We start from the raw sequence: 576,716 nt of genomic DNA on the forward strand, positions 1-576,716 counted from the left end.
TGCTTCACTTCCTTTAAAATTTGGATCACCAACCCTCCTCAAAAACTATATACTATCTGCCACGCTAGAACTCAAAAGTCTGTGCAGCTAATGAAACATTCATTTTTCTATTTACATTACTTATACGTTGTCCTGATAGTTTGTTGGCAAATGTCATACCTTCTTCTTGTTGTACCTTGTTCAATTTCTCAATGAAATGCCATCTAATAATGACAGTTGGAGACTCAATAGCAGATACTTCTGCTAGAGCATTTCTGGCAAACTTAATCATATGACACATGCCCAAGATACAATAAACATTGTATTTTTCCACAGGATGAGGAAAGTAGCTTTTAAAATCACCCTTGGAAAAATTTAAAGTACAGCCAAGCGAACGTAAAGTGCTTATATTTACCTTAAAGCCATCACATGTAACACACCAAACCATAGTGCCAGAACTATGCAGCCTCTCTAAAGCAGATTTTATCAGTGTGGCTTGATTATATGCCTGTTCACTATTGATAAAGAAATATGCAATCGGGCATTTAAATTTGCCTTTAATAGAGACAAGCATGAAAACCAGAGCCTCAGATGCCTCTATTACTTCTTTTGACTGAGGCACGGAAATACGGAAGCGTCCGATCCCGCCCGTCTGCTTTGACCCATGACGTCACAAATATGGCGGAAACGACCATAAACCACGATTCCAATATGGCGCATATAAAGTCGTTATGTTAAAACAAGCGTTCAGTGCATAGTGCTGTGGAATGTGGAAAAAACAGCAAATTGGCGCTCATAGGAAGAAGAACAACACCAAAAATGCAACAGGAGCGTAATATGTAAGAAACTGTCCACGCAACCTGCCACTGATGATGCCTTGCAGAAAATAAAGGCGAACCGCGTATGGCACTAAGATTGTGTTTTATTCAGTTGCTGTCAGACGGTCCATAAGTGAAACTTATCAATATACCGTATCGTTATGTACACATTGTGAGGACGAAAATACATCGAAAAACAAACACACACACTTTCCACAAGAAGCCTAATGACACTAACGGGACAAGCGCGGGAAATGGGGTGTTTTGGGTGGGGGGAAAACTAAATATAAACAAATTTAGACGCCTTGCGTAGCTACAACGTGTAAGTGAAGACAGCCATGCATGAATACCCACCCACCTCCCCAGGGGTCGTAACCCTGCAACCCATAGAAGATAAAGATGCTTCAGTAGCAGATTAGTGTTTTTTGTCTTAAAAAAAAAATCTCACGGGATAGAACGAACAGATCAGAAAAGTAAATAAAATATGATAAAACAGAACTGGAGACAGCCACACTCAAACCAAACTCCGCGCCGTCATGACGTCACACACGACAACACCCTTACGTCACGGGTCAAAGCCGACGCGTGGGATCGGACGCTTCTGTCGACCCTCTACACTTGCCACCCATTTGGAAATCAATGATGTATGGGGCAGAGGCACTAATTTTTGCAGGTATTCATATGCTGCTGGTGAATAAAAGTAAACAGTCATAGCAAACATTTTCACATTTGTTGTGTATCTATTACTCTTCGACGAGAGAGAGGTGTTCACTACATTCCACACTAATTCCACTTGTGTTCCTTTCTGATGATTGAGGAAGTTATGTAACTTCTCAGGAAGATGCCCCTTCTCCTTCAATGAACTTATGATGTCATCCATGGAAAACACTTTCTTCTTCGAAGTTTTTCACGGACGCACTTCAGTTTACGTTTTAATTCGTGCACAATGTCTGAGGGGAAAAAAAATAAAAATAATGCGAGTTTCGGTCGCCATGTCTTCCATTTCTACTTTCGACTGTATACCACAATCAATTACTGAAGAACCAACTGCATTCTGAAATAAAGAAATAATTTCGTTATATATGATTGAAATAACTCAAGGCTTGATGAAAAAATATTATAAGAAAACTATGGGGGTGTGAAAACATCCTTATACTAACGTTTTCGACACAATTCGCAGCTTCTGCATTGGATAAGTGGGACATGCTTTCCACGGAAGAATTTTCATTGACAACATTCTCCACGCAATCAGTAACGTCTGCAATGGGCAAATCGAGCACAGATTCCATGACAGAACGCCAAAAACAAAAATATGGACCTGTATTACAACATTGCTTAGACCTATGTAGCGTACGAAATAAATTCACAAAAGTAAAAAGCACACACATAGCAAGGAAATTAATTAGCTACCTCAAATGGAGAATCATCATTGTCACTCAAAATCCTAACAACATGTCGTCGTGGCTGTTTATTTGGTGGCATCAAATGTGCCGGAAAGTCAAAAACTGATGGCACTGCTTCGGGTTTGAGACGTTTCTTCCACGTTCCAGGGCTCACTACGTAATCATCTTGTCGGAAATGGTTTCCGCAAAGTAACTGCAAGACGTAGGATTAAAATCTTTCCGCTTCACGGAAGTAATCCACGTCTTTAGTAGCTCTGGGTGCTTTAGAGGAAACCTGGTCAAAAACATCGAATTAGCAAACGCACTAAGTCTGTATTTTTATCGCATTGCATCGGTAGTCCTATTACCTGTGAAATGGTAAGTCACTCTCCTTACTCCACCGCTTCGTACAACTGAAAGCGGAACAAGAAATCACCATTTCGATAATCCATAATTCCTTATACACCGTACAGACCGAGAGAAACTTCTTGCCAAATTTGAATATGGCGGGCAATACAGACGACAGTAATCAGCTGGTAGAGCCATCTATCGGTAGGTCCGGTAGTTGAGCATCCCTCATTTCGCTAGCTTTAGACGCCTGTCCTCTTGGGGCGCTGCTGGCGCTGTAGGCAACAAAATCGAGGAGAAGTGTCGCTACTGTTATGATGTATCGAAGAATAGCAAAGAGACTGATTACGAGTGGAAACTTGTGAATTGTGTAAAATATCTTTGACGTTGGAGTCGTCTTTGACTATTGTTTTGGTGTGTGTTGACGGAAGAACAATGTAAAGGTCGCCGTCATAAATAATTTTGAATTATATTACTATTATTTTTGTATTAACTAAAAAGAAGAAACTACATTTGAAGAAACTGTATTTGAAACACCAAAATGAGAGAAACACGTTGAACCACGTCTTTTCTGCAGCCGACAACGATGCATTGTGGAATCATACTTAGACAACTGAAGCCTAGACTAATATCGCCTTGCAAACGTCTAACGGAAAAGGTACTGTCACGAAATATGGCAAATTTAAGTAAATAAAAAATAGTGATCATATTTTCAACTTGTGTCTTAGCCGGGATGCCATATTTCAACTGGGGACTGTAGCCGGGATATTGTGTTCACGAGATTTTCAACAGTGCTACGAGGAAGAACAGTTTTGTGTGTTAATACCTGTTTCTTCAGAATGTGTGTTACAGTGTTTGTGTTCATCGGGAAGTAAAAGTTTTGGAGAAGAAATGTTTCGGCAAAAAATATAATTTTCGACAGAAGAAAATACTTCAAGAATTTTGGTCAACAATCACATGGATGGAAAACGTGGTTTTGCAACAGTAGAAGAGTGTTCCAGATAAGTCACGAAAACCTCGTATTTTGTTAATACAATATTTTTATCTTGTTTTATATTGTTGTGTATAAATTTTTGTTCTTCACAATGACTTACGAGTTTTTCGAGAGTATTGTGCCTAAAGTAGAAAGTAGTAATTTAATAGACTTCGAACATCAGGACAGGTCAAATCAAAGAGAAAGAACCGATCAATTTGATTTAAAAAGTTTTCTTGTAAATTTCACGAAAGAAATTAAACAATCAGTTGACGACAATAAGACTTACTGGGATGAAAAAATTGATAACATTTTGTTGCAAGTCCAAGCAGTCAATACCCAAGTGGGTGAGCTATCGAACAGAGTTGGCAGTGTTGAGGAAAAAATTGAATCTGTGGAAGCAAAAGTAAATGAAATTGATGCTAAATTGAGCGGTGAAATTAATACTGTAAAAAATGACTTACTGGTAGATAGGGAACGAAATTTAATGTATTTTAATGAGATAAAAGGGGATATAAAAAATTTGGATGAGAATACAAAAAGTTTGACAATCGTTTGGTTACTCTAGAAGAAAAAGTAGAATGCAATGATTTAGAAAACAAAAAATCTGTCAAAGAACTTAGCGAAAAAATTGAAAGTTTTAACATTGAATTTCAAAGCAAAAATTACAATGTCAACACATGTAATCTTGTATCTAATATTCCACTGAAGCACTTTTCGGTAGATGGACCCTTACATCCTGTTGATTTTATGCTGTATTGTAAGGATTGTTTTTTACCTCACTCACCAGATGAAATAAAAATTAAATTTGTGAAAAAATTCTTAGAAGGGGAAGCTTTGACTTGGGCAAACCAGATTGTAACTCTGGAAAAATTTTGGGGTGATCTTAAACAAACTAGAATCAAAAGTGAATTTTTGAATGGGCGAAACTATAGAGAATCAGATGGGAGCATGAAACAATTTTGCAAAAGTGAACTTCAAAAACTTATTCATTTAACAAAACCTTTGGATGACTTGATCAAAATTGATACCTTAAAGAGAAGATTGCCATCAGCAATGCAGTTGAGTTTAGTTCATTGTCCTGATGGGTTTACTCAGAAAGGTAAAGGTCAAAATTGGGGAAATGACAACTTTCAAAAAAGGGAACAAAACAATTATCATGGCGTCAGTCAAAATTCAGGGGGATATAACAATTTTGAAAAGAAGGACCATAAATTTTATCCAAAACAAGAACAACATTTTCACATTAATAATCAACAAAATAGAGAACACTTTAGGGATCAAAATCACAGAAATTTTGATAGAGGTCCGTACAATAGGAACTACCAACAATCAGGTAATGTTTGGCATAGGAATGGGATCAGAAATGTTGAACCGAGCGAGGTGGCGCAGTGGTTAGACACTGGACTCGCATTCGGGAGGACGACGGTTCAATCCCGCGTCCGGCCATCCTGATTTAGGTTTTCCGTGATTTCCCTAAATCACTCCAGGCAAATGCCGGAATGGTTCCTCTGAAAGGGCACGGCCGAATTCCTTCCCTAATCCGATGAGACCGTTGACCTCGCTGGCTGGTCCCCTTCCCCGAAACCAACCAACCAGAAATGTTGATCAGAGACATTGGCAGAACCACAATCACCAGTTCATACAGGAACCGGAAATAAAAAACGAGTAGACGCCCCCTTGAAGGTCCGCAAGGTTGAGGCAGAAGGTGAGCATGATGAAAGGACCAATGGATGTGACTATCATAAACCCAAACATGACAGTTCCAAACCTAAGCTATCACATGAGGTTATTAGTTGTTACTTATTGAAAAAATTTCAAGAGGAAAATAATATTGATAAAGATAAAATTTTCAGTACACAAGAACATACAGTAGATAAAAGTAATTGTGATTCATTTAATTTAACAGAGTTTTACACTCGGGCAGAAAAGAACAACACTTTGTCAGATGATGTAATTTGTAGTAGTTCAGAGATGTGTGTGAATGAAAGAGAGAATGCATGCTGTGAGAATGAAAATGTTGGTGAAAGGGATCTGGTAACTTTAGAAAGGGGAAATAATATTTTGGGGAATAATTTGAATGTGTATGACCTGAATATGTGTAATGATAATGATGTTGTTGATAAAGTTGATAATGATGGTAATGGTATTGATGATGATGTTGAGGAAAGGTATTTCATTAGTTTAAATAGGGAATTGGGTATATACATGGTTGAAAATGGATTAAATAGTGAGAATATTATAGAAATTCCGAGGGATGTTACCAGGATGAATAAAGCTCACAAGCTGGATGTATGTGAAAGTGTGAATTTTGATGTTGTTGATAAAGAATCTGACTACACAAATGACAATGACACATGTATAACTTTAACCTAAGTGAAACTTTTACAGATACTAATGATACACACACATTTCTTATGAATATATGGCTCAACAGTGAAACTATTTCTTTTGACAAGAACTTTAGAAAGATGCTTATTAATGTATGTGAAACTGTATGTCCTGAGTGGTGGAAAAAGATGAGATATTTTATTTTTGAAAAGCTGAAGGATAAGTACTTCAATAGTATACAATGTGATTTGGATGAAAATTCTTGGCTATTTGAGATAATAGAGAGTACTCATGACAATTTTGTGTCTTGTGCAAATTTTATAACTGTGACAAATAATACATGTAATGATATGCCATATGATTCTGATAAGTATAGGTTTGGGGAAATTGAAAGTGATTTATTACATGAGGATACAGGTTCTGAGAAAAGTGATCAATTTTGCAGTCCCTATATAAAAGTTCAAATTGGGTCATGGATTGGTAAATGTTTAATTGATACAGGAAGTGAGATCTCGGGAATATCTGAAAGGTTAAGCAAGAAATTGAAAGTGGGGAAAGATTATGTTGAAATGCCAGTTGTTGGGGTAAAGATAAAAGGTGCTACTGGGAAGAGCAGTAAATTGGTAAAAAGCCAGGCTTTAGTGACATTTTTAATTGGAGGCAAGTTGTTCACACATGGATGTTTCGTAATTCAGGAATTTAATGAGGATTTTCTTTTGGGTATGAATTGGATAGTAGAAGCAAATACAGCATTTGATTGGGTTGGAAAAAAACTTTTGTAGAAACTAGTGAAAGGGAGTACATTCAGACAAATTTTGCGAACACACTTGGTGATCAGAGTAATGGAAATTTTGACAGTATTAATTTACTAAAAGAAAAAAGATTGGAGAATATTGAAACTCATAGATTTGATACCAATGAAGTTGAATTTGGGAATTTAGTAAATTTGAAAATTTCAGAAACACAAAATTTATCTGGGGAGCGAAAACAACAGTTAGAAAATCTGCTGTGGGAATACAGTGATGTTTTCAGTGACATACCTGGAAGGGTAAAGGGTTGTCAGTGTGAGCTTCAGGTAAAACCTCATGAACCATTTTTCATAAAACCATACAGTATTGCAATATCAAAAAGACCTGGTGTTGAGAAAGAGCTGAAAAAGATGGAAGGATGTAACATAATAGAAAGGAGTATCAGTGCATATAATAATCCTCTAGTAGTAGTTTCGAAAAAAGATGGTGGAGTAACATTGGTTTTGGACTCTACACACTTAAACAAAATTTTGTTCAGACAGATAGACCATCCTGAAAATATTGATGAGTTACTCTATAAATTTACGGATTTAAAATATATGTCAAGTTTGGATCTAACTTCGGGTTTTCATCAGGTACCACTTTCGGTTAATCCTAGAAAATATACTGCTTTCTTGTACAATGGTAAGAGTTACCGTTACCAATATTGTGTTGTGCCATTTGGGTTAAATTCTTCTGTTTCTGAATTTATAAGAGCTTTGGATCATGTACTGGGGCAAGAACTTGCGTCTAAACTGATAATTTATGTAGATGACATTTTGGTTACAGGGCAAAATTGGGAGGAACATTTTTTGATTTTGAAGTCAGTTTGTGAAAAACTTAGAAAAGGGGGGATGACATTGAAATTAGAGAAATGTAAATTTGCAGTTTCTGAATTGAAATTTTTGGGTCATGTTGTCACAGACAAGGGAATTTTGGCAGATCCAGAAAAAATTAAAGCAATTTCAGAAATTCCTATTCGTAAGACTAAAAAACAATTAAAGTCGTTCTTTGGGTTATGCGGTTATTACCGAAAACATATAAGTGATCAGAGTCTGAATGCACCATGTTTAAGCCAATTACTTAAGAAAAACACTGTTTGGGTTTGGGATAAAAGTTGTCAGGAAGAGTTTGATAAAATTAACCAAGAGTTGAGAAAGCAACACTTATTACACAGACCTGATTTTAGTTTTCCATTTTGTTTGAACACGGATAGCAGTAATTATGGGCTTGGAGCAGAGTTATTTCAAGAAAGAGTAAAGAATGGAGTTAAGATACATTGTACCATAGCATTTTCAAGCAGAATGTTGCTCAAGCATGAGAAAAATTATACAGTCACAGAGAAGGAACTTTTGGCAATTCATTGGGCTTTTACAAAATTTAGAATTTACCTTGTTGGACATAAAACCATAGTATTTTCGGATCACAAAGCTTTGAGTTACTTACAAGAGTGCAAATTATACCACAGTAGATTGACCAGATGGGCAATTTTACTGCAACAGTTTGACTTTGAAATCAAACACATAAAAGGTTCTGAGAATGTAGTAGCTGATTCACTTTCAAGTTTACCAATTGGGGGAGAAAAGGAGATTTTTGAACAAGAGGAGGAAAAGCAATTTAAAATTAGATACTTGAAAGGGGTGGAAAATGAAAAAACAATTAGAGCTATGTGTAACAAAATTAGAAAAAATCAAAATATAGATCAGAGTTGGAAATTAATCAAAGAATGTTTAGGCAAGAAGGGGTATGAGAAACTTGATAAATTTTACAAATTGCATAAGGGGATTTTGTTTCGGAGAACAGATGTAGATTCTGATAATTGGAAACTGTGTTGGTCAGAGGCAGATGCTGATAAGCTGATCATTTACATACATGAAAGTTTCGGTCATTGTGGGATACAGAAGTCAATTCAAAAGATACAAGAAAATGTTTATTTTTACAATATTGGAAAGAAGGTAAGAAAAGAATTGGCAACCTGTGACAAATGGCAGAGAGTTAAAGTGAGCAATCAAAGATGTGGTGGAGAGATGCAAAACATTATTCCGGAAAAACCTTTAGATCTTATCGCAGTGGACGTATGTGGAATGTTACCAAAGAGTAAAGGTGGTTACTGTTACATATTTGTTATGGTAGATGTATTTTCAAAATTAATTAAACTATATCCAGTGAAAAAAGCTACTAGCCATGAAATTATAATAAAAATTGAAAGAGATTATTTCGAACAGGTGGGTAAACCAAAAGCTATATTATCAGATAATGGTTCACAGTTCACCTCTAAAATTTGGAAAAAGTTTATTGAAAGATAAAAATTGAAGCATATACTTATATCTGTTTATTCTCTGTCCACCAATCCTGCAGAAAGATATATGAGGGAAATTGGGAGACTTTGTAGAAACTAATGTAGCCATAAGCATCCAACCTGGTTTGAGCACATTCGAAATTTTGAAGATATTATGAATAGCCTACAACATAGTTCCACAGGATTTTCACCATATGAGATTATGTTTAATATTAGACCTCCAAATCTTATATCAGAACTTATTGAATTTCCTAAATGTCCACCTTTAACTATGCAAGAGAGAGAAGATATTGTCAGGGGAACTATGAGGAAACAAGGGGAAAAGAGGAATAAAAGATATAACAATAGGGTAAGATTAACCACTTTTAAAATTGGGGATCTTGTTCTGGTCAAATCTCATGAAAAATCAAAAATGTTAACTTCAGAAATTAAAAAATTCGTTGATATCTGTATTGGGCCTGTTGAAGTCATAGAAAATCCACACCCTAATGCTTATCTTTTGGTGTATCCTAAGTCAAAGAAATTATTTGGTCTCAGGAATGTTGTCTCTTAAAAACTGTATAAACAGAAATCATAATTTCAAAATTTAAATAACCTATTATCATCTAAAACAAAAGTTCTCCACTGCAATACGCTTGTTAGAACAAAACTGCCTGTACAACGAAGTGTGTATATTTGCATGTATAAATTAATAATTTGAAGTCACATATTAATTGAAACTGATGAAAAACACTGTTCTAACAAAGAATGAGAGAAAGATTTATTTTTACTTTTTTACAAAAAAAAGTCTCCATAGTGAGCATTTCTGAATTTTTCTAATTTTTGGAAGCTAAGTCTTCCCTGTGGGTGAAGGCATGCATGTGAGGACATGCATGCAAAGGTATAAGTTTCAAAACCAATTTTAGATAAAGCCTCATGATATATGAGCAGTTTATTGTTGTTTATACTGATGTTGTGGGGAGCAAAAGTACTCTTCACAAGAATGTAACTTGTAGTAATATTGTAGTAGAGAGGAAAGTGTACATAAATAATTGCAAAAAATTTAGATAATACTGATGTATCTTTAGCTGTACTAAAAGAAGAAAATCATAAAAAAATACAAAATAAAAAAAACCTAAGTAAAAAAATTTAAAAAGGAAATCATAAGCAAAAAAAATATACAAAAAACAAAAAATCCATGACTAATAAAAAAATATAAAAATTAAAAAAAAATCATGTTAAAAAAATATATATATATAAAAGGGAAATATAGAGAAAAACACATTACACTATATATGTCCAATATCATTTTTACTGTACAATATGTAAGCATAATGAAATTAACATTAATATTTAAAAAAAAATTAAAACTTATTCTAGGAAATGAGTTTTACCTTTCTATTATTTTCAATCTGCATGCTGTATGTTAGAATATTTTTCATGTATGTTTTATACCATGTATATTTGTCATGTTAAATAATTTCTTTACTTGAAAATTTTGTGTATGGGATTGATGGGGAAGTATCATTGCAACAACAGCCAGTAATAAGTCCACAGATTCAAAGAGTCCAAATTTGGAAGAGGCTATCAGACTGCATCATTAATGTACTAATTGTGTAATACAGATCCATCACTGAGTGTTGTCGGGATTTTGTTGTATATGTCCATAACAACAAAAGCCCTGGGGAGCAGTTTAATGGATCTGGGAGATGTTATTTTTTTACCGTATTTGTTGATACCGAATTGTAAATGTTTTCTTATATTTTTGTCAGAATTTATTATAATTTGTCTTATTATATGTTAATTTACTTCTGTTTTTGAGAGTAAAAGCATATTGATTACTATTAGAAAATGTATCGCAGAATAGCAAAGAGACTGATTACAAGTGGAAACTTGTGAATTGTGTAAAATATCTTTGACATTGGAGTCGTCTTTGACTATAGTTAGTCGGCAGCTAACTCTTGGTGTATGTTGACGGAAGAACAATGTGAAGGTCGCCGTCATAAATAATTTTGAATTATGTTACTATTATTTTTGTATTAACTAAAAAGAAGAAACTACATTTGAAGAAACTGTATTTGAAACACCAAAATGAGAGAAACACGTTGAACCACGTCTTTTCTGCAGCCGACAATGATGCATTGTAGAATCATACTTAGACAACTGAAGCCAAGACTAATTTCGCCTTGCAAATGTCTAACGGAAAAGGCACTGTCACGAAATATGGCAAATTTAAGTAAATAAAAAATAGTGATCATATTTTCAACTTGTGTCTTAGCCGGGATGCCATATTTCAACCTTACCAATGATTTACGCTACAATTAAAACAAAACTTATTCACAATTCCAATTACAATAGCTACACATTTCATGTACCGGTTTTCGTAAATACAGATCTTTACGTACTTGGTTTAGGTGAAATAATGCCAATGCGTCACAATTATTTCGATGTGAGCAATGAAACTTCACGTAAAACATGACTGCGATAAAATGCGTAATAAAATAAATATACCGAGGTCTAGAAATAAGCATGATTACACATAAAAGGGATGATTAATACAGTTCAATATTAAAAATGTGTATTCAACAAAACCGTAGTCCTACAGAACTGGAGGGGTGTGACGGTAATGGTTTTATTTTATCAGTGAAATTACATACCGGTACTGGATGTTACTAATGCACCTGCAACCATCAAATAAATGATTACAAATTTAATTTACCGGTTTTTCTCCCCCGGAATCCAAAACATCAGACAGTATATATAATAATGGTATGAGACAATGAAGGGAGATTATTTGAGGACGTATTTTCATCAATTTTGAGACGTTATGACTCGTAATAGCCCTGGAGACGTCTTTTACAACAATCGAATAATTTGTAGCAGTACACCGATAAAAATAACTGCTTGCAACTAGCAAGTAATCGCGCAACGCGCAACCAAACTTCGAACACACAAATAACTTCTTAACACGATACGATTACATGACAATGGACACCATACGCATACTCAAAATAACAAACCTAGATGAACACAGCACCGGTTTTCGTACGCCTCCAAACAAACTGCTTTTCAGAGATTGTATTTTAATAAATGAAGACATACCGGAGCAGTGGATTTTAATAATACCGACAACCAAAGACAACAAAGCAACTGAACTACGCACTAGAACAAGCCAGTTTATTTGATTAATTTAAAATGTTTTGTTATTTGCTGACATGAATCCATGGCTTTTTAGATTAAAGTACTGACTTCGAAAGTGGGGGCATTTGATGACAGAATTAAAAATCATTATTGACAAAGCCAATCCAATCCAATAGAGATCGTAGATCTTACACTAATAACTAAACAAGAAATTTCCAGAAACTTACCTCCGCTTATAAAAATGTCCACAGTGTGCGTTAGAAAAATGTGTAGAAGAATGAAACTCAAGGAGAAAATACGAATTGCTTTGGAAGTAAAGGATACTTATTATAAATGTCACTATCTTTATCGTAAGTTTTGCATATGATTTTTACGGCTTAATGCTTTGGTTGCTATTATTGGCTCGTTGTAATACGAGAGTTTCTTATTTAAATTTGAACGAAACCATTAAACAGAGGCACATTTTCGAAGTGTTGTTTGACCGATTTAGTCACTCAGTACAAAACACCTTCCTATACTCTTTACTAGTTTAAAAAAATGGTTCAAAAGGCTCTGAGCACTATGGGACTTAACTTCTGAGGTCATCAGTCCCCTAGAACTACTTAAACCTATTTAACCTAAGGACATCACACACACCCGTGCTCGAGGCAGGATTCGAACCTGCGACAATAGCGGTGGTCTGATCCCTGAAAATGTTACTGCAACTTTTCTGAAGTGTATAATCCTTGACTCATTTGCCAGATTTATGCATTCTGTAATCTCACTAAATAACTCAAGGAAAATAACAGAGACAGTTCTATCCTTCTCCAATCCGTGCATGTATCATGTCTTCAGTGAATTCGGCACCAACAGGACATTACGAATTTGACTTTTTTAAATGTCCAACCACACATGCATATTTCCTTGTCCAGCAGTTCATTCGGTTGGGCAGTCTCCAGTATATGTTTCCTTCTGTGTTTTGTTTGTACAGACATACCGGAGCAATGATCATTCACATAGATTTTAACTTATTTTTTGCCAGTGCACTGTTAATATCTGCGAAAACAAAAACTGCTGCACAAGCTCTGCAAACAACAAATGTGATCTTACAAAACATCAAACAATGGTTCTTCAACAATAAAATGAAAACGAATGAAGAAATAACACAACAAAATCTTACATGCAGCCTTACAAATGTGGCATACCCCGATAATATGGAGGCTATCAAACTGCTGGGATTCCTGATTGACAGCAAATTAATAATGAATGAACAAACAGTGTATGTGTGCTCCCAGCTCTCTGATGTACTGTCTGCAGAAAGTAAGTTGACACTCGGCGCCGTGGCTTATGGGAATGACTGTAAATGGGAGATGCCTCCACTGTCACTCGCTTCAGCCACCGCGCCGAGTGTCAACTTAGTTTGTGTGTACAGTAATATACCTTCTGAGGAGAACAGAAGGTGTATTAGCTGACCCATACCTTATAACAGTGCATTATGCAATATTTAATAGCCACATCAATCATGGCCTACTGTTATGGGGATATTCTGAAGGCTGCAAGTATGTGGCAGTGCTACATAAAAAAAGCAGTCAGAATCTTTGCATCAAGCTAAAGACTGCAGCACTGCAAGCCTATGTTCACGCAATTCGACCTGGTGGAGGCTCTGTAATGGTGTGGGACGTGTGCAGTTGGAATTAAATGGGACCCCTTATACTTCTAGATACGATTCTGACAGGTGACACATATGTAAACATCATGTCTACCTGCCTCCATTCATGTCCATTGTGCATTCCGACAGACTTGGAAAAATCCAGCAGGTCAATCCAACACCCCACACGTCCAGCACTTCCGCTGGCCTCCATCTCTCCAGACATGAACATGTTTGTGCATACCTGGGATGCCTTGCAACAAGCTGTTCAGTACAGATTCGACCCCCTTCTACTCTAGCAGATTGATGGGCAGCACTGCAGGATTCATGGTGTCATTCCTTCCATGACTACTTTAGACATTAGTTGAGTCCATGCCACGTCATGCTGCAAAACTTCTGCATACTCGCGGGGGCCCTACCCGATATTAGGCAGGTGTACCAGTTTCTTTGGCTCTTCAGTGTGTGTATCATATATATTTCCTTATATATATGAAAAATGATAAATAACTCTTGCATATTTAATCTTCACACAGTCTGTCCAATCATGACTGGTAAACGACACAGATCCAGAAATTAAAAACATCAAGTTACTGGTATTTCTATAGATACGTTAACTTTGCACACCTTATGTTATGGAAGTAAGAGCTCTGGAAACCAAGGGGCTGTTAGTTCTGTTTTGCATATATATCTACTTGATTAGTTCTCATTAGTTGGAAAATAATATTGTGGCAATATAAAATCTACCACCCCAAGAAACGACAGTGAGAAAATGGATGTCATGTAAAAATAACCAAACACTGCAGAAAGTGCTAGATTCCCAATTTCTGGAATAGACAGGAAGATTTATGGGTCTCTACGTCAGCCGAACATAACGAATAGAATAGTTTGGTAAATACCATAAATGGATATAAGTCTGCCACAGCAGCCTGTATTCGAGATGACTGTAACTGCAAAATTATCTGAAAGGAAAAAAGATCAAGGTCAATTACAAATACACACTTTCTATCTAATCAAGTGCTTCAGATGAAGGATGTTTCATTTATTTATTTATTATACACCTTTAAAAATGCAACCAACATAATCTTTTGTGTACACAGACGTAGCAATACAATTACATAAATAACACGCACAGACTAAAAAATATTTTACGTAATTACTGTTCGACATTAAATTGTCCATCATACTGCGCATGATGTATTATGTAGAATCACATACATAAGTTTAATGTAATGAAACTATATTACTGTCTGAGATAATTTTTAAAGCCTATTTCGAACTCTTCTATTGTATAAAATGCTTTTTCTCTCAAAGCCACAACTGTGCGACATCTTTAAACATATTGGTGACACATTGTGTACCTGTAGTGACAACATATTAAACTGTTTTACCCTCATGTATTTGTAACTGTCTAGAGTTTCCTTAAGTCTAGCGACTGTGATGTCTGTCTTCTGTTTTAGGTGTGTATTATATTGACGGGCCACGAGGCTACACCACCGCGGGGTCGAGGCACCTTGTCACAGTTCCTGCAGAGCTCCGCCCCCCCCCCCCCCGCGCCCCCCCTCCCCCCCCCCCCCCCGCCATCAGAGGTTCGGATCCTCCCTCGGGCGTGGATGGGTGTGTTATCCTTAGCGTGAGATAGTTTTAGATTAAGTAGTGTGTAAACCAATGACCTCATGACCTCAGCAGTTTGTCCCAATAGGAACGTACCACAAATTTCCAAAATAACATCAATGGATAGAGTGTTTTAGTTTGTAATAATGCTAGTTTTCTTTTGTATGTATTAGACAACTTAATATGAAGAGGAATGTAGCTGTGGGTATTTTTATTTATTTATATATATATATATTTTTTTAAATAGGGTTCCCAAGACATTATTTATAGCCCAACAGATGCATCTGAACTCCTTATTTTTGCCAAATGTGATCTTTTTTTGCTCCAGGGAAATTCCTCAATAACACAATGGCATGTCAATTGTGCTTGGAAAAAGGTATAGTATGCATTTAGCAATAGCTTATCATTAACACATGACCTTAGTTTACCTGACAAATATGTAGCACATACTAAGTTAGTAGAGATATATTTGGTATAATTCTTCCATGTTAATTTCGTGTGAAGACAGAAGTCAAGAAATTTAGCTGAAGCAGTTATTGCCATCCTCTTTAATTGATAAGGTAAAGAGAATATTTACAGTTTGTCAGTATTAATACAAAATTCAGTGAGATGGAACCACTTACTGGCTGCTCTGAAATGATCCCTACTTTACTGCTTTAATGCTCCTCAATTTTTACCAGCTGGAACAAAAGTGGTACCATCATAACATAAATTTTCACATACTAATCACTGGTTATGACATAACGTATTGTGAGTCACTAAAATTAGGAAGTATTATGTTATGTGGCTGGCATTTGGCTGAAATCAGAAATTAGTGGCTAGTGTTTGGTTGAAATCAGAAATCGGTCATGTGACATTCCTCACTCACTAATTTTGAGACACAGTATTGTATCCATCATATTTTGTTGTTTCCGTGTTATAACTTTGATTTTTTGACAGTATGCAATTTGAAGGCAATGTCAAATAGAAGATTTATCACAAACACATCACTCTATATACAATTTGTTATAATTAAATATCTCTTAGACACATCAGTCCTTAAGAGATTTCAAGATGAAATGCATTCACTGTGGTTAGAGACGTAGTGTTACAGAACTGAAAGAAGTAGGATAATATCCTAGAACACACTAATACCTTTTCTCTCCAGCTTTGCTTTTGTAACACATTCTGGGTCTTCTTATTTATGTAATAGAAGCATGTCCCACAATATTCGATGTTATTTACATGAAATGAGTTTCTTCTCTTTCATGGCTTCAAGCTTAAAAAATGAACGATGAAACTGCTGCTAGTGAAACAAGCAGTAAAAACATTTACATCATATGAAATTTACATTTTTTCTTATCACAAATAATTGACTTTTTTTTAATATGTCATGATTCCTGAGGGTGTGGTTAGGTGGGAACCTACAAGTAAAGCTTAAGTTACTGCGAGTGAAACGAGCAGCAATCATATGTATAGTCTTGCTTGTTACCAATGCTTTGTGATTTCTTTGAAATAAGCCACGATTTTTGAGAGTGTGGTTATACACAAACCTAAGAGCACAGCTTAAATTGGTGCAAATGAAATGAGCAGCAATCATATTTGTAGTTTTGCTTGTCATAAATGCTGCGTGGGATTAGCCGAGCGGTCTAAGGCACTGCAGTCAAGGACTGTGCGGCTGATCCTGGCGGAGGTTCGAGTCCTCCCTCGGGCATGGGTGTGTGTGTGTTTGTCCTTAGGATAATTTAAGTTAAGTAGTGTGTAAGCTTAGGGACTGATGACCTTAGCAGTTAAGTCCCATAAGATTTCACATATATTTGAATGTTTTGTCATAAATATTTAGTTATGATCGAATCTTTAGCAGCGCTTTCATAAATGTGGTAGTCAAGACAAAGAGCACATTACACTGGGAGAAAGACATCATGTCACAGTCTGATTTCATGCAAATGCCAGTCACACACTGTGGTACTTCCTGATTTCAGTCACTCATAGCATAAGAAACAGTCCCTAATACAACATAAAAATGCTATCAGTTATTGTGTCTTTTCATATAAATCTTTTCACTTATATCTACTTTATCAGCTTTCACTTTGTAATTTAAGTTTTCTTATTTAGAAACTATCATCAGCATTACTAACACTTAGTGGATATCAGAACCACCCACAGTAACATTATGTGTGTGGAGGATGGCTTCTATGGACTAATCCCACTAACTCTGATACGAAAGTGTGTTTCACTTTGCTTTTTGGTACTTTCGTTAAATATAGTTTTTAAGCATATGAGATAGATTGATCAAACTGTGAGGTCAAAATGCCGTGATGGAAGTGATCTGATTAATCTAAAAGAAGATGTTTTAGTCATTATTAATTAACTAAAGCAGAAATAAGGATGTAGCAGCAAATTTCGAGATAACTCAACCTTACAAAATCCGACGCCTAATACGTAATGTGCTAATCAGATACAGTCTTTTAATATACCAATTAAATTATGTACAATTTTGATTTTGTAGTAATTATTGTTTTTGTAACTTTTAGCCCTTCTGTCCCCACACCAAACCAGTTTAGTCAATATATTACAAACACGATTTGCCTCGAAACAACAGAGACAGAGTGTAAGGATACCTGAACATCATTTTGGTTGTCTTTGAAATTGTTTAAACGATAATTCGATTGAAAAGTCATTGTGTAATTCTAACCTGACGCCATAAGAACGACATTACACATCACCATTGTAAAATTAGCTGTTATAGGCAGTTATCTACTAACCAACTAATAAGGGACACATTTGTTTGGATTGACAGCTTCAGATGACAGTGTGTATTTTCTTTTCTGAGCTATGATATGGTGCAAACATTGATGGCAGCCATATTTAAATGCAGCAAACGTGGATGTTTGCAGAAATTTATTCAGGAGTGGTCAAGGTTTTAAAATTTTTGTATTTGATATGGTCCTCAGCAGACAATTATACCCTAAGAATAAATTGTAACATGGTATTATCAGTTTTATTGTATCTCAAAGCATTGGTAGTTGACTCAGTATATTTTGAAGAACACACTACTTTCATAACCCAAAAGGCAAGCATATTTCATAAATAAATGCAAAGTAAATCTTTTTGTACTAGTAATAATGAATATGGATACATTCTTTTCAATTAAACGATCAAAAATGACATCTGCATATGATTCAACAAATCGGGAAATTATGGCAGACAATATTCACTAAAGATATTTTCATTCATATAGTTATAATGTTTAGATTGTCACTGAATACTGCAATAGAACGAAAAAGTCAGACAGGCTACATAAACCTTGTTGAATATCACAAAACTAACAATAAAAAGTGACTGATTAAAATAGTAACTTTGAAGTCATCTGGCTTACAAAATGTAAAGTCTGATCATGTGAATGGATTTATTAGATTATTTTCACACCATCCAGTGTTTAGGGCTGACCTGCATAATTAAAGTAAAATGAAGCTTCTTTTTTGGTTTGTTTGGATAATGTGCAACCCACAGTCAGCATTCTAAGCTCCCAAATCGAAGAGCATGAAACATAAATTTAAACGTAATTTTAAATCTTCGTTATATTTTTTCTCCCTTACATGGTTAGTGTCAAATATTTAACACCTTACCTCATTCTCGTATTTATCAGACGTTTGAAGGTGTTTCATACATATGAGTTTGAATCTTTAAAGAATTGGGTGATGGGTTTACTGATGAGGCACTTAAAAGTTTTAGTTGATTTTTGCTGTTTTGACAGCAAAGTAACTGAGGATGGCGGGAGCAGAGAGGATATAAAATGCAGACTGGTTGTAGCTAGAAACACATTTCTCAAGAAGCAGAATTTGTTAACATCTAATACAAATTTCAGTGTCAGGATGTGTTCTCTGAAGCTATTTGTGTGGAGTGTAGCCTTCTACAGAAATGAAATGTGGATTACAAGCAGTTCAAATAAGAAGAGAATAGAAGTTTTCCAAATGTGGTACTACAGAATAATGCTGAACATTAGATAGGTAGATCGAGTATCTAATGAGGTGGTACTGAATCTAATTGGGGAGAAAAGAAATTTATAGAAGAATTTGACTAGAAGAAGGGACCATTTGGTACTACATGTCCTAAGGCATGAAGGTAGCGGTAGTTTGATAGTAGAGGGAAGTGTGCGGAGTAAAAATTGTAGAGGGAGGCCAAGCGATGAATACAGTTAAGCAGATTCAAATAGAGGTTGCTGTATTTAGCGAACATGAGGAGGCTTGCACAGGATACAGTAAAGTGGAGAGCTGCACAAACCAGTCTTTCATTCAAGACCACATCAACAACTACATCACGTTTTATTGGTAGCAGTATTATTATTATATTTTCCTTATTACTATGCTTGAGACGCTGGAAACAAAGGGAATGGATACTGCTACTAGCTTCACAGTTGTGTTAGGCTTTAAGCATAAAGATTGCACTGTCTGAGAGGCTAATTTTGCATTTTTGAATTGATGTGTTAATCGGAGAATGTTATTAAAATTGTGTTTAGAGAAATACAATATCACTCTTTCCAACAATCTGTGTGCTGAGATGATGTGGATGCGACCACACCCTGCTCTGTACTGCTATGAGAGTATCACGCCACTTCAAGGCAGCCAATCCCGTGTCAGCACGTCGCCACGTGACCGACGGAATGACGGCAGCCTAGGGGACTTTGTCCTTCCTGTTTCTTTTGCGCAATACTCTTGCCATACAACTGGGCAAGCTGACACATTGGTTAGCTCACTGTACTCGCATTTGGGAGGACGACGGTTTAAACCCACGACGGCCTTCCTGATTGAAGTTTCTGTGATCTCCCTAAATCGCTTCAGGCAAATGCCGGGGTGACAGCTTTGAAAGGGCACGGCCGACTACCTTCCCCGTCCTTCCCTAATCCGATGCGACCACCGATGATCTCGCTATTTGGTCCCCTCACCCCAAATCAACTCAAACCCTCTTACCAAATGAGGCAACATAAAAGAAATCTATTGCTTCTATTAGTGAAAACACGATTTCTCGAAAGTTTTTTAAAAAAATGTTAATCATGACAAATAACAACCATCCTGTGGTTTTCCACACTCATGCAGCATATTTGTTTGCAGAACTATTATAGCCGTGGTTACGGCATGAGTGAAGAAACACAAAGTATGAAGAAAAAATTACGACTAATCGTGGTAATTTAGAAATCTGATAATTTCCGGTATGAAAAACTGTCATCATACCCACTCCTGTGTGTGAGTTTCGTCTGAGGCGAAACGACGGGAAACTCAAAGCGGACACAAGTCAGTGTAGTGCGATTTAGGTTTAACAATAAGTTGTAAAACGAAGGACAGCAGCGATCGAGTATTCGCTGCTGCATGGTGGTCTTACGTAGCAGTGGCGTGCGAGACGAAAGTGGAGGAGGCTGGCAAAGAAGGCGTGGCCAATATCTTACTCACAATCTCTCGACGTCAGCTTTTATCGACTGATCGAGAAAAAGAAGTAGTCCATCTTTAGGCAAAGCCTTTACAAACTATTTCATTATGCCTAACTTTATATGTAGAGGTGGCAGGAGGACGTTATTTGGATCTACTAGGTTTTGTGTAGAATGTTCTTCTCACCAGGTTTTAAAGACTTCCTCACAGACGAGTTCTTTCTGTACCAGTGTTCATCCCTAGCCCTACTGTCCCATTCACACAAGAAACATGGAAATTTGGTAAAGCCACCTTGCTGACCAAGGAGCATCCATGTTACTTTTAGATCGCCACATTTCATCCAACCATGAGCAGAATAGCCTATTTCATTTAACATTATTTCTAGATTTTCATAGCTTTTTTTCATGTGTACAGAATGTCCAACAGGTATAGATGCATACATGTTACAATTGTCTAATAAAACAGCCTTAAAACTAGTTTTGGATGAATCAATAAACATCCTCCAGTCTTCCTTGTTGTATTCAGTACCAAACTCATTCATCAGACCTGGAATGTCTGAGCAGTGCACTAAATAACCTTCTTGTTGAAAAAAGTTGGAAAATTGCTGCTCACTCTTTCTATGCACGTATATGCTGGTTTCAACTGCCAATAAGTTCTTTTCTTTTAATCTAAAGCCAAGCAATTCAACTTTTTCTTTCATTAAGCCCAGATCCCTAACCAAATCGTTAATCTCGGTCTCAGTAAACAATTTGGGCTCTAGACTTTCTGTATTACATTGGAATTCATCATCGTCTGGTTCATCTAAATCACATTGTGCATCAGAAAATACTTCTGTTAGAACAGAATTTAAATCATCTGGTGGGTCAGGAAACAGCAAATCTACACCATGCCTTACTGGTCGGATGGCAGATGAAAGGTTAGAGTAGCTTATTACCTTTTTTGTTTTCCGCATAATGACCAGTAATATCAACACTGCAAAAGTAGCAATCATCGGAATGATTTCTTGGCTTCCTCCATATCATGGGAACAGCAAATCTAAAGGCTTTTCTCTCCTTTTTCAACCATTTTCTCAGGTCTCCAACACACACACAATATACCTTGTGTGGCGCCTAAAATTTATCTTGATGATCAAGTTTAGATCGAAAGTATGATAAATAAACCTTTTTCAAAAAGTCAACAATGTTTCTTTGGTGTTTTTAATCACAAATTCAACACAAATATAACAAAAACTGTCAGCAGAGTTTTTACAACCATGATTAAACACTGTATTGAGCACATGTACAGGAAACGAGAAAGTGAAGTTAGATTGACAGTATACAAACCACCATCTGTTAACACAAAAATAGAATTGACCTTTTGTGCCAGCAAATGTTTCTCATCTACATTTATTACACCTCATTTTAAATTATTTTAACTATACAAAAACTGTTAAATTCTTTAAAAAATCACTTACTTTAATAAATTTAACTGTAAAGTGTGAAGAAATGGTGGGTGATACAGTTTTTGAAGTATCATATTTAGATTTCCCACCCTAACAATAAAAAGAATAAGGTATTTTCACCAAAAAGTTTTCCATTGTTGGTCTGTGTAATTATTTGTTAATATGGATTTCTCTTCACTGTAACTTTTCTGGTGCTGTAAGCTGTATATTTTTCTCAAATTAGTAACTTTCTGCTAATTAGGAAATAGCATTTCTTTGGAAGTACAATTGTACTGACCATTCATATATGATGCAAAAACACTTCATAAAGGTTTGTTTTCAAATATGAGCTGTAATGTTACATGCATTCTGCTTAACCTTAATGAAAGTTATCTTAATCCATTTTGACGTATAAAAAATGTTTGTTTTGTTTTTTTCTCTGCATGCAATAATTCATATTGTCACAGAGTATGCAGTTTCATGGCAAGTCACATCTCCGATGGAATAAACAGCCGAACCAGCAAGTACCACAAAAGTATAGTAAAGCAGCTGCCGTCATTCCACCTTCCAGACATGTGGCGCCCATCCTTACCCATGTACATGCACAGACAGTCATAAACTTCCAAACAACATGCTATTCTAGAACAACAAACTTATAAAAAACCGGTATGCTCACTATGATACTCATCATTAGTCGGCCTGGTAGACATTGTGCAACACATTGCCTTACCCAAGTGGTATGTTATACTGTATGTCACCTTTTTGTGTATGTAAATGATGTCATCACAACCACAGGACGTAGAGAAATAAATAATACTGCTAGTTCAGATTGTACATTTGTCTTCAGAAACGAAAATTGTTAAAACTTTGTAAAATAAAAACCCTTTACTTATGGTATTTGAACTAAGTAATATTTCATATAATTCCATTTCAAAACATCTTTACTCATGACATAGCCCTAACGTTACTTAATGATTACTTGTGGATTACTTACAAAGACTCAGTAAAAATTTATCATTTCAATGTATCTGATCTCAAATACTTTGCTTGAGGTCGGATAAACACTGGTGCAAAGTAACCATTCTTCAATAGGAATTTGAATTCTTGAAGTAAGTTATAGTCTTAAAATGTTATGACCATATATTATTTTTTCATTGTCTCTATTTCTCTATGTATGTGGACCAGCCACAATGGTGGCTGGTAAACCAGCTGTACCTCTGTTTTAATTATCAATGGTCTATTCAGACACAGGGAGTATTCGTAGCCTAATCATGCTGACTGGACATGGAGTAATTATTAATTCCTATTATGAATTGATCATAGTTGTATCTTCATCTGGATTACCAACTAAACTTGTGAGGAAACATAGGCTTAGGAGCCTCATTTCTTATTTCCTCTACACATCCTTCAAGTAGGATAAGGTAAGCAGGCAGTTAACCTACTTATTCTAAGTTAAGCTAACATTCCCTAAAAATGTGTATAAACTAAATCATGTGATTTAACCATCGAAAATAAGTAAAAATTCCCCTCGTAAAAAGCTCCTAGCAAACAAAGGTACTGCTAACCATGAGAAAAGTACAAAAAATTCTAAGGAATAGTTGTGAAACATGCAAACATCCCAAGTCGTTGGATGTATCCATTCAGTTCTGACAGCAAATTATAGTTTTCCATAGACACTTCGAGCTTTTCGGAGTTTATATATTAATCTGTCAATTTCAAACAATCAAATGTAATAAATGTTGAGAACAACTAGTGTAGTGAACTTGTTAACTTCCTACTTTCTGTGTTAAGAGCAGCACACAAAGTTAAGACAATTCTGTCCTAGTTATCCATTTCTGAAATGAGTATAAGAATTAGACCACAAAACTCAGGTTCGTTCCTGTATTTTGCAACTTTATAGTAATCCTCAAAGCTAATAGTATCCTACTTCTGCAGAAACCCATAAATACTCCTCCTCCTACAGAAAAATCCTTCATAAAGACCATTCAAATTTTATAGCTATATTGGCCCTATATATATGCCTCCATTTTTCCTCCATTTAAACTTAAGTAATACTCCCTTTATCCCACCTGCACTATTCATAATATAATTCATGTATATACGCGTATCATAGCCTGTTCATTATTACATCACTCCCACTAAACTGCTACTTTCTCGTCTTCCCTCTTATAACTTTAGTTACCTTAATTCTATTGTATTTTGAACCCATACCTTATTACTGAGCTTCCTCTTAAATATACTACTGTCTCTTAAATATACTACTCTTTGTTCAACTCAGCATGAGCAAGAAACATTATTTTGAGTAAAGTCGTCTAGACCGATATTAAAATTTTCTTCATTTATTACACCACTTCAGCTCCTGCCACTATCAGAGATCGAAAAGCTTAGAACTTACAGAACAAGGTTGTCCTTGACAAAATATATGTTGTTCCTTTTACAGAGTAGCCTTTTTGGACTTAGAATGTAATCTGGATATTCTTGCCATTTATTACCATCTCTCTATGTGGTGATGGCTATGCATGTAAGAGAGAATCTATTCAGTTCTGATGTCTCTTCTGATCTCTTGTTCTTTTTAAATGTGGGCTGTGGTAAATTATGGTGACTTCTGTGAGTAATGAGTAATTCCTTAATAGTAAATGCTATCTTCTCATGCATACTTATCTAGATATTACTCATAAAATATTTATTCTCATCTATTATGTAGTGAAGTTCATAGTCAGTGCGAAATAGTGACTTGTCTTATTTCCATGCTTTTGCTTTAGCTTGCTTAATATTGCTAAAGTCTTCTTTTGTACTTTCATCACAGTTCCAGATAGTTTTCTATTTCAATAAGTTCGATAAATGAGCATCTTTCATAGCCTAGCCTCTTACAAAGCTCCTATAGAATCCAGCCAAATCTAAGTGATCATAGATGCTTAATATTTCTAGTCTCTGGACAGTCTCTTATAACTTGCATTCTTTCTGGACATAGTTGTATTCCCATTATTCTCACACTGTGTCCCAAAAAGTCAACTCTTGTCACCAAAAGTATGTTTTAGAAACTTTTATTAGTAACCCTTTTTCTTCCAGTCACCTCAAAATATATATCAATAATTGTCAACAGTCTTCCCAAGTCTTGTAGACTATTAATAAATCATTGACATACATTATTAATTCTTGCACTAATTCCCTCCCTAATAAATATTGAGCAGGAATGAAAGTTGACACAGGAATGTCCAATTCGGTAATGGAGTAATTCAATCATGCTTGCCAAGACTTCAACTAATGAAAGCTGTTGTTCTGTGATCACCTTCTCCTGGATTCCATTCTCCTTGGTACAGCTCACAACCCAAGGCGAATTGTAATACTTCCATGGCATTTACTTTAAACTGAAAAGATTTTCTTTCAAATAAGAAGGCTGTGTATGGCCTTGAGTGGTCATGTAATGCTACCTGCCAGTATCCTTCCATGAAATCTATGGAAATATGAAATTCTGCTTCATCAAAGTTAGATAACATCACTTCTGTACTTAGGGTTCTAACCCTTTCTGTCTCTTTGTGTTTATGGAGTGATCATGAATCTAAAACTAAATGAACACCTACCACAAGTCTCTTAAGTACCCACAACAGACCCTAAAAATACATTGAGTTATGTTGCTGTCTATCTCCTTTCATATTTCATCTCTCACTGCAATTCGAAGGTTTATTGGTGGTGGATACGACTTGCAAAAGGAAAAAAACTGTGTCATCTTTTACTTTAAACTTACAGAAGTATTCCTTCATTAGTCACAAGTTATCTGTGACCACATCTTTATGTGTTAACAGAATACCTTCTAATTAAGATTTCTGTTCTTCTGGCACTACAGGTGATTCTCTTGCTATCAATTTAATGCCAACTCCTCTTGATTTAATACTTCCCTTCTTTTTCTTGTTTATTTTCATCTGTTGCAATAATATCAGTAAACACAACTAAATGAATATGCTCCTCTGATGATGGGCCTTGCTTAGATTTCAATGGATTACTTTGGAAAGCTATGCTAGCTACCTTTTTACCTATTTTCCACACAAATATTTTCTGGTTGAAATCCAATCGATAATAATTATCAAGTAACCAATCTTATCCTAACAGGATCTATGGCACTAGCAACAATGTTTGATGGAAGTTCCACTTTTTAATCGTAACTGGTAGTCATGTTTCTTTTTTAATTTGCTTCCCTTTATTACAGGGGGTTCCGGTAACACACACTCCCATTACTGGTACTAGGAGGCAACAATATTTCTTCCTCATTAGCGCTAGCCATGGTGTAAGATTAATGATATTTTATGCACAGAATATAGGTGAACATCAACTTTATTTCCAAAAATGTCACTCACTACTATTGGTTTACAATGTTCTCCCTTAGCTGTTACTTTTCCTTCTTTAAACAACTACTCAAGAATAGGTCTCAACCATGTGAGGATTACTGTCTTCTCTGAATGAGGGCCTACTATTCTATTATTAGTTTGGCATGGATCTTAGTGTCAAATCTTTTTCCGGAACTTTAGGGTGAATTTTACAGCAATTCATCCACAAAGCTTTAATGTAGCAAAAATTATGTTTATATCTTTCTTAGTAATAGGTCAAATTTCGGACAACTTTTTCCATAATGAATCATATTTCGACCAAATTTTTTTCCAGAAATCCAAATGTTTGTCGTTTTTTTTTGAAGTACACAAGAATATAAACACGAAAATTTTACTCACATGACAATGTTTGAGGTAATGTTGTCACAATTAAACACAATTACTACAAAGATTTATTTATCGGGTTTATAGTAGACAAGCAGTGTAACACATTATGTAGTCCGTTCACTGATATAAAGATTGTTGCACAGAGTCTACAAAACATTCTCGAAGCCAACAAGGGTGGCTTCTGGTGCAATAAACATAGCACAAGTAGTCGCCCCATTCAGTTTGAATACAAACTTAGTCCTATTCGACGAAACCAGGGGAGAAATTCTTCAGCAATGACAAGGAAATATTATTTTATAAACTATATGAAGTTAAGGTTAATGGGGGAAATGGCTTTAACGTGTAAAAACACTGCAACACCTCCAAACACAGTAGCTGCACGAAGATAAGTGCTGAGAAGGACAGCAGACGAACGCTGTTATTTGAGTAGACATGTCCATCTTCAGAGGTGCAAGAACTTGTTTAAGATGGTGGTGTCTTGCAATGTCCTATTGGAGAAGCTGAAGAATCCCCGCTTCAGACAGTTCTTGAAGTACAAAATAAATCCAGTTCCAGATGAAGCTACGCTGAGAAACGACTATTTATCTGTGTGCTACGAGGAAGTGCTCGACAAAATACGAACTAAAGTTGTTGACCAAGAGATTAGGGCGTCTATCGGAAATCACCAATTTGGATAGGGGTTAAATTGTAAATACTTTTGTTGGTGTCCTTAAAGTTGACGGACCTGGAGAAATGTTTCTCCTAAGGGTGTGAAGCTCTCAGCAGAATAAACAGCTCGACAACTGCCTTTGCGTTTGACAACTCAATGAAGCTACTGTCACTGTTGGTGTGAATAGAGACCAATAAATGGTGCTTCATACATGGCTGTAGCAGCCTACAGACTTCAGAGTCTCTATCCCAGTGTGGCACACATCACTTGCCTTGCACACGCATTGTACAGAGCTGTAGAAGAGGTGAAATTAAATTGCACTGATGTGAGCCAACCGATCTCCTCTAGCAAGAAAATCTATGTGAAAGCTCCACTAAGAGTACAAAAATTAAAGAACAGGGAGCTTCCCTCCATTTCCCCCTCAGCTTGTACTTACACAATGAGGTTCTTGGGTTAATGTTGTTGAGTATTACTGTACCTATTACACCAAAACAAGACGATCTTTTCTGAGCCTGATAGTGATTAATAAAGTGCTATCAGAACTGCCAAAGAGTTCTTTACAGATACGTTGTCTCTAAACTTGACATACATCAACGCACTGTGTCATCCGAACAAGACACAGGTGCAAAGATGCGAGCTGGTGCCAGTGCCATAGAGACTCTCCACTTGCGCAAGTTCCACCTGCGCCACTGTCGGCGCTGAGCATGGAGGTAAGAATAGAGGGAGACGCCGTGATGTCACAGCTGTGAAGTTATGTGAAGCCGAGGGTAGCCATCTCAATCCGACCAAAACATTGCTGCTGTAAACTTGTGTGCATAGGCTTGTCGCTCACTTTTGGAAGGATTTTGCGCTATTATGGTGACTTGTGTGGTGTTCGGATGTACGAATCTTTCTGATTGTGATGCGAAATCGAAGGGAATAACATTTCATGTGTAAGTTGTCTCGTTAAGTGTGATTTTACAACTTCATTGTGAATGAACGTGTGCTACATCGGTACTTGTACTATAGCGTGTTTTTCTCCTGTAGATTTCCTAAAAATGAAAGTCGGAAAGCTCTGTGGGAGAATGCCGTGAGGAGGAAGAATTGGTGTGCGTCGAAATGGAGCACTATATGTTCTCAGCATTTCCGAGAAGAGGACATAGACCGAACTTCCGTTTCAACAGTAAGGCTCCGAGAAAATGCTGTACCATCAGTTTTCCCTACACACCCAAAACATTTGCAAAAGGTATGTTAATTCAAAGAATTAAATTCTTAGTTTTCAAGTTCACATTTCAGTATAATACGTACGTATCGTCGATAATCAAAGTGTTGAGTAACTCACTTTGTCTTCATGATGTACCAAATTAAAAGCTAACACTACATTAACTGTCCTAAACAGGACACTGTGTAGATTTGCCATTCTATGTACCTCATTTCAGTAAATATTGGTGGTAATGAAGAGTGTTTCCCAGTAGTGTAACGTAACTGAAATGTCCCAGCATGTATTACAAACAAGATGTATTTATGGGTCTTTGGAGGGAGGGTATAGCTAACTTAGTTTTCAGTTTCTATTATTTAGTTTGTGATACACGTTTATTACTGAATTAACAACATTGTATCGTTTACATTGAAGGCTAGCTGTTCGTAATATTACATTAAAAACTATTTTTAATCAGAAGAAATGCGGAATTTCGCCTTTACGAGATTTTATTTTAAACAAAAACTTTGAAACAACCAATCTGATGACGTTACATGCGTATATGGTGCAATTAGCGACTGTAATACACGCAGCGCTATAGCACACTGACAATGTTTTGGTCAGAGTGTCATGGCAGTGAGCCACGCCCCCATGGCTTCAAAACGTAGTACGGCTGGGATACGTAGCGCCATCTCCCCTTATTCTTACCTCCATGGCGCTGAGGGTAAAGATATCGACCTCGCCTCAGCCAATTGCTGACCGATTACCGTCCGCCAATGACCAGACGACAACGGAAAGAAGCCCGCTCGGACGATAGAAGAGCAGCTCTCGCCCACTTGTTTATAGATCATCGTCCAGGGCTGACGTGGACAGGGAACGTCATTTAGTGTACTCTTAAAAGTGAACAGACAGTTCTTGTAAAAATTTCATTTGCTATGTACTGTGAAGTTTACCTTCAATCATTTGCACTTAGCCATTGAGGGCCTCTTTTGTCTTATATTACATGCAGTATTGCAGACTTAATCATTCAACAAGTCACAAAGACAAGTAAACCTTTTTAACTCATTTGTGTGACTTTGTTGCTAATTTGTTGGAGTGTTGTTGAACCTTCATTCACCTATCCTGTCACCTGACCCTGGGGCACAGTTGTGTAATAGTGGCAGGGACAAATTGTCTTAGCGGTGTACTGCACCAGAAGCCATTCCACAAACTCTCAAACTCGGCCTGCCGTAACACGGTGGCAACTCGGCCTCCACAACAGTATCGACGAGCCCTTTACAAAACTGGTGATGTGAGTTTGCAAAACAACGCCAACTTTCCAGTGGTATCAAAAGGCATCACATGACTGTAAGCTGATGGTACTCAACTGTGTGATGCCCTGTCTATTGTGCAACACAAGCAAAGTGAGTTGCATTGAGCTCGTGTTCATCTGATCAATAAAGTGAACAACAAACTGCAAGGTGTTCTCCAGTCAATCAGCATATTAGTACTTACATTACTGTTCACACAACAATTTGACACTCGGCACGGTGGCTGATGGGAGCGACAGCTGCTGGAGATACCTTCACATCAGCCACCACACTAAGTGTCAACCTAGTTCCTGATGATGTTGTTTACATTACTAGAATGAATTGTCTATGCCTCGTTACTTCCTTGATTATTTCTCCTATTATTATTCCACATCCTTACTTCACAATACTTCGTATTACTTTTTCATTAAAATGTGTGTGGATACCTTTCTCTTCATTATTGTCTGGTTGGCAGTTGTCACCTTGTGCGTAGTCTCCTCATTCTTTGTTCAGTATATCAATACCTTTGATAAATGTCAATAAACAGTTTGCTGTCATCTGCTAAAATATTATATATCTTTCTTGACATAGTAAGGTATCCTCTGCACCAACACTTTAGTTACAGGCTGTCCTCTATAGGATTGTCCACGTATTTTGAGCTTTTTAGCTACCACTCAATATACAGGGTGTCCCAAAATAATGTATACGCTCTTTGAAACAGAGAATATCGTTAATTACAGGAGACAGAAGTACAATTTTTATGGGTAATAATTAAGAAGGCGGTGAAAAACATAACAATGATTTCTTCTGTTTCAGGATTGTCAGCGAACATGGCGTTATCGTTTGAACAAAGGAAATGGATGCTATAGTGTTACTGGAAAACAGAGAATGTGAGTGTCGTATGCTGACATGTTGTTGTTGTTGTTGTGGTCTTCAGTCCTGAGACTGGTTTGATGCAGCTCTCCATGCTACTCTATCCTGTGCAAGCTTCTTCATCTCCCAGTACCTACTGCAACCTACATCCTTCTGAATCTGCTTAACGTATTCATCTCTTGGTCTCCCTCTACGATTTTTACCCTCCACACTGCCATCCAATGCTAAATTTGTGATCCCTTCATGCCTCAAAACATGTCCTACCAACCGATCCCTTCTTCTAGTCAAGTTGTGCCACAAACTTCTCTTCTCCCCAATCTTATTCAATACCTCCTCATTAGTTACGTGATCTACCCACCTTATCTTTAGCATTCTTCTGTAGCACCACATTTCGAAAGCTTCTATTCTCTTCTTGTCCAAACTAGATATTGTCCATGTCTCACTTCCATACATGGCTATACTCCATACAAATACTTTCAGAAATGACTTCCTGACACTTAAATCTATACTCGACGTTAACAAATTTCTCTTCTTCAGAAACGATTTCCTTGCCATTGCCAGTCTACATTTTATATCCTCTCTACTTTGACCATCATCAGTTATTTTACTCCCCAAATAGCAAAACTCCTTTACTACTTTAAGTGTCTTATTTCCTAATCTAATTCCCTCAGCATCACCCGATTTAATTTGACTACATTCCATTATCCTCGTTTTGCTTTTGTTGATGTTCATCTTATATCCTCCTTTCAAGACACTGTCCATTCCGTTCAACTGCTCTTCCAAGTCCTTTGCTGTCTCTGACAGAATTACAATGTCATCGGCGAACCTCAAAGTTTTTACTTCTTCTCCATGAATTTTAATACCTTCCCCGAATTTTTCTTTTGTTTCCTTTACTGCTTGCTCAATATACAGATTGAATAACATTGGGGAGAGGCTACAACCCTGTCTCACTCCTTTCCCAACCACTGCTTCCCTTTCATGCCCCTCGACTCTTATAACTGCCATCTGGTTTCTGTACAAATTGTAAATAGCCCTTCACTCCCTGTATTTGACCCCTGCCACCTTCAGAATTTGAAAGAGAGTATTCCCGTTAACATTGTCAAAAGCCTTCTCTAAGTCTACAAATGCTAGAAATGTAGGTTTTCCTTTTCTTAATCTTTCTTCTAAGATAAGTCGTAAGGTTAGTATTGCCTCGTGTGTTCCAACGTTTCTACGGAATCCAAACTGATCTTCCCCGAGGTCTGCTTCTACCAGTTTTTCCATTCGTCTGTAAAGAATTCGCATTAGTATTTTGCAGCTGTGACTTATTAAACTGATAGTTCGGTAATTTTCACATCTGTCAACACCTGCTTTCTTTGGGATTGGAATTATTATATTCTTCTTGAAGTCTGAGGGTATTTTGCCTGTCTCATACATCTTGCTCACCAGATGGTAGAGTTTTGTCAGGACTGGCTCTCCCAAGGTTGTCAGTAGTTCTAATGGAATGTTGTCTACACCGGGGTCCTTGTTTCGACTCAGGTCTTTCAGTGCTCTGTCAAACTCTTCACGCAAAATCATATCTCCCATTTCATCATCATGTACATCCTCTTCCATTTCCATAGTATTGTCCTCAAGTACATCGCCCTTGTATAAACCCTCTATATACTCCTTCCACTTTTCTGCCTTCCCTTCTTTACTTAGAACTGGGTTGACATCTGAGCTCTTGATATTCATACAAGTGGTTCTCTTCTCTCCAAAGGTCTCTTGAATTTTCCTGTAGGCAGTATCTATCTTACCCCTAGTGAGACAAGCCTCTACATCCTTACATTTGTCCTCTAGCCATCCCTGCTTAGCCATTTTGCACTTCCTGTCGATCTCATTTTTGAGACGTTTGTATTCCTTTTTGCCTGCTTGATTTACTGCATTTTTATATTTTCTCCTTTCATCAATTAAATTCAATATTTCTTCTGTTACCCAAGGATTTCTATTAGCCCTCGTCTTTTTACCTACTTGATCGTCTGCTGCCTTCACTACTTCATCCCTCAGAGCTACCCATTCTTCTTCTACTGTATTTCTTTCCCCCATTCCTGTCAATTGTTCCCTTATGCTCTGAAACTCTGTACAACCTCTGGTTCTTTCAGTTTATCCAGGTCCCATCTCCTTAAATTCCCACCTTTTTGCAGTTTCTTCAGTTTCAATCTGCAGTTCATAACCAATAGATTGTGCTCAGAATCCACATCTGCCCCTGGAAATGTCTTACAATTTAAAACCAGGTTCCTAAATCTCTGTCTTACCATTATATAATCTATCTGATACCTTTTAGTATCTCCGCGATTCTTCCAGGTATGCAACCTTCTTATATGGTTCTTGAACCAAGTGTTGGCTATGATTAAGTCATGCTCTGTGCAAAATTCTACAAGGCGGCTTCCTCTTTCATTTCTTCCCCCCAATCCATATTCACCTACTATGTTTCCTTCTCTCCCTTTTCCTACTGACGAGTTCCAGTCACCCATGACTATTAAATTTTCGTATCCCTTCACTACCTGAATAATTTCTTTTATCTCGTCATACGTTTCATCTATTTCTTCATCATCTGCAGAGCTAGTTGGCGTATAAACTTGTACTACTGTAGTAGGCATGGGCTTTGTGTCTATCTTGGCGACAATAATGCGTTCACTATGCTGTTTGTAGTAGCTAATCCACATTCCTATTTTTTTATTCATTATTAAACCTACTCCTGCATTACCCCTATTTGATTTTGCATTTATAACCCTGTAATCACCTGACCAAAAGTCTTGTTCCTCCTGCCACCGAACTTCACTAATTCCCACTATATCTAACTTTAACCTATCCATTTCCCTTTTTAAATTTTCTAACCTACCTGCCCGATTAAGGGATCTGACATTCCACGCTCCGATCCGTAGAACGCCAGTTTTCTTTCTCCTGATAACGACATCCTCTTGAGTAGTCCCCACCTGGAGATCTGAATGGGGGACTATTTTACCTCCGGTATATTTTACCCAAGAGGACGCCATCATCATTTAATCATACAGTAAAGCTGCATGTCCTCGGGAAAAATTGGAGACATTGGAGAGCTGAATTTGGAATACCACCACCAACAAGAGTAACAATTCTAATAATCAGAGATAAGTTTGAAATCGAAGAAACAGTGCAGAATGAGAAGAAGAGAAATAGCGGACGAAAGAGAAGTTCAACAGACAACGAGGGTTTTGATGCAGTAATCCAGGCATACACACGATCCCCGAAGAAATATGTGAGGCAATGCTCTCATGGGACTGGGATCTGCAGAAGCAGGGGTCATACAATTTTGCCATCTCAGAACTTTAAGCCTTACATTCCAAGACTTCTCCATGCTCTTAACGAGGATGATCCTGATAGGCGAAGCGAATTTTGTGAGTGGCACATTAACAGATGTGAAGAAGAGCAATGTTTCCAAGATCGAATTATTTGGTCAGATGATGCGACGTTTGAACTTGATGGAGCAATTAACAACCATAATTGCGTGTACTGGGCCAGGGAGAATCCATACGTAACTGAGCAAAGGCATGTTAATCTACTAGGAGTAACAGTCTGGTGTGGTCTGTCTTCTAGAGTGTTAATCAGGCTGTACTTCTTCAACAACACTGTCACGGGTGACTCGTACTTGGAAATGTTGTAAATGATAACTCCTGGTCTTAGCGTTGTGTCTGGAATGGAAGATTATTACTTTCAACAGGATGGGGCGCCACCTCACTTTCACCTGGATGTGAAGACATTTCTCAATCATACATTCCGTACCAGATGGATAGGACGAAGATGGAGTGTGGAGTATCCCACTCAATCTCCAGATTTAACTCCTCTAGACTTCTTTCTTTGGGGTACTCTCAAGAATACAGTTTACACTGTGAGACCACACACACTGGATGACCTTAGAGAGCAAATTAAACAAGTCTGTGCTGCTATTCCGTTGGAAACAATAACATTGGCATGTCGCTCAGTTGTAAGTCTTTGTCGATAGTGTATTGCGATGGACAGACACCACTTTGAACATTTACCATCTTAAGTCGGGCCATGAGGCACCTAGTACCACTAAAATTGTATTTCTAACCCCTTTCATTAAAGAGATGTTCAGTTTCAAAGAATGTATACATTATTTTGGGACATTCTGTATTTCTTATAACTACCAGGATGCCAACTATTACTATAATATTTTGGGCCAAATAACTCTAGCATTAACTTTTCCTGTGTGCTGGACAACCAGTACTTCTTAAACATTTCCTGAAAATCATTCCAAGAAGGGAATTCTTCGAATGACCAGTTCCTCATTTAGCATCATCCTCTTCCAAATAACTCAGGGAAAAATCAGTTTTTTGGATTCATCACAACACTTAAGCAGGGACTTATAAAATATCTTTAAAAACATGTAGAATGTACATCTGCCTCTGGGTTTAACTTAATACCTCCAGTTTCAATATTTGCATAAGTAGTATCCAATTTATTATTAAAGTAAGATTTTAATTCTGCAAAAATCTTGAATAGCTCTTCCATCTCATATTGGCATATGGTAAAACCATAACGAGTTTGCACCTAATATTCTACTGCTGCTAACTTGAGGCTAAACAAGTGCTGTATCATTATAAGAGGCATAGGGGAAAGCTAGTGTGCAGGGGTTTACTCCAATTCACTACTACCAATGTCACATCATCATAACATCTGTGCTTAACATACAAAGGATTACACCATAATATAATTGTGACATTAAATCTAAAATAAATGCTCCAAACTTGATCAGTGTAGGCTTAAGTATATTATTTTTAACATTTTAAGGTCTCAGAATGATCAAATGAATATGAAGGGCTTATTTCAATAGTCGTACAAGTACATTTTTGTTCATTCTGAGATGCAGAGTCCTAAAATTAAATGAGCGCTGAAAAATCTGCAGTTGAGATACCAGAAACATTCAATTATACTATTGAAATAAGCCCTTCATATGTCAGGCAAAATATACGACCTTAAGAAAAAATAGTGGCACTAAATAATAGAACTAGAGAGCTAAAAACTGGTCATAATATACAAATGCACATCATGTACATCACAATCAAAAGTTCTTTGGGTTTTTATGAAAAATTAAAGGCTCTAAATACTAGACTTAGAAACATCCTCAGTAAGATGTAAACTTCTTCTATATGTAGCACCAATATGTTACCTCTTTTGGTTTTCAAATTATTTACTAAAAACCAAATTTGAAATGAAGTCCTTACTCATAATTGATTATCATTTGTATTTGTAATAGAAAGTTGTACTTACAGTACGCGATTGCAATAGTGCAGTAATACAGCTATAGCAAGTTTCGGGACAGTTCATAAATAACTATGAGAACAAGGAATCTTAAAAAGGCAGTTCAGAGGTCATGTTCTACTGTCGATTCCGCTTTAAAAAATTGTAGCCAGCTAAAACATTTTAATAACTAAACCAAACTTAATTCTATTTATATACAAATTGAGAAGATTACAAATTGTTAAACAATTATTATTAATTAATACGTGTCCGAGAAATGGGCCTTTTAGATTCTGACCCTGTCCCTAGGACGACTGATAGCAGATGTTCCCTTTGGTGGTCCACTGTGGCCATATATAAATATGGCCTGAGAGGCAGTTAGGAGAGACACTTTGAACCAGGATATCAATATGTTCATGTCAGTCAAATGCCTGCTTGCCTGGTGTCTTGGACGACGTCAGAGCTTGGCAGAGTTGAATGCGATTTTCCATAAAAGCTGGAAGTGAACCTGTGAAGATATTCCACTATCCTGGTTCCCTTAAATTTCACAGAAGTAACTGTGTGTCGCCCACAATGCTGACAAAACCACGTGGCAAGTGAGGAAGTTATTTTTCCGCTATATTGGCAAGGAAGTAACTTTTGGTGATTAGAAATCAGGATGATATACCATTTTACTTGGAAGTTCCCACAGTGGTCATCTCTGCACTGTTAATAGTGCTGTTTCTGAAACGATTATTATTATTATTATTATTATTTCCTTCACTTTCTCAGACGTTAAGTCCGGTTAAAAATGGAGTGACGCGGACCTTGATCAAGCGTCACTTCCTTTTAACTGTACGGTATGTGTTATATTGCATTTAGGAACTTTCGGGTAATTGAACATGTATCAATAATTACGGATTTCTGTAGTTGTATATATATGTTTGGATGTAGCTGTATTGCATTGATGTACTGGTGGATATTGTGTGGTATGACTCGTGTAGTTGATAGTATAATTGGTATGATGTCAACTTTATCCTGATGCCACATGTCTTTGACTTCCTCAGCCAGTTGGATGTATTTTTCAATTTTTTCTCCTGTTTTCTTTTGTATATTTGTTGTATTGGGTATGGATATTTCGATTAGTTGTGTTAATTTCTTCTTTTTATTGGTGAGTATGATGTCAGGTTTGTTATGTGGCGTTGTTTTATTTGTTATAATGGTTCTGTTCCAGTATAATTTGTATTCATCATTCTCCAGTACATTTTGTGGTGTATACTTGTATGTAGGAACATGTTGTTTTAAAAGTTTATGTTGTAAGGCAAGCTGTTGATGTATTATTTTTGTGACATTGTCATGTCTTCTGGGGTATTCTGTATTTGCTAGTATTGTACATCCACTTGTGATGTGATCTACTGTTTCTATTTGTTGTTTACAAAGTCTGCATTTATCCGTTGTGGTATTGGGATCTTCAATAATATGCTTGCTGTAATACCTGGTGTTTATTGTTTGATCCTGTATTGCAATCATGAATCCTTCTGTCTCACTGTATATATTGCCTTTTCTTAGCCATGTGTTGGATGCGTCTTGATCAATGTGTGGCTGTGTTAGATGATACGGGTGCTTGCCATGAAGTGTTTTCTTTTTCCAATTTACTTTCTTCGTATCTGTTGATGTTATGTGATCTAAAGGGTTGTAGAAGTGGTTATGAAATTGCAGTGGTGTAGCCGATGTATTTATATGAGTGATTGCCTTGTGTATTTTGCTAGTTTCTGCTCGTTCTTGAAAGAAATTTCTTAAATTGTCTACCTGTCCATAATGTAGGTTTTTTATGTCGATAAATCCCCTTCCTTCTTCCTTTCTGCTTAATGTGAATCTTTCTGTTGCTGAATGTATATGATGTATTCTATATTTGTGGCATTGTGATCGTGTAAATGTATTGAGTGCTTCTAGGTCTGTGTTACTCCATTTCACTACTCCAAATGAGTAGGTCAATATTGGTATGGCATAAGTATTTATAGCTTTTGTCTTGTTTCTTGCTGTCAATTCTGTTTTCAGTATTTTTGTTAGTCTTTGTCTATATTTTTCTTTTAGTTCTTCTTTAATATTTGTATTATCTATTCCTATTTTTTGTCTGTATCCTAGATATTTATAGGCATCTGTTTTTTCCATCGCTTCTATGCAGTCGCTGTGGTTATCCAATATGTAATCTTCTTGTTTAGTGTGTTTTCCCTTGACTATGCTATTTTTCTTACATTTGTCTGTTCCAAAAGCCATACTTATATCATTGCTGAATCCTTCTGTTATCTTTAGTAATTGATTGAGTTGTTGATTTGTTGCTGCCAGTAGTTTTAGATCACCCATGTATAGCAAATGTGTGATTTTGTGTGGGTATGTTCCAGTAATATTGTATCCATAATTTGTATTATTTAGCATGTTGGATAGTGGGTTTAGAGCAAGGCAGAACCAGAAAGGACTTAATGAGTCTCCTTGGTATATTCCACGCTTAATCTGTATTGGCTGTGATGTGATATTATTTGAATTTGTTTGGATATTAAGTGTGGTTTTCCAATTTTTCATTACCATGTTTAGGAACTGTATCAATTTAGGATCTATTTGTATAGTTCCAATATTTGTGGCAACCATGAGTGGGGTACACTATCAAAAGCTTTTTGGTAAACAATGTATGCGTAGTGTAGCGACCTTTGTTTAGTTTTAGCTTGATATGTCACCTCTGCATCTATTATCAGTTGCTCTTTACACCCTCGTGCTCCTTTGCAACAGCCTTTTTGTTCTTCATTTATAATTTAGTTCTGTGTTGTATGTGTCATTAATTTCTGTTTAATGACTGAAGTTAATATTTTGTATATTGTTGGTAGGCATGTTATGGGCCGATATTTAGCTGGGTTCGCTGTGTCTGCTTGATCTTTAGGTTTCAGATATGTTATTCCGTGTGTAAGTGTATCAGGGAATGTGTATGGGTCTGCAATGTAATGGTTAAATAATTTAGTTAGATGTGAATGAATTGAGGTGAACTTCTTTAACCAGAAATTTGCTATTTTATCATTTCCAGGGGCTTTCCAATTGTGAGTAGAATTAATTGCTTGGGTGACTTCATGTTGCAAAATTATCACTTCAGGCATTTGTGGTATCATTTTGTATGTGTATGTTTCTGCTTGTATCCATCGTGCATGCCTGTTATGTTGTACCGGGTTTGACCATATGTTGCTCCAGAAGTGTTCCATGTCTGTTATGTTTGGTGGATTGTTTATTTTAATGTGTGTGTTAACTATTGTCTGGTAAAATTTCTTTTGGTTTGTGTTGAATGTTTGGTTTTGTTTCCTTCTATTTTCACTTTTTTTGTATCTTCTGAGTCATTTGGCTAATGCTTGTAATTTCTGCTTCTTTTCGTCTAATTGCTCTGTCGCTTCTTGTTGTGAGATTTTACCCAACCTTTTTTGTTTTCTTTCCGAGATTTCATTTCTTATAAATTGTGTTAGCTGTCCGATGTGTCTTCTCAGTTTTTCTATTTTGATCTGTAGCCTGTGTTGCCATGCTGGTTTTGTGGGTTTCTTCTGTGTGTTTGTTGGTTCTGATCTCTGCCTAGTGTGTATATTTAGTGTAGTGAGTGCTCCTATATAAACCAGTAGTTGTAACTCTTCCATAGTTGTGTTTTCATTTATTTTGTTGTGTATGATTGTGTTGATAGTTTTTATTGTTGTTTCGACTTGTGGGTTATTTGGTGGTCTATGCAAGAATGGTCTAATGTCTGTATTTGTGTCTTTGTATTCTATATATGTTAGCTGAAATTTTTCTTCTATATCTAACATCTGTGTCACTTCGTGTTCTATTTGTGCTCGTTCTGTTGGCTGTCTTAAGATTTCGTTTTCCTCTAATTGGTTAATTGGTGCGTGTTGTTCTTTGTTTGTTTGCTCTGGGATGTTTGAGTCCATTACTGTATTTTCTTCTTCTTCTTCTTCTGATTGCACATTATTTTGTTCCAGTATTTGTTGTACTTGTTGTTTGATGTTTTCTAATTCTGACTGGGGTATCCTGTTATTTTTTATTATTACACAGATCTGATCAGCTAGTCGTTGTTCTGTTAAAAATTTTAATTCTGGGTATCTGGTAATAAATGTTGTGTATACTTGTGATCTGTATCCAGTTGTGTTGGTTCCTAGGTTTGTTGCTTGGTAATAACAGAACATGAGGTGTCGATTAACTTCATCTGACCATCTCATCCTCTGTCTTTGTTTTCCTTCTAGGGTGGTTGCAGGAAGCATATCCTGCAAAACACCTCTATTTGGATTTAAATCATTTTCCAGTTGGCTAGCAGTGTCGTTACCATTATTATTATTATTATTATTATTATTATTATTATTATTATTATTATCAGGGATATTATTATATTTTGTACATGTGAACTTTTACAGAATATAGCAATCAGTTAAAACTCAAAAGTTTTACTAATAATCGTAGTTCCTGATCCTGCTGAGTAAACAGCAAAGAGGCACATTTTCTTTCAGTGAGCATAAAGAGGAATCTGGACTTGCAGACTGGAAATTATGCTCAGTATGTTCTCCACTACTTTCTGCCAGACTGCAAAAGTAGTTTCCAGGCTCTTGTAAATATCAAAGGAAGGTGTAAAGCATGCACACAAAATTTAAGTGCTTATTCATAACTACATAACAAAAGAAATGACCATTTGAATATTTACCCGCGACCCCATGAACTGTCAAGCTGGCGTATATATATTTCGTTCAACGTCTCTGTTTTTGGATGTAGACACTTTTAAATTATTTCACAGTAGGTACTACTGTCACAAAAAAGTAGTATGAATTAAGTACAGCTCACCACAGTTGCTGTGCAGCATGGTGTGTAGCGGACACTGATGGCGAGCTGGATCACTGTGCCAGGTGGACTCCATTGCTTCTCAATTCTATGACATAGTTGTGGAACCAATGAAACAGTTTTAGTCCTTAGAAATTGTGATTGACGGTCTTCCCACTCATTCTTCAACAGCAGAGTTGATGGCTTTAATAATTACTCATCAACCAAGCAGGTATTCTAAAGTTTCTTTATTGAATTGCTGGTAATGGCTCGTGTGCTACTATAATCTCAACTATTGGTCACATAGTTAAGAACAACAACAATATTTTTCGATGAAACCCCCTTCAAAATCGTTATTTTTTCCTGGGTTCCTGTTTATTTTTCTTATTCAGATTTACAGCACAGAAGTAGTCTGGGCTCTTCAATGAGTTGTCAGGATGAAGTGTTTTCCCTTTTGTGAGACAGTATGTTTAGATTACGGCCATTATTTCAATTTCTGATCTACTTCTTTATTGAGTGTTCTGACAATCATGTAATTCTTCTTTAATGTGGACTAATTCCCCACTGCACCTCCTCAGGTGGTGGAAGCTGTAAACTTTGTTAATTAATTATTAATTAAGATCAACCGCTACACAATTATCATATTCTTCAAGTTTAAGATAGACCTTCTCTTTCAGCCACTTTAGTGAGACCTGTGGTACCTATGAAGGTAATATACTAAAACGTCTTGTAACTAGACACTTGTAACTACACTGCATTTTCTCTAGTTGTTTGTGTATCTGTTTTTAATATTTGATAAGTATTATGTTTGTGCACAGGCTGCCTTAGGCTATACTGGTGGTGGTTTTCTTTTAAAGCAAAGGGACAACTCTGTATGAAGAGACATGTAACTATTAATACAATTTACTGTTTGGAATTAGGCCCACAAGATGTTTCAGTTATGGAAACAGCTAATGCTCTACTTCTGCTACATTTTTTTTCTCCAGGAGAATCACCCCACCCAACAAAACCAAATCTTATATAAAAGTGAAAGAATGCACAATATGAACAAAGGTACAGTTTTTCAGAAAGACATTTATGTAGTTTACTCAACAGATAAAATCTGCATCCATATACATGCCAAGTAGTTTACCAGATATTCATTGGCATTAAACCAAGTATTTGATAACTTGAAGGACTCACCGTTTTGTAGTTTCAGTTTGTTCACATCTTTTCCAGAATTTGCAGTCATTGTGTCATCTGCATCATGTACAGATATACATGACAAATTACTCTGAAGATCATTAACAAACATTGCAAATGACAGTGACTGAAGAATTGATCCTTAGGCAAAGGTTCCAAGTCGTGGATGCCATAATGCCTTGGTATCTCCAGTTTACTAAATCAAATACATTAATCAGATCAGCTAGAGTGCCTTCAGTAGATGTTTTTGATTCAAAAGAAGCTTGCACGAAAGAAATAACATTTTCACATCTTTGAATATGAACCATTGGGGCCTGAAACCACACTGAGACCTAGTGAATTATAAACAGTGTGTATAAAAACAATCATCTGATTTCGCACATCAACATTTCTGAAACTAAAAATAAAATATACAATGAACTTTGTTTTTTTGATGAATGGGATACTCAAAAAGTTTTTTCAACTTAAAAGGTCATATTTTTTTTATTAAAGTTGGGTATGGGAGTGAACATCTTGTAGCAATCACTTGGGAACATCCAGTATGCTAATGAGGAAGTTATTTGCTTGAGACAGCATTCATTTTAAAATCATTTTTGAATGAGTAACATCTATTTTGAAATCCTTTTTGAGCTATATTTGTGGCTCTGTAGCAAGATCTAGTACACGTATGCAAGCTGTCATGCCACCTCACATTAAATTAGAAGTAACACTGACACATCTGGCAAACTGATGTCACTGCAATATTTGTATATGTTTGTTTCGCTGGTGCAGCACTTATTTTGTAATCAGAATTTATAAAGCTGTGGAGAAAAGTAATCACTCAGTAACAGCGCCAATATGAACACTGTCACATTTGCATAGGATTTTAATGATGGACAAGAGTAGTTTTAATTCTCTAAAGTTAAAAATAAACTTCTATTTCGCCATAATACTTACACTCAATGACTAAAGCAAGACCTTATTATCACTATACTGAAATAAAAAATACCTTTACAGTATTGAGTGTTCTGCTGTAATATGAACTTCGACAAGTCCATTCTGCCAGTAACGATACTGTTTAATCATTTCGTCGCTTTGAAAGATGATATGTTACTCTGATACAAATAAATGATTATAAAGAGTTGTTGAATGTTAAAAAGATGTCCCTGTCACATAGTTTAAGAATATTTTGTCACTTTAGAAGGTATTCATTAACTTAGTTGAAGAACAAGCACATTATTTTGGTATGATACTAACTTTTCACGTAAATAAACAAACAATTCTAGATCTGTGCTGTTGAATGAATCAGAGTAGAATGAGAGCAGATCCACTAATCATAGTTGCTGAAACTTGTAGATGATGGTGGAGGAGGTAGAACGCCACTTAACTTTCAAAAGTTAGGTGTAAGTTGGTATAACAACATGCAAATTGCATGTTTCCACACGTATGTTGAATTATGGGAGTGGTAGCAGGGGATCTACTTGTAAGAAATTCATGCCAGTAGAAACCCAGCTTTAGAGCCAGGTATGGACTTCTGATTACCAAGAGCAGGGGAACTGGCCTTTGTAGCATTGTGACAACAAAATGAAAGATTAAATTTGTGTTAAGTAACATTAACATCATAGATAGCTTTTTCACGCTTTCTGCTTCTACCTAATTTTATGTTAATGATAATCCAAGGTGATGGGATAGAGACCATGATGTGGAATATGAACTAGAAATAATTAAAAATACAGAAACATTATAATTAAAGTTCAACTTTCAAACCACTGTAGAAATAACACCACTGGTCAGAATAACTTCAAATTGATATGGAATATTATCGGAGAAGGGGGAAAACTTATGGCAGAAGAAAAACAAATAGTTACAAAATGTAGCAAAAGAGGGCGCTGTAAGCATCATGATTTAATAGTGGTCAACTAAAAATGAAGAATGAATCATACAACGATACCTAAGGTGTATGTTTGACTTTAAACAAACTGTACTACTCAGTGTGCATGGGTGTACAGTTGTGATACTGTTAGTTAAGTAAGCCCATCCACCATGGCAAGGTCATATCTCATAAGATGGGAAAAATCTATTTTTAATGTCCTGAGGTCAAAACCGCATAAAAAGCATCACTTACATGGGTTTTTAATTGTTCTGAGGCATAAAACCACATAAAAAGTATCAGTCACATCGGTTTTTAATTGTCCTGAAGCCAAAAACCGCATAAAAAGGATCAATCACATCGGTTTTTAATTGTCCAGAAGCAAAAAAGCACATAAAAAGCATCAATAAAAATCAAATCGTATTATTAATTTCCATGTGACTGGCGCAAAACACGTGCAGTATGCTGTCCACCGTTTTCCACAACACTATGCCTATTGACACACAGTCAACATGGGTTCAGAAAACATCGTTCCTGTGAAACACAACTAGCTCTTTATTCACCTGAGCAGCAATGTAGCAGGGCATGTATACACACCCACAGCAGCGAAAGGCAAGATGATGATAATCTGCATAACTTGTCATGAAAAAGACACTTCCACTTTCACATGGATGCTGGTTGTCATCTAACTTGGGAACACCCAGCTTATGGTGTGCATGTAGATATACTGCTGCCATGATGTAATATCATCTGCACACTCAGACAGAGAAAATACAGTAGCCTTGGTCTGTCTATTTATGTTTTAATTGTTGTTGACAATGATGATGATTTGATGAAGATGATGTATCTTCAGACTGGTTTGATGTAGCTCTCCACATGGACCACCTTGTGCAAGCCTCTTCATCTTTGCATTACCACTGCAACCTATATCCACTTTAATCTGCTTACTGTATACAAGCCTTGTTCTCCCTCTACAGTTAGTGCATTACATTTTACTGGGTGCATTCTGTTTTCAGACAACAGACAAGGGAATTGTGATAAACGGAGATCACATCTTTTCTTTCTTTCCTTTCTTTCTTTCTTTATTTTTCTTTCTTTCTTTCTTTATATTTTTCTTTTTTTTTATGGTTGATGCAGCTGCTGTGGATCTCTTTTTAAAACTGTATTTTGCCTGATTGATTTCTCAGTCTTTCAAAGCTGATGCTTTAATGTTTTTCAGTGTGCTTAGCTCATCTCTGTTTTGTCTGATGTTCATTGCCACACATACAAATGTATACAGGTTGGAATTCTAAATTAGGGTGTTTTTGCTAAAAATGAGAATGTATTTGCAGGACATGCTGTAGGGATAAAAGAGTGAGACCTTGTGACTCCGAGAGATTTGTAAAGAAATAAGAACTGTTTCTTCTCATTGACATCGGGGACTTATAACATGGTGGATGTTTATAGGGACCCATTATTGCACTCATTATTTTTGCTCACTTAAGGCTCCAATTGTTTCAAAAAATAATCCTAACTTCACAATCAGCAGCAACAAAAGTTATGAAGTATAAGAAAAAACAAATAGGCCATTGGACCTAGTAGGTAGAATATGGACACCATGATGAAGGCAATCAAGAATTTACAAGACAGAGAGAGAGAGAGTTTCATGCAATGCTAAGCTTTTTCTTTTTATCGTGATCTTTACATCCTGGCGTATTTGTTTATTTTAATCATTTTAACATCTAGCTTATCAAAATATTTTATCATTATCAGTGAAGACAATGTTGTGTGCTGTGTAAACTCGTGATTTCCTTCAACATTATGTCCATATCTTACTTACAAGGCCAGATACCTTGTTTGTTTTATGTTACACTTTGTAACTTTTGCAGCTGCTCCTAATTGTCAAGTTGGAATTTTCTTGAAACAGTGGGGAGCCTTATACATGAGCAAAAATAATAGCTGTAACAATATAAATCCCCAATGTTACAGAGAAGAAACATTTCGTATTTGTTTACATAGCTCTGTGTGTCACATGATCCTGCCCTTGTATCACTATTAGCAAGTTCTGTAAATATGGTTTTATTTTCAGCAAATGTATCCTCATTTAAAGCTCCATTCTGTTTAGGCACATCTGCTTCTCTATTATTGTACAAAATTGTGACATATTTCAGAATGAAGATAACAACAACAACAAGAACAACAGCTAAAATATCTAATTGAGAAGTCATAATTTATTCTTCAAACAGTTGGAACCTTATATAAGCAAAAATAATAGATGTTATAATAGTTCCTTATAAATGTGCACCTCGTTATAAATCTCAGATGTTACAGAGAAGAAACAATTCTTATTTGTTTACGTCTCTCTCTAGGTCTTGTGGTCTCACTGTTTTATTACCATAACATCTCCAGTACATGCTTTCATTTTAACCAAAAACATCTTTATTTATAACTCCAATCATTTTAGGCATATTTGCTTCTCATCTATTATCCAACAAGTATAACATGTTCAACAAGTAAGATGTAGTGTAAGTTCACATACTCCATATCATGTAACACAGATATGATAACAGTTTGAAATTCTGTTTACAGTACAGAGTTGGAAGGGCACGATATAATGAAATCAATTGCCTATCAATGTATGTGTCAAGGTCTCACTGCAATATTGTGAAGAAAGACAAAGGATTATACATAATAGATGGTGGGGTAAGTTATGTAATGTAGAGACTCGAAGTTAAAATAAACTGATTACTTCCTTGTAAACATTTGAGTATGAGTGTTTTATTTAATACACATTTTATTATTTAAACTGCTGCATGTAACTTTAAATGTCATATTGGCTCGAGGAATAGGCTCAAACCCTTTTTAATGTGTACTTGCTAGATCTAAACAACAGTATAATATAAGAGAAACCAGTGGAGTGAGGTGTGGCATATAGAAACATGCAGTAGAAAACAGTATTCGTATTAGCTTTTGAGCTCTTACGCTTTCTCTAGAAAAAGTACACATATTTAGGCAGACAGACACCCAACCACATTCCTGCAGTGAGACTGGCTGTTGATTATCACTTATTGAGAGCACTTGCCTGCGCAGATGGTGGTGGGGAGGGAGGAGAGAAGAATGCACTAGAACTGAGGGGTTAGTAGGATAGTGTGAAGGAGGTCTTTCGACAGATGACTCAGTGTCTGCACAACAAGACAAAAGAAATTCAGAGGGTAGAGTTTGTAAGAGATAGAGAAAGGAAGTGGGGTTGAAAGGGATGGGAGGAAGGGAGAGGAAGGTAGAGATGAAGAGGGAGACAGGAAGGAAGGAGGAAGGATGGAAAAGGGTAGAAGGGAGGGGGGGGGGAGAGAGAGAGAGAATGCATGCCACCTCTGGGGGTGGGGGGAGAGTGCTGGGAGAAGACAGTACATGATCTGGAGTGAAAAGGAGTGGTGAGGACAGAAGGGAGAAGGGAAAAGGTAATGAGGAACTGATTAACGGAGGTTTAGATCAGAGGAATTGCGTGAGTGCAGGATGTGTTGGAGAGGGAAGTCCCGCCTATGTAGTTCAGAGAAACTATTCTGGTAGGGGAATCCATTTGCGCAGTTACTGAAGCAGCTGTTGAAGTCATTTGTGCTGTGGTATACAGCATGTTCGGGAACTGGATGATCAAGTTTGCAGACTGCCACAGTTTGACGATGGCCACTCATGCAAGTAGACAATTGGTTACTTGTCATGCCCACATAGCATGCTGCAGAGTAATTGCAGCATAGCTGATGTAAACTTTTCGGATTTTACACATGACCTTGCCTTTTATTGGGTAGGAAATTCTCTGTCTGGATGGGCCTTGGGGGGCCCAAATGGTATCAAGTGATTGCCACAGCAGGTTATAGGCGTCACGGGATGTGGTTGTGGAGGGGCATGTGGTCAGCCCACTGCTGTTCTGGCCATTGTTAGTTTTTGTGACCGTAACTACTACTTCTCAATGAAGTAGCTCCTTACGTGGTTGTCTCAACGGCTGAGTGCATCCCGCTTACCAACATCCCAAGTGCTAGCCAAGCCTGACAGCACTTAACTTCAGTCATCTGATGGGAACCAGTATTATCAGTGTGGCAAGGCCATTGGCCATTGGAAAGGAAATGCTGTCATATATTAACAACTTATTGAATCATTCACTGTTAAGCTTGAGACTGTTGAGAGTCAGCAAGAGTGCTCCGAGGCAAGAAACCAGAGACACACTGTAGGTACAGGCGTAAATCGTAGCTTTTAGGTTACTCTAGGGAAATAGTAATGGAGGAAACTTACGAACTGCAAATGCTTGGACAGCTGTCCCAGGGTATAAGTCATGATAAAGAGAACTAATTAGTATCTCCACAACCATCTACATGTTGTTGTAAGTAGGCGATAATCATAAACAGGCATTTCTTAGCACATGCAGCAAGAATGACCATTACACCTAAGAATAGCCGCATCAGTAGTTTCACAGAAGTTAGATTGAGAGGGAAAATGAAGAAAACTGCTGAAGTAGAGGCCTCTGCTCATGAGATAGAAGCCTGCGTCTGCAGGGTGAAGCATGGCGATGTAAAACACTGTTGTTCCTTACCGTAGTAAGAAGGGCAGTGATGTTTAGCTTTCAGCTGGATGCTGTTGCTACCAAATGTACAGCTTGTTAGTCTGAATGCTAGAAGCAGTCATCCAGCAGAGAAGAAGAAGGGGAAGGATGCAAAATGGAGTTGGTTGGAGGCACCATGAAGGAGAAAAGCCCCATGTTAGACTGGCAAATGACTGTGACATTCCAGTAGTGTTAGTGGGGTGGCTGCAGAAACATTGTGCTGTCAGAATACTTTCTAAAGCCTCAGGTTTTCGTATTCCAAGTATTTGTCAGTCAGAGTGTTGGGATTACGTGTTGCTCAACACCAACCTTGGGTAATGTCCAATTTAAGTCTGTTTTCTCACTTTTAATGTTGCTCTCAAATGTTTGTACTTAATGAAGCACTGGGTGATTCTTCTTCTGTTCTCTCTCATCTATGTTTATAAATGGTCTTCAGTGTAGTAGTTAAGTTGGAATAAAGTAATTGATTGTTATGAAACTCTAGAATTCCTTGAGTCTCCTATAATATTGTGAAAGGATAGTTGCTACTCACCATATAGTGGAGATGCCGAGTCAGATAGGCACAACAAAAAGACTGTCGCAAAGTTGTTTTGTTGTCCACATCTTTGACCCAGCATCATTGCTATATGGTGAGTAGCAATTATCCTTTTCATAATATTGTCTTCATTCCATCCTGACTTTTCGATTGTTTGAATCTCCTACAAGTATCCTCCAAGAGTCGCAAAATCCACACCACTTGTAGGTGCTCCCTGTGACAGTGTTTGGTGCTGACCCAAGGAGCTACCTGCTATCACTGGATGTTTGTCTTTCGGCATTTGCTCCTGACTGCTCGAAAACTACGTCTCACCTGAAACTCCCCTAAAGTTCTCATACACTTCATCTAGCCTATATCAGAACATTACAATGCATATGACTTGACTGCAGTACGAGGTGGTGGATGGTGGGTTGGTGTATGGAAGTGTCTTGCTCCTGTGTTGACCAGAAGGAAATGACCCATGGGGTGCAGGATTGGGAGCTGTATGGCAAGGATATTCTGTTGGTCTGGTGCTTGGCAAACCACTACTTTGGTTGATGTGGGTATGATTTAAGGTACAATGTCCCTCATCTCAGGGTGTAATGAGAGGTAGTTGAAAACCTGGTGAAGGGTGTGGTTGAGCTTTTTGTTGATCTTTTCAAGGCCAAGGTGATACTAGCAGATCAGAGGAGTGCTGGTCGGTGGCTGGTTAACAGGTTTACTGGTGTTTCAGGAGATGACACAGCAGATCTGTCTGTGGACTAGCTCGATAAAACCTTATTGACAGACAGTATCCTGTTCACATCGTGCAGTGTTCTACTGCCCACGCAGTTTACAGAGTATACTTATCCGTCCCTATTCCAAACCTACTCCGAATGCACCCCATGGGTCATTCCCTTGTGGTTAACTATAGTGCAAAATATGTCCCACACACCTAACCATCTCCTATCACAGTCCACTCACTGGCATTTCTTAGCCAATAAAAGGCAGGGCCACATTTAAAAGCAACCATGGTTTGTGTCAGCTATGCTGCAGTTACTACCCAGTGTTCTATGTGGGCATGACAAGTAATCAACCATCTACTCGCATGAATAGTTACCTCCAAACTATGGCAAACTGCAAATATGACCAACCAGTTGCCGAACATTTTGTGCACCACAACACAGGTGACTCCCACAACTATTTCACTAAGGGAGCCATTTGGATACTCCCTGGCAGCACTAGTTTCTTATAACTACACAGGTGGGAATTGTCTCTCCACCATATCCTGCACTTGTACAATCCCCTTGGCCTAAACCTCCATTTAACTGTCTACCACTGCCTCACCTGACCTTTTCCCTTCTCTCATCTGTCTACAGCATTCGTTTCCTGTCCAGATTATGTCCTGCTGCTCCCTCCCCCCCTCCTCCTGCCTCGTGTCGTGTCAAGTGGGCTCTCTCTCTCCCCCTCCCTCCCCCCTCTCTTTTTCCCTCTCCCCTCCCTCCCTCCCCTTTTTCTCTCCCCTCCCCTCTCCCCCCTCTTCTCTCCCCTCCCCCTCTCTTCCCCTCCCCTTCTCTCACTCCCACCTCTCCCTCCCCCTCCTCCTCTCCCTCCCCCTCTCCCTCCCCCTCCCCCTCTCCCTCCCCCTCTCCTCCCAGTCTACCTCCCCCCATCTGCCACCTCCCCTCCCCTCCTCTTACCCGCACCCTCTCCACTTCCCTCCTCACTCCCCTTCCCCTCCCCACTCCTCTCTCCCCCCCTTCCCCTTCCACCCCCTCCCTCTCTTGCCCCTATCCCTCTTCTCTCACTCCCTCCCCCTCCTATATCCTCCCCTCTCTCACCCCTCCCCATCTTCCCACTTCACCCCTCTCTCTCACCCCTGTCCCCCTTTCCTTTCCCCTCTATCTTCTGCACTACTTTTGTCTTGGTGTGCAGCCACTGAGTCATCTGTCGAAAGATCTTCCCCACATTAATCCCACTATCCCTCCTTGCCTTGTGTGTCCTTCTCTACATCCTCAGCACCTGCAGCTGTGCAGGCAACTGCTCTCAATAATCAATAATCATTAGTCAACCTTTCTATAGTTGTGGGAGAGTGTGCTTGGGAGTTTGTGTGGTTGTGTGTGTGAATATGTGCATTTTTGCTGGAGGAAGGTAAAGAGCTCAAAAACTAGTGTGAATAATGTTTTCTGTTGCGTGTTTACATGTGTGATACATCAGTCCTCTACAGTCCTTATTTTATGTTTTAGTTCATCCAGAAATTTCCCTTGTTGTTATATGGCAATATGGCAGGCAGTGGGTTATAAATTCCTCTTATTGTTTCAATGTGAAAACAAATTGACTTTTTCAACTTTAACTGCCATGCATGCCTTAATCTATATTAGATCCTGCCAAATATATAACTGAAGCTGATTCCTTGTACTGATCTCCTCCTATAGCAGACCGTAGCAGAGTGAGTGGATTATTGACATTTTTTATAAAACTGTGCTTGAGTTCACTCTCATCTCGAGTATTGAATAATTTCTGTGATTCAAAAGTCCTTAACGTTAAAGGCAGATTTCAAAAGAAATGTCCGGAATGTCTATTCCAGTGCCGAACTGTAAATGAAATTCATGAATTTATTAAGTAGCGAACAGACCCAAATCTGAATACAAGAATGTTTTTATTCTGTCTGTATGTTTCTGCAAAATAGAGTACCTTCACTTAAATTTTTAAAAACAATAAAAACTCATAAAAGATGTGTATTCACTATATTTCTGTCTTAAATTACACAATTTTTCGATTTTTTTATGCTTCTTAAATAGCTGTTAAGTATTTTTGCAGAAACTATAGCCCATGTAGGAAGGTGTTATCACACAGTGAAGTGGAGCAGTAGAGAAGTGTGGAGGGGACAAGATTTACATAAGAAAGGCAGTAGAGAGTGGGCAGACAAAGTCTGCATTGCAAGACCTTGTTGCTGTGGGCAACAATCAGTTTCATTTGTTTTGGTTATGTGTTCCATTGATCATTCTCACAGTAACCATTATGATGTGGAATGTGTCAAGTGCATAATAAATGCATACATGAATCAATTTTTTTATGCTTAAAATTTTTATCATGTACCCCATATTATTAAATGGCACAAAACTCATATATTATACCTATAAATTTATTTATTCCTATTCAAGAATTCATGTATGGTCTGTCAAACATTTTATTTCATCTGGTAATTTATCAAAAAGTTTTACAGCAGCATATTTTACCCCTTCCTGTGCCAAATATAGGTAAAGAAGAGGAGAGTGTAAGTCTTTCTTCCTTCTAGTATCATAATCATGAATGTCACTGTTGTTTTTAAAATGGTCCATGTCATTGAGAACAAATTTCATTAGTGAGTAAATGTACTATGAGGCTGTTGTAAGAATTCCTAACCTTTTAAACAGATGCCTAGATGTGCGACTATGAGTCCCACAAATTATTCTAACCTCTTTCTTCTGAACAGTGAATACATTTGCCCAAGTGTTGAGTTACCCCAAAATATAATTCCGTATGACATCAGAGAGTGAAATTGTGCTAAGTATGTTAGCTTACTAATTTCTATATTCTCAGAATTGGCAATTATTCTGATTGCAAAGTTCCTGAACCTAGTCGCTTTAGGAGATCCAAAATATGAATTTTTCCAATTAAGAATCTCATCTATATGTCCACCTACAAACTTAGTATGCTCTACCCTGTCTACTGACTTCTGTTGATGTGTTATTTTTATTGAAGGAACTGTACTCCTTGTGGCAGAAAATTGGATGTACTGTGTTTTTTTTTTTTTTTTTTTAAGTTCAGAGCAAGCCCATTTGCAGAAAAGCAATGAACAACTTTTGCAAATTCATTAGTTGTATCATTTTCTATTGGAGTTTCTTTTACTGGATAAATAATGATGCTTGCATAATCAGCAAATAGTGTCAGGTTAGCTTCTTGTTTCAGAGAAGGTAGGAAGATCATTCATTTATATCAAGAACAGAAGGAGACCCGGGATCAAACCCTGTGGAACACCTAATGTAATTTCACTCCAGTTACATGAAGTGGCAAACTTCCTTAAATCATCTAAACCATAGAAAGAAACTTTTTTGTTTCCTCTTTTGTAGATATGGCTTAAACCATTCATATGCTGTTCCATTTATACTGTAGAGTTGCAAGTTCTGTAATATAATGTCATGGTTCACACAATCAGATGCTTAGGATAAGTCACAGAAAATTCCTATTGGCGATATTTTACTATTTAAAGACTCTATTACATGGACAGTGAAATTGTATATAGCTGTCTGAGTAGAACAGCATTTTTGAAATCCGAACTGTGATTTACTAAGTATCCCATTACTGTTGAGATGGCTAACCATTCTTGAGTACATTACATTCTTGGTGATTTTTGAAAATGCTGTAAGCAAGGATACTGACCTGTAATTATTGACATATGTGGTGTCCCATTTTTCCTAGAGAGGCTATGACAATGACATATTTTAAACTGTCTGGGAAAATACCTTGAGTTAGTGATGCATTACATATGTGACTCAGAACATCAGTTGTAAATTCTCCACATTGTTTTAATATCTTGTTAGAGATGTCATCTACTCCAACTGAACATTTATTTTTCAAAGATTTAATGATTTTCCTTATTTCATAAGAGGTTGTTAGGTGAAAATTAATTTAAGATTTCTCCAAACTGACTCTTCCACGTGCTGCTTGTTTTTTTTTCTTGAGCTGTTCTCACCAAGTTTTTTACCTACACTTAAGAAATGGTTGTTAAATACATTAGCGGCTTGTGTAGTTGTTAAATACATTAACTGCTTGTGTACTGTTGGTTAAAATAGTCTCATTCCCCTTAATAGTAATACTACATACCCCCGTGGTTACTTTTCCTGTCTCCCTTCTAACAACATTCCATATTGATTTGATTTTATTGCCCGAGTTGTTAATTTCATCTCTAACATATGTATCTCTTTATTTTCTGACAACTTCTTTCACTATGTTACAATAACTTTATAGTGTAAAATTACTCCTGGGTCTATACTAATTCTTGCTATCTCATACAGTTTTCTTTTTCTTTCTGGAGACATTTTAATACTTTTAGCAATCCAAGGTTTCTTTGAAAAATGGTGTTACATTTAGTAATTTTTTTGGGCAACAATGTTCAGAAGGGGATATAAACCTATCAAGATATATGTTGCATTTATCATTAGCATTTGGCTCATTATATAGGTACATCTCCCCAATTAACATTTCTTAAACTTTCTTTGAAGTGCTCTATAGGTACTGGACTGAGCAACCTTACACTGTTACTTAATGGTTTCTGAACTGTACACCCTGCTAGGTTTTGTAAGTTAATCAATTGTGCATCATGGTCTGATAATCCATTTGTCACAGGGAAAGCATGTGTTAGTTCTGCATCCTCTTGCTTTACAAATACATTATCTATTAGAGTGCTACTGTCTTGAGCTATATGTGTAGGGAAATTGATCATTGATTCTAAGTTACATGTCATTAATAACACTTCTTGTTCACTTTTCCTATCAGAGTTGCTTAGAAAGTTTATATTGAAATCACCACAGATTAATAACTTCTTCTTTCTGTCTGACGGACAGCATAATAGGAAGTCAAACGTTTTTTATGAATAGCTCCCATTCTCCTAATGGGGACCTGTGCACTGTTGCTAATATCAACATACACTAGCTAGCTGTAGTTCACATGCACAAACTTCAGAGTGCTGATCAACACAAAATTTGCTTGCTTCTACAGTTCTGTATTTGTACCCTTGTTTTGTGTAAATGGCAATTCCTCCTTTATCCATGCTAGATCTGCAAGTGTAAGATGCTGAATTATACCCATTTGTACTGACACTTTCCATCCCCACAGTTACATGGTGTTCAGACAGACAAAGTATATCAATCACATTCTTATTTTTGAGATCATCTAAACACACTAATAGCTCATCTACTTTATTTTTTGTTTCCCTGATATTTTGGTGAAGTAAGTTGATAGTACCCATAGCTTTATCTCTATTTGCTGTACATATGGCTTCATTTGTACTATTTTTCTTGATTGTTGTCTGTCTGGACTTTGGCTTTAATCTAAAGAACCTGTTTGCCTGGTCCCATTAACCACAGCGATCGTCCCATGTGTAACTGTGGCCCTCCTTACAATATCTACTAATAGAGAAGCGACCTTGTCTTTCCCCTTCATATTTAGGTGCAGGTGTATTCCCACTTACCAATAGCATCAACTGGAACAACACTTACATGAGATTTTGCCGGTGTCTGGGGCATCCTGTCCAGTCGTGCCTTATAGCAGTGTTTATCCAGAGCCGATCATGGCATAGAAAGAGCTCCACAAACCCCACATTTGTGTGCCCATTTTCTGCTCCTGTTTTATCCAGGTCACTCCTAATGATTTATCTTGGATTCATAGCCAGGCTGTCTCCTGCTCCTCCAATTATAATAACCTGATGTTCCTTCTCAGAGTTCCTGCATAACTGACCTAAGTTTGCTGTCACCTGGCTAAGGCTAGCACATGGTTTCACAAAACTTGTGACCTATTACCCTGCGCCTAATTCGTCCTGAAGCCGCTGGCCTACACCCCTCCCATGACTGCTACCTAGAAGCAGAATTCTTCTTTTCCTATTCTAATTTAATCCCAACCTGTTTTTTCCTTTAAGCTAATATTCTGCTTCAACCTACATTCATCTACATCTGGGTGAGACCCTTCCTACATTGCCTCAGATAGCAAGTAAAACTGATGATGTGTTCAAATATGTGAGTGGAACAACAAATTTTAAAATCTGATTTGATTTGATTTGATTTTTTATTGGTCCAGTTTTGTCATACAGCACAAATTGTACAATTGATATTGGACAGGTCAAATATAAGTTACAATAATACATAGTATAAGCAAAATAGTAGGCAAATTAAAAATAGGTACCTATTACAATTAATTTTGTTACGTATTCAGAAATTCTCTGGCAGAATAGAAACAGTGCTTTATTAGAAATGCCTTTAGTTTAGCTTTAAATATTGGATGAGTAGCATTTTTTATTTCCTCTGTTATCTTATTATGTAGTATTACACCAATGTTAATTATGCTCCTCTAATAGGTGGTTGTTCTGTGATATTTTTGATGTATATTTGATTTCCCTCTGGTACCATAGTTGTGTACATTTTTGTTCTGTAGCAGTTTGCTTGTTTTCAGGAGGTAGTCCCTAGTGAACAAGACAGTTTCATAAATGAATAAACTTGGAACATTTAGAACACTAAGCTCAGTAAAATGGGATTTACAGGAGTCCATCTTTTTAAGGCCACAAATTATTCTTAGAGCCCTTGTTGCATTCTAAAAACCTTTATACTATCCCCAGAAAACGATCCCATATTGGACTAGTGAGTGGAACTGTGCATAGTATGCCTGCAGTACTGTTGTTTTGCTTGTTGTAGCCTTTAAAATTCTTAGGCCATAGCACACAGATTATAGTTTTCTAGACAAGTTATTTATATGTGTGCCCCACTTTAAGTCCTGCTGAACCAATAGACCCAAAAATTTTGTGACACTTACATTTTCTAGGGTATCATTTTTTAATTGTGCTTGAATAGACATTTGATTAGTTGGAGGAATTAAATGAAAATCGACACACACAGTTTTTTCTGTATTTATAATGAGTTTGTTTTTTTGTGAACCACTCAGAAAGTCTTTCCATAGAACTTTTTGCTGTGGACTGCAAAGTTTCTGGATTGGATCCAGTGAGCAATATGCTGGTGTCATCGGCAAACAGGATGGTTTTTGTGGGACTCGTATATTCAACTAAGCCATCCACATAAATCAAGAGTAATGGACCTAAGATTGAGCCCTGCAGTACACCAAGTTTTATTGTTAATTCGCTAGAAAGTAAGGAGTTGTTTCTTATTTTATTAATTTTGTTGAATTCATACTGAAGTGATACTTTCTGCCTGCAGTTTTTTAGGTATGAAAACAACCAGCTATGTGCTACACCTCTTACTCCTCGTCTTTCTAATTTTTCGAGCAGAATGTTATGGTCCAGGATATCAAAGGATTTTGATAGATCTAGAAAAATACCTGCAGCTAATTTATGTTGATCAAGGGATTTTAAAATGCAGTCTAAGAATTCGAAAATTGGTGTCTGTGTAGATTTAGACTTTCTAAAACCGTGTTGTTGTACTGTAAGTGGTGCATATTTATTTATGAAACTTAGAAGCCTGTCATAGAAGAGTTTTTCTAGAATTTTTAAGTAGAAACTTAACAGTGACACGGGTCGGTAGTTTGATATTTTTTTCCGAAGACCCTTTTTTTTAGCATTGGTGTAACTTTTGCTATTTTAAAAACATCTGGAAATACACCAGTTTTTAAAGAGAGGTTGAAAATTTTTGCCAAGGGGTTTTCTATGTGGTGAGCACATGTTTTTAATATGAAATCAGGTACTTCATCAAGACCACTTGACATTTTATTGCTTAATGATTTAATTTTACTTATAATTTCATTGGGGTTTGTTTCATAAACATACATAGAAGCAGTCAAGATCACTGACTTGCTGGAGAAACTTGGGACTGGTCCTTGACAGTGTACTTGAATGAGGTCTTCAGCCAGTGAAGTGAAGTATTCACTGAATTTTTCCACTATCAAATTTGGCTCTGTGACTTTTGAGTCTTCTAGTGTTAATGATACATTCTTTTTCTTTGGAGCTGAACTACAAGTTTCTTTCTTTATAACTCTCCACGTGGATCTCATTTTGTTAGATGGTTTCTTATCAAATTGTCATTCCACATAATTTTTGCCTCTTTGACTACTCTACCATAGATTCTTTTGTAGGCTTTTGAATAATCAGTAATAATGATCAATCGGGTCAATATAACTTTTACTGACATCACAGAACTTTATTTGTTTTTTCACAAAGATAGCAGAGCCACCATGTTTGGAAAACTCTCGGCTAAAATGACTTGCTAATCTATATCCTGAGATTGAGGTTAATTTTACTTCGGCATTTCATAGCCAGTGTTCAGTAATGCAAATTGTATCTACATTTAGTGCATAGTGGAGTAGTGCTTCCAACATGGAAATTTTATTTGTGAGTGACTGAACATTATGGTGTACGATAGCAAACCCTGGGTATTTAGTAACTTTAGTGGAAATGGTTTCTGATTCTTTATCCAATGGCATTTCTAATACAGCACTTACCCTAAAAATTTTCAGTACCTTTCTTGTGTATGGCTTCTGTTTTCTGGTGGCAATCAGTAGGTTAGTTAACTTCTGGAGCTTGTATAAGTTTTGCTTCATCCACATCTGACCTCTTCAGTTTAAACCATTTCGTAATTTTCGTTTGGCTGATGACTTGATTGTTTGTTTCTCACCTAATCGGTTTAAACCACACTGTTTGGCAGATGGCACAGCTTGTAACTTGTCTAAAGCACTTCTTAATCTCCGTTTGTTTGTCACTTATACTTTTTTCTTCACTCTTCTTTGAGATGCGAGTACATATTTTTTCGGCTAGTAATTTCTTTCCATTAGTCGTCTACACGAGACATGAGCTGACTATGTCGTGTATGTTGCTCCACAGCTATAACCTCTGTGACGGCAGAAGGTGAAAACAGCTGATGCGGCTTTGTGAAGACTTTTTAAGTACAATTTTTCTCAAAAAAATGATCGTCTAACGATACAATCATCAAAATTGGTTACAGTGTTTATCATTTTAGTAAAAACTGAACAATATTATCAGTAAAAAATGTAGTAACAACCAGATTAACTTCAAGCAGAAACCAAAATTGCTATACTTGATTGACAACTGCTTCTACTACATAGAATTTAAAAAAAAATGTAAGTTTATATTTTGTGTGTGTGTGTGTGTGTGTGTGTGTGTGTGTGTGTGTGTGTGTGTGTTTTACTGTAGTTGAATGTAAATCACTGTGTGTAAAAAAGAATTACTTATCACAATTCTTTAAAATTATAGTGGTTGGGGGGAGAGATGATGTGAATTGTCCAGATCTGAAGTAATTATCATTTAGCCGCAGCAAAACTTGTCCATAAATGCGCACAGGTATAGATGCGTACACGTTAAGAACATTGTGGCATTGAATAAATGTTAATTCCTGTTAGTTTGGGTGCGCGTCGTGGTATTTACCTTTTCTCCCCAACGATGTACAACAACATGGCTGCGGCGGCTATTCTCTCTTCAGGTTGACTTCATCTCCAAAAAGGTCCATTTAAAAATGCAAGCCCTTGTCACATTGGGAAGTAGAAAATAAGGTGTAGCTAGGTACGAGAATGAAAACTTGTGTCTTCTGCATATTGTAACTTTTAATTAAAAGAATACTGGTAGAGTGCAATTACATACGTCTTTATTGCACCAGCTCAAAAGACCAACAAGACACCGAGATATATATACGAGGGCGGTTCAGAAAGTAACCTCCGATTGGTCACAGTGTGGGTTGTGGGGGGAGTAGCGACGCCATCTGTGCGTTCACGCACTCAACAGGTCAGTCGGCATCAAGCCGTGGTCGAGTGAACGCCGTACCTGGGCTAGTTTAGTTTTTGTGGCAGTTTGAAATGTGTGCTGCAATAGAAAACCCCGCGAAATGTGAAGTGCGTGCTGTCATAAGGTTTTTTACAGCCAAAGGATATTCTGCAGCAGCTATTCATCGTGAGCTTTGTGCCATGTACGGACCAAGAGTTATGAGTGAAGGAGTTGTCCGTGAATGGGTACGTTTATTTAAAAGTGGACGAGAAAACGTTCATGATGAAGGGAGGAGTGGTTGACCATCATTGGTGACTGACGAACTCGTTCAGACAGTTGATGCAAAAGTTCGTGAAAATCGACGTTTCTCAATGTCGGAGTTGTCTACTGGTTTTCCACAGATTTCTAAGACTCTCTTGTACGAGATAGTGACAGCAAGATTGGGTTACCGTAAGTTCTGTGCATGATGGGTGCCCAAAATTCTTACCGACCACCACAAAACTCAAAGAATGGCCTCTGCATTAGACTTTCTGTCACGTTATGAGGACGAAGGAGAACCATTGTTAAACAGAATCGTGACCGGTGACGAAACCTGGATTAAGTACGTGAACCCTGAGACAAAAGAACAATCAAAGATGTGGGCACATTCAAATTCACCTACCAAACCAAGAAAAGCCTCGCAAGATTTTTTCTGCCAGAAAACTGATGGCAACGGTGTTTTGGGATGCCAAAGGGGTGTTGTTGGTTGAATTCATGGAACGTGGTACGACCATTAATCAAGACGTGTACTGTGAAACAATAAAAAAGTTACGACGGGCTATACAGAACAAACGCCGTGGTATGCTGACTTCCGGTATCGTTTTTTTGCACGATAACGCCCGTCCTCACTCTGCTCGCAGAACAACGGCCCTTCTTGAGTCCTTCAAGTGGGACGTTATCAACCATCCATCTTACAGCCCAGACCTGGTGCCAAGTGATTATCACCTCTTCATGCATTTGAAGAAATGGCTCGGGTCACAGCGGTTTGATGACGACGAAGAGCTCAAAGATGCGGTGACAGGCAGGCTCCAGGCACAAGCAGGTGATTTTTATGCAGAAGGAATTTCAAAGCTTGTGAAGAGATACGATAAGTGCCTCAATCGCTATGGAGACTATGTAGAAAAATAGTGCAAAGATGTAGTTGTAAGATGTATATATTAAAATATTTTTGTTTAACTTGGTGTATTTTTTTAAATCAACCGGAGGTTACTTTCTGAACGGCCCTCGTATATATATAAACAAAGATGATGTAACTTACCAAACGAAAGTGTTGGTATGTTGATAGACACACTAACAAACACACACACAAAATTCAAGCTTTTGCAACCCACAGTTGCTTCATCAGGAAGGAGGGAAGGAGAGGGAAAGACAAAAGGATGTCGGTTTTAAGGGAGAGGGTAAGGAGTCATTCCAATCCCGGGAGCGGAAAGACTTACCTTAGGAGGAGAAAGAGACAGGTATACACTCGCACACACACATATCCATCCGCACATATACAGACACAAGCAGACATATATACATAAAGAGGTACATAAAAATCGATAGTTTTGTTTTTAAATTTTCTGTCAACGTAGATGTAATCATACCTCCCTATGATATCTCTGCCACGTGGGGATGGTGCGACTTTTTATTGATATGTGTAGGTCATTTAAAGAACCTACACAATTGCAACCTCCCCCCCTCCCTTGCCACCCCTTACCCCTTACCCCTCCCCATTTATTGTATACTGGAGTGATCCATATCACTGGTCGCTGGATGTCAGTATGCAGTGGTGGTGCATTAACACCATTTAACTTTTCTGTGCTTTAAACTCTTGGCCTGCCATTGTACTGAGACCTTCATTTGTGCCCAAGTTTACCTCATGTACTCTCAGAACATGCCATTACATAATGTTTGTATCTAATTTTGTTTAATGTACACTTTACACATTATTACTACCGCTATTTACAAAATAATAAATGAATAAATAAAGGTTGCATCAACAGGCACATTTGAATTCAGAGTCTGTAGTTTGATTATTGGAATTTAACTGCTGCTATTGCGGCATCGTCCAGAGTGCTCACCTCACATGAAATATGGTGCAGGCGCACTTGAGTTTGTTAATGCTGCTGTTAAGTTGAACTGTCCATGAATGTGCTACAGTTTCACTTGTTTACCAAAGTCAATAAAAGTGTTCATCCCTTTGCGGGAACATGGTGTGCTGAGGCTTGTGCATAGTGGAACCATTGATACTGTGGTGAGGAGGTTCATCATTTATGGCCCAGGCATTTGTTCCTCTCATAATCCACATGTTTCAGTGGTTGAACCAAGCTCACGCTGTCAGCATTCTGAGGCAATTGAATGGATTCAACGTAAGTCTCCAATGCCCTTATTCTTTTCCATACCACGTCTGTGGTAGAATGCTTTGTCGATACTCAAGTCCACTGATGATACTAATGTTTGATACTCTTCAGCACTGGCACACGGTTTTTACAGGAACACACCATTGAATTGCGAGTTTCAAACCTTCATAAAATGTTCGTTGCATATTTGGTGTTATATTCAGCTCTACATTACATCACAGGCTGCCACGTAATCGTGACTTATTTAGTTTCATAATCGAAAGCAGTCTTTCATGCATTTATGTTGATCAAAACATTGTTATCACGTTTGCAATCTCATTATATGGACGTGGAATGTCGAGCTTCGGGACAGTTTCAACACAGATGGATTTGGCTTATAAACGGGAAATACGTTGCAGATCGATAAGCTCCATCTGCAGTTGCCCAGGGGCGCTTTAAAATGAAATGCAAAACGGTCTCTAAAAGAGATCACAAGGAAATTTAGAACTGGCAGTGCGCTCAAATGTTTGGAAAACTATTTCTGTAATTCTTTTAACGAGACAGAAGTTTGTTCAAATTCATGTTTTCTTTAACACCAGTGAGTTTAGGGAAATGGACGGTGTTTTTTTTTTCATAATTTATCACCCGCACAATGCTATTTTTTTAAACATATCCCCGTCATATCCAAAATAGATTATTTCTCACCTTGCAACATCTTACTGTGGGCAGTGTGCAGTCAAATCCACGTAAAATGCAAAGTCTTCAGCCCATCCTGGGTGTTCCAATTTTCTTTCCTCCTTTCATTTTTCTTTCATAAATTTAACAATAGCGGGTTTCAATTTGAAAAATCGTTTCAGGCATGCCCCTTGACTTAACCAACGTACTTTGAAATAATATAGTCCAGTTACAAAAGACCTGACACCCCTTTAATTTCCTGAACGGTTACAGATATCGAAACGAGGTTTCGTGCAATTGATAGTACCCTGAGGGGCACTGTTTTGTATGGATAATGCCCTGATATCAGGCATCAACCAAGATGTTGATACAAGTATGATTTTTTTTTAATGGAAATGTATACTTTTCATAACTATATTCAGTAGGTCTTGGAAAGGCAGTTACGATGATATAGCGCTTTTATTACTGACACTGAAGCCTTTCGCAAGAGAATCCAAGAAATGCACTAAAACTGGGAAGCAATGAGGCGAGAGTAGGCCATTGCTGTGAAATAACACCAAGCTGTCAGACCAGACTCAGCCGTTATATGCCGATGCAGCAAGGCACGCCTTCGCTACTAAAATAAAACCTCATTTTGTATACGACCTAGAAACACCTACGATTTTTTTTGTGAGACTATGGCATATGCTAGTTTCTGGCGTATCAGATGGGACTAAGGAAAGCTGTTTCAATTGTACGTACTTTTCCAGGTTTTTGTTGGAACAACTACAGTTTTTCGAGCAGTTTTTCATTACTATTTTCACAGAATTTTCTTGACATTCGTCTCATAATAGCGTGTCTAACTTTTGCACATTGGTGTACATGTCAGCATGCAAGAAATTATGAATCATAAATGATCTGCTGACAGACAACACAGTTTTGTTAGTTCTGGGGCACAGAGAAGTAAACAGTCGAAAAGCTTAATACAACGATGTAGACTGGCATGACCATGTTTACAATGTAATATCTGATTCCGGATGACTCAGTTTTAGAATATTTCTCTCATTCTTTTGCAAGGAATTTCTACTACAAAATTAACAAGCATTGTATCACTGCAGTCGTCTTCTCATGCACTTTCGGATGCCGTTAAGAAAGTATATCATTCTCTTTAAAAAATTATACTTGCCTCATAATCACGATCGATACAAAAGTGAAGATTCTGTATTACACACCAAATTACGTGTCCCTTAGCGTGCTATCATTGGCCCAAAACCTAGCTTCGGTATCTAAAATCATTCACGAAATAAAAGGGGTATTACGTCGTGCATGACTCATCCTGAATATACTCCCTTTGTCAGAAATGTTACAGGACAGATTAAAAAAAATATAGAAAATTGTACTTCAGTTACCAACGTTTCTGGAGGTCTTGAAAGAAAGCAGGGAAATTTTCAACTTCTATGCTTGTAAGCTCATTTGTCACAGGCTGTCGTATGTATGTGATATCTTGATGGAGTTTTCTTTCAGTTGCATTCTTGAAAGGGCCTCGCTGCAGTTGCTTAATCATCGTCCACATTTCACTAGGGTTTTCCCAGCTTAACGCATATCTTATTTTTCACTCTTTGCTCAGAATCAGCATCGATTGTGTCACCAAAACTAATGCGCCAAGAATCCAGACAGGGTGTTGCTAAGCACAGCCTTGCCACATAGTGAGTTTCACGGAAACACGTGCAAGGTCATTTAGAGGACACACACATTAACATGAAAGCAACATTTGTTCCCTTTTGGTATTGCAAGCTCAGAAACAAAAAAAAGCCTGTCCTGGAACTTTTTCTGCGAAATGGATTAGTCTCCATACTCTTCGTACAGTTTCACTGAAACAGTTATACCTGACGGCATAGTAATGTATTCTACTTCCGAATATTTGCTACTTGAACCATCAATGTCATCACGTCAGCTACGTCTGCTAATTTAAAACAAAGTGCTTTTTGATGTACAGAACACAGAATCTCGTCTGATAATCTTTGTAATTTCTGGTTCTTTCCTCGTCAACTAAAAAAATGGTTCAAATGGCTGTGAGCACTATGGGACTTAACTTCTGAGGCCATCAGTCCCCTAGAACTTAGAACTACTTAAACCTAACTAACCTAAGGACATCACACACATCCATGCCTGAGGCAGGATTCGAACCTGCGACCGTAGCGGTCCCGCGGTTCCGGATTGTAGTGCCTAGAACCGCTCGACCACCCCGGCCAGCCCGTCAACTAAATCTTTAAATTCTATCTGAGTGGTGTGTAATGTTCCATAGGAAATTTCTGCTACTCATATATTACTGCGACTGCATAATGGATATGGAGAATTTCAACCTTCTGTTCTCGTTCCCATCCACATCTTGTGACGATAGATCACTAGACTGCCTGTTTTTGTTCGAATAACCACTGGACCAACTTCCTTTATACCACGAACAAATAGCGAAGGATAAACAGTGCTTACACCAAGACCCTGGCGAGCTGAAGAAAGCCGTGTCGATCAAAAGAAGCCTCATCAAATGCTGGAAGGAAGTGTCGCATCGCTCTGCTGTATGAAATGTGGCGCTATACCGAGAGGGACCGAGCAAAGGCGAGACGTACCAAACAGTGACGAGACAGACCGAACCTCGGAGCGCTTGGAAGCAGCACATTGTGCAAAAGTGAAATTTTGCACGACTTGGTCGACCATGGTGTATAACAACTGACGCTCGGAAAACCGATATTTGATTGGAATAGCAGAGCCGAATTAGACAACGTGTGAATATGATAGTGAAAATGGGCCTCCGGTATCTGGCGAGCTATGCGGGCGCGCGCGGGCCGCTTAGCGCTTACCTCCTCGCGGGACAGCGTCTCGTGTGGCCAGCGCGCGTCCAGGTCCTGCAGCAGGCGCAGCAGGATGCGAGTGTCCAGCGGCGAAGACAGCGCCTGCCGGCAGTAGGACGTCCAGCGCACAGCGGCCAGCTGCAGCTCCGTCACATCGCCCTGGATCGCGTGTTGGTGCTGGATCGTCTACGCCACATGCGGCAGCTCGCCGCTCCACTCCCACGTCGGGCCCTGCGGGCACATCGCCGGCACCCGTCACTACAGACAATCTCACAGGACAAAATATCAGCCACCCCCTCAAAAAAGCTCAACTCGTCGCTTTGGAGCTCTGAAGGTGGCAGGGGTAAAATACAGGGAGCGAAAGGCTATTTACAATTTGTACAGAAAGCAGATGACAGTTATAAGAGTCGAGGGGTATGAAAGAGAAGCAGTGGTTGGGAAGTGAGTGAAACAGGGTTGTAGCCTATCCCCGATGTTATTCAATCTGTATACAGAGCAAGCAATAAAGGAAACAAAGGAAAAGTTCGGAGTAGGTATTAAAATCCATGGAGAAGAAATAAAAACTTTGAGGTTCGCCGATATTGTTGTAATTCTGTCAGAGACAGCAAAGGACCTGGAAGAGCAGTTGAACGGAATGGACAGTATCTTGAAAGGAGGGTATAAGATGAACATCAACAAAAGCAAAACGAGGATAATGGAATGTAGTCGAATTAAGTCGGGTGATGCTGAGGGAATTGGATTAGGAAATGAGACACTTAAAGTAGTAAAGGAGTTTTGCTATTTGGGGAGCAAAATAACTGATGATGGTCGAAGTATAGAGGATATAAAATGTAGACTGGCAATGGCAAGGAAATCGTTTCTGAAGAAGAGAAATTTGTTAACATCAAGTATAGATTTAAATGTCAGGAAATCGTTTCTGAAAGTATTTGTATGGAGTGTAGCCATGTGTGGAAGTGAAACGTGGACAATAAATAGTTTAGACAAGAAGAGAATATAAGCTTTCGAAATGTGGTGCTACAGAAAAATGCTGAAGATTAGATGGGTAGATCACATAACTAATGAGGAGGTTTTGAATAGAATTGGGGAGAAGAGAAGTTTGTGGCACAACTTGACTAGAAGAAGGGATCGGTTGGACATGTTCTGAGGCATCGAGGGATCACCAATCTAGCATTGGAGGGCAGCGTGGAGGGTAAAAATCGTAGAGGGAGACCAAGAGATGAATACACTAAGCAGATTCAGAAGGATGTAGGTTGCAGTAGGTATTGGGAGATGAAGAAGCTTGCACAGGATAGAGTAACATGGAGAGCTGTATCAAACCAGTCTCAGGACTGGAGACCACAACAACAACAACCTGTGTAGGACTTCTGCCAAGCTGTCACGTTACCCTCCACCGCTCTGAAGTATGTCATGCCGGCCAAGTGGTGGGTACACCTTCTGATCAAAAGTGTCCAGCATCTAGTAATGGACATAAAGGGCACTGCGCACACACACCAACCGACTGACCAATTTCCTGTACAGCCTACACACTTTACGACCTACTTTACTGAGTGACTACAGGGACAAAAGATGAACTTCTGTTGGTCGGCTGGCAGGGCAGCGCTACACATAACATAATTTTTTGGGTGGAGTGATTGGGGGAGGGAGGGGTTGGGTGAAATTGTGACGGAGATCATGCGAAGGGCTGGTGGGTCGGCTGTTGGCTGTGTGTGTGTGTGTGTGTGTGTGTGTGTGTGTGTGTGTGTGTGTGTGTGTGTGTGTGTGTCCCTTTATTACTCATGGGATATGACCACCCTTTAATTTATGATAGCTGGAATTCTGCTGGGGACATTTCCAGTGAGGTGCATGAATGTCAGTGAGGGAATGACAGTCTGTTCTTCTTCAAGTGCTGAAACCAGAGGTGGTAGTGATGTTGGATTCTGGAGCGAAGTCGATCTTTTAACACTTCCCAAATGAGTTTCATTGGGTTCAGGTCGGGACACTGGGCAGCATAGTCCATTTCAGGAATATTGTTATTCACAAACCACAGATACTGCCGCACAACAGGGTTTACTATCACGCTGAAACAATTATAGTCTCCGAAAACGTCCTGTGCTGAATGCAGCCTAAAGCTCATGTACATGTGTTAAGACATTAGGCAGTAACTTGGATGGTACTAGAGGGAGCTGTAGAAGGTAAAAACTAGGTGAAAACAGAGATTGGAATATATGCACCAAATAATTGAGGACATTGTTCTTCTGAGATGAAGAACTTGATTGGTGTATCATTGCGGATTGTCTACAAGGAATGGTGGACCACTCACAGTCATGTAACACATGTTAAGAGCAGCCATTGTTAAAACACCCTAACCGACAGTGACTAGTGACGGATGTCACACCTCGCCAATGACTATATTTTTCCAACCCGACAGAAATTGCTGCAGTCATTCAATGCGGACACGGATCCACAGTAGGATCCTAATGGGGGGGGGGGCTCTCAGTTTCTTACTTTCTCACCTCTCCCACCTGATGGATCCAGGACTGAAAGAATGCAACAAGTTTCCAGCGAACCAACGTTGCGAATGGAACTGCATGCCATGGACTTTCGAAACGAGGTACTTCGCAAAAGGTCATTGCTCTCAGCGGCATGTGGAGTTGGACGTCTTTAATTGGACAAACAACACAGTATCTGGGCAGTAGTTGACTGGAGTGCAATCATGCCATACTGAAGAGTGGAAGTTGTGGATCAGGCCGGAGGTGGTTCTGTGATGTTTTGGGGCAGTTTTCGCACCGTGACTTGCGACCATTCATTGCCATGAAAATAAACCACGATGTTCATCTCTGCATTATCTGTAATTAAGCATTACCCCTCTACATTTTGATATGGATATGCTGTGGACCCTCCCGTCTTCCAGGATGACAGCAGCCATTTTCACAGGGTTGTATTCTTATGTTCCTGGTATGACAAACACTCTCACTCCTCTCTGCAGATGACAGCTCTTGCAGGGGTGGATTCGTCAAGTGGATGTGGCATACCTGAAGAAAGTTCTGGAGCATATCATTGTGTGGAACTGAAATATATACCAAGCGAAAATTTGAGAAGTATAAATTAGAAGGACCGAAGATTTGGCTTCCTTTCAGCATCATCATGACTAGAGACTGTGCATAAACTGAGATGTGTGAAGGGTGTGAAGGGAAATCGGCGTATGCTTTTCAAAGGATCTATCCATGCAGTGACCTGAAGTGGTTCAGGGAAGCCACGAAAATCTGATCTCAGTGTGGGGCGAGTATTTGAATCCACCGTCCTCCCCAGTACGAGACCCTTATCTTCATCACTACGCCACTTCAAACGATCAGAAGTTGGGGAGAATTTGATCCTTTCAGATGAGGTACTATCGAAGAAGGTAGTAAAGTAGAGAGACGGGATACGAAACAAGGAGGTACTGAAAAAACAGCCCGCCGCAGTGGCCGAGCGGTTCTAGGCGCTACAGTCGGGAACCGCGCGACCGCTACAGTCGCAGGTTCGAATCCTGCCTCGGGCATGGATGTGTGTGATGTCCTTAGGTTAGTTAGGTTTAAGTAGTTCTAAGTTCTAGGGGACTGATGACCTCAGATGTTAAGGCGCATAGTGCTCAGAGCCATTTGAACCATTTTGAAAAAACAAATAGGCCCTATATTAAATCTACGGGAATGGTCACGTTAATGGAACATTTGCCACGCAGGCCGCTAAAATTAATTTTGCGCTGGAAGGAATTAGAAATGGAAAAAAGTAATGTAGGTGTAGACAGATACTAGAACACGCGTCCTAGTACAAAGAAATTATAAACTTGGTGTTCTAGATACGTTGAAACAGACTTCGAGGGGTTGTAGATGGTATCTTGAGGAATACGTTGCGGGTAGAAACCCGTGTTGGGGAACGTCGTTCAACGACGCTAGAGCGCGCCGATGTTATAGGCGCTGGCAGCAAACGTGACTTTGCACGCTGAAGGACGGTAGGCAGAAAGTCTCTTAATGTTGTTTGTTTATTCACTGATCGACTGATTACCGCGACCTTCAGTGGAGAAGGTGGAGCTAGCTGCTGCTTAGAACGGCTTTGTTTCCTATGAATACGATGCTCTGGTGCTTTGGTTGGTGGCGGTTTCTGACACGAGTATCCACCCGCAGTTTATTTTTCTCCTGGAACCCTCTAAAATACAGGAGAAAAATAAACTACAGATGGAAACCCGTGTCCGAAACAGTCATCCACCAAGGCAACAGAACATCGCATTCATTGGAGACAAGGCCTGTCTACGCAGCAGCTAGCTCCATCCTCTCCAATGGCGATCATGGCAATCAGTTGCGATCACTGAATAAGAAATAACATTGCGAGGCGTTCCTCTTACATTTCGTCAGTGTACAATGTGAATTTGCTGCCGAAGGGGTGCCCTAGTGGCAGACATAGGCTTCTATGACTTCGACGTTCTGTAGCTTCGTTGGATGAAATTTCTAGACACGTACTCCTATCCTCCATTTGTTCCTCAAGACACCCTCTACAACTCCTTGAATTTTGTCGCAACATTTCGGGGACACCCTGTAGAGATGAAAAGTAGTGCAGAAGATAGGAAGCGATGTAGGACTCCAAACCAGTCGAAAGACAGATGAATTAAAAAAACAGACAGTACTTTGGATACACAGCTGTACACCAGGATAAACTGAAGCAATACCACGTGGGAAGACTGTGGCTAAGGTCCTAAATTCTAAGCTTGTATATGTATTGTCAAGCAACGTACAACTGGTTCATGAATCAGTACTGACAATGTTTCGTGTCAATTGTTAAATGTGTGATACAATAACCAGAACATGTTTCGGGACTACGTTATTACGTTATAAAGTGGTATAAAGTAAGGAAGCAAATCGAAGATCGCAATACTACATACACTGAAAACCATGTAATTATATTGTCCTGCATTATACCATACCCTGATTGAGCCGTGCGCGGCTCGTGTTAGTGCCGTTTATTGCTTAACATCTTGTCTTTGCGGTACTGCCGTCCTGTTTCTTATTAGATTTACTGGCGTCACTAAGTTGCTGGCTTGCCTGCCCGTGAGTGGCACCAGCGGCGCTTATCGATAAGAGGACTGTCGTACTATCTTTAGAGCGACCGCTAGTATTTCCGGGTCGTCGTGTGTTGGGACGGAGCAGCAGTGAGGTCCGGACAGCCATGTACCTGTTATTGGAACACAGCATTCTGGACAGCTCAGGAGCATATTTAGATAGTTGCATGTATTCTCTGTGGTTATCAAGATTAGTGGTGAACCATCTTTTTTTCTGATTCAGTGCTGGCAGACAGTAATAAACTTAGTTTCATGTAAGTACTGTGTGAATTATGAAATTTTTCCACCACACAGTGCTGCCTGCATATTACTGGATGTTCTGTGAGTAAATTTTCCACTGTAACTGCGAGAAATGCGTTCGACTTTCCCAAGATAGTAGCATAGCTATATTGTTAAAACACTTTCCCCGGTTTTCAGAAAGCATGGGTGGTTTTTCAGGAATTCCATTTCTAATCTGTGCAATCGCATTTGAGCAAACTTTTTTATATCCTATTTTGAAATTTAATTCATAGTGTCGCACTTCGTAGATTTATACTTAGTCATAGGCTACAGAAGTGGGGGGGGGGGGGGGGGGAGGGAGGAGGGGGACGTCAGGGGACAGACAGCAAGGAGTTGCACTTGCCACCAACCCCCCCCCCCCCTCCCTCCCCACCATGAGCGTCTGTGATAAACTTCATCCATTTAAGAATTCTCACTAATTTCTGGATGTGTCCCGCATGTAATTCGTGACAGACTAAATATTGAGTGTCCTGTCAGTTATTTGTGCAATGTTTCATTCGTTATAATAAATACATCATTTGCCTGTCGTTTCGGAACACTGCTGAAACAAAGTACCTTGTGTTGCTTCTTTCGCCCCCTCATACAGCTGGAAATTAGTTGCGGTAATGGACAGTTCCGACTTAGCACCGTGTATACCTGTCTGACAACTGTCCGAAATTTTAAGAACAGCCCTTTCGTTTCTGGACAATCGTGACCTTAACAAAATGTCTGAACTTTACCTGTTAAGGCTTGCTGAGACTTTAACAGCAGACAACTGGATTTCATATCCAAAGATTTATTTCATTTGCAGTATGGACAACATAACATCCTATACTATGTGTTTCTTTACTTTTGGTTTATCTGAGGGCAAACAATAATCCTAGGCTAAACACGATGGAAAATTGTGAATATTGAGGTTGAAATGGTGTTTGGATCTTTCTCGACTGCATGGTTGAGAATTTATACGCTGTATGACCCTGTCTCACTTCTAGTCACATAACTTGTGTACTCGAGTTCACGCATGTACACATGATCACTCCAAACCGAAGAGACGAAGACCATTTTGTTTGCATCATTGGCCTTTGATACGTGATTATGGGTATTCATGTCGGCTCTCCAGCCAGATCAGATGATGTTTTGAATCTGGAGCCCCGACATGAATACAACCAATTATTACGCCGGCAGAGATTACGGAATCACATGAAGATCCTCTACGGTGAGGGGACGTTTCAACTTTCAAGGGTATTTCATGAACTTCGTAAGAAGGGGAAATTACTGAGCAACCTCGCTTTTTGGCTGAGATGCTGGAATGAAGTTTTAGTACCTAAATTTGCCAGAATTGTTGATTACATTGAGACAAGAATGGCCAACACCATTAAGAAGCGTGCTGGTTTTGCCTTACTAAGGGAGCGCAATAGTTTTATACGCGCACAACTGGATTTCATATCCAAAGATTTATTTTATCTGCATTTGGCAGTTTCAGCGCTGCTTCCGCTGCATCCTGGAATTGGGTCGACAGTTCGTCCTGGGCAATATCAGACTGGGTGTAGGCAAACACCGTCAGTAGGAAATCTTCGAAAATTCAACGGTTTTCTTCGCAGTCTACACTGATAACACCCGTCGACATGTGATCAGTCTCACAACGAAAGAGTGAACGATGCTATGCCTGCAGTATTGGAACAGGAATTCAATTTTACCCATACACCCAGTGATGTTCCAATTACGGAATACATTTCTGCCGTTGAACAAGTCGTGTCCAGGTTTCCCGACCATCTAGCTGATGAGGTTAGGTAAGAGGTGTCTCAGCTGTGTCAGGTGCCACCCCCGCGAGGTAACATCTCGCTTTAAAGAGCCGCAATCCGGTCCTTCAGAGAAGATTTCGTAATTCCTCCAGCGGACAAGGCCAGTTCAACGGTTCTTCTTTTGCGGGACAATTATGTGCTTAAAATTTATCTCTCTCTTGCACACTTGGCATACCAAAGATTGCAGAACTATCCAACTCACCGTATAAAACCCAAGACTCTCAAGACTCTTCCAGTCATTAAAAGAGACTTCATTATCTGATGAAGTTCTGGGAAAAACGTCGACCTGGTTCTGCAGTCCAGTCGAGATTATACGGTTTGCCTAAGGTAGACAGGAAGTACTTTCTCTTCGGCTTTTTGTTAGAAATTTGGGCACTCCTACTTAGAAGTTGGCTAAGTATCTAGCGTCCATGCTCAGTCCCCCTGTCGGAAATTGCTATAATCTTATTTCCAATTCTCTGGTTTTTATTCAACATATGACTTCTGAGTCTCAATCCCAAGAATTGGCTCTTTAGTTTTGATGTTGCGTCTCTGTTTTCCAAAGTTCCTCTTGAGGATTCTTTGCAGTTAATTTGTGAAAAATTGGACGAAGAAACAACAAGCTTTGTCGCCATGTGTTGACGTTGACGTATTTTTTTTACTTAATGACAAAAGTTTTAAACAAACTGAGTGGCTATTGGGAGTCCATTATCCCCCGTGGTCGCCAATTTGTGGAAGATTGAGGACATTGCAACATGGTTCTTTAAACCAACTTGTTCATGGAGATACGTCGACCATACGTTTATGGGATGGCCATTTGGGAGGGATGTTCTGGATCGTTTTCTGTATCATTTTAATTGTGTGCATCCCAATATTGAGTTCATTATGGAAGTCAAAGAGGACGGCGAACATCCGTTTTTAGGTGTCTTGGTCCACAGGAGGGGTGATGGGACATTAGGACAGTTTATCTGAAGCACACGCATACGAACAGATATCTTTATCCATCAGGCAGTTATCAATCCTACCAACGCAATGGGGTCCTACTTACATTGGTGAAAAGGGTTTACGCAATCTGAGATGCAGACAGTTTGACGCAAGAACTGGAGACTGGACATTCGCGGGAACTAACAGAAGATACAAGCAAATCTGCGGAATTCCTACATTTTGCGGGGAGCATATCTTCAGAAACAGGAAAAAGTTTAAAGAAGTTTGATATTAAAAGTATTTTCCGTCCACCGCCTGAGACCACAGCTCTGCTGGGCTTAGTGAAGGATAACTTTGGTTCGAGAAAGCCCGGGATCTACACAGTTCCCGCAGTTGCGGGAAAGCCTGTATTGGACGAACTATTTGTACGCTCCAGTATCGTTGCGTGAAGCACGATCGGCACGCACATTTAATTCAGCCAGAAAAATCTGAGTGTCTGAACATTGTCTTACTGAAAAATATGAAATGTTGTACGATGAGACAAGTGGTTGACCCTGCGTCGCTGTATTGGGACTGTGTAGTGGAAGAAGCCATTGGAATGCCGCTATCTAACAATACTCTGAATTGAGATAAGAGGTACCCTTTAACTAACAATTAGAACCTTGTTCTGTTTGATGTTAAGAAACACAATGGTCCCTGTTTCGGTCATCAGAAACTGTCAGTTTTTTATATCTATTGTTCCCACGAGCTTTCACCACCTGTGCGCTGTTGTGCCTGTCACTAGATGGCAGTTGTGTTCGCGCACGCGCGGTGGACCCACGGTCGATGGATATTTGTGTTCCGGCTGATAGTGCGACGGCTCACAGCCATAGTATTGTGACCAGATGACGATGTGTTCCACCTGGAGACCTGACATGAAAACAACCAATGGGGACGTTTACGGAACCTCAAATGGTGATTCTGCTGACCAATTCTATAGTTGTTTTTAACTATTATTCTATGTTCACATTCACATCAAGCATGTCAGAAGATGTACTGCTGATATACTCATGAGGTACGCTTACTTTCAAGGTACAGCTGCCATCTACATTTGAATAATGTTCGCTGTGTAGCTGTCAAGCGTTTGAGACAGGATAGGCTGTGTGTACTTCATGTGAAACTTATTTCTGCTGCCAAGGGTATTTAACTCCGCTGGACGCTCTTTGTTGCTTCCGTACAAGGTAAAACAAAATTAACCACTCTGGAGCAACCCATACTCTAGCTACGCTACATATAAATCTGACCACAACCAACATTTCATTGGGGAGTTGGCAGTATTTCTAACTAGTCAAAATCAGCCTCTGATTATCACAAGAAGCAACTGCATGGAAAAAAGCGGGAATTTCAGAACATCCTTTAGTTACATGATTTGGCCTCACCAAACACCTGTAATACTTTACTCGGAAGAAACACAGCAGTATGATGAATCTCACAGGATACTGAGCTACAAGCATGTGAATTGGGCATTGTTCAAGGAAATGCTTGAAAAGTCGTATCCCACAAATTCCCAAAATTACACAAAGCAGGAAACTTGTTGAAGCTGTCAAAGCCCTTACCACCACAGTTCAGGATGCAATAGCAGGTACCATTACAGTACTTATACCACAAGAATGCTCAATGGCCCTGCTCCCAGAAATACAGGGGCCGATGTCAATGAGAGATCATCTCGGGAGATACTGGCTGTACAAACAGAATATTAGCAGGCTCCAGGGGATCATACGGGCTAAATTAAAACTTTTAAAACCACAAACTGGGACAATACACTCGCAGGGCTGCACACCACATGACCTGGAGTGTGGCAAATAGCTGTCCACTCCACCAAGAGGAAATACTACACACCAAGTTTACAAATACCTTACAGACCAGCATACTACATGGAGGAGAAGCATGAGCTGATGACCAGAACACTAGCAACATCATTCACACTGAATCTGGCTCCTTCCAATCCAGCACTGCTACTTGAAATGGACCAGGAGGTTACATGGCTTGTAACCCAGCCCAAGTGCAGTGTAACAATACATACTGCTACACATGAAATTACACAGGTTATTAAGCACAAAACAGCTAGAAAAGCTCCTGGTCCCAATCACTTTCAAAACCGTGTCACCCAGGAGTTCATGAATAAAGCTATAGAGCATCTCACACATATGACGAATACCATTCTACAACATCAACACTTCCCTGTCCTGATGTTCAGGAAGCCAGGGAAATACCACTCCCTACCACAAAATTACGGAGCCATCAGCCTGCTGAGCTCCCTAAATAAGATTGTTGAGAAGATGATTCTCAAACATCTTACTATGCACTGCAACACCAATGACTCGCTGAGACTGGAGCAATTTGGATTCAGCAATCACCACTCCACAACACAACAACTCCTCCGCGTAGTAGAACATATTACACACACCCCCAACACCAACAAAGCTACAGGAGCGCTGTTCCCGGTCTTCAGTCATCTACAGCACAATCGTCTCATTCGCAAACTCTGCACTGCTAGTGTCTCCGACGAGCTCATACATCTTACACACTCATATCTCACCCACAGAAGCTTCAACACCGACGTTCAGGGCAAACAGTCAACACAACACAGTATACAAGTGGGAGTACCCCAAGGCAGCATCCAAGGGCCCCTCTTGTTTAATCTCTACGTCAATGACTTTCCAACTGAACAAAACACAATGGCAACCATCTACGCAGATGACACTACCATCCTACTGCAAGACTGGAAACCATCAGGCATAATTCGCAACTGCAAGCAAAACTGCCTAGCTGGAATGACAGTGTGTTAAAGCAAATGCTGACAAGTGTGAAGCAGTTCTGTTCATTGACAAGCCATAACAACTGCACAAACATTAAGTGTTCTGGCATACCCACAAGCTCTGGAATGAAAATTAAGATCGCAAGAGCAAAGAAGGCAGCCAATAGCCCATTGGCAAGGACCACACCATGACGGGAGCAGGCCCCTAGACCAAGAGAATATAAGTGCCGCTCCTGCCAGCCTCGGCCACTCAGTATTTAGACAGGATTAGGACAGTATACGGACAGGCCTAGCGCAGAATGGTACAATAACAGTTATTAGTGATCCACAAACTGTGTGTCAAACTTGCACGAACATTGTATATAGCAAAGGACTCTGATTTATACTGCATGTCGCCTATTGCTTGCGACACCATTGTAAATTCCAGGTTAAGCATTGTCAAACTTCTTATTTGTAATAAAAACTATTAATGTTGTTTGCTTGAATTGTTGTATAGCATTTTGAGAATGCAGCATCCTTTAGGCACCCTATACGAGATGAGTGGGCAGGACCCCACATTAAGACTGCAGACGAATAACACTACACACACGCCCGATACGTTTCAGTATGAAAGTCAAACACTTCAGTGACAGGCCAACTGAGCAAATGCAAGGCTCAAACAGTGTTACTCTAAGCTCAGCAGGTAAAGCACACTGAATATGAGGGTATCGAGGTCCGTGTAGATGATACTGATTAGACCCATGATGATACATGCAGCTGCAGTCTGGGGTTACGTGGCTCTGACCGCCTGTGCTGCCTACAGGTGATACAGAACGAAGTGCACCACAGTCCACACACACACTGTCGACCTTCACAGAGAATACTGCCTTGAGACTCACACACAGATATTCAAAAAACTCACCACACGACTGTACAGGAACTTGAGACACTCTGACAATCACTTCATTCTTAACCTGGGAAACTACAACCACAACCATGGGTGAAAACACAACTGCTGAAAAACACTTCTATCTAGGGACAATTAATCACCTGTGGACAGCACAAGCTCACAGACAAAATAAACACTGGTGAATCCCTGCATTACAGCAAAACTAAATGGCATTGCCAGCTGCAAATATCTAGCTGACCAACTGGCAATACGGGAAAGCAGTATTGCACACTAAACATAAACATATCCAACCAAACCTCTTTATGGCCAATTGACCACTTGTATAATGACCTTGGCATGTTACAAGTACAGATGCTGCAGGTGGCCCAGGAGACACTCAGGTGCACAGCCCAGGAGTACCCCTCCTCAATAGGACTGACACTCGTAAAGAGTGTTTTAAGCTGCGACAGTGGTATTGAGCATCGCACGATACCCAAAACTAATGACAACCTCACCCTTGCAGACAGAAAGAAACTGCTACTGCTCTTACTATCTGTCCAGACTATTGCAGAAGTTCTTTTCCTTTGGTGCTTGCCTCGGCACTTTTCTCCCTCTGCCCTTAAAACTGCTACGTTCTGCTCACTTCTTGACCACTTCTATCGCCTCAAAGTACCTGTATTAGTGGGTAATCCTACGGACAACATCATGACCCCACATCCTGTGCACTTCTCAATTGTAACGAAGCAAACGGAGGTGATGGTAGAACTTTGGTGATGGTCACCATGTCAGTGTGGGTGTGGAGTAGCTTCGCCCTTTAAAGAAAAAGGCATTACCATGAATTGGACCTGGGTCCTCCACATAGCAGCAAGATATGCTGACCTCTGAGCTGCTCAAATGGACAAGAGAGAATTTAGCATTAATTGCAAAGTTTGCAACCATAACAATCACAATATAAATAATTTCCATAGAGAATATGCATTGAAGCTTAGGGTTAAGAAAACTGTTTTATATTCAGGTGCAACACCCTTTTAACATCTGCCAGCCAACATTAGGAGCAATCTGGAAATCCCCAAATATTCAAAATTAAAGTAAAAAATGTTTTATTAGCCAGTCCACCAATAATTTACCTGGATATGTGAATTTACCTACCTGTCCCACCTCAGATACACAACGCACAAACACTTTCTAACAGAAACCATATTTAGCCATGGAACATATTCTCTAGGAGCAGACAGGAATGGCAGATGGTTTACTCCACAGAGGGAAGCTGGCAGCAGCTTTGGAATGCCTTTTGAAGTGGTGATTCCACCTTAATAATAGCCTATGTGCAGGTACGGTTGGTTCTCCACGGAACAGAAACTACTGTACTGGTCCCAACGTGGCATTAAAAGCATAAAGGGCAGCAGCCCTGTAAAGTTAATTGTTTTGGTATCATTTTAGAAGTGTCAACTACATTTCATTTTTGATTATTTTATTTTTGTGATTTAGGAGCAGAAAACTATAGTGGTAAGTATACTTCCCACTGTCTTTAGTAAGCTGTTATGAGTTTTATTTGACTATCTATTTTACAATCCTAGAAACTTCATTCAACACTACGTAAAGAAACAAGCTGAGACAAGTCACAATAGCATATATTGCAGAATGAAACAATGTGTTCTGTTGTAACAAGTGACAAAAGCACTGATGTCATGACAAACAGACACCAGTTGTTTAGCATATTATCACAAAAGGTCAACCACATCCAGAGGTGGTACAACATTTTCCCAAGAGCATAGTAAAACAACTAAATTAGTGGTAAGTATGGTCAGTTGGTGGTAAGTATCCTTTCTGCTGTCCAAAAAAGAAATTAATTTTGTGGTAAGTATATTCCCCTTGTATCATGGAAAAATTACTTTGGTAGTAAGCATACTTCCCAGTGGCCTTCAGAACAACATTATTTGGTGGCACATATAGTTGCAACTGCTTCTGAAAGGAACAAGTGACATTTAATGACAATTAAAAGCTACATTTCATAACAGACAGAGAGTTCAGCTGGTGCAGCAAACTAACATCAGGTGCCAGGTGCATACAGAGCTCGTATGATGTGTTCTCAGGAATACAGTAAAGAAATACAGTTGATGGTAAGTACACTTCCCACATCCTGTGAAATGGTTAAATCAGGAACTTCTCTCACAATATATCGAGCGAGGTGGCACAGTGGTGAGCTCACTGGACTCACATTCAGGGCGACTAACAGTTAAAGTCCATGCATTACTCTCCTGTGGCAACCTGTTCATCTCAGAGTAGCCCTTTCGACCTACAGCCTCAATTATCTGCTGGATGTATTCCAGTCTCTGTTTTCCTCTACAGTTTTTGCTCTCTACAGCTCCATCTAGTCCACCCAGACTTGAGTTTCCTGAGCTTTCTCTAAACCAGTATAGGCAAATGCCGAGATGGTTTCTCTGAAAGGGCACAATAAATAGCCTTCCCATCCTTGAAACAATCAGAGTTTGTGCTCAGACACTAAAGACCTCAATGTTTATGGGACATTAAACACTTATCTTCCTTCATTTCTCCTTTCTCAATATTCTTTTGTCTACCAGAAATCACTAAGTACAACTGACTGTGTAATGTAGGTGAAAGCGAACCTGCACTCTCATTTACCTTAGCAGAGTGCACTGTGTCTCCATTCGTTAATGGGACAGTGTGACTCACGTGGGCCGTACAGTCTGTCGACCTGCTGCAAAGAGTCACTTAAGGCTTTTACTGGTCATGAGAGATATACTTAGCAGTAGCTGTGTTTCTTTAATGCATTTATGGGAATACATTGAACCACTCTGCATGCTCCTGGCATCCAGTGATAGTCCGCTGCACCAGTTTACTTTCTTTTTGTTATGAAACATAGCTTTTAGGGCTGTGAGAAGTATACAGCCCACCAAATAACAGTGTTTTAATGGCTCTTGGAAAATATGCTTTCCATCAAAATAGTTTCTCAAAATGGTTTGGGAAGTACACTTACTGTATTTACCCGAATCTAAGCCGCACTCGAATCTAAGCCGCACCTGAAAAATGAGACTCGAAATCAAGGAAAAAAAATTTCTTGAATCTAAGCCGCACTTGAAATTTGTGCCTCGAAATTCAAGGGGGAGAAACGTTTTAGACCACATCTCCAAACCGAAACAAAGTTGGTCCATTGTAATATGAGACAATTTAGGTCGAATGAATGATGATACAGCTACAGTAGTTTGGTGCGTGTGGTAAACTTAGCAGTTAAGCTTTACCACGTAGTCATTGCTATGTGTCAGGCTCTCTGTCCGAATTTATACTAGAGAGCCTTTTTCACGTGCTTCGTCTGGTTTGAATTGATTGCTTGTTTTTCTTTGATCTGATAAGTGCCGTTCTCTCTGTTATAGGTGTTTCCGCCAGTCTAAGCTCAAAATGCATTATCATACTGTGCCATGCATTGTTTGTCGCATTCTGATTATGCGTGTTTACAGCCTGTCACCGCTCGCGGGATGGCTTGCTTTTGCGCACGCTACCGCCGCTTACAATTAAAAAAAAAAAAAAGAGAGGAATCGTCTCATCAGCAAAACAATGGGAAGAGACTGCTATTTGTTGTTACTTACACTGCCACTTTCTTTGATAATGATCAACAAGAACCATATAATAGACTGCATATGATAGATGTTCCAAACGAAAGTTTAGCGAAAAATTTTCTCCGTTTGAAAATTTTTGCAGACGCCTCTTTAGTGCATTACATTCTGCACAGAAATTAGATCCATCTTAGGTTTAAAAATCTAGTCAGTTGCCATGCTTCATTTCCGACTGTATCACTATTCAGCATAGGAATAATACGAATATAAACATGACATGATATATATATATTCTTCCGCGTTTGCTGTTGTCTCTCTCTAGTTTTGTAGTTTATTAGGAAGACAGGATTTAAATGAGATAGCAGGAAACACGTAGGAATACATGGCAAAATGTTTACATTCGAATTATTCTTATGGTGAAGAGAATACTGCATGTGATTCACAATTCATAAAAGTTGCTATTAACAACCATCTCTTGTCACAGGTGGGACAAAAATTCAGAACGTAGACTTGGCCATATTGACAAACATCCCAAACACTCTTCCAGTTGGATTATCGTAGTACATTGAAAGGCTGCAACATTCGGAGATGAAGAATACGGAATTTGTATTTACTTCATTGGATAAAGTATGAAAATGCAGTGGTCGAAACTTGGGGCAGAGAAAAAAGCTCGTCTTCCACCCCCCCACCCCCGTTTTTTTTTTAATTTGTTTACTGACGCAGAGGTTTTGGCGCCAGTATTTATCTTTGTGCCTGCAAAGTATGCCTGTGTAGTGCTACAAATATTCGATGGCAGAAGTTAGTTGTGGCGGCACCTACCAACATTTTTCAGAACTTCCGCTTACTTTGCACTTGATTCTAAGCCACAGGCGGTGTTTTGGATTACAAAAACCAGAAAAAAGTGCAGCTTAGATTCGAGTAAACACGGTATTACACAATTATGTCTTTTGTGAATCTTGGGAAGCATACTTGCCAACCACTTAGTGGTTTTACAAAGCTTTTGGGAATATATATTACCATCTGTAGATGTACCTGGTATCTTGTGATAGTACACTGTACCAGGTGCATAAAAATTGCTACAACAAATAGTTTTTGTTTGTTGTCTGATCACTACTATCGTCACCTGTGTAGTTGGAAAAAAAATTGCCTCATTTTCACAGTGGGAAATAGCAGCTCACAAAAGGGCTTTAGGAGAAATACACTACCACTACAGTTTTTGTCCTAAACCACAAAATAAAATTACAAAAATAAATAAATAAACAAACTGATCACATGTCCAATATAACATCAAAAAATTTGACTTTGCAAAGGGATTAAAGCGTTAACGCTTAAAGACTGCCCAAGCATTGTTACTTTACAGTAAGAATGTTTGTCAGCATGGAAAGTTACCACACAATTGGCAAACGCTACAGCGACATCAAATGAACATTCCACAGCCTTTGCAGTAACAAAATGTTAAAAATCAGCACTACATTGATTGCTCAGAGCCAACAACAACTGATGACTGCTAACTTCAAATTATAGCTGACAGGTAGTACCTCGGGAAATTAATGTAACTGCACTGTGACTTTTTTTGCAGCTAATGGGGAGAGCTGTGTTGACTCACACGGTACACAACCATCTCAACCCATTCAGTGGGGTCTCTAGGTGTCCATTATGTACTACAGTACAAACCCCCGGGCAATGTAGTGCACAAAGAATCGTGGTGTACATGGAAACTGATGGATGGAAAGCGACATTCTTTTTAAGGACCACTAGTGAGAAAATTTAGAGAAATGGCTGTTGACGCTGACTGCAGAACAATCTACTGCGACTAATGTACATTCCATGTAAGGGCCATGAAGACAAGTTTAGTGAGATTAGGGCTCATTCAGAGGCATATAGACAAGTCATTTTGCCCTCACTCTGTTTGTGGTACAACAGGAAAGGAAATTACTAGTGGTGATACAGGGTGTCCTCCAGCGGAACTTGGATCAGTGGTATTGTATTCCTTTCACAATAAGTGAAGCATTTCTTTGATACCTGATGATCCTTGTAGAAGGGTGCGGAAATGACCAGGTACCAATGCATGTCTGAAGTGTGAAGACCCACAGATTCAGCACATAGTTGAGTCAGCCTGGTTTTGGTCTGGTGTCACCTATGGGTATCAAATGCCTCTAATAACTAGTAAGTATAATTTGAGAGCTGTGCAGTATCAGAACTGAATCCTCCAGCCTACTGTCTAGCCAACATAATGTCAAAATTTCAGCAATGGGTCTCTCGACAAATAGTGCACTATGGCATAGGTCCTGTTCTTAGCATGCATTTATTGTAATTTCCTGCTTAATACAAAGTCCTAAGCAATTGGAAAAAGCACGGTAATTCCTGTATATAAGAAGAGTAAAAAAATGGACCCACAACATTACAAACCAATATCCTTAACATTGGTTTGCTGCAGAATTCTTGAATGTATTTTCACTTTGATTTCCACGAGACAGAAAAGCTTCTGTTCACAAATCAGCACAGATTTAGAAATCATCGTTCGTGTGAAACTTGACTTGCCCCTTTCTCACAAGATATCCTGCAAATCACGGATGAAGGGAACAGGCAGATTCCACATTGTTATTTCCAGAAAGTGTTTGCCACAGTGCGCCACTGCAGACTGTTGATGAAGGTCTGAAATTACAGATTAGGTTTCAAGATATGTGAATGGCTCGAGATGGCTTCTTGTGTAGTAGAAGCCAGAATGTCGTCCTTGATGGTGAGTGTTCATCAGAGGCAGGGGTATTGGGGTTATTCTCAGGAGTGCCCCGGGGAAGCATGATAGGACCACTCTCATTCCCTATACAGGGTGTTACAAAAAGGTACGGCCAAACTTTCAGGAAACATTCCTCACACACAAATAAAGAAAATACGTTATGTGGACATGTGTCCAGAAATGCTTAATTTCCATGTTAGAGCTCATTTTAGTTTCGTCAGTATGTACTATACTTCCTCGATTCACCGCCAGTTGGCCCAATTGAAGGAAGGTAATGTTTACTTCGGTGCTTGTGTTGACATGCGACCCATTGCTCTACAGTAATAGCATCAAGCACATCAGTACGCAGCATCAACAGGTTAGTGTTTGTCAGGAACATGGTTTTGCAGTCGGTGCAATGTTTACAAATGCAGAGTTGGCAGATGCCCATTTGATGTATGGATTAGCACGGGGCAATAGCCATGGCGTGGTACGTTTGTATCGTGACAAATTTCCAGAACGAAGGTGTCCCGACAGCAAGACGTTCGAAGAAATTGATCGGCATCTTAGGGAGCACGGAACATTCCAGCCTACGACTAAGCAACTGGGGAAGACCTAGAACGACGAGGACACCTGCAATGGACGAGGCAATTCTTCGTGCAGTTGACGATAACCCTGATGTCAGCATCAGAGAAGTTGCTGCTGTACAAGGTAACGTAGACCACGTCACTGTATGGAGAGTGCTACGGGAGAACCAGTTGTTTCCGTACCATGTACAGCGTGTGCAGGCACTATCAGCAGCTGATTGGCCTCCACGGGTACACTTCTGCGAATGGTTCTCCAACATTGTGTCAATCCTCATTACAGTGCAAATGTTCTCTTTACAGATGAGGCTTCATTCCAACGTGATCAAATTGTAAATTTTCACAGTCAACATGAATGAGCTGACGAGAATCCGCACGCAATTGTGCAATCACGTTATCGACACATATTTTCTGTGAACGTTTGGGCAGGCATTGTTGGTGATGTGTTGATTGGTCCCCATGTTCTTCCACCTACGCTCTATGGAGCTTGTTATCATGATTTCATACCTGTGCAGCTAGAACATGTGCCTTTACAAGTACAACACAACATGTGGTTCATGCACGATGGAGCTCCTGCACATTTCAGTCGAAGTGTTCGTATGCTTCTCAACAACAGATTTGGTGACCGATGGATTGGTAGAGGCATACCAATTCCATGGCCTCCACACTCTCCCGACCTCAACCCTCTTGACTTTCATTTATGGGGGCATTTGAATGCTCTTGTCTACGCAACCCCGGTACCAAATGTGGAGACTCTTCGTGCTCATATTGTGGACGGCTGTGATACAATACGCCATTCTCCAGGGCTGCATCAGCGCATCAGGGATTCCATGCGATGGAGGGTGGATGCATGTATCCTCGCTAACGGAGGACATTTTGAACATTTCCTGTAACAAAGTGTTTGAAGTCATGCTGGTACATTCTGTTGCTGTGTGTTTCCGTTCCATGATTAATGTGATTTGAAGAAAAGTAATAAAATACGCTCTAACATGGAAAGTAAGCGTTTTCGGACACATCCACATAACATATTTTCTTTCTTTGCGTGTGAGGAATGTTTCCTGAAAGTTTGGCCGTACCTTTTTGTAACATCCTGTATAGACTGGTGGTCCAAGACATTATGACCTGCTTAATAGCTTGTTTGTCCATCTTTGGGACAAAATACATCACTGATTTTGCGTATGAGGGATCAGACGGCTTGTTGTTAGGTTTGAGGAGGTATGAAACATTAGATGTCTGCACACAGGTCTTGTAATTCACGTAAATAACATTTCACTGATTTGCATACGTGGTAATGATGCTCAATAGCGATCCAGATGGGTTCTTTAGGTTTACATCAGGTAAATTTGGCCACCAAGACATCAATGTGACGTCACTATAATGCTTTTCAAACCTCTGTAGCATGATTCTGGCTCGGAGACACAGACATTTACACTGCTGAAAGATGACATCGCTGTCGGGGAAGACATCAAGCATGAAGGGACATAGGTGATTCACAGCTGTCGGCATGTCTTCGATTACTACATGCAAGTGCAGGAGAATGTCTCCCAAGCATAATGCTGCTCCCACCAGCCGGCATCCGTGGTGTGCTGCACATTTGGAGCCGCCATTCTCCTCAATGATGGTTTTTGTGGAGACACCTATCAACCTGGTGTAGCAAAGAGCCAACAATTCCATTGATTGATGGTTTAATCCGAATGGTCCTGTGCCCACTGCAATCACAACTGATGATGTTGTTGGGTAGACATGTGAACATGTAGGAGTGGTCTGCTGTGGAGCTCCGTGTTCCAGAATTTACAATGAACAGTGTGCTATGGAACACTTGTGCGTGCACCAGCATTGTGCTCTTTCAGCAGAGTTGCTACAAATCACCGTCTATCCTACATTGCAGACAGACATGCCCTCAAACCCCAAGTACTGTGAAGCGTCATGGATGTCTAACCATTTAGCACCTAGTGATAGACAGCACATGAACATTTGACCAGCATTGCTGCTTTTGAGATGTGTGTCACAGGCTCAGCATAATAATAATCTGCCATTTATCATAATCACTTATCTCAACTGATTTCCCCATTTGCAGCCCATATCTTCCCTAAAGTGAGCCCCCATCTGTGTCTGCTCTATTTACATATTTTTGTTACCGCATCACATGCCCGCAATGCCACCAGGCAGCATCCAACTCGCAGTGGGCAGTGGTCATAATGTTTTGGCTAATAAGTGTACATTAAGGATCTGACAGCCAACGTGGCCAGCACTATGAGGCTGTTTGCTGATGACGCTATTGTGTATGAGCAAATGTCGCCATTGAGTGACTATAGGAGGATATAAGATGAATATAATGGAAGGAAACATTCCACGTGGGAAAAATTATATATAAAAACAAAGATGAGGTGACTTACCGAACAAAAGCGCTGGCAGGTCGATAGACACACAAACAAACACAAACACACACACAAAATTCAAGCTTTCGCAACAAACTGTTGCCTCATCAGGAAAGAGGGAAGGAGAGGGGAAGACGAAAGGAAGTGGGTTTTAAGGGAGAGGGTAAGGAGTCATTCCAATCCTGGGAGCGGAAAGACTTACCTTAGGGGGAAAAAAGGACAGGTATACACTCGCACACACGCACATATCCATCCACACATACAGACATGGAGATGTGCGTGTGTGCGAGTGTATGCCTGTCCTTTTTTCCCCCTAAGGTAAGTCTTTCCGCTCCCGGGATTGGAATGACTCCTTACCATCTCCCTTAAAACCCACTTCCTTTCGTCTTCCCCTCTCCTTCCCTCTTTCCTGATGAGGCAACAGTTTGTTGCGAAAGCTTGAATTTTGTGTGTGTGTTTGTGTTTGTTTGTGTGTCTATCGACCTGCCAGCGCTTTTGTTCGGTAAGTCACCTCATCTTTGTTTTTATATATAAGGATATAAGATGAATATATCTAAAAAGAAAGATGATGAAACTTACCAAACAAAAGCGCTGGCAGGTCGATAGACACACAAACAAACACAAACATACACACAAAATTCTAGCTTTCGCAACCAATGGTTGCCTCGTCAGGAAAGAGGGAAGGAGAAGGAAAGACAAAAGGATATGGGTTTTAAGGGAGAGGGTAAGGAGTCATTCCAATCCCGGGAGCGGAAAGACTTACCTTAGGGGGAAAAAAGGACAGGTATACACTCGCACACACACACACACACACATATCCATCCACACATACACAGACACAAGCAGACATTTGTAAAGCAGACAAATGTCTGCTTGTGTCTGTGTATGTGTGGATGGATATGTGTGTGTGTGTGTGCGAGTGTATACCTGTCCTTTTTTCCCCCTAAGGTAAGTCCTTCCGCTCCCGGGATTGGAATGTCTCCTTACCCTCTCCCTTAAAACCCATATCCTTTTGTCTTTCCTTCTCCTTCCCTCTTTCCTGACGAGGCAACCATTGGTTGCGAAAGCTAGAATTTTGTGTGTATGTTTGTGTTTGTTTGTGTGTCTATCGACCTGCCAGCGCTTTGGTTTGGTAAGTTTCATCATCTTTCTTTTTAGATATATTTTTCCCACGTGGAATGTTTCCCTCTATTATATTCATAGGATATAAGATGACTTAGACAAAATTTGTGATTGGTGAGATGAATGGAAGCTTATTGTAATTATAAAAAAAAAATGTAGCTTAATGCAGATGAGAAGGAAAAAAAATCCCATGATGTTTGAATACAGCATCAGTAGTATGCTGCTTGACAGTCATGTCAATTAAATACCTAGGCATAATGTTGCAAAGCAGTAAGACATGAAACAAGCAAATTTGGTTGTAGGGAAGGCAAATGGCCAAACTGGTTTATTGCAAGAATTTTAGGAAAGTGTAGCTTATCTGTAAAGGACACAACACTAGTGTGACCCATTCTTTAGCATTGCTTGAGTGTTTGGGATCTGCATGACATTGGATTAAAGGAAGACATTGAACCAATTCAGAGATTTATCACCAGTAAGTTTGACCAGCACATAAGTATTATAGAGATGCTTCATGAACTCAAATAGTAACCCCTGGAGGGAAGATGATATTCTTTTCACAAAACACTATTAAACTATTTAGGTACCTCGTACTTGAAGCTGACTGCAGGACGATCCTACAGCCACCAATTTACAATTCATTTAAAGGCCACAAAGACAAGAGAAATTAGGGCTTGTACAGAGGCATATAGACTGTCGTTTTTCCTAGCACTATTTGTCAGTGGAACAGGACAAGAAATTACTAAGGTGGCTTGTGGGGTATGTACGTAATTTTAATCAGCACGATAGATACATTTTTGTACATGTTTACTTTCAAGGAACTTTGTTGTGCTGTTCTTTTTTAATAAAAACAAATACAAAGCTCATGTGGGGTATGTACATAATTTTAATCAGCATGATAGATTACATTTTTGTACATGTTTACTTTCAAGGAACTTTGTTGTGCTGTTCTTTTTTAACAAAAACAAATACGAAGCTCGTGCTTATTCACTCCATACCCGGCTGATGAAAGTGTCTATTGTAATTATCATCTTTCTCATGTTCCCAGTACCTCGGAAGCTCTCTGTCAATTGTATTTCTTTTTATTTGGCATTTATGGTGTAGACATCTTGGAATTCACGAGCATCTATTCTGTTATCAGAAACATTACATTCTCTTCAGACCATTATGCTGCTCAAAGATCTTGAGTTGAAGACAAAAGTTCGCTGATGAAACACCAGAATTTAGCTCTTTCTCTCCTGCTCTCACCAATGCAGAGATAATGGAGACTTCATTTGACAGTTCATCGAAAGACTGATAATGGGCAGAACACGAGTGAACACCTGTGAATGCTAACCAAATGCAACAGAATGGTGTCTGCTTGTGCTCAGCTACTGTTCAGAGCCACAGAGAATTCTTGTTCATTTGTGTCCGCTCCAGTGAAAAATGAGTTTCAGACCTGCAGTCCAGTCTTTTAAGTTTAGCAGGCAGATGGATCGGTCATATTTTGGGCCAGTATGGTATACAGATGTCTGACACATCTCATTTCGAATGAGGCTATTTGAGGGCTGTGCAATGTGATGATAGGATCCTCGAACCTACTGTCCTGTCATATAGTCGACGTTTGGATGATCATTGGTTGTGTTACAAGATGACAATGCACAAGTACACCATGGGATACGAATGATGGAGGAAATCAAAGTCAAAATGAGGGCAGCTCAGTCTGTATTATTGTAAAATATTAGGAGAGAGAGAGTCACGGACATGATATGCAAGTTGAGATGGTAATCACAATAAGAAATACTTTTTTGCTGTGGCAAGATGTTTTCACAAAATTCCAGTCTCCAACCTCATCCTCCAAATGCAAAAACATTTTCATTTTCATAGCACTCACCTTCATAGGGAAATATGATTGTTATAATAAAACACAACAAATCAGAGATCACACAGAGCAATTAAAGTGTTCCTTTTCCCCACACATTGTTCAAGAGTGGAACGGTGGAGAAAAAGTATGAAAGTGGTTTGATAAATCCTCTGTCAGGCACTGAGCTGTGAAATGCAGAGTAGTCATATAGATGCAGACATTTCATATCCCATAAGCACGGTGGTTGTGGTGGTCTAGTGGGTAGCGCACTAGACTCCAATCAGGGGGTCCTGGGCTCAATTCCCAATAAAACATAAAAGGTGGGGATTTTTCCTTGTTCCAGTGACTGCAGGGTGGCCCCAGGTGACGCCAACCTGTTATCAGATGACTCCTGGGGATATTTCCCAGGGGTAAAAGGAAGCTGGGGTGATAGGCCATAACCCTCTCCCTCCTAGTGCCACGGTGAACAAAGGCTGCACCCTACCTGCTGTCAGGACAACAGCCCAGTCACTGCCTGCCATCATAGACCTTACTTTAACTTCTATGTTGTATGCATCTGAACAATTACTTTAACACAGAACAAATACGGAATGAACAAGACCAGAATAATTAACATATTCTGTTGGATTTTCTGTTGCGGCTATATCATAAATTAAACAACAACAGAAAGACATCTTCAATCAATTTTCTAAAATTCATGACATAAAAGTATTGTATAAATCATTAAAATTCTACTGTACTCTATCGAAATTGTAATACTCCTGGGTAGATGCCAACGTTAGCATGCAGCTAGAGCCAGTGTGGACATAGTTTTTAGGCTGTTGTCCACATCCGACTAGATGAATAGCAGACTGGTATGCACACCCCACATCAGTTACATGATCCTCAAACATTTTGAAAACATTCTCACACTTTCACACACGATAATATTAGATACATACAGATACAGGGTACATAACTTTCATCCTGGTGTGGGTTGGAAGGGGGGTGGGGGGGGGGGGGGGGGTGGGGAGGTGGCACGGAAAGGGCATCTGGCCACAATTTACCACTAATACTACCAAATCCACATTAACATGCTGAGACTGTGATAGCAGGGGATAAAGACTAAGAAAAAGAAAAAGTAAAATGTATCAAAGTTGTGAGGTAAAAGTCTGTGCCCACTGCCAGAAGAAAATTCACTCCAGATTTAATGTTGTAACAGTGCATATGGAGTACATGAAATGATCACATTTACAGATCAATACTGCAAATGCTTCTCAGCTAGCATGTATCGACCCGTGCTAAAACACACACATTAGTATGTGGTGTAGCCCTCACTGGTGACAATGCAGGCACTGACTGTGGCATGCAGTCGATAGTACAGATGGCAAATACTGTCCTGAGATAAATTATGTCACACATGCTCAATCTGTTCACATAGTTATGTAAGAGTTGTTGGTTGACAAGTTGCACGAGTCACTTCTCATCCCATGTTCCCACATGTGCTCGGTTGGAGACAAACTCGTAGAACATGCTGGCCCAGGAAGTCACTGCTCATCTTTCGGAGAACACTGAGATTCGTGATCAGCGTGTGGGTCAGCACTGTACTGTTGGAACAGTACATTACCTTCCAGTTGCAAGAATGCAAAAATAACGGGTGTAACATCATTCTGCATGTACCAAGTGCAGAAACACAACAGACGAATGAGAGTTGTAGTTTATCGCACCCCAGACCATAAGGCCTGGGGTGGGGCCACTGTATCTTGGACGAATGCACTCTACAAGAGAGTGCTCACCAGATTTATGTCATTTGCTGATACGACCATCACTTGTGTGGGAGCAGAATCTGCTTTCATCACTTACGACCATGGCGTGCCATGGCATCCTCAGAGAGATCCTCTGATGGCACCACTCGAGCCATGCATGTCAGTGCTGAGGCACGATTGGAAGACGGGATAGATGTGTGCACGTCCGTAACGCAACTGGCAATAACTGCTTCGCAACAGTTTGTGTTGACACATCTGGGGCTCACAAGACCTTTTATCTGTGCTGTGGTAGCCGTACGATCTGCAACTGCTGCCCTTTCAGTACAACAATCCTAGTGAGCATCTGTGCTGTGTGGATGTCCAGAACCTCGACTACGTGTGTGAGAATGTTCACGTGACTACTGATACTAGCAATGTTGCATAACTGACGCAGCACATCCAACTTGTGTGGCAATTCCCCCGAAAGGACCATCCTGCCACTCGGAAGCCCACAATTTGACCCCTTTTTAAACTCACTCGTTGGCTATAAGAATCACAAGTGTGCCTTCCTGGCATGGTTGCCTGCTTGCTTCACATGTCTGCATCACACTGGCTGTGAGCATTTCCTATTAAAGGGTAGACACATATAGCACTCTGATAGCTATGCCATTACACTATCTGTTGGCGGATGACACTGAAACCATTGCCAGTACATCTACTATTCCCAGGTGACATGTGTTGTCATCAGAACAAAATTGACATTGTATTGCCAGGTGTACAATATAAGCTGTATCAGCAGAAACATGTGACTAAAAAGATGCTAGCCTTACATTATTCTTGCAGATTATCATTATCTTTGATGTTAATATGACAAGAAACATGATAAATGCAATATCGAAAGTGAAGTTCATGGGAGAGATCTATGAACCGTTCAAAGTAAAGACAGGAGTGAGGCATGAGGAGAAAATAATCAGGACATGGGACAAAAGAGACAGATGGGTGAAGACTGAACCGTCGCCCTCCGAGTTCCGTGCCAAACAAACACTGCACTCTACGTGTAGTCAGATCATGTCACACACCACACCATGGCTTGCGGAATATATATGCACATGTAGATAAAATGTCTGGCCTTTGCTGATGATATAGCCATCATAACAAATAACAGAAAAGAAGACAAAAAAGCTCTACAAACTATTTATCAAATCTCAGTCAAAACGCGACTACAAATCTTACATGAAAAAAACTTGTACATTGACACAATGTGAAGAGACAGACACCCACTAGTAACAAAGTATGGAACGATATCACATGAAGAAAGTTTCCAGTGCCTGGAAGAGATTACACAGAAAATGGGACTGAACTCAACATCCAATGAAAAAAGAATCACAAAACTACATAAGGTATTCAGACTTATATGGAACAATTATAACAAAAGAAGTTTTTCCATCAATGCCAAATTAAGACACTGTAGTACAGTAGTTACCACAGGCCTTGTACACCTCAGAACAACAGCCATGAAGGGAAGAACAAAAATCAAAGAGATGGAAAAACAGAAGGAAAGATCTACAGGCCAGTTCAGAGAGAGGGGATCTGGATAAACATATTGACAAAAGAACTGTACAAATACAAACAGAGGATTAAAAACAGCACCAGGTAAAGAAGGACAAGGTTCTAGAGACACATACAAATTATGCACAAAAACAGACTTACCAAGAATATTTTTAATATAGTTATGACTAATAAAGTGAAAACCAACTGGGTATAGGAAACCGTGGAGGACCTCAAGAAACTAAACATCTCCGCAGAAGACATCACAGGCAGGAAAAAATACAGAGTAAATAACTGGAAAACAGAAATTTCAGCAGATATTGAAAGAAGGAAACGGGGAAGAACGGTACAGAAGAGAGGAAGAAGAATCACAATGAATATATGAGAAGTTTTTGAAAGACAAATGAAAGAGACAGAAAAAAACCTTGAAAATTGATGGTGCTTTACTGCTCTCCTAAAGGGGGTATTAATTAACAATAATTCAATATAATAATAATAATATTTGTTGTACTTTAGAAAACATCAAACAACAAGTACAAAAAATACTGGAACAAAATAATGTGCAATCAGAAGAAGAAGAAAATACAGTAATGGACTCAAACATCCCAGAGCAAACAAACAAAGAACAACACGCATCAATTAAACAATCAGAGGAAAACGAAATCTTAAGACAGCCAACAGAACAAGCACAAATAGAACATGAAGTGACACACATGTTAGATATAGAAGAAAAATTTCAGCTGACATATATAGAATACAAAGACACAAATACAGACATTAGACCATTCTTGCAAAGACCGCCAAATAACCTACAAGTCGAAACAACGTTAAAAACTATCAACACAATCATACACAACAAAATAAATGAAAACACAACTATGGAAGAGTTACAACTACTGGTTTATACAGGAGCACTCACTACACTAAATATACACACTAGGCAGAGATCAGAACCAACCAACACACACAAGAAACCCACAAAACCAGCATGGCAACACAGGCTACAGATCAAAATAGAAAAACTGAGAAAAGACATCGGACAGCTAACACAATTTATAAGAAATGAAATCTCGGAAAGAAAATGAAAAAGGTTGGGTAAAATCTCACAACAAGAAGCGACAGAGCAATTAGACGAAAAGAAGCAGAAATTACAAGCATTAGCCAAATGACTCAGAAGATACAAAAAAAGTGAAAATAGAAGGAAACAAAACCAAACATTCAACACAAACCAAAAGAAATTTTACCAGACAATAGATAACAAACACATTAAAATAGACAATCCACCAAACATAACAGACATGGAACACTTCTGGAGCAACATATGGTCAAACCCGGTACAACATAACAGGCATGCACGGTGGATACAAGCAGAAACAGACACATACAAGATGATACCACAAATGCCTGAAGTGATAATTTTGCAACATGAAGTCACCCAAGCAATTAATTCTACTCACAATTGGAAAGCCCCTGGAAAAGATAAAATAGCAAATTTCTGGCTAAAGAAGTTCACCTCAACACATTCACATCTAACTAAATTATTTAACAGTGACATTGCAGACCCATACACATTCCCTGATACACTTACACGTGGAATAACTTGTCTGAAACCTAAAGATCAAGCAAACACAGCAAAATATCGCCCCATAACATGCCTACCAACAATATACAAAATATTAACTTCAGTCATTACACAGAAATTAATGACACATACAACACAGAACAAACTTATAAATGAAGAACAAAAAGGCTGTTGCAAAGGAGCACGAGGATGTAAAGAGCAACTGATAATAGATGCAGAGGTGACATATCAAGCTAAAACTAAACAAAGGTCGCTACACTACGCATACATTGATTACCAAAAAGCTTTTGATAGTGTACCCCACTCATGGTTACTACAAATATTGGAAATATACAAAGTAGATCCTAAATTGATACAGTTCCTGAACATAGTAATGGAAAATTGGAAAACCACACTTAATATCCAAACAAATTCAAATAATATCACATTACAGCCAATATAGATTAAGCGTGGAATATACCAAGGAGACTCATTAAGTCCTTTCTGGTTCTGCCTTGCCCTGAACCCACTATCCAACATCCTAAATAATACAAATTGTGGATACAATATTACTGGAACATACCCACACAAAATCACACATTTGCTATACATGGATGATCTAAAACTACTGGCAGCAACAAATCAAGAACTCAACCAATTACTAAAGATTACAGAAGTATTCAGCAATGATATAAATATGGCTTTTGGAACAGACAAATGTAAGAAAAATAGCATAGTCAAGGGAAAACACACTAAACAAGAAGATTACATACTGCATAACCACAGCGACTGCATAGAAGCGATGGAAAAAACAGATGCCTATAAATATCTAGGATACAGACAAAAAATAGGAATAGATAATACAAATATTAAAGAAGAACTAAAAGAAAAATATAGACAAAGACTAACAAAAATACTGAAAACAGAATTGACAGCAAGAAACAAGACAAAAGATATAAATACTTATGCTATACCAATATTGACCTAGTCATTTGGAGTAGTGAAATGGAGTAACACAGACCTAGAAGCGCTCAATACACTTACACGATCACAATGCCACAAATATAGAATACATCACATACATTCAGCAACAGAAAGATTCACATTAAGCAGAAAGGAAGGAGGAAGGGGATTTATCGACATAAAAAACCTGCATTATGGACAGGTAGACAATTTAAGAAAATTCTTTATAGAACGAGCAGAAACTAGCAAAATACACAAAGTAATCACTCATATAAATACATCGGCTACACCATTGCAATTTCATAACCACTTCTACAACCCCTTAGATCACATAACATCAACAGACACGAAGAAAATAAATTGGAAAAAGAAAACACTACATGGCAAGCACCCGTATCATTTAACACAGCCACACATCGATCAAGACGCATCCAACACATGGCTAAGAAAAGGCAATATATACAGTGAGATGGAAGGATTCGAGATTGCAATACAGGATCAAACAAAAAACACCAGATATTACAGCAAGCATATTATTAAAGATCCCAATACCACAACAGATAAATGCAGACTTTGCAAACAACAAATAGAAACATTAGATCACATCTCAAGCAGATGTACAATACTAGCAAATACAGAATACCCCAGAAGACATGACACTGTAGCAAAAATAATACATCAACAGCTTGCCTTACAACATAAAGTTATAAAACAACACAGTCCCACATACAAGTATGCACCACAAAATGTACTGGAGAATGATGAATACAAATTATACTGGAACAGAACCATTATAACAGATAAAACAACACCACATAACAAACCTGACATCATACTCACCAATAAAAAGAAGAAATTAACACAACTAATCGAAATATCCATATCCAATACAACAAATATACAGAAGAAAACAGGAGAAAAATTGAAAAATACATCCAACTGGCTGAGGAAGTCAAGGATATGTGGCATCAGGATAAAGTTGACATTATACCAATTATACTATCAACTACAGGAGTCATACCACACAATATCCACCAGTACATCAATGCAATACAGCTACATCCAAACATATATATACAACTACAGAAATCAGTAATTATTGATACATGTTCAATTACCCGAAAGTTCCAAAATGCAATATAACACATACCATACAGTTGAAAGGAAGTGACGCTTTATCAAGGTCCACGTCACTTTCCATTTTTAACCAGACTTAACGTCTGAGGAAGTAAAGAATAACAATAATAATAATGACACTGTCTCTGTCTCAAGAAATTGATCTTCGAAGATCAGCTGAAGTTATCTCCCATGTCTTACTCTGCCTCTGTCCATGTGAATAACAGTAAAATTTAGGCTTATTTGGGAAAACAGCATCAAAGAAATTGTTTATTACAAATGGAACAACAGTATTATAGATTGCACATGACAAAGATTTATTGTCACAAATTGATGTTATCACCACTCTTGATAAATCCTGTTAATACAGTCCAATAAAAAATAACAACACCCGATAAATCTCTGTACACACGCCACATTACCACAAGTGAAAACTACATAAAGTGGAAACAGAGGGAGATACTACGACGCAAAATTGTTTCCATCTTATGACCTTCTTGTTGTTGCTGTGGTAGTCTGAAGATTGGTTTGCTGTAGCTCTCAATACTAATCTATCCTGTGCAAGCCTCATCACCTCCACCTCTACGTATCTATTACAACACCCACCCATTTAAACCTGCTAGTTGTCGTGAAGTCTTGATCTATTTCTACAGTTTTTATACCCCTTCCCTTCCAACACACACACACACACACACACACACACACACACACACACACACACACACACAAGCCACCAAGGAAGAGCCTACAGCTTTGATTCAACCTCCCCCCAGTCATACCCTCATACCTCCCTAACTATGCTTTGTTCATTACTCCATCTTCCACAATCACTATGAATTCCTCCATCCTCCACGAGATATATACATCCTAAGCACCAATCCTGTAAAACTGTTGTCAACCTTTCTGCCACAACTCTTAGCCCTGCAGAAGTCTTGGTACTTTCTAAAGGCCTCACCTTTAGCCCAAAACCTAAATTCAAGTGTGCTGGACTTGTAAAGGACCTTCTTTCCTTACCTAATCTCTGCAGCTGAAATTTCTTCAATGTGCATTAGAGAGGTATGAGGGTATGACTGGAAGAGGGGGGGGGGGGGGGGTGAATCAAAGCTGTAGGCTCTTCCTTGGTGGCTAGTGTGTGTGTGTTGGAAGGGAAGGGGTATAAAAACTGTTGAAATAGATCAAGACTATGCTCCAGACTGAACGCGGAAAGGCATAATCAGTCTTAAATGATGATGATGATGCATCCCACTAATAACAGCCAACAAAAACCTCACATAGAACCTTGCTTAAAACAGTTCCAGCCTCCCTCCCACCCTGAACCTCCCATTCCAGCCAGTCATCTCTTGGTTATCTTTCAGGAATTCGTCACTTCTAACCCGGCCTTACTTTCCTTTCCTAAATTCTCCCTAGTGAGACCAACATCACTCCTATGTAACACACACCTACCCATATCCTGAAAATCAATCCGTGCCTTATCATCTTCCCTACAGATAAAAGCTTCATCACAGTGTTCATGAATCATAGTGACTATGTGGCTGAGAGTCTTCACCAACTTTCTAACACCTCTGCATACAAACCTTACAACCATGATCACATCCTTGAATTCCAACAAGACTCCAGCAGCTCTCCAAGACCTTATGTCCATCCCATAACCTGACTCCTGGATCTATCTCCCTCCTCACACCACTCCTTCCTTTTTACCTATTCGCCAAACTACACAAACCCAACTACACAGGTCTCTCCACTTGTCCAACTGTGGCTGGGTACAATCCTCCCACTGAACATCACATGCAAACCATTGTCTGTAACCTCCCATCCTACAGTGAAGACAATGCTCACTTCCTTCACCGCCTTTCTGCATTTCCTGTTTTGCTACCACATGACTCCTTGCTGGTTACTATGGATGCAACATCATTTTACAACATCCCCCATGCCCGTAGCCTCACTTTCCAAACATCCTCCTGATACCAAACCCACCACCTCTTTCCTAATCCCCCTACCCAATCTCATCCTGACCCACAATTATTTCACTTTTGAAGACCAAGTCACAGGGTGAAATGCCTAAAGCTCGCACCACAAGTATGAAGTGCTATTGATTTGCAGCTTTGACAGAATGGATTGGTTGTCAGGGACTCATTATTGTTACCCAATCAACAGATTGTAAAAATTCTTTCTTGTGCAGATGTACACTTTTTAAATGAAACTGTGCTTACTGACATTAACAAACTAAAAATATGGTAAATCAGAATGTCAGTGGGGTTTGTTGCAGGATTCTAGTACAAGTTGTCAATGAGATACAATATTTTTAAAAGTTTCCACACCAATACTAGTTTGTGCCACTCAATCTGGGTAGTTGCTAGGTATGATGTTATCAACCTCTTCAACCAGTTATGTGGAAGTCATAGCCTAACTCTTAGCAACATAACAGATGAAACAAGTAGTTGATCCACATGTTACCTCTTGCACAATCGCATGTGGAAATGGCATTAATCGGGCAAGTGTCCTATGCATTCTCCATTGATATAGGTTTATCCCTTTCTATAAAGAGCTGCATGGAATTGATCAAAAGAATTGTGTTAACTTCCATACATGGCCATTAAGACAGGATACTCCAGATGTATCATGTATCTTGTTTAGTGGTGAAGGAAATTTTAACAATCGTGGCCTGGTAAAATGCTGAAATAAGCACAATTGGTCTGTTAAAAATTCTCTTTGGCTGTGGCAGGTGGAATGTCAGCATCCTTGGAGTGTAAACGTGTGGTGTGGGGCAGTGAACCATCAGCTCATAGGCCCGTTTTTCTTAGAAAGAACACTGGATGCGCACAAGTATCACAGCCTCCTAACAAATCATCTTCCACGGATGCTAGAAGAGATTCCTCTGCAGACTAGGAGCAACTTGTGGTACCAATACGATGGCTGTACAACCCACAGTGCATGAAGTACAACATGGCTTCACAAACTGTTTACAAATCATTAGATTGGATGTAGAGTACCTGTATCTCGATTGATCCATTCGCCAAATTTCATGCCTGCAGACTTTTTTTCTATGGGGAAAGCTGAAAGACTGTCTACAAGGGCATACCAACTACATCTGATGATATGCAATGATGTATTACTGCAGCCTGTCGGATTGTCCCTGCTGAAATACTGGTTTGTGTGCAGCAGTCTTTCCATACCAGAATGGGAGCATATACTGGTGCTGCCAGTGGTCGTTTTGAACACAGCCTGTGATGGTCAATTGTCTCATTACTGGTCACAATCCACATAACTAGTGTATGGACTTGGACTGTTCTTTGGTGTGTGCTACCGCAGTACATTGTTGTACCACACATTATGGTTTTTCCCCATTCAATGCTCATGTGGAGTGTGGGAAGAATGATTCTTTAAATGGTTCTGTGCATGCTGTAATTAATCTTGCCTTCATGGTCCCTATAGGAGTGATACATATGCGGTTATTGTATAATCCCTAAATACCTCACTTAATACAGGTTCCTGAAATTTCATAAGTTAGGTTTTGTCATATATTTGGCGTCTATCTTCACTTGTCTGGCATTTCCAATTTTTAGTAGCTTCTTGATGCTCTCCCATGCATCAAATAAATCTATGATCAATCATGCTACACTATTTTGTATACATTCAATGTCTGCCATTAGCCTTATTTGTTATGGGTCATACTTAAGCAATATTCTAGAATGGGCCACACAAGTATTTTGTAAGCAATGTCCTCTATAGACTGATTGCATTTTCCAGTATCTTACCAATGAATTGAAGTCTGCATTCTGCTTTGCCTACAAGTGAGTCTATGTCACCATTTCATTTCATCCTGATATTTGAATGAGTTGACCAATTAAAACTGTGATTATTTGATAATGTAGTCATACAATACTGTCTTTTATTTGTTTTGTGATGTGCTCCAATTTACATATCTTTGGATGTTATGATCTGACTCAAATTTGTGCAGATATTTTTTGGGTAATAATTCATTATAGACAACTCTATCATCCAGGAAAAGTATGAGGTTCCTTATAATATCGTCTTCCAGAACATTAAGGTACAACATTAATGTAATGGTATAAATTACTATAACTGTATAAATAAGTTTATAAGTGTGTAAAATACATTGAACTATTTGTTACAACAAAATATTGTACCGGTATACTCAGCAAGATGTTAAATCAGCAGATAGCTACATTTTATGTTCAACATTTTGTGTACAGCATATATGCTGGAAAGGATTTATACCCAAATTAAATAAATCTGAAGAAATGGTAGTGTGTATCTGGAAAAAAAAATCCGTAAAAACCCATACAGTCCAATTTGCTATTATGTCACTGTTACTGAAATATAATACAAAGTAACTGAATTCGATGAACATTCTCAGAGTGCAATATGCCTCAGAGTGAAATGCACAGTAATGTCAACATTGTTTTTCAAGGCTATGTTTGTGAAAATGGATGAAAGCAAACCACACATTTTGTTCTCAATCTGCGGAAGCATTATGCACTGTGAAACACTGTACTGCTGTTATACATAAAAGCTGTCTCATTGCCAACATCTTTCCCCTGCTGGCTGTTCTACACTTCTCATCACTGATTCAACACATTGTAAGATATTTTATGCTGTATGACACCACAGTCCAATCTGGTTAGGATAGCATAAAAATAATATATGAATTTCAGTATTGAAACTGGAACAGCAGAACAGCTCTCATCACACTGGATATCAAATCGAGGTTGGATTACAGCCATGGGTACATCATTTCATGCTACTCAACTGTATGTCATATGTTAGAGTTCATCAACTGTAGTGGCTGGCGACTGGTGGCATACCCATCTCTTGGCATCCTGTGAACAGACGTTCTCCACAGGTGACAGATTTGAAGAAAATGCTGGATACGGCAACAGTGGAACACTCTCTGTATCGAGGTAGCTCAGGTGATGTGTAGTCTTGCATTATCTTGTTAAAAGATAACATCACGGAGCCCTTGAAAATAGGGCACAGCGATAGGCCTTAACAAAACACAAATGCAATGGCTGCTGTCCAAATTACTGGCTATGTGAACCAGAGGTTGTGACATGAATCCAGTTGCACCCCATACCATCACATCACGTGCTGGACTCACATGAGAATGACAGATACAATCTGGCCAGGTCTGTTGGCATCAGAGCCTACACACACATGTACATCAATTGTGACGATGTTGCAGAACCGAGACTCATCCGATACGATGACACAGTGCCATTCCTGTGCCTGGCATTGTTGTCAGTTGCACCGCTGTCAGTTCACCTCTCTCTAGAGCTCCATTAAGGGCTTGACAGTCTGTGCTGCTCCAGATGCCATCACATTGTCTGTGTGGATACTTGTCTCACTGTATACAAGCCCACTTCCTGACTAAATGTACACAACTTCACTGCAGGATCACGTACGCATGAGCGAACACTTGTCTGCCCTCTCAGGTGCTAGTTGGGTGGCACTACTGAGGCCCTGCAAGGCATTTAGCATGGCCCTCCTGAACCTACCAATTCTATGTTCGCACAAAATGAGATTCTGAGCAATGCAAGCAGCAATATAGTGAAACAATAAACCAGATTCTCAGCAGACAATGAGCCTGCCACTGCCAAATCTGGAATGCTGATAAACATTTCTCCTTCTTCCATTATGCTTAACACGGTCTTCGTGTAAACAACCAACACTGAAATAGAATTTCTAAATGAGAAACCTGCTCCATATGCTTTTCTTGCATACAGAATATGCATGGGAGTGCTGAAAAGTAATGCCTCTGAATTTTTTATTCTGTTCTCAATATCGGTCGAGGTATGACACGTCACACATATTACTTGGTCAGCTTTTCCACTTCACTGACTCGTGGCACACCCCCCTCCCGCAAACAGATGGTGTCGCAATAGGCAGCCCACTCTGACCAGAGATTGTGAATATGTTTACGGTGCACTTCGAGGAAGAGGCCCTGATGTCATCCAAATGGAAATCCATCTTCTTCTTCTTCTTCTTCTTCTTCTTCTGTTATGTGGATAACACACTTGTCATCTGGCCTCATGGAAGAGACAAACTTCTTGACTTCTTTGTACATCTGAACTCCACACGCCACAAAATCAAATTCACTATGGAGACCAAAGAAGAAGGAAGACTACCATTCCTGGACATCATAGTCAGGAGAATAACGGACAGCACCCTGTGCCACAGCGTGTATCTGACTCTATAAAACACATAAACTCAGTTCTCCCTATGGCACTGTGAATAATTTCAATAACAAAAAGTGAGATGAATGTTGCAGCGGATATTTAATTTCCTCTGTGGCTTTGCATTCAAGATCAGTCTTACCTGAGAGTGCAACATTACATCTTTGGTTAATTTAATTATATGTTCATTAGATTTTGGTTATAAGGCACGTTTTGCTTCCTAATGTTTCATCTCCAAATGCTGGAAACAATCCATGGAGGAAGAGGAGTATGTAAGACATTGGTGGACCAGGTTGGAAGAATCTGTGAATTTCAATACTCTGTAGAAGAGCTCAATCATTTGAAAATAAGTTTCAGACCTTGTGGCTATTCTAACAGATATACATAAGGCACTACATTCTAAAATATTTGCATCTGTCACTGAAAAACAAGCAACTAGAGGAAAAGTTCTCTTGCCATTTGTAAAAACTGTCGCAGATCATGACCTCCGAGTGCTATGAAGAGAAGGTATTGACGCAGTGCTTAAACCAAACTGAAGACCACAACAGCAGCCATACTCAAGTAAATTGCTATGCAGTAGTTTCAGTGAATTTGACAATGATGTGGCTGCTTTCATGGTGGCCCAGTCATATTGTGGGGTAGGGAATGCCAGTGACAGGGCTGGAATTGTAGGTGACAGATGGATTTTTGGCAAAGCCTTGTATCAATACCTCCTTAATTATTGAGCTGAAAAACTGTAAAAAACATTCATACAGTAAAATCACACAAAAAAATTTCCTATTTCTGCAGGTATTGTGCCTTCTGGTTCTTTTTCATTACAAAAACATATTGATTCATGTTTATAAAGTCACAACTATGTCACTGTGATTTGTGTAACACACATTCTAGAACATGTTCCAGGAATGTCATGAAACAGACAGCTTTAAATAATTACTCTAGCTCATCTTTCAAGACTTGCATGCCAACAACAACACCATCTATCCAATCTGTTTTTATTTTACTTTCATGTAAAGATTTCTCCACAAAGGATATCATCTGCCATGTAGGCAGTGCAAGAGGAAATTCCACACTAACATTTGGGTAATCAAGTGGATTCTGTGTCTTGTCAGAACCAAGTACAATCAACCCAATTTCATCTTTACCACTGGTAAATATCTGGAAACGTATTAAATGGTAAAAATAAGTTTTGTTTATAACAAGTTGTATACCAATAAAAACATCACACACAGATACTCTTTATAAAATTATTTAATTGGATAGATAAAAAATCTACTCACCAAGCAGTGGCAGAATACACACATAAAAGACTGTTGTGATAGGCATGCGTTTGGAGCCAGTGACTCCTTCTTCTGGCTGAAGGGTTGCAGGGGAAGCAAGAAGGGTGAAGGAAAAGGACTGGAGAGGTCTAAGAAAAGGGGTAGATTTTGAGAAAGTTACCCAGAACCGTGAACCGTGGGTCATGGGTGACTTACCGTACAGGATGAGAAGGAAAGACTAATTGTTAGGGACTGCATCGGGCAAGATTCGGAAACCTGAGAGCTTAAAGGTGGAAGACAGGGTAATATGCAAGACAGAGATTACTACTAAAACTGTACATGAGTTCATAAGAGTGAGAAGCTAAGTGTATTGTATGCAATAGCTGTGGGAGGGGGCAGTGAAAATAGACGATAAAGACAATGACATATGTAAAAAGCTAAAACGGAGTGAAGCAAAGAGTAATTACAGTGAAGAAAAGCTGAGACAGGAGAAATTAACGTAAATTAAGGCGAGGTGGGTGGTGAGAACCAAGGACACGTTGTAGTGCTAGTTCCCAGATGCGGAGTTCTGAGAAACTGGTGTCTGGCGGAAGAATCCAGGTGGCATGTGTGGTGAAACAAGTGCCGAGGTCACGTATGCCATGTTGTAGAGCATGCTCTGCAACAGGATATTGCGAGTTTCCAGTATATACACTATGCCTATGCCCATTTATCCTAACTGATAATTTGGTGGTAGTCATGCAGATGTAGAAAGCTGAACAGTGTTTACATAATAGCTGGTATATGACATGTGTCATTTCTATTTTTCGCCTGATCCGCAGTTCTGGGTGACTTTTCCAAAATCTACACCTTTTCCTGGAACTCTCCAGGCCTTTTCCTTTACCCTTCTTCCTTCCCCTTCAACGCTTCTGTCTGGAGGAGCCATTGGCTCCGAAAGCTTGCCAATCACAACAGTCCTTTATGTGTATGTTCTGCTGCCGCTTGGTGAGTAGATTTTTTATCTATTCAATTAAATAATTTTATCAATAATTTATTGTTTTTGTAAAAAACAAAGATGAGGTGACTTACCGAACAAAAGCGCTGGCAGGTCGATAGACACACAAACAAACACAAACATACACACAAAATTCAAGCTTTCGCAACAAACTGTTGCCTCGTCAGGAAAGAGGGAAGGAGAGGGGAAGACGAAAGGAAGTGGGTTTTAAGGGAGAGGGTAAGGAGTCATTCGAATCCCGGGAGCGGAAAGACTTACCTTAGGGGGAAAAAAGGACAGGTATACACTCGCACACACGCACATATCCATCCACACATACAGACACAAGCAGATATATATATGTCTGCTTGTGTCTTTATGTGTGGATGGGTATGTGCGTGTGTGCGAGTGTATACCTGTCCTTTTTTCCCCCTAAGGTAAGTCTTTCCGCTCCCGGGATTGGAATGACTCCTTACCCTCTCCCTTAAAACCCACTTCCTTTCGTCTTCCCCTCTCCTTCCCTCTTTCCTGACGAGGCAACAGTTTGTCACGAAAGCTTGAATTTTGTGTGTATGTTTGTGTTTGTTTGTGTGTCTATCGACCTGCCAGCGCTTTTGTTCGGTAAGTCACCTCATCTTTGTTTTTTACATATAATTTTTCCCACATGGAATGTTTCCTTCCATTATATTTATTGTTTTTGTTGTTATAGTTACTCATTATAACCTACTTAAAGTACATCACGTACCCTCCTCTCCACAATTCTTCGAACACATAGTTTTGCCTTTTGCAAAAAATCACTGCGTTTCTATATAACATACTTGGAGTCAAAGTGTCCAACATCTATTACAATTATAAACAGAAGAAAGAAAGTCATTGTATTTATTGGCAGTATTACGCAATCAAATATTTTGAAAGAGTTCCAGTGGTATAAATTTACAAAATCTTACAAATAAATATATACGTTTATTCTTTAAATCAATTCTTAGCAATAACATAATAGTATAAATTGCAGAATCAATATAGCCAATTTTAATGTAATGAATGCAATACATATACAATATAACAGTGGTAAGTTATATCAAATGAGAGAGAGAGAGAGAGAGAGAGAGAGAGAGAGAGAGGGGCATTTAGACAATGTTTCATTACAGTGTGAAACTTATTAGAATTAAAATGAAGCCATAGTGAATTATTACATTCCAAAAATAATAATTATTGTGTTCTTTCACCCCAAAATAATACATTCATTAGGTAATATATACTTTTAATTTCAGAAATTTTTACAGCTCTGAACTTCACTGCTTCGATGAATTTATTACATGTGTCAATGAATGAGGGTTGATAACACTGCTTTAGTCATTCAATTGTTCGTCATGTGATATTCGCAATGTTCTTAATAACTTCTTATGTAAAGTTCTATCATCAAAAAGATAATCTACATAAGTTTTAAAAGTTGCGAATCTTTAAACAACAACTTGAAAATGGGTGTATCAGTATTTTGTATACATTCTAGCATTGCTAGATTTACTTTTAAATTTTAAAGTATATGAGCAGATTGAGCGACTTTCCATCCAGAAAATTTACTGTTGGCAAGACCTCACTACAAAGAAAAATGGCCTTTCCGGAGTCAAATGCTAAAAAATTCATAAATACCAGCATTGTAAGTGATACAAACAGGTATTAAGCAATGGGCATAAATATCGTTCTGCTTGATGAGAAAAAAAGTAGGTACATGAAAGAGTAAATTGGGTGCAAGGATTGAACATAAACTGCAAAGGTTAAAAAAAAAAAAAAAAAAAAAAAGAGGGTCACTGCTCAAGAATTGAGAACTGCCCCCCCCCTCCCCCACCCCTTCCTTTTACAGGCTTACTTTCACTTTTCAGATGAGACCATGTCCCCCATATGTGAAGAAAATAGCCAATATGTAAAGAGAATTACAGATAAAGAGTTTTCTAGAATGAGATTTTCCCTCTGCAGCATAGTGTGCACTGATATGAAACTTCCTGGCAGATTAAAACTGTGTGCTGGACCAAGACTCAAACTTGGTGATTGTAACCCCAGACCTGTGTTGCCGTTTTGGGAGGTAGATCTTGTATCTGGAAAGAGGAGATGACAGTTAGGATACTATGGGCGAGCAGCTGCCATCAGTTTTTGATGGTGCAGAACCCACAATAGTGGAACTGCTGCCTAGTCCAAAGGCACCTGTTACCAGTCTTACCCCACAATAGTGTATCGAATCCAGAAGTAATGTCGAAGCTGATAAAAAGTCATATGAGAGATTCCTGTAATCTAGGTGTGACTGCACCAATGCTGCATACAGCCATATCAAAGTAGAGTGGACCACACCGCTGAGGCATAGAAGAGCATTCAGGTGCGACCTACATGTCTGCTTTAGTTGACAAAGACGGGGAAGCCATGTCAACTAGGCATCAAAGACCAGTCCTAAAAAACACAATGACAGAAATGCATAACGTAGGTCATGGCAGCCAAAAAATGGATGCTATGAGTGAAAGCCCAGGATTGTGCTTGGTGTATTGCTCCCTGCATTCTGCCTCCAGCAATACCCGTCACGGATGAACAAAAACGATGGGGACACCATATGTCATGCAGCTGCCGCCAGATCATTGATAGCCACAAAAAGGAGAGTGACACTCAAAACAGAACCTTGTGCAAGCCCCTTCTCCTGCAGGGGGAGATGCTACAGGAGGCACCAACCTGTACCCAAAAAGTGTGACATGGAAGAAAGTTCTGGATAAAAATCAGGAGTGGGCCATGGAGGCCCCACTCCTTTAAGGTGGCAAGGACGTTATGGCACCATGTGGTATCATAAGATATACACGCAGATCAATGAAAACTGCAACAAGGAACTGACGCTGAGCAAAAGCTGTTCAGATAGCACACTTCAAGTGGACTAAATTATCTTCAGTAGAGCGCCCTTGGCGAAAAGCACCCTGGATCGAAGCCAAAAGATCCGGGGATTCAAGGACACAATACAGCCTTTGACTCACCATATGTTCAAGTAACTTGCAGAACACTGAGTAAACAAGCTGGACGACAGCTGTCCATTTGAAGAGGCAATTTATCTGATTTCAAAATTGGAATAACAGCATTTTCTCGCTACTGGGAAGAGAATTCTGCATTGCACCAGGGATGGTTAAAGAAAGGCCAGGTACACTGATGGAAAAATTTACAACACCAAAAAGTAATTAATGTAGAGTAATGAAATACCAGGAATATATTTGTTGAGACAACGTATGTAAAGTGATTAATGTTGCAGGATCAATGTGAGTGTGAGATAAGCCACTGCAAGACATTGCTGAAGATGCCACTAAGTGAGACAAGTTCATAGAGAATTGCAATAGAAGGCAAAATCGTCAAAAAAAAGGGAGCCGGAGATGCCCAGTGGGAGACAGGCCATTATAGGGTTTATGGTGATAGCAAAGAGAATGACACTCAGAATGGAACCCTGAGACACACCATTTTCCTGGATAAAGGTGTCCGACAAGGCAGACCCTTCATGCACCTGGAAAACTCGGTCTTTTAAAAATGTCTGAAGGAAACAGGGTAGGGGGCCACGGAAGCTCCACATGTGAAGAGTATGGAGGGTACTAGCTCTCTAGCAGGTGTCATAGGCCTTTTCCAAATCAAAAAACACAGCGACAATCTGGGATTTCTGCAGAAAACCATTCATGACATGGGTGGGCAAAATAATGAGACGGTCCACTGCAGAATGCCCTGTTGAAGGCCACACTGTGCATTCATCAAAAATTGTGAGACTCGAGCCACCATATCATCCGGGCATGAATCATATGTCCCATCACCTTGCGAACACACTGGTAAGAGAGATGGAGTGGTAGCTAGTAGGAAGAGTGTGTGTGTGTGTGTGTTTTTGTGTGTGTGTGTGTGTGTGTGTGTGTGTGCGTGTGTCAGAGAGAGAGAGAGAGCTAATTTCAGCAAGAGCTGGATTTCCATCAATAAACTGAGTTGAAGTCTGCTGTTGTGGTCTTCATCCAACTACTGCTTTGGTGCATCTCACCAGCCTATTCCAGCCTTTGTAAGCCTCTTCATCTCTGCATAGTATTTCAACCTAAATCCACTTAGAATGGTGAACCACCATTCAGAGAATAACTTTTTAACAACACAGTTTGACTTCTGTAAAGGCTTCTATACTGAGAATCCAACATAATGTCTCACAAATTCAATTCCAGTAGAATTAAATAGTGGAAATTATCCCCTCTGTCATCTTGCCAAAGCCTTTGACTGTTTAGAAATCAAAAATTCTGTGACGGGGAGCAAAAAAAGTATGGCATTAAAAGTCTTCCCCTTGCATGGATTGAGTTGTACTTTAACTACAGAAAATGGAAGGTCACATTAACAAATGATAAGACAGGAATAAGATTAAACTCAAAAAAGGAGAACATAAAATATGGTGTGGCACACAGTGTTTGCTGCCAAGTCCACAAAAATGATTTACTTGGGGCACTGGAGGGCTTTGGAAAAACTCTAATGTTTTGCAGTGTCACAAACTTATTGATGCAAGATCTAAACTCATCCATACCAGAAACATCCAGGAGAATAACAGAACAGGCTTGTACTGATCAACAGATACCAGCTTAATGCCTAAAAACTTGTATTGTGCAGTTCTAAAGAAATAAAAGTGACTTACAGATACGAATATCAAAAGTAGGGATAAATGGGTAACTAGGCTCCCGTGTTCTAAGTTCCTGGAAATGCAGATACCACTCACATGTGAGACCAGCATGTGAGTCAGTTAACCGAGAAGCTCAGTTCTGCCCATTTTGTGCTTAGAAATCTCTTACTGTATCAAACTGGACAAAGGATTGCTAACACACTTTCACTCAGTTTACTCATATGGCATAATCTTCTGAGGTACTTCAGCTAAGCGGAAAAAAATATTTATTCTACATCTTGAAAAAGCTTCTTCAGGGACCCATGGATTCTCACACTTACATGCCTATAGAAGTTATATTCCCTAATGGTATATGTGATTAATAACAAGATTTAGTTTAAGATGAACTCAGCAATTCAGAACTGCAATACTAGAAGCAAAAATAATTTCCATATATAAAAACCTAAAATCAGGTTTGCCACAAGTTTCTCCAATTGAAATTCCCTGATATTTCTCTGATTCCACAGACACGTTTTAGAATTTTTCCCCGACAAATTTTGAGGTCTCAAGGGGAGGTAAAGACATAAGTCGACAAAAGAATGTATTTGTGATTAATAACAAGAGTAATTTTTAGATGAACTCAGCAATTCAGAACTGCAATACTAGAAAGAAAAATAATTTCCATATATAAAAACCTAAAATCAGGGTTGCCACAAGTTTCTCCAAGTGAAATTCCCTGATATTTCTCTGATTCCACAGACATGTTTTAGAATTTTTCCCCGACAAATTTTGAGGTCTCAAAGGGAGGTAAAGACATAAGTCGACAAAAGAATGTAAGGGCTTTGTATTTCTCCCCCATTTTGTTTTAGGGCGCAAAAACAACTAGGGTCATATGTGTCCATGCCAAAACTGTGAAACACAAAGATGAAATGAGGAGTTAAAAATGATGACATGTCAATGTTTAATGACAGAAGATAGGACAGCTACAAACAGGGACGTGGAGAAAGCTCTATGAAGTACGCAATAGGGAAATGGAGGCCCAGAACTAAATATTAAATGGCCTTCACTATATTGCCACAACTGATAAAAAGTAAAACACGGTCGACAGCCCACGGATTGTTCACTAAAATGGCCAATAACTCAGATGGCAAACCCAAACGGGAATGTAAACGGTAAAAAAAAAAGGGCATCCCTTCAGGAAACGGCAGACAGTTAAAAGTTGGGTGCAATGTGCACAAAGTAGTAGGGGAGCACCACTTAACAAATGGTGATGGCTAAAAAAGCAGTGCCCAATATGCAACCTAGTTAAAATGACCTCCTTGCCGCAGGAGGACTGAGAGGAGGTTGTCCAAGCCACTGGGAGAGGCATAATAACCCAGAGCTTATTCCTATGAATGGAGGACCAGTGGCGATGCCAAAGTGACACCACCTCCTGACAGAAAGCAACAAGAGATCATCAGAGGGAATGCAAGAATTATTGGGCCGAAGTACAAGGAATGCAGCTTTGGCAGCAGTGTCAGCAACCTCTTGGACCGATATGACCTGGAACCCACATAAACATCACAGTGGCTCCATAAAAAGTGAGCAAGTGGAAGCTTTCCTGGAACGGGTGCACTAAGGGATGGCCATGTCATAGGCTTTCTCCAAATTGAAAAACACAGCCAGTCTGGGATTTCCACAGAAAACCATTCATGACATGGGTAAACAAAGTGGGTGATAGCCAGAAGGAAGTTGTTTGTCCTTACCGGGCTTAGGTGTGGGTATGACAGTGGCTTCACGACAGTGGCTGGGAAACATGCCCTCTGCCCAGATCCGGTTGTACGTATTAAGCAAAAAGTGTTTGCCCACAAGAGAAAGGTGCTGCAACTTTTGAAAGTTAACAGTGTCTGGTCCAGGGCGGAGGATTGAGATGAAGTGAGAGCATGATCTAGCTTCCTCATAGTAAAGGCAGCACAGTAACACTCACGATTCTGAGAAGAGAAAGGCATTGTTCGAGTCTTCTCTGCTCATTTCCAATAGAGGTAGGCAGGACGATAGTGGGAGGATCTCAAAATTTCTGCAAAATGGCGACCGAAGGTGTTGGAGATAGCAATAGGGTACACGATGATAGTGTCTGCTACTGTCAGGTCGAAAATTGGGGAATGTATCTTGCACCCAGAGAACCGTCGGAGGTTGGTGCACACGATGGAAGAGGGGGGTGAAACTGTTAAAAGAACTAGTGAATGAAGTTCAGCTGCCTTTTTGGTTATCCCGAAGAATGCGAATTGCATTGCAGCTGGCTTCAGTCCACCAAAGGACTGGGACACAGCATGGTAAAGAGGAAGTGTGAGGAATGGAATGTTCTGTGATGGTAAGAATAATGTTTGTAAGAAATTCCACCTGGTCATGACAACTGCGGAAATCGTGTTCGTTGAAGGTCACCAGGGAGGAGTAAAGTCTCCAGTCAGCCTTAGTGAGCTGCCATTTCGATGTGCACGGAGGTGGGGTAGGAGTTAGCAAATGGATAGCACACAGTAAATGGTCGCTCGAGTAGGTGTCAGAAAGAACGGACCGTTCAAGATGATGTGCAGGACGGGCAGTGAAGAAGGAAAGGTCCAAATGGGAATAGGTGTGTGACGAGTCTGAAAGCAACATGGGTGCTTCTGTGCTAAAGAAGAAAAAGTTAAGTTGATTAAGAATGGCAGCGAAGAGGGCACCTCTCGGATAGGTTCTGGAAGAGCCCCAAATGTGATGGTGTGCATTAAAGTCCCCAAGCAGCAGAAATCGGCAAGGAAGCTGTCCAATAAGCTGGAGGAAGTCGAACCTGGTGACATCGAATGACGGAGGGATGTAAATGGTAGAAGGGGAAAAGCTCAAGTGAGGAAGGAAAAGACAAACTGCAACAGCTTGATGACAGGTAGTCAGGGAGATGGATGGGTTGACTATGAATGTCATCCCATAAGAGCAGCATGACTCCCCCATGAGACAGAATGCCAACCTCGAGCGGAAGGTCAAAACAGACTAGGAAGAAATGTGAAAGCTCAAAGCAGTCATGAGGATGAATTTTGTTTCCTGAAGACAGAGTACAAATAGAAGCTGCGATTCTAAAAGCAGTCATAAATCCTCTTTGTTGGATCAAAGGCTGCAAAAGTTCCATTGGAGGACAGTCACGATGAGGACAATAGGAAGGGGTGTCACCTCGGCAGCTGCCGAGTGCCAGTCTGCGAAAACTCGCTGCTACAGGGCACAGAGGCAAGAGGATCCTGCTCCATGTGGTCCTACAGAAGTGTCGGCTTTCTTCTGCTGTCGACATGAGGAATCCAGGGCATGTTGTCTGTAGTTCAACAATGCCTAGATGATCAATACTGCAGTTCGATTACATCTGCATTATTACACTGTGCCAAGAAGGGCTCTCAACAAGGGTAGTGTCCAGGCATCGTGGAGTGAACCATGGCAATGTTGTTCAGACATGGAGGAGAAACAGAGAGACAGGAACTGTCAGTGACATACCTTGCTCAGGCCACCCGAGGGCTACTACTGCAGTGGGTGACGCTACCAACGGATTATGGCTCTGAGGAATCCTGACGGCAATGCCGCTGTGTCGAATAATGCTTTTCGTGCAGCCACCTTACATCACATTATGACTCAAACTGTGTGCAATGGGCTGCATTATGTGCAGTTTCACTCCACACATCCATGGCTAGGTCCATCTTTGCAACTGCAACACCGTGCAGCACGGTACAGATGAACCCAATAACAAGCTGAATTGGACTGTTCAGGATTGGCATCACGTTCTCTGCACCAATGAGTGTCACATATGCCTTCCGACGATTGTCAGAGATGTGTTTGGAGGCAACCCGGTCACGTTGAACTCTTAGACACACTGTCAAATGAGTGAAGCAAGGTGGAGGTTCCCTGCTGTTTTGGGTGGGATTATGGGGGGCTGATGCACACTGTTGGTGGTCATGGTAGGCACCATGACAGCTGTGCTATAAGTGAATACCATCCTTATATTAGAACAAATAAGCCCTCGGTCACAAATATTAAGTCAAAATTGACCAGGTTTCGATGCTACTATGAGCGTCGTCTTCAGAATTACACTAACTGTTCTAGAACATATTATGTATATAATACATTAATAAAATTAAAGTTTGTACTGACTGGAAAAGATGAAGTACAAACTTTAATTTTATGAATGTATTATATACCTAATATGTTTTAGAACAGTCAGGCTAATTCTGAAGACGACGCTCATAGTAGCATCGAAACCTGGTCAATTTTGACTTAATATTTGTGACCGAGGGCTTATTTGTTCTAATATAATTCTGACACGGGCACTGAACCTTAGCAGCTATGTTCAAAGTTTTATGAATGCCATCCTCCGACCAATAGTGCAGTCATATTGGCAACATATTGGCGAGGCATTCGTCTTTGTGGATGACATTTCGCATCCCCATTGTGCACATCTTGTGAATGACTTCCTTCAAGATAATTACATCACTCGACTAGAGTGGCCAGCATGTTCTCCAGACATGAACCCTATCGACCATGCCTGGGATAGATTGAAAAGGGCTGTTTATGGGCATGTGACTTGCCAACCACTCTGAGGGATCTACGCCGAATCGCCGTTGAGGAGTGGGACAATCAGGACTGACAGTGCCTTGATGAACTTGTGGATAGTATGGCACGACGAACACAGGCATGCATCAATCCATGAGGACGTGCTACTGGGTATCAGAGGTACCCGTGTGTACAGCAGTCTGGACCAACACCTCTGAGAGTCTCGCTGTATGGTGGTACAACATGCACTGTGTGGTTTTCATGATCAATAGAAAGGGCGGAAATGATGTTGATCTCTATTGCAAATTTCTGCACAGGTTCAGGAACCGAGGGGATGCAAAACGTTTTTTGATGTGTGTATGTATGTATGTATGTATGTATGGGATGGGCATCAGTTGTTTGGTAAGTGGTGCTTAGGTGTGTGTGTGTGTGTGTGTGTGTGTGTGTGTGTGTGTGTGTGTGTGAGAGAGAGAGAGAGAGAGAGAGAGAGAGAGAGAGAGAGAGAGAGAGAGTGGAGGGGGGGAAACTGTGGTTGGTAAGACCTTTTTCCTTTTTGTAATGTAGTGGATTTGTTTACGGTTCATTGAGGTAATTTATGTTTGATTAATTTGGTATTATTTTTTGGGGGTATTTATTTGCTTATATCGGTGGGTTTTATGGAGTGTGGTCTGGTGTTGTTGATTTGTGGCAGTTGGTAGTATTGTGCACCTTGGTTGAGCTATATAGGTCAAGTGAAATTTGCAGTACCAGGTTTTTGTGTCTGGTTTCATGGTATCTCTGGCTATGTTTGAGCCGTATAGACCAAGTGAAAGTTTCAGTGTATGTGTGGGTTTCTAGTATCACTGTCTTCATTGGAGCTGTTTAGTTCAGGCAAAATGTATGATACCAATAGCTGTTATTCGCAGTTTTGGGGTGGGATGATTGTTGAGGGTTTGTTGAGGATTTTGTGTGCATAATTTTTGGTTTGATATTTATTTTGGAATGGTGTCATCATCCTTATTGTTGTGTGTGGTGATTGACACTGCCCAAAACCCCTACTTTGAGCGGTTCCCCCATTAGTTTCACTTTATTTCTGGTGTTAAATATTCCACTTGTTAGGGCCTGTTTATGTTTGTTCATGGGTGTAGTGATAGATGTCGTGGTCTCCATATTGAAAACGCTTGAAATAGGACTGTCACCATCTTGAAGATGCCACGGGTTAAAGCAAATAAGAGAACAAGAACTTTTGGTAATCCCCTGCTGCCTATGTCTGTAAAATATGCTAACAACAAATTATGGCTAGTGCTACTCTGCTCGAATTGATAATTATGAAATTACTTGTAGATTTGTTATGTCAGGGGTAAAACAGCGATTTTGAAAATATCCACTGCTCGTCCTATACTATTTAGCTGCTATTTTTATATAATACTTCAAACAAAACATTCATGTAATGGGACGCAGACTACTGTCAGCTCTCTATATATGGGTAAAGTCAGGATCTATATAATAGTATTAGTATGCAGAATTTACGTTCTGGAGCCCAGGTATTCTTATAAATTATGGACACCTTGTCTCATGGGGTATTTTTTTACTTCATTTTTAAGGATTTGGGGATTTTTGTTTGCCTGTCCGTCTCTTGTCATACTGTTACACTTTTCTAGCAGAATATAAAGCTGTAATCTGAACCGTACGGAGAGGTGCACAGTCTACATGGAAATATGCCATTGGTACTTGAGGGAACATAGATATATTAATGCTTAAATTCACATAATTGATTTTCCACAATAGTATTTGTTTTATAGTCAGTTATAAACCAGCTTTTGGCATTCTGTGTCATCCTCAGACAATTTCTGATGATGTCCAAAAAAGCCAAAATCTGATTCATAACGAACTGTAAAATAAATGACTTTGATCATGCTGAGCACCACAGCTGAGACCAATATTAATGATTATATGTGTTATTACATATTTATCATGTTGCAGTTGGTTTCATTGATTGAACATCTTCAAATTGCCCATTTGTGTCATGACTTTACACATGTAGGCCACCTGAATATGTTTAGTGAACAAATCTGGTCATAACACAATAAATGTGTAATAATACAGCTTAGATGGTTATTAATATGAAATAAATATTATTATGGCACATCAATCATGTGTATTTCCAGGGTTGCCACATGTTCTGGAAATCAGGGAATTTCAAATGTATCAGGGAATTTTGAAAAGAGCACTGGAAAAATCTTGTTTTTGTCTCAGTAGATGAAATGGTTTGTTTACTGAGATGTCATGTGTCATCACTGGCTGGGTTCAGCTGAGTACGTGCGTAACTTCCGTACTCCCTTATTCTTACTGCTTCTCCCCTTTATACCACTCCCCTCGAATTGCAATCAGTACCACCACCACTTCTTGCCACTAGCCTAGCAGCTATCGACAAGAGACAGGGAGGCAGGAGGAGTGGTTATTTGAATCTGATTCTCAGAGATTGTTGACGCAGCAGCCAGAGGTGGTGATCACGTATACATGAGTTGTGTCTGGGTGACTGTCTGAATATCTGTGTGCTCTTGTTTTCTGACAAAGGGTATGGCGGAAGTTTAGTTGTGAGAATGTTATTGTCTTTTTTTACATGCCTGGATGTGGCTCAGCAATCATCTTTACCGTGAGTTGCTACTATCCTCATTAGCGTTGATTCTCAGAGTATTTGTGCAACTCACCAGCTACACAACCGGCAGGCCGGAAAGGACAGAAGGAAGAGTCCCTTGAAGACTTGCTACATCCCTCCAGCCAATCAACACATGAGTCTCCCTCTGCCAACTGGAAAGGCTCGAAAAAGTCCACCAAAGGCAAATGGTCTTCTGTTTCGCTGACCCAAAGATCCTCTTTGACGGTGTCGCCATGTGATACCTTCTCCTGGCCGGCCACCATTTCGCCAGTGTGCCCCACCAACCTTTCTTGTGCCCTGGATTCCTCATGTCGACAGCAGAAGAAAGCCGACACTTCTGTAGGACCACATGGAGCAGGATCCTCTTGCCTCTGTGATCTGTAGCAGTGAGTTTTCGCAGACTGGCACTCGGCAGCTGCCGAGGTGACACCCCTTCCTATTGTCCTCATCGTGACTGTCCTCCAATGGAACTTTTGCAGCCTTTGATCCAACAAAGAGGATTTATGACTGCTTTTAGAATTGCAGCTTCTACTTGTACTCTGCCTTCAGGAAACAAAATTCATCCTCACGACTGCTTTGAGCTTTCACATTTCTTCCTGGTCTGTTTTGACCTTCCGCTCGAGGTTGGCATTCTGTCTCATGGGGGAGTCATGCTGCTCTTATGGGATGACATTCATAGTCAACCCATCCATCTCCCTGACTACCTGTCATCAAGCTGTTGCAGTTTGTCTATTCCTTCCTCACTTGAGCTTTTCCCTTTCTACCATTTACATCCCTCCGTCATTCGATGTCACCAGGTTCGACTTCCTCCAGCTTATTGGACAGCTTCCTTGCTGATTTCTGCTGCTTGGGGACTTTAATGCACACCATCCCATTTGGGGCTCTTCCAGAACCTATCTGAGAGGTGCCCTCTTCGCTGCCATTCTTAATCAACTTAACCTTTTCTTCTTTAGCACAGAAGCACCCATGTTGCTTTCAGACTCGTCACACACCTATTCCCATTTGGACCTTTCCTTCTTCACTGCCTGTCCTGCACATCATCTTGAACGGTCCGTTCTTTCTGACACCTACTCGAGCGACCATTTCCTGTGTGCTATCCATTTGCTAACTCCTACCCCACCTCCGTGCACATCGAAATGGCAGCTCACTAAGGCTGACTGGAGACTTTACTCCTCCCTGGCGACCTTCAATGAACACGATTTCCGCAGTTGTCATGACCAGGTGGAATTTCTTACAAACATTATCCTTACCGTCAGAACATTCCATTCCTCACACTTCCTCTTTACCATGCTGTGTCCCAGTCCTTTGGTGGACTGAAGCCTGCTGTGATGTAATTCGCATTCTTTGGGATAACCAAACAGGCAGCTGAACTTCATTCACTAGTTCTTTTAACAGTTTCACCCCCCTCTTCCATCGTGTGCACCAACCTCCGACGGTTCTCTGGGAGCAAGATCCATTCCCCAATTTTCACACTGACAGTAGCAGACAATATCATCGTGTACCCTATTGCTATCTCCAACACCTTGGGTCGCCATTTTGCAGAAATTTTGAGCTCCTCCCACTATCATCCTGCCTACCTCTATAGGAGATGAGCAGAGAAGACTCGGGCAATAACATCTCTTCTCAGAATCCTGAGTGTTACTGTGCTGCCTTTACTATGAGGATGCTAGACCACGCTCTCACTTCATCTCAATCCTCCGCCCTGGACCAGACACTGTTAACTTTCAAGTGTTGCAGCACCTTTCTCTTGTGGGCAAGCACTTTTTGCTTAATACATACAACCGGACCTGGGCAGAGGGCATGTTTTCCAGCCACTGTTGTGAAGGCACTGTCATACCCACACCTAAGCCCGGTAAGGACAAACAACTTCCTTCTGGCTATCACCCACTTTGTTTACCCATGTCATGAATGGTTTTCTGTGGAAATCCCAGACTGGCTTTGTTTTTCAATTTGGAGAAAGCCTACGACATTTGTTGGAGGACTGGTATCATTTGTACTCTCTACACATGTGGCCAACTGCGCCATCTCCTTGAGGAATTTTTAAAAGACGAGTTTTCTATGTACGTATGGGGTCTGCCTCCTCGGACACCTTTATCCAGGAAAATGGTGTACCTCAGGGTTCTGTCCTGAGTGTCGTCGTCTTTGCTGTCGCCATTAACCCTACAATGGCCTGTCTCCTGCCGGGCATCTCCGGCTCTCTTTTTGTTGATAATTTTGCCATCTACTGCTGCTCTTCATGAACCTGTCTCATTGAGTGGTGTCTTCAGCAATGTCTTGATCGTCTTTCTTTACTTATGGAGCATGGACAGTGGCTTAAGTTTTTCTACTGACAAAAACATTTGTATGAATTTCTGGTAGCACAGCTGGTTTCTCCCACCATTTTTACATCTTGGGCCTGTTGCTCTTCCATTCATTGAAACTACAAAATTCCTGAGGCTCCTGCTTTATACAAAACTATCTTGGTCCTCCCACTTCATGCTCCCTGCAGCTTTTTCGATGGGTGTGAACCCTTCACCATCTTGGCTTCGTGCGGCAGCCCATCTTCACCTTGACCTTCATTCACTTTCTAAAGACACTGCACCAGGCTCGGTCTATTGCCTTCAGTTTCACGACCTATGCATGGAATTTTGCAGTAGTATCTTTGTGTACATTGATGGCTCTTGGACTGACCATGGTGTCAGGTGTGCCTTCAACGTCAACCAACATTTTTTGGTACTGACGTCCGGCACATTGCTCAGTATTTACAGCAGAGCTCTTCACCCTGTATCAGATCATCGAGTACATCTGCTGACATACTCTTTTCACTGTGTCACTGCTCAGACTCTCTTGGCACCCTTCAAAGCCTCTGTGCAGTGTAGACTGTCCATCCCTTAGTGCACCGGTTCCAGGAAAGCTTCCACTTGCTCACTTTTTATGGAGCCACTGTGATGTTTATGTGTGTTCCAGGTCATATCGGTCCAAGAGGTTGCTGACACTGCTGCCAAAGCTGCATTCCTTGTACTTCAGCCCAATAATTCTTGCATTCCCTCTGATGATCTCTTGTTACTTTCTGTCAGGAGGTGGTGTCACTTTGGCATCGCCACTGGTCCTCCATTCATAGGAATAAGCTCTGGGTTATTATGCCTCTCCCAGTGGCTTGGACAACCTCCTCTCAGTCCTCCTGTGGCGAGGAGGTCATTTTAACTAGGTTGCATATTGGGCACTGCCTTTTTAGCCATCACCATTTGTTAAGTGGTGCTCCCCTACTACTTTGTGCACATTGCACCCAACTTTTAACTGTCTGGCGTTTCCTGAGGGGATGCCCTTTTTTTTTTTTAGAGTTTACATTCCCTTTTGGGTTTGCCATCTGAGTTATTGGCCATTTTAGTGAACAATGCGTGGGCTGTCGACTCTGTTTTACTTTTTATCAGTTGTAGCAATATAGTGAAGGCCATTTAATTTTTAGTTCTGGGCCTCCATTTCACTATTGCGTACTTCATAGACCTTTCTCCACGTCCCTGTTTCTAGCTGTCCTATCTTCCGTCATTAAACGTTGACATGTAATCATTTTTAACTCCTCTCTTCATCTTTGTGTTTCACAGTTTTGGCATGGACACATATGACCCTAGTTGTTTTTGCACCCTAAAACAAAATGGGGGAGAAATACAAAGCCCTTACATTCTTTTGTCGACTTATGTCTTTACCTCCCCTTGAGACCTCAAAATTTGTTGGGGAAAAATTCTAAAACGTGTCTGTGGAATCAGAGAAATATCAGGGAATTTCACTTGGAGAAACTTGTGGCAAACCTGATTTTAGGTTTTTATATATGGAAATTATTTTTGCTTCTAGTATTGCAGTTCTGAATTGCTGAGTTCATCTTAAACTAAATCTTGTTATTAATCACATATACCATTAGGGAATATAACTTCTATAGGCATGTAAGTGTGAGAATCCATGGGTCCCTGAAGAAGCTTTTTCAAGATGTAGAATAAATAATTTTTTCCGCTTAGCTGAAGTACCTCAGAAGATTAAGCCATATGAGTAAACTGAGTGAAAGTGTGTTAGCAATCCTTTGTCCAGTTTGATACAGTAAGAGATTTCTAAGCACAAAATGGGCGGAACTGAGCTTCTCGGTTAACTGACTCACATGCTGGTCTCACATGTGAGTGGTATCTGCATTTCCAGGAACTTAGAACACGGGAGCCTAGTTACCCATTTATCCCTACTTTTGATATTCGTATCTGTAAGTCACTTTTATTTCTTTAGAACTGCACAATACAAGTTTTTAGGCATTAAGCTGGTACCTGTGGATCTATACAAGCCTGTTCTGTTATTATCCTGGATGTTTCTGGTATGGATGAGTTTAGATCTTGCATCAATAAGTTTGTGACACTGCAAACATTAGAGTTTTTCCAAAGCCCTCCAGTGCCCCAAGTAAATCATTTTTGCGGACTTGGCAGCAAACACTGTGTGCCACACCATATTTTATGTTCTCCCTTTTTGAGTTTAATCTTATTCCTGTCTTATCATTTGTTAATGTGACCTTCCATTTTCTGTAGTTAAAGTACAACTCAATCCATGCAAGGGGAAGACTTTTAATGCCATACTATTTTAGCTTCCCCTCTCAGAATTTTTTAATCTAAACAGTCAAAGGCTTTGGCAAGATGACAGAGGGGATAATTTCCACTATTTAATTCTACTGGAATTGAATTTGTGAGATATTATGTTGGATTCTCAGTATAGAAGCCTTTACAGAAGTCAAACTGTGTTGTTAAAAAGTTATTCTCTGAATGGTGGTTCACCATTCTAAGTGGATTTAGGTTGAAATACTATGCAGAGATGAAGAGGCTTACAAAGGCAGGAATAGGCTGGTGAGTTGCACCAAAGCAGTAGTTGGATGATGACCACAACAGCAGCTTCAACTCAGTTTATTGATGAAAATCTAGCTCTTGCCGAAATTAGCTCTCTCTCTCTCTCTCTCTCTCTCTCTCGCTCTCTCTCTCTCTCTCTCTGACACACACACACACACACACACACACACACACACACACACACACACACACACACACACACTCTTCCTTCTAGCTACCACTCCATCTCTCTCACCAGTGTGTTCTCAAGGTGATGGGACATATGATTCATGCCCGGATGATATGGTGGCTCGAGTCTCACAACTTTTTATGAATGCACAGTGTGGCCTTCAACACGGCATTCTGCAGTGGACCATCTCATTATTTTGCCCACCCATGTCATGAATGGTTTTCTGTAGAAATCCCAGATTGTCGCTGTGTTTTTTGATTTGGAAAAGGCCTATGACACCTGCTAGAGAGCTAGTAACGTCCATACTCTTCACATGTGGGGCTTCCGTGGCCACCTACCCTGTTTCCTTCAGACATTTTTAAAAGACCGAGTTTTCGAGGTGCATGAAGGGTCTGCCTTGTCGGACACCTTTATCCAGGAAAATGGTGTGTCTCAGGGTTCCATTCTGAGTGTCATTCTCTTTGCTATCACCATAAACCCTATAATGGCCTGTCTCCCACTGGGCATCTCCGGCTCTCTTTTTTTTTGACGATTTTGCCTTCTATTGCAATTCTCTATGAACCTGTCTCACTTAGTGGCATCTTCAGCAATGTCTTGATTGTCTTTACTCGTGGAGCATCAACAATGGCTTTCGCTTTTCCACTGACAAAACTGTCTGTATGAATCCCACGAACGCTGACTGCAAATTTGTATGTCCGTCTGGTTATTTGACCTGTTGTGCTGCCATTCACAAACAGCATTCCAGGAGGTGTTTTCCTACAGGATAACACTTGCTCACATACTGCTGTTGTAAGCCAACATGCTATAGTGTGTCAACATATTGCCTTGGCTTGCTCGATAACCAGCTCTACCTCCCATCGAGCACGTATTGGACATCATCTGATGACAGCTTCAACCCATCCACAAACATCATTAACTGTCCTTATATTGGCCAACCAAGTGCAACAGGCATGGAACTCCATCCCACAAACTGACACATGACACGTGTACAATAGCGTACCAGCATTTGCATTTACATTTGCAGTGGCTTGTCTCACACTCCCATTGATCCTGCAACGTTAATCACTTTACATACGTTGTCTCAACAAATATATTCCTGGTATTTCATTACTCTACATTAATTATTTTTTGGTGTTGCAAATTTTTCCGTCAGTGTACCTGGCCTTTCTTTAACCGTCCCTGGGGCAATGCAGAATTCTCTTCCCAGTAGCGAGAAAATGCCGTTATTCCAATTTTGAAATCACATAAATTGCCTCTTCAAACGGACAGCTGTCGTCCAGATTGTTTACTCAGTGTCCTGCAAGTTACTTGAACATATGGTTAGTTGAAGGCTGTATTGTGTCCTTGAATCCCCGGATCTTTTGGCTTCGATCCAGGGTGCTTTTCGCCAAGGGCGCTCTACTGAAGATAATTTAGTCCACTTGAAGTGTGCTATCTGAACAGCTTTTGCTCAGCATCAGTTCCTTGTTGCAGTTTTCATTGATCTGCGTGTATATCTTATGATACCACATGGTGCCATAACGTCCTTGCCACCTTAAAGGAGTGGGGCCTCCATGGCCCACTCCTGATTTTTATCCAGAACTTTCTTCCATGTCACACTTTTTGGGTACAGGTTGGTGCCTCCTGTAGCATCCCCCCCCTGCAGGAGAAGGGGCTTGCACAAGGTTCTGTTTTGAGTGTCACTCTCCTTTTTGTGGCTATCAATGATCTGGCGGCAGCTGCATGACATATTTTGTCCCCATCATTTTTGTTCGTCCGCGACGGCTATTGCTGGAGGCAGAATGCAGGGAGCAATACACCAAGCACAATCCTGGGCTTTCACTCATAGCATCCATTTTTTGGCTGCCATGACCTACGTTATGCATTTCTGTCATCGTGTTTTTTAGGTCCGGTCTTTGATGCCTAGTTGACATGGCTTCCCCGTCTTTGCCAACTAAAGCAGACATGTAGGTCGCACCTGAATGCTCTTCTATGCCTCAGCGGTGTGGTCCACTCTACTTTGATATGGCTGTATGCAGCATTGGTGCAGTCACACCTAGATTACAGGAATCTCTCATATGACTTTTTATCAGCTTCGACATTACGTCTGGATTCGATACACTATTGTGGAGTAAGACTGGTAACAGGTGCCTTTGGACTAGGCAGCAGTTCCACTATTGTGGGTTCTGCACCATCAAAAATTGATGGCAGCTGCTCACCCATAGTACCCTAACTGTCATCTCCTCTTTCCAGATATGAGATCTACCTCCCAAAACGGCAACACAGGTCTGGGGCTACGATCACCAAGTTTGAGTCTTGGTCAAGCACACAGTTTTAATCTGCCAGGAAGTTTCATATCAGTGCACACTATGCTGCAGAGTGAAAATCTCATTCTAGAAAACTCTTTATCTGTAATTCTCTTTACATATTGGCTATTTTCTTCACATATGGGGGACATGGTCTCATCTGAAAAGTGAAAGTAAGCCTGTAAAAGGAAGGGGTGGGGGAGGGGGGGGGCAGTGCTCAATTCTTGACCAGTGACCCTCATGTTTTTTTTTTTGGTGCAATTTGGGTTAGTTTATGTTCAATCCTTGCACCCAATTTACTCTTTCATCTACCTACTTTTTTTCTCGTCAAGCAGAATGATATTTATGCCCGGTGCTTAATACCTGTTTGTATCACTTACAATGCTGGTATTTATGAATTTTTTAGCATTTGACTCCGGAAAGACCATTTTTCTTTGTAGTGAGGTCTTGCCAACAGCAAATTTTCTGGATGGAAAGTCGCTCAATCTGCTCATATACTTTAAAATTTAAAAGTAAATCTAGCAATGCTAGAATGTATACAAAATACTGATATACCCATTTTCAAGTTGTTGTTTAAAGATTCGCGACTTTTAAAACTTACGTAGATTATCTTTTTGATGATAGAACTTTACATAAGAAGTTATTAAGAACATTGCGAATATCACATGACGAACAATTGAATGACTAAAGCAGTGTTATCAACCCTCATTCATTGACACATGTAATAAATTCATCGAAGCAGTGAAGTTCAGAGCTGTAAAAATTTCTGAAATTAAAAGTATACATTGCCTAATGAATGTATTATTTTGGGGTGAAAGAACACAATAATTGTTAGTTTTGGAATGTAATAATTCACTATGGCTTCATTTTAATTCTAATAAGTTTCACACTGTAATGAATCATTGTCTAAATGCCTCTCTCTCTCTCTCTCTCTCTCTCTCTCTCTCTCTCATTTGTTATAACTTACCGCTGTTATATTGTATTTGTATTGCAGTCATTACATTAAAATTGGCTATATTGATTCTGCAATTTATACTATTATGTTATTGCTAAGAATTGATTTAAAGAATAAACGTATATATTTATTTGTAAGATTTTGTAAATTTATACCACTGGAACTCTTTCAAAATATTTGATTGCGTAATACTGCCAATAAATACAATGACTTTCTTTCTTCTGTTTATAATTGTAATAGATGTTGGACACTTTGACTCCAAGTATGTTATACAGAAACGCAGTGATTTTTTGCAAAAGGCAAAACTATGTGTTCGAAGAATTGTGGAGAGGAAGGTACGTGATGTATTTTAAGTAGGTTATAAAGAGTAACTATAACAACAAAAACAATAAATTATTTGTGATTGGCAAGCTTTCGGAGCCAATGGCTCCTCCAGACAGAAGCGTTGAAGGGGAAGGAAGAAGGGTAAAGGAAAAGGCCTGTAGAGTTCCAGGAAAAGGTGTAGATTTTGGAAAAGTCACCCAGAATTTCGGATTAGGCGAAAAATAGAAACGACACATGTCATATACCAGCTATTATGTAAACACTGTTCAGCTTTCTACATCTGCATGACTACCACCAAATTATCAGTTAGGATAAGTGGGCATAGGCATAGTGTATATACTGGAAACTCACAATATCCTGTTGCAGAGCATGCTCTACAACATGGCATACGTGACCTCGGCACTTGTTTCACCACACATGCCACCTGGATTCTTCCGCCAGACACCAGTTTCTCAGAACTCCGCAGGTGGGAACTAGCACTACAACGTGTCCTTGGTTCTCACCACCCACCTCGCCTTAATTTACGTTAATTTCTCCTGTCTCAGCTTTTCTTCACTGTAATTACTCTTTGCTTCACTCCGTTTTAGCTTTCTACATCTTTCATTGTCTTTCCCGTCTATTTTCACTGCCCCCTCCCACAACTGTTGCATACAATACACTTACCTTCTCACTCTTATTAACCATATACAGTTTTAGTAGTAATCTCTGTCTTGCATATTACCCTGTCTTCCACCTTTAAGCTCTCAGGTTTCCGAATCTTGCCCGATGCAGTCCCCAACAATTAGTCTTTCCTTCTCATCCTGTACCGTAAGTCACCCATGACCCATGGTTCTGGGTGACTTTCCCAAAATCTACCCCTTTTCTTAGACCTCTCCAGTCCTTTACCTTCATCCTTCTTGCTTCCCCTGCAACCCTTCAGCCTGAAGAAGGAGTCACTGGCTCCAAACGCTTGCCTATCACAACAGTCTTTTATGTGTGTGTTCTGCCACTGCTTGGTGAGTAGATTTTTTATCTATCCAATTAAATAATATTATAAAGAGTATCTGTGTGTGATGTTTTTATTGGTATACAACTTGTTATAAACAAAACTTATTTTTACCATTTAATATGTTTCCAGATATTTACCAGTGGTTAAGATGAAATTGGGTTGATTGTACTTGGTTCTGACAAGACACAGAATCCACTTGATTACCCAAATGTTAGTGTGGAATTTCCTCTTGCACTACCTACATGGCAGATGATATCCTTTGTGGAGAAATCTTTTCATGAAAGTGAAATAAAAAGAGATTGGATAGATGGTGTTGTTGTTGGCATGCAAGTCTTGAAAGATGAGCTAGAGTAATTATTTAAAGCTGTCTGTTTCATGACATTCCTGGAACATGTTCCAGAATGTGTGTTACACAAATCACAGTGACATAGTTGTGACTTTATAAACTTGAATCAATATGTTTTTGTAATGAAAAAGAAACAGAAGGCACAATACCTGCAGAAATAGGAAATTTTTTTGTGTGATTTTACTGCATGAATGTTTTTTACAGTTTTTCAGCTCAATAATTAAGGAGGTATTGATACAAGGCTTTGCCAAAAACCCATCTGTCACCTACAATTCCAGCCCTGTCACTGGCATTCCGTACCCCACAATATGACTGGGCCACTATGAGAGCAGCCACATCATTGTCAAATTCACTGAAACTACTGCATAGCAATTTGCTTGAGTATGGCTGCAGTTGTGGTCTTCTGTTTGGTTTAAGCACTGCGTCAATACCTTCTCTTTATAGCACTCAGAGGTCGCGATCTGCGACTGTTTTTACAAGTGGCAAGAGAACTTTTCCTCTAGTTGCTTGTTTTTCACTGAAAGATGCAAATATTTTAGAATGTAGTGCCCTATGTATATCTGTTAGAATAGCCACAAGGTCTGAAAGTTATTTTCAAATGATTGAGCTCTTCTACAGAGTATTGAAATTCACAGATTCTTCCAACCTGGTCCAACAATGTCTTACATACTCCTCTTCTTCCATGGATTGTTTCCAGTGTTTGGAGACAAAACATTAGGCAGCAAAACGTGCCTTATAACCAAAATCTAATGAACATATAATTAAATTAACTAAAGATGTAATGTTGCACTCTCAGGTAAGACTGATCTTGAATACAAAGCCAAAGTGGAAATTAATTGTAAGCTGTAACATTCATCTCACTTTTTGTTATTGAAATTATTCACAGTGCCATAGGGAGAACTGAGTTTGTGTTTTATAGAGTCAGATACACGCTGTGGCACAGGGTGCTGTCCATTATTCTCCTGACTATGATGTCCAGCTATGGTAGTCTTCCTTCTTCTTTGGTCTCCATAGTGAATTTGATTTTGTGGCGTGTGGAGTTCAGATGTACAAAGAAGTCAAGAAGTTTGTCTCTTCCATGAGGCCAGATGACAAGTGTGTTATCCACACAACAGAAGAAGAAGAAGAAGAAGAAGAAAAGAAGAAGATGGATTTCCATTTGGTTGACATCAGGGCCTCTTCCTCGAAGTGCACCGTAAACATATTCACAATCTCTGGTCAGAGTGGGCTGCCTATGCCGACTCCATCTGTTTGCGGGAGGTGGGTGTGCCATGAGTCAGTGAAGTGGGAAAGTTGACCAAGTAATATGCGTGACGTGTCATACCTCGACCGATATTGAGAACAGAATAAAAAATTCAGAGGCATTACTTTTCAGCACTCACATGCATATTCTGCATGCAAGAAAAGCTTATGGAGCGGGTTTCTCATTCAGAAATTCTATTTCAGTGTTGGTTGTTTACACGAAGACCGTGTTAAGCATAATGGAAGAAGGAGAAATGTTTATCAGCATTCCAGATTTGGCAGTGGCAGGCTCATGGTCTGCTGAGACTCTGGTTTATTGTTTCACTATATTGCTGCTTGCATTGCTCAGAATCTCATTTTGTGCCAACATAGAATTGGTAGGTTCAGGAGGGCCATGCTAAATGCCTTGCAGGGCCTCAGTAGTGCCACCCAACTAGCACCTGAGAGGGCAGACAAGTGTTCGCTCATGCGTACGTGATCCTGCAGTGAAGTTGTGTACATTTAGTCAGGAAGTGGGCTTGTATACAGTGAGACAGATATCCACACAGACAATGTGATGGCATCTGGAGCAGCACAGACTGTCAAGCCCTTATTGCAGCTCTAGAGAGAGGTGAACTGACAGCGGTGCAACTGACAACAATGCCAGACACAGGAATGGCACTGTGTCATCATGTCAGACGAGTCTCGGTTCTGCAGCTCTAGAGAGAGGTGAACTGACAGCGGTGCAACTGACAACAATGCCAGACACAGGAATGGCACTGTGTCATCATGTCAGACGAGTCTCGGTTCTGCAACATCGTCACAATTGATGTACTTGTGTTTGGAGGCTCTGATGCCAACAGACCTGGCCAGATTGTACCTGTCATTCTCATGCGGGTCCAGCATGTGATGTGATGGTATGGGGTGCAACTGGATACATGTCACAACTTCTGGTTCACATATCCAGTAATTTGGACATCAGTCATTGCATTTGTGTTTTGTTAAGGCCTATCGCTGTGCCCTATTTTCAAGGGCTCCGTGATTGTAGATTGTATTTTATTGGTCCTGTTGTCTACATAGCAGCTTATGCATAAGACATTGGACAAGTCAAGTTATAAATATACAGGCTGAAAGTAATTTCAAAGCATACATATTTAAGCTTACAATAATACACTTTACACACAAGTATTTATATAACACATTTCATAAATTTAAATATTCTTCAATGGAATAAAAGCAGTGATGCTGTAAATATGACTTTAGAGATTTTCCAAATGTATTGACCTCAGTGATAGCTTTTATGTTTTCAGGAAGTTTGTTATAAAGCTTAACTCCCATGTGAAAAGTACCTTTTTGGCACAGTGCTATGCTGATTTGAGTCATATGTAAGTTCCTGTTTTGTCTGGTAAAGTGCTCATGTATATCACAGTTTTTTTTAGCCTCTGGTCCTTGCCTATTACATTTAATTTAAAGAACAAAAGGGTTTCCATAATGTATACACACGGTAATGGGAGAATACCAGATTTCTTAAACAGGGGTTTACAAGAGTCTCTAGGCTTGCACCCAAACAAGATTCTAATGGCCCTTTTTTTGTAGTTTAAAAGTGCTATTAGCTATTTTAGAGTTTCCCCAGAAGGTGACCCCATATCTAAGACGAGAATGAAAGTACGCATGATATGCATTCAATACTGTTTTCTCACTACAGCATGATTTTAATGAACAAAGAAGATAACGTGTTTTGGTCAGTTCTGCATTGAGACATTCAATATGCTTGTTCCATCTGATGTCACTCTGCAGCCAAAGTCCTAAGAATTTGGTTTCAGTACTGTTACCAACTGGTTCGTCATTGATAGAGACTGATGGGATAAACATGTCCTTGTTAGGAACATTGTGGAATTTAAGAGCAACGGTTTTCTTACTGTTTATTACAAGCCGATTACTCTGTGCCCAGCTGCTAAGTTGTTTCATGACTGTGTTTACTGTCTGCTGTAACTGTTCATCGTCATCTCCTTTTAGTAGAATCGTGGTGTCATCTGCAAATATGATTGATTTGTGTGCATCAATATTTAAGCTTAGATCATTTATGTACAGAAGAAACAGAAGGGGTCCCAATACGGATCCTTGGGGTACACCACATTTTATTTGTTTATAGTCAGATAAGTGATTAGATACAGTTTTTAGTTCAATATTTGTGTGCTTGACGCACACTGCCTGCATACGATTTGTCAGGAAGGAACTGATCCACTTGTTGGACAGACCTCGAATACCATATCTTTCTAGCTTTGATAGCAGAATTTTATGGTCCACCATGTCAAAAGCTTTTGACAAGTCAATAAAGACTCCTATTGTTTCCTGTTTTTTGTCCATCAGGTTTAGGATGAAATTGATGCACTCATAGACAGCAGTTGTCGTTGACCTCTTATTTCTGAATCCATGTTGTTCATTACATAGGATGCTGTTTTTATTTATAAATTTCATAAGTTTCTCATACATAACTTTTTCCAGTACTTTAGAGATGCAGGAGGAAATTGTGATGAGTCTGTAGTTATTTACATTGTCTTTATCCCCTTTTTTATATACAGGAATAACTTTTGATGTTTTTAACACATCAGGGAAAGTGCCTGCCTGAAGTGAGCAGTCGCATAAATGTGTGAGTACTTCAGTTAGGTTTGATGCGCTCTTCTTTAACACTGTTGCAGGTATACCATCAATACCTGCCGATTTGGAATTTTTTAGTCCTTTTATTGCTTTAGCTACTTCATCTTGTGAAACAGAACCGATGTACATTGATCCTCTACATGTACTTATTTTATATTCATTTGCCTGGATGCTCTTAAAGTTTGATTGTAACATATTTTCAGCAACACCTGTGAAAAAGTTGTTAAATGTGTTAGCTACTTCTAAGGGGTTTGTTACTTTTTTATTTTTATGTGATAGTGTTATATTTTTCCAAGGTTGTCTGTATTCTCCACATTCTTTTTTTATAACACTCCACATAGCCTTTGATTTATTAGCTGAATTATAAATGATTTCATCATTATGCATTATTTTTGCTGCTTTTATTACTTTTCTTAATATTTTGGAGTATTTTTTATAGTATGCGCGTACTACAGGTGAGGAATTTTTCGAGTTACATATTTCATGAAGTAGTCTTCTCTTCTGGCATGAAACCCTTATTCCCTTTGTGATCCAGCTGTTTGTTCTAGAGTTTCCCCGTATGGTTAATGTTTTCAGTGGGAATGCAAGTTCAAAGAAATGGGTTAATGTATCAATGAAAGTGTCGAATTTTTCATTAATATCATTCATTTTGTACACTCCTAGCCATTTTTCTTTGTGTAATAAGTTGTTGAAGTAGTTCACATTATGCTGATTATAGCTTCGATATGCTGTTCTAAAAGACATGTTGTTAATAATACTGCCTTGTACTTTTATGCTTAATATTTGAGCAAGATGATCACTAAAACCTGCATTGAAAATTTTTAGTGAGGTGTTGTGTAAACTCTTATTTACTAGAAACTGATCAAGAGCTGTTTGACAAGTTTCTGATACTCGGGTAGCTGCTTTTACTTCAGCCTTTAAATTGAAGGACGTTGCAAGGTTCAAAATGGTCTCCCTATTTCCACTATTCATGAGGAAGTCAATATTGAAGTCACCACAGATTATAAATTCACAATCCATTTTATTTACTTTATTTAGCAATGACTCCATTTTGTTTAAGAAAAGTTCAAAATTCCCAGACGGTGATCGGTAAACTGTAGCAATAACCAGGTTGAACTGAGTAATTTTTATAGCTGCAATTTCATAATCCTTTTCGACATTTGCCCTAGTTAAGTCAGGTAGTGTAATAAAATCTACATTATCCTTTGTGTAAATTGCTACCCCACACTGTTTGCTGTTTTTCCTGCAGTAGTAAGCAGCCAAGACAAATTTGTTTATTTTAGTATTCTGGATTAATTCTGGGTTAAGCCAGTGCTCAGAAATGCATAACACTGAGATATCATTAAGTTCATGTGTTAATAGAAAGTTAATTTCATCGATCTTATTACGCAGGGATTGCACATTATGGTGATAAATTTTTAAATCGGGCGTATTCACAATTTGGTAATTGGGAATCATATTTACAGCATCACATACCTCTAGTTTAAATTAGGAATGTCAGCAGCGTTGTATTTTTGTTCTTCTTTCTTGTTTATTTTGTTTTCCTCGCTGTTGGAAGGATGTTCAGGAAGCTGATAAATTGTTCTATCCCTTACAAGTCTTTCTTTGATGTTATCTTTTAACAAGATAATGCAAGACTACACATCACCTGAGCTGTACTGAGCTACCTCGATACAGAGAGTGTTCCACTGTTGCCGTATCCAGCATTTTCTTCAAATCTGTCACCTGTGGAGAACGTCTGTTCACAGGATGCCAAGAGATGGGTATGCCACCAGCCGCCAGCCACCAGTCGCCAGCCACTACAGTTGAAGAACTCTGACATATGACATTCAGTTGAGTAGCATGAAATGATGTACCCATGGCTGTAATCCAACCTCGATTTGATATCCAGTGTGATGAGAGCTGTTCTGCTTTTCCAGTTTCAATACTGAAATTCATATATTATTTTTATGCTATCCTAACCAGATTGGACTGTGGTGTCATACAGCATAAAATATCTTACAACGTGTTGAATTAGTTATGAGAAGTGTAGAACAGCCAGCAGGGGAAAGATGTTGGCAATGAGACAGCTTTTATGTATAACAGCAGTACAGTGTTTCACAGTGCATAATGCTTCCGCAGATTGAGAACAAAATGTGTGGTTTGCTTTCATCCATTTTCACAAACATAGCCTAAAAAATAATGTTGACATTACTGTGCATTTCACTCTGAGGCATATTGCACTCTGAGAATGTTCATCGAATTCAGTTACTTTGTATTATATTTCAGTAACAGTGACATAATAGCAAATTGGACTGTATGAGTTTTTACGGATTTTTTTTCCAGACACACACTACCATTTCTTCAGATTTATTTAATTTGGGTATAATTCCTTTCCAGCATATATGCTGTACACAAAATGTTGAACATAAAATGTAGCTATCTGCTGATTTAACATCTTGCTGAGTATACCGGTACAATATTTTGTTGTAACAAATAGTTCAATGTATTTTACACACTTATAAACTTATTTATACAGTTATAGTAATTTATACCATTACATTAATGTTGTACCTTAATGTTCTGGAAGACGATATTATAAGGAACCTCATACTTTTCCTGGATGATAATGAATTATTGCCTGAAAAAAATCTGCACAAATTTGAGTCAGATCATAACATTTCAATTTGGTCCAAAGATAGGCAACTGAGTTTAAGTTTTCAGAAATGTAAATTGGAGCACATCACAAAACAAATAAAAGACAGTATTGTATGACTACATTATCAAATAATCACAGTTTTAATTGGTCAACTCATACAAATATCTGGATGAAATGAAATGGTGACATAGACTCACTTGTAGGCAAAGCAGAATGCAGACTTCAATTCATTGGTAAGATACTGGAAAATGCAATCAGTCTATAGAGGACATTGCTTACAAAATACTTGTGTGGCCCATTCTAGAATATTGCTTAAGTATGACCCATAACAAATAAGGCTAATGGCAGACATTGAATGTATACAAAATAGTGTAGCATGATTGATCATAGATTTATTTGATGCATGGGAGAGCATCAAGAAGCTACTAAAAATTGGAAATGCCAGACAAGTGAAGATAGACGCCAAATATATGACAAAACCTAACTTATGAAATTTCAGGAACCTGTATTAAGTGAGGTATTTAGGGATTATACAATAACCGCATATGTATCACTCCTATAGGGACCATGAAGGCAAGATTAATTACAGCATGCACAGAACCATTTAAAGAATCATTCTTCCCACACTCCACATGAGCATTGAATGGGGAAAAACCATAATGTGTGGTACAACAATGTACTTTGTCGGACAAACCCACAGTGGTTTATACAGTGTGCATGGAGACATGGAATCAGTTGACAGTAGCTGGGTAATGGTTCATATTGATTCCCATTTCCCTGTTGCAGTAGGTGATCTTATGCCTCTAATTATTTTTTCATTGCTATCTTAACTTGCATTCTTCAATTCAGTTTATTAACCCTTCTTATCTCTTTGTATTAGGGCAAATGTACAGTTAACTTTTGAGGAATTTGTATTTTCAATTTATCAACTGGAGTTTTGTTTCATATGCAGCAGCAATGTTACAAATTATTTGTTTCAGTTTCTTTAGAATAATTTGCTGTTTCACGGGTGCTTTGAAGGAAATAAAAGATCTCGAAAGTGTCTTAATGACAACCGATGGCCTCATGTTGACAAGACAGCTGGTTGCCTTGCAGAGGGCAGGGCTTGACGGTCTGAACATCAGCTTAGACACCCTGCAGTCCCAACGCTACAACCAGATCACGAGGAGGAAAGGCTGGGAGCGTGTCATGGTTGGCATAGATCTAGCCTTGCAACTTGAATACGACCCTGTGAAGGTATTACTAGTGCAGCTGTCATCGCATGCAGACTTTCATAAACAAAAGATATAAATCTGTTGTTAAGAATATCAATACAAGAATCACCATTTTAAAGCAGTATGCCCACACCCTCGCCCCCATCCCCGCTCCCACCCTCACCGCTGTCTCCACACTGCAGCTGTAAGTGAAGGAAGGTATATTAAGACAGAAGAAGTAAATTTTAGCTGACGATGCTAACAGTTTCGTAGTTTATACAACATAAAAAGGATGCCTTGCAAGTTTACCAATTAAAAATCTTATATTTTCCTCCCAAGAGAGTCTTATGAGACTCAAGATCTTTACAGTTTCTCTTTTTTTCTTTTGTGTCTTTAGTTTAAAATAAGTTTCCACTATTGTGGTGTTGTTTTGGTAAAAATACTCGATTGTTTGGAAAAATTATTCTTAATTCTGTAGTCACATTTTTGTTGTGTCTAAGTACTACTGGTTTCAGTAGCAAGTGCCAGCATCAGTTCATCTTATTATCAAACATTTCTGTGCAAAATAAAAGCTGACCACTGTGGCCGAGCGGTTCTAGGCACTTCAGTCCAGAACCGTGCTGCTGCTATGGTCGCGGGTTCGAATCCTGCCTCAGGCAGGGATGTCCTTAGGTTAGTTAGGTTTAAGTAGTTCTAAGTCTGGGGGACTGATGACCTCAGATGTTAAGTCCCATAGTGCTTAGAGCCATTTGAACCATTTTGCAAAATAAAAAGCTTCTGTACAACTGCAAACTAGACATACCATTTTCAGGGTGCAGTTCACATCTATTGAAAGCACAACAGTGACCTTTACTTTTAGTAGATAAGACACCTACTGAGGTAAGTGACTTGATGACTGCACACAAGAAGTTGTCATTTATTCCATATGTAGCTACCATGCAGAATCATATTTTGTATTAGTTTGTCCTTACTCTTCCAAAAGGTTAAACCTTGTCTCTGCAGCCACAGCGTCCTCTCTTCAGCAGTTGTCTTCATCTCCATGTGTGAAGAAAATCCCATTCATTGATCATATTGTTTAAGTAGGATGTTCTCAGTCATCCCCTTGTTTTCTTACCTACGATCTTGCCTTCAGAAATGTTTTTTAAAAGATTATCGTCTCCAGTTTAGTGTCCAGTGTATTTTGCTTTGCCCTGGCCTATAACTTTCAGTGGTTCTTTCTTCTCTCCTATTTCCTTTAATTTTTCTGTCAATGCAGATAGTTCTTGTACTTCTCCTCCAGAACCACATTTCAGCAGGTCTGAGGCGAGCTTCCTTTGGCTATTCTAATGTACAGATTTTGCATCTGTGTGTCAGAACACTCCACACAAAGGTCTTTACAAATATTTTCTTAATGTGGAAGCTGATATGTTTATTCAGTTGCAGCTTCTTCTTATTTTGGAAGGAACTCTTCACCTGTGCTATTCTTTTCTTGAATGCCTTGAAATATTGATTGTTTTCTTGCAAAATGCTACTGAGATATTGAATTTCAGTTCCTTTCTTGAGTTGCTCATTGCCTGTTCTTGTGTCAGTCCTACCTCCTCCTCCTTTCTTGTCTGTAGCCATAACTTTTGTCTTCTTTGTATTCATTTTTAGCTTTAGTTTTACCACTTCTTGATTTAAGGCCTGAAACATTTTATTTAGTTCCTACTCTGATTTACTATTGTGATGTCATCAATCTGCAGTGTATATGCATGCAATTAAGTTTCCATATCGACATCATGCTCCAAAAACCACCTAACTGTGTGTGGCAGGGGGTACGTCTCATGCCACCAACTGATCCCCTCTGCCTTGTTCCACTTGTGAACAGTGCTTGGGAAGAATGACTGTCAGTACACTTCTGTATTATCTCTAACTTCTCAAATTTTCTTCTCGTGATCATTTCGTGAATTGTATATGAGAGAAACTATTATGTTGTCAGACTCTTCTCGGAAACTACTCTCTCGAAATTTGGGTAGTAAATCTTTCCGTGATGCACAACTGCTCTCTTATGGCATCTACCACTGGAGTTGCTGAGCATCTCTGTAATGATCTCACAGCGACTAAATGATCCTGTGACAAAACACTCCGCACTTCATTGGATCTTCTTTCTCTCTTCTGTCAGTCTTACTGGGTAAGGACACAGGGGTAATTTACATTCACTTAAGATTCTTCCTGTGAATCTTAGTCTGGCATCTGCTTTTCTATTGCTGTTTTATGTGGTCATTCCACTTTAAGGTTGCTCTGGATAGTTACTTCTAGATATTTTATGGTAGATTCTGTTTCCAGCAATTTGTCATTAATAGTGTAGTTGTACAGTATTGGATTTCTTTTCCTGTGTGTGTGTGTGTGTGTGTGTGTGTGTGTGTGTGTGTGTGTGTGATATGTTACATTTATTTATGTGCAGGGTCAACTGCCAGAGCCTACATCATTCACCAATCCTCTGCAGGTCATTGTGCAAATTGATACTGTCTTCTGTTATTGCTACTTTCTGATGGACAAGTGTAGTACCTGTGAACAATATTAAGGAGCCTCTGACACTTTCTACTGGATCATTTATATACATTGTAAATGTAATGGTCCTATCACATTTCCATGGCGTATTCCAGAAATTACCTTTTGATTCTGGTCATCTTTTCTTTGTTGTTGTTATTACTTCCTTGATGAACATATTAAGGAAGTAAGGTGATAGAAGGCACCCGTCTCTCACTGCCCTTCTGGTTTTCCTTCTTTCATATCCGGTTCAGTACTCTGACTTTAGTATATACTCAAAATTAATCATCTGTCCTTCCACTTTGGACATTACTTTAAGGAATGATGATATAATGGTAATCTGTTTATTAAACAATATTTTAACGATACACTATGCTTTCTGATCATATAGTGGCTTGATGATGGAATTTGATACTGAAATTAGTAATCATTAGACAAAATAAAAGTGAAGCTATAATAAAAGAAAGTAATATTTTGGATCATGTCAGTTGTTGTTCCAAACAACAGCACGTCAGGAATAGGTTCAAATGGCTCTGAGCACTATGCGACTTAACTTCTGAGGTCATCAGTCGCCTAGAACTTAGAACTAATTAAACCTAACTAACCTAAGGACATCACACACATCCATGCCCGAGGCAGGATTAGAACCTGCGAACGTAGCGGTCATTCGGTTCCAGACTGTAGCGCCTAGAACCACATGGCCACTCTGGCTGTCCAGGAATAGGTACTGAATTATTTGTCCGCTGATGACCTCACAGCCTAGAACACTAAAACACAAATGTTAATTGTTTGTTATGTGCCCTGGTAGAGTTTACAGCTGTTTACAGTTCACGATTGGTTGTTGGAGATTGGACATTACTCACATAGTGTATTTAGTGCACAGTGCAGAAAAAGGCAGTGTCCAGAAAAGTAAACAAGTGTAAAGGCAAAAGTTTCATGACAGGATGTTGTGTCACCATACTTGGAAGACAATTATAGCCAAAGACAGAAATTTAAAAGAAACTGGCTCATTTGAGCTGCGGAGACCTAGTCGAGGATTCTCAGTAGATAATTGTTAGCACAGTAGAATTTATAAAGAGACAATGTCAGTTCGTGTCAGGGAAGGTTGATTGGTAAGTATCTATCAGCTTTCTCGTAAAACTCACAATTTGAAGAATACACATCAAGGAAAAGGTAGAAGTCCAACAGTGTCAAATCTAGACAATAATATCGATCATCCAACAGTTTTGCAAAATCCCCAGTTGTACTTTACTTACTTACTTACTTACTAACTTACTCAGATTTGCTGTGTACCATACAAGGAACTGGTTTCCACTAGTTGACTTGATCAGCTGCCAAGTTCTCACCTTCCTCCAAGTTTGTGTCCATGGATTGAAGATTCATTGCAAAAGTTCCAGGTGTTAAAAGGTCTTCCTGTACATCTGTATCTGTCCATTGATTTCAACAACAGTGTTGATTTTGGGATTCTTCCACCTTACATGCGTAGAACATAACCTGCAATCCTCAGTCTTCTTTCAACAATAATTTTGTGCAGGCTGTGTAGACCTCTTATTCTCAGCACTTCATCGTTTGTAACTTGGTTGGGTTAACATCTTCAGAATTCATCTCTAGCATTGTTGGTGAAAAACATGGAGACTGTGTGCTGATTTTACTGACATTTTCCAAGTCTCACACATATAAACGATAAAGGAGTGTAGTCAAAGCTTTGTTGGCATATTACAGACCTAATTGCCATATGGACTGATTTTCCAGTTCTGCTGGTGATTTCTGCATCTGTGACCTCATTATTACATATAAAGCTACCGAGATATGGCAATCTGTCAACATCTTGTATTATCTTCTATTGCACTGTAATCGGGGAAGAGACGAGTAATTTCCACTTACTTTGCACATTCTGTTTACCTTATCCCTATTAATTTTCAGCCCTACACAATAGGGCATTTAATGAGAAAGCATATAAAAATTAACTTAATGCCTTCCAAGGAGACGGTCTCTACTTAGTCTCTACTCCTTCAAGCCTGACTTTGTAAGTGTAGACCAGACATGGCTTAAATTCAGAGAAATAGTATCGACAACAATTAAGAGATATATACCAAATAAATTGAAAGGATACCAAATAAATTAAAAGGGTGGTGCACAAAATATGTCAAAACTCAGCTGCAGAAGCAATGAAAAAAAGCATGTCAAAATTTAAAAGAATGCAAAATCTCCAAGATTAGCGATGTTTTACTGAAGCTCGAAACTTAGGGTGGGTTTCAGTGCAAGATGTGTTTAATAGTTCCCATAGTGAAACTTCGTTTTGAAATCTGGAAGAAAATCCAAAGAGGTTCTGGTTGCATGTGTAGTACACCAATGGCAAGACACAACCAATACCTTCACTGCGCAATAGCTGTGGTAGTATTACTGATGACAGTGCTACTAAAGCAGGGTTACTAAACACGGATTTCTGAAATTTCTTCACCAAAGACAACAAAGTTATTATTGCAGTATTCAAATCAAGAACAACTGCAACTGTGAGTAACTTAGTAGTAGCTCTCCTCAGTGTCATAAAGCAGTTATGTTTCTTTCAGAGAATGCTGATACAATAGCTCCATTAGAAATCATATATAGCCCTGGAGATTCTAAAAGGTATCAGATAGATTATATAATGGTAAGACAGAGATTTAGGAACCAGGTTTTAAATTGTAAGACATTTCCAGGGGCAGATGTGGACTCTGACCACAATCTATTGGTTATGACCTGTAGATTAAAACTGAAGAAACTGCAAAAAGGTGGGAATTTAAGGAGATGGGACCTGGATAAACTGAAAGAATCAGAGGTTGTACAGAGCTTCAGGGAGAGCATAAGGGAACAATTGACAGGAATGGGGGAAAGAAATGCAGTAGAAGAATAATGGGTAGCTTTGATGGATGAAGTAGTGAAGGCAGCAGAGGATCAAGTAGGTAAAAAGACGAGGGCTAGTAGAAATCCTTGGGTAACAGAAGAAATATTGAATTTAATTGATGAAAGGAGAAAATATAAAAATGCAGTAAATGAAGCAGGCAAAAAGGAATACAAATGTCTCAAAAATGAGATCGACAGGAAGTGCAAAATGGCTAAGCAGGGAGGGCTAGAGTACAAATGTAGGGATGTAGAGGCTTATCTCACTAGGGGTAAGATAGGTACTGCCTACAGGAAAATTAGAGAGACCTTTGGAGATAAGAGAACCACTTGCATGAACATCAAGAGCTCAGATGGAAACCCAGTTCTAAGCAAAGAAGGGAAAGCAGAAAGGTGGAAGGAGTATATAGAGGGTCTATACAAGGGCGATACACTTGAGGACAATATTATGGAAATGGAAGAGGATGTAGATGAAGATGAAATGGGAGATACAATACTGCGTGAAGAGTTTGACAGAGCACTGAAAGACCTGAGTCGAAACAAGGCCCCTGGAGTAGACAACATTCCATTGGAACTACTGACGGCCTTGGGAGAGCCAGTCCAGACAAAACTCTACCATCTGGTGAGCAAGATGTATGAAACAGGCGAAATACCATCAGACTTCAAGAAGAATATAATAATTCCAATCCCAAAGAAAGCAGGTGTTGACAGATGTGAAAATTACCGAACAATCAGTTTAATAAGCCACAGCTGCAAAATACTAACACGAATTCTTTACAGACGAATGGAAAAACTAGTAGAAGCCGACCTCAGGGAAGATCAGTTTGGATTCCGTAGAAATACTGGAACATGTGAGGCATTACTGACCTTACGACTTATCTTGGAAGAAAGATTAAGGAAAGGCAAACCTACGTTTCTAGCATTTGTAGACTTAGGGAAATCTTTTAACAATGTTGACTGGAATACTCTCTTTCAAATTCTAAGGGTGGCAGGGGTAAAATACAGGGAGCGAAAGGCTATTTACAATTTGTACAGAAACCAGATGGCAGTTATAAGAGTCGAGGGACATGAAAGGGAAGCAGTGGTTGGGAAGGGAGTAAGACAGGGTTATAGCCTCTCCCCGATGATATTCAATCTGTATATTGAGCAAGCAGTAAAAGAAATAAAAGAAAAATTCGGAGTAGGTATTAAAATCCATGGAGAAGAAATAAAAACGTTGAGGTTCGCCGATGACATTGTAATTCTGTCAGAGACAGCAAAGGACTTGGAAGAGCAGTTGAACGGAATGGGTGGTGTCTTGAAGGGAGGATATAAGATGAACATCAACAAAAGCAAAACGAGTGTAATGGAATGTAGTCGAATGAAGTAAGGTGATGCTGAGGGAATTAGGTTAGGAAATGAGACACTTAAAGTAGTAAAGGAGTTTTGCTATTTGGGGAGCAAAATAACTGATGTTGGTTGAAGTAGAGAGGATATAAAATGTAGACTGGCAATGGCAAGGAAAGCGTTTCTGAAGAAGAGAAATTTGTTAACATCGAGCATAGATGTAAGTGTCAGGAAGTCATTTCTGAAAGTATTTGTATGGAGTGTAGCCATGTATGGAAGTGAAACATGGATGGTAAATAGTTTGGACAAGAAGAGAATAGAAGCTTTCGAAATGTGGTGCTACAGAAGAATGCTAAAGATTAGATGGGTAGATCACATAACTAATGAGGAAGTATTGAATAGGATTGGGGAGAAAAGAAGTTTGTGGCACAACTTGACCAGAAGAAGGGATCGGTTGGTAGGACATGTTCTGAGGCATCAAGGGATCACCAATTTAGTATTGGAGGGCAGCGTGGAGGGTAAAAATAGTAGGGGGAGACCAAGAGATGAATACACTAAGCAGATTCAGAAGGATGTAGGTTGCAGTAGGTACTGGGAGATGAAGAAGCTTGCACTGGATAGAGTAGCATGGAGAGCTGCATCAAACCAGTCTCAGGACTGAAGACCACAACAACAACATATAGCCACTCATTTGATAAAGATCCATACCTAGAGACTGAAAAGTTGCTCAGGTCACACCAATGCTCAAGAAAGAAAAGAGGAGTTATCTGCTAAATAACAGACTCATATCACTAATGTTGATTTGCATTAGGATTTTGGAACATATATTGTGTTTGAATATTATGAATTATCTCAAAGATAATGATTCATTGATAAATAGCCAAGATAGATTCAGAAATATTGACCTTTTAAAACACAGCTAGCTCTTTAGTCACGCAAAGTAATAAGTACTGCCGACTGGGGCTCTCAAATTGATTCCATATTTGTAGATTTCCAGAAGACTTTTTGAAACAGTTCCTCACAAGTATTTTCTAATCATATTGTGTGCCTATGGTGTATTGTCTCTGTTGTGCAACTGGATGTGTGGTTTCCTGTCAGAAAGGTCACAGTTTATAGTAATTGATGGAAAATCGTCAAGTAAAACAAAAGTGATATCTGACATTCCTCAAGGAAGTGTTATAGACCACCTGCTGTTGCCGATCTACATTAACAATTTAAGAAAGAATCTGAGCAGTCCTCTTAGATGATGCTATCATTTACAGTCTTGCATATCATTTACTGTCTTGTAAAGTGATCAGATGATCAAAACAAACTGCAAAATGATTTAGGCTACCTATCCATATGATGCAAAAAGTGGTAACTGACCTTAAATAATAAAAATTGTTATGTCATCCGCATGAGTAGTAGAAGGCATCTACTAAATTTTGGTTACATGATAATTCACGCAGGTCTAAAGGCTGTGAAGTCTATTGAATACTTAGGAATTACATTTACAAATAACTTAAATTGGAATGCTCACATAGATAACGCGGTGGGAAAGCAAACAAAGGACTGTGATTTAATAGTAAAACATTTAGAAGATTAGGATTACTAAAGAGACTATCTACAACTATACTTGTCTGTCCTCTTTTGGAGTATTCTGCATGGTGTGAGATCCTTGCCAGATAGGACTGACAAAGGACATCATTTAAAAGTTCAAAGAAGGGCAGCTCATTTTGTATTATTGGGAAACAGGAAAGTGCATGCCACAGATATCGCATGTGAATTGGGGTGGCAGTCATTAAAGCAAAAGCATTTTGCTGGAGCAGGTTCTTAAAATTTCAATCATCAATTTTCTCCTCCGAATGTGAAAATATTTTGTTAGAGCCCTCTTACATAGGGAGAAATGATCATTGTAATAAAATAAGAGAAATCAGAGCTTGTACGGAAATATTGAAGTGTTTGGTTTTCCTCAAATGCTGTAGGGGAGTGGAATGGTAGATAAATAGGTTGAGGGTGGTTCTCTGAACCCTCTGCCAGCAATTAATTGTGAATTACAGACTAGTCATGCAGATATAGATAATGTAGATAGGCTTTCAATATTGTGCACTGATTCTCTAATTTTATACATTGCTCAAATACTTTCGTGGCGCTTTGGAGTGACCCCTTCAAAATAACACTTTATCAGTGTTCTTAATATGTATTTTGGTAACCAGGTTGATAAGAAGTTACAACAATACTCTCTTATTACTCCCCAGTTTTGGGTTTTATTAATGAACAAAATCGCCGCAGTGTTCCATAACAATTACGGGCTGAAGTTTCCTGCTGATGGAACCAATATGATTTTCTGTGTTTCTGAGCATACAGGTTGTGTATGCTGTTTGGAGCCTGTTGTATGCTGAATCAAATGTTTTTATTGTTGTGATCTTCCATCTGAAGATTGGTTTCATGGAGTTGCCCATGCTAGCTTATTCTCTGTGAAACTCTTCACCTCTGGGTAACTACTGCAGCGTACAATAACTTGAACTTGCTTACTGCAGTCAGTTTTTGGTCTCCTACAGTTGTTACCCCCATTATATTCACAGATGACCACATATTGTGGAAATTGCATATTGTAATGTAGGATGCAACAATAAGGTACAGAAAGTTTCTGTTGAAAATTACGAATTATTTAGGAATAAAGGAGATGGCTCACCAAAAGGCAGAAGCACTGTCTCATCGATAGGCACACGAACAAAAGGTATGTAGAATGAGATTTTCACCGTGCAGTGGAGTGTGCACTGATATGAAACTTCCTGGCAGATTAAAACTGTGTGCCGGACCAAGAGTCAAACTTGGGACCTTTGCCTTTCGTGGCCAAGTGCTGAGCTATCCTTGCACGACTCACGACCCGTCCTCACAGCTTTACTTCCACCAGTACCTCGTCTTCTACCTTCCAAACTAAAAGGTACGTTACTTGGTGAGCTTCCAGAATGCACTTTCTTTTTCTAGCTGTAGGGAAAACATGTGCGCGCGCCCACACACACGCACACACACACACACACACACACACACACACACACACACACACACTCTCTCACATGCGCATGCATGTCTCCTTATGCTGTGGTCGCTCAACTGCCAGCTCTTTACTGGCCCATGGTGAGTGTTCTGGAGTGAGGTGGGGCTTTAGAGTGGGGTAGGATGGGGTGGGTTGAGGCAATGTGAGAGATGGAGAGAGATGGGAGGGGTTTGGAGGGAAGCATTTAGTGGCTCGTGGGAGAGTGGGGAGCCATCTGTGGGCTAGCTAGGGGTGCAGGTAGGGGGGTCAGGTGCCAGACAGCTGGGCACTCATAGACTAGGGTGTGACGTGAGATAACACCACACAACTAGCTGATTTGCGAGGGGGGGAGAGAGGGGTGTGTGTGTGGGGGGGGGGGGGGGGGGGGCTGGGAGTTAACTTGGATTTAGGCCAGGAAGCAAAGGATGTGCTGTAAGTATGGCTACGAAAGTTGAGTATTCTTAAATAAGATCAGCTGGTGCCAATGTATTGGAAAGTAACTGGCACACAAAGTGCAATTGTGGCTCCTTTTTCTTCAAAAGTTTTAAATAGTCTGCAGAGCAAATTGAATTAGGAGGATCAGGCATTTGTGTGGGTCTAGGAAAGTAAATTGTAGAGCCAGATAAAAGGCGCACAAGACAGGAGGGGTACTACTACTCATCACTGCTGTATCGTGCTACTAGTACATGTCAGTGTGAGTGCACCGAGAGTGGTGTTGCCGTACATGCGTCTTTAAATTGGTCACCGACTGATCATTGCAGGCTGGCTGCTGGAGGCCGTCTCTGGGAGCCAAGCGTGCCGTGCGGTCCCTGCCGTGCCATCTGCTGGTGACTCGCACATATATTAGTGTGGAACAGTGCTGACTGACTCTCTGTGTGATTCTAGTTTGTAATGTGCACATCAGTGTTCTGTGTCTTGTTGAGTCCTTAGAGGCATATTGTTCGGAGGTTATTATTAAAGCCATATTTGTGCGACTTGGATCACACTTCAGTATTTATTTATTTATTTATTTCTTGTTCCATAGATCCAGTTAGTGAGTCAATCACAAGGATATGGAACGTGTCAAATTGTACAGGTTTCAATTTAAACTATGCAAGGGCAATTCAATGGCAAATTGTACATAGTTTAAGTAAGACATACTATAAATACGGTAACAGATACAATATCAGCTAGATAACATAACAACCATTTGACAGAAAAAGGAGTTTCAAATAAAGGTTAAAGGCAAGAGCACAAAGTTAAATCAGATATTAGGCCTACAAGAGTAAATACATGTACAGCCAATCTGTTGTTACAAAAAGTGAGCTAATTCCCAAATGCACAATTAAATCAATTGAACTACTTCTAGACACAATAAGTTTAGTGATGGTATACATTTTCTTTCAGGTATTCATCCACAGTATAATAAGATTTCTCTGTCAGGTAATCTTTGAGAACTCGTTTAAATTTTGGCAGTTCTGTATGAACACATTTGATATGTAGTGGTAGAGCATTGAACAGCTTAATGCTGGAGTAGTAAACTCCTTTTTGTACCAGAGTGAGACGTTTCATTTCTAAATGTAGATTGTTTTTGTTTCTGGTGTTATAACCATGGAATTTACTGTTGTCTTGGTAGATGGAATAATTTTTGCACACAAAGGTCAGCAAGGAAAAAATATACTGTGAGGCAGTTGTTAGGATACCTGCAAGAGTGTCTTTGATTAACCCCACACGTTATTCTGATTGCTTTTTTTTTGGATGGTGAAAACTTGTTTTGCAAGCGGTTGGTTCCCCCAGAATATGATAGCATATGACATCAATGAGTGGAAGTAGCGAAAGTAGGCAACCTTAATAGTGTCAACTTCAGCCACTGAAGAAATTACCCGTAGTGAAAATGTTGCCGAGCTAAGTTTTTTACATAGATGAAGAATGTGAACTGACCAATTACATTTACTGTCTATGTAAGCACCCAGGAATTTTGTTTCTTCAACTTTCTGTATTGGTTGATCTCTACATTTTATGTCAATTTCATTGGGATTACTTTGTGATGTATGGAACCTCATATAATGAGTTTTATCTGCATTGAGTGAGAGACCATTTGAGGAGAAACAATTTAAGATGTCATTAAAAACAGTAGTTGTAGTTTTTTCAAGATCATGATCAGTCAAATCGTCAATTAGAATTGTGGTATCATCGGCAAACAGGGTAAATTTGCTGTTTGTCTCAGAACAAAGAGGAAGATCATTAATAAAGATGAGGAAAATCAGTGGGCCCAAAACGGAGCCTTGAGGCACACCACACGTTATCATGCCCCATTCAGACGAGGCAATTTCTCCAGAAGAGCCATTTAGCATTACAGTCTGCTTCTGATCCTGTAGATATGATTGTAGCCACAAGCCAACAGTACCACCTAAACCATAGTATTCTGCCTTTTTCCAAAGAATTTGGTGGTTTACACAGTCAAAGGCTTTCGTAAGATCGCAAAAAATACCCACTGGAGACATTTTTTTGTTAATGGCTTCCAAAACTTGGTTGCTGAAAGAGAATATTGCCTGTTCAGTACAAAGACCGGCACGAAAACCAAACTGATTTTTGCTTAAGATACTATGGAATTTGCGATGGTCTACAATCCTCCTGTGCATGAGTTTTTCTAGAATTTTCGAGAAGGTAGTTAATAGGGATATTGGGCGATAGTTTGTAACAATGCTTTTATCCCCTTTTTTAAAGAGAGGAATCACTACAGCCAACTTAAGTCTGTCAGGGACAATCCCATCTTGTAGGGATGCATTGTATATGTTGCATAAGGCGGGACTAACAAATTTATAACAGTGTTTCAGTATTTTACTAGAAATATTGTCCACACCAGCAGAATTTTTGTTTTTTAATGATCTAATTACTCTTATGACTTCGCTTACAGTAAATGGAGATAAGGATAACTGTGGGATTCTGTTGCTAATAGCTTTCTGTAGGAGGGACAATGATTCTTCCATAGAACCATTACAGCTTGTCTTCTCTGCTGCTCTCAAAAAGTGGTTATTAAATATTTCTGCAACCAACTCAGGTTTCTTTATGATACTGTCCCCTGTTTTAATCTCTACCTGAGACATGTTCCCTGTTGTCCTGCCAGTTTCCCTCTTTATTACATTCCTTATAGTTTTAATTTTATTTTCTGAGCTTTCAATTTCTGATTTTATGCACATACTTTTAGATTTATTTATAACCTTCTTGAGAATGCTACAGTAAAGTTTGTAGTGTTGTCATTTCTTTGGATCATTACAAGTCCTGAGAGAACTGTATAACATCCTTTTTGTTCTACAAGATGTTGTTATCCCTGTAGTGATCCAAGACTTCTTGGCATTGCCTATATGACTATTTCTAACTACTTTTTTTTTGGGAAAGATGGACTCAAATACAGACATGAATTCATTTAAAAATGAATTGTACTTTTTGTTTACATCTGTTTCCCTATCAACTCGGCTCCAGTCTATCTCTTTTAGGCTATCACTGAATTTTTTAAGGCCCTGTTCATTTATTATCCTAAAAGATTTCCAAGAATGCTCGGAACTGTTGCACACACTGATGTAATTGAGCCTAAGCAAGTGACCACCATGATCAGAAAGGCCAAGGATTGGATGTACAGTGATCTCATTCCATGTAGACTTATCTATAAATATATTATCTATCAGACTTTTACTGTTAACAGCAACCCTAGTTGGGAAATCTACTATTGTCATCAGATTATAAGACTCCATTAAATGTACTAAATCAGCTTTACTATTGCTCTCATTTAGGAAATCAACATTAAAGTCACCAGTAATTATCAAGTTCTTGGACTTTGAGTACAGTATGGATAATAAAGAATCTAAGTGCTTAAGAAATACATTCAAATTCCCTGAGGGAGATCTATACAGTGCTAACACTACAGCCGTGAAGTCATTTACAGTAATCTCAACACCACATACTTCAATTTGTTGCTCTATACAATGGCTCTTTAAATCTAATGCATTGTAAAATATGTTGTTTTTTACATAAATTACCACTCCACCTTTTTCCATGATGGTTCTTGAGTAATGCGCTGCCTGACACACAGTATTACTTGGTTAGTACATCACCACAAACATATGGACCGGGACTGTACATGCTTTGACAGTTTGCTACGTCTCTCTCTTCTAGGACTGACATGGTAGCTGCCTTGCATTTCTTAATGACTCTGACCTTGTCAACCACAAACCGAATCTTAGTACAGTCATGATTTCCCTGAAGAGATTACATGACAGCAGAGACTTGTAAAATTGTGTTACCCATTTCTCTAGCCAGTGAAGATTCATTCTATACCTTCAGATACAGTGTCATTTAGGAGTAGAACAGCAAGAAATACGTAGCTCCTCTAACAGTAATGACAGTTTATCACCTCCCAACACTACATGTGCCAATGTTTCAGTGCATTTTTGAATATGTTTGTTAACAGATTCATCAACACAACAAAAATTTACGATCTCAGTAGCATCTTATTTTTTAACTCATACTTTACTATTCATCAGAATCTTCATCGCTGCTCTTTGATTTGTCAGAGCTCCCTGCTGTACTTTGTTTTATTTCATAGTCAGAATTAGTTGAAATACCACCTACCGTATTTACCCAAATCTAAGCCGCACTCAAACCTGAAAAATGAGACTCGAAATAAAGGAAAGAAAAAAAAAAAAAATTCCCGAATCTAAGCCACACCTGAAATTTGAGACTCGAAGTTCAAGGGGAGAGAAAAGTTTTAGGCCGCACCTCCAAATCGAAACAAAGTCGGTCCATTGTAATATGAGACACAATTTAGGTCGAATGAATGACGATACAGCTACAGTAGTTTGGTTCGAGTCGTAAGCTTAGCAGTTAAGCTTTACCAGGTAGCCTTTGCTATGCGTCAGGCGCTCCATCCGTATTTATACTGGTACCCTTCCTTTTTCATGTGCTTCATCTGGTTTGAATCAATCGCTTATTTTGCTTTGATCTGATAAGTGCCGTTTTCCTTGTTATAGGCGTTTATGTCACTCTAAGCTGAAAATGCATTACTGTACTGTGTCATGCATTGTTTGTCGCATTCTGATAGTGCGTGTTTGCGGCCTGTCATCACTCGTGGCATGGCTTGCTTTTGTGCACGCTACCGCTGCCTACAATTTAAAAAAAAAAAAAAAAAAAAAGAAGAGAGAGAAATCATCTCATTAGCAAAACAATGGCAAGAGACTACTATTTGTTGTTCCTTACACTGCTGCTTTCTTTGATAACGATCAACAAGAACCAAATAATAGACTGCGTATGATAGAACATGTTCTGAACGAGAGTTAGGTGAAAATTTTTCTCCATTTGAAAATCTTTGCGGCCGCTTCTTTAGTACATCAAATTCTGCACAGAAATTAGAGTCATCTTGGATATAAAAATCTAGTCAGTTGCCATGCTTCATTTCTGACTGTATCACTATTAGGCATAAGAATAATATGAATATAAACATGACACGATACGTATATTCTTCCGCGTTTGCTGTTGTCTCACTCTAGTTTCGTAGTTTATTAGGCAGACAGGATTTAAATAAGATAGCAGCAAACACGAAAGAATACGTGGCAAAATGTTTATATTCGTATTACTCTTATGATGAAGAGAATACTGCATGTGATTCACATTTCATCAGGTTCCTATTAGCAACCGTCTCTTCTCACAGGTAGGAAAAAATTCAGAACATTGAGTTGGCCATATTGACAAACATCCCAAACAGTCTTGCCGGTCGGATTTTCGTAATACATTGAAGTTCTGCTACATTCGAAGATGAACAATACGGAATTTGTATTTACTTCGTTGGATAATGTATGAAAATTGTCTTCCACCTTTTTTTTTTAATTTATTTACTGACGCAGAGGTTTTGGCGCCAGTATTTATCTTTGTGCCTACGAAGCATGCCTGTGTAGCGCTACATATATTCCACGGCAGAAATTAGTTGTTTCAGCACCTACTGACATTTTTCAGAACTTCCACTTGCTTTGCACTCGATTCCAAGCCGCATGCGCTTTTTTGGATTACAAAAACCAGAAAAAAAGTGCGGCTTAGATTTGAGTAAATACGGTACATCCTCTCCTTTGGATTCAACTTCTTAAGTATTATATTTCAAGTCAACACCTGCTAATCTGTGAGACCGAAATGATGAGCCATACTACTCTATTTCACTGTACCTGTATGTTTCATTTGTATAACATTTTATTCCATCATAGATGCTGCACTTATAGTTTCATATATGCATTGCAGCAGCAGACACAATAAAAGTAGCAATCAGCAGTGCTTAGTTTGTTGAATGGGTAACAAATATGCCATTGTCCCAGTTCCACATATCCCCAAAATTTGATTCTGCCAAATTCTGTACTCTCTGAAATCGAATGTTTAATCCAAAGATGAAAGTGAACAAGTTTGATGCAGTATTGCTAATATTGTTTATTACTCATCTTGCTGAATGAAGTGCATACCGTATCCTTTCTGAAAGGTTTGGAGAAGTAATGCACATACCAGTTTTCTAAAAACTTACATTGAGATTGTGCTCTCCTTCCTCTTGTACAAATTAGTAGAGCCCTTCAGATTACTCCACAATATGCCTCTTGGCAAGGTGGTAACGACAGTATTATGAAAAGGATAGATTGGCACTCACTGTATAGTGTAGATGTGTTGCTGGCAGGGGGGGGGGGGGAGGGGGGGGGAAAGGAACACCACCTATTATTAAACACGTAAGCTTTTGGTGCAACCCCCCCCCCCCCCCTTTCCCTCACACACACACACACACACACACACACACACACACACACACGCACACGCACACACATGCGCGCAAATGCAGATCACACATACATGACCACTGTCTCCGGCTGCTAGGGCCAGACTGGGAGCAACTGTGCATCATGGGAGAAACAACGGTCGGGTGTGTGTGTGTGTGTGTGTGTGTGTGTGTGTGTGTGTGTGTGTGTGTGTTTTTTGTCCACTTTGGAAGAAGACTTTCTGATGGAAAGCTTACGTGTTTAGTAGTCTTTTTGTTGTGCTTGTCTGTGACCTAACATCTCCTGTATACAGTGAATAGCAATGTATCTTTTTTATAATATGGTCATTACTCCAGCCTAGATTTCTATTGTTTGTTTCCTTTTAAGACCTTATAAAGACAGTTACTGACAATTTCTTTTTTCTTATTGGAGAAAAGTAAAACCATATGGGGGCCAGACGTAGATTGTAAATGAATATGGAATAGAGTATTTTTATTCTCCCTGTATGCAGTGTCAATAACGTCACCTCACACACTTCATTTCTGGCAGCACCTCCTTCTCAACACATGACTGTCCCCCGCCACCTCACCATAGTCTTCAAGTTATATCCTATAGCACTTCTGGGTGGACAAATAGATGAAGGATGTAGTTTAAAACAGTATAACTAAACTTAAAAGTCAAACTGCCCTTTTATAGAGACTGCCATCATTATTTAAACATACTAAACAACATCAAAACAGTCAAAAGAAATTTTTTTTCAAAAGAGCGGAAAATTGTAGTGAAATTCATGAGAGGATTGTTTTAAATTGTTATATCTTAAATCAATAAGTATGTCAGCATTTCCCAGGATTTTCTGGCTTAATTAAGACTAGGTCATGCCACCACAGTGGTCAGACAGTGGACTTGACTTCCAGAGGACAACGGACCCGAATCCCATCGGGCCATCAAAATTTGGGTTTTCCTTGATTTCCCTAAATGATTTAAGACAAATGCTGGGATGGTTCCTTTGAAAAAGATGACATTCGGCTGAGGAAGCTAATTTCTGTGGCATGTCTGATGACACAGTGCTGGTGGAAGCACGAGTATTTCAGAGCACACCATTCATTGCACATTGTTAAACATAGGGCTCTGCTGCAGACAACCCCTGTATGTTCCCATGTTGACAACACAGTTGAATTACAATTTATGTGGCTCAGGAGCATTGAGATTGGGCAGTGAATCAATAGAAATGTGTCATCTGGTTGAATCATTCGAGTTTCGCATTACACCTACTTGACGGTTTTGTGCACATACACTGTCAACAGAGTGAATTGGTGCTTGCAAGGTGCACTTTGCTACAGACTTAGGCCAGTGGGAGCAATATTATGCTATGGAGGACATTCACCTGGTCTTCTATGGGTCCTGTGGTAGTAACTGAAGGCTCCATAACAGCTTTGTTCTGTGTGAACGTTATTGTGCACTGTCCGCACCCTGTCCCTAATGAAGGTGACATGTTTCAACAATATGACTTTCAGTGTCACGAGGCCAGAATCAAATTCACCCCTTCTGAATCTGATGGAATACATCTGCGATGCTATCAGATACCAGTTCTGCACCCAGAAACCACTGATCTCCAATTTATGGGAATTACATGACCTGTGCTTAGACATGCGGTGCTGCATAATGCTGGGAACATACCTCACATAATGCTGGGAACATACCTGAAATTTGTTGAACTTGTCCCACACAAAATCACTGCTGTATTGTGTTCCAACAGTGGACAAACACATTATCAAACAGGAGGTCATAGTGTTTTGTCTCATCAGTTTATATATTCAATGCTTGAATGAAAGGTGTGCTCTTTTCCTTTTTTCTGCCATTGCGTGTATGTGTAAAGCAGGATGTTCTACCATTTGGGCTTGTTTATATGATGGCTGTCAGTATTACCACCTGCAGAGATACTAAATGCTCCTTTTGTGAAGACCTTTTATCTTGAGAACACTTTCAACTTTGTTTCACAAATGGCAGCACAGTTTCATGTAATTGTTAAAATAATACTTTCAGCAAAAGATGTGTGCGTTGGAGTGGGGAAAAAGATTGGAGATGTATGTAGTTTAATTTTCATAAATTGTTAAGAAGGTTAACAGCTTGGCATGCTAAGATAAATTCAGACATTCTCTAAAAAGAGAGAAAAAGATTAATTTAACAGAATCAGTGAGGTATACAAATATAACAACAGACTTGTAGAACCATTATTTTGTAGGTTAGATTAGATTAGATTCAGCTTTTGTTCCAAGACCCAAAACATGAGACGATTCTCATGGGTGAGTAACATGCCAGAAAGTATAACATAAAAAATATAAAACATTTGAATACCCTGATCATTTGTCAGGAGATTGTCAAACTAGGTGAATACAATACAAACTGGAACAGCTAATATTTTCAGAATTGATACGCTGTCAGACTGAAACATTGTTATGCACTATTAATAAATTTATCAAACAAAAAGTACATAATCTTGACTGTTATGACAAAGTGCTCTCAGAACTGAAATCTAACAGACATTCTTATTTAAGCTGGCCTAACAGCCACTGTTAAGATATTCATCTATTGAGTAGAATGAGTTACCTATCAAAAAGTCCTTCAAACTCTGTTTAAACCATGCTTTATCTGATACCAAGTTTTTAATGGTGTCTTTCTTCAACAGATAAATTGTGTTGTAATGCGAGGTTTTAATGAAGATGAAGTGTGCAGTTTTGTGGAGTTAACAAAAGAGAAAAATGTTGATGTAAGATTTATCGAGTACATGCCTTTCAGCGGCAACAAATGGAATGCTGGGAAGATGGTCTCATTTAGTGAAATGGTCCAAATAATTAGAAAGCAGTGGCCTAATTTTGATCCTCTGCCCAATGGGCCCAATGATACCTCAAAGGTACGTGCAGTATTACATATGAACATACATTGAAAATAATTTAATGTTTATGACTTACTACCAATCACAATAATACTTCACATCTGCTGGTGGTATGAGAGATGGACTGGTTTAGTTACATATTTCTCATCCCATTCAGTAAGTCTGTCCTGGCCTGGGTTTCTCTGCAGCTTTTCTACAACTCTCCCCATTTCCTAAACCTTGACAATCCTTTTCTTTCTTCCCTTTTCCATCCCCTTATTGTTTCTGCCAGAAGAAGAAGCCACTGGCTCCGAAAGCTTGCACATTTCCATAACTTTAAGGGGAGTTAGAAGGGGAAAACATTCTTTTTCACTTTTTCGGGTTTTTACCTGATTATAAAATTTGCAATTTTCCAAATAAAATGATATGTATATTACTTATAAACTTGCGTGGGAAGTATTTTATTTTATTTTCTAAAATATAATCTACACTAGTTGAAAATGTTAAAATTTTTACACGCATTACTTCAAGACCTAATAAAATCTGTAATTTTTTATATACAGGGTAGTCCATTGATCGTGACCGGGCCATATATCTCACGAAATAAGTGTCAAACGAAAAAACTACAAAGAACGAAATTTGTCTAGCTCGAAGGGGGAAACCAGCTGGCGCAATGGTTGGCCTGCTATAAGGCGCTGCCATAGCTCAAACTGATATCAACTGTGTTTTTTTAAATAGGAACCCCATTTTTTATTGCATATTCATGTAATACGTAAAGAAATGTGAATGTTTTAGTTGGACCACTTTTTTCGCTTTGTGATAGATGGCACTGTAATAGTCACAAACATATGTCTCATAATTTTAGACGAACAGTTGGTAACAGGAAGGTTTTTTAAATTAAAATACAGAACGTAGGTACATTTGAACATTTTATTTTGGTTGTTCCATATGTGATACATGTACCTTTGTGAACTTATCATTTCTGAGAACGCATGCTGTTGTGGCGTGATTACCTGTGAATACCACATTAATGCAATAAATGCTCAAAATGATGTCTGTCAACCTCAATGCCTTTGGCAATACGTGTAACGACATTCCTCTCAACAGTGAGTAGTTCGCCTTCCGTAATGTTCGCACATGCATTGACAATGCACTGACGCATGTTGTCAGGCATTGTCGGTGGATCACGATAGCAAATATCCTTCAACTTTCCCCACAGAAAGAAATCCGGGGACGTCGGATCCGGTGAACGTGCGGGCCATGGTATGGTGCTTTGACAACCAATCCACCTGTCATGAAATATGCTATTCAATACTGCTTCAACCGCACGCAAACTATTTGCCGGACATCCATCATGTTGGAAGTACATCGCCATTCTGTCATGCAGTGAAACATCTAGTAGTAACATTGGTAGAACATTATGCAGGAAATCAGCATACATTGCACCATTTAGATTGCCATCGATAAAATGGGGGCCAATTATCCTTCCTCCCTTAATGCCACACCATACATTAACCTGCCTAGGTCGCTGCTGTTCCACTTGTTGCTGCCATCATAGATTTTCCGTTGCCCAATAGTGCATATTATGGCGGTTTAGGTTACCGCTGTTGGTGAATGATGCCTCATCGCTAAATAGAATGCATGCAAAAAATCTTTCATCGTCCTGTAATTTCTCTTGTGCCCAGTGGCAGAACTGTACATGACGTTTAAAGTCATCGCCATGCAATTCCTGGTGCATAGAAATATGGTACGGGTGCAATCGATGTTGATGTAGCATTCTAAACACCGACGTTTTTGAGATTCCCAATTCTCACGCTTTTTGTCTGCTACTGATGTGTGGATTAGCTGCCCCAGCAGCTAAAACACCTACTAGGGCATCATCATTTGTTGCAGGTCGTGGTTGATGTTTCACATGTGGCTGGACACTTCCTGTTTCCTTAAATAATGTAACTATCCGGCGAATGGTCTGGACACTTCAATGATATCGTCCAGGATACCAAGCAGCATACATAGCACACGCCCCTTGGGCATTTTGATCACAATAGCCATACATCAACACGATATCGACCTTTTCCGCAATTGGTAAATGGTCCATTTTAACACAGGTAATGTATCACGAAGCAAATACCGTCCGCACTGGCGGAATGTTATGTGATACCACATACTTATATGTTTGTGACTATTACAGCAGCTGGCTGGAGTGGCCGAGCAGTGCTAGGCGCTACAGTCTGGAAACGCGCGACCGCTACGGTCGCAGGTTCGATCCTGCCTCGGGCATGGATGTGTGTGATGTCCTTAGGTTAGTTAGATTTAAGTAGTTCTAAGTTCTAGGGGACTGATGACCTCAGAAGTTAAGTCCCATAGTGCTCAGAGCCATTTGAACCATTTTTGACTATTACAGCCCCATCTATCACAAAGCGAAAAAAGTGGTCCAGCTAAAACATTCATATTTCTTTATGTACTACATGAATATGTAATAAAAATGGGGGTTCCTATTTTAAAAAAATGCAGTTGATATGAGTTTGACCCATGGCAGTGCCATCTACCAGGCCAACCATAGCGCCATCTGGTTTCTCCCTTCAAGCTAGACGAATTTCGTTCTTTGTAGTTTTTTCATTTGATGCTTATTATGTGAGATATTTGGCCTGGTCACTATCAATGGACCACCCTGTAGAAAGCTGTGGATTGCTGTGTTATAAAGGTTAAATTATGTGTTTGTATTGGTAGCACTGTCAAAAATAGTATCGTATCTTTTCATAGTATAAACATGCTTTGTACATCGAAGTGCTAACATTTTTCTGAGGAATAGTGACGAATAGACTGGTAAATCTCTCAAAAAGTATGACTCCAAAATGAAGTGTTTTTAAGAAATGTGGGTTTCATGGTAATAAATTTTTGAATAAAGAGAAACATTGTGTTCAGCATGTGGTGTGTGAAGTTACAGACAATGAAATACTCGCAAACTCATGAGTATCTAGAGAAACACCCATTAGTGCTTCGAAGATTAAAATAAAACATAGTGATAACACAGTTATCTCAAAACAAAACTCATGTAAATGGTAGGTTAGGTTATATTCTGATACATCTACACATCGTAACAGGGGTGTTATGTGAATGTGTGTGCTGTATGTATGTGGAGGGCCAGTTAGTTTACATGAAGACATTGAGGTATCAAATGGACTAGCCAGGAAACTTATCATTAATTCTGCCAGTTGTAAATATACTCATTCATTTTGGAGTTCTGATAAGTGTAAAGATAATTATTTTGAAATAAATGTTAGGTGGTTTTATGGATTGAGAGCTATTGGCAAAGGACACACTGCAGCAGAAACAATGTGTGTCGTGATGTATATGCCACGCCCACTTTGTAAAATGGACAAGTATGCAGGATTTCCAGAATGAGATTTTCACTCTGCAGCGGAGTGTGCGCTGATATGAAACTTCCTGGCAGATTAAAACTGTGTTCGAGTCTCGGTCGGGCACACAGTTTTAATCTGCCAGGAAGTTTCATATGCAGGATTTATTGGAGCTGCTGTGAAATCCACTGCATGTGAGTCAATTAAGGGTGCTGCAAATGAAGCTGCTGAAATAAACGATGGTATGATTGACATATCAGTAGCTTTTGGGGCACTTGGTAGAAGCGCAGCTGAAGTTCTAAGAATTCTGTTGCTACAGTGACCAGTGGTGGATACTGGAAAGCTAATAGATTTCCAGATTTTAACCAAACATTCTTATAAGTATAAATCAGGGAATGAAGAAGGGCATATCTGTGACAGAAATTATGAAGGACAACTAGTCGTACGGAGACGTGTGCAGCTGTTGAAATTTATAATCAATCTGTAAACTAAAGGGGAGTGTGTTACACTAAGTTCTTAGGTTGTGCAGACTCAAATGCATATAACAGTGTAGTAGCCACTCAGCCTTATGGTGAGAAGCTTATCACAGAACTGGAATGTGTTGGTCATGCCCTCCTGGATCTGGTTCATGGTGCAATTACCGCAATGCCCAGTACTCAAACAGGTCATACAGCCATAAACATTATATCCCAGCAGCAGTTGTGGATATCATAAAACCTGTTTACAGAGACCTGGCAATCCTGAATTATTGAAGAAGTGTCTGCATTGTCAGACTCAAAATCCCAATGAGTCGTTCAATAATCTTATAGCGTCAGTGTCGTCGTAACTGCTGTCTGCGTCACGTCTGCTGTGCAGCGAACTATGCTGATTTAAGTATTAACTCTATTTTTCTTACTTGTAACTTCTTCTTCCGTGTGTTTTTGCTTTTAGGAAGCTTTAATTGTCGAGTGCTAGTAATAGTGTTCCATAGATTTTGTGTTTGTTTTGAATACAGTCAGAGAAAGTCCGTTTAGTCAGCCATAGTACCAGTAGTGCTAGTGTTTGTTTTCAATACAGTCCAGAGACAGGTAGTGCTATTTTCATTGTTTTCTACAGGAAGTGTCTAGTAACCACAGTTTAGTCAACTATCAGCCGCCTTTAGTGAATTAGCAGTCTAGTTATAAGTTGATTAACTCTCTACAGTAAATTGATTTCTTAAGATGGATAGGATGTGAGACTGCTGTGTACGGACACAGGAGGAGCTGGCCACTGTTCGCAAACAGCTGAACGTGTTGATGGCCGCGGTTAGCCGTCTTCAGGCAGTGGTGAGTCTGGTGCGTTGCATGGTACACCCCAGGTGTTACATGCTTCACCCACTGACCCTGCTGTCGACACATCTTTGCGGATACCGGGCGCGGTTGTGCCACCCTCTTCCCAAGGGGAGTGGCGGGTTCAGCGGCATTCGCGGCGCACAAGGTGGAGGGTCAGTGTGGAGGCTGGCCGTGTGGCATCGCCCGTTCTGCCTGTGAGTGGACATGTGGCCTCTCCTTCAGCAAGGTCCGAGCAGGCACATGGGGGGAGGGGTTTATTAGTTATTGGGAGCTCCAACGTTAGGCGGGTGATGGAGCCGCTTAGGGAAATAGCGGAAAGGTCGGGGAAGAAGGTCAGTGTTCACTCTGTCTGCTTGCCGGGGGTCTCATCCGAGATGTGGAGGAGACCGCGCCGGCAGTGATAGAGAGCACTGGGTGCACCCGACTGCAAATTGTTGCTCATGTCGGCACCAATGACTCCTGCCGTCTGGGTTCAGAGGTCATCCTCAGTTCGTTCAGGCGGTTAGCGGAGTTGGTGAAGGCGGAAAGCCTCGCGGGGTGGAATCTGAGCTAGCTATTTGTAGTATCGTTCCCAGAACCGATAGTGATCCTCTGGTTTGGAGCCGAGTGGAAGGCTTAAACCAGGGACTCAGACGATTCTACGGAGATCTGGGGTGCAAATTTCTCGACCTCCGCTATCGGGTGGAGAAATGTAGGGTCCCCCTGAATAGGTCACGCATGCACTACATGCAGGAAGTGGCTACAAGGGTAGCGGAGTATATGTGGAGTGCACATGTGGGTTTTTTAGGTTAGAGAATTCCCTCCCTAGGCCCGACAAGACACCTCCTGAGATGCGGCAAGGTAAGAGTAGACAAAATGCAACAGGGAATAACAATATTAATGTGCTAATAGTAAACTGCAGGAGCGTCTATAGAAAGGTCCCAGAACTGCTCTCATTAATAAGCGGTCACAATGCCCACATAGTACTAGGGACAGAAAGTTGGCTGAAACCAGATGTAAACAGTAATGAAATTCTAAACTCAGATTGGAGTGTATACCGCAGAGACAGGCTGGACAGTGAAGGGGGAGGCATGTTTAAAGCAATAAGAAGTGCAATAGTATCGAAGGAAATTGACGGAGATCCGAAATGTGAAATAATTTGGGTGAAGGTCACGGTTAAAGCAGGCTCAGACATGGTAATGGGATGTCTCTATAGGCCCCCTGGCTCAGCAGCTGTTGTGGCTGAGCACCTGAAGGATAATTTGGAAAATATTTCGAGTAGATTTGCCCAACATGTTATAGTTCTGGGTGGAGATTTTAATTTGCCGGATATAGACTGGGAGACTCAAACTTTCATAACGGGTGGCAGGGACAAAGAATCCAGTGAAATTTTTTAAGAGCTTTATCTGAAAACTACCTTGAGCAGTTAAACAGAGAACCGACTCGTGGCGATAACATATTAGACCTTCTAGTGACAAACAGACCTGAACTATTTGAAACAGTTAACGCAGAACAGGGAATCAGTGATCATAAAACGGTTACTGCATCGATGATTTCAGCCGTAAATAGAAATATTAAAAAAGGTACGAAGATTTTTCTGGTTAGCAAAAGTGACAAAAATCAGATTTCAGAGTACCTGACGGCTCAACACAAAAGTTTTGTTTTAAGTACAGATAGTGTTGAGGATCAGTGGACAAAGTTCAAAACCATCGTACAATATGCGTCAGATGAGTATGTGCCAAGCAAGATCGTAAGAGATGGAAAAGAGCCAGCGTGGTACAACAACCAAGTTAGAAAACTGCTGCGGAAGCAAAGGGAACTTCACAGCAAACATAAACATAGCCAACACCTTGCAGACAAACAAAAATTACGCGAAGCGAAATGTAATGTGAGGAGGGCCATGCGAGAGGCGTTAAATGAATTCGAAAGTACAGTTCTATGTACTGACTTGGCAGAAAATCCTAAGAAATTTTGCTCCTATGTCAAAGCGGTAGGTGAATCAGAACAAAATGTCCAGACACTCTGTGACCAAAAAGGTACTGAAACAGAGGATGATGGACTAAAGGCCGAAATACTAAATGTCTTTTTCCAAAGCTGTTTCACAGAGGAAGACTGCACTGTAGTTCCTTCTCTAGATTGTCGCACAGATGACAAAATGGTAGATATTGAAATAGATGACAGAGGGATAGAGAAACAATTAAAATCACTCAAAAGAGGAAAGGCCGCTGGACCTGATGGGATACCAGTTCAATATTACACAGAGTATGCGAAGGAACTTGCCCCCATTATTGCAGCAGTGTACCGTAGGCCTCTACAAGATCGTAGCATTCCAAAGAATTGGAAAAGGGCACAGGTCATCCCCGTTTTCAAGAAGGGATGTCGAACATATGTGCAGAACTATAGACCTATATCTCTAACGTCGATCAGTTGTAGAATTTTAGAACATGTATTATGTTCGAGTATTATGACTTTTCTGTAAACTAGAAATCTACTCTGTAGGAATCAGCATGGGTTTCGAAAAAGACGATCGTGTGAAACCCAGCTCGCGCTATTCGTCCACGAGACTCAGAGGGCCTTAGACACGGGTTCCCAGGTAGATGCTGTGTTTCTTGACTTCCGCAAGGCATTCGATACAGTTCCCCACAATCGTTTAATGAACAATTTAAGAGCATATGGACTGTCAGACCAATTATGTGATTGGATTGAAGAGTTGCTAGATAACAGAATGCAGCATGTCATTCTCAATGGAGAGAAGTCTTCCGAAGTAAGAGTAATTTCAGGTGTACTGCAGGGGAGTGTCGTAGGACTGTTGCTATTCACAATATACATAAATGACATTGTGAATGAAATCGGAAGTTCACTGAGGCTTTTTGCGGATGATGCTGTGGTATATCAAGAGGTTGCAAAAATGGTAAATTGTACTGAAATGCAGGATGATCTGCAGCGAATTGATGCATGGTGCAGGGAATGGCAATTGAATCTCAATGTAGACAAGTGTAATGTGCTGCGAATACATAGAAAGAAAGATCCCATATCATTTAGCTACAATATAACAGGTCAGCAATTGGAAGCAGTTAATTCCATAAATTATCTGGGAGTATGCATTAGGAGTGATTTAAAATGGAATGATCATATAAAGTTGATCGTCGGTAAATCAGATGCCAGACTGAGGTTCATTGGAAGAATCCTAAGGAAATGCAATCCGAAAACAAAGGAATTAGGTTACAGTACACTTGTTCGCTCACTGTTTGAATACTGCTCAGCAGTGTGGGATCCGTACCAGATAGGGTTGATAGAAGAGATAGAGAAGATCCAACAAAGAGCAGCATGCTTCGTTATAGGATCATTTAGTAATCATGAAAGCATTACGGAGATGTTAGATAAACTCCAGTGGAAGACTCTGCGGGAGAGACGCTCAGTAGCTCTGTACGGGCTTTTGTTGAAGTTTCGAGAACATACCTTCACCGAGGAGTCAAGCAGTATATTGCTCCCTCCTACGTATATCTCGCGAAGAGACGATGAGAATAAAATGAGAGAGATTAGAGCCCGCACATAGGCATACCAACAATCCTTCTTTCCACGAACAATACGAGACTGGAATAGAAGGGAGAACTAATAGAGGTACTCAAGGTAGCCTACACCGTCAGGTGGCTTGAGGAGTATGGATGTAGATGTAGATGTAGACCAAAAAATGTTTTTCTTGTAATGAAGACACTAAAGTGGGGGTCAGTCATGCTGTTATTGCTTTTAATGATGGCAACATTGGTAGCGTGAAAGTGCTACAACATATGGGAATTAATTCTGGAGCAAACTGCATCAGAGAATTTGAATGGATGGACAAGGTTTGCAATGGTAAAGCACTGTATGCAGCACAGTTGGCCACTACGGAGTCCAGAAAGAAGAAAACAAGAAAAAACTTAAAAAAGGTCAAGAGGATGATATACAGTATGGTGCAGGGTGCTTCTGAGTGACTAAAAATAAAATGTTAAGCATATATTGAGTTACAGTCTATTAAAACTTTAAAAACTCTTCTTGAAAATTTAGATTTTCTCTTGCATTTTCCCTAAATCTCAGAAACTACTTCGAGTAGCGAATTAAAATTTTCAGGGAGTAATAACATACGTATTCTGAGTCTTCTGAACTAAAAGAAGAACATAATATTATGCATAAATAAAATTATTTAGAATAACATACAAAAAAGTACACAAAATTTTAACTGTGTAATTAAAAAATTGCATTTCCAAAAGCAGTGGCTGAAATGCAATTATTGTAAGACTCAGAACATATAGTTTAATGTCCTGTAAAAGTTTCTTGTCAATGGCTACAGTTGTTCCTGAAATACGGGGAAGTTAAGTCACCAAATTTAACATTGTCAGGATAGGGCGTTCAAACTCCCCTTAATGCACATTTTCTCCTTCCTCCACTTGGTGAGCAACACATTTATAGTATTTACACAACAGCAGTAGCTATTTTCTTCCAATTTCTTTTTGCAGGCATACCATGTCCCGGGCTTCAAGGGACGTGTGGGATTTATAACCTCAATGAGTGAACACTTCTGTGGCACGTGCAACCGTTTACAGATAACAGCTGATGGCAATTTGGAGGTGTGTCTCTTTGGGTATTCAGAGATATCTCTCAGGTGAGTGATGAAACATAGAATAATCATGTCCAAGTGAAAATTCATGCGAGGAAACCATAAAATTACTAGAAGACTGACAGAGTGATCAGTATTTTACCTTCAGGAGGTGAAATTCCAAAACTTCTTATAGACACATTCGTTCCTCTTGTCCTCACATTAGTCACGGAGTCCGAGTGACCTTTGAGACCTTCAGAAACTTATCCCTCTTTCCTCTCTCATGAAGGAACTGATATTTCCAAATGCTGAGTATAGAATAATACTTTCAAACTGTTTGCCATGCACATTAGGTATGTGGTTGGTATATGGAAGAGATAAACTGCAGTTAAATCCAGCAGGTATGAAATGAGTAATCTTTTCTTGAAGTTTTCAGCTTGCACCCTCCTCCCTCCCAGACATACAAACCAGATACCTCTAGCTAAATAATTTGTGAGTATATATAATTTGCCTCTGTCAGCATCATGTTACACTAACCTATTTGTGAGATTAAATTAAAGGAAAGTAATCAGAACTGGAAATTATGTAAAGACATTTTTGGCTATGTCCCTGTGTTGTATTAAAGTTAACACAGTATTTCTGTCCATGTGATGGTAACTATGATTCGCCAGCCACCGTTGCCGAGCGGTTCTATATATATGTCTGCTTGTGTCTTTATGTGTGGATGGGTATGTGCGTGTGTGCGAGTGTATACCTGTCCTTTTTTCCCCTTAAGGTAAGTCTTTCCACTCCCGGGATTGGAATGACTCCTTACCCTCTCCCTTAAAACCCACTTCCTTTCGTCTTCCCCTCTCCTTCCCTCTTTCCTGATGAGGCAACAGTTTGTTGCGAAAGCTTGAATTTTGTGTGTATGTTTGTGTTTGTTTGTGTGTCTATCGACCTGCCAGCGCTTTCGTTCGGTAAGTCACCTCATCTTTATTTTTATATATAGAAGTTTATTATTTTATTTACCGGTCTTGCAGTTTCCTTGATTTCTTGCAAAGTACAGTACAATGAAAACCTACCATATTGCATAACAAGTAGATGAGTATAAACTTCAGAATAGCATCATCGCCATTAAATGACCTATGTTTTCTTTACTAACAAGAGAAGGGACAGAAGCAATAAACACAAAATCAGAACTGCTTTTGCTTGATTACAGCAGGGACAATAATTTTTAACATCTACATTTACAACAGATCATATTTACAAAATGTTTTCGAAATTTGCTCTGTTTACTCAAATGAAAGTATTGCACTGCTCAATCATTCATTTACACTCAACCCCAACTGCTGCACATGCTGTGGGGTGTGTCATCTGGTTATGTCATATGTTCAGTGTTTCTCACCAATTTTTGGGGTATTTTGAAATGTACAAAAAGGAAAATGCAGAAAGTTATCACATTTTGCTGCACATTACCTGCGTCACAGAAAAATAGTGTATACAAATCTTCTCAGATTTGCCACTGAATAACTTTGTCCAAGCCTCACAATATTTCACCAACACAACTGTTCGTCATCTTCAGGTAGTGGTGGGTCCTGTCATCACTGCTGCAAGATGTGGCTGGTGATATTCGCACAGCAGAATTGAAATTTGTCAGGCTAGAAGCAGGAGTACGAATGTGTGGACAGGCACTCCCAGTTGGATGGAAATGCCATTCATAGTAGCCTTCTGCTTATGTGTTGTGGGCAATGACTGCACTTCTGGACACTCGTGTGGTTAAGAGCTGAATTAACTCTCTGCAAGGTACTGCATCAGGTCATACATCGGAGGATCTGGTTTCTACTGTTTTAATTTCATGGCAGTCAGTGCTGGATTCTGGGCAGTGCTTAGTCAAAATTCCATATTCCTGTTGGTAAGATTGCCCACCGTATGGATACATGCCTCATTCTTAAAAACACAGTCCTAGAGTGATGATGCTGAGGATACAATTTCAGTCCTCTTGGGAAACGTGTGGTGCCCTGTATTCAGGTTCAAATGGTTCAAATGGCTCTGAGCACTATGGGACTCAACTGCTGTGGTCATAAGTCCCCTAGAACTTAGAACTACTTAAACCTAACTAACCGAAGGACAGCACACAACACCCAGCCATCACGAGGCAGAGAAAATCCCTGACCCCGCCGGGAATCGAACCCGGGAACCCGGGCGTGGGCCTGTATTCAGGCAGTGCTCTGCTACCATTAATTTACTGGGTGGCATTTTTGTCAGCGCTGTTGAACACAGTGTTCTTGCACAATGTGAGGTGTCTGCCCTATATAAGGTTTCCCATAATGGCATCAGATCTTATATATGATCTGTGTTTTCTAAGGTCAAAATTGTCTTTAACTGAACACAAACGATTCCTTAGTTTTGCTGGTAGACGAAAAACACACTTGATTCTGTTTCTCTTAGCGATTCTTTTAATTTTGAAAACATGCCACTGAAATATGGCAAGAAAGCCATTTGCAGTGCTTGTCTAAGTATCTTCATTTACATCCCTACACTGAACTTGCTTTGCTCAGAACACATTGCAAATCTGTTTACAAGAATAAACATTCTGCTGGAACACTGTTCTTAGGTGTTACAGTTCACCAGGCAGACTGTCGGTATCTGAAATCACGTGTGCTCTATGTGCCAGGGAGTGTAAGACACTACCACATTGTGCAGGGTGACGGCAACTTTTGGACCTCAAATATAACTCTGCGTGTATCAGTTTGCAGTAGAGACTAAGCCCCAGTGCTATGTCAGCTTTTCTTCTAACCGTGACATCCAGGAATGGTAAGCTGCTATCTTTTTGTACTTCCACGGTGAACTGAATATTCAGATGGAGCGAGTGCAAATGCTGCAGGGACATAGGTAGTGTCTGTATTATGTGGGCCACACCACAAATGTCTCTTCAGCATTCTGCCAGAAGGAGGAATGTTGGATATTTACTAAGGGAAATAGAGGATCTCCCATGGGAACACTGTCCACTTGATTAAAGTAGTTGGTGTTACATAAGAAATAGGATGAGGTATGCACATGTTTAAACAGCATCACAATTTCTTTCTCAAACTTGCTGCTAATAACCTCTAATGAGGGCTGCAGGGGCACTTTTGTAAGTAATGATATAACATTTGAGCTAACTAAAATATCTGAAAGTTCTAGTTTAAGCATCTTCAGGTATTCTATGAAATCCTCTGAATTCTAAATATGATGGTCATAGTCATCCACATGATAAATTTCAAAGCTGTCACGTGGAAATTGCCAGTTGCATCTTGCAGCAGTGATGGTGGAAATCACCACCACCTGAAGATGCCAAAACGTTGTGTCACTGAAATATTGAGGGAGGGACTTGCATAATGTTATCTGGTGGGGAACCCAAAGTGTTTCTGCAACAGATCTATTAGGCAAGCCTGAAAAGTCACATATACTCCAAGCAGTAAGTACCTGTTATAAAATGGTCACATTAGTGAGCTTGGCAATTAATTAAGAGTTTATCAATAAATTTGGCTTCATTTTGCAAGAAATTGTGCTGTGTTCCAGTACTCCCTCTTCAACAAAACTAATGTCAGTTTCTGCTCCACCTCTTCAGCCCGAGATCCTATGTATACTCTTGAGCATTTGTGTAAGATACCTGTTTATTTATAAAAATAAAAGTAACTTCTATCATGACTTTCCCATTCTTGTCCAGTGGGTTTGTTATCCTGCTGTTGCCTACTGCAGACTACAAGATTACTGTTGAAGATTTCTGCAAAGTTTTTCTTCCTTTTTAGTGTACCAACATTTCACTGTGTGGTAATTGCCTGGTACTGTTTAACGGGTGTTTTAACTGTTGTTTCAGAGATGCAATACGAAGCAAATGCAGTGAGGATGACTTGCTTTCCATGATTGGGGCAGCAGTGAGAAGAAAGAAGAAACAACATGGAGGTAAGATACATTACAGCAAATGTAACTCTGTAGATAGAAAGAAAATTTCTGCTTAACAAGTCATAGCAAACATAAGAGCAAAATAGAATGAAAAGCAACAGTGATAGAACCTGTGTTTTTTGTGTAAACTTGAATTTAATTTTTTATTTAGTATTCATTCTGATTAATGCCCATTGGTCAACAGTATATTTCAGCCCTAGAATTTGGTTCTGCAAGGTCCACCAGATAGCCATATATGGCTGTTGTAACTCCTTTATTGGACTTCAGAAGTTTTCCAGCAACAAATCTTTTTTTTTTTTTCTTTCTTTCTTTTTTTTTTCTTTTTTAAAAAAAAGCTAAAATGCAGAAAACATCATAAAGCAAACACTCACAGAAAAGCATCAGTGTCCTTGAAACAATGGAAACTCCAGTAGGAATATCAACAATGTTGGAAAAGACAGATTACTACTTACTGATGAAGGCTGTGGCTGAAAGCTTTATGTAAGTGTCTTTTAATTCTTCCCATCTGCAGCCTAAGGTATCTTCTTTATGGTAAGTAACAGTCTGTCTTTTCCTTCATTATTCATTAGTGTTTTTTTTTTTTTATTGCTGTTTAGCAAGCATCGTGTGGTATATAAGGGATGTGAATAGCGTCAGATGTTGAATCATCACTCTGGAGGATATGAAGGTGCTGCATATTGGTGTGAGACAGCATTATCTGATGAGAGTTTGAAAGAAACCTCATTGTGGATGTCCATTTGGTCCCCTGGTTAAACCTTGCAACATCTGTATTTTTGGAGTATTTGGATCTGACAGTGGCCTGATGTTGGAAAGTAAGGGCTTACTCATCATCAATGTTCCAGTTGACTACATCAGACCACTACAAGGGAGCATCACTGTGTAGTGTACTGAGTACATTGTAACCTGTTCACGTCTGTGACTGCCATCTGAGAACAAGTACAGTAAACTCTTGTGCAGCTACACTTTTGGCTAGCTAGATTGACACTTGACAAGTTTCAATTTGCGTGCACCTGGAGCCAAGCATTTGCTGGTGTTTTTTGGCAATCTACTGCTAATCAGTGCACTGGTGCGTGTCAAAAGTCCAAGTATCGTCAATTCGTGCGTGTGTTGGTTGAAGCTCTAGTGCGTTTCTTATTCGTATTGCATGGTTTCATGCCACTGCCATCTATTGGAACTCCTTGGAAGTACAGTACATACAGTATTGTTCTATGGAGCGCAACGTAGGCCTGTCGAAACTGACAATTAGAGTGCGCCGCCTAACTCTTTCCACTTGTTGTCGGTACATCAAAGCTGAGTGTTTAACAGTGAACGTACAACACCCTGTTGTGTTGCCACGTGGGCTTGGGTAGAACAGAGGAAATGGCATAGATGTATCGAATGCTTTCATTTGATGGCTGCCACAGCCTGGTTTCAAAAATCAAAAGTTTGTCTAGGGCATCTCGAGTGTTGTCAAGTTGTGCATTTGTGTGTGTCTGATTTGAGGTTTTGTGCTCCCACTATGTGCCTTAAAGTGTCCAGAGATAAAAGGGGCCAAAAACCATAAAGGACTCAGTCGAGTGTCTGTAAAAAGAACACTGAACGTGACTAAGGGCACATAACATAAAATGAATGTGATCTTGTTGGAAAAAGAGCATCACACTTTGCAGAGAATTGATGCTGGTGAGCCACCCACAAAAGTTGCTGCAGAGTAGGAGTACAATTACTGATCGGAAGACAAATCGATCAGGAATTGAAAAATTTTTGTTCCATCCAAGCATTGGGCAGCGCAGTGAAATCTTGAAAAACAATGAGAAAAGGTGCACATCCTCAGTTAGAAGAGGCATTATTTTTGTGGCACGAATAAATAAGAGCCAAAGGTGTGTCAGTTTCAGGTCCTCTAATTTGTCAAAATGAGCTAATGAGCTGATAGAAGGAAAGAAGCAAGAATTCCTCGGAAGTAATGGCTGGCAGGATCATTTCAAGAAGCAGCATGGCATCCATGAAATTGCCATCAGTGCCAAATCATTATCTGGGGATGAAGCTGCTATGCTGATTTTAAGAAGAAACTGCACACAATCATTGACAAAGGAGGTTATACTGACAATCAACTTTACAAATGTGATGAAACTGGGTTGAATTACAAAATGCTGCCAACGAAAACCCTTGCCTCTAAAGAAGAAGAAATGGCTTCCAGATACAAAAAAATCAAAGAAAGATTTACTGTCCTCGCTTGCAGTAATGCCACTGGCAATCATAAACTGTGTCTTACTTTAATTGGCAAATCCAAAACACCAAGAGCATTTAGACACCAACCAACCAGCTTTCCCACTGAGGTACACGAATCAGTCTTAAGGCATGTATGAACAGTGCCGTGCCATCTTCAGAGAGTGGTTCCAGGCAGAGTTTGTTTCAGCTGTAGTAAATTACATGGAAGGAAAAGGACTTCCTTGAAAAGCGCTACTTCTTGTGGACAATGCTCCTTCTCACCCAGGTGATCTGCAAGATGGGGATATCAAAGTTGTATTTCTTCCACAAAATGTCACATCTCTATGTCAACCGATGGACCAAGGTATTCTTGAGGCGATGGAAAAACATTACAGACACAAGATGCTGGAATACTTAATAGGTGTGATTGATGCTGCAGATGATTTTGTGGAAGCTCTTAAAAAAATTGATGTTTTAAGTGTCATTCATTGATTGCTGAAGCTTGGAATCTAATTCCTCCAGTTCCTCTTGTTAGGTCTTGGAAAAACTCTTAGATCGTAAGGCAACCTAAGTGGTGGGAAGGAGGAGACAACACCGAAACTCAAGCTGACATAATTTTGGTGAATTTACTGGAGAAGCTGGTTGTAAAGACACACACTTCGAAGACATTGAAGAGTGGATGGAAAATGGCATTTTTTCATGTGACTGAGGATGAAATCGTCCAAATTGTGACCGATCATAAAGCGTTAGAAGACTATGTTTCTGATGATGAATCAGAGAAAAATATTCCTCACACATTCTGTTACGAAGTGATCCAAACTGCCCTGGAGTACATCAGCCAACAGGAGGAGACGATTTATCCTGAAATAGTTTGATTTCAACGTTGGAGATGTATTGTTGCAGCAATAGTTTCTCAAGCAAAAAAAAAAAAGAAAAAAAGGCATTCGTGACTTCGTTACCAAAAAATAAACTCTAATGAAGCATCCTAGAACTTCTATGTCCATAACTTAAAAAGTTTTTTTTTTTTTTTTTTTTTTTTTACTTTTCTTGAAAGTTCCTCTGGACAGACTTTTCGTTCCTTTGAGTAATCTCTAGATTTGTTTCATAATTTTGTTCAGTAGTTTATTTTTTATTCAAAAGAGTAGGTAATAAAATTAAAACTCCTGTTTTTTCCTGCTGCCAAATAAGGGAGATTTTTTCTGTAAGAATGCAAAATAAACGAGCTTTGTTATACAGTATTTAAAAACTTTGAGTTTTCAATCATAGTTTGGTGCCTTTTTAACATGTCAACACAATTTTTTCAGTAAAAAAGTGTAGGGTTATTTGCAACCATATCAGTAATGTTTTACATACCCTACGCACGTTTTACGATCGTATTTCGCAATATTGACGCAATTTGGAGTGTTCACATGTGAAAACAGGGGGACTTTGATTTATCTGGAATTTTCGTTATCGGAACTGACCACCGTCCTGATCATTTCGGATAAACAGGAGTTCACTGTAATAGTCTCCTTGCAACATGCTGTGTCATACAGCTAGGAGCAGCCAGACTATGGAATTGCCGTCCTGCGCATAGGCTGCCATTAACACCCAAGCAAATGACTGCATGTGAAGTGGTGCCATGATCAAGAAGTACGGACTGCTAATGAATGGCGTCACATTATGTTCACTGATGAGTCCCAGTCCTGCACTGCTCCAAATGACTATCGTGGAGAAGTTTGACAGTGACCCGGGGAGATGGGGAGAGGTCCCATTCTTCCACATTTTGGGGGGGGGTGGGTCACAAAGGAATCCCATGGTGTGGGGAGCCATTGGGTATGACTTCAGGTCACGGCTTGTAATGGCCGTGGGAACTCTGATGGTACAGCAGTGTGTAATAGTATTGTGGTGCTATTTTTCAACAGGCCGGTGCTTGTCCACATGTAGTATGTGTCTCTTTAAATTGTCTGTGTGATGTTGATATACTCCTGTGGCCAGCAAAATCCCCATATCTGTCCCTGATATAACATTATGGGACCAACATGGACGTCAACTCCATCCCACTGCCTGTATCCATGATTGCAATGTCCAGTTACAACAGTTGTGGATCACCTTTCTCAGGAGGGTATGCAGCAGCTTTACGACATCCTCCCGCACTGTCCAGGCCAGACAGGGTGCATTGCTGTATTGATAAGTGGGCTCAAACAGATAAGTTCTGTGTAAATTTGACTCTGTTTTGTTATCACTGAAATAACATCACATACCCTCTAAATTAGCTATGTTTCAATTTGTTTTCTCCCCACCTTCTGAGTGTCTCACTTTTTTTCAAGCAGTGTAATTTAAGACAGACATAAGAATATGAAAATGGGATGGCATATCACATTGCTATTCAACTATGCCCCTAAGAAAATTGTAAGATAATGGAGAAGAGCAGGTGCACTATTACACTGACTAGAACGTAAACTTAAAGATAGAATTATATTGTGTAACCTATACCGATGACATAATACTAATTGACAAAGACATCACTGATATGCTAAAGCAATTTGAAATATTAAGGGAGCAAGCTAGGAAAATTGGACTAATAATTTCACCTGGGTAAAAAATTCTTGGCTGATACCAAAATGGCACTGGGTGAACTTATATAGGCAATGACATAGTATTCGGTGTTAAATAGTTTAAATAATTTGGTGAAAAAGACCACTGAACATCATAATGAAAAGAAGGCCATAGAATCCAGACTTCAGAAAGTACAAACTGTCTCTCAGTTAACTAAAAGTATTTTTCCTGGAACTCTAAAATCTAACATTGTACAACAGTGATCAAATTAGAATTTCTTTATGCATGAGAGAGACTCTTTGTCCAGCACAAGACATGAAAACAGCAAACTGAATTAGAAGAATGTAAAATTGTAGTAAAAATCTTAGGTCCAAGAATAAAGGATGGGATACATCACACAGAACCCAGTGTGAAATCTCCAGGCAAATTCCTAAAAGCTCTTGTTACAATGTGTCTCCAAGGAATCCAACTTGTGGGACATACAGAAAGAATGTATCCAAACAGGCAGCTCATTGGATTCCCACATACTTGAAAAATAAGATCCTACTGATGAAAACAAACAGGAAGAGACCTTAAGAAATTGGAATCACCACATTTACAGTATTCTGATGTAGTGATGAGTCACACAGAGTGCAGTTTCGCAGTAGCTTGATCGATGCTTGTACTTGTGTATGTAGTATATGCAAGTGTGTACAGCGTCTCTTCTGGTGTACTCACGATATGCTAATTTAGTGGCCGAGCAGTAAACCGGATCCCTACTCGGTTCCAGTGTGCTGTGCTAATCATTCTTCTTCACTTGACATTTATGCTTGGAGCTGCAAGAGAGGCCATTTTCCAGATAATGCCACAAAAACAACAAATTCTCAGATATCAGTTTAACTTACACGCTTCAACATCATAGACAACATTTCACATTAATATGTTGCAGAACACTAGATTAGTGTTAAAATTGCCAGAGTAAACATTGTTCTCCATGTGACAGATTGTCAAAAGATGTCCAAAATCGATAAATTTTATATCTCTGCACAGAGAAGCAGCTGGTTGCTCATTGTCATCTGTGGTGCTAATCAATGGGTCGAGCTCGTTGCTGGCACAGCGCCACCTCAGAGTAAGTGGCCCCTCATCCCAGCAGGTGTCGATGTTTAAACACCCGTATAGCTCCCAAGACTTACTGCGTCTGTGGATAACTCCATCTCTGCACAGAACTTCCCACATTTCCCACACAGTGGGCCCTCGTGTCTCTTACACACAATAAATCTTCAAACTTATTTCATTGGCTAAGTTAAATTTCGAGTGTGATGTGCTATTTCGTAAAAAATAGCAAACGGTAGACATGGATGTTATTGTGACTCTTTCCTAAGGCAACATTTGTGTATTACACTTGTAGAAGTGCACTGCAACATAAAACAGTAGACCGTAAGTTCAAACAATGGAAACTCCAGGTTGGAATATCAGCAGTGTAGGAAAAGATAGAGTGCTAATTACCATAAAGATGGCACGTTAAAATGCAGACAGGCACAGTTAAGACACTTACACATAAGCTTTTGGCCACAACCTTCATCAGAAAAAGAAATAGAAATACACACCATTCATTCACACAAGCAAGCACACTGTGGGGAAGCAGCCTACTCACGCTGTAGTAAATTCACATCAGTTTCCATTGAGTGTCAGCTAGTCTGCTGTAACTAGCTCTGACGTCATAAATGTTGCGCAATACCTTAAAAATCAAGCAAATGAACTAAAACTTTTCTAGCATGTCAGAAATAATATTAAATTAATGTGTGTTAAATATCAGTTCGATAACTTCAGCCATTTCCGAGATTTGGACGTTTTTCTGGAAAAATCATTGGCGCAACAGAACAGAGCTAGAGACTTCAAAATTTATATTTAGATTCATCTTTCATAATGATTTAATAAAAACAGTACTTTGGATTTCACATATTAAGATTTTAGTGGAAATTCATGATTTTCTGGTTTTCGTCTCAAAACTGAAGGAAGCGAGATAGATTAAGTAGGTTAATAAATAAGGCTAGGTTGTTTAGATTTAAATAGGTTAGAGGTCCGCTATGATTATGAAGATGTGTAAAGTTTCTTTTTAATACCTATAAAATTATAGCGATAGCGGATCTCAACAGGGCCAGTTCAGAGCTCATCTAGTGCGTGCAGGGCAATTAAATTAATTCTCTCGCCTAAAGTATTTAACTTAGCCACGTCAAAATTTTATTATCAATACTTACCTGCGTGCTGAATGCATGTTTAAATTAAGAGCTTCTTCGGCCATCAGCCAAAGAAGCTATAAATTATTATGTAACTTGAAGTGGTGCGTTACTAGCCCAGCGGCTAGTCGGGATAGCGGATTTGATCAGGCGTTCCCTCAGCCGTCCGCACCGCGGCTTTATATATAAGAACACTGCGCGAGGAAGCAAGGCCCCAGTTCTCTCCAGACGCTGAATGACACGCCATCTGTGTCGGTAGTCGCGTCGCATCAGTGTATCTGCTACAAACAGCCTCGGGTGCCGTATTAAGTTACTAGAGATACGCGGAACCATGAGAACATTTCATGTGAAGTGTTAATTCTGGAATGATTTTCATTAACTAGCTTCAGTTTGCGTATTGTCGTATTTTCACGTGCCGTCGCGGGACAGACATTCTACCAAATATTTAGCGTGGCGTTTGATGAAATATTTTCATCAAATTATGGCGAGCATTCTTTTAACATTTAATTCGGACATTTATAGTTGCATCAGCGCATTAGACTCTGAACTGCTCTGTTAGTTAGGTTGTAGGGATACTTGTGGTTTTTATTAGTGAATTTCAGAATATACTCAAATATTTTGGAAAACCGTTTTTGATTAGAAATCCCGGACAATCTCCTAATTCCTCAGAGCTATAAGCTGCAGCTATAAGAACATTCTCAGGCAAAGTGGGCACTAGGATATCTATTTACTGGCTCCAAGTTTTATTAAATCACTTTCTGGGGGTCACGGAGTAAATAGAGAGCCAGTGTTGAGAACGGCAAAAGACAGCAATAACAACATTCTAAAAGCTAGAAACTGATTCAACACGCAAGCATATATCCAGCAATCAGATTTTTTATTATTGTTACAAACTTATACATCCGCCGCCCCACATATGGTGCATCGGCCGGGAAACAACTAAGTGAAAGTGATTTTTAACTATTCGGATTCGCGAGTGAAATGCGACACGCAACTGAGTATAGAACAGTGAATGTGTTACGTGTGCATGTGGACGACGCAATTGGATTAACAACGCATCTGGATTGACGGAGCTGGCACTGAGTCTAGCGGTGCTGCCGGCATCGCGAGAAGCCAGTCTCGCCGCACCGCAGTCGTCCGCTGGAGCAGCCGACGCAGAGCCTGCAATTGTGGGCCACGCTAACACACAACAGCCGTCGGAGAGCCGTCTGCAGTTTAACGTGCCACGTCGCATCAGGAATCCTGGTACGCCGCGCCGGCAACGCCATACGTCGTGCAGAAGGAACTAAGTTAAGTGAAAAACTGTTAAAAATTTTACTAACCTGCACTAAAAGACTGTCGGCGATGGAACCGTCAAAAGAAACTGAGGTTAAACTTAAATCAGAACCTATGTCTGTTGAGGGAACTGTAAATCCAGACAACGGTTCGAGTGTAAATATGCATGAAAGTAGTAATGTTAAGGTGAAATATGAAGTATTGTCTCCTGGCAGTAGTGTGGGAAGGGGCAATGATTCAATAATAGAGACTCCTGTAGTAAAGCGGAAAGTAGAAATGATAAATTTAGTGGATGATAGTTTCTCTGATGAATTAAAAATGAAACAGTCATCAGAGATGGTAGAGTTTAAGAAGGAGAAGTTAGATATGACTAATCAATCAGAAGTTTCAGTTAGTTTTGATAATTCTGGTGTTGGAGCTAGTTTTTCGTCACCTGAGTGTGATAAAAAGCCAGCTCGTGAGCAACCCAAAGATGCTGGGGCTGTTGATTTAAATGTTATATTACAAGCAATAGCTGCCAGCAATGCTGAATTAAAGTCTGAAATGGTGGCCAGTCAAACAAATTTTAATAAACGGTTTGAGGCAATGGACAATAAATTAGAATCCAATAATGCTGAATTAAAGTATGAAATTGTGGCCAGCCAAACTAGTTTTAATAAACGATTGGAGGTAATGGACGATACCTTCAAGGCTGGTTGCAATAAGTTGAAAAGGATCTTGACAGTTTGAATTGTAAAATTGATTGCAATCATGAGGATATTAAGAAAAAGGTTGCTCAACAGTTTTCTGAAATGTATAAAACAGTTAAATCCGAAGTTGCTGAGGTTCGCAAAGACTTCCAAATGGAAGATGCGAAGCTGGAGCACAAGTTAACAGAAAAGATCGAGGCAGAATCTGAACTGTGCTCAGATAGATTTAAAGATGTTAATATAAAAGTAAACATATGTCAAGCAGAAGTAGAAGCAATCAAAACTGACACTACTCATATTGTACAAAGAGTAGATAATGTTGAAATGAAAGTAGAAAATATCAGTACTAACATTGCTAACATTGAAAGTAAAGTAGCTTCAGTAACTTCTGGTAATGGTAGTGTACAACAAGTTGTAGCTGCAAACGCTGCTTTTATCGGGTGTCGGCAGTTCTTGCAGTTCGATCCAGATAAAAATATCCACCCGCTAGATTTCTGGAACGATTTTGAAGATGTGATTCCACCAACTTGGTCTGAGCGAGAGAAAATCTCATTTATTAGAAGCCATTTAGCAGGTGACGCCATGCGTTGGTCAGCTGATGTTATGTTGAAATGTAAAACTTTAGCGGAATTTAAAACAGCTTTTATTAATGAATATTGGTCTAGCAATAAGCAAAATGAAGTGTTGAGAGAATTTTGGAGTGGAAAACGCTTCAATGCAGGCAAGGAATCTATTAAAGAGTTTGCTAGGTCATGGATTTCACGTTTGTCACATTTGGCGGAAAAGCTAAAACCAGAAATGATTATACTAGGTCTGGAAGCCAAACTGCCATGGTACTGGCAAACTAGAATTATATCAGCCCCTAGAGACAATCTGGATCGTTTCATTGAATATTTGGAACGTGTAGAACGTGTTGCTGCCAATGAGGAGCAAGCACGTAATAACCGTAATGCCAATAATAATAATAGTAATTTTAGGAACGAGCAAAATGGCAATGTAAACATCAGAACAGTAGGTGTTCGTCATCCTAAGAGAGATAGGAATTGGGGAAATAATTATCAGAACCAACAATGGCGTCCAAGGGATAATAATTTTGTTCCAAACAGAAATATGCATGTAAACAACAGTACGGAAAGTAAGGCTATGCCAGCTAACTATAATGAAAATAAAGGAAACAGTAGTAGACCTAGGCAGGAAAACTAGTTCCCGTCTATGAGGACACTGGCGCTCACCAGGCGGTTACTTTTCCTAAGCCAGTAGTTAAGGGAATGGGTAAGACAGATCAGAATACTCAAACTGAACAGATGGATGAAATGTCGGTAGCACCTAAGGATACAACAGAAATAATAGATCACTCACAGTATTTGATAGATACCATGTTAGAAACGCTTTCTAAGTGGGAAGAGAAAGAGAAGGCGCAGCAGTGTAACAGTAGGGATGAGCTACAAAATACTGAATTGACAGGTGAAGAAGCAGAAGAAATTCATGCTTATATTTACGATGAGGATGATGTGCTCTTATCTAAAGTGCCTGTGCAGGATGTTGATAATGTACTAATAGATTTAGGACAGGAGATAAGTAGGAATGTAGAGGGTAGGCTGTTTGGGGTCAATGAACCCAGTAGCTGTGACCAGTTGTCACTTGAGAAGGAAACCGACGATAATGGTGAAAGTGGTTTAGCTGTAACTAATGTTATGCCCGGTCTGGAGGCGCAGAATCGCTCAGACTATAGTAATTTGGGTCATGTTCAGCAAACTAAATGTAATGAAGTCGTGCGGTGTTTCGATTTAAAATTAATAGACAGACTGGAAAAGGCAGCTGAAAATGTAATTCAGGAAACCCCTACACACTGTGACCTAAATGTAATGAAGACAGATGTTGATCACTTTAGTTGGAGACAAATCCAAAAGGAACTACTAGATGAATGTGAGGAACCACCTGTACAACCTAGAATAAGCCACCCTATAATAATAGTGAATATGTTGGGTATCAATGTACGTTGTCTCTTAGACAGTGGAAGTGAGGTGAGTGCAATATCTCAGTCCTTCTTTGATGCATTACCTGGTAAAGACAAACTTACTGTAATGAGGGTATCAGGACTAAGAATAATTGGTGCTACTGGCAAGGTGTCAAAAACAGTAAAGCAAGAAGCTTTGCTACCCTTTAACATAAATGGTAATGTAATTGATCATCCATGTTTAATTGTAAACAATCTCAGTATTGAGGTTTTAATTGGCATAGATTTCTTGTCGAAATATCAGAGTGTTGTTGACTTTGAAAGAAGCCAGTTAAAAATGGTCTTGCCAATAACCGGAGTAATTATAGTACCTTTTAGTGATAAACATGTAGTAACTGATCATGAAACTTGGGAGCTGCCTATACGAGTTCTGAAAAACAGGAGGTATTGGGACGAGGATGTTAATCTTAATAACAATAAGTTGAACACAGAAGAAGAAGAAGAAGCAATTATTTTAGACAAAATAGAAGCTAAATTGCAGGAAATCGATAGGATTTCAGGCAATCAAAAGGAAGAACTGAGACAGGTTCTAAAAAGGCATCATAAAGTATTTTCAGATCGACCTGGCAGATTCATAGGTAGCCAATGAATGCTGTAGGGAGGAGGTTGTTCTGTAACCTCTACACAGTGTGGCAACTGTGCAGTCCCCGCTGTGTGAGATCTTTCCCTTTCAGGTCTCACTCACTCTTCATCTTTTCTATCCACCTAAAATTTCTAACTCTTCTTTACAGCATTAAACTAATGAATGCTGTAGGGAGGAGGTTGTTCTGTAACCTCTACACAGTGTGGCAGCTGTGCAGTCCCAGCTGTGTGAGATCTTCTTTCCCTTTCAGGTCTCACTCATTCTTCATCTTTCCTATCCTCAAAAATTTCGACATTTTCTTTCCAAATACTAAATTTTCCAGTATAATTATCAATACAGCATTAAGCTAATGAATGCTGTAGGGAGGAGGTTGTTCTGTAACCTCTACACAGTGTGGCAGCTGTGCAGTCCCAGCTGTGTGAGATCTTCTTTCCCTTTCAGGTCTCACTCATTCTTCCTCTTTCCTATCCACTAAAATTTTCGACCTTTTCTTTCCAGACATGAAAATTTTCTGTCATGGCTATCAAGCCATGAGTTATGCAACCATTCTATCTACCGATTAGTGAAGAAAAATACCTAATGTGACAAACCTAATAGTGACAAACAATAGGGAAGTATGACGTAATTAAGATACAAATGTATTTGAGTAACAATTATGTATAGTACCCTGGTAATATAGTAACTACAAAGTGTTCTTTTATTGGAAATGGTCCACCAACAGTAATTTAAAAAGATGTATGAATTCATGTACAAGCAGGATCTGAAGTGTCAATGAGACCTAGTGTATGCTTTAGAGCTGACTAATAAATAGTAAAAGAGATTGCTTAGTGGTATGAAATATATGCAGATAAGTTGTAAGGATAAACTCACCTTGTGTAGCAAGGAAAGGCAGTATAATAGAATTGAACAGTGTTTGTGGTTGAGACGTGAAGGACACGTCCCTGAAGTATTTATAAGGTTGGAGCTGGCCATTATTTTAGTGTAGTGTGTGACAGGATACACCTACACGTATTGAGGTTATGAGTTGGAGGCGTGAATGCGACCATAGGTACCCTTATGTTAAATGAGACAGAGCAGCTCATGGTGTCCTATAGGTTTAAGGAATATAGCATTACGCTCGTCCATAATTATTTGATGCAGTTTAGTGGTAGGTCTGAAAGAGACTACCTGTGGTTTCAGCGTCCGATTGAGTGGAAATGGATTGCCACGTGAGCAAACTAATCAGCTGCAATACACTATGAATATGAAATAAATGTGCTATCCTATGCTTTAAATATTAATAGAGTGAGTGTTAAATAAGTACATACACTAGCAAAATAAATAAATAACATACTGACAGACGTGAAACATTATTTTAGCTCAGCATAAATACACTTCAAAGTAAGTAAGTACCTAATTGCAGATGTGGAACTGACAACAGCAGAGGACCAATAAGTGGATTTTGTAGTCAACTAAACGTAGTGTGTTTTGAACACTCAAAACTGTACTATTACCAAAAGTTACTCACATGTACAAAGAAGCTGAGAAAACAACCACTAATCATACTCATACTATCTCTAAGAATAAAGTAATCAAAGATGAGTCAGTTAAGTGCTTAAAATGCAAATGTATCAAGGATGTACCGAGCATTGGTTCAGTGTTCCGGCCCAGAAATAATAAATTCAGATTAAATATGATTCATCACTGTATGCCTTGAGCATAGATTTTCTCTAGTACATGACTAAAGGCGTTTTGAGCCATTTGTTTAACGATTTTATGACAGTTAAGTAACCACGAGAGTAAAATTGAAAAGGTTCTGTTAACTTTGTTCCAGAAAAATGTTGAAGGATAAAATGTATATATCCCCATTTCATTGTGACCCACCCACAGATATTAAGTGAACAGAGTCTGAGGCACTCTTTTTGTTTGTTCTACAGGACAAACCAGATAATGGCAGCCTGGTAGCTGCGTGAAAGCGTGGAGTGACTTGGACACAACTCACAGTGACCCCTCCCCTTTCCCCATGTAATTTAGAGAGAACGTGAAGGACGCACACCATAGCAACTTCCCCTCCTCTACCCTTGTGAATGGAAGTGTAGGACGCCAGCCAAAGCGGCTACAACCACGTGTGTAAAAATTATTTGTGAACTTTTTCTTTCAGGTTTAAAAAAGACTGCTAAGAGATAATCATCTGTTTATGTGTCATGTTATTTTCTTTGAATTTGTGTATGTAAAGATGTATTTAATGTATTTAATGGATCTAAGATTTTCATAATTTTTCAATTTGTATGTGTTTGTTTGTCTAAGGCAATATGTATGCCAAAATATTTCATGACTTTGCTTTAAAAATTTGAGTAATGACATTGTTTAAAAGGCAGTGAACATGCCTACAATTTAAATAATTAATTTAGGTAATCAGTTTTCTTTAATGTTTCTACAGGTTTATATTTCAATTTTGAATTTTCATAGGGAGTTAAACTGTACTCTTGCTTCCCTTTTTGTAATTAAATTTTTTTTCATTCATTAACATTCATAAGCAAAAAATTTAAGTAGAGGGTGATGTAGGGAAGCAGCCTACTCACGCTGTAGTAAATTCACATCAGTTTCCATTGAGTGTCAGCCAGTCTGCTGTAACTAGCTCTGACGTCATAAATGTTGCGCAATACCTTAAAAATCAAGCAAATGAACTAAAACTTTTCTAGCTTGTCAGAAATAATATTAAATTAATGTGTGTTAAATATCAGTTCGATAACTTCAGCCATTTCCGAGATTTGGACGTTTTTCTGGAAAAATCATTGGCGCAACAGAACAGAGCTAGAGACTTCAAAATTTATATTTAGATTCATCTTTCATAATGATTTAATAAAAACAGTACTTTGGATTTCACATATTAAGATTTTAGTGGAAATTCATGATTTTCTGGTTTTCGTCTCAAAACTGAAGGAAGCGAGATAGATTAAGTAGGTTAATAAATAAGGCTAGGTTGTTTAGATTTAAATAGGTTGGAGGTCCGCTATGATTATGAAGATGTGTAAAGTTTCTTTTTAATACCTATAAAATTATAGCGATAGCGGATCTCAACAGGGCCAGTTCAGAGCTCATCTAGTGCGTGCAGGGCAATTAAATTAATTCTCTCGCCTAAAGTATTTAACTTAGCCACGTCAAAATGTTATTATCAATACTTACCTGCGTGCTGAATGCACGTTTAAATTAAGAGCTTCTTCGGCCATCAGCCAAAGAAGCTATAAATTATTATGTAACTTGAAGTGGTGCGTTACTAGCCCAGCGGCTAGTCGGGATAGCGGATTTGATCAGGCGTTCCCTCAGCCGTCCGCACCGCGGCTTTATATATAAGAACACTGCACGAGGAAGCAAGGCCCCAGTTCTCTCCAGACGCTGAATGACACGCCATCTGTGTCGGTAGTCGCGTCGCATCAGTGTATCTGCTACAAACAGCCTCGGGTGCCGTATTAAGTTACTAGAGATACGCGGAACCATGAGAACATTTCATGTGAAGTGTTAATTCTGGAATGATTTTCATTAACTAGCTTCAGTTTGCGTATTGTCGTATTTTCACGTGCCGTCGCGGGACAGACATTCTACCAAATATTTAGCGTGGCGTTCGATGAAATATTTTCATCAAATTATGGCGAGCATTCTTTTAACATTTAATTCGGACATTTATAGTTGCATCAGCGCATTAGACTCTGAACTGCTCTGTTAGTTAGGTTGTAGGGATACTTGTGGTTTTTATTAGTGAATTTCATAATATACTCAAATATTTTGGAAAACCGTTTTTGATTAGAAATCCCGGACAATCTCCTAATTCCTCAGAGCTATAAGCTGCAGCTATAAGAACATTCTCAGGCAAAGTGGGCACTAGGATATCTATTTACTGGCTCCAAGTTTTATTAAATCACTTTCTGGGGGTCACGGAGTAAATAGAGAGCCAGTGTTGAGAACGGCAAAAGACAGCAATAACAACATTCTAAAAGCTAGAAACTGATTCAACACGCAAGCATATATCCAGCAATCAGATTTTTATTATTGTTACAAACTTATACATCCGCCGCCCCACAACACCTCACACACACATGACCGCCAACTCCGACAGCTCAGACCAGAATGCTAGTCTGTAAGTTTGCTACACAATAAAATAATTATTCTGAGCTACAAGAAAAATGGATTCAAAGAACTAAACAGCTTGAAGAAAAAAAAGGGAAGCTCCCTGAAGCAACGTAGTTTCACGAGTGTGCATACCAGTGGTAAATTATGAGAGTCGCAACTCTCTGAAATGGATACAAAGGCCACCAGATTGCATTAGCTTTGTTTGTGTCTCGGATTGTTACCAAGAATGGTAGGAGCTATAAGAGATGTGAAGAGTGTAAGATGTTGAGTGATCCCTGTGAAGGACACAGATGCCCTGTACTTCTGTGAGTCAGCATTATCAGCACGCAACAAAATTTGAAGGGGCCTAATTGGGTGTCTCCATTTGCCAGGCTGATTGAATTATGCAATATGCAGATTTGTGAGTCATTCAGATGTGGTAGTGGCCCCATGTTGGACTGCTTGGGAACGTAAGGGTGGTGTGCTTGTCAGCAAGCTTCCGGTTTACCGTGTCTGACGAGCCCATGGGAGAATTGCTGTAATGTACGCCGAGCACATAGTAACCCTTTCACACCTGCACCTGTCATGTGACCAGCAGTGAGACATTCTGCAAGACCCGCGATGACAGTTGTCAGTGAGTATGACAACGACATAGGGAGAGGGCGTGTGGGGCAGCATCGGATATGACTTCAGGTCACTCTGACAGCACAGCAGTATGTCATGGACATCCTACATCCTCATTTGCTACCTCCATGTCCAACGGAGTTACAAGAGACAGACCAGTGAAAACATATCCAGTTGTTGACTCACAAAACGGTTTTGAGCTGTGACGCATGTAGTCTTAAGTGAATCATTCATACAAAAAGAAAAGAAGAAGAAGCTAAAGTCAGAATGTGAAAAAATTGGAGAATGGAATAGATATTTGAAGACTTCACACTTGAAACTCCCAGTTTTCCTATTGTGAAAGTGCCTTTGTGACCATATGCATTTCACTGACAATAAACTTTTTTTTTCCCCCTGGGTCTTGGCTCCATATTTTTTCATCCAGTTGAGTCAGAATACTTGCATTGTATTTGTGAGGTATTGTTTCAGTCTTGCAAGCTAATCTAAAATAGAAATCCCTTTTGCATCCTAGAAAACAATGACCACTCTTTCTCTCCGATTAAGTCACCTTGGCTATTTTTGTGCAACTGCTGTTTCATTTCATCCACGGGAACAGATTGGTGCATAGAATCAGTTGTGTGTCAGATTGTCCCAAATTGTTTTTCACATTAGGTTGTAGTCAGGCTTCAACAGACATGCCACTCACTTTCTGGTATGGCCACGGCATCAAATGTTTTGCACATCTTTTTAATTACTGATCTTGCAATATCACACTGTGTTCTTTCTCAGCATTTTCATATTTGATTGTAATTCTAGGAAGTTGTTCATGAGTCATCTTACAGAGACATATGCTACATATGAATTCAGCCACCCATTCCTTAACTGTTGACTATGAAGGAACTCCCCCCATGAACCATGGACCTTGCCATTGGTGGGGAGGCTTGCATGCCTCAGCGAGACAGATGGCCGTACCGTAGGTGCAACCACAACGGAGGGGTATCTGTTGAGAGGCCAGACAAACATGTGGTTCCTGAAGAGGGGCAGCAGCCTTTTCAGTAGTTGCAGGGGCAACAGTCTGGATGATTGACTGATCTGGCCTTGTAACATTAACCAAAATGGCCTTGCTGTGCTGGTACTGCGAACGGCTGAAAGCAAGGGGAAACTACAGCCGTAATTTTTCCCGAGTACATGCAGCTCTACAACTTGACTAGAAGAAGAGATCGGTTGGTAGGACATGTTTTGAGGCATCAAGGGATCACAAATTTAGCATTGGAGGGCAGCGTGGAGGGTAAAAATTGTAGAGGGAGTCCAAGAGATGAATACACTAAGCAGATTCAGAAGGATGTAGGTTGCAGTAGGTACTGGGAGATGAAGAAGCTTGCACAGGATAGAGTAGCATGGAGAGCTGCATCAAACCAGTCTCAGGACTGAAGACCACAACAACAACAACATGAAGGAACTGACTCCTAATAAGTAAGATGATGCCTGTAGAAAAGTACAACAAAACAGTAATCTCAAAAAAGGACAGGATAGACAGTACATTCTGTAGGACATATTAAAAGTGATTGGTAAAAGAGACTTGGCATGTTAAATGCAGCTTTTGATTACATGATAATTGAATTGGATAGATAAACAATCTACTTGCTAAGTGGCGGCAGAACACACACATAAAAGAAGATTATAATTAGGCAAGCTTTCAGAGCCAGTAGCTCATTCTTCAGGCAGAAGGGTTGAAGTGGAAGGAAGAGGGGTGAAGGATAGGTCTAGGAAAAATTGTAGATTTTGAGAAAGTTACCCAGAACTGCAGATCAGGGGAGACTTTCCAGATGGGATGAGAAGGAAAGACTGATTCCACATCTACATACATACTCCACTAGCCACCATATGGTGCATGGCAGAAGGTACCCTGTCTCACTACAATAGTCTGAATAAAATTACTTGATAGTTGACATCAATCACTTGCCGCAACAATGTTGCCACATTGGCTACCAGCTACCGTTTGGTTACAGTTGACAACAAACAAGCGGCTCACTTCACAAATTATGTTAAACGTTTAACACAGAGCAATTTTTCTAGTGACTGGTGCAAGGTATGTCAGAAATGTTGGATACTCTGTCGACTATTGATTTAAAGTGACCAGTGACTGAACTGGGGAAGACGACCCGTTTTGTATCCCTGACTGTAAACTTGTGTCCTAACCCAGCCGAGAAAATTGTGGTCAGCAGTCTGCAGCAGTACTAATATCATGATCGCTTTGTTCATGGCGATTAAAGCTAACGCTTAAGGGTAAACTCAAGACAACAAAAACTCAATTTCAGGGCTGAAAGCAAATTAAAATTTCTCCGTTTCATTTGTTACCTGTAACTATCCTTACTCTAGCTGCACATGCTGCCATGTTAGAAACCAGTGAACAGTCCATGTGGGCACTTGTTCGTGGATTATAGATGACTGAGGCAGATTCCAAATGAAGAAATAGTGACAGGAAGAAAAATAAGACCAAATAGAACAGTCAAAACAATGATGAAAAATGATGCAGCAAAGTATTAAAAATAAAAAAATACATTTAAACCAATTAATTGAATGAAAATAATAATCACACTCTTTTGGTTAGATTTAGAAATAAAAATTTTGCTACATTGATGAGATTCAAACCTACGACATGCTACACATTAGATTAATTTGCCAACCATTGTGCTATGCCACAGCACTGCATGAAGTATTTATATATGTGAATGTAGTGACCCAGTTGCAACTATGAACTGCAACCTTAAAAATTTCAGTTTCACACAATGTAGTGAAAAGCTTATCTAATGTAAGATGATCTCTGTGAATATGATAACTATATGTATGATACTGAATCACACCTTGTGCTGAGTTATTCAGTAGTGTTTGGTTAGTGCTATGAATGAAATGTGTGTCTTTCATTAGCATTGTTAATGTGTGTTGTTTTTGGTGTAGCTATCGCGTGTCATGAAATACATAATAAAAGTGTCGGGCTCGTAATTCGGGATACAAATACATCAAGAAAGAATGCTGAACCAGGAATTGGAAGTGACTGGCCAATTTTGGTGGAGTTTGGCAACAGCAGACAGTTCAAGTGTGACGCTGACTACTCTTATTGGCGTTTGAAGTGCCAACTATCAAGTAATTTTATTTCAACTGTAGTCAGTTCCTTTTCCGTTCCATCTGCCAATCGATTGAGGAAAAAGTGAATGTCTATATGCCTCTCTATGAGTCCTAATTTGTCGTCTCTTATCTTCGTGGTCCTTACGCATAATGTATGTTGGTGCAATCGGAATTGTTCTGCAGTCAGCACAGTGTTCCTCAAAATCCCTCCAGGGATTCCCATTTGAGTTCCAGAAACATCTCCATAATACTTGTATGTTGTTGTTTCGACCTACTGTTAACAAATCTAGTATCCTGCCTCTGAATTACCCCAATGTCTGCTTTAATTCGACCCCTTGTGGATCCCAGACACTAGCATCCTATATGTGATGTCCATCACAGCTGAGCCACACTGTAGTAAAATCCACCCAACAAACGAAAGATGATTATTCGCCCTCCCTACCATGACCCTCACAAGTTTGTTCCATTTCATATCACATTGCAACGTTATGTCCAGATATTGAAACAATGTGACTTCATTCATGACACTACTAATGCTGGATTCTGGCATTATGGATTAGTTTTTCCAACTCATCTGCAGTAACTTATATTTTTCTACATTTAGGGTTAGCTGTCATTTATCACACCAACTGGGAACTTTGCCCAAGTCATCTTTTATCCTCCTAAATCACTCAACGATGACACCTTCCATACACCACAACATCATCAGCAAACAACCACAGATTACTGTCCACTTTGTCCATCAGATCAGTTATGCACATAGAAAATATGAGTAATAGCGCTCCTATCACACATCCCTGGAATGATCCTAATGATACCCTAGTCACTGATGGACACTCACCGTCGGGATAATGTAGTGGGTTCTATTACTTCAGAAGTCTTTGAGCCACTCACATGTCTGGGAACCTATTCCATGTGCTTGTACCTTTGTTAAAAGTCTGCAGTGAGGCACTATGTCAAATGCTTCTCGGAAATCAAGAAATATGGAATCTGGGTTTGTGAATTTTGTGATGGCAAAGTTAGAGGAGCAATGCATCTGCATTAAATTTTGCGTGAAACTCAAGAAAACCTTTACACAGACACACCAAATGATGCTGGGAGCCTATAGCGATGAGTGCTTAAGCCATACTTGGTGTTATGTATTATTCACACGTTTTAAAATGGCTTTACAAAAGTCAAAAATAATCCTTGTTCAGGACGCTCTTAGATGTCCCCTGATGACGCTTGTGTCAGGAACGTCAAAGAAATTGTGTGTGGCAGTCGAAGATACACTGTCTGAGAGATTGTAGAAGTATGTAACATTTCAATTGGATCATGTTATGAAATGACACAGCATCTTGGAATGCATTGTGTTGCCGCCAAGTTCATTCCACGGCTCATGAGTCAAGACCAAAAAAACTTTTGGATCTCACAAATGAGAATGAGATGTTCCTTGCGAGAATAGTATGACCCCTGCAGACTTCTTTTTATTTCCAAAGTTGAAAAGGATGAAGTTCTGCAATGGTAGATGAGATAAAAGAAAATTCGCAGACGGCACTTTATGCGACCCAGCAAGAGGTGTGTCAAGACTGCTCCTGGAAGTGGAAATGATATTGGGAGCAGTGTATCAATTGTGGAGGAGAGTAATTCGAAGGAGACAATCCATAGTAATTAAAAGATAAGCATAGAAAATTTTGTGGACAAAGTTTTGGAATTTTTTGAACAGACGTCGTATGACAAAAGGGCATGCTGAGTTGCATATGAGCGATGCTTTGTACTGATTTGTGGACATGAACTTACTGGTCTCTATGAAACTGATTAGATTCAAACCCAGAATATGTTCAAGAATTCTGCAGCAAACTGATGTTACGGGTATTGGTCTGTAATTTCGCGGGTCTGTTCTTTCGCCCTTCGTATATACAGGAGACGCCTCTGTATTTTTTTCCCCAGTTGCTAGGTCTTTCTGCTGGGTGAGAGATTCACAATAAATACAAGCTAAGTAAGGGTCCAGTGCCATATAGCACTCTTTGTAAAACCAAATTGAGATTCCATCTGCAACTGGCGACTTATTTGTTTTTAATTATTTCAGGCGTCGGGGATGCTTACAAGGGTGGTTTGAAAAGTTCTTGAAACAGAATAGAAAAAATGTACTTATGTCACTGAAACTTTTTTGTTTTTCAATGTACCCTGCTTGTAGATTAATTCACTTGGTCCAACAGTGTTCCAATACCTCGATCCCATCTCGACAATGATTTTCCTCCAGGCCTATAAAATAGTTGTCAACTCAGGCTATCAATTCTTCATTTAAGTGAATCTTCATCCACAAAGAAAAATTTTAAGTTTAGGGAAGAGGCACGTGTGGCAACAATTCATACCTTAATTTGTGTAATTTTACCATGGCGATGGTACATGCATGCGAGCGTGCATTTGCTTGATGCTAGACGACTTTCTTCCTTATTAAACCTGGCCTTTTTCGCATATCATTTGTTGCAATTTGTCCAGAAGGTTAGCATAGTATTCTCCAGTAATTGTTTGCCCAGTGGGGAGATATTGTACAAACAGAATCCCCTTCTCATCCCAGAACACTGATGCCATGCCCTTCCCCGCTGAAGGAATTTGGTGGCGCATCCCAGAACACTGACGCCATGTCCTTCCCCGCTGAAGGAGTTTGGCGGCGGAGATTCAGCATTATTTCTACTGCCTTGATTATTGCTTTGTCTCTGGGGTATAGTAGTAAACCAAAGTTTCCTCGTGGTCACAAACCAGGACAAAAGATCTTGTTTGTTTCTCCTAAAACAGGCCAAACATCGTTGTGATATGTCCATTCTCATGCGTTTTTGACACAGCGTCAAGAGTCGCGGCACCCATCTTGTGAATACCTTTCAGATGACATCTGGCAAGCGTGAGCAATTTCATGCACTCTAAATTGGTGATCCTCCTTGATCATTATGCGGACTTTTGCAATGATTTCTAGAGTAGTGACACGTTTTGGCTGACCTATTCATGGATGATCATCATCTAAGCTCTCCTGACCAAATTGAAATTCATTTATCCACTTGGCAACAGTTGAAGACAAAGGAGCAGAGTCCCCTGGTGTTTTCTGGAAATCGGCATGAATGTCCTTCACTTTCATACCTTTCTTTATGAAGTATTTAATCACTGCTTGAATCTCGACCCGACCCCCCGTCCCGTACCGTCGCGTCTTTGCAGATCACTGCACAGGAACAACAACAGAGCCGTGTCACTGCCACAGCTCTCTTCCAAGAGCACTGACATGGGACGGGTTTACAGGCAACAGTCCAACGAATATCATGTGAACAACTTGTGCTAGTGCTGGCCTCTTGTGGTGATTGTTGTTAGGTGTCTTTGTGCTATTGTCAAATGACGGTATGTTTATATGATTCTCTTGCATGAATGATTTCTTAAATGCAAAATTTAAAACATTTATCTCCTACTGCCACACCAGACTGGTCAAGTGACTTGATGGAATTCTTTGACTCATTTAGTGATTTTACATAGGACAATAAATTCCCCTGCTTCTCAGCCAGATCTTTTGCTGAGGTATGACAGTGGTAGTAACCTTTCCTTGTTGCCATTTGGCATTCTCTTTTGAACCAAGAGTGCAGTAGCTTTTCCTTCCTCAGTATTTTCCAAATTTCGTTGTTAAACCGCAGTGGCTCTTTTGCATCCTTAATTCGTTTACTAGGTACAGACTTGTTGAGAGTGCAATTCACGATCTGTTTAAGCTTTGACCATAATCTCTCTACGTCCATCTTAATGGAACTAAGTGATGTCAGTTCTGTCTAAGTAAGATGCTAACATCTGCTTATCTGCTCTTTCTGGCATGAACATTTTCCTAGCCTTCTTGACTGATTTATTAATTTTTGTAACCTTAGTTGTTATGATGTTATCATGATTATTAATCCCCATCTCTATGCTGAAGTCATTGATGATATCTGGCCTGTTTGTAACTACAAGGTCTAAGATATTTCCATTGCATGTGGCATGGCAAACTAGGTGCTCAAGACAATTTTCGAAAACCACATTCAAAAGTGCTTCACAAGATTGACTGCACCCCCTGCAATGAAGCCATAGGCTACCATCTATACTCAGTAGACTAAATTCACCTCCAACTAGTATTGCATGATCTAGGTATTTACGTGCTACTGTCTGTAGACTTTCTGTGAATGGCTCCAAAACTGTCATAGCAGAACTGGGTGGCTGATTATCCATTAATTAACGTGATTTCACCTAGACTTGTTATACGCAACCAGATAACTTCACTGTCACAATCAGCTTTGACCTCAATAGAGACAATGGACACTCCCTCTCCTACAGTGTCTAACCTGCCTTTCTGATATATATTCCATTAATCACTAAATATGTCAGAGCTTTCTGCTCTCGGTTTCAGCCATCTCTCAGTCTCTGAGAATAATTTGAGTGCGATACTTTCCTGGATGGCAGTAAATTCGGAAACTGTGTTACAAGTACATTGACAACTGATAAAATTTTGACAATCTACACTGGAGTGAATTCAAAAGATAAACCTCAACCAACATTGAATGTATCTTGGTGATAAAGAGCCCAAATAAATAAATTGATGATTTTATTCCATTTCATCTGATTGAATGAAACACACACAGCATAACTACTCAGAAAACAACTATAGTGCTGATTACATTTACTATCATACATGTAGCACTCTGAGAACATTTCACCTTGTCATAGTAGTCCTGTGTTTTGGAACTAGGCAGTGCTTCATTTCACAAAGCGAAAGGAATAGCTTGTGTAAAAAACAAAAGAAGGGGAAATAGTGGTTGCTGGTGTTTTTAACATTATCATTCAATTTAGTTCCTATTGTGAACTTTGCAGCTAGGATATGTAAATGCTCTGAGACTGCTATTGATAATATCTTTATGAACAAATCTAGGGGAAAGACGTCATATCACAAAACCAATAGTAAATGGACTATCTGATCACGACGTGCAGCATCTTGTGTTAAATGTTGAAACTTGTCAGGATAAAAAAATATTAAATCTGAGTACAGGAGGATAATAAATAAGCCAGAAATTGAGGAATTCAGGAAATTGCTCAAAGACATGAACTGGAGAGATGTTTACCTGACTCAAATGGAAAATGCAAAGCATTTATTAATAAAGTTACCTCCTCTTTTGAAAATTGTTTTCCCCTAAAGGTAACTCAGATCACACAGAAGTCAAAAGATAAACCATGGATTATACAAGGAATAAAGATATCATGTGGGGCAAAAAGGAGACTGTATCTACTATCTAGGAACGTTTCTGATATTAGAATTGTAATGCATTACAAAGAATACTGCAAAATATTGAATCAAGTAATCCAGAAATCGAAGTAGCTTTATTAAGAGAAAATGATAATTGTATCGGGCAACAAAATAAGAACTGTTTCAGATATAGTGAAGACAGAGAGAAGTGGGGCCAAAAAGGAAGTGGAACAGATAGCTCTAAAAGTAAATGAGACTTTGGTAACAAGTGCATGTAGTGTTGTAAATCTCTTAAGCAAGACTTAATTTTTGTTACTGACGGCTCGGGGTTATCAGGTTCGGTGAATGGTGCAATGGAGTATCTGGGACCAGTCTTTGAAGAACATCGTGTAGAACCTATTCGAGGAACTTTGAATTCCAACCATTGCTTCTCAGTATACTTACTCCTTAATGAAATTTGTTGCAAGTTATATATCTATATTTCCAACAAGTAGCTCAATACATATTATCAATACTAGGAATAAGAAAAATCTACATAAAGACCTAAAATCACTTATGTTGGTCCAAAAGGGGGTCCAATATTCAGGAACACACATTTTCAATAAATTACCAGCAACCATTAAAAACTTGGTTTCAGATAAAGCACAGTTTAAACAGAGTTTGAATGACTTTTTGATAGGCAATGCCTTCTACTCTATAGATGAATATCCTAACAGAGACTGTTAGGCCAGCTTAAGTAAAAATATGTTAGATATAAGTTTTGACAGCACTTGGTTGCAACAGTCAATATTAAGTATTTTGTGTATGATAAATTTATTAATAGTGCATAACAATGTTTCATTCTGACAGCGTATTAATTCTGTAAATATTAGCTTTTCCAGTTTATTGTATTGTATTCACCTATTTTGACAATCTCATGACAAATGATCAGGGTAGTATTCATTATATTAAAATGTTTTGTGTTATACATTCTGACATGTTCCACACCCTCGAGAATCATCTCATTTTTTCGGTGTATGTAATGAAAACTGAATCAAATCAAATCCAATCACCATCTCTCATCATGTAATAACTTCACTTCTTCTTCTTCCCTTGTCGTCTCCTGTTTTTCCAGTACTCGTCCATCTCCTCCTCATGTTTTTCCCCCTTTATTCTATTCGTGTTGTTCTCAATCCCCTATTTCTTCTGCATTGAAAGCCTTTTATTTTTATTTACTTATTTTTTTATTGAGGTGAGTCTCTACGGACTGCGTGGTAACAACCGACTTCACTCTAGTGTCCAGGTCTTGTTCTTGCTCCAGCTTTGACTTCCTGCCAGTATCTTCTGAGCCCCTGCAAGAAGTGCCTTTTTATGCTCTTCAGATAATGGTCCTCACTGTCTTTCGGATGTTGATGCCATGTTAAAACCTTGGTAGTTGGTCACCAATCTTCTAAATTTGTTCCTTTCAGGAATTTCTCTCTGAGATACCAATCTGCTTAAGATCTTTTTCACATTCTTTGAACCATCTCGGCCTCGTTTTCTTAGATGGGATGAAACTCCATATTCTTTTTGTTAGTCGATCACCGTCCATTTTCATGAGATACCATAAAATAACAATCATTTCTTCGTAATGGATGCTGTGATAGGTTCTGTCTTGCTGCACGAGTCCTCATTTGCTCTCATTCGCCATTGTCCATCGACCCATCTATTACCTTAGGATTTTCCTTAATATCCTACACTCACGCTTTTCCAGCCGCTCAGCTTACCTTGTCTATTCGTGGTCAAAGATTTGGATGCTTATAAGCCCTCAGGTTTTACAACTGTATTATAATGTTGGAACTTGGCCCATATACTCATAGACTTTTTGTTATAAGTATTCTTTGTCAGTTGGTATGCTTGGTCTAACTTCCTCATCCCGACAATTGCTTCTTCTTTTAATCCATTCTCCAGGTGGATGACTTCACCGAGATACCTGAAATTCTTAACTCATCCAATTTTTTCCCAGGTTGGTTATCATCCATTCAGGTCCATCACAGATGTTCGTCATATGTTTTGTCTTTTGAATAGAGATCTGGAGTCTAACTTTTTTCAGCAATTTCTGACAGCCTATTTATCTTGTTGACTGCTGACTCTATGTTGTTAGCAAAAATGGCTAGGTCAGCCGCAAAATCTAAGCAGCCAATGCACACCCCTTTGTTCTTAGGACGAAGTCTGAACCACTCTTCATTTGTTTCTCCTTGGGCTAATAACTTTCTCCACTCTTGAATGACCTTTTCCAAGACACAATTGAAAAGGTTCAGATACCTCACCCATAAATTTAATTTTTGACACTGTGTTAGTAAGAGTTTGTTTGATCAGCTTTCTTGATGTATTATCCACCCCAAACTTTTCCAAAATATTCATTACTGCCTGTCAGTCGATGGAGTCATATACTTTCTGAAAATCAACAAATATGACCACATAGTTATTTTTCCAATTTTTTTTGTACCTGATCATGTTCTTCAAGTTAAAGATCTGTTCTGCGCAAGAATCGCCCTTTCGGAAACCAGCTTGATAGTCCCCAATCAGTTGGTTACAATGATCTTCTATTCTATTCTGTATCACTTTGGAGAGAATCTTATATGGAACAGATACTAATGAGGTACCCTTATAGTTATTGACATTCTATTTATCACCTTTTTTGTGTATACGATGGATTAAAGCTGACTGCCATTCAGTTGGTATCATCCCAGCTCTCCAGATCTCCTCAAAAAGTTGGACTAGTATATCTAGAGTTTCATTATTTGCCAGCTTCAGTAGTTCCACCACTATTGAATCCTCTCCAGCTGCCTTATTATTCTTAAAGTTGTTGATGATCTCTTTGGTCTCCTCTTTACTAGATGGAGATGAGGGGTAGTTTGTGGATTGGGGCACATACAGGGAATCTTTCTTTCGGTTCATCACAATTAAGTAGGTTTTCAAAGTAACGAGACATTATCTTGCAGTTCTCTTTGTTGGTCAGGCCGAGTGTGGTGTGCGTACTGTAAGACCTTCAGTACACACACCATCAGATTATTTGACTTGTTGCTCTAACGAAGTAAGCGAGTGTCAGCAATATGTCTCGTGGTCTTATCATGGCATGTTTATCTTCTGCCATTAGGTCAGACGATAGAAATGCCACTTGCACACTTAGAGTAGCAGATTGATGGTGACCAACTTTAAATAGAACTTGATTAATTTTCACACACATTTATTAAAATAATAACAAATATAAAAATTATTTAACTTGGTTCTGGATGCTATTTACAATTGACAATCTGAAGTTCCTTTGGTATTGGTACGTTAATCTTATTCTTACATATATCTCGGATACTTGACAAAAGTGTCTATACATTTATCTTCATGGCTATGTACAGGAATATGGTAATCTTATTAGGCGCAGACTGGATCTTGACTATGGACTGGCACAGACAATTGTAGAACTCGTACAGACTGGTACAGACTAATGCAGACTGGTACAGACTAATGCAGACTGGTGCAGACAAATGCAGACTGACTGATCGAAGATCTTTACACCCGTTATAATACCTCGCACGTTCATGTATCACTGCGTGAGTGTGATGCGCGAGGAGAAAGTGTTCTATGTTAGCAGCAATCTCATTGGCTGCGTTACATATTAATACGCGGATCGGCGGAAGCAGAATTTGGTCCGTCTCTATGGCAGCGCCATCTCGTAGTGGGGAGATGGACGAGTGCTGCGCCTGCGCTGTTGTGCTTAGCGGGGCGCACTCTAGTGGGAAATTTGTGTACGCGCTGAATACGCGGAACTATGTACACAACACTGAGCTTTCCATTTTCGTCTCTAAAACAAAAACTAGGGGCTTGGTATCCTTTCAAATTCGATTTGAACGTCTGATAGAAGTCTCTGACATTGTTTATCTGGAAACGCTGATCGATCTGTTCTAACTGCTGTTTCTCATGCAGTAGAGTTCTGGCTGCATATTTTCGAACTTCATGGAATACATCAAAATCATCAGGTCTCCTGGTAGAGTTCCACTTTTTCCATGCACTTGCTGTTTGGCCCACCACCTCACCACAAACCTCATTCCACCATGTATGATTCCTCTTTTTAGCTGGCAGGATTTTAGTATTAGCTGCTTGTTGGATCATGGAGTCAATGTCTGCCCATTTATGGGATTCAACTGTCAGTTACTGGTGGCATTGTTCCAATATGTTTTGATTGATTTTGAGCTTCGCAATATCATATTTATGAATTTTATTTCCAGTTTTCACGGTCTTATTGAGAGGGATGAAATTAATTTTGATCTTGGAGAGGTGATGATCCTTTTAAATTCAGTATTTTATCTGTAAAAAGGTTTCTTTCTATTATTTCTGATTGTTTGATGTTGTTTCTTTCTTATTTCTGTAATCCATGCTATCATTGATTCCTTCTTCCAGAACTACTCATTCAGTAGAGGTCTCTAAAAAAAGATTAATCTTCTTTTAGCCATTACTTCTGATATTTTCTCAAAATTTTTGTATATCTCCTCATTACTTCTCATTTTCCAGCCATCTGTAGCTTGTATTGCAACCATTATTTTCTAATAATGCTCCTTTGTGGAACCTCTGTTCTGTCCAGCTTATAGTTCATCATTAGGCATCCTCATCCATGTAAACATCCTGGTCATACCACTGTGGGATAGTGTTTAAATTTGTTTTTTTTAGTTGTACATTTCTTCTTGTAAATATCCTTTGTCAAACGATTTGCTCTCTCCAGTTTGCTGACTCTTGCATCTACTGTTAATTCTTCTAGTCCATTTTGTTGTACAGTTTGTCCAATATATTTAAATTTACTTACTAATGCTATTTTACATTTTTGTTTTTCTAAGAATGTTGATGCATTGTTTGAAATTGTCATCAATGTTGTTTTTTTGGCTGAAATTTTGGGACCAGCTCTCTTTGCTATTTCTTCCAAAAGATTTGTTTTAATAACTGTCTGTCAGATTTTTTGAAAGTATATCAGAATCATCTGCAGAAGCCAGGCAGTTTACCTTAATTCCATTTGTTTTTCGTCCTAAAACTATTGGTTCAATTTTGTGATTTTTTTCTCCAAATTCCAATAACTTTCTATTTTTTCTAGAATGTAGTGTTACAGTAAAGGTGATAAACTGTCCCCTTGTCTAACACCAGTTTTTATTTCAAATGGTTGAGATACTTCTCCCATAAATTTAGCTTCAGTCACCCTATTTGCTAGTGTTTTGAGGATTATGTTTGCTTTAACACAAAATTCTTTGATGATTTTACCCATAATTTCTCTGCCTACCAAATCAAATGTTTTCTTGAAACCAATACGTGATACTATTATTGGTTTGGTGATTAACAGTCTGTGGAGAATTATCAATTTTCTAATAAACATCTGTTCTGTGCAGGGTCTTCCCTTTCTAGAGCTCCTTGAGATTCTCCCAGTTATTTGTCTAAAGTTTCTACAACTCTGTCCAGAGAATTTTTGATAATATTTTGTATACCACTGGCAGAAGTCAGGCATCTCTGCAATTGTTGACATTTTGTGTGTCCCCTTTTTTTCATAGCTGTGGATTAATGCTTTCAATAATCTCTTCAGCTTTCCAAATGTTCTCAAACAGCAGTTGTAGATCATTTGTGTGTTCTGACTATTTCAATAATTTTGCTGTAGTGGAGTCTTCATTTGTTGCTTTGAAGTTTTGGAATGATTTGATGGCTTCATGAATTTATTGTTCTGTTAGTGGAAAATCGTCCTCCAGATGTTGTGGGACTGCTATTATATATTGCTACAATGTGCTGTTATTGTTATTGTTGTTGTTGTTGTTGTTGTTTGGTTGCCTGTTCTTCAGCACTATCTTTCTGTTTCGTTTATCTATTTGCCGCCATTTTAGCCCATTTACCGGTATTTTCAGCTTGTTCTTCACTTATTTGACCTTTTGGTGGCTCCTCTTGAAGAGATCTTATTTCTCAGCATTTAAAATTACATCATCTGCTGCTCTTTCGCATCTGAATTTCATCATGTCCAGTCTAGTTTTTTCATTCATTTAACCATCCATCTTCCATGACTCAAGATCCTAAATTATCATCCTTATTTCTTGAACAGTCTCATTTCTCTTTTTACATTTTCCAGATGAAGAAACTTTTGGTCCTCAAAGCTAAGATTAGTATCAGTTTTTTTATTTGTTTCTGCCTATGGCTGCTATATCTCTTTAGTTAGAATATTTTCTCTCTCTGTATTTGATTATAGTCTAAGTCTGAATATTTTTATAAGTACATTTATTGCTGTAGCAATGAGTAAAATAAATTGTATTGCACTGCCTGTAGCATGTAGCACCATTTTGACTGTTAGTCCTCTTGCTGTACAAAAAGTAGCTTTGATGATTACTTAATGCAAGTATTTTGTATGAGCTGTGGAATGGTTAGTATCTGTTTATATTTTTCTGATTAATTCAAGCTCATCAATGCACATCCTGTGTTAAGGAAATATTTGCACTGAATTTACTGTGTGTTAAATATAAGCAGTGGATCCATTGGGGTAGTCTGTTTGGTAGAAATATGTCAAGGTGAACAAAACAGGAGATGGTGAAGGAAGAGAGGGAAAAGATCAACATTTGCTTCTCATCAGCAATATAACTGGGTTGAAACATTCAGTGAAAATTATCTGTGACAGGAAGTTGTCAGAAATACATTTTTTGAAGAAACTTTATGTTTGTATAAGCATTTATTAAATTTAAAAATTGGATTTCATGTGTTAATACAAAAGGTAATGTTTTGCATTGCAGGCATGCTGAACCTGTCAAAGATGAAGAATCGGCCAATGATTCTTATTGGAGGATAACAGTATGTATAACTTAAACTTGAGATTCTTGAAAATAAAGCTAGTCAGTATTTCTTAACAGTACTGATTTAAATACATCTAAAAGATCGCTGTTACCTAAATGAAAGTTGACGAGCAAAGTCTTAGTGGACATTTGTATAAATTTGTCATAGGTGTTATTTACAAGAAGAGTAAATAGTTTCAATAGGAATGTGGTGAGACATTTAACAAATGTGATGACCACACATTAATAGGACCTTGTAACATTACCATTATGATATTAGTAAGCTTTTATGTAAATAACAGAAACCCTGTCTCTATGTTGCCACGTATAACCCTCTTACTAAAATTTAGTTTAGTTTCCAAATAAAATACACTGTGGACGGATAGTCCTGTTTATAGGAAAAGATAATCAATAGAGTTATCCTTCTTACAGGATTTACCGTGTGTTGCGTCTAATGGATAAGTAAATTGGACTATTCACTTCTTTTCCTAAGATCTTACCCAGTGGCTAGATAGAAACACAGTATGAATAATAATATACTGAAGCTAGGGCAACTCATTTCCAAGTTCATTTAGTGGTTTAAAACATGTACTTAATGGTCACCAACCTATCCTGGCAATGAAATAGTGAAGTATTGGAGAAGCAGAAATGTGAATTTTGCCTACTTTCTTGCTACTGTTTAGTTTGGCTCTTCGAATAAATTACCCCACTTAAACAATTTTGGGCTACATCTTTATACATTATGATTTAAAAAAAGAAAAAGCCCAGTAGATAACTTCAAGGAAGGTAAAAAAAATTAGCCGGGGATGGGGGGAACAACCTTTAGAAAAGCACTTTCCATAATCAAGAAACTTAAATACTTAGACACTAAAGCACACACTTTTTAACTGAACATTTCACTTAAAGAAAACCTCTTTCTTGGTGGAATTTACTTTCAAAAGCTGTTATTCTTTGAACTAATTCTGTATAGCCATCTAACAGGTTCTAGTAACTTGGCTTCACTCTGATTGAATTTTATGTAAGCAAACTATAACACTTTGCAATAGTTAAGAAAACATTTTTGTTATTTACACTAAAGCAATTTAAATGGTGCCTCTTTATATTAACTTGGCACTTCACTCTGATTGAATTTTATGTAAGCAAACTATAACACTTTGCAATAGTTAAGAAAACATTTTTATTATTTACACTAAAGCAATTTAAATGGTTCCTCTTTATATTAACTTGGCACTTCATAAGTCTGTAAAACAGGACACTCGGATCAATCAAACACCAGGAAGGAACCCTATACGGATGTATGATTAGGATGAAATGACAGGGTGAGCCAGTTTCCGTAAATTTCAAGAATGATTATTAAATCACAGTTTAAATTAATGGTTCATGCTGTACAAAGGTAAAAATAGAAAAAAATCTTATCTGGTGGCTATATGCTCGGGTTTGGCGAACAGTTATGACGGCTACACTACCCACACTATGGCCTGCAAGTTTCTTGCTGTATGGGCTCAATTTCTCTTCTTGGCTTCATTCAGTTTTACATACAGTAGCTCAACAACTCGCAGCTATGCTGTAAGCTGTTTGCAGTCTTCAACCAAGGCATTTTTATGGAAATTTGCAGGCAAAGCTTCGGCTCCACAAAGGAGTTACCTCAATCACTGCCGCCTACAGACTGTGTGACTTACTTCCCACACTTGCTCAAGGTAGCACGCCAATTCGCCTTTCGCACTTTTTCCACTCCCCACAGCTATTTTCGTTTCAAACAAAAGCACACTGGCTTTTACATAACACCTATTTCTTACATTGTTCCTAAGCATGACCATTTCTTAAATTGTCAAATTTACATCAACATGAACAATTTATACACACAAATATTTTTAAATACAAAATGTTATCAAAACATTATTTAGACCCTTGGTATCCTTTGTAGAGGACTTGGGCAGGTTTGTCCCATCCTAGTACACATTATTTTGTTACCTCCCTTCAGATATTCCATTTAGCTACATCTACAATAATTCCCAATGTTCTGCCTTTTGAGGTGTCCAGTGCGGGTTGTTTTTATTTTTTATTTGATATGCGTATTCCATAGATCCGTACATGCGAGTGATTCGCCTGAATGTAGAACATGTCAATACAATTGTACAAATACAATTAATGCTACAGAATAGTAATATAATTCAATGATATAGATATTACAAGCTGTCATTAAACTAGTATAGCAATTCTCAACATAACATTATAACTATAACATTAACACTATAACATTAACATAATATTGTATCATCCATCTAATAACTAAATACATCTATTATTAAGGGAGGGCATTACTTCTGGAAAAGAATTCATCTAACGAGTACAGTGGATGGTCGAGCAGGTATTTTTTTAACATACCTTTGAACAGCGTTTCATTTTCTATTGTACATTTAATATAATTAGGCAATGCATTAAAAGTCTTTATAGCCGCATACTTTACTCCCTTCTGTACAAGTGTTAAATTTTTTAGTTCAACATGTAGATCATCTTTACCTCTAGTATTGTAGTTATAGTATGAACAATTTGTTTCATACTGAGCATAGTCTTTATTAACTACATTCATCAGAGACTATATGTACTGACATGTTGTGGTCAGAATACCTAACTGTATAAAAAGTTTTCTACATGAGGTTCGTGGAGGAACCCCACACATGATTCTGACTGCTCTCTTCTGAGCATTTAAGATTTTTTTTGAGGCTGGTGAATTACCCCAGAATATTATTCCGTAACTCATTAATGAGTGAAAGTACCCAAAGTAAGACGATTTTAAAATGTTGATGTCCCCAAAATGAGTAATTATTCTTAGAGCAAAAGTTGCTGATGAAAGCCTTTTTAGAGTAAGGGACACATGCTGTTCCCAGTTGAGCCTACTGTCAATGTGAACCCCCAGGAATTTAGTGGATTGCACCTGTTCTAGTTCCTGGTTGTCATGAGCAATTACTATACTTTCTAGAGTTTTATTTTTGTGTGGAACTGTATAAAAATAGTTTTTTTAATATTAACTGAAAGAGAATTAATTGAAAACCAAGCTGTAACTTCTCTGAGTATATCATTAACATCAGTCTCCATATCAGCAGTAGACTGACCATCAACGACAATGCTTGTATCATCAGCAAACATTGTGAATTCACAATTTTTACTAATGGACAGGGGTAAATCATTAACATATATTAAAAACAGCAAGGGTCCAAGGACAGATCCCTGGGGAACTCCATGCTGAATTTTGCCCCATTCAGAATCCACTAGATTAGGAGATCCTTTGTTGCAGCCATGTAGAACCACCTTTTGTTTCCTGTCTTGAAGATATGATTTTAGCCAGTTACCTATAGGCCCTTTGATTCCGTAATGATAGACCTCCAAGAGTATCTTGTGGTTTACACAATCAAAGGCCTTGGAAATATCACAGAAGACACTAACTGGTGACTTCTTACTATTAATAGACTCCAAGACATCATTTGTGAGTGAATATATGGCACACTCTGTGGAAACCCCTTTTTGAAAACCAAACTGTCTGTGGTTAATAATATTAAGTTTATCAAGATGTGCCACAATCCTGTTATACACTGCCTTTTCAAGAACCTTTGAGAATGTTGTTAAGAGAGAGACAGGACGATAATTTTTTACATCTGTAGCATCGCCAGACTTGAAAAGAGGTCTCACAGTGGCATATTTCATTCTCTCTGGAACAACTCCCTCATAAAGAGACATGTTGCAAATGTGAGCAAGTACTACACTTACATCATTACTGCAGGCTTTCAACAGTTTATTAGAGATGTTATCTATACCTGAAGATCCTTTACTTTTCAATGAGTGAATTATTTTTTTTATTTCATTAACAGTTATGGGTGTTACATTTATATCATTAAAACATTGTGGGAGGTTAAGTTTCAGAATATCTAAAGCTTCTCTTAGGTCACCACTGAACCTATTTGAGAGGTGACACTTAGAAAGTGGTTGTTAAATGTGTCTGCTATCTGTTTACTATCAGTTATTTCCAAATCGTTAATTTTTAGGACAGCAGATTTTTCATTGTCAGATGGTGAAGTACCTGTTTCCCTCTTTATTACATTCCAAATTGTTCTGATTTTATTGTTTGAACAGTTAATTTTAGATTGCATGCACATACTTTTAGATTTTTTAATGACTTTAGTTAAGATTTTGCAGTATGTCCTATAATATTTCATCTGCAGGGGATTATTGGATTGTCTAGATATTATATACAGTTCCCTTTTTCTCTGGCATGATATTTTTATGCCCTTGGTGAGCCATGGTTTTTTGCTTGATTGCCTGTTCTGTAGTCTACAGACCTTTTTTGGAAAGACATTTTCAAATATATCTGATAATTCATCAGTAAATAAATTATATTTTGTATTAACATCATTTGCAAGATAAACATACCTCCAGTCAGTCTCCCGAATGCATAATTTGAATTTTTGGATATTTTCCTCATTCATGTTTCTAATGGTTTTCCACTGTGCACTAGCTTTGTTCTGATTTGTATTAAAGTTGTCAATTGTGAGTATTTGCCCATCATGATCAGAGAGTCCATTTATGACTTTTTCAACTTTGATGTGATTAGTTTTACTCATATCTACAAAGATATTGTCTATTAGAGTGCTGGAAGTGGCAGTAGTTCTTGTGGGAAAACTGACAGTGGAGACAAGGTTGTAGGTATGCATTAAGTTTGCAAACTCTGTCTTAGAAGATGAGCTTCCTAGGAAATCTATATTAAAATCTCCAGTCACTATAATGTCCCTATTTTTTCTTGTGAGATACAATAGCACAGAATCTAATTGTTTCATGAATACTTTAAAATTACCAGATGGAGCCCTGTATACTGCTACGATTACCAGTTTCTTGTTACCTTCTACTATTTCTGTGACACATGCCTCAAAGTCTTTCTCTACACAATATTTCTCTACATCTATTGTATCAAAGGACAGGCTGTTTTTCACATAAATAACTGCCCCACCTTTGCACATATGCTTTCTACAAAATGAGGTAGCTAAACCATAATTTGGTATATTGAGCATTTCAATGCCAAAAGTGATATGGTGTTCTGTCAGACAGAGAATATGAGCACAATTTGCGCCTGTTGGTTCATCAATATTTACAATAAATTGGTCTAACTTACAGAGCAGGCTTTGAATATTTTGGTGAAAAATTTTGAGCTCATTTTTAATTACATGATTAGTTGTGGTGTTACCATTGCTAGGACTGAGTTTTATTACTTTTGATATACCAGTATTACAGGAACAGTTTTCTGCAGGGAAGAGGGAGCTGTTGTGCTGGTAACACCCACATTTGTTGTTATTAACTATATTACTTACATTCTGATTGGAACCTTCCCCCTTCTGCCCCAGTACCATAAAAAATCCCCATTTGCAGCTGAGGACTTTCTTGATCTCAGGCACATCCTATGTGGAGCAGCTGCAGTCACTACTGTGCTCCTTTTTGCCATAGAGGGTGGATCTCCTGTTGGTGAGGTTTCTACACTGTCGGCTTGTACACTTGATCCTGTGGGGGTTGGTGTTGCTGTTTCTGCTATTGATGACTGTTCTTCCTCCTTAAATGCTGCTGCTTCACAAGTTGGCAGTGGACTAACGTTTCCCACTTGAGTTGTAACTGCTGGTGCTGTCTTGCTTTTGTATAAAAGACCTGTTTGTGTTGATTCACATACAGGTGCTGCTGCATATGAAGTCTTCCCTTCAGCTGTTCCATTAGGTTTGAAGGAGTATTTTGACGACACTGTATGTATTTCTTCCAATGGTACAGTTTCAATGGGCACAGGTGCTTTTAGAATGATTGGAGGAGTGGTGTTTTCAAATAGTTTGAATGTTTCTGCTAATAATGCTTTAGCGAGTACACATTTTCCTAGCCAGTTCCTGTCCATTCCATGCCGAGTAAAATGGTTTCTCTCTTCGGAATTACTGTCCAAAAACTTCACGTCCTTGAATGCTTTGCATACCTTTTGAAACATTCTGTTTGTGAATTTGATTTCATTATTTACACATGAACTGTTTATTAGGTCATGTCTATATGGGATGCTAACGATGATTGTTTTTCTTGGCGAGATTCTTTCCAGTGCATTTCGCAATGCTGTGATTGCATTTTTCGACTCATTTTTATAAACATCGTTAGCTCCAGCAATAATTACACAAACATCGTTTGGTTGAGGGCTTAAATCTTTAATTATTTGCTGGAAAGGAGCCCCGGGTTTTACTGTGGCAGTAACGGAAAATTTAGATTGCATATTCGTAAGAATAGTGGCTAAATCTCGTCCATGGCTGTCTGCAAAGATATAAACTTTTGGTTTTGTCTCGTCTTCTCTCAATAATTTCATTTGTCGGTGTTTCTCTTGTGCAATGGGCGCAAACGAGTTTTTCGTAACTATAGCAGATATTGGAGCACTTTGAATTTCAGTAACGGTTTCTTTGAGAGTGTTGTAGTTTTCACTTTGTACATTTTTCACAAAAGGATTAAAATCGACATTCAAAGAATTAATTAACGATTCGATGTCATTCATATATTTTTTAGCTATTGCGAGTTCTTCTTTCAGCACATCAGAGATGAGTTCTTCAGTACCAGCATTATACATCTTGACTGCACTTTTTCGACCACTGCACTTAACAAAGCCACATACACAATTCGGATTTATCACTTTTCTGTTGTTCATACACGATAGATGGATCCATATATGTGGAAAAGAGCACAAACAAATACCGCTATGAATACTGTTTTGGCAGACTATGCACTTTAAACTAAATGTAATACGATTTTCTACGGCACGATTTACTACTGCTTGCATACTCGACGCCACTTCCTGGGTGTATTGTATCGAGTTAGCTTTTTCAAATTTCCATGTGGGTTTATCAATGTATTTTGTAACTGATATTTCAGCACCAATGATAACTTTTGTGAGCCAATGTACACTCCTTGAAAAATGTTTCAGTACTACTATTGAGTGATTCAGTGGTAATTTGTTCTCATCAGTGGAAAAGATGGATGGGTAAGGTTTTGTATCAGTTTCCATCTGCCTGCCCAAAACGTTTTAAATTCCTTGGCATCAAACTTAGATAATTTCTTGTGTGTTGATCCATTCGAACAATGGTTCTCTATTTTTGTCTCTATTTATGTATCTCCGGGTTGTGTTTTGGAATTAAAATCTTAAACATATACGTGCTGTCTAGTTGCTGTGTGTAAGACTAGTGTCAGACACTTTCCGTTAGGTGATTTGTGGACTGATGTAATAACCAGGCCTTTGAGTTTTATTCTAATTACTTCTACATCACTAATTTTCTGACAGCTTAAGCCAGCATAATCCAAGAGCTGTTTCTTTTTTCATTTATTGTGGTAGCACCTAACAATTGAGAGGAGTATTGATATTGCTTTATATTGCGTAATCTTGCATGTAGCTTCTGAATTATCACCTAAATGCATTTCCTATAGAGCTATAATACTGACGGCATGCTCATCATCTAATTTGCTTTGGTAACTGCATTTGTCACTTGTTAATCCTACGTTAATTTGCATAATATGGACACATTGCCTGATAATTTTTGACTGTAAGCTCTGAGAAGTGCTGGACCATCTTTTGTGTAGAGTTTTTGCTGTATGCTCCTGCAGTCACACTGCCTTGGTGGACCATCTCGGGGGTTGTCTACATGCCACACAACAGTCTTTTTGGTGTCCCGTGTGAATGATTCACTGGTAAATATCCTGTCCCATACACTTTTGTTTGTAGACAATACTTCTGTGTTAGCTGAAAATAGAGCCAGGAAGCAGTAGTCTCAGTACCTCAGAGAATTAGTTTCAGGTAAAGTATATGGATCTAACATATCTAAAATGCACATGGTTTAGTTTGGAAACCACACAAACACCCAAATGTACACACCCGCAGTAGCTGCACGGGGTGGGGTGGGGGGGTTGGGGGGGGGGGGGGTGGGGGGGTGGGGGGGGAGGGGGGGGGCAGAGTGATTGGAGAAGACAGTACATTGTCTGAATGGGAAAAGATTGGTGGGTACAGAAGAGAGAAGGGAAAAGGTGAAGTGATACAGTGGGAAACAAATTAGCAGAGGTTTAGGTCAGGTGGATGGCACTAGATGTGCTGGAGAGACAATTTCCACCTGCGTAGGTCAGAGAAACTTGCACTGGAAGGGAATATCCAAATGGTATGTCTAGTGAAGCAGTTGTTGAAGTGGTGTACAGCCTCTTGGCAACTGCAATGTCAAGTCTGTGGTTTGCCACAGTTTGGTGCTGGACATTACTGCGAGTGAACAGTTGGTTACTTGTCATCCCTACATGGAAAATTGTATGGTAATTGCAGCATAGCTGATTTTTAACAGGTTGCTTTTGCACATGATCGTGCCTTTTATATGGTGGGAGATTCCTGCGACTGGACTGCTGTAGGAGGTGGTGGGTGGATCTGTGGGACAGGTCTTGCACCTGGGTCACTCACAGGATTAGGGGCGGACAAGGATGTTCTCTAGATTGTGTGGGCAGTGGAACATTACTTTGCAGGAATAGGGTAGTATCTTGAGTACAGTATACCCCATCTGAGATAGCCAAAGCCCCAGTGAAGGATGTGGTTGAGCTTTTCAAGGCCTGGGTGATTAGATGAGTGCTGACCATTGTCTGGTTAGCAGGGTTACAGGTGTGAAATGAGGAGATGGCACGGGAGATCTATTTATGAATGAGACGGATAGGATACTGTGGCTCTGGTAGTGCTATTGCCATATTTAGACAACTCCTGCTTTCCACTGGGGATAGGGAGTCCACGTGTGACAAGGCTGCATGGAAGAGCCTTTTTGACATGGAATGGGTGACGGCTGTCAAAGTGGAGGGAGGTACTGTTGGTGGTTGGTCCACTTGACATGTATTTATGGATATCGATGTCTAGTGATATGGCGCATTGAGTTGAGAATAATCAGGTTAAGATGATTTGGGAGTAGGTTTTTAGGTTATGGAAGAAGCAGTCTATACCATGAGTCCAGATCATGAAAATGTCTCAATTACTCTGAATCAGACAATGGGTTTTAGGTGTTGACAGGATAGGAAGGACTTCTCCTGATGGCCAATATAAAAGCTGGTATAGGATGGCACCATGCGAGTACCCATGGCAGTACTACAGATTTGTTTATACAGGGATAATCACTTAAAACCTGCACCACAAACATTGCAGAAATGGAAAGTGCTATTGACGTGTGGTTTTCACAGAATGGATTGGTAGTTGGGGGCTTATGCTAGTAACCAACCAACAGGTTGTAGTGTTATTAGAAAGTGCATTTTTTGTGCAAACATAAACTTTTTTAAATGAAACTATGCCTATCGGTATTAACTAAAAGTAGGGTAAATTAGTCTATCAGCGGTGTTTGTTGCAGGAGTCTAGTGTGAGCCATTCATGAGATATCATATTTTGAAAAGGTCCCACGCCAACACTTGTACATTAGCTGTAAAGTTCCCACACCAACACTTGTACATTAGCTGCGGTAGCACAAACCAAAGAACAGTCCAAGTCCATACACTAGTTATGTGGATTGTGACCAGTAGTGAGACAATTGACCATCACAGGCTGTGTTCAAAATGACCACTGGCAGCACCAGTATATGCTCCCATTCTGGTATGGAAAGACTGCTGCACACATACCAGTATTTCAGCAGGGACAATCTGACAGGCTGCAGTAATACATCATTGCATATCATCAGATGTAGTTGGTATGCCCTTGTAGACAGTCTTTCAGCTTTCCCCATAGAAAAAAAGGCTCCAGGCATGAAATTTGGCGAATGGATCAACCAAGATACAGGTCCTCTGCATCCAATCTAATGATTTGTAAACAGTTTGTGAAGCCATGTTGTACATCGTGCACTGTGGGTTGTACAGCCATCGTATTGGTACCACAAGTTGCTCCTAGTCTGCAGAGGAATCTCTTCTAGCATCCGTGGAAGATGATTTGTTAGGAGGCTGTGATACTTGTGCGCATTCAGTGTTCTTTCTAAGAAAAACGGGCCTATGAGCTGATGGTTCACTGCCTCACACCACACATTTACACTCCAAGGATGCTGAGATTCCACCTGCCACAGCCAAAGACAATTGTTAACAGACCAATTGTGCTTATTTCAGCACTTTACGAGGCCACGATTGTTAAAATTTCCTTCACCGCTAAACAAGATACATGATACATCTGGAGTATCCTGTCTTAATGCCCATGTATGGAAGTTAACACAATTCTCTTGATCAATTCCATGCAGCTCTTTATAGAAAGGGATACACCTACATCAATGGAGAATGCATAGGACACTTGCCCGATTAATGCCATTTCCACATGCGATTGTGCAAGAGGTAACATGTGGATCAACTACTTGTTTCATCTGTTATGTTGCTAAGAGTTAGGCTATGACTTCCACATAACTGGTTGAAGAGGTTGCCTAGCAACTACCCACACACACAAACACACTGTAAGCAAACAACATCATACCTAGCAACTACCCACACACACACACAAACACACTGTAAGCAAACAACATCATACCTAGCAACTACCCAGATTGAGTGGCACAAACTAGTATTGGTGTGGAAACTTTTAAAAATACTGTATCTCATTGACAACCTGTACTAGAATCCTGCAACAAACCCCACTGACATTCTGATTTACCATATTTTTAGTTTGTTAATGTCAGTAAGCACAGTTTCATTTAAAAAGTGTACATCTGCACAAGAAAGGATTTTTACAATCTGTTGATTGGGTAACAGTAATGAGTCCCTGTCTACCAATCCATTCAGTCAAAGCCGCAAATCAATAGCACTTCATACTTGTGGTGCGAGCTTTAGGCATTTCACCCTGTGACTTGGTCTTCGAAAGTGAAATAATTGTGAGTCAGGATGTGTTTGGGGAAGGGGATTTGGAAAGAGTTGGTGGGTTTGGTATCAGGAGGATGTTTGGAAAGTGAGGCCATGGGCATGGGGGATGTTGTAAAATGATGTTGCATCCATAGTAACCAGCAAGGAGTCATGTGGTAGCAAAACAGGAACTGCAGAAAGGCGGTGAAGGAAGTAAGCATTGTCTTCACTGTAGGATGGGAGGTTACAGACAATGGTTTGCATGTGATCTTCAGTGGGAGGATTGTACCCAGCCACAGTTGGGCAAGTGGAGAGACCTGTGTAGTTGGGTTGGCGAATAGGTAAAAAGGAAGGAGTGGTGTGAGGGAGGAGATAGATCCAGGAGTCAGGTTATGGGATGGACTTAAGGTCTTGGAGAGCTGCTGGAGTCTTGTTGGAATTCACGGATGTGATCATGGTTGTAAGGTTTGTATGCAGAGGTGTTAGAAAGTTGGTGAAGACTCTCAGCCACATAGTCACTATGATTCATGAACACTGTGATGAAGCTTTTATCTGTAGGAAAGATGATAAGGCACGGATTGATTTTAAGGATATGGGTAGCTGTGTGTTAGATAGGAGTGATGTTGGTCTCACTAGGGAGGATTTAGGAAAGGAAAGTAAGGCCGGGTTAGAAGTGATGAATTCCTGAAAGATAACCAAGAGATGACTGGCTGGAATGGGAGGTTCAGGGTGGGAGGGAGGCTGGAACTGTTTTAAGCAAGGTTCTATGTGAGGTTTTTGTTGGCTGTTATTAGTGGGATGCATCATCATCATCATTTAAGACTGATTATGCCTTTCCGCATTCAGTCTGGAGCATAGTCTTGATCTATTTCAACAGTTTTTATACCCCTTCCCTTCCAACACACACACACTAGCCACCAAGGAAGAGCCTACAGCTTTGATTCAACCCCCCCCCCCCCCCCCCCCCCCCGCCTCTTCCAGTCATACCCTCATACCTCCATAACGCACATTGAAGAAATTTCAGCTGCAGAGATTAGGTAAGGAAAGAAGGTCCTTTGCAAGTCCAGCACACTTGAATTTAGGTTTTGGGCTAAAGGTGAGGCCTTTAGAAAGTACCAAGACGTCTGCAGGGCTAAGAGTTGTGGCAGAAAGGTTGACAACAGTTTTACAGGATTGGTGCTTAGGATGCATATATCTCATGGAGGATGGAGGAATTCGTTGCGATTGTGGAAGATGGAGTATCGAACAAAGCATAGTTAGGGAGGTATGAGGGTACGACTGGGGGGGGTGGGGGGGGGGGGAGGGGGTTGAATCAAAGCTGTAGGCTCTTCCTTGGTGGCTAGTGTGTGTGTGTGTGTGTGTGTGTGTGTGTGTGTGTGTGTGTTGGAAGGGAAGGGGTATAAAAACTGTAGAAATAGATCAAGACTTCACGACAACTAGCAGGTTTAAACGGGTGGGTGTTGTAATAGATATGTAGAGGTGGAGGTGATGAGGCTTGCACAGGATAGATTAGTATTGAGAGCTGCAGCAATCCAATCTTCAGACTACCACAGCAACAACAAAAAGGTCATAAGATGGAAACAATTTTGCATCGTAGTATCTCCCTGTTTCCACTCCATGTAGTTTTCACTTGTGGTAATGTGGCGTGTGTACAGAGATTTATCGGGTGTTGTTATTTTTATTGTACTGTATTAACAGGATTTATCAAGAGTGGTGATAACATCAATTTGTGACAATAAATCTTTGTCATGTGCAATCTATAATACTGTTGTTCCATTTGTAATAAACAACTTCTTTGATGCTGTTTTCCCAAATAAGCCTAAATTTTACTGTTATTCACATGGACAGAGGCAGAGTAAGACATGGGAGATAACTTCAGCTGATCTTCGAAGATCAATTTCTTGAGACAGAGACAGTGTCATTATTATTATTGTTATTCTTTACTTCCTCAGACGTTAAGTCTGGTTAAAAATGGAAAGTGACGTGGACCTTGATAAAGCGTCACTTCCTTTCAACTGTATGGTATGTGTTATATTGCATTTAGGAACTTTCGGGTAATTGAACATGTGTCAATAATTACTGATTTCTGTAGTTGTATATATATGTTTGGATGTAGCTGTATTGCGTTGATGTACTGGTGGATATTGTGTGGTATGACTCCTGTAGTTGATAGTATAATTGGTATAATGTCAACTTTATCCTGATGCCACATGTCTTTGACTTCCTCAGCCAGTTGGATGTATTTTTCAATTTTTTCTCCTATTTTCTTTTGTATATTTGTTGTATTGGGTATGGATATTTCGATTAGTTGTGTTAATTTCTTCTTTTTATTGGTGAGTATGATGTCAGGTTTGTTATGTGGCGTTGTTTTATCTGTTATAATGGTTCTGTTCCAGTATAATTTGTATTCATCATTCTACAGTACATTTTGTGGTGTATACTTGTATGTAGGAACATGTTGTTTTAAAAGTTTATGTTGTAAGGCAAGCCGTTGATGTATTATTTTTGCGACATTGTCATGTCTTCTGGGGTATTCTGTGTTTGCTAGTATTGTACATCTGCTTGTGATGTGATCTACTGTTTCTATTTGTTGTTTACAAAGTCTGCATTTATCCGTTGTGGTATTGGGATCTTTAATAATATGCTTGCTGTAATACCTGGTGTTTATTGTTTGATCCTGTATTGCAATCATGAATCCTTCTGTCTCACTGTATATATTGCCTTTTCTTAGCCATGTGTTGGATGCGTCTTGATCGATGTGTGGCTGTGTTAGATGATACGGGTGCTTGCCATGAAGTGTTTTCTTTTTCCAATTTACTTTCTTCGTATCTGTTGATGTTATGTGATCTAAAGGGTTGTAGAAGTGGTTATGAAGTTGCAGTGGTGTAGCCGATGTATTTATATGAGTGATTGCTTTGTGTATTTTGCTAGTTTCTGCTCATTCTAGAAAGAATTTTCTTAAATTGTCTACCTGTCCATAATGTAGTTTTTTTCTGTCGATAAATCCCCTTCCTGCTTTCTTTCTGCTTAATGTGAATCTTTCTGTTGCTGAATGTATGTGATGTATTCTATATTTGTGGCATTGTGATCGTGTAAGTGTATTGAGTGCTTCTAGGTCTGTGTTACTCCATTTCACTACTCCAAATGAGTAGGTCAATATTGGTATGGCATAAGTATTTATAGCTTTTGTCTTGTTTCTTGCTGTCAATTCTGTTTTCAGTATTTCTGTTAGTCTTTGTCTATATTTTTCTTTTAGTTCTTCTTATTATTGTTATTGTTATTATTATTATTATTATTATTATTATTATTATTATTATATTGAATTATTGTTAATTAATACCCCCTTAAGGAGAGCACCATCAATTTTCAAGGCTTTTTTTCTGTCTATTTCATTTGTCTTTCAAAAACTTCTCATATATTCATTGTGATTCCTCTTCCTCTCTTCTGTACCGTTCTTCCCCATTTTCTTCTCTTTCAATATCTGCTGAAATTTCTGTTTTCCAGTTTTTTACTCTGTATTTTTTCCTGTCTGTGATGTCTTCTGTGGAGATGTTTTGTTTCTTGAGGTCCTCCATGGTTTCCTATACCCAGTTGGTTTTCACTTTATTAGTCATAACTATATAAAAAATATTCTTGGTAAGTCTGTTTTTGTGCATAATTTGTATGTGTCTCTAGAACCTTGTCCTTCTTTACCTGGTGCTGTTTTTAATCCTCTGTTTGTATTTGTACAGTTCTTTTGTCAATATGTTTATCCAGATCCCCTCTCTCTGAACTGGCCTGTAGATCTTTCCTTCTGTTTTTCCATCTCTTTGATTTTTGTTTTTCCCTTCATGGCTGTTGTTCTGAGGTGTACAAGGCCTGTGGTAACTACTGTACTACAGTGTCTTAATTTGGCATTGATGGAAAAACTTCTTTTGTTATAATTGTTCCATATAAGTCTGAATACCTTATGTAGTTTTGTGATTCTTTTTTCATTGGATGTTGAGTTCAGTCTTATTTTCTGTGTAATCTCTTCCAGGCACTGGAAACTTTCTTCATGTGATATCTTCCCATACTTTGTTACCAGTGGGTGTCTGTCTCTTTACATTGTGTCAATGTACAAGTTTTTTTCATTTGAGATTTGTAGTCCCGTTTTGATTGAGATTTGATAAAGAGTTTGTAGAGCTTTTTTGTCTTCTTTTCTGTTATTTGTTATGATGGCTATATCATCAGCAAAGGCCAGACATTTTATCTACATGTGCATATATATTTCGAAAGTCATGGTGTGGTGTGTGACATGATCTGACTACACGTAGAGTGCAGTCTTTGTTTGGCACGGCACTTGGAGGGCGACAGTTCAGTCTTCACCCATCTGTCTCTTTTGTCCCATGTCCTGATTATTTTCTCCAAAACTGAGTTAAATAGAGTGGGTGATGGCCATCCTCATGCCTCACTCCTGTCTTTACTTTGAACGGTTCATAGATCTCTCCCATGAACTTCACTTTCAATATTGCATTTTTCATGTTTCTTGTCATATTAACATCAAAGATAATGATAATGTGCAAGAATAATGTAAGGCTAGCATCTTTTTAGTCACATGTTTCTGCTGATACAGCTTATATTGTACACCTGGAAACACAATGTCAATTTTGTTCTGATGACAACACATGTCACCTGGGAATAGTAGATGTACTGGCAATGGTTTCAGTGTCATCCGCCAACAGATAGTGTAATGGCATAGCTATCAGAGTGCTATATGTGTCTACCCTTTAATAGGAAATGCTCACAGCCAGTGTGATGCAGACATGTGAAGCAAGCAGGCAACCATGCCAGGAAGGCACACTCGTGATTCTTATAGCCAACGAGTGAGTTTAAAAAGGGGTCAAATTGTGGGCTTCCGAGTGGCAGGATGGTCCTTTCGGGGGAATTGCCACACAAGTTGGATGTGCTGCGTCAGTTATGCAACATTGCTAGTATCAGTAGTCACGTGAACATTCTCACACACGTAGTCGAGGTTCTGGACATCCACACAGCACAGATGCTCACTAGGATTGTTGTACTGAAAGGGCAGCAGTTGCAGATCGTACGGCTACCACAGCACAGATAAAAGGTCTTGTGAGGCCCAGATGTGTCAACACAAACTGTTGCGAAGCAGTTATTGCCAGTTGCGTTACGGACGTGCACACATCTATCCCGTCTTCCAATCGTGCCTCAGCACTGACATGCATGGCTCGAGTGGTGCCATCAGAGGATCTCTTTGAGGATGGCATGGCACGCCATGGTTGTAAGTGATGAAAGCAGATTCCGCTTGCAGACAAGTGATGGTCGTATCAGCAAATGACATAAATCTGGTGAGCACTCTCTTGTAGAGTGCATTAGTCCAAGATACAGTGGCCCTACCCCAGGCGATAAACTACAACTCTCATTCGTCTGTGGTGTTTCTGCACTTGGTACATACAGAATGATGTTACACCCGTTATTTTTGCATTCTTGCAACTGGAAGGTAATGTACTGTTCCAACAGTACAGTGTTGACCCACACAATGCCCACAAAACTCAGTGTTCTCAGAAAGATGAACAGTGACTTCCCGGGCCACCATGTTCTACGAGTTTGTCTCCAACCGAGCACATGTGGGAACATGGGATGAGAAGTGACTCGTGCAACTTGTCAACCAACAACTCTTACATAACTATCTGAACAGATTGAGCATGTGTGACATAATTTATCTCAGGACAGTTTTTGCCATCTGTACTATCGACTGAATGCTATAGTCAGTGCCTGCATTGTCAACAGTGAGGGCTACACCACATACTAATGTGTGTGTTTTGGCATGGGTCGATACATGCTAGCTGAGAAGCATTTGCAGTATTGATCTGTAAATGTGATCATTTCATGTACTCCATATGCACTGTTGCAACATTAAATCTGGAGTGAATTTTCTTCTGGCAGTGGGCACAAACTTTTACCTCACAACTTTGATACATTTTACTTTTTCTTTTTCTTAGTCTTTATCCCCTGCTATCACAGTCTCAGCATGTTAATGTGGATTTGGCAGTATTAGTGGTAAATTGTGGCCAGATGCCCTTTCCATGCCACCTCCCCCCTCCCCCCCAACCTTCCAACCCACACCAGGGTGAAAGGTATGTACCCTGTATCTGTATGTATCTAATATTATCGTGTGTGAAAGTGTGAGAATGTTTTCAAAATGTTTGAGGATCATGTAACTGATGTGGGGTGTGCATACCAGTCTGCTGTTCATCTAGTTGGATGTGGACAACAGCCTAAAAATCATGTCAACACTGGCTCTAGCTGCATGCTAACGTTGGCATCTACCCAGGAGTATTACAATTTCGATAGAGTACAGTAGAGTTTTAATGATTTATACAATACTTTTATGTCATGAATTTTAGAAAATTGATTGAAGATGTCTTTCTGTTGTTGTTTAATTTATGATATAGCCGCAACAGAAAATCCAACAGAATATGTTAATTATTCTGGTCTTGTTCATTTCTGTATTTGTTCTGTGTTAAAGTAATTGTTCAGACGCATACAACATAAAAGTTAAAGTAAGGTCTATGATGGCAGGCAGTGACTGGGCTGTTGTCCTGACAGCAGGTAGGGTGCAGCCTTTGTTCACCGTGGCACTAGCAGGGAGAGGGTTATGGCCTATCACCCCAGCTTCCTTTTACCCCTGGGAAACATCCCCAGGAGTCATCTGATAGCAGGTTGGTGTCACCTGGGGCGATCCTGCAGTCACTGGAACAAGGAAAAATCCCCACGTTTATGTTTTATGGGGAATCGAGCCCAGGACCTCCTGATTGGAGTCTAGTGCGCTACCCACTAGACCTCCACAACCACCGTGCTTATGAGATATGAAATGTCTGCATCTATATGACTACTCTGAATTTCACAAATCAGTGCCTGACAGAGGATTTATCAAACCACTTTCATACTGTTACTCTACCGTTCCACTCTTGAACAATGTGTGGGGAAAAGTAACACTTAAATTGCTCTGTGTGACCTCTGATTTGTTGTGTTTTATTATAACGATCATTTTTCCCTATGAAGGTGAGTGCTATGAAAATTAAAATGTTTTTGCATTTGGAGGATGAAGTTGGAGACTGGAATTTTGTGAAAAGATCTTGCCACAGCAAAAAAGTATTTCTTTTTGTGATTACTATCTCAACTCGCATATCATGTCCGTGACTCTCTCTCTCCTAATATTTTACAATAATACAGACTGAGCTGCCCTCATTTTGACTTTGATTTCCTCCATCATTCATATCCCATGGTGTACTTGTGCATTGTCATCTTGAAACACAACCAATGATCATCCAAATGTCGACTATATGACAGGTCAGTAGTTTCGAGGATCCTGTCATCAAATTGCACAGCCCTCAAATAGCCTCATTAGAAATGATATGTGTCAGACATCTGTATACCATACTGGCCCAAAACATGACTGATCCATCTGCCTGCTAAACTTAAAAGACTGGACTGCAGGTCTGAAACTCATTTTTCACTGGAGCGGACACAAATGAACAAGAATTCTCTGTGGCTCTGAACAGTAGCTGAGCACAAGCAGACACCATTCTGTTGCATTTGGTTAGCATTCACAGGTGTTCACTCATGTTCTGCCCATTATCAGTCCTTCGATGAACTGTCAAACGAAGTCTCCATCATCTCTGCATTGGTGAGAGCAGGAGAGAAAGAGCTAAATTTTGGTGTTTCATCAGTGAACTTTTGTCTTCAACTCAAGATCTTTGAGCAGCAGAATGGTCTGAAGAGAATGTAATGTTTCTGATAACAGAATAGATGCTCGTGAATTCCAAGATGTCCACACCATAAATGCCAAATAAAAAGAAATGGAATTGACAGAGAGTTTCCGAGGTACTGGGAACATGAGAAAGATGATAATTACAATAGATACTTTCATCAGCCAGGAATGGAGTGAATAAGCACGAGCTTCGTATTTGTTTTTATTAAAAAAGAACAGCACAACAAAGTTCCTTGAAAGTAAACATGTACAAAAATGTATCCATCATTCTGATTAAAATTACGTACATACCCCACACGAGCTTTGTATTTGTTTTTATTAAAAAAGAACAGCACAACAAAGTTCCTTGAAAGTAAACATGTACAAAAATGTATCTATCATGCTGATTAAAATTACGTACATACCCCACAAGCCACCTTAGTAATTTCTTGCCCTGTTCCACTGACAAATAGTGCTAGGAAAAATGATAGTCTATATACCTCTGTACAAGCCCTAATTTCTCTTGTCTTTGTGGCCTTTACATGAATTGTAAATTGGTCACTGTAGGATCGACCTAAAGTCAGCTTCAAGTACGAGGTACCTAAATAGTTTAATAGTGTTTTGTGAAAAGAATATCATCTTCCCTCCAGGGGTTGCTATTTGAGTTCATGAAGCATCTCTATAATACTTATGTGCTGGTCAAACTTACTGGTGACAAATCTCTGAATTGGTTCAATGTCTTCCTTTAATCCAATGTCGTGCAGATTCCAAACACTCAAGCAATGCTAAAGAATGGGTCACACTAGTGTTGTGTCCTTTAGAGATAAGCTACACTTTCCTAAAATTCTTGCAATAAACCAATTTGTCCATTTGCCTTCCCTACAACCAATTTTGCTTGTTTCATGTTTTACTGCTTTGGAACATTATGCCTAGGTATTTAATTGACATGACTGTCAAGCAGCATACTACTGATGCTGTATTCAAACATCATGGGATTTTTTTTTCCTTCTCATCTGCATTAACCTACATTTTTTTATATTTACAGTAAGCTTCCATTCATCTCACCAATCACAAATTTTGTCCAAGTCATCTTATATCCTCCTATAGTCACTCAATGGCGACATTTGCTCATACACAATAGCGTCATCAGCAAACAGCCTCATAGTGCTGGCCACGTTGGCTGTCAGATCCTTAATGTACACTTATTAGCCAAAACATTATGACCACTGCCCACTGCGAGTTGAATGCTGCCTGGTGGCATTGGGGGCATGTGATGCAGTAACAAAAATATGTAAATAGAGCAGACGCAGATGGGGGCTCACTTTAGGGAAGATATGGGCTGCAAATGGGGAAATCAGTTGAGATAAGTGATTTTGATAAATGGCAGATTATTATTATGCTGAGCCTGTGACACACATCTCAAAAGCGGCAGTGCTGGTCAAATGTTCGTGAGCTATCTATCACTAGGTGCTAAATGGTTAGACATCCATGACTCTTCACAGTACTTGGGGTTTGGAGGCATGTCTGACTGCAATGTGGATGGATGGTGATTTGTAGCACAATGCTGGTGCACGCACAAGTGTTCCATAGCACACAGTTCATTGTAAATTCTGGAACACGGAGCTCCGCAGCAGACCACTCCTACATGTTCACATGTCTACCCAACAACATCATCAGTTGTGATTGCAATGGGCACAGGACCATTCGGATAAACCATCAATCAATGGAAATGTTGGCTCTTTGGGTGAATCCCATTTTTGCTACACTAGGTTGGTAGGTGTCTCCACAAAAACCATCATTGAGGTGAATGGCAGCTCCAAATGTGCAGCACACCATGGATGCTGGCTGGTGGGAGCAGCATTATGCTTGGGAGACATTCTCCTGCACTTGCATGTAGTAATCGAAGACATGCTGACAGCTGTGAATCACCTATGTCCCTTCATGCTTGATGTCTTCCCCGACAGCGATGTAATCTTTCAGCAGTGTAAATGTCTGTGTCTCAGAGCCAGAATCATGCTACAGAGGTTTGAAAAGCATTATAGTGACGTCATGTTGATGTCTTGGTGGCCAAATTTGCCTGATGTAAACCTAAAGAACCCATCTGGATCGCTATCAAGCATCATTACCACGTATGCAAATCAGTGATATGTTATTTACGTGAATTACAAGACCTGTGTGTAGACATCTAATGTTTCATACCTCCTCAAACCTAACAACAAGCTGTCTGATCCCTGATATGCAGAATCAGTTATGTATTTTGTCCCAAAGATGGACAAACAAGCTATTAAGCAGGTCATAATGTTTTGGACCACCAGTCTAAACAGGATATTACAAAAAGGTACAGCCAAACTTTCAGGAAACATTCCTCACACACAAAGAAAGAAAATATGTTATGTGGTCATGTGTCCGAAAACGCTTACTTTCCATGTTAGAGCTTATTTTATTACTTTTCTTCAAATCACATTAATCATGGAATGGAAACACACAGCAACAGAATGTACCAGCATGACTTCAAACACTTTGTTACAGGAAATGTTCAAAATGTCTTCCATTAGTGAGGATACATGCATCCACCCTCCGTCGCATGGAATCCCTGATGCGCTGATGCAGCCCTGGAGAATGGCGTATTGTATCACAGCCGTCCACAATATGAGCATGAAGAGTCTCTACATTTGGTACCGGGGTTGCGTAGACAAGAGTATTCAAATGCCCCCATAAATGAAAGTCAAGAGGGTTGAGGTTGGGAGTGTGTGGAGGCCATGCTATTGGTCGGCCTCTACCAATCCATCGGTCACTGAATCTGTTGTTTAGAAGCGTACGAACACTTCGACTGAAATGTGCAGGAGCTCCATCGTGCATGAACCACATGTTGTGTTGTACTTGTAAAGGCACATGTTCTAGCAGCACAGGTATGAAATCATGATAACATGCTCCATAGAGTGTAGGTGGAAGAACATGGGGCCCAATCAAGACATCACCAACAATGCCTGCCCAAACGTTCACAGAAAATATGTGTCGATGACGTGATTGCACAATTGCGTGCAGATTCTCGTCAGCCCACTCAAGTTGACTGTGAAAATTTACAATTTGATCACGTTGGAATGAAACCTCATCCATAAAGAGAACATTTGCACTGAAATGAGGATTGACACAATGTTGGAGAACCATTCGCACAAGTGTACCCGTGGAGGCCAATCAGCTGCTGATAGTGCCTGCACACGCTGTACATGGTATGGAAACAACTGGTTCTCCCGTAGCACTCTCCATACAGTGACGTGGTCAATGTTATCTTGTACAGCAGTAACTTCTCTGACACTGACATTAGGGTTATCGTCAACTGCATGAAGAATTGCCTCGTCCATTCAGGTGTCCTTGTCGTTCTAGGTCTTCCCAGTCGCTTAGTCATAGGCTGGAATGTTCCGTGCTCCATAAGATGCCGATCAATTTCTTCGAACGTCTTCCTGTCGGGACACCTTCGTTCTGGAAATTTGTCTCGCTACAAACATACCGCGCCATGGCTATTGCCCAGTGCTAATCCATACATCAAATGGGCATCTGCCAACTCTGCATTTGTAAACATTGCACTGACTGCAAAACCACGTTCCTGACAAACACTAACCTGTTGATGCTACGTATTGATGTGCTTGATGCTGTTACTGTAGAGCAATGAGTCGCATGTCAACACAAGCACCGAAGTCAACATTACCTTCCTTCAATTGGGCCAACTGGCGGTGAATCGAGGAAGTACAGTACATACTGACGAAACTAAAATGAGCTCTAACATGGAAATTAAGCATTTCCAGACACATGTCCACATAACGTATTTTCTTTATTTGTGTGTGAGGAATGTTTCCTGAAAGTTTGGCCGTACCTTTTTGTAACACCCTGTATAGAGAATGAGAGTGATCCTATCATACTTCCCCGGAGCACTCCTGAGAATAACCCCAATACCCCTGCCTCTGATGAACACTCACCATCAAGGACGACATTCTGGCTTCTACTACACAAGACGTCATCTCGAGCCATTCACATATCTTGAAACCTAATCTGTAATTTCAGACCTTCATCAACAGTCTGCAGTGGCGCACTGTGGCAAACACTTTCTGGAAACAGCAATGTGGAATCTGCCTGTTCCCTTCATCGCTGATTTGCAGGATATCTTGTGAGAAAGGAGCAAGTCGAGTTTCACACGAACGATGATTTCTAAATCTGTGCTGATTTGTGAACAGAAGCTTTTCTGTCTCGTGGAAATCAAAGTGAAAATACATTCAAGAATTCTGCAGCAAACCATTGTTAAGGATATTGGATTGTAATGTTGTGGGTCCATTTTTTTACTCTTCTTATATACAGGAATTACCGTGCTTTTTTCCAATTGCTTAGGACTTTGCATTAAGCAGGAAATTACAATAAATGCATGCTAAGAACAGGACCTATGCCATAGTGCACTATTAGTCGAGAGACCCATTGCTGAAATTTTGACATTATGTTGGCTAGACAGTAGGTTGGAGGATTCAGTTCTGATACTGCACAGCTCTCAAATTATACTTACTAGTTGTTAGAGGCATTTGATATCCATAGGTGACACCAGACCAAAACCAGACTGACTCAACTATGTGCTGAATCTGTGGGTCTTCACACTTGAGACATGCATTGGTACCTGGCCATTTCCGCACCCTTCTACAAGGATCATCAGGTATCAAAGAAATGCTTCACTTATTGTGAAAGGAATACAATACCACTGATCCAAGTTCCGCTGGAGGACACCCTGTATCACCACTAGTAATTTCCTTTCCTGTTGCACCACAAACAGAGTGAGGGCAAAATGACTTGTCTATATGCCTATTAGTCGCAGTAGATTGTTCTGCAGTCAGCGTCAACAGCCATTTCTCTAAATTTTCTCACTAGTGCTCCTTAAAAAGATTGTCGCTTGCCATCCACCGGTTTCCATGTACACCACGATTCTTTGTGCACTACATTCCTCGGGGGTTTGTACTGTAGTACATAATGGACACCTAGAGACCCCACTGAATGTGTCGAGATGGTTGTGTACCGTGTGAGTCAACACAGCTCTCCCCATTATCTGCAAAAAAAGTCACAGTGCAGTTACAGTAAGTTCCCGAGGTATTACCTGGCAGCTATAATTTGAAGTTAGCAGTCATCAGTTGTTGTTGGCTCTGAGCAATCTCTGTAGTGCTGATTTTTAACATTTTGTTACTGCAAAGGCTGTGGAATGTTCATTTGATGTCGCTGTAGCGTTTGCCAATTGTGTGGTAACTTTCCATGCTGACAAGCATTCTTACTGTAAAGTAACAATGCCTGGGCAGTCTTTAAGCATTAACGCTTTAATCCCTTTGCAACGTCAAATTTTTTGATGTTATATTGGACATGTGATCAGTTTGTTTATTTATTTATTTTTGTAATTTTATTTTTGTGGTTTAGTACAAAAACTGTAGTGGTAGTGTATTTCTCCTAGAGCCCTTTTGTGAGCTGCTATTTTCCTCTGTGAAAATGAGGCAATTTTTTTTTCCAACTACACAAGTGACGATAGTAGTGATCTGACAATAAACAAAAACTGTTTGTTGTAGCAATTTTTATGCATCTGGTACAGTGTACTATCACAAGATACCAGGTACATCTACAGATGGTAATATATATTCCCAAAAGCTTTGTAAAACCACTAAGTGGTTGGCAAGTATGCTTCCCGAGATTCACAAAAGACATAATTGTGTTTACTCGAATCTAAGCTGCACTTTTTTCCGGTTTTTGTAATCCAAAACACTGCCTGCGGCTTAGAATCAAGTGCAAAGTAAGCGGAAGTTCTGAAAAATGTTGGTAGGTGCTGCCACAACTAACTTCTGCCGTCGAATATATGTAGCACTACACAGGCATGCTTTGCAGGCACAAAGATAAATACTGGCGCCAAAACCTATGCGTCAGTAAACAAACTAAAAAAAAAACAGGGGTGGGGGTGGAAGACGAGCTTTTTTCTCTGCCCCAACGTTCAACCACTGCATTTCCATACTTTATCCAACGAAGTAAATACAAATTCCGTATTCTTCATCTCCGAATGTTGCAGCCTTTCAATGTACTATGAAAATCTGACTGCAAGACTGTTTGGGATGTTTGTCAATATGGCCAAGTCTACGTTCTGAATTTTTGTCCTACCTGTGACAAGAGATGGTTGTTAATAGCAACTTTTATGAATTGTGAATCACATCCAGTATTCTCTTCACCATAAGAATAATTCGAGTGTAAACATTTTGCCATGTATTCCTACATGTTTCCTGCTATCTCATTTAAATCCTGTCTTCCTAATAAACTATGAAACTAAAGTGAGACAACAGCAAACGCGGAAGAATATATATATCATGTCATGTTTATATTCGTATTATTCCTATGCTGAATAGTGATACAGTCAGAAGTGAAGCACGGCAACTGACTAGATTTTTAAATCTAAGATGGCTCTAATTTCTGTGCAGAATGTAATGCACTAAAGAGGCGTCTGCAAAAATTTTCAAACGGAGAAAATTTTTCGCTTAACTTTCGTTTGGAACATCTATCATATGCAGTCTATTATATGGTTCTTGTTGATCATTATCAAAGAAACCAGCAGTGTAAGTAACAACAAATAGCAGTCTCTTGCCATTGTTTCACTGATGACATGATTCCTCTCTCTTTTTTTTTTTTTTTTAATTGTAAGCGGCAGTAGCATGCGCAAAAGCAAGCCATCCCGCGAGCGGCGACAGGCCGTAAACACGCATAATCAGAATGCGACAAACAATGTATGGCACAGTATGATAATGCGTTTTGAGCTTAGAGTGACGGAAACACCTATAACAAAGAGAACGGCACTTATCAGATCAAAGAAAAATAAGCAATCAATTCAAACCAGACGACGCACATGAAAAAGGCTCTCTAGTATAAATATGGATGGAGAGCCTGACGCATAGCAATGACTACGTGGTAAAGCTTAACTGCTAAGTTTACCACACGCACCAAACTACTGTAGCTGTATCGTCATTCATTCGACCTACATTGTCTCAGGTTGAAAGGGCTACTCTGAGATGAACAGGTTGCCACAGGAGAGTAATGCATGGACTTTAACTGTTAGTTGCCCTGAATGTGAGTCCAGTGAGCTCACCACTGTGCCACCTCGCTCGATATATTTTGAGAGAAGTTCCTGATTTAACCATTTCACAGGATGTGGGAAGTGTACTTACCATCAACTGTATTTCTTTACTGTATTCCTGAGAACACATCATACGAGCTCTGTATGCACCTGGCACCTGATGTTAGTTTGCTGCACCAGCTGAACTTTCTGTCTGTTATGAAATGTAGCTTTTAATTGTCATTAAATGTCACTTGTTCCTTTCAGAAGCAGTTGCAAATATACGTGCCACCAAATAATGTTGTTTTGAAGGCCACTGGGAAGTATGCTTACTACCAAAGTAATTTTTCCGTGATACAAGGGGAATATACTTACCACAAAATTAATTTCTTTTTTGGACTGCAGAAAAGATACTTACCACCAACTGACCATACTTACCACTAATTTAGTTGTTTTACTATGCTCTTGGGAAAATGTTGTACCTCCTCTGGATGTGGTTGACCTTTTGTGATAATATGCTAAACAACTGGTGTCTGTTTGTCATGACATCAGTGCTGTTGTCACTTGTTACAACAGAACACATTGTTTCATTCTGCAATATATGCTATTGTGACTTGTCTCAGCTTGTTTCTTTAAGCAGTGTTAAATGAAGTTTCTAGGATTGTAAAATAGATAGTCAAATAAAAACAGAAAATTCCTTTTTTTCACATGTAGTAGTAACTCATAACAGCTTACTAAAGACAGTGGGAAGTATACTTACTACTATAGTTTTTTGCTCCTAAATCACAAAAATAAAATAATCAAAAATTAAATTTAGTTGAAACTTCTAAAATGATACCAAAACAATTAACTTTACAGGGCTGCTACAAAAAATGTGCCTACAAATGGGTTAAAAACAAAGTATGCAAGCTGTGGGGGCAGTGTGAAACTTTTTTAAGCACTGTATTTGAAAAATATTATTCATTTTGTTCCACTTCTAGAATGTTAGGTTTTGTGGATTTTTGCCTGTACATTAATGGGTGTGGATGCGTTCAGTGGAGGCAAGTGTGTCGTGTATGATTTTTCTCAGTAAATATGTCCTACTGACGTTGCAGTATATCTCCAATGTTCTGGATGCATCAAATGAAGTTTAAAAGACAGCTAACTGCTGCTGCTGGTATGCCTCTTCATGTAAATGTCAGAGTTACTATTATTATTCAATACAAAAAGGAAGATTACCAGCTTAGCAATTTGCTGAAAATGAGTTCATTAAAGGGAATATTACAATTAACATCCTGTTAACGACAAATTAATTAGAGATGGGAAGCAGCCACAGATTGGAGAAGGAAATTAATACATTTCATACTGTGCTCGAGCACAGGCAATAAAAAACAGTGAGCAAACATGATGCGTGTACTTGTTGCCTCAGGGTCTCCTGCGAAACTGAGGTGCTTGAGTAAGCTACATCACACTGCTTCGTTGTGTACTTGTTGTCAAGCCAGTTTATGAAGTACACATCCCTCTTCATTTTTATATAACTTTGTTTTAAATGCACTGTACAAGAATATTGAATACCTTGAAAATTATCGAGTTCAGCCATTCATTCACATGTAATATTCCAACAGCTCCATCACCGATGAGAGCCTTTAGGGGTGTAAAACGAGTAAGTGAGAAGTGCCACTGAACTACTAACAACCATTTTCATCTACTACTAATCTGCTCACATTAATCATTATTCAAGGGGATCAGTTCTACATCATTTTATTTTTATAAATATACAGAGAAGCAACTACTTGAAAAAAGCCAATGCTCTGCTACTTAAACTGCTCTGCCACTATTTTGATTTAATACTTCATGCTAAATGGGCATTTAATTCTACACAGGACACTGTCATCTAAACTTATTCTGATAAATTCATATACTTCCTTCCTGTGCAATGTCCTTTATGCTGTCAATGCCACGTTGGGACCAGTACAGTAGTTTCTGTTCCGTGGAGAACCAACCGTACCTGCACATAGGCTATTATTATGATGGAATCACCACTTCAAAAGGCATTCCAAAGCTGCTGCCAGCTTCCCTCTGTGGAGTAAACCATCTACCATTCCTGTCTGCTCCTAGAGAATATGTTGCATGGCTAAATATGGTTTTCTGTTAGAAAGTGTTTGTGCGTTGTGTATCTGAGGTGGGACAGGTAGGTAAATTCACATATCCAGGTAAATTATTGGTGGACTGGCTAATAAAACATTTTTTACTTTAAATTTGAATATTTGGGGATTTCCAGATTGCTCCTAATTTCGGCTGGGAGATGTTAAAAGGGTGTTGCACCTGAATATAAAACAGTTTTCTTAGCCCTAAGCTCTTTACGGGTGTCAGTCCTATTGAGGAGGGGTACTCCTGGGCTGTGCACCAGAGTTTCTCCTGGGCCACCTGCAGCATCTGTACTTGTAACATGCCAAGGTCATTATACGAGTGGTCAATTGGCCATAAAGAGGTTTGGTTGGATATGTTTATGTTTAGTGTGCAATACTGCTTTCCCGTATTGCCAGTTGGTCAGCTAGATATTTGCAGCTGGCAATGCCATTTAGTTTTGCTGTAATGCAGGGATTCACCAGTGTTTATTTTGTCTGTGAGCTTGTGCTGTCCACAGGTGATTAATTGTCCCTAGATAGAAGTGTTTTTCAGCAGTTGTGTTTTCACCCGTGGTTGTGGTCGTAGTTTCCCAGGTTAAGAATGAAGTGATTGTCAGAGTGTCTCAAGTTCCTGTACAGTAGTGTGGTTGTTTTTTGAATATCTGTGTGTGAGTCTCAAGGCAGTATTCTCTGTGAAGGTCGACAGTGTGTGTGGACTGTGGTGCACTTCGTTGTGTATCACCTGTAGGCGGCACAGGCGGTCAGAGACACGTAACCCCAGACTGCAGCTGCATGTATCATCATGGGTCTAATCAGTATCATGTACACGGACCTCGATATCCTCCTATTCAGTGTGCTTTACCTGTTGAGCTTAGAGTAACACTGTTTGAGCCTTGCATTTGCTCAGTTGGCCTGTCACTGAAGTATTTGACTTTCACACTGAAACATATTGGGCGTGTGTGTAGTGTTATTTGTCTGCAGTCTTAATGTGGGGTCCTACCCACTCATCTCATATAGGGTGCCTAAAGGATGCTGCATTCTCAAAATGCTATACAACAATTCAAGCAAACAACATTAATAGTTTTTATTACAAATAAGAAGCTTGACAATGCTTGACCTGGAATTTACAATGGTGTCGCAAGCAATAGGCGACATGCAGTATAAATCCGAGTCCTTTGCTATATACAATGTTCGTGCAAGTTTGACACACAGCTTGTGGATCACTAATAACTGTTATTGTAGCATTCTGCGCTAGGCCTGTCCGTATACTGTCCTAATCCTGTCCAAATACTGAGTGGCCGAGGCTGGCAGGAGTGGCACTTGTATTCTCTTTGTCTAGGGGCCTGCTCCCATTGTGGTGTGGTCCTTGCCAGTGGGCTATTCGCTGACGGTGTGTTCACTGCCTTCTTTGCTCTTGCGATCTTAATTTTCATTCCAGTGCTTGTGGGTATGCCAGAACACTTAATGATTGTGCAGTTGTTATGGTTTGTCAGTGAACAGAACTGCTTCACACTTGTCAGCATTTGCTTTAACACACTGTCGTTCCAGCTAGGCAGTTTTGTTTGCAGTTGCGAATTATGCCTGATGGTTTCCAGTCTTGCACTAGGATGGTAGTGTCATCTACGTAGATGGTTGCCATTGTGTTTTGTTCAGTTGGAAAGTCATTGACGTAGAGATTAGACAAGAGGGGCCCTTGGATGCTGCCTTGGAGTACTCTCACTTGTATACTGTGTTGTGTTGACTGTTTGCCCTGAATGTCGGTGTTGAAGCTTCTGTGAGTGAGATATGAGTGTGTAAGGTGTACGAGCTCGTCGGAGAGACTAGCAGTGCAGAGTTTGCGAATGAGACAATTGTTCCGTAAATGACTGAAGACCAGGAACAGTGCTCCTGTAGCTTTATGGTGTTGGGGGTGTGTGTAATATGTTCTACTACACGGAGGAGTTGTTGTGTTGTGGAGTGGTGATTGCTGAATCCAAATTGCTCCAGTCTCAGCGAGTCATTGGTGTTGCAGTGCATAGTAAGATGTTTGAGAATCATCTTCTCAACAATCTTATTTAGGGAGCTCAGCAGGCTGATGGCGCCATAATTTTGTGGTAGGGAGTGGTATTTCCCTGGCTTCCTGAACATCAGGACAGGGAAGTGTTGATGTTGTAGAATGGTATTCATCATATGTGCGAGATGCTCTATAGCTTTATTCGTGAACTCCTGGGTGACATGGTTTTGAAAGTGATTGGGACCAGGAGCTTTTCTAGTTGTTTTGTGCTTAATAACCTGTGTAATTTCATGTGTAGCAGTATGTATTGTTACATTGCACTTGGGCTGGGTTACAGGCCATGTAACCTCCTGGTCCATTTCAAGTAGCAGTGCTGGATTGGAAGGAGCCAGATTCAGTGTGAATGATGTTGCTAGTGTTCTGGTCATCAGCTCATGCTTCCCCTCCATGGAGTATGCTGGTCTGTAAGGTATTTGTAAACTTGGTGTGTAGTATTTCTTCTTGGTGGAGTGGACAGCTATTTGCCACACTCCAGGTCATGTGGTGTGCAGCCCTGCGAGTCTATTTTCCCAGTTTGTGGTTTTAAAAGTTTTAATTTAGCCTGTATGATCCCCTGGAGAATGCTAATATGCTGTTTGTACATCCAGTATCTCCCGAGATGATCTCTCATTGACATTGGCCCCTGTATTTCTGGGAGCAGGGCCATTGAGCATTCTTGTGGTGTAAGTACTGTAATGGTACCTGCTATTGCATCCTGAACTGCGGTGGTAAGGGCTTTGACAGCTTCAACAAGTTTCCTGCTTTGTGTAATTTTGGGAATTAGTGGGATACGACTTTTCAAGCATTTCCTTGAACAATGCCCAATTCACACGCTTGTAGCTCAGTATCCTGTGAGATTCATCATACTGCTGTGTTTCTTGCGAGTAAAGTATTACAGGTGTTTGATGAGGCTAAATCATGTATAATTTCAATGTTGATTGTGACTATAATGCCTATCACATCTAATGTCTATCACATTTAGTCTCTGTTCCCTGTTTTAAGTGTCACCTCAGCTGGCACTAGTGTAATGTAGTTTGGGCGCAGTGCATGTTCGCATAGTTTTTTTGCTATTGGTGTTTGATCTTTGTTAGTTCCAAGCAGAGTGTTTAGCATTAACATCACCAGTGGCTATTAGTCACTATGCTATGTTGAGTATTGTGCTGATATCGCTTGTTATGATATTACCAGATCAATTGTATATCAATATCAATGTAGTGTTCACTCAATTGACTTGACCCTAACAGCTGTGGCTTCTAGTCTTTCAGGTTCAGGGATCTTAATATATGAAGATTGCTGTTCCACCCACAGTTGTGCCTTCAGGTGGTCAGTACAGTAGATGTAATATCTTGAGAAGAGTAGTTGTTTGTGTAACTGGAGCTCAGCTTCGTTCATGAGAGCATTCCAGATTCCCTTCTCCTCCATAAATGCAGCTAGCTCTGCCCTTTTGTTGCCAATCCCATCTGCATTCCAGAATAGCATCTAGGTCAAAGTACTGTTGTTTGTGTTTTGTGGTGTATTATCTATGGAAGTGTGTGGGCAGTGTGGTGATAGCAGTTTGTATAGCAGCCATGCACTGGCTGTGTGTAGCCGTCATGAGTTTGTGCATGTGTTACGATGAAGAGCCTCAAGAGGATCTTAAGCCATGTGAGTGGGATATAGTGTCTCCACTATGCCTCTGATTGTGGTGAGAATGTTTGTTATGTCAGCCAAGGTGCTGGCAGTGGTGTTGGTGGCTGGTGGTCCTTATGTTGGTGTACTGGATGGGCTGGCTTGTGTGTTATTCATGGTTCGTATTTCATCTGGGGTCACCTGTGTTATTGCTGTGGTGAGGGGGGCAAGAGTGTGAGTTACGGTTACATTGTTCCTTTTAATGTGTTCCTATGTTTGTCTGGTCTGTTGTTGGTGTATTTGTTGTGGTGTGATAGTGTCCCCTCTTTTGTTTTTTGGGTACCTCTGTTTTATTTCGTGTGTTTGTGGTTGCCCTAGTTTGGGTGTGTCTTCTGTGATATCACAAGTGTCACAATCTGGCCTAGACAGAGTTGACTTGGTGTTGTCTGGGACCGGCAGTGTTGTCATCAGTACAGGGGCAGTTTCTAGCATTGCGGGTGTGGGTTGTGGTTCTGTTGTTGTGGGAGTGTGCCGTGAGTTTGTGGAGCTCTGTGCATCCTCAGTTCATCCACTTCCACTGACAATGCCAGTAAAAGAGATTCCACACCTTACTGGTTGGGGGGTGGGGAGTGTCTTGGAGCTGTTCTGGTTACCACTTGTCTGTCTTTGGCACTTTTGCACCTTAGAGCTTCTTTGTATGCTGCACACCATCTGTAGTTTGCACATGGACCCCTCCACATTTGGTACATTTGATAGTTGTACCAAGTTTAAAGTGTCGTGCTACACGGTTACCAGTGCATTTGCGGCACCGTGTGCCAGATCACATCGGGTGCCGCATGGCCAAACTGCTGGCAGTGGTGGCACTGTTGGGGGACACATGGAAGTGTGTATATTTCTACTACGACCATGTGAAGCAGGAGCATCTGCGTCAGAAAGTTGCAGGAGTAAGCTGTGTCATCGAACTCCACTAAATAGTTTGGCTGCAATCTGTGTGTCACGAATCCAAGAATTCATCTCATGCTCTCACAGTCCCAGCTGAGAGCTGTGATTATACCATGAAGAATGTCATTGAGGGTTGTGGTGTCAACTCCTTTCACGATGTACATTCGAGTTTTCCCCCCTTGGGTGTTATATTTATGATACTCAATTCCCCCAGCTTTGACGATTTTCAGGAGATTTGTGCAATCTGTTTTGTTGCATACATACAGTGATACATGGTCCCTTGTGAGTTTTGTGTTTGGTATATTGTGGGGAGTGACATTCTACAAATGTCTTTTTTAGCTTGCCGGGGCAAGTGTAATTGTGTATTATGACCAGTGGGAAGCCAGTCGGTGTAGTGTTCTGCGTAGCGGCTGGGGTAGTGTTGTGTAGTTGAGGTGCTGCAGAATTGTTTGTATGGTCCCTCATATTACCGATGCTCAGAACTGGTGTTGGTAAAAGCACGCTGCATTTGCCGTGTGAGTCAGTAGGCTCAGTTGTTCGTGTATGTTGCTGCTGATTGCATTTTGGACCCACCAGCTTCGAAGGTCCATCTTTGTTCCACGGAGCTGTCACTTCCAGCTCGAGGACTACTGCGGTGGTATTGAGGGCCTCTCTAGTATATTCACTGGTGGTGTGACTGGTGTTGGTGTTGCTGTTGCTGTTGCGTTGCTTCCACCCGTCAGTTGGACAATGAGCTCATGCTGTCTCCGAGCCATTGCTTCTTGATTTGTGGCAGCAAAGTCCAGATTTAGCTGGTTCGTCACTTACTGATAGGTGGCAAAGCAAGACAGAAACGTCAAAGGGAACAGATGGCACTCCTGCCTCTTGTGCTGCAGTCTTGCTACGGGTCGTCGGGTGGGATCTGCTTGGTGGATCTGCGTCTCCCAGACATAAGGATACTTTTAAGGATAGAATGTGGATATGAGACAATTTTACTTTTTCGTCTGAAAAGACAATTTTGCTTTTTTAGTGTACATACAGAAGAGGGGAGTCCTTATGACTCACTTGTGCAAGATGCAATGCTCAGTGCAAGAGAGCACGGGTGGAAGACAGCAGCCTGTACTGGACAGTGTTGTCCAATGTGAACGTGCCCCGGACACTGAAATACCCTATTAAAGAATGGGAGAGTCACACTGGGGAAGTTCCAACCACAGTTGCAGGAACTTTGAGCCAGAACTCATGGCCACCTAGCACTGTCAAGTGTGTAGCAGCGTGTGCTTGTAGGTGACACTCCAAAGAGTGTCCTGTGGCATCTACACCAGTTTTAGCGTATGTGTAACACAAATATCCTCTCGCAGCTACTGCAGGTACAGGGGGAAGGCAGCTGCTCAGCTGCGACTCACCCATAGTACTGCCCGAGATTTTCCTTGGTGGGAGGACTGGAACGAGGTGCACCAAGCCTTGTGATGCCCATTGAGGAACTGTTGGAGTGAGACGTAGTGACTCTGAGGTCAAGAAAGCTGGCAGTGACCAGAACAGGGTGTGCTGACTCCCCCCCCCCCCCCCTCCCCCTCGCACCATACTGCTTTCAGTGATGCCATTGCAGAGGATTACACTGTGGTTGGTCATCTGGTTTTTATGTGGGCCAGAACATGAAGCTTTCCTTTGCTTTTTTTTGCTAAATTGACTCATACTTCTGGACAGAAACACCTATACAGAGCAAATGTATTGGCATCCAGGGTTGGGTTATTTGGGGGGGGAGTGACAGTTTGTTATTGTTTCCGGCCCCCCTCACCCAGCTTCCCTCAAAAATGCAACTCGCTAGCAACCTCGCTGTTAGCATACGACAGACATCTACAATTTTAATAACAATAATAAACACACAAAAATATATTAAATTATTCAATATAATAGTAACAATACAAATAGGTGGATCAAAGAAGGAAGAAAACATAGAACAAACAAAAGAACTTCATAAAGTGTACAAACTGACATGGACACACTGTAATAAAAGAAACATTTCAGTACAAGGCAAACACATGCGCTATAATACAGTTATAGTATCAGAAGCACTCTTCGCATCAGAAATGACCACAATCTGTGGACCAGGCACCACAAAGCAGAAAGAATACAATGCAAAATCCTCAGAAAATTTTTTGGAGCAGTGCACAGAGATGGCATATGGATGAAGAGATCAACCAGAGAATTATAAGAACACAGAGGCAGATTCAGTCACAATCAGAAAACACCGACTAACATTCTGTGGACACATACACACAATGAACAGCGACAGATTCACAAAGGGATTTAGGATGTAGTAAATGCCTTAATCAAAAAAACCAGTTGGTTTAAAGAGATAGAAGAATGCCAAAACGAGCAGGAATCAGAATGGAAATGATGAATGAAAGAGACAAATTCAGAATCAAAATTATGAACATAAAACTTGAAGTAAAGGGAAGGAAGAAAACAGAGAAAATATGTACATATCAAAGGAAACAGGAACACAGTCAAAGAATGAAAAGATTTTGGGAAGAGAAAAGGGAGGAGGAAAGAAGGAAAAAGCTGAACAACCATGTAACAACGAAGTTGAACTCTGTCAGAGTGTGTGCTCACCATCATTATTTCAATAAACATTATGACTGAACAGAGGTCTGCAAACACATGTGAATGAGGGGAATACTGTTTCTATCAGTGATTTCCAACTGTGTTCGGGAAGTCATTCTTTCTGTTGTTGTTGTATCGGATCTGTTGACAGCTGGTATGTTCAACCCAGTGGTGTGCAGCTTTACCCGGCTGGAATGTTGTCAATCAGACCAAAAGCATGTCCTTGTGGGCAGACCCTAGCACGAGCAAATGAAAAGTGTCCTTTATTAAATGTAGCTTGTCATTGCTGGAAGAACTTGGCATTTTTGACACACTTCTGTTTCCATGCTACCTCCTTCTCCAAAAGTTATGTGTGCATTTGGAAATTGGTGAAGTATGAAATATAAAGACATCGTGTCATTCTGCCACATCTGTCTGTAGTGTGCATTTTGGGGTGCGTGTACGATACAAGGCATTTAGGTATGATGAGGTTACTTAGCCATTAATGTTCACAATGGCTGGCATAAAGGAAACATGACAAGTATTACATTAGAAAGCAACAGCGATAGCTTTCCGACCGCATAAATTCTACTAGGCAGAGTCAGAAGCAGACACAGTGGCCTGTGCCAGATACGAGGGTTGGAAGTGGCTGAAATGTGAGTCGTGGGACAAAGAGAAAGAGAGAGAGAGAGAACACACAGACAGCACCATAAAGCATTCCCCATCTCTTTCTGCACAGAATGCACCACACTGCTGCCTTCTTAAGTGCACCCCAGTATAATATGTTGTTTGGGAAGTGGGTGGTAGTTTTCACCATTGCCACGACCTCCCCTTATATCCACTCCTGCAAGATTGTGAAATCTACAGCCACTGAGGAGATTTATGTGAGATGTTCCTATCAACTTTGTGTAATATTCATATTGCACACTTCTGCAGACAAAACAGATTTTTGACCTTAGCTTAGGAAAGAAAAGAATCATAACAGATCATTAAGGTTCAAAGAACTTGTCTTGAACACTGTAAGGGATCCGTGATCCCACAAACAAAGATGCTAGTATCTGACGCCCAGGTCGATAGCGGACAGGAGTAGATTGTCGAGCGCTGCAGTAGGCAGTGAGACTAGTGCTGAGTGCGCAGTAGTATGGTAGAGTGTCAAGTGAGCAGTAGAGCAGGAAAGACGGGCAAGAATGGTGGTCGAGTGAGTTGTAAACGGTAAAATTCACTGGAGTATGACGAGTGAGCACGTCCCCCTGATCGTCGTGGGGTTGACTCTCACTAATGCCGATTCGCAAGTGATAAGAAACAGAAAGTGACAAGTGCCGAATTATGTGTTTCACGTCAACCGTGTCGGCCAGCAACAACCATGGATTGCAGTGAGGATTGTTGTGAATGTTAACCATCAGCATTGCGTGTGACAAAGTACTGAAAATCAGCAATCAATAAAAAGAGATAACCACAATTAGACGTGTAAGGCAAAGGTAGCAACTGCCTCAGAATTTGTGTGTTAGTAGGAAATATATATCAGTTGTACATCACAACCTTTCTGATTCTTAACAATAGACAAACTTTCAATCATTAGCTATTCCGTCCCAGAACAGCCGCATTCGGTTGAAATACTCCTGAAACCACAGCAGAACAACCAATAGCCTTTCATCCATTAAGCACACGGTCATATATCATAATAATTAACTGTTTGGTGGCTTCGGTAAATTACCAAAAATCCAGTAAAGGAATTAATCGGGGGTGTTTCAACATGAATGCTTAAAAATTCTTTTGTAGTTAACCTATTTTCAGATTATGAAGAGTTGTTTGTTACAGCTTGTATTTTTGTTCCAGGTGGCCCTGAACTTGATGGCTGTAGTGATGTCGTGAAAGCACAAAGTTGGAAGTTGTTAAACCTTCAGAAACAAGATTTTCAAAAGTACTTCTTCTGAGATACCAATATTTCGCCCCTGTTTGTGTCGGATACACAGACGTCTCAGTTGTTGTCACGTAATTTGAGTGTAGTGACTGAATCTAGAAAACAGTTTCTTTTGCTTCCCTGTGCCCCAAGCATTATGTGCAATGCAGGACTCCTAACAAAACAAACACACAGAGCACAGCCCTCTGTCTTCTCTTGCCGTTTCTGCAGTTTGGGAGCACAGTCCGAAAGTCAGACTCATGTTGACCGGTCTGGCAGGGCGAAAATGGTCAACGTGGGTTCGAAGCTGGTGACAGAACGGACTGCTACAGCACGAGCAAAGGTTTTTGTGGGACCCGAACTGATGAAACACATACGAGAAAATTGCCTGAAGGTACTTAGCGTTGCTCGCCTGGCGGGAATTGTGGGGTCCAAGCAGACGTCCAGCCTTATCCCTCTGTGTCATAACATATCTTTATCCTCTGTGGCTGTGGACGTTGAACTGGACTCTGCTCTCAACTGTGTGATTATAACTGGCACGGCAAAGTGTAGAGGGCAGATGGGCATGGAGATGGAAGCTCTCGCTGCTGTATCGGTGTCTGCCTTAACAGTGTACGATATGTGCAAAGCTGTGAGTCATGACATTGTGATATCTGAAATAATGCTTCTGGCCAAAAGTGGGGGAACTAGAGGAGACTTCCACCGGACATGAGCATCTGTGTGGGGCAGTGAAATAAGTTAAGTATACCTGGTGTGATGTAGACAAATTTCAAAGTCTGTTCATAGTTATCATAAATTATATACACATCGAATTGGCCTGAATATAAGTTGCACCTTTAATTTCGAAAAAGAGAGAAACTTAATTAAAAATAATTTGTCAAGTTGCCCATTTACAAAAGCTTTTCAAAATGTGATTTACCCTTAACCAGTTTTTTTGTAGTACACTATAGATAAATTACACACAAAAACAAAGCTTTCAGTTGCAGTTTTCATGTAAGACACTCTTAACTTCACTAACATTCATTGTTTTGTCACTGTCAGTATTTTTGTCACTCTCCTCCCAAAGTACAGTGCCGTCGCTACAATCCCGGGCATTGCATGTGCAGCATTTCTTGAACCGTACCTTTAAAAAGCACATCTGTTAGATGAATAACTGTGAGTTTGAAATTTGCAACGTAACTGTACGGAATTCCAAAATTTTCTCTCAATGTTGTGCTTCATTGGTGAAGAATAAATTATATTCTTTAGTTAGAGAAAAACTGTGCCTGTCCCATTGTCTAAAATAGTGAAACTGTGAGAATGGTAATACAGAGGGGTCCAGAAAAATGTAGACTCTCTTTGATAGTCAATATTGATGTAACAAAATGGCATAGTGTCAAAATTCTTGCATGGGAGGAAGATCATTTTGTGTGTTCAAAGTGACACCTGTTAGCAGCCAAGCAACATCAATGTTGCTGAATTGTTGACTGAAGTACAGCTGTCAATGTTGCCAGTGTGGTAGCTGCACAGGATGTCTTGATGGTTTCTCATATCTCATTCAGTGTAGCTGGGTTCTGTTGGTAAACTTTGTTTGTCGAGGTCCCCCATTGGTAGAAGTCGAGAATTGTAAGGTCCCATGAACTTGGTGGGCACTTGACAGTTCCTCTTCGACTTATCTGTCGTCCAGGTATATTTTCATCTAAGTAGAATCTGATATCTCTGTGGTGGTGAGGCAGAGTACAGTCTTGTAGGTAAAAATCTTTTGTTTCCAAACACCACTTGGATGGCTAATAAAATCAATGTTTGCCGTATATGATACACCTCACCAGTTATGTACCTTCAAAGAAGAATGGGTCAGAGAAACAATACTATGACGGACCACACCACACATTAACACCAAGTGAAGTAACATGTTTGTCCATGTGAACATGAGGATTTTCAGCAGCCCAATACACGCAGCTATGACAGTTTACATTACCATTCAGGTTGAATTGTGCCTCATTAGGCCAGATAACCTTCCCTGCAAACCATCCATCTTCGTGAAGCATGCCTTCAGACCACTCGTAGTGCTCCATCCTTCGATTCGAGTTGTCCTCATTCATAGTGTGAAACAATCTTGGAATGTACACTTTCCACTTTGCAGTCTTCAGAATTTATCATGCACTTGATCAGCTTATCCCACTTCCCCATACACAATGCTTCATAGATTTTTGAGATGATCTAGAAAAATGTTGCAATACAGCAGTGCTGGAACCTGGAGGTTGATGTTGTTGTTCAGAGGACCTTTCCTTGTGCACATTTTAAACAGCATTGTCGGCTTAAAATTTATACCAAATACAATAAATTGTTGTTTCAGTACAGCCTTGCATTGCTCAAACAATAGTTGTACTTCATCCAGTGCTGCATTGTCATCTGCTGGAAACCCACACGACAAGATCTGTTGGGAAAACAGTGGTTTATGCTACCACTCAAAATTGCAGCCATATAACACTTTGTTCCAAAGGTAATAACTATCAGAGAATGTCTACATTTTTCTGGATCCCTCTGTAGTCACTACCTAAATGGGATAGCAACAAAGAGAATGTTTGCATTGCTACCTCATACACAACAATTGATTTACAAACTGTAGTGATATTTTTGTTTCATTTCAAACTTAAGAAAAAGCACTACAGTTGAGGTTTCTATGATTCATAAAAGTCCCAGTTTTTATGGGAGATTTTTTGTAGAAATGGTGTATCTTATATTCAGGCCAATATGGTACCCGTTTCCATCCTGTTTTAAGTCTTAATTCAAAATATTTATCTTTCTTTTTCCAATACCTGATCAGTTTGAGAGAGATATTTAAAAAAAAAAAAAAATAAGCACTAGCAAGTACGTTAATTTGCTATTGTTAAAACTTTTTCTCGTGCATGTTCTCTACAATTTTGATATGACACCACCTGCACTCTTATCTTGTTGCCAGTAAAAAGTGAGTAAGTAGGTCATTAAACTCTCTCTCTCTCTCTGTGCCCTCCCCCAGCTGTGTGGTAGTGTCCTCTGTGTTGCTCTATTGTTTCAATTTTTGATGGTCCCGTGCTGTGAAAAGTTGAGGTGAAGTGTTCATTCTTAAATAAATAGTGTGTATCAGCTCTTTTCTCCTAGGATCAGGTTGTCATTGCTGTGTTCATTGATGTAAAATGACACTTTTTTAACAGTTCCTAAAAGGTGCACCACTTCATTGACACTTGTGCTCAGGTGTAGAGCATATTGGCCAGACTAATTTACATGTTTCAGCTTTACACTGTATGGTATCCTCTTTTTTAAAGGACTGTTATCTTTCTTGTGTGTGACTAGTCCAGAGATTGAAAATGTTTTATTTTGTAAGTTACCAATCCAGAACAGGTTTCTGTCAATTTAATTCTTCAGGTTTTTCCAGAAGTTTGCTGAAATTCCTGAGTTGTCCTTTGCACAGTTGGACATCATTGTCTTCCTCGCATATTTCGGTGACATTAGTTGTTGCTTTTACAAAGTGCTACTTGAGACTGACCGTCAGATGGAGCAGGTCTGTAATTTGTTCCCTCTGCCTTCGTGCTTCATTTGCAATCTGCTCTGACAGACATCATCCTCGGGTATCCGTGTTGCGTGATATTCCGAGTGTCATCTACACTCACGGGCACGATTCTTGTGTGTTATGTTTTCAGTCCAAGCTGGTTGGTAGAATTCTGTTTGCGGGCTGTCCCCGTTTGGGGACAAGGATCGGCAGGGCATGAAACCCTAATCTTTCATCTTTCAGTTAACTCAAATGTCGAGTGTCACTTTTTTCATGTACTGCGGTTACAAATATAAGAAAATACAAAATGAAAATTTCTCAACATAGTCATGTTTCTTTTCAGTATGTTTCTCAGATCAGTACACTGCAATGTAAATATTCCGTTAAAAGAATATATTTTTGATTGTTTCTTCAGTCAAAGATGCATTGCCTTTTTGACTTAACAATCAATGTCAAATCATTGTCCCTCAAACAATCCTGCAGGGGTTTGACAACGTGAGACCATGGCTTTATGGAGGATCACCTAGAATTAGCTGCCGTCTTTTCTGACATGATTTTAAATCGATGCTATCATCACTGTTTCTTTTGCTTAGGGTTTTGAGTCTAGGAATGATGCAAACAATCAGCAGTTTATTTCTTTCTTACGTGATCTTGTTTTCTCCTCCCTAGCCCCCTTTCTTCTTTCATTTGGTAGCCTCGAGCAAATTGAATATTCCTGCTTTTGTTTGTATTTATTAATCTGTTTGTGCCTCTAATTCTTAAAAGACTTCATTATGACACTAATAATCTGAAGCAGCAAATTTGGGGGAAAAAGAGCTGCATTCATTTATGCTGTTGTAAAATGGAGGAATTGGTTGTAGTTGGAAAAAAATCTGCCTTTTACAGCTGCTGATTTTTGTCATTTATTTTACATAGCCCACCCATGATCTACAATCAGGTCTTCCTTTTTATGTTGTATTTTTTATAAGAATGTTGAAACATAGATGATTGTTATGCATCTTTGCAGCACCTAAACTTGAATATTGTACTTAAAAATGTTATTTGTTGTCTTTTTTAAATTAAATTGTTATGTTTAAGAAGTGAATTAAATAATTGTTACCTGTGACATAATTTTGTAGCAGCTAAACTTAGATGCTGGTCTTCAATATTTTAATTTTTATAGTTTGGGGTATGATTGTTGTAATTAGAAAATGAATGTGTGCTTTGTGCACTATGTTGTTACAGTAATTTGGAGTTTATTTTGTATATCATCTGGTGTAAATTATAAGAATTTAAGCAAAAACTTCTGTCTCTCAACAGCTTTCTTAATAACACTATTCCAGTAACTGGATATGCATATTGAAATATCTGTGTTGTATATTAGATTCTATGACCTGTACCGAGGCAATATTTTGCGGTTGCAAATTTTCTTGACTATTATTAAGTGTGTGTGTGTGTGTGTGTGTGTGTGTGTGTGTGTGTGTGTGTGTGTTGCTTATGCCCTACATACGAGTCCTCCAAGCTACTGATGATCTGACCAATGTACGACATGCCAAAATGCTACGGCTGCATGGGGAGATACAATTAAATCCCATCCCCCCCCCCTCTCTCTCTCTCTCTCTCTCTCTCTCTCTCTCTCACTCTCTCTCTCTCTCTCTCTCTCTCAAAGATCAGCAGGTTCAGGAATCTAACACAGAAAGAATTTAATCACGGTTTCTTTTTCATCTCTATCATACAATGTAGTCCAATTTTTTGCTAATACAGAAATAACATTTTGTGATTTATGTAGTGTACTCTTCAAAAGATCTAATGATGTCCTCATTCCTTTCTTATAAACAAAACAAGAAGAAACTGACAATAATTGTCATTAAAATAAAACACAGAACAGTGTCTCCATAGCATCAATGAGCACATCCTTTCAGCACCTTTGACCCAGGCAGTGAACACAGCAACGGTCAGTCTATGACTTGCAGCAGGTGAATCCCAGTCAGCTGCATTGCTCATACACCCCACATAAATAATAATAAACAAAATCTAACAATACATATAACCAAGTCTTGATTTGTGACAGTATACCGCTGATGACAAAAAAAATTAGACCCAAAGATTTTGAGATGTGATAGAATAGAACTTTTGCTCTAGTTGAAGCGGTAACATACAAATGTTGTATTCACACTGTTAAAAAGCTCAGAAAAGTGTTATAACTTTTTCAGAAGTCTAAATCAAACTATGGAAACTCTCGGTAGGAACTTAGAAATATAGGAAATGATAAAGTGCTACTTACCATAAATACATGTTAAGAAGTCTATTTTTTTTCTTTTAACAAATCTAGCACTGCATATTACTGCCAAATTAGTGATTACCTATGATTGCCCCAGTGGCAGAAGTATGTATAATAATGTCAAAACGTTTGTGACACTACTCACTAGGAGAAGCTCAAGTTTCAGATACACGTTGATTGCGTTCTTGATGATGCTATCTACATGTTCATCCACACTCTGCAAACCACTATGAAGAGTATGACAGAGGGTACATCTCACTGTACCAGATATTAAAGCTTGTTCATGTTTCCTTTCCTCCATCTTGTACTTCAACTTTTCTTCCTTAAACTTATCCTGTTTCTAACTACTCTGATTTGCTTTTGTGGTTAGTGTGAATTTAAACTCAGTTGCCATAAATATCTAATATCTTTTATTGAACAGTGAATGGATTATTTTATATTTCATTTAATGCTGTTCTGCTCTTTGTTACGGCACAAATGGTGTTCCCTACTTTTGTGCAATTTTCACACAACTTGAAAAAATGGTGAGATAAACAACTAGCTTCATTATTTATTTATGTTTTGAATGTACCACTAATGTTTTGAATGTAACCAAAAATGCTTGTTGTTGTAAAATATACTTTCAACTTGCCTCCTTCACTAGCTGAAAACCTTTTTAGTTTCTCATGTTACCCCTGATGTCTTCTTTTTGGTTGATTCATTTATGATAACATTTTACTGTCCTGAGTAGTACCTGTGTATAAATATAATTTTATTTTTATTTTTAGTGATGTGTGTTTTTATGTGCATATTCTTTCAGTCCTGTGTAATGTGAGTCTCTGTTTAATGGTATGGTTATGTTGTCTTCAGACTTAAAGAATTGATGTAGAAATTTATAGTTTTCAGCATGTGGTTCAACAGATCCTTATTGTGTTCCTAAATTGGAAAAGTCCTAAAAACAGAAACTAGAAAATAACTGTATAGAAATTTTGGACCACCATTGGTTAAATATTTTATTACCAACCCAAGAAATAAATTGGGAACAATGTGCAGCATCTTATTCAGTGTAAAAGAAAACTCAAATTTAGTTAAAAGTGGACCACTTGAGTTTGCTAAAGGCATAGAATCGTGTGTTTCTAGTGTTCTTAAATCCATTCAAAACCCTCGAAAAGAACAAAAAAGTAAGAGAATATAATATTGAACTTACAGGCCTAAGTCTGGAAACAACATTATAATTGTGTGTATTTGGTTTTGTTTCTATGCTGTTGACATCCTGTACTGTTGATTTGAAATTATATGTGAGAGTTGATGTTTGGAAGCTAAATGCAGGAAAGAAGACCATGAAGTGAAATCCACCCTTCATGTTCTCAGTTGGCAGAGAATGTGGGCAAAGAACTGGAAATCTTTGAGGTACCAAATTGTCAAGGGCTGTGATATTGCCCTTTTAACGTCACTTAGAGTAGACATAGTTCTCTTAGTCCCAAGTGTAAGACAACATTTTTGGTACCTTACAATTTCAGTGGTTTCCATTTACAATTTCTGTTTACAGTGCTCATCATCAAATGTTTTGGTGTTGTTATTTGATTTCATATAAATAACATAGAGGTAGTTATTTTACATACTATTATGTTTCTGATAGCTTTTTCTCACAAAGCATACTTTAGGCTCGTATTTTATTGTAAAATATTGAAACTGACAGACATAAAGACTTGCATTTTCTGCATGTCTTCTGTCACCAGTTTCGCCTCTAATATTGACTGCAAAGCAGAAGTGATCGGCATAGAAAATGATGGAGTAAGGGTGGTGAGGTGGAGAGGGGGGGGGGGGGGAGAAATGTAATATTGAAACTAAAATCAAGAAAGAGAGCAGTCAATTGAGGATACAATGAAACATTTGGGACCTCATTAACTGCAGGATCGTTCTAGTAGAATAGAATTGTATAAAAGATTACTGCCAAAGAGAAGTGTTAGAACTTCAAGTTTAACACATATATTTAGGAACAACACAACAACACATATAAGTCACTGAGTAAGTTGACCTGTGTACAAGTCGGCATTCGATTCAACACTGAGTCTCAGTCTAGCGGCCGCTGCTCGGCTGGCCGCTTAGGTGGCGCAGCTGCTGCATGGCTGGCAGACAGCGCCGCACGTAGAGGACGCGTGTAATTGCGCGGCAGCACTTTGAATAATCGGCGAGTCACAACATTTTTCCCCCCTTTGAAATTGTTGCACTGGTCTTGATGGAGGTGTCCTGGAGATGGCTAATGTAAAGTCTCGAGGAGGAGGCTTCCCGTACGGACGGAAGTGTCCCCGATGATAACGGGTCGAGATGACAGGAGACGTGGGTGATGTGTCGGCATCCATTGAAGGAGGAGGCGAGTAGATGTACTCTGACAGAGGATGATCCTCCGGTTCCTGCATGGGCACGTCTCCTGGTGGCGTCCGTTCTGGTGCTGGCATCGCGATGACGGTGAGAGGGCTGCGTTGTGAGTATTGAGAGATGCCAAGATCCTGGGCATCAGGTAGAGCCAAAAGTGGTGTGGCAGCATTCGGAACAGGCGTTGCTGGCACCTGAGGCCGAAGCTGGTCCGAATGACGCACTGCAACACCCGTGTCCATCTGGATTTCATACAGGCGTCTACCACGGTGTCGTAAGATGCGGCCCGGGCTCCTTTTTGGCCGCCTGCCATATCCGCGTACCCAGACGAGGTCGGCGGCGGTGAACCGGCCAAGGGAAGGCACCCGCGGCCATGAGGAGGGAGGCCGCAGAAGATGAAGTAGCGTGCGGGGCTGTCGCCATGTAAGAGCTCAGCCAGGCTGTGATCGCCCATGGGGGTGAAACGGTAAGACGCCAGGAACTGGAGAAGCGCATCATCATCAGCAGAAGAAGTCAGAAGTTTCCGCATCTGAGCCTTAAATGTGCGGACCAGCCGTTCAGCCTCACCGTTGGATTGTGGATGGAACGGCGGGGCTGTGACATGAGTAACGCCGTGACGAGCACAAAAATCTGCAAAGTCGGAAGAGGCAAATTGCGGACCATTATCAGTAACAAGAGTAGAGGGGAGGCCTTCCAAAGAAAAAATGCGGGTGAGAGCACTGGTGGTTGCCGCGGTGGTAGGTGACGTGCAACGGACAATGAAAGGAAAGTTAGAGTAGGCGTCAATTACAAGGAGCCAATAAGTACCTAAAAAAGGTCCCGCAAAGTCAGCAAGAATGCACTCCCAGGGCTTCTCAGGCGAAGGCCACGGTGACAAAGATGACTTCGGGGCAGCGGCCTGTGACGCACAAGGGCCGCAGGCAGCCACCATGTGTGCAATTTCAGAGTCAGCGCCAGGCCAGTACACATGACGGTGCGCCAGAGATTTTGTGCGAGACACACCCCAGTGCCCCTGGTGAAGGAGGCGCAAGACCGCAACACGCATAGATGCAGGTACCACTACACGCGGTGAAGCATTGTCAGTGGAGAGGAGGATAATACCATCCCTAGCCGTAAGGCGGTAGCGCAAAGTGTAGTAGTTCCGCAACGGATCAGAAGTCTTAGCGGACGGGCGATCTGGCCAACCCTCCTGAATACAGCATAAAACCCGGGAGAGGGTAGGGTCAGAACCCGTAGCAGCTGCCAGCCTGTCCGCAGTGATGGGGAACCCGTCCACAACCCACTGCTCGGCAACATCCAGGTGGAAACACCAAAGTTCGTCCCTATTGAATGCCTGATCAGGACCCATGGGAAGGCGAGACAAAGCGTGAGCATTCGCATGTTGAGCCATTGGCCAGAAATGAATCTCATAATTGAAACGGGACAAGTAAAGAGCCCAACGCTGGAGGCGGTGTGCAGCCTTGTCGGGAAGTGACGTTGATGGATGGAACAAGGAAACAAGTGGTTTGTGATCCGTAACAAGATGAAATTTTGAGCCATAGAGAAAAACACCAAACTTATGAAGAGCATAAATAATGGCCAAAGCTTCTTTCTCAATTTGGGAATACCTTTGTTGGGCATCCGTGAGCGTTTTGGAGGCATAAGCGATGGGTTGTTCTGAACCGTCAGAAAAATGGTGTGCAAGGACTGCACCGACCCTGTATTGAGAGGCATCTGTGGCAAGAACAAGATGTTGGCCAGGTCGATAAGTAGCCAGGCATAGTCTTTAATTTCTGGAAAGCCGCGTCACATGACGCGGACCAGTGAAAAGGCACGTTTTTATGCAACAGGGGATGCAACGGCTGAGCCACCGACGCCGCAGATGGTAAAAACTTGTGATAGTATGCTATTTTCCCCAAGAAGGCCTGCAGTTCCTTAACAGATGTAGGGCGAGGAAGGGCATCGATCACAGCAACAGTGTGTTGAAACAGTTGAATACCATCGCGAGAGAGTTGGAACCCAAAGTACGTTATAGATGCCTGAAAAAATTGTGATTTCTGAAGATTACATTTAAGACTGGCAGTCTGTAAGACATTAAAAAGTGTGCGGAGATTTTGAAGATGTTCGTCAGTGGTGGAGGCAGTGACAACAATGTCGTCCGTGTAATTGATACACCCAGGGACAGGGAGCAATAATTGTTCCAAGAATCGCTGAAAGAGAGCAGGGGCACTAGCAACCCCGAATGGCAAGCGTTGGTATTGATAGAGGCCGAAAGGCGTGTTAAGGACCAGAAACTGCCAGGAAGCAGCATCGAGAGGAAGTTGATGATAAGCTTCTGACAGGTCAATTTTAGAAAAATACTGTCCTCCAGCGAGTTTAGTGAACAGTTCTTCAGGACGGGGCATAGGGTAAGTGTCAATGAGGCATTGAGGATTTACAGTGGCTTTGAAATCGCCACAGAGACAAATATCACCATTGGCCTTAGCAACTACAACAACAGGAGAGGACCACTCACTGGAAGTGACAAGAAGTAAGACCCCTGACGCAGTGAGACGATCCAACTCCCGTTTTACCCAATCTTGAAGGGCCACAGGAATGGGCAGAGCCCGAAAAAACTTAGGCCGAGCCGTGGGTTTGAGCATGATATGAGCTTCAAAGTTGTTCGCACAGCCTAAACCGGGAGAAAAAAGGGACGAAAATGTAGTCGACAAGGAATCCAGTTGAGCATAAGGAATAGCGTCAGAGACAATATTGACAGAGTCAACTATGGAGAACCCAAAAACGCGAAAGGCATCGAAACCAAAAAGATTTTCTGCGTTGGCAGAACTCCGGAGATGGGAACTTGCCCTTCAGTATATTCTCTCTTCTCGTTATCCGCCAGGCCTCAACCTCTGCTAATTTCAAGTTGCCGCTGCTCATAGCTCACCTGTCTTTCAACAACGTCTTTGCCTCTGTACTTCTGCCTCGACTGACATCTCTGCCGAATCGCTTTGCCTTTACAAATGTCTGCTTGTGTCTGTGTATGTGTGGTTGGATATGGGTGTGTGTGCAAGTGTATACCTTTTCTTTTTTCCCCCTAAGGTAAGTCTTTCCGCTCCCGGGATTGGAATGACTCCTTACCCTCTCCCTTAAAACCCACATCCTTTCGTCTTTCCCTCTTTCCTGATGAAGCAACCGTTGGTTGCGAAAGCTAGAATTTTGTGTGTATGATTGTGTTTGTTTGTGTGTCTATCGACCTGCCAGTGCTTTCGTATGGTAAGTCACATCATTTTTGTTTTTAGATATATTTTCCTGCATGGAATGTTTCCCTCTTATTATGCGTTCAGTTAACTAAGTAGAAATCAGTAATATCTTATCTCAGTGAGGAACTTGAAACTTTCAGCACAGGTCAGGAGCATGTAGAGGTGCTCTTCCTCTACTTGAAAAGAACAGTTGACCACGCACTGAGTAGATAGGTTCCTAGTAGAACAGTTCATAATGGGATGGAACCTCCGTGGTATACAGTCACTGTAAAGAAAACTTCTAAAGGAACAGAGATTACTGCATAATAGGTGTAAAACAAAGTGTAGGATTATAGATTGAGAGACGCTGGATGAAACATGTTTGGCTGTCAAGAGAGCAATGCATGAAGCCTTCAATGACTACTGTAGCAGAATATTGTCAAATGACATTTCACAAAATCCAAATAAATTCTGGTCGTATGTAAGGGCTGTTAGTGGCAAAAAAGTTAGTGTCCAGTCCCTAGCAAGTGAGACAGGAACTGAAATTGAGGGTAGCAAAGTAAAAGCTGAAATTCTGAACTCGATTTTCAAATGTTCCTTTGCAAATAAAAACCCAGGAGAACTGCCCCAATTCAATCCTCGTACACTGAAAAAATGAACGAAATAGGTATTAGTGTCAGTTGTGTTGAGAAACAGTTGAAATCATTAAACAAAGCTCCAGACCCCGATGGAATCACAGTCAGATTCTATATTGAATTTGTGGCTGAGTTATCCTCTCTTCTCACTGTAATCTATCCAAAAAACCTTACCTAGTTTTTGGAAAAAGTTACAGATCACACCCGTCTACAAGAAGGGTTGTAGGAGTGACAAAACTACCATCCAGTAGCCATGACATCAATTTGTTGTAGATTCTTAGAAAATATTTTGAGCTCAAACATAATGAGGTATCTCGAACGGAACTACCTTCTCAATATCAACCAGCATGGTTTTCAAAAACATAGATGATATGAAATCCAACTCTCACTTTTCTCACATAACTTGCTGAAAGCGTTGGATCAAGGCAACAGGTAGATTGTGTTTCTTGATTTCCTAACAGTTTTTGATTCTGTTCCACACCTACACTTACTGTGAAAAGTACGATCATATGGGGTATCAAGTGAAATACGTGACTGGATTGAGGACTTTTTGATAAGAAGGACACAGCATGTTACCTTGGATGGAGAGTCATCATCAGATGTAGAAGTAACTTCAGGTGTGCCCCAGGGAAGTGTGTTGGGGACCTTGCAGTTCTTGTCCATTAATGACCTTGCTGTAAATCAGGATTTTTGCAGATGATGCAGCTATCTGTAATGAAGTGCTATTTCAGAGAAGCTGCATAAATATTCAGTCAGATCTTGATGAGATTTCAACATGGTGCAGTGATTGGCAACTTGCTCTGAATGTTTAGAAATGTATAAACTTAGTATCCTGTGACTATAATATTGGTGAGTCACTGTCGGAATCTGCCAACTCGTACAAATACGTGTGTGTAACACTTTGTAGGAATATGAAATGGCATGATCACATAGGTTCAGTTGTGGGTAAAGCAGGTTGTAGACCTTGGTGTATTGGTATAATAATGGGGAAGTGCAATCAGTCTACTAAAGAGATGCTTACAAGTCATTCGTGTGACCCCCCCCCCTCCCACCCCCCCTAGACTATTGCTAAAGTGTGTGGGACTTGTACCAGATGAGACTAGCAGGAGACATTGAATGTATACAAAGAAACGCAGCATGGTCACAGGTTTGCTTAATCCATGGGAGAGTGTCACAGAGATACTGAAGGAACTGAAATGCAGACTGTTGAAGACAGGTGTAAACTATCCCAAGAAAGTGTATTAGCAAAGTTTCAAGAACTGTCTTTAAATGATTACTCTAGGGATATACCACAACCCCCCCCCCCCCCCCCCGCCCCCCCCCCCCACCCGCCCCCACATATTGCTCTCACAGGGGTCGTGAAGATAAGATTAGAATGATTACTGCTCACACAGAGGCATTCAGACAAATTCAGACAATCATTCTTCCACGCTCCATACATGAATGAAACAGCAAGAAACCCTGATAACTGGTACAATGGGACTTACCCTGTACCATGCACCTCCTGGTGGATTGCAGATTATAAACGTAGATGTGAACTGACAGTCTTTTACATGTGCATAAGGGAAACATCTAATCACCTTTATTTTACCAAGACAAAATTTATGATTTTCTAAAGTTTCAAACCTTGACAGGAAATAATGGATTAGGCTGTCCGTAAATTATAAACTAACATTATTGTGATGATGGAAAATCTCATATAAAGACGTGAAACAAATACTAACAAAGAGATAGAGGGGTTGGCCAGTACAGCCAATAGATACACAAAACATAACAGAAAATTTACGTATCCTAGCTTTTGGAACTTTGTTCCTTCGTCAGGGAGGAGAGAGGGGAAAGAAGGGGAAGAAGAGAAAGTGGATTCAGTTACTCACAACCCAGGTTATGAAGCAACAGGGTAGAGGTAAACAGGGAGGGTAGCAAAGATGGAGGCATGGGTGTATACTCTACAGTATGTCAACATGTTGCCTTGACCTGTTTGATAACCAGGTCTGGCTCCAATTTAGTGCACACGGGACATCATCGAACAACTCCAGTGTCTCCCAAAAACAGCATTAACCATCCCTGTTTTGATGACAATGTGAAACAGGCATGGAACGTCATCCCACAAACTCATAACCAGCACAATGCATGCACGTTTGCATGCTTACATTCGGGCAGTTACACTGGATTTCAATGCATTAGTGTATCAGATTTGCAATGGTGTATCTCGCACTTATATTATCCTGTGATCTTGCAATGTTAATCACTTAAATAAGTTACTTAGACATATATGTTCCTGAAATTTCATTACTCTACGTTAATTACTTTTTGGTGTTGCAATTTTTTTTTTTTTTTTTTCAGTGTACATGATGACTACAATAATACATTATAATGTTTCTCCAGTGGTTTCAACATTAACTTTTTAACAGAAAAGATTTTGCTTACAGTTCATTTTTAAGTTAACATTTCTAAACTTTTTAACAATCCATATTAAAGCTAGCAATAGTAACTATATTAATAATTGCTACTGTAAACAGTTACACATATGGACATCAGTTTTGAATATTGGGTTTTGAGTGTAAATAATGTTTTATGTAAGTGTTTGTATTGATACTTAAAATTAAATGTCATGTAATGAATGTCCACTGTTTTGTTGGATCAAGTTATTTACGAACGCGATGTACTGTGTTCTTCCATTAGAGAATGAGACTGTATTGTTTATCGGTTTCATTACAAAATGCTAATAAGCTTTTAGTTAGAAAACCTTCTATAACTAGCATTATTAATATGAGAAAAATAGGAACAATGAAGGAACGGAAGATCAGTTGCAGAAACAAGAGTAGCTCTGAGTTGCAAGAGTGGTTGCTTTTCCCACCCATGTAATTAACTGGCATTATCACCACTATTAACTTACCGTGGTTTCACATCTCATCTGTTCATTGTTCCCCATGTCCTGCCCTTGTGTTCACCCTTCCTATTAGACCATATATGCCTCTGTTACTGTAATCGATATGTAAACAATATTTATCACATGACCTTTTTTTGTTACAGGTTGTAATATTTGACATTGCAGCTTTTGAAAATGGAGCAGGATGTTGTGCCCTCTTTCCTATTGGAGTGTTTCTCTGTGATCAGAATTGGAGGCAGACAATTCACTTGAACTTCCATTGCTGTTGTTGATGTCTTTGAATCATGTTGTTTCTTTGTGATTAATAAAAAAATTATACAATCCAATGGTTTCTTCACCTTGTCTTTAAAAATTCCAGACCTATTGTTCAAACACATATTTTGAGAGTTATGCATCTGAGCATTTTTGTGGAAAGTGCATTTCACACATACTTTCAAGATAAATTGAATAATGACCCCCATTTTGTGTGTTGGGGAAGATAATTTGATACAACTAAATGCATATACAGGTACACACATTTGCTCGTGCCTGAGACAAAGTGAGAGTGATTCAAAGGAAGAATTCACTACTTTTTACCTAATTTCTGAATAACTCGTACTTTCGTCAGAAATGTCACAATGCAAAGTTGATTAGATAAAGGGACAAAAATGAGAGCAAAATATAATTTGAATATCAGAAAAAATAACCAATTAGTGTTTGTGTAATACTTTACGGCAAGCCTAAAATTAATTTTTAAGCATTGGGATATCTGGGATGGAATAACAATAATATGGAATAGGATAGCTTTCTGCTCCCCACCTAGAGGAGACACTGAGTGGCAGACTGGCACATTGAAGGAAGATTTTTAGATATTAGAAAGTATGGGACAGTCCTCATCTAGCAGGTGTGGTGGTGTGAGGCCGGGGTGGGAGCAGGTAAAGGCCTAGATATGTGAGACAGAGAGACTAGCAAAGGTTTAGGTAACGGGGTTTACAGGAGTGAAGAATATGTCGCAGCTAGAGCTTCTAGGCTTCGTTCCTGTGGCCCCACACCTCAATGCCCTCCCCTGCTCCCATTCCAACCTCACACACTATTACGTCCCCCTAGTACACTTCTCTCTGTCTGTCCACCTCCACACTCCCAACCAGCAGAGACTCCCTATGCTGAGGTGGGCTCTGTCCATTAGATTACACTCGTAAGATGAAAATAAACATTATGCAGCATGAAAGAATTATCTGTGTGGGATGGAAATATGTAGATGTGATGTACGTGCACAGACAAAAAAAAAAAAAAATAAAATAAAATAAAATAAAAATTACAATGTCAGAAAAATTGAATGATTTATTCAAGAGAAAGAGCTTCACAAATTGAGCAAGTTGGTCCACCTCTGACTCTTGAGCAAGTTTGGCATTGATAGATTTGTTGGATGTCCTACTGAGGGACATCAAGCCAAATTCTATCCAAGTGGCACATTGTATTGTCTAAATCATGAGCTGGTTGGGTGGCCCTGCCCATAATGCCGCAGACATACTCAGTTGGGGAGAGATCCCGTGACCTAGCTGGCGAAGATAAGGTGTGGCAAGTATGAAGACAAATTGCGTGTGGGCAGGCATTATCTTGCTGAAATGTAAGCAAATGATGGCTTGTCATGACGAGAAACAAAATGGGGTTTATAATATCGTCAACAGATGTCTGTGTTGTAATGGTGACACAGATGACAACCAAAGAGGTCCTGTTATGAAAAGAAATGGCACAGTAGACCATCAGTCCTCGTTTGGCTGTATGGCAGCCAGCAGCCGGGTTGGTATCGCACTGCTATCTGGTGTGTCCCCAGGCATGTCCCTGGTCTGGAATTGCATTGACTGGAATATAATTGGCTTCAGTGATGAGTCCCACTATGAACTGAGCCTCAATGATCATCACAGATGCGTCTGAAGACGCCCCAGACGGTGGGATACCACCGTGAATGCCACATCCCATACGGTCCAACTACCAGGACTGATGATCTGGGGTGCGATTTCTTTTCGTAACAGATCACTTTTGGTCAACAGACAACTATGCTGTAAGGGTGACATGGATGTCACCCCTACAGCATAGTTGTCTGTTGACAATACTGTACATCCTATTTTGTTTCCCTTCTTGGCAAGCCATACATTGCTTACATTTCAGCAAGATAATGCCTGTCTGCACACAGCTTGTCCTCATGCTTGCCAAACCCTACCTTGGCCAGCAAAGTTGCTGGATCTCTCCCCAATTGAGAATGTAAGGAGCATTATGGGGAAGTCCGTTAGACCACCTCGGGATTTTGACTATCTACAGTGACATTTGAATAGAATTTGGCATGATGTCCCTCTGTTGGACATCCAACAACTCTATCAGCCAGAGCCAAGCTTGTATAAGGGCCAGAGGTGGACCATCTCATCCAATTTGTGATGTTCTTTCTCTTGAATAAATCATCCAGTTTTTTCTGAAACTGTAATTATTTTTCTGTCTTCACATGTATGTCACATTTACTGATTTCAGCCCTATTTGGTATTTCGATAATTCCTTCAGTACCTAAGTGTTTTTTTGAGTATATAGTATCTGACAGTTTCTTTTTTTTCAGTATGCTTGTCTGCTGCCCATTGCCTGCTCTAACTGGTGAGTAGCAATCTGTCCTATTTCATATTGTTAGAATTATCTTTTGACACTCAATATTTATGATGCAAGCAAACTGTTATTGCCACTTGACATGATGGTGAATGGTACTCTGTTAGCCATTGGCACAAATGGATTGACATGATAAAACAAGGGTCCACAGCTATTACAAACTTTTTGAATGTGATAAATACAGCTTACTGCTGTCAATACTTCTGTTAATTACATTTTTGATCGTTTGTTATTTTCAAGCATACATGTCAGGTGCTACGACACCTTTGAATTACTGCAAATGGACAAAGATGACCAGACTCATTTCTCTTCAGTAGAAACAACTATCGACAAGAGAAGAAACTTAATGTCATTCAAATCTACTTTTTCATTGGTAGAGATCTTTCACTCATGGGATTAGCAGCAGAGATTAAAAAGAAGCAGCAGCAAACAGATCCAAGGCATCCATTGTTTGGAACTCATGTTCTTCCATCACAACTCCTTATAATAGTATCAGCTCTGGAGAACTAAGTCCCAATTCATTTTCTTGTAACAAAATAGATTGCCATTACCTTGCAGTTAAAAATGGGAAGCTTTACATGAATGTCCTACATGCAGTTTTTTTATACTTGTGCTCTTTGAGTTCCTGTCCTAGAATACATTAAAATATTAAAAAATGTGTAAATTAATCTTTGAAACAATCCAAACCTTTCAATGGAAACCAGGAAAGACTTAGAAACATTATCATTAAAAAAAAAAAAAAATCAAGGAAAGATAATGTAAGGAACAATCAGGGAAAGTCTGCTGTACCCTTCCTGTTGTGTACTGTGTTATTGTTATTCTTAATTTTTTAAAATTTGATAATGGCCATTAAAGACCATGCAGAATAGCAATTGCACATTACTAGAAGCTGCCTTTGCATTCTTCCTCCAACAGCCCGTTGTATTTGCTCAGCGTAGAAGCCTTTAAAGTTGTAACTCTGGTTGGTCTGAGACGCCGCCTAGATTTAATCCAGCCTGTCAAAGATCCCTTTGTCATTCCCCTGAACTACGTCAGAAACTTAAAGGTTGTTATCAAGAGTATTAAAAATCTGTTTTGTCAACCTGACCTTCAAACTTTCGTCTTCCTGGCTCGACTGGTGCAGGCAGTATTTCTCGATTTCTGAACAGCTTTTGACTTAGTGCCAGATTGATGCTTATTATCAAAATTGCTACTGTGAGGGTTATCGGGTGAAATATGTCACTGGAATTGAGGATATTTTGGTAGGAATGACTTACATGTTATCTTGGCTGGGGAGTCATCATCTGATGTAGAAGTAACCTCAGATGTGTCATAGAGAGGTATGTTGTGACCATTCCTGTTCATGTTCATGTACATTAATGACTTTGCAGACAATATTAATAGTAAAGCACTCTTTTCACAGATAGTGCATTTATCTAGAATAAAGCACAGTCTGAAAGAAATTGTACAAACATTCGTCAGATCTTGATAATTTCAAACTTTCTTTTAAATGTTCAGACATGTAAAATCGTGCATTTTGCAAAATGAAGAAAACGCAGTGTGGTATGACTACAGTATCAGGGTGTCTTGCTTGGATTAAGTCTATTCATACAATTACCTGGGTGGAGCACTTTGTAGGGATATGAAATGGAACAGTCATATAGGCCCACTCAGGGGTAAGGCAGGCGAAAGACTTAGATTTTTTTTGGTAGAATACCATAGAAATGCAGTCATTCTACAAATCATTTGTATAATCCATCCTAGAATATTGCTCAAATGTGTGGGACCCATATCAAAATGGATTAATGGGTGATTTGAACGCATGCAGAGAAGGGCAGATCAAATGGTCACAGGTTTGTTTGACCCAAAGGAGTGTGTCACAGAGATGCTGAAATAACTGAATTGGCAGATGCCTCAAGATAAGATGTACACTATCCTAAGAAAGTATGCTTACCAAAAGACGACTCTAGAATATGTTACAACCTTGTAACTATTGCTCCCATAGGGACCGTGAGGACAATATTAGATTAATTACAGCATGCAGAGAAAGATTTAAATGGTCTTGAAACATGAACAAGCTTTAATATCTGGTACAGTGAGATGTACCCTCTGTCATACTCTTCATAGTGGTTTGCAGAGTGTGGATGAACATGTAGATAGCATCATCCAGAACGCAATCAACGTGTATCTGAAACTTGAGCTTGTCCTAGTGTGTAGTGTCACAAACGTTTTGACATTATTATACATACTTCTGCCACTGGGGCAATCATAGGTAATGACTAATTTGGCAGTAATATGCAGTGCTAGATTTGTTAAAAGAAAAAAAAAATAGACTTCGTAACATGTATTTATGGTAAGTAGCACTCTATCATTTCCTATATTTCTAAGTTCCTACCGAGAGTTTCCATAGTTTGATTTAGACTTCTGAAAAAGTTATAACACTTTTCTGAGCTTTTTAAAAGTGTGAATACAACATTTGTGTCTTACCGCTTCAACTAGAGCAAAAGTTCTATTGTACCACATCTCAAAATCTTTGGGTCTAATTTTTTTCGTCATCAGCGGTATACTGTCACAAATCAAGACTTGGTTATGTGTATTGTTAGATTTTGTTTATTATTATTTACTTGGGGTGCATGAGCAATGCAGCTGACTGGGATTCACCTGCTGCAAGTCATAGACTGACTGCTGCTGTGTTCACTGCCTGGGTCAAAGGTGCTGAAAGGATGTGCTCATTGATGCTATGGAGACACTGTTCTGTGTTTTACTTTAATGACAATTATTGTCAGTTTCTTTTTGTTTTGTTTATAGGAAGGGAATGAGGACATCATTAGATCTTTTGAAGAGTACACAACATAAATCACAAAATGTTATATCTGTATTAGCAAAAAATTGGACTACATTGTATGATAGAGATGAAAAAGAAACTGTGATTAAATTCTTTCTGTGTTAGATTCCTGAACCTGCCGATCTTTGAGAGAGAGAGAGAGAGAGGGAGAGAGACAGAGAGAGAGGGAGAGAGAGAGAGGGGGATGGGATTTAATTGTATCTCCCCATGCAGCTGTAGCATTTTGGCATGTCGTACATTGGTCAGATCATAAGAACCTTGGAGGACTCGTATGTAGGGCATAAGCAACACACACACACACACACACACACACACACACACACACTTAATAATAGTCAAGAAAATTTGCAACCGCAAAATATTGCCTCGGTACAGGTCATAGAATCTAATATACAACACAGATATTTCAATATGCATATCCAGTTACTGGAATAGTGTTATTAAGAAATCTGTTGAGAGACAGAAGTTTTTGCTTAAATTCTTATAATTTACACCAGATGATGTACAAAATAAACTCCAAATTACTGTAACAACATAGTGCACAAGGCACATATTCATTTTCTAATTACAACAATCATACCCCAAACTATAACAATTAAAATATTGAAGACCAGCATTTACTTTTAGCTGCTACAAAATTATGTCACAGGCAACAATCATTTAATTCACTTTTTTAACATAACAATTTAATTTAAAAAAGACAACAAATAACATTTTTAAGTACAATATTCAAGTTTAGGTGCTGCAAAGATGCATAACAATCATCTATGTTTCAACATTCTCATAAAAAATACAACATAAAAAAGAAGACCTGATTGTAGATCATGGGTGGGCTACGTAAAATAAATGACAAAAATCAGCAGCTGTAAAAGGCAGATTTTTTTCCAACTACAACCAATTCCTCCATTTTACAACAGCATAAATGGATGCAGCTCTTTTTCCCCAAATTTGCTGCTTCAGATTATTAGTGTCATAATGAAGTCTTTTAAGAATTAGAGGCACAAACAGATTAATAAATACAAACAAAAGCAGGAATATTCAATTTGCTCAAGGCTACCAAATGAAGGAAGAAAGGGGGCTAGGGAGGAGAAAAAAGATCACATAACAAAGAAATAAACTGCTGATTGTTTGCATCATTCCTAGACTCAAAACCCTAAGCAAAAGAAACAGTGATGATAGCATTGATTTAAAATCATGTCAGAAAAGACGGCAGCTAATTCTAGGTGATGCTCCATAAAGCCATGGTCTCACATTGTCAAACCCCTGCAGGATTGTTTGAGGGACAATGATTTGACATTGATTGTTAAGTCAAAAAGGCAATGCATCTCTGACTGAAGAAACAATCAAAAATATATTCTTTTAATGGAATATTTACATTGCAGTGTACTGATCTGAGAAACATACTGAAAAGAAACATGACTATGTTGAGAAATTTTCATTTTGTATTTTCTTATATTTGTAACTGCAGTACATGAAAAAAGTGACACTCGACATTTGAGTTAACTGAAAGATAAAAGATTAGGGTTTCATGCCCTGCCGATCCTTGTCCCCAAACGGGGACAGCCTGCAAACAGAATTCTACCAACCAGCTTGGACTGAAAACATAACACACAAGAATCGTGCCCGTGAGTGTAGATGACACTCGGAATATCACGCAACACGGATACCCGAGGATGATGTCTGTCAGAGCAGATTGCAGATGAAGCACGAAGGCAGAGGGAACAAATTACAGACCTGCTCCATCTGACGGTCAGTCTCAAGTAGCACTTTGTGAAAGCAACAACTAATGTCACCGAAATATGCGAGGAAGACAATGATGTCCGACTGTGCAAAGGACAACTCGGGAATTTCAGCAAACTTCTGGAAAAACCCGAAGAATTAAATTGACAGAAACCTGTTCTGGATTGGTAACTTACAAAATAAAACATTTTCAATCTCTGGACAAGTCACACACAAGAAAGATAATAGGCCTTTAAAAAAGAGGATACCATACAGTGTAAAGCTGAAACATGTAAATTAGTCTGGCCAATATGCTCTACACCTGAGCAAAAGTGTCAATGAAGTGGTGCACCTTTTAGGAACTGTTAAAAAAGTGTCATTTTACATCAATGAACACAGCAATGACAACCTGATCCTAGGAGAAAAGAGCTGATACACACTATTTATTTAAGAATGAACACTTCACCTCAACTTTCACAGCATGGGACCATCAAAAATTGAGACAATAGAGCAACACAGAGGACACTACCACACAGCTGGGGGAGGGCACAGAGAGAGAGAGAGATTTGGAATTCGGTACAGTTACGTTGCAAATTTCAAACTCACAGTTATTCATCTAACAGATGTGCTTTTTAAAGGTACGGTTCAAGAAATGCTGCACATGCAATGCCCGGGATTGTAGCGACGCGACTGTACTTTGGGAGGAGAGTGACAAAAATACTGACAGTGACAAAACAATGAATGTTAGTGAAGTTAAGAGTGTCTTACATGAAAACTGCAACTGAAAGCTTTGTTTTTGTGTGTAATTTATCTACAGTGTACTACAAAAAAACTGGTTAAGGGTAAATCACATTTTGAAAAGCTTTTGTAAATGGGCAACTTGACAAATTATTTTTAATTAAGTTTCTCTCTTTTTCGAAATTAAAGGTGAAACTCATATTCAGGCCATTTCGATGTGTATATTATTTATGATAACTATGAACAGACTTTGAAATTTGCCTACATCACACCAGGTATACTTAACTTATTTCACTGCCCCACACAGATGCTCATGTCCGGTGGAAGTCTCCTCTAGTTCCCCCACTTTTGGCCAGAAGCATTATTTCAGATATCACAATGTCATGACTCACAGCTTTGCACATATCGTACACTGTTAAGGCAGACACCGATACAGCAGTGAGAGCTTCCATCTCCACACCCGTCTGCCCTCTACACTTTGCCGTGCCAGTTACAATCACACAGTTGAGAGCAGAGTCCAGTTCAATGTCCACAGCCACAGAGGATAAAGATATGTTATGACACAGAGGGATAAGGCTGGACGTCTGCTTGGACCCCACAATTCCCGCCAGGCGAGCAACGCTAAGTACGTCACCTTTCTTCAGGCCATTTTCTCGTACGAGTTTCACCAGTTCGGGTCCCACAAAAACCTTTGCTCGTGCTGCAGCAGTCCGTTCTGTCACCAGCTTCGAACCCACGTCGACCATTTTCGCCCTGCCGGTCCGGTCAACATGAGTCAGACTTCCGGACTGTGCTCCCAAACTGCAGAAACGGCAAGAGAAGACAGAGGGCTGTGCTCTGTGTGTTTGTCTTGTTAGGAGTCCTGTATTGCACATAATGCTTGGGGTACAGGGAAGCAAAAGAAACTGTTTTCTAGATTCAGTCACTACACTCAAATTATGTGACAACAACTGAGACATCTGTGTATCCGACACAAACAGGGGCGAAATATTGGTATCTGAGAAGAAGTACTTTTGAAAATCTTGTTTCTGAAGGTTTAACAACTTCCGACTTTGTGCCTTCACAACATCACTACAGCCATCAAGTTCAGGGCCACCTGGAACAAAAATACAAGCTGTAACAAAGAACTCTTCATAATCTGAAAATAGGTTAACTACAAAAGAATTTTTAAGCATTCGTGTTGAAACACCCCCGATTAATTCCTTTACTGGATTTTGGGTAATTTACCAAAGCCACAAAACAGTTAATTATTATGATATATGACCGTGTGCTTACTGGATGAAAGGCTATTGGTTGTTCTGCGTTGTTCTGCTGTGGTTTCAGGAGTATTTCAACCGAATGCGGCTGTTCTGAGACGGAATAGCTAATGATTGAAAGTTTGTCTATTATTAAGTATCACAAAGGTTGCGATGTACAACTGATATATATTTCCTACTAACACACAAATTCTGAGGCTGTTGCTACCTTTGCCTTACACGTCTAATTGTGGTTATCTCTTTTTATTGATTGCTGATTTTCAGCACTTTGTCACAGGCAATGCTGATGGTTAACATTCACTACAATCCTCACTGCAATCCATGGTTGTTGCTGGCTGACGCGGTTGACACGAAACACGTAATTTGGCACTTGTCACTTTCTGTTTCATATCACTCGCGAATCGGCATTAGTGAGAGTCAACCCCACGACGATCAGGGGGACATGCTCACTCGTCATACTCCAGTGAATTTTACCGTTTACAACTCACTAGACCACCATTCTTGGCCGTCTTTCCCACTCTACTTCTCACTCGACACTCTACCATACTACTGCGCACTCAGCACTAGTCTCACTGCCTACTGCAGCGCTCGACAATCGACTCCTGTCCGCTATCGACCTGGGCGTCAGATACTAGAATCTGTGTTTGTGGGATCACGGATCCCTTACAGTGTTCAAGACAAGTTCTTTGGACCTTAATGATCTGTGATGATTCTTTTCTTTCCTAAGCTAATGTCGAAAATCTGTTTTGTCTGCAGAAGTGTGCAATATGAATATTACACAAAGTTGATAGGAACATCTCACATAAATCTCCTCAGTGGCTGTAGATTTCACAATCTTGCAGGAGTGGATATAAGGGGAGGTCATTGCAATGATGATAACTACCACCCACTTCCCAAACAACATATTATACTGGGGTGCCCTTAAGAAGGCAGCAGTGTGGTTCATTCCGTGCAGAAAGAGATGGGGAATGCTTTATGGTGCTGTCTGTGTGTTCTCTCTCTCTCTCTCTTTCTCTCTGTCCCACGACTCACATTTCAGCTACTTCCAACCCTCGTATCTGGCACAGGCCACTGTGTCTGCTTCTGACTCTGCCTAGTAGAATTTATGCGGTCGGAAAGCTATCGCTGTTGCTTTCTAATGTAATACTTGTCATGTTTCCTTTATGCCAGCCATTGTGAACACTAATGGCTAAGTAACCTCACCATACCTAAATGCCTTGTATCGTACACGCACCCCAAAATGCACACTACAGACAGATGTGGCAGAACGACACGATGTCTTTATATTTTTTACTTCACCAATTTCCAAATGCACACATAACTTTTGGAGAAGGAGGTAGCATGGAAACAGAAGTGTGTCAAAAATGCCAAGTTCTTCCAGCAATGACAAGCTACATGTAATAAAGGACACTTTTCAGTTGCTCGTGCTAGGGTCTGCCCACAAGGACATGCTTTTGGTCTGATTGACAACATTCCAGCCGGGTAAAGCTGCACACCACTGGGTTGAACATACCAGGTGTCAACAACAGATCCGATACAACAACAACAGAAAGAATGACTTCCCGAACACAGTTGGAAATCATTGATAGAAACAGTATTCCCCTCATTCACATGTGTTTGCAGACCTCTGTTCAGTCATAATGTTTATTGAAATGATGATGGTGAGCACACACTTTGACAGAGTTCAACTTGGTTGTTACGTGATTGTTCAGATTTTTCCTTATTTCCTCCTCCCTTTTCTCTTCCCAAAATCGTTTCATTCATTGACTGTGTTCTTGTTTCCTTTGATATGTACATATTTTCTCTGTTTTCTTCCTTCCCTTTACTTCAAGTTTTATGTTCATAATTTTGATTCTGAATTTGTCTCTTTCATTCATCATTTCCATTCTGATTCCTGCTCGTTTTAGCCTTCTTCTATTTCTTGAAACCAACTGGTTTTTTTTGATTTAGGCATTTACTACATCCTAAATCCCTTTGTGAATCTGTCGCTGTTCATTGTGTGTATGTGTCCACAGAATGTTAGTCGGTGTTTTCTGATTGTGACTGAATCTGCCTCTGTGTTCTTATAATTCTCTGGTTGATCTCTTCATCCATATGCCATCTCTGTACACTGCTCCAAAAAATTTTCTGAGGATTTTGCATTGTATTCTTTCTGCTTTGTGGTGCCTGGTCCTCAGATTGTGGTCATTTCTGATGCGAAGAGTGCTTCTGATACTATAACTGTATTGTAGCGCATGTGTTTGCCTTGTACTGAAATGTTTCTTTTATTATAGTGTGTCCATGTCAGTTTCTACACTTTCTGAAGTTCTTTTGTTTGTCCTATGTTTTCTTCCTTCTTTGATCCACCTATTTGTATTGTTACTATTATATTGAATAATTTAATATATTTTTGTGTGTTTATTATTGTTATTAAAATTGTAGATGTCTGTCGTATGCTAACAGTGAGGTTGCTAGCGAGTTGCATTTTTGAGGGAAGCTGGGTGAGGGGGGTGGAAACAATAACAAACCATCACTCCCCCAACCCCCCCCCCCCCCCCCCAAATAACCAAACCCTGGGTGCCAATACATTTGCTCTGTATAGGTGTTTGTGCCAAGAAGTAAGAGTCAATTTAGCAAAAAAAGGCAAAGGAAAGCTTCATGTTCTGGCCCACATCAAAACCAGATGACCAACCACAGTGTAATCCTCTGCAATGGCATCACTGAAATCAGTATCGTCGGGGGGGGGGGGGGGGGGTGAGTCAGCACACCCTGTTCTGGTCACTGCCAGCTTTCTTGACCTCAGAGTCACTACGCCTCAGTCCAACAGTTCCTCAATGGGCATCACAAGGCTTGGTGCACCTCGTTCCAGTCCTCCCACCAAGGAAAACTACGGGCAGTACTACGGGTGAGTCGCAGCTGAGCAGCTGCCTTCCCCCTGTACCTGCAGTAGCTGCGAGAGGATATTTGTGTTACATATACGCTAAAACTGGCGTAGATGCCACAGGACACTCTTTGGAGTGTCACTAATAAGCACACGCTGCTACACACTTGACAGTGCTAGGTGGCCAAGAGTTCTGGCTCAAAGTTCCTGCAACTGTGGTTGGAACTTCCCCAGTGTGACTCTCCCATTCTTTAATAGGGTATTTCAGTGTCCGGGGCACGTTCACATTGGACAACACTGTCCAGTACAGGCCTGCTGTCCACCACCCGTGCTCTCTTGCACTGTGCATTGCATCTTGCACAAGTGAGTCATAAGGACTCCCCTCTTCTGTATGTACACTAAAAAAGCAAAATCGTCTTTTCAGACGAAAAAGTAAAATTGTCTCATATCCACATTCTATCCTTAAAAGTATCCTTATGTCTGGGAGACGGCAGATCCACCGAGCAGATCCCACCCAACGACCCGTAGCAAGACTGCAGCACAAGAGGCAGGAGTGCCATCTGTTCCCTTCAATGTTTCTGTCTTGCTTTGCCACCTATCAGTAAGTGATGAACCAGCTAAATCTGGACTTTGCTGCCACAAATAAATAAGCAATGGCTCGGAGACAGCATGAGCTCATTGTCCAACTGATGGGTGGAAGCAACGCAACAGCAACAGCAACACCAACACCAGTCACACCACCAGTGAATATACTAGAGAGGCCCTCAATATCACCGCAGTAGTCCTCGAGCTGGAAGTGACAGCTCCGTGGAACAAAGATGGACCTTCGAAGCTGGTGGGTCCAAAATGGAATCAGCAGCAACATACACGAACAACTGAGCCTACTGACTCACACGGCAAATGCAGCGTGCTTTTACCAACACCAGTTCTGAGCATCAGTAATATGAGCGCCCATACAAACAATTTTGCAGCACCTCAACTACACAACACTAACCCAGCCGCTACGCAGAACACTACACCGACTGGCTTCCCACTGGTCATAATACACAATTACACTTGCCCCGGCAAGCTAAAAAAGACATTTGTAGAATGTCACTCCCCACAATATACCAAACACAAAACTCACAAGGGACCATGTATCACTGTATGTATGCAACAAAACAGATTGCACAAATCTCCTGAAATTCGTCAAAGCTGGGGGAATTGAGTATCATAAATATAGCACCCAAGGGGGAAAAACTCGAATGTACATCATGAAAGGAGTTGACACCACAACCCTCAATGACATTCTTCATGGTATAATCACAGCTCTCAGCTGGGACTGTGAGAGCATGAGATGAATTCTGGGATTCGTGACACACAGACTGCAGCCAAACTATTTAGTGGATTTGGACGACACAGCTTACTCCTGCAACTTTCTGACGCAGATGCTCCTGCTTCACATGGTCGTAGTAGAAATATACACACTTCCGTGTGTCCCCCAACAGTGCCACCACTGCCAGCAGATTGGCCGTGCGGCACCCGATGTGAACTGGCACACAGTGCTGCAAATGCACTGGTAACCATGTAGCACGACACTTTAAACTTGGTACAACTATCAAATGTACCAAATGTGGAGGGGTCCATGTGCAAACTACAGATGGTGTGCAGCATACAAAGAAGCTCTAAGGTGCAAAAGTGCCAAAGACAGACAAGTGGTAACCAGAACAGCTCCAAGACACTCCCCACCCCCCAACCAGTAAGGTGTGGAATCTCTTTTACTGGCATTGTCAGTGGAAGTGGATGAACTGAGGATGCACAGAGCTTTACAAACTCATGGCACACTCCCACAACAACAGAACCACAACCCACACCTGCAATGCTAGAAACTGCCCCTGTACTGATGACAACACTGCCGGTCCCAGACAACACCAAGTCAACTCTGTCTAGGCCAGATTGTGACACTCGTGATATCACAGAAGACACACCCAAACTAGGGCAACCACAAACACACGAAATGAAACAGAGGTACCCAAAAAACAAAAGAGGGGACACTATCACACCACAACAAATACACCAACAACAGACCAGACAAACATAGGAACACATTAAAAGGAACAATGTAACCGTAACTCACACTCTTGCCCCCCTCACCACAGCAATAACACAGGTGACCCCAGATGAAATACGAACCATGAATAACACACAAGCCAGCCCATCCAGTACACCAACATAAGGACCACCAGCCACCAACACCACCGCCAACACTTTGGCTGACATAACAAACATTCTCACCACAATCAGAGGCATAGTGGAGACACTATTCCCCACTCACGTGGCTTAAGATCCTCTTGAGGCTCTTCATCATAACGCATGCACAAACTCATGACGGCTACACCCAGCCATTGCATGGCTGCTATACAAACTGCTATCACCACACCGCCCACACTCTTCCATAGATAATACACCACAAAACACAAACAACAGTACTTTGACTCAGATGCTATTCTGGAATGCAGATGGGATTGGCAACAAAAGGGCAGAGCTAGCTGCATTTATGGAGGAGAAGGGAATCTGGAATGCTCTCATGAACAAAGCTTAACTCCAGTCACACAAACAACTACTCTTCCCAAGATATTACATCTACTGTACTGACCACCTGAAGGCACAACTGTGGGTGGAACAGCAATCATCATATATTGAGACAAAGAATACACAAATATTAAGATCCCTGAACCTGCAAGACTAGAAGCCACAGCTGTTAGGGTCAAGTCAACTGAGTGAACACTACATTGATATCGATATACAATTGATCTGGTAATATCATAACAAGCGATATCAGCACAATACTCAACATAGCATAGTGACTAATAGCCACTGGTGATCTTAATGCTAAACACTCTGCTTGGAACTAACAAAGATCAAACACCATTAGCAAAAAAACTATGCGAACATGCACTGCGCCCAAACTACATTACACTAGTGCCAGCTGAGGTGACACTTAAAACGGGGAACAGAGACTAAATGTGATAGACATTAGATGTGATTGGCATTATAGTCACAATCAACATTGAAATTATACATGATTTGGCCTCACCAAACACCTGTAATACTTTACTTGGCAGAAACACAGCAGTATGATGAATCTCACAGGATACTGAGCTACAAGCGTGTGAATTGGGCATTGTTCAAGGAAATGCTTGAAAAGTCATATCCCACAAATTCCCAAAATTACACAAAGCAGGAAACTTGTTGAAGCTGTCAAAGCCCTTACCACCGCCTTACAGACCAGCATACTCCATGGAGGAGAAGCATGAGCTGATGACCAGAACACTAGCAACATCATTCACACTGAATCTGGCTCCTTCCAATCCAGCACTGCTACTTGAAATGAACCAGGAGGTTACATGGCTTGTAACCCAGCCCACGTGCAATGTAACAATACATACTGCTACACATGAAATTACACAGGTTATTAAGCACAAAACAGCTAGAAAAGCTCCTGGTCCCAATCACTTTCAAAACCGTGTCACCCAGGAGTTCACAAATAAAGCTATAGAGCATCTCACACATATGACGAATACCATTCTACAACATCAACACTTCCCTGTCCTGATGTTCAGGAAGCCAGGGAAATACCACTCCCTACCACAAAATTATGGAGCCATCAGCCTGCTGAGCTCCCTGAATAAGATTGTTGAGAAGATGATTCTCAAACATCTTACTATGCACTGCAACACCAATCACTCGCTGAGACTGGAGCAATTTGGATTCTGCAATCACCACTCCACAACACAACAACTCCTCGGTGTAGTAGAACATATTACACACACCCCCAACACCAACAAAGCTACAGGAGTGCTGTTCTTGGTCTTCAGTCATCTACGGCACAATCGTCTCATTCGAAAACTCTGCACTGCTAGTCTCTCCAACGAGTTCATGCATCTTACACACTCATATCTCACCCACAGAAGCTTCAACACCGACGTTCAGGGCAAACAGTCAACACAACACAGTATACAAGTGGGAGTACCCCAAGGCAGCATCCAAGGGCCCCTCTTGTTTAATCTCTACGTCAATGACTTTCCAACTGAACAAGACACAATGGCAACCATCTATGCAGATGACATTACCATCCTAGTGCAAGACTGGAAACCATCAGGCATAATTTGCAACTGCAAACAAAACTGCCTAGCTGGAACGACAGTGTGTTAAAGCAAATGCTGACAAGTGTGAAGCAGTTCTGTTCACTGACAAACCATAACAACTGCACAATCATTAAGTGTTCTGGCATACCCACAAGCTCTGGAATGAAAATTAAGATTGCAAGAGCTAAGAAGGCAGTGAACACACCGTCAGCGAATAGCCCACTGGCAAGGACCACACCACGACGGGAGCAGGTCCCTAGACAAAGAGAATATAAGTGCCGCTCCTGCCAGCCTCGGCCACTCAGTATTTGGACAGGATTAGGACAGTATACGGACAGGCCTAGCGCTGAATGCTACAATAACAGTTATTAGTGATCCACAAACTGTGTGTCAAACTTGCACGAACATTGTACATAGCAAAGGACTCGGATTTATACTGCATGTCGCCTATTGCTTGCGACACCATTGTAAATTCCAGGTTAAGCATTGTCAAACTTCTTATTTGTAATAAAAACTATTAATGTTGTTTGCTTGAATTGTTGTATAGCATTTTGAGAATGCAGCATCCTTTAGGCACCCTATATGAGATGAGTGGGCAGGACCCCACATTAAGACTGAAGACAAATAACACTACACACACGCCCAATACGTTTCAGTGTGAAAGTCAAATACTTCAGTGACTGGCCAACTGAGCAAATGCAAGGCTCAAACAGTGTTACTCTAAGCTCAACAGGTAAAGCACACTGAATAGGAGGGTATCGAGGTCTGTGTACATGATACTGATTAGATCCATGATGATACATGCAGCTGCAGTCTGGGGTTATGTGGCTCTGACCGCCTGTGCCGCCTACAGGTGATACACAACGAAGTGCACCACAGTCCACACACACTGTCGATCTTCACAGAGAATACTGCCTTGAGACTCACACACAGATATTCAAAAAACTCACCACACGACTGTAAAGGAACTTGAGACACTCTGACAATTATTTCATTCTTAACCTGGGAAACTACGACCACAACCACGGGTGAAAACACAACTGCTGAAAAACACTTCTATCTAGGGACAATTAATCACCTGTGGACAGCACAAGCTCACAGACAAAATAAACACTGGCGAATCCCTGCATTACAGCAAAACTAAATGGCATTGCCAGCTGCAAATATCTAGCTGACCAACTGGCAATACGGGAAAGCAGTATTGCACACTAAACATAAACATATCCAACCAAACCTCTTTATGGCCAATTGACCACTCGTATAACGACCTTGGCATGTTACAAGTACAGATGCTGCAGGTGGCCCAGGAGACACTGAGGTGCACAGCCCAGGAGTACCCCTCCTCAATAGGACTGACACTCGTAAAGAGTGTTTTAAGCTGCGACAATGGTATCGAGCATCGCACGATACCCAAAACTAACGACAACCTCACCCTTGCAGACAGAAAGAAACTGTTACTGCTCTTACTATCTGTCCAGACTATTGCAGAAGTTCTTTTCCTTTGGTGCTTGCCTCGGCACTTTTCTCCCTCTGCCCTTAAAACTGCTACGTTCTGCTCACTTCTCGACCACTTCTGTCGCCTCAAAGTGCCTGTATTAGTGGGTAATCCTACGGACAACATCATGACCCCACATCCTGTGCACTTCTCAATTGTAACGAAGCAAACGGAGGTGATGGTAGAACTTTGGTGATGGTCACCATGTCAGTGTGGGTGTGGAGTAGCTTCGCCCCTTAAAAAAAAAGGCATTACCACGAATTGGACCTGGGTCCTCCACATAGCAGCAAGATATGCTGACCTTGAGCTGCTGAAATGGACAAGAGAGAATTTAGCATTAATTGCAAAGTTTGCAACCATAACAATCACAATATAAATAATTTCCATAGAGAATATGCATTGAAGCTTAGGGTTAAGAAAACTGTTTTATATTCAGGTGCAACACCCTTTTAACATCTGCCAGCCGACATTAGGAGCAGTCGGGAAATCCCCAAATATTCAAAATTAAAGTAAAAAATGTTTTATTAGCCAGTACACCAATAATTTACCTGGATATGTGAATTTACCTACCTGTCCCACCTCAAATACACAACACACAAACACTTTCTAACAGAAGACCATATTTAGCCATGCAACATATTCTCTAGGAGCAGACAGGAATGCCTTTTGAAGCGGTGATTACATCATAATAATAGCCTATGTGCAGGTACGGTTGGTCCTCCACAGAACAGAAACTACTGTACCGGTCCCAACGTGACATTGACAGCATAAAGGGCATTGCACAAGAAGGAAGTATATGAATTTATCAGAATAAGTTTAGATGACAGTGTCCTGTGTAAAATTAAATGCCCATTTAGCATGAAGTATTAAATCAAAATAGTGGCAGAGCAGTTTAAGTAGCAGAGCATTGGCTTTTTTCAAGTAGTTGCTTCTCTGTATATTTATAAAAATAAAATGATGTAGAACTGATCCCCTTGAATAATGATTAATGTGAGCAGATTAGTAGTAGATGAAAATGTTTGTTAGTAGTTCAGTGGCACTTCTCACTTACTCGTTTTACACCCCTGAAGGCTCTCATCGGTGATGGAGCTGTTGGAATATTACATGTGAATGGATGGCTGAACTCGATAATTTTCAAGGTATTCAATATTCTTGTACAGTGCATTCAAAACAAAGTTATATAAAAATGAAGAGGGATGTGTACTTCATAAACTGGCTTGACAACAAGTACACAACGAAGCAGTGTGATGTAGCTTACTCAAGGACCTCAGTTTCGCAGGAGACCCTGAGGCAACAAGTACACGCATCATGTTTGCTCACTGTTTTTTATTGCCTGTGCTCGAGCACAGTATGAAATGTATTAATTTTTATGGAGTCAGCTATCCGTCCAATTTCCTTCTCCAATCTGGGGCTGCTTCCCATCTCTAATTAATTTGTCGTTAACAGGATGTTAATTGTAATATTCCCTTTATTGAACCCATTTTCAGCAAATTGCTAAGCTGGTAATCTTCCTTTCTGTATTGAATAATAATAGTAACTCTGACATTTACATGAAGAGACATACCAGCAACAGCATATAGCTGTCTTTTAAACTTCATTTGATGCATCCAGAACATTGGAGATATACTGCAAAGTCAGTAGGACATATTTACTGAGAAAAATCATTCACGACACACTTGCTTCCACTGAACGCATCCACACCCATTAATGTACAGGCAAAAATCCACAAAACCTAACATTCTAGAAGTGGAACAAAATGAATAATATTTTTCAAATACAGTGCTTAAAAAAGTTTCACACTGCCCCCACAGCTTGCAAACTTTGTTTTTAACCCATTTGTGGGCACATTTTTTGTAGCAGCCCTGTAAAGTTAATTGTTTTGGTATCATTTTACAAGTTTCAACTAAATTTAATTTTTGATTATTTTATTTTTGTGATTTAGGAGCAAAAAACTATAGTAGTAAGTATACTTCCCACTGTCTTTAGTAAGCTGTTATGAGTTACTACTACATGTGAAAAAAAGGAATTTTCTGTTTTTATTTGACTATCTATTTTACAATCCTAGAAACTTCATTTAACACTACTTAAAGAAACGAGCTGAGGCAAGTCACAATAGCATATATTGCAGAATGAAACAATGTGTTCTGTTGTAACAAGTGACAACAGCACTGATGTCATGACAAACAGGCACCAGTGGTTTAGCATATTATCACAAAAGGTCAACCACGTCCAGAGGAGGTACAACATTTTCCCAAGAGCATAGTAAAACAACTAAATTAGTGGTAAGTATGGTCAGTTGGTGGTAAGTATCTTTTCTGCAGTCCAAAAAAGAAATTAATTTTGTGGTAAGTATATTCTTCTTGTATCATGGAAAAATTACTTTGGTAGTGAGCATACTTCCCAGTGGCCTTCAAAACAACATTATTTGGTGGCACATATATTTGCAACTGCTTCTGAAAGGAACAAGTGACATTTAATGACAATTAAAAGCTACATTTCATAACAGACAGAAAGTTCAGCTGGTGCAGCAAACTAACATCAGGTGCCAGGTGCATACAGAGCTCGTATGATGTGTTCTCAGGAATACAGTAAAGAAATACAGTTGATGGTAAGTACACGTCCCACATCCTGTGAAATGGTTAAATCAGGAACTTCTCTCAAAATATATCGAGCGAGGTGGCACAGTGGTGAGCTCACTGGACTCACATTCAGGGCGACTAACAGTTAAAGTCCATGCATTACTCTCCTGTGGCAACCTGTTCATCTCAGAGTAGCCCTTTCAACCTACAGCCTCAATTATCTGCTGGATGTATTCCAATCTCTGTTTTCCTCTACAGTTTTTGCTCTCTACAGCTCCATCTAGTCCACCCAGACTTGGGATTCCTGAGCTTTCTCTAAATCAGTACAGGCAAATGCCGAGATGGTTTCTCTGAAAGGGCACAATAAATAGCCTTCCCATCCTTGAAACAATCAGAGTTTGTGCTCAGACACTAAAGACCTCAGTGTTTATGGGACATTAAACACTTATCTTCCTTCATTTCTCCTTTCTCAATATTCTTTTGTCCACCAGAAATCACTAAGTACAACTGACTGTGTAATGTAGGTGAAAGCGAACCTGCACTCTCATTTACTTTAGCAGAGTGCATTGTGTCTCCATTCGTTAATGGGACAGTGTGACTCACGTGGGCTGTACAGTCTGTCGACCTGCTGCAAAGAGTCACTTAAGGCTTTTACTGGTCATGAGGGATATACTTAGCAGTAGCTGTGTTTCTTTACTGCATTTATGGGAATACATTGAACCACTTCTGCATGCTCCTGGCATCCAGTGATAGTCCGCTGCACCAGTTTACTTTCTTTTTGTTATGAAATATAGCTTTTAGGGCTGTGAGAAGTATACAGCCCACCAAATAACAGTGTTTTAATGGCTCTTGGAAAATATGCTTTCCATCAAAATAGTTTCTCAAAATGGTTTGGGAAGTACACTTACTGTATTTACCCGAATCTAAGCCACACTGGAATCTAAGCCACACCTGAAAAATGAGACTCGAAATCAAGGAAAAAAATTTTTCCCGAATCTAAGCCCCACTTGAAATTTGTGACTCAAAATTCAAGGGGGAGAAACGTTTTAGACCACATCTCCAAACCGAAACAAAGTTGGTCCATTTAGGTCGAATGAATGACGATACAGCTACAGTAGTTTGGTGCGTGCGGTAAACTTAGCAGTTAAGCTTTACCACGTAGTCATTGCTATGCGTCAGGCTCTCCGTCCGCATTTATACTAGAGAGTCTTTTTCAAGTGCTTCGTCTGGTTTGAATTGATTGCTTATTTTTCTTTGATCTGATAAGTGCCATTCTCTTTGTTACATTACAAATGTAATGTATTGCGAATATATAGAAAGAAGGATCCTTTATTGTATGATTATATGATAGCGGAACAAACACTGGCAGCAGTTACTTCTGTAAAATATCTGGGAGTATGCGTGCGGAACGATTTGAAGTGGAATGATCATATAAAATTAATTGTTGGTAAGGCGGGTACCAGGTTGAGATTCATTGGGAGAGTGCTTAGAAAATGTAGTCCATCAACAAAGGAGGTGGCTTACAAAACACTCGTTCAACCTATACTTGAGTATTGCTCATCAGTGTGGGATCCGTACCAGATCGGTCTGACGGAGGAGATAGAGAAGATCCAAAGAAGAGCGGCGCGTTTCGTCACAGGCTTATTTGGTAACCGTGATAGCGTTACGGAGATGTTTAATAAACTCAAGTGGCAGACTCTGCAAGAGAGGCGCTCTGCATCGCGGTGTAGCTTGCTCGCCAGGTTTCGAGAGGGTGTGTTTCTGGATGAGGTATCGAATATATTGCTTCCCCCTACTTATACCCCCCAAGGAGATCACGAATGTAAAATTAGAGAGATTAGAGCGCGCACGGAGGCTTTCAGACAGTCGTTCTTCCCGCGAACCATACGTGACTGGAACAGGAAAGGGAGGTAATGACAGTGGCACGTAAAGTGCCCTCTGCCACACACCATTGGGTGGCTTGCGGAGTATCAATGTAGATGTAGATGTAGATGTATAGGTGATTCCATCACTCTAAGCTCAAAATGCATTATAGGACTGTGCCATGCATTGTTTGTCGCGTTCTGATTATGCGTGTTTACGGCCTGTCGCCGCTCGCGGGATGGCTTGCTTTTGCGCACGCTACCGCCGCTTACAATTAAAAAAAAAAAAAAAAGAGAGAGGAATCGTCTCATCAGTGAGACAATGGCAAGAGACTGCTATTTGTTGTTACTTACACTGCTGGTTTCTTTGATAATGATCAACAAGAACCATATAATAGACTGCATATGATAGATGTTCCAAACGAAAGTTTAGCGAAAAATTTTCTCCGTTTGAAAATTTTTGCAGACGCCTCTTTAGTGCATTACATTCTGCACAGAAATTAGAGCCATCTTAGGTTTAAAAATCTGACTGTATCACTATTCAGCATAGGAATAATACGAATATAAACATGACATGATATATATATTCTTCCGCGTTTGCTGTTGTCTCACTCTAGTTTCGTAGTTTATTAGGAAGACAGGATTTAAATGAGATAGCAGGAATCACGTAGGAATACATGGCAAAATGTTTACATTCGTATTATTCCTATGGTGAAGAGAATACTGCATGTGATTCACAATTCATAAAAGTAGCTATTAACAACCATCTCTTGTCAGAGGTAGGACAAAAATTCAGAACGTAGACTTGGCCATATTGACAAACATCCCAAACAGTCTTCCAGTCGGATTTTCATAGTACATTGAAAGGCTGCAACATTCAGAGATGAAGAATATGGAATTTGTATTTACTTTGTTGGATAAAGTATGAAAATGCAGTGGTCGAAACTCGGGGCAGAGAAAAAAGCTCGTCTTCCACCCCCCCCCCCCCCCCCCCCCCACCTCCCTCCACCGTTTTTTTTTTTAATTTCTTTACTGACGCAGAGGTTTTGGCGCCAGTATTTATCTTTGTGCCTGCAAAGCATGCCTGTGTAGTGCTACATATATTCGACGGCAGAAGTTAGTTGTGGCGGCACCTACCAACATTTTTCAGAACTTCCGCTTACTTTGCACTTGATTCTAAGCTGCAGGTGGTGTTTTGGATTACAAAAACCGGAAAAAAGTGCAGCTTAGATTTGAGTAAATACGGTATTACACAATTATGTCTTTTGTGAATCTCGGGAAGCACACTTGCCAACCACTTAGTGGTTTTACAAAGCTTTTGGGAATATATATTACCATCTGTTGATGTACCTGGTATCTTGTGATAGTACACTGTACCAGATGCATAAAAATTGCTACAACAAACAGTTTTTGTTTGTTGTCAGATCACTACTATCGTCACTTGTGTAGTTGGAAAAAAAAAAATTGCCTCATTTTCACAGTGGAAAATAGCAGCCCACAAAAGGGCTCTAGGAGAAATACACTACCACTACAGTTTTTGTCCTAAACCACAAAAATAAAATTACAAAAATAAATAAATAAACAAACTGATCACATGTCAAATATAACATCAAAAAATTTGACTTTGCAATGGGATTAAAGCGTTAATGCTTAAAGACTGCCCAAGCATTGTTACTTTACAGTAAGAATTTTTGTCAGCATGCAAAGTTACCACACAATTGGCAAAAGCTACAGCGACGTCATATGAACATTCCACAGCCTTTGCAGTAACAAAATGTTAAAAATCGGCACTACAGAGATTGCTCAGAGCCAACAACAACTGACGACTGCTAACTTCAAATTATAGCTGACAGGTAGTACCTCAGGAACTTACTGTAACTGCACTGTGACTTTTTTGCAGATAATGGGGAGAGCTGTGTTGACTCACATGGTACACAACCATCTCGACACATTCAGTGGGGTCTCTAGGTGTCCATTATGTACTACAGTACAAACCCCCGGGAATGTAGTGCACAAAGAATCGTGGTGTACATGGAAACCGGTGGATGGCAAGCGACAATCTTTTTAAGGAGCACTAGTGAGAAAATTTAGAGAGATGGCTGTTGACGCTGACTGCAGAACAATCTACTGCGACTAATGTACATTCCATGTAAGGGCCATGAAGACAAGTTTAGAGAGATTAGGGCTCATTCAGAGGCATATAGACAAGTCATTTTGCCCTCACTCTGTTTGTGGTGCAACAGGAAAGGAGATTACTAGTGGCGATACAGGGTGTCCTCCAGCGGAACTTGGATCAGTGGTATTGTATTCCTTTCACAATAAGTGAACCATTTCTTTGATACCTGATGATCCTTGTAGAAGGGTGCGGAAATGGCCAGGTACCAATGCATGTCTGAAGTGTGAAGACCCACAGATTCAGCACATAGTTGAGTCAGTCTGGTTTTGGTCTTGTGTCACCTATGGATATCAAATGCCTCTAATAACTAGTAAGTATAATTTGAGAGCTGTGCAGTATCAGAACTGAATCCTCCAACCTACTGTTTAGCCAACAAAATGTCAAAATTTCAGCAATGGGTCTCTCGACAAATAGTGCACTATGGCATAGGTCCTGTTCTTAGCATGCATTTATTGTAATTTCCTGCTTAATGCAAAGTCATAAGCAACTGGAAAAAAGCACGGTAATTCCTGTATATAAGAAGAGTAAAAAAATGGACCCGCAACATTACAAACCAATATCCTTAACACTGGTTTGCTGCAGAATTCTTGAATGTATTTTCACTTTGATTTCCACGAGACAGAAAAGCTTCTGTTCACAAATCAGCACAGATTTAGAAATCATCGTTCGTGTGAAACTCGACTTGCTCCTTTCTCACAAGATATCCTGCAAATCAGCAATGAAGGGAACAGGCAGATTCCACATTGCTGTTTCCAGAAAGTGTTTGCCACAGTGCGCCACTGCATACTGTTGATGAAGGTCTGAAATTACAGATTAGGTTTCAAGATATGTGAATGGCTCGAGATGACTTCTTGTGTAGCAGAAGCCAGAATGTCGTCCTTGATGGTGAGTGTTCATCAGAGGCAGGGGTATTGGGGTTATTCTCAGGAGTGCCCCGGGGAAGTATGATGGCACCACCCTCATTCTCTATACAGGGTGTTACAAAAAGGTACGGCCAAACTTTCAGGAAACATTCCTCACACACAAATAAAGAAAATACGTTATGTGGACATGTGTCCGGAAATGCTTAATTTCAATGTTAGAGCTCATTTTAGTTTCGTCAGTATGTACTGTACTTCCTCGATTCACCGCCAGTTGGCCCAATTGAAGGAAGGTAATGTTGACTTCGGTGCTTGTGTTGACATGCGTCTCATTGCTCTACAGTAATAGCATCAAGCACATCAATACGTAGCATCAACAGGTTAGTGTTTGTCAGGAACGTGGTTTTGCAGTATGGATTAGCACTGGGCAATAGCCATGGTGCGGTACGTTTGTATCGAGACAAATTTCCAGAACGAAGGTGTCCCGACAGGAAGACGTTCGAAGAAATTGATCGGCATCTTATGGAGCACGGAACATTCCAGCCTATGACTAAGCGACTGGGGAAGACCTAGAACGACGAGGACACCTGCAATGGACGAGGCAATTCTTCATGCAGTTGACGATAACCCTAATGTCAGCGTCAGAGAAGTTGCTGCTGTACAAGGTAACGTTGACCACGTCACTGTATGGAGAGTACTACGGGAGAACCAGTAGTTTCTGTACCATGTACAGCGTGTGCAGGCACTATCAGCAGCTGATTGGTCTCCACAGGCACACTTCTGCGAATGGTTCTCCAACATTGTGTCAATCCTCATTTCAGTGCAAATGTTCTCTTTACGGATGAGGTTTCATTCCAACGTGATCAAATTGTAAATTTTCACAGTCAACATGAGTGGGCTGATGAGAATCTGCACGCAATTGTGCAATCACGTCATTGACACATATTTTCTGTGAACGTTTGGGCAGGCATTGTTGGTGATGTCTTAATTGGGCCCCATGTTCTTCCACCTACGCTCTATGGAGCATGTTATCATGATTTCATACCTGTGCTGCTAGAACATGTGCCTTTACAAGTACAACACAACATGTGGTTCATGCACGATGGAGCTCCTGCACATTTCAGTTGAAGTGTTCGTACGCTTCTCAACAACAGATTCGGTGACCGATGGATTGGTAGAGGCTGACCAATACCATGGCCTCCACACACTCCTAACCTCAACCCTCTTGACTTTCATTTATGGGGGCATTTGAATGCTCTTGTCTACGTAACCCCGGTACCAAATGTAGAGACTCTTCGTGCTCATATTGTGGATGGCTGTGATGCAATACGCCATTCTCCAGGGCTGCAACAGCGCATCAGGGATTCCATGAGAAGAAGGGTGGATGCATGTATCCTCGCTAACGGAGGACATTTTGAATATTTCCTGTAACAAAGTGTTTGAAGTCATGCTGGTACATTCTGTTGGTGTGTGTTTCCATTCCATGATTAATGTGATTTGAAGAAAAGTAATAAAATAAGCTCTAACATGGAAAGTAAGCGTTTTTGGACACATGTCCACATAACATATTTTCTTTCTTCGTGTGTGAGGAATGTTTCCTGAAAGTTTGGCAGTACCTTTTTGTAACATCCTGTATAGACTGGTGGTCCAAAACATTATGACCTGCTTAATAGCTTGTTTGTCCATCTTTGGGACAAAATACATCACTGATTCTGCGTATCAGGGATCAGACAGCTTGTTGTTAGGTTTGAGGAGGTAGGAAGCATTAGATGTCTACACACAGGTCTTGTAATTCACTGATTTGCATACGTGGTAATGATGCCCGATAGTGATCCAGATGGGTTTTTTAGGTTTACATCAGGCAAATTTGGCCACCAAGACATCAACGTGACGTCACTATAATGCTTTTCAAACCTCTGTAGCATGATTCTGGCTCTGAGACACAGACATTTACACTGCTGAAAGATGACATCGCTGTCGGGGAAGACATCAAGCATGAAGGGACACAGGTGATTCACAGCTGTCGGCATGTCTTTGATTACTACATGCAAGTGCAGGAGAATGTCTCCCAAGCATAATGCTGCTCCCACCAGCCAGCATCCGTGGTGTGCTGCACATTTGGAGCTGCCATTCACCTCAATGATGGTTTTTGTGGAGACACCTATCAACCTAGTGTAGCAAAAATGGGATTCACCCAAAGAGCCAACATTTCCATTGATTGATGGTTTAATCCGAATGGTCCTGTGCCCACTGCAATCACAACTGATGATGTTGTTGGGTAGACATGTGAACATGTAGGAGTGGTCTGCTGCGGAGATCTGTGTTCCAGAATTTACAATGAACAGTGTGCTATGGAACACTTGTGCGTGCACTAGCGTTGTGCTCTTTCAGCAGAGTTGCTACAAATCACCGTCTATCCTACATTGCAGCCAGACATGCCGCCAAACCCCAAGTACTGTGAAGAGTCATGGATGTCTAACCATTTAGCACCTAGTGATAGATAGCACATGAACATTTGACCAGCATTGCCGCTTTTGAGATGTGTGTCACACGCTTAGCATAATAATAATCTGCCATTTATCAAAATCACTTATCTCAACTGATTTCCCCATTTGCAGCCCATATCTTACCTAAGTGAGCCCCCACCCCCCTCTGCTCTATTTACATATTTTTGTTACCGCATCACATGCCCGCAATGCCACCAGGCAGCATCCAACTTGCAGTGGGCAGTGGTCATAATGTTTTGGCTAATAAGTGTACATTAAGGATCTGACAGCCAATGTGGCCAGCACTATGAGGCTGTTTGCTGATGACGCTATTGTGTATGAGCAAATGTCGCCATTGAGTGACTATAGGAGGATATAAGATGACTTAGACAAAATTTGTGATTGGTGAGATGAATGGAAGCTTACTGTAAATATAAAAAAATGTAGGTTAATGCAGATGAGAAGGAAAAAAAATCCCATGATGTTTGAATACAGCATCAGTAGTATGCTGCTTGACAGTCACGTCAATTAAATACCTAGCCATAATGTTGCAAAGCAGTAAGACATGAAACAAGCAAAATTGGTTGTAGGGAAGGCAAATGGCCAAATAGGTTTATTGCAAGAATTTTAGGAAAGTGTAGCTTGTCTGTAAAGGACACAACACTAGTGTGACCCATTCTTTAGCATTGCTTGAGTGTTTGGGATCTGCATGACATTGGATTAAAGGAAGACATTGAACCAATTCAGAGATTTATCACCAGTAAGTTTGAAACTTCCTGGCAGATTAAAACTGTGTGCCCGACCGAGACTCGAACTCGGGACCTTTGCCTTTCGCGGGCAAGTGCTCTACCAACTGAGCTACCGAAGCACGACTCACGTCCGGTACTCACAGCTTTACTTCTGCCAGTACCTCGTCTCCTACCTTCCAAACTTTACAGAAGCTCTCCTGCGAACCATGCAGAACTAGCACTCCTGAAAGAAAGGATACTGCGGAGACATGGCTTAGCCACAGCCTGGGGGATGTTTCCAGAATGAGATTTTCACTCTGCAGCGGAGTGTGCGCTGATATGAAACTTCCTGGCAGATTAAAACTGTGTGCCCGACCGAGACTCGAACTCGGGACCTTTGCCTTTCGCGGGCAAGTGCTCTACCAACTGAGCTACCGAAGCACGACTCACGTCCAGTACTCACAGCTTTACTTCTGCCAGTACCTCGTCTCATACCTTCCAAACTTTACAGAAGCTCTCCTGCGAACCATGCAGAACTAGCACTCCTGAAAGAAAGGATACTGCGGAGACATGGCTTAGCCACAGCCTGGGGGATGTTTCCAGAATGAGATTTTCACTCTGCAGCGGAGTGTGCGCTGATATGAAACTTCCTGGCAGATTAAAACTGTGTGCCCGACCGAGACTCGAACTCGGGACCTTTGCCTTTCGCGGGCAAGTGCTCTACCAACTGAGCTACCGAAGCACGACTCACGTCCGGTACTCACAGCTTTACCGAGGTACTGGCAGAAGTAAAGCTGTGATTACCGGACGTGAGTCGTGCTTCGGTAGCTCAGTTGGTAGAGCACTTGCCCGCAAAAGGCAAAGGTCCCGAGTTCGAGTCTCGGTCGGGCACACAGTTTTAATCTGCCAGGAAGTTTCATATCAGCGCACACTCCGCTGCAGAGTGAAAATCTCATTCTGGAAACATCCCCCAGGCTGTGGCTAAGCCATGTCTCCGCAGTATCCTTTCTTTCAGGAGTGCTAGTTCTGCATGGTTCGCAGGAGAGCTTCTGTAAAGTTTGGAAGGTAGGAGACGAGGTACTGGCAGAAGTAAAGCTGTGAGTACCGGACGTGAGTCGTGCTTCGGTAGCTCAGTTGGTAGAGCACTTGCCCGCGAAAGGCAAAGGTCCCGAGTTCGAGTCTCGGTCGGGCACACAGTTTTAATCTGCCAGGAAGTTTCATATCAGCACACACTCCGCTGCAGAGTGAAAATCTCATTCTGGAACCAGTAAGTTTGATCAGCACATAAGTATTATAGAGATGCTTCATGAACTCAAATAGGAACCCCTGGAGGGAAGATGATATTCATTTCACAAAACACTATTTAACTATTTAGGTACCTCGTACTTGAGGTTGACTGCAGGATGATCCTACAGCCACCAATTTACAATTAATGTAAAGGCCACAAGGACAAGAGAAATTAGGGCTTGTACAGAGGCATATAGACTGTCGTTTTTCCTAGCACTATTTGTCAGTGGAACAGGACAAGAAATTACTAAGGTGGCTTGTGGGGTATGTACGTAATTTTAATCAGCATGATAGATACATTTTTGTACATGTTTACTTTCAAGGAACTTTGTTGTGCTGTTCTTTTTTAATAAAAACAAATACAAAGCTCGTGTGGGGTATGTACATAATTTTAATCAGCATGATAGATACATTTTTGTACATGTTTACTTTCAAGGAACTTTGTTGTGCTGTTCTTTTTTAATAAAAACAAATACAAAGCTCGTGCTTATTCACTCCATTTATGGCTGATGAAAGTATCTAATGTAATTATCATCTTTCTCATGTTCCCAGTACCTCGGAAACTCTCTGTCAATTGTATTTCTTTTTATTTGGCATTTATGGCGTGGACATCTTGGAATTCACGAGCATCTATTCTGTTATCAGAAACATTACATTCTCTTCAGACCATTCTGCTGCTCAAAGATCTTGAGTTGAAGACAAAAGTTCACTGATGAAACACCAGAATTTAGCTCTTTCTCTCCTGCTCTCACCAATGCAGAGATGATGGAGACTTCGTTTGACAGTTCATCGAAGGACTGATAATGGGCAGAACATGAGTGAACACCTGTGAATGCTAACCAAATGCAACAGAATGGTGTCTGCTTGTGCTCAGCTACTGTTCAGAGCCATAGATAATTCTTGTTCATTTGTGTCCGCTCCAGTGAAAAATGTGTTTCAGACCTGCAGTCCAGTCTTTTAAGTTTAGCAGGCAGATGGATCGGTCATGTTTTGGGCCAGTATGGTATACAGATGTCTGACACATCTCATTTCTAATAAGGCTATTTGAGGGCTGTGCAATATGATGATAGGATCCTCGAACCTACTGTCCTGTCATATAGTCGACATTTGGATGATCATTGGTTGTGTTTCAAGATGCCAATGCACAAGTACACCATGGGATACGAATGATGGAGGAAATCAAAGTCAAAATGAGGGCAGCTCAGTCTGTATTATTGTAAAATATTAGGAGAGAGAGAGTCACAGACATGATATGCGAGTTGAGATGGTAATCACAAAAAGAAATACTTTTTTGCTGTGGCAAGATCTTTTCACAAAATTCCAGTCTCCAACTTCATCCTCCAAATGCAAAAACATTTTAATTTTCATAGCACTCACCTTCATAGGGAAAAATGATCGTTATAATAAAACACAACGAATCAGAGATCACACAGAGCAATTTAAGTGTTACTTTTCCCCACACATTGTTCAAGAGTGGAACGGTAGAGAAACAGTATGGAAGTGGTTTGATAAATCCTCTGTCAGGCACTGAGCTGTGAAATGCAGAGTAGTCATATAGATGCAGACATTTCATATCCCATAAGCACGGTGGTTGTGGAGGTTTAGTGGGTAGCGCACTAGACTCCAATCAGGAGGTCCTGGGCTCGATTCCCCATAAAACATAAAAGGTGGGGAATTTTCCTTGTTCCAGTGACTGCAGGATGGCCCCCAGGTGACGCCAACCTGCTATCAGGTGACTCCTGGGGATATTTCCCAGGGGTAAAAGGAAGCTGGGGTGATAGGCCATTAACCCTCTCCCTCCTAGTGCCACAGTGAACAAAGGCTGCACCCTACCTGCTGTCAGGACAACAGCCCAGTCACTGCCTGTCATCATAGACCTTACTTTTACTTTTATGTTGTATGCATCTGAACAATTACTTTAACACAGAACAAATACGGAAATGAACAAGACCAGAATAATTAACATATTCTGTTGGATTTTCTGTTGCGGCTATATCATAAATTAAACAACAGCAGAAAGACATCTTCAATCAATTCTCTAAAATTCATGACATAAAAGTATTGTATAAATCATTAAAACTCTACTGTACTCTATCGAAATTGTAATTCTCCTGGGTAGATGCCAACGTTAGCATGCAGCTAGAGCCAGTGTGGACATGGTTTTTAGGCTGTTGTCAACATCCGACTAGATGAATAGCAAACTGGTATGCACACCCCACATCAGTTACATGATCCTCAAACATTTTGAAACATTCTCACACTTTCACACACGATAATATTAGATACATACAGATACAGGGTACATAACTTTCACTCTGGTGTGGGTTGGAAGGGGGGGAGGGGGGGGGGAGGTGGCATGGAAAGGGCATCTGGCCACAATTTACCACTAATACTGCCAAATCCACATTAACATGCTGAGACTGTGATAGCAGGGGATAAAGACTAAGAAAAAGAAAAAGTAAAATGTATCAAAGTTGTGAGGTAAAAGTCTGTGCCCACTGCCAGAAGAAAATTCACTCTAGATTTAATGTTGCAACAGTGCATATGGAGTACATGAAATGATCACATTTACAGATCAATACTGCAAATGCTTCTCAGCTAGCATGTATCGACCCGTGCCAAAACACACACATTAGTACGTGGTGTAGCCCTCACTGGTGACAGTGCAGGCACTGACTACGGCATTCAGCCGGCCGAAGTGGCCATGCGGTTAAAGGCGCTGCAGTCTGGAACCGCAAGACCGCTACGGTCGCAGGTTCGAATCCTGCCTCGGGCATGGATGTTTGTGATGTCCTTAGGTTAGTTAGGTTTAACTAGTTCTAAGTTCTAGGGGACTAATGACCTCAGCAGTTGAGTCCCATAGTGCTCAGAGCCATTTGAACCATTTTTGACTACGGCATTCAGTCGATAGTACAGATGGCAAAAACTGTCCTGAGATAAATTATGTCACACATGCTCAATCTGTTCAGATAGTTATGTAAGAGTTGTTGGTTGACAAGTTGCACGAGTCACTTCTCATCCCATGTTCCCACATGTGCTCGGTTGGAGACAAACTCGTAGAACATGCTGGCCCGGGAAGTCACTGCTCATCTTTCTGAGAACACTGAGTTTCATGGGCAGCGTGTGGGTCCTCACTATACTGTTGGAACAGTGCATTACCTTCCAGTTACAAGAATGCAAAAATAACAGGTGTAACATCATTCTGCATGTACCAAGTGCAGAAACACCACAGATGAATGAGAGTTGTAGTTTATCGCACCACAGACCATAAGGCCTGGGGTGGGGCCACTGTATCTTGGGCAAATGCACTCTACAAGAGAGTGCTCACCAGATTTATGTCATTTGCTGATACGACCATCACTTGCGTGTGAGCGGAATCTGCTTTCATCACTTACAACCATGGCGTGCCATGCCATCCTCAAATAGATCCTCTAATGGCACCACTCGAACCATGCATGTCAGTGCTGAGGCACGATTGGAGGACAGGATAGATGTGTGCACGTCCGTAACGCAACTGGCAATAACTGCTTCGCAACAGTTTGTGTTGACACATCTGGGGCTCACAAGACCTTTTATCTGTGCTGTGGTAGCCGTACGATCTGCAACTGCTGCCCTTTCAGTACAACAATCCTAGTGAGCATCTGTGCTGTGTGGATGTCCAGAACCTCAATTATGTGTGTGAGAATGTTTACGTGACTACTGATACTAGCAGCGTTGCATAACTGATGCAGCACATCCAACTTGTGTGGATATTCCCCCGAAAGGACCATCCTGCCACTCGGAAGCCCACAATTTTACCCCTTTTTAAACTCACTCGTTGGCTATAAGAATCACGAGTGTGCCTTCCTGGCATGGTTGCCTGCTTGCTTCACATGTCTGCATCACACTGGCTGTGAGCATTTCCTATTAAAGGGTAGACACATATAGCACTCTGATAGCTATGCCATTACACTATCTGTTGGCGGATGACACTGAAACCATTGCCAGTACATCTACTACTCCCAGGTGACATACGTTGTCATCGGAACAAAATTGACATTGTATTTCCAGGCGTACAATATAAGCTGTATCAGCAGAAATATGTGACTAAAAAGATGCTAGCCTTACATTATTCTTGCACATTATCATTATCTTTGATGTTAATATGACAAGAAACATGAAAAATGCAATATCGAAAGTGAAGTTCATGGGAGAGATCCATGAACTGTTCAAAGTAAAGACAGGAGTGAGGCATGAGGAGAAAATAATCAGGACATGGGACAAAAGAGACAGATGGGTGAAGACTGAACCGTCGCCCTCCAAGTGCCGTGCCAAACAAAGAAAGTTGATGATTGAAATTTTAAGAACCTGCTCCAGCAAAATGCTTTTGCTTTATTGACTGCCACCATAATTCACATGTGATATCTGCGGCATGCACTTTCCTGTTTGCTAATAATACAAAATGAGCTGCCCTTCTTTGAACTTTTAAATGATGTCCTCTGTCAGTCCTATCTGGTAAGGATCCCACACCATGCAGAATACTCCAAAAGAGGACTGACAAGTATAGTTGTAGATAGTCTCTTTAGTAATCCTAATCTTCTAAATGTTTTACTATTAAATCACAGTCTTTTGTTTGCTTTCCCACCGCATTATCTATGTGAGCATTCCAATTTAAGTTATTTGTAAATGTAATTCCTAAGTATTCAGTAGACTTCACAGCCTTTAGATCTGCGTGAATTATCGTGTGACCAAAATTTAGTAGATGCCTTTTACTACTCATGCGGATGACATAACAATTTTTATTATTTAAGGTCAGTTACCACTTTTTGCATCATATGGATAGGTAGCCTAAATCATTTTGCAGTTCATTTTGATCATCTGATCGCTTTACAAGACAGTAAATGATTTGCAAGACTGTAAATGATAGCATCATCTAAGAGGACTGCTCAGATTCTCTCTTAAATTGTTAATGAATATCAGCAACAGCAGGTGGTCTATAACACTTCCTTGAGGAATGTCAGATATCACTTCTGTTTTACTTGACGATTTTCCATCAATTAATATGAACTGTGACCTTTCTGACAGGAAACCACACATCCAGTTGCACAACTGAGACAATACACCATAGGCACACAATATGATTAGAAAATGCTTGTGAGGAACTGTTTCAAAAAGTCTTCTGGAAATCTACAAATATGGAATCAATTTGAGATCCCCAGTCGACAGCACTTATTACTCTGTGTGACTAAAGAGCTAGCTGTGCTTTAAAAGGTCGATATTTCTGAATCTATCTTGGCTATTTATCAATGAATCATTATCTTTGAGATAATTCATAATATTCAAACACAATATATGTTCCAAAATCCTAATGCAAATCAACATTAGTGATATGAGTCTGTTATTTAGTAGATTACTCCTCTTTTCTTTCTTGAGCATTGGTGTGACCTGAGCAACTTTTCAGTCTCTAGGTATGGATCTTTATCAAATGAGCGGCTATATATGATTTCTAATGGAGCTATTGTATCAGCATTCTCTGAAAGAAACATAATTGCTTTATGACACTGAGGAGAGCTACTACTAAGTTACTCACAGTTGCAGTTGTTCTTGATTTGAATACTGCAATATTTACTTTGTTGTCTTTGGTGAAGAAATTTCAGAAATCCATGTTTAGTAACCCTGCTTTAGTAGCACTGTCATCAGTAACATTACCACAGCTATTGCGCAGTGAAAGTATTGGTTGTGTCTTGCCATTGGTGTACTACACATGCAACCAGAACCTCTTTGGATTTTCTTCCAGATTTCAAAACGAAGTTTCACTATGGGAACTATTAAACACATCTTGCACTGAAACCCACCCTAAGTTTCGAGCTTCAGTAAAACATTGCTAATCTTGGAGATTTTGCATTCTTTTAAATTTTGACATGCTTTTTTTCATTGCTTCTGCAGCTGAGTTTTGACATATTTTGTGCACCACCCTTTTAATTTATTTGGTATCCTTTCAATTTATTTGGTATATATCTCTTAATTGATGTCGATACTATTTCTCTGAATTTAAACCATCTCTGGTCTACACTTACATAGTCAGACTTGAAGGAGTAGAGACTTAGTAGAGACCGTCTTCTTGGAAGGCATCAAGTTAATTTTTATCTGCTTTCTCATTAAATGCCTTATTGTGTAGGGCTGGAAATTAATAGAGATAAGGCAAACAGAATGTGCAAAGTAAGTGGAAATTACTCGTCTCTTCCCCGATTACAGTGCAATAGAAGATATTACAAGATGTTGACAGATTGCCATATCTCGGTAGCTTTATATGTAATAATGAGGTCACAGATGCAGAAATCACCAGCAGAACTGGAAAATTGGTCCATATGGCAATTAGGTCTGTAATATGTCAACAAAGCTTTGACTGTACTCCTTTATCGTTTATATGTGTGAGACTTGGAAAATGTCAGTAAAATCAGCACACAGTCTCCATATTTTTCACCAACAATGCTATAGATGAATTCTGAAGATGTTAACCCAACCAAGTTACAAACGATGAAGTGCTGAGAATACGAGGTCTACACAGCCTGCACAAACTTAATGTTGAAAGAAGACTGAAGATTGCAGGTTATGTTCTACGCATGTAAGGTGGAAGAATCCCAAAATCAACACTGTTGTGGAAATCAATGGACAGATACAGATGTACAGGAAGACCTGTTAACACCTGGAACTTTTGCAATGAATCTTCAATGCATGGACACAAACTTGGAGGAAGGTGAGAACTTGGCAGCTGATCGAGTGAACTCTGTGAAACCAGTTCCTTGTATGGTACACAGCAAATCTGAGTAAGTTAGTAAGTAAGTAAGTAAGTAAGTAAAGTAAGTACAACTGGGGATTTTGCAAAACTGTTGGATGATCGATATTATTGTCTAGATTTGACACTGTTGGACTTCTACCTTTTCCTTGATGTGTATTCTTCAAATTGTGAGTTTTATGAGAAAGCTGATAGGTACTTACCAACCAACCTTCCCTCACATGAACTGACATTGTCTCTTTATAAATTCTACTGTGCTAACAATCATCCACTGAGAATCCTCGACTAGGTCTCCGCAGCTCAAATGAGCCAGTTTCTTTTAAATTTCTGTCTTTGGCTATAATTGTCTTCCAAGTATGGTGACACAACATCCTGTCATGAAACTTTTGCCTTTACACTTTTTTACTTTTCTGGACACTGCCTTTTTCTGCACTGTGCACTAAATACACTATGTGAGTAACGCCCAATCTCCAACAACCAATCGTGAACTGTAAACAGTTGTAAACTCTACCAGGGCACATAACAAACAATTAACATTTGTGTTTTAGTGTTCTAAGCTGTGAGGTCATCAGTGGACAAATAATTTAGTACTTATTCTTGGACAGCCAGAGTGGCCGTGCGGTTCTAGGCGCTACAGTCTGGAACCGAGTGACCACTACGTTCGCAGGTTTGAATCCTGCCTCGGGCATGGATGTGTGTGATGTCCTTAGGTTTGTTAGGTTTAATTAGTTCTAAGTTCTAGGCGACTGATTACCTCAGAAGTCGCATAGTGCTCAGAGTCATTCGAACCTATTCCTGACGTGCTGTTGTTTGGAACAACAACTGACATGATCCAAAATATTACTTTCTTTTATTATAGCTTCACTTTTATTTTGTCTAATGATTACTAATTTCAGTATCAAATTCCATCATCAAGCCACTATATGATCAGAAAGCATAGTGTATCGTTAAAATATTGTTTAATAAACAGATTACCATTATATCATCATTCCTTAAAATAATGTCCAAAGTGGAAGGACAGATGATTAATTTTGAGTATATACAAAAGTCAGAGTACTGAACCGGATATGAAAGAAGGAAAACCAGAAGGGCAGTGAGAGACGGGTGCCTTCTATCACCTTACTTCCTTAATATGTTCATCAAGGAAGTAATAACAACAACAAAGAAAAGATGGCCAGAATCAAAAGGTAATTTCTGGAATACGCCAAGGAAATGTGATAGGATCATTACATTTACAATGTATATAAATGATCCAGTAGAACGTGTCAGAGGCTCCTTAATATTGTTCACAGGTACTACACTTGTCCATCAGAAAGTAGCAACAACAGATGGCAGTATCAATTTGCACAATGACCTGCAGAGGATTGGTGGCAGTTGACCCTGCACATAAATAAATGTAACATATCACACACACACACACACACACACACACACACACACACACACACACAGAAAAAGAAATCCAATACTGTACAACTACACTATTAATGACAAATTGCTGGAAACAGAATCTACCATAAAATATCTAGAAGTAACTATCCAGAGCAACCTTAAAGTGGAATGACGACATAAAACAGCAATAGAAAAGCAGATGCCAGACTAAGATTCTCAGGAAGAATCTTAAGTGAATGTAAATTACCCCCGTGTCCTTACCCAGTAGGACTGACAGAAGAGAGAAAGAAGATCCAATGAAGTGCGGAGTGTTTTGTCACAGGATCATTTAGTCACTGTGAGATCATTACAGAGATGCTCAGCAACTCCAGTGGTAGATGCCATAAGAGAGCAGTTGTGCATCACGGAAAGATTTACTACCCAAATTTTGAGAGAGTAGTTTCCGAGAAGAGTCTGACAACATAATAGTTTCTCTCATATACAATTCACGAAATGATCACGAGAAGAAAATTTGAGAAGTTAGAGATAATACAGAAGCGTACTGACAGTCATTCTTCCCAAGCACTGTTCACAAGTGGAACAAGGCAGAGGGGATCAGTTGGTGGCATGAGACGTACCCCCTGCCACACACAGTTAGGTTTTTGGAGCATGATGTCGATATGGAAATTTAATTGCATGCATATACACTGCAGATTGATGACATCACAATAGTAAATCAAAGTAGGAACTAAATAAAATGTTTCAGGCCTTAAATCAAGAAGTGGTAAAACTAAAGCTAAATATGAATACAAAGAAGACAAAAGTTATGGCTACGGACAAGAAAGGAGGTGGAGGTTGAACTGACACAAGAACAGGCAATGAGCAACTCAAGAAAGGAACTGAAATTTAGTATCTCAGTAGCATTTTGCAAGAAAACAATCAATATTTCAAAGCATTCAAGAAAAGAATAGCACAGGTGAAGAGTTCCTTCCAAAATAAGAAGAAGCTGCAACTGAATAAACATATCAGCTTCCACATTAACAAAATATTTGTAAAGACCTTTGTGTGGAGTGTTCTGACACACAGATGCAAAATCTGTACATTAGAAAAGCCAAAGGAAGCTCGCCTCAAACCTGCTGAAATGTGGTTCTGGAGGAGAAATACAAGAACTAGCTGCATTGACAGAAAAATCAAAGGAAATAGGAGAGAAGAAAAAACCACTGAAAGTTATAATCCAGGGCAAAGCAAAATACACTGGACACTTAACTGGAGATGATAATCTTTTAAAAAACATTTCTGAAGGCAAGATCGTAGGTAAGAAAATAAGGGGATGACTGAGAACATCCTACTTAAACAATATGATCAATGAATGGTATTTTCATCACGCATGGAGATGAAGACAACTGCTGGAGAGAGGAAGCTGTGGCTGCAGAGACAAGGTTTAACCTTTTGGAAGAGTAAGGACAAACTAATACAAAATATGAGTCTGCATGGTAGCTACATATGGAATAAATGACAACTTCTTGTGTGCAGTCATCCAGTCTCTTACCCCAGTAGGTGTCTTATCTACTAAAAGTAAAGGTCACTGTTATGCTTTCAATAGATGTGAACTGCACCCTGAAAATGGTATGTCTAGTTTGCAGTTGTACAGAAGCTTTTTATTTTGCAAAATGGTTCAAATGGCTCTAAGCACTATGGGACTTAACATCTGAGGTCATCAGTCCCCCAGACGTAGAACTACTTAAACCTAACTAACCTAAGGACATCCCTGCCTGAGTTAGGATTCGAACCCACGACCGTAGCAGCAGCACGGTTCCGGACTGAAGTGCCTAGAACCGCTCGGCCACAGTGGTCAGCTTTTATTTTGCAAAGAAATTTTTGATAATAAGATGAACTGATGCTGGTACTCGCTACTGAAACCAGTAGTACTTAGACACAACAAAAATGTGACTACAGAATTAAGAATAATTTTTCCAAACTATGGAGTATTTTTTTCAAATCAACACCACAATAGAGGAAACTTATTTTAAACTAAAGACACAAAAGAAAAAAAGAGAAACTGTAAAGATCTTGAGTCTCATAAGACTCTCCTGGGAGGAAAATATAAGATATTTAATTGGTAAACTTGCAAGGCACACTTTTTTATGTTGTATAAACTATGAAACTGTTAGCATCGTCAGCTAAAATTTACTTCTTCTGTCTTAATATACCTTCCTTCACTTACAGCTGCAGTGTGGAGACAGGGGTGAGGGTGGGAGCAGGGATGGGGGTGAGGGTGAGGGCGTATTGCTTTAAAATGGTGATTATTGTGTTGATATTCTTAACAACAGATTTATATCTTTTGCTTATGAAAGTCTGCATGCGATGACAGCTGCACTAGTAATACCTTTACAGGTTTGTATTCAAGTTGCAAGGCTAGATCTATGCCAGCCATGACACGCTCCCAGCCTTTCCTCCTCATGATCTGGTTGTAGCGTCGGGTCTGCAGGGTGTCTAAGCTGATGTTCAGACCGTCAAGCCCTGCCCTCTGCAAGGCAACCAGCTGTCTTGTCAACATGAGGCCATTGGTTGTCATTAAGACACTTTTGAGATCTTTCATTTCCTTCAAGGCACCTGTGAAACAGCAAATTATTCTAAAGAAACTGAAACAAATAATTTGTAACATTGCTGCTGCATATGAAACAAAACTCCAGTTGATAAATTGAAAATACAAATTCCTTAAAAGTCAACTGTACATTTGCCCTAATATCAAGAGATATGAAGGGTAAATAAACTGAAGTGAAGAATGCAAGTTAAGATAGCAATGAAAAAATAATTAGAGGCATAAGATCACCTACTGCAACAGGGAAATGGGAATCAATATGAACCATTACCCATCTACTGTCAACTCATTCCATGTCTCCATGCACACTGTATAAACCACTGTGGGTTGTACGACAAAGTACATTGTTGTACCACACATTACGGTTTTTCCCCATTCAATGCTCATGTGGAGTGTGGGAAGAATGATTCTTTAAATGGTTCTGTGCATGCTGTAATTAATCTTGCCTTCATGGTCCCTATAGGAGTGATACATATGCGGTTATTGTATAATCCCTAAATACCTCACTTAATACAGGTTCCTGAAATTTCATAAGTTAGGTTTTGTCATATATTTGGCATCTATCTTCACTTGTCTGGCATTTCCAATTTTTAGTAGCTTCTTGATGCTCTCCCATGCATCAAATAAATCTATGATCAATCATGCTACACTATTTTGTATACATTCAATGTCTGCCATTAGCCTTATTTGTTATGGGTCGTACTTAAGCAATATTCTAGAATGGGCCACACAAGTATTTTGTAAGCAATGTCCTCTATAGACTGATTGCATTTTCCAGTATCTTACCAATGAATTGAAGTCTGCATTCTGCTTTGCCTACAAGTGAGTCTATGTCACCATTTCATTTCATCCAGATATTTGTATTAGTTGGCCAATTAAAACTGTGATTATTTGATAATGTAGTCATACAATACTGTCTTTTTTTTTGTTTTGTGATGTGCTCCAATTTACATTTCTGAAAACTTAAACTCAGTTTGCCTATCTTTGGACCAAATTGAAATGTTATGATCTGACTCAAATTTGTGCAGATTTTTTTCAGGCAATAATTCATTATAGACAACTCTATCATCCAGGAAAAGTATGAGGTTCCTTATAATATCGTCTTCCAGAACATTAAGGTACAACATAAATGTAATGGTATAAATTACTATAACTGTATAAATAAGTTTATAAGTGTGTAAAATACATTGAACTATTTGTTACAACAAAATATTGTACCAGTATACTCAGCAAGATGTTAAATCAGCAGATAGCTACATTTTATGTTCAACATTTTGTGTACAACATATATGCTGGAAAGGATTTATACCCAAATTAAATAAATCTGAAGAAATGGTAGTGTGTGTCTGGAAAAAAAATCCGTAAAAACTCATACAGTCCAATTTGCTATTATGTCACTGTTACTGAAATATAATACAAAGTAACTGAATTTGATGAACATTCTCAGAGTGCAATATGCCTCAGAGTAAAATGCACAGTAATGTCAACATTATTTTTCAAGGCTATGTTTGTGAAAATGGATGAAAGCAAACCACACATTTTGTCCTCAATCTGCGGAAGCATTATGCACTGTGAAACACTGTACTGCTGTTCTACATAAAAGCTGTCTCATTGCCAACATCTTTCCCCTGCTGGCTGTTCTACACTTCTCATCATTGATTCAACACGTTGTAAGATATTTTATGCTGTATGACACCACAGTCCAGTCTGGTTAGGACAGCATAAAAATAATATATGAATTTCAGTATTGAAACTGGAACAGCAGAACAGTTCTCATCACACTGGATATCAAATCGAGGTTGGATTACAGCCATGGGTACATCATTTCATGCTACTCAACTGTATGTCATATGTCAGAGTTCTTCAACTGTAGTGGCTGGCGACTGGTGGCTGGCGACTGGTGGCATACCCATCTCTTGGCATCCTGTGAACAGACGTTCTCCACAGGTGACAGATTTGAAGAAAATGCTGGATGCGGCAACAGTGGAACACTCTCTGTATCGAGGTAGCTCAGTACAGCTCAGGTGATGTGTAGTCTTGCATTATCTTGTTAAAAGATAACATCACGGAGCCCTTGAAAATAGGGCACAGCGATAGGCCTTAACAAAACACAAATGCAATGGCTGCTGTCCAAATTACTGGCTATGTGAACCAGAGGTTGTGACATGTATCCAGTTGCACCCCATACCATCACATCACATGCTGGACCCGCATGGGAATGACAGGTACAATCTGGCCAGGTCTGTTGGCATCAGAGCCTCCACACACAAGTACATCAATTGTGACGATGTTGCAGAACCGAGACTCATCTGATACAATGACACAGTGCCATTCCTGTGTCTGGCATTGTTGTCAGTTGCACCGCTGTCAGTTCAACTCTCTCTAGAGCTGCATTAATGGCTTGACAGTCTGTGCTGCTCCAGATGCCATCACATTGTATGTGTGGATACTTGTCTCACTGTATACAAGCCCACTTCCTGACTAAATGTACACAACTTCACTGCAGGATCATGTACGCATGAGCGAACACTTGTCTGCCCTCTCAGGTGCTAGTTGGATGGCACTACGGAGGCCCTGCAAGGCATTTAGCATGGCCCTCCTGAACCTACCAATTCTATGTTCACACAAATTGAGATTCTGAGCAATGCAAGCAGCAATATAGTGAAACAATAAACCAGAGTCTCAGCAGACCATGAGCCTGCAACTGCCAAATCTGGAATGCTGATAAACATTTCTCCTTCTTCCATTATGCTTAACACGGTCATCGTGTAAACAACTAACACTGAAATAGAAGTTCTGAATGAGAAACCTGCTCCATAAGCTTTTCTTGCATACAGAATATGCATGGGAGTGCTGAAAAGTAATGCCTCTGAATTTTTTATTCTGTTCTCAATATCGGTCGAGGTATGACACATCACGCATATTACTTGGTCAACTTTCCCACTTCACTGACTTGTGGCACACCTCCCTCCCGCAAACAGATGGTGTCGCAATAGGCAGCCCACTCTGACCAGAGATTGTGAATATGTTTACGGTGCGCTTCGAAGAAGAGGCCCTGATGTCATCCAAATGGAAATCCACCTTCTTCTTCTTCTTCTGTTATGTGGATAACACACTTGTCATCTGGCCTCATGGAAGAGACAAACTTCTTGACTTCTTTGTACATCTGAACTCCACACGCCACAAAATCAAATTCACAATGGAGACCAAAGAAGAGGGAAGACTACCATTCCTGGACATCATAGTCAGGAGAATAACGGATAGCACCTTGTGCCACAGCTTGTATCTGACTCTATAAAACACATAAACGCAGTTCTCCCTATGTCACTGTGAATAATTTCAATAACAAAAAGTGAGATGAATGTTGCAGCGTACATTTAATTTCCACTTTGGCTTTGCATTCAAGATCAGTCTTACCTTAGAGTGCAACATTACATCTTTGGTTAGTTTAATTATATGTTCATTAGATTTTGGTTATAAGGCACATTTTGCTGCCTAATGTTTCATCTCAAAATACTGGAAACAATCCATGGAGGAAGAGGAGTATGTAAGACTTTGGTGGACCAGGTTGGAAGAATCTGTGAATTTCAATACTCTGTAGAAGAGCTCAATCATTTGAAAATAACTTTCAGACCTTGTGGCTATTCTAACAGATATACATAGGGCACTACATTCTAAAATATTTGCATCTTTCAGTGAGAAACAAGCAACTAGAGGAAAAGTTCTGTTGCCATTTGTAAAAACTGTCGCAGATAACGACCTCCGTGTGCTATGAAGAGAAGGTATTGACGCAGTGCTTAAACCAAACTGAAGACCACAACAGCAGCCATACTCAAGCAAATTGCTATGCAGTAGTTTCAGTGAATTTGACAATGATGTGGCTGCTTTCATTGTGGCCCAGTCATATTGTGGGGTAGGGAATGCCAGTGACTGGGCTGGATTTGTAGGTGACAGATGGATTTTTGGCAAAGCCTTGTATCAATACCTCCTTAATTATTGAGCTGAAAAACTCTAAAAAACATTCATACAGTAAAATCGCACAAAAAAATTTCCTATTTCCGCAGGTATTGTGCCTTCTGTTTCTTTTTCATTACAAAAACATATTGATTCAAGTTTATAGAGTCACAACTATGTCACTGTGATTTGTGTAACACACATTCTGGAACATGTTCCAAGAATGTCATGAAACAGACAGCTTTAAATACTTACTCTAGCTCATCTTTCAAGACTTGCATGCCAACAACAACACCATCTATCCAATCTGTTTTTATTTCACTTTCATGTTATGATTTCTCCACAAAGGATGTCATCTGCCATGTAGGCAGTGCAAGAGGAAATTCCACACTCACATTTGGGTAATCAAGTGGATTCTGTGTCTTGTCAGAACCAAGTACAATCAACCCAATATCATCTTTACCACTGGTAAATATCTGGAAACATATTAAATGGTAAAAATAAGTTTTGTTTATAACAAGTTGTATACCAATAGAAACATCACACACAGATACTCTTTATAAAATTATTTAATTGGATAGATAAAAAATCTACTCACCAAGCAGTGGCAGAACACACACATAAAAGACTGTTGTGATAGGCAAGCGTTTGGAACCAGTGACTCCTTCTTCAGGCTGAATGGTTGCAGGGGAAGCAAGAAGGGTGAAGGAAAAGGACTGGAGAGGTCTAAGAAAAGGGTTAGATTTTGGGAAAGTTACCCAGAACCATGGCTCATGGGTGACTTACCGTACAGGATGAGAAGGAAAGACTAATTGTTGGAGACTGCATCGGGCAAGATTCGGAAACCTGAGAGCTTAAAGGTGGAAGACAGGGTAATATGCAAGACAGAGATTACTACTAAAACTGTACATGATTTAATAAGAGTGAGAAGCTAAGTGTATTGTATGCAACAGCTGTGGGAGGGGGCAGTGAAAATAGACGGTAAAGACAATGAAAGATGTAGAAAGCTAAAACGGAGTGAAGCAAAGAGTAATTACAGTGAAGAAAAGCTGAGACAGGAGAAATTAACGTAAATTGAGGCGAGGTGGGTGGTGAGAACCAAGGACACATTGTAGTGCTAGTTCCCACCTGCGGAGTTCTGAGAAACTGGTGTCTGGCGGATGAATACAGGTGGCATGTGTGGCGAAACAAGTGCCGAAGTCATGTATGCCATGTTGTAGAGCATGCTCTGCAACAGGATATTGTGAGTTTCCAGTATATACACTATGACTACGCCAATTTATCCTAACTGATAATTTGGTGGTAGTCATGCAGATGTAGAAAGCTGAACAGTGTTTACATAATAGCTGGTATATGACATGTGTCGTTTCTATTTCTCGCCTGATCCGCAGTTCTGTGTGACTTTCCCAAAATCTACACCTTTTCATGGAACTCTCCAGGCCTTTTCCTTTACCCTTCTTCCTTCCCCTTCAACGCTTCTGTCTGGAAGAGCCACTGTCTTTTATGTGTATGTTCTGCTGCCGCTTGGTGAGTAGATTTTTTATCTATTCAATTAAATAAATTTATCAGTAATTTATTGTTTTTGTTGTTATAGTTACTCTTTATAACCTACTTAAAATACATGACGTACCCTCCTCTCCACAATTCTTCGAACACATAGTTTTGCCTTTTGTAAAAAATCACTGCGTTTCTGTATAACATACTTGGAGTCAAAGTGTCCAACATCTATTACAATTATAAACAGATGAAAGAAAGTCATTGTATTTATTGGCAGTATTACGCAATCAAATATTTTGAAAGAGTTCCAGTGGTATAAATTTACAATATCTTACAATTAAATATATACGTTTATTCTTTATATCAATTCTTAGCAATAATATAATAGTATAAATTGCAGAATCAATATAGCCAATTTTAATGTAATTACTGCAATACAAATACAAAATAACAGCGGTAAGTTATAACAAATGAGAGAGAGAGAGAGAGAGAGAGAGAGAGAGAGAGAGAGAGAGAGATAGAGAATGAGGCATTTAGACAATGTTTCATTACAGTGTGAAACTTATTAGAATTAAAATGAAGCCATAGTGAATTATTGCATTCCAAAAATAATAATTATTGTGTTCTTTCACCCCAAAATAATACATTCATTAGGCAATGTATACTTTTAATTTCAGAAATTTTTACAACAGCTCTGAACTTCACAGTTTCGATGAATTTATTACATGTGTCAATGAATGAGGGTTGATAACATTGCTTTAGTCATTCAATTGTTCATCATGTGATATTCGCAATGTTCTTAATAACTTCTTATGTAAAGTTCTATCATCAAAAAGTTAATCTACGTAAGTTTTAAAAGTCGCGAATCTTTAAACAACAACTTGAAAATGGGTATATCAGAATTTTGTATACATTCTAGCATTGCTAGATTTACTTTTAAATTTTAAAGTATATGAGCAGATTGAGCGACTTTCCATCCAGAAAATTTGCTGTTGGCAAGACCTCACTACAAAGAAGAATGGTCTTTCCGGAGTCAAATGCTAAAAAATTCATAAATACCAGCATTGTAAGTGATACAAACAGGTATTAAGCACTGGGCATAAATATCGTTCTGCTTGATTTGAAAAAAAGTAGGTAGATGAAAGAGTAAATTGGGAGCAAGGATTGAACATAAACTCACCCAAATTGCAAAGGTTAAAAAAAAAAAAAAAAAAAACAAGAGGGTCACTGCTCAAGAATTGAGAACGGTCCCCCCCCCCCTTTTCTTTTACAGGCCTGCTTTCACTTTTCAGATGAGACCATGTCCCCCATATGTGAAGAAAATAGCCAATATGTAAAGAGAATTACAGATAAAGCGTTTTCTAGAGTGAGATTTTCACTCTGCAGCATAGTGTGCACTGATTTGAAACTTCCTGGCAGATTAAAACTGTGTGCTGGACCAAGACTCAAACATGGTGATCGTAAACACAGACCTGTGCTGCCATTTTGGGAGGTAGATCTCGTATCTGGAAAGAGGAGATGACAGTTAGGGTACTATGGGTGACAAGCTGCCATCAATTTTTGATGGTGCAGAACCCACAATAGTGGAACTGCTGCCTAGTCCAAAGTCACCTGTTACCAGTCTTACCCCACAATAGTGTATCGAATCCAGATGTAATGTCGAAGCTGATAAAAAGTCATATGAGAGATTCCTGTAATCTAGGTGTGACTGCACCAGTGCTGCATACAGCCATATCAAAGTAGAGTGGACCACACCGTGGTCGGTGTCGCTGAGGCATAGAAGAGCATTCAGGTGTGACATACATGTCTGCTTTAGTTGACAAAGACGGGGAAGCCATGTCAACTAGGCATCAAAGACCGGTCCTAAAAAACACAATGACAGAAATGCATAACGTAGGTCATGGCAGCCAAGAAATGGAAGCTATGAGTGAAAGCCCAGGATTGTGCTTGGTGTATTGCTAGCTGCATTCTGCCTCCAGCAATAGCCGTCGCGGACGAACAGAAAAGATGGGGACACCATATGTCATGCAGCTGCCGCCAGATCATTGATAGCCACAAAAAGGAGAGTGACACTCAAAACAGAACCTTGTGAAAGCCCCTTCTCCTGCAGGGGGGGGGGGGGGGGGGGATGCTACAGGAGGCACCAACCTGTACCCAAAAAGTGTGACATGGAAGAAAGTTCTGGATAAAAATCAGGAGTGTGCCATGGAGGCCCCACTCCTTTAAGGTGGCAAGGATGTTATGGCACCATGTTGTATCATAAGATATATATGCAGATCAATGAAAACTGCAACAAGGAACTGATGCTGAGCAAAAGCTGTTCAGATAGCACACTTCAAGTGGACTAAATTATCTTCATTAGAGCGCCCTTGGCGAAAAGCACCCTGGATCGAAGGCAAAAGATCCGGGGATTCAAGGACACAACACAGCCTTCGACTAACCATATGTTCAAGTAACTTGCAGGACACTGAGTAAACAATCTGGACGACAGCTGTCCGTTTGAAGAGGCAATTTATCTGATTTCAAAATTGGAATATCGGCATTTTCTCGCTACTGGGAAGAGAATTCTGCATTGCACCAGGGATGGTTAAAGAAAGGCCAGGTACACTGATGGAAAAATTTGCAACACCAAATAATAATTTATGTAGAGTAATGAAATACCAGGAATATGTGGTGTCACCGCCAGACACCACACTTGCTAGGTGGTAGCTTTAAATCGGCCGTGGTCCATTAGTACATGTCGGACCCGCGTGTTGCCACTGTCAGGGATCGCAGACCGAGCGCCACCACAAGGCAGGTCTCGAGATGCGGACTAGCACTCGCCCCAGTTGTACGGACGACGTAGCTAGGAACTAGCAAGTGTGGTGTCTGGCGGTGATACCACATTAAGAAGCTTTGGCTCTCGTGTTTGGTGTTACTAAGTTCCATGATTTCTTGTATGGTCGTCACTTTACCATCATCACCGACGCACAAACAGTTCGTAAATATTGCTGAAACAATGCAGGGGCGGATGCACACCTGAATGGCAGTCTTTTGAATCGGTACAAGCCAAGATGCGTGTTAACCACCAAGACGCGCTGGGATTCGGCGTCCACTGGGATTTGCAAGTACGCATCTGCTAGGTCCAACTTTGAAATGTATTTACCCCGTCCGCCGGGCGCACTGCACGACCCAGTAAACTGCCCTCGCACGCGTCCGCGCAGCTGCCGCCTCGCTCTAAAGCAGGTGTGCCGTGACAGCATACAACTGCAGTGAAATCATGCCCGCGGTGTGCTACTAGACATTTGCGTGAAAATTGCCCGTCACGCCAAGCTATTTGTTTTTACTGTAATAAGAAAGGACATGTTCAAAGTGTTTGCCAGAAAAAGCTCAGATCAGACACTCTTAATCATTCCAAGCCCTTTGCTTCGCACCGGAATCGAACCAAGAATACTCAGGCTCGTGCACCTTCGCCCATGGACATTCATGTAGTTAATTCCACTTCGTCCAGTGCCACTGTCTCTAACAGTGACTGTGTTCGTCCCACAAATGCTGTGCGTCGACGTTGCCGGAACTCGCGTCAAGTCGCAAGTGCTTCTGTACCAGTGTCAGTTCAAATTGCATGAGACAGTCGCTCTTGTCGTCACCAGGACACTAAACTTTTTGTAGATTTGGACTTAAATGGCAAGGTCATACCATTCCAGCTTGATACCGGAGCTGCAGTTTCATTGCTCAATCATGACACGTACAAACAACTGGGCAAACCTCTGTTGCGTGCCGCAAATGTTAAGTTAAATAGTTATTCAGGTCAGAATATCCCTGTGTTAGGACAGTGCACCCTTCTTGCAACATACAAGGGACAAACAAAACTTGTGTCATTTTACGTTCTTCGTTCTTCTACTGCAGTGAACTTGTTTGGTTTAGATTTATTTCAGTTGTTTAACATGTCTATAGTAAATCAGGACCTATCAGTGAACCAGCCTGTACCTCCGTGTACAGCGCAGAAATTCATTCGCTGGTCTATTTTCCTCTCGCATTACCGCTACGATATCTTTTATCAGTCCACTGCTAAGCACGGAAACGCCGATGCGTTGTCCCGTTTGCCTGTTGCTGAGGATAGAGCATTCGACTCTTCCGAACTTGCTTGTATGCTCATTGATTCGGAAACCGATGACGTGGTCAAATCGTTTCCGATTGATTTTCGTCGTGTAGCTACAGCCACAGCTGCTGGCCCGGTCCTTGCTACCGTTTTGCGTTTTGTTGCTACGCAATGGCCTTTGTCAAAGTCTCGGATCGAGGATCCGTTGGTTCGCCGATTTTTTGCTCACAAGGAGAGACTTTTTGTTCGACGTGGTGTTTTGTTGTTGCGTTCTGATAATGATCAGTCCAGAGTCGTGGTCCCACGTTCGTTACAGTCCTCTGTTTCACGGCTTCTTCACCAAGGACATTGGGGTATAGTGCGAACGAAACAACTTGCTCGTCAGCACTGTACTTGGTTCGGCATCGATGCTGCGATTACGAATATGTGTTCTTCTTGCATGGCGTGTGCCGAACAACAATCAGCACCGCCGCGGAAAATATTTGCATGGCCAAAAGCCACTTCCCCTTGGCAACGCTTGCACATCGATTTTGCTGGTCCATTCTGGAATGCTCGGTGGTTTATTCTGGTAGATGCCTTCAGTAATTTTCCTTTTGTTGTCCGGATGTCTTCCACGACGTCAACTGCCACCATCCAAGCGTTGTCTGCTATCTTTTGCATTGAAGGTCTTCCGCAGACTATTGTTTCTGACAATGGCCCACAATTCATGTCCGCAGAATTTCAGTCATTCTGCCAGGCCAATGGTATTCAACATCTGACATCCGCGCCGTTTTCGCCTCAGTCAAACGGTGACGCTGAACGATTGGTCCGGACTTTCAAGTCACAGATGTTGAAGTTGAAAGAGTCGCATTCTCGGGAGGACGCGTTGTTGCTCTTTTTGTCTTCGTATTGCTCTCAGCCCCGAGATGGTCGCTCGCCGGCTGAGTTGCTCCACGGTCGTCCTCATCGAACCTTGATGTCTTTGCTGCACCCGCCGGATCAGGTTCCTGTGCAGCGGCAGACTTCTGCTTTTGCTCCAGGCGACGTTGTATTTTATCGCAACTATCGAGGTTCACGGCGTTGGCTCGCAGGGCGCATTCTTCGCTGCCTCGGCCGCGCGATGTATTTGGTTTTGGGGGCCTCTGGTGAGGTGCGTCGGCATCTCAATCAGCTGCGCCTCTGTCGTCGCACGGGTTCTGCCGCTCCCCGTCTGCTTTCAGCGACGGTGCCGTCCGGTCAGCGCCCTGGGGACCCATCTACTGGCTCGCCTCATCCCCAGGTGTTACCGACGATGAATTCCATTTTGCCCCATGGCGACGCGCCGCTGCCGCCTCCGACGCCGCCGCCTGTCCTCCAGCCGGCGCCGCCCACAGTGGACGCTTCACTGCAGCCGCCAAGCGCCTCCCTGGGTCACGCGCCGCCGATCGCTTCCCGTGACCAGCTGTCCTCCACCATGGAACTCTTGCCCGCTCCGGACCACATGGCGTCTTCGCGGTCGACCCTTCAGCCCCTCCTGTCTCTTTATGGGCACATACACTGCATGTTGACGTGCACCCTGGACTAGGTTTTCAGGCGTTTCCTAGATCCCCTCGCACCGAATGGCTGGGTGCGGGTGGCACAGCCTCGCCTGTTGTTAGTTTCCCCACCTCATCGCATACGTCAACATGGGGTCCTCCCCACGGCGGGCGGAAGCCTTATAACACGACCGTTCGCCGATTTGCGGGGGAGGAATGTGGTGTCACCGCCAGACACCACACTTGCTAGGTGGTAGCTTTAAATCGGCCGCGGTCCATTAGTACATGTCGGACCCGCGTGTCGCCACTGTCAGGGATTGCAGACCGAGCACCACCACAAGGCAGGTATCGAGATACGGACTAGCACTCGCCCCAATTGTACGGACGACATAGCTAGCGACTATACTGACGAAGCCTCGCTCCTTTGTCGAGCCGATAGTTAGAATAGCCTTCAGCTAAGTCAATGGCTACGACCTAGCAAGGCGCCATTAGTAACATTGCATGTATCTAAAGAGTCTCACTTGTATCACCACATTCCCCAGATGTACCAAAAGGATGGATTAAAGTTAAGTATTACAGAAGCTACGTACTTTTCTGTATAGCATTCATTACGTATCCTGTTTCAGACCTCACGCCCATCTGCATGAGCGTAGCACATGCCTTTCGGCTTCCTCTCATTGTGTCTAGGCTGTCTTGTCTACACACAACAGAATATATTTGTTGAGTCAACGTATGTAAAGTGATTAACGTTGCAGGATCAGAGATCAATGTGAGTGTGAGATAAGCCACTGCAAATGTAAATGCAAATGCTGGTACGCCGTTGTACACTTGTCATGTGTCAGTTTGTGGGATGGAGTTCCATGCCTGTTGCACTTGGTTGGCCAATATAAGGGCAGTTAATGATGTTTGTGGATGGGTTGAAGCTGTCATCAGATGATGTCCAATATGTGCTCGATTGGAGGTAGAGCTGGTTACCGAGCAAGCCAAGGCAATATGTTGACACACTATAGCATGTTGGCTTACAACAGCAGTATGTGAGCAAGTGTTATCCTATAGGAAAACACCTCCTGGAATGCTGTCAGCATTCGTGGGATTCATACAGACAGTTTTGTCAGTGGAAAAGCGAAAGCCATTGTTGATGCTCCAGGAGTGCCACTAAGTGAGACAGGTTCATAGAGAACTGCAATAGAAGGCAAAATCGTCAAAAAAAAAGGGAGCCGGAGATGCCCAGTGGGAGACAGGCCATTATAGGGTTAATGGCGATAGCAAAGAGAATGACACTCAGAATGGAACCCTGAGACACACCATTTTCCTGGATAAAGGTGTCCGACAAGGCAGACCCTTCATGCACCTCGAAAACTCAGTCTTTTAAAAATGTCTGAAGGAAACAGGGTAGGTGGCCATGGAAGCCCCACATGTGAAGAGTATGGAGGGTACTAGCTCTCTAGCAGGTGTCATAGGCCTTCTCCAAATCGAAAAACACGGCGACAATCTGGGATTTCTGCAGAAATCCATTCATGACTTTGGTGGGCAAAATAATGAGACGGTCCACTGCAGAATGCCGTGTTGAAAGCCACACTGTGCATTCATCAAAAATTGTGAGACTCGAGCCACCATATCATCCAGGCATGAATCATATGTCCCATCACCTTGCGAACACACTGGTAAGAGAGATGGAGTGGTAGCTAGAAGCTAATTTCGGCAAGAGCTGGATTTCCATTAATAAATTGAGTTGAAGTCTGCTGTTGTGGTCTTCATCCAACTACTGGTTTGGTGCATCTCACCAGCCTATTCCAGCCTTTGTAAGCCTCTTCATCTCTGCATAGTATTTCAACCTAAATCCACTTAGAATGGTGAACCACCATTCAGAGAATAACTTTTTAACAACACAGTTTGACTTCTGTAAAGGCTTCTATACTGAGAATCAAACATAATATCTCACAAATTCAATTCCAGTAGAATTAAATAGTGGAAATTATCCCCTCTGTAATCTTGCCAAAGCCTTTGACTGTTTAGATTAAAAAATTCTGTGAGGGGAAGCTAAAATAGTATGGCATTAAAAGTCTTCCCCTTGCATGGATTGAGTTGTACTTTAACTACAGAAAATGGAATGTCACATTAACAAATGATAAGACAGGAATAAGATTAAACTCAAAAAGGGAGAACATAAAATATGGTGTGGCACACAGTGTTTGCTGCCAAGTCCACAAAAATGATTTACTTCCGGCACTGGAGGGCTTAGGAAAAACTCTAATGTTTTGCAGTGCCACAAACTTATTGATGCAAGATCTAAGCTCATCCATACCAGAAACATCCAGGAGAATAACAGAACAGGCGTGTACTGATCCACAGGTACCAGCTTAATGCCTAAAAACTTGTATTGTGCAGTTCTAAAGAAATAAAAGTGACTTACAGATACGAATATCAAAAGTAGGGATAAATGGGCAATTAGGCTCCCGTGTTCTAAGTTCCTGGGTATGCAGATACCACTCATGTGTGAGTTTAGGATGAACTCAGCAATTCAGAACTGCAATACTAGAAGCAAAAATAATTTCCATATATGAAAACCTAACATCAGGGTTGCCACAAGTTTCTCCAAGTGAAATTCCCTGATATCTCTGATTCCACAGACACATTTTAGAATTTTTCCCCGACAAATTTGAGGTCTCAAGGGGAGGTAAAGACATAAGTCGACAAAAGAATGTAAGGGCTTTGTATTTATCCCCCATTTTGTTTTAGGGCGCAAAAACAACTAGGGTCATATGTGTCCATGCCAAAACTGTGAAACACAAAGGTGAGGAGAGGAGTTAAAAATGATTACATGTCAATGTTTAATGACAGGAGAGAGGACAGCTACAATCAGGGATGTGGAGAAAGGTCTATGAAGTACGCAATAGGTAAATGGAGGCCCAGAACTAAAAGTTAAATGGCCTTCACCATATTGCTACAACTGATAAGAAGTAAAACACGGTCGACAGCCCACGCATTGTTCACTAAAACGGCCAAAAACTCAGATGGCAAACCCAAACGGGAACGTAAACGGTAAAAAAAAAGGGCACCCTCTCAGGAAACAGCAGACAGTTAAAAGTTGGGTGCAATGTACACAAAGTAGTGGGGGAGCACCACTTAACAAATGGTGATGGCTAAAAAGGCAGTGCCCAATATGCAACCTAGTTAAAATGACCTCCTCGCCGCAGGACGACTGAGAGGAGGTTGTCCAAGCCACTGGAAGAGGCTTAATAACCCAGAGCTTATTCCTATGAATGGAGGACCAGTGGCGATGCCAAAGTGACACCACCTCCTGACAGAAAGCAACAAGAGATCATCAGAGGGAATGCAAGAATTATTGGGCTGAAGTACGAGGAATGCAGCTTTGGCAGCAGTGTCAGCAACCTCTTGGACCGATATGACCTGGAACCGACGTAAACATCACAGTGGCTCCATAAAAAGTGAGCAAGTGGAAGCTTTCCTGGAACCGGTGCATTAAGGGATGGACAGTCTACAGTGCACAGAGGCTTTGAAGGGTGCTGAGAGAGTCTGAGCAGTGACACAGTTGAAAAGAGTATGTCACCAGATGTACTCCATGATCTGATACAGGGTGAAGAGCTCTGCTGTAAATACTGAGCAATGTGCCGGAAGTCAGTACCAAAAAATGTTGGTTGATGTTGAAGGCACACCTGACACCATGGTCAGTCCAAGAGCCATCAGTGTACACAAAGATACTGTTGCAAAAATCCATGCATAGGTCGTGAAACTGAAGGCGAGCCTGAAGGTCAAGGTGAAGATGGGCTGCCGCATGAAGCCAAGATGGTGAAGGGTTCACACCCATCGAAAAAGCTGCAGGGAGCATGAAGTCGGAGGACCAAGATAGTTTTGTATAAAGCAGGAGCCTCAGGAATTTTGTAGTTTCAATGAATGGAAGAGCAACAGGCCTAAGACGTCCGGTGGCTGCACGAAAAGCATTATTCGACACATTGGCATTGCTGTCAGGCTTCCTCAGAGCCATAATCCGTTGGTAGCAGGCACCCACTGCAGTAGTAGCCCTCAGGTGGCCTGAGCAAGGTATGTCACTGATAGTTCCTGTCCCTCTCTATCTCTTCCATGTCCGAACAACATTGCTACGGTTCACTCCACGATGTCTGGACACTACCCTTGCTGAGAGCCCTTCTTGGCAAAGTGTAATAATGCAGATGCAATCGAACTGCAGTAAGGATCATCTAGGCATTGTTGAACTACAGACAACGTGCCCTGGATTCCTCATGTCGACAGCAGAAGAAAGCCGACACTTCTGTAGGACCTCATGGAGCAGGATCCTCTTGCCTCTGTGCCCTGTAGCAGTGAGTTTTCGCAGACTGACACTTGGCAGCTGCCGAGGTGACACCCCTTCCTATTGTCCTCATCGTGACTGTCCTCCAATGGAACTTTTGCAGACTTTGATCCAACAAAGAGGATTTATGACTGCTTTTAGAATCGCAGCTTCTACTTGTACTCTGCCTTCAGGAAACAAAATTGCATCCTCACGACTGCTTTGAGCTTTTGTATTTCTTCCTGGTCTGTTTTGACCTTCCGCTCGAGGTTGGCATTCTGTCTCATGAAGGAGTCATGCTGCTCATATGGGATGACATTCATAGTCAACCCATCCATCTCCCTGACTACCTGTCATCAAGCTGTTGCAGTCTGTCTTTTCCTTCCTCACTTGAACTTTTCCCTTTCTACCATTTACATCCCTCAATCATTTGATGTCACCAGGTTCGACTTCCTCCAGCTTATTGGACAGCTTCCTCGCCGATTTCTGCTGCTTGGGGACTTTAATGCACACCATCCCATTTGGGGCTCTTCCAGAACCTATCCGAGAGGTGCCCTCTTCGCTGCCATTCTTAATCAACTTAACCTTTTCATCTTTAACACAGAAGCACCCATGTTGCTTTCAGACTCGTCGCACTCCTATTCCCATTTGGACCTTTCCTTCTTCACTGCCCGTCCTGCACATCATCTTGAACGGTCCGTTCTTTCTGACACCTACTCGAGCGACCATTTCCTGTGTGCTATCCATTTGCTGACTCCTACCCCACCTCCGTGCACATCGAAATGGCAGCACACTAAGGCTGACTGGAGACTTTACCCCGCCCTGGCGACCTTCAACGAACATGATTTCCACAGTTGTCACAGGTGGAATTTCTTACAAACATTATCCTTACCGTCGCAGAACATTCCATTCCTCACACTTCCTCTTTACCATGCTGTGTCCCAATCCTTTGGTGGACTGAAGCCTGCTGTGATGGAATTCGCATTCTTCAGGATAACCAAAAAGGTAGCTGAACTTCATTCACTAGTTCTTTTAACAGTTTCACCCCCCTCTTCCATCGTGTGCACCAACTTCCGATGGTTCTCTGGGAGCAAGATCCATTCCCCAATTTTCATCCTGACAGTAGCAGACAGTATCATCGTGTACCATATTGCTATCTCCAACACCTTGGGTCGCCATTTTGCAGAAATTTTGAGCTCCTCCCACTATCATCCTGCCTACCTCTATTGGAAATGGGCAGAGAAGACTCAGGCAATACCCTTCTCTTCTCAGAATCGTGTGTGTTACTGTGCTGCCTTTACTATGTGGAAGCTAGCTCACGTTCTCACTTCATCTCAATCCTCTGCCCTGGACCAGACACTGTTAATTTTCAAATGTTGCAGCACCTTTCTCTTGTGGGCAAGCACTTTTTGCTTAATACGTACAACCGAACCTGGGCAAGGGGCATGTTATTAAGCCACTGTTGTGAAGCCACTGTTATACCCACACCTAAGCCCGGTAAGGACAAACAACTTCCTTCTGGCTATCACCCACTTTGTTTACTCATGTCATGAATGGTTTTCTGTGGAAATCCCAGACTGGCTGTGTTTTTCAATTTGGAGAAAGCCTACGACATTTGTTGGGGACTAGTATCGTTTGTACTCTCTACACATGGCGCCCACTTCCTGTCTTATCATTTGTTAATGTGACCTTCCATTTTCTGTAGTTAAAGTACAACTCAATCCATGCAAGGGGAAGACTTTTAATGCCATACTGTTTTAGCTTCCCCTCACAGAATTTTTTAATCTAAACAGTCAAAGGCTTTGGCAAGATGACAGAGGCGTTAATTTCCACTATTTAATTCTACTGGAATTGAATTTGTGAGATATTATGTTGGATTCTCAGTATAGAAGCCTTTAGAGAAGTCGAACTGTGTTGTTAAAAAGTTATTCTCTGAATGGTGGTTCACCATTCTAAGTGGATTTAGGTTGAAATACTATGCAGATGAAGAGGCTTACAAAGGCTGGAATAGGCTGGTGAGATGCACCAAACCAGTAGCTGGATGAAGACCACAACAGCAGACTTCAACTCAGTTTATTGATTGAAATCCAGCTCTTGCCGAAATTAGGTCTCTGTCTCTCTCTCTCACTCTCTCTCTCTCTCTCTCTCTCTCTGACACACACACACACACACACACACACACACACACACACACACACTCACACACACACACACACACTCTTCCTTCTAGCTACCACTCCATCTCTCTTACCAGTGTGTTCGCAAGGTGATGGGACATATGATTCATGCCCGGATGATATGGTGGCTCGAGTCTCACAATTTTTGATGAATGCACAGTGTGGCTTTCAACACGGCATTCTGCAGTGGACCGTCTCATTATTTTGCCCATCCATGTCATGAATGGTTTTCTGCAGAAATCCCATATTGTCGCTGTGTTTTTCGATTTGTGAGAAGGCCTATGACACCTGCTAGAGAGCTAGTACCCTCCATACTCTTCACATGTGGGGCTTCCATGGCCACCTACCCTGTTTCCTTCAGACATTTTTAAAAGACTGAGTTTTCGAGGTGCATGAAGGGTCTGCCTTGTCGGACACCTTTATCCAGGAAAATGGTGTGTCTCAGGGTTCCATTCTGAGTGTCATTCTCTTTGCTATCACCATTAACCCTATAATGGCATGTCTCCCACTGGGCATCTCCGGCTCCCTTTTTTTTGACGATTTTGCCTTCTATTGCAGTTCTCTATGAACCTGTCTCACTTAGTGGCATCTTCAGCAATGTCTTGATTGTCTTTACTCCTGGAGCATCAACAATGTCTTTCGCTTTTCCACTGACAAAACTGTCTGTATGAATCCCACGAATGCTGACTGCAAATTTGTATGTCCATCTGGTTATTTGACCTGTTGTGCTGCCATTCACAAACAGCATTCCAGGAGGTGTTTTCCTACAGGATAACACTTGCTCACATACTGCTGTTGTAAGCCAACATGCTATAGTGTGTCAACATATTGCCTTGGCTTGCTCGATAACCAGCTCTACCTCCAATCGAGCACATATTGGACGTCATCTGATGACAGTTTCAACCCATCCACAAACATCATTAACTGTCCTTATATTGGCCAACCAAGTGCAACAGGCATGGAACTACATCCCACAAACACACACACATGACACATGTACAACAGCGTATCAGCATTTACATTTACATTTGCAGTGGCTTATCTCACACTCACATTGATCTCTGATCTTGCAACGTTAATCACTTTACATACATTGTCTCAACAAATATATTCCTGGTATTTCATTACTCTACATTAATTATTTTTGGGTGTTGCAAATTTTTCCGTCAGTGTACCTGGCCTTTCTTTAACCATCCCTGGTGCAATGCAGAATTCTCTTCCCAGTAGCGAGAAAATGCCGTTTTTCCAGTTTTTAAATCAGATAAATTGCCTCTTCAAACGGACAGCTGTCGTCCAGATTGTTTACTCAGTGTCCTGCAAGTTACTTGAACATATGGTTAGTCGAAGGCTGTATTGTGTCCTTGAATCCCCGGATCTTTTGGCTTCGATCCAGGGTGCTTTTCGCCAAGGGCGCTCTACTGAAGATAATTTAGTCCACTTGAAGTGTGCTATCTGAACAGCTTTTGCTCAGCATCAGTTCCTTGTTGCAGTTTTCATTGATCTGCGTGTATATCTTATGATACCACATGGTGCCATAACGTCCTTTCCACCTTAAAGGAGTGGGGCCTCCATGGCCCACTCCTGATTTTTATCCAGAACTTTCTTCCATGTCACACTTTTTGGGTACAGGTTGGTGCCTCCTGTAGCATCCCCCCCTGCAGGAGAAGGGGCTTGCACAAGGTTCTGTTTTGAGTGCCACTCTCCTTTTTGTGGCTATCAATGATCTGGCGGCAGCTGCATGGCATATGGTGTCCCCATCTTTCCTGTTCATCCACGACGGCTATTGCTGGAGGCAGAATGCAGGGAGCAATACACCAAGCACAATCCTGGGCTTATACTCATAGCATCCATTTTTTGCCTGCCATGACCTATGTTATGCATTTCTGTCATTGCGTTTTTTAGGACCGGTCTTAGATGCCTAGTTGACATGGGTTCCCCGTCTTTGTCAACTAAAGCAGACATGTAGGTCGCACCTGAATGCTCTTCTATGCCTCAGCGACACTGACCACGATGTGGTCCACTGTACTTTGATATGGCTGTATGCAGCATTGGTGAAGTCACACCTAGATTACAGGAATCTCTCATATGACTTTTCATCAGCTTCGACATTACGTCTGGATTCGATACACTATTGTGGGGTAAGACTGGTAACAGGTGCCTTTGGACTAGGCAGCAGTTCCACTATTGTGGGTTCTGCACCATCAAAAATTGATGGCAGCTGCTCACCCATAGTACCCTAACTGTCATCTCCTCTTTCCAGATACGAGATCTACCTCCCAAATCGGCAACACAGATCTGGGGTTAAGATCACCAAGTTAGAGTCTTGGTCCAGCACACAGTTTTAATCTGCCAGGAAGTTTCATATCAGTGCACACAATGCTGCAGAGTGAAAATCTCATTCTAGAAAAAGCTTTATCTGTAATTCTCTTTATGTATTGGCTATTTTCTTCACATATGGGGGACATGGTCTCACCTGAAAAGTGAAAGCAAGCCTGTAAAAGAAAGGGAAGGGGGGGGGGGGGGGGGGGGCTGTTCTCAATTCTTGAGCAGTGACCCTCTTGTTTTTTTTTTTTTTTTTTTTTTTTAACCTTTGCAATTTGGGTGAGTTTATGTTCAATCCTTGCACCCAATTTACTCTTTCATCTACCTACTTTTTTTCAAATCAAGCAGAACGATATTTATGCCCATTGCTTAATACCTGTTTGTATAACTTACAATGCTGGTATTTATGAATTTTTTAGCATTTGACTCCGGAAAGACCATTTTTCTTTGTAGTGAGGTCTTGCCAACAGCAAATTTTCTGGATGGAAAGTCGCTCAATCTGCTCATATACTTTAAAATTTAAAAGTAAATCTAGCAATGCTAGAATGTATACAAAATGCTGATATACCCATTTTCAAGTTGTTGTTTAAAGATTCGCGACTTTTAAAACTTACGTAGATTATCTTTTTGATGATAGAACTTTACATAAGAAGTTATTAACAACATTGTGCATATCACATGATGAACAATTGAATGACTAAAGCAATGTTATCAACCCTCATTCATTGACACATGTTATAAATTCATCGAAACAGTGAAGTTCAGAGCTGTTATAAAAATTTCTGAAATTAAAAGTATACATTGCCTAATGAATGTATTATTTTGATGTGAAAGAACACAATAATAATTATTTTTGGAATGTAATAATTCACTATGGCTTCATTTTAATTCTAATAAGTTTCGCACTGTAACGAAACATTGTCTAAATGCCTCTCTCTCTCTCTCTCTCTCTCTCTCTCTCTCTCTCTCTCTCTCTCTCTTTCTCTCTCTCTCTCCCTCTCATTTGTAATAACTTACCACTGTTATTTTGTATTGGTATTGCAGTCATTACATTAAAATTGGCTATATTGATTCTGCAATTTATACTATTATGTTATTGCTAAGAATTGATTTAAAGAATAAACGTATATATTTATTTGTAAGATATTGTAAATTTATACCACTGGAACTCTTTCAAAATATTTGATTGCGTAATACTGCCAATAAATACAATGACTTTCTTTCATCTGTTTATAATTGGAATAGATGTTGGACACTTTGACTCCAAGTATGTTATACAGAAACACAGTGATTTCTTACAAAAGGCAAAACTATGTGTTCGAAGAATTGTGGAGAGGAGGGTACGTGATGTATTTTAAGTAGGTTATAAAGAGTAACTATAACAACAAAAACAATAAATTATTGATAAATTTATTTAATTGAATAGATAAAAAATCTACTCACCAAGCGGCAGCAGAACATACACATAAAAGACAGTGGCTCTTCCAGACAGAAGCGTTGAAGGGGAAGGAAGAAGGGTAAAGGAAAAGGCCTGGAGAGTTCCATGAAAAGGTGTAGATTTTGGGAAAGTCACACAGAACTGCGGATCAGGCGAGAAATAGAAACGACACATGTCATATACCAGCTATTATGTAAACACTGTTCAGCTTTCTACATCTGCATGACTACCACCAAATTATCAGTTAGGATAAATGGGCATAGGCGTAGTGTATATACTGGGAACTCACAATATCCTGTTGCAGAGCATGCTCTTCAACATGGCATACGTGACCTCGGCACTTGTTTCACCACACATGCCACCTGTATTCATCCGCCAGACACCAGTTTCTCAGAACTCCGCAGGTGGGAACTAGCACTAAAACATGTCCTTGGTTCTCACCACCCACCTCGCCTTAATTTACGTTAATTTCTCCTGTCTCAGCTATTCTTCACTGTAATTACTCTTTGCTTCACTCCGTTTTAGCTTTCTACATCTTTCATTGTCTTTTCCGTCTATTTTCACTGCCCCCTCCCACAGCTGTTGCATACAATACACTTAGCTTCTCACTCTTATTAACTCATGTACAGTTTTAGTAGTAATCTCTGTCTTGCATATTACCCTGTCTTCCACCTTTAAGCTCTCAGGTTTCCGAATCTTGCCCGATGCACTCCCCAACAATTAGTCTCTCCTTCTCATCCGGTACGGTAAGTCACCCATGACCCATGTTTCTGGGTAACTTTCCCAAAATCTACCCCTTTTTTTAGACCTCTCCAGTCCTTTTCCTTCATCCTTCTTGCTTCCCCTGCAACCCTTCAGCCTGAAGAAGGAGTCACTGGCTCCAAACGCTTGCCTATCACAACAGTGTTTTATGTGTGTGTTCTGCCATTGCTTGGTGAGTAGATTTTTTATCTATCGAATTAAATGATTTTATAAAGAGTACCTGTGTGTGATGTTTTTATTGGTATACAACTTGTTATAAACAAAACTTATTTTTACCATTTAATATGTTTCCAGATATTTACCAGTGGTAAAGATGAAATTGGGTTGATTGTACTTGGTTCTGACAAGACACAGAATCCACTTGGTTACCCAAATGTGAGTGTGGAATTTCCTCTTGCACTGCCTACATGGCAGATGATATCCATTGTGGAGAAAGCTTTACATGAAAGTGAAATAAAAACAGATTGGATAGATGGTGTTGTTGTTGGCATGCAAGTCTTGAAAGATGAGCTAGAGTAAGTATTTAAAGCTGTCTGTTTCATGACATTCCTGGAACATGTTCCAGAATGTGTGTTACACAAATCACAGCGACATAGTTGTGACTTTATAAATTTGAATCAATATGTTTTTATAATGAAAAGGAAACAGAAGGCACAATACCTGCAGAAATAGGAATTTTTTTTGTGTGATTTTACTGTATGATGTTTTTTACAGTTTTTCAGCTCAATAATTAAGGAGGTATTGATACAAGTCTTTGCCAAAAACCCATCTGTCACCTACAATTCCAGCCCTGTCACTGGCATTCCGTACCCCACAATATGACTGGGCCACTATGAAAGCAGCCACATCATTGTCAAATTCACTGAAACTACTGCATAGCAATTTGCTTGAGTATGGCTGCAGTTGTGGTCTTCTGTTTGGTTTAAGCACTGCATCAATACCTTCTCTTTATAGCACTCAGAGGTCGCGATCTGCGACTGTTTTTACAAGTGGCAAGAGAACTTTTCCTCTAGTTGCTTGTTTTGTCACTGAAAGATGCAAATATTTTAGAATGTAGTGCCCTATGTATATCTGTTAGAATAGCCACAAGGTCTGAAAGTTATTTTCAAATGATTGAGCTCTTCTACAGAGTATTGAAATTCACAGATACTTCCAACCTGGTCCACCAATGTCTTACATACTCCTCTTCCTCCATGGATTGTTTCCAGCATTTGGAGATGAAACATTAGGAAGCAAAACGTGCCTTATAACCAAAATCTAATGAACATATAATTAAATTAAACAAAGATGTAATGTTGCACTCTCAGGTAAGACTGATCTTGAATGCAAAGCAAAAGTGGAAATTAAATGTACGCTGCAACATTCATCTCAGTTTTTGTTATTGAAATTATTCACAGTGCCATAGGGAGAACTGAGTTTATGTGTTTTATAGAGTCAGATACACACTGTGGCACAGGGTGCTGTCCGTTATTCTCCTGACTATGATGTCCAGGAATGGTAGTCTTCCTTCTTCTTTGGTCTCCATAGTGAATTTGATTTTGTGGCGTGTGGAGTTCAGATGTACAAAGAAGTCAAGAAGTTTGTCTCTTCCATGAGGCCAGATGACAAGTGTGTTATCCACATAACAGAAGAAGAAGAAGAAGAAGGATTTCCATTTGGATGACATCAGGGCCTCTTCCTCGAAGTGCACCGTAAACATATTCACAATCTCTGGTCAGAGTGGGCTGCCTATTGCGACTCCATCTGTTAGCGGGAGGGGGGTGTGCCACGAGTCAGTGAAGTGGGAAAGTTGACCAAGTAATATGCGTGACGTGTCATACCTCGACCGATATTGAGAACAGAATAAAAAATTCAGAGGCATTACTTTTCAGCACTAACATGCATATTCTGTATGCAAGAAAGCCGGTTTCTCATTCAGAAATTCTATTTCAGTGTTGGTTGTGTACACAAAGACCGTGTTAAGCATAATGGAAGAAGGAGAAATGTTTATCAGCATTCCAGTTTTGGCAGTGGCAGGCTCATGGTCTGGTGAGACTCTGGTTTATTGTTTCACTATATTGCTGCTTGCATTGCTCAGAATCTCATTTTGTGCGAACATAGAATTGGTAGGTTCAGGAGGGCCATGCTAAATGCCTTGCAGGGCCTCCGTAGTGCCATCCAACTAGCACCTGAGAGGGCAGACAAGTGTTCGCTCATGCGTACATGATCCTGCAGTGAAGTTGTGTACATTTAGTCAGGAAGTGGGCTTGTATACAGTGAGACAAGTATCCACACATACAATGTGATGGCATCTGGAGCAGCACAGACTGTCAAGCCATTAATGCAGCTCTAGAGAGAGTTGAACTGACAGCGGTGCAACTGACAACAATGCCAGACACAGGAATGGCACTGTGTCATTGTATCAGATGAGTCTCGGTTCTGCAACATCGTCACAATTGATGTACTTGTGTGTGGAGGCTCTGATGCCAACAGAGCTGGCCAGATTGTACCTGTCATTCACATGCAGGTCCAGCATGTGATGTGATGGTATGGGGTGCAACTGGATACATGTCACAACCTCTGGTTCACATAGCCAGTAATTTGGACAGCAGCCATTGCATTTGTGTTTTGTTAAGGCCTATCGCTGTACCCTATTTTCAAGGGCTCCGTGATGTTATCTTTTAACAGGATAATGCAAGACTTTACATCACCTGATCTGTACTGAGCTACCCCGATACAGAGAGTGTTCCACTGTTGCCGTATCCAGCATTTTCTTCAAATCTGTCACCTGTGGAGAACGTCTGTTCACAGGATGCCAGGAGATGGGTATGCCACCAGTCGCCAGCCACCAGTCACCAGCCACTACAGTTGGAGAACTCTGACATATGACATACAGTTGAGTAGCATGAAATGATGTACCCACGGCTGTAATCCAACCTCGATTTGATATCCAGTGTGATGAGAGCTGTTCTGCTGTTCCAGTTTCAATACTGAAATTCATATATTATTTTTATGCTGTCCTAACCAGACTGGACTGTGGTGTCATACAGCATAAAATATCTTGCAATGTGTTGAACCAGTGATGAGAAGTGTAGAACAGCCAGCAGGGGAAAGATGTTGACAATTAGACAGCTTTTATGTAGAACAGCAGTACAGTGTTTCACAGTGCATAATGCTTCCGCAGATTGAGAACAAAATGTGTGGTTTGCTTTCATCCATTTTCGCAAACATAGCCTGGAAAAATAATGTTGACATTACTGTGCATTTCACTCTGAGGCATATTGCACTCTGAGAATGTTCATCGAATTCAGTTACTTTGTATTATATTTCAGCAACAGTGACATAATAGCAAATTGGACTGTATGAGTTTTTATGGATAATTTTTCCAGAGACACACTACCATTTCTTCAGATTTATTTAATTTGGGTATAAATCCTTTCCAGCATATATGCTGTACACAAAATGTTGAACATAAAATGTAGCTATCTGCTGATTTAACATCTTGCTGAGTATACCAGTACAATGTTTTGTTGTAACAAATAGTTCAATGTATTTTACACACTTATAAACTTATTTATACAGTTATAGTAATTTATACCATTACATTTATGTTGTACCTTAATGTTCTGGAAGACGATATTATAAGGAACGTCATACTTTTCCTGGATGATAGAGTTGTCTATGATGAATTATTGCCTGAAAAAAATCTGCACAAATTTGAGTCAGATCATAACATTTCAAATTGCTCCAAAGATAGGCAACTGAGTTTAAGTTTTCAGAAATGTAAATTGGAGCACATCACAAAACAAATAAAAGACAGTATTGTATGACTACATTATCAAATAATCACAGTTTTAATTGGTCAACTCATACAAATATCTGGATGAAATGAAATGGTGACATAGACTCACTTGTAGGCAAAGCAGAATGCAGACTTCAATTCATTGGTAAGATACTGGAAAATGCAATCAGTCTATAGAGGACATTGCTTACAAAATACTTGTGTGGCCCATTCTAGAATATTGCTTAAGTACGACCCATAACAAATAAGGCTAATGGCAGACATTGAATGTATACAAAATAGTGTAGCATGATTGATCATAGATTTATTTGATGCATGGGAGAGCATCAAGAAGCTACTAAAAATTGGAAATGCCAGACAAGTGAAGATAGACGCCAAATATATGACAAAACCCAACTTATGAAATTTCAGGAACCTGTATTAAGCGAGGTATTTAGGGATTATACAATAACTACATATGTATCACTCCTATAGGGACCATGAAGGCAAGATTAATTACAGCATGCACAGAACCATTTTTGAATCATTCTTCCCACACTCCACATGAGCATTGAATGGGGATAAACCATAATGTGTGGTACAACAATGTACTTTGTCGGACAAACCCACAGTGGTTTATACAGTGTGCATGGAGACATGGAATCAGTTGACAGTAGCTGGGTAATGGTTCATATTGATTCCCATTTCCCTGTTGCAGTAGGTGATCTTATGCCTCTAATTATTTTTTCATTGCTATCTTAACTTGCATTCTCCAATTCAGTTTATTAACCCTTCTTATCTCTTTGTATTAGGGCAAATGTACAGTTAACTTTTAAGGAATTTGTATTTTCAATTTATCAACTGGAGTTTTGTTTCATATGCAGCAACAATGTTACAAATTATTTGTTTCAGTTTCTTTGGAATAATTTGCTGTTTCACAGGTGCCTTGAAGAAAATAAAAGATCTCGAAAGTGTCTTAATGACAACCGATGGCCTCATGTTGACAAGACAGCTTGTTGCCTTGCAGAGGGCAGGGCTTGACGGTCTGAACATCAGCTTAGACACCCTGCAGTCCCAACGCTACAACCAGATCATGAGGAGGAAAGGCTGGAAGCGTGTCATGGCTGGCATAGATCTAGCCTTGCAACTTGAATACAAACCTGTAAAGGTATTACTAGTGCAGCTGTCATCGCATGCAGACTTTCATAAACAAAAGATATAAATCTGTTGTTAAGAATATCAATACAAGAATCACCATTTTAAAGCAGTACGCCCTCACCCTCACCCCCATCCCCGCTCCCACCCTCACCGTTGTCTCCACACTGCAGCTGTAAGTGAAGGAAGGTATATTAAGACAGAAGAAGTAAATTTTAGCTGACGATGCTAACAGTTTCGTAGTTTATACAACATAAAAAAGTATGGCTTGCAAGTTTACCAATTATTGTCAACATGAGGCCATCGGTTGTCATTAAGACACTTTTGAGATCTTTTATTTTCTTCAAGGCACCTGTGAAACAGGAAATTATTCTAAAGGAACTGAAACAAATAATTTGTAATTGGTATCTTATATTTTCCTCCCAAGAGAGCATTATGAAACTCAAGATCTTTACAGTTTCTCTTTTTTTCTTTTGTGTCTTTAGTTTAAAATAAGTATCCTCTATTGTGGTGCCATTTTGAAAAAAATACTCGATTGTTTGGAAAAATTATTCTTAATTCTATAGTCACACTTTTGTTATATCTAAGTACTACTGGTTTCAGTAGCAAGTACCAGCATCAGTTCATCTTATTATCAAAAATTTCTTTGCAAAATAAAAGCTGACCATTGTGGCCAAGCGGTTCTAGGCACTTCAGTCCGGAACCATGCTGCTGCTACGGTCGCAGGTTCGAATCCTGCCTCAGGCAGGGATGTCTTTAGGTTAGTTAGGTTTAAGTAGTTCTAAGTTTGGGGGACTGATGACCTCAGATGTTAAGTCCCATAGTGCTTAGAGCCATTTGAACCATTTTGCAAAATAAAAAGCTTCTGTACAACTGCAAACTAGACATACCATTTTCAGGGTGCAGTTCACACCTATTGAAAGCACAACAGTGACCTTTACTTTTAGTAGATAAGACACCTACTGGGGTAAGTGACTTGATGACTGCACACAAGAAGTTGTCATTTATTCCATATGTAGCTACCATGTAGACTCACTTTTTTCGTATTTGTTTGTCCTTACTCTTCCAAAAGGTTAAACCTTGTCTCTGCAGCCACAGCTTCCTCTCTTCAGCAGTTGTATTCATCTCCATGTGTGAAGAAAATCCCATTCATTGATCACATTGTTTAAGTAGGATGTTCTCAGTCATCCCCTTGTTTTCTTACCTACGATCTTGCCTTCAGAAATGTTTTTTAAAAGATTATCGTCTCCAGTTAAGTGTCCAGTGTATTTTGCTTTGCCCTGGCCTATAACTTTCAGTGGTTTTTTCTTCTCTCCTATTTCCTTTAATTTTTCCGTCAATGCAGCTAGTTCTTGTACTTCTCCTCCAGAACCACATTTCAGCAGGTTTGAGGCGAGCTTCCTTTGGCTTTTCTAATGTACAGATTTTGCATCTGTGTGTCAGAACACTCCACACAAAGGTCTTTACAAATATTTTGTTAATGTGGAAGCTGATATGTTTATTCAGTTGCAGCTTCTTCTTATTTTGGAAGGAATTCTTCACCTGTGCTATTCTTTTCTTGAATGCCTTGAAATATTGATTGTTTTCTTGCAAAAAGCTACTGAGATATTGAATTTCAGTTGCTTTCTTGAGTTGCTCATTGCCTGTTCTTGTGTCAGTCCTACCTCCACCTCCTTTCTTGTCTGTAGCCATAACTTTTGTCTTCTTTGTATTCATTTTTAGCTTTAGTTTTACCATTTCTAGATTTAAGGCCTGAAACATTTTATTTAGTTCCTACTTTGATTTACTATTGTGATGTCATCAATCTGCAGTGTATATGCATGCAATTAAGTTTCCATATCAACATCATGCTCCAAAAACCACCTAACTGTGTGTGGCAGGGGGTACGTCTCATGCCACCAACTGATCCCCTCTGCCTTGTTCCACTTGAGAACAGTGCTTGAGAAGAATGACTGTCAGTACACTTCTGTATTATCTCTAACTTCTCAAATTTTCTTCACGTGATCATTTCGTGAATTGTATATGAGAGAAACTATTATGTTGTCAGACTCTTCTCGGAAACTACTCTCTCGAAATTTGGGTAGTAAATCTTTCCGTGATGCACAACTGCACTCTTATGGCATCTACCACTGGAGTTGCTGAGCATCTCTGTAATGATCTCACAGTGACTAAATGATCCTGTGACAAAACACTCCGCACTTCGTTGGATCTTCTTTCTCTCTTCTGTCAGTCCTACTGGGTAAGGACACAGGGGTAATTTACATTCACTTAAGATTCTTCCTGTGGATGTTAGTCTGGCATCTGCTTTTCTATTGCAGTTTTATGTGGTCATTCCACTTTAAGGTTGCTCTGGATAGTTACTTCTAGATATTTTATGGTAGATTCTGTTTCCAGCAATTTGTCATTAATAGTGTAGTTGTACAGTATTGGATTTCTTTTCCTGTGTGTGTGTGTGTGTGTGTGTGTGTGTGTGTGTGTGAGTGATATGTTACATTTATTTATGTGCAGGGTCAACTGCCAGAGCCTGCATCATTCACCAATCCTCTGCAGGTCATTGTGCAAATTGATACTGCCTTCTGTTGTTGCTACTTTCTGATGGACAAGTGAGAGTACCTGTGAACAATATTAAGGAGCCTCTGACACTTTCTACTGGATCATTTATATTCATTGTAAATGTAATGGTCCTATCACATTTCCTTGGAGTATTCCAGAAATTACCTTTTGATTCTTGTCATCTTTTCTTTGTTGTTGTTATTACTTCCTTGATGAAAATATTAAGGAAGTAAGGTGATAGAAGGCACCCGTCTCTCACTGCCCTTCTGGTTTTCCTTCTTTCATATCCGGTTCAGTACTCTGACTTTTGTATATACTCAAAATTAATCATCTGTCCTTCCACTTTGGACATTACTTTAAGGAATGATGATATAATGGTAATCTGTTTAATAAACAATATTTTAACGATACACTTTGCTTTCCAATCATATAGTGGCTTGATGATGGAATTTGATACTGAAATTAGTAATCATTAGACAAAATAAAAGTGAAGCTATAATAAAAAAAAGTAATATTTTGGATCATGTCAGTTGTTGTTCCAAACAACAGCATGTCAGGAATAGGTTCAAATGGCTCTGAGCACTATGCGAGTTAACTTCTGAGGTCATCAGTCACCTAGAACTTAGAACTAATTAAACCTAACTAACCTAAGGACATTACACACATCCATGCCCGAGGCAGGATTCGAACCTGCGAACGTAGCGGTCACTCAGTTCCAGACTGTAGCGCCTAGAACCACACGGCCACTCCGGCTGTCCAGGAATAGGTACTAAATTATTTGTCCGCTGATGACTTCACAGCTTAGAACACTAAAACGCAAATGTTAATTGTTTGTTATGTGCCCTGGCAGAGTTCACAACTGTTTACAGCTCAAGATTGGTTGTTGGAGATTGGGCGTTACTCACATAGTGTATTTAGTGCACAGTGCAGAAAAAGGCAGTGTCCAGAAAAAAAAACAAGTGTAAAGGCAAAAGTTTCATGACAGGATGTTGTGTCACCATACTTGGAAGACAATTATAGCCAAAGACAGAAATTTAAAAGAAACTGGCTCATTTGAGCTGCGGAGACCTAGTCGAGGATTCTCAGTAGATAATTGTTAGCACAGTAGAATTTATAAAGAGACAATGTCAGTTCATGTGAGGGAAGGTTGATTGGTAAGTACCTATCAGCTTTCTCATAAAACTCACAATTTGAAGAATACACATCAAGGAAAAGGTAGAAGTCCAACAGTGTCAAATCTAGACAATAATATCGATCATCCAGCAGTTTTGCAAAATCCCCAGTTGTACTTACTTTACTTACTTACTTACTTACTTACTTACTAACTTACTCAGATTTGCTGTGTACCATACAAAGAACTGGTTTCACAGAGTTCACTCGATCAGTTGCCAAGTTCTCACCTTCCTCCAAGTTTGTGTCCATGCATAGAAGATTCATTGCAAAAGTTCCAGGTGTTAAAAGGTCTTCCTGTACATCTGTATCTGTCCATTGATTTCCACAACAGTGTTGATCTTGGGATTCTTCCACCTTACATGCGTAGAACATAACCTGCAATCTTCAGTCTTCTTTCAACAATAATTACGTGCAGGCTGTGTAGACCTCGTATTCTCAGCACTTCATCGTTTGTAACTTGGTTGGGTTAACATCTTCAGAATTCATCTCTAGCATTGTTGGTGAAAAATATGGAGACTGTGTGCTGATTTTACTGATATTTTCCAAGTCTCACACATATAAATGATAAAGGAGTACAGTCAAAGCTTTGTTGACATATTACAGACCTAATTACCATATGGACTGATTTTCCAGTTCTGCTGGTGATTTCTGCATCTGTGACCTCATTATTACATATAAAGCTACCGAGATATGGCAATCTGTCAACATCTTGTAGTATCTTCTATTGCACTGTAATCAGGGAAGAGACGAGTAATTTCCACTTACTTTGCACATTCTGTTTGTGCAATTGAAAGGATACCAAATAAATTAAAAGGGTGGTGCACAAAATATGTCAAAACTCAGCTGCAGAAGCAATGAAAAAAAGCATGTCAAAATTTAAAAGAATGCAAAATCTCCAAGATTAGCGATGTTTTACTGAAGCTCGAAACTTAGGGTGGGTTTCAGTGCAAGATGTGTTTAATAGTTCCCATAGTGAAACTTCATTTTGAAATCTGGAAGAAAATCCAAAGAGGTTCTGGTTGCATGTGTAGTACACCAATGGCAAGACACAACCAATACCTTCACTGCTCAATAGCTGTGGTAATGTTACTGATGACAGTGCTACTAAGGCAGGGTTACTAAACACGGATTTCTGAAATTTCTTCACCAAAGACAACAAAGTAAATATTGCAGTATTCAAATCAAGAACAACTGCAACTGTGAGTAACTTAGTAGTAGCTCTCCTCAGTGTAATAAAGCAGTTATGTTTCTTTCAGAGAATGCTGATACAATAGCTCCTTTAGAAATCATATATAGCTGCTCATTTGATAAAGATCCATACCTAGAGACTGAAAAGTTGCACAGGTCACACCAATGCTCAAGAAAGAAAAGAGGAGTTATCTATTAAATAACAGACTCATATCACTAATGTTGATTTGCATTAGGATTTTGGAACATATATTGTGTTTGAATATTATGAATTATCTCAAAGATAATGATTCATTGATAAATAGCCAAGATAGATTCAGAAATATCGACCTTTTAAAACACAGCTAGCTCTTTAGTCACACAAAGTAATAAGTGCTGTCGACTGGGGATCTCAAATTTATTCCATATTTGTAGATTTCCAGAAGACTTTTTGAAACAGTTCCTCACAAGCATTTTCTAATCATATTGTGTGCCTATGGTGTATTGTCTCAGTTGTGCAACTGGATGTGTGGTTTCCTGTCAGAAAGGTCACAGTTCATAGTAATTGATGGAAAATCATCAAGTAAAACAGAAGTGATATCTGAAATTCCTCAAGGAAGTGTTATAGACCACCTGCTGTTGCCGATCTACATTAACAATTTAAGAGAGAATCTGAGCAGTCCTCTTAGATGATGCTGTCATTTACAGTCTTGCAAATCATTTACTGTCTTGTAAAGTGATCAGATGATCAAAATGAACTGCAAAATGATTTAGGCTACCTATCCATATGATGCAAAAAGTGGTAACTGACCTTAAATAATAAAAATTGTTATGTCATCCGCATGAGTAGTAAAAGGCATCTACTAAATTTTGGTTACATGATAATTCACGCAGATCTAAAGGCTGTGAAGTCTACTGAATACTTAGGAATTACATTTACAAATAACTTAAATTGGAATGCTCACATAGATAATGCGGTGGGAAAGCAAACAAAAGACTGTGATTTAATAGTAAAACATTTAGAAGATTAGGATTACTAAAGAGACTATCTACAACTATACTTGTCTGTCCTCTTTTGGAGTATTCTGCATGGTGTGGGATCCTTACCAGATAGGACTGACAGAGGACATCATTTAAAAGTTCAAAGAAGGGCAGCTCATTTTGTATTATTGGCAAACAGGAAAGTGCATGCCACAGATATCGCATGTGAATTGGGGTAGCAGTCATTAAAGCAAAAGCAATTTGCTGGAGCAGGTTCTTAAAATTTCAATCATCAACTTTCTCCTCCGAATGTGAAAATATTTTGTTAGAGCCCTCTTACATAGGGAGAAATGATCATTGTAATAAAATAGAGAAATCAGAGCTTGTACGGAAATATTGAAGTGTTTGTTTTTCCTCAAATGCTGTAGGGGAGTGGAATGGTAGATAAAGAGGTTGAGGGTGGTTCTCTGAACCCTCTGCCAGCATTTAATTGTGAATTACAGACTAGTCATGCAGATATAGATAATGTAGATAGGCTTTCAATATTGTGCACTGATTCTCTAATTTTATACATTGCTCAAATACTTTCGTGGCGCTTTGGAGTGACCCCTTTAAAATAACACTTTACCAGTGTTCTTAATATGTATTTTGGTAACCAGGTTGATAAGAAGTTACAACAATACTCTCTTATTACTCCCCAGTTTTGGGTTTTGTTAATGAACAAAATCGCCACAGTGTTCCATAACAATTACGGGCTGAAGTTTCCTGCTGATGGAACCAATATGATTTTCTGTGTTTCTGAGCATACAGGTTGTGTACGCTGTTTGGAGTCTGGTGTATGCTGAATCAAATGTTTTTATTGTTGTGATCTTCCATCTGAAGATTGGTTTCATGGAGTTGACCATGCTAGCCTATCCTGTGTGACCCTCTTCACCTCTGCATAACTACTGCAGCGTACAATAACTTGAACTTGCTTACTGCAGTCAGTTTTTGGTCTCCTACAGTTGTTACCCCCATTATATTCACAGAGGACCACATATTGTGGAAATTGCATATTGTAATGTAGGATGCAATAATAACGTACGGAAAGTTTCTGTTGAAAATTACGAATTATTTAGGAATAAAGGAGATGGCTCACCAAAAGGCAGAAGCACTGTCTCATCGATAGGCACATGAACAAAAGATATGTAGAATGAGATTTTCACTGTGCGGTGGAGTGTGCACTGATATGAAAATTTCCTGGCAGATTAAAACTGTGTGCCGCACCAAGAGTCGAACTTGGGACCTTTGCCTTTCATGGGCAAGTGCTCTACCATCTGAGCTATCCATGCACGACTCACAACCCGTACTCACAGCTTTACGTCCACCAGTACCTCGTCTTCTACATTCCAAACTAAAAGGTACGTTGCTTGGCGAGCTTCCAGAATGCACTTTCTTTTTCTAGCTGTAGGAAAAACATGCGCACGAGCACACACACACACACACACACACACACACACTCACACACACACACTCACATGCGCATGCACGTCTCCTTATTTTGTGGTCGCTCAACTGCCAGCTCTTTACTGGCCCACGGTGAGTGTTCTGGAGTGAGGTGGGGCTTTAGAGTGGGGTAGGATGGGGTGGGTTGAGGCAATGTGAGGGATGGAGAGAGATGGGAGGGGTTTGGAGGGAAGCATTTAGTGGCTCGTGGGAGAGTGGGGAGCCATCTGTGGGCTAGCTAGGGGTGCAGGTAGAGGGGTCAGGTGACAGACAGCTGGGTACTCATAGATTAGGGTGTGACGTGAGATAACAGCACACAACTAGCTGATTGGGAGGGGGGGGGGAGAGGGGGGGGAGGGGCGTGTGTGTGTGTGTGTGGGGGGGGGGGGGGGGAGGGGGCTGGGAGTTAACTTGGATTTAGACCAGGAAGCAAAGGATGTGCTGTAAGTATGGCTACGAAAGTTGAGTATTCTTAAATAAGATCAGCTGGTGCCAATGTATTGGAAAGTAACTGGCACACAAAGTGCAATTGTGGCTCCTTTTTCTTTATGAATTTTAAATAGTCTGCAGAGCAAATTGAATTAGGAGGATCAGGCATTTGTGTGGGTCTAGGAAAGTAAATTGTAGGGCCAGATAAAAGGCGCGCAAGACAGGAGGGGTACTACTGCTCATCACTGCTGTATCTGTGTGAGTGCACCGAGAGTGGTGTTGCCGTACTTGCGTCTTTAAATTGGTCACCAACTGATCATTGCAGGCTGGCTGCTGGAGGCCGTCTCTGGGAGCCAAGCGTGCCGTGCGGTCCCTGCCATGCCATCTGCTGGCGACTTGCACATATGTAAGTGTGGAACAGTGCTGACTGACTCTCTGTGTGATTCTAGTTTGTAATGTGCACATCAGCGTTCTGTGTCTTGTTGAGTCCTTAGAGGCATATTGTTCGGAGGTTATTATTAAAGCCATATTTGTGCGACTTGGATCACACTTCAGTATTACTTGGTTAGTACATCACCACAAACATAAGGACCGGGGATGTACATGCTTTGACAGTTTGCTACGTCTCTTTCTTCTAGGACTGACATGGTAGCTGCCTTGCATTTCTTAATGACTCTGACCTTGTCAACCACAAACCGAATCGTAGTACAGTCATGATTTCCCTGAAGAGATTACATGACAGCAGAGACTTGTAAAATTGTGTTACCCATTTCTCTAGCCAGTGAAGATTCATTCTATACCTTCAGATACAGTGTCATGTAGGAGTAGAACAGCAAGAAATACGTAGCTCCTCTAACAGTAATGACAGTTTATCACCTCCCAACACTACATGTGCCAATGTTTCAGTGCATTTTTGAATATGTTTGTTAACAGATTCATCAACACAAGAAAAATTTATGATCTCAGTAGCATCTTATTTCTTAACTCATACTTTACTATTCATCAGAATCTTCATCGCTGCTCTTTGATTCGTCAGAGCTCCCTGCTGTACTTTGTTTTATTTCATAGTCAGAATTAGTTGAAATACCACCTATCGTATTTACTCAAATCTAAGCCGCACTCAAACCTGAAAAATGAGACTCGAAATAAAGAAAGGAAAAAAAAAAATTCCCGAATCTAAGCCGCACCTGAAATTTGAGACTCGAAGTTCAAGGGGAGAGAAAAGTTTTAGGCCGCACCTCCAAATCGAAACAAAGTCAGTCCATTGTAATATGAGACACAATTTAGTTCGAGTGAATGACGATACAGCTACAGTAGTTTGGTTCGAGTCGTAAGCGTAGCACTTAAGCTTTACCAGGTAGCCATTGCTATGCGTCAGGCGCTCCGTCCGTATTTATACTGGTACCCTTCCTTTTTCACGTGCTTCATCTGGTTTGAATCGATTGCTTATTTTGCTTTGATCTGATAAGTGCCATTTTCCTTGTTATAGGCGTTTATGTCACTCTAAGCTGAAAATGCATTACTGTACTGTGTCATGCATTGTTTGTCGCATTCTGATAGTGCGTGTTTGCGGCCTGTCATCACTCGTGGCATGGCTTGCTTTTGTGCACGCTACCGCTGCCTACAATTTAAAAAAAAAAAAAAAAAATAAAGAGAGAGAGAAATTGTCTCATTAGCGGAACAATGGCAAGAGACTATTATTTCTTGTTACATACACTGCTGCTTTCTTTGATAATGATCAACAAGAACCAAATAATAGACTGCGTATGATAGAACATGTTCTGAACGAGAGTTAGGCGAAAATTTTTCTCCATTTGAAAATCTTTGCGGCCGCTTCTTTAGTACATCAAATTCTGAACAGAAATTAGAGTCATCTTAGATATAAAAATCTAGTCAGTTGCCATGCTTCATTTCTGACTGTATCACTATTAGGCATAAGAATAATACGAATATAAACATGACACGATACGTATATTCTTCCGCATTTGCTGTTGTCTCACTCTAGTTTCGTAGTTTATTAGGCAGACAGGATTTAAATAAGATAGCAGCAAACACGAAAGAATACGTGGCAAAATGTTTATATTCGTATTACTCTTATGATGAAGAGAATACTGCATGTGATTCACATTTCATCAGGTTCCTATTAGCAACCATCTCTTCTCACAGGTAGGAAAACATTCAGAACGTAGAGTTGGCCATATTGACAAACATCCCAAACAGTCTTGCCAGTCGGATTTTCGTAATACATTGAAGTTCTGCTACATTCGAAGATGAACAATACGGAATTTGTATTTACTTCTTTGGATAATGTATGAAAATTGTCTTCCACCTTTTTTTTTTTAATTTATTTACTGACGCAGAGGTTTTGGCGCCAGTATTTATCTTTGTGCCTATGAAGCATGCCTGTGTAGCGCTACATATATTCGACGGCAGAAGTTAGTTGTTTCAGCACCTACTGACATTTTTCAGAACTTCCACTTGCTTTGCACTCGATTCTAAGCCGCAGGCGGTTTTTTGGATTACAAAAACCGGAAAAAAAGTGCGGCTTGGATTTGAGTAAATACTTCTTAAGTATTATCTTTCAAGTCAACACCTGCCAATCTGTGAGACCGAAATGATGAGCCATACTACTCTATTTCACTGTGCCTGTTTGTTTCATTTGTATAACATTTTATTCCATCATAGATGCTGCACTTACAGTTTCATAGATGCATTGCAGCAGCAGACACAATAAAAGTAGCAATCAGCAGTGCTTAGTTTGTTGAATGGGTAAAAAATATGCCATTGTCCCAGTTCCACATATCCCCAAAATTTGATTCTGCCAAATTCTGTACTCTCTGAAATCGAATGTTTAATCCAAAGATGAAAGTGAACAAGTTTGATGCAGTATTGCTAATATTGTTTATTACGCATCTTGCTGAATGAAGAGCATACCGTGTCTTTTCTGAAAGGTTTGGAGAAGTAATGCACATACCAGTTTTCTAAAAACTTACATTGAGATTGTGCTCTCCTTCCTCTTGTACAAATTAGTAGAGCCCTTTGGATTACTCCACAATATGCCTCTTGGCAAGGTGGTAACGACAGTATTATGAAAAGGATAGATTGGCACTCACTGTATAGTGTAGATGTTGTGTTGCTGGCAGGGGGGGGGGGGGGGGGGGGGGGGAAACACCACCTATTAAACACGTAAGCTTTTGGTGCAAACCACCCCCCCCCCCCCCCCCCATTCCCACACACACACACACACACACACACACACACACACACACACACACGCGCAAATGCAGATCACACATACATGACCACTGTCTCTGGCTGCTAGGGCCAGACTGGGAGCAACTGCGCATAATGGGAGAAACAACGGTCATGGGTGTGTGTGTGTGTGTGTGTGTGTGTGTGTGTGTGTGTGTGTGTGTGTGTGTTTTGTCCACTTTGGAAGAAGACTTTCTGATCGAAAGCTTACTTGTTTAGTAGTCTTTTTGTTGTGCTTGTCTGTGACCTAACATTTCCTGTATACAGTGAATAGCAATGTATCTTTTTTATAATATGGTCATTATTCCAGCCTAGATTTTCTATTGTTTGTTTCCTTTTAAGACCTTATAAAGACAGTTACTGACAATTTCTTTTTTTCTTATTGGAGAAAAGTAAAACCATATGGGGGCCAGACGTAGATTGTAAATGAATATGGAATAGAGTATTTTTATTCTCCCTGTATGCAGTGTCAATAACGTCACCTCACACACTTCGTTTCTGGCAGCACCTCCTTCTCAACACATGACTGTCCCCCACCACCTCACCATAGTCTTCAAGTTATATCCTATAGCACTTCTGGGTGGACAAATAGATGAAGGATGTAGTTTAAAACAGTATAACTAAACTTAAAAGTCAAACTGCCCTTTTATAGAGACTGCCATCATTATTTAAACATACTAAACAACATCAAAACAGTCAAAAGAAATTTTTTTTCAAAAGAGCAGAAAATTGTAGTGAAATTCATGAAAGGATTGTTTTAAATTGTTATATCTTAAATCAATAAGTATGTCAGCATTTCCCAGGATTTTCTGGCTTAATTAAGACTAGGTCATGCCACCACAGTGGTCAGACAGTGGACTTGCCTTCGAGAGAACAACGGACCCGAGACCCATCGGGCCACCAAAATTTGGGTTTCCCTTGATTTCCCTAATTGATTTAAGGCAAATGCTGGGATGGTTCCTTCGAAAAAGATGACATTCGGTTGAGGAAGCTAATTTCTGTGGCAGGTCTGATGACACAGTGCTGGTGGAAGCACGAGTATTTCAGAGCACACCAATCATTGCACATTGTTAAACATAGGGCTGTGCTGTAGACAACCCCTGTATGTTCCCATGTTGACAACACTGTTGAATTACAATTTCTGTGGCTCAGGAGCATTGAGATTGGGCAGTGAATCAATAGAAATGTGTCATCTGGTTGAATCATTCGTGTTTCGCACTACACCTGCTTGACGGTTTTGTGCACATACACTGTCAACAGAGTGAATTGGTGCTTGAAAGGTGCACTTTGCTACAGACTTAGGCCAGTGGGAGCAATATTATGCTATGGAGGACATTCACCTGGTCTTCTATGGGTCCTGTGGTAGTAACTGAAGGCTCCATAACAGCTTTGTTCTGTGTGAACATTATTGTGCACTGTCCGCACTCTGTCCCTAATGAAGGTGACATGTTTCAACAATATGACTTTCAGTGTCACGAGGCCAGAATCAAATTCACCCCTTCTGAATCTGATGGAATACATCTGCGATGATATCAGATACCAGTTCTGCACCCAGAAACCACTGATCTCCAATTTATGGGAATTACATGACCTGTGCTTAGACATGCGGTGCTGCATAATGCTGGGAACATACCTCACATAATGTTGGGAACATACCTGAAATTTATTGAACTTGTCCCACACAAAATCACTGCTGTATTGTGTTCCAACAGTGGACAAACACATTATCAAACAGGAGGTCATAGTGTTTTGTCTCATCAGTTTATATATTCAATGCTTGAATGAAAGGTGTGCTCTTTTCCTTTTTTCTGCCATTGCGTGTATGTGTAAAGCAGGATGTTCTACCATATGGGCTTGTTTATATGAAGGCTGTCAGTGTTACTACCTGCACAGATACTAAATGCTCCTTTTGTGAAGACCTTTTATCTTGAGAACACTTTTAACTTTGTTTCACAAATGGCAGCACAGTTTCAAGAAAGCTTCATAATTTAATGTAATAGTTAAAATAATACCTTCAGCAAAAGATGTGTGCGTTGGAGTGGGAAAAAGGATTGGAGATGTATGTAGTTTAATTTTCTTAAATTGTTAAGAAGGTTAACAGTTTGGCATGCTAAGATAAATTCCCACATTCTCTAAAAAGAGAGAAAAAGATTAATTTAACAGAATCAGTGAGGTATACAAATATAACAACAGACTTGTAGAACCATTATTTTGTAGGTTAGATTAGATTAGATTCAGCTTTTGTTCCAAGACCCAAAACATGAGATGATTCTCATGGGTGAGTAACATGCCAGAAAGTATAACATAAAAAATATAAAACATTTGAATACCCTGATCATTTGTCAGGAGATTGTCAAACTAGGTGAATACAATACAAACTGTAACAGCTAATATTTTCAGAATTGATACGCTGTCAGACCGAAACATTGTTATGCACTATTCATAAATTTATCAAACAAAAAGTACATAATCTTGACTGTTATGACAAAGTGCTCTCAGAACTGAAATCTAACAGACATTCTTATTTAAGCTGGCCTAACAGCCACTGTTAAGATATTCATGTATAGAGTAGGATGAGTTGCCTATCAAAAAGTCTTTCAAACTCTGTTTAAACCATGCTTTATCTGATACCAAGTTTTTAATGGTGTCTTTCTTCCACAGATAAATTGTGTTGTAATGCGAGGTTTTAATGAAGATGAAGTGTGCAGTTTTGTGGAGTTAACAAAAGAGAAAAATGTTGATGTAAGATTTATCGAGTACATGCCTTTCAGCGGCAACAAATGGAATGATGGGAAGATGGTCTCCTTTAGTGAAATGCTCCAAATAATTAGAAAGCAGTGGCCTGATTTTGATCCTCTTCCCAATGGGCCCAATGATACCTCAAAGGTACGTGCAGTATTACATATGAACATACATTGAAAATAATTTAATGTTTATGACTTACTACCGATCACAAGAATACTTCACATCTGCTGGTGGTATGAGAGATGGACTGGTTTAGTTACATATTTCTCATCCCATTCAGTAAGTCTGTCCTGGCCTGGGTTTCTCTGCAGCTTCTCTGCAACTCTCCCCATTTCCTAAACCTTGACAATCCTTTTATTTCTTCCCTTTTCCTTCCCCTTCATTGTTTCTGCCAGAAGAAGAAGCCACTGACTCCAAAAGCTTGCACATTTCCATAACTTTAAGGGGAGTTAGAAGGGGAAAACATTCTTTTTCACTTTTTTGGGTTTTTATCTGATTATAAAATTTGCAATTCTCCAACTAAAATGATATGTATATTACTTATAAACTTGTGTGGGAAGTATTTTATTTTATTTTCTAAAATATAATCTACACCAGTTGAAAATGTTAAAATTTTTACATGCATAACGTGAAGACCTAATAAAATCGGTAATTTCTTATATACAGGGTAGTCCATTGATTGTGACCGGGCCAAATATCTCACGAAATAAGTGTCAAACGAAAAAACTACAAAGAAAGAAATTTGTCTAGCTCGAAGGGGGAAACCAGCTGGCGCAATGGTTGGCCTGCTATAAGGTGCTGCCATAGCTCAAACTGATATCATCTGTGTTTTTTTTAAATAGGAACCCCATTTTTTATTACATATTCGTGTAATACGTAAAGAAATATGAATGTTTTAGTTGGACCACTTTCTTCGCTTTGTGATAGATGTCGCTGTAATAGTCACAAACATATGTTTCATAATTTTAGACGAACAGTTGGTAACAGGTAGGTTTTTTAAATTAAAATACAGAATGTAGGTACATTTGAACATTTTATTTCGGTTGTTCCAATGTGATACATGTACCTTTGTGAACTTATCATTTCTGAGAACGCATGCTGTTATGGCGTGATTACCTGTGAATACCACATTAATGCAATAAATGCTCAAAATGATTTCTGTCAACCTCAATGCCTTTGGCAATACGTGTAATGACATTCCTCTCAACAGTGAGTAGCTCGCCTTCCGTAATGTTCGCACATGCATTGACAATGCACTGACGCATGTTGTCAGGCATTGTCGGTGGATCACGATAGCAAATATCCTTCAACTTTCCCCACAGAAAGAAATCCGGGGATGTCAGATCCAGTGAACGTGCGGGCCATGGTATGGTGCTTTGACGACCAATCCACCTTTCATGAAATATGCTATTCAATACTGCTTCAACCGCACGCAAACTATGTGCCGGACATCCATCATGTTGGAAGTACATCGCCATTCTGTCATGCAGTGAAACATCTTGTAGTAACATTGGTAGAACATTACGCAGAAAATCAGCATACATTGCACCATTTAGATTGCCATCGATAAAATGGGGGCCAATTATCCTTCCTCTCTTAATGCCACACCATACATTAACCTGCCAAGGTCGCTGCTGTTCCACTTGTCGCTGCCATCGTAGATTTTCCGTTGCCCAATAGTGCATATTATGGCGGTTTAGGTTACCGCTGTTGGTGAATGATGCTTCATCGCTAAATAGAACGCATGCAAAAAATCTTTCATCGTCCCGTAATTTCTCTTGTGCCCTGTGGCAGAACTGTACATGACGTTCAAAGTCATCATCATGCAATTCATAGTGCATAGAAATATGGTACGGGTGCAATCGATGTTGATGTAGCATTCTCAACACCGACGTTTTTGAGATTCCCAATTCTCGCGCAATTTGTCTGCTACTGATGTGAGGATTAGCTGCCCCAGCAGCTAAGACATCTACTAGGGCATCATCATTTGTTGCAGGTTGTGGTTGGTGTTCCACATGTGGCTGGACACTTCCTGTTTCCTTAAATAATGTAACTATCCGGCGAATGGTTCAGACACTTCGATGATGTCGTCCAGGATACCGAGCAGCATACATAGCACACGCCCCTTGGGCATTTTGATCACAATAGCCATACATCAACATGATATCGACCTTTTCCGCAATTGGTAAACGGTCCATTTTAAAACGGGTAATGTATCATGAAGCAAATACCGTCCGCACTGGCGGAATGTTATGTGATACCACATACTTATATGTTTGTGACTATTACAGCAGCTGGCCGGAGTTGCCGAGCGGTGCTAGGCGCTACAGTCTGGAAACGTGCGACCGCTACGTTCGCAGGTTCGAATCCTGCCTCGGGCATGGATGTGGGTGATGTCCTTAGGTTAGTTAGGTTTAAGTAGTTCTAAGTTCTAGGGGACTGATGACCTCAGAAGTTAAGTCCCATAGTGCTCAGAGCCATTTGAACCATTTTTGACTATTACAGCCCCATCTATCACAAAGCGAAAAAAGTGGTCCAGCTAAAACATTCATATTTCTTTACGTACTACATGAATATGTAATAAAAAATGGGGGTTCCTATTTTAAAAAAATGCAGTTGATATGAGTTTGACCTATGGCAGTGCCATCTAGCAGGCCAACCATAGCGCCATCTGGTTTCTCCCTTCAAGCTAGACGAATTTCATTCTTTGTAGTTTTTTCATTTGATGCTTATTTCGTGAGATATTTGGCCCGGTCACTATCAATGGACCACCCTGTAGAAAGCTGTGGATTGCTGTGTTATAAAGGTTAAATTATGTGTTTGCATTGGTAGCACTGTCAAAAATAGTATCGTATCTTTTCATAGTATAAACATGCTTTGTATATCGAAGTGCTAACGTTCTTCCGAGGAAAAGTGACGAATAGACTGGTAAATCTCTCAAAAAATATGACTCCAAAATGAAGTGTTTTTAAGAAATGTGGGTTTCATGGTAATAAATTTTTGTATAAAGAGAAACTTTGCGTTCAGCATGTGGTGTGTGAAGTTACAGACAATGAAATACTGGCAAACTCATGAGTATCTAGCGAAACACCCATTAGTGCTTCGAAGATTAAAATGAAACATAGTGATAACACAGTTATCTCAAAACAAAACTCATGTAAACGGTAGGTTAGGTTATATTCTGATACATTTACACAACCTAACAGGGGTGTTATGTGAATGTGTGTGCTGTATGTATGTGGAGGGCCAGTTAGTTTACATGAAGACATTGAGGTATCAAATGGACTAGCCAGGAAACGTATCATTAATTCTGCCAGTTGTAAATATACTCATTCATTTTGGAATTCTGATAAGTGTAAAGATAATTATTTTGAAATAAATGTTAGGTGGTTTTATGGATTGAGAGCTATTGGCAAAGGTTACACTGCAGCAGAAACAATGTGTGTCATGATGTATATGCCACGCCCACTTTGTAAAATGGACAAGTATGCAGGATTTATTGGAGCTGCTGTGAAATCTGCTGCATGTGAGTCAATTAAGTGTGCTGCAAATGAAGCTGCTGAAATAAACGATGGTATGATTGACATATCCGTAGCTTTTGGGGCGCTTGGTAGTAGCGCAGCTGCATTTCTAAGAATTCTGTTGCTACAGTGACCAGTGTGGATACTGGAAAGCTAATAGATTTCCAGATTTTAACCAAACATTGTTATAAGTATAAATCAGGGCATGAAGAAGGGCATATCTGTGACAGAAATTATGAAGGACAACTAGTCGTACGGAGGCCTGTGCAGCTGTTGAAATTTATAATCGATCTGTAAACTAAAGGCGAGTGTGTTACACTAAGTTCTTAGGTTATGCAGACTCAAATGCATATAACAGTGTAGTAGCCACTCAGCCTTATGGTGAGAAGCTTATCACAGAACTGGAATGTGTTCGTCATGTCCAGAAGAGGATGGGTACCAGATTGAGGAAGTTGAAACAAAGTTTGAGAGACAAGAAACTTTCAGGTGGTAAGACCATAAGAAGCAGGCTGACAGACAAAATGATTGATCAACTACAACAGTATTATGAGATTGCCATTAGAAATAATACTGAGGATTTGTTGAAATTGAAGCAGGCAGTACAGGCTACCTTCTTCCAGAGACTGTCAGCTGATGATAAACCAGTACACCATCTTTGCCCTCCTGGATCTGGTTCATGGTGCAATTACCGCAATGCCCAGTACTCAAACAGGTCATACAGCCATAAACATTATATCCCAGCAGCAGTTGTGGATATCATAAAACCTGTTTACAGAGACCTGGCAATCTGGAATTATTGAAGAAGTGTCTGCATTGTCAGACTCAAAATCCCAATGAGTCGTTCAATAATCTTATAGTGTCAGTGTTGTCGTAACTGCCGTCTGCGTCATGTCTGCTGTGCAGCGAGTTACGCTAATTTAAGTATTAACTCTATTTTTCTTACTTGTCACTTCTTCTTCCATGTGTTTTTGCTTTTAGGAAGCTTTTTATTGTCGAGTGCTAGTAATAGTGTTCCATAGATTTTGTGTTTGTTTTGAATACAGTCAGAGAGAGTCCGTTTAGTAAGCCATAGTGCCAGTAGTGCTAGTGTTTGTTTTCAATACAGTCCAGAGACAGGTAGGGCTATTTTCATTGTTTTCTACAGGAAGTGTCTAGTAACCACAGTTTAGTCAACTATCAGCCACCTTTAGTGAATTAGCAGTCTAGTTATAAGTTGATTAACTCTCTACAGTAAATTGATTTCTTAGGATGGATAGGATGTGTGACTGCTGTGTATGGACACAGGTGGAGCTGGCCACTGTTCGCGAACAGCTGAACTTGTTGATGGCCGCGGTTACCCGTCTTCAGGCTGCTGCCTTGGAGTGTAGCGGCAGTGGGGAGTCTGGTGCTTTGCATGGTACACCCCAGGTGATACATGCTTCACCCACTGACCCTTCTGTCGACACATCTTTGCGGGTACCGGGCGCGGTTGGGCCACCCTCTTCCCAAGGGGAGTGGTGGGTTCAGCAGCATTCGCGGCGCACGAGGCGGAGGGTCAGTGTGGAGGCTGGCTGTGTGGCATCGCCCGTTCTGCCTGTGAGTGGACATGTGGCCACTCCTTCAGCAAGGTCTGAGCAGGCACATGGGGGGAGGGGTTTATTAGTTATTGGGAGCTCCAACATTAGGCGGGTGATGGAGCACCTTAGGGAAATAGCGGAAAGGTCGGGGAAGAAGGACAGTGTTCACTCTGTCTGCTTGCCGGGGGTCTCATCCGAGATGTGGAGGAGGCCGTGCCAGCAGTGATAGAGAGCACTGGGTGCACCCGACTGCAAATTGTTGCTCATGTCGGCACCAATGACTCCTGCCGTCTGGGTTCAGAGGTCATCCTCAGTTCATACAGGCGGTTAGTGGAGTTGGTGAAGGCGGAAAGCCTCGCGGGGTGGAATCTCAGCTAGCTATTTGTAGTATCGTTCCGAGAACCGATAGTGGTCCTCTGGTTTGGAGCCGAGTGGAAGGCTTAAACCAGGGGCTCAGATGATTCTGCGGAGATCTGGGGTGCAAATTTCTCGACCTCCGCTATCGGGTGGAGAAATGTAGGGTCCCCCTGAATAGGTCACGCGTGCGCTACATGCAGGAAGTGGCTACAAGTGTAGCGGAGTATGTGTGGAGTGCACATGTGGGTTTTTTAGGTTAGAGAATTCCCTCCCTAGGCCCGACAAGACACCTCCTGAGATGCGGCAAGGTAGGAGTAGACAAAATGCAACAGGGAATAACAATATTAATGTGCTAATAGTAAACTGCAGGAGCGTCTATAGAAAGGTCCCAGAACTGCTCTCATTAATAAACGGTCACAATGCCCACATAGTACTAGGGACAGAAAGTTGGCTGAAACCCGATGTAAACAGTAATAAATTCTAAACTCAGATTGGAATGTATACCGCAGAGACAGGCTGGAAAGTGAAGGGGGAGGCATGTTTAAAGTGATAAGAAGTGCAATAGTATCGAAGGAAATTGACGGAGATCCGAAATGTGAAATAATTTAGGTGAAGGTCACGGTTAAACCAGGCTCAGACATAGTAATTGGATGTCTCTATAGGCCCCCTGGCTCAGCAGCTGTTGTGGCTGAGCACCTGAAGGATAATTTGGAAAATATTTCGATTAGATTTGCCCAACATGTTATAGTTCTGGGTGGAGATTTTAATTTGCCCGATATGGACTGGGAGACTCAAACTTTCATAATGGGTGGCAGGGACAAAGAATCCAGTGAAATTTTTTAAGAGCTTTATCTGAAAACTACCTTGAGCAGTTAAACAGAGAACTGACTCATGGCGATAACATATTAGTGACAAACAGACCCGAACTATTTGAAACGGTTAACGCAGAACAGGGAATCAGTGATCATAAAGCGGTTACTGCATCGATGATTTCAGCCATAAATAGAAATATTAAAAAAGGTACGAAAATCTTTCTGGTTAGCAAAAGTGTCAAAAATCTGATTTCAGAGTACCTGATGGCTCAACACAAAAGTTTTGTTTTAAGTACAGATAGTGTTGAGGATCAGTGGACAAAGTTCAAAACCATCGTACAATATGCGTTAGATGAGTATGTGCCAATCAAGATCATAAGAGATGGAAAAGAGCCAGCGTGGTACAACAACCGAGTTAGAAAACTGCTGAGGAAGCAAAGGGAACTTCACAGCAAACATAAACATAGCCAACACCTTGCAGACAAACAAAAATTACGCGAAGCGAAATGTAATGTGAGGAGGGCCATGCGAGAGGCGTTAAATGAATTCGAAAGTAAAGTTCTATGTACTGACTTGGCAGAAAATCCTAAGAAATTTTGCTCTTATGTCAAAGCGGTAGGTGGATCAAAACAAAATGTCCAGACACTCTGTGACCAAAAAGGTACTGAAACAGAGGATGATGGACTAAAGCCGAAATACTAAATGTCTTTTTCCAAAGCTGTTTCACAGAGGAAGACTGCACTGTAGTTCCTTCTCTAGATTGTCGCACAGATGACAAAATGGTAGATATTGAAATAGAGGGATAGAGAAACAATTAAAATCACTCAAAAGAGGAAAGGCCGCTGGACCTGATGGGATACCAGTTCAGTTTTACACAGAGTATGTGAAGGAACTTGCCCCCCTTCTTGCAGTAATGTGCCGTAGGTCTCTACAAGAGTGTAGCGTTCCAAAGAATTGGAAAAGGGCACAGGTCATCCCCGTTTTCAAGAAGGGACGTCGAACAGATGTGCAGAACTGTAGACCTATATCTCTAACATCGATCAGTTGTAGAATTTTAGAACATGTATTATGTTTGAATATTATGACTTTTCTGTAAACTAGAAATCTACTCTGTAGGAATCAGCATGGGTTTCGAAAAAGACGATCGTGTGAAACCCAGCTCGCGCTATTCTTCCACGAGAATCAGAGGGCCATGGACACGGGTTCCCAGGTAGATGCTGTGTTTCTTGACTTCCACAAGGCGTTTGATACAGTTCTCTGCAATCGTTTAATGAACAAAATAAGAGCATATGGACTATCAGACCAATTATGTGATTGGATTGAAGAGTTGCTAGATAACAGAACGTAGCATGTCATTCTCAATGGAGAGAAGTCTTCCGAAGTAAGAGTGATTTCAGGTGTGCTGCAGGGGAGTGTCGTAGGACCGTTGCTATTCACAATATACATAAATGACCTTGTGAATGACATCGGAAGTTCACTGAGGCTTTTTGCGGATGATGCTGTGGTATATCGAGAGGTTGCAACAATGGAAAATGGTACTGAAATGCAGGATGATCTGCAGCGAATTGATGCATGGTTTAGGGAATGGCAATTGAATCTCAATGTAGACAAGTGTAATGTGCTGCAAATACATAGAAAGAAAGATCCCATATCATTTAGCTACAATATAGCAGGTCAGCAATTGGAAGCAGTTAATTCCATAAATTATCTGGGAGTATGCATTAGGAGTGATTTAAAATGGAATGATCATATAAAGTTGATCGTGGGTAAATCAGATGCCAGACTGAGATTCATTGGAAGAATCCTAAGGAAATGCAATCCGAAAACAAAGGAATTAGGTTACAGTACACTTGTTCGCCCACTGTTTGAATACTGCTCAGCAGTGTGGGATCCGTACCAGATAGGGTTGATAGAAGAGATAGAGAAGATCCAACAGAGAGCAGCATGCTTCGTTATAGGATCATTTAGTAATCGCGAAAGAGTTACAGAGATGTTAGATAAACTCCAGTGGAAGACTCTGCAGGGGGGATGCTCAGTAGCTCGGTACGGGCTTTTGTTGAAGTTTCAAGAACATACTTTCACCGAGGAGTCAAGCAGTATATTGCTCCCTCCTACGTATATCTCGCAAAGAGACCATGAGGATAAAATGAGAGAGATTAGAGCCCGCACATAGGCATACCGACAATGCTTCTTTCCACCAACAATACGAGACTGTAATAGAAGGGAGAACCAATAGAGGTACTCAAGGTACCCTACACCATCAGGTGGCTTGAGGAGTATGGATGTAGATGTAGATGTAGACCAAAAAATGTTTTTCTTGTAATGAAGACACTAAAGTGGGGGTCAGTCATGCTGTTATTGCTTTTAATGATGGCAACATTGGTAGCGTGAAAGTGCTACAACATATGGGAATTAATTCTGGAGCAAACTGCATCAGAGAATTTGAATGGATGGACAAGGTTTGCACTGGTAAAGCAGAGTATGCAGCACAGTTGGCCACTACGGAGTCCAGAAAGAAGAAAACAAGAAAAAACTTAAAAAAGATCAAGAGGATGATATACAGTATGGTGCAGGGTGCTTCTGAGTGACTAAAAATAAAATGTTAAGCATATATTGAGTTACAGTCTATTAAAACTTTAAAAACTCTTCCTGAAAATTTACATTTTGTCTTGCATTTTTCCCTAAATCTCAGTAACTAATTCGAATAGCGAATTCAAATTTTCAGTATGTATCCTGAGCCTTCTGAACTAAAAGAAGAACATAATGTTATGTATAAATAAAATTATTTAGAATAACATACAAAAAAGTACACAAAATTTTAACAGTGTGATTAAAAAATTGTATTTCCAAAAGCAGTGGCTGAAATGCAATTATTGTAAGACTCAGAACATATAGTTTAATGTCCTGTAAAAGTTTCTTGTCAATGGCTACAGTTGTTCCTGAAATACGGGGAAGTTAAGTCACTAAATTTAACATTGTCAGGATATGGCGTTCAAACTCCCCTTAATGCACATTTTCTCCTTCCTCCACTTGGTGAGCAACACATTTATAGTATTTTCACAACAGCAGTAGCTATTTTCTTACAATTTCTTTTTGCAGGCATACCATGTGCCGGGCTTCAAGGGACATGTGGGATTTATTACCTCAATGAGTGAACACTTCTGTGGCACGTGCAACCGTTTACGGATAACAGCTGATGGCAATTTGAAGGTGTGTCTCTTTGGGAATTCAGAGATATCTCTCAGGTGAGTGATGAAACATAGAATAATCATGTCCAAGTGAAAATTCATGTGAGGAAACCATAAAATTACTAGAAGACTGACAGACTGATCAGTATTTTACCTCCAGGATGTGAAATTCCAAAACTTCTTATAGACACATTTGTTCCTCTTGTCCTCACATTAGTCATGGAGTCCGAGTGACCTTTGAGACCTTCAGAAACTTATCCCTCTTTCCTCTCTCATTAAGGAACTGATAGTTCCAAATGCTGAGTATAGAATAATACTTTCAAACTGTTTGCCATGCACATTAGGTATGTGGTTGGTATATGGAAGAGATAAACTGCAGTTAAATCCAGCAGGTATGAAATGAGTAATCTTTTCTTGAAGTTTTCAGCTTGCACCCTCCTCCCTCCCAGACATACAAACCAGATACCTCTAGCTAAATAATTTGTGAGTATATATAATTTGCCTCTGTCAACATCATGTTACACTAACCTATTTGTGAGATTAAATTAAAGGAAAGTAATCAGAACTGGAAATTATGTAAAGACATTTTTAGTTATGTCCCAATGTTGTAATAAAGTTAACACAATATTTCTGTCCATGTGATGGTAACTATGATTCGTCAGCCACTGTTGCCGAGCGGTTCTAGGCGCTTCAGTCCAGAACTGCGTGACTGCTACGGTCGCAGGTTTGAATCCTGCCTTGGCTCAGATGTTAAGTCCTATAGTGCCCAGAGCCATTTGAACTGTGATTCATGATTATCAGAGTCTATATGTTCCAAATAAAAATTGGAACTTCATGTGTATAAATGTACAAATTATTAGACAATGGGACCAACAACTGACACTTTTAAATTGATGACTAGACTAAGAGATTAATAATAGGAAAAAAACTGCAAGATACTTGGCGATAAGTTTGCTTCAGGACATGGTAAGGGGGGTGAGGGGTGGGAAGAATCAGCTCTCTCTTTGTGAGCATACCAGAAATCCTTTATCAACCGAAGGTAAAATAAGATATAAAAATACAGGGTCAAACAATTAATTTAAGTATCTTAAAAACCAAATGACTAATAAAATTGGAAGCTAAGAAAAGTAAGTTCGTAGTAAGTAGGGTGAAACACAAGGGGCTGCAACATATTGCCATTGTTGTTTGACTTGTCTATCAAAGAAAAAAGAAATGGATCAAAACAAAATAAAAGTGAGAATGGAAATGTATCAGAAGCAAATAGGAATAAGCAAGGAACATATTCTTTAATTAAAAAAAAAAAAAAAATGACCTGTGAGGCAGATGTTCCTACAATTTTATGTTCATAGCACAGCAGTCTGTGAAAGCAAAATATTTATGACATTGAAAAAAGAAAATCAGTGAGTGAAAAGTGTGTGTAGGTGAATTGTGGTGAAAGACTGGATATTGGAACTTCTGTTAGGCTGCCCAGTATTAGTTAACTTGGTAGTAAAGGAGCAAGTTTGCAAGGGCAGATAACTGTTTGACTACGTAAAATAGAGTGGGAGTATGGAAAAGCTAGTCCAAGATAGGATGAAAAAGATAACAGCAACTTAAAAAATGAATTGATAAGTTACCATGAACCCCATTCCAATCTAGTGAATGCAGTGGTTGACAATATCTTGTGACATTCGCCTATAAGGCTCAAACAATAATTGCTAAATAAAAATACAAAATGTTGACAAGACTGTATCGAAGCTGTCACTCTCTTTTGAAACAAGGGTGTTTAAACCAACAAACACGCAGGAAAGCAGGGACAACTCGGACACTAGAGGAGGATAGGAAGTATCATTGAAGGAGTGAGCATAAACCGTGTGGAATATGTGTGGTACAAAAAAAAAAAAAAAAAAAAAAAAAAAAAAAAAAAAAAAAAAAAAAAAAAAGAAGAAGAAGAAGAAGAAGAAGAAGAAGAAGAAGAAGAGGAAGTGGAAAAATCTTGATCTGGAAACAAGGGAATAAAAATTTGCCACGCGAAGAGACAATATGGTACTGTGCTGATGAGTGTGTACAAGTGGTGATATACAATATACATTGATAAAGGAACTCTGCATTGGGCCCAGAAGACCACGCAATGCCCTTCGAGAGATGTCCTCTACTATATATCTATGGAGAGTTAGGGGGTCAGTATACAACTCTCCAGGCTGTTATCAACTTCCAGAAGTTGAAGACACTGCTTCTCACTTGAGTAGCTCCTCAGCTGGAACTACAAGCAGAGTGTACCCTATTCCAGTCCGTCCACCGAGCAGAATTTCCCGGCTCTACAAGGAATTGAACCTGATCCCTTTCTATGGCACCCCTGTGGCATACTGACTGCATAGCTGTGGCAAGAGTCATAATATACACTTGTGAACAATTGAGTTATAACTATTCTGTTTATTGGGGAGAGAGTATGTATATTGCACCGTGAATGAAACAGTTTAGTGTATCGTAAATGGAATGTATTCAGACCTTGTACTTGTTGTGTGAGAGCGCGGTGTCTTAGACACTTGTAGTGTTTGTCTTAGCATGTACGGACCAGTGAGCCTTACTTTCTAGTATTTTTAATTATAAATCATTACTGGTGCCTCTGGCACTTTTGTGCTGCAATAGCAATAGCTTGCAATAGCAAACATTGAGTCAACCATGGTTTTTGGATTAGAAGAAGAGGTCAATTGGGTTGACATTGGGAATAGAGTGATGGGAAGTGGACAATAAGCAGTTATATCGAAGGGTGCATTATTTGATATGTTCAGGTTAATTATAAAATGTGGATTGGAGAATTTTTCACGTTGAGCAGAAGTAAGTTTACAGGACCAGATGTCAAATTACACATGATCCGTGTGAATCCCTATAGTCAGCATGAACACTGGCACACAGAATAATTTATAGGTAGCCTTGCTGTATATAAAAAATCAGATTTGTGCTGAACTGTCATGAACAAACTGTCACTTCTCTGGAATAAATAGACTCTGATTTGTTAATTACATCTGTGTAAATGAAAAATATAGGAAAACATAGATTGCTGCTTACTGTAAAGCAGACATGTTACATTGTAGACAGGCACAATTAAAAAGGCACTTACACAAAGCTTTCAGTCACAGCCTTCATCAGCAAAAGAGATACAGAGAAACACACACATTCATACACACAGGCAAGCACATGTCACACACATATGACTGACAACTCCAGTAGCTTGCCCCTAGCTGCTGGACTTGGCAGTTTTTTTTTCTCTGTGTGTGTGTGCGTGCGTGCGCGCGTGGAGTGCTTGCTTGTGTGTTGTGCCTGTGTTCAACTTTGTTTTCTTTACGGTAAATAGTGATCTATCTTTCCCTGCACTGTTGATATTCCTACCTGGAATTTCCATTGTTTAATCAGTGTAAATAAGAAGGACACAGTTACATATATTCTGTCACTTGAAGACTAATACATGAAGTAAGTGGACATTATTTTTTATTGCAGAGGATCTTTGTCACCACTAATTATTAATTTTGTGTTCCAGTTAATTAGACATGGTTTCATCCTTTCGTGGATGTGCTCTTTTTGTTAAATCTTCCTGCAAAAGATCTGATTTACTTCAAATTAATAAACCTGAGTATTCTGAAAAAGGAGGTGCAGCTTACAGCTGCAGTGTGACAGTTGATCACAGGGTGATTTTATCACTGCCATATCGTGGGTAACCATGGCTCGAGACACTTATTCTATAAGGGTGTGTAGTCATTGGGCTTTCTTGTACCACAGTGTCAAAGGTGTACTGTGAGCAGATTTACTCAAGGAAAATACTACCACAATCAGCAGAGTGAACTGCTATGGGCAACAGGATATCATTGACAGGGGTTACCACTGACTAGCATGGCTTTAGCAGCGAACAGGTGGGCCACAATGTAGCAAATGACTCACCAACTCAGTGACATTCAATAAACAGTAACCATTCATGCCACTGGGAACTGTCACCTCTTTGTGGGATACAAAGATGCAATCTGCACACTGCTCGTCACAGTTACAAAGATTAGCATTGGTTCGGAACAGCACCAGGGGATGCTCGAAGCATGCAGGAAGGTCGTCTGTCTGATGATTTGCGGTACATATTGCCAAGGTGGCAGGGTGCAAAATAAGGAGTGATCAAAAAACTTCCATTTGAAGGCTGCATAGTTCAGGCCAGTATGCCACACACACACACACACACACACACACACACACACACACACACACACATATCCATCCGCACATATACCCTGCTTGTGTCTGTATATGTGCGGATGGATATATGTGTGTGTGTGTGTGTGTGTGTGTGTGTGTGTGCGAGTGTATACCTGTCCTTTTTCCCCCCTAAGGTAAGTCTTTCCACTCCCAGGGTTGGAATGACTCCTTACCCTCTCCCTTAAGGGGAGTTGGAATGCCCTATCTCGCCAATGTTAAATTTGCTAACTTTGTGTACCTTTTTCTTTGGAACTATTATCTTCAGAACTTTGAAATTCTGGCAGAGGTTTTCAGCATATATTGTGAGCCCACTGAACTAGAACCAATGTTTTCTTTTTGTTGGTATAGTATTTATGAATTTTTTACCATTAAGCCATTTTTTATTGGAAAAAGTATAACATAAACTTCCCTAGTTCAGAGAATAAGCCAGTTCTTGTCATGATTCTAGTTCAGTGGCCTCTTTGAACTGTTTTGCAGCATTTCTGAAAATTTGAATGTTGTTGGTTGAGTGGTTTATGAGATAAAGGTACATGTAACACTAAAAATGTCAAATGCCAGAAAATGCGATTAAAGTAATTTATTATGAAAATTCACAAATACCTTTTATTCTATTATCAAAAGTGTCCAGCAGAGTAATCAGGGTCATCTTCTAGTTCTTCTTCTTCACCTAGAAGCTTTCTTCTCCTTGCTGCCCTTGCTTTTTTTGTATTAAATTCAGCTGCATACTGAGCCTTCCTTACTCGCACGCTGTCCAGAAGCTGAAGACCTCTGATGGTGTTGATACCAGGAGCAATGCCGAGCCTTGCCATGACCTTTAGCCTACCCATATGACCATCATTGAATGAAATAACAGCATCACTGACTCCCCATTTCAATGTTTTTATCCCAACAAATACATTCTTAGGTACACGAGTCCAAATGAGGTTGTTGAACGACTCGTTTTGATTCTGGGTACAACCATGAAGACATTTTCGCAGAAGATCAGGATGCCCCAAGTCTCTATATATTGGTTTAATTACTTCCATAACAGCCAATGGAATATAATTTTTATGGTGATAAGGATCCCCAGTAGCTTGAGATTTTCTATAATTGCACCATGACTGAGGACCATCTGGACAAGCAAAATGTTGAGGATTATCATCAGTTGATGATCGATGTAAATATGTGGCCCATACAGCTTGTCTCATTTCCTGCAAATTATTTGCATTATTTCTTATTGCCATACCATAGTATTGTTGTAATTCATTTATAATTTTATCTGACAGGCGACCTCTAATGGTTTTACCATCTGACAAAATTTTGTCCTTCAGATTCTGTTTCAGTTTCCTTAGACGAGTGCCCATTCGTTTCTGAACATGACCGACACATTCTAGTTTAGTTATTGTCTTATTGACATATGGCATGGATTCTGTAACACTTTTGTATGCCTTGGAGTCCCCATCTCCAAGGAATTTTGTGTAAAATACTCCCCGTTCTTTTTCTGATCTGCTAAACATTTTCACAGCAGCGGCAGCCTCCATGCCTCCACTCGTACCTTCATAATTCTTGCTACATATGTGAGCTGCTTCTATCTTACCAGATGCACAATGGTAACAATGTTTAGTGAGCACTTCATAGTCCAAAACTTTACCGCTGTCCACACTAGTAACAGTAGCAACAGCATTTTTGGATGTGTGACCCCTTTTCTGCCAGGTTCCATCAAAAGCAACAGGGATATCTGGGTTTCCTTCATTTATATATTTTGCTTCACTGGCAGCAGCTTTCATTGATAAATCTGCTACAGACTGAACAGCATCTCCTATCACTTCAGTGTAATTGTCAATTTTAGCAGGTGGAGGTGGAAGATTCATTATGGCACAAAATGTTTGAGCAGCAGTATGTCCTTTACCAATTGCTCTCATTGCATACATTAGCCTGATATTACTCTCAAACAAATTGCTACTGCATGTTTTAGAGCTCCAAAAACAGGTCTCATTTTCACAACTGGCACAAACTATAGCAATTTTGCGGGAAAGTCCTATAGATTTTGTTATGTTCATATCAAAAGAACCTCCACAAAGATTACAACACAAACATTTCTTCATAAACTCAGTAAAAACAGGAAAGTCGACTAAAACATATTGTTCATTAGAAGCTTCATCTGTAATTTCACTTGCACAGTTTGATAACTTCTTTTTTGATGCACTGGTGGGCGTGTCTCCTTCACACATCTCAGCTGTACAAACGTCAGAACTTTCACCAGCATCAACAGGTGCTGAAGCAGAATCACTTGAACAAACGTTATTTGTAAATCTATTACCGCGAAACTTTCGCTTTTTAAATAATGATGCACTCCTAGGCATCGTAGAAACTACGCACTCACCACTGAAAGTCAAAACAAGACAGATAACAAACTCCAAATGAGCGACAAACTAAACTCGAGGCTCAAAACAAACACTCACAGATCAAAAACTGAACAATAAACACAGCTAGTCGTAAAAACAATGGTACCTATGGAAGGATCAAAGATTCTACAACTGAAGAGTGAAATCCACAGCCTTCTATATGTAATGTTTTCGGAAATGCGAAGATTTAAATGTGTACAAATCACAAGATGGGTAACTTTGCTGGGCGCACATGTAATTTTGAAAAATTAAATAAAAATACTTCCAATTGGAATTTCTTAACAAATTTTGCACCATTTTAAGCAGAAAATTTCAAATTAAGTTATAAGGTTAAAAACTGAAAATGTGAATTTTTTCCATTTTCCGGCATTCCAACTCCCCTTAAAACCCACATCCTTTCGTCTTTCCCTCTCCTTCCCTCTTTCCTGATGAAGCAACTGTGGGTTGCGAAAGCTTGAATTTTGTGTGTGTGTTTGTTTGTGTGTCTATCAACATACCAACGCTTTCGTTTGGTAAGTTACATCATCTTTGTTTTTAGATATACTTTTCCCATTTGGAATGTTTCCCTGTATTATATTATATATCAGTGCTTTCCTCTCCCACAACTATCCTGTAGACCTTGTCCACAAACAGATCTCCCAAACAATACATTCCTCCCCAACCAACAACAATGTTACTACCCCCAGACCACACAGAAACATCCCCCTTGTCACCCAATATTATCCTGGCCTCGAATACATCAACTAATTACTCCGCCACGGATATGAATTTCTCAAGTCAAGCCCTGAAGTGAGATCATCCCTTGACAATATTCTCCCCACACCACCCAGAGTTGCCTTTTGCCGACCCCCTAACCTCCGTAACATCCTTGTCAAACCCTACAATATTCCCAGACCACCTTCTCTACCCAGCGGTTCCTACCCCTGTAACCGACCCCGATGCAAAACCTGCCCCATGCATCCCCCCACAACCAACTACTCCAGCCCCGCTACTGGTATAACATACACAACTCAAGGCAGGGCCACATGTGAGACAGCACGTCATTTATCAGCTGACATGCCTGCACTGCACAGCCTTTTACATTGGTATGACGACAACTAAACTGGCTGAGCGCATGAATGGGCACAGACGAACTGTCCACCTAGGAGATGTCCAATACCCAGTAGCGGAGCATGCCCTCCAGCATAATTCTAGGGACCTAGGAACCTGCTACACCATATGTGCCATTTGGCTTCTCCCACCCAACACCAGTACCTCGGAACTGCGGAGATGGGAACTTGCACTCCAACACATCCTTTCATCCCGCCATCCCCCTGGACTGAACCTATGTTAACCAACCTCACTCCCATTTACTCTTTAGTCTTCTCCTCTTTCCCTTTCCTCTTTAGCCATTCACGCATCTTTTTATCCTACATAGTTGTGTTTATCTTTATACTATGTACCTCTTTACTTCTGTATTCATCCTCCTTGGTTTGAAGCTGGCACAGTAATTACAGTAGAATATCTTTGGCTTCCCTCTGACATCCATGCCTCCATCTTTGCTACCCTCCCTGTTTACCTTTCCCCTGTTGCTTCATAACCTGGGTTGTGAATAACTGAATCCACTTTCCCTTCTTCCACTTTTTTCCCCTCTCTCCTCCCTGATGAAGGAACGAAGTTCCGAAAGCTAGGATACGTCAATTTTCTGTTCTGTTTTGTGTATCTATCGGCTGTACTGAGCTGAGGTAAGTACTCACCAGGCCCTCTATCTCTTTGTTAGTATTTGTTTCATATATATAAACACACACATACACACACATACTCACACACACACACACACACACACACACACACACACACAGGGTGATGCGTATTAACATTTAAAAACCTCCAAAGCACTGTAGATGACCCTGAGACAAGTAATTTAATACAAGACACATGGGATTACAAATGTTGGATACGATACAAATGTTGGGAAATGTGTCAAAAGCGAATGACAAATGTCACCAGATGATGTACCTTGCCATGCTTGCAGTGGTTGAGCCTCTTGGTCTGTCACACTTGATCATCCCAACCCAAGTCAAGTATTCATATCGTTGTGGCTACGGATACATGTGTGCGACTTTAGTGATGGCGTTCAGGATTTGCGTCTTGCATCTGGCAGGCAGTATTTTTTCATTGTGTTAAACAATTATGTATTTATATTGATGTGTATTATTTTATTTATCGGTCTTGCAGTTTCCTTGATTTCTTGCAAAGTACAGTACAATGAAAACCTACCATATTGCATAACAAGTAGATGAGTGTAAACTTCAGAATAGCATCATCGCCATTAAATGACCTTTGTTTTCTTTACTAACTAATGTCTGTAAACAAAAAGAGAAGTGACAGAAGCAAAAAACACAAAATCAGAACTGCTTTTGCTTGATTACAGCAGGGACAGTAATTTTGTAACATCTACATTTACAACAGATCATATTTACAAAATGTTTTGAAATTTGCTCTGTTTTCTCAAATGAAAGTATTGCACTGCTCAATCATTCCTTTACACTCAACCCCGACTGCTGCACATGCTGTGGGGTATGTCATCTGGTTACGTCATATGTTCAGTGTTTCTCACCAATTTTTGGGGTATTTTGAAATTTACAAAAAGGCAAATGCAGAAAGTTATCACATTTTGCTGCACAATACCTGTGTCACAGAAAAATAATGTATACAAATCTTCTCAGATTGGCCACTGAATAACTTTGTGCAAGCCTCGCAATATTTCACCAACACAACTGTTCGTCATCTTCAGGTAGTGGTGGGTCCTGTCATCACTGCTGCAAGATGTGACTGGTGATATTCGCACAGCAGAATTGAAATTTGTCAGGCTAGAAGCAGGAGTACGAATGTGTGGACAGGCACTCCCAGTTGGATGGAAATGCCATTCATAGTAGCCTTCTGCTTATGTGTTGTGGGCAATGACTGCACTTCTGGACACTCGTGTGGTTAAAAGCTGAATTAACTCTCTGCAAGGTGCTGCATCAGGTCATACATCGGAGGATCTGGTTTCTACTGTTTTAATTTCATGGCAGTCAGTGCTGGATTCTGGGCAGTGCTTAGTCAAAATTCCATATTCCTGTTGGTAAGATTGCCCACCGTATGGCCTCTTGGGAAACGTGTGGTGCCCTGTATTCAGGCAGTGCTCTGCTACCACTAATTTACTGGGTGGCATTTTTGTCAGTGCTGTTGAACACAGTGTTCTTGCACAATGTGAGGTGTCTGCCCTATATAAGATTTCCCATAATGGCATCAGATCTTATATATGATCTATGTTTTCTAGGGTCAAGATTGTCTTTAACTTAACACAAACACTTCCTTAGTTTCGCTGGTAGACGAAAAACACACTTGATTCTGTTTCTCCTAGCGATTCTTTCTATTTTTGAAAACATGCCACTGAAATATGGCAAGAAAGCCATTTGCAGTGCTTGTCTAAGTATCTTCATTTACATCCCTACACTGAACTTGCTTTGCTCAGAACACATTGCAAATCTGTTTACAAGAATAAACGTTCTGCTGCAACACTGTTATTAGGTTTTACAGTTCACCAGGCAAACTGTTGGTATCTGAGATCACGTGTGCTCTATGTGCCAGGGAGTGTAAGACACTACCACATTGTGCAGGGTGATGGCAACTTTTGGACCGCAAATATAACTCTGCGTGTATCAGTTTGCAGTAGAGACTATGCCCCAGTGTTCTGTCAGCTTTTCTTCAAACTGTGACATCCAGGAATGGTAAGCTGCTATCTTTTTGTACTTCCACAGTGAACTGAATATTCAGATGGAGCGAGTGCAAATGCTGCAGGGACATAGGTAGTGTCTGTATTATGTGGGCCACACCACAAATGTCTCTTCAGCATTCTGCCAGAAGGAGGAATGTTGGATATTTACTAAGGGAAATAGAGGGTCTCCCATGGGAACACTGTCCACTTGATTAAAGTAGTTGGTGTTACATAAGAAATAGGATGAGGTATGCACATGTTTAAACAGCACCACAATTTCTTTCTCAAACTTGCTGTTAATAACCTCTAATGAGGGCTGCAGGGGCACTTTTGTAAGTAATGATATAACATTTGAGCTAACTAAAAGATCTGAAAGTTCTAGTTTAAGCATCTTCAGGTATTCTATGAAATCCTCTGAATTCTAAATATGATGGTCATAGTCATCCACATGATAAATTTCAAAGCTGTCATGTGGAAATTGCCAGTTGCATCTTGCAGCAGTGATGGTGGAAATCACCACCACCTGTAGATGCCAAAACGTTGTGTCACTGAAATATTGAGGGAGGGACTTGCATAATGTTATCTGGTGGGGAACCCAAAGTGTTTTTGCAACAGATCTATCAGGCAAGCCTGAAAAGTCACATATACTCCAAGCAGTAAGTACCTGTCGTAAAATGATCACATTAGTGAGCTTGGCAATTAATTAAGAGTTTATCAATAAATTTGGCTTCATTTTGCAAGAAATTGTGCTGTGTTCCAGTACTCCCTCTTCAACAAAACTAATGTCAGTTTCTGCTCCACCTCTTCAGCCCAAGATCCTATGTACACTCTTGAGCATTTGTGTAAGATACCTGTTTATTTATAAAAATAAAAGTAACTTCTATCATGACTTTCCCATTCTTGTCCAGTGGGTTTGTTATCCTGCTGTTGCCTACTGCAGACTACAAGATTACTGTTGAAGATTTCTGCAAAGTTTTTCTTCCTTTTTAGTGTACCAACATTTCACTGTGTGGTAATTGCCTGGTACTGTTTAACGGGTGTTTTAACGGTTGTTTCAGAGATGCAATACGAAGCAAATGCAGTGAGGATGACTTGCTTGCCATGATTTGGGCAGCAGTGAGAAGAAGGAAGAAACAACATCGAGGTAAGATACATTACAGCAAATGTAACTCTATAGATAGAAAGAAAATTTCTGTTTAACAAGTCATAGCAAACATAAGAGCAAAATAGAACGAAAAACAACAGTGATAGAACCTGTGTTTTTTGTGTAAACTTGGATTTAATTTTTATTTAGTATTCATTCTGATTAATGCCCATTGGTCAACAAGATATTTCAGCCCTAGAATTTGGTTCTGCAAGGTCCACCAGATAACCATATATGGCTGTTGTAACTCCTTTATTGGACTTCAGAAGTTTTCCAGCAACAAATCTTTTTTTTTTTTTTCTTTCTTTCTTTTTTTTTCTTTTTTTAAAAAAAAGCTAAAATGCAGAAAACATCATAAAGCAAACACTCACAGAAAAGCATCAGTGTCCTTGAAACAATGGAAACTCCAGTAGGAATATCAACAATATTGGAAAAGGCAGATTACTACTTACTGGTGAAGGCTGTGGCTGAAAGCTTTATGTAAGTGTCTTTTAATTCTGCCCATCTGCAGCCTAAGGTATCTTCTTTATGGTAAGTAACAGTCTGTCTTTTCCTTCATTATTCATTAGTGTTCTTTGTTTTTATTGCTGTTTAGCAAGCATCATGTGGTATATAAGGGATGCGAATAGCGTCAGATGAATCATCACTCTGGAGGATATGAAGGTGCTGCATATTGGTGTGAGACAGCATTATCTGATGAGAGTTTGAAAGAAACCTCATTGTGGATGTCCATTTGGTCGCCTGGTTAAACCTTGCAACATCTGTATTTTTGGAGTATTTGGATCTGACAGTGGCCTGATGTTGGAAAGTAAGGGCATACTCGTCATCAATGTTCCAGTTGACTACATGAGACCACTACAAGGGAGCATCACTGTGTAGTGTACTGAGTACATTGTAACCTGTTCACATCTGTGACTGCCATCTGAGAACAAGTACAGTAAACTCTCGTGCAGCTACACTTTTGGCTAGCTAGATTGACACTTGACAAGTTTCAGTTTGCGTGCACCTGGAGCCAAGCATTTGCTGGTGTTTTTTGGCAATCTGCTGCTAATCTGTGCACTGGTGTGTGTCAAAAGTCCAAGTATCGTCAATTCGTGCGTGTGTTGGTTGAAGCTCTAGTGTGTTTCTTATTCGTATTGCATGGTTTCATGCCACTGCCATCTATTGGAACTCCTTGGTAGTACAGTACATACAGTATTGTTCTATGCAGCGCAACGTAGCCCTGTCAAAACCGACAATTAGAGTGCGCTGCCTAACACTTTCCACTTGTTGTCGGTACATCAAAGCTGAGTGTGTAACAGTGAATGTACAACACCCTGTTGTGTTGCCACGTGGGCTTGGGTAGAACAGAGGAAATGGCATAGATGTATCGAATGCTTTCATTTGATGGCTGCCACAGCCTGGTTTCAAAAGTCAAAAGTTTGTCTAGTGCATCTCGAGTGTTGTCAAGTTGTGCATCTGTGTGTTTCTGATTTGAGGTTTCGTGCTCCCACTATGTGCCTTAAAGTGTCCAGAGATAAAAGGGGCCAAAAACCATAAAGGACTCAGTCGAGTGTCTGTAGAAAGAACACTGAACGTGACTACAGGCACGAAACATAAAATGAATGTGATCTTGTTGGAAAAAGAGCTTCACACTTTGCAGAGAATTGATGCTGGTGAGCCACCCACAAAAGTTGCTGCAGAGTAGGAATACAATTACTGATCGGAAGACAAATTGATCAGGAATTTAAAAATTTTGTTCCATCCAAGCATTGGGCAGCGCAGTGAAATCTTGAAAAGCAATGAGAAAAGGTGCACATCCTCAGTTAGAAGAGGCATTATTTTTGTGGCACGAATAAATAAGAGCCAAAGGTGTGTCAGTTTCAGGTCCTCTACTTTGTCAAAATGAGCTGATGAGCTGATTGAAGGAAAGAAGCAAGAATTGCTCGGAAGTAATGGCCAGCAGGATCGTTTCAAGAAGCAGCATGGCATTCATGAAATTGCCATCAGTTCCAAATCATTATCTGGGGATGAAGCTGCTACACTGATTTTAAGAAGAAACTGCACACAATCATTGACAAAGGAGGTTATACTGGCAATCAACTTTACAAATGTGATGAAACTGGGTTGAATTACAAAATGCTGCCAATGAAAACCCTTGCCTCTAAAGAAGAAGAAATGGCTTCAGGATACAAAAAAATCCAAGAAAGATTTACTGTCCTTGCTTGCAGTAATGCCACTGGCAATCATAAACTGTGTCTTACTTTAATTGGCAAATCCAAAACACCAAGAGCATTTAGACACCAACCAACCAGTTTGCCACTGAGGTACATGAGTCAGTCTTAAGGCATGTATGAACAGTGCCATCTTCAGAGAGTGGTTCCAGGCAGAGTTTGTTCCAACTGTAGTAAATTACATGGAAGGAAAAGGACTTCCTTGAAAAGTGCTACTTCTTGTGGACAATGCTCCTTCTCACCCAGGTGATCTGCAAGATGGGGATATCAAAGTTGTATTTCTCCCACAAAATGTCACATCTCTATGTCAACCGATGGACCAAGGTATTCTTGAGGCGATGGAAAAACATTACAGACGCAAGATGCTGGAATAATTAATAGGTGTGATTGATGCTGCAGATGATTTTGTGGAAGCTCTTAAAAAAATCGATGTTTTAAGTGTCATTCATTGATTGCTGAAGCTTGGAATCTAATTCCTCCAGTTCCTCTTGTTAGGTCTTGGAAAAATACTCTTAGATCGTAAGGCAACCTAAGTGGTGGGAAGGAGGAGGCAACACCGAAACTCAAGCTGACATAATTTTGGTGAATTTACTGGAGAAGCTGGTTGTAAAGACACACACTTCGAAGACATTGAAGAGTGAATAGAAAATGGCATTTTTTCATGTGACTGAGGATGAAATCGTCCAAATTGTGACCGATCATAAAGTGTCAGAAGACTATGTTTCTGATGATGAATCAGAGAAAAATATTCCTCACACATTCTGTTATGAAGTGATCCAAACTGCCCTGGAGTACATCAGCCAACAGGCGGAGACGATTTATCTTGAAATAGTTTGATTTCAACGTTGGAGATGTATTGTTGCAGCAATAGTTTCTCAAGCAAAAAAACAAAAGAAAAAGACGTTTGTGACTTCGTTACCAAAAAATAAACTCTAATGAACCATCCTAGAACTTCTATGTCCATAACTTAAAAAGTTTTTTTTTTTAATTTTCTTGAAAGTTCCTCTAGACAGACTTTTTGTTCCTTTGAGTAATCTCTAGATTTGTTTCATAATTTTGTTCAGTAGTTTATTTTTTACTCAAAAGAGTAGGTAATAAAATTAAAACTCCTGTTATTTCCTGCTGCCAAATAAGGGAGATTTTTTCTGTAAGAATGCAAAATAAACGAGCTTTGTTATACAGCACTTAAAAACTTTGAGTTTTCAATCATAGTTTGGTGCCTTTTTAACATGTCAACACAATTTTTTCAGTAAAAAAGTGCAGGGTTATTTGCAACCATATCAGTAACGTTTTACATACCCTACGCACGTTTTACGATCGTATTTCGCAATATTGATGCAATTTGGAGTGTTCACATGTGAAAACAGGGGGACTTTGATTTATCTGAAATTTTTGTTATCGGAACCGGCCACCGTCCCGATCATTTAGGATAAACAGGAGTTCACTGTAATAGACTCCTTGCAACATGCTGTGTCATACTGCTAGGAGCAGCCAGACTATGGAATTGCCGTCCTGCACATAGGCTGCCATTAACACCCAAGCAAATGACTGCATGTGAAGTGGTGCCATGATCGAGAAGTACGGACTGCTAATGAATGGTGTCACATTATGTTCACTAATGAGTCCCAGTCCTGCACTGCTCCAAATGACTATCGTGGAGAAGTTCGACAGTGACCCGGGGAGATGGGGAGAGGTCCCATTCTTCCACATTTTGGGGGGGGGGGGGGGGGTCACAAAGCAGTCCCATGGTGTGGGGAGCCATTGGGTATGACTTCAGGTCACGGCTTGTAATGGCTGAGGGAACTCTGATGGTACAGCAGTGTGTAATAGTATTGTGGTGCTATTTTTCAACAGGCCAGTGCTTGTCCACATGTAGTGTGTGTCTCTTTAAGTTGTCTGCGTGATGTTGATATACTCCTGTGGCCAGCAAAATCCCCATATCTGTCCCCGATAGAACATTATGGGACCAACATGGACGTTAACTCCATCCCACTGCCTGTATCCATGATTGCAATGTCCAGTTACAACAGTTGTGGATCACCTTTCTCAGGAGGGTATGCAGCAGCTTTACGACATCCTCCCGCACTGTCCAGGCCAGACAGGGTGCATTGCTGTGTTGATAAGTGGGCTCAAACTGATAAGTTCTGTGTAAATTTGACTCTGTTTTGTTATCACTGAAATAACATCGCATACCCTCTAAATTAGCTATGTTTCAATTTGTTTTCTCCCCACCTTCTGAGTGTCTCACTTTTTTTCAAGCAGTGTAATTTAAGACAGACATAAGTATATGAAAATGGGATGGCATAACACATTGCTATTCAACTATGCCCCTAAGAAAATTGTAAGATAATGGAGAAGAGCAGGTGCACTATTACACTGACTAGAATGTAAACTTAAAGATAGAATTATATTGTGTAACCTATACCGATGATGTAATACTAATTGACAAAAACATCACTGATGTGCTAAAGCAATTTGAAATATTAAGGGAGCAATCTAGGAAAATTGGACTAATAATTTCACCTGGGTAAAAAATTAATGGACGATACCAAAATGGCACTGGGTGAACTTATATAGGCAACAACATAGTATTCGGTGATACAGAGTTTAAATAATTAGGTGAAAAAGACCACTGAACATCATAATGAAAAGAAGGCATAGAATCCAGACTTCAGAAAATACAAACTGTCTCTCAGTTAACTAAAAGTATTTTTCCTGGAACTCTAAAATCTAACATTGCACAACAGTGATCAAATTAGAATTTCTTTATGCATGAGAGAGACTCTTTGTCCAACACAAGACATGAAAACAGCAAACTGAATTAGAAGAATGTAAAATTGTAGTAAAAATCTTAGGTCCAAGAATAAAAGTTGGAATACATCACACAGAACCCAGTGTGAAATCTCCAGGCAAATTCCTAAAAACTCTTGTTACAATGTGTCTCCAAAGAATCCAACTTGTGGGACATACAGAAAGAATGTATCCAAACAGGCAGCTCATTGGATTCCCACATACTTGAAAAATAAGATCCAACTGATGAAAACAAACAGGAAGAGACCTTACGAAATTGGAATCACCACATTTACAGTATTCTGATGTAGTGATGAGTCACACAGAGTGCAGTTTCACAGTAGCTTGATCGATGCTTGTACTTGTGTATGTAGTATATGCAAGTGTGTACAGCGTCTCTTCTGGTGTACTCACAATATGCTAATTTAGTGGCCGAGCAGTAAACCGGATCCCTACTCGGTTCCAGTGTGCTGTGCTAATTATTCTTCTTCACTATACATTTATGCTTGGAGCTGCAAGAGAGGCCATTTTCCGGATAGTGCCACAAAAACAACAAATTCTCAGATATCAGTTTAACTTAAACTCTTCAACATCATAGACAACATTTCACATTAATATGTTGCAGAACACTAGATTAGTGTAAAAAATTGCCAGAGTAAACATTGTTCTCCATGTGACAGATTGTCACCCGATGTCCAAAATCGATAAATTTTATATCTCTGCACAGAGAAGCAGCTGGTTGCTCATTGTCATCTGTGGTGCTAATCAATGGGTCGAGCTCGTTGCTGGCACAGCGCCACCTCAGAGTAAGTGGCCCCTCATCCCAGCAGGTGGCGATGTTTAAACACCCGTATAGCTCCCAAGACTTACTGTGTCTGTGGATAACTCCGTCTCTGCACAGAACTTCCCACATTTCCCACACAGTGGGCCCTTGTGTCTCTTACACACAATAAATCTTCAAACTTCTTTCATTGGCTAAGTTAAATTTCGAGTGTGACGTGCTATTTCGTAAAAAATAGCAAACGGTAGACATGGATGTTATTGTGACACTTTCCTAAGGCAACATTTGTGTATTACACTTGTAGAAGTGCACTGCAACATAAAACAGTAGTCCGTAAGTTCAAACAATGGAAACTACAGGTTGGAATATCAGCAGTGTAGGAAAAGATAGAGTGCTAATTACCATAAAGATGGCACGTTAAAATGCAGACAGGCACAGTTAAGACACTTACACATAAGCTTTTGGCCACAACCTTCATCAGAAAAAGAAATAGAAATACACACCATTCATTCACACAAGCAAGCACACCACACACACACATGACCACCAACTCAGACAGCTCAGGCCAGAATGCTAGCCTGTAAGTTTGCTACACAATAAAATAATTATTCTGAGCTACAAGAAAAATGGATTCAAAGAACTAAACTGCTTGAAGAAAAAAAAGGGAAGCTCCCTGAAGCAACGTAGTTTCACGAGTGTGCATACCAGTGGTAAATTATGAGAGTCGCAACTCTCTGAAATGGATAAAAAGGTCACCAGATTGCATTAGCTTTGTTTGTGTCTCGGATTGTTACCATGAATGGTAGGAGCTATAAGAGATGTGAAGAGCGTAAGATGTTGAGTGATCCCTGTGAAGGACACAGATGCCCTGTACTTCTGTGAGTCAGCACTATCAGCACGTAACAAAATTTGAAGGGGCCTAATTGTGTGTCTCCATTTGCCAGGCTGATTGAATTATGCAGTATGCAGATTTGTGAGACATTCAGATGTGGTAGTGTCCCCATGTTGGACTGCTTGGGTACATAAGGGCGGCTTGCTTGTCAGCAAGCTTCCGGTTGACCGTGTCTGACGAGCCCATGGGAGAATTGCTGCAAGTACGCCGAGCACATTGTAACCCTTTCACACCTGCACCTGTCATGTGATCAGCAGTGAGTCACATTCTACAAGACCCGCGATGACAGTTGTCAGTGAGTATGACAACGACATAGGGAGAGGGCGTTTGGGGCAGCATCGGATATGACTTCAGGTCACTCTGACAGCACAACAGTATGTCATGGACATCCTACATCCTCATTTGCTACCTCCATGTCCAACGGAGTTACAAGAGACAGAGCAGTGAAAACATATCCAGTTGTTGACTCACAAAACGGTTTTGAACTGTGACGCATGTAGTCTTAAGTGAATCATTCATACAAAAAGAAAAGAAGAGGAAGCTAAAGTCAGAATGTGAAAAAATTTGAGAATGGAATAGATATTTGAAGACTTCACACTTGAAACTCCCAGTTTTCCTATTGTGAAAGTGCCTTTGTGACCATATGCATTTCACTGATGATAAACTTTTTTTTCCCCCTGGGTCTTGGCTCCATATTTTTTCATCCGGTTGAGTCAGAATACTTGCATAGTATCTGTGAGGTATTGTTTCAGTCTTGCAAGCTAATCTAAAATACAATCCCTTTTGCATCCTAGAAAACAATGACCACTCTTTCTCTCCGATTAAGTCACCTTGGCTATTTTTGTGCAACTGCTGTTTCATTTCATCCACGGGAACAGATTGGTGCATAGAATCAGTTGTGTGTCAGATTGTCCCAAATTGTTTTTCACATTAGGTTGTAGTCAGGCTTCAACAGACATGCCACTCACTTTCTGGTATGGCCACGGCATCAACTGTTTTGCACATCTTTTTAATTACTGATCTTGCAATATCACACTGTGTTCTTTCTCAGCATTTTCATATTTGATTGTAATTCTAGGAAGTAGTTCATGAGTCATCTTACAGAGACATATGCCACATATGAATTCAGCCACCCATTCCTTAACTGTTGACTATGAAGGAACTCCCCCCATGAACCATGGACCTTACCGTTGGTGGGGAGGCTTGCGTGCCTCAGCGATACAGATGGCTGTACCGTAGGTGCAACCACAACGAAGGGGTTTCTGTTGAGAGGCCAGATAAACATGTGGTTCCTGAAGAGGGGCAGCAGCCTTTTCAGTAGTTGCAGGGGCAACAGTCTGGATGATTGACTGATCTGGCCATGTAACATTAACCAAAACACCTTGCTGTGCTGTTACTGCGAACGGCTGAAAGCAAGAGGAAACTACAGCCATAATTTTTCCCGAGGACATGCAGCTCTTCAACTTGACTAGAAGAAGAGATCGGTTGGTAGGACATGTTTTGAGGCATCAAGGGATCACAAATTTAGCATTGGAGGGCAGCGTGGAGGGTAAAAATTGTAGAGGGAGACCAAGAGATGAATACACTAAGCAGATTCAGAAGGATGTAGGTTGCAGTAGGTACTGGGAGATGAAGAAGCTTGCACAGGATAGAGTAGCATGGAGAGCTGCATCAAACCAGTCTCAGGACTGAAGACCACAACAACAACAACAACATGAAGGAACTGACTCTTAATAAGTAAGATGATGCCTGTAGAAAAGTACAACAAAACAGTAATCTCAAAAAAGGACAGGATAGACAGTACATTCTGCAGGACATATTCAAAGTGATTGGTAAAAGAGACTTGGTGTGTTAAATGCAGCTTTTGATTACATGATAATTGAATTGGATAGATAAACAACCTACTTGCTAAGTGGCGGCAGAACACACACATAAAAGAAAATTATAATTAGGCGAGCTTCAGAGCCAGTAGCTCATTCTTCAGGCAGAAGGGTTGAAGTGGAAGGAAGAGGGGTGAAGGATAGGTCTAGGAAAGAGGGTAGATTTTGAGAAAGTTACCCAGAACTGCAGATCAAGGGCTGACTTTCCAGATGGGATGTGATTCCACATCTACATACATACTCCACTAGCCACCATATGGTGCATGGCAGAAGGTACCCTGTCTCACTACAATAGTCTGAATAAAATTACTTGATAGTTGACATCAATCACTTGCTGCAACAATGTTGCCACATTGGCTACCAGCTACCGTTTGGTTACAGGTGACAACAAACAAGCAGCTCACTTCACAAATTATGTTAAATGTTTAACACAGAGCAATTTTTCTAGTGGCTGGTGCAAGGTATGTCAGAAATGTTGGATACTCTGTCGACTATTGATTTAAAGTGACCAGTGACTGAACTGGGGCAGACGACCCGTTTTGTATCTCTGACTGTAAACTTGTGTCCTAACCCAGCCGAGAAAATTGTGGTCAACAGTCTGCAGCAGTACTAATATCATGATCGCTTTGTTCATGGCAATTAAAGCTAACCCTTAAGGGTAAACTCACGACAACAAAAACTCAATTTCAGGGCTGAAAGCAAATTGAAATTTCTCCATGTCATTTGTTACCTGTAACTATCCTTACACTAGCTGCACATGCTGCCATGTTAGAAACCAGTGAACAGTCCATGTGGGCACTTGGTCGTGGATTATAGATGACTGAGGCAGATTCCAAATGAAGAAATAATGACAGGAAGAAAAATAAGACCAAATAGAACAGTCAAAACAATGATGAAAAATGATGCAGCAAATTATTAAAAATAAAAAAAAAAAATATATTTAAACCAATTAATTGAATGAAAATAATAATCACACTCTTTTGGTTAGATTTAAAAATAAAAATTTTGCTACATTGATGAGATTCAAACCTACAACATGCTACATATTAGATTAATCTGCCAACCATTGTGCTATGCCACAGCACTGCATGAAGTATTTATATATGTGAATGTAGTGACCCAGTTGCAACTATGAATTGCAACCTTAAAAATTTCAGTTTCACGCAGTATAGTGAAAAGCTTATCTAATGTAAGATGATCTCTGTGAATATGATAACTATATGTATGATACTGAATCACACCTTGTGCTGAGTTATTCAGTAGTGTTTGGTTAGTGCTATGAATGAAATGTGTGTCTTTCATTAGCATTGTTAATGTGTGTTGTTTTTGGTGTAGGTATCGCGTGTCATGAAATACATAATAAAAGTGTCGGGCTCGTAATTCGGGATACAAATACATCAAGAAAGAATGCTGAACCAGGAATTGGAAGTGACTGGCCAAGTTTGGTGGAGTTTGGCAACAGCAGACAGTTCAAGTGTGACGCTGACTACTCTTATTGGCGTTTGAAGTGCCAACTATCAAGTAATTTTATTTCAACTGTAGTCAGTTCCTTTCCCGTTCCATCTGCCAATTGAGTGAGGAAAAAGTGAATGTCTATATGCCTCTCTATGAGTCCTAATTTGTTGTCTCTTATCTTTGTGGTCCTTACGCATAATGTATGTTGGTGCAAGCAGAATTGTTCTGCAGTCAGCACAGTGTTCCTCAAAATCCCTCCAGGGATTCTCATTTGAGTTCCAGAAACATCTCCATAATACTTGTATGTTGTTGTTTCAACCTACTGTTAACAAATCTAGTATCCTGCCTCTGAATTACCTCAATGTCTGCTTTAATTCGACCCCTTGCGGATACCAGACACTCAAACTGTACTCAAGAAGAGATCACACTAGCATCCTATATGTGATGTCCATCACAGCTGAGCCACACTGTAGTAAAATCCACCCAACAAACAAAAGATGATTATTCGCCTTCCCTACCATGACCCTCACACGTTTGTTCCATTTCATATCACATTGCAATGTTACGTCCAGATATTGAAACAATGTGACTTCTTCATTCATGACACTACTAATGCTGGATTCTGGCATTATGGATTTGTTTTTCCAACTCATCTGCAGTAACTTATATTTTTCTACATTTAGGGTTAGCTGTCATTTATCACACCAACTGGGAACTTTGTCCAGGTCATCTTTTATCCTCCTAAATCACTCAACGATGACACCTTCCATACACCACAACATCATCAGCAAACAACCACAGATTACTGTCCACTTTGTCCATCAAATCAGTTATGCACATAGAAAATATGAGTAATAGCGCTCCTATCACACATCCCTGGAACGATCCTAATGATACCCCAGTCACTGATGGACACTCACCGTCGGGATAATGTAGTGGGTTCTATTACTTCAGAAGTCTTTGAGCCACTCACATGTCTGGGAATGTATTCCATGTGCTTGTACCTTTGTTAAAAGTCTGCATTGAGTCATTATGTCAAATGCTTCTCGGAAATCAAGAAATATGGAATCTGGGTTTGTGAATTTTGTGATGGCAAAGTTAGAGGAGCAATGCATCTGCATTAAATTTTGTGTGAAACTCAAGAAAACCTTTACAGAGACACACCAAATGATGCTGGGAGCCTATAGCGATGAGTACTTAAGCCATACTCGGTGTTACATATTATTCACACGTTTTAAAAATGGCTTTACAAAAGTCAAACATGATCCTTGTTCAGGACGCTCTTAGATGTCCACTGATGATGCTTGTGTCAGGAACGTCAACGAAATTGTGTGTGCCAGTCGAAGATTCACTGTCCGAGAGATTGTAGAAGAATGTAACATTTCAATTGGATCATGTTATGAAATGACACAGCATCTTGGAATGCATTGTGTTGCCGTCAAGTTCATTCCACGCTCATGATTCAAGACCAAAAAAACTTTTTGGATCTTACAAATGAGACTGAGATGTTCCTTGTGAGAATAGTATGACCCCTGCAGACTTCTTTTTATTTCCAAAGGTGAAAAGGATGAAGTTTTGCAATGGTAGATGAGATAGAAGAAAATTCGCAGACGGCACTTTATGCGACCCAGCAAGATGTGTGTCAAGACTGCTCCTGGAAGTGGAAATGATATTGGGAGCAGTGTATCAATTTTGGAGTAGAGTATTTTGAAGGAGACAATCCATAGTAACTAAAAGATAAGCATAGAAAATTTTGTGGACAAAGTTCTGGAATTTTTTGAACAGACATTGTATGACAAAAGGGCATGCTGAGTTGCCCATGAGTGATGCTTTGTACTGATTTGTGGACATAAACTTATTGGTCTCTATGAAACTGATTAGATTCAAACCCAGAATATGTTCAAGAATTCTGCAGCAAACTGATGTTATGGGTATTGGTCTGTAATTTCGCGGGTCTGTTCTTTCGCCCTTCGTATATACAGGAGACGCCTCTGTATTTTTTCCCCAGTTGCTTAGGTCTTTCTGCTGGGTGAGAGATTCACAATAAATACAAGCTAAGTAAGGGTCCAGTGCCATATAGCACTCTTTGTAAAACCAAATTGAGATTCCATCTGCAACTGGTGACTTATTTGTTTTTAATTATTTCAGGTGTCAGGGATGCTTACGAGGGTGGTTTGAAAAGTTCTTGAAACAGAATAGAAAAAAAGTACTTATGTCACTGAAACTTTTTTGTTTTTCAATGTACCCTGCTTGTAGATTAATTCACTTGGTCCAACAGTGTTCCAATACCTTGATCCCATCTCGACAATGATTTTCCTCCAGGCCTACAAAATAGTTGTCAACTCAGGCTATCAATTCTTAATTTAAGTGAATCTTCATCCACAAAGAAAAATTTTCAGTTTAGGGAAGAGGCACGTGTGGCAACAATTCATACCTTAGTTTGTGTAATTTTACCATGGCGATGGCACATGCGTGCGAGCGTGCATTGGCTTGATGCTAGATGACTTTCTTCCTTATTAAACCTGGCCTTTTTCTCATATCTTTTGTTGCAATTTGTCCAGAAGGTTAGCATAGTATTCTCCAGTAATTGTTTGCCCAGTGGGGAGATAAAGTACAAACAGAATCCCCTTCTCATCCCAGAACACTGATGCCATGATCTTCCCCGCTGAAGGAATTTGGTGGCGCATCCCAGAACACTGACGCCATGTCCTTCCCCGCTGAAGGAGTTTGGCGACGGAGATTCAGCATGTTTCCAATGCTTTGATTGTTGCTTTGTCTCTGGGGTATAGTAGTAAACCAAAGTTTCCTCGTGGTCACAAACCAGCACAAAAGTTCTTGTTTGTTTCTCCTAAAACAGGCCAAACAGTGTTGTGATATGTCCATTCTCATGTGTTTTTGACCCAGCATCAAGAGTCGCGGCACCCATCTTGTGAATACCTTTCAGATGACATCTGGCAAGCGTGAGCAATTTCATGCACTCTAAATTGGTGATCCTCCTTGATCATTATGCGCACTTTTGCAATGATTTCTAGAGTAGTGACACATCTTGGCTGACCTATTCATGGATGATCATCATCTAAGCTCTCCTGACCAAATTTAAATTCATTTATCCACTTGGCAACAGTTGAAGACAAAGGAGCAGAGCCCCTGGTGTATTCTGGAAATCGGCATGAATGTCCTTCGCTTTCATACCTATCTTTATGAAGTACTTCATCACTGCTTGAATCTCTACCCGTCCCCCCCCCCCCCCCTCCCCCGTCTTTGCAGATCACTACACAGGAACAACAACAGAGCCGTGTCACTGCCACAGCTCTCTTCCAAGAGCACTGACATGGCACATGTTTACAGGTGATTGTTGTTAGGTGTCTTTGTGCTATTGTCAAATGACGGTATGTTTATATGATTCTCTTGCATGAATTATTTCTTAAATGTAAAATTTAAAACATTTATCTCCTACTGCCACACCAGACTGGTCAAGTGACATGATGGAAACCTTTGACTCACTTAGTGATTTTACATAGGACAATAATTTCCCCTGCTTCTCAGCCAGATCTTTTGCTGAGGTATGACAGTGGTAGTAACCTTTCCTTGTTGCCATTTGGCATTCTCTTTTGAACCAAGAGTGCAGTAGCTTTTCCTTCCTCAGTATTTTCCGAATTTCATTGTTAAACCACAGTGGCTCTTTTGCATCCTTAATTCGTTTACTAGGTACAGACTTGTTGAGAGTGCAATTCACGATCTGTTTAAGCTTTGACCATAATCTCTCTACGTCCATCTTAATGGAACTAAGTGATGTCAGTTCTGTCTAAGTGAGATGCTAACATCTGCTTATCTGCTCTTTCTGGCATGAACGTTTTCCTAGCCTTCTTGACTGATTTATTAATTTTTGTAACCTTAGTTATTATGATGTTATCATGATTATTAATCCTCATCTCTATGCTGAAGTCATTGATGATATCTGGCCTGTTTGTAACTACAAGGTCTAAGATATTTCCATTGCATGTGGCATGCCAAACTAGGTGCTCAAGACAATTTTTGAAAACCACATTCAAAAGTGCTTCACAAGATTGACTGCACCCCCTGCAATGAAGCCATAGGCTACCATCTATACTCAGTAGGCTAAATTAACCTCCAACTAGTATTGCATGATCTAGGTATTGACGTGCTACTGTCTGTAGACTTTCTGTGAATGGCTCCAAAACTGTCATAGCAGAACCGGGTGGCTGATTAAAACATTCATTAATTAACTTGATTTCACGTAGACTTGTTATATGCAACCAGATAACTTCACTGTCACAATCAGCTTTGACCTCAATAGAGACAATGGACACTCCCTCTCCTACAGTGTCTAACCTGCCTTTCCGATATATATTCCATTAATCACTAAATATGTCAGAGCTTTCTACTCTGGGTTTCAGCCAGCTCTCAGTCTCTGAGAATAATTTGAGTGCGAGACTTTCCTGGATGGCAGTAAATTCGAAAACTGTGTTACAAGTACTTTGACAACTGATAAAATTTTGACAATCTACACTGGAGTGAATTCAAAAGATAAACCTCAACCAACATTGAATGTATCTTGGTGATAAAGAGCCCAAATAAATAAATAGATGATTTTATTCCATTTCATCTGATTGAATGAAACACACACAGCATAACTACTCAGAAAACAACTATAGTGCTGATTACATTTACTATCATACATGTAGCACTCTGAGAACATTTCACCTTGTCATAGTAGTCCTGTGTTTTGGGACTAGGCAGTGCTTCATTTCACAAAGCGAAAGGAATGGCTTGTGTAAAAAAAAAAAAAAAAAAAAAAAAAAAAAAAAAAAAAAAAAAAGAAGAGGAAATAGTGGTTGCTGGTGTTTTTAACACTATCATTCAATTTAGTTCCTATTGTGAACTTTGCAGCTAGGATATGTAAATGCTCTGAGACTGCTATTGATAATATCTTTATGAACAAATCTAGGGGAAAAAAGTCATATCACAAAACCAATAGTAAATGGACTATCTGATCACAACGTGCAGCATCCTGTGTTAAATGTTGAAACTTGTCAGGATAAAAAAAATATTAAATCTGAGTACAGGAGGATAATAAATAAGCCAGAAATTGAGGAATTCAGGAAATTGCTCAAAGACATGAACTGGAGAGATGTTTACCTGACTCAAATGGAAAATACAAAGCATTTATTAATAAAGTTACCTCCTCTTTTGAAAATTGTTTTCCCCTAAAGGTAACTCAAATCACACAGAAGTCAAAAGATAAACCATGGATTACACAAGGAATAAAGATATCATGTGGGGAAAAAGGAGACTGTATCTACTATCTAGGAACATTTCTGATATTAGCATTGTAATGCATTACAAAGAATACTGCAAAATATTGAATCAAGTAATCCAGAAATTGAAGTAACTTTATTAAGAGAAAAAGATAATTGTATCAACAAAATAAGAACTGTATGGGATATAGTGAAGACAGAGAGAAGTGGGGCCAAAAAGGAAGTAGAACAGATAGCTCTAAAAGTAAATGAGGCTTTGGTAACAAGTGCATGTAGTGTTGTAAATCTCTTAAGCAAGACTTAATTTTTGTTACTGACGGCTCGGGGTTATCAGGTTCGGTGAATGGTGCAATGGAGTATCTGGGACCAGTCTTTGAAGAACATTGTGTAGAACCTATTCGAGGAACTTTGAATTCCGACCATTGCTTCTCAGTATACTTACTCCTTAATGAAATTTGTTGCAAGTTACATATCTATATTTCCAACAAATAGCTCAATACATATTATCAATACTAGGAATAAGAACAATCTACATAAAGACCTAAAATCACTTATGTTGGTCCAAAAGGGGGTCCAATATTCAGGAACACACATTTTCAATAAATTACCAGCACCCATTAAAAACTTGGTTTCAGATAAAGCACAGTTTAAACAGAGTTTGAATGACTTTTTGATAGGCAATGCCTTCTACTCTATAGATGAATAACCTAACAGAGACTGAAAGGCCAGCTTAAGTAAAAATATGTTAGATTTAAGTTTTGACAGCACTTGGTTGCAACAGTCAATATTAAGTATTTTGTGTATGATAAATTTATTAATAGTGCATAACAATGTTTCATTCTGACAGCGTATTAATTCTGTAAATATTAGCTTTTCCAGTTTACTGTATTGTATTCACCTATTTTGACAATCTCGTGACAAATGATCAGGGAAGTATTCATTATATTAAAATGTTTTGTGTTATACATTCTGACATGTTCCACACCCTCGAGAATCATCTCATTTTTTCGGTGTATGTAACAAAAACTGAATCAAATCAAATCCAATCACCATCTCTCGTCATGTAATAACTTCACTTCTTCTTCTTCCCTTGTCGTCTCCTGTTTTTCCAGTACTCGTCCATCTCCTCCTCATGTTTTTCCCCCTTTATTCTATTCGTGTTGTTCTCAATCCCCTATTTCTTCTGCATTGAAAGCCTTTTATTTTTATTTACTTATTTTTTTTATTGAGGTGAGTCTCTACGGACTGCGTGGTAACAACCGACTTCACTCTAGTGTCCAGGTCTTGTTCTTGCTCCAGCTTTGACTTCCTGCCAGTATCTTCTGAGCCCCTCCAAGAAGTGCCTTTTTATGCTCTTCAGATAATGGTCCTCACTGTCTTTCGGATGTTGATGCCATGTTAAAACCTTGGTAGTTGGTCACCAATCTTCAAAATTTGTTCCTTTCAGGAATTTCTCTCTGAGATACCAATCTGCTTAAGATCTTTTTCACATTCTTTGAACCATCTCGGCCTCGTTTTCTTAGATAGGATGAAACTCCGTATTCTTTTTGTTAGTCAATCACCGTCCATTTTCATGAGATGACCATAAAATAACAATCATTTCTTTGTAATGGATGCTGTGATAGGTTCTGTCTCACTGCACGTGTCCTCATTTGCTCTCATTCGTCATTGTCCATCGACCCATCTATTACCTTAGGATTTTCCTTAATATCCTACACTCACGCTTTTCCAGCCACTCAGCTTGACCTTGTCTATTCGTGGTCAAAGTTTTGGATGCTTATAAGCCCTCAGGTTGTACAACTGTATTATAATGTTGGAACTTGGCCCATATACTCATAGACTTTTTGTTATAAGTATTCTTTGTCAGTTGGTATGCTTGGTCTAACTTCCTCATCCCGACAATTGCTTCTTCTTTTAATCCATTCTCCTGGTGGATGACTTCACCGAGATACCTGAAATTCTTAACTCATCCGATTTTTTCCCAGGTTGGTTATCTTCCATTCAGGTCCGTCACAGATGTTCGTCATATATTTTGTCTTTTGAATAGAGATCTGGAGTCTAACTTTTTTCATCAATTTCTGACAGCCTATTTATCTTGTTGATTGCTGACTCTATGTTGTTAGCAAAAATGGCCAGGTCAGCCGCAAAATCTAAGCAGTCAATGCACACCCCTTTGTTCTTAGGACCAAGTCTGAACCACTCTTCATTTGTTTCTTCTTGGGCTAATAACTTTCTCCACTCTCGAATGACCTTTTCCAAGACACAATTGAAAAGGAGAGGGATAGTCCATCTCCTCGTCTTATGTCCGTTCTGATTGTAAAGGGTTCAGATACCTCACCCATAAGTTTAATTTTCGACACTGTGTTAGCAAGAGTTTGTTTGATCAGCTTTCTTGATGTATTATCCACCCCAAACTTTTCCAAAATATTCATTAATGCATGTCAGTCGATGGAGTCATATACTTTCTGAAAATCAACAAACATGACCACATAGTTATTTCTTCCAATTTTTTTTTGTACCTCATGATGTTCTTCAGGTTAAAGATCTGTTCTGCGCAAGAATCACCCTTTTGGAAACCAGCTTGATAGTCCCCAATCAGTTGGTTACAATGATCTTCTATTCTATTCTGTATCACTTTCGAGAGAATCTTATATGGAACAGATACTAATGAGGTACCCCTATAGTTATTGACATTCTATTTATCACCTTTTTTGTGTAGACGATGGATTAAAGCTGACTGCCATTCAGTTGGTATCATCCTACCTCTCCAGATCTCCTCAAAAAGTTGGACTAGTATATCTAGAGTTTCATTATTTGCCAGCTTCAGTAGTTCCACCACTATTGAATCCTCTTCAGCTGCCTTATTATTCTTAAAGTTGTTGATGATCTCTTTGGTCTCCTCTTTACTAGATGGAGATGAGGGGTAGTTTGTGGATTGGGGCACATACAGCGAATCTTTCTTTCGGTTCATCACAATTAAGTAGGTTTTCAAAGTAACGAGACATTATCTTGCAGTTTTTTTGTTGGTCAGGCCGAGTGTGGTGTGCGTACTGTAAGACCTTCAGTGCACACACCATCAGATTATTTGACTTGTTGCTCTAACAAAGTAAGCGAGTGTCAGCAATATGTCTCGTGGTCTTATCATGGCGTATTTATCTTCTGCCATTAGGTCAGACGATAGAAATGCCACTTGCACGCTGAGAGTAGCAGATTGACGGTGACCAACTTTAAACAGAACTTGATTAGTTTTCACATACATTTATTAAAATAATAACAAATATAAAAATTACTTAACTTGATTCTGGATGCTATTTACAATTGACAATCTGAAGTTCCTTTGGTATTGATACATTAATCTTATTCTCACATATATCTCGGGTACTTGACGAAAGTGTCTATACATTTATCTTCATGGCAATGTACAGGAATATGGTAATCTTATTAGGCGCAAACTGAATCTTGACTATGGACTGGTACAGACAATTGTAGAACTCGTACAGACTGGTACAGACTATGCAGACTGGTACAGACTAATGCAGACTGGTGCAGACAAATGCAGACTGACTGGTCGAAGGTCTTTACACTCGTTATAATACCTCGCACGTTCATGTATCACTGCGCGAGTGTGATGCGCGAGGAGAAAGTGTTCTATCTTAGCAGCAATCTCATTGGCTGTGTTACATATTAATACGTGAATCGGCGGAAGCAGAATTTGGTCCGTCTCTGTGGCAGCGCCATCTCGTAGTGCGGAGATGGATGAGTGCTGCGCCTGCGCTGTTGTGTTTAGCGGGGCTCACTCTAGTGGGAAATTTGTGTACGCGCTGAATACGCGGAACTATGTACACAACACTGAGCTTTCCATTTTCGTCTCTAAAACAAAAACTAGGGGCTTGGTATCCTTTCAAATTCGATTTGAACGTCTGATAGAAGTCTCTGACATTGTTTATCTGGAAACGCTGATCGATCTGTTATAACTGCTGTTTCTCATGCAACTGCTTAGCCCTTCGTAGAGTTCTGGCTGCATATTTTCGAACTTCATGGAATACATCAAAATCATCAGGTCTCCTGGTAGAGTTCCACTTTTTCCATGCACTTGCTGTTTGGCCCACCACCTCACCACAAACCTCATTCCACCATGTATGATTCCTCTTTTTAGCTGTCAGGATTTTAGTATTAGCTGCTTGTTGGATCATGGAGTCAATGTCTGCCCATTTATGGGATTCAACTGTCAGTTACTGGTGGCATTGTTCCAATATGTTTTGATTGATTTTGAGCTTTGCAATATCATATTTATGAATTTTATTTCTGGTTTTCACGGTCTTATTGAGAGGGATGAAATTAATTTTGATCTTGGAGAGGTGATGATCCTTTTAAATTCAGTATTTTATCTGTAAAAAGTTTTCTTTCTATTATTTCTGATTGTTTGATGTTGTTTCTTTCTTATTTCTGTAATCCATGCAATCATTGATTGCTTCTTCCAGAACTACTCATTCAGTAGAGGTCTCTAAAAAAGATTAATCTTCTTTTAGCCATTACTTCTGATATTTTCTCAAAATTTTTGTAGATCTCCTCATTACTTCTCATTTTCCAGCCATCTGTAGCTTGTATTGCAACCATTATTTTCTAATAATGCTCCTTTGAGGAACCTCTGTTCTGTCCAGCTTATAGTTCATCATTAGGCATCCTCAACCATATAAACATCCTGGTCATACCACTGTGGGATAGTGTCTTAGTTTTGTTTTTCTAGTTGTACATTTCTTGTTGTAAATATCCTTTGTCAAACGATTTGCTCTCTCCAGTTTGCTGACTCTTGCATCTACTGTTAATTCTTCTAGTCCATTTTGTTGTACAGTTTGTCCAATATATTTAAATTTACTTCCTAATGCTATTTTACATTTTTGTTTTTCTAAGAGTGTTGATGCATTGTTTGAAATTGTCATCAATGTTGTTTTTTCGGCTGAAATTTTGGGACCAGCTCCCTTTGCTATTTCTTCCAAAAGATTTCTTTCAATAACTGTCTGCCAGATTTTTTGAAAGTATATCAGAATCATCTGCAGAAGCCAGGCAGTTTACCTTAATTCCATTTGTTTTTCATCCTAAAATTATTGGTTCAATTTTGTGATTTTTTTTTCTCCAAATTCCAGATACTTTCTATTTTTTCTAGAATGCAGTGTTGCAGTAAAGGTGATAAACTGTCCCCTTGTCTAACATCAGTTTTTATTTCAAATGGTTGAGATACTTCTCCCATAAATTTAGCTTCTGCCATCCTATTTGCTAGTGTTTTGAGGATTATGTTTGCTTTAACACAAAATTCTTTGATGATTTTACCTATAATTTCTCTGCCTACCAAATCAAATGTTTTCTTGAAACCTATACATGATACTATTATAGGTTTGGTGATTAACAGTATGTGGAGAATTATCGATTTTCTAATAAACATCTGTTCTGTGCAGGGTATTCCCTTTCTAGAGCTCCTTGAGATTCTCCCAGTTATTTGTCTAAAGTTTCTACAACTCTGTCCAGAGAATTTTTGATAATATTTTGTATACCACTGGCAGAAGTCAGGCATCTCTGCAATTGTTGACATTTTGTGTGTCCCCTTTTTTTCATAGCTGTGGATTAATGCTTTCAATAATCTCTTCAGCTTTCCAAATGTTCTCAAACAGCAGTTGTAGATCATTTGTGTGTTCTGACTATTTCAATAATTTTTCTGTAGTGGAGTCTTCATTTGTTGCTTTGAAGTGTTGGAATGATTTGATGGCTTCATGAATTTATTGTTCTGTTAGTGGAAAATCTTCCTCCAGATGTTGTGGGACTGCTATTATATATTGCTACAATGTGCTGTTATTATTATTGTTGTTGTTGTTGTGGTTGTTTGGTTGCCTGTTCTTCAGCACTATCTTTCTGTTTCGTTTATCTATTTGCCGCCATTTTAGCCCATTTACCGGTATTTTCAGCTTGTTTTTCACTTATTTGACCTTTTGGTGGCTCCTCTTGAAGAGATCTTATTTCTCAGCATTTAAAATTACATCATCTGCTGCTCTTTCGCAACTGAATTTCATCATGTCCATCTTCCTTGACTCAAGATCCTGAATTTTCATCCTTAATTCTTGAACAGTCTCATTTCTCTTTTTGTGTTTTCCAGATGAAGAAACTTTTGGTCCTCAAAGCTAAGATTAGTATCAGTTTTTTTATTTGTTTCTGCCTATGGCTGCTATATCTCTTTAGTTAGAATATTTTCTCTCTCTGTATTTGATTATAGTCTAAGTCTGAATATTTTTATAAGTACATTTATTGCTGTAGCAATGAGTAAAATAAACTGTATTGCACTGCCTGTAGCATGTAGCACCATTTTGACTGTTAGTCCTCTTGCTGTACAAAAAGTAGCTTTGATGATTACTTAATGCAAGTATTTTGTAAGAGCTGTGGAATGGTTAGTATCTGTTTATATTTTTCTGATTAATTCAAGCTCGTCAATGCACATCCTCTGTTAAGGAAATATTTGAACTGAATTTACTGTGTGTTAAATATAAGCAGTGGATCCATTGGGGTAGTCTTTTTGGTAGAAATATGTCAAGGTGAACAAAACTGGAGATGAAATTTCCTGGCAGATTAAAACTGTTTGCCCGACCGAGACTCGAACTCGGGACCTTTGCCTTTCGCAGGCAAGTGCTCTACCAAAGCACGACTCACGTCCGGTACTCACAGCTTTACTTCTGCCAGTACCTTGTTTCCGCTGCAGAGTGAAAATCTCATTCTGAAAACAGGAGATGGTGAAGGAAGAGAGGGAAAAGATCAACATTTGCTTCTCATCAGCAATATAACTGGGTTGCAACATTCAGTGAAAATTATCTGTGACAGGAAGTTGTCAGAAATACATTTTTTGAAGAAACTTTATGTTTGTATAAGCATTTATTAAATTTAAAAAGTTGGATTTCATCTGTTAATACAAAAGATAATGTTTTGCATTGCAGGCATGCTAAACCTGTCAAAGATGAAGAATCGGCCAATGATTCTTATTGGAGGATAACAGTGTGTATAACTTAAACTTGAGATTCTTGAAAATAAAGCTAGTCAGTATTTCTTAACAGTACTGATTTAAATACATCTAAAGATCGCTGTTACCTAAATGAAAGTTGACGAGCAAAGTCTTAGTGGACATTTGTATAAAATTGTCATAGGTGTTATTTACAAGAAGAGTAAATAGTTTCAATAGGAATGTGGTGAGACATTTAACAAATGTCATGACCACACATTAATAGGACCTTATAACACTACCATTATGATATTAGTATGCTTTTACGTAAATAACAGAAACCCTGTCTCTATGTTGCCACGTATAACCCTCTTACTAAAATTTAATTTAGTTTCCAAATAAAATACACTATGGAAGGATAGTCCTGTTTATAGGAAAAGATAATCAATAGAGTTATCCTTCTTACAGGATTTACCATGTGTTGCATCTAATGGATAAGAAAATTTGACTATTCACTTCTTTTCCTAAGATCTTACCCAGTGGCTAGATAGAAACACAGTATGAATAATAATATACTGAAGCTAGGACAACTCATTTTCAAGTTCATTTAGTGGTATGAAACATGTACTTAATGGTCACCAACCTATCCTGGCAATGAAATAGTGAAGTATTGGAGAAGCAGAAATGTGAATTTTGCCTACTTTCTTGCTACTGTTTAGTTTGGCTCTTCAAATAAATTACCCCACTTAAACAATTTTGGGCTACATCTTTATGCATTATGTTTTTAAAAAAGAAAAAGCCCAGTAGATAACTTCGAGGAAGGTAAAAAAAATTAGCCGGGGTGGGGGGGACAACCTTTAGAAAAGCACTTTCCATAATCAAGAAACTTAAATACTTAGACACTAAAGCACACACTTTTTAACTGAACATTTCACTTAAAGAAAACCTCTTTCTTGGTGGAATTAACTTTCAAAAGCTATCATTCTTTGAACTAATTCTGTATAGCCATCTAACAGTTTTTAGTAACTTGGCTTCACTCTGATTGAATTTTATGTAACCAAACTACAACACTTTGCAATAGTTAAGAAAACATTTTTATTATTTACACTAAAGCTATTTAAATGGTGCCTCTTTATATTAACTTGGAACTTCATAAGTCTGTAAAACAGGACACTCGGATTAATCAAACACCAGGAAGGAACCCTATACAGATGTATGATTAGGATGAAATAACAGGGTGAACCAGTTTCCGTAAAGTTCAAGAATGATTATTAAAACACAGTTTAAATTAATGGTTCATGCCCTACAAAGGTAAAAATAGAAAAAAATCTTATCTGTGGGCTGTACGCTTGGGTGTGGCGAACAGTTATGACAGCTAAACTACCCACACTACAGCCTGCAAGTTTCTTGCTGTATGGGCTCAATTTCTCTACTTGGCTTCATTCAGTTTTACATACAGTAGCTCAACAACTCGCAGCTATGCTGCAAGCTGTTTGCAGTCTTCAACCGAGGCATTTTTATGAAAATTTGCAGGCAAAGCTTCTGCTCCACAAAGGAGTTACCTCAATCACTGCTGCCTACAGACTGTGTGACTTACTTCCCGCACTTGCTCAAGGTAGCACGCCAATTCGCCTTTCGAACCTTTTCCACTCTCCATAGCCATTTTCGTTTCAAACAAAAGCACACTGGCTTTTACATAACGCCTATTTCTTATATTGTTCCTAAGCATGACCAATTCTTAAATTGTCAAATTTACATCAACATGAACAATTTATACACACAAATATTTTTAAATACAAAATGTTATAAAAAAATTATTTAGACCCTTGGTATCCTTTGTAGAGGACTTGGGCAGGTTTGTCATATCCTAGTACACATTATTTTGTTACTTCCCTTCAGATATTCCATTTAGCTACATCTACAATTATTCCCAATGTTCAGCGTTTTGAGGTGTCCAGTGCGGGTTCCTCTCCACTTCCTGGGTGTATTGTATCGAGTTAGCTCCCAGGAGCCTCTCAAACCACAAACTCTTAGAAGATTCACTCTTCTTGTACTTAAGTCAGCATTGTCACTTTTGTATTCAATCCCAATGCAATTTCTGTGTTTCATAGTCAATGTGAAGGTCCAAGGGATACAGAAAACCTGCACTGGTGCATCAGAATCCAATACTGGTCTCCCAGGAGCCACTGAAAGCACAAACTATAAGAAGATTCACTCTTCTTGTACTTAAGGCAGCATTGTCTCATTTGTATTCAATCCCGATGCAATTACTGTGTTTCATGGTCAATGTGAAGGTCCAAGTAATACAGTAAACCAGCACTGGTGCATCGGAATCTAATACTGGTCTCCCAGGAGCCGCTGAGAGCACAAACTCTTAGAAGATTCAATCTTCTTGTACGTAAGTCAGCATTGTGCAATAAGTATTCAATCCCGATGCGATTTCTGTGATTCATGGTCAATGTGAAGGTCAAAGGGATACATTTAACGTTCACTGGTGCATTGGAATCTAATACTGGTCTCCCAGGAGCCGCTCAAACCACAAACGCTTAGAAGATTCACTCTTCTTTTACTTAATTGGCATTGTGCCTTTTGTATTCAATCCCGATGCAATTTCTATGTTTCATGGTCAATGTGAAGGTCCAAGGGATACAGTAAACCTGCACTGGTGCATCGGAAACTAATACTGGTCTCCCAGGAGCCGCTCAAACCACAAACTCTTAGAAGATTCACTCTCCTTGCACTTAAGTTGGCATTGTGCCTTTTGTACACAATCCCGATGCAATTTCTGTGTTTCATGGTCAATGTGAAGATCCAAGGGATACAGTAAACTTGCACTGGTGCATCTGAATCTAATACTATTCTCCCAGGAGCCGCTGAAAGCACAAATTCCTAGAAGATTCATTCTTCTTGTACTTAAATTGGCATTGTCCATTTTGTATTCAATCCCGATGCAATTACTGTGTTTCAAGGTCAATGTGAAGATCCAAATGATACAGTGAACCTGCACTGGTGCATCGGAATGTAGTACTGGCCTCCCAGGAGCCGCTCAAAGCACAAACACTTAGACGACCACTCTTCTTGTACTTAAGTCGTCATTGTGCCTTTTGTATTCAATCCCGTTGCGATTTCTGTGATTCATGGTCAATGAGAAGGTCCAAGGGATACAGTAAACCTGCGCTGGTGCATCCGAATCCAATACTGGTCTCCCAGGAGCCGCTGAAAGCACAAACTCCTAGACGATTCGTTCTTCTTGTACGTAAGTCATCATTGTCCTATTTGCATTCAATCCCGATGCAATATCTGTATTTCATGGTCAATGTGAAGGTCCAAATGATAGAGTCAACCTGCACTGGTGAATGGGAATGTAATACTGGTTTCCCAGGAGCCGCTCAAAGCACAAACTCTTAGAAGATTAACTCTTCTTGTACTTAAGTCGGCATTGTGCATTTGATTTCAATCGCGATGCAATTTCTGTGTTTCATGGTCATTGAGAAGTTCCAAGGGATACAGTAAACCTGCACTGGTTCATCGGAATCCAATACTGGTCTCCCATGAGCCGCTCAAACCACAAACTCTTAGAAGATTCACTCTTCTTGTACTTAAGTCGGCATTGTGCATTTAGTATTCAATCCCGATGCGATTTCTGTGTTTCATGGTCAATGTGAAGGTCCAAGGGATACAGTAAACCTGCACTGGTGCATTGGAATATATTACTCGTCTCCCAGGAGCCTCTCAAACCAGAAACTCTTAGAAGATTCACTCTTCTTGTACTTAAGTCGGCATTGTTCATTTTGAATTCAATCCCGATGCAATTTCGGCGTTTCATGGTCAATGTGAAGGTCCAAGGGATGCAGTAAACCTGCACTGGAGCATCGGAATCTAATACTGGTCTCCCAGGGGCCACCCAGAACACAAACTCTTAGATGATTAACTCTTCTTGTACTTAAGTCGGCAGTCCCTTTTGTATTCAATCCCGGTGCAATTTTTGTGTTTCATGGTAATGTGAAGATGCAAGGGATACAGTAAACCCGCACTGCTGCATTGGAATTTGATACTGGTCTCCCAAGCGCGGCTCAAAGCACTAACTCTTAGAAAATTCACTCTTCTTGTACTTAAGGCGGCATTGTTCCCTTTGTATTCAATCCCGATGCAATTTCTGTGTTTCATGGTCAATGTGAAGGTCCAAGGGATACAGTAAACCTGCACTGGTGAATCGGAATCTAATACTGGTCTCCCAGGAGCCGCTCAAAACACAAACAGTTAGTAGATTCACTCTTCTTGTACTTAAGTCGGCATTGTCCCTTTTGTATTCAATCCCGATGAAATTTCTGTGTTTCATGGGCAATGTAAAGGTCATAGGGATACAGTAAACCAGTACTGGTGCATCAGAATGTAATACTGGTCTCCCTGGAACTGCTCAACCCACAACCGCTTAGAAAATTCACTCTTCTTGTACTTAAGTCGGCTTTCTCACGTTTCTATTCAATCTCGATGCGATTTCTGTGTTTCATCTTCAATGTGAGGGTCGAAGGGATACAGTGAACCTGCGCTGGTGCATCGGAATCTAATACTGGTCTCCCAGGAGCCGCTCAAAGCACAAACTCTTAGAAGATTCAATCTTCTTGTACGTAAGTCAGCATTGTGCATTAAGTATTCAATCCCGATGCGATTTCTGTGTTTCATGGTCAATGTGAAGGTCAAAGGGATACATTTAACGTTCACTGGTGCATCGGATTCTAATACTGGTCTCCCAGGAGCCGCTCAAACCACAAACGCTTAGAAGATTCACTCTTCTTTTACTTAATTGGCATTGTGCCTTTTGTATTCAATCCCGATGCAATTTCTATGTTTCATGGTCAATGTGAAGGACCAAGGGATACAGTAAACCTGCACTGGTGCATCGGAAACTAATACTGGTCTCCCAGGAGCCGCTCAAACCACAAACTCTTAGAAGATTCACTCTCCTTGTACTTAAGTTAGCATTGTGCCTTTTGTACACAATCCCGATGAAATTTCTGTGTTTCATGGTCAATGTGATGGTCCAAGGGATACAGTATACCTGCACTGGTGCATCGGAATCGCATACTGGCCCCCAGGTGCCGTTCAAAACACAAACTCTTAGACGATCACTCTTCTTGTACTTAAGTCGTCATTGTGCCTTTTGTATTCAATCCCGATGCAATTTCTGTGTTTCTTGATCAATGTGAAGCTCCAAGGGATACAGTAAACCTGCACTGGTAAATTGGAATCTAATACTGGTCTCCCAGGAGCCGCTCAAAGCACATACTCTTAGAAGACTCACTCTTCTTGTACTTAAGTTGGCATTGTGCATTTGATTTCAATCGCGATGCAATTTCTGTGTTTCATGGTCATTGAGAAGTTCCAAGGGATACAGTAAACCTGCACTGGTTCATCGGAATCCAATACTGGTCTTCCAGGAGCCGCTCAAAACACAAACAGTTAGAAGATTCACTCTTCTTGTACTTAAGTCGGCATTGTCCCTTTTGTATTCAATCCCGATGAAATTTCTGTGTTTCATGGACAATGTAAGGGTCCAAGGGATACAGTAAACCAGTACTGGTGCATCAGAATGTAATACTGGTCTCCCTGGAGCTGCTCAACCCACAACCGCTTAGAAAATTCACTCTTCTTGTACTTAAGTCGGCTTTGTCCCGTTTCTATTCAATCTCGATGCAATCTCTGTGTTTCATGGTCAATGTGAAGATCCAAGGGATACAGTAAACCTGCACTGGTGCATTGGAATCTAATACTGGTCTCCCATGAGCCGCTCAACTAACAAACTCTTAGAAGATTTACTCTTCTTGTATGTAAGTCAGCATTGTGCATTTGGTATTCAATCCCGATCCAATTTCTGCGTTTCATGGTCAATGTGAAGGTCCAAGGGATACAGTACACCTGCACTGGAGCATCAGAATCCAATACTGGTCTCCAAGGAGACGCTCAAATCAATTTCTTAGATGATTAACTCTTCTTGTACTTAAGTCGGTAGTCCCTTTTCTATTCAATCCCAATGCAATTTCTGTGTTTTATGGTCAATGTGAATGTCCAAGGGATACAGTAAACCTGCATTGGTGCATTGGAATCTAATACTGGTCTCCCAGGAATCGCTCAAAGCACAAACTCTTACAAGATTCAGTCTTCTTGTACTTAAGTCGGCATTGTGGTTTTTGTTTTCAATCCCGATGCAATTTCTGTGTTTGATGGTCCATGTGAAGGTCCGATGGATACAGTAAACCTGCATTGGGTCATCGGAATCTAGTACTGGTCTCCAAGGAGCCGCTCATACCACAAACTCTTTAAGATTCACTCTTCTTGTACTTAATTTGGCTTTGTGCCTTTTGTATTCAATCCCGATGAAATTTCTGTGTTTCATGGTCAATGTGATGGTCCAAGGGATACAGTATACCTGCACTGGTGCATCGGAATCGCATACTGGCCCCCAGGTGCCGTTCAAAACACAAACTCTTAGACGATCACTCTTCTTGTACTTAAGTCGTCATTGTGCCTTTTGTATTCAATCCCGATGCAATTTCTGTGTTTCTTGATCAATGTGAAGCTCCAAGGGATACAGTAAACCTGCACTGGTAAATTGGAATCTAATACTGGTCTCCCAGGAGCCGCTCAAAGCACATACTCTTAGAAGACTCACTCTTCTACTACTTAAGTTGGCATTGTGCATTTGTATTCAAGGCCGATGCAATTTCTGTGTTTCATGGTCATTGAGAAGTTCCAGGGGATACAGTAAACCTGCACTGGTTCATCGGAATCTAATACTGGTCTCCCATGAGCCGCTCAAACCACAAACTCTTAGAAGATTAGCTCTTCTTGTACTTAAGTCGGCATTGTGCATTTAGTATTCAATCCCGATGCGATTTCTGTGTTTCATGGTCAATGTGAAGGTCCAAGGGATACAGTAAACCTGCACTGGTGCATCGGAATCTAATACTGGTCTCGCAGGAGCCGCTCAAACCACAATCTCTTAGAAAACTCACTCTTCTTATACTTAAGTCGGCATTGTCCCTTTTGTATTCAATCCCCATGCAATATCTGTGTTTCATGGTCAATGTGAAGGTCAAAAGGGATACAGTAAACGTGCACTGGTGCATCGGAATCTAATACTGGTCTCCCAGGAGGCGCTCAAATCACAAACTCTTCGAAGATCCACTCTTCTTGAACTTAAGATGGCATTGTGAGTTTTGTATTCACCCCGATGCAATTTCTGTGGTTCATGGTCAATGTGAAGGTTCAAGGAATACAGTAAACCTGCACTGGTGCATCGGAATCTAATACTGGTCTCGCAGGAGCCGCTCAAACCGCAATCTCTTAGAAAACTCACTCTTCTTATACTTAAGTCGGCATTGTACCGTTTGTATCCAATCCCGATGCGATTTCTGCGTTTTATGGTCAATGTGAATGTCCAAGGGATACAGTAAACCTGCACTGGTGCATCGGATTCTAATACTGGACTCGCAGGTGCCGCTCAAACCACAATCTCTTAGAAAACTCACTGTTCTTGTACTTTAGTCGGAAATGTCCTTTTTGTATACAATGTCGATGCAATTTCTGTGTTTCCGGGTCAATGTGAAGGTCCAAGGGATACAGTGAACCTGCACTGGTGCATCGGAATATAATACTGTTCCCCCAGGAGTTGCTCAAAGCACAAAATCTTAGAAGATTCGCACTTCTGGTACTTAAGTCCTCATTGTGCCTTTTTTATTCAATCCCGATGCGATATCTGTCTTTCATGGTCAATGTGGAAGTCGAAGGGTATACAGTAATCCTGCACTAGTGCATCGGAATCTAACACCAGACTGCCAGGAGCCGCTCAAAGCACAAACTGTTAGAAGATTATCTCTTCTTGTACTTAAGTTCGGTTTGTCCCTTTGTATTCAATCCCGATGCAATTTCTATGTTTCATGGTCAATGTGAATGTCCAAGGGATACAGTAAACCCACACTGGTGCGTTGGAATCTAATACTTGTCTCCCAGGAGCCACTCAAAGCACTAACTCTTAGAAGATTCACTCTTCTTGTACTTAATTTGGCACTGTACCGTTTGTATTCAATCCCGATGCAATTTCTGTGTTTCATGGTCAATGTGAAGGTCCAAGGGATACAGTAAACCTACACTGGGCCATCGGAATCTCACACTGGCCCCCAGGTGCCGTTCAAAGCACAAACTCTTAGATGAATCACTCTTCTTGTACTTAGGTCGACATTGTCCCTTTTGTATTCAATCCCGAAGCAATATCTCTGTTTCAAGCTCAATGTGAAGGTCTAAGGGTTACAGTAAACCTGCGCTGGTGAATCGGAATCTAATTCAGGTCTTTCTGAAGCCGTTCAAAGTACAAACTCTTAGAAGATTCACTCCTCTTGTACTTAAGTCGGCATTGTGCCTCTTGTATTCAATGCCGATGCGATTTCTGTGTTTCATGGTCAATGTGATGGTCCAAGGGATACAGTAAACCTGCACTGGTGCATCGGAATCTGATACTGGTCTCCCAGCAGCCGCTCAAACCACAAACTCTTAGAAAATTCACCTTCTTGTACTTAAGTCGGCATTGTCCCTTTTGTATTCAATACTGATGCAATTTCTGTGTTTCATGGTCAATGGGAAGGTCAAAGGGATACAGTAAACGTGCACTGGTGCATCGGAATCTCATACAGGTCTCCCAGGAGACACTCAAGGCACAAACTCTTAGAAGATTCACTCTTCTTGTACTTAAGTCAGCATTGTTCCCTTTGTATTCAATCCCGATTCGATTTCTGTGTTTCATGGTCAATGTGGATGTCCAAGGGATACAGTAAACCTGCACTGGTGCATCGGACTTCAATACTGGTCTCCCAGGAGCCACTCAATTCACAGATTACTAGAAGATTCACTCTTCTTGTACTTAAGTCGACATTGTCCCTTTTGTATTCAATCCCGATGAAATTTCTGTGTTTCATGGGCAATGTAAAGGTCCAAGGGATACAGTAAACCAGCACTGGTGCATCGGAATCTAATACTGGTCTCCCAGGAGCCACTCAAAGCACAAATTCTTAGAAGATTCACTCTTCTTGTACCTAAGTCAGCTTTGTTCCCTTTGTATTCAATCCCGATTCGATTTCTCTGTTTCATGGTCAATGTGGATGTCCAAGGGATACAGTAAACCTGCACTGGTGCATCGGACTTCAATACTGGTCTCCCAGGAGCCGCTCAATTCACAAATTACTAGAAGATTCACTCTTCTTGTACTTAAGTCGGCATTGTATCTTTTGTATTGGTCCGAATGCAATTTGTGTGTTTCATGGTCAATGTGAAGGTCCAAGGGATACAGTAAACATGTACTGGTGCATCCGAATCTAATACTGGTCTCCCAGGAGCCGCTGAAAGCACAACTCTTAGAAGATTCACTCTTCTTGTACTCAAGTCGGCATTGTGCGTTTTTTATTCAATCCCGATGTGATTTCTGTGTTTCATGGTGAATGTGAAGGTCAAGGGATACAATAAACCTGCACTGGTTCAACGGAATCTACTACTGGTCTCCCAGGAGCAGCTCAAACCACAAACGCTTGGAAAATTCTCTCATCCTGTACTTATGTCGGCATTGTCCATTTTGCACTCAATCCCGATGAAATTTCTGTGTTTCATGGACAATGTGAAGGTCCAAGGGAAACAGTAAACCTGCACTGGTGCATCGGAATCTAATACTGGTCTTCCAGGAGCCGCTCAAATCACAAACTCTTAAAAGATTCACTCTTCTTGTATTTACGTAGGCATTTAGCCTTTTGTATTCAATCCCGATGCAATTTCTGTGTTTCATGATCAATGTGAAATTCCAAGGGATACAGTTAACCTGCACTGGTGCATCGGAATCTAATACTGGTATCCCAGGAGCCGCTCAATGCACAAACTCTGAAGTGATTCACTATTCTTGTACTTAAGTCGGCATTGTCCTTTTTGTATTCAATCCCGATGCAATATCTGTGTTTCATGGTCAATGTGAAGGACCAAGGGGTACAGTAAACCTGCACTGGTGCATCAGAACCTAATACTGGTCTCCCAGGTGCCGCTCAAAGCACAATCGCTTATAAGATTCACCCTTCTTGTACTTAAGTCGGCATTGTCCCTTTTGTATTCAATCCCAATGCAATTCCTGTGTTTCATGGTCAATGTGAAGGTCCAAGGGATACAGTAAACCTGCACTGGTGCATCGGAAACTACCACTGGTCTCCCACGAGCCGCTCAAACCACAAACTCTTAGAAAATTCACTCTTATTGTACTTAAGTCGGCATTGTCCCTTTTGTATTCAATCCTGGTGCAATTTCTGTGTTTCTTGGTCAATGTGAAGGTCCAAGCGATAGAGCAAACCTGCACTGGTGCAACGGAATCTAATACTGGTCTCCCAGGAGCCGCTCAGAGCAGAAACTCTTAGAAGATTCACTCTTCTTGAACTTAAGTCGGCATTGTGCCTTGTGTATTAATCCCGATGCAATTTCTGTGTTGCATGGTCAATGTTGGAGGCCAAGGGATAAAGTAAACCTGCACTGGTGCATGGGAATCTAATACTGGTCTCCCATGAGACGCTCAAAGCACAAACTCATAGGAGTGTCACTCTTCTTGTTCTTAAGTCGGCATTGTCCATTTTGTATTGAATGCCGATGCGATTTCTGTGTTTCTTGGTCAATGTGAAGGTCCAAGGGATACAGTAAACCTGCACTGGTACATCGAAATTTAATACTGGTCTCCTAGGAGCCGCTCAAAGCACAAACTCTTAAAAATTCACTTTTCTTCTACTTGAATTGGCATTGTCCCTTATGTATTCCCTCCCGAAGCAATTTCGGTGTTTCATGGTCAATGTGAAGGTCCAAAGGATACGGTAAACCTGCACTAGTGCATCGGAATCTAATACAGGTCTCCCATGAGCCGCTAAAGCACAAACTCTTAGAAGATTTACTCTTCTTGCACGTAATCGGCATTGTGCATTTAGTAATCAATCCCGATGCAATTTCTGTGTTTCATGGTCAATGTGAAGGTCCAAGGGATACAGTAAACGTGCACTGGTACATTGGAATGTAATACTGGTCTCCCAGGAGCCGCTCGAAGCACAAACCCTTACAAGATTCACGCTTCTTGTACTTATGTAGTTATTGTTCCCTTTGTATTCAATCCCAATGCAATTTCTGTGTTTCATGGTCAATGTGAAGGTCTAAGGGATACAGTAAATCTGCACAGGTGCATCGAAATCTAATACTGGACACCCAGGAGCCACTCAAATCTTATACACTTGTAAGATTCACTCTTCTTGTACTTAAGTCGGCATTGTCCCATTTGAATTCAATCCCGATGCAATTTCTGTGTTTCATGGTCAATGTGAATGTCGCAGGGATACAGTAAACTCTGCACTGGAGCATCGGAATCGAATACTGGTCTCCCAGGAGCCACTCAAATTACAAACTCTTAGATGATTAACTCCTCTTGCACTTTAGTCGGCAGTCACTTTTGCATTCATCCTGGTACAATTTCAGTGTTTCATGGTCAATGTGAAAGTCCAAGGGATAGAGTAAACCCACGCTGCTGCATTGGAATCTAAAACTGGTCTCCCACGAGCCGCTCAAGGCACTAACTCTTAGAAGCTTCACTCTTCTTGTACTTAAGTCGGCAATGACCCTCTTGTATTCAATCCCGATGCAATTTCTGTATTTCATGGTCAATATGAAAGTCCAAGGGATACAGTAAACCTGCACTGGTGTATCGGAATCTAATACTGGGCTCCCAGGAGCCGCTCAAAGCACAAACTGTTAGAAGATTCACTCATCTTGTACTTAAGTCGGCATTGTCCCTTTTGTATTCAATCACGATGAAATTTCTGTGTTTCATGGGCAATGTGAAGGTCCAAGGGATACAGTAAACCAGCACTGGTGCATCGGAATCTAATACTGGTCTCCCAGGAGCCACTCAAAAGCACAATTTCTTAGAAGATTCACTCTTCTTGTACTTAAGTCAGCATTGTTCCCTCTGTATTCAATCCCGATTCGATTTCTGTGTTTCATGGTCAATGTGGATGTCAAGGGAAACAGTAAACCTGCACTGGTGCATCGGACTTCAATACTGGTCTCCCAGGAGCCGCTCAATTCACAAATTACTAGAAGATTCACTCTTCTTGTACTTAAGTCGACATTGTATCTTTTGTATTGGTCCGAATGCAATTTGTGTGTTTCCTGGTCAATGTGAAGGTCCAAGGGATACATTAAACCTGTACTGGTGCATCCGAATCTAATACTGGTCTCCCAGGAGCCGCTGAAAGCACAACTCTTAGAAGATTCACTCCTCTTGTACTTACGTAGGCATTGTGCCTTTTGTATTCAATCCCAATGCAATTTCTGTGTTTCATGATCAATGTGAAATTCCAAGGGATACAGTAAACCTGCACTGGTGCATCGGATTCTAATACTGGACTCGCAGGTGCCGCTCAAACCACAATCTCTTAGAAAACTCACTGTTCTTGTACTTTAGTCGGAAATGTCCTTTTTGTATACAATGTCGATGCAATTTCTGTGTTTCCGGGTCAATGTGAAGGTCCAAGGGATACAGTGAACCTGCACTGGTGCATCGGAATATAATACTGTTCCCCCAGGAGTTGCTCAAAGCACAAAATCTTAGAAGATTCGCACTTCTGGTACTTAAGTCCTCATTGTGCCTTTTTTATTCAATCCCGATGCGATATCTGTCTTTCATGGTCAATGTGGAAGTCGAAGGGTATACAGTAATCCTGCACTAGTGCATCGGAATCTAACACCAGACTGCCAGGAGCCGCTCAAAGCACAAACTGTTAGAAGATTATCTCTTCTTGTACTTAAGTTCGGTTTGTCCCTTTGTATTCAATCCCGATGCAATTTCTATGTTTCATGGTCAATGTGAATGTCCAAGGGATACAGTAAACCCACACTGGTGCGTTGGAATCTAATACTTGTCTCCCAGGAGCCACTCAAAGCACTAACTCTTAGAAGATTCACTCTTCTTGTACTTAATTTGGCACTGTACCGTTTGTATTCAATCCCGATGCAATTTCTGTGTTTCATGGTCAATGTGAAGGTCCAAGGGATACAGTAAACCTACACTGGGCCATCGGAATCTCACACTGGCCCCCAGGTGCCGTTCAAAGCACAAACTCTTAGATGAATCACTCTTCTTGTACTTAGGTCGACATTGTCCCTTTTGTATTCAATCCCGAAGCAATATCTCTGTTTCAAGCTCAATGTGAAGGTCTAAGGGTTACAGTAAACCTGCGCTGGTGAATCGGAATCTAATTCAGGTCTTTCTGAAGCCGTTCAAAGTACAAACTCTTAGAAGATTCACTCCTCTTGTACTTAAGTCGGCATTGTGCCTCTTGTATTCAATGCCGATGCGATTTCTGTGTTTCATGGTCAATGTGATGGTCCAAGGGATACAGTAAACCTGCACTGGTGCATCGGAATCTGATACTGGTCTCCCAGCAGCCGCTCAAACCACAAACTCTTAGAAAATTCACCTTCTTGTACTTAAGTCGGCATTGTCCCTTTTGTATTCAATACTGATGCAATTTCTGTGTTTCATGGTCAATGGGAAGGTCAAAGGGATACAGTAAACGTGCACTGGTGCATCGGAATCTCATACAGGTCTCCCAGGAGACACTCAAGGCACAAACTCTTAGAAGATTCACTCTTCTTGTACTTAAGTCAGCATTGTTCCCTTTGTATTCAATCCCGATTCGATTTCTGTGTTTCATGGTCAATGTGGATGTCCAAGGGATACAGTAAACCTGCACTGGTGCATCGGACTTCAATACTGGTCTCCCAGGAGCCACTCAATTCACAGATTACTAGAAGATTCACTCTTCTTGTACTTAAGTCGACATTGTCCCTTTTGTATTCAATCCCGATGAAATTTCTGTGTTTCATGGGCAATGTAAAGGTCCAAGGGATACAGTAAACCAGCACTGGTGCATCGGAATCTAATACTGGTCTCCCAGGAGCCACTCAAAGCACAAATTCTTAGAAGATTCACTCTTCTTGTACCTAAGTCAGCTTTGTTCCCTTTGTATTCAATCCCGATTCGATTTCTCTGTTTCATGGTCAATGTGGATGTCCAAGGGATACAGTAAACCTGCACTGGTGCATCGGACTTCAATACTGGTCTCCCAGGAGCCGCTCAATTCACAAATTACTAGAAGATTCACTCTTCTTGTACTTAAGTCGGCATTGTATCTTTTGTATTGGTCCGAATGCAATTTGTGTGTTTCATGGTCAATGTGAAGGTCCAAGGGATACAGTAAACATGTACTGGTGCATCCGAATCTAATACTGGTCTCCCAGGAGCCGCTGAAAGCACAACTCTTAGAAGATTCACTCTTCTTGTACTCAAGTCGGCATTGTGCGTTTTTTATTCAATCCCGATGTGATTTCTGTGTTTCATGGTGAATGTGAAGGTCAAGGGATACAATAAACCTGCACTGGTTCAACGGAATCTACTACTGGTCTCCCAGGAGCAGCTCAAACCACAAACGCTTGGAAAATTCTCTCATCCTGTACTTATGTCGGCATTGTCCATTTTGCACTCAATCCCGATGAAATTTCTGTGTTTCATGGACAATGTGAAGGTCCAAGGGAAACAGTAAACCTGCACTGGTGCATCGGAATCTAATACTGGTCTTCCAGGAGCCGCTCAAATCACAAACTCTTAAAAGATTCACTCTTCTTGTATTTACGTAGGCATTTAGCCTTTTGTATTCAATCCCGATGCAATTTCTGTGTTTCATGATCAATGTGAAATTCCAAGGGATACAGTTAACCTGCACTGGTGCATCGGAATCTAATACTGGTATCCCAGGAGCCGCTCAATGCACAAACTCTGAAGTGATTCACTATTCTTGTACTTAAGTCGGCATTGTCCTTTTTGTATTCAATCCCGATGCAATATCTGTGTTTCATGGTCAATGTGAAGGACCAAGGGGTACAGTAAACCTGCACTGGTGCATCAGAACCTAATACTGGTCTCCCAGGTGCCGCTCAAAGCACAATCGCTTATAAGATTCACCCTTCTTGTACTTAAGTCGGCATTGTCCCTTTTGTATTCAATCCCAATGCAATTCCTGTGTTTCATGGTCAATGTGAAGGTCCAAGGGATACAGTAAACCTGCACTGGTGCATCGGAAACTACCACTGGTCTCCCACGAGCCGCTCAAACCACAAACTCTTAGAAAATTCACTCTTATTGTACTTAAGTCGGCATTGTCCCTTTTGTATTCAATCCTGGTGCAATTTCTGTGTTTCTTGGTCAATGTGAAGGTCCAAGCGATAGAGCAAACCTGCACTGGTGCAACGGAATCTAATACTGGTCTCCCAGGAGCCGCTCAGAGCAGAAACTCTTAGAAGATTCACTCTTCTTGAACTTAAGTCGGCATTGTGCCTTGTGTATTAATCCCGATGCAATTTCTGTGTTGCATGGTCAATGTTGGAGGCCAAGGGATAAAGTAAACCTGCACTGGTGCATGGGAATCTAATACTGGTCTCCCATGAGACGCTCAAAGCACAAACTCATAGGAGTGTCACTCTTCTTGTTCTTAAGTCGGCATTGTCCATTTTGTATTGAATGCCGATGCGATTTCTGTGTTTCTTGGTCAATGTGAAGGTCCAAGGGATACAGTAAACCTGCACTGGTACATCGAAATTTAATACTGGTCTCCTAGGAGCCGCTCAAAGCACAAACTCTTAAAAATTCACTTTTCTTCTACTTGAATTGGCATTGTCCCTTATGTATTCCCTCCCGAAGCAATTTCGGTGTTTCATGGTCAATGTGAAGGTCCAAAGGATACGGTAAACCTGCACTAGTGCATCGGAATCTAATACAGGTCTCCCATGAGCCGCTAAAGCACAAACTCTTAGAAGATTTACTCTTCTTGCACGTAATCGGCATTGTGCATTTAGTAATCAATCCCGATGCAATTTCTGTGTTTCATGGTCAATGTGAAGGTCCAAGGGATACAGTAAACGTGCACTGGTACATTGGAATGTAATACTGGTCTCCCAGGAGCCGCTCGAAGCACAAACCCTTACAAGATTCACGCTTCTTGTACTTATGTAGTTATTGTTCCCTTTGTATTCAATCCCAATGCAATTTCTGTGTTTCATGGTCAATGTGAAGGTCTAAGGGATACAGTAAATCTGCACAGGTGCATCGAAATCTAATACTGGACACCCAGGAGCCACTCAAATCTTATACACTTGTAAGATTCACTCTTCTTGTACTTAAGTCGGCATTGTCCCATTTGAATTCAATCCCGATGCAATTTCTGTGTTTCATGGTCAATGTGAATGTCGCAGGGATACAGTAAACTCTGCACTGGAGCATCGGAATCGAATACTGGTCTCCCAGGAGCCACTCAAATTACAAACTCTTAGATGATTAACTCCTCTTGCACTTTAGTCGGCAGTCACTTTTGCATTCATCCTGGTACAATTTCAGTGTTTCATGGTCAATGTGAAAGTCCAAGGGATAGAGTAAACCCACGCTGCTGCATTGGAATCTAAAACTGGTCTCCCACGAGCCGCTCAAGGCACTAACTCTTAGAAGCTTCACTCTTCTTGTACTTAAGTCGGCAATGACCCTCTTGTATTCAATCCCGATGCAATTTCTGTATTTCATGGTCAATATGAAAGTCCAAGGGATACAGTAAACCTGCACTGGTGTATCGGAATCTAATACTGGGCTCCCAGGAGCCGCTCAAAGCACAAACTGTTAGAAGATTCACTCATCTTGTACTTAAGTCGGCATTGTCCCTTTTGTATTCAATCACGATGAAATTTCTGTGTTTCATGGGCAATGTGAAGGTCCAAGGGATACAGTAAACCAGCACTGGTGCATCGGAATCTAATACTGGTCTCCCAGGAGCCACTCAAAAGCACAATTTCTTAGAAGATTCACTCTTCTTGTACTTAAGTCAGCATTGTTCCCTCTGTATTCAATCCCGATTCGATTTCTGTGTTTCATGGTCAATGTGGATGTCAAGGGAAACAGTAAACCTGCACTGGTGCATCGGACTTCAATACTGGTCTCCCAGGAGCCGCTCAATTCACAAATTACTAGAAGATTCACTCTTCTTGTACTTAAGTCGACATTGTATCTTTTGTATTGGTCCGAATGCAATTTGTGTGTTTCCTGGTCAATGTGAAGGTCCAAGGGATACATTAAACCTGTACTGGTGCATCCGAATCTAATACTGGTCTCCCAGGAGCCGCTGAAAGCACAACTCTTAGAAGATTCACTCCTCTTGTACTTACGTAGGCATTGTGCCTTTTGTATTCAATCCCAATGCAATTTCTGTGTTTCATGATCAATGTGAAATTCCAAGGGATACAGTAAACCTGCACTGGTGCATCGGAATCTAATACTGGTCTCCCATGAGCCGCTCAAAGCACAGACTCTTAGAAGATTTTCTCTTCTTGTACGTAAGTTGGCATTGTGCATTTTGTATTTAATCCAGATGCGATTTCTGCGTTTCATGGTCAATGTGAAGGTCCAAGGGATACAGTACACCTGCACTGGAGCATCGGATCTAATACTGGTCTCTCAGGAGCCGCTCAAAGCACAAACTATTAGATGATTAACTCTTCCTGTACTTAAGTCGGCATTGTCCCTTTTGTATTCAATCCCGATGCAATTTCTGTGTTTCATGGTCAATGTGAAGGTCCAAGCGATAGAGTAAACCTGCACTGGTGCAACGGAATCTAATACTGGTCTCCCAGGAGCCGCTAAGAGCAGAAACTCTTAGAAGATTCACTCTTCTTGTACTTAAGTCGGCATTGTGCCTTATGTATTAATCCCGATGCAATTTCTGTGTTTCATGGTCAATGTTGGGGGCCAAGGGATAAAGTAAACCTGCACTGGTGCATCAGAATCTAATACTGGTCTCCCATGAGACGCTCAAAGCACAAATTCATAGAAGTGTCACTCTTCTTGTTCTTAAGTCGGAATTGTCCATTCTGTATTGAATGCCGAAGCGATTTCTGTGTTTCTTGGTCAATGTGAAGGTCCAAGGGATACAGTAAACCTGCACTGATTCATCGAACTTTAATACTGGTCTCGCAGGAGCCGCTCAAAGCACAAACTCTTAAAAATTCACTCTTCTTCTACTTGAGTTGGCATTGTCCCTTTTGTATTCCCTCCCGAAGCAATTTCGGTGTTTCATTGTCAATGTGAAGGTCAAAAGGATACGGTAAACCTGCACTAGTGCATCGGAATCTAATACAGGTCTCCCATGAGCCGCTCAAATCACAAACTCTTTGAAGATTTACTCTTCTTGTACGTAATCGGCATTGTGCATTTTGTAATCAATCCCGATGCAATTTCTGTGTTTCATGGTCAATGTGAAGGTCCAAGGGATACAGTAAACCTGCACTGGTACATCGGAATGTAATACTGGTCTCCCAGGAGCCGCTCAAAGCACACTCTTCTTGTACTTATGTAGTTATTGTTATCTTTGTATTCAATCCCAATGCAATTGCTGTGTTTCATGGTCTATGCGAAGGTGTAAGGGATACAGTAAATCTGCACAGGTGCATCGAAATCTAATACTGGACGCCCAGGAGCCACTCAAATCTTAAACTCTTGTAAGATTCACTCCTCTTATACTTAAGTCGGCATTGTCCCATTTGAATTCAATCCCGATGCAATTTCTGTGTTTCATGGTCAATGTGAAGGTTCAAGGGATACAGTAGACCTGCACTGGTGTTTCGGAATCTAATACTGGTCTCCCAGGACCCGCTCAAAGCACAAACTCTTACAAGATTCACTCTTCTTATACTTAAGTGTTCATTGTGCATTTTGTTTTCAATCCCGATGCAATATCTGTGTTTGATGGTCCATGTGAGGGTCCAAGGGATACAACAAATCAGCACAGGTGCATCGGAATCTAATACAGGTCTCCTAGGAGCCGCTCAAAGCACAATATCTTAGAAGATTCATTCTTCTTGTACTAAAGACGGCATTGTGCCTATTGTATTTAATCCCGATGCAATTTCTGTGTTTCATGGTCTATGTGAAGGTCCAAGGGATACAGTAAACCTACACTGGAGCATCGGAATCTAATACTGGTCTCCCAGGCGCCGCTGAAAGCACAAACTGTTAGAAGATTAACTTCTCTTGTGCCTTTTGTATTCTATCCCGATGCAATATCTGAGTTTGATGGTCATTGTGAAGGTCCGAGGGATACAGTAAACCTGCACTGGAGCATCGGAATCTAATACTGGTCTCGCAGGAGCCGCTCAAATCACAAACTATTGGAAGATTCACTCTTCTAGACTTAAGTCGACATTATTTCTTTTGTATTGGTCCCCATGCAATATCTGTGTTTCATGGTCAATGTGAATGTCCAAGGGATACAGTAAACCTGTACTGGTGCATCGGAATCTAAAACTGGTCTCCCAGGAGCCGCTCAAAGCACAAACCCTTAGAAGATTCGGTCTTCTTGTACTCAAGTCGGCATTGTGCCTTTTGTGTTCAATCCCGATGCGATTTCTGTGTTTCATGGGTAATGCGAAGGTCCAAGGGATACAATAAATCTGCACTGGTTCATCGGAATCTAATACTGGAGTGCCAGGAGCAGCTCAAACCACAAACTCTTAGAAAACTCTCTCTACTTGTACTTATGTCGGCATTGTCAATTTTGTATTCAATCCTGATGAAATTTCTGTGATTCATGGTCAATGTGAAGGTCCAAGGGATACAGTAGACATGCAGTGGTGCATCGGAATCTAATACTGGTCTCCCAGGAGACGCTCAAAGCACAAACTCTTAGAAGATTCACTCTTCTTGTACTTACGTCGGCATTGTGCCTTTTGTATTCAATCCCAATGCAATATCTGTGTTACACGGTCAATGTGAAGTTCCAAGGGATACAGTTAACCTGCACTGGTGCATTGGGATCTAATACTGGTCTCCCATGAGCCGCTCAAAGCACAAACTCTTAGAAGAATTACTCTACTTGTACGTAAGTCGGCATTGTGCGTTTTGTATTCAATCCCGTTGCAATTTCTGCGTTTCATGGTCAATGTGAAGGTCCAAGGGATACAGTAAACCTGCACTGGAGCATCGGAATCTAATACTGGTCTCCCAGGGGCCACTCATAACACAACCTCTTAGATGATTAACTCTTCTTGTACTTAAGTCGGCAGTCCCTTTTGAATTCAATCCCGATGCAATTTCTGTGTTTCATGGTCAATGTGAAGGTCCAAGGGATACAGTAAACCTGCACTGGAGCATCGGAATGTAATACTGGTCTCCCAGGAGCTGCTCAAAGCACAAACTCTTAGATGATTAACTCCTCTTACACTTAAGTCAGCAGTCCCTTTTGTATTCAATCCCGATGCAATTTCTGTGTTACATGGTCAATGATAAAGTCCAAGGGATACAGTAAACCCACGCTGCTGCATTGGAATCTGATACTGGTCCCACAGGAGCCGCTCAAATCACAAACTCTTAGATGATTAACTCTTCTTGTACTTAAGTCGGAAGTCCAATTTGCAATCAATCCCGGTGCAATTTCTGCGTTTCATGGTCAATGTGAAGGTCCAAGGGATACAGTACACCTCCACTGGAGCATTGGAATCTAATACTGGTCTCTCAGGAGCCGCTCAAAGCACAAACTCTTAGATGATTAACTCTTCTTCTACTTAAGTCCGTAGTCCCTTTTGTATTCAATCCCGATGCAATTTCTGTGTTTCATGGTCAATGAGAAGGTCCAAGGGATACAGTAAACCTGCACTGGTGCATCAGAATCTAATACTGGTCTCTCAGGAGACGCTTAAAACACAAACTCTTAGAAGATTCACTCTTCTGTTACTTAAGTCGGCATTGTCCTTTTGTATTCAATCCCGATGCGGTTTCTGTGTTTCATGGTCAATTTGAGGGTCCAAGGTATAGAGTAAACCTGCACTGGTGCATCAGTATCTAATGCTGGTCTCCCAGGAACCGCACAAAGCACAATCACGAAGAAGATTCACTCTTCTTGTACTTAAGACGGCATTGTGCCTTTTGTATTCAATCCCGATGCAATTTCTGTGATTCATAGTCACTGTGAAGGTCCAAGGGATACAGTAAACCTGCACAGGTGCATTGGAATCTAATACTGGTATCCCAGGAGCCGCTCACAGCACAAACTCTGAAGTGATTCACTATTCTTGTACTTAAGTCGGCATTGTTCTTTTTGAATTCAATCCCGATGCAATATCTGTGTTTCATGGTCAATGTGAAGGACCAAGGGATACAGTAAACCAGCACTGGTGGATCGGAATCTAATACTGGTCTCCCATGAGCCGCTCAAAGCTCAAACTCTCAGAAGTTTTACTCTTCTTGTACGTAAGTCGGCATTGTGCATTTTGTATTCAATCCCGTTGCAATTTCTGCGTTTCGCGGTCAATGTGAAGGTGCAAGGGATACAGTAAACCTGCACTGGAGCATCGGAATGTAATACTGGTCTCTCAGGGGCCACTCAAAACACAAACCCTTAGATGATTAACTCTTCTTGTACTTAACTCGGCTATCCCATTTGTATTCAATCCCGATGCAAATTCTGTAGTTTCATGGTGAATGTGAAGGGCCAAGTGATACAGTAAAATTACACTGGAGCATCGGAATCTAATACCGGTCTCCCAGGAGCCGCTCAAAGCACAAACTCCTAGATGATTAACTCTTCACTGTACTTAGGTCGGCATTGACCCTCTTGTATTCAATCCCGATGCAATTTCTGTATTTCATTTTCAATGTGAAAGTCTAAGGGATACAGTAAACCTGCACTGGTGTATCGGAATCTAATACTGGTCTCCCAGGAGCCGCTCAAAGCACAAACTGTTAGAAGATTCACCCTTCTTGTACTTAAGTCGGCATTGTCCCTTTTGTATTCAAACCCGATGAAATTTCTGTGTTTCATGGTCAATGTGAAGGTCCAAGGGATACAGTAAATCTGCACAGGTGCATCGAAATTTAATGCTGGACACCCAGGAGCCACTTAAAGCTCAAACTCTTGTAAGATTCACACTTCTTGTATTTAAGTCGGCTTTGTCCCATTTGTATTTAATCCCGATGCAATTTCTGTGTTTCATGATCAATGTGAAGGTCGAAGGGATACAATAAACCATCACTGGTGCATCGGAATGTAATACTGGTCTCCCATGAGCCGCTCAAAGCACAAACTCTTAGCAGATTTACTCTTCTTGTACGTACGTCGGCATTGTGCATTTTGTATTCAATCCCGATGCAAATACTGTGTTTCATGGTCAATGTGAAGGTCCAAGGGATACAGTAAACCTGCACTGGTGCTTCGGAATCTAATACTGGTCTCCCAGGACCCGCTCAAAGCACAAACTCTTACAAGAATCACTCTTCTTATACTTAACTGGGCATTGTGCATTTTGTTTTCAATCCCGATGCAATATCTGTGTTTGATGGTCCATGTGAAGGTCCAAGGGATACAGTAAACCAGCACAGGGGCATCGGAATCTAATAGAGGTCTCCCAGGAGCCGCTCAAAGCACAATATCTAAGAAGATTCACTCTTCTTGTACTACAGACGGCATTTTGCCTTTTGCATTTTATTCCGATGCAATTTATGTGTTTCAAGGTCATTGTGAAGGTCCAAGGGATACAGTAAACCTGCACAGGTGCATCGGAATCTGATACTGATATCCCAGGAGCCGCTCAAAACACAAACTCTGAAGAAATTCACTCTTCTTGTACTTAAGTTGGCATTGTCCCTTTTGTATTCAATCTCGACGCAATATCTGTGTTTCATGGCCAATGTGAAGGACCACGGGATACAGTAAACCTGTACTGGTGCATCGGAACCTAATACTGGTCTCCCAGGAGCAGTTCAAAGCACAAACTCTTAAAAGATTCACTCTTCTTGTACTTAAGTCGGCATTGTGCATTTTGTATTTAATCCCAATGCAATTTCTTCGTTTCATGGTCAATGTGAAGGGCCAAGGGATACAGTAAACCTGCACTGGTGCATCGGAATCTAATGCTGGTCTCCCAGAGTCCGCTCAAAGCACAACCTCTTAGAAGATTCACTATTCTTGTACTTATGGCGGCATTGTTCCCTTTGTATTCTATCCCGATTCGATTTCTGAATTTCATGGTGAATGTGGCGGTCCAAGGGATACAGTAAACCTGCACTGGTACATTGGAATTTAATACTGGTCTCCCAGGAGCCGCTCAAATCACGAACTATTAGAAGATTCACTCTTCTTGTACTTAAGTCGACATTGTATCTTTTGTATTGGTCCCCATGCAAATTCTGCGTTTCATGGTCAATGTGAATGTCCAAGGGATACAGTAAACCTACACTGGTGCATCGGAATGTAATACTGGTCTCCCAGGAGCCGCTCAAACCAGAAACTCTATATGATTCACTCTTCTTGTACTTAATTTGGCATTGTGCCTTTTGTATTCAATCCCGATGCAATATCTGTGTTTCATGGTCAATGTGAAGGGCCATGGATACAGTAAACCTGCACTGGTGCATCGGAATCGCACATTTGCCCCCAGGTGCCGTTCAAAGCACAAACTCTTAGATGAATCACTCTTCTTGTACTTAAGTCGGCATTGTGCCTTTGGTATTCAATCCCGATGCAATTTCTGTGCTTCATGGTCAATGTGAAGGTCAAGGGATACAGTAAACCTCCACTGGCGCATCGGAATCTAATACTGGTCTCCAAGGATCCGCTGAAAGCACAAACTCCTAGAAGAATCATTCTTCTTGTACTTATGTCAGCATTGTCCATTTTGTATTCAATCCCGATGCAATATCTGTGTTTCATTGTCAATGTGAACTTCCAAATGATAGAGTCAACCAGCACTGGTGCATCGGAATCTAATACTGGTCTCCCAGGAGCCGCTCAAAGCACAAAGTCTTAGAAGATTCACACTTCTTGTACTTAACTCGGTATTGTGCATTTTGTAATCAACCCCGAAGCAAATTCTATGTTGCATGGTCCATGAGAATGTCCAAGGGATACAGAAAACCTGTACTGGTTCATCGGAATCGAATACTGGCCTCCCATGAGCCGCTCAAAGCACAAACCCTTAGAAGATCACCTCTTTTTGTACTTAAGCCGGAAATGTCCCTTTTGTATTCAATCCCGATGCAATTTCTGTGTTTCATGGTCAATGTGAAGGCCGAAGGGATACAGTAAACCTGCACTTGTAATCGGAATCTAATACTGGTCACCCAGGAGCCACTGAAAAGACAAATTCTTAGAAGACTCGCTCTTATGGTACTTAAGTCGGCATTGTCCCTTTTGTGTTCATTCCCGGTGCAATTTCTGAGTTTCATGGGCAATTTGAAAGTCCAAGGGATACAGTACACCAGCACTGGATCATCGGAATCTAATACAGGTCTCCCTGGAGCTGCTCAACCCACAGCCTCTTAGAAATATCACTCTCCTTGTACTGAAGTCGGCATATTCCCGTTTGTTTTCAATATCGATGCAATTTCTGTGTTTCATGGTCAATGTGGTGGTCCAAGGGATACAGTTATCCTTCACTGGTGCATCGGAATTAAATACTGGTCTCCCCGGAGCCGCTCAAATCACAAACTATTAGAAGAATTACTCTTCTTGTACTTAAGTCTACATTGTGTCATTTGTATTGGTCCCAATGCAATATCTGTTTTTCATGGTCAATATGAAGGTCCAAGGGATACAGTAAACCAGTACTAGTGCATCGGAATCTAATACTGGACTCCCAGGAGCCGCTCAAAGCACAAACTCTTAGATGATTAACTCTTCTTGTACTTAAGTCGGCAGATCCTTTTGTATTCAATGCCGATGCAATTTCTGTGTTTCATGGTCAATGTGAAGGTCCAACGGATACAGTAAACCTGAATTGGTGCATCGGAATCGAATACTGGTCTCCCAGGAGCCGCTCAAAGCACAAGCCCTTCGAAGATTCACTGTTCTTGTACTTAAGTCGGCATTGTCCATCTTGTATTCAATCCTGAGCAATTTCTGTGTTTCATGGTCAATGTGAAGGTCCAAGGGATACAGCAAACCTGCACAGGTGCATCGGAATCTAATACTGGACACCAGGAGCCGCTTAAAGCTCAAACACTTAGAAGATTCGCTCTTCTGATACTTAAGTCGGAATTGTCCCATTTGTATTCAATCTCGATGCAATTTCTGTGTTTCATGGTCAATGTGAAGGTCGAAGGGATACAGTGAATGTGCGCTGGTGCGTCGGAATCTAACACTGGTCTCCCAGGAGCCGCTCAAATCACAAACACTTAGAAGATTCACTCTTCTTGTACTTAAGTCGGCATTGTGCTTTATGTATTCAATCCCGATGCAATTTCTGTGTTTCATGGTCAATGCGAAGGGCCAAGGGATACAGTAAACCTGCACTGGTGCATCGGAATCTAATACTGGTCTCCCATGAGCCGCTCAAAGCACACACTCTTAGAAGACTCACTCTTCTTGTTCTTGAGTCGGCATTGTCCCCTTTGTGTTCAATCCCGATGCGATTTCTGTGTTTCTTGGTCAAAGTGAAGGTTAAAGGGATACAGTAAACCAGCACTGGTGCATCGGAATCTAATACTGGTCTCCCAGGAGCCGCTCAAAGCGCAAACTCTAAGAAGATTCACTCTTCTTGTACTTAAGTCGGCATTGTTCCCTTTGTATTCAATCCCGATTCGATTTCTATGTTTCATGGTCAATGTGGAGGTCCAAAGGATACAGTAAACCTGCACTGGTGCATCGGCATCTTATACTGGTCTCCCAGGAGCCGCCCAAAGCACAAACTCTTAGAAGATTCACTCTTCATGCACTTAAGTCGGCATCGTGCATTTTGTATTGAATCCCGATGCAATTTCTGCGTTTCATGGTCAAAGTGAAGGTCCAACGGATACAGTAAACCTGCACTGGTGCATCGGAATCTAATACTGGTCTCACAGGAGCCGCTCAAAGCACAAGCCCTTCGAAGATTCACTGTTCTTGTACTTAAGTCGGCATTGTCCATCTTGTATTCAATCCCGAGCAATTTCTGTGTTTCATGGTCAATGTGAAGGTCGAAGGGATACAGGAAACCTGCACAGGTGCATCGGAATCTAATACTGGACACCCAGGAGCCGCTCAAAGCTCAAACTCTTAGAAGATTCACTCTTCTTGTACTTCAGTCGGCGTGTCCCTTAATAATTCAATCCCGATTCGATTTCAGCGTTTCATGGGCAATGTGGAGGTCCAAGGATCCAAGGGATACAGTTAACCTGCACTGGTGCATCGGAATCTAATACTGGACACCCAGGAGCCGCTCAAAGCTCAAACTCTTAAAAGATTCACTCATCGTGTACTTCAGTCGGCATTGTCCCTTATGTATTCCATCCCGATGCAATTTCTGTGTTTCATGGTCAATGTGAAGCTCCAAGGGATACAGTAAACCTGCACTGGTGCACCATAATCTAATACTGGTATCCCAGGCGCCGCTTATAGCACAACCTCTGAGGAGATCACTCTTCTTGTACTTAAGTCGACATTGTCCCTTTTGTATTCAATCCCGTCGCAATATCTGTGTTTCATGGTCAATGTGAAGGTCCAAGGGATACAGAAAACCTGCACTAATGCATCGGAATCTAATACTGGTTCCCAGGAGCCGCTCAAAGCACAAACTCTTAGTTGATTAACTCTTCTTGCACTTAAGTCGGCAGTCCTTTTGTATTCAATCCCGATGCAATTTCTGTGTTTCATGGTCAATGTATAGGTCGAAGGGATACAGTAAACCTGCACTGGTGCATCGGAATCTAATAGTGGTGTCCCAGGAGCCGCCCAAAGCACAAATCCTTCGAAGATTCATTCTTCCTGACTTAAGTCGGCATTATCCCTCTTGTATTCAATCCCGAGCAATTTCTGTGTATCATGGTCAATGTGAATGTCCAAGGGATACAGTAAACCTGCACAGGTGCATCGGAATCTAATACTGGACACCCAGGACCCACTCAAAGCTCAAACACCTAAAAGATTCACTCATCGTGTACTTCAGTCGGCATTGTCCCTTATGTATTCCATCCCGATTCAATTTCTGTGTTTCATGGTCAATGTGAAGGTCCAAGGGATACAGTAAACTTGCACTGGTGCATCGAAATCTAATAGTGGCCTCCCAGGAGCCGCTCAAAACACAAACCCTTCGAAGATTCACTCATCTTGTACTTAAGTCGGCATTGTCCCTCTTGCATTCAATCCCAAGCAATTTCCGTGTTTCATGGTCAATGTGAGACTCCAAGGGATACAGTAAACCTGCACAGGTGCATCGGAATCTAATACTGGACACCCAGGAGCCGCTCAAAGCTCAAACTCTTAGAAGATTCACTCTTCTTGTACTTCAGTCTGCGTGACCCTTATGAATTAAATCCCGATTCGATTTCTGCGTTTCATGGGCAATGTGGAGGTCCAAGGTTCCAAGGGATACAGTTAACCTGCACTGGTGCTTCGGAATTTAATATTGGTCTCCCAGGAGCCGCTCAAATCACAACCTATTAGAAGAATCACTCCTCTTGTACTTAAGTCATCATTGTATCTTTTGTATTGGTCCCCATGCAATTTCTATGTTGCATGGTCAATGTGAAGGTCCAAGGGATACAGTAAACCTGCACTGGTGCATCGGAATCGATCACTGGTCTCCATGGAGTCGGTCAAAGCACAATTTCTTAGAAAATTCATTCTTCTTGTACTTAAGTTGGCATTGTGTATTTTGTATTCAATCCCGATGAAATTTCTGTGTTTCATGGTGAAATTGAAGGTCCAAGGGATACAGTAAACCTCCACAGGTGCATCGGAATCTAATACTGATCTCCCAGGAGCCGCTGAAACACAAATACTTAGAAGATTCGCACTTCTGGTACTTAAGTCGGCATTGTCCCGTTTGTATCCAATCTCGATGCTATTTCTGTGTTTCATAGTCAATGTGAAGGTCGAAGGGATACAGTAAACCTGCGCTGGTGCATCGGAATCTAATACTGGTCTCCCAGGAGCCGCTCAAAGCACAAACTCTTGGAAGATTCACTCTTCTTATATTGAAGTCGGCATTGTGCCTTATGTATTCAATCCCGATGAAATTTCTGTGTTTCATGGTCAATGTAAAAGGCCAAGGGATACAGTAAACCTGCACTGGTGCATCGGAATGTAATACTGGTCTCCCATGAGCCGACCAAAACACAAACTCTTAGAAGTTTCACTATTCTTGTACTAAAGTCGTCATTGTGTATTTTGTATTCAATCCCGATGCAATTTCTGTGTTTCATGGTCAATGTGAAGGTCCAAGGGATGCAGTTAACTTGCACTGGTGCATCGGAATCTACTACTGGTCTCCCAGGAGCCGCTCAAAGAACAAACCCTTAAAAGATTAACTCTTCTTGTACTTAAGTCGGCATTGTCCCTTTTGTATTCAATCCCGATGCAATTTCTGTGTTTCGTGGTCAATGTGAAGGTCGAAGGGATACAGTAAACCGGAACTGGTGCATCGGAATCTAATACTGGTCTCTCAGGAGCCGCTCAAAGCACAAACTCTTAGATGATTAACTCTTCGTGTAATTAAGTCGGCAGTCCATTTTGTATTCAATCCCGATGCAATTTCTGTGTTTCATGGTCAATGTGAAGGTCCAAGGGATACAGTAAACCAGCACAGGTGCATCGTAATCTAATACTGGTCCCCCAGGAACCGCTCAAAGCACAAACCGTTCGAGGATTTACTCTTCTTGTACTTGAGTCGGCATTGTCCCTCTTGTATTCAATCCCGAGCAATTTCTGTGTTTCATGGTCAATGCGAAGGTCCAAGGGATACAGTAAACCTGCACAGGAGCATCGGAATCTAATACTGGACAACCAGGAGTCGCTCAAAGCTCAAACTCTTGGAAGCTTCACGCTTCTTGTACTTCAGTCGGCATTGTCCCTTATGTATACCATCACGATGCAATTTCTATGTTTCATGGTCAATGTGAAGCTCCAGGGGATACAGTAAACCTGCACTGGTGCATCGTAATCTAATACTGGTATCTCAGGCGCAGGTCATAGCACAAATTCTGAGGCGATTCACTCTTCTTGTACTTAAGTCGGCATTGTCCCTTTTGTATTCAATCCCGACGCAATATCTGTGTTTCATGGTCAATGTGAAGGACCGACGGATACAGTAAATCTGCACTGGTGCATCGGAACCTAATACTGGTCTCCCAGGAGCCGCTCAAAGCACAAACTCTTAGAAGATTCACTCTTATTGTACTTAAGTCGGCATTGTGCCTTATGTATTCAATCCCTATGCAATTTCTGTGTTTCATGGTCAATGTGAAGGGCCAAGGGATACAGTTAACCTGCACTGGTGCATCGGAATCAAATACTGATCTCCCATGAGCCGCTCAAAGCACAAACTCTTAGAAGATTCACTCCTCTTGTACTAGAGTTGGCATTGTGCATTTTGTATTTAATCCCTATGCAGTTTCTGTGTTTCATGGTCAATGTGAAGGTCCAATGGCTACAGTAAACCTGCACTGGTGCCTCGGAAACTAATACTGGTCTCCCAGGAGCCGCTTAAAGCACAAACCCATAAAAGATTACCTCTTCATGTACTTAAGTTGGCATTGTCCTTTTGTATTCAATCCCGATGCAATTTCTGTGTTTCGTGGTCAATGTGAAGGTCGAAGGGATACAGTAAACCTTCACTGGTGCATCGGAATCTAACACTGGTCTCCCAGGAGCCGCTCAAAGCACAAACACTTAGATGATTAACTCTTCTTGTACTTAAGTTTGCAGTCCCTTTTGTATTCAATCCTGATGCATTTATTGTGTTTCATGGTCCATGTGAATTTCCAAGGGATACAGTAAACCAGCACTGGTGCATCGGAATCTAATACTGGTCTCCCAGGAACCGCTCAAAGCACAAACCGTTCGAGGATTCACTCTTCTTGTACTTCAGTCGGCATTGTCCCTTATGTATTCCATCCCGATGCAATTTCTGTGTTTCATGGTCCATGTGAACTTCCAAGGGGTACAGTAAACCAGCACTGGTGCATCGGAATCTAATACTGGTCTCCCAGGAACCGCTCAAAGCACAAACCGTTCGAGGATTCACTCTTCTTGTACTTCAGTCGGCATTGTCCCTTATGTATTCCACCCCCATGCAATTTCTGTGTTCCATGGTCAATGTGAAGGTCCAAGGGATACAGTAAACCTGCACTGGTGCATTGGAAACGAACACTGGTCGCCGAGGAGCCGCTCAAAGCACAAACTCTTAGAAGATTCACTCTTCTTGTACTTAGGTTGGGATTGTCTCTTTTGTATTCAATCCCGAAGCAATTTCTGTGTTTCATGGTCAATGTGAAGGTCCAAGGGATACAGTAAACCTGCACTTGTGCATCGAAATCAAATACTGGTCTCCCATGAGCCGCTCAAAGCACAAACTCTTAGAAGATTCACTCTTCTTGTACGTAAGTCGGCATTGTGCATTTTGTATTCAATCCCAATGTAATTTCTCCACTTCATTGTCAAAGTGAAAGTGCAAGGGATACAGTAAACCTGCACTGGTGCATCGGATTGTAATTCTGGTCTCCCAGGAGCCCCTCAAATCACAAATTATTAGAAGATTCTCTCTTCCTGTAACATTGTATCTTTTGTATTGGTCCGCGTGCAATTTCTGTGTTTGATGGTCAATGTCAAGCTCTAAGGGATACAGTAATCCTGTACTGGTGCATCGGAATCCAATACTGGTCACCCAGGAGCCTCTCAAAGCACAAACTCGTAGAAGATCAGTCTTCTTGTACTCAAGTCGGCATTGTGCTTTTGTATTCGATCCCGATGCGATTTCTGTGTTTCATGGTCAATGTGATGGTCCAAGGAATTCAATAAACCTGCACTGGTGCAACGGAATCTAATATTGGTCTCCCAGGAGCCGCTCAGAGCACAAACTCTTAGAAGACTCACTCTTCTTGTTCTTAAGTCGGCATTGTCCCTTTTGTATTCAATTCCGATGCGATTTCTATGTTTCTTGGTTAATGTGAAGGTGCAAGAGATACAGCAAACCTACACTGGTGCATCGGAATTTAATACTGGTCTCCCAGGAGCCGCCCAAAGCACAAACTCTTCCAAAATTCACTCATCTTGTACTTGAGTCGGAATTGTCCCTTATGTATTCCATCCTGATGCAATTTCTGTGTTTCAAGGTCAATGCGAAGGTCCAAGGGATACAGTAAACCTGCACTGGTGCAACGGAATCTAATACTGGTCTCCCAGGAGCCGCTCAAAGCACCAATTCTTAGAAGATTCACTCTTCTTGTACTTACGTCGGCATTGTGCTTTTTGTATTCAATCCCAATGCAATTTCTGTGTTTCATGATCAATGTGAAGGTCCAATGGCTACAGTAAACCTGCACTGGTGCATCATAATCTAATACTGGTCTCCCAGGAGCCGCTCAAAGCACAAGCCCTTAGAACATTAACTCATTTTGTACTTCAGTCGGCATTGTCCCTTATTTATTCAATCCCAATGCAATTTCTGTGTTTCATGGTGTAGCGTTGCTCTTGGGGGACAAAAAATAAAAAGAATTGTTACTTTTTTTTTAATGTCGAAAAATTGAATATTTTGGTGGGCCACTTGGCAACAGAATCAGGGATTTATTACGCAATTATTATAACATATGTTGACCATTAAATACCTGAATAAGAGCGGCATATTGATATATATATATATTTGAGATCACTCGGAAGAAACATTATCATTTCTGTGCAGTTTTATAGTCGCGATACAGTCATACCCGGAACAACACTAAGGGACCAGAAGATTTATAGACTTTAAAAGAAAAGCAACACAACACAATTTAAAATAAAATTGGTTCATAAATAATAGGAAAACGATAATGTTCCTTCTGCCTCATGCTGCGTTCGGCCCATCAGCGTGATCATAATTTCTGATAATGAAGTAACACAAAATAATTAAGTTAAGTAAATAAGGAGAAGGACTCATCAAGGTTAATTTACGAAAATAAGCACACTTATCTTTAACACACGTTTTTTTTTAATGCTACATACCTTTTCATATTAAATTACAATAGATGACCATTGTGGTTAAATACTTTATACATAACAGTCAAAATGTCCTCTTGATGCTGTCTGTTCGATATCAGTTACTAGAAACTACATCTTTTCTGATTGTAAAAAATAACAATTAGCATATTCACTCAATATTTTCACATCAAATATAAAATACAGTTGTGGAACGCAGCAAGTCCGCGTCCGCCTCTCATGGAATACAAACAGTAAAAGGTGAGGCGCCAATAGCCTCATTTGTCTTGAAATAACAGAATTCTTATTTATACCATTAATCGATACATGTACATAGAGATTTACTGGCACCGCGCAAGAACGGCAAAGATAAAGAATAATTGATTCTGTCGCTGCTATGCGATGGTTCATTTCGTTTACTTTACAATTGTTCGATAACTTTAGGCCAACAGGCGTTTACTATTGAGCGTATATTAATGTTTGTGAGGCGAAAATTACTAATATTATACTGCCTCCCATGAGGAGGGAAGGAATACTGATGGTATTACTTTCATCCTCATGCCCATTGGAATATTTGTAATTTTCGGGTGTAACTCACAGGTTATTAAAAGTTTCATTTCATATTCATTCCATAAAAAAAGAATTAACGTTTCAATTTGTAATTACTGACGGTGGATCATTGTGAATTTGTTCTGTGTTTCTATCAGTGTTTGTATGGATTCAGTCTATCTTGATGATTCTTAAAATTAAGGCTATAAGTACACATATTTACAAAATTTATAAGGAAATAGAGTCACACTTCATTTTTCATCGTTGCAAAAGTAAGTTGACTATCACAACTGGTACACAACTTTCTGTTTTGACAGTATTCATTATATTGTCATCGTCTTGTCGATTGATTGCCTTGTCCGTCGTCGCACTTAATTATACATTTATTTTCGTCGCACATACACTATTTATGATAGACGTGGATTGTAGAGCGGCCACTGGTGATGGCTCCGACAAGGAAGTCCATATCTTTCACTTTCAGGGCTCGTGTGTGGCTCTCCGAATTATTTCACATATGAAACAGATAAAATATCTTATATTAGAATAGCTTACAAAACTAATTTTATATACATGTGGGATGGGATATAGGAAGGATCGGATCCTTTGACGTATTTTCGTGTGCTTATTTTCATTCGTATCGTGACCTCTCGTCAAAGTTTACATTTCAACAGTGTTCAGAGGTGACCTTGTGACTTGTCTCTGTGTACAATCAGTCATTACAATAATTACGTTAACTTCTCTATCTTAGAGTCTCTCGGAAGGTTTATGATACATATAAAATGTTTTCAGTACTGGGTGTGAATGTTTTTGCTACAGAATGTAGCGCACAGCAACTGCGTTGGCGGTTGAACGTTTACATTATTGCGTCACGTGGTGGCTGTCCGCCTCCACTGTTGCGAGCAATCTTGAAATTCAGTCTGTGCGCGCGCACGTGACCGGAGCTTTCTTGCAGAGCGTTGATTTCGCGCTTGAGGTGCCGTGCGTCGCTTTTGTTCTGCGGATCGTGGCTTTGTGCTTTTTAGATTGCTGGAGGGAGCTTCTGCCACCGAAACTGCCTCACATCACTTCCTGTCCACTATCCAGTTACGGATTCACAGGTAAGTGGTAGCTACCACTGCAACTGCATGTGTGGAATGACACACTGATTATTACACACTGCACACATCAACGAATTTTTCACACATATGGTGCAGTAGAATACTGCCACTGAAAACCGTCGAACTTTAAAACTTCACTTGCACTGTGTCGGGCGTCTGCATGAACGGTGTATTAAAAGAAATTCTCGCGTCATAACATCACACGGTGTTTACAAGTTGATTTACATACTAATATTTACAAGAGTTCATATAAATCGATAAATAATCTAATTGACCACTTTGAATCAAAACAATTGTTTCTTAATTAGTCTTTTTTTTTTATTTAAGCCTACGGTCACAGGTAGGCTATTATAAGTCCTTTTTCTTTGACCAAATCCATTCCAATCTCCTTTACAAATTAATTTCATTCATAGTAATCTTTATCACGCTTGCTTATTCATTTTGTAGGACCAATACTTTTTCTTTTAGTGCTCGTCTTATTTAGTGACTTGTGAGGGGAGCTTCATTTATGTCAAAAGTTTTTCTCGTATGTGCTTGTCTTTAAAGAAAGTTCGAGGACAGATTTGAAAATAGCAATTCCGCCTCTGAGTTTCGTGTAGAAATACAAACAGTCGAAAAAAGAAAGGTGGGAAAAGCGGGTCTACTCGCTGATCGTCGACAGAATTTAAATTACTCCTCAACCACGTCGGAACTTTAATTTACCTTGCGCATTACAAAAGCAATATGCGCGTCGCGAACCTACTCATTTTTATATGTAGTGCCTCACTTCCTAAGCACACGTGCATCTTTACAAGTTGATCCTGAGGAGTGGATAGGATCAAGGATCTTAAAGGATTTGCACTTAGGAAAGGGATTCAATAATCACATAATCACAGAGAAAACAATAAATATTGCAGTGCACACTTAAAATAAAATCTATCACTTCAAGCATGTATATCTAATATGTATCTTGCTGCAGCTTGCTTACTACTCTTTGCTCATTTCTTAGACTAAGTCAAGTTTATGCATTACGCATTTGGGTATTAATTATCATTTGTATATATAAGCCTCTCACTAGAGTGTTGTTTGCTGCTGTCGCTACCTGTGAAGCTTGGGCGAGATCCTTATTCTATGTGCTGCTAGCTTGTGAATTTGCAGTATCGCTAATGCTCAATAGTACCGTGAAGTTGACATAATAAACCATGTTACTCATATGTTCTTTTACTCAGCTTGTTTATAGTGTGGACTCATCTTACCTTGCGTTATATAATAAACTTCCTTTTTATTCCATCACGCTTTTACTTAAGGTTAACGTCAGGCCTTTTTAGAACAATTGCACTGCGTTATCAATCTGTTCATGCTTAATCCTATGTATCTGTTCACTTCAAAGAGATGTTATTTTATCGCTGGCACAGCACTGTGCTGGAATTTACAAGTTAAATCTACCGACTGTTTTACGCTAACAGGTGGTGCCTTATTTACGTCACCTTTGAAAATAGGGAATAACCTCATGGAATCGAATCTTTCTCACAACTTTCCTCTTTTGTCTGGACGTTTAAGTATTTCCTTTTAAAACAGGTCATTAATTTGTCCTCGATTAAATTTCACTTACTAATACTAAGCACATATAATCATCATTTTCATATTACTATTTAGTGAGAGAAGTGCATTATTCGCTCCTTCCTGCTCATTCTCAAATTACTATTTAGCGAGAGAAGTGCATTATTCGCTCCTTCCTCTTTCCTCATTTTAGTACTTTGGGGCTAATTAATACCTCTCGAGTACATCATTTTCCTTACATACTAACTTATAACTAAAATTGAAAATCGCCTCTAGGACATGTCCTCCTGTTTGCATAAAGATTATTCATGTAAATACTCGTCTACAACTTATTCTGTATTTTATTTTCCAGATGCGTTGTTTTAATACATAAGGTTTCCTTTCAGCACCGGTTAACATCCGTAGTCAGTTCAGTTCCGTTCTTGTTACTCATTGGTTAATCCTGATCTCCAATACCTTAGAATTTTCTTACAGCTGAAATTAACTTAATTCCTGGCGTTATAAAATTTTCTTAAATCTTGATGGTGGAACAAACCTTTGATTTTATTCGTGGCAGGGTCAGATAACAAATAGCTACCAATGTGTGGTTTCCTCATTATCACAAAGGGACCTTCATAAATGTGTTGCCACTTACGATTCTTCTTTAACAACAGGGATGGTTTAAAGTGAGTCCTGACTAAAACCTTTTCTCCTTCTTTGAAATCTATAACTCTGTTTACCTTCTTATCAAATGCCTTTTTTCGGAGGTTAGCATACGTTGTCAATGATATGAGAGCTTGCCTGATTTTTGCGTCTAGGTCCAATTCGTTGTCTTGTAACTTTGGAAGGGGGTCTATCCACTCATTCCTCTCTTTTGATCTTGACATTAACTCATGTGGCGTGAATCCGGTCGACAGATGAGGAAGGTGGTTTACAATCTGTTCGAATGGTGTTACGAAGTCTACCCACTTAGATTGCTTATTCGGAATGTACATCCTTATAAATCTGTTAAATTCTTTGAAGATTCTTTCTGTCGGATTCGATTGCGGTCGAAACAGGGATATCAAAATTTGTTTGATTCCATGGCGAGCAAGAAATGCACGCCACGGGCGTGATGTGAAATTTGAAGCATTATCAGACAAGATTGATTCTGGAACCCCGAATCGTGGGAAATAATCATTTTCAATGCGACGAATTATTGGATTTGCACAAGAAGATTTTACTGCGTACAGTCTTATGTGCTTAGAAAAATTGTCCAGGATTGCTACTAAGTATTTAGCGCCTCCCCTACCGGTGGGTAGTGGACCTGCTAAATCAATACTAAGAAGCTGGTTTGGCCTTTCAGCAACTATTGGATTTAGTGGAATTGAAGTGGAAATGTTTAAGGATTTTGCCTTTTGACAGATGACACAGTTTCTCAATAATTTATGAATTCTCTGGTGTAGATTCGGAACATAACAGTAAGTCGAGATTTTCCTTTTACATTTTTCTGGTCCGTAGTGACCCCATGAAATGTGAGTGTACCACAGAGATGTTCCATGAGAAATAGCACTTGGTTATGAACTTTATAAAACTTGGACAACTTGTGGGCTGGATTTTCGTGAAGAATTTGTCTAACCTTTTTCCATTTTGGATCTGTATTTTGAAGAATCTGAATCTGCCTACATAACTGAAGAAAATACTTTCTGTGAATTGGATCTTTCATTAACAAAACTTTATAATTAGACATTTGTTCCACCAGTTCGCTGGTTTCTAGTAAGCCCTCAGGTGAGCGAGAAAGTGCGTCTGCTATACCATTATCTTTACCTTTTATATATACAATGTCAAAGTCATATTCCTGCAGGAATAAGCACCATCGAGTAAGACGAGGGTGTTGCAACTTGCATGTAAGGAGGAATGATAAAGCTTGATGGTCTGAATAGACTTTAATTTTTCCTCCATAGATATAATAGTTAAATCGCCTAAAAGCCCATATTACGGCAAGTGCCTCCAACTCCGTAACCGAATAAGACTTCTCACACTCTGATAACACTCGACTCGCAAAGCTAATCACTTGGATTTGCTCGTGTCCATTTACTAATTGAATCTGGAAAAGACAAGCGCCGATACCCACAAAGGAAGCGTCTGCAGTAATACAAAATTCCTTATCCATCTGAGGATGATGGAGAATGTTACTGTTAACCAGACTGTCTTTAATTTTCTTAAATCCGTCTTGGCATTCCGGCGTCCAATTCCAATGTGAATTCTTTTTTAAAAGGTTGTGAAGAGCGGGATTGTTCAATACCTGATTAGGAACAAAACGTCTGAAAAATGACGTAAGACCGATAAATCCTCTCAGTTGCCTTTTTGTAACAGGGGTTGGAAAGTATTTTATAGCAGACAATTTTTCCGGGTCGGGTTTAATTCCTTCAGGGGTGATGATGTGTCCTAAAAATTTAATTTCACTTTTTCCAAACTTGGATTTCTTAAGATTTGCTGTAACACCATACTCTCTGAATCGTTGAAATATCTTTTGCAGAAGGGCCACATGATCTTCCCAATTTTTCGATGCTACAAGAACGTCATCCACATAGACTGTTACCTCATCTAAAAGTTCAGGACCTAGTACATAGTCAAGGGCAGAAATAAAAATTCCGGAACTCACATTTAGTCCAAATGGTACAACTTTGAAATGGTAAGATCTACCTGCAAATATAAAGGCAGTGTACTTCCTTGACTCCTGCGCAAGTTTTACTTGCCAGTAACTGCTTTTCAAATCAAGGGTACTCAAATACTTAACTCCATGAAACTTCTGCAGATGCTCTTCAAGAGCCTCTGGTCTCGTTCTTATGGGTACTATAATTTTATTGATTAATCTTGCACCTAGGACTAGCCTTACGCTACCATCTGATTTTAGCGCAGACAATAAAGGACTCGAATAAGGTGAATGAGATACTTCTATCACATTCCAGCGTAACATTTTCTTGATCTCGCATTTGACAGCTTCTCGTCTCGCATATGGAATGGAATAGCTTGTTCTACAGTAGGTTGAATGGGGCAGGACATCCATTCGATATTCAAAGCCTTCTATTAGTCCAGGTTTCTTAGAAAATACTTGAACATAATCTGTTAACAAATTGTAAAGCTCATTCTTCTGTTGTTTGGATGATTCAATGGACTCACTAGCTTTACCGTATAATTCATTCTGACCGGGAATTAGGTCTTTATACTCATCGTCATTAACACTTTCAAGATCTGTCATGTCTTCTGTCTGACTGTACTGTTGTCTTTTAGTCCATGGCCGTACTGCTATTTGAAGCACCCCAAAGTTTGTCTTCACCTTACTTCTTAACAAATTTACAGTTACTTGTTGCTGACTCGCTACTAGAGTACAGATTCCACACTCGATGTCAATTTTAGCTTTCGTCTGCCTCAAGAATTCCATACTCAGGATACATGGCACTGATAGGTTTTTAACAATAAGAAAAATGCACGTTACTGAAATAGACTCTATCTGGATTTGAAGCTGAGTCTGAAGATTTACACGTTCTGTTAGTGGACCAATTGCTCCCGATACGGTGCAACCTTGAATTGGAAGTGATAAAACTTTGCATACAGAGGATATTGGCTTAAATAAACATGAAGATAAGACATTTATATTAGCTCCTGTATCTACAATGGCTGTTACTGGTATGTTGGCAATTGATACTCTTATGGAAGCTTGAACTTGTTCGTCCCATACGTCATCATTGTCTTTCGTCTCAGTGTCTGCTACTAGATCATCCCGTAAGTTTGTCTCTTTGTCATACCTAATTGTTTTAATTTCGTGTGGACTAAGGGACAGGGTGCCCCCATTCAAACCTGCAGCATCATCTAGGAGGATCAAAGGTGCTGCTTTTAATTTTCCGCTCGACGCTTACTTTCCTGCTGATTTATATTTCTTAATGTTTCTTCCGTCTGGAACTGGTGTTGGTTTTGTGGTACGAACTCGGTTGGAAACGATTCTTGTTGTCCTGGCGTATTCGCTTGCGCATAATAAATTTGCGTATTATGCGGGCGTTTAGGCTTCAGAGTTCCCGAAGGTCCGTTCGCTTGTGGCTGAAAAGTATTTTGCTGTGGCTTGTGTTGATTGTAACCGTTAGTGAAAGGTGTACATTGGTGTCCACCTTGTTTATGGCATTTATTTCTTTTCCACTGTCGATTTGAATCGTAAGACTGATCGTTTTGATAATTCCCGTTGATCGGTTGCGCGTTTCCATATTGCTGGGGCTGTTTGTTATAATGTGCATTTTCGTACTGAGGTGGTGACGAATTATATATTGGATTGTATCTCTGGCCGTTATTGTACTTATTTTTGTATTTGCTGTTGGAGTACGTAGTGTTTTTATTTTTGAAACCGTTGTGGGGTTGGTACTGGTTGTCGCTGTGACGCGCTTTCGCTCGGCCACCAGTGTTGCCTACGTATTCTGTATCGTGCTGGCCGCCTGCACTGAAGTGAGCGTTGCCAACATCAACTCTAGCGTCCTCGTAAATCAGATCTAACGAGTCTAACACAGATAGGAAAGTGTCCGTATCGTCCTCAGACACGTTTACTAACTTTTCTCTGATCCCAATCGGTAGCTTAGTTTTTAGAATCATAATAACGTCTTTGGCGGTGATCGGCGAATCCCAGAACTTGATTTTCGCTAAATACTTTTCAAAATATCTTCTCAAACCACCGCGCTTGCTGTTAAACACTTCGGCGTTGTAAACCTCTTTTCTCAGGCGCTGCTGCACACCAGAACTCCAGAATTTAGCTAAAAACATCTGTTCAAACTCTTTGTAACTTTTACAAGAGTCGACCATTTCGGTTCCCCATAAGGCAGCATCGCCTACGATAAATCCACTAACGAATTGAATTCGCTATCGGTCACTCCAGCTATTCGGGAAAATTCGTGAAAAATTTCGGAGGAACACTATAGGATCAATTTCTCTTTTCTGTGGGTGAAAGGTCGGAAAAATACGATGTTTGATCACGCTTTCCTCCTGCATCAAACTGACAAAAGTGGGTGGGCTGGTAGTCTGGTTAACTTGTGCTTCTATAGAACTATGAGTTTGAGCGTTATCAAATGGTGAACGGTAGTGCACCTGCTGTTGTTCATTACTTCGTGGTGAATTATTCCACTCTCCTGACACGGAAGGTGGGGAATTTTCAATTTGACATTTTAGTGTACAAACTTCATCAACTATCTGTTGACGCCATTCAGGTAAATCTTGAGCTAACGTTCGTCTTATCTGGCCTAATTCTGACATCACCGTGTCTCCTGTTTTTCCAGGGGCTGCCAATATTTCAAAGGCCACGTTTTTGACCGTTCCCCTGAGTTCGTTCTTGACCTTGTTTTCTATGAATCCGTTTTTGTTTTTAATCCACTCTTGGTAGTGGTCGGACAATGCTTCAGCATGTGCCTTAACAGTATTCTTTATTTGATCCTCTACATTAAGAGTCTCAATCTGTTTGGAAAGATCATCAACAACATTCTCGATCGTGTCTACTGCGGTTTTAACTCCTTTGACCTCATCAGAGATTGCAGTATAATCTTGTTTTAAGGTCGCAGCTTGTTTTTGATATTCTATCACTTTTGAATTTATCTCTCCCTGGGCTGCTTCGATTTTTTCATCTAACCGTTTTGAAATATCCTCTATTTTTGACTCTACTTGTGTGTCAATTTCTAGGCTCATGATCGTGATCTGACTACTGATTTGGCTTTGGACATTACCCAACAGGGTATTTAAATCAGCTGTTATGTCTGCCTTTAGTTCGGCCTTTACCGAATTTAACTGTGTATTTAGGTCATTTATCTCCGTTTGCAGATCTGTTTTTACTGAATTTATGTCTATTTTTAACGAATTTATTTCTGTTTTTACTGAATTTATGTCTTCTTTTACTGAGTTGCACAGATTTGTAAGGACCTGATTTTTATTATGCCGTCTTTCGGCCTTCTCTTTTTCTTCGCGGGCCTTTTCATCTAATCTTTCCTGTTTTTAGCTTTCGAACTTGCGTTCCATTATGGCTTCGATCATTGCAGCCAAGTCATTTTTTTCAAATGCGGGAATAGTTTGCACACTAGGACCAGCTTCTAAAACTTCGGTCGAGGCTGCTTCTGCTTCCGCTCGTGTACCTATCGCGCGTGATAGTAATGGATGGTGAGGTCCATTCGCATCACCGCTGTCGTCTGGTTTTGTTTGTGTGCGCTGTTTACCGTCAGCCATGGTCGTGAATTATTTGTCAAATGTCAAAATGCTACAGATACTGTTTGTCACTGCCGTCAGTCGTTTGTCTGTGACGTAGTGCTATGGCTTACTGGGACCTAAGATAAAATTCTAACTCCGGGTAACTGACGTTCATTTACGCCAAGAAGACAAGATGGTTCCTACTAATTACAAACAAATGAAATATCACACGTTTTACCCGTTTTGAGCGTAGTTATCCGCCATATCGTAATTTTTTTTATGCACTGACAACAATGGTACACTTTCACTGAATTTAACTACATAAGAATGGACTATGGTCAAATTGAAATAAAGCTGTTTCAAGGCAAGGAAAGACAGGTTTACGTTCTGATCAACTCGAAAGATGCTACGTCACTACGAAAGCTTGGCTACTGCGTATAAAAATTTGACTTACTATGGCTGTCTTGATAATGATACAGCTGGATACTCGCGTTTTTTGGTAATTTCATCAATCATTCTTCTGAATAAATTAAAAGGTTTTCCCACTTCTCTTTCTCGGTTGAATTGCATCCACATGAAAAAATGAAACAGTTATTAGAACAAGCACTGAAAAATTAATAAACACATACATGAAATGATTTTTGATCATGTCCCTGTTCGGGCGCCAAGTGTAGCGTTGCTCTTGGGGGACAAACAATAAAAAGAATTGTTACTTTTTTTTTTTAATGTCGAAAAAGTGAATATTTTGGTGGGCCACTTGGCAACAGAATCAGAAATTTATTACGCTATTATAATAACATACGTTGACCATTAAATACCTGAATAAGAGCAGCATATTGATATATATATATATATTTGAGATCGCTCAGAAGAAACATTATCATTTCTGTGCATTTTTATAGTCGCGATACAGTCATACCCGGAACAACACTAAGGGACCAGAAGATTTATAGACTTTAAAAGAAATGCAGCACTACACAATTAAAAAAAATTGGTCCAGAAATAATAGGAAAACGATAATGTTCCTTCTGCCTCATGCTGCGTTCGGCCCATCAGCGTGATTGTAATTTCTGATGATGAAGTAACACAAAATAATTAAGTTAAGTAAATGAGGAGATGGACTCATCAAGGTTAATTTACGAAAATAAGCACACTTATCTTTAACACACGTTTTTTTTTAATGCCACATACCTTTTCATATTAAATTACAATAGATGACCATTGTGGTTAAATACTTTATACATAACAATCAAAATGTCCTCTTGATGCTGTCTGTTCGATATCAGTTACTAGAAACTACATCTTTTCTAATTGTAAAAAATAACAATTAGCATATTCACTCAATATTTTCACATCAAATATAAAATACAGTTGTAGAACGCAGCAAGTCCACGTCCGCCTCTCATGGAATACAAACAGTAAAAGGTGAGGCGCCAAAAGCCTCATTTGTCTTGAAATAACAGAATTCTTTTTTATACCATTAATCGATACATGTACATAGAGATTTACTGGCACCGCGCAAGAATGACAAAGATAAAGAATAATGGATTCTGTCGCTGCTATGCGATGGTTCCTTTCGTTTGCTTTACAATTGTTCGATAACTTTAGGCCAACAGGCGTTTACTATTAAGCGTATATTAATGTTTGTGAGGCGAAAATTACTAATATTACAATGGTCAATGTGAATATCGAAGGGATACAGCTAACCTGCACTGGTTCATCGGAATCTAATACTGGTCTCCCAGGAGCCACTCAAAGCACAAACTCTTAGATGATTAACTCTTCTTGTACTGAAGTCGGCAGTCCGTTTTGTATTCAATCCCGATGCATTTCTGTGTTTCATGGTCAATGTGAAGGTCCAAGGGATACAGTAAACCTGCACTGGTGCATCGGAATCTAATACTGGTCTCCCAGGAGCTGCTCAACCCACAAAATCTTAGAAAATTCTCTCTCCTTGTACTTTAGTCGGAATTGTCCCTTTTGTATACAATTTCGATGCAATATCTGTGTTTGCTGGTCAATAAAAAGGTCCAAGGTATACAGTAAACCTGCACTGGTGCATCGGAATCTATTAGTGGTCTCCCAGGACTCGCTCAAAGCACAAACCCTTCGAAGATTCACTCTTCTTGTAATTAAGTCGGCATTGTCCCTCTTGTATTCAATCCCGAGCAATTTCTGTGTTTCATGCTCAATGTGAAGGTCCAATGGCTACAGAAAATCTGCACTGGTGCATCGGAATCTAATACTGGTCTCCCAGGAGTCGCTCAAAGCACAAACCCTTAAAAGATTAACTCTTCTAGCACTTAAGTTCTCATTGTCCTTTTTGTATTCAATCCCGATGCACTTTCTATGTTTCATGGTCAATGTGAAGGTCGAAGGGATACAGTAAACGTGCACTGGTGCATCGGAATCTAATATTGGTCTCCCAGGAGCCGCTCAAAACACAAACTCTTAGATGATGAACTCTTCTTGTACTTAAGTCGGCAGTCCCATTTGTATTTAATCCCGATACAATTTCTGTGTTTCATGGTCAATATGAAGGTCCTAGCGATACAGTAAACCTGCACTGGTGCATCAGAATCTAATACTGGTCTCCCAGGAACAGCTCAAAGCACAAACCGTTCGAAGATTCACTCTTCTTGTACTTAAGTCGGCATTGTCCCACTTGTATTCAATTCCGAGCAATTTCTGTGTTTCATGGTCAATGTGAAGGTCCAAGGGATACAGTAAACCTGCACTGGTGCATCGGAATCTAACACTGGTCTCCCATGAGCCGCTCAAACCACAAACCCTTAAAAGATTCACTCTTCTTGTACTTAAATCGGCATTGTGCATATTGTATTCATCCCCGATGCGATTTCTTTGTTTCATGGTCAATGTGAAGGTCCAAGGGATACAGTTAAACTGCACAGGTGCATCGTAATCTAATACTGAACACTCAGGAACCGCTCAAATCCCTAACTCTTAGAGGATTCACTCTTCTTGTACTTATGTCGTTATCAACCACTTTTGTATTCAATCCCGATTCAATTTCTGTGTTTCATGGTCAATGTGAAGGTCCAAGGTATACAGTAAACCAGCACTGGTGCATCGGAATCTAATACTGGTCTCCCAGGAACCGTTCCAAGCACAAACCGTTTGAGGATTCACTCTTCTTGTACTTAAGTCGGCATTGTCCCTCTTGTTTTCAATCCCGAGCAATTTCTGTGTTTCATGGTCAATGCGAAGGTCCAAGGGATACAGTAAACCTGCACAGGTCCATCGGAATCTTATACTGGACACCCAGGAGCCGCTCAAAGTTTAAACTCTTAGAAGATTCACTTTTCTTGTACTTCAGTCGGCATTGTCCCTTATGTATTCCATCCCGATGCTATTTCTGTGTTTCATGGTCAATGTGAAGGTCCAAGGGATACAGTAAACCTGCACTGGTGCATCGGATTAAAACACTGGTCTCCGAGGAGGCGCTCAAAGCACTAACTCTTAGAAAATTCACTCTTCTGGTACTATAGTTTAATATCGAGTATCTTGTACTCAATCCCGATGCAGTTTCTGTGTTTCATGGTCAATGTGAACGTCCAATGGATACAGTAAACCTGCACTGGTGCATCGGAATCTAATACTGGTCTCCCAGGAGACGCTCAAAGCACAATCCCTTAGAAGATTCACTCTTCTTGTTCTTAAGTCGCCATTGTCCTTTTGTATTCAATCCCGATGCAATTTCTGTGTTTCATGGTCAATGTGAAGGTCCAAGGGATATAGTAAACCTGCACTGGCGCATCGGAATCTAATACTGGTCTCCCATGAGCCGCTCAAAGCACAAACTCTTAGAATATTAACTCATCTTGTACTTAAGACGGCATTGGCATTTTGTATTCAATCCCGATCATATATCTGTGTTTCACGGTCAATGTGAAGGTACAAGGGATACAGTAAACCTGCACCTGTGCATCGCAATCTAATACTGGTGTCCCAGGAGCCGCTCAAAGCACAAACCCTAAGAAGATTCACTCTTCTTTTACTTATGTCGGCATTGTCCCTTTTGTTCTCAATCCCGATGAGATTTCTGTGCTTCATGGTCAATGTGAAGGTGGAAGGGATACAGTAAACCTGCACTGGTGCATCGGAATCTTATACTGGTCTCCCAGGAGCCGCTCAATACACAAACTCTTAGAATATTAACTCTTCTCGTACTTAAGGCGGCATTGTGCATTTTGTATTCAATCCCGATGCAATTTCTGTGTTTCTTGGTCAATGAGAACGTCCAAGGGAGAGATTAAATCTGCACTGGTGCATCGGAATCTAATACTGGTATCCCAGGAGCCGTTCCAAGCACAAACCGTTCGAGGATTCACTCTTCTTGTACTTAAGTCAGCATTGTCCCTTTTGTTTTCAATCCCAAGCAATTTCTGTGTTTCATGGGCAATGCGAAGGTCCAAGGGATACAGTAAACATGCACAGGTCCATCGGAATCTTATACTGGACACCCAGGAGCCGCTCAAAGCTCAAACTCTTAGAAGATTCACTTTTCTTGTACCTCAGTCGGCATTGTCCCTTATGTATTCCATCCCGATGCTATTTCTGTGTTTCATGGTCAATGTGAAGGTCCAAGGGGTACAGTAAACCTGCACCTGTGCATCGCAATCTAATACTGGTGTCCCAGGAGCCGCTCAAAGCACGAACCCTAAGAAGATTCACTCTTCTTTTACTTATGTCGGCATTGTCCCTTTTGTTCTCAATCGCGATGAGATTTCTGTGCTTCATGGTCAATGTGAAGGTGCAAGGGATACAGTAAACCTGCACTGGTGCATCGGAATCTTATACTGGTCTCCCAGGAGCCGCTCAATACACAAACTCTTAGAGTATTAACTCTTCTCGTACTTAAGGCGGCATTGTGCATTTTGTATTGAATCCCGATGCAATTTCTGTGTTTCTTGGTCAATGAGAAGGTCCAAGGGAGAGATTAAATCTGCACTGGTGCATCGGAATCTAATACTGGTAACCCAGGAGCCGCTCTACGCTCAAACTCTGAAGAGATTCTTTCTTCTTGTACTTAAGTCGGCATTGCCCCTTTTGTATAGATTCCCGATGCAATATCTGTGCTTCATGATCAGTGTGATGGACCAAGGGATACAGTAAACCTGCACTGGTGCATCGGAACCAAAAAATGGTCTCCCAAGAGCCGCTCAAACCACATACTCTTAGAAGATTCACTCCTCTTGTACTTAAGACGGCATTGTCTCTTTTGTATTCAATCCCGATGCTATTTCTGTGTTTCATGTTCAATGTGAAAGTCCAATCGATACAGTGAACCTCCACTGGTGCATCGGAATGTAATTCTGGTCTCCGAGGAGCCGCTCAAAGCGCAAACTCTTAGAAAATTCACTCTTCTTGTAATTAAGTTGGCATTGTGCATTTTTTATTGAATTGCGATGCAATTTATGTGTTTCGTGGTCAATGGGAAGGTCTAAGGGATGCAGTAAACCTGCACAGGTGCATAGGAATGTAATACTGGACAACCAGGAGCCGCTCAAAGCTCAAACTATTAGAAGATACACTCTTCTTTTACTTAAGTCGGCTTGACCCTTTTGTATTCAATCCCGATGCAATTTCTCTGTTTCATGTTCAATGTGAAGGTCCATGGGATTCAGTAAACCCGCACTGATGCATCGGAATCTATTACTGGTCTCCTATAATCCGCTCAAACCACAAACCCTTAGAAGATTCACTCTCCTTGTACTTAAATCGGCATTGTCCATATTGTATTCATCCCCGATGCGATTTCTTTGTTTCATGGTCAATGTGAAGGTCCAAGGGATACAGTTAAACTGCACAGGTGCATCGTAATCTAATACTGGACACTCAGGAACCGCTCAAATCCCTAACTCTTAGATGATTCACTCTTCTTGTACTTCAGTCGGCATTGTCCCTTATGTATTCCATCCCGATGCTATTTCTGTGTTTCATGGTCAATGTGAAGGTCCAAGGGATACAGTAAACCTGCCCTGGTGCATTGGATTAGAACACTGGTCTCCGAGGAGGCGCTCAAAGCACTAACTCTTAGAAAATTCACTCTTCTTGTACTATTGTTTAATATTGTGTATCTTGTATTCAATCCTGATGCAGTTTCTGTGTTTCATGGTCAATGTGAACGTCCAATGGATACAGTAAACCTGCACTGGTGAATCGGAATCTAATACTGGTCTCCCAGGAGACGCTCAAAGCACAATCCCCTAGAATATTCACTCTTCTTGTTCTTAAGTCGCCATTGTCCTTTTGTATTCAATCCCGATGCAATTTCTGTGTTTCATGGTCAATGTGAAGTTCCAAGGGATAAAGTAAACCTGCACTGGTGCATCGGAAACTAATACTGGTCTCCCAGGAGCTGTTCAAAACACAAACTCTTAGATGATTAACTCTTCTTGTACATAAGTAGGCTGTCCGTTTTCTATTCAATCCCGATGCAATATCTGTGTATCATGGTAAATGTGATGGTCCAAGGGATATAGTAAACCTGCACTGGCGCATCGGAATCTAATACTGGTCTCCCATGAGCCGCTCAATACACAAACTCTTAGAGTATTAACTCTTCTCGTACTTAAGGCGGCATTGTGCATTTTGTATTCAATCCCGATGCAATTTCTGTGTGTCTTGGTCAATGAGAAGGTCCAAGGGAGAGATTAAATCTGCACTGGTGCATCGGAATCTAATACTGGTATCCCAAGAGCCGTTCCAAGCACAAACCGTTCGAGGATTCACTCCTTTTGTACTTAAGTCGGCATTGTCCCTCTTGTTTTCGATCCCAAGCAATTTCTGTGTTTCATGGTCAATGCGAAGGTCCAAGGGATACAGTAAACCTGCACAGGTCCATCGGAAACTTATACTGGACACCCAGGAGCCGCTCAAAGATCAAACTCTTAGAAGATTCACTCTTCTTGTACTTCGGTCGGCATTGTCCCTTATGTATTCCATCCCGATGCTATTTCTGTGTTTCATGGTCAATGTGAAGGTCCAAGGGATACAGTAAACCTGCACTGGTGCATCGGATTAGAACACTGGTCTCCGAGGAGGCGCTCAAAGCACTAACTCTTAGAAAATTCACTCTTCTTGTACTATAGTTTAATATTGTGTATCTTGTATTCAATCCCAGTGCAGTTTCTGTGTTTCATGGTCAATGTGAGCGTCCAATGGATACAGTTAACCTGCACTGGTGCATCGGAATCTAATACTGGTCTCCCAGGAGACGCTCAAAGCACAATCCCTTAGAAGATTCACTCTTCTTGTTCTTAAGTCGCCATTGTCCTTTTGTATTCAATCCCGATGCGATTTCTGTGTTTCATGGTCAATGTGAAGGTCCAAGGGATACATTAAACCTGCACTGGTGCATCGGAATCTGATACTGGTCTCCCAGGAGCTGTTCAAAACACAAACTCTTAGATGATTAACTCTTCTCGTACATAAGTAGGCTGTCCCTTTTCTATTGAATCCCGATGCAATTTCTGTGTATCATGGTAAATGTGAAGGTCCAAGGGATATAGTAAACCTGCACTGGCGCATCGGAATCTAATACTGGTCTCCCATGAGCCGCTCAATACACAAACTCTTAGAATATTAACTCATCTTGTACTTAAGACGGCATTGTGAGTTTTGTATTCAATCCCGATCTAATATCTGTGTTTCATGGTCAATGTGAAGGACCAACCGATACAGTAAACCAGCACTGGTGCATCGGAATCTAATACTGGTCTCCCACGAGCCGCTCAAACCACAAACCCTTAGAAGATTCACTCTTCTTGTACTTAAGTCTTCATTGGCATTTTGTATTCAATCCCGATGATATATCTGTGTTTCATGGTCAATGTGAAGGTCCAAGGGATACAGTAATCTTGCACCTGTGCATCGCAATCTAATACTGGTGTCCCAGGAGCCGCTCAAAGCACAAACCCTAAGAAGATTCACTCTTCTTTTACTTATTTCGGCATTGTCCCTTTTGTTCTTAATCCCGATGAGTTTTCTGTGCTTCATGGTCAATGTGAAGGTGCAAGGGATACAATAAACCTGCACTGGTGCATCGGAATCTTATACTGGTCTCCCAGGAGCCGCTCAATTCACAAGCTCTTAGAGTATTAACTCTTCTCGTACTTAAGGCGGCATTGTGCATTTTGTATTCAATCTCGATGCAATTTCTGTGTTTCCTGGTCAATGAGAAGGTCCAAGGGAGAGATTAAATCTGCACTGGTGCATCGGAATCTAATACTGGTATCCCAGGAGCCGCTCAAAGCACAAATTCTGAAGAGATCCATTCTTCTTGTACTTAAGTAGGTATTGCCCCTTTTGTATAGAATCCCGATGCAATATCTGTGCTTCATGATCAGTGTGATGGACCAAGGGATACAGTAAACCTGCACTGGTGCATCGGAACCAAATAATGGTCTCCCCAGAGCCGCTCAAACCACAAACTCTTAGAAGATTCACTCCTCTTGTACTTAAGACGGCATTGTCTCTTTTGTATTCAATCGCGATGCTATTTCTGTGTTTCATGGTCAATGTGAAAGTCCAAGGGATACAGTAAACCTGCACTGGTGCATCGGAATGTAATTCTGGTCTCCGAGGAGCCGCTCAAAGCACAAACTCTTAGAAAATTCACTCTTCTTGTAATTAAGTTGGCATTGTGCATTTTGTATTGAATTGCGATGCAATTTATGTGTTTCGTGGTCAATGGGAAGGTCTAAGGGATACAGTAAACCTGCACAGGTGCATCTGAATGTAATACTGGACACCCAGGAGCCGCTCAAAGCTCAAACTATTAGAAGATACACTCTTCTTTTACTTAAGTCGGCTTGACCCTTTTGTATTCAATCCCGATGCAATTTCTCTGTTTCATGTTCAATGTGAAGGTCCATGGGATACAGTAAACCCGCACTGATGCATCGGAATCTGTTACTGGTCTCCTATAATCCGCTCAAACCACAAACCCTTAGAAGATTCACTCTCCTTGTACTTAAATCGGCATTGTGCATATTGTATTCATCCCCAATGCAATTTCTTTGTTTCATGGTCAATGTGAAGGTCCAAGGGATACAGTTAAACTGCACAGGTGCATCGTAATCTAATACTTGACACTCAGGAACCGCTCAAATCCCTAACTCTTAGAGGATTCACTCTTCTTGTACTTATGTCGTTATTAACCCTTTTGTATTCAATCCCGATTCAATTTCTGTGTTTCATGGTCAATGTGAAGGTTCAAGGGATACAGTTAACCTGCGTTGGTGTATCAGAATCTAATACTGGTATCCCAGGAGCCGCTCAAGCTATAAACTCTGAAGAGATTCACTCTTCTTATACTTAAGTCGGCATTGTCCCCTTTGTATTCAATCCCGACGCAATATCTGTGTTTCATGAACAATGTGATGGACCAAGGGATACAGTAAACCTGCACTGGTGCATCAGAACCTAATACAGGTCTCCCAGAAGCTGCTCGAAACACAAACTCTTAGAAGTTTCACTCCTCTCGTACTTAAGTCAGCACTGTCTCATTTGTACTCAATTTCGATGCAATATCTGTGTCTCACGGTCAATGTGAAGGTCCAAGGGATACGGGTAACCAGGACTGGTACATCGAAATGTAATACTGTCTCCCAGGAGCCGCACAAAACACAAATCCTTTTAAGATTCACCCTTCTCATACTTAAGTTGGCATTGTCCCTGTTGTATTCAATCCCGATGCAAATTCTGAGTTTCATGGTCAATGTGAAGGTCCAAGGGATACAGTAAACGTGCACAGGTGCATCGGAATGTAATGCTGGACACCCAGGAGCCGCTCGAAGCTCAAACTCTAAGAAGATTGACTCTTCTTGTACTTAAGTTGGCACTGTGCATTTTGTATTCAATCCCGATGGAATTTCTGTTTTTCATTGTCAATGAGAAGGTCCAAGGGATACAGTAATCCTGCACTGGTGCATCGGAACCTGATACTGGTCTCCCAGTAGCTGCTCAAAGCACAAACCCTGAGAAGATTCACTCTCCTTGTACTTATGTCGGCATTGTCCCTGTTGTATTCAATCCCGATGCAATACCTGTGCTTCATGATGAAAGTGATGGACCAAGGGATACAGTAAACCTACACTGGTGCATCGGAAACAAATACTTGTCTCCCAAGAGCCGCTCAAACACAAACTCTTAGAAAATTCACTCCTCTTGTACTTAAGACGGCATTGTCTATTTTGTATTCAATCCCGATGCTATTTCTGTGTTTCATGGTCAATGTGAAAGTCCAAGGGATACAGTAAACCTGCACTGGTGCAACGGAATCAAATACTGGTCTACCAGGAGCCGCCCAGAGCAGAAACTCTTAGAAGATTCACTCTTCTTGTACTTAAGTCAGCATTGTGCATTATGTATTCAATCCCGAAGCAATTTCTGTGTGTCATGGTCAATGTGAAGGTCCAAGGGATACAGTAAACCAGCACTGGTGCATCGGAATCTAATACTGGTTTCCCATGTGCCGCTCAAACCACAAACCCTTAGGAGTTTCACTCTTCTTGTACTTAAGTCGCCATTGGCATTTTGTATTCAATCCCGATGCTAGTTCTGTGTTTCATGGTCAATGTGAAGGTCCAAGGGATACAGTAAACCTGCACTGGTGCATCGGAATCTAATAGTGGTCTCCGAGGAGCCGCTCAAAGCACAAACTCTTTGAAAATTCACTCTTCCTGCACTTAAGTTGGCATTGTGCATCTTGTATTAAATCACGATGCAATTACTGTGTTTCATGGGCAATGTGAAGGTCCAACGGATACAATAAACCTGCACCTGTGCATCGCAATCTAATACTGGTTTCCGAGGAGCCGCTCAAAGCAGAAACCCTTAGAAGATTCACTCTTCTTGTACTTATGTTGGCATTGTCTTTTCTGTACTCAATCTCGATGCGATTTCTGTATATCATGGTCAATGTGAATGTCCAAGGGATACAGTAAACCAGCACTTTTGCATCCGAATCTAATACTTGTCTCCCAGGAGCCGCTCAAATCACAATCTCTTAGAAGATTCACTCTTCTTGTACTTACGTCGGCATTGACCCATTTGTATTCAATCCCGATGCAATTTCTGTGTTTCATGGTCAATTTGAAGGTCCAAGGGATACAGTAAACCTGCAATGGTGCATCGGAATCTTATTCTGGTCTCCCAGGAGCCGCTCAATACACAAAATCTTAGAATATTAACTCTTCTTGTACTTAAGGCGGCAATGTGCCTTTTGTATTCAATCCCGATGCAATTTCAGTGTTTCATGGTCAATGTGAAGGTCCAAGGTATACAGGTAAGCAGGGCTGGTGCATCGAAATCTAACACTGGTCTCCCAGGAGCCGCTCAAAGCACAAACTCTTAGAAGATTCACCATTCTTGTACATAAGTCGGCATTGTCCCTTTTGTATTCAATCGCGATGCACGTTCTGTGTTTCATGGTCAATGTGAAGGACCAAGTGATACAGTAAACCTGCACTGGTGCATCGGAATGTGATACTGGTCTCCGAGGAGCCGCTCAAAACACAAACTCTTTGAAAAATCACTCTTCTTGCACTTAAGTTGGCATTGTGCATTTTGTATTCAATCCCGATGCAATTTCTGTGTTTCATAGTCAATGTGAAGGTCCAAGGGATACAGTAAACCTGCACTTGTGCATCGCAATCTAATACTGGTCTCCCAGGAGCCGCTCAATGCACAAACCCTTTGAAGATTCACTCTTCTTGTACTTATGTCGGCATTGTCCCTTTTGTTCTCAATACCGATGCGATTTCTGTGTTTCATATTCAATGTGAAGGTCCAAGGGATACAGTAAACCAGCACTGGTGCATCGGAATCTAATACTGGTCTCCGAGGAGCTGCTCAAAACACAAAATCTTTGAAAATTCACTCTTCTTGCCCTTAAGTTGGCATTGTGCATTTTGTATTCAATCCCGATGCAATTTATGTGTTTCATGGTCAATGTGAAGGTCTAAGGGATACAGCAAACCAGCACTGGTGCATCGGAATCTAATACTGGTCTCCCATGAGCCGCTCAAACCACAAACCCTTAGAAGATTCACTCTTCTAATACTTAAGTCGACATTGGCATTTTGTATTCAATCCCGATGCTATTTCTGTGTTTCATGGTCAATTTGAAGGTCCAAGGGATACAGTAAACCAGCACTGGTGCATCGGAATCTAATACTGCTCTCCGAGGAGCTGCTCAAAACACAAAATCTTTGAAAATTCACTCTTCTTGCACTTAAGTTGGCATTGTGCATTTTGTATGCAATCCCGATGCAATTTCTGTGTATCATGGACAATGCGAAGGTCCAAGGGATATTGTAAACCTGCACTGGTGCATCGGAATGTAATACTGGTCTCCGAGGAGCCACTCAAAACACAAACTCTTTGAAAAATCACTCTTCTTGCACTTAAGTCGGCATTGACCCATTTGTATTCAATCCCGATCAATTTCTGTGTTTCATGGTGAATGTGAAGGTCGAAGGGTTACAGTAAACCTGCACTGGTGCATTGGAAACTTATACTGGTCTCTCAGGAGCCGCTCAACACACAAACTCTTAGAATATTAACTCTTCTTGTACTTAGGGCGGCATTGTGCTTTTTTAATCAACCCCGATTCAATTTCTGTGTTTATTGGTCAATGTGTATGTCCAAAGGAGAGATTAAACCTGCACTGGTGCATCGGAATCTAATACCGGTATCCCAGGAGCCGCTCAAAACACAAACTCTGAGGAGATTCATTCATCTTGTACTTAAGTCAGCATTGTCCCTTTTGTATTCAATCCCGATGCAATATCTGTGTTTCATGATCAATGTGATGGACCAAGGGATACAGTAATCCTGCACTGGTGCATCGGAACGTAATACTGGTCTCCCAAGAGCCGCCCAAAACGCAAACTCTTAGAAGGTTCACTCCTCTTGTACTTAAGTCGGCATTGTCTCTTTTGTATTCAATCCCGATTCAATTTCTGTGTTTCATGGTCAATGTGAAGGTCCAAGTGATACAGTAAACCTGCACTGGTGCATCGGAATCTAACACTGGTCATCAAGGAGCCGCTCTAACCACAAACTCTTAGAAAATTCACTCTTCTTGTGCTTAAGTCGGCATTGTCCCTTTTGTATTCAATCCCGATGCAATGACTGTGTTTCATGGTCAATGTGAAAGTCCAAGGGATACCGTAAACCGGCACTGGTGTAACGGATTCAAATACTGGTCTCCCAGCAGCCGATCAGAGCAGAAACTCTTAGAAGGTTCACTCATCTTGTACTTAAGTCGGCATTGTCCCTTATATATTCAATCCCGAAGCAATTTCTGTCGGTCATGGTCAATGTGAAGTTCTAAGGGATACAGCAAACCAGCACTGGTGCATCGGAATCTAATACTGGTCTCCCATGAGCCGCTCAAACCACAAACCCTTAGTAGATTCACTCTTCTTATACTTAAATCGTCATAGTGCATTTTGTATTCAATCTCGATGCGATATCTTTGTTTCATGACCAATGTGAAGGTCCAAGGGATATAGTAAACCTTCACTGGTGCATCGGAATCTAATACTGGTCTCCGAGGAGCTGCTCAAAACACATAATCTTTGAAAATTCACTCTTCTTGCACTTAAGTTGGCATTGTCCCTTTTGTTCTCAATACCGATGTGATTTCTGTGTTTCATATTCAATGTGAAGGTCCAAGGGATACATTAAATCAGCACTGGTGCATCGGAATCTAATACTGGTCTCCCAGGAGCCGCGCAAATCACAATTTCTTACAAAGTTCCCTCTTCTTGTACTTAAGTCGGCATTGACCCATTTGTATTCAATCCCGATGCAATATCTGTGACCCATGGTCAATGGGAAGGTCCAAGGGATACAGTAAACCTGCGCTGGTGCATCGGAAACTTATATTGGTCTCCCAGGAGCCGCTCACTACACAAACTCTTAGAATATTAACTCTGCTTGTACTTAAGGCTTCATTGTGCCTTTTGTATTCTATCCCGATGCAACTTCTGTGTTTCATGGTCAATGTGAAGGTCCAAGTGATACAGTAAACCTGCACTGGTGCATCGGAATCTAACACTGGTCTCCCAGGAGCCGCTCAAACTACAAACTCTTAGAAAATTCACTCTTCTTAAACTTAAGTCGGCATTGTCCATTTTGTATTCAATCCCGATGCAATGACTGTGATTCATGGTCAATGTGAAGGTCCGAGGGATACAGTAAACCTGCACTGGTGCATCGGAATCTAATACTGGTCTCCCAGGAGCCGCCCAAACCACAAACTCTGAGAAAATTTACACTTCTTGTACTTAAGTCGGCTTGACCCTTTTGTATTCAATCCCGATGCAATTTTTCTGTTACGTGGTCAATGTGAAGGTCCATGGGATACAGTAATCCCGCACTGGTGCATCGGAATCTATTACTGGTCTCCCATGAGCCGCTCAAACCACAAACCCTTAGTAGATTCACTCTTCTTATACTTAAATCGTCATTGTGCATTTTGTATTCAATCTCGATGCGAAATCTTTGTTTCATGACCAATGTGAAGGTCCAAGGGATATAGTAAACCTTCACTGGTGCATCGGAATCTAATACTGGAATCCCAGGAACCGCTCAAATCACAAACCCTTAAAAGTTTCACTCTTCTTGTACTTCAGTCATCATTGTCCCTTTTGTTTTCAATCCCGATGCAATTTCTGTGTTTCATGGTCAGTGTGAAGGTCCAAGGGATACAGTAAACCTGCACAGATGCATCGGAATGTAATACGGGACACCCGGGAGCCGCTCAAAGCACAAACTCTTAGAAAATTCACTCATCTTGTACTTAAGTTGGCATTGTGCATTTTGTATTCTATTCCGATGCAATTTCTGTGTTTCATGGTCAATGTGAAGGTCCAAGGGATACAGTAAACCTGCGTTGGTGCATCGGAATCTAATACTGGTCTGCCAGGAGCCGCTCAATACACAAACTCTTGGAATATTAACTCTTCTTGTACTTAAGGCGGCATTCTGCCTATTGTATTCAGTCCCGATGCAATATCTGTGTTTCATGGTCAATGCGAAGGTCCAAGGGAGAGAGTAAACCTGCACTGGTGCATCGGATTCTAATACTGGTATCCCAAGAGCAGCTCAAAGCACATACGCTGAAGAGATTCATTCTTCTTGTACTTAAGTCGGCTTTGTCCCTTTTGTATTCAATCCCGATGCAATATCTGTGCTTCATGATCAATGTGATCTACCAAGGGATACAGTAAATCTGCACTTGTGCATCGCAATCTATTACTGGTCTCCCAGGAACAAGTCAAAGCACAAACTCTTAGAAGATTCACCCTTCTTGTACTGAAGTCGGCATTGTCCATTTTGTATTCAATCAAGATGCAATTTCTGTGTTTCATGGTCAATGTGAAGGTCCAAGCGAGACAGTAAACCTGCACAGGTGCATCGGAATCTAATACTGGACACCCAGGAGCCGCTCAAAGCTCATACTCTTAGAAGATTCACTCTTTTTGTACTTAAGTCGGCATTGTACCTATGTATTCCATCCCGATGCATATCCTGTGTTTCATGGTCAATGTTAAGGGCCAGGGGATACCGTAAACCGCCACTGGCGCATCGGAATCTAATACTGGTCTTTGAGGATCCGCTCAAAGCACAAACTCTTTGAAAATTCACTCTTCTTGTACTTAAGATGGCATTGTGCATTTTGTTTTCAATCCCGTCGCATTTTCTGTTTTTCATGGTCGATGTGAAGGTGCAAGGGATACAGTATACCAGCACTGGTGCTTTGGAATCTAATACTGGTCTCCCAGGAGCCGCTGGAAGCACAAACTTTTCGAAATTTAACTCTTCTTGTACTTAAGTCGGCATTGTGCCTTTTATATTCAATCCCGAAGCAATTTCTGTGCGTCATGGTCAATGTGAAGGTCTAAGGGATACAGCAAACCAGCACTGGTGCATCGGAATCTAATACTGGTCTCCCATGAGCCGCTCAAACCACAAACCCTTAGAAGATTCACTCTTCTTATACTTAAGTCGACATTGGCATTTTGTATTCAATCCCGATGCAATTTCTGAGTTTCTTGGTCAATGTGAAGGTCCATGGGAGAGAATAAACCTGCACTGGTGCATCGGAATCTAATACTGGTATCCTAGGAGCCGCTCAAAGCACAAACTCTGAAGAGATTCATTCTCCTTGTACTTAAGTCGGCATTGTCCCTTTTGTATTCTATCCCGATGCAACCTCTGTGTTTCATGGTCAATGTGAAGGTCCAAGTGATACAGAAAACCTGCACTGGTGCATCGGAATCTAACACTGGCCTCCCAGGAGCCGCTCAAACTGCAAACTCTTAGAAAATTCACTCTTCTTAAACTTACGTCGCATTGTCGATTTTGTATTTTATCCCGATGCAATGACTGTGTTTCATGGTCAATGTGAAAGTCCAAGGGATACAGTAAACCTGCACTGGTGCAACGGAATCAAATACTGGTCTCCGAGGAGCCGCTCAAAGCACAAACTCTTAGAAAATTCATTCTTTTTGTACTTAAGTTGGCATTGTGCATTTTGTATTCAATCGCGATGCAATTTATGTGATTTATGGTCAATGGGAAGGTCCACGGGATACAGTAAACCTGCTCTGGTGCATCGGAAACTAACACTCGTCTCCCAGGAGCGGTCCAAACCACAAACTCTGATAAAATTTACTCTTCTTGTACGTAAGTCGGCTTGACCCTTTTGTATTCAATCCCGATGCAATTTCTCTGTTACATGGGCAATGTGAAGGTCCATGGGATACAGTAAACCTGCACAGATGCATCGGAATCTAATACTGGACACCCAGGAGCCGCTCAAAACTCAAACTCTTAGAAGATTCACTCTTTTTGCACTTAAGTCGGCATTGTCCGTATGTATTCCATCCCGATGCAATTCCTGTGTATCATGGTCAATGTTAAGGGCCAAGGGATACAGTAAACCCCCACTGGTGCATCGGAATCTAATACTGGTCTTTGAGGAGCCGCTCAAAGCACAAACTCTTTGAAAATTCACTCTTCTTGTAGTTAAGATGGCATTGTGCATTTTGTATTCAATCCCGTCGCAATTTCTGTGTTTCATTGTCAATGTGAAGCTGCAAGGGATACAGTATACCAGCACTGGTGCTTTGGAATCTAATACTGGTCTCCCAGGAGCCGCTCGAAACACAAACTCTTGGAAGTTTAACACTTCTTGTACTTAAGTCAGCGTTGTCCCATTTGTATTCAATCCCTATTCAATTTCGATGTCATGGTCAATGTGAAGGTCCAGGGGATACAGTAAACCTGCACTGGTGCATCTGAAACTAATACTGGTATCCCAGGAGCCGCTCATAGCACAAACTCTGAAAAGATTCACTCATCTTGTACTTAAGTCGGCATTGTCCCTTTCGTATTCAATCCCGATGCAATATATGTGCTTCATGATTTAATGTGATGGACCAAGGGATACAGTAAACCTGAACAGGTGAATCGGGACCTAGTACTGGTCTCCCAGTAGCCGCTCAAAGCACAAACTCTTAAAAGTTTCACTCCTCTTGTACCTAAGTCGGCATTGTCTGTTTTGTATTCAATCCCGATGCAATTTCTGTGTTTCATGGTCAATGTGAAGGTCCACGCGATACAGTAAACCTGCTCTGGTGCATCGGAAACTAACACTGGTCTCCCAGGAGCCGCTCATACCACAAACTCTTAGAAAATTCACTCTTACTGTACTTCAGTCGGCATTGTCCCTTTTGTATTCAATACCGATGAAATTTCTGTGTTTCATTGTCAATGTGATTGTACAAGGGATACAGTAAACCTGCACTGGTGCAACGGAATCTAATACTGGACTCCCAGGAGCCGCCCAGAGCACAAACTCTTAAAAGATTCACTCTTCTTGTACTTAAGTTGGCATTGTGCATTTTGTAATCAATCCCGATGCAATTTCTGTGATTTATGGTTAATGTGAAGGTCCAAGGGATACAGTAAACCTGCACTGGTACAACGGAATCTGAGACTGGTCTCCCAAGAGCCGCTCAAAGCACAAAGTCTTAGAAGGTTCGATCTGCTTGTACTTAAGTCGGCACTGAGCATTAAGTATTCAATCCAGATGCAATTTCTGTGTTTCATGGTCAGTGTTAAGGGCCAAGGGATACAGTAAACCGCCACTGGTGTATCGGAATGTAATACTGGTCTTTGAGGAGCCGCTCAAAGCACAAACTCTTTGAAAATTCACTCTTCTTGTACATAAGATGGCATTGTGCATTTTGTATTCAATCCCGATGCGATTTCTGTGTTTCATGGTCAATGTGAAGGTGCAAGGGATACAGTATACCAGCACTGGTGCATCGGAATCTAATACTGGTCTCCCAGGAGCCGCTCAAAGCTCGAACTCTTAGAAGATTCACTCTTCTTGTACGTAACTCGGTTGTGCCTTTTGTATTCAATCCCGAAGCAATATCTGTGTCTCATGGTTAATGTGAAGGTCCAAGGGATACAGTAGACCTGCATAGGTGCATCGGAATCTAATACTGGACACCCAGGAGCCGCTCAAATCTCAAACCCATAGAGGATTCACTCTTTTTGTACTTAAATCGGCATTGTACCTATGTATTTAATCCCGATGCAATTTCTGTGTTTCGTGGTCAATGTCGAGGGGCAAGGGGTACTGTAAACCTGCACTGGTGCATCGGAACCTGATACTGGTCTCCCAGTAGCTGCTCAAAGCACAAACCCTGAGAAGATTCACTCTCCTTGTACTTATGTCGGCATTGTCGCTGTTGTATTCAATCCCGATGCAATACCTGTGCTTCATGATGAAAGTGATGGACCAAGGGATACAGTAAACCTACACTGGTGCATCGGAAACAAATACATGTCTCCCAAGAGCCGCTCAAACACAAACTCTTAGAAAATTCACTCCTCTTGTACTTAAGACGGCATTGTCTATTTTGTATTCAATCCCGATGCTATTTCTGTGTTTCATGGTCAATGTGAAAGTCCAAGGGATACAGTAAACCTGCACTGGTGCAACGGAATCAAATACTGGTCTACCAGGAGCCGCCCAGAGCAGAAACTCTTAGAAGATTCACTCTTCTTGTACTTAAGTCAGCATTGTGCATTATGTATTCAATCCCGAAGCAATTTCTGTGTGTCATGGTCAATGTGAAGGTCCAAGGGATACAGTAAACCAGCACTGGTGCATCGGAATCTAATACTGGCTTCCCATGTGCCGCTCAAACCACAAACCCTTAGGAGTTTCACTCTTCTTGTACTTAAGTCGCCATTGGCATTTTGTATTCAATCCCGATGCTAGTTCTGTGTTTCATGGTCAATGTGAAGGTCCAAGGGATACAGTAAACCTGCACTGGTGCATCGGAATCTAATAGTGGTCTCCGAGGAGCCGCTCAAAGCACAAACTCTTTGAAAATTCACTCTTCTTGCACTTAAGTTGGCATTGTGCATCTTGTATTAAATCACGATGCAATTACTGTGTTTCATGGGCAATGTGAAGGTCCAAGGGATACAATAAATCTGCACCTGTGCATCGCAAGCTAATACTGGTTTCCGAGGAGCCGCTCAAAGCAGAAACCCTTAGAAGATTCACTCTTCTTGTACTTACGTTGGCATTGTCTTTTCTGTACTCAATCTCGATGCGATTTCTGTATATCATGGTCAATGTGAATGTCCAAGGGATACAGTAAACCAGCACTTTTGCATCCGAATCTAATACTTGTCGCCCAGGAGCCGCTCAAATCACAATCTCTTAGAAGATTCACTGTTCTTGTACTTAAGTCGGCATTGACCCATTTGTATTCAATCCCGATGCAATTTCTGTGTTTCATGGTCAATGTGAAGGTCCAACGGATACAGTAAACCTGCAATGGTGCATCGGAATCTTATTCTGGTCTCCCAGGAGCCGCTCAATACACAAAATCTTAGAATATTAACTCTTCTTGTACTTAAGGCGGCAATGTGCCTTTTGTATTCAATCCCGATGCAATTTCAGTGTTTCATGGTCAATGTGAAGGACCAAGTGATACAGTAAACCTGCACTGGTGCATCGGAATGTGATACTGGTCTCCGAGGAGCCGCTCAAAACACAAACTCTTTGAAAAATCACTCTTCTTGCACTTAAGTTGGCATTGTGCATTTTGTATTCAATCCCGATGCAATTTCTGTGTTTCATAGTCAATGTGAAGGTCCAAGGGATACAGTAATCCGGCACTTGTGCATCGCAATCTAATACTGGTCTCCCAGGAGCCGCTCAATGCACAAACCCTTTGAACATTCACTCTTCTTGTACTTATGTCGGCATTGTCGCTTTTGTTCTCAATACCGATGCGATTTCTGTGTTTCATGAACAATGTGATGGTCCAAGGGATACAGTAAATCAGCACTGATGCATCGGAATCTAACACTGATATCCCAGGAGCCGCTCAAACCACAAACTCTTAGGAGATTCACTTTTCTTGTACTAAAGTCGGCATCGTGAATAATGTATTCAATCCCGAAGCAATTTCTGTGTGACGTGGTCAATGTGAATGTCCAAGGGATACAGTACACCAGCACTGGTGCATCGGAATCTAATACCGGTCTCCCATGAATCGCTCAAACCCCAAACCCTTAGTAGATTCACTCTTCTTGTACTTAATTTGGCATTGGCATTTTCTATTCAATCCCTAAGCTATTTCTGTGTTTCATGGTCAATGTGAAGGTCCAACGGATACTGTATACCTGCACTGGTGCATCGGAATGTAATACTGGTCTCCGAGGAGCCACTCAAAACACAAACTCTTTGAAAAATCACTCTTCTTGCACTTAAGTCGGCATTGACCCATTTGTATTCAATCCCGATCAATTTCTGTGTTTCATGGTGAATGTGAAGGTCGAAGGGTTACAGTAAACCTGCACCGGTGCATTGGAAACTTATACTGGTCTCTCAGGAGCCGCTCAACACACAAACTCTTAGAATATTAACTCTTCTTGTACTTAGGGCGGCATTGTGCTTTTTTAATCAATCCCGATTCAATTTCTGTGTTTATTGGTCAATGTGTATGTCCAAAGGAGAGATTAAACCTGCACTGGTGCATCGGAATCTAATACCGGTATCCCAGGAGCCGCTCAAAACACAAACTCTGAGGAGATTCATTCATCTTGTACTTAAGTCAGCATTGTCCCTTTTGTATTCAATCCCGATGCAATATCTGTGCTTCATGATCAATGTGATGGACCAAGGGATACAGTACTCCTGCACTGGTGCATCGGAACCTAATACTGGTCTCCCAAGAGCCGCCCAAAACGCAAACTCTTAGAAGGTTCACTCCTCTTGTACTTAAGTCGGCATTGTCTCTTTTGTATTCAATCCCGATTCAATTTCTGTGTTTCATGGTCAATGTGAAGGTCCAAGTGATACAGTAAACCTGCACTGGTGCATCGGAATCTAACACTGGTCACCAAGGAGCCGCTCTAACCACAAACTCTTAGAAAATTCACTCTTCTTGTGCTTAAGTCGGCATTGTCCCTTTTGTATTCAATCCCGATGCAATGACTGTGTTTCATGGTCAATGTGAAAGTCCAAGGGATACCGTAAACCGGCACTGGTGTAACGGATTCAAATACTGGTCTCCCAGCAGCCGATCAGAGCAGAAACTCTTAGAAGGTTCACTCATCTTGTACTTAAGTCGGCATTGTCCCTTATATATTCAATCCCGAAGCAATTTCTGTCGGTCATGGTCAATGTGAAGTTCTAAGGGATACAGCAAACCAGCACTGGTGCATCGGAATCTAATACTGGTCTCCCATGAGCCGCTCAAACCACAAACCCTTAGTAGATTCACTCTTCTTATACTTAAATCGTCATTGTGCATTTTGTATTCAATCTCGATGCGATATCTTTGTTTCATGACCAATGTGAAGGTCCAAGGGATATAGTAAACCTTCACTGGTGCATCGGAATCTAATACTGGTCTCCGAGGAGCTGCTCAAAACACATAATCTTTGAAAATTCACTCTTCTTGCACTTAAGTTGGCATTGTGCATATTGTATTCAATCCCGATGCAATTTCTGTGTTTCATGGTCAATGTGAAGGGCCAAGGGATACAGTAAACCTGCACTTGTGCATCGCAATCTAATACTGGTCTCCCAGGAGCCGCTCAAACCACAAACCCTTAGAAGATTCACTCTTCTAATACTTAAGTCGACATTGGCATTTTGTATTCAATCCCGATGCTATTTCTGTGTTTCATGGTCAATTTGAAGGTCCAAGGGATACAGTAAACCAGCACTGGTGCATCGGAATCTAATACTGCTCTCCGAGGAGCTGCTCAGAACACAAAATCTTTGAAAATTCACTCTTCTTGCACTTAAGTTGGCATTGTCCCTTTTGTTCTCAATACCGATGTGATTTCTGTGTTTCATATTCAATGTGAAGGTCCAAGGGATACATTAAATCAGCACTGGTGCATCGGAATCTAATACTGGTCTCCCAGGAGCCGCGCAAATCACAATTTCTTACAAAGTTCCCTCTTCTTGTACTTAAGTCGGCATTGACCCATTTGTATTCAATCCCGATGCAATATCTGTGACCCATGGTCAATGGGAAGGTCCAAGGGATACAGTAAACCTGCGCTGGTGCATCGGAAACTTATATTGGTCTCCCAGGAGCCGCTCACTACACAAACTCTTAGAATATTAACTCTGCTTGTACTTAAGGCTTCATTGTGCCTTTTGTATTCTATCCCAATGCAACTTCTGTGTTTCATGGTCAATGTGAAGGTCCAAGTGATACAGTAAACCTGCACTGGTGCATCGGAATCTAACACTGGTCTCCCAGGAGCCGCTCAAACTACAAACTCTTAGAAAATTCACTCTTCTTAAACTTAAGTCGGCATTGTCCATTTTGTATTCAATCCCGATGCAATGACTGTGATTCATGGTCAATGTGAAGGTCCGAGGGATACAGTAAACCTGCACTGGTGCATCGGAATCTAATACTGGTCTCCCAGGAGCCGCCCAAACCACAAACTCTGAGAAAATTTACACTTCTTGTACTTAAGTCGGCTTGACCCTTTTGTATTCAATCCCGATGCAATTTTTCTGTTACATGGTCAATGTGAAGGTCCATGGGATACAGTAATCCCGCACTGGTGCATCGGAATCTATTACTGGTCTCCCATGAGCCGCTCAAACCACAAACCCTTAGTAGATTAACTCTTCTTATACTTAAATCGTCATTGTGCATTTTGTATTCAATCTCGATGCGAAATCTTTGTTTCATGACCAATGTGAAGGTCCAAGGGATATAGTAAACCTTTACTGGTGCATCGGAATCTAATACTGGAATCCCAGGAACCGCTCAAAGCACAAACCCTTAAAAGTTTCACTCTTCTTGTACTTCAGTCATCATTGTCCCTTTTGTTTTCAATCCCGATGCAATTTCTGTGTTTCATGGTCAGTGTGAAGGTCCAAGGGATACAGTAAACCAGCACAGATGCATCGGAATGTAATACGGGACACCCGGGAGCCGCTCAAAGCACAAACTCTTAGAAAATTCACTCATCTTGTACTTAAGTTGGCATTGTGCATTTTGTATTCTATTCCGATGCAATTTCTGTGTTTCATGGTCAATGAGAAGGTCCAAGGGATACAGTAAACCTGCGTTGGTGCATCGGAATCTAATACTGGTCTGCCAGGAGCCGCTCAATACACAAACTCTTGGAATATTAACTCTACTTGTACTTAAGGCGGCATTCTGCCTATTGTATTCAGTCCCGATGCAATATCTGTGTTTCATGGTCAATGCGGAGGTCCAAGGGAGAGAGTAAACCTGCACTGGTGCATCGGATTCTAATACTGGTATCCCAAGAGCCGCTCAAAGCACATACGCTGAAGAGATTCATTCTTCTTGTACTTAAGTCGGCTTTGTCCCTTTTGTATTCAATCCCGATGCAATATCTGTGCTTCATGATCAATGTGATCTACCAAGGGATACAGTAAACCTGCACTTGTGCATCGCAATCTAATACTGGTCTCCCAGGAACAAGTCAAAGCACAAACTCTTAGAAGATTCACCCTTCTTGTACTGAAGTCGGCATTGTCCATTTTGTATTCAATCAAGATGCAATTTCTGTGTTTCATGGTCAATGTGAAGGTCCAAGCGAGACAGTAAACCTGCACAGGTGCATCGGAATCTAATACTGGACACCCAGGAGCCGCTCAAAGCTCATACTCTTAGAAGATTCACTCTTTTTGTACTTAAGTCGGCATTGTACCTATGTATTCCATCCCGATGCAAATCCTGTGTTTCATGGTCAATGTTAAGGGCCAGGGGATACAGTAAACCGCCACTGGAGCATCGGAATCTAATACTGGTCTTTGAGGATCCGCTCAAAGCACAAACTCTTTGAAAATTCACTCTTCTTGTACTTAAGATGGCATTGTGCATTTTGTTTTCAATCCCGTCGCATTTTCTGTTTTTCATGGTCGATGTGAAGGTGCAAGGGATACAGTATACCAGCACTGGTGCTTTGGAATCTAATACTGGTCTCCCAGGAGCCGCTGGAAGCACAAACTTTTCGAAATTTAACTCTTCTTGTACTTAAGTCGGCATTGTGCCTTTTATATTCAATCCCGAAGCAACTTCTGTGCGTCATGGTCAATGTGAAGGTCTAAGGGATACAGCAAACCAGCACTGGTGCATCGGAATCTAATACTGGTCTCCCATGAGCCGCTCAAACCACAAACCCTTAGAAGATTCACTCTTCTTATACTTAAGTCGACATTGGCATTTTGTATTCAATCCCGATGCAATTTCTGAGTTTCTTGGTCAATGTGAAGGTCCAAGGGAGAGAATAAACCTGCACTGGTGCATCGGAATCTGATACTGGTATCCTAGGAGCCGCTCAAAGCACAAACTCTGAAGAGATTCATTCTCCTTGTACTTAAGTCGGCATTGTCCCTTTTGTATTCTATCCCGATGCAACCTCTGTGTTTCATGGTCAATGTGAAGGTCCAAGTGATACAGAAAACCTGCACTGGTGCATCGGAATCTAACACTGGCCTCCCAGGAGCCGCTCAAACTGCAAACTCTTAGAAAATTCACTCTTCTTAAACTTACGTCGGCATTGTCGATTTTGTATTTTATCCCGATGCAATGACTGTGTTTAATGGTCAATGTGAAAGTCCAAGGGATACAGTAAACCTGCACAGATGCATCGGAATCTAATACTGGACACCCAGGAGCCGCTCAAAACTCAAACTCTTAGAAGATTCACTCTTTTTGCACTTAAGTCGGCATTGTCCGTATGTATTCCATCCCGATGCAATTCCTGTGTATCATGGTCAATGTTAAGGGCCAAGGGATACAGTAAACCCCCACTGGTGCATCGGAATCTAATACTGGTCTTTGAGGAGCCGCTCAAAGCACAAACTCTTTGAAAATTCACTCTTCTTGTAGTTAAGATGGCATTGTGCATTTTGTATTCAATCCCGTCGCAATTTCTGTGTTTCATTGTCAATGTGAAGCTGCAAGGGATACAGTAATCCAGCACTGGTGCTTTGGAATCTAATACTGGTCTCCCAGGAGCCGCTCGAAACACAAACTCTTGGAAGTTTAACACTTCTTGTACTTAAGTCAGCGTTGTCCCATTTGTATTCAATCCCTATTCAATTTCGGTGTCATGGTCAATGTGAAGGTCCAGGGGATACAGTAAATCTGCACTGGTGCATCTGAAACTAATACTGGTATCCCAGGAGCCGCTCATAGCACAAACTCTGAAAAGATTCACTCATCTTGTACTTAAGTCGGCATTGTCCCTTTCGTATTCAATCCCGATGCAATATATGTGCTTCATGATTTAATGTGATGGACCAAGGGATACAGTAAACCTGAACAGGTGAATCGGGACCTAGTACTGGTCTCCCAGTAGCCGCTCAAAGCACAAACTCTTAAAAGTTTCACTCCTCTTGTACCTAAGTCGGCATTGTCTGTTTTGTATTCAATCCCGATGCAATTTCTGTGTTTCATGGTCAATGTGAAGGTCCACGCGATACAGTAAACCTGCTCTGGTGCATCGGAAGCTAACACTGGTCTCCCAGGAGCCGCTCATACCACAAACTCTTAGAAAATTCACTCTTACTGTACTTCAGTCGGCATTGTCCCTTTTGTATTCAATCCCGATGAAATTTCTGTGTTTCATTGTCAATGTGAATGTACAAGGGATACAGTAAACCTGCACTGGTGCAACGGAATCTAATACTGGACTCCCAGGAGCCGCCCAGAGCACAAACTCTTAAAAGATTCACTCTTCTTGTACTTAAGTTGGCATTGTGAATTTTGTAATCAATCCCGATGCAATTTCTGTGTTTCATGGTTAATGTGAAGGTCCAAGGGATACAGTAAACCTGCACTGGTACAACGGAATCTGAGACTGGTCTCCCAAGAGCCGCTCAAAGCACAAAGTCTTAGAAGGTTCGATCTGCTTGTACTTAAGTCGGCACTGAGCATTAAGTATTCAATCCAGATGCAATTTCTGTGTTTCATGGTCAGTGTTAAGGGCCAAGGGATACAGTAAACCGCCACTGGTGTATCGGAATGTAATACTGGTCTTTGAGGAGCCGCTCAAAGCACAAACTCTTTGAAAATTCACTCTTCTTGTACATAAGATGGCATTGTGCATTTTGTATTCAATCCCGATGCGATTTCTGTGTTTCATGGTCAATGTGAAGGTGCAAGGGATACAGTATACCAGCACTGGTGCATCGGAATCTATTACTGGTCTCCCAGGAGCCGCTCAAAGCTCGAACTCTTAGAAGATTCACTCTTCTTGTACGTAACTCGGTTGTGCCTTTTGTATTCAATCCCGAAGCAATATCTGTGTCTCATGGTTAATGTGAAGGTCCAAGGGATACAGTAGACCTGCATAGGTGCATCGGAATCTAATACTGGACACCCAGGAGCCGCTCAAATCTCAAACCCATAGAGGATTCACTCTTTTTGTACTTGAATCGGCATTGTACCTATGTATTTAATCCCGATGCAATTTCTGTGTTTCGTGGTCAATGTCAAGGGGCAAGGGGTACTGTAAACCTGCACTGGTGCATCGGAATCTAATTCTGGTCTCTGAGGAGCTGCTCAGAGCACAAACTCTTAGAAAATTCACTCTTCATGTTCTTAAGATGGCATTGTGCATTTTGTACTCAATCCCGATGCAATTTCTGTGTTACATGGTCAATGTGAAGGTCCAAGGGATACAGTATACAAGCACTGGTGCATCGGAATCTAACACTGGCCTCCCAGAAGCCGCTCAAATTACAAACTCTTAGGAAATTCACACTTCTTGTACTTAAGTCGGAATTGTCCCTTTTGTAATCAATCCCGATGCAGCTCCTGTGTTTCAAGGTCAATGTGAAGGTCCAAGGGATAGAGTAAACCTGCACTGGTGCATCGGAATCTGATACTGGTCTCCGAGGAGAAGCTCAAAGCACAAATTCTTAGAAAATTCACTCCTCTTGTACTTAAGTTGGCATTGTGCGTTTTGAAATCAATCGTGATGAAATATCTGTGTTTCATGGTCAATGTGAAGGTCAAGGGATACAGTAAACCTGCACTGGTGCATCGGAATCTGATACTGGTCTCCGAGAAGCCGATCAAAGCACAAACTCTAAGAAAATTCACTCTTCTTGTACTTAATTTGGCATTGTGCATTTTGTATTATATCCCGATGCAATTTCTGTGTTTCAAGGTCAATGTAAAGGTCCAAGGGATACAGTAAACCTGCACTGGTGCATCGGATTCTAATACTGCTCTCCGAGGAGCCGCTCAAAGCACAAACCCTTAGAATATTCACTCTTCTTGCACTTAAGTTGGCATTATGTATTTTGTATTTTAATACCGATGCAATTTCTGTGTTTCATGGTCCATGTGTTGGACCAAGGGATACAGTAAAACTGCGCATATGAATTGGAACCTAATACTGATCTCTCAGAAGCACAAACTCTTAGAAGAATCCCAGCTCTTGTACTTCAGTAGGCATTGTCTTTGTTTTATTCAATCCCTATGCAATGTCTGTGTGTCATGCTCAATGTGGAGGGCCAAGGGATAGAGTAAACCTGGGCTGGTGCATCCGAACCTAATACTGGTCTCCTAGGAGCCGCTCATCGCACAAACTCTTAGAAGACTCACTCCTCTTGTACTTAAGTTGGCATTGTGCGTTTTGAAATCAATCCTGATGATATATCTGTGTTTCATGGTCAATGTGAAGGCCAAGGGATACAGTAAACCTGCACTGGTGCATCGGAATCTAACACTGGTCTCCCAGGAGCCGCTGAAACCACAAACTCTTAGAAAATTCACTCTTCTTGTACTTCAGTCGGCATTGTCCCTTTTGTATACAATCCCGATGCAATTTCTGTGTTTCATGGTCAATGTGAAGGTACAAGGGATACAGTAAACCTGCACTGGTGCAACGGAATCTAATACTGGTCTCCCAGGCGCCGCTCAGAGCAATAACTCTTAGAAGATTCACTCTTCTTTCACTTAAGTCAGCATTGTGCATTTTGTAATCAATCCCGATGCAATATCTGTGTCTCATGGTCAATGTGAAGGTAAAAGGGATACAGTAAACCTGCATTGGTGCAACATAATCTAATACTAGTCTCCCATGAGCCGCAAAACCACAAACCCTTAGAAGATTCACTCTTCTTGTACATAAGTCGACATTGGCATTTTGTATTCAATCCCGAAGCAATTTCTGTGTGTCGTGGTCAATGTGAATGTCCAAGGGATACAGTAAACCAGCACTGGTGCATCGGAATCTAATACTGGTCTCCCATGAGTCGCTCAAACCAACAACCCTTAGAAGATTCACTCTTCTTGTACTTAATTCGGCATTGGCATTTTGTATTCAATCCCGATGCTATTTCTGTGTCTCATGGTTAATGTGAAGGTCCAAGGGATACTGTAAACCTACACTGGTGCATCGGAATGTGATACTAGTCTCCGAGGAGCCGCTCAAAACACAAACTCTTTGAAAAATCACTCTTCTTGCACTTAAGTTGGCATTGTGCATTTTGTATTCAATCCCGATGCAATTTCTGTGTTTCATAGTCAATGTGAAGGTCCAAGGGATACAGTAATCCGGCACTTGTGCATCGCAATCTAATACTGGTCTCCCAGGAGCCGCTCAATGCACAAACCCTTTGAAGATTCACTCTTCTTGTACTTATGTCGGCATTGTCGCTTTTGTTCTCAATACCGATGCGATTTCTGTGTTTCATGGTCAATGTGATGGTCCAAGGGATACAGTAAATCAGCACTGATGCATCGGAATCTAACACTGATATCCCAGGAGCCGCTCAAACCACAAACTCTTAGGAGATTCACTTTTCTTGTACTAAAGTCGGCATCGTGAATAATGTATTCAATCCCGAAGCAATTTCTGTGTGACGTGGTCAATGTGAATGTCCAAGGGATACAGTAAACCAGCACTGGTGCATCGGAATCTAATACCGGTCTCCCATGAGTCGCTCAAACCACAAACCCTTAGTAGATTCACTCTTCTTGTACTTAATTTGGCATTGGCATTTTCTATTCAATCCCTAAGCTATTTCTGTGTTTCATGGTCAATGTGAAGGTCCAAGGGATACTGTATACCTGCACTGGTGCATCGGAATGTAATACTGGTCTCCGAGGAGCCGCTCAAAACACAAACTCTTTGAAAAATCACTCTTCTTGCACTTAAGTCGGCATTGACCCATTTGTATTCAATCCAGACACAATTTCTGTGTTTCATGGTGAATGTGAAGGTCGAAGGGTTACAGTAAACCTGCACCGGTGCATCGGAAACTTACACTGGTCTCCCAAGAGCCGCTCAACACACAAACTCTGAGAATATTAACTCTTCTTGTACTTAGGGAGGCATTGTGCTTTTTCACTCAATCCCGATTCAATTTCTGTGTTTATTGGTCAATGTGAAGGTCCAAAGGAGAGATTAAACCTGCACTGGTGCATCGGAATCTAATACCGGTATCCCAGGAGCCGCTCAAAGCACAAACTCTGAGGAGATTCATTCATCTTGTACTTAAGTCAGCATTGTCCCTTTTGTATTCAATCCCGATGCAATATCTGTGCTTCATGATCAAGGTGATGGACCAAGGGATACAGTAATCCTGCACTGGTGCATCGGAACCTAATATTGGTCTCCCAAGAGCCGCTCAAGTCGCAAACTGTTAGAAGATTCACTCCTCTTGTACTTAAGTCGGCATTGTCTCTTTTGTATTCAATCCCAAATCAATTTCTGTGTTTCATGGTCAATGTGAAGGTCCAATTGATACAGTAAACCTGCACTGGTGCATCGGAATCTAACACTGGTCACCAAGGAGCCGCTCTAACCACAAACTCTTAGAAAATTCACTCTTCTTGTACTTAAGTCGGCATTGTCCCTCTTTTGTATTCAATCCCGATGCAATGACTGTGTTTCATGGTCAATGTGAAAGTCCAAGGGATACTGAAAACCGACACCAGTGTAACGGATTCAAATACTGGTCTCCCAGCAGCCGATCAGAGCAGAAACCCTTAGAAGATTCACTCTTCTTGTACTTAAGTCGGCATTGTCCCTTATATATTCAATCCTGAAGCAATTTCTGTGGGTCATGGTCAATGTGAAGGTCTAAGAGATACAGCAAACCAGCACTGGTGCATCGGAATCTAATACTGGTCTCCCATGAGGCGCTCAAACCACAAACCCTTAGAAGATTCACTCTTCTAATACTTAAGTCGACATTGGCATTTTGTATTCAATCCCGATGCTATTTCTGTGTTTCATGGTCAATTTGAAGGTCCAAGGGATACAGTAAACCAGCACTGGTGCATCGGAATCTAATACTGGTCTCCGAGGAGCTGCTCAAAACACAAAATCTTTGAAAATTCACTCTTCTTGCACTTAAGTTGGCATTGTGCATTTTGTATTCAATCCCGATGCAATTTCTGTGTTTCATGGTCAATGTGAAGGGCCAGGGGATACAGTAAACCTGCACTTGTGCATCGCAATCTAATACTGGTCTCCCAGGAGCCGCTCAATGCACAAACCCTTTGAAGATTCACTCTTCTTGTACTTATGTCGGCATTGTCCCTTTTGTTCTCAATACCGATGCGATTTCTGTGTTTCATATTCAATGTGAAGGTCCAAGGGATACAGTAAACCAGCACTGGTGCTTCGGAATCTAATACTGGTATCCGAGGAGCTGCTCAAAACACAAAATCTTTGAAAATTCACTCTTCTTGCACTTAAGTTGGCATTGTGCATTTTGTATTCAATCCCGATGCAATTTCTGTGTTTCATGGTCAATGTGAAGGTCTAAGGGATACAGCAAACCAGCACTGGTGCATCGGAATCTAATACTGGTCTCCCATGAGCCGCTCAAACCACAAACCCTTAGAAGATTCACTCTTCTAATACTTAAGTCGACATTGGCATTTTGTATTCAATCCCGATGCTATTTCTGTGTTTCATGGTCAATTTGAAGGTCCAAGGGATACAGTAAACCAGCACTGGTGCATCGGAATCTAATACTGCTCTCCGAGGAGCTGCTCAAAACACAAAATCTTTGAAAATACACTCTTCTTGCACTTAAGTTGGCATTGTGCATTTTGTATGCAATCCCGATGCAATTTCTGTGTATCATGGTCAATGTGAAGGTCCAAGGGATATTGTAAACCTGCACTGGTGCATCGGAATGTAATACTGGTCTCCGAGGAGCCACTCAAAACACAAACTCTTTGAAAAATCACTCTTCTTGCACTTAAGTCGGCATTGACCCATTTGTATTCAATCCCGATCAATTTCTGTGTTTCATGGTGAATGTGAAGGTCGAAGGGTTACAGTAAACATGCACCGGTGCATTGGAAACTTATACTGGTCTCTCAGGAGCCACTCAACACACAAACTCTTAGAATGTTAACTCTTCTTGTACTTAGGGCGGCATTGTGCTTTTTTAATCAATCCCGATTCAATTTCTGTGTTTATTGGTCAATGTGTATGTCCAAAGGAGAGATTAAACCTGCACTGGTGCATCGGAATCTAATACCGGTGTCCCAGGAGCCGCTCAAAACACAAACTCTGAGGAGATTCATTCATCTTGTACTTAAGTCAGCATTGTCCCTTTTGTATTCAATCCCGATGCAATATCTGTGCTTCATGATCAATGTGATGGACCAAGGGATACAGTAATCCTGCACTGGTGCATCGGAACCTAATACTGGTCTCCCAAGAGCCGCCCAAAACGCAAACTCTTAGAAGGTTCACTCCTCTTGTACTTAAGTCGGCATTGTCTCTTTTGTATTCAATCCCGATTCAATTTCTGTGTTTCATGGTCAATGTGAAGGTCCAAGTGATACAGTAAACCTGCACTGGTGCATCGGAATCTAACACTGGTCACCAAGGAGCCGCTCTAACCACAAACTCTTAGAAAATTCACTCTTCTTGTGCTTAAGTCGGCATTGTCCCTTTTATATTCAATCCCGATGCAAAGACTGTGTTTCATGGTCAATGTGAAAGTCCAAGGGATACCGTAAACCGGCACTGGTGTAACGGATTCAAATACTGGTCTCCCAGCAGCCGATCAGAGCAGAAACTCTTAGAAGGTTCACTCATCTTGTACTTAAGTCGGCATTGTCCCTTATATATTCAATCCCGAAGCAATTTCTGTCGGTCATGGTCAATGTGAAGTTCTAAGGGATACAGCAAACCAGCACTGGTGCATCGGAATCTAATACTGGTCTCCCATGAGCCGCTCAAACCACAAACCCTTAGTAGATTCACTCTTCTTATACTTAAATCGTCATTGTGCATTTTGTATTCAATCTCGATGCGATATCTTTGTTTCATGACCAATGTGAAGGTCCAAGGGATATAGTAAACCTTCACTGGTGCATCGGAATCTAATACTGGTCTCCGAGGAGCTGCTCAAAACACAAAATCTTTGAAAATTCACTCTTCTTGCACTTAAGTTGGCATTGTGCATTTTGTATTCAATCCCGATGCAATTTCTGTGTTTCATGGTCAATGTGAAGGGCCAAGGGATACAGTAAACCTGCACTTGTGCATCGCAATCTAATACTGGTCTCCCAGGAGCCGCTCAAACCACAAACCCTTAGAAGATTCACTCTCCTAATACTTAAGTCGACATTGGCATTTTGTATTCAATCCCGATGCTATTTCTGTGTTTCATGGTCAATTTGAAGGTCCAAGGGATACAGTAAACCAGCACTGGTGCATCGGAATCTAGAACTGGTCTCCGAGGAGCTGCTCAAAACACAAAATCTTTGAAAATTCACTCTTCTTGCACTTAAGTTTGCATTGTCCCTTTTGTTCTCAATACCGATGTGATTTCTGTGTTTCATATTCAATGTGAAGGTCCAAGGGATACATTAAACCAGCACTGGTGCATCGGAATCTAATACTGGTCTCCCAGGAGCCGCGCAAATCACAATTTCTTACAAAGTTCCCTCTTCTTGTACTTAAGTCGGCATTGACCCATTTGTATTCAATCCCGATGCAATATCTGTGACCCATGGTCAATGGGAAGGTCCAAGGGATACAGTAAACCTGCGCTGGTGCATCGGAAACTTATATTGGTCTCCCAGGAGCCGCTCACTACACAAACTCTTAGAATATTAACTCTGCTTGTACTTAAGGCGGCATTGTGCCTTTTGTATTCTATCCCGATGCAACTTCTGTGTTTCATGGTCAATGTGAAGGTCCAAGTGATACAGTAAACCTGCACTGGTGCATCGGAATCTAACACTGGTCTCCCAGGAGCCGCTCAAACTACAAACTCTTAGAAAATTCACTCTTCTTAAACTTAAGTCGGCATTGTCCATTTTGTATTCAATCCCGATGCAATGACTGTGATTCATGGTCAATGTGAAGGTCCGAGGGATACAGTAAACCTGCACTGGTGCATCGGAATCTAATACTGGTCTCCCAGGAGCCGCCCAAACCACAAACTCTGAGAAAATTTACACTTCTTGTACTTAAGTCGGCTTGACCCTTTTGTATTCAATCGCGATGCAATTTTTCTGTTACATGGTCAATGTGAAGGTCCATGGGATACAGTAATCCCGCACTGGTGCATCGGAATCTATTACTGGTCTCCCATGAGCCGCTCAAACCACAAACCCTTAGTAGATTCACTCTTCTTAAACTTAAATCGTCATTGTGCATTTTGTATTCAATCTCGATGCGATATCTTTGTTTCATGACCAATGTGAAGGTCCAAGGGATATAGTAAACCTTCACTGGTGCATCGGAATCTAATACTGGAATCCCAGGAACCGCGCAAAGCACAAACTCTTAGAAAATTCACTCATCTTGTACTTAAGGCGGCATTCTGCCTATTGTATTCAGTCCCGATGCAATATCTGTGTTTCATGGTCAATGCGAAGGTCCAAGGGAGAGAGTAAACCTGCACTGGTGCATCGGAATCTAATACTGGTATCCCAAGAGCCGCTCAAAGCACATACGCTGAAGAGATTCATTCTTCTTGTACTTAAGTCGGCTTTGTCCCTTTTGTATTCAATCCCGATGCAATATCTGTGCTTCATGATCAATGTGATCTACCAAGGGATACAGTAAACCTGCACTTGTGTATCGCAATCTAATACTGGTCTCCCAGGAACAACTCAAGGCACAAACTCTTAGAAGATTCACCCTTCTTGTACTGAAGTCGGCATTGTCCATTTTGTATTCAATCAAGATGCAATTTCTGTGTTTCATGGTCAATGTGAAGGTCCAAGCGAGACAGTAAACCTGCACAGGTGCATCGGAATCTAATACTGGACACCCAGGAGCCGCTCAAAGCTCATACTCTTAGAAGATTCACTCTTTTTGTACTTAAGTCGGCATTGTACCTATGTATTCCATCCCGATGCAATTCCTGTGTGTCATGGTCAATGTTAAGTGCCAGGGGATACAGTAAACCGCCACTGGCGCATCGGAATCTAATACTGGTCTTTGAGGATCCGCTCAAAGCACAAACTCTTTGAAAATTCACTCTTCTTGTACTTAAGATGGCATTGTGCATTTTGTTTTCAATCCCGTCGCATTTTCTGTTTTTCATGGTCGATGTGAAGGTGCAAGGGATACAGTATACCAGCACTGGTGCTTTGGAATCTAATACTGGTCTCCCAGGAGCCGCTGGAAGCACAAACTTTTAGAAATTTAACTCTACTTGTACTTAAGTCGGCATTGTGCCTTTTATATTCAATCCCGAAGCAATTTCTGTGCGTCATGGTCAATGTGAAGGTCTAAGGGATACAGCAAACCAGCACTGGTGCATCGGAATCTAATACTGGTCTCCCATGAGCCGCTCAAACCACAAACCCTTAGAAGATTCACTCTTCTTATACTAAAGTCGACATTGGCATTTTGTATTCAATCCCGATGCAATTTCTGAGTTTCTTGGTCAATGTGAAGGTCCAAGGGAGAGAATAAACCTGCATTGGTGCATCGGAATCTAATACTGGTATCCTAGGAGCCGCTCAAAGCACAAACTCTGAAGAGATTCATTCTCCTTGTACTTAAGTCGGCATTGTCCCTTTTGTATTCTATCCCGATGCAACCTCTGTGTTTCATGGTCAATGTGAAGGTCCAAGTGATACAGAAAACCTGCACTGGTGCATCGGAATCTAACACTGGCCTCCCAGGAGCCGCTCAAACTGCAAACTCTTAGAAAATTCACTCTTCTTAAACTTACGTCGGCATTGTCGATTTTGTATTTTATCCCGATGCAATGACTGTGTTTCATGGTCAATGTGAAAGTCCAAGAGATACAGTAAACCTGCACTGGTGCAACGGAATCAAATACTGGTCTCCGAGGAGCCGCTCAAAGCACAAACTCTTAGAAAATTCATTCTTTTTGTACTTAAGTTGGCATTGTGCATTTTGTATTCAATCGCGATGCAATTTATGTGATTCATGGTCAATGGGAAGGTCCACGGGATACAGTAAACCTGCTCTGGTGCATCGGAAACTAACACTGGTCTCCCAGGAGTGGTCCAAACCACAAACTCTGAGAAAATTTACTCTTCTTGTACTTAAGTCGGCTTGACCCTTTTGTATTCAATCCCGATGCAATTTCTCTGTTACATGGGCAATGTGAAGGTCCATGGGATACAGTAAACCTGCACAGGTGCATCGGAATCTAATACTGGACACCCAGGAGCCGCTCAAAACTCAAACTCTTAGAAGATTCACTCTTTTTGCACTTAAGTCGGCATTGTCCCTATGTATTCCATCCCGATGCAATTCCTGTGTATCATGGTCAATGTTAAGGGCCAAGGGATACAGTAAACCCCCACTGGTGCATCGGAATCTAATACTGGTCTTTGAGGAGCCGCTCAAAGCACAAACTCTTTGAAAATTCACTCTTCTTGTACTTAAGATGGCATTGTGCATTTTGTATTCAATCCCGTCGCAATTTCTGTGTTTCATTGTCAATGTGAAGCTGCAAGGGATACAGTATACCAGCACTGGTGCTTTGGAATCTAATACTGGTCTCCCAGGAGCCGCTCGAAGCACAAACACTTGGAAGTCTAACACTTCTTGTACTTAAGTCAGCGTTGTCCCATTTGTATTCAATCCCTATTCAATTTCGGTGTCATGGTCAATGTGAAGGTCCAGGGGATACAGTAAACCTGCACTGGTGCATCTGAAACTAATACTGGTATCCCAGGAGCCGCTCAAAGCACAAACTCTGACAAGATTCACTCATCTTGCACTTAAGTCGGCATTGTCTGTTTTGTATTCAATCCCGATGCAATTTCTGTGTTTCATGGTCAATGTGAAGGTCCACGCGATACAGTAAACCTGCTCTGGTGCATCGGAAACTAACACTGGTCTCCTAGGAGCCGCTCAAACCACAAACTCTTAGAAAATTCACTCTTACTGTACTTCAGTCGGCATTGTCCCTTTTGTATTCAATCCCGATGAAATTTCTGTGTTTCATGGTCAATGTGAAGGTACAAGGGATACAGTAAACCTGCACTGGTGTATCGGAATTAAATTCTGGTCTCTGAGGAGCTGCTCAGAGCACAAACTCTTAGAAAATTCACTCTTCATGTTCTTAAGATGGCATTGTGCATTTTGTACTCAATCCCGATGCAATTTCTGTGTTACATGGTCAATGTGAAGGTCCAAGGGATACAGTATACCAGCACTGGTGCATCGGAATCTAACACTGGCCTCCCAGAAGCCGCTCAAACTACAAACTCTTAGGAAATTCACACTTCTTGTACTTAAGTCGGAATTGTCCCTTTTGTAATCAATCCCGATGCAGCTCCTGTGTTTCAAGGTCAGTGTGAAGGTCCAAGGGATAGAGTAAACCTGCACTGATGCATCGGAATCTGATACTGGTCTCCGAGGAGAAGCTCAAAGCACAAATTCTTAGAAAATTCACTCCTCTTGTACTTAAGTTGGCATTGTGCGTTTTGAAATCAATCCTGATGAAATATCTGTCTTTCATGGTCAATGTGAAGGTCAAGGGATACAGTAAACCTGCACTGGTGCATCGGAATCTGATACTGGTCTCCGAGAAGCCGATCAAAGCACAAACTCTAAGAAAATTCACTCTTCTTGTACTTAATTTGGCATTGTGCATTTTGTATTATATCCCGATGCAATTTCTGTGTTTCAAGGTCAATGTAAAGGTCCAAGGGATACAGTAAACCTGCACTGGTGCATCGGATTCTAATACTGCTCTCCGAGGAGCCGCTCAAAGCAAAAACCCTTATAATATTCACTCTTCTTGCACTTAAGTTGGCATTGTGTATTTTGTATTTAATACCGATGCAATTTCTGTGTTTCATGGTCCATGTGTTGGACCAAGGGATACAGTAAACCTGAACAGGTGAATCGGGACCTAGTACTGGTCTCCCAGTAGCCGCTCAAAGCACAAACTCGTAAAAGTTTCACTCCTCTTGTACCTAAGTCGGCATTGTCTGTTTTGTATTCAATTCCGATGCAATTTCTGTGTTTCATGGTCAATGTGAAGGTCCACGCGATACAGTAAACCTGCTCTGGTGCATCGGAAACTAACACTGGTCTCCCAGGAGCCGCTCAAACCACAAACTCTTAGAAAATTCACTCTTACTGTACTTCAGTCGGCATTGTCCCTTTTGTATTCAATCCCGATGAAATTTCTGTGTTTCATGGTCAATGTGAAGGTACAAGGGATACAGTAAACCTGCACTGGTGCAACGGAATCTAATACTGGACACCCAGGAACCGCCCAGAGCACAAACTCTTAAAAGATTCACTCTTCTTCTACTTAAGTTGGCATTGTGCATTTTGTAATCAATCCCGATGCAATTTCTGTGTTTCATGGTTAATGTGAAGGTCCAAGGGATACAGTAAACCTGCACTGATACAACGGAATCTGAGACTGGTCTCTCAAGAGCCGCTCAAAGCACAAAGTCTTAGAAGGTTCGATCTGCTTGTACTTAAGTCGGCACTGAGCATTATGTATTTAATCCAGATGCAATTTCTGTGTTTCATGGTCAGTGTTAAGGGCCAAGGGATACAGTAAACCGCCACTGGTGTATCGGAATGTAATACTGGTCTTTGAGGAGCCGCTCAAAGCACAAACTCTTTGAAAATTCACTCTTCTTGTACATAAGATGGCATTGTGCATTTTGTATTCAATCCCGATGCAATTTCTGTGTTTCATGGTCTATGTGAAGGTGCAAGGGATACAGTATACCAGCACTGGTGCATCGGAATCTAATACTGGTCTCCCAGGAGCCGCTCAAAGCTCGAACTCTTAGAAGATTCACTCTTCTTGTACGTAACTCGGTTGTGCCTTTTGTATTCAATCCCGAAGCAATATCTGTGTCTCATGGTTAAAGTGAAGGTCCAAGGGACACAGTAGACCTGCATAGGTGCATCGGAATCTAATACTGGACACCCAGGAGCCGCTCAAAACTCAAACCCATAGAGGATTCACTCTTTTTGTACTTAAATCGGCATTGTACCTATGTATTTAATCCCGATGCAATTTCTGTGTTTCTTGGTCAATGTTAAGGGGCAAGGGATACTGTAAACCTGCACTGGTGTATCGGAATCTAATTCTGGTCTCTGAGGAGTTGCTCAGAGCACAGACTCTTAGAAAATTCACTCTTCATGTTCTTAAGATGGCATTGTGCATTTTGTATTCCACCCCGATGAAATTTCTGTGTTTCAAGGTCAATGTAAAGGTCCAAGGGATACACTAAACCTGCACAGGTGCATCGGAATGTAATACTGGACACTCAGGAGCCGCTCAAAACATGAACTCTTAGAAGATTCACTCTTCTTGTACTTAAGTCAGCATTGTGCCTTTTGTATTCAATCCCGATGCAATTTATGTGTTTCATGGTCAATGAGAAGGTCTAAGGGATACAGTAAATCTGCACTGGTGCATCGGAATCAAATACTGGTCTCCCATGAGCCGCTCAAACCACAAACCCTTAGACGATTCACTCTTCTTGTGCTTAATTCGGCATTGTGCCTTTTGTATTCAATCACGATGCGATTTCTGTGTTTCATGGTCAATGTGAAGGGCCAAGGGATACAGTAAACCTTAACTGGTGCATCGGAATTTAATACTGGTCTCCCAGGAGCCGCTAAAACCACAAACTCTTAGAAAACTCACTCTTCTTGTATTTAAGTCATCATTGTCCTTTTGTTTTCATTCCCGATGCAATTTCTGTGTTTCATGGTCAATGTGAAGGTCCAAGGGATACAGTAAACCTGCTCTGGTGCATCAAAATCTAATACTGGTCGTCGAGGAGCCGCTCAAAGCACAAACTCTTAGAAGTTTCACTCTTCTTGTTCATAACTCGGCATTGTCCCTTCTGAATTGAATCCCGATGCAATTTCTGTGTTTCATGGTCAATGTTCAGGTCCAAGTGATAAAGTAAAGCTGCACTGGTCCATCGGAATATAATAGTGGTCTCCCAGGAGACGCTCAAAGCAAAAATTCTTAGAAGATTCACTCTTCTTGTACTTTAGTCGGCATTGTGCCTTTTCTATTCATCCCGATGCAATTTCTGTGATTCATGGTCAATGTTAAGGTCTAAGGGATATAGTAAACCTGCACTGGTGTATCTGAATCTAATACTGGTCTCCCATAAGCCGCTCAAACCACAAACTCTTAGGCGATTCACTCTTCTTGTACTTAATTCGGCATTGTGCCTTTTGTATTCAATCACGATGGGATTTCTGTGTTTCACGGTCAATGTGAAGGTCCAAATGATACAGTCAACCTGAACTGGTGCATCGGAATCTAAAAGTGGTCTCCCAGGAGCCGCTCAAAGCACATACTCTTAGAGGCTTCACTCTTCTTGTACTTAAGTCGTCATTGTGCCATTTGTATTAATCCCGGTGCAATTTCTGTGTGTCATGGTCAATGTGAAGGTCCAAGGGATACAGTAAACCTTCACTGGTGCATCGGAACCTAATACTGGTCTCCCATGAACCGCTCAAACCACAAATCCTTAGAAGATTCACTCTGCTGGTACTTAATTCGTCATTGCGCTTCTTTACATGATCACGATGCGATTTCTTTGTTTCATGGTCAATGTGAAGGTCCAAGGTTACAGTAGACCTTCACTGGTCCATCGTAATCTATTACTAGTCTACCAGGAGCCGCTGAAACCACAAACTCTTAGAAAGCTCACACTTCTTGTACTTAAGTCGGCATTTCCGATTTTGTATTCAATCCCGATGCAGTATCTGTGTTTCATGGTGAAGGTGAAGGTCAAAGGGATACAGTAAACGTGCACTGGTGCATCGGATTCTAATATAGGTCTCCCAGGAGCCGCTCAAACCACAAACTCGTAGAAGATTCACTCTTGTTGTACATAAGTTGGCATTGTGCATTTTGTATTCAATTCGATGCAATTTCTGTGCTTCATGGTCGATGTGAAGGTCCAAGGGATACAGTAAACTTGCACTGGTGCATCGGAATCTAATACTGGTCTCCCAGGAGCCGCTCAAAGCGCAAACTTTAGAAGATTCACTCTCCTTGTACTTAATTCGGCATTGTCCCTTTTGTACTCAATGCCAATGCCACATCTGTGTTTCATGGTCAATGTGAAGGTCCAAGGGATACAGTAAACCTGCACTGGTGCATCGGAGTCTAAAACTGCTCTCCCACTAGCCACTAAAATCACAAACTCTTAGAAGATTCACTCTTTATGTACTTAAGTCGGCATTGTTCTTTTCGTAACCAATGCCGATGCAACTTCTGTGTTTCACTGTCAATGTAAAGGTCCAAGGTATACAGTAAACCTGCTCTGGTGCATCGGAATCTAATACTGGTCTCCGAGGAGTCGTTCAAAGCACATACTCTTAGAAGCTTCACTCTTCTTGTCCTTAAAACGGCATTGTCCCTTTTGTATTCAATCCCGATGCAAATTCTTTGTTTCATGGTCAAAGTGCAGGTCCAAGTGATAAAGTAAACCTGCACTGGTGCATCGGAAAACAATACTGGTCTCCCAGGAGACGCTCAAAGCAAAAACTCTTAGAAGATTCACTCTTCTTGTACTTTAGTCGGCATTGTGCTTTTGTATTCAATCCCGATGCAGATTCAGTGTTTCATGGTCAATGCGAAGGTCCAAGGGATACAGTAAATCTGTACTGGTGCATCGGAATGTAATACAGGTCTCCCAGCAGCCGCTCAAAACATGAACTCTTAGAAGATTCACTCTTCTTGTACTTAAGTCAGCATTGTGCCTTTTGTATTCAATCCCGATGCAATTTCTAAGTTTCATGGTCAATGAGAAGGTCTAAGGGATACAGTAAATCTGCACTGGTGCATTGGAATCAAATACTGGTCTCCCATGAGCCGCTCAAAGCACAAACCCTTAGAAGATTCAGTCTTCTTGTACTTAATTCGGCATTGTGCCTTTTGTATTCAATCACGATGGGATTTCTGTGTTTCACTGTCAATGTGAAGGTCCAAATGATACAGTCAACCTGAACTGGTGCATCGGAATGTAATAGTGGTCTCCCAGGAGCCGCTCAAAGCACATACTCTTAGAGGAATCACTCTTCTTGTACTTAAGTCGTCATTGTGCCATTTGTATTAATCCCGGTGCAATTTCTGTGTGTCATGGTCAATGTGAAGGTCCAAGGGATACAGTAAACCTGCACTGGTGCATCGGAATCTTATACTGGTCTCCCATGAGCCGCAGAAATCACAAACCCTTAGAAGATTAACTCTGCTTGTACTTAATTCGTCATTGCTCGTCTTTACTCAATCACGATGCGATTTCTTTGTTTCATGGTCAATGTGAAGGTCCAAGGGTTACAGTAGACCTTCACTGGTGCATCGTAATCTATTACTAGTCTACCAGGAGCCGCTCAAACCACAAACTCTTAGAAAGCTCACTCTTCTGGTACTTAAGTCGGCATTTTCCATTTTGTATTCAATCCCGATGCAATATGTGTGTTTCATGGTCAAGGTGAAGGTCAAAGGGATACAGTAAATCTGCACTGCTGCATCGGAATCGAATACTGGTCTCCCAGGAGCCGCAGAAATCCCAAACTCTTAGAAGATTCTTGCTTCTTGTACTTAAGTCGTCATTGTGCTTTTTGTATTCAATCCCGATGCAATTTCTGTGTTTCATGGTCAATGTGAAGGTCCAAGGTATGCAGTAAACCAGCACTGGTGCATCGGAATCTAATACTAGTCTATCAGGAGCCGCTCAAAGCACAGACTCTTAGAAGATTCACTCTCCTTGTACCTAAGTCGGCATTGTCCCTTTTGTATTCAATGCCATTGCAATTTCTGTGTTTCATGGTCAATGTGAATGTCCAAGGTATACAGTTAACCTGCACTGGTGCGTCGGATTCTAATACTGGTTTCCCAGGAGCCACCAAAAACACAAACTCTTAGAATATTCACTCTTAAGGTACTTAAGTCGTCATTGTCCATTTCGTATTCAATGCCGATGCATATTCTGTGTTTCATGGTCAATGTGAAGGTCCAAGGGATACAGTAAATCTGCACTGGTGCATTGTAATCTAATACTGGTCTCCAAGGAGGCGTTCAACGTACAAACACTTAGGAGATTAACTCTTCTTGTATTTATGTCGGCATTGTACATTTTGTATTCAGTCCCGATGCAATTTCTCTGCTTCATGGTCAATGTGAAGGTCCAAGGGATACAGTAAACCTGCACTGGTGCATCGGAGTCTAAAACTGGTCTCCCACTAGCCACTAAAAACACAAACTCTTAGAAGATTCACTCTTTATGTACTTAAGTCGGCATTGTCCTTTTCGTCTTCAATGCCGATGCAACTTTTGTGTTTCACTGTCAATGCAAAGGTCCAAGGTATACAGTAAACCTGCTCTGGTGCATCGGAATATAATACTGGTCTCCCAGGAGACGCTCAAAGCACATACTCTTAAAGGATTCACTCTTCTTGTACTTAAGTCGTCATTGTGCCATTTGTATTCAATCCCGATGCAATATCTGTGTTTCATGGTCAAGGTGAAGGTCAAAGGGATTCAGTAAACCTGCACTGCTGCATCGGAATCTAATACTGATCTCCCATGAGCCGCTCAAACCACAAACTCTTAGAAGATTCGCTCTTATTGTACTTAATCCGGCATTGTGCTTTTTGTATTCAATCACGATGCGATTTCTGTGTTTCATGGTAAATTTGAAGGTCCAAGTTAAACGGTAAACCTTCACTGGTGCATCTTAATCGAATGCTGGTCTCCCAAGAGCCACTCAAACCACAAACTCTTAGAAAATTCACACTTCTTGTTTTTAAGTCGCATTGTCCTTTTTGTATCCAATCCTGATGCAATTTCTGTACTTGATGGTCAATGTGAATGTCAGGGGATACAGTAAACGTGCACTGGTGCATCGGATTCTATTACTGGTCTCCCAGGAGCCGCGTAAAGCACAAATTCTTAGAAGATTCACTCTTCTTGTACTTAAGTCGTCATTGTGCCTTTTGTAATCAACACTTAATTCGTCATTGCGCGTCTTTACTTAATCACGATGCGATTTCTTTGTTTCATGGTCAATTTGAAGGTCCAAGGGATACAGTAAACCTGCACTGGTGCATCGGAATCTAATACTGGTCACCCAGGAGCCGCACAAATCACAAACTCTTAGAAGATCCACTCTTCTTAAACTTAATTCGTCATTGTGCCTTTTTACTCAATCACGATGATATTTCTGTGTTTCATGGTCATTGTGAAGGTCCAAGGGAGACAGTAAATCTCCACTGGTGCATCGGAATGTAATACAGGTCTCCCAGCAGCCGCTCAAATCACGAACTCTTAGAAGATTCACTCTTCTTGTACTTAAGTCGGCATTGTGCCTTTTGTATTGAATCCCGATGCAATATCTGTGTTTCATGGTCAAGGTGAAGGTCAAAGGGATACAGTAAATCTGCACTGGTGCATCGGAATCAAATACTGGTCTCCCATGAGCCGCTCAAACCACAAACAATTAGAAGATCCATTCTTCTTGTAGTTAAGTCGGCATTGTACTTTTGTATTCAATCCCGATGGAATATCTGCGTTTCGTGGTCAATGCGAAGATCCAAGGGATACGGTAAACCTGCAGCGGTGCATCGGAATTTAATACTGGTCTCCCAGTAGCCGCTGGAAGCAGAAACACTTAGAAGATTCACTCATCTTGTATTTAGGTCGGCATTGTGGATTTTGTGTTCAATCCCGTTGCAATATCTGTGTTTCATTATCAATGTGAATGTCCAAGGGATAGAGTAAACCTGCACTGGTGCATCGGAATCTAATACTGGTCTCCCGTGAGCCGCTCAAACCACAAACCCTTATAAGATTCACTTTTCTTGTACTTAATTCGGGATTGTGAATTTTGTATTCAGTCACGATGCGATTTCTGTGTTTCATGGTCAATGTGAAGGTCCAAGGGATACAGTAAACCTTCATTGGTGCATCGGAATTTTATACTGGTCTCCCAGGAGCCGCTAAAACCACAAACTCTTAGAAAACTCACTCTCCTTGCACTTTAGTCGGCATTGTCCTTTTGTATTCATTCCCGATGCTATTTCTGTGTTTCATGGCCAATGTGCAGGTCCAAGTGATAAAGTAATCCTGCACTGGTGCATCGGAATATAATCTCCCAGGAGATGCTCAAAGCAAAATCTCTTAGAAGATTCTCTCTTCTTGCACTTTAGTCGGCATTGTGCCTTTTGTATTCAATCCCGATGCAATTTCTGTGTTTCATGGACAATGTGCAGGTCCAAGTGATAAAGTAAACCTGCCCTGGTGCAACGGAATATAATACTGGTCTCCGAGGACATGCTCAAAGCAAAAACTCTTAGAAGATTCTCTCTTCTAGTACTTTTGTCGGCATTGTGCCTTGTGCATTCAATCCCGATGCAATTTCTGTGTTTCATGGTCAATGTAATGGTCGAATGGATATGGTAAACCTGCACTGGTGCATCGGAATCTAATACTGGTCTCCCAGGAGCCGCTCAAAGCACAAATTTTTAGAAGTTTCACTCTTCTTTTACTTAAGTCATCATTGTACCTTTTGTATTAATCTCGATGCAATTTCTGTGTTACATGGACAATGTGAAGGTCCAAAGGATACGGTAAACCTGCAGCAGTGCATCGGAATCTAATACTGGTCTCCCATGAGCCGCTGAAACCACAAGCTCTTAGAAGATTCGCTCTTATTGTACTTTATCCGGCATTGTGCCTTTTGTATTCAATCACGATGCGATTTCTATGTTTCATGGTCAATTTGAAGGTACAAGTTATGCAGTAAACCTTCACTGGTGCATCGGAATCGAATGCTGGTCTCCCAAGAGCCGCTCAAACCACAAACTCTTAGAAAATTTACTCTACTTGTACTTAAGTCGGCATTGTCCTTTTTGTATCCAACCCCGATGCAATTTCTGTGTTTGATGGTCAATGTGAAGGTAAGAGGGATACAGTAAACGTGCACTGTTGCATCGGATTCTAATACTGGTCACCCAGGAGACGCACAAATCACAAACTCTTAGAAGATTCACTCTTCTTGTACTTAAGTCGACATTGTGCCTTTTGCATTCCATCCCGATGCAATTACTTTGCTTCATGGTCAATGTGAAGGTCCAAGGAATACAGTGAACGTGAACTGGTGCATCGGAATCTATTACAGGTCTCCCAGGAGCCGCTCAAACCACAAACTCTTAGGTGATTCACTCTTCTTGTACTTAAGTTGGCATTGTGCATTTTGTATTCAATACCGATGCAATATCTGTGTTTCATGGTCCACGTGAATGTCCGCGGGATACAGTAAACCTGCACTGGTGCATAGGAATTTAATACTGGTCTCCCAGGAGCCGCTCAAAGCACAAACTATTAGAAGATTCACTCTTCTTGTACTCAAGACGGCATTGTGCCTTTCGTATTCAATCCCGATGCAATATCTGTGTTTCATGGTCAACGTGAAGGTCCAAAGAACACAGTAAACCTGCACTGGTGCATCGGAATCTAATACTAGTCTCTCAGGAGCCGCTCAAAGCACAGACTCTTAGAAGATTCACTCTCCTTGTACCAAAGTCGGCATTGTCCCTTTTGTATTCAATGCCGTTGCAATTTCTGTGTTTCATGGTCAATGTGAATGTCCAAGGTATACAGTAAACCTGCACTGGTGCATCGGATTCTAATACTGGTTTCCCAGGAGCCACCAAAATTACTAACTCTCAGAAGATTCACTCTTAAGGTACTTAAGTCGTCCTTGTCCCTTTCGTATTCAATGCCGATGCAAATTCTGTGTTTCATGGTCAATGTGAAGGTCCAAGGGATACAGTAAATCTGCAATGGTGCATTGTAATCTAATACTGGTCTCCAAGGAGGCGCTCAACGTACAAACACTTAGAAGATTCACTCTTCTTGTATTTATGTCGGCATTGTACATTTTGTATTCAGTCCCGATGCAATTTCTGTGCTTCATGGTCAATGTGAAGGTCCAAGGGATACAGTAAACCTGCACTGGTGCATCGGAGTCTAAAACTGGTCGCCGAGGAGCCGCTCAAAGCACAAACTCTTAGAAGTTTCACTCTTCTTGTTCATAAGTCGGCATTGTCCCTTCTGAATTGAATCCCGATGCAATTTCTGTGTTTCATGGTCAATGTGAATGTCCAAGGGATAGAGTAAACCTGCACTGGTGCATCGGAATCTAATACTGGTCTCCCGTGAGCCGCTCAAACCACAAACCCTTATAAGATTCACTTTTCTTGTACTTAATTCGGGATTGTGAATTTTGTATTCAGTCACGATGCGATTTCTGTGTTTCATGGTCAATGTGAAGGTCCAAGGGATACAGTAAACCTTCATTGGTGCATCGGAATTTTATACTGGTCTCCCAGGAGCCGCTAAAACCACAAACCCTTAGAAAACTCACTCTCCTTGTACTTTAGTCGGCATTGTCCTTTTGTATTCATTCCCGATGCTATTTCTGTGTTTCATGGCCAATGTGCAGGTCCAAGTGATAAAGTAATCCTGCACTGGTGCATCGGAATATAATCTCCCAGGAGATGCTCAAAGCAAAATCTCTTAGAAGATTCTCTCTTCTTGCACTTTATCCGGCATTGTGCCTTTTGTATTCAATCACGATGCGATTTCTATGTTTCATGGTCAATTTGAAGGTACAAGTTATGCAGTAAACCTTCACTGGTGCATCGGAATCGAATGCTGGTCTCCCAAGAGCCGCTCAAACCACTAACTCTTAGAAAATTTACTCTACTTGTACTTAAGTCGGCATTGTCCTTTTTGTATCCAACCCCGATGCAATTTCTGTGTTTGATGGTCAATGTGAAGGTAAGAGGGATACAGTAAACGTGCACTGTTGCATCGGATTCTAATGCTGGTCACCCAGGAGACGCACAAATCACAAACTCTTAGAAGATTCACTCTTCTTGTACTTAAGTCGACATTGTGCCTTTTGCATTCCATCCCGATGCAATTACTGTGCTTCATGGTCAATGTGAAGGTCCAAGGAATACAGTGAACGTGAACTGGTGCATCGGAATCTATTACAGGTCTCCCAGGAGCCGCTCAAACCACAAACTCTTAGGTGATTCACTCTTCTTGTACTTAAGTTGGCATTGTGCATTTTGTATTCAATACCGATGCAATATCTGTGTTTCATGGTCCACGTGAATGTCCGCGGGATACAGTAAACCTGCACTGGTGCATAGGAATTTAATACTGGTCTCCCAGGAGCCGCTCAAAGCACAAACTATTAGAAGATTCACTCTTCTTGTACTCAAGACGGCATTGTGCCTTTCGTATTCAATCCCGATGCAATATCTGTGTTTCATGGTCAACGTGAAGGTCCAAAGAACACAGTAAACCTGCACTGGTGCATCGGAATCTAATACTGGTCTCTCAGGAGCCGCTCAAAGCACAGACTCTTAGAAGATTCACTCTCCTTGTACCAAAGTCGGCATTGTCCCTTTTGTATTCAATGCCGTTGCAATTTCTGTGTTTCATGGTCAATGTGAATGTCCAAGGTATACAGTAAACCTCCACTGGTGCATCGGATTCTAATACTGGTTTCCCAGGAGCCACCAAAATTACTAACTCTCCGAAGATTCACTCTTAAGGTACTTAAGTCGTCCTTGTCCCTTTCGTATTCAATGCCGATGCAAATTCTGTGTTTCATGGTCAATGTGAAGGTCCAAGGGATACAGTAAATCTGCAATGGTGCATTGTAATCTAATACTGGTCTCCAAGGAGGCGCTCAACGTACAAACACTTAGAAGATTCACTCTTCTTGTATTTATGTCGGCATTGTACATTTTGTATTCAGTCCCGATGCAATTTCTGTGCTTCATGGTCAATCTGAAGGTCCAAGGGATACAGTAAACCTGCACTGGTGCATCGGAGTCTAAAACTGGTCGCCGAGGAGCCGCTCAAAGCACAAACTCTTAGAAGTTCCACTCTTCTTGTTCATAAGTCGGCATTGTCCCTTCTGAATTGAATCCCGATGCAATTTCTGTGTTTCATGGTCAATGTGCAGGTCCAAGTGATAAAGTAAAGCTGCACTGGTGCATCGGAATCTAATACTGGTCTCCCATGAGCTGCTCAAACCACAAACCCTTAGAAGATTCACTCTGCTTGTACTTAATTCGTCATTGCGCTTCTTTACTTGATCACGATGCGATTTCTTTGTTTCATGGTCAATGTGAAGGTCCAAGGGTTACAGTAGACCTTCACTGGTGCATCGTAATCTATTACTAGTCTACCAGGAGCCGCTCAAAGCACAAACTCTTAGAAGATTCACTCTCCTTGTACTTAAGTCGGCATTGTCCCTTTTGTACTCAATGCCAATGCCACATCTGTGTTTCATGGTCAATGTGAAGGTCCAGGGGATACAGTAAAACTGCACTGCTGCATCGGAATCGAATACTGGTCTCCCAGGAGCCGCAGAAATCACAAACTCTTAGAAGATTCTATCTTCTTGTACTTAAGTCGTCATTGTGCTTTTTGTATTCAATCCCGATGCAATTTCTGTGTTTCATGGTCAATGTATAGGTCCAAGGTATACAGTAAACCTGCACTGGTGCATCGGAATACAATACTGGTCTCCCAGGAGACGCTAAAAGCAAAAACTCTTAGAAGATTTACTCTTCTTGGACTTTAGTCGGCATTGTGCCTTTAGTATTCAATCCCGATGCAATTTCAGTGTTTCATGGGCAATGCGAAGGTCCAATGGATACAGTAAATCTCTACTGGTGCATCGGAATGTAATACAGGTCTCCCAGCAGCCGCTCAAAACATGAACTCTTAGAAGATTCACTCTTCTTGTACTTAAGTCAGCATTGTGCCTTTTGTATTCAATCCCGATGCAATTTCTGTGTTTCATGGTCAATGAGAAGGTCTAAGGGATACAGTAAATCTGCACTGGTGCATTGGAATCAAATACTGGTCTCCCATGAGCAGCTCAAACCACAAACCCTTAGAAGATTCACTCTTCTTGTACTTAATTCGGCATTGTGCCTTTTGTATTCAATCACGATGGGATTTCTGTGTTTCACGGTCAATGTGAAGGTCCAAATGATACAGTCAACCTGAACTGGTGCATCGGAATCTAATAGTGGTCACCCAGGAGCCGCTCAAAGTACATACTCTTAGAGGATTCACTCTTCTTGTACTTAAGTCGTCATTGTGCCATTTGTATTAATCCCGGTGCAATTTCTGTGTGTCATGGTCAATGTGAAGGTCCAAGGGATACAGTAAACCTGCACTGGTGCATCGGAATCCTATACTGGTCTCCCATGAGCCGCAGAAATCACAAACCCTTAGAAGATTCACTCTGCTTGTACTTAATTCGTCATTGCGCTTCCTTACTTAATCACGATGCGATATCTTTGTTTCATGGTCAATGTGAAGGTCCAAGGGTTACAGTAGACCTTCACTGGTGCATCGTAATCTATTATTAGTCTACCAGGAGCCGCTCAAACCACAAACTCTTAGGAAGCTCACTCTTCTTGTACTTAAGTCGGCATTTCCCATTTTGTATTCAATCCCGATGCAATATGTGTGTTTCATGGTCAAGGTGAAGGTCAAAGGGATACAGTAAACGTGCACTGGTGCATCGGATTCTAATATAGGTCTCCCAGGAGCCGCTCAAAGCAGAAACTCTTAGAAGATTCACTCTCCTTGTTCTTAAGTCGGCATTGTCCCTTTTGTACTCAATGCCAATGCAACATCTGTGTTTCATGGTCAATATGAAGGTCCAAGGGATACAGTAAAACTGCACTGCTGCATCGGAATCGAATACTGGTCTCCCAGGAGCCGCAGAAATCCCAAATTGTTAGAAGATTCTATCTTCTTGTACTTAAGTCGTCATTGTGCTTTTTGTATTCAATCCCGATGCAATTTCTGTGTTTCATGGTCAATGTGAAGGTTCAAGGTATACAGTAAACTAGCACTGGTGCATCGGAATCTAATACTAGGCTATCAGGAGCCGCTCAAAGCACAGACTCTTAGAAGATTCACTCTCCTTGTACCTAAGTCGGCATTGTCCCTTTTGTAATCAATGCCATTGCAATTTCTGTGTTTCATGGTCAATGTGAATGTCCAAGGTATACAGTAACCCTACACTGGTGCATCGGATTCCAATACTGGTTTCCCAGGAGCCACCAAAAACACATACTCTTAGAAGATTCACTCTTAAGGTACTTAAGTCGTCATTGTCCCTTTCGTATTCAATGCCGATGCATATTCTGTGTTTCATGGTCAATGTGAAGGTCCAAGGGATACAGTAAATCTGCACTGGTGCATTGTAATCTAATACTGGTCTCCAAGGAGGCGCTCAACGTACAAACACTTAGGAGATTAACTCTTCTTGTATTAATGTCGGCATTGTACATTTAGTATTCAGTCCCGATGCAATTTCTGTGCTTCATGGTCAATGTGAAGGTCCAAGGGATACAGTAAACCTGCACTGGTGCATCTGAGTCTAAAACTGGTCTCCCACTAGCCACTAAAAACACAAACTCTTAGAAGATTCACTCTTTATGTACATAAGTCGGCATTGTCCTTTTCGTATTCAATGCCGATGCAACTTTTGTGTTTCACTGTCAATGCAAAGGTGCAAGGTATACAGTAAACCTGCTCTAGTACATCGGAATCTAATACTGGTCTTCGAGGAGCCGCTCAAAGCACAAACTCTTAGAAAATTCACTCTTCTTGACCTTAAGTCGCCATTGTCCCTTTTTTATTCAATCCCGATGCAATTTCTGTGTTTCATGGTCAATGTGCAGGTCCAAGTGATAATGTAAACATGCACTGGTGCATCGGAATATAATACTGGTCTCCCAGGAGAAGCTCAAAGCACATACTCTTAAAGGATTCACTCTTCTTGTACTTAAGTCGCCATTGTGCCATTGGTATTCAATCCCGGTGAAATTTCTGTGTTTCATGGTAAATTTGAAGGTCCAAGTTATACGGTAAACCTTCACTGGTGCATCGGAATCGAATGCTGGTCTCCCAAGAGCCGCTCAAACCACAAACTCTTAGAAAATTCACTCTTCTTGTTTTTAAGTCGGCATTGTCCTTTTTGTATCCAATCCTGATGCAATTTCTGTACTTGATGGTCTATGTGAAGGTCAGGGGGATACAGTAAACGTGCACTGGTGCATCGGATTCCAATACTGGTCTCCCAGGAGCCGCGTAAAGCACAAATTCTTAGAAGATTCACTCTTCTTGTACTTAAGTCGTCATTGTGCCTTTTGTAATCAACACCGATGCAAATTATGTGTTTCATGGCCAATTTGAAGGTCCAAGGGATACAGTAAACCTGCACTGGTGCATCGGAATCTGTTACAGGTCTCCCAGGAGCCGCACAAATCACAAACTCTTAGAAGATCCACTCTTCTTAAACTTAATTCGTCATTGTGCCTTTTTACACAATCACGATGATATTTCTGTGTTTCATGGTCATTGTGAAGGTCAAAGGGAGACAGTAAATCTCCACTGGTGCATCGGAATGTAATACAGGTCCCCCAGCAGCCGCTCAAATCACGAACTCTTAGAAGATTCACTCTTCTTGTACTTAAGTCGGCATTGTGCCTTTTGTATTGAATCCCGATGCAATATCTGTGTTTCATGGTCAATGAGAAGGTCTAAGGGATACAGTAAATCTGCACTGGTGCATCGGAATCAAATACTGGTTTCCCATGAGCCGCTAAAACCACAAACCCTTAGAAGATTCACTCATCTTGTACTAAATTCGGCATTGTGCCTTTTGTATTCAATCACGATGCGATTTCTGTGTTTCATGGTCAATGTGAAGGGCCAAGGGATACAGTAACCTGCTCTGGTGCATCGGAATCTAGTACTGGTCTCCCAGCAGCTGCTCACAGCACGAACTCCTAGAAGATTCACTCTTCTTCTACTTATGTCGGCATGGTCCCTTCTGTATTCAATCCCGATGCAATTTCTGTGTTTCATGGTCAATGTGAAGGTCCAAGGGATATGGTAAACCGGCACTGGTGCATCGGAATCTAATACTGGTTTCCCAGGAGCCGCTCAAAACACAAACTCTTAGAAGATTCACTCTTCTTGTACATAATTCGGCATTGTCCCTTTTGTATTCAATCCTAATGCATTTTCTGTGTTTCATGGTCAATGTGAATGACCAATAGATACGGTAAACCTGCACTGGTGCATCGCAATCTAATACTGGTCTCCCAGGAGCCGCCCAAAGAACAAACTCGTAGAAGATTCACTCTTCTTATACTTAAGTCGGCATTGTGGTTTTTGTGTTCAATCCCGTTGCAATATCTGTGTTTCATTATCAATGTGAATGTCCAAGTGATAAAGTAATCCTGCACTAGTGCATCGGAATATAATCTCCCAGGAGATGCTCAAAGCAAAATCTCTTAGAAGATTATCTCTTCTTGTACTTTAGTCGGCATTGTGCATTTTGTATTCAGTCCCGATGCAATTTCTGTGTTTCATGGTCAATGTGCAGGTCCAAGTGATAAAGTAAACCTGCCCTGGTGCAACGGAATATAATACTGGTCTCCTATTAGATGCTCAAAGCAAAAACTCTTAGTAGATTCTCTCTTCTTGTACTTTAGTCGGCATTGTGCCTTGTGTATTCAATCCCGATGCAATTTCTGTGTTTCATGGTCAATGTAATGGTCCAATGGATATGGTAAACCTGCACTGGTGCATCGGAATCTAATACTGGTCTCCCAGGAGCCGCTCAAAGCACAAATTTTTAGAAGATTCTTTCTTCTTTTGCTTAAGTCAGCATTGTACCTTTTGTATTAATCTTGATGCAATTTCTGTGTTACATGGAGAATGTGAAGGTCCAAAGGATACGGTAAACCTGCAGCGGTGCATCGGAATCTAATACTGGTCTCCCATGAGCCGCTGAAACCACAAGCTCTTAGAAGATTCGCTCTTATTGTACTTTATCCGGCATTGTGCCTTTTGTATTCAATCACGATGCGATTTCTACGTTTCATGGTCAATTTGATGGTACAAGTTATGCAGTAAACCTTCACTGGTGCATCGGAATCGAATGCTGGTCTCCCAAGAGCCGCTCAAACCACAAACTCTTAGAAAATTTACTCTACTTGTACTTAAGTCGGCATTGTCCTTTTTGCATTCAACCCCGATGCAATTTCTGTGTTTGATGGTCAATGTGAAGGTAAGTGGGATGCAGTAAACGTGCACTGGTGCATCGGATTCTAATACTGGTCACCCAGGAGACGCACAAATCACAAACTCTTAGAAGATTCACTCTTCTTGTACTTAAGTCGACATTGTGCCTTTTGCATTCCATCCCGATGCAATTACTGTGCTTCATGGTCAATGCGAAGGTCCAAGGAATACAGTGAACGTGAACTGGTGCATGGGAATCTGTTACAGGTCTCCCAGAAGCCGCTCAAACCACAAACTCTTAGGTGATTCACTCTTCTTGTACTTCAGTTGGCATTGTGCATTTTGTATTCAATCCCGATGCAATTTCTGTGTTTCATGGTCCACGTGAAGGTCCGAGGGAACCAGTAAACCTGCACTGGTGCATAGGAATTTAATACTGGTCTCCCAGGAGCCGCTCAAAGCACAAACTCTTAGAAGAGTCACTCTTCTTGTACTCAAGACGGCATTGTGCCTTTCGTATTCTATCCCGATGCAATATCTGTGTTTCATGGTCAACGTGAAGGTCCAAAGAACACAGTAAACCTGCACTGGTGCATCGGAATCTAATACTAGTCTCTCAAGAGCCGCTCAAAGCACAGACTCTTAGAAGATTCACTCTTCTTGTACTTAAGTCGGCATTGTCCCTTTTGTATTCAATCCCGATGCAAAATCTGTGTTTCATGGTCAATGTGAAGGTCCAAGGGATACAGTAAATCTGCAATGGTGCATTGTAATCTAATACTGGTCTCCAAGGAGGCGCTCAACGTACAAACACTTAGAAGATTCACTCTTCTTGTATTTATGTCGGCATTGTACATTTGTATTCAGTCCCGATGCAATTTCTGTGCTTCATGGTCAATATGAAGGTCCAAGGGATACAGTAAACCTGCACTGGTGCATCGGAGTCTAAAACTGGTCGCCGAGGAGCCGCTCAAAGCACAAACTCTTAGAAGTTTCACTCTTCTTGTTCATAAGTCGGCATTGTCCCTTCTGAATTGAATCCCGATGCAATTTCTGTGTTTCATGGTCAATGTGCAGGTCCAAGTGATAAAGTGAAGCTGCACTGGTCCATCAGAATATAATAGTGGTCTCCCAGGAGACGCTCAAAGCAAAAATTCTTAGATGGTTCACTCTTCTTGTACTTTAGTCGGCATTGTGCTTTTTCTATTCAATCCCAATGCAATTTCTGTGTTTCATGGTCAATGTTAAGGTCTAAGGGATATAGTAAACCTGCACTGGTGTATCTGAATCTAATACTGGTCTCCCATAAGCCGCTCAAACCACAAACTCTTAGGCGATTCACTCATCTTGTACTTAATTCGGCATTGTGCCTTTTGTATTCAATCACGATGGGATTTCTGTGTTTCACGGTCAATGTGAAGGTCCAAATGATACAGTCAACCTGAACTGGTGCATCGGAATCTAATAGTGGTCTCCTAGGAGCCGCTCAAAACACATACTCTTAGGGGCTTCACTCCTCTTGTACTTAAGTCGTCATTGTGCCATTTGTATTAATCCCGGTGCAATTTCTGTGCGTCATGGTCAATGTGAAGGTCCAAGGGATACAGTAAACCTGCACTGGTGCATCGGAATCTAATACTGGTCTCCCATGAGCCGCTAAAACCACAAACCCTTAGAAGATTCACTCTGCTTGTACTTAATTCGTCATTGCGCTTCTTTACTTGATCACGATGCGATTTCTTTGTTTCATGGTCAATGTGAAGGTCCAAGGATTACAGTAGACCTTCACTGGTGCATCGTAATCTATTACTAGTCTACCAGGAGCCGCTCAAACCACAAATTCTTAGAAAGCTCACTCTTCTTGTACTTAAGTCGGCATTTCCCAATTAGTATTCAATCCCGATGCAATATGTGTGTTTCATGGTCAAGGTGAAGGTCAAAGGGACACAGTAAACGTGCACTGGTGCATCGGATTCTAATATAGGTCTCCCAGGAGCCGCTCAAACCACAAACTCGTAGAAGATTCACTCTTCTTGTACATAAGTTGGCATTGTGCATTTTGTATTCAATTCGATGCAATTTCTGTGCTTCATGGTCAATGTGAAGGTCCAAGGGATACAGTAAACTTGCACTGGTGCATCGGAATGTAATAGTGGGCTCCCAGGAGCCGCTCAAAGCACAAACTCTCAGAAGATTCACTCTCCTTGTACTTAAGTCGGCATTGTCCCTTTTGTACTCAATGCCAATGCCACATCTGTGTTTCATGGTCAATGTGAAGGTCCAAGGGATACAGTAAAACTGCACTGCTGCATCGAAGTCGAATACTGGTCTCCCAGGAGCCGCAGAAATCACAAACTCTTAGAAGATTCTATCTTCTTGTACTTAAGTCGTCATTGTGCTATTTGTATTCAATCCTGATGCAATTTCTGTGTTTCATGGTCAATGTATAGGTCCAAGGTATACAGTAAACCAGCATTGGTGCATCGGAATCTAATACTAGTCTCTCATGAGCCGCTCAAAGCACAGAGTCTTAGAAGATTCACTCTCCTTGTACCAAAGTCGGCATTGTCCCTTTTGTATTCAATGCCGTTGCAATTTCTGTGTTTCATGGTCAATGTGAATGTCCAAGGTATACAGTAAACCTGCACTGGTGCATCGGATTCTAATACTGGTTTCCCAGCAGCCACCAAAAACACAAACTCTTAGAAGATTCACTCTTAAGGTACTTAAGTCGTCAATGTCCCTTTCATATTCAATGCCGATGCAAAATCTGTGTTTCATGGTCAATGTGAAGGTCCAAGGGATACAGTATATCTCCAATGGTGCATTGTAATCTAATACTGGTCTCCAAGGAGGCGCTCAACGTACAAACACTTAGAAGATTCACTCTTCTTGTATTTATGTCGGCATTGTACATTTTGTATTCAGTCCCGATGCAATTTCTGTGCTTCATGGTCAATGTGAAGGTCCAAGGGATACAGTAAACCTGCACTGGTGCATCGGAGTCTAAAACTGGTCTCCCACTAGCCACTAAAATCACAAACTCTTAGAAGATTCACTCTTTATGTACTTATGTCGGCATTGTCCTTTTCGTAACCAATGCCGATGCAACTTCTGTGTCTCACTGTCAATGTAAAGGTCCAAGGTATACAGTAAACCTGCTCTGGTGCATCGGAATCTAATACTGGTCTCCGAGGAGTCGTTCAAAGCACATACTCTTAGAAGTTTCACTCTTCTTGTCCTTAAGTCGGCATTGTCCCTTTTGTATTCAATCCCGATGCAAATTCTGTGTTTCATGGTCAAAGTGCAGGTCCAAGTGATAAAGTAAACCTGCACTGGTGCATCGGAATACAATACTGGTCTCCCAGGAGACGCTCAAAGGAAAAACTCTTAGAAGATTAACTCTTCTTGTACTTTAGTCGGCATTGTGCCTTTTGTATTCAATCCCGATGCAATTTCAGTGTTTCATGGTCAATGCGAAGGTCCAAGGGATACAGTAAATCTCTACTGGTGCATCGGAATGTAATACAGGTCTCCCAGCAGCCGCTCAAAACATGAACTCTTAGAAGATTCACTCTTCTTGTACTTAAGTCAGCATTGTGCCTTTTGTATTTAATCCCGATGCAATTTCTGTGTTTCATGGTCAATGAGAAGGTCAAAGGGATACAGTAAATCTGCACTGGTGCATTGGGATCAAATACTGGTCTACCATGAGCCGCTCAAACCACAAACACTTGGAAGATTAACTCTTCTTGTACTTAAGTCGTCATTGAGCCATTTGTATTAATCCCTGTGCAATTTCTGTGTGTCATGGTCAATGTGAAGGTCCAAGGGATACGGTAAACGTGCACTGGTGCATCGGATTCTAATATAGGTCTCCCAGGAGCCGCTCAAAGCACAAACGCTTAGAAGATTCACTCTCCTTGTTCTTAAGTCGGCATTGTCCCTTTTGTACTCAATGCCAGTGCAACATCTGTGTTTCATGGTCATTGTGAAGGTCCAAGGGATACAGTAAAACTGCACTGCTGCATCGGAATCTAATACTGGTTTCCCAGGAGCCGCTCAAAACACAAACTCTTAGAAGATTCACTCTTCTTGTACATAATTCGGCATTGTCCCTTTTGTATTCAATCCTAATGCATTTTCTGTGTTTCATGGTCAATGTGAATGTTCAAGGGATAGAGTAAACCTGCACTGGTGCATCAGAATCTAATACTGGTCTCCCGTGATCCGCTCAAACCACAAACCCTTATAAGATTCACTTTTCTTGTACTTAATTCGGCACTGTGAATTTTGTATTCAGTCACGATGCGAATTCTGTGTTTCATGGTCAATGTGAAGGTCGAAGGGATACAGTAAACCTTCATTGGTGCATCGGAATTTAATACTGGTCTCCCAGGAGCCGCTAAAACCACAAACTCTTAGAAAACTCACTCTCCTTGTACTTTAGTCGGCATTGTCCCGATGCTATTTCTGTGTTTCATGGTCAATGTGCGGGTCCAAGTGATAAAGTAATCCTGCACTAGTGCATCGGAATATAATCTCCCAGGAGATGCTCAAAGCAAAATCTTTTAGAAGATTATCTCTTCTTGTACTTTAGTCGGCATTGTGCATTTTGTATTCAGTCCCGATGCAATTTCTGTGTTTCATGGTCAATGTGCAGGTCCAAGTGATAAAGTAAACCTGCTCTGGTGCAACAGAATATAATACTGGTCTCCTAGGAGATGCTCAAAGCAAAAACGCTTAGAAGATTCTCTCTTCTTGTACTTTAGTCGTCATTGTGCCTTGTGTATTCAATCCCGATGCAATTTCTGTGTTTCATGGTCAATGTAATGGTCCAATGTATATGGTAAACCTGCACTGGTGCATCGGAATCTAATACTGGTCTCCCAGGAGCCGCTCAAAGCACAAATTTTTAGAAGATTCACTCTTCTTTTACTTAAGTCGGCATTGTACCTTTTGTATTAATCTCGATGCAATTTCTGTGTTACATGGACAATGTGAAGGTCCAAAGGATACGGCAAACCTGCAGCGGTGCATCGGAATCTAATACTGGTCTCCCATGAGCCGCTGAAACCACAAGCTCTTAGAAGATTCGCTCTTATTGTACTTTATCCGGCATTGTGCCTTTTGTATTCAATCACGATGCGATTTCTATGTTTCATGGTCAATTTGAAGGTACAAGTTATGCAGTAAACCTTCACTGGTGCATCGGAATGGAATGCTGGTCTCCCAAGAGCCGCTCAAACCACAAATTCTTAGAAAATTTACTCTACTTGTACTTAAGTCGGCATTGTCCTTTTTGAATTCAACCCCGATGCAATTTCTGTGTTTGATGGTCAATGTGAAGGTAAGTGGGATGCAGTAAACGTGCACTGGTGCATCGGATTCTAATACTGGTCTCCCAGGAGACGCACAAATCACAAACTCTTAGAAGATTCACTCGTCTTGTACTTAAGTCGACATTGTGCCTTTTGCATTCCATCCCGATGCAATTACTGTGCTTCATGGTCAATGCGAAGGTCCAAGGAATACAGTGAACGTGAACTGGTGCATCGGAATCTATTACAGGTCTCCCAGGAGCCGCTCAAACCACAAACTCTTAGGTGATTCACTCTTCTTGTACTTAAGTTGGCATTGTGCATTTTGTATTCAACCTCGATGCAATATCTGTGTTTCATGGTCAACGTGAAGGTCCAAAGAATACAGTAAACCTGCACTGGTGCATCGGAATCTAATACTAGTCTCTCAGGAGCCGCTCAAAGCACAGACTCTTAGAAGATTCACTCTTCTTGTACTTAAGTCGGCCTTGTCCCTTTTGTATTCAATCCCGATGCAAATTCTGTGTTTCATGGTCAATGTGAAGGTCCAAGGGATACAGTAAATCTGCAATGGTGCATTGTAATCTAATACTGGTCTCCAAGGAGGCGCTCAACGTACAAACACTTAGAAGATTCACTCTTCTTGTATTTATGTCAGCATTGTACATTTTGTATTCAGTCCCGATGCAATTTCTGTGTTTCATGGTTAATGTTAAGGTCTGAGGGATATAGTAAACCTGCACTGGTGTATCTGAATCTAATACTGGTCTCCCATAAGCCGCTCAAACCACAAACTCTTAGGCGATTCACTCATCTTGTACTTAATTCGGCATTGTGCCTTTTGTATTCAATCACGATGGGATTTCTGTGTTTCACGGTCAATGTGAAGGTCCAAATGATACAGTCAACCTGAACTGGTGCATCGGAATGTAATAGTGGTCTCCCAGGAGCCGCTCAATACACATACTCTTAGGGGCTTCACTCCTCTTGTACTTAAGTCGTCATTGTGCCATTTGTATTAATCCTGGTGCAATTTCTGTGCGTCATGGTCAATGTGAAGGTCCAAGGGATACAGTAAACCTGCACTGGTGCATCGGAATCTAATACTGGTCTCCCATGAGCCGCTAAAACCACAAACCCTTAGAAGATTCACTTTGCTTGTACTTAATTCGTCATTGCGCTTCTTTACTTGATCACGATGCGATTTCTTTGTTTCATGGTCAATGTGAAGGTCCAAGGATTACAGTAGACCTTCACTGGTGCATCGTAATCTATTACTAGTCTACCAGGAGCCGCTCAAACCACAAACTCTTAGAAAGCTCATTCTTCTTGTACTTAAGTCGGCATTTCCCAATTTGTATTCAATCCCGATGCAATATGTGTGTTTCATGGTCAAGGTGAAGGTCAAAGGGATACAGTAAACGTGCACTGGTGCATCGGATTCTAATATAGGTCTCCCAGGAGCCGCTCAAACCACAAACTCGTAGAAGATTCACTCTTCTTGTACATAAGTTGGCATTGTGCATTTTGTATTCAATTCGATGCAATTTCTGTGTTTCATGGTCAATGTGAAGGTCCAAGGGATACAGTAAACTTGCACTGGTGCATCGGAATGTAATACTGGGCTCCCAGGAGCCGCTCAAAGCACAAACTTTCAGAAGATTCACTCTCCTTGTACTTAAGTCGGCATTGTCCCTTTTGTACTCAATGCCAATGCCACATCTGTGTTTCATGGTCAATGTGAAGGTCCAAGGGAAACAGTAAAACTGCACTGCTGCATCGGAGTCGAATACTGGTCTCCCAGGAGCCGCAGAAATCACAAACTCTTAGAAGATTCTATCTTCTTGTACTTAAGTTGTCATTGTGCTATTTGTATTCAATCCCGATGCAATTTCTGTGTTTCATGGTCAATGTATAGGTCCAAGGTATACAGTAAACCAGCATTGGTGCATCGGAATCTAATACTAGTCTCTCATGAGCCGCTCAAAGCACAGACTCTTAGAAGATTCACTCTCCTTGTACCAAAGTCGGCATTGTCCCTTTTGTATTCAATACCGTTGCAATTTCTGTGTTTCATGGTTAATGTGAATGTCCAAGGTATACAGTATATCTCCAATGGTGCATTGTAATCTAATACTGGTCTCCAAGGAGGCGCTCAACGTACAAACACTTAGAAGATTCACTCCTCTTGTATTTATGTCGGCATTGTACATTTTGTATTCAGTCCCGATGCAATTTCTGTGCTTCATGGTCAATGTGAAGGTCCAAGGGATACAGTAAACCTGCACTGGTGCATCGGAGTCTAAAACTGGTCTCCCACTAGCCACTAAAATCACAAACTCTTAGAAGATTCACTCTTTATGTACTTAAGTCGGCATTGTCCTTTTCGTAACCAATGCCGATACAACTTCTGTGTCTCACTGTCAATGTAAAGGTCCAAGGTATACAGTTAACCTGCTCTGGTGCATCGGAATCTAATACTGGTCTCCGAGGAGTCGTTCAAAGCACATACTCTTAGAAGTTTCACTCTTCTTGTCCTTAAGTCGGCATTGTCCCTTTTGTATTCAATCCCGATGCAAATTCTGTGTTTCGTGGTCAAAGTGCAGGTCCAAGTGATAAAGTAAACCTGCACTGGTGCATCGGAATACAATACTGGTCTCCCAGGAGACGCTCAAAGCAAAACCTCTTAGAAGATTCACTCTTCTTGTACTTTAGTCGGCATTGTGCCTTTTGTATTCAATCCCGATGCAATTTCAGTGTTTCATGGTCAATGCGGAGGTCCAAGGGATACAGTAAATCTCAACTGGTGCATCGGAATGTAATACAGGTCTCCCAGCAGCCGCTCAAAACATGAACTCTTAGAAGATTCACTCTTCTTGTACTTAAGTCAGCATTGTGCCTTTTGTATTCAATCCCGATGCAATTTCTGTGTTTCATAGTCAATGAGAAGGTCAAAGGGATACAGTAAATCTGCACTGGTGCATTGGAATCAAATACTGGTCTCCCATGAGCCGCACAAACCACAAACCCTTAGAAGATTCACTCTTCTTGTACTTAATTCGGCATTGTGCCCTTTGTATTCAATCACGATGGGATTTCTGTGTTTCACGGTCAATGTGAAGGTCCAAGTGTTACAGTCAACGTGAACTGGTGCATCGGAATCTAATAGTGGTCTCCGAAGAGCCGCTCAAAGCACATACTCTTAGAGGATTCACTCTTCTTGTACTTAAGTCGTCATTGTGCCATTTGTATTAATCCCGGTGCAATTTCTGTGTGTCAAGGTCAATGTGAAGGTCCAAGGGATACGGTAAACGTGCACTTGTGCATCGGATTCTAATATAGGTCTCCCAGGAGCCGCTCAAAGCACAAACTCTTAGAAGATTCACTCTCCTTGTTCTTAAGTCGGCATTGTTCCTTTTGTACTCAATGCCAATGCAACATCTGTGTTTCATGGTAAATGTGAATGTCCAAGGGATACAGTAAAACTGCACTGCTGCATCGGAATCTTATACTGGTCTCCCATGAGCCGCAGAAATCACAAACCCTTAGAAGATTCACTCTGCTTGTACTTAATTCGTCATTGCGCTTCTTTACTTAATCACGATGCGATTTCTTTGTTTCATGGTCAATGTGAAGGTCCAAGGGTTACAGTAGACCTTCACTGGTGCATCGTAATCTATTACTAGACTACCAGGAGCCGCTCAAACCACAAACTCTTAGAAAGCTCACTCTTCTTGTACTTAAGTCGGCATTTCCCATTTTGTATTCAATCCCGATGCAATATGTGTGTTTCATGGTCAAGGTGAAGGTCAAAGGGATACAGTAAACGTGCACTGGTGCATCGGATTCTAATATAGGTCTCCCAGGAGCCGCTCAAAGCACAAACGCTTAGAAGATTCACTCTCCTTATTCTTATGTCGGCATTGTCCCTTTTGTACTCAATGCCAATGCAACATCTGTGTTTCATGGTCAAAGTGAAGGTCCAAAGGATACAGTAAATCTGCACTGGTGCATTGTAATCTAATACTGGTCTCCAAGGAGGCGCTCAACGTACAAACACGTAGGAGATTAACTCTTCTTGTATTTATGTCGGCATTGTACATTTTGTATTCAGTCCCGATGCAATTTCTGTGCTTCATGGTCAATGTGAAGGTCCAAGGGATACAGTAAACCTGCACTGGTGCATCGGAGTCTAAAACTGATCTCCCACTAGCCACTAAAAACACAAACTCTTAGAAGATTCACTCTTTATGTACTTAAGTCGGCATTGTCCTTTTCGTATTCAATGCCGATGCAACCTTTGTGTTTCACTGTCAATGCAAAGGTCCAAGGTATACAGTAAACCTGCTCTGGTGCATCGGAATCTAATACTGGTCTTCGAGGAGCCGCTCAAGGCACAAACTCTTAGAAAATTCACTCTTCTTGACCTTAAGTCGCCATTGTCCGTTTTGTATTCAATCCCGATGCAATTTCTGTGTTTCATGGTCAATGTGCAGGTCCAAGTGATAAAAAAAACATGCACTGGTGCATCGGAATACAATACTGGTCTCCCAGGAGACGCTCAAAGCACATACTTTTAAAGGATTAACTCTTCTTGTACTTAAGTCGTCATTGTGCCATTTGTATTCAATCCCGGTGAAATTTCTGTGTGTCATGGTCAATGTGAAGGTCCAAAGGATAAGGTAAACCTGCACTGGTGCATCGGAATCTAATACTGGTCTCCCATGAGCCTCTCAAACCACAAACCCTTAGAAGATTCACTCTTCTTGTACATAATTCGTCATTGTGTTTTTTACTTAATCACGATGCGATTACTTTTTATCATGGTCAATGTGAAGGTCCAAGGGATACAGTAAACCTTCACTGGTGCATCGTAATCTATTACTAGTCTCCCAGGAGCCGCTCAAACCACAAACTCTTAGAAAACTCACTCTTCTTGTACTTAAGTCGGCATTTTCTATTTTGTATTCAATCCCGATGCAATATCTGTGTTTCATGGTCAAGGTGAAGGTCAAAGGGATTCAGTAAACCTGCACTGCTGCAGCGGAATCTAATACTGGTCTCCCATGAGCCGCTCAAACCACAAACTCTTAGAAGATTCGCTCTTTTTGTACTTAATCCGGCATTGTGCCTTTTGTATTCAATCACGATGCGATTTCTGTGTTTCATGGTAAATTTGAAGGTCCAAGTTATACGGTAGACCTTCACTGGTGCATCGGAATCGAATGCTGGTCTCCCAAGAGCCGCTCAAACCACAAACTCTTAGAAAATTCACTCTTCTTGTTTTTAAGTCGGTATTGTCCTTTTTGTATCCAATCCTGATGCAATTTCTGTACTTGATGGTCAAAGTGAAGGTCAGGGGGATACAGTAAACGTGCACTGGTGCATCGGAATCAAATACTGGTCTCCCATGAGCCGCTCAAACCACAAACCCTTAGAAGATTCACTCTTCTTATACTAAATTCGGCATTGTGCCTTTTGTATTCAATCACGATGCGATTTCTGTGTTTCATGGTCAATGTTAAGGGGCAAGGGATACAGTAACCTGCTCTGGTGCATCGGAATCTACTACTGGCCTCCGAAGAGATGCTCAAAGCACAAACTCTTAGAAGTTTCACTCTTCCTGTTCTTAAGATGGCATTGTCCCTTTTGTATTCAATCCCGATGCAATTTCTGTGTTTCTTGCCAATGTGCAGGTCCAAGTGATAAACTGAACCTGCACTGGTCCATCGGAATATAATACTGGTCTCCCAGGAGACGCTCAAAGCATAAACTCTTAGAAGATACACTCTTCTTGTACTTTAGTCGGCATTGTGCCTTTTGTATTCAATCCCGATGCAATTTCTGTGTTTCATGGTCAATTTGAAAGTCGAAGGGATAAAGTAATCCTCCACTGGTGCATCGGAATCTAGTACTGGTCTCCCAGCAGTTGCTCACAGCACGAACTCTTAGAAGATTCACTCTTCTTCTACTTATGTCGGCATGGTCCCTTCTGTATTCAATCCCGATGCAATTTCTGTGTTTCATGGTCAATGTGAAGGTCCAAGGGATATGGTAAACCGGCACTGGTGCATCGGAATCTAATACTGGTCTCCCAGGAGCCGCTCAAAACACAAACTCTTAGAAGATTCACTCTTCTTGTACATAATTCGGCATTGTCCATTTTGTATTCAATCCTAATGCATTTTCTGTGTATCATGGTCAATGTGAATGTCCAATGGATACGGTAAACCTGCACTGGTGCATCGCAATCTAATACTGGTCTCCCAGGAGCCGCCCAAAGCACAAACTCTTAGAAGATTCACCTTTCTTGTACTTAAGTCGGCATTATACTTTTCTATTCAATCCCGATCTAATATCTGTGTTTCGTGGTCAATGCGAAGATCCAAGGGATACGGTAAACCTGCAGCGGTGCATCGGAATTTAATACTGGTCTCCCAGTAGCCGCTGGAAGCACAAACTCTTAGAAGATTCACTCATCTTGTACTTAAGTCGGCATTGTGATTTTTGTGTTCAATCCCGTTGCAATATCTGTGTTTCATTATCAATGTGAAAGTCCAAGGGATAGAGTAAACCTGCACTGGTGCATTGGAATCTAATACTGGTCTCTCGTGAGCCGCTCAAACCACAAACCCTTATAAGATTCACTTTTCTTGTACTTAATTCGGCATTGTGGATTTTGTATTCAGTCACGATGCGATTTCTGTGTTTCATGGTCAATGTGAAGGTCCAAAGGATACGGTAAACCTGCAGCGGTGCATCGGAATCTAATACTGGTCTCCCATGAGCCGCTGAAACCACAAGCTCTTAGAAGATTCGCTCTTATTGTACTTTATCCGGCATTGTGCCTTTTGTATTCAATCACGATGCGATTTCTATGTTTCATGGTCAATTTGAAGGTACGAGTTATGCAGTAAACCTTCACTGGTGCATCGGAATCGAATGCTGGTCTCCCAAGAGCCGCTCAAACCACAAACTCTTAGAAAATTTAATCTACTTGTACTTAAGTCGGCATTGTCCTTTTTGTATCCAACCCCGATGCAATTTCTGTGTTTGATGGTCAATGTGAAGGTAAGAGGGATACTGTAAACGTGCACTGGTGCATCGGATTCTAATACTGGTCACCCAGGAGACGCACAAATCACAAACTCTTAGAAGATTCACTCTTCTTGTACTTAAGTCGACATTGTGCACTTTGCATTCCATCCCGATGCAATAACTGTGCTTCATGGTCAATGTGAAGGTCCAAGGAATACAGTGAACGTGAACTGGTGCATCGGAATCTATTACAGGTCTCCCAGGAGCCGCCCAAACCACAAACTCTTAGGTGATTCACTCTTCTTGTACTTAAGTTGGCATTGTGCATTTTGTATTCAATCCCGATGCAATTTCTGTGTTTCATAGTCCACGTGAAGGTCCGAGGGATACAGTAAACCTGCACTGGTGCATAGGAATTTAATACTGGTCTCCCAGGAGCCGCTCAAAGCACAAACTCTTTGAAGATTTACTTTTCTTGTACTTAATTCAGCATTGTGAATTTTGTATACATTCCCGATGCAATTTCTGTGATTCATGCTCCATGTGAAGGTCCAAGGGATACAGTAAACCTGCACTGGGGCATCGCAAACTAATACTGGTCTCCCATGAGCCGCTCAAAGCACAAACTCTTAGAACATTCATTCTTGTTGTACTTAAGTCGGCATTGTCCCTTTTGTATTCAATCCCGAAGCGATTTTTGTGTTTCATGGAGTATGTGAAGGTCCAAGGGATACAGTAAACCTGCACTTGTGCATCGGAATCTAGTACTTGTCTCCCAGGAGCCGCTCAAAGCACAAACTCTTAGAAGATTCACTCTTCTTGTACTTAAGTCGGCATTGTGCCTTTTGTTTTGAATCCCAATGCAAAATCTGTGTTTCATGGTCAATGTGAAGCTCCAAGGGATACAGTAGACCTGCACTTGAGCATCGGAATCTAATACTGGGCTCCCATGAGCCGCTCAAAGCACATACTTTTAGAAGATTCACTCTTCTTGTACTTAAGACGGTATTGTGCATCTTGTATTCAATCCCGATGCAATTTCTGTGTTAAATGGACAATGTGAAGGTGCAAGTGATACGGTAAACCTGCACTGGTGCATCGGAATCTAATAATGGTCTGCCAGGAGCCGCTTAAATCTTAAACTCTTAGAAGATTCATTCTTTTTGTACTTAAGTCGGCATTGTGCCTTTTGTATTCAATCCCGATGCAATTTCTGTGTTCCATGGTGAATGTAAAGGTCCAAGGGATACAGTAAACCAGCACTGATGCATCGGTATCTAATACTGGTCTGCCAGGAGCCTCTCAAAGCACAAACTCTTAGAAGATCCACACTTCTTGTACTTAAGTTGGCATTGTGCCTTTTGTATTCAATCCCGATGCAATTTCTGTGTTTCATGGTCAAAGGTAAGGTCCATGGGATACGGTAAACCTGCACTGGTGCGTCGGAAACTAGTACTGGTCTCTCATCAGCCGCTCAAATCACAAACTCTTAGAAGATTCTCTCATCTTGTATTTAAGTCGGCATTGTGCCTTTTGGATTCAATCCCGATACAATTTCTGTGTTTCATGGTCAATGTGAAGCTCCAAGGGATACAGTTAACCTGCACTGGTGCATCAGAATCTAATACTGGTCTCCCAGGAGCCGCTCAAAGCACAAACTCTTAGAAGATTCACTCTTCTTGTACTTAAATCAGCATTGTGCATTTTGTATTCAATCCCGATGATATTTCTGTGTCTCATGGTCAATATGAAGGTCCAAGGGATACAGTAAACCTGCACTGGTGCATCGGAATCTAATACTGGTCTCCCAGGAGCCGCTCAAACCACAAACTCTTAGAAGATTCTCTCATCTTGTATTTAAGTTTTCATTGTGCCTTTTGGATTCAATCCCGATACAATTTCTGTGTTTCATGGTCAATGTGAAGCTCCAAGGGATACGGTAAACCTGCACTGGTGCATCAGAATCTAATACTGGTCTCCCAGGAACCGCTCAAAGCACAAACTCTTAGAAGATTCACTCTTCTTGTACTTAAATCAGCATTGTGCCTTTTGTATTCAATCCCGATGATATTTCTGTGTCTCATGGTCAATGTGAAGGTCCAAGCTGAAATCGTTATAGGTACAGAAAGCTGGCTTAAGCCAGAGATAAATACCGCCGAAATTTTTACAAAGGTACAGACGGTGTTTAGAAAGGATAGATTGCATGCAACCGGTGATGGAGTGTTCGTCGCTGTTAGTAGTTCTTTATCCTGTAGTGAAGTAGAAGTGGATAGTTCCTGTGAATTTTTATGGGTGGAGGTTACACTCAACAACCGAACTAGGTTAATAATTGGCTCCTTTTACCGACCTCCCGACTCAGCAGCATTTGTGGCAGAACACCTGAGAGAAAATTTGGAATACATTTTACATAAATTTTCTCAGCATGTTATAGTCTTAGGTGGAGATTTCAATTTACCAGATATAGACTGGGACACTCAGATGTTTAGGACGGGTGGTAGGGACAGAGCATCGAGTGACATTATACTGAGTGCACTATCCGAAAATTACCTCGAGCAATTAAACAGAGAACCGACTCGTGGAGATAACATCTTGGACCTACTGATAACAAACACACCCGAACTTTTCGACTCTGTATGTACAGAACAGGGAATCAGTGATCATAAGGCCGTTGCAGGAACCCTGAATATGGAAGTTAATAGGAATATAAAAAAAGGGAGGAAGGTTTATCTGTTTAGCAAGAGTAATAGAAGGCAGATTTCAGACTACCTAACAGATCAAAACGAAAATTTCTGTTCCGAAACTGACAATGTTGAGTGTTTATGGAAAAAGTTAAAGGCAATCGTAAAATGCGTTTTAGACGGGTACGTGCCGAGTAAAACTGTGAGGGACGGGAAAAACCCACCGTGGTACAACATCAAAGTTAGGAAACTACTGTGAAAGCAAAGAGAGCTCCACTCCAAGTTTAAACGCAGCCAAAACCTCTCAGACAAACAGAAGCTAAACGATGTCAAAGTTAGCGTAAGGAGGGCTATGCGTGAAGCGTTCATTGAATTCGAAAGTAAAATTCTATGTACCGACTTGACAGAAAATCCTAGGAAGTTCTGGTCTTACGTTAAATCAGTAAGTGGCTCGAAACAGCATATCCAGACACTACGGGGTCATGATGGCATTGAAACAGAGGATGACACGCATAAAGCTGAAATACTATACACCTTTTTCCAAAGCTGTTTCACAGAGGAAGACCGCACTGCAGTTCCTACTCTAAATCCTCGCACAAACGAAAAAATGGCTGACATCGAAATAAGTGTCCAAGGAATAGAAAAGCAACTGGAATCACTCAATAGAGGAAAGCCCACTGGATCTGATGGGATACCAATTCGATTCTACACAGAGTACGCGAAAGAACTTGCCCCCCTTCTAACAGCCGTGTACCGCAAGTCTCTAGAGGAACGGAGCGTTCCAAATGATTGGAAAAGAGCACAGGTAGTCCCAGTCTTCAAGAAGGGTCGTCGAGCAGATACGCAAAACTATAGACCTATATCTCTGACGTCGATCTCTTGTAGAATTTTAGAACATGTTTTTTGCTCGCGTATCATGTCATTTCTGGAAACCCAGAATCTACTATGTAGGAATCAACATGGATTCCGGAAACAGTTCAAAAATGGCTCTGAGCACTATGGGACTCAACTGCTGAGGTCATTAGTCCCCTAGAACTTAGAACTAGTTAAACCTAACTAACCTAAGGACATCACAAACATCCATGCCCGAGGCAGGATTCGAACCTGCGACCGTAGCGGTCTTGCGGTTCCAGACTGCAGCGCCTTTAACCGCACGGCCACTTCGGCCGGCTCCGGAAACAGTGATCGTGTGAGACCCAACTCGCTTTATTTGTTCATGAGACCCAGAAAATATTAGATACAGGCTCCCAGGTAGATGCTATTTTTCTTGACTTCCGGAAGGCGTTCGATACAGTTCCGCACTGTCGCCTGATAAACAAAGTAAGAGCCTACGGAATATCAGACCAGCTGTGTGGCTGGATTGAAGAGTTTTTAGCAAACAGAACACAGCATGTTGTTATCAATGGAGAGACGTCTACAGACGTTAAAGTAACCTCTGGCGTGCCACAGGGGAGTGTTATGGGACCATTGCTTTTCACAATATATATAAATGACCTAGTAGATATTGTCGGAAGTTCCATGCGGCTTTTAGCGGATGATGCTGTAGTATACAGAGAAGTTGCAGCATTAGAAAATTGTAGCGAAATGCAAGAAGATCTGCAGCAGATAGGCACTTGGTGCAGGGAGTGGGAACTGACCCTTAACATAGACAAATGTAGTGTATTGCGAAAACATAGAAAGAAGGATCCTTTATTGTATGATTATATGATAGCGGAACAAACACTGGTAGCAGTTACTTCTGTAAAATATCTGGGAGTATGCGTGCAGAACGATTTGAAGTGGAATGATCATATAAAATTAATTGTTGGTAAGGCGGGTACCAGGTTGAGATTCATTGGGAGAGTGCTTAGAAAATGTAGTCCATCAACAAAGGAGGTGGCTTACAAAACACTCGTTCGACCTATACTTGAGTATTGCTCATCAGTGTGGGATCCGTACCAGATCGGTCTGACGGAGGAGATAGAGAAGATCCAAAGAAGAGCGGCGCGTTTCGTCACAGGGTTATTTGGTAACCGTGATAGCGTTACGGAGATGTTTAATAAACTCAAGTGGCAGACTCTGCAAGAGAGGCGCTCTGCATCGCGGTGTAGCTTGCTCGCCAGGTTTCGAGAGGGTGCGTTTCTGGATGAGGTATCGAGTATATTGCTTCCCCCTACTTATACCTCCCGAGGAGATCACGAATGTAAAATTAGAGAGATTAGAGCGCGCACGGAGGCTTTCAGACAGTCGTTCTTCCCGCGAACCATACGCGACTGGAACAGGAAAGGGAGGTAACGACAGTGGCACGTAAAGTGCCCTCCGCCACACACCGTTGGGTGGCTTGTGGAGTATCAATATAGATGTAGATGTAGATGTAGACAGTAAACCTGCACTGGTGCATCGGAATCTAATACTGGTCTCCCAGGAGCCGCTCAAACCACAAACTCTTAGAAGATACACTCTTCTTGTACATAAGTCCGCATTGTCACTCTTGTATTCAATCCCGATGCAATTTCTGTGTTTCATGGTCAATGTGAAGGTCCAAGGGATACAGTAAACCTGCCCTGGTGCATCGGAATCTAATACTGGTCTCCCAGGAGATGCTCAAAGCAAAAACTCTTAGAAGATTCTCTCTTCTTGTACTTTAGTCGGCATTGTGCCTTGTGTATTCAATCCCGATGCAATTTCTGTGTTTCATGGTCAATGTAATGGTCCAATGGATATGGTAAACCTGCACTGGTGCATCGGAATCTAATACTGCTCTCCCAGGAGCCGCTCAAAGCACAAATTTTTAGAAGATTCACTCTTCTTTTACTTAAGTCGGCATTGTACCTTTTGTATTAATCTCGATGCAATTTCTGTGTTACATGGACAATGTGAAGGTCCAAAGGATACGGTAAACCTGCAGCGGTGCATCGGAATCTAATACTGGTCTCCCATGAGCCGCTGAAACCACAAGCTCTTAGAAGATTCGCTCTTATTGTACTTTATCCGGCATTGTGCCTTTTGTATTCAATCACGATGCGATTTCTATGTTTCATGGTCAATTTGAAGGTACAAGTTATGCAGTAAACCTTCACTGGTGCATCGGAATCGAATGCTGGTCTCCCAAGAGCCGCTCAAACCACAAACTCTTAGAAAATTTACTCTACTTGTACTTAAGTCGGCATTGTCCTTTTTGTATATAACCCCGATGCAATTTCTGTGTTTGATGGTCAATGTGAAGGTAAGAGGGATACAGTAAACGTGCACTGGTGCATCGGATTCTAATACTGGTCACCCACGAGACGCACAAATCATAAACCCTTAGAAGATTCACTCTTCTTGTACTTAAGTCGACATTGTGCCTTTTGCATTCCATCCCGATGCAATTACTGTGCTTCATGGTCAATGTGAAGGTCCAAGGAATACAGAGAACGTGAACTGGTGCATCGGAATCTATTACAGGTCTCCCAGGAGCCGCTCAAACCACAAACTCTTAGGTGATTCACTCTTCTTGTACTTAAGTTGGCATTGTGCATTTTGTATTCAATTCCGATGCAATTTCTGTGTTTCATGGTCCACGTGAAGGTCCGAGGGATACAGTAAACCTGCACTGGTGCATAGGAATTTAATACTGGTCTCCCAGGAGCCGCTCAAAGCACAAACTCTTAGAAGATTCACTCTTCTTGTACTCAAGACGGCATTGTGCCTTTCGTATTCAATCCCGATGCAATATCTGTGTTTCATGGTCAACGTGAAGGTCCAAAGAATACAGTAAACCTGCCCTGGTGCATCGGAATCTAATACTGGTCTCCCAGGGGCCGCTCAAAGCACAAACTCTTTGAAGATTCACTTTTCTTGTACTTAATTCAGCATTGTGAATTTTGTATACATTCCCGATGCAATTTCTGTGATTCATGCTCAATGTGAAGGTCCAAGGGATACAGTAAACCTGCACTGGTGCATTGGAATCTAATACTTGTCTCCCAGGAGCAGCTCAAACCACAAACTCTTAGAAAATTCACTCTTCTTGTACTTAAGTCGGGACTGACCCTTTTGTATTCAATCCCGATGCTAATTCTGTGTTTCAAGGTCAATGTGAAGGTCCAAGGGATACAGTAAACCGGAACTGGTGCATCGGAATCCAATACTGGTGTCCGAGAAGCTATTCAGAGCACAATCTCTTAGAAGATTTACTCTTCTTGTACCTAAGTCGGCACTGTCCCTTTTGTATTCAATGCCGATGCAATTTCGATGTTTCATGGTCAATGTGAAGTCCAAGGGAAACAGTTAACCTGCACTGGTGCATCGGAATCTAATACTGGTCTCCCAGGAGCCGTTCAAAACACTAACTCTTAGAAAATTCACTCTTCTTGTACTTAGGTCGGCATCGTTCCTTTTGTATTCAATCCCGATGAAATTTCTGTGCTTCATGGTTAATGTGAAAGTCCAAGGGATGCTGTAAACCTGCACTGGTGCATCGGAATCTAATACTGGTCTCCCAAGGAGCTGCTCAAAGCAAAAACACTTAGAAGATTCATTCTTCTTGTACTTAAGCCGGCATTGTTCCTTTCGTATTCAATCCCGATGCAATTTCTGTGTTTCAGGGTCAATGTGAAAGTCCAAGGGATACAGTTAACCTGCACTGGTGCATCGGAATCTAATACTGGTCTCCCAGGGGCCGCTCAAAGGTCAAACTCTTAGAAGATACACTCTTCTTGTACTTAAGTCGGCATTGTTCCTTTTGTATTCAATCACGATGCAATTTCTGTGTTCCACGGTGAATGCAAAGGTCCAAGGGATACAGTAGGACAGCACTGATGCATCGGAATCTAATACTGGTCTGCCGGGAGCCTCTCAAAGCACAAACTCTTAGAAGATTCACTCTTCTTGTACTTAAGTTGGCATTGTCCCTTTTGTATTCAATCCCGATGCAATTTCTGTGTTTCATGGTCAAAGTGAAGGTCCAAGGGATACATTAAACCTGCACTGGTGCGTTGGAATCTAGTACTGGTGTCCCAGGAGCCGCTCAAAGCACAAACTCTTAGAAGATTTACTGTGCTTGTACTTTAGTCGGCATTGTCCTTTTTGATTTCAATCCCGGTGCAATTTCTGTCTTTCTTGGTTAATATGAAGCTCCAAGGGAAACAGTAAACCTGCACTGGTGAATCGGAATCTAATACTGGTCTCTCAGGCGCCGCTCAAACCACAAACTCTTAGAAGATTCACTGTTCTTGTACATAAGTCCTCATTGTCTATCGTGTAATCAATCCCGATGCAATTTGTGTGTTTCATGGTCAATATGAAGGTCCAAGGGATACAGTAAACCTGCACTGTTGCATCGGAATCTAATACTGGTCTCCCAGGAGCCGCTCAAACCAGAATTTCTTAGAAAATTCATTCTTTTTGTAGTTAAGTCAGCATTGTCCCTTTAGAATTCAATCCCGATGCAATATCTGTGGTTCATGGTCAATTTGAAGGTCAAAGGGATACAGTAAAAGTGCAATGGTGCACCGGAATCTAATACAGGTCTCCCAGGAGCCGCTCATACCTCAAATTCGTAGATGACACACTCTACTTGTACTTAAGTTGGCATTGTGCCTTTTGTATTCAATTCCGTTGCAATTTCTGTGTTTCATGGTCAATGCGAAAGTCCAAGGGATACAGTAAACCTGCACTGGTGCTTCGCAATCTAATACTGGTCTGCAAGGAGCCGCTAAAAGTACAAACTCTTAGGAGAATCACTTTTCTTGTACCTACGTCGGCACTGTACATTTTGAATTCAATTTCGATGCAAATTCTGTGCTTCATGGTCAATGCGAACGTCCAACGGATACAGTAATTCTGCACTGGTGCATCGGAGACTAATACTGGTCTTCCAAGGAGCCGCTCAAAGCACAAACTCTTAGAAGATTCACTCATCTTGTACTTAAGTAGGCATTGTGCCTTATGTATTCAATACCGATGCAACTTCTGTGTTTCATGGTCATGTTAAAGAACCAAGGGATACAGTAAACCTGCACACGTGTATCGGAATCTAATACTGGTCTCCCAGGGGCCGCTCAAAGGACAAACTCTTAGAAGATTCACTCTTCTTGTACTTAAGTCGGCATTGTGCCTTTTGTATTCAATCCCGATGCAAATTCTGTGTTCCACGGTGAATGTAAAGGTCCAAGGGATACAGTAAGACAGCACTGGTGCATCGGAATCTAATACTGGTCTCCCAGGAGCCACTCAAACACAAACTCTTAGAAGACTCACTCTTCTTGTACTTGAGTCGGAATTGTGCATTTTGTATTCAATCCCGATGCAGTGTGTGTGTTTCATGGTCAATGTGAACGTCCGAGGGATACAGTAAACCTGCACTGGTGCATCGGAATCTAATACTGGTCTCCCATCGAGCCACTCAAAGCACAAACTCTTAGAAGATTCACTCTCCTTGTACTTAAGTTGGCATTGTCCCTTTTGTATTCAATCCCGATGCAATTTCAGTGTTTCTTGGTCAATGTGAAGGTCCAAGGTATACAGTAAACCTGCACTGGTGCATCGGAATCTGATACTGGTCTCCAAGGAGGCGTTCAAAGCACAAGCTCTTAGAAGATTCACTCTTCTTTACTGGATTCGGTATTGTGCCTTTTGTATTCAATCCCGATGCTAATTCTGTGTTTCGAGGTCAATGTGAAGTTCCAAGGGATACAGTAAACCGGCACTGGTGCATCGGAATCCAATACTGATGTCCGAGAAGCCACTCAAAGCACAAACTTTTAGAAGAGTCACTCTTCTTGTACCTAAGTCGGCACTGTCCCTTTTGTATTCAATGCCGATGCAATTTCGATGTTTCATGGTCAATGTGAGGGTCCAAGGGATACAGTTAACCTGCGCTGGTGCATCGGAATCTAATACTGGTCTCCAAGGAGCCGCTCAAAGCAAAGACTCTTAAAGATTCACTCTTCATGTACTTAAGTCGGCATTGTGCTTTTGTATTCGATCCCGACGCAATTTCTGTAATTCATGGTCATTTTGAATGTCCAAGGGATACAGTAAACGTGCACTGATGCATCGTAATCTAATACTGGTCTCCTAGGAGCCGCCCAAACCACAAACTCTGAGAAGATTCACTCATCCTGTACTTAAGTCGGCATTGTGCCTTTCGTATTCAATCCCAATGCAATTTCTGTTCTTCATGGTCAATGTGAAAGTCCAAGGGATACAGTTAACCTGCACCAGTGCATCGGAATCTAATACTGCTCTCCCAGGGGCCGCTCAAAGGACAAACTCTTAGAAGATTCACTCTTCTTGTACTTAAGTCGGCATTGTGTCTTTCGTATTCAATCCCAATGCAATTTCTGTGTTTGATGGTCAATGTGAATGTCCGAGGGATAGAGTAAACCTGCACTGGTGCATCGGATTCTAATACTGGTCTCCCAGGAGCCGCTCAAACACAAATTCTTAGAAGATTCAGTATTGTTGTACCTAAATCGGCATTGTCTCCTTTGTATTCAAACCCGATGCAATTACTGTGTTTCATGGTCAATGAGAAGGTCCAAGGGATACAGTAAACCTGTACTGGTGCATCGGAATCTGAAACTGGTCTCCCAGAAGCCGCAAAAAGCACTAACTCTTAGAAGATTCACTCTTCTTGTACTTATGTCGGCATTGTGCCTATTGTATTTAATCCCGAGGCAATTTCTGTGTTTCAAGGTCAATGTAAAGGTCCAAGGGATACGATAAACCGGCATTGGTACATCGGAATCTAATACAGGTCTCGCAGGAGCCGCTCAATATACAAACTGCTAGAAGATTCACTCTTCTTGTACTTAAGTCGGCATTGTGCCTTCTGTATTCAATTCCGATGCAGTGTGTGTGTTTCATGGTCAATGTGCACGTCCGAGGGATACAGTAAACCTGCACTGGTGCATCGGAATCTAATACCGGTCTCCCATCGAGCCACTCAAAGCACAAACTATTAGAAGATTCACTCTTCTTGTACTTAAGTCAGCATTGTGCTTTTGGATTCAATCCCGATGCAGTTTCTGTGATACATGGTCAATGTGAAGGTCCAAGGGATACGGTAAGCTTTCACTGGCGCATCGGAATCTAATACTGGTCTCCCAGGAGCCGCTCAAACCAAAAACTCTTAGAAAATTCACTCTTCTAGTACTTAAGTCGGCATTGTCCCTTTTGATTTCAATCCCGATGCAATTTCTGTCATTCATGGTCAATGTGAATGTCAAAGGGATACAGTAAACCTGCACTGGCGCCCGGAATCTAATACTTTACCCCAGGAGCCGCTCAAATCACAAACTCTTAAAAGATACACTCAACTTGTACTTATTCGGCATTGTGCCTTTTGTATTCAATCCCAATGCAATTTCTGTGTTTCATGGTCAATGTGAACGTCCAAGGGGTACAGTAAACCTATAATGGTGCATCGTAATCTGAAACTGGTCTCCCAGGAGCCGCTCAAACCACAACCTCTTAAAGGATTCACTCTTCTTGTACTTAAGACGGCATTGTCCCTGTTGCATTCAATCCCGATGCAATTTCTGTGTTTCATGGTCAATGTGAAGGTCCAAGGGATACAGTAACCCTGCCCTGTTGCATCGGAATCTAGTACTGGTCTCCCAGGAGCCGCTCATAGCACAAGCTCTTAGAAAACTCACTCTTCTTGTACTTAAGTCGGCATTGTGCTTTTTGTATTAGATCCCGATTCAATATCTGTGTTTCATTGCCAATGTGAAGGTCCAAGGGATACAGTAAACCTGCACTGGTGAAACGGAATCTAATACTGGTCGCCCGAGAGCGGCTTAAACACAAACTCTTAGAAGATTCAGTCTTCTTGTACTAATGTCGGCATTTTCCCTTTTGTATTCAATCCTGATGCAATTTCTGTGTTTAATTGTCAATGTGAAGGTCCAAGGAATACAGTAAACCTGCACTAGTGCATCGGAATCTAATACTGGTCTCCTAGGAGCCCCTCAAACACAAATTCATAGATGATTCACTCTTCTTGTGCCTAAGTCGGCATTGTCCCTTTTGCATTCAGTCCCGAAGCAATTTCTATGTTGCATGGTCAATGTTAAGGCCCAAGGGATACAGTGAGCCAGCACTGGTGCATCGGAATCTCATACTGGTCTCCCAGGAGCCGCTCAAAGCATTAACTCTTAGAAGATTCACTCTTCTTGTACTTAAGACGGAATTGTGCCTTTTGTATTCCATCCCGATGCAATTTCTGTGACTCATGGTCAATGTGAAGGCCCAAGGGATACAGTAAACGTGCACTGGTGCATCGGAATCTGATACTGGTCTCCCATGCGATGCTCAAACCACAAGCTCTTAGAAGATTCACTCTTCCAGTTTTTAATTCGGCATTGTGCCTTTTGTATTCAATCACGATGCGAATTCTGTTTTTCATGGTCAATTTGAAGGTCCAAGGGATACGGTAAAGCTTCGCTGGTGCATCGGAAACTAACACTGGGCTCCCAGGAGCCGCTCAAACCACAAACTCGTAGAAAATTCACTCCTCTTGTACTTAAGTGGGCATGGTCCCTTTTGTATCCAATCCCGGTGCAATATCTGTGTTCATGGTCAATGTGAAGGTCAAAGGGATACGGTAAACTTGCACTCGTGTATCGGAATCTAGAACAGGTCTCCCAGGAGCCGCTCAAAACGCAAACTCGTAGAAGATTCACTCTCTAGTACTTAAGTTTGCATTGTCCCTTTTGTAATCAATGCCGATGCAATTTCTGTGTTTCATGGTGAACGTTAAGGTCCAAAAGATACAGTAAACCTGCACTGGTGCATCAAAATCTAATACTGGTCGCCGAGGAGCCGCTCAAAGCATAAATTCTTAGAAGATTCACTCTTCTTGTACTTAAGACGGAATTGTGCCATTTGTATTCCATTCCGATGCAATTTCTGTGATTCATGGTCAATGTGAAGGCCCAAGGGATACAGTAATTCTGCACTGGTGCATAGGAATCTGATACTGGTCTCCCATGCGATGCGCAAACCACAAACTCTTAGAAGATTCAATCTTCTTGTTTTTAATTCGGCATTGTGCCTTTTGTATTCAATCACGATGCGAATTCTGTTTTTCATGGTCAATGTGAAGGTCCAAGGAATACAGTAAACGTGCACTGGAGTATCGGAATCTAATGCAGGTCTCCCAGGAACAGCTCAAACTACAAACTCGTAGAAGATTCACTCTTCTAGTACTTAAGTTGGCATTGTACCTTTTGTGTTCAATCCCGATGCAATTTCTGTGTTTCATGGTCATTGTGAAGGTCCAAGGGATACAGTAATTCTGCACTGGTGCATCGGAATCTAATACTGGTCTCCCACCAGCCGCTCAAACCACAAATTCTTAGTGGATTCACCCTTCTTGTACTTAAGTTGGCTTTGTCCATCTTGTATTCAATCCCGATGCAATTTCGGTGTTTCATGGTCAATGTGAAGGTCCAAGGGATACAGTAACCCTGCCCTGTTGCATCGGAATCTAATACTGGTCTCCCAGGAGCCGCTCATACCACAAACTCTTAGAAAACTCACTCTTCTTGTACTTAAGTCGGCATTGTGGTTTTTGTATTATATCCCGATTGAATATCTGTGTTTCATTGTCAATGTGAAGGTCCAAGGGATACAGTGAACCTGCACTGGTGCATCGGAATCTAATACTGGTCTCGCAGGAGGCGCTCATATCACAAACTCTTAGACGAATCGCACTTCTTGTACTTCATTCAAAATTGTGCCTTTTACATTCAATCACGATGCAATTTCTGTGTTTCGTGGTCAATGTGAAGGTCCAAGGGATACAGTAAACCTGCACTGGTGATACGGAATCTAATACTGGTCGCCCAGGAGCCGCTTAAACACAAACTCTTAGAAGATTCAGTCTTCTTGTACTAATGTCGGCATTGTCCCTTTGTATTCAATCCCGATGCAATTTCTGTGTTTAATTGTCAATGTGAAGGTCCAAGGAATACAGTAAACCTGCACTGGTGCATCGGAATCTAAGACTGGTCTCCCAGGAGCCCCTCAAACACAAATTCATAGATGATTCACTCTTCTTGTACCTAAGTCGGCATTGTGCCTTTTGCATTCAGTCCCGAAGCAATTTCTATGTTGCATGGTCAATGTTAAGGCCCAAGGGATACAGTGAGCCAGCACTGGTGCATCGGAATCTCATACTGGTCTCCCAGGAGCCGCTCAAAGCATTAACTCTTAGAAGATTCACTCTTCTTGTACTTAAGAGGGAATTGTGCCATTTGTATTCCATCCCGATGCAATTTCTGTGACTCATGGTCAATGTGAAGGCCCAAGGGATACAGTAATCCTGCACTGGTGCATCGCATTCTGATACTAGTCTCCCATGCGATGCTCAAACCACAAGCTCTTGGAAGATTCACTCTTCTTGTTTTAATTCGGCATTGTCTCCTTTGTATTCAAACCCGATGCAATTACTGTGTTTCATGGTCAATGAGAAGGTCCAAGGGATACAGTAAACCTGTACTGGTGCATCGGAATCTGAAACTGGTCTCCCAGAAGCCGCACAAAGCACTAACTCTTAGAAGATTCACTCTTCTTGTACTTATGTCGGCATTGTGCCTATTGTATTTAATCCCGAGGCAATTTCTGTGTTTCAAGGTCAATGTAAAGGTCCAAGGGATACGATAAACCGGCATTGGTACGTCGGAATCTAATACAGGTCTCGCAGGAGCCGCTCAATATACAAACTGCTAGAAGATTCACTCTTCTTGTACTTAAGTCGGCATTGTGCCTTCTGTATTCAATTCCGATGCAGTGTGTGTGTTTCATGGTCAATGTGCACGTCCGAGGGATACAGTAAACCTGCACTGGTGCATCGGAATCTAATACCGGTCTCCCATCGAGCCACTCAAAGCACAAACTATTAGAAGATTCACTCTTCTTGTACTTAAGTCAGCATTGTGCTTTTGGATTCAATCCCGATGCAGTTTCTGTGATACATGGTCAATGTGAAGGTCCAAGGGATACGGTAAGCTTTCACTGGCGCATCGGAATCTAATACTGGTCTCCCAGGAGCCGCTCAAACCAAAAACTCTTAGAAAATTCACTCTTCTAGTACTTAAGTCGGCATTGTCCCTTTTGATTTCAATCCCGATGCAATTTCTGTCATTCATGGTCAATGTGAATGTCAAAGGGATACAGTAAACCTGCACTGGCGCCCGGAATCTAATACTTTACCCCAGGAGCCGCTCAAATCACAAACTCTTAAAAGATACACTCAACTTGTACTTATTCGGCATTGTGCCTTTTGTATTCAATCCCAATGCAATTTCTGTGTTTCATGGTCAATGTGAACGTCCAAGGGGTACAGTAAACCTGCAATGGTGCATCGTAATCTGAAACTGGTCTCCCAGGAGCCGCTCAAACCACAACCTCTTAAAGGATTCACTCTTCTTGTACTTAAGACGGCATTGTCCCTGTTGCATTCAATCCCGATGCAATTTCTGTGTTTCATGGTCAATGTGAAGGTCCAAGGGATACAGTAACCCTGCCCTGTTGCATCGGAATCTAGTACTGGTCTCCCAGGAGCCGCTCATAGCACAAGCTCTTAGAAAACTCACTCTTCTTGTACTTAAGTCGGCATTGTGCTTTTTGTATTAGATCCCGATTCAATATCTGTGTTTCATTGCCAATGTGAAGGTCCAAGGGATACAGTAAACCTGCACTGGTGAAACGGAATCTAATACTGGTCGCCCGAGAGCGGCTTAAACACAAACTCTTAGAAGATTCAGTCTTCTTGTACTAATGTCGGCATTTTCCCTTTTGTATTCAATCCTGATGCAATTTCTGTGTTTAATTGTCAATGTGAAGGTCCAAGGAATACAGTAAACCTGCACTAGTGCATCGGAATCTAATACTGGTCTCCTAGGAGCCCCTCAAACACAAATTCATAGATGATTCACTCTTCTTGTGCCTAAGTCGGCATTGTCCCTTTTGCATTCAGTCCCGAAGCAATTTCTATGTTGCATGGTCAATGTTAAGGCCCAAGGGATACAGTGAGCCAGCACTGGTGCATCGGAATCTCATACTGGTCTCCCAGGAGCCGCTCAAAGCATTAACTCTTAGAAGATTCACTCTTCTTGTACTTAAGACGGAATTGTGCCTTTTGTATTCCATCCCGATGCAATTTCTGTGACTCATGGTCAATGTGAAGGCCCAAGGGATACAGTAAACGTGCACTGGTGCATCGGAATCTGATACTGGTCTCCCATGCGATGCTCAAACCACAAGCTCTTAGAAGATTCACTCTTCCAGTTTTTAATTCGGCATTGTGCCTTTTGTATTCAATCACGATGCGAATTCTGTTTTTCATGGTCAATTTGAAGGTCCAAGGGATACGGTAAAGCTTCGCTGGTGCATCGGAAACTAACACTGGGCTCCCAGGAGCCGCTCAAACCACAAACTCGTAGAAAATTCACTCCTCTTGTACTTAAGTGGGCATGGTCCCTTTTGTATCCAATCCCGGTGCAATATCTGTGTTCATGGTCAATGTGAAGGTCAAAGGGATACGGTAAACTTGCACTCGTGTATCGGAATCTAGAACAGGTCTCACAGGAGCCGCTCAAAACGCAAACTCGTAGAAGATTCACTCTCTAGTACTTAAGTTTGCATTGTCCCTTTTGTAATCAATGCCGATGCAATTTCTGTGTTTCATGGTGAACGTTAAGGTCCAAAAGATACAGTAAACCTGCACTGGTGCATCAAAATCTAATACTGGTCGCCGAGGAGCCGCTCAAAGCATAAATTCTTAGAAGATTCACTCTTCTTGTACTTAAGACGGAATTGTGCCATTTGTATTCCATTCCGATGCAATTTCTGTGATTCATGGTCAATGTGAAGGCCCAAGGGATACAGTAATTCTGCACTGGTGCATAGGAATCTGATACTGGTCTCCCATGCGATGCGCAAACCACAAACTCTTAGAAGATTCAATCTTCTTGTTTTTAATTCGGCATTGTGCCTTTTGTATTCAATCACGATGCGAATTCTGTTTTTCATGGTCAATGTGAAGGTCCAAGGAATACAGTAAACGTGCACTGGAGTATCGGAATCTAATGCAGGTCTCCCAGGAACAGCTCAAACTACAGACTCGTAGAAGATTCACTCTTCTAGTACTTAAGTTGGCATTGTACCTTTTGTGTTCAATCCCGATGCAATTTCTGTGTTTCATGGTCATTGTGAAGGTCCAAGGGATACAGTAATTCTGCACTGGTGCATCGGAATCTAATACTGGTCTCCCACCAGCCGCTCAAACCACAAATTCTTAGTGGATTCACCCTTCTTGTACTTAAGTTGGCTTTGTCCATCTTGTATTCAATCCCGATGCAATTTCGGTGTTTCATGGTCAATGTGAAGGTCCAAGGGATACAGTAACCCTGCCCTGTTGCATCGGAATCTAATACTGGTCTCCCAGGAGCCGCTCATACCACAAACTCTTAGAAAACTCACTCTTCTTGTACTTAAGTCGGCATTGTGGTTTTTGTATTATATCCCGATTGAATATCTGTGTTTCATTGTCAATGTGAAGGTCCAAGGGATACAGTGAACCTGCACTGGTGCATCGGAATCTAATACTGGTCTCGCAGGAGGCGCTCATATCACAAACTCTTAGACGAATCGCACTTCTTGTACTTCATTCAAAATTGTGCCTTTTACATTCAATCACGATGCAATTTCTGTGTTTCGTGGTCAATGTGAAGGTCCAAGGGATACAGTAAACCTGCACTGGTGATACGGAATCTAATACTGGTCGCCCAGGAGCCGCTTAAACACAAACTCTTAGAAGATTCAGTCTTCTTGTACTAATGTCGGCATTGTCCCTTTGTATTCAATCCCGATGCAATTTCTGTGTTTAATTGTCAATGTGAAGGTCCAAGGAATACAGTAAACCTGCACTGGTGCATCGGAATCTAAGACTGGTCTCCCAGGAGCCCCTCAAACACAAATTCATAGATGATTCACTCTTCTTGTACCTAAGTCGGCATTGTGCCTTTTGCATTCAGTCCCGAAGCAATTTCTATGTTGCATGGTCAATGTTAAGGCCCAAGGGATACAGTGAGCCAGCACTGGTGCATCGGAATCTCATACTGGTCTCCCAGGAGCCGCTCAAAGCATTAACTCTTAGAAGATTCACTCTTCTTGTACTTAAGAGGGAATTGTGCCATTTGTATCCCATCCCGATGCAATTTCTGTGACTCATGGTCAATGTGAAGGCCCAAGGGATACAGTAATCCTGCACTGGTGCATCGCATTCTGATACTAGTCTCCCATGCGATGCTCAAACCACAAGCTCTTGGAAGATTCACTCTTCTTGTTTTAATTCGGCATTGTGCCTTTTGTATTCAATCACGATGCGAATTCTGTTTTTCATGGTCAATTAGAAGGTCCAAGGGATACGGTAAAGCTTCACTGGTGCATCGGAATCTAACACTGGTCTCCCAGGAGTCGCTCAAACCACAAACTCTTAGAAAATTCACTCCTCTTGTACTTAAGTGGGCATGGTCCCCTTTGTATCCAATCCAGATGCAATTTCTGTGTTCATGGTCAATGTGAAGGTCAAAGGGATACGGTAAACTTGCACTCGTGTATCGGAATCTAGAACAGGTCTATCAGGAGCCGCTCAAACCACAAACTCGTAGAAGATTCACTCTTCTAGTACTTAAGTTTGCATTGTCCCTTTTGTAATCAATGCCGATGCAATTTCTGTGTTTCATGGTGAACGTGAAGGTCCAAAAGATACAGTAAACCTGCACTGGTGCACCGGAATCTAACACTGGTCCCCAAGGAACCGCTCAAAGTAGAAACTCTTAGAAGATTAACTCTACTTGTAGTTCAGTCGCGATTGTGACATTTGGATTCAATCCCGATGCAATTTCTGAGCTCCATGGTCAATGTGAAGGACCAAGGGATACAGTAAACCTGCACTGGTGCATCGGAATCTAATACTGGTCTCCCATGAGCCGCACAAATCACAAATTCTTAGAAGGTTCACTCTTCTTGTAATTAAGTCGGCTTTGTGCCTTTTGTATTCAACCCCGATTCAATTTCTGCGCTTCATGGTCAATGTGAAAGTCCAAGGGATACAGTAAACCTGCATTGGTGCATCGGCATCTAATACTGGTCTCCCAAGCAGGCGCTCAAAGCACAAACTCTTAGAAGATTCACTCTTCTTGTACTTAAGGTCTATTGTGCCTTTTGTATTCAATCCCGATGAAATTTCTGTGTTTCATGGTCAATGTGAAGGTCCAAGGGATACGGTAAACCTGCGCTGGTGCATCAGAATCTAAGACGGTACTCCCAGGAGCCGCTCAAACCACAAACTCTTAGAAAATTCACTCTTCTTGTAATTTAGTCGGCATTGTGCCTTTTGTATTCAATCCCGATGCAATTTCTTTGTATCATGGTCAATGTGAAGGTTTAAGGGATACAGTAAACCTGCACTGGTGCATCGGTATTTTATACTGGTCTCCCAGGAGCCGCTCATAGCACAAACTCATAGAAAATTCACTCCTCTTGTACTTAAGTCGGCATTGTCCGTTTCGTATTCAATCCCGGTGCAATTTCTGAGTTTCATGGTCAATGTGAAGGTTTAAGGGATACAGTAAACCTGCACTGGTGCATCGGTATTTTATACTGGTCTCCCAGGAGCCGCTCATAGCACAAACTCATAGAAAATTCACTCCTCTTGTACTTAAGTCGGCATTGTCCGTTTCGTATTCAATCCCGGTGCAATTTCTGAGTTTCATGGTCAATGTGAAGGTCCAAGGGATACGGTAAACCTGCGCTGGTGCATCAGAATCTAAGACGGTACTCCCAGGAGCCGCTCAAACCACAAACTCTTAGAAAATCACTCTTCTTGTACTTAAGTCGGCATAGTCCCTTTCGTATTCGATCCCGATGCAATTTCCATGTTTCATGGTCAAAGTGAAGGTCAAACGCATACAGAAAACCTGCACTGGTGCATCTGAGTCTGATACTGTTCTCCCATGTGCCGCTCAATGCTCAAATTCGTAGAAGATTCACTCTGCTTGTACTTAAGTCGTCATTGTGCCTATCGTATATCTGTGTTTCATGGTCAATTTGAAGGTCCAAGGGATACAGTCAGCGTGCACTGGTGCATCGGAGTCTAATACTGGTCTCCCAGGAGCCGCTCAATCCACAAACTCAGAGAAAATACACTCTTCTTGTAATTATGTCGGCTTTGTGCCTTATGTATTCAACCCCGATGCGATTTCTGTGCTTCATGGTCAATGAGAAAGTCCAAGAAATACAGTAAACCTCCATTGGTCCATCGGAATCTAATACTGGTCTCACAAGTAACCGCTCAAAGCACGAACACTTAGAAGATTCACTCTTTTTGTATTTAAGTCGCCGTTGTTTCTTTGTATTCAATCCCGATGCAATTTCTATGTTTCATGGTCGATGTGTAGGTCCAAGGGATACAGTAAACCTGCACAGCTGCATCGCATTCAAATACTGGTCGCTCAGGAGCCGCTCGAAGCACTAACTCTTAGATGACTCACTCTTCTTGTACGTCAGTCGGCATTGTGCATTTTGTAATCAATCCCGATGCAATATCTGTGTTTTATGGTCAATGTGAAGGTCAAAGGGATACAGAAAACCTGCACAGGTGCATCTGAATCTAATACTGATCTCCCATGAGCCGCTCAAGGCCAAAATTCTTGAAAGATTCACTCTTCTTGTACTTAAGTCGGCATTGTGCCTTTTGTATTCAATCCCGATGCGATTTCTGTTTTTCATGGTCAATATGAGGGTCCAAGGGATACAGTAAACCTGCACTGGTGCCTCGGAATCTAATACTGGTCTCCCAGGAGCCGCTCAAAGCACAAACTCATAGAAGACTCACTCTTCTTGTATTTAAGTCGGCATTGTGCTTTTCTATACAATCCCGATGCAATATCTGTGTTTCATGGTCAATGTGAAGGACCAAGCGATACAGTAAACCAGCACTGGTGCATCGGAAACTAATACTGGTCTCCCATGAGCCGCTCAAAGCACAAACTCTTAGAAGATTCACTCTTCTTGTACTTAAGTCGGCATTGTGCCTTCTGTATTCAATCCCGAAGCAATTTCTTTGTATTATGGTCAATGTGAAGGTCCAAGGGATACAGTAAACCTGCAGTGGTGCATCGGAAACTAATACTGGTTCCCCAGGAGATGCTCAAAGCACAAACGCATAGAAGATTCACCCTTCTTGTACTTAAGTCGGCATTGTCCCTTCGTATTCAATCCCGATGCATTTTCTGTGTTTCATGGTCAATGTGAAGGTCCAAGGGAAACGGTAAACCTGCACTGGTGCATCGGAATCCGATACTGGTAACCCAGGAGCCGCTGAAAGCACAAACTCTTGGGAGAATCACTCATCTTGAACTTAAGTCGTCATTGTGCTCTTAGTATTCAATCCCGATGCAATTTCTTTGTTTTATGGCCAATGTGAAAGTCCAAGGGGTACAGTAAAAATGCACTGGTGCATCGGAATCTAATACTCGTCTGCCAGGAGCCGCTCAAAGCACAAACTCATAGAAGATTCACTCTTCTTGTATTGAAGTCGGCATAGTCCCTTTCGTATTCAATCCCAATGCAATTTCCGTGTTTCATGGTCAAAGTGAAGGTCAAACGCATACAGAAAACCTGCACTGGTGCATCTGAGCCTGATACTGTTCTCCCATGAGCCGCTCAAAGCTTAAATTCTTAGAAGATTCACTCTTCTTGTACTTAAGTCGTCATTGTGCCTATCGTATTCAATCCCTATGCGATATCTGTGTTTCATGGTCAATTTGAAGGTCCAAGGGATATAGTAAACGTACGGTGGTGCATCGGAGTCTCATACTGGTCTCCCAGGAGCCGCTCAATCCACAAACTCTTAGAAAATTCACTCTTCTTGTAATTAAGTTGGCTTTGTGCCTTATGTATTCAACCCCGATGCAATTTCTGTGCTTCATGGTCAATGAGAATGTCCAAGGAATACAGTAAACCTGCATTGGTGCATCGGAATCTACTACTGGTCTCACAAGTAGCAGCTCAAATCACGAACTCTTAGAAGATTCACTCTTCTTGTGTTTAAGTCTCCTTTGTGCCTTTTGTATTCAATCCCGATGCAATTTCTATGTTTCATGGTCAATGTCAAGGTCCAAAGGACACGTTAAACCAGCACTGGTGCATCGGAATCTAATACTAGTATCCCAGGAGCCGCTCAAAGCACAAACTCTCAGAAGATTCACTCTTCTAGTACTAAAGTCTGCATTGTCCCTTTTGATTTATATCTCGATGCAAGTTCTGTCTTTCATGGCCAATGTGAAAGTCCACGGGATGAAGTAAACCTGCACAGCTGCATCGGAATCAAATACAGGTCTCCCAGGAGCCGCTCGAAGCAAAAACTCTTAGAAGATTCACTCTTCTTGTACTTAAGTTGGCATTGTCCCTTTTGATTTCAATCCCGATGCAATTTCTGTCTTTCATGGTCAATGTGAAGGTCCAAGGGATACAGTAAACCTGCACAGCTGCATCGGAATCAAATACTGGTCTCCCAGGAACTGCTCGAAGCACAAACTCTTAGAAGATTCACTCTTCTTGTACTTCAGTCGGCATTGTCCCTTTCGTATTTAATCCTGATGCAATTTCTTTGTTTCATGGTCAATGTGAAAGTCCAAGGGATACAGTAAAAATGAACTGGTGCATCGGAATCTAATACTCGTCTGCCAGGAGCCGCTCAAATCACAAACTCTTAGAAGACTCCCTCCTCTTGAACTTAAGTCGGAATTGTGCATTTTGTTTTCAATCCCGATGCAATTACTGTGTTTCATCGTCAATGTGACAGTCCAAGGGATACAGTAAACTTGCACTGGTGCATCGGAATCTAATTCTGGTCTTCCTGGAGCCGCTCAAACCACAAACTCTCAGAAGATTCACTTATCTAGTACTTAAGGTCGCATTGTCCCTTTTGTATTCCATCCCGATTCAATTTCTGTGTTTCATGGTCAATGTGAAGGTCCAAGGTATGCAGCAAATCTGTACTGGTGCATCGGAATCTAATACTGGTCTCCCAAGTAGCCGCTCAAAGCACGAACTCTTAGAAGATTCACTCTTCTTGTATTTATGTCGCCGTTGTGCCTTTTGTATTCAATCCCGATGCAATTTCTATGTTTCATGGTCAATGTGAAGGTCCAAGGGATATGTTAAACCAGCACTGGTGCATCGGAATTTAATACTAGTATCCCACGAACCGCTCAAAACACAAACTCTCAGAAGATTCACTCTTCTAGTACTTAAGTCGGCATTGTCCCTTTTGGTTTCAATCCCGATGCTATTTCTATCTTTCATGGTCAATGTGAGGGTCCAAGGTATACAGTAAACCTGCACAGCTGCACCGCATTCAAATACTGGTCGCTCAGGAGCCGCTCGAAGCACTAACTCTTAGATGACTCACTCTTCTTGTACGTCAGTCGGCATTGTGCATTTTGTAATCAATCCCGATGCAATATCTGTGTTTTATGGTCAATGTGAAGGTCAAAGGGATACAGAAAACCTGCACAGGTGCATCCGAATCTAATACTGATCTCCCATGAGCCGCTCAAGGCCAAAATTCTTGAAAGATTCACTCTTCTTGTACTTAAGTCGGCATTGTGCCTTTTGTATTCAATCCCGATGCGATTTCTGTTTTTCATGGTCAATATGAGGGTCCAAGGGATACAGTAAACCTGCACTGGTGCCTCGGAATCTAATACTGGTCTCCCAGGAGCCGCTCAAAGCACAAACTCATAGAAGACTCACTCTTCTTGTATTTAAGTCGGCATTGTGCTTTTCTATACAATCGCGATGCAATATCTGTGTTTCATGGTCAATGTGAAGGACCAAGCGATACAGTAAACCAGCACTGGTGCATCGGAAACTAATACTGGTCTCCCATGAGCCGCTCAAAGCACAAACTCTTAGAAGATTCACTCTTCTTGTATTTATGTCGCCGTTGTGCCTTTTGTATTCAATCCCGATGCAATTTCTATGTTTCATGGTCAATGTCAAGGTCCAAAGGACACGTTAAACCAGCACTGGTGCATCGGAATCTAATACTAGTATCCCAGGAGCCGCTCAAAGCACAAACTCTCAGAAGATTCACTCTTCTAGTACTAAAGTCTGCATTGTCCCTTTTGATTTATATCTCGATGCAAGTTCTGTCTTTCATGGCCAATGTGAAAGTCCACGGGATGAAGTAAACCAGCACTGGTGCATCGGAATCTAATACTAGTATCCCAGGAGCCGCTCAAAGCACAAACTCTCAGAAGATTCACTCTTCTAGTACTAAAGTCTGCATTGTCCCTTTTGATTTATATCTCGATGCAAGTTCTGTCTTTCATGGCCAATGTGAAAGTCCACGGGATGAAGTAAACCTGCACAGCTGCATCGGAATCAAATACAGGGCTCCCAGGAGCTGCTCGAAGCACAAACTCTTAGAAGATTCACTCTTCTTGTACTTCAGTCGGCATTGTCCCTTTCGTATTTAATCCTGATACAATTTCTTTGTTTCATGGTCAATGTGAAAGTCCAAGGGATACAGTAAAAATGAACTGGTGCATCGGAATCTAATACTCGTCTGCCAGGAGCCGCTCAAATCACAAACTCTTAGAAGACTCCCTCCTCTTGAACTTAAGTCGGAATTGTGCATTTTGTTTTCAATCCCGATGCAATTACTGTGTTTCATCGTCAATGTGACAGTCCAAGGGATACAGTAAACTTGCACTGGTGCATCGGAATCTAATTCTGGTCTTCCTGGAGCCGCTCAAACCACAAACTCTCAGAAGATTCACTTATCTAGTACTTAAGGTCGCATTGTCCCTTTTGTATTCCATCCCGATTCAATTTCTGTGTTTCATGGTCAATGTGAAGGTCCAAGGGATGCAGCAAATCTGTACTGGTGCATCGGAATCTAATACTGGTCTCCCAAGTAGCCGCTCAAAGCACGAACTCTTAGAAGATTCACTCTTCTTGTATTTATGTCGCCGTTGTGCCTTTTGTATTCAATCCCGATGCAATTTCTATGTTTCATGGTCAATGTGAAGGTCCAAGGGATATGTTAAACCAGCACTGGTGCATCGGAATTTAATACTAGTATCCCACGAACCGCTCAAAGCACAAACTCTCAGAAGATTCACTCTTCTAGTACTTAAGTCGGCATTGTCCCTTTTGGTTTCAATCCCGATGCTATTTCTATCTTTCATGGTCAATGTGAGGGTCCAAGGTATACAGTAAACCTGCACAGATGCATCGCAATCAAATACTGGTCTACCAGGAGCCGCTCGAAGCACAAATTCTTAGAAGAATCACTCTTCTTGTACTTCAGTCAGCATTGTGCATTTTGTATTCAATTCCGATGCAATGTCTGTGTTTCATCGTCAATGTGACGGTCCAAGGGATACAGTAAACCTGCAGTGGTGCATCGGAAGCTAATACTGGTCTCCCTGGAGCCGCTCAAAGCACATAATCTCAGAAGATTCACTTTTCTAGTACTTAAGACGGCATTGTCCCTTTTGTATTCCATCCCGATGCAATTTGTGTGTTTCATGGTCAATGTGAAAGTCCAAGGGTTACAGTAAACCTGCACTAGTGCATCGGAATCTAATACTGGTCTCCCAGGAGCCTCTCAATGCACAAACTCTTAGAAGATTCACTCTTCTTGTACGTCATTCGGCATTGTGCACTTTGCAATCAATCCCGATGCGATTTCTGTGTTTCATGGTCAATATGAGGGTCCAAGGGATAAAGTAAACCTGCGCTGGTGCCTCGGAATCTAATACTGGTCTCCCAGAAGCCGCTCAAAGCACAAACTCATAGAAGGCTCACTCTTCTTGGACTTAGGTCGGCATTGTGCTTTTCTATACGATCCCGATGCAATATCTGTGTTTCATGGTCAATGTGAAGGTCCAAGGGATACAGTAAACCTGCACTGGTGAATCGGAATCTAATACTGGACTCCCAGGAGCCGCCCAAATCACAAACTCTTAGAAGACTCCCTCTTCTTGAACTTAAGTCGGAATTGTGCCTTTTGTATGCAATCCAGATGCAATATCTGTGTTTCATGGTCAAAGTGAAGGTCAAACGTATACAGAAAACCTGCACTAGTGCGCCGGATTCTAATACTGGTCTCCCATGAGACGCTCAAAGCACAAACTCTTAGAAGATTCACTCTTCTTGTACTTAAGTCGGCATTCTGCCTTCTGTATTCAATCCCGAAGCAAATTCTTTGTATCATGGTCAATGTGAAGGAGCAAGGAATACTGTAAACCTGCACTGGTGCATCGGAAAACTAATACTGGACTCCAAGGAGCCGCTCAAATCACAAACTCCTAGAAGACTCCCTCTTCTTGAACTTAAGTCGGAATTGTGCCTTTTGTATGCAATCCAGATGCAATATCTGTGTTTCATGGTCAATATGAAAGTCCAAGGGATACAGTAAACCACTACTGGTGCTTCGGAATCTAATACAGGTCTCACAGGAGCCGCTCATACCACAAACTCTTAGAAAATTCACTCTTCTTGTACTTCAGTCGGCATTGTCCCTTTTATTTTCAATCTCGATGCAATTTCCGTGTTTCATGGTCAAAGTGAAGGTCAAACGGCTACAGAAAACCTGCACTGGTGCATCTGAATCTAATACTGGTCTCCCATGTGCTGCTCAAAGCACAAATTCTTATTAGATTCACTCTTCTTGTACTTAAGTCGGCTTTGTGCCTTTTGTATTCATCCCCGATGCAATTTCTGTGCTTCATGGTCAATGAGAAAGTCCAAGGGATACAGTAAACCTGCATTGGTGCATCGGAATCTAATACTGGTCTCCCAAGTAGCAGCTCAAAGCACGAACTCTTAGAAGATTCACTCTTCTTGTATTTAAGTCGCCGTTGTGCCTTTTGTATTCAATCCTGATGCAATATCTATGTTTCATGGTCAATGTGAATGTCCTAGGAATACGTTAAACCAGCACTGGTGCATCTGAATCTAATACTAGAATCCCTGGAGCCGCTCAAAGCACAAACTCTCAGAAGATTCACAATTGTAGTACCTATGTCGGCATTGTCCCTTATGGTTTCAATCTCGATGCAATTTCTGTCTTTCATGGTCAATGTGAAGGTCCAAGGGATACAGTAAACCTGCACTGGTGCATCGGAATCTAATACTGGTCTCCCAGGAGCCGCTCGAAGCACAAACTCTTAGAAGATTCACTCTTCTTGTACTTTTGTCGGCATTGTGCATTTTGTATTCAATCCCGATGCAATTTCTGTGTTTCATCGTCAATGTGACGGTTCAAGGGATACAGAAAACCTGCACTGGTGCATCGGAATCTAATACTGGTCTCCCTGGACCTGCTCAAAGCACTAACTCTCAGAAGATTCATTTTTCTAGTACATAAGGCGGCATTGTCTATTTCCTCTTCCATCCCGATGCAATTTCTGTGTTTCATGGTCAATGTGAAGGTCCAAGGGATACAGTAAACCTGCACTGGTGCATCGGAATCTAATACTGAACTCCTAGGAGCCGTTCAATGCACAAAATCTTGGTATATTCACTCTTCTTGTACTTAAGTCGGCGTTGTCCTTTTCGTAATCAATCCCGAAGCAATTTGTGTGTTTCATGGTCAATGTGAAGGACAAACATATACAGAAAACCTGCACTGGTGCATCTGAATCTAATACTGGTCTCCCATGACCCGCTCGAAGCACAAATTATAAATAGATTCACTCTTCTTGTACTTCAGTTGGCATTGTGCATCCCGATACAATTTCTGTAGTTCATCGTCAATGGGACGTTGCAAGGGATACAGAAAACCTGCATTGGTGCATCGGATTCTAATACTGAACTTCCAGGAGCCGCTCGAAGCACAAACTCTTAGAAGATTCACTCTTCTTGTACTTAAGTCGGCATTGTCCATTTTGTATTCAATCCCGATGCAATTTCTGTACTTCATGGACAAAGTGAAGGTCAAACGGATGCAGAAAACCTGCACTGGTGTGTCTGAATCTAATACTAATCTCCCATGACCCGCTCAAAGAACAAATTATAAATAGATTCACTCTTCTTCTACTTCATTCGGCATTGTGCATTTTGTATTCAATCCCGATACAATTTCTGTATTTCATCGTCAATGTGACGGTTCAAGGGATACAGAAAACCTGCATTGGTGCATCGGATTCTAATACTGGCCTCCCTGTAGCCGCTCAAACCACAAACTCTTAGAAGGTTCACTTTCCTTGTACTTAAGTCGGCATTGTCCATTTTGTATTCCATCCCGATTCAATTTCTGTATATCATGGTCAATGTGAAGGTCCGGGGGATACAGTAAATCTGCACTGGTGCATCGGAATCTAATACTGGTCTCCCAGGAGTCGCCCAAAGCACAAAATTTTAGAAGATTCACTCATCTCGTCTTTATGTTGGAATTGTCCCTCTTGTATTCAATCCCGATGCAATATGTGTGTTTTATGGTCAATGTGAAGGTCTAAGGGATACAGTAAACCTGCACTCGTGCATCGGAATTTAATATAGGTCTCAAAGGAGATGTTCAAAGCACAAACTCTAAGAAGATTCACACTTCTTGTACTGAAGTCGACATTTTGCCTTTAATATTCAATCCCGATGGAATATCTTTGTTTCATGCTCAATGTGAAGGTCCAAGGGATACAGTAAACCTGCACTGGTGCATCAGAATCAAATACTCGACTCCCCGGAGCCGCTCTAAGCCCAAAGTCGTACAAGACTCTCTCTTCTGGTACTTAAGTCGGCATTGTGCCTTTTGTATTCAATCCCGATGCAATATCTGTGTTTAATGGTCAATGTGAAGGTGATAGGGATACAGAAACAATGCACTGCTGCATCGGAATCTAATACAGGTCTCCCATGAGCCGCTGAAAGGACAACCTCTTAAAAGATTAAGTCTGCTTGTACTTAAGGCCCCATTGTGCCTTTATTATTCAATCCCGATGCAATTTCTATGTTTCATGGTCAATGTGAGGGTCCAAGGGATACTGAAAACTTGCACTGCTGCATCGTAATCAAATACTGGTGTCCCAGGAGCCGTTCAAAGCACAAACCCTTAGAAGATTCACTCTTCTTGTAATTAAGCCGGATTTGTGCCTTTTGTATTCAACCCCAATGCAATTTCTGTGCTTCATGGTCAATGTGAAAGTCCAAGGGATACAGTAAACCTGCACTGGTGCATCGGAATCTAATACTGGTCTCCCAAGGAGCCGCTCAAAACACAAAATCTTAGAAGATTCACTCTTCTTGTACTTATTTCGCCATTGTGCCTTTTGTATTCAATCACGATGCAATTTCTATGTTTCATGGTCGATGTGAAGGTCCAAGAGATACGTTAAATATGCACTGATGCATGGAAATCTATTACTGGTATCCCAAAAGCCGCTCAAAGCACAAATTCTCAGAAGATTCACTCTTCTTGTACTTAAGCCGGCGTTGTCCCTTTTGATTTCAATCCCGATGCAATATCTGTCTTTCATGGTCAATGTGAAAGTCCAAGGGATACTGTAAACCTGCACTACTGCATTGGAATCAAATACTGGTCTCCCAGGAGCCGCTCAAAGCACAATCTCTTAGAAGATTCACTCTTCTTGTACTTCAGTCGGCATTGTGCATTTTGTATTCAATCTGAATGCAATTTCTGTGTTTCATGGTCAATGTGATGGTCCAAGAGTTACAGTAAACCTGCACTGGTGCATCGGAATCTAATACTGGTCTCCCTGGACCCGCTCAAAACACAAAATCTTGAGAGAATCACTCATCTTGAACATAGATCGTCATTGTGCCTTATGTGTTCAATCCTGATGCAATTTCTGTGTTTCAATGTCAATGTGAAGGTCCATGGGATACAGTAAACGTGCACTGGTGCATCAGAATCTAATACAGATCTCTCAGGAGCCGCTCAAAGCACAAACTCGTAGAAGACTCACTCTTCTTATACTTAAGTCGGCATTGTGCGTTTTGTATTTAATCCCGATGCAATATCTGCGTTTCATGGTCAATGGGAAAGTGCAAGGGATACAGTAAACCTGCACTGGTGCATCGGAATCTAATACTGGTCTCCTAGGAGCCGCTCAAAACACAAACTCTTAGAAAATTCTCTCTTCTTGTACTTAAGTCGGCATTGTCCCCTCTGTATTCAATCCCGATGCAATTTCCGTGTTTCATGGTCAAAATGAAGGTCAAACGTATACAGAAAACCTGCACTGGTGCGTCGGATTCTAATACTGGTCTCTCATGAGCCGCTCAAAGCACAAATTCTTCGAAGTTTCACTCTTATTGTACCTAAGTCGGCATTGTGCATTTTGTATTCAATCCCGATGCGATATCTGTGTTTCATGGTCAATTTGAAGGTCCAAGGGATACAGTAAGCCTGCACTGGTTCATCGGAATCTAATACTGGTCTCCCAGGAGCCGCTCAAACCACAAACTCTTAGAAAACTCACTCTTCTTGTAATTAAGTCGGCTTTGTGCTTTTTGTACTCAAACCCGATGCTATTTCTGTGCTTCATGGTCAATGTGAAAGTCGAAGGGATACAGTAAACCTGCACTGGTGCATCGGAATATAATACTGGTCCCACAATTAGCCGCTCAAAGCAAGAACTCTTAGAAGATTCACTCTTCTTGTACTTATGTCGCCATTGTGCCTTTTGTATTCAATCCCGATGCAATTTCTTTGTTTCATGGTCGATGTGAAGGTCCAGCGGATAAGTGAAACCTGCACTGGTGCATCGGAATCTAATACTGGTATCCCAGGAGCCGCTCAAAGCACAAACTAACAGAAGATTCACTCTTCTTGTACTTAAGTCGGCATTGTCCCTTTTGGTTTCAATCCCGATGCAATTTCCGTCTTTCGTGGTCAATGTGAAGGTCCAAGGGATACAGTAAACCTGGACTGGTGCATCGGAATCTAATACTGGTCTCCCAGGAGCCGCTCGAAGCATAAACTCTTAGAAGATTAACTCTTCTTGTACTTCTGTCGGCATTGTGCATTTTGTATTCAATCCCGATGCAATTTCTGTGTTTCATCGTCAATGTGACTGTTCAAGGGATACAGAAAACCTGCACTGGTGCATCGAAATAATACTGGTCTCCCTGTAGCCGCACAAACCACAAACTCTTAGAAGATTCACTTTTTTTCTACTTAAGTCGGCATTGTCCATTTTGTATTCCATCCCGATGCAATTTCTGTGTGTCATGGTCAATGTGAAGGTCCAAGGGATACAGTAAATTTGCACTGGTGCATTGGAATCTAATACTGGTCTCCCAGGAGTCGCTCCAAGCACAAAATCTTAGAAGATTCACTTATCTTGTCTTTAAGTCGGAATTGTCCCTCTTGTATTCAATCCCGATGCAATATCTGTGTTTTATGGCCAATGTGAAGATCCAAGGAATACAGTAAACCTGCACTCGTGCATCGGAATTTAATACTGGTCTCCCAGGTACCGCTCAAAGCACAAAGTCGTAGAAGACTCTCTCTTCTAGTACTTAAGTCGGCATTGTGCCTTTTGTATTCAATTCCGATGCAATATCTGTGTTTCATGGTCAATGTGAAGGATCAATGGATACAGTAAACCTGCACTGGTGCATCAGAATCAAATACTCGTCTCCCAGGAGCCGCTCTAAGCACAAGATCGTAGAAGACTCTCTCTTCTAGTACTTAAGTCGGCATTGTGCCTTTTGTATTCAATCCCGATGCAATATCTGTATTTCATGGTCAATGTGAAGGTGATAGGGATACAGAAACAATGCACTGCTGCATCGGAATCTAATACTGGTCTCCCATGAGCCGCTGAAAGCATAACCCCTTAGAAGATTCAGGTTTCTTGTACTTAAGTCGGCATTGTGCCTTTGTTATTCAATCCCGATGTAATTTCTGTGTTTCATGGTCAATGTGAGGGTCCAAGGGATACTGAAAACCTGCACTGCTGCATCGTAATCAAATACTGGTGTCCCAGGAGCCGCTCAAAGCACAAACTCTTAGAAGATACACTCTTCTTGTAATTAAGCCGGATTTGTGCCTTTTGTATTCAACCCCAATGCAATTTCTGTGTTTCATGGTCAATGTGAAAGTCAAAGGGATACAGTAAACCTGCACTGGTGCATCGGAATCTAATACTGGTCTCCCAAGGAGCCGCTCAAAACACAAAATCTTAGAAGATTCACTCTCCTTGTACTTATGTCGCCATTGTGCCTTTTGTATTCAATCCCGATGCAATTTCTATGTTTCATACTCGATGTGAAGGTCGAAGGGATACGTTAAATAACCCTGGTGCATCGTAATCTATTACTGGTATCCCAAAAGCCGCTCAAAGCACAAATTCTCAGAAGATTCACTTTTCTTGTACTTAAGCCGGCATTGTCCATTTTGATTTCAATTCCGATGCAATATCTGTCTTTCATGGTCAATGTAAAAGTCCAAGGGATACTGTACACCTGCACTGCTGCGTCGGAATCAAATACTGGTCTCCCAGGAGCCGCTCAAAGCACAATCTCTTAGAAGATTCACTCTTCTTGTACTTCAGTCGGCATTGTGCATTTTGTATTTAATCCGAATGCAATTTCTGTGTTTCATGGTCAATGTGATGGTCCAAGGGTTACAGTAAACCTGCACTGGTGCATCGGAATCTAATACTGGTCTCTCAGGAGCCGCTCAAAGCACAAACTCAAAGAAGACTCACTCTTCTTATACTCAAGTCGGCATTGTGCGTTTTGTATTCAATCCCGATGCAATATCTGTGTTGCATGGTCAATGTGAAGGTGCAAGGGATACAGTAAACCTGCACTGGTGCATCGGAATCTAATATTCGTCTCCCATGAGCCGCTCAAACCACAAACTCTTAGAATATTCACTCTTCTTGTACTTAAGTAGGCATTGTGCCTTATCTATTTAATCCCGATGCGATTTCTGTGTTTCATGGTCAATGTGAAGGTCCAAGGGATGCAGTAAACCTGCACAGCTGCATAGGAATCAAATTCTGGTCTCCCAGTAGCCGCTCAAAGCACAAACACTTAGAAGATTCACTCTACTTGTAAGTAAGCCGGATTTGTGCCTTTTGTATTCAACCCCAATGCAATCTCTTTGCTTCATGGTCAATGTGAAAGTCCAAGGGTTACAGTAAACCTGCACTGGTGCATCGGAATCTAATACTGGTCTCAGAAGGAGCCGCTCAAAGCAAAAACTCTTAGAAGATTCACTCTTCTTGTACTTGAGTCGCTATTGTGCCTTTTGTATTCAATCCCGATGCAATTTCTATGTTTCATGGTCGATGTGAAGGTCCAAGGGATACATTAAATATGCACTGGTGCATCGGAATCTAATACTGGTATTCCAAAAGCCGCTCAAAGCACAAACTCGTAGAAGACTCACTCTTCTTGTACTTAAGTCGGCATTGTGCGTTTTGTATTCAATCCCGATGCAATATCTGTGTTTCATGGTCAATGTGAAGGTGCAAGGGATACAGTAAACCTGCACTGGTGCATCGGAATCTAATACTGGTCTCCCATGAGCCGCTCAAAGCACAAACTCTTAGAAGATTCACTCTTCTTGTACTTAAGTCGGCATTGTGCCTTTTCTATTTAATCCCGATGTGATTTCTGTGTTTCACGGTCAATGTGAAGGTCCAAGAGATACAGTAAACCTGCACTGGTGCATTGGAATCTAATACAGGTCTCCTAGGAGCCGCTCAAAACACAAACTCTTAGAAAATTCACTCTTCTTTTACCTAAGTCGGCATTGTCCCTTCTGTATTCAATCCCGATGCAATTTCCGTGTTTCACGGTCAAAGTGAAGGTCAAACGGATACAGAAAACCTGCGCTGGTGCGTCGGAATCTAATACTGGTCTCTCATGAGCCGCTCACAGCACAAATTCTTAGAAGATTAACTCTTCTTGTACCTAAGTCCGCATTGTGCATTGTGTATTCAATCCCGATGCGATATCTGTGTTTCATGGTCAATTTGAAGGTCCAAGGGATACAGTAAGCCTGCACTGGTTCATCGGAATTTAATACTGGTCTCCCAGGAGCCGCTCAAACCACAAACTCTTAGAAAACTCACTCTTCTTGTAATTAAGTCTGCTTTGTGCTTTTTGTATTCAAACCCGATGCTATTTCTGTGCTTCATGGTCAATGTGAAAGTCGAAGGGATACAGTAAACCTGCACTGGTGCATCGGAATATAATACTGGTCCCACAATTAGCCGCTCAAAGCAAGAACTCTTAGAAGATTCACTCTTCTTGTACTTAAGTCGCCATTGTGCCTTTTGTATTCAATACCGATGCAATTTCTTCGTTTCATGGTCGATATGAAGGTCCAGCGGATAAGTGGAACCTGCACTGGTGCATCGGAATCTAATACTGGTATCCCAGGAGCCGCTCAAAGCACAAACTAACAGAAGATTCACTCTTCTTGTACTTAAGTCGGCATTGTCCCTTTTGGTTTCAATCCCGATGCAATTTCCGTCTTTCGTGGTCAATGTGAAGGTCCAAGGGATACAGTAAACCTGGACTGGTGCATCGGAATCTAATACTGGTCTCCCAGGAGCTGCTCGAAGTACAAACTCTTAGAAGATTAACTCTTCTTGTACTTCTGTCGGCATTGTGCATTTTGTATTCAATCCCGATGCAATTTCTGTGTTTCATCGTCAATGTGACTGTTCAAGGGATACAGAAAACCTGCACTGGCGCATCGGGATCTAATACTGGTCTCCCTGGACCAACTCAAAGCACAATCTCTTAGAAGATTCATTTTTCTAGTACATAAGGCGGCATTGTCCCTTTCTTATTCCATCCCGATCCAATTTCTGTGTTTAATGGTCAATGTGATGGTCCAAGGGATACAGTAAACCTGCACTCGTGCATCGGAATCTAATACTGAACTCCCAGGAGCCGCTCAATACACAAACTCTTGGAAGATTCACTCTTCTTGTACTTAAGTCGGCGTTGTCCTTTTCGTAATCAATCCCGATGCAATTTCTGTGTTTCATGGTCAATGTGAAGGACAAACACATACAGAAAACCTGCACTGGTGCATCTGAATCTAATACTGGTCTCCCATGGCCCGCTCAAAGTAAAAACTCTTAGAAGATTCACTCTTCTTGTAGTTAAGTCGTCATTGTGCCTTTAGTATTCAATCCCGATGCAATTACTATACTACATGGTCAAAGTGAAGGTCAAAGGGATGCAGAAAACCTGCACTGGTGTGTCTGAATCTAATACTGGTCTCCCATGACCCGCTCAAAGCACAAATTATAAACAGATTCACTGTTCTTGTACCTCAGTCGGCATTGTGCATTTTGTATTCAATCCCGATGCAATTTCTGTATTTCATCGTCAATGTGACGGTTCAAGGGATACAGAAAACCTGCAATGGTGCATCGGAATCTAATACTGGTCTCCCTGTAGCCGCTCAAACCACAAACTCTTAGAAGATTCACTTTTCCTGTACTTAAGTCGGCATTGTCCATTTTGTATTCCATCCCGATGCAATTTCAGTGTTTCATGGTCAATGTGAAGGTCCAGGGGATACAGTAAACCTGCACTGGTGCATCGGAATCTAATACTGGTCTCCCAGGAGTCGCTCATATCACAAAATTTTAGAAGATTGACTCATCTTGTATTTAAGTTGGAATTGTCCCTCTTGTATTTAATCCCGATGCAGTATCTGTGTTTTATGGTCAATGTGAAGGTCTAAGAGATACAGTAAACATGCACTCGTGCATCTGAATTTTATACTGGTCTCCCTGGAGCCGCGCAAAGCACAAACTCTAAGAAGATTCACACTTCTTGTACTTAAGTCGACATTTTGCCTTTAATATTCAATCCCGATGCAATATCTTTTTTTCATGCTCAATGTGAAGGTCCAAGGGATACAGTAAACCTGCACTGGTGCATCAGAATCAAATACTCGTCTCCCAGGAGCCGCTCTAAGCTCAAAGTCGTAGAAGACTCTCTCTTCTAGTACTTAAGTCGGCATTGTGCCCTTTGTATTCAATCCCGATGCAATATCTGTGTTTCATGGTCAATGTGAAGGTGATAGGGATACAGAAACAATACACTGCTCCATCGAAATCTAATTCTGGTCTCCCATGAGCTGCTGAAAGCATAACCTCTTAGAAGGTTCAGTCTTCTTGTACTTAAGTCGGCATTGTGCCTTTATTATTCAATCCCGATGCAATTTCTGTGTTTCATGGTCAATGTGAGGGTCCAAGGGATACTGAAAACCTGCACTGCTGCATCGTAATCAAATACTGGTGTCCCAGGAGCCGCTCAAAGCACAAACCCTTAGAAGATTCACTCTTCTTGTAATTAAGCCGGATTTGTGCCTTTTGTCTTCAACCCCAATGCAATTTCTGTGCTTCATGGTCAATGTGCAAGTCCAAGGGATACAATAAACCTGCACTGGTGCATCGGAATCTAATACTGGTCTCCCAAGGAGCCGCTCAAAACACAAAATCTTAGAAGATTCACTCTTCTTGAACTTATGTCGCCATTGTGCCTTTTGTATTCAATTACGATGCAATTTCTATGTTTCATGGTCGATGTGAAGGTCCAAGGGGTACGTTAAATATGCACTGGTGCATCGAAATCTATTACTGGTAACCCAAAAGCCGCTCAAAGCACAAATTCTCAGAAGATTCACTCTTCTTGTACTTAAGCCGGCATTGTCCCTTTTGATTTCAATCCCGATGCAATATCTGTCTTTCATGGTCAATGTGAAAGTCCAAGGGATACTGTAAACCTGCACTGCTGCATCGGAATGAAATACTAGTCACCCAGGAGCCACTCAAAGCACAATCTCTTAGAAGATTCACTCTTCTTGTACTTCAGTCGGCATTGTGCATTTTGTATTCAATCCGAATGCAATTTCTGTGTTTCATGGTCAATGTGATGGTCCAAGGGTTACAGTAAACCTGCACTGGTGCATCGGGATCTAATACTGGTCACCCTGGACCCGCTCAAAACACAAAATCTTCTGAGATTCACTCATCTTGTACTTAGGTCGTCATTGTGCCTTTTGTGTTTAATCCTGATGCAATTTCTGTGTTTCATTGTCAATGTGAAGGTCCATGGGGTACAGTAAACGTGCACTGGTGCTTCGGGATCTAATACTGATCTCTCAGGAGCCGCTCAAAGCACAAACTCGTAGGAGACTCACTCTTCTTATATTTAAGTCGGCATTGTGCGTTTTGTATTCAATCCCGATGCAATATCTGTGTTTCATGGTCAATGTGGAGGTGCAAGGGATACAGTAAACCTGCACTGGTGCATCGGAATCTCAAAGCACAAACTCTTAGAAGACTCACTCTTCTTGTATGTAAGTCGGCATTGTGCCTTTTATATTTAATCCCGATGCGATTTCTGTGTTTCATGGTCAATAGGAAGGTCCAAGGGATACAGTAAACCTGCACTGGTGCATTGGAATCTAATACAGGTCTCCTAGGAGCCGCTCAAACCACAAACTCTTAGAAAATTCACTCTTCTTGTACTTAAGTCGGCATTGTCCCTTCTGTATTCAATCCCGATGCAATTTCCGTGTTTCATGGTCAAAGTGAAGGTCAAACGTATACAGAAAACCTGCACTAGTGCGCCGGATTCTAATACTGGTCTCTCATGATCCGCTCAAAGCACAAATTCTTAGTAGATTCACTCTTCTTGTACCTAAGTCGGCATTGTGCATTTTGTATTCAATCCCGATGCAATTTTTGTACTTCATGGTCAAAGTGAAGGTCAAACGTATGCAGAAAACCTGCACTGGTGTGTCTGAATCTAGTACTGGTCTCCCATGACCCGCTCAAAGCACAAATTATAAATAGATTCACTCTTCTTGTACTTCAGTCGGCATTGTGCATTTTGTATTCAATCCCGATGCAATATCTGTATTTCATCGTCAATTTGACGGTTCAAGGGATACAGAAAACTGCCATTGGTGCATCGAAATAATACTGGTCTCCCTGTAGCCGCTCAAACCACAAACTCTTAGAAGATTCACTTTTTTTGTACTTAAGTCGGCATTGTCCATTTTGTATTCCATCCCGATGCAATTTCTGTGTGTCATGGTCAATGTGAAGGTCCAAGGGATACAGTAAATTTGCACTGGTGCATCGGAATCTAATACTGGTCTCCCAGGAGTCGCTCAAAGCACAAAATCTTAGAAGATTCACTCATCTTGTCTTTAAGTCGGAATTGTCCCTCTTGTATTCAATCCCGATGCAATATCTGTGTTTTATGGCCAATGTGAAGGTCCAAGGAATACAGTAAACCTGCACTCGTGCATCGGAATTTAATACTGGTCTCCCAGGTACCGCTCAAAGCACAAAGTCGAAGAAGACTCTCTCTCCTAGTACTTAAGTCGGCATTGTGCCTTTTGTATTCAATCCCGATGCAATATCTGTGTTTCATGGTCAATGTGAAGGATCAATGGATACAGTAAACCTGCACTGGTGCATCAGAAACAAATACTCGTCTCCCAGGAGCCGCTCTAAGCACAAGGTCGTAGAAGACTTTCTCTTCTAGTACTTAAGTCGGCATTGTGCCTTTGTTATTCAATCCCGATGTAATTTCTGTGTTTCATGGTCAATGTGAGGGTGCAAGGGATACAGTAAACGTGCGCTGGTGCATCGGAATCTAATATTCGTCTCCCATGAGCCGCTCAAAGCACAAACTCTTAGAATATTCACTCTTCTTGTACTTAAGTAGGCATTGTGCCTTTTCTATTTAATCCCGATGCGATTTCTGTGTTTCATGGTCAATGTGAAGGTCCAAGGGATGCAGTAAACCTGCACAGCTGCATAGGAATCAAATTCTGGTCTCCCAGGAGCCGCTCAAAGCACAAACACTTAGAAGATTCACTCTACTTGTAAGTAAGCCGGATTTGTGCCTTTTGTATTCAACCCCAATGCAATCTCTGTGCTTCATGGTCAATGTGAAGGTCCAAGGGATACAGCAAACTTGCACTGGTGCATTGGAATCTAATACAGGTCTCCTAGGAGCCGCTCAAAACACAAACTCTTAGAAAATTCACTCTTCTTTTACCTAAGTCGGCATTGTCCCTTCTGTATTCAATCCCGATGCAATTTCCGTGTTTAACGGTCAAAGTGAAGGACAAACGGATACAGAAAACCTGCACTGGTGCGTCGGAATCTAATACTGGTCTCTCATGAGCCGCTCACAGCACAAATTCTTAGAAGATTCACTCTTCTTGTACCTAAGTCCGCATTGTGCATTTTGTATTCAATCCCGATGCGATATCTGTGTTTCATTGTCAATGTGAAGGTCCAAGGGATACAGTAAACCTGCACTGGTGCATCGGAATCTAATACTGGAATCCCAGGAGCCGCTCAAACCACAACATCTTAGTAAATTCAGTCTTCTTGTTATTAAGTCGGCTTTGTGCTTTTTGTATTCTAACCCGATGCAATTTCTGTGTTTCATGGTCAATGTGAAAGTCGAAGGGACGCAGTAAGCCTGCACTGGTGCATCGGAATCTAATACTGGTCTCACAATTATCCGCTCAAAGCAAAAACTCTTAGAAGATTCACTCTTCTTGTAGTTTAGTCGCCATTGTGCCTTTTGTATTCAATCCCGATGCAATTTCTATGTTTCATGGTCCATGTGAAGGTCCAGGGGATAAGTGAATCCTGCACTGGTGCATCGGAATCTAATACTGGTATCCCAGGAGCCGCTCAAAGCAGAAACCCTCAGAAGATCCACTCTTCTTGTACTCAAGTCGGCATTGTCCCTTTTGATTTATATCCCGATGCAAGTTCTGTCTTTCATGGTCAATGTGAAGGTTCAAGGGATGCAGTAAACCTGCACAGCTGCATAGGAATCATATACTGGTCTCCCAGGAGCCGCTCGAATCACAAACTTTCAGATGATTCACTCTTCTTGTACTTAAGTCGGCCTTGTGCCTTTTGTATTCAACCCCGATGCAATTTCTTTGTAACATGGTCAATGTAACGTCCAAGGGATACAGTAAACCTGCACTGGTGCCTCGGAATCTAATACTGGTCTCCCAGGAGCCGCTCAAAGCACAAACTCTTAGAAGATTCACTCTTCTTGTAATTAAGCCGGATTTGTGCCTTTTGTATTCAACCCCAATGCGATTTCTGTTCTTCATGGTCAATGTGAAAGTCCAAGGGATACAGCAAACTTGCACTGGTGCATCGGAATCTAATACTGGTCTCCCAAGGAGCCGCTCAAAACACAAAATCTTAGGAGATTCACTCTTCTTGTACTTATGTCGCCATTGTGCCTTTTGTATTTCATCCCGATGCAATATCTGTCTTTCATGGTCGATGTGAAGGTCCAAGGGATACGTTAAATATGCACTGGTGCATCGGAATCTAATACTGGTATCCCAAAAGCCATTAAAAGCACAAATTCTCAGAAGATTCACTCTTCTTGTACTTAAGTCGGCATTGTCCCTTTTGATTTCAATCCCGATGCAATATCTGTCTTTCATGGTCAATGTGAAAGTCCAAGGGATACTGTAAACCTGCACTGCTGCATCGGAATCAAATACTGGTCTCCCAGGAGCCGCTCAAATCACAATCTCTTAGAAGATTCACTCTTCTTGTACGTCAGTCGGCATTGTGCATTTTGTATTCAATCCGAATGCAATTTCTGTGTTTCAAGGTCAATGTGATGGTCCAAGGGTTACAGTAAACCTGCACTGATGCATCGGAATCTAATACTGGTCTCCCTGGACCCGCTCAAAATACAAAATCTTGCGAGATTCACTCAAATGGCTCCGAGCACTATGGGACTCAACATCTTAGGTCATAAGTCCCCTGGAACTTAGAACTACTTAAACCTAACTAACCTAAGGACATCACACACACCCATGCCCGAGGCGGGATTCGAACCTGCGACCGTAGCAGTCCCGCGGTTCCGGACTGCAGCGCCAGAACCGCTAGACCAACGCGGCCGGCCGGGAGATTCACTCATCTTGTACTTAGGTCGTCATTGTGCCATTTGTATTCAATCCTGATGTAATTTCTGTGTTTCATTGTCAACTTGAAGGTCCATGGGATACAGTAAACATGCAATGGTGCATCGGAATCTAATACCGATCTCCCAGGAGCCGCTCAAAGCATAAACTCTTAGAAGAATCACTCTTCTCTTAAATAAGTGGGCAATGTGCTTTTTGTATTTAAATTCCGAAGCAATTTCTTTCTTTTATGCTCAATGTGAAGGTCCAAGGGATACAGCAAACCTGCACTGGTGGATCGGAATCTAATACTCGTCTCCCAGGAGCCGCTCAAAGCACAAACTCGTAGAAGACTCACTCTTCTTGTACTTAAGTCGACATTGTGCGTTTTGTATTCAATCCCGGTGCAATATCTGTGTTTCATGGTCAATGTGAAGGTGCAAGGGATACAGTAAACCTGCACTGGTGCATCGGAATCTAATACTGGTCTCCAATGAGCCGCTCAAAGCACAAACTCTTAGAAGATTCACTCTTCTTGTACTTAAGTCGGTATTGTGCCTTTTCTATTTAATCCCGATGTGATTTCTGTGTTTCACGGTCAATGTGAAGGTCCAAGGGATACAGTAAACCTGCACTGGTGCATTGGAATCTAATACAGGTCTCATAGGAGCCGCTCAAAACACAAACTCTTAGAAAATTCACTCTTCTTTTACCTAAGTCGGCATTGTCCCTTCTGTATTCAATCCCGATGCAATTTCCGTGTTTCACGGTCAAAGTGAAGGTCAAATGGATACAGAAAACCTGCACTGGTGCGTCGGAATCTAATACTGGTCTCTCATGAGCCGCTCAAAGCACAAATTCTTAGAAGATTCACTCTTCTTGTACCTAAGTCCGCATTGTGCATTTTGTATTCAATCCCGATGCGATATCTGTGTTTGATGGTCAATGTGAAGGTCCAAGGGATACAGTAAACCTGCACTGGTGCATCGGAATCTAATACTGGTCTCCCAGGAGCCGCTCAAACCACAACATCTTAGTAAATTCAGTCTTCTTGTTATTAAGTCGGCTTTGTGCTTTTTGTATTCTAACCCGATGCAATTTCTGTGTTTCATGGTCAATGTGAAAGTCGAAGGGACACAGTAAGCCTGCACTGGTGCATCGGAATCTAATACTGGTCTCACAATTATCCGCTCAAAGCAAAAACTCTTAGAAGATTCACTCTTCTTGTACTTAAGTCGCATTGTGCCTTTTGTATTCAATCCCGATGCAATTTCTATGTTTCATGGTCGATGTGAAGGTCCAGGGGATAAGTGAATCCTGCACTGGTGCATCGGAATCTAATACTGGTATCCCAGGAGCCGCTCAAAGCAGAAACCCTCAGAAGATTCACTCTTCTTGTACTCAAGTCAGCATTGTCCCTTTTGATTTATATCCTGATGCAAGTTCTGTCTTTCATGGTCAATGTGAAGGTCAAAGGGATGCAGTAAACCTGCACAGCTGCATAGGAATCATATACTGGTCTCCCTGGAGCCGCTCGAAGCACAAACTTTCAGATGATTCACTCTTCTTGTACTTAAGTCGGCCTTGTGCCTTTTGTATTCAACCCCGATGCAATTTCTTTGTAACATGGTCAATGTGAAGGTCCAAGGGATACAGTAAACCTGCACTGGTGCATTGGAATGTAATACAGGTCTCCTAGGAGCCGCTCAAAACACAAACTCTTAGAAAATTCACTCTTCTTTTACCTAAGTCGGCATTGTCCGTTCTGTATTCAATCCCGATGCAATTTCCGTGTTTCACGGTCAAAGTGAAGGTCAAACGGATACAGAAAACCTGCACTGGTGCGTCGGAATCTAATACTGGTCTCTCATGAGCCGCTCACAGCACAAATTCTTAGAAGATTCACTCTTCTTGTACCTAAGTCCGCATTGTGCATTTTGTATTCAATCCCGATGCGATATCTGTGTTTCATTGTCAATGTGAAGGTCCAAGGGATACAGTAAACCTGCACTGGTGCATCGGAATCTAATACTCGTCTCCCAGGTGCCGCTCAAAGCACAAACTCGTAGAAGACTCACTCTTCTTGTACTTAAGTCGACATTGTGCGTTTTGTATTCAATCCCGATGCAATATCTGTGTTTCATGGTCAATGTGAAGGTGCAAGGGATACAGTAAACCTGCACTGGTTCATCGGAATCTAATACTGGTCTCCCATGAGCCGCTCAAAGCACAAACTCTTAGAAGATTCACTCTTCTTGTACTTAAGTCGGCATTGTGCCTTTTCTATTTAATCCCGATGTGATTTCTGTGTTTCACGGTCAATGTGAAGGTCCAAGGGATACAGTAAACCTGCACTGGTGCATTGGAATCTAATACAGGTCTCCTAGGAGCCGCTCAAAACACAAACTCTTAGAAAATTCACTCTTCTTTTACCTAAGTCGGCATTGTCCCTTCTGTATTCAATCCCGATGCAATTTCCGTGTTTCACGGTCAAAGTGGAGGTCAAACGGATACAGAAAACCTGCACTGGTGCGTCGGAATCTAATACTGGTCTCTCATGAGCCGCTCAAAGCACAAATTCTTAGAAGATTCACTCTTCTTGTACCTAAGTCCGCATTGTGCATTTTGTATTCAATCCCGATGCGATATCTGTGTTTGATGGTCAATGTGAAGGTCCAAGGGATACAGTAAACCTGCACTGGTGCATCGGAATCTAATACTGGTCTCCCAGGAGCCGCTCAAACCACAACATCTTAGTAAATTCAGTCTTCTTGTTATTAAGTCGGCTTTGTGCTTTTTGTATTCTAACCCGATGCAATTTCGGTGTTTCATGGTCAATGTGAAAGTCGAAGGGACACAGTAAGCCTACACTGGTGCATCGGAATCTAATACTGGTCTCACAATTATCCGCTCAAAACACAAAATCTTAGGAGATTCACTCTTCTTGTACTTATGTCGCCATTGTGCCTTTTGTATTTCATCCCGATGCAATATCTGTCTTTCATTGTCGATGTGAAAGTCGAAGGGACACAGTAAGCCTACACTGGTGCATCGGAATCAAATACTGGTCTCCCAGGAGCCGCTCAAAGCACAATCTCATAGAAGATTCACTCTTTTTGTACATCAGTCGGCATTGTGCATTTTGTATTCAATCCGAATGCAATTTCTGTGTTTCATGGTCAATGTGATGGTCCAAGGGTTACAGTAAACCTGCACTGATGCATCGGAATCTAATACTGGTCTCCCTGGACCCGCTCAAAATACAAAATCTCGGGAGATTCACTCAAATGGCTCTGAGCACTATGGGACTCAACATCTTAGGTCATAAGTCCCCTGGAACTTAGAACTACTTAAACCTAACTAACCTAAGGACATCACACGCACCCATCCCGAGGCGGGATTCGAACCTGCGACCGTAGCAGTCCCGCGGTTACGGACTGCAGCGCCAGAACCGCTGGACCAACGCGGATGGCCGGGAGATTCACTCATCTTGTACATAGGTCGTCATTGTGCCATTTGTATTCAATCCTGATGTAATTTCTTTGTTTCATTGTCAATGTGAAGGTCCATGGGATACAGTAAACATGCGATGGTGCATCGGAATCTAATACCGATCTCCCAGGAGCCGCTCAAAGCACAAACTCTTAGAAGAATCACTCTTCTCTTAAATAGGTGGGCAATGTGCTTTTTGTATTTTAATTCCGAAGCAATTTCTTTCTTTTATGCTCAATGTGAAGGTCCAAGGGATACAGCAAACCTGCACTGGTGCATCGGAATCTAATACTCGTCTCCCAGGAGCCGCTCAAAGAACAAACTCGTAGAAGACTCACTCTTCTTGTACGTAAGTCGACATTGTGCGTTTTGTATTCAATCCCGATGCAATATCTGTGTTTCATGGTCAATGTGAAGGTGCAAGGGATACAGTAAACCTGCACTGGTGCATCAGAATCTAATACTGGTCTCCCATGAGCCGCTCAAAGCACAAACTCTTAGAAGATTCACTCTTCTTGTACTTAAGTCGGCATTGTTGCTTTTCTATTTAATCCCGATGCGATTTCTATGTTTCACGGTCAATGAGATGGTCCAAGGGATACAGTAAACCTGCACTGGTACATCGGAATGTAATACTGGTCTCCCAGGAACGCTCAAACCACAAACTCTTAAAAAATTCACTCTTCTTGTAATTAAGTCGGCATAGTGCTTTTTGTATTTAATCCCGATGCAATCTCTATGTTTCATGGTCGATGTGAAGGACCAGGGGATAAGTGAAACCTACACTGGTGCATCGGAATCTAATACTGGTATCCCAGGATACGCTCAAAGCACAAACTCTCAAAAGATTCACTCATCTTGTACTCAAGTCGGCATTGCCCCTTTTGATTTATATCCCGATGGAAGTTCTATCTCTCATGGTCAATGTGAAGGTCTAGGGGATGCAGTAAACCTGCATAGCTGCTTAGGAATCAAATACTGGTCTCCCAGGAGCCGCTCGCAACACAAACTCTTAGAAGATTCACTATTCCTGTACTTAAGTCGGCATAGTCCCTTTCGTAATCAAACCCGATGCAATTTATGTGTTTCATGGTCAATGTGAAGGACAAACGTATACAGTAAACCTGCACTGGTGCATCGAAATCTAATACTGGTCTCCCTGCAGCCGCTCAAAGCACAAACTCTCAGTAGATTCACTTTTCTAGTACTTAAGGCGGCATTGTCCGTTTTGTATTCCATCCCGATGCAATTTCTGTGTTTCACGGTCAATGTGAAGGTCCAACAAATACAGTAAACTTGCACAGCTGCATCGGAATCAAATACTGGTCTCCCAGGAGCCGCTCGAACCACAAACTCTTAGATGAGTCACTCTTCTTGTGCGTCAGTCGGCATTGTGCATTTTGTAATCAATCCCGATGCAATTTCTGTGTTTCATGGTCAATGTGAAGGTCAAACGGATACAGAAAACCTGCACTGGTGCATCAGAATCTAATACTGGTCTCCCATGAGCCGCTCAAGGCAAAAATTCTTAGAAGATTCACTCGTCTTGTACTTAAGTCGGCATTGATCCTTTTGTATTCAATCCCGATGCAATTTCTTTGTATCATGGTCAATGTGAAGGTCCAGGGGATACAGTAAACCTGCTTTGGTGCATCGGAATCTAATACTGGTCTCCCAAGTAGCAGTCAAATCACGAACTCTTAGAAGATTCACTCTTCTTGTATTTAAGTCGCCGTTGTGCCTTTTGTATTCAATCCTGATGCAATTTCTATGTTTCATGGTCAATGTGAAGGTCCAAGGGATACAGTAAACCTGCACTGGTGCATCGGAATCTAATACTGGTCTCCCAGGAGCCTCTCAATGCACAAACCCTTAGAAGATTCACTCTTCTTGTACTTAAGTCGGCTTTGTGCCTTTTGTATTCAACCGCGATGCAACTTCTGTGCTTCATGGTCAATGTGAAAGTCCAAGGGATACAATAAACCTGCATTGGTGCATCGGAAACTAATACTGGTCTCCCAAGTAGCCGCTCGAAGCACAAACTCTTAGAAGATTCACTCTCCTTTTACTTAAGTCGGCATTGATCTTTTTGTATTCAATCCCGATGCAATTTCTTTGTATCATGGTCAATGTGAAGGTCCAAGGGATACAGTAAACCTGCACTGGTGCATCGGAATCTAATACTGGTCTCCCAGGAGCCGCTCAAGGCACAAACTCATAGAAGATTCACCCTTCTTGTACTTACGTCGGCATTATCCCTTACGTATTCAATCCCGATGCAATTTCTGTGTTTCATGGTTAATGTGAAGGTCCAAGAGATACGGTAAACCTGCAATGAGGCATCGGAATCTAATTCTGGTCTCCCAAGCAGCCGCTCAAAGCACGAACTCTTAGAAGATTCACTCTTCTTGTACTTAAGTCGTCGTTGTGCCTTTTCTATTCCATCCCGATGCAATTTCTATTTTTCATGGTCAATGTGAAGGTCCAAGGGATACGCTAAACCAGCACTGGTGAATCGAAATCTAATACTGGTATCCCAGGAGCCGCTCAAAGCACAAACTATCAGAAGATTCACTCTTCTTGTACTTAAGTCGTATTTGCCCCTTTTGGTTTCAATCCCGATGCAATTTCCGGATTTCATGGTCAATTTGAAGGTCCAAGAAATACAGTAAAGCTGCACTGGTGCATCGGAATCTAATACTGGTCTCCCAAGAGCCGCTCGAAGCACAAACTCTTAGAAGATTCACTCTTCTTGTACTTAAGTCGGCTTTGTGCCTTTTGTATTCAACCGCGATGTAACTTCTGTGCTTCATGGTCAATGTGAAAGTCCAAGGGATACAATAAACCTGCATTGGTGCATCGGAAACTAATACTGGTCTCCCAAGTAGCCGCTCGAAGCACAAACTCTTAGAAGATTCACTCTTCTCTTACTTAAGTCGGCATTGATCCTTTTGTATTCAATCCCGATGCAATTTCTTTGTATCATGGTCAATGTGAAGGTCCAGGGGATACAGTAAACCTGCTTTGGTGCATCGGAATCTAATACTGGTCTCCCAAGTAGCAGTCAAAGCACGAACTCTTAGAAGATTCACTCTTCTTGTATTTAAGTCGCCGTTGTGCCTTTTTTATTCAATCCTGATGCAATTTCTATGTTTCATGGTCAATGTGAAGGTCCTAGGGATACGTTAAACCAGCACTGGTGCATCTGAATCTAATACTAGAATCCCTGGAGCCGCTCAAAGCACAAATTCTAGTACTTAAGTCGGCATTGTCCCTTTTGGTTCCAATCTCGATGCAATTTCTGTCTTTCATGGTCAATGTGAAGGTCCAAGGTATACAGTAAAAATGAACAGCTGCATCGGAATCAAATACTGGTCTCCCAGGAGCCGCTCGAAGGACAAACTCTTAGAGGATTCACTTTTCATGCACTTAAGTCGGCATTGTGCCTTTTGTATTCAATCCCGATGCAATATCTTTGTATCATGGTCAATGTGAAGGTCCAAGGGATACAGTAAACCTGCACTGGTGCATCGGAATCTAATACTGGTCTCCCAGGAGCCTCTCAATGCACAAACCCTTAGAAGATTCACTCTTCTTGTACTTAAGTCGGCTTTGTGCCTTTTGTATTCAACCGCGATGCAACTTCTGTGCTTCATGGTCAATGTGAAAGTCCAAGGGATACAATAAACCTGCATTGGTGCATCGGAAACTAATACTGGTCTCCCAAGTAGCCGCTCGAAGCACAAACTCTTAGAAGATTCACTCTTCTTTTACTTAAGTCGGCATTGATCCTTTTGTATTCAATCCCGATGCAATTTCTTTGTATCATGGTCAATGTGAAGGTCCAAGGGATACAGTAAACCTGCACTGGTGCATCGGAATCTAATACTGGTCTCCCAGGAGCCGCCCAATTCACAAACTCATAGAAGATTCACCCTTCTTGTACTTACGTCGGCATTGTCCCTTACGTATTCAATCCCGATGCAAGTTCTGTGTTTCATGGTTAATGTGAAGGTCCAAGAGATACGGTAAACCTGCACTGAGGCATCGGAATCTAATTCTGGTCTCCCAAGCAGCCGCTCAAAGCACGAACTCTTAGAAGATTCACTCTTCTTGTACTTAAGTCGCCGTTGTGCCTTTTCTATTCCATCCCGATGCAATTTCTATTTTTCATGGTCAATGTGAAGGTCCAAGGGATACGTTAAACCAGCACTGGTGCATCGAAATCTGATACTGGTCTCCCAGGAGCCGCTCGAAGCACAAACTCTTAGAAGATTCATTCTTCTTGTACTTTTGTCGGCATTGTGCATTTTGTATTCAATCCCGATGCAATTTCTGTGTTTCATTGTCAATGTGACGACTCAAGGGATACAGAAAACCTGCACTGGTGCATCGGAATCTAATACTGGTCTCCTTGGACCTGCTCAAAGCACTAACTCTCAGAAGATTCATTTTTCTAGTACATAAGGCTTCATTGTCCCTTTCCTATTCCATCCAAATGCAATTTCTGTGTTTCATGGTCAATGTGAAGGTCCAAGGGATACAGTAAACCTGCACTGGTGCATCGGAATCTAATACTGAACTTCCAGGAGCCGCTCAATGCACTAACTCATGGAAGATTCACTCTTCTTGTACTTAAGTCGGCGTTGTCCTTTTCGTAATCAATCCCGATGCAATTTCTGTGTTTCATGGTCAATGTGAAGGACAAACATATACAGAAAACCTGCACTGGTGCATCTGAATCTAAAACTGGTCTCCCACGACCCGCTCGAAGCACAAATTATAAATAGATTCACTCTTCTTGTACTTCAGTCGGCATTGTGCATTTTGCGTTCAATCCCGATACAATTTCTGTATTTCATCGTCAATGTGACGTTTCAAGGGATACAGAAAACCTGCATTGGTGCATCGGATTCTAATACTGAACTCCCAGGAGCCGCTTCAAACACAAACTCTTAGAAGATTCACTCTTCTTGTACTTAAGTCGGCATTGTCCATTTTGAATTGAATCCCGATGCAATTGCTGTACTTCATGGTCAAAGTGAAGGTCAAACGGATGCAGACAACCTGCACTGATGTGTCTGAATCTAATACTGGTCTCCCTTGACCCGATCAAAGCACAAATTATAAATAGATTCACTCTTCTTGTACTTCAGTCGGCATTGTGCATTTTGTATTCAATCCCGATACAATTTCTGTATTTCATCGTCAATGTGACGGTTCAAGGGATACAGAAAACCTGCATTGGTGCATCGGATTCTAATACTGGCCTCCCTGTAGCCGCTCAAACCACAAACTCTTAGATGGATTACTTTCCTTGTACTTAAGTCGGCATTGTCCATTTTGTATTCCATCCCGATTCAATTTCTGTATTTCATGGTCAATGTGAAGGTCTAAGGGATACAGTAAACCTGCACTCGTGCATCGGAATTTAATATTGGTCTCCCAGGAGCCGTTCAAAGCACAAACTCTAAGAAGATTCACACTTCCTGTACTTAAGTCGACATTTTGCCTTTAATATTCAATCCCGATACAATATCTTTCTTTCATGCTCAATGTGAAGGTCCAAGGGATACAGTAAACCTGCACTGGTGCATCAGAATCAAATACTCGTCTCCCCGGAGCCGCTCTAAGCACAAAGTCGTAGAAGACTCTCTCTTCCATTACTTAAGTCGCCATTGTGCCTTTCGTATTCAATCCCGATGCAATATCTGTGTTTCATGGTCAATGTGAAGGTGATAGGGATGCAGAAACAATGCACTCCTGCATTGGAATCTAATACAGGTCTCCCATTAGCCGCTGAAAGCACAACCTCTTAGAAGATTAAGTCTGCTTGTACTTAAGGCCCCATTGTGCCTTTATTATTCAATCCCGATGCAATTTCTGTGTTTCATGGTCAATGTGAGGGTCCAAGGGATACTGAAAACCTGCACTGCTGCATCGTAATCAAATACTGGTGCCCAGGAGCCGCTCAAAGCACAAACCCTTAGAAGATTCACTCTTCTTGTAATTAAGCCGGATTTGTGCGTTTTGTATTCAACCCCAGTGCAATGTCTGTGCTTCATGGTCAATGTGGAAGTCCAAGGGTTACAGTAAACCTGCACTGGTACATCGGAATCTAATACTGGTCTCCCAAGGAGCCGCTCAAAACACAAAATCTTAAAAGATTCACTCTTCTTGTACTTATGTCGCCATCGTGGTTTTTGTATTCAATCACGATGCAATTTCTATGTTTCATGGTCGATGTGAAGGTCCAAGGGATACGTTAAATATGCACTGTTGCATGGATATCTATTACTGGTATCCCAAAAGCCGCTCAAAGCACAAATTCTCAGAAGATTCACTCTTCTTGTACTTAAGCCGGCATTATCCCTTTTGATGTCAATCCCGATGCAATATCTGTCTTTCATGGTCAATGTGAAAGTCCAATGGATACTGTAAATCTGCACTGCTGCATCGGAATCAAATACTGGTCTCCCAGGAGCCGCTCAATGCACAATCTCTTAGAAGATTCACTCTTCTTGTACTTCAGTCGGCATAGTCCCTTTCGTAATCAAACCCGATGCAATTTATGAGTTTCATGGTCAATGTGAAGGACAAACGTATACAGTAAACCTGCACTGGTTCATCGGAATCTAATACTGGTCTCCCAGGAGGCGCTCAAACCACAAACTCTTAGAAAACTCACTCTTCTTGTAATTAAGTCGGCTTTGTGCTTTTTGTATTCAAACCCGATGCAATTTCTGTGCTTCATGGTCAATGTGAAAGTCGAAGGGATACAGTAAACCTGCACTGGTGCATCGGAATATAATACTGGTCCCACAATTAGCCGCTCAAAGCAAGAATTCTTAGAAGATTCACTCTTCTTGTACTTAAGTCGCCATTGTGCCTTTTGTATTCAATCCCGATGCAATTTCTATGTTTCATGGTCGATGTGAAGGTCCAGGTTATAAGTGAAACCTGCACTGGTGCATCGGAATCTAATACTGGTATCCCAGGAGCCGCTCAATGCACAATCTCTTAGAAGATTCACTCTTCTTGTACTTCAGTCGGCATAGTCCCTTTCGTAATCAAACCCGATGCAATTTATGTGTTTCATGGTCAATGTGAAGGACAAACGTATACAGTAAACCTGCACTGCTTCATCGGAATCTAATACTGGTCTCCCAGGAGGCGCTCAACCACAAACTCTTAGAAAACTCACTCTTCTTGTAATTAAGTCGGCTTTGTGCTTTTTGTATTCAAACCCGATGCAATTTCGGTGCTTCATGGTCAATGTGAAAGTCGAAGGGATACAGTAAACCTGCACTGGTGCATCGGAAAATAATACTGGTCCCACAATTAGCCGCTCAAAGCAAGAACTCTTAGAAGATTCACTCTTCTTGTACTTAAGTCGCCGTTGTGCCTTTTCTATTCCATCCCGATGCAATTTCTATTTTTCATGGTCAATGTGAAGGTCCAAGGGATACGTTAAACCAGCACTGGTGCATCGAAATCTAATACTGGTATCCCAGGAGCCGCTCAAAGCACAAACTATCAGAAGATTCACTCTTCTTGTACTTAAGTCGTATTTGCCCCTTTTGGTTTCAATCCCGATGCAATTTCCGTCTTTCATGGTCAATGTGAAGGTCCAAGAAATACAGTAAACCTGCACTGGTGCATCGGAATCTAATACTGGTCTCCCAGGAGCCGCTCGAAGCACAAACTCTTAGAAGATTCATTCTTCTTGTACTTTTGTCGGCATTGTGCATTTTGTACTCAATCCCGATGCAATTTCTGTGTTTCATCGTCAATGTGACGATTCAAGGGATACAGAAAACCTGCACTGGTGCATCGGAATCTAATACTGGTCTCCTTGGACCTGCTCAAAGCACTAACTCTCAGAAGATTCATTTTTCTAGTACATAAGGCTTCATTGTCCCTTTCCTATTCCATCCAAATGCAATTTCTGTGTTTCATGGTCAATGTGAAGGTCCAAGGGATACAGTAAACCTGCACTGGTGCATCGGAATCTAATACTGAACTTCCAGGAGCCGCTCAACGCACTAACTCATGGAAGATTCACTCTTCTTGTACTTAAGTCGGCGTTGTCCTTTTCGTAATCAATCCCGATGCAATTTCTGTGTTTCATGGTCAATGTGAAGACAAACATATACAGAAAACCTGCACTGGTGCATCTGAATCTAATATTGGTCTCCCACGACCCGCTCGAAGCACAAATTATAAATAGATTCACTCTTCTTGTACTTCAGTCGGCATTGTGCATTTTGTATTCAATCCCGATACAATTTCTGTATTTCATCGTCAATGTGACGTTTCAAGGGATACAGAAAACCTGCATTGGTGCATCGGATTCTAATACTGAACTCCCAGGAGCCGCTTCAAACACAAACTCGTAGAAGATTCACTCTTCTTGTACTTAAGTCGGCATTGTCCATTTTGCATTCAATCCCGATGCAATTTCTGTACTTCATGGTCAAAGTGAAGGTCAAACGGATGCAGACAACCTGCACTGATGTGTCTGAATCTAATACTGGTCTCCCTTGACCCGCTCAAAGCACAAATTATAAATAGATTCACTCTTCTTGTACTTCAGTCGGCTTTGTGCATTTTGTATTCAATCCCGATACAATTTCTGTATTTCATCGTCAATGTGACGGTTCAAGGGATACAGAAAACCTGCATTGGTGCATCGGATTCTAATACTGGCCTCCCTGTAGCCGCTCAAACCACAAACTCTTAGATGGATTACTTTCCTTGTACTTAAGTCGGCATTGTCCATTTTGTATTCCATCCCGATTCAATTTCTGTATTTCATGGTCAATGTGAAGGTCCAGGGGATACAGTAAATCTGCACTGGTGCATCGGAATCTAATACTGGTCTCCCAGGAGTCGCTCAAAGCACAAAATTTTAGAAGATTCACTCATCTTGTCTTTAAGTTGGAATTGTCCCTCTTGTATTCAATCCCGATGCAATATGTGTGTTTTATGGTCAATGTGAAGGTCTAAGGGATACAGTAAACCTGCACTCGTGCATCGGAATTTAATATTGGTCTCCCAGGAGCCGTTCAAAGCACAAACTCTAAGAAGATTCACACTTCCTGTACTTAAGTCGACATTTTGCCTTTAATATTCAATCCCGATACAATATCTTTCTTTCATGCTCAATGTGAAGGTCCAAGGGATACAGTAAACCTGCACTGGTGCATCAGAATCAAATACTCGTCTCCCCGGAGCCGCTCTAAGCACAAAGTCGTAGAAAACTCTCTCTTCTAGTACTTAAGTCGGCATTGTGCCTTTCGTATTCAATCCCGACGCAATATCTGTGTTTCATGGTCAATGTGAAGGTGATAGGGATGCAGAAACAATGCACTGCTGCATTGGAATCTAATACAGGTCTGCCATTAGCCGCTGAAAGCACAACCTCTTAGAAGATTAAGTCTGCTTGTACTTAAGGCCCCATTGTGCCCTTATTATTCAATCCCGATGCAATTTCTGTGTTTCATGGTCAATGTGAGGGTCCAAGGGATACTGAAAACCTGCACTGCTGCATCGTAATCAAATACTGGTGCCCAGGAGCCGCTCAAAGCACAAACCCTTAGAAGATTCACTCTTCTTGTAATTAAGCCGGATTTGTGCGTTTTGTATTCAACCCCAGTGCAATGTCTGTGCTTCATGGTCAATGTGGAAGTCCAAGGGTTACAGTAAACCTGCACTGGTACATCGGAATCTAATACTGGTCTCCCAAGGAGCCGCTCAAAACACAAAATCTTAAAAGATTCACTCTTCTTGTACTTATGTCGCCATTGTGGTTTTTGTATTCAATCACGATGCAATTTCTATGTTTCATGGTCGATGTGAAGGTCCAAGGGATACGTTAAATATGCACTGTTGCATGGAAATCTATTACTGGTATCCCAAAAGCCGCTCAAAGCACAAATTCTCAGAAGATTCACTCTTCTTGTACTTAAGCCGGCATTGTCCCTTTTGATTTCAATCCCGATGCAATATCTGTCTTTCATGGTCAATGTGAAAGTCCAAGGGATACTGTAAACCTGCACCGCTGCATCGGAATCAAATACTGGTCTCCCAGGAGCCGCTCAATGCACAATCTCTTAGAAGATTCACTCTTCTTGTACTTCAGTCGGCATAGTCCCTTTCGTAATCAAACCCGATGCAATTTATGTGTTTCATGATCAATGTGAAGGACAAACGTATACAGTAAACGTGCACTGGTTCATCGGAATCTAATACTGTTCTCCCAGGAGGCGCTCAAACCACAAACTCTTAGAAAACTCACTCTTCTTGTAATTAAGTCGGCTTTGTGCTTTTTGTATTCAAACCCGATGCAATTTCTGTGCTTCATGGTCAATGTGAAAGTCGAAGGGATACAGTAAACCTGCACTGGTGCATCGGAATATAATACTGGTCCCACAATTAGCCGCTCAAAGCAAGAACTCTTAGAAGATTCACTCTTCTTGTACTTAAGTCGCCATTGTGCCTTTTGTATTCAATCCCGATGCAATTTCTATGTTTCATGGTCGATGTGAAGGTCCAGGTTATAAGTGAAACCTGCACTGGTGCATCGGAATCTAATACTGGTATCCCAGGAGCCGCTCAATGCACAATCTCTTAGAAGATTCACTCTTCTTGTACTTCAGTCGGCATAGTCCCTTTCGTAATCAAACCCAATGCAATTTATGTGTTTCATGGTCAATGTGAAGGACAAACGTATACAGTAAACCTGCACTGGTTCATCGGAATCTAATACTGGTCTCCCAGGAAGCGCTCAACCACAAACTCTTAGAAAACTCACTCTTCTTGTAATTAAGTCGGCTTTGTGCTTTTTGTATTCAAACCCGATGCAATTTCTGTGCTTCATGGTCAATGTGAAAGTCGAAGGGATACAGTAAACCTGCACTGGTGCATCGGAAAATAATACTGGTCCCACAATTAGCCGCTCAAAGCAAGAACTCTTAGAAGATTCACTCTTCTTGTACTTAAGTCGCCATTGTGCCTTTTGTATTCAATCCCGATGCAATTTCTATGTTTCATGGTCGATGTGAAGGTCCAGGTTATAAGTGAAACCTGCACTGGTGCATCGGAATCTAATACTGGTATCCCAGGAGCCGCTCAAACACAAAGTAACAGAAGATTCACTCTTGTTGTACCTAAGTCGTCATTGTCCCTTTTGGTTTCAATCCCGATGCAATTTCCGTCTTTCATGGTCAATGTGAAGGTCCAAGGGATACAGTAAACCTGGACTGGTGCATCGGAATCTAATACTGGTCTCCCTGTAGCCGCTCAAACCACAAACTCTTAGAAGATTCACTTTTCCTGTACTTAAGTCGGCATTGTCCATATTGTATTCCATCCCGATGCAATTTCTGTGTTTCATGGTCAATGTGAAGGTCCAGGGGATACAGTAAATCTGCACTGGTGCATCGGAATCTAATACTGGTCTCCCAGGAGTCGCTCAAATCACAAAATCTTAGAAGATTCACTCATCTTGTATTTAAGTTGAATTGTCCCTCTTGTATTTAATCCCGATGCAATATCTGTGTTTTATGGTCAATGTGAAGGTGTGAGAGATACAGTAAACCTGCACTCGTGCATCTGAATTTAATACTGGTCTCCCAGGTACCGCTCTAAGCACAAAGTCGTAGAAGACTCTCTCTTCTAGTACTTAAGTCGGCATTGTGCCTTTTGTATTCAATCCCGATGCAATTTCTGTGTTTCATGGTCAATGTGAGGGTCCAAGGGATACTGAAAACCTGCACTGCTGCATCGTAATGAAATACTGGTGTCCCAGGAGCCGCTCAAAGCACAAACCCTTAGAGGATTCACTCTTCTTGTAATTAAGCCGGTTTTGTGCCTTTTGTATTCAACCCCAATGCAATTTCTGTGCTTCATGGTCAATGTGCAAGTCCAAGGGATACAATAAACCTGCACTGGTGCTTCGGAATCTAATACTGGTCTCCCAAGGAGCCGCTCAAAACACAAAGTCTTAGAAGATTCACTCTTCTTGAACTTATGTCGCCATTGTGCCTTTTGTATTCAATTACGATGTAATTTCTATGTTTCATGGTCTATGTGAAGGTCCAAGGGATACGTTAAATAAGCACTGGTGCATAGAAATCTATTACTGGTATCCCAAAAGCCGCTCAAAGCACAAATTCTCAGAAGATTTACTCTTCTTGTACTTAAGCCGGCATTGTCCCTTTTGATTTCAATCCCGATGCAATATCTGTCTTTCATGGTCAATGTGAAAGTCCAAGGGATACTGTAAACCTGCACTGCTGCATCGGAACGAAATACTAGTCTCCCAGGAGCCGCTCAAAGCACAATCTCTTAGAAGATTCACTCTTCTTGTACTTCAGTCGGCATTGTGCATTTTGTATTCAATCCGAATGCAATTTCTGTGTTTCATGGTCAATGTGATGGTCCAAGGGTTACAGTAAACCTGCACTGGTGCATCGGGATCTAATACTGGTCTCCCTGGACCCGCTCAAAACACAAAATCTTGGGAGATTCACTCATCTTGTACATAGGTCGTCATTGTGCCTTTTGTGTTCAATCCTGATGCAATTTCTGTGTTTCATTGTCAATGTGAAGGTCCATGGGATACAGTAAACGTGCACTGGCGCTTCGGAATCCAATACTGATCTCTCAGGAGCCGCTCAAAGCACAAACTCGTAGAAGACTCACTCTTCTTATACATAAGTCGGCATTGTGCGTTTTGTATTCAATCCCGATGCAATATCTGTGTTTCATGGTCAATGTGAAGGTGCAAGGGATACAGTAAACCTGCACTGGTGCATCGGAATCTAATACTGGTCTCCCATGAGCCGCTCAAAGCACAAACTCTTAGAAGATTCACTCTACTTGTACGTAAGTCGGCATTGTGCCTTTTATATTTATTCCCGATGCGATTTCTGTGTTTCATGGTCAATGTGAAGGTCCAAGGGATACAGTAAACATGCACTGGTGCGCCGGATTCTAATACTGGTCTCTCATGATCCGCCCAAAGCACAAATTCTTAGTAGATTCACTCTTCTTGTACCTAAGTCGGCATTGTGCATTTTGTATTCAATCCCGATGCAATTTTTGTACTTCATGGTCAAAGTGAAGGTCAAACGTATGCAGAATACCTGCACTGGTGTGTCTGAATCTAGTACTGGTCTCCCATGACCCGCTCAAAGCACAAATTATAAATAGATTCACTCGTCTTGTACTTCAGTCGGCATTGTGCATTTTGTATTCAATCCCGATGCAATATCTGTATTTCATCGTCAATGTGACGGTTCAAGGGATATAGAAAACTGCCATTGGCGCATCGAAATAATACTGGTCTCCCTGTAATCGCTCAAACCACAAACTCTTAGAAGATGCACTTTTCTTGTACTTAAGTCGGCATTGTCCATTTTGTATTCCATCCCGATGCAATTTCTACGTTTCATGGTCAATGTGAAGGTCCAATGGATACAGAAAAACTGCACTCGTGCATCGGAATTTAATACTGGTCTCCCAGGTACCGCTCAAAGCACAAAGTCGTAGAAGACTCTCTCTTCTAGTACTTAAGTCGGCATTGTGCCTTTTGTATTCAATCCCGATGCAATATCTGTGTTTCATGGTCAATGTGAAGGATCAAGGGATACAGTAAACCTGCACTGGTGCATCAGAATCAAATACTTGTCTCCCAGGAGCCGCTCTAAGCACAAAGTCGTAGAAGACTCTCCCTTCTAGTACTTAAGTCGGCATTGTGCCTTTTGTATTCAATCCCGATGCAATTTCTGTGTTTCATCGTCAATGTGAGGGTCCAAGGGATACTGAAAACCTGCACTGCTGCATCGTAATCAAATACTGGTGTCCCAGGAGCCGCTCAAAGCACAAACCCTTAGAAGATACACTCTTCTAGTAATTAAGCCTGATTTGTGCCTTTTGTATTCAACCCCAATGCAATTTCTCTGTTTCATGGTCTATGTGAAAGTCCAAGGGATACAGTAAACCTGCACTGGTGCATCGGAATCTAATACTGGTCTCCCAAGGAGCCGCTCAAAACACAAAATCTTAGAAGACTCACTCTTCTTGTACTTATGTCGCCATTGTGCCTTTTGTATTCAATCCCGATGCAATTTCTATGTTTCATAGTCGATGTGAAGGTCCAAGGGATACGTTAAATATCCCTGGTGCATCGAAATCTATTACTGGTATCCCAAAAGCCGCTCAAAGCACAAATTCTCAGAAGATTCACTCTTCTTGTACTTAAGCCGGCATTGTCCATTTTGATTTCAATCCCGATGCAATATCTGTCTTTCATGGTCAATGTAAAAGTCCAAGGGATACTGTAAACCTGCACTGCTGCGTCGTAATCAAATACTGGTCTCCCAGGAGCCGCTCAAAGCACAATCTCCCAGAAGATTCACTCTTTTTGTACTTCAGTCGGCATTGTGCATTTTGTATTCAATCCGTATGCAATTTTTGTGTTTCATGGTCAATGTGATGGTCCAAGGGTTACAGTAAACCTGCACTGGTGCATCGGAATCTAATACTGGTCTCTCAGGAGCCGCTCAAAGCACAAACTCGTAGAAGACTCACTCTTCTTATACATAAGTCGGCATTGTGGGTTTTGTATTCAATCCCGATGCAATATCTGTGTTTCATGGTCAATGTGAAGGTGCAAGGGATACAGTAAACCTGCACTGGTGCATCGGAATCTAATACTGGTCTCCCAGGAGCCGCTCAAAGCACAAACTCTTAGAAGATTCACTCTACTTGTACGTAAGTCGGCATTGTGCCTTTTATATTTATTCCCGATGCGATTTCTGTGTTTCATGGTCAAAGTGAAGGTCAAACGTATGCAGAATACCTGCACTGGTGTGTCTGAATCTAGTACTGGTCTCCCATGACCCGCTCAAAGCACAAATTATAAATAGATTCACTCGTCTTGTACTTCAGTCGGCATTGTGCATTTTGTATTCAATCCCGATGCAATATCTGTATTTCATCGTCAATGTGACGGTTCAAGGGATACAGAAAACTGCCATTGGTGCATCGAAATAATACTGGTCTCCCTGTAGCCGCTCAAACCACAAACTCTTAGAAGATGCACTTTTCTTGTACTTAAGTCGGCATTGTCCATTTTGTATTCCATCCCGATGCAATTTCTACGATTCATGGTCAATGTGAAGGTCCAAAGGATACAGAAAAACTGCACTCGTGCATCGGAATTTAATACTGGTCTCCCAGGTACCGCTCAAAGCACAAAGTCGTAGAAGACTCTCTCTTCTAGTACTTAAGTCGGCATTGTGCCTTTTGTATTCAATCCCGATGCAATATCTGTGTTTCATGGTCAATGTGAAGGATCAAGGGATACAGTAAACCTGCACTGGTGCATCAGAATCAAATACTCGTCTCCCAGGAGCCGCTCTAAGCACAAAGTCGTAGAAGACTCTCTCTTCTAGTACTTAAGTCGGCATTGTGCCTTTCGTATTCAATCCCGATGCAATTTCTGTGTTTCATCGTCAATGTGAGGGTCCAAGGGATACTGAAAACCTGCACTGCTGCATCGTAATCAAATACTGGTGTCCCAGGAGCCGCTCAAAGCACAAACCCTTAGAAGATACACTCTTCTAGTAATTAAGCCTGATTTGTGCCTTTTGTATTCAACCCCAATGCAATTTCTCTGTTTCATGGTCTATGTGAAAGTCCAAGGGATACAGTAAACCTGCACTGGTGCATCGGAATCTAATACTGGTCTCCCAAGGAGCCGCTCAAAACACAAAATCTTAGAAAACTCACTCTTCTTGTACTTATGTCGCCATTGTGCCTTTTGTATTCAATCCCGATGCAATTTCTATGTTTCATAGTCGATGTGAAGGTCCAAGGGATACGTTAAATATCCCTGGTGCATCGAAATCTATTACTGGTATCCCAAAAGCCGCTCAAAGCACAAATTCTCAGAAGATTCACTCTTCTTGTACTTAAGCCGGCATTGTCCATTTTGATTTCAATCCCGATGCAATATCTGTCTTTCATGGTCAATGTAAAAGTCCAAGGGATACTGTAAACCTGCACTGCTGCGTCGGAATCAAATACTGGTCTCCCAGGAGCCGCTCAAAGCACAATCTCTTAGAAGATTCACTCTTTTTGTACTTCAGTCGGCATTGTGCATTTTGTATTCAATCCGTATGCAATTTTTGTGTTTCATGGTCAATGTGATGGTCCAAGGGTTACAGTAAACCTGCACTGGTGCATCGGAATCTAATACTGGTCTCTCAGGAGCCGCTCAAAGCACAAACTCAAAGAAGACTCACTCTTCTTATACTCAAGGCGGCATTGTGCGTTTTGTATTCAATCCCGATGCAATATCTGTGTTGCATGGTCAATGTGAAGGTGCAAGGGATACAGTAAACCTGCACTGCTGCATCGGAATCAAATACTGGTCTCCCAGGAGCCGCTCAAAGCACAACATCTTAGTAGATTCACTCTTCTAGTACATCAGTCGGCATTGTGCCTTTTTTTTACAATCCGAATGCAGTTTCTGTGTTTCATGGTCAATGTGAAGGACCAAGGGATACAGTAAACCTGCACTGCTGCATCGGAATCAAATACTGGTATCCCAGGAGCCGCTCAAAGCACAAACCCTCAGAAGATTCACACTTCTTGTACGCAAGTCGGCATTGTCCCATTTCATTTATATCCCGATGCAAATTCTGTCTTTCATGGTCAATGTGAAGGTTCAAGGGATGCAGTAAACCTGCACAGCTGCATAGGAATCATATACTGGTCTCCCAGGAGCCGCTCGAAGCACAAACTTTCAGATGATTCACTCTTCTTGTACTTAAGTTGGCCTTGTGCCTTTTGTATTCAACCCCGATGCAATTTCTTTGTATCATGGTCAATGTGAAGGTCCAAGGGATACAGTAAACTTGCACTGGTACATCGGAATCTAATACCGGTCTCCCAGGAGCCGCTCAAAGCACAAACTCTTAGAGGATTCACTCTTCTTGTAATTAAGCCGGGTTTGTGCCTTTTGTATTCAACCCCAATGCAATTTCTGTGCTTCATGGTCAATGTGAAAGTCCTAGGGATACAGTAAACTTGCACTGGTGCATCGGAATCTAATACTGGTCTCCCAAGGAGCCGCTCAAAATACAAAATCTTAGAAGATTCACTCTTCTTGTACTGATGTCGCCATTGTGCCTTTTGTATTCAATCCCGATGCAATTTCTATGTTTCATGGTCGATGTGAAGGTCCAAGGGATACGTTAAATATGCACTGGTGCATCGGAATCTAATACTGGTATCCCAAAAGCCGCTCAAAGCACAAATTCTAAGAAGATTGACTCTTCTTATACTTAAGTCGGCATTGTCCCTTTTTATTGCAATCCCTATGCAATATCTGTCTTTCATGGTCAATGTAAAAGTCCAAGGGATACTATAAACCTGCACTGCTGCATCGGAATCAAATACTGGTCTCCCAGGAGCCGCTCAAAGCACAACATCTTAGTAGATTCACTCTTCTTGTACATCGGTCGGCATTGTGCCTTTTTTTTACAATCCGAATGCAGTTTCTGTGTTTCATGGTCAATGTGATGGTCCAAGGGTTACAGTAAACCTGCACTGGTGCATCGGAATCTAATACTGGTCTCCCTTGACCCGCCCAAAGAACAAAATCTAGGGAGATTCACTCATCTTGTACTTAGGTCGTCATTATACCATTTGTATTCAATCCTGATGTAATTTCTGTGTTTCATTGTCAATGTGAAGGTCCATGGGATGCATTAAACATCCAATGGTGCATCGGAATCTAATACTGATCTCCCAGGAGCCGCTCAAAGCACAAACTCTTAGAAGAATCACCCTTCTCTTAAATAAGTGGGCAATGTGCATTTTGTATTCAAATTTCGAAATAATTTCTTTCTTTTATGCTCAATGTGAAGGTCCAAGGGATACAGCAAACCTGCACTAGTGCATCGGAATCTAATACTCGTCTCCCAGGAGCCGCTCAAAGCACAAACTCGTAGAAGACTCACTCTTCTTGTACTTAAGTCGGCTTTGTCCCTTTCGTAATAAGTCCCGATGCAATTTCTGTGTTTCATGGTCATTGTGAAGGACAAAAAAATACAGAAAACCTGCACTGGTGCATCTGAATCTAATACTCGTCTGCAATGAGCCGCTAAAAGAAAAATTCTTAGAAGATTCACTCTTCTTGTAATTAAGCCGGATTTGTGCCTTCTGTATTCAACCCCAATGCAATTTCTGTGCTTCATGGTCAATGTGAAAGTCCAAGGGATACAGTAAACCTGCACTGGGGCATCTGATTCTAATACTGGTCTCCCAAGGAGCCGTTCAAAACACAAAATCTTAGAAGATTAACTTTTCTTGTACTTATGTCGCCATTGTGCCTTTTGTATTCAATTCCGATGAAATGTCTATGTTTCATGGTCGATGTGAAGGTCCAGGGGATAAGTTAAACCTGCACTGGTGCATCGGAATCTAATACCGGTATCCCAGAAGCCGCTCAAAGCACAAACTCTCAGAAGATTCACTCTTCTTGTACATAAGTCGGAATTGTCCATTTTGATTTCAATCCCGATGCAATATCCGTCTTTCATCGTCAATGTGATAGTCCATGGGATACTGTAGACCTGCACTGCTGCATCGGAATCAAATACTGGTCTCCCTGGAGCCGCATAAAGATCAATCTCTTAGAACATTCATTCCTCTTGTACTTCAGTCGGCATTGTGCATTTTGGATTCAATCCGAATGATATTTCTGTGTTTCATGGTCAATGTGATGGTCCAAGGGTTCCAGCAAACCTGCACTGGTGCATCGGAATCTGATACTGGTCTCCCTGGACTCACTCAAAGCACAACATCTTGGGAGATTCACTCATCTTGTGCTTAGGTCGTCATCGTGACTTTTGTATTCAATCCTGATGCAATTTTTGTGTTTCATTGTCAATGTGAAGGTCCATGGGATACAGTAAACATGCAGTGGTGCATCGGAATCTAATACTGGTCTCCCATGAGCCGCTCAAAGCACAAACTCTTAGAAGATTCACTCTTCTTGTACTTAAGTCGGCATTGTGTGTTTTCTATTTATCCCGATGCGATTTCTGTGTTTCATGGTCAATGTGAAAGTCCAAGGGATACAGTAAACCTGCACTGGTGCAACGGAATCTAATACTGGTCTCCCAGGAGCCGGTCAAACCACAAACTCTTAGAAAATCCACACTTCTTGTAATTATGTCGGCTTTGTGCTTTTTGTATTCAACCCCGATGCAATTTCTGTGCTTCATGGTCAATATGAAAGTCGAAGTTATACAGTAAACCTGCACTGGTGCATCGGAATCTAATACTGGTCTCACAAGGAGCCGCTCAAAGCAAAAACTCTCAGAAGATTCACTCTTTGTGTCCTTAAGTACCCATTGTCCCTTTTGTATTCTATCCCGATGCAATTTCCGTGTTTCATGGTCAAAGTGAAGGTCAAACGGATACAGAAAACCTGCACTGGTGCATCGGAAACTAATACTGGTCTCTCATGAGCCGCTCAAGGGCACAAAATTTTAGAAGATTCACTCTTCTTGTACTTAAGTCGGCATTGTGCCTTTTTTATTCAATCCCGATGCGATTTCTGTGTTTCATGGTCAATGGGAAGGTCCAAGGGATACAGTAAACCTGCACTGGTGCATTGGAATCTAATACAGGTCTCCCACGAGCCGCTCAAACCACAAACTCTTAGAAAATTCACACTTCTTGTACTTAAGTCGGCATCGTCCCTTTTGTATTCAATCCCGATGCAATTTCCGTGTTTCATGGTCAAAGTGAAGGTCAAACGGATACAGAAAACCTGCACTGGTGCATCGGAATCTAATACTGGTCTCCCATGAGCCGCTCAAAGCACAAATTCTTAGAAGGCTCACTCTTCTTGTACTTAAGTCGCCATTGTTCCTTTTGTATTCAATCCCGATGCGATATCTGTGTTTCATGGTCAAAGTGAAGGTCAAACGGATACAGAAAACCTGCACTGGTGCATCGGAATCTAATACTGGTCCCTCAGGAGCCGCTCAAACCACAAACTCTTAGAAATTCACTCTTCTTGTAATTAAGTCTGCATTGTGCTTTCTGTATTCAACCCTGATGCGATTTCTGTGCTTCATGGTCAATGTGATAGTCCAAGGGATACAGTAAACCTGCACTGGTGCATCGGAATCTAATACTGGTCTCCCAAGGAGCCACTCAAAGCAAAAACTCTTAGAAGATTCACTCTCCTTGTACTTCAGTTGCCATTGTGCCCTTTGTATTAAATCCCAATACAATTTCTATGTTTCATGGTCGAAGTGAAGGTCTGGGGAATAAGTTAAACCTGCACTTGTGCATCGGAATCTAATACAGGAATCCCAGGAGCCGCTCAAACAGAAACTCTCAGAAAATTCACTCTTCTTGTACTTAAGTCGGCATTGTCTCTTTTGATTTTAATCTCGATGCAATATCTGTCTTTCATAGTCAGTGTGAAAGTCCAAGGGATACTGTAAACTTGCACTGCTGCATCAGAATCAAATATTGGTCTCCCAGCTGCCGCTCAAAGCACAAACTCTTAGAAGAATCACTCTTCTTGTACTTCAGTCGGCATTGTGCATTTTGTATTCAATCCGAATGCAATTTCTGTGTTTCATGGGCAATGTGACGGTCGAAGGGTTACAGTAAACCTGCACTGGTGCATTGGAATCTAATACTGGTCTCCCTGGAGCCGCTCAAAGCACAAACTCTTAGAAGATTAACTTTTCTTGTACTTAGGTCGGCACCGTGCCTTTTGTATTCAATCCCCATGCAATATCTGTATTTCATGGTCATTGTGAAGGTCCGAGGGATACAGTAAACCTGCACTGGTGCATCGGAATCTAATACTGGTCTCCGAGGAGCCGCTCAAAGCACAAACTCTTAGAAGATTCACTCTTCTTGTACTCAAGTCGGCATTGACTCTTTTGATTTCAATCTCGATGCAATTTCTGTGTTTCATTGTCAATGTGAAGGTCCAAGGGATACGGTAATCCTGCACTGGTGCATCGAAATCTAATACTGGTATCCCAGGCGCCGCTGAAAGCACAAAACCTTGGGAGACTCTCACATCTTGTACTTAAGTCGTCATTGTGCCTGTTGTATTCAATCCCGATGCAATTTCTATGTTTCATAGTTGATGCGAAGGTCCAAGGGATAAGTTCAATATGCACTGGTGCATCGGAATCTAATACTGGTATCCAAAAAGCCGCTCAAACCACAAACTCTCAGAAGATTCACTCTTCTTGTACTTAAGTTGGCATTGTCCCTTTTGATTTCAATCCCGATGCAATATCTGTCTTTCATAGTCAATGTGAAAGTCCAAGGGATACTGTAAACTTGCACTGCTGCATCAGAATCAAATATTGGTCTCCCAGCTGCCGCTCAAAGCACAAACTCTTAGAAGATTCACTCTTCTTGTACTTCAGTCGGCATTGTGCATTTTGTATTCAATCCGAATGCAATTTCTGTGTTTCATGGGCAATGTGACGGTCGAAGGGTTACAGTAAACCTGCACTGGTGCATTGGAATCTAATACTGGTCTCCCTGGAGCCGCTCAAAGCACAAACTCTTAGAAGATTAACTTTTCTTGTACTTAGGTCGGCACTGTGCCTTTTGTATTCAATCCCCATGCAATTTCTGTATTTCATGGTCATTGTGAAGGTCCAAGGGATACAGTAAACCTGCACTATTGCATCGGAATCTAATACTGGTCTCCGAGGAGCCGCTCAAAGCACAAACTCTTAGAAGATTCACTCTTCTTGTACTTAAGTCGGCATTGTCCCTTGCGTATTCAATCCCGATATAATTTCAGTGTTTCATGGTCAATGTGAAGGTTTAAGGGATACGGTAAACCTGCACTGGTGCATCGGAATCTATAACTGGTATCCCAGGAGCCGCTGGAATCACAAACTCATGGAGGACTCACTCTTCTTGTACTTAAGTCGGCATTGTGCCCTCCATATTCAATCCCGATATAATATCTGTGTTTCATGGTCAATGTGAAGGTCAAACGGATATAGAAAACCTGCGCTGGTGCAGCGGAATCTAATACTGGTCTCCCATGAGCCGCTCAAAGCACAAATTCTTAGAAGATTCACTCTTCTTGTACTTAAGTCGGCAGTGTCAGTTTTGTATTCAATCCCGATGCAATTTCCGTGTTTCTTGGTCAAAGTGAAGGTCAAAGGGATACAGAAAACCTGCACTGGTGCATCGGAATCTAATACTGGTCTCCCATGAGCCGCTCAAAGCACAAATTCAAAGAAGATTCACACTTCTGGTACTTAAGTCGGCATTGTGCCTTTCGTATTCAATCCCGATGCGATATCTGTGTTTCATGGTCAATGTGAAGTTCCAAGGGATACAGCAAACCTGCTCTGGTGCATCTGAATCAAATACTGGTCTCCCAGGAGCCGCTCAAACCAGAAACTCTTCGAAAATTCACTCCTCTTGTAATTAAGTCTGTTTTGTGCTTTTTGTATACAACCCCAATGCGATTTCTGTGCTTCATGGTCAATTTGAAAGTCCAAGGGAGACAGTAAACCTGCACTGGTATATCGGAATCTAATACTGGTCTCCCAAGGAGCCGCTCAAAGCAAAAACTCTTAGAAGATTCACTCTTCTTGTACTTATGTCGCCCTTATGTCTTTTGTATTCAATCCAGATGCAATTTCTATGTATCATGGTCGATGTGAAGGTCCAGGGGATAAGTTAAACCTGGACTGGTGCATCGGAATCTAATACTGGTATCCCAGGAGCCGTTCAAAGCACAAACTCTCAGAAGATTCACTCTTCCTGTACTTAAGTTGGCATTGTCCGTTTTGGTTTCAATCCCGATGCAATTTCTGTGTTTCATGGTCAATGTGATGGTCCAAGGGATACAGTAAACATGCACTGGTCCATCATAATCAAATACTGGTCTCCCAGGAGCCGCTCAAAGCACAAACTCTTAGAAGATCACTCTTCTTGTACTTCAGTCGGCATTGTGCATTTTGGATTCAATCCGAATGCAATTTGTGTGGTTCATGGTCAATGTGGTGGTCCAAGGGATACAGTAAACCTGCACTGGTGCAACGGCATCCAATACTGGTCTCCCAAGGTGCTGCTCAAAGCACAAACTCTTAGAAGATTCACTCTTCTTGTACTTAAGTCGCCATTGTGGTTTTTGTATTCAATCCCGATGCAAATTCTGTGTTTCATGGTCAATGTGAAGGTTTAAGGGATACGGTAAAACTGCACTGGTGCATCAAAATCTAATACTGGTGTCCCTGGAGGCGCTGGAAGCACAAACTCATAGAAGACTCACTCTTCTTGTACTTAAGTCGGCATAGAGCCTTTCGTATTCAATCCCAATGCAACATCTGTGTTTCATGGTCAATGTGAAGGTTCAAGGGATACAGTAAACCTGCACTGGTGCATCTGAATCTAATACTGGTCTCCCAGGAGACGCTCAAACCTTAAACTCTTACAAAATTCACCCTTCTTGTAATTAAGTCTGCTTTGTGCTTTTTGTATTGAAACCCGATGCGATATCTGTGCTTCATGGTCAATGTGAAGGTCCAAGGGATACAGTATACCTGCACTGGTGCATCGGAATCTGATACAGGTCTCAGATGAGCAGCTCAAGGGACAAACTTATAGAAGATTCACTCCTCTTGTACTTAAGTCGGCTATGTGCCTTATTATTCAATACCGATGCGATTTCTGTGTTTCATGGTCAATGGGAAGGTCCAAGGGATACAGTAAACCCGCACTGGTGCATTGGAATGTAATACAGGTCTCCCACGAGCCGCTCAAACCACAAACTGTTAGAAAATTCACACTTCTTATACTTAAGTCGGCATTGTCCCTTTTGTATTCAATCCCGATGCAATTTCCGTGTTTCATGGTCAAAGTGAAGGTCAGACGGATACAGTAAACCTGCACTGGTGCATCGAAATCTAATACTGGTCTCCCATGAGCAGCTCAAAGCACAAATTCTTTGAAGATTCACTCGTCTTGTACTTATCTCAGCATTGTGCATTTGTATTAAATCCCAATGCAATTTCCAAGTTTCAGGGTCAATGTGAAGTTCCAAGGGATACGGTAAACCTGCACTGGTGCATTGGAATCTAATACTGGTATCCAAGGAGCAGATGAAAGCACAAACTCTTGGGAGATTCACTCATCGTGTACCTAATTCGTCATTGTGCCTTTAGTATTCAATCCCGATGCATTTTCTTTATTTCATGGTCAATGTGAATGTCCAAGGGATACAATTAACCTGCACTGGTGCATCGGAATCTAATACTGGTCTCCCATGAGCCGCTCAAAGCACAAATTCATAGAAGATTCACTCTTCTTGTATTTAAGTCGGCATTGTCCCTTTTGTATTCAATGCTGATGCAATTTCCGTGTTTCATGGTCAAAGTGAAGGTCAAACGGATACAGACAACTTGCAGTGGTGCATCGGAACCTAATACTGGTCTCCCATGAGCCGCTCAAAGCACAAATTCTTAGAAGACTCACCCTTCTTGTACTTAAGTCGGCATTGTGCTTTTTGTATTCAATCCCGATGCGATATCTGTGTTTCATGGTCAATGTGAAGGTTCAAGGGATACAGTAAACCTGCACTGGTGCATCGGAATCAAATACTGGTCTCCCAGGAGCCGCTCAAACCAGAAACTCTTCGAAAATTCACTCCTCTTGTAATTAAGTCTGCTTTGTGCTTTTTGTATACAACCCCGATGCGATTTCTGTGCTTCATGGTCAATGTGAAAGTCCAAGGGAGACAGTAAACCTGCATTGGTGTATCGGAACCTAATACTAGTCTCAACAGGAGCCGCTCAAAGCAAAAACTCTTAGAAGATTCACTCTTCTTGTACTTAAGTCGCCATTGTGCCTTATGTATTCAATCCCGATGCAATTTCTATGTATCATGGTCGATGTGAAGGCCCAGGGGATAAATTAAACCAGCACTGGTGCATCGCAATCTAATACTGGTATCCCAGGAGCCGCTCGAAGCATAAACTCTCAGAAGATTCACTCTTCTTGTACTTAAGTCGGCATTGTCCGTTTTGATTTCAATCCCGATGCAGTTTCTGTGTTTCATGGTCAATGTGATGGTCCAAGGGATACAGTAAACCTGCACTGGTCCATCGGAATCAAATACTGGTCTCCCAGGAGCCGCTCAAAGCACAAACTCTTAGAAGATAACTCTTCATGTACTTCGGTCGGCATTGTGCATTTTGGATTCAATCCGAATGCAATATCTGTGTTTCATGGTCAATGTGATGGTCCAAGGGATACAGTAAACCTGCACTGGTGCAACGGCATCCAATACTAGTCCCCCAAGGTGCTGCTCGAAGCACAAACTCTTACAAGATTCACTCTTCTTGTACTTAAGTCGCCATTGTGGTTTTTGTATTCAATCCCGATGCAAATTCTGTGTTTCATGGTCAATGTGAAGGTTTAAGGGAAACGGTAAACCTACACTGGTGCATCAAAATCTAATACTGGTGTCCCTGGAGGCGCTGGAAGCACAAACTCATAGAAGACTCACTCTTCTTGCATTTAAGTCGGCGTTGTGCCTTTCGTATTCAATCCCGATGCAATATCTGTGTTTCATGGTCAATGTGAAGGTTCAAGGGATACAGTAAACCTGCACTGGTGCATCTGAATCTAATACTGGTCTCCCAGGAGAAGCTCAAACCACAAACTCTTACAAAATTCACTCTTCTTGTAATTAAGACTGGTTTGTGCTTTTTGTATTGAACCCCGATGCGATTTCTGTGCTTCATGGTCAATGTGATGGTCCAAGGGATACAGTAAACATGCACTGGTGCATCGGAATCTGATACAGGTCTCAGATGAGCCGCTCTAAGGACAAAATCATAGAAGATTCACTCTTCTTGTACTTAAGTCGGCTATGTGCCTTTTTTATTCAATACCGATGCGATTTCTGTGTTTCATGTTCAATAGGAAGGTCCAAGGGATACAGAAAACCCGCACTGGGGCATTGGAAGGTAATACAGGTCTTCCACGAGCCGCTCAAACCACAAACTGTTAGAAAATTCACACTTCTTGTACTTAAGTCGGCATTGTCCCTTCTGTATTCAATCCCGATGCAATTTTCGTGTTTCATGGTCAAAGTGAAGGTCAAACGGATCTCCCATGAGCCACTCAAAGCACAAATTCTTAGAAGGCTCACTCTTCTCTTACTTAAGTCGGCATTGTTCCTTTTGTATTCAATCCCGATGGGATATCTGTGTTTCATGGTCAATGTGAAGGTCCTAGGGATACAGTAAACCTGCACTGGTGCATCGGAATCTAATACTGGTCTCTCAGGAGCCGCTCAAACCACAAAATCTTAGAAATTCACTCTTCTTGTAATTAAGTCTGCATTGTGCTTTTTGTATTCAGCCCTGATGCGATTTCTGTGCTTCATGGTCAATGTGATAGTCCAAGGGATACAGTAAACCTGCACTGGTGCATCGAAATCTAATACTGGTCTCCCAAGGAGCCACTCAAAGCAAAAACTCTTAGAAGATTCACTCTCCTTGTACTTAAGTTGCCATTGTGCCCTTTGTATTAAATAGCAATACAATTTCTATGTTTCATGGTCGAAGTGAAGGTCTGGGGAATAAGTTAAACCTGCACTTGTGCATCGGAATCTAATACAGGAATCCCAGGAGCCGCTCAAACACAAACTCTCAGAAAATTCACTCTTCTTGTACTTAAGTCGGCATTGTCTCTTTTGATTTCAATCCCGATGCAATTTCTGTGTTTCATGGTCAATGTGAGGATCCAAGGGATATTGTAAACCTGCACTGCTGCATCGGAATCAAACACTGGTCTTCCAGGAGCCGCTCAATGCTTAAACTCTTAGAAGGTTCACTCTTCTTGTACTCAAGTCGGCATTGACCCTTTTGATTTCAATCTCGATGCAATTTCTGTGTTTCATTGTCAATGTGAAGGTCCAAGGGATACAGTAAACATCCACTAGTGCATTGGAATCTAATACTGGTCTCCCAGGAGCCGCTCAAAAAACAAGCTCTTAGAAAATTCTTATAATTAAGCCGGATTTGTGGCTCTTGAATTCAACCCCAAAGCAATTTCTGTGCTTCATAGTCGATGTGAAAGTCCAAGGGATACAGTTAACTTGCACTGGTGCATCGGATTTTAGTACTGGTCTCCCAGGTGCCCTCAAACCACAAACTCTTAGAAAATTCACTCTTCTTATAATTAAGCCGGATTTGTGCCTTTTGTATTCAAACCCAATGCAATATCTGTGCTTCATGGTCAATGGGAAAGTCCAAGGGATACAGTAAACCTGCACTGGTGCATCGGAATCTAATATTGGTCTTCCAAGGAGCTGCTCAAAACACAAACTCTTAGAAGATTCACTCTTCTTGTACTTATGTCGCCCTTATGCCTTTTGTATTCAATCCCGATGCAATTTCTATGTTTCATGGTTGATGCGAAGGTCCAAGGGATAACTTCAATATGCACTGGTGCATCGGAATCTAATACTGGTATCCAAAAAGCCGCTCAAACCACAAACTCTCAGAAGATTCACTCTTCTTGTACTTAAGTTGGCATTGTCCCTTTTGATTTCAATCCCGATGCAATATCTGTCTTTCATAGTCATTGTGAAAGTCCAAGGGATACTGTAAACTTGCACTGCTGCATCGGCATCAAATATTGGTCTCCCAGCAGCCGCTCAAAGCACAAACTCTTAGAAGATTCACTCTTCTTGTACTTCAGTCGGCATTGTACATTTTGTATTCAATCCGAATGCAATTTCTGTGTTTCATGGTCAATGTGACGGTCGAAAGGTTACAGTAAACCTGCACTGGTGCATTGGAATCTAATACTGGTCTCCCTGGAGCCGCTCAAAGCACAAACTCTTAGAAGATTAACTTTTCTTGTACTTAGGTCGGCACTGTGCCTTTTGTATTCAATCCCCATGCAATTTCTGTTTTTCATGGTCAATGTGAAGGTCCAAGGGATACAGTAAACCTGCACTGGTGCATCGGAATCTAATACTGGTCTCGGAGGAGCCGCTCAAAGCACAAACTCTTAGAAGATTCACTCTTCTTGTACTTAAGTCGGCATTGTCCCTTGCGTATTCAATCCCGATATAATTTCAGTGTTTCATGGTCAATGTGAAGGTTTAAGGGATACGGTAAACCTGCACTGGTGCATCGGAATCTATAACTGGTATCCCAGGAGCCGCTGGAATCACAAACTCATGGAGGACTCACTCTTCTTGTACTTAAGTCGGCATTGTGCCCTCCATATTCAATCCCGATATAATATCTGTGTTTCATGGTCAATGTGAAGGTCAAACGGATATAGAAAACCTGCGCTGGTGCAGCGGAATCTAATACTAGTCTCCCATGAGCCGCTCAAAGCAGAAATTCTTAGAAGATTCACTCTTCTTGTACTTAAGTCGACAGTGTCAGTTTTGTATTCAATCCCGATGCAATTTCCGTGTTTCTTGGTCAAAGTGATGGTCAAACGGATACAGTAAACCTGCACTGGTGCCGCGGAATCTAATACTGGTCTCCCATGATCCGCTGAAAGCACAAATTCTTTGAAGATTCACTCGTCTTGTACTTATCTCGGCATTGTGCATTTGTAATGAATCCCAATGCAATTTCTAAGTTTCATGGTCAATGTGAAGTTCCAAGGGATACGGTAAAGCTGCACTGGTGTATAGGAAACTAATACTGGTATCCAAGGAGCCGATGAAAGCACAAACTCTTGGGAGATTCACTCATCGTGTACTTAATTCGTCATTGTGCCTTTAGTATTCAATCCCGATGCAACTTCTTTGTTTCATGGTCAATGTGAATGTCCAAGTGATACTGTAAACCTTCACTGCTGCATCGGAATCTAATACTGGTCTCCCAGGAGCCGCTCAATGCACAAACTCTAAGAAGTTTCACTCTTCTTGTACTTAAGTCGGCATTGTGCCTTTAATATTCAATCACGATGCAATTTCTGTGTTTCATGGTCAATGTGAAAGTCCAAGGGATACTGTAAACCTTCACTGCTGCATCGGAATCAAATACTGGTCTCTCAGGGGCCGCTCAAAACCCAAACTCTTAGAAGATTCACTCTTCTTGTATTTAAGTCGCCCTGGTGCTTTTTGTATTCAATCCCGATGCAATTTCAATGTTTCATGGTGGATGTGATGGTTGAAGGGATACAGTAAACCTGCATCGGAATCTAATACTAGTCTTCCAGGAGCCGCTCAAGGCACCAACACTTAGTAGATTCACTCTTCTTACACTTAAGTCGGAATTCTCTCTCTTGTTTTCAATAACGATGCAATTTCTGTGTTTCATGGTCAATGTGAACGTCCAACGGATACAGTAAACCTTCACTGGTGCATCGTAATCTGACACTGGTCGCCCAGGGGCCGCTCAAAGCACAAACTCTTAGGTGTTTCACTGTTCTTGTATTTAAGTCGGCATTGTGCCTTTTGTAATAAGTCCTGATGCAATTTCTGTGTTTCATGGTCAATGTGAAGGTCCAAGGAATACCGCAAACCTGCACTGCTGCATTGGGATCTTATACTGGTCTCCCAGGAGGCACTAAAACCAAAAACTCTTAGATTATTCTCTTTTCTTGTACTTAAGACGTCATTGTGCATTTTGTATTCGATCCCGTTGCGATTTCTGTGTTTCATGGTCAATGTGAAGGTCCATGGGGTACAGTAAACCTGCACGCGTGCATCGGAATCTAATACTGGTCTCCCAGGAGTCCCACAGTGCACAAACTCTTAGAAGATTCACTCTTCTTGTACTTATGTCGGCCATTGTGTCTTTTGTATTCATTCCCGGGGTAATTTCTGTGTTTCACGGTCAATGTGAACGTCTAAGAGATACAGTAATCCTGCACTGGTGCATCGGAATCTAATACTGGTCTCCCAGGGACCGCTCAAAGCACAAACTCTTAGAAGATTCCTCTTCTTTTACATAAGTCGGCATTGTGCCTTTTCTCTTCAATCCCGGTGCTATTTAAGTGTGTCATGGTCAATGAGAAGGTCCAAGGGATACATTAGACCTAAACTGGTGCATGGAAATCTCATACTGGCTTTCCAGGAGCCGCTCAAAACACAAACCCTTAGAAGATTCACTCGACTTGTACTGAAGTTGGCATTTGGCCTTTTGTATTCAATCCCGATGCAATTTCTGTGTTTCATGGTAATGTGATGGTCTAAGGGATACAGTAAACCTGCACTGATGCATCAGAATCTAATACTGGGCTCCAAGGAGCCACTCAAAGCACAAACTCTAAGAAGTTTCATTCTTCTTGTACTTAAGTCGGCATTGTGTCTTTAATATTCAATCACGATGCAATTTCTGTGTTTCATGGTAAATGTGGAGGTCCAAGGGACACGGTAATCTTGCACTGGTGCATCGGAATCTACTACTGGTCTCCCGGCAGCCGCTCAAACCACAAACTCTTATAAGATTCTCTCCTCTTGTACTTAAAACGTCAAGGTCCTTTTGTATTCAATTCAAATGCAATTTCTGTGTTTCATGGTCATTGTGAAGGTCCAAGGGATACAGTAATCCTGCACTGGGGCATCGGAATCTAATACTAGTCTCCCAGGAGCCGCTCAAACCACAAACTCTAAGAAGATATACACTTCTTGTACTTAAGTCGGCATTGTCCTTTTGTATTCAATGCCGATGCAATTTCTGTGACTCATGGTCAATGTAAAGGTCCAAGGCATACAGTAAACCTGTACTGGCGCATCGGAATCTAATACTGGTGTCCCAGGAGCCGCTCAAAGCACAAACTCTAAGAAGTTTCACTCTTCTTCTAGTTAAGTCGGTATTGTGCCTTTAATATTCAATCACGATGCAATTTCTGTGTTTCATGGTCAATGTGAAGGTTCAAGGGACACGGTAAACTTGCACTGGTGCATCGGAATCTACTACTGGTTTCCCGGCAGCCGCTCAAATCACAACCTCTTAGAAGATTCACTCTTCTTGTACTGAAGTCGGCATTGTCACTTTTGTATTCAATCTTTATGCAATTTCTGTGTTTCATGGTCAATGTGAAGGTCCATGGGACACGGTAAACTTGCACTGGTGCATCGGAATCTAATACTGGTCTCCCAGAAGCTGCTCAAAACACAAACTCTTTGAAGATTCACTATTCTTGCACTTAAGTCGGCATTGTCCGTTTTGTATTCAATTCCGATGCAATTTCTGTTCTTCATGGTCAATGTGAAGGTCCAAGGGATACAAGAAACCTGCACTGGTGCATCGGAGTCTAATACTGGTCTCGCAGCAGATGCTCATAGTACAAATTCTTAGAAGATACTCTCTTCTTGTACTTAAATTGGCATTGTACTATTTGTACCTAATCTCTATTCAAGTTCTATGTTTCATGGTCAATGTGAAGGTCCAAGGGAAACAGTAAACCTGCAGCGGTGCATCGGAATATAATACTGGTCTCCCAGCAGCAGCTCTAAGCTCAAACTCCTAGAAGATTCACTCATCTTTTACTTAAGTCGGCACTGTGCCTTTTGTATTCAATCCCGATGCAATTTCTGTGTATCATGGTCAATGTGAAGGTCCAAGGGATACAGTAAACGTGCAATGGTGCATCGGAATCTAATTCTGGTCTCCCAGGAGCCGTTCAGAGCATAATATATTAGAAGATTCACTCCTCTTGTATTTATGTCGGCATTGTCCATTTTGTATTGAATCCCGAAGCAATTTCTGTGTTTCAAGGTTAATTTTAAGGACCAAGGGATACAGTAAAATTGCACTGGTGCATCGGAATCTAATGCTGGTCTCCCGGCAGCCGCACAAACCACAAACACTTAAAAGATTCACTCTTCTTGTACTTAAGTCGGCATTGTCCCTTTTGCATTCAATCCCGATGAAATTTCGGTGTTTCATGTCAATGTGAAGGTCCAAGGGATACAGTAAACCTGCACTGGGGCATCAGAATCGGATACTGGTCTCCCAGGAGGCGCTCGAACCACAAACTCTTACAAGATTCACGCTTCTTGTACTGAAGTCGGCATTGTCCCTTTTGTAGTCAATCACGATGCAATTTCTGTGTATCATGGAGAATGTGAAGGTCCAAGAGATACAGTAAACCGGCACTGGCGCATCGTAATCTAATACTGGTCTCCCAGCATCCGCTGAAAGCACAAAACCTTAGAAGATTCCTCATGTACATAAGGCGGCATTGTGCCTATTATATTCTATCCCGACGCAATTTCTGTGTTTCATGGTCAATGTGATGTTCAATGGGATACAGTAAACCTTCACTGGTGCATCGGAATCTAATACTGGTCTCCCAGGAGACGCACAAAGCACAAACTCTCAGAAGATTCACTCATGTTGTACTTAAAACATCATTTAGCTATATGTATTCAATACCGCTATAATTCCTGTGATTCATGGTCAATGTGAAGGGCCAAGGATTACAGTAAACCTGCTCTGATGCATCGGAATCTAATTCTGGTATCGCAGCATCCGCTCAAAGCACAAACTCTTACAAGATTCCTCTTCTTGTACTTAAGCCGGCATTGTGCCTTTTATATTCAATCCCGATGCAATTTCTGTATTCCATGGTGAATGTGAATGCCTAAGGGATACAGTAAACCTGCACTGCTAGATCGGAATCTAATACTGGTCTCCCAGGAGCCGCTGAAATCACAAACTCTTGGAAGATTCACTCTACTTGTACTTAAGTCGGCATTGTGCCTTTGGTATTCAATCCTGATACAATTTCTGTGTTTCATGGTCAATGTGAAGGTCCATGGGATGCAGTAAACCAGCACTGGTGCATCGGATTCTAATACTGGTCTCCCAGGAGCCGCTCAAAGCACACACTCTTACAAGATTCACTCTTCTTGTACTTAAGTCGGCATTGTGCTTTGTATTCAATCCCAATGCAATTTCTGGGATTTTATGGTCAATGTGACGGTCCAAGGGATACAGTAAACCAGCACTGGTGCATTGGAATCTGATACTGGTCTCCCAGGAGCAGCTCAGAGCACACACTATTAGTAGATTCACTCTTCTTGTACTTAACTCATCATTGTGCCTTGTGTATTCAATCCCGATGCAATTTCTGTGTTTCATGGTCAATGTGATGGTCCAAGGGTTTCAGTAAACCAGTACTGGTGCATCGGAATCTAATTTTGGTCTCCCAGGAGCCACTCAAAGCACAAATTCTTAGAAGATTCACTATTCTTGTACTTAAGACAGCATTGTGCCTCTTGTATTCAATCCCAATGCAACTTATGTGTTTCATGGTCAATATGAAGTTCGAGGGGATACAGTAAACCTACACTGATGCATCGGAATCTATTACTGGTCTCCGAGGAGTCGCTCAAAGCACAAACTCTTAGAAGATTCACTCTTGTTGTACTTCAGAGAGCAATTAGCATTATGTATTCATTCCCGTTGCAATTCCTGTGATTCATGGTCAATGTGACGGTCCAAGGGATACAGTGAACCTGCACTCGTGCATCGGAATCTAATACTGGCCTCCCAGGAGCCGCTCAAAGCACAAATTCTTGGAAGATTCACTCTACTTGTACTTAAGTCGGCATTGTGCCATTAGTATTCAATCCCGATGCAATTTCTGGGTTCTTATTTTAATGTGAAGGTCCAAGGGATACAGTATACATACACTGGTGCATCGGAATCTAATACTGGTCTATCAGGAACCGCTCAAAGCACAAACCCTTAGAAGATTCACTCTTCTTGTACTTAAGTCGGCATTGTGAATATTGTATCCAATCCCGATGCGATTTCTGTGCTTCACGGCGTATGTGAAGATCCATGGTATGCAGTAAACGAGGACTGGTGCATCGGTTTCTAATTCTGGTCTCCCAGGAGCCGCTCAAAGCACACTTTCTTAGATGATTCACTTTCTTGTACTTAAGTCGGCATTGTGCATTTTGTATTCAACCCCGATGCAATTTCAGTGTTTCATGGTCAATGTGAAGGTCCATGGGATGCTGTAAACCTGCACTGGTGCATCGGAATCTAATACTGGTCTCCCAGGAGATGCTCAAACACAAACTCGTAGAAGATTCACTCTTCTTGTACTTATGTCGGCATTGTGCCTTTTGTACTCAATCCCGATACTATTTCTGTGTTTCATGGTCAATGTGAACTACCATGGGAAGTAGTAAACCAGCACTGGTGCATCGGAATCTGATACTGGTCTCCCAGGAGCCGTTCAAAGCACACACTCTTCGAAAATTCATTCTTGTTGTACTTTAGAGAGCAATTAGCAATATGTATTGGATCCCGATGCAATTTCTGTGATTCATTGTCAATGTGAAGGTCCAAGGGATACAGTATACCTACACTGGTGCATCGGAATCTAATACTGGTCACCCAGGAGCCGCTCAAAGCACACACTCTTAGATGATTCAATCTTCTTGTACTTAAGTCGGCATTGTGGCATTTGTATTCCATCCCGATGCAGTTTCTGTGTTTCATGGTCAATGTGAAGGTCCATGGGATGCAGTAAACGGGGACTGGTGCATCGGTATCTAATTATGGTCTCCCAGGAGCCGCTCAAAACACACTTTCTTAGATGATTAACTCTTCTTGTACTTAAGTCGACGTTGTGAAATTTGTATTCGATCTCGATGCAATTTCTGTGTTTCATGGTCATTGAGAAGGTCCGAGGGATACAGTAAACCTGCACTGGTGCATCGGAATCTAATACTGGTCTTCCAGGAGCCGCTCAAAGAAAAAATTCTTAGAAGATTCACTCTTCTTGTACTTAAGTCGGTATTGTGCCTTTAGTATTCAATCCCGATGCAATTCCTGTGATTCATGGTCAATGTGACGGTCCAAGGGATACAGTAAACCTGCACTCGTGCATCGGAATCTAATACTGGCCTCCCAGGAGCCGCTCAAAGCACAAATTCTTGGAAGTTTCGCTCTACTTGTACTTAAGTCGGCATTGTGCCATTAGTATTCAATCCCGAGACAATTTCAGTGTTTCATGGGCAATGTGAAGGTCCATGGGGTGCAGTAAACCAGCACTGGTGCATCGGATTCTAATACTGGTCTCCTAGGCGCCGCTCAAAGGACACACTCTAACGAGATTCATTCTTCTTGTACTTAAGTCGGTATTGTGCTTTGTATTCAATCCCGATGCAGTTTCTGTGTTTCATGGTCAATGTGATGGTCCATGGGATGCAGTAAACGTGGACTGGGTCATCGGAATCTAATACTGGTCTCCCAGGAGCCGCTCAAAACACACACTCTTGTAAGATTCTCTCTTCTTGTACTTATGTCGGCATTGTGGTTTTGTATTCAATCGCGATGTAATTTCTGTGTTTCATGGTTAATGTGAAGGGCCAAGGATTCCAGTAAACCTGCACTGGTGCATATGAATCTAATTCTGGTCCCGAGTATCCACTCAAAGTACAAACTCTTACAAGATTCCTCTTCTTGTACTTAGGCCGGCATTGTGCCTTTTGTATTCAATCCCGATGCAAATTCTGTATTTTATGGTCAATGTGAAGGCCCAAGGGATACGGTAAACCTGCACTGCTGCATCGGAATCTAATACTTATCTCCCAGGAGCCGCTGAAATCACAAACTCTTATGAGATTCACTTTTCTTGTATTTAAGACGGCATTTTGCCTTTTGTATTTAATCCCGATGCAATTCCTGTGATTCATGGTGATTGTGACGGTCCAAGGAATACAGTAAACCAGCACTGGTGCATCGGAATCTAATACTGGAATCGCAGGAGCCGCTCAAAACCCAAATTCTTGGAAGATTCACTCTACTTGTATTTAAGCCGGCATTGTGCCATTAGTATTCAATCCCGATACAATTTCTGTGTTTCATGGTCAATGTGAAGATCCATGGGCTACTATAAACATGCACTGGTTCATCGGAATCTAATACTGGTCTCCCAGGAGCCGCTCAAATCACACACTCTTACAAGATCCACTCTTCTTGTACTTAAAACGGCAATGAGCCTTATGCATTCAATTCCGATGCAATTCCTATGATTCATGGTCAATGTGAAGGTCCAAGGGATACAGTAATCCTGCACTGGTGCATCAAAATCTAATACTGGTCTCCCAGGAGATGCTCAAAGCACAAACTCATAGAAGCTTCACTCTTCTTGTACTTAAGTCAGCATCGTGCATTTTGTATTCAATCCCAGCACGATTTCTGTGTGTCATGGTCAATGTGAAGGTCCAAGGGATGCAGTAAACCTGTACTGGAGCATCGGAATCTAATACTGGTCTCCCAGGATCCGCTCAAAGCACAAACCCTTCGACGATTCACTCTTCTTATCCTTAAGTCGGCACTGTGCCTTTAGTATTCGATCCCGATGGGAATTCTGTGTTCCATGGTCAATGTGAATGTCTAAGGGATAAAGTAAACCTGCACTGGTGCATCGGAATTTAATACTGGTCTCCCAGGAGCCGCTCAGATCATAAACGCTTAGAAGATTCACTCTTCTTGTGCTTGAGTCGGCATTGTGCTTTTTGTATTCAATCCAGATGCAATTTCTGTGTTTCATGGTCAATGTGAAGGTCCAAGGGATACAGTAAACCTGCACTGGTGCATCGGAATCTACTACTGGTCTCCTGGCAGCCGTTCAAACCACAAACTCTTATAAGATTCTCTCCTCTTGCACTTAAAACGTCATGGTCCTCTTGTATTCAATCCAAATGCAAGATCTGTGTTACATGGTCATTGTGAAGGTCCATGGGTTACAGTAATCCTGCACTGGGGCATCGGAATCTAATAATGGGCTTCCAGAAGCCGCTCAAAACACAAACTCTTAGAAGATTCACTCTTCTTGCACTTATGTCGGCATTGTCCATTATGTATTCAATCCAGATGCAATTTCTGTGTTTCATGGTCAATGTGAAGGTCCAAGGGATACAGTTAACTAGCACTGGTGTATCGGAATCGAATACTGGTCTCCCGGCAGCCGCTCAAATCATAAACTCTTAGGAGATTCACTCTTCTTGTACTTAAGTCAGCATTGTCACTTTTGTATTCAATCTTTATGCAATTTCTGTGTTTCATGGACAATGTGAAGGTCCAAGGGATACAGTAAACCTGCGCTGGTGCATCGGATTCTAGAACTGGTCAGCCAGGAGCCGCTCAAAGCAATGACTCTTAGAAGATTGAATCTTCTTGAACTTAAGTTGGCATTGTCCCTTTTGTATTCAATCCCGATGCAATTACTGTGTTTCATTGCCAATGTGAAAATCCAAGGGATACAGTAAACCTGCACTGGTGCATCGGAGTCTAATACTGGTCTCGCAGCAGACGCTCATAACACAAATTCTTAGAAGATACACTCTTCTTGTACTTAAATCGGCATTGTACTATTTGTACCAAATCCCTATTCAATTTCTGTGTTTCATGGTCAATGTGAATGTCCAAGGGAAACAGTAAACCTTCAGCTGTGCATCGGAATATAATACTGGTCTCCCAGGAGCAACTCTATGCTCAAACTCCTAGAAGATTCTTTTTTCTTGTACTTAAGTCGGCATTGTGCCTTTTGTATTGAATCCCGATGCAATTTCTGTGTTTCATGGTCAATGTGAAGGTCCAACGGATACAATAAAATTGCACTGGTGCATCGGAATCTAATGCTGGTCTCCCGGCAGCCACACAAACCACAAACTCTTAGAAGATTCACTCTTCTTGTACTTAAGTCGGCATTGTCCCATTTGTATTCAATCCCAATGCAATTTCGGTGTTTCATGGTCAATGTGAAGGTCCAAGGGATACAGTAAACCTGCACTGGGGCATCGGAATCTGATACTGGTCTCCCAGGAGGCGCTCAAACCACAAACTCTTACAAGATTCACTCTTCTTGTACTGAAGCCGGCATTGCTCTTTTGTAGTCAATCACGATGCAATTTCTGTGTTTCATGGTGAATGTGAAGGTCCAAGAGATACAGTAAACCTGCACTGGCGCATCGGAATCTATTACTGGTCTCCCAGGTGCCGCTCAAAGCACAAATTCATAGAAGATTCCCCCATCTTGCACTTAAGTCGGCGCTGTGCATTTTGTATTCAAACACGTAGCAATTTCTGTGTTTCATGGTCAATGTGAAGGGCCAACGATTACAGTAAAAGTGCGCTGGTGTATTGGAATCTAATACTGGTCACCCAGGAGCCGCTCAAAGCACAAACTCTTAGAAGATTCACTCTTCTTGTACTTAAGTCAGCATCGTGCATTTTGTATTCAATCCCGATGCGATTTCTGTGTTCCATGGTCAATGTGAATGTCCAAGGGATAAAGTAAACCTGCACTGGTGCATCGGAATCTAGTACTGGTCCCCCAGGAGCCGCTCAGATCATAAACGCTTAGAAGATTCACTCTTCTTGTACTTAAGTTGGCATTGTGCTTTTTGTATTCAATCCCGATGCAATTTCTGTGCTTCATGGTCAATGGGAAGGTCCAAGGGATACAGTAAACCTGCACTGGTGCATCGGAATCTACTACTGGTCTCTCGGCAGCCGCTCAAACCACAAACTCTTATAAGATTCTCTCCTCTTGTACTTTAAACGTCATGGTCCTTTTGTATTCAATCCAAATGCAATATCTGTGTTTCATGGTCATTGTGAAGGTCCAAGGGAAACAGAAATCCTGCACTGGGGCATGGGAATCTAATACTAGTCTCCCAGGAGCCGCTCAAACCACAAACTCTAAGAAGATACACTCTTCTTGTACTTAAGTCGGTATTGTGACTTTAATATTGAATCACGATGCAATTTCTGTGTTTCATGGTCAATGTGAAGGTCCAAGGGACACGGTAAAATTGCAGTGGTGCATCGGAATCTAATACTGGTCTCCCAGAAGCCGCTCAAAACACAAACACTTAGAAGAATCACTCTTCTTGCACTTAAGTCGGCATTGTCCATTTTGTATTTAGTCCCGATGCATTTTCTGTGTTTCATGGTCAATGTGATGGTCCAAGAGATACAGTTAACCTGCACTGGTGCATCGGAATCGAATACTGGTCTCCCGGCAGCCGCTCAAATCATAAACTCTTAGAAGATTCACTCTTCTTGTACTTAAGTCGGCATTGTCACTTTTGTATTCAATCTTTACGCAATTTCTGTGTTTCATGGTCAATGTGAAGGTCCAAGGGATACAGTAAACCTGCACTTGTGCATCGGAATGTAATACTGGTCTCCCAGGTCACGCTCAAAGCACGAACTCTTAGAAGATTCACTCTTTTTGTACTTACGTTGGCATTGTGCCGTTTGTATTCAATCCCGATGCAATTTCTGTGTTTCCTGATCAATGTGAAGGTCCAAGGGATACAGTAAACCTGCACTGGTGCATCGGATTCTAAAATTGGTCAGCCAGGAGCCGCTCAAAGCGAAGACTCTTAGAAGTTTGACTCTTCTTGATCTTAAGTTGGCATTTTCCCTTTTGTATTCAATACCGATGCAATTACTGTGTTTCATGGTCAATGTGAAGGTCCAAGGGATACAGTAAACCTGCACTGGTGCATCGGAGTCTAATACTGGTCTCGCAGCAGACGCTCATAGCACAAATTCTTACAAGATACACTCTTCTTGTACTTAAATCGGCATTGTACTATTTGTACCTAATCCCTATTCAATTTCTGTGTTTCATGGTCAATTTGAAGGTCCAAGGGAAACAGTATACCTGCAGCTGTGCATCGGAATATAATACTGGTCTCCCAGGAGCAGCTCTAAGCTCAAACTCTTAGAAGATTCACTCTTCTTATACTTAAGTCGGCCATGTCCCTTTTGTATTCAATCCCGATGCTATTTCGGTGTTTCTTGGTCCATGTGAAGGTCCAAGAGATACGGTAAACCTGCACTGGGGCATCGGAATCAGATACTGGTCTCCCAGGAGGCGCTCAAACCACAAACTCTTACAAGATTCACTCTTCTTGTACTGAAGCCGGCATTGCTCCTATGTAGTCAATCACGATGCAAATTCTGTGTATCATGGTGAATGTGAAAGTCCAAGAGATACAGTAAACCTGCACTGGCGCATCGGAATCTAATACTGGTCTCCCAGGTGCTGCTCAAAGCACAAATTCTTAGAAGATTCCCTCTTCTTGTACTTAAGTCGGCGTTGTGCATTTTGTATTCAAACACGATGCAATATCTGTGTTTCATGGTCAATGTGAAGGACCAACGATTACAGTAAAACTGCGCTGGTGTATTGGAATCTAATACTGGTCTCCCAGGAGCCGCTCAAAGCACAAACTCTTAGAAGATTCACTCTTCTTGTACTTAAGTCAGCATCGTGCATTTTGTATTCAATCCCGACACGATTTTTGTGTGTCATGGTCAATGTGAAGGTCCAAGGGATGCAGTAAACCTGTACTGGTGCATCGGAATCTAATACTGGTCTCCCAGGATCCGCTCAAAGCACAAACGCTTGGTAGATTCACTCTTCTTATACTTAAGTCGGCACTGTGCCTTTTGTATTCAATCCCGATGCGATTTCTGTGTTCCATGGTCAATGTGAATGTCCAAGGGATAAAGTAAACCTGCACTGGTGCATCGGAATCTAGTACTGGTCTTCCAGGATCCGCTCAGATCATAAACGCTTAGAAGATCCACTCTTCTTGTACTTAAGTCGGCATTGTGCTTTTTGTATTCAATCCCGATGAAATTTCTGTGTTCCATGGTCAATGTGAAGCTCCAAGGGATACAGTAAACCTGCACTGGTGCATCGGAATCTACTACTGGTCTCCCGGCAGCCGCTCAAACCACAAACTCTTATAAGATTCTCTCCTCTTGTACTTAAAACGTCATGGTCCTTTTGTATTCAATCCAAATGCAATATCTGAGTTTCATGGTCATTGTGAAAGTCCAAGAGATACAGTAAACCTGCACTGGCGCATCGGAATCTAATACTGGTCTCCCAGGAGCGGCTCTAAAAACAAACTCTAAGAAGTTTCACTCTTCTTGTACTTAAGTCGGTATTGGGACTTTAATATTGAATCACGATGCAATTTCTATGTTTCATCGTCAATGTGAAGGTCCAAGGGACACGGTAAACTTGCAGTGGTGCATCGGAATCTAATGCTGGTCTCCCAGAAGCCGCTCAAAACACAAACTCTTAGAAGACTCACTCTTCTTGCACTTAAGTCGGCATTGTCCATTTTGTATTCAGTCCCGATGCATTTTCTGTGTTTCATGGTCAATGTGATGGTCCAAGGGATACAGTTAACCTGCACTGGTGCATCGAAATCGAATACTGGTCTCCCGGCAGCCGCTCAAATCATAAACTCTTAGTAGATTCACTCTTCTTGTACTTAAGTCGGCATTTTGCCTTTTCTCATTAATCCCGGTGCAAATTTTGTGTGTCATGGTCAATGCGAATGTCCAAGGGATACATTAGACCTAAACTGGTTCATGGGAATCTCATACTGGCTTTCCAGGAGCCGCTCAAAGCACAAACCCTTAGAAGATTCACTCGTCTTGTACTTAAGTTTGCATTTGGCCTTTTGTATTCAATCCCGATGCAATTTCAGTGTTACATGGTAATGTGATGGTCTAAGGGATACAGTAAATCTGCACTGGTGCATCAGAATCTAATACTGGTCTCCAAGGACCCACTCAAAGCACCAACTCTTTGAAGATACACTCGTCTTGAACTTAATTTGGCATTGTGCCTTTTGTATTCAATCCCGATGCAAATTCTCTGTTTCATGGTCAATGTGAAGGTCCAGAGAATACAGTAAAACTGCGCTGGTGTATTGGAATCTAATACTGGTCTCCCAGGAGATGCTCAAAGCACAAACTCATAGAAGCTTCACTCTTCTTGTACTTAAGTCAGCATCGTGCATTTTGTATTCAATCCCGGCACGATTTCTGCGTGTCATGCTCAATGTGAAGGTCCAAGGGATGCAGTAAACCTGTACTGGAGCATCGGAATCTAATACTGGTCTGCCAGGATCCGCTCAAAGCACAAACCCTTCGAAGATTCACTCTTCTTATACTTAAGTCGGCACTGTGCCTTTAGTATTCGATCCCGATGGGAATTCTGTGTTCCATGGTCAATGTGAATGTCTAAGGGATAAAGTAAACCTGCACTGGTGCATCGGAATCTAATACTGGTCTCCCAGGAGCCGCTCAGATCATAAACTCTTAGAAGATTCACTCTTCTTGTGCTTAAGTCGGCATTGTGCTTTTTGTATTCAATCCAGATGCAATTTCTGTGTTTCATGGTCAATGTGAAGGTCCAAGGGATACAGTAAACCTGCACTGGTGCATCGGAATCTACTACTGGTCTCCCGGCAGCCGTTCAAACCACAAACTCTTATAAGATTCTCTACTCTTGCACTTAAAACGTCATGGTCCTTTTGTATTCAATCCAAATGCAATTTCTGTGTCACATGGTCATTGTGAAGGTCCATGGGTTACAGTAATCCTGCACTGGGGCATCGGAATCTAATAATGGTCTTCCAGTAGCCGCTCAAAACACAAACTCTTAGAAGATTCACTCTTCTTGCACTTATGTCGGCATTGTCCATTATGTATTCAATCCAGATGCAATTTCTGTGTTTCATGGTCAATGTGAAGGGCCAAGGGATACAGTTAACTTGCACTGGTGCATCGGAATCGAATACTGGTCTCCCGGCAGCCGCTCAAATCATAAACTCTTAGGAGATTCACTCTTCTTGTACTTAAGTCAGCATTGTCACTTTTGTAATCAATCTTTATGCAATTTCTGTGTTTCATGGACAATGTGAAGGTCCAAGGGATACAGTAAAACTGCGCTGGTGCATCGGATTCTAGAACTGGTCAGCCAGGAGCCGCTCAAAGCAATGACTCTTAGAAGATTGACTCTTCTGGAACTTAAGTTCTCATTGTCCCTTTTGTATTCAATCCCGATGCAATTACTGTGTTTCATTGCCAATGTGAAGGTCCAAGGGATACAGTAAACCTGCACTTGTGCATCGGAGTCTAATACTGGCCTCGCAGCAGACGCTGATAACACAAATTCTTAGAAGATACACTCTTCTTGTACTTAAATCAGATTTGTACTATTTGTACCAAATCCCTATTCAATTTCTGTGTTACATGCTCAATGTGAAGGTCCAAGGGAAACAGTAAACCTTCAGCTGTGCATCGGAATATAATACTGGTCTCCCAGGAACAGCTCTAAGCTCAAACTCTTAGAAGATTCTTTCTTCTTGTACTTAAGTCGGCATTGTGCCTTTTGTATTGAATCCCGATGCAATTTCTGTGTTTCATGGTCAATGTGAAGGTCCAACGGATACAATAAAATTGCACTGGTGCATCGGAATCTAATGCTGGTCTCCCGGCAGCCACACAAACCACAAACTCTTAGAAGATTCACTCTTCTTGTACTTAAGTCGGCATTGTCCCTTTTGTATTCAATCCCGATGCAATTTCGGTGTTTCATGGTCAATGTGAAGGTCCAAGGGATACAGTAAACCTGCACTGGGGCATCGGAATCTGATACTGGTGTCCCAGGAGGCGCTCAAACCACAAACTCTTACAAGATTCACTCTTCTTGTACTGAAGCCGGCATTGCTCTTTTGTAGACAATCACGATGCAATTTCTGTGTATCATGGTGAATGTGAAGGTCCAAGAGATACAGTAAACCTGCACTGGCGCATCGGAATCTAATACCGGTCTCCCAGGTGCCGCTCAAAGCACAAATTCATAGAAGATTCCCTCTTCTTGTACTTAAGTCGGCGTTGTGCATTTTGTATTCAAACACGATGCAATTTCTGTGTTTCATGGTCAATGTGAAGGTCCAAGGGATACAGCAAACCTGCACTAGTGCATCGGAATGTACTACTGGTCTCCCGGCAGCCGCTCAAACCACAAACTCTTATAAGATTCTCTCCTCTTGTACTTTAAACGTCATGGTCCTTTTGTATTCAATCCAAATGCAATATCTGTGTTTCATGGTCATTGTGAAGGTCCAAGGGAAACAGAAATCCTGCACTGGGGCATTGGAATCTAATACTAGTCTCCCAGGTGCCGCTCAAACCACAAACACTAAGAAGATACACTCTTCTTGTACTTAAGTCGGTATTGTGACTTTAATATTGAATCACGATGCAATTTCTGTGTTTCATGGTCAATGTGAAGGTCCAAGTGACACGGTAAACTTGCACTGGTGCATCGGAATCTAATACTGGTCTTCCGGCAGCTGCTCAAACCACAAACTCTTATGAGATTCTCTCCTCTTGTACTTAAGTCGGAATTGTCCCTTTTGTATTCAATCCCGATGCAATTTCTGTGTTTCATGGTCAATGTGAAGGTCCAAGGGATACAGTAAACCTGCACTGGAGCATCGGAATCTACTACTGGTCTCCCGGCTGCAGCTCAAACCACAAACTCTTATAAGAATCTCTCCTCTTGTACTTAAGTCGGCATTGTCCCTTTTGTATTCAATGCCGATGCAATTTCTGTGACTCATGGTCAATGTGGAGGTCCAAGGGATACAGAAAACCTGCACTGGCGCATCGGAATCTAATACTGGTCTCCCAGGAGCGGCTCTAAAAACAAACTCTAAGAAGTTTAGCTCTTCTTGTACTTAAGTCGGTATTGTGACTTTAATATAGAATCACGATGCAATTTCTGTGTTTCATGGTCAATGTGAAGGTCCAAGGGACACGGTAAACTTGCAGTGGTGCATCGGAATCTAATACTGGTCTCCCAGAAGCCGCTCAAAACACAAACTCTTAGAAGAATCACTCTTCTTGCACTTAAGTCGGCATTGTCCATTTTGTATTCAGTCCCGATGCATTTTATGTGTTTCATGGTCAATGTGATGGTCCAAGGGATGCAGTTAACCTGCACTGGTGCATCGGAATCGATTACTGATCTCCCGGCAGCCGCTCAAATCATAAACTCTTAGAAGATTCACTCTTCTTGTACTTAAGTCGGCATTGTCACTTTTGTATTCAATCTTTATGCAATTTCTGTGTTTCATGGTCAATGTGAAGGTCCAAGGGATACAGTAAACCTGCACTTGTGCATCGGAATGTAATACTGGTCTCCCAGGTCACGCTCAAAGCACGAACTCTTAGAAGATTCACTCTTTTTGTACTTACGTTGGCATTGTGCCGTTTGTATTCAATCCCGATGCAATTACTGTGTTTCATGGTCAATGTGAAGGTCCAAGGGATACAGTAAACCTGCACTGGTGCATCGGAGTCTAATACTGGTCTCGCAGCAGACGCTCATAGCACAAATTCTTACAAGATACACTCTTCTTGTACTTAAATCGGCATTGTACTATTTGTACCTAATCCCTATTCAATTTCTGTGTTTCATGGTCAATTTGAAGGTCCAAGGGAAACAGTATACCTGCAGCTGTGCATCGGAATATAATACTGGTCTCCCAGGAGCAGCTCTAAGCTCAAACTCTTAGAAGATTCACTCTTCTTATACTTAAGTCGGCCATGTCCCTTTTGTATTCAATCCCGATGCAATTTCGGTGTTTCATGGTCCATGTGAAGGTCCAAGAGATACGGTAAACCTGCACTGGGGCATCGGAATCAGATACTGGTCTCCCAGGAGGCGCTCAAACCACAAACTCTTACAAGATTCACTCTTCTTGTACTGAAGCCGGCATTGCTCCTATGTAGTCAATCACGATGCAAATTCTGTGTATCATGGTGAATGTGAAAGTCCAAGAGATACAGTAAACCTGCACTGGCGCATCGGAATCTAATACTGGTCTCCCAGGTGCTGCTCAAAGCACAAATTCTTAGAAGATTCCCTCTTCTTGTACTTAAGTCGGCGTTGTGCATTTTGTATTCAAACACGATGCAATATCTGTGTTTCATGGTCAATGTGAAGGACCAACGATTACAGTAAAACTGCGCTGGTGTATTGGAATCTAATACTGGTCTCCCAGGAGCCGCTCAAAGCACAAACTCTTAGAAGATTCACTCTTCTTGTACTTAAGTCAGCATCGTGCATTTTGTATTCAATCCCGACACGATTTTTGTGTGTCATGGTCAATGTGAAGGTCCAAGGGATGCAGTAAACCTGTACTGGTGCATCGGAATCTAATACTGGTCTCCCAGGATCCGCTCAAAGCACAAACGCTTGGTAGATTCACTCTTCTTATACTTAAGTCGGCACTGTGCCTTTTGTATTCAATCCCGATGCGATTTCTGTGTTCCATGGTCAATGTGAATGTCCAAGGGATAAAGTAAACCTGCACTGGTGCATCGGAATCTAGTACTGGTCTTCCAGGATCCGCTCAGATCATAAACGCTTAGAAGATCCACTCTTCTTGTACTTAAGTCGGCATTGTGCTTTTTGTATTCAATCCCGATGAAATTTCTGTGTTCCATGGTCAATGTGAAGCTCCAAGGGATACAGTAAACCTGCACTGGTGCATCGGAATCTACTACTGGTCTCCCGGCAGCCGCTCATACCACAAACTCTTATAAGATTCTCTCCTCTTGTACTTAAAACGTCATGGTCCTTTTGTATTCAATCCAAATGCAATATCTGAGTTTCATGGTCATTGTGAAAGTCCAAGAGATACAGTAAACCTGCACTGGCGCGTCGGAATCTAATACTGGTCTCCCAGGAGCGGCTCTAAAAACAAACTCTAAGAAGTTTCACTCTTCTTGTACTTAAGTCGGTATTGGGACTTTAATATTGAATCACGATGCAATTTCTGTGTTTCATCGTCAATGTGAAGGTCCAAGGGACACGGTAAACTTGCAGTGGTGCATCGGAATCTAATGCTGGTCTCCCAGAAGCCGCTCAAAACCCAAACTCTTAGAAGACTCACTCTTCTTGCACTTAAGTCGGCATTGTCCATTTTGTATTCAGTCCCGATGCATTTTCTGTGTTTCATGGTCAATGTGATGGTCCAAGGGATACAGTTAACCTGCACTGGTGCATCTAAATCGAATACTGGTCTCCCGGCAGCCGCTCAAATCATAAACTCTTAGTAGATTCACTCTTCTTGTACTTAAGTCGGCATTTTGCCTTTTCTCATTAATCCCGGTGCAAATTCTGTGTGTCATGGTCAATGCGAATGTCCAAGGGATACATTAGACCTAAACTGGTGCATGGGAATCTCATACTGGCTTTCCAGGAGCCGCTCAAAGCACAAACCCTTAGAAGATTCACTCGTCTTGTACTTAAGTTTGCATTTGGCCTTTTGTATTCAATCCCGATGCAATTTCAGTGTTACATGGTAATGTGATGGTCTAAGGGATACAGTAAATCTGCACTGGTGCATCAGAATCTAATACTGGTCTCCAAGGACCCACTCAAAGCACCAACTCTTTGAAGATACACTAATCTTGAACTTAATTTGGCATTGTGCCTTTTGTATTCAATCCCGATGCAAATTCTCTGTTTCATGGTCAATGTGAAGGTCCAGAGAATACAGTAAAACTGCGCTGGTGTATTGGAATCTAATACTGGTCTCCCAGGAGATGCTCAAAGTACAAACTCATAGAAGCTTCACTCTTCTTGTACTTAAGTCAGCATCGTGCATTTTGTATTCAATCCCGGCACGATTTCTGTGTGTCATGCTCAATGTGAAGGTCCAAGGGATGCAGTAAACCTGTACTGGAGCATCGGAATCTAATACTGGTCTGCCAGGATCCGCTCAAAGCACAAACCCTTCGAAGATTCACTCTTCTTATACTTAAGTCGGCACTGTGCCTTTAGTATTCGATCCCGATGGGAATTCTGTGTTCCATGGTCAATGTGAATGTCTAAGGGATAAAGTAAACCTGCACTGGTGCATCGGAATCTAATACTGGTCTCCCAGGAGCCGCTCAGATCATAAACTCTTAGAAGATTCACTCTTCTTGTGCTTAAGTCGGCATTGTGCTTTTTGTATTCAATCCAGATGCAATTTCTGTGTTTCATGGTCAATGTGAAGGGCCAAGGGATACAGTTAACTTGCACTGGTGCATCGGAATCGAATACTGGTCTCCCGGCAGCCGCTCAAATCATAAACTCTTAGGAGATTCACTCTTCTTGTACTTAAGTCAGCATTGTCACTTTTGTATTCAATCTTTATGCAATTTCTGTGTTTCATGGTCAATGTGAAGGTCCAAGGGATACAGTAAAACTGCGCTGGTGCATCGGATTCTAGAACTGATCAGCCAGGAGCCGCTCAAAGCAATGACTCTTAGAGGATTGACTCTTCTGGAACTTAAATTCTCATTGTCCCTTTTGTATTCAATCCCGATGCAATTACTGTGTTTCATTGCCAATGTGAAGGTCCAAGGGATACAGTAAACCTGCACTTGTGCATCGGAGTCTAATACTCTCCTCGCAGCAGACGCTCATAACACAAATTCTTAGAAGATACACTCTTCTTGTACTTAAATCGGATTTGTACTATTTGTACCAAATCCCTATTCAATTTCTGTGTTACATGCTCAATGTGAAGGTCCAAGGGAAACAGTAAACCTTCAGCTGTGCATCGGAATATAATACTGGTCTCCCAGGAACAGCTCTAAGCTCAAACTCTTAGAAGATTCTTTCTTCTTGTACTTAAGTCGGCATTGTGCCTTTTGTATTGAATCCCGATGCAATTTCTGTGTTTCATGGTCAATGTGAAGGTCCAACGGATACAATAAAATTGCACTGGTGCATCGGAATCTAATGCTGGTCTCCCGGCAGCCACACAAACCACAAACTCTTAGAAGATTCACTCTTCTTGTACTTAAGTCGGCATTGTCCCTTTTGTATTCAATCCCGATGCAATTTCGGTGTTTCATGGTCAATGTGAAGGTCCAAGGGATACAGTAAACCTGCACTGGGGCATCGGAATCTGATACTGGTGTCCCAGGAGGCGCTCAAACCACAAACTCTTACGAGATTCACTCTTCTTGTACTGAAGCCGGCATTGCTCTTTTGTAGTCAATCACGATGCAATTCCTGTGTATCATGGTGAATGTGAAGGTCCAAGAGATACAGTAAACCTGCACTGGCGCATCGGAATCTAATACCGGTCTCCCAGGTGCCGCTCAAAGCACAAATTCATAGAAGATTCCCTCTTCTTGTACTTAAGTCGGCGTTGTGCATTTTGTATTCAAACACGATGCAATTTCTGTGTTTCATGGTCAATGTGAAGCGCCAACGATTACAGTAAAACTGCGCTGGTGTATTGGAATCTAATACTGGTCTCCCAGGAGCCGCTCAAAGCACAAACTCTTAGAAGATTCACTCTTCTTATACTTAAGTCGGCACTGTGCCTTTTGTATTCAATCCCGATGCGATTTCTGTGTTCCATGGTCAATGTGAATGTCCAAGGGATAAAGTAAACCTGCACTGGTGCATCGGAATCTAGTACTGGTCTCCCAGGAGCCGCTCAGATCATAAACGCTTAGAAGATTCACTCTTCTTGTACTTAAGTCGGCATTGTGCTTTTTGTATTCAATCCCGATGCAATATCTGTGTTGCATGGTCAATGTGAAGGTCCAAGGGATACAGCAAACCTGCACTAGTGCATCGGAATGTACTACTGGTCTCCCGGCAGCCGCTCAAACCACAAACTCTTATAAGATTCTCTCCTCTTGGACTTTAAACGTCATGGTCCTTTTGTATTCAATCCAAATGCAATATCTGTGTTTCATGGTCATTGTGAAGGTCCAAGGGAAACAGAAATCCTGCACTGGGGGATTGGAATCTAATACTAGTCTCCCAGGTGCCGCTCAAACCACAAACACTAAGAAGATACACTCTTCTTGTACTTAAGTCGGTATTGTGACTTTAATATTGAATCACGATGCAATTTCTGTGTTTCATGGTCAATGTGAAGGTCCAAGTGACACGGTAAACTTGCACTGGTGCATCGGAATCTAATACTGGTCTTCCGGCAGCCGCTCAAACCACAAACTCTTATAAGATTCTCTCCTCTTGTACTTATGACGGAATTGTCCCTTTTGTATCCAATCCCGATGCAATTTCTGTGTTTCATGGTCAATGTGAAGGTCCAAGGGATACAGTAAACCTGCACTGGAGCATCGGAATCTACTACTGGTCTCCCGGCTGCAGCTCAAACCACAAACTCTTATAAGAATCTTTCCTCTTGTACTTAAATCGGCATTGTCCCTTTTGTATTCAATGCCGATGCAATTTCTGTGACTCATGGTCAATGTGGAGGTCCAAGGGATACAGAAAACCTGCACTGGCGCATCGGAATCTAATACTGGTCTCCCATGAGCGGCTCTAAAAACAAACTCTAAGAAGTTTAGCTCTTCTTGTACTTAAGTCGGTATTGTGACTTTAATATAGAATCACGATGCAATTTCTGTGTTTCATGGTCAATGTGAAGGTCCAAAGGACACGGTAAACTTGCAGTGGTGCATCGGAATCTAATACTGGTCTCCGAGAAGCCGCTCAAAACACAAACTCTTAGAAGAATCACTCTTCTTGCACTTAAGTCGGCATTGTCCATTTTGTATTCAGTCCCGATGCATTTTATGTGTTTCATGGTCAATGTGATGGTCCAAGGGATGCAGTTAACCTGCACTGGTGCATCGGAATCGATTACTGGTCTCCCGGCAGAAGCTCAAATCATAAACTCTTAGAAGATTCACTCTTCTTGTACTTAAGTCGGCATTGTCACTTTTGTATTCAATCTTTATGCCATTTCTGTGTTTCATGGTCAATGTGAAGGTCCAAGGGATACAGTAAACCTGCACTTGTGCATCGGAATGTAATACTGGTCTCCCAGGTCACGCTCAAAGCACGAACTCTTAGAA

General features: G+C 40.8%; 2 protein-coding genes and 1 non-coding gene across 10 annotated transcripts; 2 read left to right on the forward strand and 1 right to left on the reverse strand.

The window, feature by feature from the left end:
* The first annotated feature begins 3,054 nt into the window (after positions 1–3,054).
* Positions 3,055–373,853, forward strand: LOC126440335 (molybdenum cofactor biosynthesis protein 1-like). Of its 8 annotated transcripts, none has more exons than XM_050090622.1 (10): positions 3,055–3,185; positions 28,483–28,681; positions 30,739–30,812; positions 46,460–46,573; positions 133,750–134,005; positions 153,140–153,364; positions 162,464–162,609; positions 166,385–166,470; positions 197,770–197,827; positions 234,603–235,422. In XM_050090622.1, exons 4-9 carry the CDS (start codon positions 46,566–46,568, stop codon positions 197,823–197,825), a joined length of 777 nt encoding a protein of 258 aa, XP_049946579.1. In that variant the 5' UTR covers positions 3,055–3,185; positions 28,483–28,681; positions 30,739–30,812; positions 46,460–46,565; the 3' UTR covers positions 197,826–197,827; positions 234,603–235,422. The 8 variants fall into 8 exon arrangements, with proteins under 8 accessions (XP_049946579.1, XP_049946580.1, XP_049946578.1 ...); XM_050090623.1 differs by lacking the exon at positions 3,055–3,185 and adding an exon at positions 15,250–15,279; XM_050090621.1 differs by lacking the exon at positions 3,055–3,185 and adding an exon at positions 23,142–23,519.
* On the reverse strand, positions 257,689–258,428 carry LOC126440337 (cyclic pyranopterin monophosphate synthase-like). Its single transcript, XM_050090625.1, has one exon. It carries the CDS (start codon positions 258,380–258,382, stop codon positions 257,735–257,737), a length of 648 nt encoding a protein of 215 aa, XP_049946582.1. The 5' UTR covers positions 258,383–258,428; the 3' UTR covers positions 257,689–257,734.
* Trnal-caa (transfer RNA leucine (anticodon CAA)) lies at positions 278,670–278,744 on the forward strand. The gene has a single exon. It is a non-coding gene; the product is annotated as a tRNA-Leu (tRNA).
* Positions 373,854–576,716: the final 202,863 nt, after the last annotated feature.

Source organism: Schistocerca serialis, unplaced genomic scaffold, assembly GCF_023864345.2.
Source record: "Schistocerca serialis cubense isolate TAMUIC-IGC-003099 unplaced genomic scaffold, iqSchSeri2.2 HiC_scaffold_1362, whole genome shotgun sequence".
NCBI classification, from domain to species: domain Eukaryota; kingdom Metazoa; phylum Arthropoda; class Insecta; order Orthoptera; family Acrididae; genus Schistocerca; species Schistocerca serialis.

What these genes read in the sequence shown, in the direction of transcription:
- LOC126440337 (XM_050090625.1), bottom strand. Translation starts at nt 258,382, where the DNA reads ATGTCTCAGTTGTTGTCACATAATTTGAGTGTAGTGACTGAATCTAGA.
- LOC126440335 (XM_050090618.1), top strand. Translation starts at nt 28,312, where the DNA reads ATGGTGACTTGTGTGGTGTTCGGATGTACGAATCTTTCTGATTGTGAT. An exon ending in AATTCAGAGATATCTCTCAG is followed by an intron (nt 340,106 to 351,447) that starts GTGAGTGATGAA and finishes CGGTTGTTTCAG; the next exon opens with AGATGCAATACGAAGCAAAT. An exon ending in AAGGAAGAAACAACATCGAG is followed by an intron (nt 351,534 to 373,797) that starts GTAAGATACATT and finishes TTTGCATTGCAG; the next exon opens with GCATGCTAAACCTGTCAAAG.